This window comes from Patagioenas fasciata, chromosome 6 (genome assembly GCF_037038585.1).
Source record: "Patagioenas fasciata isolate bPatFas1 chromosome 6, bPatFas1.hap1, whole genome shotgun sequence".
Taxonomy (NCBI): Eukaryota; Metazoa; Chordata; class Aves; order Columbiformes; family Columbidae; genus Patagioenas; species Patagioenas fasciata.
The window spans coordinates 31762823-32298526 of NC_092525.1; the positions used below are offsets into that span (position 1 = coordinate 31762823).

Genomic DNA, 535704 nt, shown 5'->3' on the forward strand with positions numbered 1-535704 from the left:
GTAAGACTGCAGATATCAAGATCACAAGCTAATGCCACCAGACTGGACATGAAGAGAAGACTAGGAAACAAAACCACATGGAAGTCAATCAATACCAAACACAATATAGCTGATGCAAAGAATATTTCAAATTCAGAAGCTGGAAACATAAATTAGAACAAGTGAAAAGAAATACACACTGGTGAAATCATGTCAGTGAACAGATTAGGAGAAAGATGATAGGAACTATACGAGCTACAACAGTATTTGAAAAACTAGTATCTGCAAGGCAAAATATCCTTGTATCAATGAAAACGGGAACAACTGTTGATGTTATGGTATATGGATCTCAATGCTGGAATATGAAAAAACTTGAAAAAAATAGCAGATGAGCTACCTGAGAAGAATATTAAGGGATTCAGAAATTAAAACCAGAAAAAAATAATCGTAACAAAACAAAATTCTTCTGTTTCACTGTTGCTGAACAACAGAAGCAAAAGATTAGCAAAAGCATTGAATTCCAAGTCCATTCTCAGACTGTGCACAGCCTCTACTCGTCTTTCACTTCTCTTTCTATTGTCATGCACTATCTTTCCTAGAAGACGGTCATTCCCCTTTCAACTTTCTGCAGGGACTCCAAAGGAGTCTCCTCCTCTGCCTTTCTCTCCTGTATCTCTCACCCATAGATGATCTGATTTACAAAAAAAGAAATCTGCTTTTCTATAAACTTTAGGTTGACAACTTGGGATTTTTTTCCTCACTCATTTCATCAAAAAAATGCAGTAACTGGGATCTCAATAGACCTGACACCTCCACACGGGTGTTTAGCCAGCAGCTTAAGTTCAGCATCAACCAAACACAACTCACTATCCCAAACCCTTTTCTGCATTTCTAGAAAGTATCTTTTTCTGCCATCATACCCTTAACTGCAGCATTACTTTTCATTCAGGCAGATGTGAGGGAACCAGAGAAGTAACCCAATTTAAAGCCTGAAAGCGTTACCTGCACAGCATTTGCAAGATTCATCCTCTTCCCTCTGTGCACAGAACTGATGCTGCTGCCCAGCTCATCCTTGTCACTATGTCCAGACTATTGCTCCATCTCCAGCCTTGGCATGTTCCATCTCAATTCAGCAATTCCCTTTTAAAATTTAACACTAAAGATCACTTTAGCAGGATGTTCCACAGGCACGAATATTTTTCTATTTATCCACTTATCTTTCCCCCCATGCTCTAGACAAGAGTCTTATCCTTCAAGGCCTTTTTCAGTTTATTTCTGTCTTCACAATAAATCAAAATATTGACCTTCATTTTACAGATCACACAGAGATTTTTCAAAATTCCTTTGTAATCTCAAAGTACCTGTTATGCATAGAAAAGCATAGTTTTTATTCAAAATTCCTTTTGAACTTTTTGTTGAGAACAATGATTTGACAAGCAGTTTGCTGTGACAATTATTTTACAATTCCCATCAGTAATGAGCCATTATTTCTTTGCTGTCTTGTTCATGTGATGCCTAGAATTTTAGAACGGTCTCAAGAGACAATTACCTACCTAAATACCACTGTAATACAAATAATATATATGGAAAAATATTAAATCTGATACACAGAAATGCTTCTAAAGCAGCGACCACAATGAAGTTGAATTACATATATTTACACACATGCATACATACAATGATTGAGTCACACCAAAATGTAATCCTTACATACAGCAACATTTGTATTTTTCCTTTAGAGACTCCATTACTACATACAATGAAATTCACATCAAACGAGAGAAAGGCATTTGTAGGTGTGCTTGAATTACTACTCTAGCTGTATCTTCAGCAGCACTATTGCAGCATTTTCCAGCACATGACACCTGTAACAACGAATCCCTCAAGCACAGCTGGAACACCAGTCAGTGTCTATGCACAGGGTAAGGGTCTCCAGAGCAGCAGCAGGAAAGCTGGAGAGAGAAGCAATGGACGGGAAGATGCCACCAAACAGGTACTTCACAAGAATACAGAATCAGAACTCATTCCTCTCTCAAAAAATACACACATTTAATGTTGGTCTTTTAATTCTAAGAAAAAGCAATTCCAAAAATACAAACTGAACATCAGAGTCAAGTCAATCACCATAATAAAACAAAACAATGACATTCACAATAGTTAAGTCTATGGACAGCTTACGTTTGACAAATATTTTCTCCCCTCCCCACTAAAGTCCCCAAGTACATTCCGATATTTATCTTTAAATGAAACTTTATGAAAAACACTGCTGGTGTTCAGTTAGAATTAAAGGACTTGGATCAAGTGAAACAATAAAGACAGATACAGATGGTGTGAGTAAGGTTACGAAGGCTTTACATTTTGCATTATCCCAAGATATAAACATTCAAAAATTAACATGAATTTGCTGTGTTATCAAAATATTGCAGCTATAGGCAAGGCAACATTAAATTAATAGCTGAGGGTGTGAGAAAAACAACACACATTTTAGTGAAGGTAAACAGAAGTGGCAGTTTTTAATTAGCATTTTTATAAAGCTAATATTACTTAGCCAGCCATAAATCAAGCACAGGATAAAAAGCTTTCTCTGCATCCTTTGGCTATAAGGTGACAGGAAAAAAAAAGTCACCTTTTCAAGATGTTCAAGATCAGCAGAAAAAGTCAAATAATCAAGTAATGGAATAAATAAGTACTAACCTAGGCAGTACACTTTAAACCACTCTGTCATTCATGAATGTTACATAATCTTATTCCGCTGGTAAACTGTAAGCATGTAAGAAAACTAACCTTATGCAGTACAGTGAATAACCACCAAAGTATTCTGTTCACTCTTTGGCTAAAACCCCCTCGAAAAGTAGCAGACAAAGAAAAAACATCTAATACTGGCAAGAGACTTTGACTTTTTTTTTAACAAGTAAAACAAACTTATCAATTTAAAACTTGGTACATTTTATAAAAACAAAAGAGGTAATGTTGTAATAAAATCAGTAACTTTACTTCAAATGGCAACAAACTGTTGACCCTGTGCAATAATACACTTTGTTCATACTACATTTATCAAAATATGACTGTTTCTACAGATACATAGGAATCTTGTATGTGACTCCTGTCAACTTAGTTTATTATTGGGCACAAATCTTACAATCAGTGTGCCACAATAACTTTTAAATTGTTATTTCTAGTAGAGTCAATTTCAAAATGTTCAGATCCTGTATTTTTTAACAGATAATTCACATGGAAAATAATGGAGTATGTTCCCTAGAGCACATGAACATCAATGACTGCACCCACTGCCAGAACACGCTGCACTGGTTTGATGCTTTTCCTTAGTACATAGAAAGCAACAGCACCCAATAAGCCTGAGAAGAAATGCTGCTGTGTACATATTGGCAACTATTCCTGAAAAAAGAATTATGGGATGTATTCTCAGAAGCTGCCCAATCCCATAATTTGTATTGCATAGGTCACAATCACACATATATATACATGCACAAGTATGTGTGTGCATATATACATATGTATATACACACACGCGCACACACACACAAAGAATATATTAAAAAGACAATGAAGTCTGGTCACAGAGCAATTTACAGGCTCAATATATTTTTCTTTTTTTTTTTTCTTTTTTTGTTACACTTTGAAAACTTCAGTATTTTACAGTCTTCAGTAGGCATTATATACACTGCACTTATGAAATCTAGAAAGTATTGAAATAGAAATACATTTCTGCAAACATTTGGGTAAGAAAAGAAACCAAAATTTTTCAAAGATTTGTGCTATCTACATAATATTTTCTCTAAATCACAATAACTGCATCCATGGAATGTTCTCTAGAAAATGTCTTTTTTTTTAAACATCATGCACATTTTCAAGCAACTGTAACCCAAAATATCCCAACCTAAACCAATCTAACAATGTTCAGATTAAAAAATTTAAGTTTCAGATCAGATTTTAAAAAGATAAGTCTTTATCACAAGAGCTGTAATGATAACAGTTACATGTTAAGGCTAAACTGGTTTTGTTTTGTTTTTAGAAACACATTAAAAGACACACTTCTCTCGTGGCTCCGCATTATGAACTGTACTTACAGATGACAGTGCAGTGAACATAATGTTCAGTCCTACAGTCAGGATGCAGTTGCTCCTTCCCACTCCACAAGATACTGCACCTTTCCATCAAGCGTCACCCGACGAGCCAAAACACGGTATTTTTCCCCACAAGCTATTCTACCTGCTGCACCAAAATAACTAGTGATCGAGTTCTTTAGATGATTGAGCTGCAACTCCTGATCTGCCAGGTTGTTAAGGATCTCCGTATTGAGTTCATCATACTGGTAATCTTCCTTGCTCTCATCATCTTTCACAATTTCTGAATTTTGAGTCTGGAGTGCTTTTCGTGGAAAGCGACCTCTCCTTCTCAAATGCGGTATTGCAGCAGGCCAAGTTCTTCCTGTACGAGTCCTTTTTCTCGAGTCAGATAAACTATTAAGAAAAACCAAACACAAACAACAAAAAAACCAAACAGCATTAACTTCAAGGAACGTACTCAAAATGCATGCTTTATCATGAGTTACTTCCATGCAACTCGTATCATCACTTCTTTGCTGTTTTTCACTGATAAAAACACCCTTTGCCTATAGATAGATGACTATAAATATGGCACTTGCAAAACAAAGATTTACATAAGGAAAAATTGTACTGATTTAACAAAATGTCAAAGAGTTAACTAAATTGTTTAACTTGTGCCTAGATAAGAGTACTATTTTGATTCAGCTTAATCCCATTCTTAAGCAATTTAAAAAAAAAACCTGTCTTCAGAAGTCTGCACCAAATGTGCTTAAATTTGCAAATTAAAAATACAGCTTTATCACACAGATAGGCCTCAATTACAAAAGCTATAATATAAAGAGTTAGAGATTTGATGTTAGTTGAGACTAAATAAAAAATTAATTTACGCATAGGGTTTTTTTTCAAGCTGAATTTATCTAAATAAATTAGAAATCTGAAATATGAAAGATGTTGCAACTTCTATTCTATTTTTAGGTACACATGACTTTCTAAAGATTTATTATATGTGCCCAGAAAGATACACATATCTAAAACCTGTATGAGTTTGGTAATGAAAAAAGAAGCTTCTGACATTATTCAAGAATAAACCATCATCCAAATATTAAGTGTCCAAGATCTAAATGCTTATGTAAAAACCTGTATCTATAATTCGTACATAGTAAAACATGGTTGCTAAAGTTCTTAACTAAACCATATGTAATCTTTGATGTTCAAGACAGCTGGGGGGGCAAGAGGAAATCACATCTTTTTAATGTAAAAAAAAAAAAAAGAAATACAATATTTTTACTTAAGTCCTCAGGTAACAATTTCAGAAGTTTAAGTTAAACTTGATTTTGAAGATAAAAATTTGTAGCAGCAATGCACACACAAGAGATTCATGAAAGCACTTGACAGCACGAACCAGAAAGAGAAGAGACAAAACAAGTAGATTGAGGATCCGTGTACCTCAGTAAAAGAGAAATCTCTGTTTGCTGAACTTGAGAGAGGGCAAAGTTCAAGTAACAATTTATTTGCAGAAAAGTTGATTGTAGTTAACAATTTATTTATGAAGACCGTGCCAAAAATTTTTCATGCTCTACTGACTACAGAAAATCTGAGCATACTTGCTATTCTTTAACACGAATACACAAATCTACAAGAAAAAAAGCTGCTAAAATCATTCAGGGTACACATCAGCTCTTTTGCAGCCTTTAGTAGAAAACTAAGCTCAAGAAATGTTTATGGAGTTTAATTCTTTTCCGTAAATGTAATTTAGGTACATTTTTTAGATCAAAGAACAGTAGTTACTGAGCACCCTGTGTGTTGCAAGCAGAACTAATTACAACTAGTTTTCTTTTGTCCCATTTCTTTAGATTTCCCTATGCAACTAAGACTCAGAGTCCCAGTTGCTCATCACTCAAAATCCCAGTGAATTCCCACATCCACAATGTTATACCCCTCTGCAATATCCTCAGCTCTTCTCTATGTGTTCTCCCACCAGTTCTGCAATACCCTTACTTCCATTTCACATCTACTGTGGCTGCCTCCTATATCAACCTCCCACCTTATCTTCCACTTTGTTTTGCCAAAGTTTCAACTAAAAAAAAAAAGAAATAAAATTAAAAAAAAAAAAAATCCAGAAAACAGCACTGGCAATGAGTAGGCCACAGATGACTGGAACATCATCTGCCTTCCATAAGCGTGAGCTGTGGGTTTGGGTCTCTCTCATCCCAGTGTTTATCTTCATGAATTTTGTTAGACTAAGTTCTTTGTAACTACCTGGAGTAGAATTCATGGAAGTTTCCCAAAAGGTTCAGAACTGACTGGAAGTACAACAGAACCTCAAGCTTTAAGAAACCAGACTTAAAATGTCCTGCTTTGGCAAGATTTCTTTTGTAGGATCCCTGCAACTTGTGTTTGTTAAGAGAGAAGTGTATCACTGAACCAATTTTTTCCTGCCCCTGCTTCCAATAATGTCTATAAAAACTAATATATTGCAAATCTTAACCTGTACAGCAGAGTAACTGAATAATTACCTATAATGTCTGGAAATGCTAGATGAGGTAGTTTCTTTCATACTGGCAGCACCTGTGGATTCCACATCTGAGGTATTGGATGAATGTGCAGTTCCATCAGATTTCCTGATATGCAAGATAACAGGGTTGCCATGTAACAAAAATAATCTTATATTAAAAAACGAGCTGACATTTCAGAAGCAAACAGATAAGTGACATGGTAATATAATGTTTTACAGGGATTTTTTTGTTTCATTTACCCAACAGTGCAAGGTAATTCCAAGGCTGGGTTCTCGATCACTGGAACTGGTTCATTATCCTAAACACAAAAAAACAAAACCAATTTCAAATTAAGTTTTAATTGCTGTGTCAATTTTGTTTGAGATTGAATGGGGGAATATCATGACTCAGATTAACTGGTTATGTTTTTCTTCAAAAATAATAATCCAGTTAGAGGGGAAAGGAGGAAAAAAATATCCAAAACCTTACCAGAGGAGAAGACTCTGGAGTTTTGTGAATCATTTTTCTTGTATAGGGACCAGGTGGACGACCTACTGATTTTTTTTTCCCCTTTCTTTCTATACCATTACTTAATTCCCTAGAAGAAAAATTATATTTTGTTCTGTATTATTGAAGATAATTTTCATTGAATACATGTTTTCCTTTGGCAATGAATACACAATCAGATGTCTATTGCTAAAATATTGTGTTAAAGGAGGTTATTCCAGTATATCAAAATTGTCAGGTACAAAGCTACTTACTTTTGCCTCTAGAATAAAATTAATAAATACAAGCTCTTTCTAGTGACACTACTGATTCCCTAGTGTTGGAGAAGAATGAACAAGTGTTAAATGTTATCTGTTCATAAGATCACACTTGGTAAAAAAGATGGTGTATTTATCAACAGAAGTTACTAATTCACATCATGCTTCCTATTTAGACACCTAGTTAGATTACAGCATAAGAGTCCCAGAAAGGCAAGAGATTTTGTTTCCCAAATGGCAGCAAAGTTGGGATATTTTCTATTGTTCTTACTGCTAAATTTCATGTTGTTTGGGGTTTATGTTTGGTTGGTTGGGTTTTGTTTGTTGAGATCCTAATAGAAAGCTAATTAAATTCATTCAAAGACCTTGTTCTCACAAATAGTCCACCTGTACAGTTATTTTGAAGAATATATTATACAATGAAAAAAGCCTTTTCTGTAGGCGCCAAAAACATACTCAAAGTAGCCCAAATTTACTACAACATAGCTAGAATGACCGAGTTACCTTACCTTGCATCAGGAATTGGTTTAGATGATTTTCTGCCTTTAATTTTGAACTCATGAGAAGTTCCTTCTGGTTCTTTCTCGGCCTTTAAAGCAGCATTTGGTGGCACAGGAGGAACACGAATTCTCAAGCCAAACAAATGCTTCTTTTTCTTTATTTCTTTTCCAGACATAAACCTATATGTTTTTAAATTAATTGTTAAAATTCTGACCCCAGGAAAAGCAATTTTTCAAACAGTGTACATGCAAAACAAAACTATACAAATTAGAGTATCCATTCTAACATTATTTTATTCCTCCCTTTCTCCTAAGACAATCCTCAGTCTCAAATACAGAATGCGAAGAGGGAAGAGGAGGGAAGTTAAAACAAATGTTCTCATGATCTGAGTTCCACTCTAATAGGTATGTAATGTTACAGTTTGACATAGAAACAGTATTTTAAATTTAAATGTTATCTGCAGCCAAAGTGATTATCAGATAGACTATATAAAATCCACGTGAGATTACATAGGTAAACAGCACTTAAAAAGTACCAACAACTTACATGGTCTTGTAATCATTTAGTGCCTCCAATACATGCTCATATCTTTCAGATTTTGGGGTATCTGCCAGCTGTGAAGTATTAAGAAATCATTTAGCCTGTCAAATCCTCCAGTAACAGAAAGATTACAGTTACTTTGAGTCACTGTAACTACAGATTTGGATGTGAGTAAGTACTAGCTGTGGAAACTACCTAACACCAAAGGATATTAATCATTATCACATACATTCTGTGATTTACATCCACAGAATCCATGTCAGGATCAAGCCCAGGCCAAAGAATTTGAGTTTCACTTGTAAGAAGTGCAAGAAAAATTTCTCAAAGTATTTTAGTATACTCAAAGAACATAATACTAGCTTGCCCTCCAAAGACCCATAAAAAGAATAATTCTGTGGCATTATGTACTCCCAAATTAATTCAGATTGCAAGCAGAAGATAACCTGAGACTTCATATGACAGAATTTTGACTTGATATGACTTGCTAAGTGATGCCACACATCCTAAGTAAACCACATCTAATCATAATGACACTAATAGTCATTTTTTAGCAATGCTTGAGCATTTGTTTGCTTTTATTACAAGCTATTGACACAGTCTAAACACACGCATTTTGAACTGTTTTCCATTATTTACAAACAGCAGTCAAGCATTTAAACCCAGAATATAAATTTGATTTTCAAATTGTGTCTGCTAGTAAAAATGGATTACAGCTGTATGAATTCACTGATGAAAAAGTAAGTAAGTAGGATGCACTCATGATATGCCACCTGTATTCAAAAAATTCAAAACCCTAAGCAATTTTTATGCAAGAAAAAAGTACAGCATACTCTACTAGCAGTATGCCAATTTGAATTCAGACAAATTTTGCATCCAACCTTACAAGCAGAAACAAATAAATACACTGCTCCTCTTAGTTAAATTTTAAGTCACTCTGCATGAGGAGACAGATTTCCTCTAATGCTAAGATAACTGTCCACTAAGTCAAATAGCTAGATAATAACTAGTATAGTAGTGAACTAAAACCAAGATGCTTTGACAAGTGGCAGAACCGGACAGGAAAAAGATCAAAACAGTCCTTGACCTGGACACGAACCAATCATCCCCATGTTTCGAAGAGGGAAGAGGAAATGTTTATGTATAATAATTTGTTATGTGTTACACTTTAGAGACTCAGAAGGTTTCTTTCAACATACCGTGCATTCAATTCAACAGATTTTTTTGGTCTGCGCACATGAAAATATTAAAGAACTATGAGACAACTAGAAAATGAAAGGAAAAATATATATGCAACAGAATAAACAGCTGAGTATAAATAATTAAAGTTGCTATGCAAATAATAATAATGGCTACTTGAGGAATTTTACAGCTCAGAAGAACATACACCACTTCAATCGCATTCTATTTCTGCAAGGAATTAAACATGATCTCCTAATTATGTGGATCATCAGATTTTTAGGTAATAAAGGATTTAACAGTCATGTCACCAACCTTCGGGACATATGTGTGCACTGTGAAGAAAACCAAGAAAGAGTATTCCAGTTACCTACCTCACCAGGATGTAATCTATCCCAGTTCTCATTAATGTATGCCATGAGTTCAAGCTCTGAATCGAAGTACTTCTTCTTATGAATAACACTTAGGTTGTAAAGGCATAAATGTGCTATATCTACCCTGGATATTCAGAAAGAAACAAAAACAAAAGGTCTTTTTTCTTCCAATTGCTTTTATTCAACAGAATTTAGTAGGAAAGATATTACCATTATATAGTTATAAGAACACAAGGCACAATGTCAAACACTCAATCCAGGGAATAACATTAAGTTTCCTGTCATTTCTCTTCCATGAGTGATTCGTTCTGCTTTTACTCTTTCTTTCATCTCTGCCTCATCTCACTGTCATAACACTCTTTAAAACTCTAAAACTGGTCTAAATCATGGGATATTTAAGTCCAAATTAAGACTTGGATATATCAATTCTGAATTTATACAAGTATTCTGGCAAATTAACATTCAACAAGATTATTTCCACCATATACTTGTTCACACACATATCCACTAAATTGGATATAATTTCTTGTATGGGTTATTAGTTCAAAAATTCCAAACTACAACTGACTGTCAAATGTAATTGAGGAAACTATTATTAAAATATGTCAAGATGTATACTGTAGTAGTAACTACATTTGGTAGCCTCTTGCTACTTTACTGAACAATCCCAGGAATAAACCCTTAGAGCACACAGTTGCAATATAACTCTACATGTAAGGATAAACTTGGAAGTAAAAGTTGGTTCCTGTTCATACAAGCAGTAAGAACAGCTCAGGAAACAACTCAAGACAGCAAGTGGATTTCCTTTTTCGCAAGGAGAATCACAACACCAAAAAGAAGAGCAGAGCATGTATTCAACTCACCCACTCCCTTTAAAAAAAAATCATACTTACCATCTTAAGGGTAAACGTTTGAGGTATTCTGGTCCGGAACTGCAAACTGAGCAAATGAACGTATAAAACCTAAAACCAAACATATGTATATGTACATGTGTCTTGGTGATGGGTGTCTGCATGCACACACACAGTCTTAATGTTTTAACACCCTATTTATGAAAAAAAAAAAGTTAAGCAAGCTAGAAACCCAGCCCATGTAATATTTGAGAGTCCCTTTGTCCTCCACCTTTCTTTATCAACTTCAAAAGTCTGTGCTGCTCTCTACCAGGCCAGATACAAGGTACTTCCTCAATTTTATCCTGGTACCAGTTTCATACTCCCCAAGAAAGTCCCTCAATGTGTGACTATCCCAGTGAAGATGCTCTGCAATGTCCCCACACCATTCTCTCAAATGCAGAAGCCTGTGTCTCAGTGTAAGCATGGATTTAAAGGACCTGTGGGTTCCTGGGCCCTAACTCAGTTCCTTCACACTAACATGCCAGCACAGCCCAACAGCTAAAAGAAAGTACAGCAGATAAAGAATGAGATACTCCTCAACTCCCTTCTCCAGTTTTCTCATCCACTCCAAGCTCCTCTTAAAATGAAAGCACAGACCAGCACAACTTCATTTCCTTTTGTACCAGTTCATACCACACAAACAGAGGATGTACAGAGCTCCCTTCAGTGTAACTGTTCTTCCAGCTCTCTCCAGTTGCCTGTGTGTTAGTACAGGGAGCTACTACTGCACACACTGACAGCCTACCTTGACGCATGATACCTGTTGCATACAGATTAGTCACCTATACAATGTGAACTTGAAAGCCCTTATCTAACTCACAGGCCCACTAAAGTGGTCTGCCTTAAAGCTCCCAATCTCCCAGTAGCCAGCACCTATAGAATAATGGAATTCCACACAAAGCCAAGCCAGTAACAGTTTGAATTCAACGATCCATTGGTTCTCTCTCCAATACCCACCACCCCACCTCACCCTCCTTCATCAAACTGAGATGAAGACCTGCATTCTTCCTGACACCTGAACAAGTCCTCAAACTCACTCCATTTTTGGAAAATACTGTTGTATCATGGATGCCTTAATAAAAGCTCATATGTGAGACAGCCTCCACATTTTAAATAGAGACAACCATAAAGCACAGCTTAAGTTTCTTACCTGTCACCAAAAAGCATAGGCTTTTGGAGGCACTGCACACAAGCCTCATGAAACCACTGTTTACACTTGCAGCACTGCAACATCTTCAGATACCAGCTTCACCAACAGAAAGAAAAAACAAGATGTGTTTAAAAAGTTACTGAAAATTGTTCTTCATTATGTTTAAACTAAATAGCAAAAGATGTTCTGACCCAAGATGACTTTCACATATTGAATTATTGCTGGAAAAGAGTGACTAAGAATAACAAAAAATAGTCAAGTAAAAGAATTCATTTGGTTATGAAATGAGGAAAATAAAAATTAAATTTCCTCTGACAACCACCTTCTAATTCTTAATACTAAGAATTCAGTAACTCCATATAAGCTGCTTCTCACATAGCAGATTACCTTCTTCATTATTTTCCAAAGCACAGCACAGTTGCATTAAGTCAAACACATTTTTTCTGATGATTCAACTACTTGAACCCTAAAAATCAATCTCATAGTTTATACTCCTTTTTTTCAGCTTCTCCCTTGAGTAAAGAAACTATGCAAAATTAAAGGCCACGCTTGTCCAAGTCTGCAAAATTCTCAAACCAGAGCTCTGTCCTGTGAGTATGAACTCAAAGGCTTTGTTTCTCTGTGGGACTCTTAACTTGCCTTAACTTCAAATATTGAATGCTATTTTATTAATTTACTCATCCATGCAGACACTATAGTATTTATCTCTACCGGCTTAAGACCTCTCTTTGCCTTTCTTTTGTAAGAAAGTCAGCAGAGGACTCTGTAATGCCTTAGAGGAAAAAGTCTTTCCCCTGCCAATCCAGGGTATGATGTGGCAGAATCAGACAGTTGTCTGTTCCAACAAAATTTAATAAACTAACATTTATATTTGTGACTAATGGAAGAGCCAAGCTAACATCAGAAAAAGACTGCCTAGAATTGCAAGACCAACTAACAACTCCACCCAATCTCAGCACACTAACAGTAGCAATGAAAAAAAAAAAAACACAAAAAACCCACCCCAACCCAACCATTCTTGCTTCTTGTAGAATGGACTGTGATATTATGTGATGGATAGATATCAAAATTCAAAAGATCTGATGGGAAAAGGAAAACCATCAATAATGTATTTTCCATAAGACATTAAATATATATATATATCTCTAAAGAATTCAAAATTCCACTTTGCATTGAGTTGAATACCTACACACAGTAGAAACAGAAACTAACTCATTCATGAGTAAAAGTCTAGAGGGTCAGGGCCAAAGTTTGCAGCTGCATCACAGAGAACAGTTTGTATATATATTATCTGTTTACTTACTCTCCAGGTCCTCCACAATAGCAGTAACACTGCTGGACATTGGTTTTATGACCTGCATCCCACTCAAGGTCTGTTGCATTATATGGTAATGTTTGTTTCATGACTTGCAGTGCTTTGGCATTTGGTCCTTTCTTAAGTGCACCACCCCTCTGGGCCAAAACAAATACATTAGTTTACAGAAACAATACAGTATTTCTGAAACTTTCAAATCCTTTAGTTTGAAAGTTATCAAAATTTGTCTATAATCAACTGAAATACTTCACCTGTATTTTAATACTAGCATATTTGTTTAAAAATGAATTGAAAGCCAAATGCAATCTATTTCTAAAATAAAAATCCCCATCATATAAAACTTACATTCAGATCAAAATTAATAAAAAAGAAATAACTGAAAAAAGCGCTACTCCTTCAACTCCAAAACCAAAGCAATATGGGATGTATTAAGAAACATTTTCTCTAAACACACCTTTGTTGTCGTTGCAAAAACACACTGTCGACAAAGCCATTTGTCATCTGAATCGATCACACTCGAATCAATATTTGGTGTGTGACATAGCTGATGATAACCTGTATAAAAAAATTTATCAACCAAAGTGTTATTAGAATGGCAAAAGACACACAAATACGTATAATTTAAATGCAACTATAAGGCATTATCCATTATTAAGTGCCAAAAATCTGATCAAAAAGATTGGGGTAACATACAAAACGGTCTTACATTTTCTTAATGGAAAAAATAAACTTTACTTACATAACAGGTGTTAGTCACTTTAAGTGAGCTGTTAATAGCCACAAAGGGCTATAAAATTTAAGATCAGTTGAGTAGTCAGTCATAGCCAGGCAAATATCCTCCTTCACAAAACAAACCAAAACATCTTTTAAAACGCAGTAAATAGAAAAAAAAATCTAGTTACCTTGCCCACATTTATCACATATAACCATTTCATTCGGTGCTTCTGAATATTCTTCCTGACATATTGTACAGACCATTTCCCCACTTTCAGTGGCTCCTAGATAAAGATCAAAGCGTGATTGTTTTTTTTCAGGTTACATCTGCAGTTGGAATGGTTACCACACGTATGGCTTTTTTCATCATTTCAGTCAAAGATCCATGCATTGTAGAAACATACTGTTACAGAGCCTAACTTCCTAACAAAAATAAATGCAGACATCTTGTACAGACCATGTTACAAATACTTATATCACTTATAATAGGCTACATATTGCCTATGTAGTACACAGTCTACAGTTCCTTAACATCAGCAATTAAAATTAAATAATTGAATAAAGAATGTAAATGCAGGCTAAAAAATATATGTATAAACAAATACTATCTGGACAACTGATAGATATGTATTGTGTTGACGGTAATTTGTGCTTCTTTTCTTCTAAGTTTTTGCACAATTTGGTGCAGATCTTTTTGACTGATCTGCCCATGCTGTTTTAATATTAAACTCCAACACTTCTGAAATATGTTGTTACATTTTATACATGCAAACATACACAAACACACAGTAACAGCAGAGGTAAGAAAAAGCTAGCTTGCAAACTGGAAACAAAACTACATCTTGCTCCAATTATATCACAAACCAATGGAAAAATCTGGATTAAAATACAAGTCACTTCATCTACATTATCATACTCATTAACTAAAGTTTGATAGTTATGATAAATGAATTAAAGATCATAAACTTGTACTATACAGAAGCTGAATGGCAGTATTTTAAAAGCTTCTCAGAAATAAAGCAGTTGATTCTTTTGCTATTATGAATACAAAGGTTCCCCTTTAGCAGATAAAGTGTTCAGTTCAAACATCAAGAATCAGCGAGAGCCCGATCAGATTTCTATTGCCTTTATGAGGAAATTGCAACTGATTTTCAGAAGAAATTGTCACCCATGCTTCATTAGCATTAGATCAAAATACTAGCTACTCCCCAAATACCAGAAAAATTAAAGCTAATATGCAATAGATGTCTCACTTGATAGTTGCACAGTTCTTTATACTACATAAATACTCCAAATCCTGTAATGGTTTCTTACACGCAACAGTTACTGTGCTACTTTTAAATGTGAAAACTCCATTCAAACCTATGATTTTCCAGTCTTTGGTTTCTTTCCATATCATCTTGTTTCAATTGAAAATAACGGGAGGACATAGGCTTTGTGTAAATCAGGGCCTGGAGTCTTCTGTTAAGACAAAGTATTGTACTCTATCCCCATCTAAATAAACTCAAATGTGATTATTTTAGAAGTGTTCTCCCCTCCCTGCACATAGTTCTGTGAAAAAAAAAAAAAATGCAATGATAAAGAGTTGTTTGAAAACATTTTTTTAATTTGCCCAATTCGTGATACTGAGTCATTAAACTATATCACTCTTTACGATACAAGAATATAATGTCATAATTTATTTTAACAGATATAGTAATCTAAACAAATAAAATACCAAACAATGACTACTTCACTGAAGTTCTTGCCTGTTTGTATGTCCTTCCAGAGAACCCAGGATTTGGAACTGTCTTCAAATATGATGAAGCAGTTCTGTTTCAGTTTGTTTATCTGAAAAACAAAAATACAGTGGAGCTATGAGTTAAAGGCTAAACAGGATAATATATTTAATACTAAGTCAGACAATAATTTTGTAATGTTTAAATAACATATGATACTGTAAGACTTCAGTGAAGTTAACAATAGTTTACCTTTTTGATAGTTCCAAGATAAAACAAGCCATCTGACCACCTAGCTAGGACATCCTGACCCTCTTCAAATTTACACAGTGGCTTTTTGGCTTTCTGTCCATCACATAACGACAGCTTGGTCAGAGATGCTGAGGTCTTATGGCTTCGACGTAACGGAGACCGCTTATGGACCAGTGAATTACCCACTGCTGTAGAGTCTCTAAAGAAAGAGAAGCAAGAAAAAATATAATCAGAATTAGGTTAAAGTGAAAAAACTTTTTTTAAATAGTAATATGATTCACAGCTAGAACTCACTTCCCTAAACTCCAGAGCCTCAGGTAACTAAAAATCTGTTCATGTTTTCAGACTTGGCACACCTTCAGTAGCAGTGCCTCTGCTACTGTAAGAGCCTACAAAATTTGAAAGAGACAAGCTTATAAAGAGAAAACTTCTATGAAATTAAGTAATGTAAATAAGGATAGGGATACACGAGCTTTCCAGCTCAGAGTAACAGGCAGAATTTGAGACTATAAAAAAAATTACCACTCCTATATCCAAACATATTTTCTCTTTAGAAACTAAATGTATATACGACTAGGACAAACACAAGGACAAATCAGGGAGTTACACAGGACAGAGTCAATTGATCGAGCAGTTTCACCTCATTCAAGGTCGCTTAAGTACATTACCAGCACCAGAAACATTTTAATTCATCACGAAGTACCAAGAAAGCCAGTAAATGAATCAGTGTCCTATATAGTTTGATGATAATTACTACTAATGTTAGAGAAGTTATTGTAAAGTTTCAAAGAGGAAGAAATCCCTTCTCCCTAAAAAGTTTACTATTTATGTTCAATATGAAAATGAAACTGGAATTGTAATGGCTTGAAAGATCAAAAATATGTGAAAATGAAGAAGTTAATATTCTAGAGAATTTGTACTAAGCAGTTTAAGCCACGAAGGTTAGACACAAGAAGATTAGACAACTGTTGTAAGCATAATCGGTGTAAATCTAAACAATGACATGACCATAGGAGCAGCCACAATGGGCCAGACAAGGGTTCCCTCCAGCCCAATAACTCTGGCATCCTCATGCACAATTGGGTCACCAGTTTAAGTCCTGCCTGATCCCAAATACAGAAAGAGTCAGATGACTGAGGAAAAAAGACAACGGCACTCCTCTCCAAAACACTCTCTAGGTCTCTTACAGGCTGTGGATCCAAAGATCAGTAATGTTTGTTGGGGTTTGGTTTTGTTTTTTCGTGGGTTTTTTGGTTGGTTGGTTTTGGGTTGTTGTGGTTTTTTTTTTTTTTAGTCCTTAATGGATTATTTTTTTTTCTGCAGTTTTCCTACATGTTTGTTGAACCTGCAAAGCAGCATTTCTTTTGGTTTATCTCACAGTTGGCACCTTGCCACTTCACTTGACACCATTCATCATTGCATCGGAAAACTAAACTATTATCTTCCATCTTTTCCCTTCATATCCCAGTTAGAAAATTTAGATCCACTCAGCTATATTTCCCAGATAAAAAATCCTACCAATTCTGCTGCTTCTCAAGTGAAAGCTGTTTAAAATTACCACTGCTTTTCCCCATTTCTACTCCAACCCCTGATAAATGGGACTGGATGCACGCAGCATCCAAAATAAGCTTCCAATAATAGGGTAACAGTGTGACAGCACAGGTCATTTTGCTCCTTCCCAACTAACATTTGTAGTCTTCCCTGACCCTCCCTACTACAAGGATGCATCAAGTTAAAAACTTCAAACAATTACTGGAAATGGTAGGTTCTCATTCCAACAGCTCTCAGACTAACATTGCTCTTCCCACTGTGTACTAATTCTGTTTTTCATTTGCCACTTCATTATCAGGTCACTCGGTAGCTCAAAGTCCTCTACACTGTCTACATTACTCTGAATAACCTCATACCCTTAGCACATTTCATTGTTTAAACTTACCATATTTTGTACATCACTGCAAGATTTGCCCCTTACCTTGTACAGTAGCTTGAATTTTTGCAAGGACCTCTGAAGCAGAGCCCTAGCCCTTAACATTCATTGCAAACACATTCTACTCTCTCCTTTGTATCTGTACAACCATTTACATACCCAAGTACCAAAAAGGCTCAGAAACAAATGTGTCTCAAGTCAGACAGTTAAGAGAGGAAAAAAAAGTTTCACCTTCATCCATTCCCCAAACCTTTCTGACTATACACACATCCAACTTAACACAAAGCAAGCAATGTTCAAAGGCTAGGCAAGGCTTGATCAAAACAGCTTAGCAACAGTTATGAAACTATAACCTGGTTTTAGCCCTTAATTCTTTTATTGGAAAGGACTCATCATTACAAAGTATTAAAGTATTTAGACACTTCACACTACATCTGTGGAACTTGACTCAGCAATATTAAATGGGTCAATAAGTTGCCACATGCAGTTCCAAAGCATCTGGAGCAAACTCACTAGTGCACCTTGAAACAGTTGAACAAATCTTTTGACAGGACTACCTTGTTCTAGAGGTTCAAATATTTTCTTTCCAGTTTTTTATCTAGTTTAATTTAAGAGACTAGAGAAAGCAGTTGAAAGGCAGGAATCTTGACTCTTCCAGTACCTGAAAAAAGGTGTGAAAGAACTTGTATGGTACAAGTTTCCATTCAAAAAAATCAACAACTATTTTTGAGTCTTATATTTAAAAAGTCTTCAAAATCATACAACATTCCTTTAGTGCAGAAGTTTGTCCCATAACTCCATTCCAATTTATAGCAAAAAATGTGTTGTGTATCATTTCCTAACACAAAGCACTTAAATGAGTCTATACATTGACTTATACAACAGCCTAAATTCACAATAGCTACTTCAGACACAGAACTTTACTGTGTGTCAAGATCCTTCAAAGCCAATAAAGCAGACACTTCTCCATTGTCCACATTGCGCTCTTTGTGGGAGATAGCACTGTTGAAGTGATGATTAAACAGCTCGTGAAGCAGCCCCTGCTGTGGCAGTTTATGGTTTATCTAACACATAGACTGAAAATAGGGTTAGTTATCACAATAGGCTGACACTTAGAGCTAGCTTAACAGTTGCTTTCCACATGGATAAGAAGTTCCTCTTCAGGGAAACATTACCTCAATGTTTTTGATGGCAATTAAGTGGGAAAAGCTACTGTTTTAACAAGTTTACTTTAGAGTCACCTACTTAAAGGAACTTATGGCTTGCTAATTTAAGTGCCTTCTGAAAACACTGCACAAAAAAAAAAATCACAAGAAATTCAGTGCAGACCAGCATAAAAATTACATTTAAAATGCTAATAACTTTCTTGTCTGTCTTGCAACAGCCCTCTCTGCTGTAGTGGAGTACCAAAAAGTCACACCAGCCATTAAATTAATTTTTTTCCTTCGAAGACAGGTGAAAATACACCCAATCTTTCATAAGCTAGTGGGGGAAGTCAGTGAATTGTGTTTGCATGTTGAAAAACACTTCAAAATAAAACTGTACCTTCACCATTTATTGAGGAGTTGACCTCCTAAAGTACTGAAAATGCTCGTGATTTTTTCACTTTGGGGTATAGATCATAATCATAGATACTCTCAAGCAAGACAGGCAGAATACCTATTCATCTGCTTAATGAACCAGACTCCCTCTGAAGGTAAGCTACCTAAAAGAGAAGAAATCTCACCACTGTCATGACAGCTTACTATGCATAGCATTTTATTTATCAAAATCAGGTTTCTGTTAGTTTTGACTTGTCTGTAATTCTTTCTAACCTCTTTACTAGAAGTTAGAAAGTGTCAGTGTTCATTCGGTGCCTCTGACTCCTGTATCTCCACAGCAATCCTACAGAAAGAAGAAGCGGAAAAGTTAGGGAAAAATACGTGAAGAGGCTGGAAGATGAAAGACTGAGCACTCTCTCTCTTGTTTCCAAGTGTCTTTTTCCTCAGCAGCACTGCCAGGTTAAGGTAATTCCATACTCCTGTACTCCTTCAGTTGTAACAACTGCTGTGAATCAACTCCTGTTAAAAAAAAAAAAAACATCCCTTGACAGAGCTGAGGTTTTTTTCAGCCATCTCAGTTCACTGATTTGTTTCACAAAATGGTTTGTCAGCACAAGAGAACAAATGCAAACAAGCAACCTGGGACACAAACTTCCTCAACTGACACTGCCAGACTGCACACCTGAATGACAGGCACTTCCAGTGACAATCCATGCAACTTCAGAAAAGTTCTTCAGAGGGGCTGTGTGATTCACAAATACTGCAACAGTAACAGATGACAGCTACCCTACGAGTACAGATAGTTGTTAAATTTTAATGTCTTTAGATTTACTTCCAAAAACTAAGTGCTCAAAGCATATTAAGAGAAAATTTTAATCTACTGAAACAACTCAAAAGTGGGACCTACAGGTAATTCATTAATTCCCAGTAAATACAAGTCACATTGAAGGGACAATGAATATAGAGAGTCCAGCAGATTTAGCAGCAGAGAATTCAGACTAGAAATAACACACAGAGAACATCCTACTAAGACAACTGTCATAGGTTTAGGATCTATCTCAAAACTGGAAAATATGGCATCATATAGGGGAGGAAGAACTAGCGAAAGAATTTATGATAACTAGAGATAACCAGTTTAAGATCTGAAGGTGTGACATTAGTGCTAATTAATCACAAATGTGTCTGAAGTTACAGCCAAACTACACTTACAATAAACTTTAGAAGGGCTGCAAAATACCAGCAGCCTGCTCTGCTCTCCTTAGAACATGACAGTTACTCTATACAGGGAATGGGCAGGAGGAAGAGGCCTAAGCAAGGCCTCAGAACACACAAAACTGAGAGCAGTTTCACATGTGGCTTCCCCAATACAGCACCTCACTCCCCTTCCACCACCACTGAAGTAACAAGTGGACTTCTCCATAAGCTTTCTATTTGGTTTTCTTGCCTTTAATATGGATTTTTTTTTTTGCTATTTTAAACAAATTAAAGCACCTCACAGAAAGGTCTGGTGACTAGACAAGCCAGTTAAGCAGCTCACAGCCAGAAGGTAGCAGAAAAGCAAAATGAGTCTTCTGTGAGAGCCACAATCTCAGCTGGTTTACCCAGCACCACATAACCAAGCCCCAGCCACGCTGCCAGTGCAGCTACTGACCTGCAACAGGGATCCAGTACCTCTGCTGACACGCAGAGAGATGGTGGATCCCAGCCACATGTTTCTCCTCATTTTCCTTGTATCTTCTCTGATGTTTATGAGATCTCATGCCAAACATTGTCTGTTAAGCATGTCACCCATAACTACTCACACAAATAAAAATATTTTGCTGGGCCAAGAAGACAGACAGACTTAACTCCAACCTAGGACCAAACTTAGGATCAGTCAGATTCAAAAAAATCAAAAAGTTCACCTTGCTTTTCATAATAGCAACTTTGTTGCAACAGTCACTGTTCCAATTATATATGAACATGTTATTATATTGCTAAATTGCCACAAACCTCTTTCAAGCAGAGGATCCAGTACAAATCTAGATCACAGTCTATCCTGTTATGCTACCTCATGCAGCCAAACAGATATTGAGCTTCCAGTGTGCTATGTCACGGAACATCTACAAGATACACTTTGTATCAGAATACAAAGTAGTATAAAGATAAGGAACTCAATCAAAAGCCTAAGTCACATAACCAACTGTGTAGAATACCAAAACAAGCCTAAGCATCCCTCAGTCTAGAAAAGCAAAGAGCAATGCTTGGGGGATAAGAAGAAATGTGTTCTCAAAATTATTTTCAGTGATCACAGTTATTTAGAATACTAGAATAACTCAGGCTAGAAGGGATCTCAGGAGTTCTGTAGTCCTGCTCAGCATAGCATCAGCCATGAGGCCAGACCAGGTGGCTTTATCCAGTCAGCCCTTGAAAGCCTCCAGCCAATCTCAGCCTGGGGTTCCTCCATCAAATACAGGACTTTGCAACAGTCTCTGTTGAACTTCATGAGGTTCCCGTCAGCCACTTCCTCCAGCCTTGCCAAAGTTGAGGTAGGTGACATCCACTCCTTTCCCCTCACCCACAAACCCTGTCATTTTTTAAACAAAGGTGGTCAGGTTGGTCAGGCCACGATTTATCCTTGGTAAATATATGCTGTCTGTTCCTAGTCACCACCTTTCAATGTGTCCAGAAATGTCTTCCAGGAAGACTTGCTCTGTGCCTTTCCTACAGACCCAAGTGAGTCTAACCAGCCTGTGGTTCCCTGAGTTAAACTTTTGACCCATTCTGAAACTATGTGTGACATGTGCTACTCTCTAATCATTACGGATCACACCTATTCTCCATAACCTGTGATGGTAAATAACAGCTCCACGAGAACATCACAGTTATCTCTGTGCTCTTGAAAGCAGCCTACTTGGTTGCATGGGCCTGCATGAGTCAAGTTCACATGTTTGGTTAAACGCATAGCAAGCCAATTCACAGGCCACTCAAGCAAGCAATGCTTAACAAATCCACAATGGACGGAAGTTAATGTATCATTGAACGCAGAAAAACTTTGTCCTGACAATGACTTAATGGCAACCACTCTACATAAGCTGCTCCTTGTCAGAAAGATGAGAAATTGTAACTTGTTTACTTCTCAGCTCTACCCAGTCAACCATATCACTACCATCGTGGCTGTACGGGATTTTCATGCAATACATTACTATCCCAATAGAGTGGTGGTGGTTGGGTTTTTTTTTTTTAATCCTTTGAAAGAGCTTTACACTTTGGCTATGAATGTTGCTCTAAATGCTTCTGTCTGGCTAAACACTTTAAAGAATTCTCCAGTAGTCACAGAACATATTTTCATTAGTGTTTTGTGGGTTTTTTAGGTAGCACTATGTTTTCAAAAGTACTTCCAACACATGACCTGACAAAAGCAGTAAGTTTTGCTTCTGAAAAAAAAAAGTGTTAATTGGAACTGAGTCCCTGCAGTCCATTCAGCTGATTAGCAGTTAGACCTATGAATCTGTCACACATTAGAAGTTTAGCTAGAAGACTGAGGAGAAGCAATCATTTCACAGAATAGTAATTACACAGACAGAGCTCAACAGATAGCATCTAGAATACCATGTTTTGGTTCTCCCAGTTCAAGAGAGACATCAAACTACATGGGTTTGATAAAGGACAACCAAGACAGTCTGAGACTGGAGCACTTGCCCCATGAGAGGAGGCTGAGAGAACCAGGCTCATACAGCCTGGAGAACAAGAGGCTACAGACTAACATATTTCCCTACTTATTTAGTATATAGGAAAATAGGGTAGGGCAGCCCCATACTGTAAAAGCCGTTTGTTTGGGACTGATCATGCGTTTGTACACAAAGAGAAGAGGTAGAAGGTAAGTAGCAGGGAGATAACAATGCTATCAGGTCACAACACACCTTTTCAGATCAGATCTTCTCTTAATTGTATACTTAGCGCCTCCTTTGGGGTTTCTACAATATCCAAATACAGGATGCCCAGCAACACACCTAATGGAGTACAATATGAGCCTGCACCTGAGCAGTGAAAGTCATGACAGACAACATGTTGAATTGCACTGGGGAATGGGGAACAGAAGGGGGAAGAAAAAGGATTTCAGAGGTGAGCGAAACCCCAAAAGTTTCTTGCTTTAAGACTAGTCTACAAGAATAGCAATCTCCACTAGCTCCCCACAGAAAGAAATTAAAAAATATATCAGTGTAAACCATAAATAGAACATTATTATCCTCCAAGATACTTAGTGAATGAAATATGCCCAGACTTATCAGGAATGCTCTCATCATTAGCTCTCTTTCTGTGAAAGAAAATTAAGTCTCTTGATTTCACTCCTCCACAGAGATTATGCTTTCTAGGAAGAAACCATCAGCTTGAAATCTAGATTGCTCAAAGTGTAAATTCAACTAGTTTCAGTGCTTTCAGTAACAGGTATCACCCTGCCCAAGGGCCCTCCAGCAATACCACTGATTTTATAATTTTTCTGGTGTGTTTTACACAGACATACTTCCCCTCCATCTCCTGCAAGGAAGGCCTGTAAAGAAGGTGAAACCAGCTCTACACAGCAAACTCAAAGTCCAGTTACAGAAAAAAACACTGTCAATTCACAAATTAAGAGAAGATTCACATTGGTTTCTAGCCATATGTTCCTCCTCTCCAAGCTTTCTCTACCACACCAAGCATGAGGAGCACAAAATATGCTTTAATGCAATTTTAGGTGACTCTAGTAGTACATTCACTCACACCCATCCCCAGGAAATACAGAAGTCCACTCTCTACTCGGAAATGAATTGCAATTTATTTGTTACCATGGCTCTTCTCATAAACTTTACCTGATGTCCTAAGGGGGGGGAAGGACAAACAACTGTATCTGAGGCCAGCCTTGATACTGACTACCAGTGCTTGTATCTTTCACCTATTTAGAAAAAATATACATCTCAACAACTGGTGACCAGCTATATTAAGTCAACTTTTGAGAAGCAACTTACATCTGATTTAAAATTCCTCACAGAGTAGACAAGTTCTTGAGAAGCCACACACATATATTTGACAAAATAAGAGTTAACTGCAGAAAAAATTACATTATACTCCCAGTGCAGATCCACATTTCATCAGCTGGTAGCTCCTTGCAAAGATCCTTCCCACTTTCACTACTTTACTACACACCTTTTTTCATATTTCCAATCTTTGTGTTCCCTTATTCTCCCTCCACTAAAGAGCTATAAACCTATCAATCTGTATTCTAATACTAGAGGAATTAAGCTTTTTTCTTCTAACCTCAAATGCTTCCAAATTAATTGTAACTTCAGGTCTCAAAAAAGGGACAAACGTTAACTTTTTAAACTTTTACCAACCTGATTACAAACACACACACACACACAAAAAGACACCAAAAGGGAAACCATTTTCTTATCATGCCATGCTTTTGACAGTTTAAATACAAAGCACTGATCACCTTCCCTTACACTAAGTCAGGAGAAAATGATGCTATTATCCCTTATGTTCAGCCTTTTAAAGTCATGAGCAGGGCCTAACTATCAGAAATTCCAGAAACAGGCATAGTCCTACACTGCTTTCCTGGCAGGCCCTTTCATTTAGTTATGCAGGCCCTCTCCTTCAAATAGCACCCAGATACTTCATGAATAGATGATAACTTCTAGTATTTCAACATGAATATCAATGTCCAGAGCATCCAACACAGTACCATATTGTTCTCTTTGACTAACAAAAGTATTAACCCATTCTTCCCAGAGAATTCAAATACCAAATTAAAAAAAAAAAAGTGCATTATTGTACATCCTTTCAGCCATCAACAGTTATTATATTTTAGTGGACTAAAAAATTAAGCTTTCAAGCACATTCAAATTGTCTAGCCCGACAGAGACTAAGAGTTGAGGCGTTGCAAACAATAAAAAAAGAAACCAAAAACAAAGTTACCAGAGACCACCACCACCTCTTTTGTGCTGCTCTCTTTGCACTCGAGCGAATGCAGCCTACTCGGGCAATCTCCTTAAACGAGAAGATAAAAACACAGCTGGCGCAAGCCTCACCGCAGCCTCCCCGTCGCAGCACCTCCACGGACCCCGTGAGCTGGCCCAGAGCCTCCCTTCCCTTTGTTTTGGTCACCGTGGAGCACCGCTGACCCCCGCCTCGTTCGCCAGCGTCCGCCTCGGAGGGAGCTTCCTCCCCCTTCCCCAAAAGGCCTCCGGGCCCCCCGCGCCGGAGCAGGGCCCCTCGCACCCCTCCCCGGCGGGTGGCGTGGCCGCCGCGGGGGGTGGGATGCGGCACCGGTGGCCCAAACGCGGGGCGCGCCCACCCCCGCGTCCCCGCGCTGCCCCCCCCACCCCAGGCAGGGCCCAGCCGCCCCTCCCTCCCTTCCGCCCCCCCCCTCCGCCGCGGCCCGCCTCCCACCCCTCACCTCATTCGGTCTCTCCAGTGGTGCCAACCGCCTCATACAGGGAAATCAGCGAGCTCGGGAGCCTCCCCCCGGCGCCCCGGTCCGGCCGGGCCCTCGGTGCGCAACGGGACCCCCCCGAGCACGGACACCGCGGCGCGGCGGAGAAAAGGCGGCAGAGGAGGGGTCAGACCCGCTTCACAGACAGCCCAGCTCGCCCGTAGCCCCTCGCCATTTTTGTTTCCCGCGGAGGAGAAGCTGGTGCATTCTGGGAGCACAAAGGGCCTCGGCCCCGCCCCGGCGGGCCCCGCCTGCGCCGACAGGCAGCTCCTGGGCCAGGGGGCGGGAGGAAGAGCGCCGCGGCGGAAGGACACAGGTGAAGCCAAACCTTTGCCGCTGGTGAACAAAGAGGGACTACTTTAGGCGTGCTTACCGAAAGAAGGATCCCTGCCCGCCGCCCGGGACTCGTTGCGGCAGTGCGGAGGGGTGCGCGCCGCCCCGCCGGCCGCTTTGCCTATTGTTTCAGCCGCACCTGCGGTAGGCGGCCCGGCAGCGGCGCACACACCGCCCCGCAGCACTGGGGTCTCCGCCCAGGCTTGGGGTCGCGGCGCAGCTCCCCGCGTTGCGGGGCTCGGCCCTGGCGTCTGGAGTGATCCGGGGCGGCCAGGAGGAGAGCCCGGCTTCGCGTCCGGGTGAGGCGAGGGGAGGCCTGGCCTGGCCTGGCCTGGCCCGGCTACCGCGGGCTGCTGCGGCCGGCGCATTGGTACCAAGGGCACGGGAGCTGAACAGAGTTGTCCTCTGCTGTGACAGCCATCGGCATGCTGCCATTTTAGGAGACAAGCTACACCTCCGTTTCTAGCAGTAGCTGCATTAGCAAAGTGAAACAGGCTTTTCACTTCATGAATAGTTTCTTAGACTCTAGCATTGGACTGGTCTCAGTAGTCCCTGAGCTTCAAGGCAGCTATCGCCCCGTACAGTGCTGACATACAATACAAACCCTTGACCCCAGCAGGGCAGCCGCTCTCTGCTGCTCGGGCCTCTGCACAACCCCAAAATGCAAATATTGATTGGATCAGGTCTCACCAACTGATGTCACAAGCACTCGAGGAATGGCTGAACTCAGTGGTCTGGACGGTGAATTCCCGATTCCCCGCTCTGCTGCTCTTGCTGGTCTCAAAACCGCTGTCCCTGCCAGGCGAAGCCCCTGAAAGGGAGAGATGGGGTCAGTTTGTTATCCTGGGAGGGGGCATAGGAGGGAAGCCTGGACAGAGCACCCAAGTACAGCTTAGTCTGGTTAACTCCTCTTTACATCAGAATAAAACTATTTATGATCGAAATCTCTTGCTCACAGTTATTTTAAATATAAGTTTTACGGGATAGTTCCACCCTGGATGTGCTAACAAGACGCTGTTCAGTAATCAGTGGCATTTCCCTTGGCCAATGGCCCTTCTCTCAAAGGTTAATGTATTTTTTAAAGCCTGGTGTTACGTTTCTATACTTTCCTTGCCATGATGGCCACATAAATAAGCAAACCAAAATACTCAAAAAACAAAAGTATAAGTCAGCAGTATATGTAGATAAGAGCACCAACTGCTGCACAGTATTCTTTTCCATTGCCCTATTGTATCACACAACATTACGTCAAAATGATACCCTTGAACAAGACAATACTGCAAAGCTTATCCTTGTACAGATGGTTGTCATGACCACGATTCAGTAAGGACGGAAAATTAGATCCCAGGCCATTTTCTCTGTATTGTTTAAGCACTGGAACAGCAAGGAAGCTCACCTGAGATCTTCTTATCTCGAATCATGATAAATATGGTATGACTGTTTTCACAGGTACATAATAATTAGTGAAACAATGCACATATGCTGCACTTAATTCAGATTAACTCAGAAAAGCATCTTCAATTTCCAAATTTAAAAAATACGCAAGTGAAATTATAAGATACAAAAAAAATGGATTGTCTTACAACTAGCTAACAATTGTTGCAATAAAATTACAGTAATGATTCTATATTTATACTAAAGATACAAAAATAGCACTGACAACATTTAAAAATAGACAACTTCAAATATTTTTCTAGATGGACTAGAATATGAATGATTTTTCATCCTCTTATATCATCAATTCAGAGGAAAATAATATTACTGACTGTAAGGTACCCTGATATTGGTCTTTACACAGAAACACTTTTTTTCTAGTATGAGCACTTTGCCATTCCCTTTTTTTTTATCTTCTCAGAGATCAGGAAATCCTGAAAAACAACTGCCATGTACTCCATCATCTTCTTATGAATGTTGGGATCTTGCTTGGTAAATCTTAAACTGTAAATATCCTTTTAAATGTGTTCATTGTCATGCTCATTGTTGACTCAATTTAGCCAGTCAAATGCTATTCTGTTAAATTCAACTAATAGGAAAACAAAATATTTGCCCTACCAATCCTAAGTAATTATTTCTTCATTCTTATCTCCTTAATATTTAACCATCTACTACTTGTAACTTTTGCAGATAGACTATTAGGAGAGTATTGCAGTTCTGGTTTTAACTGTACGTCTCTAAAGCGCTTCTGCAACACATGCATTAAACAGCAATTACTGTGTGGGTTAGTATATGATCTGTTTGTATCACAGTCTTTATTATTTGAACTAAACCACATTTAAACTTGAAAACCATTAGAAGGTTGTTTACCTTCCAAAAATTAACATTTAGCAATCTAACTCTGTTCTTTAAGTCCTTCCCTGCCACTATTACTCAGAAGCACCAAAGACTCTTACTAATGGAACTATGGCTGTTAGCTCTGCATCTGATAACAGACACTTCAGATGCTTGAAAAAAACGTCAAACGAGCTGCAACTTTAAAAGTCCTTAATACTTGATTCACTTAAAATTTTATTCCAGGTGTGTAACCCTTCTGAAATTATTTGTAAAACATAAGCCAGGATTTTCTACGACTGAATGGTCTTTGGTAGGTGAACAGATAGTTCTTCAGGTTCTCTATAGTTCACCATTCAAAGCACTTACAAGGTATTAAATATTCATGTAATTCTAATATGAGATCTTAGTTATTCCTAATTTGCAGTTCATCTCTGCTGGAAGTGGCTGAAAAAGGAGCAAGCCCTCTGTCCACGTATGTGTAACAGTGGCAAAAATAAAACTTGTAATAGACTGAGATACTAAAGGACTGAAATAGTAAGAGACATACTGTTTCTGCATTAATTACATCTTTGAGTATGATAGCTGAAGCATGGGAAAGGCATTTCTTGTGAGAGATTATGTGTTTTGCCTCTATCTCAGTTATACTAACGTGGGTTTTTTGTAGCTGAAGGCAGTGAGCGAGGTCCAAAGGGGGAAAAAGAAGTGCTTGACTAGGTGCTGAGGGTGCTTATACATAAGTCACTGTGTTCTTACTGGTAATACTGCCTTTTCTGTATTGCAGACGTATGAGAATACATAGCATTATTTTAGCTCCAGAAAACAGCTGTGAGAACCGCAGCTTATTACTGTTCTAGCTAGTGGGAATTTTGTGAAGAAGATATGCAAGCGTTGTCCTGAGTAATCTTTCTTCCTGTCTTTTTTTTTCTGAGACCAGTGCATAAAAATATGAACTTATAACTCAGAGTTGGAATTTAAGAGATGTTTACTACTCTCTCTGCACTGTCATTCTGCTGCTGTGGTCATATAATCAGCTTCTTTCGGACAACAAACAGCTGCCAAAACTTGAAATTTTGTTTAATTTCCTGGATCAGAAAGAGATTCCAGTTCCCAGACCCCTGAGGACTTGATCATGCACTGGTGTGATGCATTCCCTTGCTCTCTAAGCACAGAGCTGAAACTGGTTGCTGAAGCTCTAGTGACTAAGTTAAAATGCACAGTCAGCATTTCAGAGTTAAAGCCTAAACAAGCATTTTATTCATTCTCTTCAGCTATGTTCCGCAGATTTGCAAAACTAATTGCAGTCTCAGATACTTTACTTCGTAATGAGTTGTATTGTAACTTCTTGAAGACTTTGGCATCAGTTTTATGGTAAGGTTTTGTCCATCACAGTGTCTGTTCTGTGCTCCTTTGTGGACTCTAAAAATGTCTGCTATAGCAGAATTTCCAGCTCTTAAGTGGTTAAATTTTGTAGCAGTACAGACCAGGGTTACCTCTTAACTCTAAACTGAAGTAAAAAAAATGTTTAATGGCCCCTGAGGACACAGTTACATGGCAGAATATTGCTGTTTCATCTGCGCTGAAAAGTCTGTTCTGGACATCAGTCTGGCCGGAGGGAGAACTAGCGCAGCATTCCTGCTCTCGCACCACCTGGAATGCAGCATGGGCCTTCTCACAAGCTTTCAGCAGACCTGCCAAGTCCCACTAAACTGGAAAGTCCCTCACTTCTCCTATTTTATTTTTTTTTTCTTTTTTCGTAATAGTTTATCTGATGAGGACGGAGACAAAATACTTTCGAATAGTGCAGCATGACAGGATCCTGCTAACACAGCTGTTTGCAGCCCAGTAAATTCAGTTGCAGGGGCTGAAGATAAGGCAGGAGCCCTTTCTGTAGCTGCTGCCAGAACTGTAAGTGGTCCCAGGCTGACACACTAACCAAGTCACCTGGTCCATGCTTCATTTTTCCACTGCTAATAAATTAGTGATACTGTTACATTTGTTAACTTTGATATGCTTAAGTAAAAGGTGCAATCTAAGTATCATTGTTTTGAATAATCCACCTGTCATAGTTCTTGTCCTACAGGTTTTGATCTTTCCACATTGATGTCACGTTATCTCAGTGTGAAAGCCCAGATCCTGTTTTAACACAGTGTTACACACCTGCATTCAGCTAAAAAATGATACAGAAACAGGATCAAAATAAATTCTCATTACTTCAGTCATTCATTTTCTATTTTGACATCCTTCACACCACCACTGACATCCCCATCCATACAGTCATGACTCTGTCTCTGAAATCTGGGGCTGCCACCACAATTTTTTTTTCTCTTTTGTCCTATGTGCTTTTCTGATGAGTTTAACTATCAATGAAAAACCAAAGCAACAGTACATTCACTTGAAATATCATGAAGCTACAAAAGTATACTGTAATCCAGATTGTGCCTCAGTTAAAAGTGCAAGTCTTATAATGCATCAATAAAATCACAGAAAAAAAAGTCCTAGCAACACAGAAGAGCTATATCTCCACCAGATTAATGTAGTTAAAGCAGTACAATCTGTAGCATGGATGTAGTTATCAGATAGCTAAACTTAAAGATGGGTTTGGGAGAAGTGTGGGGATGTAGCACGTGAACACAACCAGCTGAGCGGTTTCCTGCCCAAGCTTTTACAGCCAGGTGGACATGTGAATTCTGCAAAGCAGCTGATCCGAGCCAAGGGCCAGCAGTTCCCCGGCTGCCCTCCTAGCATGTTGCCAGGGCTCTCCCTCTGCCCACTTGGGTGCTCCCATGACCTTACAGCAACCTGCTTCATAGCACAAGCAGTATAAACTAACCTCACAGCAGTGGTAAATCATTTTTGGTTGGTTCGGTCCACCGAGCTTACTCCTCCTGAGGCAGGGGAGGTCTGGGCCCAAGGTGGGGAGGAGAGGTGAACCCCAGCTGTGAATCCAGCTCTCCTCTGCAGTTGCAGCTGAGAGTGCAGTTTCTCAACGCAGCCAAACTCGTCTGGCAGCTGCTGCCGCCATCTCAGGTTGCGCTCAGCTCTGCTCAGGGGGCTGCTGTGTCCTCGGCCCTGCTGGCTGTCCCCTGTGCCAGGAGCCATGCACACCTGCCCATCTGACTGGCCAGGTCAGTGAACTGCTCCAGCTGAAAAACATGACTTCTATGCATGTCTCTATACATAACACATATAGGTATGGATAAAAATGGGTTTGTTTTCAGCCAGATCAGCTTGAAGTAACTTCATGGGTCTAGGAGATGACAGGATGTATACATTGAGGAGGGAGGACAGAACCAAGGCAGTAGAAGAGGCAATATAAATGTTCATTTTAGAAAATGGAAATGCAAAGAGAAAAGGCTTATTTCTTCCTCTGTTCCAATTACAGAATGAAACATTTACAACAAGCCAACAGGGAAACATGAAATGACCTTCCATTTGTCCCCATGGACTGCCATCTCTCTTTCAGATGATCAAATGTATGGTTGTGGGCAGTTCATGAAGTGACAACTGAAATATTTCTGATTATGGGACAAGTGAGCTGCTTCTCGAGTCAGGAAAGCAGAAGTGTGCCAAGCAGCATTGCCAGGCGGACATGCTGGCTCTGTGAATTCACGGCTACTGAAAAGCATTGTGTGATGGCCTCACCCATTGGAATTGAGGACCACATGCCTTCCCAACCTGGGAAGCACTGGTGGCCGTTAGAGGGGTCTCCGCTGTGTGCCATTACAGCAAATCAAAGTCCATCCTCCTGCCCACGAGGAATGCAAAGGGGAATACACAGACCTACCATAAACAGATGTGAAGACAACTTCAGGATGAGAAAGACTATATCCAAAGGGCTCACCTACATGAAAACACCATAAAAAGCTGAGACAAATTCAACTTACAAAGACAACGCACAAAATGGAAAGTGTACTAAGGATGGTGTGAGGATTATCTAATTCAGAAGCCAATTTGCTATAGTTTAATTCTCCTTCAAATTACAACTGTCTGTTGTCAGTTTGCCTCGCCCTGGACCTCTACCAACTGTCTCAGATTTCTCAGGTAGGAACAATTCTAGAGCTGTACTTGCCAAAGATAGAAGGAAATGCAGACAAGCATCATCAAGACACTGTGCTACTATGCAGATGACTGCTAAAAGTAGAACTGATTGTCTTTTGCCCTGCCTGGAATTCAGCAAACAGACCAAGAGGTCAAGTAGCGATGGCCTCCAAGGACTTGTTAATTTACTGCAGATTCTAGGATGTAAAACGTCTGTGGCAGTGGTATCATACTAGTAAAGATATAATGCTGTATCAGATTACTGGTGTGATTTAATTACCAGTTAATAGCCTGTGGTGAAAAGGGCATCCTTACTTGATAGACCTGTAAATCCAGGTCTTATTTTAAAACATTTTTGAACAGAAACAGCAATTTTAGTATGAATTAATAACTGGTCGAATACGTAATTTTATTCTGTTTAGAATCCACTTTGAATCATACATGATGACTGGGAAGAGAGATCTCAAAAAAAGAGCTGGACAAGTTGTGTGGTTTCCACTTTGTTCTGATTTTAAACAAATTGTAACCATAAATTTCTGACATGTGGGAAACAATAGTTGTGGTTAGAGTTTGACTTGAAGGAAAACTGGAGTTACACCTATATCCTCAGTTGTGTAAGCAAGCCCAGGCTCAAACAATACTGTGCAGAAGGGGTTTTATGTGGACAGTTGCAGGATGTGAACAGGGAGCTGGGATAAAACATAGGTAAAAGGAGGTCAGCCTGGATGTCAGCACACAGCAAGTCTCTTTGTTTGTGTATACAGAAGCAGTCACAAAATAAGTTGATTAAAAACTCTGCAAATCTCACATCAAAGTTGACCTAAACCATAACAAGTTATTTAGTAGATATGTAGACAAAATAGAACATAAATATCCGTTGTCATCTGAAATATCTTCAAAGAAATGGCACTGCCTGTGTCAAATACAATGACTGCATTGACTAGCTACCAGTTAACCCTTATTAGAGGTGTAAAAGTCTAACAAAGACTCTCTATGTCTTCAGAGAACTTTGCAGTGTACCTCACCCACTACTAATATTTTTACAAGTATACTCCCAAATCCCAAGCCCAAATTGTGAGTTGGAAATAACGAGTTTGTGGATTAAATCTCCTTTTATGCAGGTACTTTGTGATCTAGAAAGGGTCTGATTGCCTGCTTGGTCAAAAGAAAATGTCTTATCTGCTACAACTTCTGCCTGAGGGTGATGGTGGTGTCATTTGAATATTCTGTTTGGAAAGAGAGCTCTGAGCCTAAGGACAATGAGAACTCAGAGCATGCACAACAGTTGCACAGTTCACTGTAATAGTACTGAATATATTCAATTTATTACAAAATATGTATTTTCAATGTATTTCTTCTGAGATAGTGAATGATTTAATTAACTGCAGTAGTTTATTCTTTATACACTTAGACAAAATATAGCTATTTTTAATAGGCTTCATTGTATTAAAAGGCAGCCGTTATTTCTTTTAAATTAAAGAGAAGGAATCAAATAGCATGATTTCTGATGTAGATTCATACAGCGAAATCTTAAAATATATCTTTGAGGCTAATGTTCCTACCATATAATCAAATAACAAAATTACCGTAGTTGCAGTTCCACAATACATTTCCTTTAGCAGTCAGGCTGGATTAAGAAGTTCCCACCACAACCTCCTTCTCCAGCACTCACTCCACACACCCATAGTGCAGGCAAAAAATGTTTGTTCAGCTGTGCTGTGAATTTCATCACAGAAACAATCTGGGTTAAAAATAACCTCTAATTAAAAATAATTGAATAATATTGATGGGCTAGGTCATAAAGCCGTCACAAAATACTTTTCTCCAGACTGGGGGGTGGAAGGGGGATGACTGTGACATAGAAATAAAATGAGCTGTGAGGGGGTAGGGGAAAAATGACTTGTGCTGTGAACTTCAGTGTTGCTGGGCAAGTCTGTGGCGCTGTGCCAGGCCAGGATTGCAGCCTTGCAGGAACCAGGCAGAAGCCTCATTTGACAAGATAATTTTACAGTATATTGGTATGATGTAGTTAATCTATGACTGCAGTGATACTTCTCTACCTAAAGTTAAATGAAGGATATAGATAAATATAAGACTGAATACTATATTAGCATAAGCTCCATCATTTACTTAAAGAGTTTTAAACTGTTACTGTTCCAAATTGCCTGTTGTCATTCAATTAGAAATATACACCTTCAGAAATGCTGTAACCCAGTAGTTACTGTGTTGTCACTCATTATTTTGTATAGATGGAACAAAAACATCTGTTGGTCAGAAATGTGTACTATTACATAGAGAAGAACTCAAAGAATATATTTTATACTACTGAATTTATTCTGCTTGGGTATCTTTAATGATATAAGAAAATTTGTGTGTGAATACAGTTCTGTACTTTGCTTAAAACAGCATTTTTGCTTTTAAAAAACTCCTTCTAAAGATAAAATAGTTTTACTTTATTCTAGTAATTATGTTTATACTGGGAATTGCTGCAAGCTACGGTAGAAATTCAGATGTTTACAAATTTAAAATAATTTAATTAATGCCATATGTCTATTGGGATATTTTCTATCAAAAATCTCACGGTACCTTCTATAAAGTAGGCTACAGAAATTAATTAATATACAATCAATAGACTGCCTACTCCAGGGATTTAAAAAGGCATCTGCTCTGTGCCAGGAATATACTTGACTGTCTGGCTGTTTGTTTTGTTATTTATTTAAAGGGAAGTGAAAAATGTTTTATCTGGAAAAAAACAATGGTGATAACTTAAGTAGATCAACTGTACATATAGTTAGCTAGTTAACAGCTTTAAATTTAAGCAATACATTGCCGCTTCCTTTGTAAGGGCTGATAAGCTTTTTAAAAGAGCTCATTTATTACAAATGACCTCAGAATTACCAATTTTAGCAGGATAATATAAAAAAAAAATGTAGACCTAACAAATTTATAATCCTTACAATTAGAGGTTTCCTAAAAAGGATTTTTTATTTCCTAAAAATTTCTGCTGATTGTTTTCCAGGGTGCTGTCAGAATCTAACAGTTCAGTACAAAATTTCTGTATTTCATGTATAGAGATTCTGCATGCAGAACAACTATAACAAAGTGTTATGTTTTGAGTAATTTTTGCCAGTATTGGAAAGACTGCTTGATAAGGCATGTCATTACATTATATTAATTATTGCATGCAGGGACAGATTCTCAGCTTCATTAAAGCCTGTGAACTGAAGCAGATTTACTTAAATATGACTTAAGGCCTGAAGGAACAATTAGTTCCATTCAAATTCCTATATAACACCATGATCCATTCACTCTGCCCAACAAATCACTGGGATGGAGTATGTATTTTAAGGAGACATTAGTTTTAGGACAGATTTGAAGAGCTTTTCTTTTTTGCCTCCTTTTAGACAGTTCCTGTTTCTGCTGCTTCTGCCAGATGCCAAGCTACTCCTGCAATTCTGAATATGACAGTCTTTTGAGTGGCATGTGGAATCAAACCAGAGAACCGATGTGGCTTTTTTTCTTTTTCTAGGTTATTTTTAATTTGGGTTCAACAGACTTCACATGCTGAGCTACCCAAACAGTCGCATGGCAGAAGAAAGGGAATAGCATGGGAGTAAGCGTAAGTAGCAGAGTACAAGAGAGGAAGGGGCTTCGTGTAGCAGCTCTGCTCTCTGTAGTTGCTCTTCTTCCCATTTTTTCTCCTCTGTCACAGCTGGCAGAAGGCAGGACACATCTGTACCTCACTAGCTGGGCCTCACAATCTAGTATTTTAGTGTGAGCTGATGTTCACAGGCAATTAAAGCAAATATGCCAGACTGTGAACTGAAACAGTTCTGTTGTGGAAATGTCCTCGGGCACAGGGGATGGCAGGGCAGCTGGGGGTAGCAACGCATTAAAACATTGCAGCTGTTCTCACTGTGCCCAAGTCAGAGCTCTTAATAATTAAGAGCATCACATGCTGAAAAATGTACTACCCTGCCAGGTGATTTGTTCCAAGCCTGAACTTCCTCAGGACTTAACAACAAACATCTTTCTGAATTCAGTTTTGCTGACATCTCCTCATTGTCATTGACCTTCTTATGTCAGTGTCTACTGGCTTCAGTACTGGGATTCAATATTGAGAACTTAGCAGTATTTTTTAAAGAGTTTGGGCTAGAATGTGGATGTTTCCTAGCTCTCTCAGATACCTTATAAAGTAAGGAGGAAGGTCAAAGTTCTAATTCAGGGTAAGAAGTTTTAGGAAGTGGCAGTAGGACATTAAGAAAATGTCGGCTAGACTATTTATCTTTATGGGAAAGTCCATCAATTGGAATGAAGATTCTCACATTCAGATTATAAAAATGTTTGGGTTTTTAACAGATGACTACCATGAGTTTAGGAGAAACAGAACAAGCGAAGTATTTTACTTCAAGTAGTGTGGACAGAAGTTCATAGTATATTATAACTAATTCAAAGAATGAAACAGCCTGGATAATTAAGCAAAATACTCATGTTGAAAGCTGGGCACATTTTTTAAATCATTAGGCAAAAATAATTTGTGCCAAAATTATAAAATTATTTCCAAAACTGTAATAGGTTAATGATAGCAAGTGTTACTCTTGACTGACTACGGATTTTAACATATAACATCAATTAATCTTGAGTAAAATTCTTGAACCTCGTAACTCCAATTCCAGCAATTAATAGAGGAAATTGACTTGAAAGAACAAGTACATACAAAGACAAAATAACTTTGTTGGTTGATTGATTCTGAACTGAGTTGTCTTTGTAGTCTTTGAAACAATGAGAACACAAACTTTTGTTTAGCATTCACTTACAATTGACCTTTAATGAGGTAATGACTACCTTCAAATCTTTAGAGCAAAGTATTTTTGCAGTTTCCTCAGTCTGCTAACGTATAAAGGATTGTAATATATAGAGCTTCTAATCCAAATTTATGAAGACCTCTTTACTCAAAACACATTATGTTAAGAGCTGTTAACTGTAATGTTTTCTAATACATTTTTAATTTTAAACAATATATCAGAAAAAAAACAGTAGATGTTGTGTCTCTCAAAGCAAAGACTTGTACCTCAAATTAATCAGCATCTCTGAATGCTTAATAATAGTTGAATCTAATTTGGGTCAAAAGCTAGAAGTGAGTCACATATATTTATGTCATTTATCTGACTGCATTAAGATATGATTTTTGATACAGATATGTTTAAACAAGGTAGAAGTTTCAGTGGTGTTACAAATAGCCACTTTACTCTGGTGTAAATCCAAGCTACTGATGAAAGCAATTGGACTGCCCCTAACCTAACTCAGAGGAAGAAATAATTAAGATTAGTTTTTAGTTCAGATCATTGATCTAGTTCTTTATGCAACAACAGAAATGGTTGTGCCAACCCAAGAGAAAAGTTAGGCACCGAGAGCAAGGAGAAGAAGGTGATACCATCTGCTTCTGCAGCAGGGTGGAGTTATGCAACATTAAAGTGACCATATAAACACTGCCTTAGAAAGGAAACCTGCTGGCTTGAAGAGTCTGTTTCCTCAAATAGATTAATGATTTGTTTATTACAAGTTAAGCCACGAGGGAATCCTTAACAGGCTTTGTCTGCTTTCTGGGTAAGAAATGGCTCCACCTATTCATGCACTAGAAGCATTAACATTTTTAAGAATTTGATAGGAAATAATCTATTAGGATAAAATTCAATTTAACACACCAATTAAATCAGAGTTCACATAAATTTGTAGGAGGGGAAGGAAATAAGATCATGCTCCAAAGGGAATATGAGGGAAAGTTTGGGTCTAAAGGTTGGATGTGTCCCTAGATCTTCATTCTCTTCCACAAAGACAAGCCTAACGAAGTAGGGTCTGTGTAAAAACCAGACTCCCCGACAGATCTCTGAGCAAGGACCTTGCTAGCTGGGTAATAAGAGAGAAACCCCTAATTTTTTTTTGTAGACTTTATTTTAGGAAATGCAGGTGGTTTTATTTTAAATCATTGTCATGTGGTATATTATATAAATATATTTATTAAAGGTAATTACAAACCAAGGTAACTGGCAAATACTAAGGCTTTCCGTTCCTAGTGGTGCTGTTATACCTTAAAACTGTAGTACTGCCCAGGATCACAGAATATTTCCTAGGTGTATCCAAAGAGTAAGAGCACTAATCCAGGAAGCCATGCTTGGCAGACTGAACATTGGTAAAGCTTCTGTGAAAAAGAGAAGTCTTGTGATTATTAACATTAGAAGCCTTGTGATTATTAACATTAGCAGTCTTGTGATTATTAACATTAGCCAGAGGCTCCCTGCATATAATAAGATGGTGGAGAGAGTGTGTGAACCTTGAGGATTTCCCATGGAGTCTCTCATGATAGCATTTGAGTTAAATTGCTCTGTGGGTGTAGCTGCTTCAAATAACTGTGTAAGCAGCAAGTTGAGCACCATTGCAGTAAGTTAATGTTCAGCTTTTGTTTAATGTTAAATCCTGTATTACTTGCTCAAGTAATACAGATTTTCCTTCAAAAGAAATTGGATTAAATGCCTTATTGTATTTATAAAGGTGCACATTATACTGAGTATCCTGAAGAATTCAGATTCTTCTCTGTAGTTTTACATTCTCCTCATTAGTCTTATATTTTCATTCATTGTATGTCCAGAATTCCTGGATGCTTCAGCACTTGTAATCACCCTTAGGTTTTTCTGAGTTATACTTAGTATGTACTAAGCTCCAAGTTGTCATAGAACTAACGTGAGGTAAGAAAGTATTATAAAACCATATTTACCTTTTGACACCATCAGTGACAAACACTGTACTTGTATAATCAGCAGTTGATTTTTATCTAATACACAAATCATGCATCACTAGAATTAACAACACTCGATGTTGATATAGCTGGATAGAAAACTTAAATATTAACACGCAGCAATAAATCAGCATAACTTTTACTTCTTGGGCATTAAGAGACATCAAAGTTTTGGCACTGGCATACAAAAATGGATAATGTGTGAACTGCAGAATGGAAAGCTATGTGTGAATGGAAAAGCTGTACTCTAAATAACACATCAGTATGATTTATGTTCTACCTCTGCTGCTTTTCTGCATCTGCCCCCTGGTCTTTAGAATATTCTTTTGGTTCTGCACATTAACTGAATGCCAAGTCAGTGCATGCTACACCTTTTCTGTTACTATTCTGGTTTGTGTGGCCTAGCTTTTCATGGGAGTTGCCTCTTCTGAGGCTTATCTACGAATTCTGTGTTTAACAAGCATCTGTAAAAGGCCGAAATGACCTTCCATTTTAGCATTTAGCAAAACCTGGGCAAAAAGAGTACTTCAAAATAACTAAATAGTTTGGTGCTGGAATAAAGCACCTGCTCTCACAGATGACAAAGATCTCATGTACTAAGTGAAAAATATATTCCCTAATGAACATATGCTAGGAACTCTTTGGATCCAGACATAACAGGAATGAAACATTTAGATCCCTGCCTGCCATATGGGAAACCCACATTTCACGTTTACTCCCAGCCTGTCATTCCAAGGGTTGGCATAGAGCACTGGATGAAGTAATGGCTTGAAATTATTCAGCAAAACGTTTAAATGTTTGTTCTGTAGTCTCCTCTCATGTTGCCTTTCTGTTGCGTGCCCATAATCTAGCTGAACTTGTGCAAACCACTGAACTGCAGAGGGAGGTGATGCAGAAAGTGCGGCCATCTGGGCCTGCCTGAATAGGAAGAGAAGAAAACAGCCTCACTGTGAGCGCCGCTGGCTGTATTACAGCCAGGATTGCTTTTACAGGAGTGCCAAATCTTACTAATTTATTTTCAGATTCATCCTTCAGAGTAACTCTGGCAGCGATATTATTCAAAAAGCAGTTGCAGACTGTTCTTGAATCTTAAAGAATAAGTCTCTCTACATTCTGCAGAGTTTTAATACTTTGTGAGCACCTAACATTTGGTTTCCAGATACAGAACTTTCTTTAAGAGTAAGCCCTGCCAAAAGAACTTCTTACAGTAGTATTTTTGTGACCCGTCTGTTCATCAAAGCAGCCTTCTTTGGTAAGTATACTGAATGCCAAAAGCCATAACATGTTATGTTCATTTCCTCACTACCTTTATCTCCACACCATGGCATAATCTTTTTGCCCAAAGTCTCACCACCAAAAAGCATCCTAACAGGAGACCTGGCTTTTGACTCTGACTCTGCTAAACACATTGCATTAAAGGAGGTCATGACCACATCATAAACACATGAAGACAGAGCAAAAATCAAACTTGATGTAAGAAAGGACAATTTTACTTGAAATTGTAAGTGTTCCCACTAATTTCAACTGGACTGGGACTTCTGGCAGTATGTGAAGCATTGAGAGATCCTGTGGTGAAGGAAAAATTGATTTTTTTCCCTGCTTTGTGAGACTGAAGTCCCTAATCTATGTTAATGAGGGCCCAGGCAAATGCTCCCTCTTTATTTTGGAGGAAATACTCCTTTTTTTTTTTTTTTTAGACTGTAACAGGCCTTCAGCTGTTTTTAATACCCTGTCCAGTAAATGACAGGAGCCTGTTTGCAATCAATGAGACACGTTATTTATTAACTGACCTCTTCATAATTGTCCCCAGACAGGTTCCCAGCAGTTTCTGGCAGACATGAGCGCCGAGGTGAATTCGGAGGTGGCTCCGGGCTGCACCGGCTCCGCTCCCGCCCCTCACGGCCAGAGGGCGGGAAAAGCGACCGAGACAACCCCGACGGTTCGACGCCGCTGAGGGGGAGGGGGCGGAGCCAGGAGAGGCTCCGCCCCGTCGGGTTTGGCGAGGCGGGGCCTCTCCTGGCTCCGCCCCCTCCCCCTCAGCCCCGCCTCGCTCCCTCAGAGCCGCTGCGACCCACCCCTTCAAGCAGCGGGTGGCAGAGCGGGCGGGTTTCTGCGTCCGCGGGGGTGGTAGCTGCCCGCGCGTTTTGCCCGCTGACAGCTGCTGTCGTCCGGCGCCCGCCCGCCCTCAGGCACCGGCGGCCGCCGCCGCGCTCGTTCTGTTTTCCCTCCCTGCCGCCGCCCGTGTGCCGTGCCAAGCCGGCGGCACGGCTGCAGCGGCAGGCGGGGAAGCGATCCTTCCTCGCTCCGCCTCCCATCGCCCCCCGCTGCGGGGATGTGTGATTGCCATGGCGAGGCGGCTCTTCCCGGGGGCCTGGCTCAGGAAACCCCACTACGCGCAGGTAGGCCGGCAGCGGGCCGTCCCCCGCGGCGGGCGAGCTAGGCAGGCCGGTGCCAGCACCCTTCACTCCCCGCTCTCCCCCTCCGCAAAGTTACCTCAGGAGCGGGCGCCCCCCGCAGGGCTCGCCGCTTCTCCCGGCCGGGCGCGGGCGCCGTTCCCTCCCGCCGGCGCCTGGCGGCGGACGGGGCTCGGCTGCGCTGCTGCTCGGCAGCTCGGCGGGTCGCGGTACCGGGGCTGGGGCACTTGCCGCGGCCGCCGAGCTCCTTGGGCAGCGGGTCTTGGGGCAGGGGAGCAGGTGTCGGGCAGCCCCGGGGACGCAGTGCTTGTTGCTGCCCACGCCGCCGGTCGGATCGGGCCTCTCTTGCCGGCCCTGGGGCGCAGCGAGCTCGGCGGAGCGGCCGGCAGGACCTGTTACGCGGAGCCCGCCCGCTGCCTCGGCCCGCGCGGGCTCGCAAGACTCAGTTGAGCAGCTGCACCCGGGTGCTGCCGCTCCGGAGGAGCCCTCGTGCTTTTCTCCACATGTCCCTCCCTTACACCCATCGCCAGTGCTGTGGACATCCCTCCAGTCAGAGGGTGGACTAGAGCTGGCAGCAGCAGACTCGCTTTTTCACGTATCCTAAGAGAATTAACGTCGGACACTTTTCGTTTGCCGTCCAGTAGTTAGTTGCTCCATGCGTTTGTTTATGCGTTGGTAGGGACACTTCTGTATTTACATGTAGAGGTACATGTTTGTATTACTTAAGCTATGTGCGTGAGGATGTTTTGGTTGAAAGTACTGTGGCTGTCATGTAGCAGGAAGTTCCACTGTGGAATGCTAGTACATAGGTACATGGAGGGTTATTCTCTAGAGTTCCTTTTTATCTGTTACGTTATGTTTTAATTAAATTGTAACTAAAAATGAGTATTTGTTGAGTTGGAAGAGATAAATATTTCATTTTATTATATATGGTATTTATATGTTCATCATCTGTTGATATCTTATTAAATGCTTTGAGATTTTTGGATTAAAAAATGTAAACTTAATCCAGATGCATTTTAAGGTCTCAAATGTTTTAATTCATCCTTGTCTGGAACTTTTCCAATCTTACTGTGTTTTTGGAAGTACCTGAAATGGGATGTGCACTTCTTAAGTGTATAATCTTACCCTCTTAAGTATTTTTCTGGTATGTATCTGCAAACCTAGGTCAGTATCACTCGAGTTTTAGACCAGAAAAGATTTCTCTCAACCTATTCACTGAAGTAGACACCTGTACAGCATTGGGATTCCCATAGGAGAAAGCCTCTGATACAAATTAAAGTGAATTCATGATCTATATGCTACTTTCCAAATTCGGATTCTCAAACTTGTATGCATCCTTTGCATTGGTAAGTCTCTTACTGATCACTATATGGTGATGTCTGATAGCATTTTTTTCCATTCTTCTTCTCAACTTTTACTTGAAGGCCTTTCAAGCAAAACATGTTATTTTAAAATCTGCTGAGAAACAGGAAGAGAGCAAGATCATTTATTAGAAAAGCCAAAGAAGTTAAATATTAGTGCCTATAGCAGATTAAAAACTATTTCTAACTATGCTTTCTTGTACTGGAAACTGCATCTAAGTATCCTACCAGATTTGGTGTAGGAGGTCCAATAGTGGCTTTGTGAACACTAACGTATTTTTGTGTGTTAGGCAGTGAATCTATGTTGATATTTGATGCATCTATAGAATGGTAGCAAGCTATCAATATATTGGCTTTTCTTGTCACTGCATGTTGCTGTTAGTACATGACAAATGTAGTTGTGGTTTAACTACAGGGTGTTTCAAATAAATTGACCCAGTTTGAAATCACTGTAGCTTTGAAATTGAGTCCATATTTTTGTAATACCCCGTATATGAATTGCTGAGTGCTTTATTGAGATTTGTCTCCAAATAAGCCAATGCTCTCTAAGTGCTAGACTTTAACTCACTGAAATGTAGCTATGAGCAGGATGGAAAGATTTGTGTCATATTGCTGTCCAATATTTCAAGTAGCACAACAAGGGAAGAGAGTTGTGCATTGGAATGTATGCTGAGTGACTTCCAAATGTGTTCCAGACTTTTTGGAAACTTTGTTGTAAAGTGAGTTGATAGAACATCAGGTTCTGCAAGACAGAACTTAATACCTGCTCTGGCTTTCCTGCTGTAGGAGGAGCAGGATGCTCTGGGTTGGTTTGCAACTGATACTCTGTGGCAAATGTTCTATTATTTTACATGTTCTTTATGCGGAATGATAGATCCATAGGTAATCAGTTGATCTTTCTTGCTAAGAAGGATGTTCCGTCAAGTGTCAGCTCATGTAGAAGGAGCAGGGCGAACTCTTGGATATCTTACCTTAGCTAAAAACCTAGCGGTTAGGGACCCACAGAGACAATGTTGAAGTTTTCCTGCAAAACAGTAACTCTGAAATACAAATTTTTCCCATTGCTTAGACTGCAAATCATATAACAATAGTAAACCAAATAAAATAACGAAACCCCCTCAAGCCTGACAAACTTTTGAACACTACTAAATGCCACAAAAAAATCTCTAGTTGTATTTATAGGAATTTACAGTTAGGTGAATAACACTGTCGGGATTTGATTTGTGTTTTACAAGGAGAGCTGTTGTTAGCAATTGCATTGTGAGGCTGAGGGCCAGCCGGCAGGATCATGTGTGACAATAATCATGTAAAGAACACCTGCATGCTTGGCAGCTTTATGGCCTCTAGAGATTCTGGATCAAGTTTGCAGACTCTTTAGAGATGCCCCATCGACTTCAGGAATGTACAGAAGACTGTCTTTGAGGGGCAAAAGAATAAACAAATTTTAAAGCCCTACATAACAGAAACTTCCCATATCACGTCTTTCCTCTAAGATTTTAATACTTTTTTTTTCCCCTTAATCTTTTAAGGGGAAACATCCTGTTTTCCATTTTAGTCATTATCTTATGTCAAACTGTATCTGCAACTCTGTTTACTCAGTTTGATTACTCGGGATACAAATAATACTAGCATAATCCTAAGCATGTGCTCTCTGCTCTTAAAAATGTGAATGTGTCCAGTACCTGGCATCCAAGACAACGTGGGCTAGTATTCTTGAACATCATGTCAGCATACCTGAAATGCATCCTATGAATCATAAACCAACCTGAATAAAGAACAAAACAGGGTCACTAATATGATCAGCCAACAATATTTTTATCTGAGCAACTCTGATTTGGAGATTAGTGCACTGCGGTTATGTGGAATACTTTGCAGAATTAAGCTCTCTGTACTATTAAACAAAGAAACGCTTTCATACTCTTTAACCATAAAAGTGTTTTAAATAATAAGTACGCTTACCAAAAACTGGCAAGTACTGTTGCATTTTGATCCACTGCTCTCCATATGCTTTGGAGTGCGTCCAGGCTTGAGTTTTGCCAAAAGTGGCTTTCCAATTCTGTTCCAGGGGACGAATGTCTAATTATTATTCAATGCACATGACTTAGTAGAATATACAAGTAATGGAAGAAGTCGACTCTGTAATATGCTTTTAAGCATTACGAGTGCTTTCCTTCATTCTTGCATTCCCTGGCTCATATTTAAAAGTCTCAATGGAAGAGTGGAGCAGAAAAGAGAAATTGTGTTTCCTGGTTTTGGACACTTTCTTCCTTTTTCGATAATTTTCTAACCCTCAGTCCTTCTGTTGCCCTGAATGTGTTGTTACTAAAAATGTTTCCCAGCAGTTTGTCACGATTCCAAATGAAGTCTGTCTATATGTATTGTTCCCTAAAGTCTGTCTGGGACTTCCTGCTCAGAAATACATTAACGTGATCTGCGCAGCATCTGTGCGGTAAGGCTGCTGGATGTGGAGTGCGTTAGTGCACATGGGACCGAACCAGGCTCGGTAAATCCATGTCCGTGCTGCATTAGTGCAAGACGTGTACATCAGTTCTGACCCTTCCAAGATGAAGTGGACTAAGAGCGTCTACACTAATAGACCAGTTCTGGGGAGGAAATGGAAATTTGATAGGGGGAATGTAGGGGAAGAAACCGAATTATGATTGACCTTTTGCTGAGTGTGATAAGGAAGTCCTTATTAGAAAAGTAATTCCTTTTGAATCAAAGAGAGTGGCACTTTGTGATCCTCTGTAAGCAGATGTGTGCTCTTGTCCATGCTCCGAACTGGCAGGACCTAAGTCTCTTGCAAGTCAAAAACTACGCAACTACATTGGCACAGTGCTGAGCCCAAAATAAATCCAGCCTCTCTGGAACATCCTGCCAAGTTTATGATGTAGTCAGATGGCATTTGGGGAGGACTTTCTGTCCCAAACACATTCTCTTTCTGCCTGAGAAGGAGGACAAATTTGGATAAACCCATATATAAAGTATTCTTTCCCGTACTATGAATATGGTCAATACTCTGCAGTGATCCTGAGGCTTGCAGACAACTGCTGGTCTCTGAGATTGTACTGAATAGTATGCACTTAACACAAAATTGCATTTAATAGCACTTTGGTTTGAAGTTTAGTATTATAAAGGTTCATGGAAGGAGTCAGCAAGAAACTCTGAGGAGTGAAGAGAGTTTGTTGTCCCAGAAGTTTTGGTTCCCAAGCAGTTTTTACACATGAAAGAGCTTTGCCTGAAATTGACAGATTCATTTCTATTAATCTTTCTCAGATTTTACCAGTAGCTATATACACCAGTGCTATAGTATTTATGTTCTACAATATTAGGGTTATTAGAAATAGTTAAAAAAAAAACCAACAACCAAACAAAACCAAAAAAAACCCCACCCACCTGTCTCTAAATCTCTAAAGGAAATAACTCTATCTTATCTTTCAAATAGATGAAAGATGATACTGAAGAAAGTTAATTTATTAGAATTTTCATTAATCCTATTAATAGAAGACATTTTGTAGAGAAGAGTCTTGTGACAGGCTTTAGGAAGACTATTGTCATAATAGTCTGTAGAAATGAGAATGTGATAAAACAATATTTTGTTCTCCCTGTAGGTGTTCTGCAATATTTTCTTAAGGACTGGGTAATTAAATAGTTATGAAACGCTAACTTCTAAGAACAAAAATCAATTTGATAAAAAGCAAATATTTTTTTTTTTTAAATCTTACCTATTCGAACTCTGCCCTGAGCATCGTGTTCTCTCTAGTCTTATTTTCCAGACTGACTGCAGCTGTGGAATAATAATCCTTCATGTATTTTCGTTAAGTATCTGTAAATGACAGTTGTGTCCTTCTTGTGGTTGCTTTTTCATAATAATCTGCAGACCCCCTCCCCCTTTTTTTTTTTTAAGTTTTATGAGCTTCTGTCTCACACAGATGTTGCTTGCATCACCGAAAACTGCCTGCCATTATGTTGGTACCCTTTCACGTTTATGGGTAGAATTTCATATCATAAAAGAAGTTCTCATGTTACTTGAATCTCTGAAAGAGTGTGTGATGGAGTTAGAGATCCAGATTTGGCTTCTGTGAGCTAGAAAGCCCTGGAAGACGAGCTGGTATGTTGGAGTAAACATACCCAGGAACTCTGTACTTGAGCAGTTTTTGTCAGGGGTTGTTTTAATGTATGATGTTGGATATCAAAATGTGAAATGTATTGTGATAGTTTCTGGAAAATCATACTTCTCTCTGGAGAAATACAACTAAAAATGACATTTAAGAGGAAGAGTGTGAAGTTGCCAGAAGTCTTGGTTCTTATCCGAAGGAGCTGTCTTGGTATACCTTCTGCCTTGGTTTGGTTATGTTTGGTTTGGGGTAATATCCATTTTATAGCCAAAAAATATTATTTCCACTTATGTTTCTGTCTCCCAACTTGGATAATAGAACTTAAAGGAAATACTTGGAAGGCTTTGTATAATGCAGTATCGGACAAACTGGGACTTGAACCGTGTGAATAAATCCCCTGTACCCTGGCCCAAAGAAGCTGAATTACCCTAACGTTGAACCTCTGTCAGCGTGGTTCTAAGTGTTGATTTTCATGCATGCATTTATTTGGCACAGAATTTAAGCATTGTTGAAATGTGGGTTAGGTTATTTTATGTTGCAAGAACAGACATTCTGGATGCACTTTGTTTACAGATAGCAGTCTTGAAGAGGAAAAAAGTAAGAAATGCTATAATCTGAATACACTTTGTGCTAACTTGAGTCCCGTCTGCCCCCTGCCCCCCGCCTAAGATTTGCATAGGTGGTCCTGCTCTTGTGTTGCAGCCTGCCCATCTGTGGCTAAAAGGAGAAAGCCGTGAGTGTTTTAAATGGATTAAATCACGCTGCTTCAATTGGAACATTTTTTTTAGCTTATTTGTAACTGGTGGTTTTATTTACTTCCTGAAAGAAATAGTACCTAGACTTATCTGAAGAATGGGACTTACAGGGAAAGTGTTTCCTTCAAGAATGTGCAGAGGGTATATCAAGGTATAAGATGACTTCTGTTAGGATTCAAAAAAGTTAATTAAACTTAATAAATGAAAGACACTTGAAAAGAGATGTTAGAGAAAGCACCCACCTTCACTGCTGAATTCTTAAATTATGGTGACTGTACTATAGTGCTGTTTACTTAAAACCAACCAACCTAAATACCCCCATTTCTGGAGAAAGCTTTTATGTGTAGGAGTGTCATTTCTCAGCTTTTCCAGCTGCTGTAGGCCAAGTGCTGGATGGAGAACAGGAGAGTACTGTTCTTTCTTACTCTCTGTAGTGTATCTCAGCAGCTCTGGGTTGAGTAAAGAGCATGGGAGGTTGGGTAGGAAGCAAGAGGACTTACCTGAAATGCCAAACAAGATTTCTTTTTTTTCTTTTTTTTTTGGCAGCAGATTTAGGTAGAATATCGTAAGTTGTTTAAAAACAACCTTTTTAGATTGGATCTCAAGAGTTTTCTTGGTGGGGTTCTCTCTATGTGTGATGGTTGCGTTTGGGTTTTATTTGTTGAAATGCAGGATGAAACTTTGTGTGAGATTAGGTTGTCAACCCTACACTGGTGTTGTATATATTTAGATGGAAAATGAAATTTCTCAAGTTAGCTGTGTGATAGTGTGCATACGAGAAGTTAAGGGTGGTTTGAATCAGCCTTTGCCAATGCAGCCATCCTCATTTCAGCCTGGCACATCTTAATTGTTGTCAGTAACAGAGCTAAGATTGGAGCTTTGTGGAGTATTGCTGGGGTAGCCCAGGACACTCCTCTGGCCCCGTGCTGTCAGTTTACTGTGCATACAGCTGAAGTGGCAGAGCGAGCAGGCACACGCACCTTTGCTACTCCAGCTCCTTATTTATTTGACTACAAGAAACTTCCGGTGAAGATGGTTTTTCATGAAGAGGATGATTCACAGATTATGAGAGCAAAGTGCATTCACTTCTACAGACTGTGCCCTGTGGTGGTAACCTTTGACAGAGGGTTTGGGCAAGGGAGTGGAAGTGGGAATAATGGACAGCTCTTTGCTCAGTTGACTAGAAGTCAATCCCAACAAAAAGATGAGTACAAAAACCTAATGAACATGCCTTCATTGCATAGTTATCAATAATTAAATATTATCTGATTTTATCAAAATATCAAGTGTTAATTACAGATAGCTTTTGTACTTCTCTTCAGGTGCTGCTGTATCCCATTGTGCTTGCGAAGGCAAAAAAGGTCAATCTTTCTGTTTGATGCTGTATCTAGTTACAGAAACATTATGCCAAAGTAAAAATAGATGAATGACTCATCTAGTTAGTTTCAGGAACCGTACTACAGAGCACTCATTGGTATTAGTACTATGTTGAAACCAGCAAAAAACCCCACCTCTAAGTTGTGAAACCGTGAGTTTTTAGGCGGTATAAGAACAAATAGAAATAAGTGAATTATTACAGAATATATTGAACCTGTGTGAATATACTATAGTAGTTCTTATTTGTAAGTGCTAAAACTATTATATATCTGTCCTTCAGCCAGCAGAGAGTATGAAAATAGCAAGGAGAAAGCACACTGTGTTCTCTAGAGGGGCTGAGAAAAATCTGTTTGTGTGCTCAGAACTGATCGGGATCAGGCGATCCCTCAATCCTGTGCCTTCAATGTTTTTGATCTACTGGTTTGGTTCACCTCTCTGTTCAAAACTGTTTCAAGAGACCTCTGCTGGAGGGCTGCCTCAGGGCTGGCAACCTGGGCTTGTTGGGGAAGAAAAGATCTCTTTGGTTTTGTTTTGGTTGATTTTGTGTAGTGTGTGTGTAAGAATTAAACTATGCAAAGAACCCATCTGCTCTGCTTACAGCTTTCTGTTGGTTCTGGAAGTGGGAACAGGGAGAGAGACGCTCTCCTGCTGCTTTACTGTATCACCTCTGCTGGCTTCCCAGAGCTGGGAAAGAAAGGAGCCTGTGGGTGATAAGCACATTTTGTGCATGGGCAGTAGTTCAGGACTAGGATTCTGAAATAGGAAAGTTGTGCTGGAGGAACTGAAGCAGTGAATGAGGCACTGAGCAGTGCTGGAAACTTGCCTGAGAATGGAAGACAGACAGTGGAGCAAGACTGGAACTGAGGCCAGTGTCGCAGAATCAGATGGAAATAGATTGGAAAAAAACGGAAGAAAAAGAACAGCAGGCAACATGTGGTTCAAGAGGGGGACACTAAGACTGGCTAAGCAAACAGCCTGAGATGGGTGCTGGAAAGAAAAAAAATAGTAAGTGAAAATTATATATGACTAAATACAGAAAATGGTCTGGAAGAAAGAATAGATGAGGCTGAGTCCCCCTGAGCTTGAACTAAGATTACAGTTCTCTTCTGTACAGCACTGTGGTGGGGGAAGTATTTCTGAACTCATTGGTACTTACTGCTGGTTCACATGTAGGATGACTTCTGCTGCTTTTCATTAGTCTATTCAAGTAGTGTGCTTTGCAAGGAAGTTTGTGTTTCTTCATGTTGTAAGCATGTAGGTGTTTTTGTTTGGTTGGTTTTGTTTCATTTTTGGTTTTGTGTTGTTCTGTTTAGTTTTTAGGAAATTGCACAAAAAGTCTTGCAATTCTGTCATTTTAGTAGTCCTCTTTCAAGGGGAAAGAGTTATGTGTGGTACTTATTTTGTTATGCTCCCCAGCCCCTTGCTGTCAGTTTTGTTTTCTTGGCCATTCTGTCCTCAGTTTCCTCATACATTTCCCAAGCTGTTTCTAAATGTGCTGTAAACCACGAAACATTATGGTTGGTCTGCTTTTGTACTCCATCCAGTTTGTATCCATGTTGTGGACACCATGCTTTAGAGGAAATTACATGTTACTGCAAGACCTTTGTGGGTCTGAGGAAAACAGCAGAAATTATTCCTGTCTTAAAATGCTCACAATAAAATACGACAGAAGAAGAACTGGTTGAAGAAACTATCCGGTCGAGATCTATCACCAGCATAAAAGCAATTAGTTGTATCTATCTCTTCTTTAAAATAGGTAGTTTTCAGATCAAGGGTGTGTGTGTGAAGGAATGAAGTAACGGGGATGCATAGCTGAGGCCTGTGGCAGGACCGTAACTGCATGGGTTGGAATGACCTTTGGGTGGTTTGGAACTGACACTTCTTGGATTATTTATTCCAGAGGAAAGGGTGTAATGCACACTGATTGTTTGCACTGATTGTTTCTTGTATTTTTATAAGTACCCATAAATTATTGTAGTCTTTCTAGTTAAAAACCAAGCAAACAAACACCTGATTTATTTTATCTGGTGCAGTTCTGTGTTTTTCCTCCGTTGGAAAGCTTGGTAATGTTCATCCTGTTGGCATCTTCTGGAACTCCCATCCTCCTGCCCCCTCCAGTTTCCCTCTGTAACCTTGCAAGCGTTCAGCGCAGGGCTGAGAGTTCACTCTGAAACAATATCAGGTTTTCCATTTTGTTTTTCTCAGCTTAACTCTTGATTTTTCACAATAAAGCATTTGCTTAGTTTTGTTAAACTTGAAAAGCAATTTAAGATTTTTAATCAGTTGAGGAGCTAGCTGTCCTGGAAACACAAATCCCCTGCTTAAACATAGATCAGGGACAAATGTATTTGTGTCTAACGCTGGTCCCTTGCTAACATCAGCCCTGACTTGAAGGGACTAAGGGTATGAGGCTCCTGGTTACAAAACGTTCACTTCTCCTACGTGTGTCTGTCAGACTTCTAACAGCAAAACTGTGATGCATATGATGAGCTTTCGGTCACCAGCAGTTAAGGAAGTTGTTTACTTTGAAGAAAACATGATCTGAATCAACAACTTATGATAAAATATTTGATTATTTGGTTTCTAAATTTGCATTGATAATACCTTAATAGAATTTTTTAAATTTTCTTCAGAGCGTCTTTATTGGTGGACCATTGATACGGTGTAGCAGGACAATCCTATGTTCCTGTACAGCACTCTCCTCCTACCTCTCCTCCTCTGGTTACATGTAAATAAGAGGGCACTCAAGCGCTTCATTTATTGAAGTAGCCCAAATCTTTGAAAGTTGGTTTTGGGTTTTGTTTTGGGTTTTTTTTAGTAAGTGTGGATTTTGGTATTTGTATTCCATGTTCTTCTTAACTTATATTAAAGATGTGTAGTTTCAGGCATCTACACTGCCACAATCAACTTTTCAAAATTCTGATAGTACTTCTTAAAGAGCATAAACAAAGCCTTTATATTATTTAACGACAAACCTTAATATTTAGTCTTATTCATGGATGTTTAGAGAATATGAAGGATTCTATAAACATGGTTTATTGTGGGTGAGTACAATGATTTGGTTTTTAAGTGACTTTCTAGTACATGAATATGCTGTGAGAATTACAGAAAAGAAGACTCATTCTGCTGTTTTCAACAATCTAAAAAGGTTAAAAAAGATTGCTTGCAGTACATGGTCTTCTTTAAACTGACTTCACTTGCAGCACTGGCAGTGGAGAGGCAACTTAAGGCAAATAGGTCTAAAATGTTGTTAGTAAAATTACTTCAGAATATTTCTAGTGGTTTTGCCAAGGTGTCCTGTCCTCCAGTTGTGCTGACACAACTATTTGCAGGCTTGTTCTGTCAGTCAGGTCAACTCCTTCATTTCTTCTGTGATACAGACTCACAAACAGTTCCTGGGGTGTAGTTACAACAAAATTGGGCTTCAATATAGAGATGCAAAGAAGCAGGGGCAAAGCGGTTTGTACCGTACTGCACAATTTTGATCAAATTGATTATTGCAGCCTGGCTTGCCCTTGTGAGGGGCTGTCATCATCTTTTATTTTATTTATTTATAGCTTAATTTTCCTTCCATTTCCTCCCCTGTCAGTTTGGCTTATGGAAGGAGGCAAGTGTTCTGTGTAATGCAGTGTGCTTATTTTATCACTGTGGAAGTCACATCCTTAAAGGTGACATAGTAAATCATGTTTGTTCCTATCATTCTGACTAGAGCTGGATGAATTACAAGGAGTATTTTCTCTTTGTATCCTCTAGGTACGTTTCTCATATGTGCGAATGAAGTATCTCTTCATCTCCTGGTTAGTAGTATTTATTGGCAGCTGGATTATGTATGTTCAGTACTCCACCTACACAGAACTATGCAGAGGACATGACTGTAGGAAAATAATAGTAAGTATATTTAGCATAGTTTTCTTAAGTGTTTGTCCTGACTAATTCCACAGCCAATTCAGTCTGTGCCACATAGAAATTAATCAAAATCTGATATTTCATCATGTTGAAGTAAGGCTACATCTTCAATTACAGATAAAACCAGTTATGTTTCCCAACATTGTTTTGGTATAGGGTTATTGTATTATTTTCTTGGATTCTTCTTTCAAGAGTCAGGTGTTGAGAGATACAGTTGTTAAATACTTTTCTCCCTGTTTGTTTCAGTGTGATAAATACAAGACTGGAGTTATTGATGGGTCAGCATGTAGCAGTCTTTGTGCTAAAGAAACATTGTATTTTGCCAAATGTTTGTCAACAAAGCCCAATAACCAGGTAAGGTTTTACTTATCCAACATAGTTTTAAAATTTCCCGCTGAAAAGTCATTTTCTAGAACATCAAGGAGACCCTGGTGGCAACAAACTGTATCTGTTTGATACAGATTATTTTCAAACTTTATTTGCTGTGACATGCGGAGCATGTTTATATATGTATATGGTAGACATCTATAGAATATATAGGCATGCTTTATATGATTAATATATTAAATACAATGTGCACCTATATATAATATACCTGTATATGATATTATATATTATTCCTTTATGTAGAGGGGTGTATTATTATTTTATAATATATATATATATTTTATAAATATCTCTATAATATACCGGATCCTTCCATGTTTGACAGAGTACCTCACCTTTTGTACAGCATACTGCTTCTTTGCTATCCTGCTTCCCAAATGGAAGCAGCAGCCTCTTAACAATATATGCAAAGATGGTAGTAACACCAACGTCCCGTTTATCAAGCTGTCTTCGCGTTTTCACAGTGTAGTGTCTCCTAAGTACCTGCAGCATTGGGTTGTATTTGAGGTTGCCATTGTTTGCGCTCTGTACATTGGCTGTACACAGGACTCTGTTTTCTGGTCTGTCTGGACTCTTGAAGCAGTGGTTGGAGTACAGGTGGTCTTTAGATGATGGATTTCTGCAGTGGTTTTTACTTCTTTCCCTCTTTTCCTGCATAGATGTATTTAGGAATCTGGGGAAATCTGCAAGGTGTTATAAAATGCCAGATGGAAGAAGCTGCTCAACTTGATTTTGGTACTGACCCAGAACCAAGGAAGGAAATAGTCTTATTTGATAAACCAACAAGAGGAACCACTGTTGAGAAATTCAAAGAAATGGTATATGGACTTTTTAAAGTAAGTATGTGCTTATTTTTTCTATTTTGACAGAAAGGCTTATTTTCCTGCAGCTGGAGAGGATGCTCAATGCTATGGGCCTTGTTAAGTACACGCTAGAAAAATAATCAGCACAAAAGTAGTTTTTCCCAGAGGTGCTTATCTTGAAGTTTGAAGTAACTAATTTTCAGGTTTTTCCCCTTTATCAGATGGAAACTGGAATGTATCTTGCATGTCTATAGCTTCAATTTGTATTTGTATAGAAAATATGGTAAAAATATATATTTTTTTGCTACTTCTGGGGTTGCTGTAACCAGGTAAGAAGACTGAAGTATAAGTTGAAAACTGTTAAGGTTTGGTAAGAGCTACTGTGTTAACTAAGCAGCAGGAATATCTCCTACCAGAATGACCAGCCATGCTTTTCCCAGTTCTTTCTGTGTTCCATTAAAATTATACTTATTTCTATTGCCTTAATGCTACCCCAGGATTTTCATATTATAAAGTCATCACTTGGATGCTGTGTCAGTACTGATTTGGGGTTTTCTTTCTTAAAATTCTCTTGCTATTGTCATAGCTCCTGTCTCCAGTGATGGAAATAATGCTGTTCCAGCTGAGCATACGTGTACACATGCTCACATGTAACATCGCGATGTAAAGCTGATGACAGTTGTCATGCATCACAGTAGTTTTGTCTCTAAGACTGGATGCACAGCAGGTGTTTTACAGGTTTTAGGATAGTTTGGGAGGAGGTCATCGGACTCTCTGTGTGCATTGGTGGTAGTTGAAAATGCAACAGTTCTGATTCCAGCAATGGCTTCTTTCTCTGTACTAATACCATGGAAGTGGTTATATCAAATAAAAATAATTTCAGTACACTTATCTTATGGGATTTGTAGCCAGTGTGACTTGGTACTTCTTCCAGCTAGCCAAATTGTAGTTGAGATTGTAATTTCTCTATACCTAAACATCTACAAGTTTAATCAGCTGAAAACTAAAGCTGATCTAAACATTTTAATTCTACGTGCTTTTACCAAGAGAATATTTAACAAGCTACTTGGTATATTTTTTCTTGATCTGAGAATGTCTGAATATTAACGTTTGTGTTTTGAAATGCAAAGAAAATTAGTACTTCCCGAAGATCATATACTCGGTGCCTTTGAGAACAGAACAAAAAGGAAGCCCTTCAGGCATCTGGTAGCAAGTCCTCTAACATCTATAATCAATAAAAACCAGAACATATGGTGGCCTACCATACTATCCATAGGAGGAGAATAACAGGAGGTAGTATGACAGGAGGACTGATAGTTAATGAAATCATAATCTTTTTCATTTGTTGCTTTTAGGCAAAATTGGGTGAACAAGGAAATCTTTCAGAACTGGTTAATCTCATCCTATCTTTTGCCGATGGAAACAAAGATGGTAGAGTTTCTTTGCCGGAAGCAAAATCTGCATGGGCACTTCTGCAGTTAGATGAGTTTCTGTTAATGGTGATCTTGCAGGATAAAGAACATACACCCAAGTTGATGGGGTTTTGTGGGGATCTTTATGTGACTGAAAGAGTTGAATATACCTCTCTCTATGGAATCAGCCTTCCATGGATTATAGAACTTGTCATTCCCTCTGGCTTCAGAAGAAGCATGGACCAGTGGTTTACTCCATCATGGCCAAGAAAGGCAAAAATAGCTATAGGGCTTTTAGAATTTGTGGAAGATATTTTCCATGGACCTTACGGAAACTTCCTTATGTGCGATACAAGTGCCAAAAACTTGGGATATAATGATAAATATGATTTGAAAATGATGGACATGAGAAAAATAGTGCCAGAAATGAATTTGAAGGAAATTATTAAAGATCGTCAGTGTGAATCAGATTTGGACTGTATTTATGGTACAGACTGTAGAACTCTATGTGACCAAAGCAGAATGAGATGCACCACAGAAGTAATTCAGCCAAACTTGGCAAAAGCCTGTCAGCTACTTAAAGACTATCTGCTTCGTGGTGCTCCTTCTGATATCCATGAAGAACTAGAAAAACAACTCTACTTGTGTATTGCTCTTAAAGTCACAGCAAATCAGATGGAAATGGAGCATTCTTTAATACTCAATAACTTAAAAACTTTACTGTGGAAGAAAATTTCCCATACAAATGATTCTTAACTTCACCACCAGCAGATGACATTGATGCCTGCCACTAGAAGTGGCCTATTGCATTTGATAAAAATGGTCTGCAGCATTTTTTAAAGACATTTCTTTTCTCAGATGCCATTAATGGCTCTTTAGCTCTTGCCGTTCAGTCAGTACCTTATGATAGGACTCCTCAAAGAATGCACACACCACTGAATGATCGGGCAGAGGCCAGAAGCACTTCTGGTGTTCCAGTGCTGTGTTGTGGAAACAAAAACTCTGCATGCTTGACTGTTCCGTGCACTTTGTCAGATCTTGAACAGGATGGAACTATTCGTTGTGCCACCACATCTACTGATGGAACATCTTACAATTCTGTGAAAATCATTGCTCACTTGTGAAATACTTGCAAAAGATTTTTATCTTAAGTACTTTTATGAAGAACCACCACTACTGCAAATCATGTGTCTGAGTCCAAGTTGCTGTTGTGAATAAACTGAACTGTGAGACTGAAGTTTACTAATACCTTGGCATGGCAGAATTTGCACATTAATAATTTTTAAACTGTGGAAAAATCAGAATTTTATTCTAGAACTGACAGCTTGTAATATGAGACTTAAATCAGATTCTGTTTACACCTTGTTACCTCATGCTTACATCTTGAATGTTAAATAGTTCAACACTTTTTAATAAAGTCTATATACAGTAAACCATGTTGGGAGCCAAGAATTTTAGAACGTTATTTCTTAAAATCATGGATATGGCCTAGCAACAGCATCATTGTTTGTTTCAAAAACTGTAGATTATTGTACTTCAGCTGAAACCTTTAATCCATTGGAAAGCGAGGAGTTTGTGGAGTAAGCTATTGTATGAGAACTGAAGTTAATCCATTTTTTAAAAATACTAATAGAAATGTTCTAACAGTTAAAAAGGAAGCCTGCATAGTGCAGGAATCGGCTGTATGACATGTGAAATGGGAACTAGTTGTGGATGAAGTCTCGACTCTTCACTGTCCCTCCAAATTTAGCTACAGCCTTGTATTTAAATCCTCTTGAACTACTGCAGGAAGTATGTAAGCCAGAGCTAGACCTAAACTGTAGGACAGAAGCTGGATTGTTCAGGATCATGGAATATTGCTTAAATGAAGCCTGTGAGATAGTAAAACAGCTAGAAACAAGACGCAACTGAAATGAGCTGTAGTGTGTTACTATTCTTTTTTCTAGTAGCATCCATGAGTCACGGTTAAGTCTCAAATCATGAGTAAAATAAACACCATCTGGTCCTGGCATTCCACATAGCATGACCACTGTACCTTTATATGCATCCCTGTTTCTCAGATTTACATCTATGTTCACATTTATACAGAACTGGATGTCCATAAAACACCTTAATATTGTGCTCAATACTTACCTGTTGATGTTTCATTTATAAATGTTCTAGATATGAAGTCATTCAGTCCTTAATGATTTTAATGGCAGTCATCCATACACTTCCAAATCTTGGCCCCTTAATTTATTTTCAGTATAGGCAAGGACAGCCTTTCTTTAAATATTTGGAAGGTTAACTACTTCGAGTATCCTGTATTAAATGCATTCCTTGAATGATTAAACTGAAGTACAGGACCACCATATAGTCATTTCTCCATACCATATGTAGTAGTGTGTGGCTTGTGTACTGTTTTGTAAGCATCAACTTTTTAGTTGAAGAATTACTATACTAATTATTGTCTCTAACTTGATAATGTCCTCCAACCACAGCTACTAAGTATTTGTAGCAGGCAGTGCATACAAATGTAAAGTAGTCATGTTCTTTGTGGGGAAAAAAAAAAAGACTGTAATTGCTAATACATTTTGGGCAGAGATTATTGAATCCAAAATTATGTTTGGTACAACTGGAAAACATGTTTAATAGTGCAATTTGTTGAACAGAACATTTTTATTACTGTTGCATAAAGTTGGAGCTTTCACGGGAAAAAAATGCACTTGTTTACAATAAATCACAGGCCTCCTTTTCTCTTTTGATAGCAGTACTTACCACCTATCAGTATCTTAAAGCAAAACATTCCTCCATGTAGCCTACTTGACTCATGTTGTAACTGTGCAAGCAACTTCACCAAGTCTAATGGGAAACAAGTGCCTATGAAACTGAGATGTAGGAGAAAACAAGGGATGGGGCAAGTCAAGGCCTGTGTAACTAAGCATGTATATGCAACTTAAAAGGGAATTCTCTTGTCTAATCACTAAATAATGTTAAGTGTTCAGCTTAGGACAGTACCTGTTTCAGTAGCTGCCAGAGCTCAGAGCTGAGTGCACAGAAGTACTTCAGTTACTGGAGGAAGCTTAAATACTTCAATTAGACCTGTATTCCTGTACCAGCTACAGTTCAGTCACAGTAGGGAAAGTGCTGCATTTGTGTTCCTGAAAGCCCAAGGCTGCTTTTGGGCAGAGGTTTTAGAACTTCCTGTGCCTACTCCTGTTTTTTTTCTTAAACTACATACAGATTAGCCCACAACATTAAGTACGCTCAAAGACAAACAGTAAAAGCCACGTAAAGCCCTTTTTAAAAATTTAAAATCATTTTGTAGTTAGAAGCAGCAAGTTCTTACATCTAGTCTTTGATACTAGTCACACCAAAAAATAACCAAATTAATTTCCCTTTCTTATGGGAATAATTCTAATGCAGCAGCCTTGGTTTTGAAGTCCATCACCTCTCTTGTCTGTCAAGGAGATCTATTCATACAGTACTCTGAACCCTTAAGGTTACAGAATATCTGTATCATTAAAAAAAATACTCTGCATCTTTATAAGATTTATTAATAAGCCAGTCTTACACACTTGCTTACTCAATAAATTTATTGCCACTTTTTCCAAAGCTTCATAGAAATTGTAAAAGTTGTCTTAACTATCAGCTGCACGTTCCTGGGCCCTGAGAAAGCTCGCCTTCTTCTGAGCAACACGATCTTTCTTCTGAGCAAGGGACATCTTGGGACAGTTCCATCTGCAATGCAAGCACAGCATATGATATAGCCAAGGCAGAAATAAGCACAAAGGTCATCAATAAAGCTACAGCGCCCCAGAACTGGGATTAAGAGTGCTAGGGTAGAACATACTCCCACTTCTCTAACAAGCTTTATTTCCTCGTAATGATTTAAGGCTGCAGCTAGGGCACCACAAAAAGGCAGGGTTGGACTGCAGCAGTTTAATTCCTCAAGAGGTAAGCTCAGTACTTGTGAGTAAAGACAGTACCAAGCCCCATGCAATAGCTGCGCCTTGATTTCTTTTCTCCCATACCTCTAGAAAACTGAAGTTGTCTAGGACTGACAGATTAGTCAGCCTGCCCTCACCTGAAGAGCAGCAGCTTTCCCACTGAAAACACTAAGACCTGAAGATAAACACTTAAGAATTCCAGCTATTCAGGCCACAAGCATGCTGCACTTTTACATTTTTTTTAATGTAGTTGGGAGTTCTTAAATTTTAGACACCTACTGCTGAAGTTAATTCCTGACAAAGTTACACAGAAATACTTGTGTCTTAATCTGATCTATGACACAAGTTTTGACACAAGTGCAATCTGAATCACATTACTTGTTTTAATGTAACTAAAATATCTTCAACACAAAGGTCACATTCATGTCAAAGAAGATGAGCGTTTTACCTCTTTTTCTTTACTTCTCTCTTGGGCTTCTTTTCATGGACTGGATTATCCCGTATAGCAGCATGGGCTTTTTTATACATTTCCTCCATCTCAAAAGAAAAACAAAAAAAAAGTTAAATTCTCCATAGTAGTCCAATTGTAGGATTGTGTCAAAACTCCAAGGTACTCTTACTGGAGCATGCACTATAAACTGCTTTCATCACCATACAGCTTGTAATTTTGTGTGGTCACCTTTAGAACACTTTCTTCATACAAAAGACCAGCGCAGCAGCATGCTGCAATTCCTACTGTCACTATGATGCCATTTAAACATCCAAACCCACAACTTAGACATAAAATGGATAAAGTATTTTTATCCTTATTTTACAGTTAGGGAACCAAGGCCATTGAGTAACTACAGGCTACTTACAAGTCTCATAAATACAGGCTAGCATCTTGCAGTTCAAATACTATTTCTTCTGCAGCCTACTTGCAGTGCCGTAGCTTCCCTACGTTTAAATCAAGAGCCAGTCTAGAAAGTTACTCTACTTCTACCTAGAACAAAACACTTTATGATTACTTACTAAACCAAAATTATTCCACACAGACTGTCATCAGACACTTTTCAGACCCTACTGCAGTACACATTAGACAGTAAGAGGGGAAAAAAGCTGAATTTGTGAAAGCATGTACAAGTCTTGCAAGAAGCAGGACAGTCCCTGCATCATCCCCAAGGATACAATAATGCTGCTCTGTCCCAAAGGCAACTATGGCTCCATAATGGCACCAGTTTTAAGAGTGGTTAATTAAGATCACTATATAGCCGCTGTGAAAAGTTTTCTAGATACAGAAAGAATAACTGTCTAGCTATCACTTCATTGCAACAGAAACTATAATATTGGGTTTTAGTTAAATACATGAAGTTGGCATTCACAATGCAACATTACTTATTTTTTAGTAAAGACTAAGTTACAAAAAATATCAATTAGTTAAATTTACAAAAAAACCCCAAAGCCCTATAGCAGTAAAAGGATAAAGAATGCAGTTAAGTTTTCCACAGCCTAAAAAGGGATGTGAGAATATTTGTTTCAGGCTTCAGGACGATTAACTGGGAAACCAAGAGAACATTACAGGCAGCAAGAACAAGCCATCCGAAAGGAGTTTAACACTTGAAAGAAGTGAAAGTAGCACCTTGGTAATCTTCTATATCTTCTTGTGTTTTGTACAAAATGCTTTAAAATTGAAAACAGTACTAAAATAAAAGGTATTACACTCCCTATAGTTTCAGGACATGCTAGCTTCAGCTACTCTATATACAGCTGGGATCTAGAACTACGTAGAGGGTCACACAGATCGTAAGCCAGACTTGACATGGAGCACATCCTCACAGTTCAACCATCACAGCTGAAGAAATGATGGGCTGTGGTGCAGGATTAGGAATGAGTGGGTGGTAGGTATAGAAAGCTCAAGTTAATTTCTACATAAGAAAAAAGAAGTGGTCCATCTTAGAATGAATCCTGTAAGCTTAGATTTATAAGCAGAACATTAAGCTTCACAGCAAGAGAAGAGATCTCACTTTCAAAAGATCTGCAATATACTACAGAGCCCTTAACAAAGCAATAAATGTTTTCTTCGCATGGATAACATATAACGTAAACCACATTATTTTATTTATCAAGCTTATTTGCATTAATAGGAAAGTCCCTACCCAAGAATTATCAGCATCTCTATTAATGCACAAGAGCCAGCCAGATAAATCTTACCCCATCAGGCGTTACGTTGTTCTTTATGTATTGGGAGAACTGTTTTTTGTAAGCATCTTCATCCTCCTCCATCAGGTAACGCATATAATCTGCAACATTTTGGCCCATGATATGCTTGCGGTGAACTTCTGCGTTGAATTCTTTGCTTTCCGAGTCATAACCAGGGAAACGTTTGGTACTGTGAAACAGCAGTTACAGTCACATAAAGACCTATTGCCAAATGCTCTAATTCAGAGATCAGCTTCCACACAGAAATGACTGATACAGCAGATCCTCCTACAGATAACTGAGGAATAGGACCCTCTAATTAAAAATGAAGATATAAATAAAATGAAGAAAGACAAGTTGTCAGTTCATCTCAGCTGCCATCAGTCCCGTCTTGAAACAGTGCAGTGCATCATACACACACTGTGGACCAACTACAGAGTGTTCAGTCATTGGGAGTATCATCATACAGCAGCCAAGTCGGGAAAACGGGACAATCAGTCAAGAATCAATAGGACAGCATGGGAGAGGGTAGGAAAATACACAACACACCTCCGATTTTTTCCCCCCACGGCTACTAGCAGAAAGCAGCCATCAACTGTAGTATCAGTGTCAGGTAACACTGCCGAAAATCTTGATTCAGTCATTCACAGCCTATGACAGGAATTATCAAAACTTCCACTGGGAAATTTTAAGTGCCAGAGGACCACTCAGACCTGCTGGTGTATTGACAACTGTAGCAAAGGTCAGTGGTTTTGTCCCTGGCACGCACAGCCCTTCACAGCGAAACCAACACATACACACAATTTGCTAAAGACTTAAACCAACAGAATACTAAAGGATATTTACCTAAGCACATCCAATCACTTATGATTTTAAGTAAAAGCAACAAGATGGCTCTTTAAGTGCTAAATATCTATTAGCATCTCTTGACAGTTGCAAGATTCCCAGCAGCACTAATCAGAATTGCACTGGTCAATTAAAAACAATCCAAAAACCTACCCCAGAACCTAGGCTACATAATCATTAGCAGGTCATAACAAAATTATTACAACGCAAAGCGGCAGTGTAAGTGGACTGGCACATACAGAAGCATCTTAGGTGAATTCTAAAGACATTATTCCAAACAGACTGAATTACCTATGAGGGATGGACAGACCGCCATCCACTGCACCCTTCAGAGCACCAAAGACTTTGTTTCCAGTGGTAGTTCTCGCAAGACCTGCATCCAGGTAGCATGTGAAAGCACCAGGCTTTCCATCCACGCTTTCCACATTGTATTCATCACCAGTCACTTCAACTTGGCCTTCATAGATCTTATCAAGACCAAATTTATTCAGAAGCTGTGGGGAAGGGGGAAAAAACATCATGCAATTATTTCCACTTATTGACAAAATGAAGAATCACCACCACCTTAAAAAACAAATGTGCAGTATCATCTTCCTTGTTTTCACAAATTTCTTTACAAAAATTATGCAGCCCATACTAGTAGCAAAACTTTAACCACCACCACCACCACCACCACAGTAAGTATGGCTGTTAAGTTTCAACCTTTTTTTCCAACAAGTAAATCAGTGAACTGAAGACATTCATGAGCTTATACAGAAGAAAAAAATAATCAATGGATGCTGTTTGCATGTTTTCAACTATTAAAGGTGTATTTCTTACATTTTTATCCTGACTCCCTCCCTCCGCCAAGCTTCAGCACTGACATTTAACACTGGGCTGCTGGAGTACAAACTGCAAGCTGTCATACTTGTCACTGTGATTTGACAGTCACAAGAGGCCATCAAATCCATACGGTAAGAGCAAAAGCTGATATTTAGAGAAGCCCACAGAGTGAGGTATCTATACTACCACGCCACTTAATAAAGTGGGCTCTCCCTTTTTTAAGAAAATCAGGAAAACAGAGCAGCAACTTCCAGACAATCGACAGATACCCACCCTGCGTGCCAACAGCAGACCTGTACAGTACGCCGCTGCGTAATTGGTCAGGCCAACCTTCACGCCATATTTTGGCAGCTCATGGGCATAAGCAGCACAGACAATCATGTCACCTTCGATTCTGGCATAGGCAATCTGACAACAAAACAACTGTTAGTGTTCTCATAATAATTCTAGGCTTGATTTATTATTTCTTTGACACCTACTTAAACCAAACAGGAATTCTGTATAGAATTGTCCAGCAAACTGCCAACCTTGGTGTGGACGCTCAGCAGGTTGTGTTTTCCTTTTCATTGTTTTAAAAGGCATCATTAACTCCTCAAGTAAAGACACAAAAAAATCAAATCTGTATTAGGCCAGAAAAAATGTATGTCAGCAACAATTTTTATTTACCTCTCCACATACGAAAAGAGGCCAGGGAACTACCTACAAAAGCAACCTTTCAGAGAACCATTACAGATGTGGACAGATTCCATCCCACTTTCTGCATGTAGTTCGCACGTAACAGTATATAATGCACCTCAGAAAAATGCAAAAACATCTGATACAGAGTTTGCGATAACACTGTTATGAGCCTTATGGAATTATTTTATTAATGGGTGTGAAATTCTTGTAATCTCGTGTCTCCTGAAGACAGCAGTACTATCGGAAATATTTCTACTCTTCCTCCTTCAGACTCCTGCACCTCCTTTCTACATCCAAAAGTTGTCCCTTCTTGGCAGGATTCCTACGCACTGGAAAGGGACTATCAGTCAGATGAAAGCACTTGCCACCGCTGATTTTTGAGTTTCAAAGATTAAATAACCTCATCAAGGACATAGTTTCATCTCAACTGACCGTAAAAACAGCACTCTCCTCTCTTCTCAATAGATTATTCTATGAAGAAATGACAGTTACACTTTCCTAGCTTTTTTTTATTGAGGTTAACAACATGTATTTACGATAGAACAAACATGCCTAAGTTTTTAACTTCAAAATTAGTCAAAACTTTCTGAAAATGAAACAAGCAAGTGAGGCACAGCGAAGAACTGCATGTGGTGCAACACACAGCTGCCAACTTAATAAGAAGGAAAAAAAATGCCTACTCTTCTTATTTACCAGTCTCCTTTCATCTTAGAGGAAAGCTATGATAAGGCCTAGCTGCTCCGTATGGTCCACGTAACATCGCAGAACAAGAACTCTCAAAAGAGAAGGAAGATTTCAATACAGTGCAAGTCACTGCAGGTTGACAGGTCATGGAGACAACTGTGTTGTCTTCAGTCAAGCAAGAAGGCCCCCTTTTCAAAGCACTTCGGAGACAGTAAGAAAAAAACAGAGAAATCTTACCCTCCCTAAAATCTTCTACTAATCTCAGCATCATTAAAACACTATGATCTCATATTCTGAATAACCTTGCTGAAGCATATTGACACTAGTAAAAAACTTTTCTTAAATAAATTCTATCTTCAATACAGTTTATTATTGAGGGTGTGGCAGCACTGAAGATTGTTCTTCTCTAAGAAACTTCTACAATATAAAAACTAAAACTCCCAGCTGCTTCAACCATCCCCCTTTCTGCTGCTTTCAGTCTGGGAAGCAGCAAGCACAGGGACCTTACCTGGCAAATGATGTCTCTGTTGGTAACACGTACAATCATCCGATATTTAGGGGTGTTGTACTTGTTTTTATCTTGAATTACCAAACGTTTGCGAGCATAGTAATCAGTTTTGCCCTCTGAAAAACAACAGGCGTAGTGTAGAAAACGTGTGACAGAAGGAGGAATATTCATCAATGACATCTAATTATATGTTACAGGGAACTGAACAATACCTCTCCTTCTCCTGAATTTCACTTGGTACCTCTTGAAGTAGGCCTTATTCTTGACAACTTTCACAAACCCCTTGAATAAGAAGTATAACCAGATGTTATTAGCATATAACCATGTAATGCAACACCATCCTAACTAAATTAAACCCGCTATGAATAAAACAGCGGTGAAATCAGGAATAAAATAACACGTTTACTTATACATTTAAATGAAAACCCCTCATAAAAACAGAAGGGAAAAAACCCACCCAAACGCCAGGATTTCTATCCTTCCCACTAGAACTAACGCACAGTTCTTGCCAAAACTTCTCATGTTTTCAGGAGAACCCCAGAAATGCTGTTTGTTAACGGCAGGTCTGTGTGCGCAGCGCAGAGCAGTAACGTGCTCGTTCCCAGTCAGCTCTGCCCCGAGCCGGCCTCTCCCGCAGCCCCGCCGCTCTGCGCGGACACGGAGCATCGGGACAGCCGCCCGCACCCGCGCAGCCCCACGGCAGGACCACGGAACGCCCGCCGGGGCTCTGTCACACCGGCCCCGCCGCCACGCGCCTGCGGCCCAGGCCCGATCCAGCCCGCCAGCGCACCGGGCCGGCCAGCCGCGGCTCAAGGCGGCAGCGCGGACAGCAACGGGGCCGGTACACGCCGTGTCGGACCCCGCCGAGGCGCCCCAGGCCGCCCCGCGGAGCGGCCCCAGCACCAATGGCAGCCATTGCCACGCTGGAGCCGCCGCAGCCGGCGGCGGGCCCGGGCCAATCGGGCTCCATCCGGGCGCACAGAGCCGCGCGGCGGGCGCAGAGCGACGGGCAGAGCTCCCCGCGCCGCGCGGGTCCCGTGGGGCCGGTACTGACCATCGTGCCAGGTACTGTCCGGTCTAGGCCTAGGCCGGGGCCCGCTCCGCACAACGACTGCGCTCCGCAGCAGGGGGGAAAAGGCCGCGCCCACTGCGCAGCCGCAGCTCCTGGCCTGGCCAGCGAGGCGGGGCGCCGCCGGCCGGCCTCTCCCCGGTGCCCGCCGTGCTGCCCCCTGCCGGCCTGGCGGAGCGCCCTGCCCTTGGCGGGCCCCGGGCCGTGCCGGTGTCACCGCGGGGACGCACAGGAACACAATCGCGGAGACAAAACTGCTGCCCGCTAGTGCCTCCGCGCAACGTGCCACCGCTTCCAGGTCTTCCCTCATCAACTGTCCCAGCAGCTGTTAGCGAGCCGTGTGTCACAGCCAAGGACCCTTACAACAGAAAAATCAATAGACCTTTAAACTAGCCAGTTGTGGGCACCTTATGGGATTTTAATTCCCTTCATTTTCTAGGGAAATTTCTCACGATTGAACAGTAAATAATTAAAATGTGAAGCCAAACAAATCCCAATCAAATGGTGTTTCTAAAATATAGGTACCTGGCATAATTGATATTTTTGAATAAAGCAATAATATATAATTGTGTGTATATATATATGTATATATGTACATCTACTGGGACAAACAGGTCAAGTGGCATTAGATTTCTTGGCGTTGTCAAAGCGCACAAAGCCAGCATCTTTGTTCCTGATGCAGTTGTCTGGTTATCCTCACTCATTTACTCAATAAAATCCACCATGCTGATTGTTGCACATAGACCAATATTTTAAAAAGATATTAATTCAGTACAAATAACCACAAGAGAGTGAAAGAAATAATAAATGTTCCCTACATCAGGCAAGTACCAGCATGGTTCCTGATAGCTTCAGAAATTACCTAACTATCTAAGTCTGAGTTTTAGGAAGTTTGGAATTCTACATGTTTTTCAATTCTTACATAAAGTAGCTCTGGGTGAGCACGATGTCTCAGCCACTCTCCAACACAGAGGTCACACCGAGCCCTTATACATGCTCTCCCATATGGGGCTGCCTGCAACTGTCGGGCAATTACTTTGATGAGAAATGCCTCATGGTCTATGGTATCATAAGCAAGACTCCTTTAATCTTGTTGTTAAACAATAAAAAATAAAATAAATTTATTGTTCTTCTCTGTAAGAAGACTTTTTTCTCCTAAAATAGATCACCATCACAAAACCAGCCTGTTATCCCATCACGCCTCCATGTGCTTTCTTGCTTTGTTTCCACCCTGCAAGCCAGGGCGGCTGCACCTGAGCTCATTGGCCCCGCCCCTGGATCACTTACAAATCCAGGGCAAATCTCTCCTCTTCTGTAGCAATGTTTGTTGAAAGGGTGACTGCTATTCGTAGAGGTGCTGAAACTGTTGAGGTAAAAGCTAAGATTTTTAAATCCTTTAATAAAATACTTTTTACTAGCAACACTAATTGACACCAAAATATATTTACAAGGGGTTTTTAATGCTATTTCTCAATTTCTATTATGTTATATGTGGTATTTTTACTTGGATGAGTTCTGGAGAACAAGGTATCAGAGTAGTGCTATGTGTTTGAAAGAAGTCTCTTGGACTCACGAGAACACCCCTGTAAGTGAGGACCCTCTCCTGGGTGTTTGTGGAGGACTCAAGGCAGGAAGGTGGGTGTGTGTGACTGGACTGACCTGTGTGGCCACTTGTAGCAATTGTACTTTTTCTGCTGTCATTTGCAACAGCAATGGCCTTACTGATGCAAGAAAGTTATGCTGGGGGCCTGTCTATAATCTATTCCTGCTGTTGCTGCTGACTTGTTTTTGAAAGTATATTCTTTATGTATTTGGCTATAAAGCAGTATGTAGAGTATGTGTCCTGGTATTGTCATTTTTTTTTTTTTAATTGAGCTTTTATTAGAATCCCTACAAATGAAAATTTCTGAATGGTTTTGTCTGGGAGTCTCTATTCTTCATTGTAGATGCACAATGGCGAATGGGCTCATTGTTGCATGTGGAGCTGCAGACAGCGTCTCAACCTTCTGTGTCACCTCATCGGCATCTGGCTGAAACGTGTCTCACAAACGCTTGTAAGGAAGGGCCCGTGCAGCCTGAGGCTCTTCGGTGCTCCTGGAGAACGCGTTATTAGGTGCAGCTCCCAACGTACAGATGGCGTTAGAGAAAGCCCGAGGCAGACACCTGGCTGCATCGAAACAGCCTCTGAGCGGGCCAGATGCGCCCTCACCCTGTGCCGGGGCGATGCGGCAGCTTCTCCGCTCGGGGAAGGGCGGGAGGCAGGCAGGTCACCGGAGGTGCTGTGACTTGGGGCAAGGTGGGGGCTTGGCTTCTGATTGACTGTTTTTTTCTGTGATAGTCGTGATGACATACCGGCGGGACCTGCACGGGACGAGCAAGTCAGTGACCCGGCGGGCTGTAAGGGCAGGTCGGTGCCGGGGAGCCGCCGGGAGGCAGGGCAGCCGCGGCTGTCACCAGCGCTGCCCCGGCCCCGTCACCGCTCCCCGGGCCGCGGCGGGCGGGCGGGCGCGGGGCTGCCCCTCGCGGCGGCGGCTGCGCGCGGAGTGCGCCTGCGCGCGGCGCGGGCAGGGACGTGGCCCGGCTGCCGGGGCCGGCGGAGCGCGGCGAGCCGCCGGGGAGGGGCAGCTCCGCGGAGGCCGGCGGCGGGGGACGCCGATGCTCGCACCTCCCGGCCGCGGGCAACGCTTCCAAGGTGAGGCGCGGCCCGGCCCGCGCCCCCGCCGCGGAGGGGCCGGGGGCGGTGCGCGGCCGGGCCTAGGCGGGGCGCGGCGACCCCGGCCGCACCGTCCCGTCCCCTCCCGTTGGGCTGCGGCGGAGCGTCGCCGCCCCGCGGGCACGGCCGGCCGCCTCCGCCCAGCGCTCGCGGCCCGGGGCCCTCCCGCCGCGGTGGGCGGTGGAGCGGGGCGGCGGGCGGTGTTGTGCCGCCGCCGGGCAGGGAGAGCCATCTCCCCGCCGGGACCGCGGGGCGGGGGCGCCGAGAGGCCGCGGATCGCGGCCCTGCCGCCGGCCCGGGGGCTGCGGGGCCGGGCCGATTGGCAACTCCGCGCGGGTTCGCGGGTGGGCAGCTGGCAGCGCCGGGATGGAGGCGCCCGGCCGTGCACGCCGTGGGGAGGGCTCTGGGCCGGGGAGGCTTCGGCGGGTCTGTGTGCGGAGGGTGAGTTGTTCCCGGTGCTACGGACGTATCGCCAAACCGGGAGCCTCTGGGTCTTTCATTCTTGAGAGAGAGATGATTTTCCAATGGTGCCTCGCAGATCTCCTGTAGTGGCATCTCCTGCTGCATCTGCAGGGACGTGGTTATGTAATGACGGTAAAAAGTCGATATCGGTGCTCTGGCTACTTGTTACGTATTCCAGCTTCAATTCCTAGCGTTGGTTTTCTGTAGTCCTGTGTATTTCCTGCTAACGTTCAGCATTGCTAATGGGAGCAGTTTTATAGCGAAGGTGAGGTTGGCATCCCATGTTGTGTTTGCAGGATGAGCTAGCAGCACCGCTGACTGGATCAAAGCGCAGTGTTTCTTGTCAACCTGGGACAATATTTTTTTCTCTAAGATCCCATGCAAAAGGTGTAGAGAGGAGGCAGATTCATACAGAGAAGAACTGATGGTATTCAACATGTTTTAATTATCTCCGAAAGTATTTGTCAAAAAACTCAAAACTTTTCCTATTTTTTTTTTTAATTTGCTTTACTTTATGTGCCTAAAGGAGAAGATAACTGGATCTTGTTTGTTTTTTTGGTAGATAGTATTAAAAAGTGTTTTGCATAAGTGTCACTGTTTATTTCTCTTCACTTTTTTCAATGTACGGTTTATACTTTGATGGTGATTGTACAGCTCTGTGTTTACACTTATAAAGATTTAAGGCTTATTTGAAAATATATAGCTATGAATTATTTTGCAAGTAAGGATTAGCAGAGGAAACAGTGACGGCCAGTGAAAAAGAAGGGCAAGATGAGGAGGAAGGCACTCAATATTATGAATCAGCATTGTCTGAATTTGATAAAGTGGGATGAGAGCAGCTGTAGTGATTGTCACTGGATGCCCGCCCAGCCCAGCAGTACCTCTGAGAGGAGCAGATGTTTGCAGAAGAAGCTTCCAAAGAACAGCCCCATTTCCTCCCCAGATCTCTTCCCAGCCTCCCCCAGGCTGAGGCTTAGGGATTTCCTGAACCGCAGCTTGGTGGCTTGGATTTTTTATTTTTCATAGGTCTCCATATGTTTGTCTTCTGTGGACTTGTTTGGTTGCTTTCAAACAAGTAAGCAGGAGATGGCTGGAGAGTGGAATGACTGAAATAGGGTTCATGGAAAGGAAGAGCTGGGAGAAAAGCCTCTTGAAGTTTACAAGAACAGAAGGGGTAGGGGAAGTGATGCACCTCAGTAGTTACTGTCAGTTTGTTCTCTGGGAGGGATTGATAATAAATAGAGAAGAAACAGAAGTTGGAAGAAAAGTCCTTTGCCAGTGAATCTTGGAAAATGAAATAGTTTGCCTTGTTAATTCAAGGTTCTAATATCACGATTTAGAAGGGGGGAAACAGCTAAGTTGGGGTATGGGTTGTCTAGGTTTGGGCTGGTGAAGAGCTGATTTTCTTTCTGTTAGTCATGTGTTGGATTTAGTCTGAGAAGAAAGTTGATAATACACTGATGTTTTGTTTGTTGCTGGGTAGTCAAGGACTTTTTTGGCTTCCCCTGCTCTACCAGGTGCACAAGAAGCTGTGAGGGAGCAGGGGTAGGACAGCTGACCCAAGCTGGCCAAAGGCGTGTTCCTCACCACATGATGTCAGGCTCACTATGTAAACTGGAGTTGACCAGCATGCAAATACCACTGCTCAGGAATGAACAGGATATTGATGTCCCAAGCAGTGAGCAATTGCATTGGACATCACTTGTTTTGTATATTCTATTATTATTATTTTCACTTCCCTTGTTGTCCTATTAAACTCTTCCTATTTCAGCCCTCAAGTTGTTAGTTTTTTGTTTGGTTTGTTTTTTTTTCCCTTTCCAATTCTCTCCTCTATCCCACTTTGGGGAGGGGGGAGTGAGTATGGTCCTAGTTGCCAGCTGGGGTTAGACCACGGCATTCTACTGAATATTGTTTAGTTTTTGGTACCCTGGTAAAAACAAACTGTTTTGTTTTCTTAAGTTGTAGAAGAAAATGAATTTATAATGCTTAAGACATATAGAATAATTTAATATTTTAGGTATCATTTTAAGTGTCAAATGCATAGTTAAAGAGAAGAATCTTTTCTGCTAGTCTGAGAAGAGGAACAATAAAGAAAACCAATCCTGACTTGATGAATGTTTTTGCAAGCAACCTATACTTGCCTTGATTATATACTCTCAATCCTCTTTCTTTTCCAAGACCCAATTAAAATTGTTTGCTTGGGGTTTTTAGAGTAAATATTACAGGAGTATGTAATTTTGAGTAGTTAAATAGTAGGTTTTGATTCCTTTAAACTGGGAATACTGTCTTGCTTTCATTGTAGTATTGGGTGCTTACAGGTCCATAGTTGAGCTGTATCCACTCCTTCTCCAGCAAGTGGTGATTGGAGTGACCAGGTGGTGGGTCACTAACAGTGCAGGGGCTCTTGTCTTGCTTTGCTCTTTGTACAGGGAATTGTGATGTGTCTGTTGTACGTGTGGACACAGAATCTATTAATACACATTGACCTGCTACTGACAATCAGACTCTCAATAGACTTCTGAGTTCTCTTATGCCCTATTGTCATGACTAAATCTTAGTGATTCTTAGTGTAGCATTAAATACCTGTTTCATGACATCATAATATGTTCTTAATCCTTTTTTAAATTAAAGTATAATTATATTGTGATAATACAGAATTCTGACTCACCAGTATCTTATACTGTGTTAACTATGTGGGGTTTTTTCTTTGGTTTCATCAGAGTGGCAGATGGGGCCAGTCTTTTATTAGTGGGTTGTTGTTGCCACGAGTTGACCGTGCACTTCTAAGAGGTTGTTAGAAGAGCTTACAGTTACTTTTGTTGTAGAAGGCTAAAACTGTTGAATGTTGCTTAAAATGGGTGTCAAAGCCTAGTAGCTAGCAAAAACCTAACATTTTGGACATGTATTGTCCACATCACTATATAGAGTGGCATTGTATAAGAAGAAAGTTAGTTTTAAATTTTTCAGGTAATCTTCTTGATTGCTTGTATATAGTTCAAATAGTTAACTACTTTCAGGCACGGTAAAAAGAAATTCTAACTTTCATGCTCTCTAAAACAGCAGAGCTAAAACCCAATATGCATTAAGTAATTTTCCCCGCCTTGAAATGCAGTAGTGTTGGGACTTTATGGGTTTGGCTGAAGGTTTAGTATTTCCCAGACCTTTGGAAAAATAATTGTGATCAGCCTTTCTATAGACAAAATGACAAAGGCAAGCCAAAATTACATACTAAGACACAGACCATGATAGAATAGGTTTGGGATTTTTTTACATAATCTTCTTGATATCTGACCAGCACTGAAAATCATCAGTGTTTCATTGATCTTCCTTGCATTTTTCCACAAGTAGGCCTTTTGGAAAGAAGTAAGTGGGCCCTTATTTCCAAAAGAAAGCATAAAAATCAGTGGTCAACTAGTCAGAAAATAACTGGTTTATTTTGATGATGACTAGATATGTAATTTCTCCGAAGAGTCATCTCCCTTTTCTTTAGTTAATAACTGAGGAAAATTGGGGTTTTTTTTAAGTGCTGTGCTGAGACAAGGCTGCAGGAGCACTGCTTCGGAGTATGTTAGCATGGAGGAAGCCCTTTCCATAGCCTAAAAACATGCTTGCTTCAAGTGACACTGTAAGGGCTTGTGAAGACATGGATATACCAAGTAGACTGGTGGGCAAAATTCAGTATTACTGCAAGACCACAGATGTTGGCATGGATCGTGTTAAAAGAATTTACTGTTGCACCTGTGTTTAAATCTGCTGCCTTTACTGAGTAGCCTGGACAACTTTCCTGTGTGGAAATTACTAAACTGGTTACGTTTATAACTTCTAAAACTTCTACTTTTGATTTCTTGTTCTCTGTCAGCAGCTGCAGGTTGCGATGAATTTGTAGCTCACAAGTAAAACTGGTTACCCGTCTGTCATTTAGAAACTGGTTTACTCTCTTGAGAGTATCTGATAGAAAGGTGACCTTTTAGCTGATCAGTTAAAGGAAAGAAGTGTAATATCTTGAAGGTAGGGTCTCAACAACCTCTGTCACCTGATTTGTTTAAAATTTTGGTAAGTAATTAATAAATTTCAAGTGTTACCATATCCCATAAGACCATGCCTATGTTCTCTGGTTTATCCATCAAGTCTCGTTTTGTACTTCCCTTTGGAAAGGGAACCACGCACAACATGGTAAACAGGAGGTGAGCGTTTTGGTTCTAGCCTGTAGATTGTGGCGTAAGTTGATCTAATCTCGATAAACAAGGAGAATTACACCTAGAAAGTACCTGGGCTGCCAACACATAAAAACAAATTTTGCATGGAATGGTATGTTTTCATGTTGTCAGATACTGGATCCTTTTGAACTTACCAGCTTAAATCCCTGTAAATTTCGTATACTTTTAAAATTAAGAGTTGTGTTAAAAACACTTATTTTAATTAAGGCTCAGTGAACATTTAAAAATATGACTTAGTTGTTTCTTGCTTCCAAAAATGGACCTAAGGCTTTTAGTAAATTTAACTGCGTTTATATACTATTTGTTTCTTTTTGCCCTAATGCAGTTTAGATGCTGGTCCTGGCTCCTTTCCAGGAGGAAGTTGGCTAAAAGCAGCATTAAGGAAGCCAGGCCTCAGGGAAGGAGTAGGAAAGTAAAATTTGTAGAAAGGAGCTTTAATGATAAACATATGTGTCCTCCAGTGTGTGTTACTTCTTTGTAAATGTCTGATGATACTCCAACTCCAGTGAAATGGCTGAGTGGCATTTGGCTGAGAAGAAAAAAATAAATCTTCCAATCTAGTGCTAAACCAAAGTGACTTTGCAGGAGTTTTTTATTTTAGCTGATAATTCTGATTCTTCCCTCTGTTAGCTGAGGGGATGGTCCTCCTAGTGTACGTGTGTGTAGCCTGGCATGCTGAACCTCAAACACAAAGATGTTTTCCAAGCTGAGGCCTAAGAGAACAAAGAAACAAAGGAACTTCGCTGTTAAAGGTTTTTACCAGAGTCCTGCAGTATTTTTTCTTGCAGCTCTGAGGAGCTCTCAGCCACCTTTTGTACAAAAGCACCGTATCTAATTCTTTTCCCCTGGAAAGAAGACCTCTGTGGTTTCCTGAAGATTGTTACATTCCCATGTTGGGTTTGAAACTTGTTTGATCAAGGACTGTCTTTAGGTGGACAGGAGATGGTGTCTGCAGAAGCACTGTGGTTTGTCTTCTCAGTAGCATAGTAGGACAACGCAAACCACACTGGACTTTGGGGGTGATTAAAAACCTGGAATTGTTGTCGGAACTAAATAGAATTCAGTGCAATTTGGTCAGTGATTGAAATGTTATTCATACGAATTTGAACAATGGTTCTAACCTTTGGTGGACACCAACAGCATTTCTAATGAAGTACCTCCTTACAACACCTCATGTGTTAGATTGGTGTGTTCTGTATGGGAACTTGCAACTTCAAGATTCTTCTTTCAGGTGTTTTTGGACCATCAAAACCCCAGCAAGTTAGAGTCTGAAGGCAGCTTTTAAAGAACATGTATTTACTAAATGATACTACAGAAAGATTTCCAATAGCTTAAGATTTATACAGTGTAAAATGTTAGCTTGCTTTATTCTTTGTATCAGAAAGACTTGGAGAGCTTGTGAATATCAAGTGAAATGGAAGCTGGCGAATGCTTAGCCATGACATTCCTGACTATTGTTAGATGATATTACAAGAAAAGTCAAGAATATAAGAGTAATCAGGAGTTTTTCCTCAGACTTCAGCAGAAATAAGTTATATGAATTTGCAGTGAAAAAGACAGAGATGAAGCTTATATTAAAACCATATTTGAGCCCTAAATGAGGGTTTTAGCTTGTCAGGAAGCATGGTAACAGGCTGATTCACCAGCTGCCTCTCCTGCATGTGTCACTGACTGAGTCAGTGTAATTTATTCTTCAGATATTAGAATGCTTTTAACTTCGAAGCAAGCAGGAGACTGGGTCCACGGAATGCTATTTAACTGGCTCAAAAACCACATACACAATTTCAGCCTCATTATGTCAGACTTCTTTTGTATGTAGAATAGCATGAGGGATTGCTTCCTGTATTTTGGAAGTTCCCATTTCTTTCTCTTTTCAGGAAGAGAGGAAATAATAGAGAGCATATAATATATACTGTAGTGTTTTGTAGGGATTGTGGTTATTTTTACTTCGTCATGTGATAGGAACAGTTGAGACAGTGCTTTGGGTAGTCAAGATACCTGTAATTTTAATACAGATTTTCCTCAGGGAAATGCAGAATGTAGGCATAAAGCTAATTCAATGTGTACAGTGGAATACCTTTTAAAAATAAATCTAAGTAGACTTTTTTTAGAAAAGCAAATATTGTCTTCTGGAAAATGCAAAAAATATGCAGTAGTAACATGGTAATGCACGATACCTTGGGATTCTCAGGGAGAGGGATTTATATAATTGTATGTAATGTGGGATGCTGTGGTCTACCTTCAGCTAGCCTGCCTTAAAATATTCCATATGTTGCTCTGCTGCAGTGTTCCTTTGAGTAACACAAAAATCTAAACCCAGTGTTATACTTCCTCTTGGTAATAAAGCTCTGTAATGAGCACCTAGTTAAAGGTGCTAAACATAAAGCTGAGATAGTGAATTTTAGACATTTTAATTGGCGTATATAAACTGCATGTAGTATGTATAGTATCAGTATAAACATTTATTATCTCTGTAGTAGCATAAAGTACATAGCAGACAGATCTGTGCCTTGCCTGATGACTGACCAGATGGGTGAGAATTGCCAGTAGTTCTGTTTTGCTCACTGGAAACTGCAACAGAGTAGAATGTCTTTAGTAGTTAGGTCTTGTCCCTCTCATCTTTTTAAAGACCAATATTTTCAAACTCAAAATTCACATGTGTATTTAGGACATATCCACATGGTCTTAGGCAGGTGGATGCAAATGAGCTCTTCTGGTGCTCTTGTTTTTTTGGCAAACCAGGAGCAGTGTAGCTGTAAATATGGCTTGGAGCCTGAATGGACGTGCCTGCTTTGGAGCTGGATGGTGCCTGCTGGGTTCCCTGGGCCCCCCACACAGGGGGGCAGCTGAACCCCTGCCTGCTTGTCTGCAGGCCTGACCATCTGCAGTGCGAGGTGGTGCTGGCCCTGGGAGCGGGCCAGGAGCAGCGTTTGTGTTTGAAGTCTCATTAATTGGCAAATTCTTGAGTGAGACCCCTCTGGGGAAAAAACCACATTTTTAAAATGGTTTGCTCTGGTTTTGGTCACACATTAATAATAATTAATAATGGCTTGATCATACTGATGGTGCTCTCGATGACTTGGCTGGCTTCTCAGGCAATGTAGGTTACCTTTTATACTCTTCAAATGTATAATAACTTGAATTTCAGCATCTGAAAAATGCTGGGAACAAAAGGGAAATGAGTTGTCTTTGCATAGTTGAGAAACTGGCAGTGGTGAGCTGAGCAGACTGCTGCTAAGCGGGGCTTCCAGCCGGAGCTGGTTGTTGGCGGCTGGTCAGCGGTGGGGCTGGGGAGCAGAGCCCGCGCAGGGGCTGCCTGCGCAGCTGTGCCGGCCGTGCCCGCTGCGGCAGGTAGAGCAACCGCGTGTGTGAGCGCTGCAGGGGTCGGGGAGGGGCCGGCATTCACCCATGCACCCACTGAGAGGATGGTGGCAAAGGCAAAAGCTGTCTTGTGCTTAGTTAGAGTTATGGCTGTGACCTAGCTAAGAATTTGGGATGGGTACTGCGGTGTATCTGGCTGTCCTTGTTACTGCGACAAACAGCTGAGCACATGGCTGTGATCTGTTTTCCACAGTAATGAGCAGCAAAGCGAAGGACACTTCATAACTGAAGTGCAGAGCATCATTATAGCCAAGAGGGAGACATTGCTGCAGGCCTGCAGAAATATCACTGGTTAAAGGATGACCAGTTTTTAAAAGAAACATGTGTTTAGGAAAGCCTTGAGGACGCTCTGTCCAAAAATACAAAGAAAAGATTAAAGGTTTAATGATACTGACTGACTTAAATCTTTCCAGAATGCAGCAGTAAGCAAAATCACATCTCTAAGGCAGGGAGCTGTTAAACCAAATGCTCACACAGATCTTCCTGTGTTTCCTAGACTTGGTGATACCCAGTGGAAGTATCTGCCATCATTCATACTGGATTTATTCTCATGTGTGTAGCTGAAGGCAGAAGGACTAATTTCAACAATTTGATAACTCTGTCATTTTTTTAATTGGGGAACCCCAGTTTCTCTGAAGGGGCTACAGTGAAACCTTTAGCTCTTTGTGCTGTCAGAGGAAAGAGGTATGTATCTCTTGGAAGTCCATAGGATTAATTTCTATACTACTTGCGTGTATTGTCATATTAGTGGGAGTCGGTAGGATTCACTTCTGTACTACGTGTATGTATTCTTAGCAGTGGGACACACATTTCTTGTTGCAGGGATTGTCAGCAGAAAGGTGGGAAGTGGTGTTGGTCTGTGGTGATGGGTAAGTACAACCACCCTGTTAGGTGGAACCATGTATGTAGAGTTGAAAAGTTCAATACCTAGCAGGGATTTTCATTTGTTATTAAGATAAGGGTAAAGAGCTGGAAGGGCAAGTGTAGGACCATGGCATACATTGACAGAAGTAGTGGTGCGTGGCTCCTAGTAAGGTTTTCCTGTTTTCTAGTTCCAGTGACCTGTTTTCTGGGAGGCCTTAACTCACTTGTCAAAGAATAACTCTATGAAATCTTCTGTCACTGAGTATAAATTTTGAAATTAACATAAGTGAAATGATGAAATATGGAAATCCTGTTACTCTATCCTATTTGGGGAAAGGGATAACGAACGTGATGGCTAAATGCCTTCATGTGTGGGGCCAGGAGTCTCCACTGATGCTGACAATTTAAGAGAGCTGGCTTTAGATTTTTAGGGAACCCTGGCAAAAGGGCTGATGGCTTGACTAGTTAGCTGTCAGATCAGAATTTTTTTCTCAATTTAGCTTGGCCCTGAGTGACTGCTGTAGCTGTTTTTCACCACATGAATTATTTGTGTGCTTTTGATACCAGCTTCACTGTGAGCCTTTTGATCTTCAAACATTTGCTTTTTGCAGCTATGGATTTTGCTTACTGTAGGTGTTAATGCTTTCAGATAGTTGACTGGGAATATTTTTGGGGTACTAATTTTCTGAATACATTCTGATGAAACTCTAAGCTGCTTTTAGAAACTGTAGTGGTGTTAGACACATTGTTCTGATTTAACTGCTGTCTTGCACGGTTTTCTTGACCCTACGTTTTCTTAGTACTCTTCATGTAATTGGTTCCTACAAACTTTGCATTAATTTTTTACTGCCTAGTGATGTGTTGATGAATAAATGTTAGTGAGATTCTTGATTTCTGTCACCCCCCCCACCCCTGCTTCAGCTGTGTTAATGTAGAGTAAGAGCCCCATAATGTATAAGCCAGACTCAGCTGGGATTGACTTTTTTGTCTTAAGTCTTCCTAGTTACTTTACTTTGTGAAGAGATGAACACCGATTGTATACTTCCTCTTCTTATTTCTGTCACATAGGCTATTACTCAAAATTACTGCTTTTCTAATATTTATTTATGAGATTATTAGAATGGGTGACTCTTAAAACCTGCTGCGTATGGCAGTCGTGTCTGCTGTGTTGTTAAGATTTGCCCTGTTTCTGCCAGCATTTATTTTTGGAATAGTTATATTACTTGTCATATTTTAAGCAGTTTTAAAGCCTTTGAGAAAATAATCAATCTTAACTGAAATCTACGAGTTACCTTTATCATAATGCTATTTTATACAAAGCTAAACAGCAATAATTTATCCTTTCATAGCAATAGAGAATAAAGGATATTGACTGAGTCAAATATTAATGCATGTATTAAACTTAAGATTTTGAAACCTCTGGCAATTTTCATTCCTTTCTTGTATAACAGATGGTGTCAAATGCTAGTATTGGAAGTGACTTTTCTAATCGTATCTTTAAAAGATCATGTGTTAGGTTTTTTGTTTGTGTGGGTGGGTTGGTTCGTTTGGTTTTTTTTCTACCAACGTTGATATACGTGAGCTTTCCTGTCCAATAGTGATATAAGAACCAACGGGAGCCTTTCTGATGCTTATGTTGGGACATCACCATTCACACCTGTGGTTTGTGTGCCTGCATCTGAAGATTTCTAGAAAAAGGAAATTGGAAACCTCTTTGCAGTCCTCTAGGAGAGCTCTGAAGTGTCATGTTGCTGGTGGAGAGGAGGGGAGAGATTGAGTACCACTGGTTTGATTTTTGGCCTGTAGTCTTCCTCGTATTTTCTGAAGGCATTCAGCATGTCTTCCTTTCGATAAGATGTGAAAATAGAAACTGTTGGATTTGATTCACAAAAAGTTAATTGTAGCATTGTATCTAAATAAAAGCCTCTACCTTAGCAACTATTCAGTCTATGTACTGTGCTTCAGATAAATGCACTGCATGCTGAGATACATTTTCCTGTTGAAATTCTACTTCAACTAGATACTGTTAGAGGATGTTGGGAAGGGAATTTTTTTCCCTGTAGCTCGGTGTCTGTACTGTCTTAGCAATTACTGTATAGGCTGTACTGCAGAATTGTTTGTGACAACTATTGAGCAATTCAATATTTTGAGGAAGTCAGCAGGTCAAAATAAATAGTTGCCAGCAGCAGAACTTCAAGGAAGTTCCTCTTCAGGCTTGGTTTTGAGGAGTTTTAACCCTTTGCAAGGCAGTGAACTCTTCCTTTAAGGTGCATCTAGATTGTCTCTAAGTTGGGCTGGGGAAGAATTGAACTCTGAGTCACTGTAGGTCAAAGCCTCATACATTTTCAGTTGCTGAAGGGAGCTCTAGTGAGGCTTCATTGGAAAATATCTCCAGGGGCTGCTGTTTGTTCTCCAGTGATGAAGGAACCTGTTGGGCTGCATTACCCCATGACACTGGTCAAGAAGCAGCAGCAGATTATGATCAGCCCAAGTTAACAACCTCCTCATTCCTGGGCCTGTGGTTTCCCCAGCTGTCTGCTCAGAGCTCTCTTTTGCTCTGGGAGCAGCTCTCACCTTTTGTCCAAGACCCCTCTCAGACCCCAGGCTTGTCCAGGCACAGGTGGTGGCATTAGGGGTCACAGACACTTGGTGTAAGGGTGACCTGAAGAGAAAGTGAGGAAGGAGAAGAGCTCGCTACACGAGGCCTTGGTGCAAGACATTTGGGAGCTGTTGCAGATCCATGGATGCGAATTCTGTGTGACCGTTTTGTGCACACTGGCGGATACTTTTGCTTTGGTGCAGATGAGAAATGTGGTGTCCCTGCTCCTCTGTCCTGCTGCTGTAGGGACTAAGGAAGGTGAGCAGTGGGTGGTCTGGAGTAGTTACACTGAAGTACTTGTACTGCTCCAGTGTCCATCAATAAAGTAGTTGACTGTTTCTATAGCTATTTTTCTACAGTTTCTGTGCCATTATTAGCATATCAAGATGTTTTAAAATAAGCTTTTGTTTCTAATTATTTTTGTAATGGTAAGTCTGAGCTGATCCTGGATCCTGTGGGCTTTCTGTACTGCAGAAATGAGCTCTGTGAGTATATGACCTCCAAGTCTAGCTTTGTGGATGAGCCACGTACTTGCATGTTACTACTTCTGTAATATTGTGCTGGAGTTGATGTTTGTGTTGCTTCTGACAGTTTTGGGTAAAATAAATAATCTTAATAATAATAAATAATCTCAGTGTCACTTCATGCATATTGTGTAATTTTTGGCTTTGTTCAGTACAGCAGGTTTACTGAAAAAAGGTATTAAAAAGACAACTATTGCATCCTCCTCTTTTTGTAATCACAGGTGGCGACAGACAAGGTTGCAGGCAAGCTGAGCTCTACTCTCTCATGGGTGAAGAACACCGTGTCGCACACCGTCAGTCAAATGGCCAGTCAGGTGGCAAGTCCATCTGCCTCACTACACACTACATCCTCCTCTACCACTCTGTCTACACCCGCGCTGTCACCATCCTCACCAACACAGCTGAGTCCAGATGACTTAGAATTGCTCGCTAAACTTGAGGAACAGAACAGGTGAATGGAAAACTTTTTGGTCTTCAAAGTATAGTAATGAGACTAAAATGGATTTGTTGCAGTTCAGCATAGAGGCTGTTCATTTCAATTTCAAGGCCCCAGGGTTTAAGAACTTGTGTTCTTGTGCTATGTTTTTATAGGCTCCGGTTTTGTGGAACTCTAAAAGGTGTTTTTCTCTCCTGGTTCACAGGTGTGTTTACAGCTGCCTCTAATACTAGGAAATTATACCGGAGCAAATGATTTTCATATTCAATTTAAAACAGAGTATCTCAGGGATGAGATTTTCATATACACTCCTCATCTTCTGAGATCAAAACTACAATTGCTATTAGCTTTTCAATATCTTAGATTCTGATTTCTGTTTTGTTTTGGTTTTTTTCATTTTTATGAAGTTCTTGCTTTCCAGTGTATGCTTGGAGATAAAACAATGTTCAGCCATCTTCCTGCTGTTACACTTATGGTGGCAGATAAATAGTGTCTTAATTTAATGAAAAGTAAATTCCTAATCGATCCTTTCTGTTCATCCTGGTTTTTATTTTTTGGTATAGTAAGCAACTGTTTTTCTTGGCAGCGTTTCCATGAGTGTATGTTTATCTGTACCACCTACAGTTCAGGATGCAACTTTCAGTTGGATCGGTTGCTCTCGACGCACACAGCGATTGCAAATTGGCAATCTCACTGAGAAACAAAATTGGACTGCATCATTTCTTAATGATGAATTTCCAGAACCCATACTTATCTGCTCTTTTGAGGCAGGACTTTGAAGTCATCTGGCCTCATGCAAAATTTGGTTATATTTGACAAGTACATTTCTGATTGACTGCAAAAGAGAACTTGAACTTGGTTTTAGACTCGGCGGGTAGCTGCAGGGCTTTGATACCTACTGGAGGCTGCTGTGCCTGCTGCTGCAGGGAAGTGCGGAGTTTGATAGTTCAGCTTAAATTGGCTTCTGTTCCAGCTTCTGCCAGTGTGCTGGACTTTGCACCGAGGCAGCTGAGGTTCTCCCTGCTGTGGGGGCTGTGGTGGTCTTTTTTTTTTTTTTGATTTTTTTTTTTTAAACTCTGCTGATTCAGTGCGGAGGGCAGTAACTTCCAGTAGAGGAAAAGAGTAACTGGGAGGAGGAGGGGCAGATGCCACTCTGTCACCTGGCATGTCTTTTCTCATGTTCCTATTCTGCAGCCCAATAGCAGTAGAACTGACAAGGAGTTTGTATCTGTCTAGTTCTTGACCAAGAATGAAAGGCAGCTTCTAGATCCACCTCATCCTCTCCTTCTTGTGGTTTATGAGGTTGTCCCTCCTTCAAATATGAGCTATATGTAATTTTTGCGGTGCAAATGGAAATTTATCAAAAGAAGAAAAAAAAATACTTGAGTGCTTTTAAGACAGCTAATTTGCATTTAATCTGAGGCATTTTGCTCTGTTCATGACCCAATGGCTCACTTTCATTTGAAAAGCAGTGATACCTGTTCTTTGGACCACTTATCTGTGTCGGAGTGTAATGTCTTCATCTCATGAAGCCCTGCAGTTAAACTGGCTTGCGTTTTGAAAGAAGAATGTGAGCTTGGGCTTGCTAGGCTTTCTTTGTCAAGTCAGCTTTCTTCATTTAGTAAATAAGCTTAGCAAATCTTGTCTGGTTTGATTTCATTTTAGCCAGAGCTGTTATTCAATCCCACAGTAGGTTTGTGTGTGAATTCGAACTAGCGGCTATCCTATCAAGTGTACCTTTTCTTGTGAGATATCACACTTTAATACAGAAATGTGATGCTTGTATGCTGGGTGCACTGTGGCTTCAGAACACTTTGAATCTGCATTTTGGCACAACAGCACTTTGTTGACAAGGAATTCTGAACACAGGGGACTATTCTTGTTCCTTCTCTCTAAAAGGATTGCTGGTGATGGGTATTTTTAAAGGTTTAGTTTTCGTTGTTGGCTTTTCTGTCAATAAGAAGAATATGAATTAGTTAAACAGCTAGAAGTGGAAATAACTCAGATTGTACCAACCTATTCTGTGAACCAAATATACTGAAAGTCCCCTCAGAATAATGAGGTAGCTCAGTCCAGAGTCCTGGTGGAGCTGTTTGACATTAGTAAATCATTTATAAAGTTTTAGGTGAAAGAAAAGTGACTAAACACCAGAGAACTCTTTACTTACTCAAAGAAGAACTTCTCAGTTTCAAGTCTAAGGACAATGAGTTTATCCAGGTAAGGCCAAATTACAGAAATTAGCATAACTTTTATAGAGAGCTGTGAAACTGGAAGAGACCAGTTAGAACCTTGGGTTTATAATCGTAATGTCTATTCTGTGCTTGTTTTTCCTCTGTGATTACTTTGAATTTTATCATTAAGCACTGTGTCAAATGGAGAGGAGGAGTTCCAAACTGTACGTTTTTGTTACGGATCAGTATAGGCCAGGTTTCTAAATATTAACAATGGATTTTTTTTTTCCCCCTCAAAATAAGATTTTCTGCATTCCATTAATATGGACTAAATTAACATTGGTCTTGAAAAAGCTTGTTTGTTGTTTTGTTTTGTTTTGAAGACATTACTATTTAACACTTTTCAATACAAAATACCACTGCAGAGACTGTACATGTTATCTTCCTGAATTAATTTTTCCCTAACTTCCGTAAACACCAGCAGGTGACAGCTGGGAACACGGAAAGCGGGTATAAATATCTCTGTTGTAGCAGAGCACTTAAAACTTGTACTTAGGCTGAGATTCCTGTACAGTTTCAGGTACAATATAGCTCAAGTTGTAATTTATTAAAAATCTAAAATCTAACCTGATCTTGCTGAAATGCGGGGGGGAGGCGGGTAGCTTTTGTGCAGGTGCATTGAGCAATTATTCAATCAGACATTGGAATTCTTGGAAGTTAAAGCACAAATTGAACTACTGATATGGCAAAACGCTTTTCCAAGTTAGTCTGAATTCTTGCTCTTACCAAACATGTCGTCTAAAAAATTTTCCCCTGCTTATGGGGCTCAATATTAGTTGTGGCCAAGCAAAACAGCTTTTTGCCCAGAATCCCCAGCTCCTTGTGAAGCCGATGGCCATAGAAACCAGCTGACGGGAGTCTCTTCAGCAACTTGTCCAGCACTTGGCATGTCCCCATGTATCCCTCACTGCCTCATCACTGCAGAAGCTCTCATGTCTGCACTCTGTCTCTAATTACACATTCATTAGCTGTACTAACCACTTGTGTTGCCCAGTCGTCATTCTTTAGGTCTGAGATTTTTCCCATGCATTTATAAAACACCATGCTGATTTGTGAACAGTTGTTAGCAAATGTCAGTTGTTTTAAAAACCTAGACTTTTATGAGGCTATTTTTAGTATTTTCTTTAAAATTACTGTCATTTGCAGTGGTTTGACATTTGACACTATCATTGAGGATATTTTACTTATGTTCTCTTTACTAGCAACAGTGCATCAGACTGACAAAGTCAAAGCCTTTTTGCTGGCAGTTAAAGCCTCACAACAAAACTTGTGTGTCTTACCTGTAAGGCTATGAATTTCCTATTGATGAATGTATAAAAGAGGGTTGGACTTGCAGTGCTTCTGTACTGTCTCTAATGTGTTTTTATGTATTAATTCATGAGGCTACAAAACGGTTGTATTAAGATCTCAGTGTTGTTGATGCACGATGTGACATTTTAATCTCTTTCATAAAATGCGGCAATGTGAGCTGTTCTTCTGTCTGCAGAATCTGAGATCTCAGGAAGAAACAGCAACACTGACCAGTTCTTTTCAAATTTAATACAAATGGATGTTGGAAAAACTGTTCTGCTGAACCTTTGGGTGCATTCTTTGTAAAGATCTTGGAAGAATTGACTTCTAACCAAACAATTAGTAGTGTAGCCCTGTGATTAAAGGAACTTGAATTTGGGTTTTGTGTGCTTTCTCTGCAGACTCTTGGAAACAGATAGTAAATCCTTGCGATCAGTAAATGGGTCAAGAAGAAACAGTGGGTCTTCTCTAGTATCAAGTTCATCAGCTTCTAGCAATCTCAGCCATCTTGAAGAAGACTCATGGATCCTGTGGGGGAGAATTGTGAATGAATGGGAAGATGTACGGAAAAAGAAAGAAAAGCAAGTTAAGGTTGGACACTATTTTATAGGATATATTTGTAATAAGTGATATATTTGTATAAGTGATACTGTTTTATCTTCCTTTTGGTCTTGATTTTTGCGTAAATGTATAATGGAAGCTTCCAGTTGAATCTATTGGGTCCCTAAGCTTTCCTGCTTCCTGTGTGTAACTGTTATCAGACTTTGGTAACAGTTTTGCCCAGCAAATGTCTTTTACTGAAAATTAGATACATTTACTGTGCCTTGAATACTAAAGCCTTTGGTCTACCTCTGATGAGAGATGTATAGGGAAGATTTGTTTCATGTTTCCAAAATGAAATTACGAAAAGCCCACATAAGGGCATCTGATAGCTGGGTGCTATGATTATTTTCTCACTGAACAACTGTCTTTCTAAAGCATTCCTATGAGAAGGGCTGATAATTGTGCTGCATGCAGCTCTGTGGAGTGTAGTTTTTTGTGCATGCCAAGTGTGTTGACCCCAGGGATGACCTTAAGCAGAAGAACACATAATTTCTAAATTCTGGGTGGATTGGACAAACTCTGATCAGTGTGCATCATCCAGTCTGAGTTAGTTGTGGGCATGTACAGAAGTGGAATTCAATTACACTTTAAATTCCAACTAAAAAGCATCTGAGGCATTTGAACATAACCATGTTTCAGAGGCAGCAAGTACAGCAGCGTGGGATTTTTCTTTTGTAGGCAAGTCTGTTCTGCTTTGGTTCTTTATTGGCTCTAGTCTGTAGTTTTATGTGGAGAATACAAATTTCAAGGTCTTTTGAGCAGTTTGAAATGTGTGTGTATGAATAGGTTGTGGGAAGGCAGAACAATGGGCTAAAGTGTCTTTTATGTGCAGCAGTTGTGAAGAGAGAACATGACTTGAGAGAGGAAACCAGGGAAGAAAATGAATTCAAGATTTCCTGCTTGCATAGGGAAAACGGGTTCTGGAAACGTTTCCCCAAAAGACCGTGAAATGAAGGCTGTGAACCTGGCAAGAGAATGGAAAAGTAGATCTGGTTGGATATAAATCATTTGAACGTTTTGAAGTGTCATGAGCATCACTTGTTTCCACAGCTGCCAAGTGTAACTCGGGGAGTTTTTAACTAACTTTCGATAAAGATTTAGTTATATTGCTAGTGAGCGTTCGTTTGCTGGTTAAATAATTCTCAATATTTTTTTGTTTTTGTTTTGTTTGTTGAAAGTCAGCCTAAACAGTGTCATTCTGCATTTCCGATGGAATACCAGAGCATCCATACCTATTTCCTGATTGTATCAGTAGGTACGACTTTAGCAGCATAGGTATCTTTTTGTCTTGGTTGTAAAAGCTGGTCTTAAGTTACTGGATACCTGGTAAGTGTTTTAAGTTTTAGACATAGGTGCATATACGTTCCTGCTTAGGTGATGTGCTCCATCCTTATGTCTCTTAATCCACTTCAGAACTCACCTCCTGTTTATGGAGGGGTTCTGAAGGATGATTTAAGTCCTGCTTTTCCGTGTGCATAATATGGTGTAGAACAGCATGTTTTTAGTGCTGCTTAGTAGCTGGGTTTTCCTGCTGTTCCTTTAGGAATGTTGCAGGGATTAACCCTGTTACCCCATCAAGCAGGTGCATGGTCACTTAAAGCCAGAAACCACTTGCTAATGCTTCATTATTAGTAGCCCTTGAGGCTTTAGATGACAGAGCTACACTGATAGTGTGTGGTTGATGAATGAATAGCTAGAGAGAGCTGTGGAAAGCTGATGTGTTAGGGTTGTTGTCGTGGAAGTCTTTTAGGAAGTAACACATGGTGGTGTAGTTGTGTGGTAGACGAGACAAATTGTTGGAGTGGCATTACTAGGGTGGTTCTGAAGAAGGCTGGAGATCTTGAGATATCAGAAAACTGAGGTCAGAGCTGAAAAACTCCTGCAGTAGAGTTAAAGCTGAACAGAAACAGAACTTGAAAGCAAGAGTCTCCTTAAAAGTTATCACTGTTGCATTAATTAATGTTGGGAGAAGTTAGAGAAATATTTGGAACAAACAAGAAGAAGCGGAAGCTTTGCAGAATAGGAGATGACCCTGGCTTCAGAATAAACACTAGTGAAAGAAACTACCCTTTAGGAGACAATACTTGATACCAGTTCTTGAGGTATAAATCAATAAATCAATAAATCAATAAATGAACCTTCTCATCTTGAACATAAAATCTTCTAGGTCAGACTGGGTCTTGTTGCAGAAAGTATCACTCAGACAGCCTGAACTTCCTGAATCATACTTCTTTCTCAGTTTTCAGATCAACAAGACTACTTTCTGCTTGTGCTTTCTGGAAAGACAAGTATCAGGTTCTTAGATCTATTGATCTGTGAAGGTTTGGATTGTGTAATACCCAACGGATTTATTTATATATATATATATTTTAGGGAAGATAAAGTAAGTTTAGTAAATTTTTAACTGGTGATTTCTTATACTTCCATCACAACTGAAAGCAACATCTTTTATGAAATATAAAAATAACTGTATTAAATTCTGGCTAATGGGAGTTCTTGTTTAAAATTATTTGAATATTTAGTTTTTCAAGTAGCTTACTGTGAATAGGGGACCACTTTAATTAGCTAATTTAGCCACCGAAAATGATTCGGATTCTCCTTACTTACATTAGCTGACAATCTACGACACTAAAACTGAGGTTTACACATTATGAACTGTACGATTGGTTTGTGACATGATGCAAACATTTTCTGAAGTTGTGAGGAACTTAATTTGTTGAAGTGTCTTGTTCTTTAGGCTTATGTTTATATTTTTGGGAAATATAAATGAATTTATGTCTCTTTTGTGCTTTAGGAGCTTGTTCGAAAAGGGATACCTCATCATTTCAGAGCAATTGTTTGGCAACTTTTATGCAGCGCTCAAAGCATGCCAATTAAGGATCAGTATTCAGAGCTCTTGAAAATGACATCTCCTTGTGAGAAATTAATAAGAAGGGACATTGCCAGAACATACCCTGAACATGATTTTTTTAAAGAAAAAGACAGCCTTGGACAGGAGGTCTTGTTTAACGTAATGAAGGTAAGTCAGTATTTCAGCCCCTGAAAATACATTAACAAGAATGTGCACGAAAGTTTGGAAGAGAATTTGCCTTGCATATAGTGACCTTGCATCAGTTTCATGTGGTTTAAGTTTTTTAAACTTACTTTACTTGTCACTGGAATGGTTTAACAAATTACAATGCAGTTTCAAAGATAGCTTTCAAATAAAGTATTCCTATAGTTAATGGGTTTATTTTGTAAGAGATTTAAAAACCTAAGTTTACATTAGAACAAAGTCACATGCTAACTGCTGACAGCATAATGGAATAAAGTGTGCCCTGAAGTAAAGGAAACAATGCAGATGAAGACAAGAACACTGTAAATCAGAACTAGCATTCTATTTTCAAGTGTTTTTAAACCTGCAGGTGGCAGCAGCAAATGGCAGGTACAAGTCCATGTGCAGCTGTTGCAGTACCCATGCACAAAATGAGAATGCCACCAAAAAGTTAAATCTGTATTATTTTGTCTTTGCTGTACTAGAGCTTGAATTTTGAAAGACAAACTTTTCCATACAACATTTTCAACTGAAAAGTTGGAAGGTTTTCAGATTGTAATAACTTCCAGAACTGGAAAATTAAGATGCAACATACATGGAGATCACCACATTTCTTCCACCTGTAGATAAAAACTGCAGCACATAATTTTTCTGAGAAGAACTGTTGTTTCTTCATCTGGTCTGTCTCCTGTCAAAGTGGTAACCTTGTGCAGTCTGTCTGCCAGCTGTTGCTGTTATCTTTTGGTAAATTCTTGTAGTTGGAGACTGCATGTATTTTTTTAGGTATGCCTTAGGTTTAGCTTTGGCTATCAGAGAGCAGAGCTCACATCCCTTTCTAGCAGCAGGTGGCAACTAGAATATCTGACTAAAACTCTGAATAGAATCCTTGCTGGATTTGGAAAAGGAAGAGTAAGTTATTAGCAAAATAACAGCATGAGCTATGATTACTTTTTATTGATAATTAGGTTTTAATTGTTGAGAGTCTTGAAATTTCATTTCCCAGGCTTATTCTTTGGTGGATCGTGAGGTCGGATACTGTCAAGGAAGTGCTTTTATAGTTGGATTGCTGCTCATGCAGGTAAACGTGATATTAAAAATATGTGAACCTGTAAAATCCCTGCTAGAATGCGTAATGTATCATGGTGGATTATTGCAAATTTTTATAATAGTTTTCCTTCGTCGTTTTGTTACAATGACATTGTCAAGGGCAGCTGTTTACTCTGCAAATCAAATGAGACTTACTCTTTGTGGTTCTATTTGCCAAGAAGATACTATCTGTGAGTGAGAGAATACATTTATTTCTCAGAGCTAAGGTAGGATTGCAGGCTTGCAAGCTATTTTGGTGACTGTTGTTTCAACTATTAACAAACTTCTCTATTACACTGAATCTCCTCAGAGTTCAAATGGAACTTTATAGTTGATTTGATAATCTTAAAGCTGCCTTTGTATTACTGCCTTTGTTTTATGACAGAATAGGGTATAATATAAGAAATTTACAGACCTCCATTTTGGTTTAGAAATCACTTGATAGAATTTGATATATACAGATGTTCATTACAGTAATTGGTTATAAATCCTTAAACAAACAAACCAACAACCAAAGATGACCGCTCCCCCACCCTGCCCCCCACAAAAAAAAAATCCCACTGCACACACGAAAACCCTAAACCTTTTCCAGCGTTTACTCTGGTATATCCTTACATTTGTCCAGAGTTTTTATTGTGCTTTTTTATTTTTAATATAGATGCCTGAAGAAGAGGCATTCTGTGTGTTTGTTAAATTAATGCAAGATTACAGACTACGAGAACTCTTTAAACCAAGTATGGCTGAACTGGGCCTTTGTATGTACCAGTTTGAATGCATGATACAGGTATGTTACAAAATCTATTGAACTTTCTGTTCAGTAAGCATTAATAAGGAAGCTGGGAATGACAGTTCAAGAGCAGGCACGTCTGTGGGCTACCAGGCTGTTCTCTTGACAGCCGGTTTCAGAAGTAAATGCTTGCGGCTGTGGTTTACTCTCTTTGCCCTTGGCAGACAGTGACTGGCTTTAAACATGGAAGCATGAGGATTTGTACTGATACAGTTTAAGCATATGAATGTCTAGTTCCATTTGGATTGAAGGTTCTGAAAGTTGATGTATTAGTGGTCAATTTATAGCTATTTTAAAAGAGAGAAATGGGGGAATACCCTCATACGTAGAATTAAAATTGTGTTCAGATTTGGGGCATGGAACACTTTTTCTTCTTGGTCAGGCTGACAGAGACAAATAGGTTTGCGTTTTGTGACCCAGTTCCTAACATGATGATTGGGGTGGGATGTTACATAGCAAATAAAATGTAGGTCTCTGGCCATACCCTGGGTCAGGGGTGTCAAACGCTTATAAATTTATAAACATTTATAAATGTAACTACTCCTATATTTATACAGTCCTAAAATGACATTCTGCCCTTTGAAAGCAACTGCAAGCCTGATGTGGCTGCTGGTGAAAATGAGTTTGACACCCCTGCCCTAGGTCTCTCCAGCTCTTTTGTAGCCCACTCTAGAAGTGACCTGGGAATTTACAAGCTTGTGACTTCCTACTAGGATCAGGCAGTTGCTGTAATCTGTGCTTTGCAGGGTGGAAGTGCTGTAGGGCATTTGATACTGGGACTTGTGTTTCATGATTCTTGATAGTACTAATGTCTTTCCCAGTCCCGTGTTACGAAGTTGCTGTCTGTACTAAATATAAATTATTTTCTTCTTTTATTCAAAATTTGTCCAAAACATGGACACACTCCAACTACCAGCAGAAGCTTAATGTATTTTTTTTCTTCCTTTTCCAGGAGCATCTTCCAGAGCTTTATGTGCACTTTCAGTCTCAAAGTTTCCACACTTCTATGTATGCGTCGTCGTGGTTTTTAACTATATTCCTTACAACTTTTCCACTACCAGTTGCAACAAGAGTATTTGATATCTTTATGTCTGAGGTAACTACTCAATACTCATGTGTTCTATGTAGAGTAGCTGTTGTGGTTTAACCTGGCAGGCGGCTAAACACCACACAGCTGCTCATTCACTCCCTGCTCCAGCAGGATGGAGGAGAGAATCAGAGAAAAAAAGGTAAACCTCATGGGTTAAGATAAAGACAGTTTAACAGGGCAGGAAAGGAAAATAATAATAACAACAATTATAATAATAAAATAACCTGTGAAGCAAGTGATGTACAATGCAATTGCACACCACCCATCAAACAATACCCAGCTGGTTCCCAAGCAGTGGCCCCTAGCTAAATTTTCCCTAGTTAATATACTGAGCATGGCATCATGTGGTGTGGGATATCCCTTTGGCCAGTCTGGGTCAGCTGTCTGGGCTGTACCCCCTCCCAGTTTATTGTGCACTCTCAGCCTCCTCCCTGAAGAGTCCTTGACTTGGTATAAACGTTGCTTAGCAAAAACCAAAACATCCCTATGTTATCAACGTTCTTCTCATCTTAAATCCATAACACAGCACTATACCAGCTACCAGGAAGAAAATTAACTGTATTCCAGCCAAAACCAGGACACTGTTAAAAGCAGTTATCTAGGTAGTGGTATAAATCCCACCATGACGGGCAAATCTCAGATAGTCTTGCTTCTTAGTCCTTACAACTATCAGATGATTTTATAGGGGAAGATGTCTATGTACGTAGTTTCTCAAGGAAGAGCAACTAAATCTTTGAATGTAGATGTTCTGTGTGACTTTGTACTCTAAGCCTATTGGAGAGTTACCAAACCTGTCAGTTCTTGCTGCAGTGCAGCAGCATTGCTACCCCAGGGACATCAGCTGCTCAGTATAATAGTAAGTTTGGGTTGGAAAGTAATGGTGCTTTCAGGCCGAAATTACAGCTCCATGGGGATATGCAGGCCAAGAAGAGGGAGTGTTGGCATCTTTTATTGTCCAGATGATGAACAGTAGCCAAAGAAATGTATGGAATTACTCAGTGTAGCTCTCACAGAGACACCTAAATGGTTTTTAGGATTAGAGCTTTGCGTGGTTGTAACTGGTAACAATCCAAAGCTTATGGTCCATTTATGCTTTCTCTGCAATCATGTTTTAGAAAATAGTAAGTCAAAGGTGGATCCTTTCAGCTGACACTCAAGAATGTCCAAGATAGTGTATATGAGTGAGACAGTCCCTTGTTTAAATAGTTTAACCGCGTTGTACCATGTCTGAAATTAAAATGGCTTTTTTGAGAAGCACCTGGGGGGGTTTTGTACTAGATACATTTAAAATGTTTGATAAAGCCAATGTAGAGAGCACCTGCCGTTGGAGTTTTTCCATCAGCACTAGGCTCTCTGAGGGAGCATCAGGACAAATAGCCGGACTACCTGTCCTTGGGACCAAATAAGAAACTTAGAACCCTTTGTTAAGAGATTTTTTCAGTAGCCTTTTTGTTTGAGAAACTGGGTGAGATTTCCAGTATTTGTAAATAGTAGAATCGTTCTGTATTGTTGACAATGCCATGAATAATTATTGGATGTTTATTCTGTTTTCAGGGTTTAGAGATAGTATTTCGAGTAGGTGTAGCAGTGCTTCAGATGAACCAAGCAGAATTACTGCAACTTGACATGGAAGGAATGTTACAGGTAAATTAAGGTTATCTAATAATTGTAAGAGATGTCTGAAATGTGTAATATTGCATGTGTGTGTAATTCCTTGCAGCTATTAATTATATGTAATCTTGTGCTCTGATTGCTTTTAGCACTTTCAAAAGGTCATTCCACATCAGTTTGACAGTGGTCCAGACAAATTAATCCAAGCATCTTACCAAGTCAAATACAATGCAAAAAAGATGAAAAAGTAGGTATAACATTTTGAGAAAATAGATTATATTGTTGCTAAGAGCTACTGTTTGTTTATCTTTAAAACTAGTTATTCAGTATTTTATTTTGAATTTTTCATTTTTAAATCTTTTTGGTGTTTTATACTATAAACAGTTAAAACTGAAGTTCTGTCTGCAAGAAAATTCTTCTAAAGTACGATTTGCTGTTTTTCTTAGATGTAATAAAGCTATATCTCATTTGTAAGCATAGCCTAAAAAACTCTTGAAGCAGGTACAAGTTATGGGGAATTACAGCACTTATGTAAACAGGATCTGAATAGAAAAAGCAGGGAATGGCTCAGAGGGGGGGTGGGTTTGGTTTTTTTTGAAGGAGGGAAAGGAGATTAAATTTAATGATCTGGCCTGAATTCTTAAGAGTTTATTTCTCAGAAACTGGCAAAGTATTCTCAGTGCTAAAGAGTGCATGTATGGTCAAGATTAGTGCTGTTTAAAAATGAAAGTTAAACTTTGTTGTACCATTGATAATTGTTACATAACTTTGATTTGGGCTTTGAAATCCAGAGCATAATCTACTTTTAAGGTTAGTGGCATGTATTCTCTTGTCTGCCTTTGGTAAACTGTTTTGATAAGCCAAGCTACACATATTGTGCTTTTCCAGGTTTAAGTTTGGCAATTCTCCAGTTAGTTGTAATGGCTGGTACATCCACTGTTCCTGCACTGCAGATTGTGCATTGAAGTTGAATTTGCCAGTCCTTCTGTCACTGGCCTATGATCGGTGCTGTAGAGCGAGCAGTCTTCTCTAAAGCAGAAGCAGTAACAAAGCTTTCCGGACATTTTCTCTGGAAGCCAATAAAAGTGTATGTAGTTTAAAGTCCTGCCATTCCAAGACTAGACTTCTGTGGTTGCCTTCTGCAGAGGCATTGTTTATCTCAGCTTGTTTTTTCTTGTTGCCGCCTTTTTCAATTGGGACCATTTTGTGGTTTGCTGGAGAGGGGCCAAAATAGTTTGGTAATTTTAAGATATTTGTCTCAAATCTTTTTGCATCTTTCTGTCTTTCACACTTTCCAAGCTCTGTTTTCTTTTGGCTGAATCTATTGAATTGATTATTGTGTAACTACATTGAGTGGTTACTAAAAAATAGCTCCAAATCGTTGCCACTGGAAATGGATATGAGCAAGCACCAGTGTGCCAGAGGGCTGGTTCAGTCTATTCATATCTGCAGAAGTCTATGTGTTTAAATTTAATGTCCAGTCTAAATATTTACAGGAGTGCATTTCAAATGGCCACTTATACAGAGGAAATATCAGTCTGTATCTCTGTTCTATTGTTGTTTGTGAGGTATTACACCAACAAGTAATTTATCTGCAGTTTTTCTAATAATAATTTACTGTTTCTAATTTTTAGGTTAGAGAAGGAATACACTACAATAAAGACAAAAGAAATGGAAGAACAAGTTGAAATTAAAGTAAGAGAGCATCAACAAATATATGGATCAGTTTAATTCCTAGATGTGGGGTTACACATTTGATCTGTATATGTAGCAGGACATGTAACCGAGGTCCCAAAATTATTTTCTTCCAGCATTTGTATTTGGGATGTCTGTTCATAAAAGACACTTATAGTTAAATTATTGAGACTTCTGCTGGACATATGAAGAAAAATCTTTGATGGAGACCTGTTGTACTTACTTTTCATTATTTTCTACTGTGTAAAGCTTGATAACAGTTGGCCTCATCAGAGGTTCTGAATATGAGAGTTTAGATATAGGTGTCCCACACAGGAGGTTTGTAAGACAGATGTTAAGATAGAGCTTATCAGAATGCACTTGAGTGGTTTATCACTGATTTTGAGACCTTGACCCAAGATCAAGGGTCTTCTGCCTCCAGTCACTTTTTCTTTTGGAGCTTCAGCAATTGATACATAATGTGAAAAACACCTTTCAGGTGCAGTTTACTTTTCCCTTTTACTGACTGACCTACTTCTGTGTACTTAAACACTGCATCTTTTAAAATGCTTTTGTGACATAAATAGGCTTTTGCTGGTTTTTGCTTTTTTTTTTTTTTTCCCTTTTTCACATTTTCTTTCACAGCATGGTGTTTCATCTGGGAAAAAAAAAAAAACCTGCAACAACAAAAACCCCAACCCAACCAACCAGCCCCAACAACCCAAAGCTGTCTGTTTCTAGATCCTGCTTGGGGACCTTATATAAGCCATTTCTGACTTGCTGTCTTCTGCTAAGAAGTTCAGCTAGTTTAGGGAGATGCAAAACAAGCACATTGAGTTTTCCTTTCAGCGTGGCAGAATAAAGCGTTACTGAACTGATACCCATGCCTCCATTCTTAGGGATACAGATCTCTTCTATCTGAATGCTGACTGCTAAACTTTGCAGGAAATGCTTTGGTAAAATATACCATTCAGTATAATTCTTTCTCACTTCTGGAGGATCTGAGGTAAATAATTCTTAGTATAACCTTACAGATTCAGTAAATTTTAATGTATAATTTCACATAAATTATGGGGAGGAAAAAGAAGGAAACCTTGTAGCTTCCTCAAGAGCCTGTGCTAGTGCAGGGGTGCACTTCTGTGTACATGACCATGCAGCCTGTGTCCGGCCCTGTTTCTGAAGAGGCTGTCGAGTCCCTGTGGTTCACCTGCACACTCGCTGCTTTCACTTAATGTCACACAGATGCTCTCGTACAACACAAGACTTCTCGTCTGTGCTGCCTCAAACTGTTTAAACTCATCTTCTGAGTTAGTACACCATACAAAAGGATGATTAAAAGGTCACTATTTTTTCTATTTGTATTGATTTTCATAGATGTGATGAGATCAAAATGTTGTTAGTTGCTTGGCTTTTATTAGACTTCCAATTTATAACTTGAGAAGTACAATTCTGAACTGTTTACCTTCCAGAGGTTACGAACTGAAAACAGACTCCTCAAACAGCGCATTGAAACGTTAGAAAAAGTAAGTATGTTGGCGATTAAATTTAATCTGTGTTAATTTATACCTAAACTGATGGAAATTTTATTATATACAGTGGGACTCTCATGATTGTAGTTTACTGTTTTTTCTTCTAATCCATGGTGTTTACTAACAGTGCTTAGCCAAATAGCATGGCAATAACAAAGCAGTTAGGGTCAGTGCTTGTAAATGTTGAAGGTGGTTATGTTTGGCTCTTAGTGAACATGAAATCAAACATTTTGACATACCAAACCTCTGTACTGTTTTCTTTCTAAACTAGAAGCATCTGTTCAAAATCCAGAAGACTACATGAAATAGTGGACTGCTTGGGTGGAAAAGAGGTTATTGTGAAAGAATCCTCAGTTTTGAAAATCTGAAGTTGCTGGGTGTTCTTACATAGGAGCAAAATGACAGACCTACCAATGGCCAAAGAGAAATGGAGATAAAAGCAGGTTACTTCATTGCTGGCCGGTGCAGCAGGAGAGAGGTGTTGCTGCAGCGTGCATATTCAGTCCAGGAAGTCTGCTGCCATTAATTTGTTTTACATAGCTTTCAGTTTTTGTAGCGATTTTGGGTACATGTGAGGAGAATATCTTTTAAGACTTATTTCTCACAGATTTAGTCTGGAATAGAGTTTTGTTAGGCTTCTTTGTAACTAGATGTATCTTTAAAAGTATGCATGATAAGGATTGTCAATACACTGCTGAAATGCAGGCATTGTTCTCCAATGGCCTCTCCTATGTTCTGGTATGATGCTTCCTGTGACAGATCCCATCGGAGCTGCTCTGCTCTGGAATGAGACTGAGTTTTGTCCATCTTAACCACGAATAGCAACTGTCTTTCAACAAATGGAACTGGATGCTCTTGCGAGTTGCAAAGAGTTGTTTATGTTTCACAGGGAAGAAAATGGTAAAGGTTCAAGTTGGAGTGACATAACTGAAAGGTGTCACGCTGCAGATGTTAAATCCGTTACAGTTTCTTGGAAAAAACAGTCAATCTGTGTCAAAGTCTAATGAATTGATTTCTGAAATCAGTTTGGAAAAATGCACATAATGAGGATGTATTGTGAAAGTTGTGACCAAAAGTACAATTTTATAAACATCTTTGTTTCTAATATTGAAGAACTGATAAAATTAACTGAAAGTGCAGACTCTTTTAAGAAGTTGGAAGCTATAATGAATCTTCAATGCTCTTGGCAAATTTATAGTAGTAAATATCCCTATTTTATACTTCACTTGCAGAGTTTGAAATCAGATTTAATTTTTCTTTCATTAGGAAGTCCATGATGAACTGCCAGATGCTACTGTGTTTGCAAATGCTGTACTTAAACTTTCAGAGTTCATTTTCAGAGTATCTCATTCTGACTGCAATTAAAAATTTCCAAATGAGAAAGTATTATGTATTAATAAGAATTTCTGAATATTATTATCATAGCAGGATCTGAAAAACAGATCATAAAGTGTGAACAAACACCTTCAGTTCTCCTATTGGAAACTTATTTTTATTTTAAAATATTTTTTCCTTATGATGATAAGGAAACTTAGATGATTTAGTTGTGATTTCCTTAATGACACAATCTGAACTTCTAAGTAATAGCTCTTATCAACTAGTTTGAACCTTAATTTTAATAAAAGTTCCAAGGACAAAGATGGTCTGCGAAAAGATATGTTCTCTGTTGTTTTAGAATCTGCAAAAATTGAGTGCTTTCAAGGGTGATAGAGTAGAAATTAATTAAATGTGCAACTGGTGGGGGGTGGCAGAATGTAGTGCTTGTCAGTGTGCATAGATGAAAATTTCTTTCTTGCAAAACTTTGGCAAGGAAAGAGAATCCATGAGCTCACTGGAGCTATTCCAAGAGTTCAGTTAAGCCAAATATTAGCTGTCATAGCTGAAATTTTCTCCTTGTGTCTGTCAGTTTGCAGCATTTAACTTTCCCGCTTCATCTTTTTGGAAGCTTTAGTTCTGCATGAATGCCTCAGTGCTTAGTAGAGTTTCCTTTGTGCTCAAATTATGCCTTACTTTCATGTGGTGGGTGGACCATAGACCATGTCTTGCATCTGTCTACTAGATCATATCTGATAATGTATCAGTAACTTTTGTTAATTAGGGAAGCAAGCCATTCCGATAAAAATACCCAGTCTCCTGTAGGTGGATTTTAAGTGTCAGGGAAATCTGGCTTTTTGAGACCTCCTAGTATAAAGATGGACTGCATTACACCTGTTGCAGGATGGGCTGCTTCCTGGGACTTTCAGGCTGAGTTGCCTTTATATGAAGAGTTGTTAATTTTGCAAAAGCAGTTTGTAGAGAAAAATGGGTAGAATTTGGGCATTTTCTTTCTCTCAGCTCTTGGCCTTTTTGTCACTATTATCGCTCCTTTGTTTTTTGGTTTTTCTTTTCCTTATTCCTATCTGAATTTTTCCTTTGTAGGAAAGTGCTTCCTTGGCAGATAGATTGATACAGGTATAGTCTTTTAGTCTTTTGCTGTATGACTTTCTTCGTCCTGTCAAAAATACCCCAACTGCTTTAATGCATGCATATTTGCATGCTGTACTGTATCCCTGCTTTGCTGATTTGGAATAAATATAGAGCTAATCTCTTACTAGAAACTTGTTTAATTTTGTTTACTAAAAATAAATAAACCAAATCCTTGCACGTTATATTTTTCCTAACCTAATGTAATCTTTTGGTACAAATTCCTATGACAAATGGATTCTATGACAATGTATTAACACTGAAATTGAATATTGCAAACTTAAATCTGTGCATGTACGACCGAGTAATATTGCATGAAAGGAATTTTATTCAATGCAAGTACGCAATTGTGCTTGCTAAACGGATGCTGAACTTTGTAATAAAAGTACTAAACGAGCTGTTTAGTACTACCTTGTCCTAAAATTTCTACCACTTGTAGTCTGTGCTGCTTGCAAAACCAATCTGATGAAATAAGCAGCTAAACATCACAAAGGCAGTCTGTCTTGGATTTGTCCTCAATTGCTTAAAAAAAATTATGTCCAAAGGGACAAGTGACAAGGGCCCAGGAGGCTGAGGAAAACTACCTCATAAAACGGGAGCTGGCCACCATCAAACAGCAGAGTGATGAGGCCAATACTAAACTGGAGCAAGCTGAGAATACCATCAGGGAGCTCCAACAGCAGCAGCAATGGGTAAGGAGCCTGGCAGCACATCATCTCATCTTTTTCACTCACCTGTGTTTATTTTTCCTCATCATGACATGGTCTCTGTGCTGTCCTTGTAAATGCTTGTTCATTGTGATTTGCATTTTTAAAATTACACAAATTGGACTGACATGTTGATCTGTTCTTACTGATAGATAACTCTGGATAGATGTAAGTTATTAGTTTAAAAAAAAAAAAGTGACAAAACACAGCAATCAAACTCAACAACAACAAAAAAATCCAATGCCAAGCCCCACCACTACTGAAGAAATACTAACAAAAAACCACAAAACACCCATTAGGTAGCTCGTAATGCTAAGAATCTAGCCGTTGCAAATTGTGTCAGTCTGAATAATCAGATTTGAGAATTGATTTGTAATACCTTTACCTAACTTCTCATTTAAGTCAATCTCTTCCATGTTAACGTTTCTTCTCTGTACCTATATTTTTTTCCTATCATGCTTAAATTTACTGCTTGCAAAAGCAGAAGGGTGTTTTCCTAGAGTTTGGAATTACAGGACTTTATTAAAAGATGTGGGTCTGTGTCCAGAGAGAGCAGGGAAACAACTTCTAGGAGCTGTTTGCCTTACTGTGTTTGTGTGTACTTTGTGTTAGGTCATATAATGTCCAATACTTCAGACTGTTACTGTGAGGCTGAAGTTACTTTCTCTAAGCAACCTGCAAAGTGCTCAGTATGTTTTCTTGAGAGAGGGAGGGCTGCAGTTCCAGCAGTCTTCACGTGCTGAGCAAGCTGTGTGCCAGCATTGTTGATGTGAATGTGCTCGTGTTGTTTTACGTAAGTGGTGTGCAACTACTTGACTGAAGCCCTCGGTGCTTCAGGTGTATGAAATACAACTTTCTAGAACTACAGCACACTGGAGCTGCTTACCAGATCTCTTACAGGCAGTATAGCTGTTTGTTTTACACATCTTCCACCAAAGCCTGAAAATACTTGTATCTCATTTTGGAAGGTGGAGATGAGATTACTGTTAGACTGAAAACAAATAATAACTTAAATGCAACATTATAGAAATAGTTTGTTATGTCTGTGTAAAGTATTTCAGTGTAAAAAAAGGTACATCTTTTAGAATAGTTGCAAGGAGTTACTGAAGAACTGTTACTCTGTAACGTGTAATGCTGCTTTTATGTAACTTGAGCCATTTCTTTAGGGGGAAAAAATGAAGAAATTACGATTAGGAAGATGGGGGTATTCTAGCAATGCTTTCCAAAATTTTAAGTATGTTGTAATCTTTCAAGTGAAATAAAATAAGAAATGTTTATAGACTTGAGTAGCCGGCTGTTTGCTGTCAGCTTACAATAGTACACATGCTTTTGGAATGTGTTTATGGAGGCATCCATGTTACTTACCTGCACTCGATTGGAAGTTATTAAAAGGGACTCAAATGCTATATTTATGTTTTAGATAACTGATGGGTTAAAACAGCTTTTAAAGCTAATGCTTTTAATTATGATGAGGACCTTATTAAATAGCAATGATGGGGAAGCCTGACAGCTTGGCTAGGCATGGAAACTGGTCCTGAGCAAAACTATGGGTAACTGTGGATTGCAAAATTGGCTGGATTGGAGCTTTGAGGGCTGAAGATTGGACAGGTACTGCAGGAGTGGAGAGTAAGTAAAATGGGGGAATGGGCAGTTAATTTAAGAGCCACCCTTCCTACCCTGCATGCTTGCCGCTTTGTTTGCCTCCATTTAAATGTGAACATGAGCACAGGAAATAGTCTGACTATGCGTGGAACTGAGGCTGTAAATCCGTGTGGTTGTGAAGGGATTTGTGCCCAGTAGCTGACTGATTTTGAAATGTAAAGACTAGTGCTGTGGTTTTGAGGACCATCTGAATTAACTTAGACAATGTGGTGAAAGTGTTAAGATGGTTTCAATTAGTGGTTCCCTAGATTCTGCTGCGTTGGTAGGGTTTGCAATTGAACGGGGTTTTGTTTCCAAGCGTGGAAATAGGAGCAACAAATGTTAACAGCCGCCTGCGCTTAGGGCTCCACCTAGTGGAGATCCATCCACTTCTGTCGAATTTTGGCATTTCACTTTAGAGTAGACTGATCAATCTTTTTGCCACTCCTGGTGCCAATAGCTTTGATCTTGGCAATACTACTCTTCAGTATTGTCTTACAAATATTTCCTTTAAGGGAGGGTGTGTGTCCAATTATTTCAGTTTTGTTTATGATTAGCAAAAGTGATCTTACAGTGAACTTAAAAATGGCTGCATAGTTTACCTGTATTTATTTAAAAGTACAGCATCTGTCCTACATATTTTATGGTCTACATATTTTCCAATCTTGTTGTCTGTTTCAGCTCATAGAAACTGTAAAGGTCAGGTATGAATTTCTGAATGGGAAAGTAAGAAAAGAACCGCCTAGGGATACTTGTGACTGCCTGTTCTGAACAACACTGTGGGATTTTAAAAAGCAAATAAACAAAAAACCACCACCAAAAACCACCACCAACTTGTAAAACATGAGGCAGGAGAATTAAGAGTAGGGGATTTTGTTTTGTTGTTGGTAGAAAAAATATAATCTAAGCCATCATATTTCTAAGGCTACCAAATCCTTTGCAAAAGGTTATGCATTTGTATCTAAATATTAGCAAGGGTTTATCCTATCTGTTGTATGAGATTTGATCGCACAGTTGGATGGCTTGAAGGTAAGTGTTCAAGGTGCTTACAGGATGTGTGTGTGTGCCTGAAGAATTCTCTGTTGCAGCACTTTGCACGGCTGAATACGGAGATGGATAGAGAAGTATTCTTTTGACCGAAGTCCAACACCAGAAGCCAAACTTACATGCAACTTCAATTTTTCCTGTGCTGAATTATCTTTAGGGAGGTTTTAGTTTAACCAGAATGACTTTATTACGAAGTGTTGAATCTACCTAAGAGAGGTTCTTCTTACCAGTGTTTCTTAGTCAATGGAAGGCTAAGTTCTGCTATAGTGCTTCTCCCAGAAGACCTGAAAGTAGTACTAATGATCATATAATAAATCACGTAGTAAGTGTCATCAAATGTATTCTACATATTTTGGAGTAATGTAAGGTCATTTGGATGAGAAAAAGGAAGAGAAAAATAATAAGGTTTGAGATGGAGACCGCACTTAATTTTACTTTGGAGATGAACTTTTACATCTTAGTAGAGAGCAACTCTGTCAGTGTAAGCTTTTTAAAAACAGTGTACAACCTGTACAATTTTTAATATTGATAACTGGGAAAAATAATTGTGAAGCTAATAGTATTTGAAGCTACCTGAACATTTCTCTGAATGGTTTTGCAGAGCATGGTACTACTGTCTCTGGCGTGTCTAATCTTTAAATATAGAAACCTACCAAAGGTTTCTGGATGTGGTGGGTAACCAAGGATTAAGAGGAAGGTGTTTTCTTCCTCATACTGCTAGTAAATCAAGAACTGCAGAGAGGAAGTTGTGCCTGACTTCAGCAGAATACAGAATGTTTTATTTTGTGGCATGCTCAGAGCAATGGTATTTGAGGAGTTAGGGGTGAGAGTAATCAGCCTGTTCTAACCTACTCCTGATAATTATGTGCTGAAGGTTTTTTCTCTGTTCTTTTTCTCCTATTGTTTCTAAATGAAAAAAGTAGCTTCTGCTGGATGTTAAATATACCTCCAGAACACAAATCTCAGTATTTCCCAGGGGTACTGTCATTTTCAATTATTACCCTGTTCATCGGTCTGAATGCTTAAAAACTGAATCTGAGAAATGAGAGGCATTTCAAGTTAAAGTGGCTTCACATCTAGTTTTTAAGAAGGCTGTTCAAGTATATTATGTGAAGACAGAATGTTAATTGATTAAACAATAAGGTGGAAGCATATGTATTTTGCAAGGTAATTCATAGCCATGTATTTGGTTATTGTTACAGCAACTCCATAATGCATCTTTTATTTTCAGGACCTCGTGCTGAAATGAATGATAAGAGCATAATAATTGATATAGGGAATATCTGCTTGTGAGTGCAACTTTGTGGAATATTTCACTTTATTTTACAATATACTTTTTTTAATATTATGTTCTGATTTGCAACCAAAGAGCAGAAAATAAAAATACTGTCTTCAGTTAAGTATTACAGTTAGTGCTTAAATGCGTAAATGAAGTTAGCTGGGCAGCTGCTGGACAATCTGTTAGTTGCCCTTTGGTATAGAGTACTGGAAAAGCATTCTGTAATTACGTGTAATAATCTGTCATCAGCCAAAATTATATTAGGAATGGTTGTATCAGTCTGAGATTTTACTCTTTCTGAGATTTTAAGAAAAGTTGGGGGGAAATAAATCAGTTGTGTGAAGCCCAGCAAGAACTTGTTTCTTTCAGAGGTATATGGCTGTAGAACTACATTTTTTTGTGGTTTATGTTACAGACATCTTTTCAACACAGCCAAGAAAAACAGTGTTACTGTGGTTAAAATGTTTAACTGGTGCCTGGAAATCCAGATTCACCTTGTAGTTTCTGTGACAAATTCTAGGGCTTAAGGCAAATGTTTAAAAGTGGTTTTACTGCTAAAGAAGTCAGTCTTAAAGTAGTTTTCAAACATTGTTTTGACTATAAGCTTGTGTTACCATTATATACTGAATTATTGTCTGTTATTTTTTTAAGGAGCACAAATCACAACTTCGAACTTGTGAATATTGTTTTCTAAATCTGTTTCGGTCTTTGCTGTATTTCTTTCTAGTCCATCAAGACCTGATTTAAAGTGTGCTATGGATGAATAGATAAGTACTCCTAACATAACATACTCCTTAGGCAGGCAAAATCTAAAGACAGATTCAAAGAAGGCATGACTTGTGCCTGAAACTGGATAAGTAACTTTTCTACAGTATTCATTACTTACTATTTGATAAATACTAGTTAGATTTTTGTAGTCCAAAACTATTTAGAGTACATTTACGTATTGTTGTAAAATCAGGATGTGTTCAGCTCTTCAAATCATCTGTTTTCTCTCTATTTCCTGGAAAGTATAAGAGGACTTCTTACCTGAGGAGAGCACACTGCGTTTGTTCTTGTTCCACAGGCATCATTAGCAGAATCTGGAACAAGAAAAATAGAGTCCATTTAAGGTGCTGTGTGTATCATGCGATGAACTTGTACAGGCAGCCAGGGAATAAGAAATTGTAGCGTGTTCTCTGCGTATGCATGTTGCCATCTATGAAACTCATGCTCTCATATCATGTGAAGAAAAACATAAATTAAGAAATAGTTGTATCTTTAATGAAAATGAGTAGTCTATGGACTTTAAAGTTGCACTGTTAATAAAACTTCATCTATGAATCCAAGTATGGTATTTATTCTTCACAATGTAGTTAATGCCACCAAAGACATATTAAGTGATTTCCCTTTAAACTTAATTTTCAGGGTTGCTATGCATATACAGTAACTGGGCAACTATGCTTTGGGGGTTTTAACTCCCAGGTTTTTTTCTAAACCAGTAATTAAAATTCTGATTTAGAATGGCATGACCTGACAAGCAAGTCTGGCAATCTGCGGTGAATCCCAAGTGATTTTAAAGTGACCCAACACCTTTGAATACAAATGCTTAGTGTAACTTCAGTTGGATATTTCTGTTGAAAGATGCAGTTTCCTTTAGCAAGTGAATGGATAGATCTCACTTTTAATTCCAGCTAATCAACAGTAAAGAAATAAGTTAATGGTGATTTAACTTACTTGAACAGAACTGTGGTGGTTTTTTTCCCTTCCCTCTTAAGTTTGGAAAGCATGACCTGAAGTTCTGAACAGCTATTTTATTACTGAGGGAATGTGTTTGGGTGTGCAAAGCCATCTGGGAATATAGTATTGGAGTAAGTCCTGTACGGAAAGAACCAAATTTCTTTGTAGCATGGGCCTGTGCTGTCTGTCTAGAAGGGGCTATACTGCTACTTGTGGCTGGATTTTTCTGATAAATCCACCAGGCTCAGAAGAAATATATATAGTGTGAGCAAGTGAGTGACAAAGTGCAGGAGTGGAAGGGGCAAACCAAAGTGATTGTGCGTTGAAGTATACATGGCTTTATTTTAAATCCAAGATTATGGAAAGCTTCTGTTTACTCAGAGTTGAAGTGAGTAGGGATCAAGAGAGAATACTTTTATTAACCTGGTACTTAGCTGGTCTTTCCTAAACATCTTTTTCTGCATATCATAAAATAATCACAGATCCTCTGAGAATTTTTCGGTTTGGGTAACAATGACAGAAAAGTGCTCATCAGTACTAATAGGGGTCTCAGTTTGGTCTTACATATTCGGCCGTGTGGAGGTGCAGTTGTTTGAGAGGCCTAGCATTAGGGGTCTTACTGTTAGCAGTCTGGATGAACATGTTAGTAGACTTGCATAAGGTAAGCACTTCTGTTGATCTTAAGCTAGTATTTCTACTATTAAGCATTTGAATGTACTTATTACTCGAAATCTGGCATATAAAACCCCTTTCAAACCATCTGTGCTTCATACTAAACATATTTCTGCAAACTTTGTAGCATAAATGCAGTTCACGATACAGTGAAGACTTTGTGCTACAGCTGGAAAAAGAGCTGGTCCAAGCCAGGCTGAGTGAAGCAGAATCCCATTGTGCCTTGAAGGAGATGCAAGATAAAGTTCTAGAGATGGAAAAGGTAAATCAAACTAGGACCCGCTATATAAAATAGTACTAGAAACAGAATACAGGTCCCTGTCATTCTTTGCAAAACTGTGCTGTAGGATCTTCTCTTCTATGCTTTCATGACTGCAAGATACTTTTCAAACCTGAAGCTAGCATAGCAAAAACCCTAACATTTGTTTGTACTGGGAAAGGTTTCTGAAGAACAGATCACTTTTCTCCTGTTCCTCAAGCCCACTGCGATGGAAGACTGCAATTCTGATGGAGTCTTTACAGTAAACATCAATTATTCCAAAATTATAATATATCCTGCAATGAGAGCCGCAGACTTAGGGCGAGCATTGAGGTGATGTGAAAGCAAATAGCTTGGGAGGGGAGAAGGAAAGGCTTCAACATTTCCCATCCCAGATCTGGAGTTCTTGAGTGTCTCCACTGTTTGGTATCAAAATCTCTACTGCTTTTTGAGTGTCATCCCAGCTAGTAATTTATTGATGCCAGAATTCAAACTGTACTCAAAACAAATGTCAACCTCTATTATACCTTTCTTTGAAGAAAAGTTAACTGGAAAAAAAAAAATAAAAGGAAAAAAATGAAAGAAATGAAAGAAAAAACCTGCTAATTGACCTAACGTAAAGTATGCTTTTCAGATACTTTTCTATTGGCTTTGGAAATTGTTTCCTCAAGGAAATCTTAAAGACATGTAGACTCAGGAGTGTGGCCAGAACTTACTAGCTAATTAGATTAACCCACTGGAGTAAAGATTTTACTTTTTTAATTATCTGAGTGGATTGATGGGAGTCTGACAAGCTAGTAGTGTGGTAATTTTTACTGTACTGAACACTGGTGGAATTCAGGATCTAAGGTGTTTTTCGAAGTTAAAAAAGTGACTACTTAACCTTCGTCAGCATGAAGATACCAAACACTGAAAACTTAAAGAAACTGGAGCAGTGGAGGAAGTTCCAGTGTACCAGACAAACTGAGACATACAGCAGTATTTCAGTCTGTTATAATGAACTTAGGCAGATGAGAAGTGACTGAATTTAACTCAAATTCCTACAAATACAGCTCTTTACTGCTGCTAGTGATGTGTTACGTAATTTGGGAAAATTCTGCTCAATCCAAGACTTGCATGGCTATACTTACAATGGTGTAAACATTCAGAAACATACCCTATCACTTTGTATATTTGCCAATATTTGGATCCCATGATTTTGACACATGGAGATGCTAATAAATGGCTGAGGTGCTGTGTTCTATTAATGTTGATAATGCACTTTACTCTCAACTCTCAAGAAAATCTGGCAACTGCCACAGTATTACTTATCTACAAAAATACGTGATTTTGCTGAAAATTACTACTGAGAAATACAGTGGAAAGTGATGAAGCACAGTTCAACTTCAGATATTTGGTGACCAATGATTCGATGTAGGCATATTTTAGTTAGGCAGATTATGTCCTTTTCCTTCCCCTCTGTGTTTTTTTTCCCAAACCTCCATTGTTTTGCTTCCATCACTGTTTTCCTTTCCCCAGGTCACTCCTGCTATGTGTTTTCCTGTTTTCTGTTTAGCTTTCTCTAGTCTTTCTGCTTTTCCCTGGTGTATTTTTGTAAACGTCCATGCATCTTCATTTGTAAGACATTTTCCTGACTGACTGTTGTTTATAAATATTAATGGATGGTTCCTTTGTCAACATACCTTTTTTCCTTTTCAAAGGCAGATGACCTACTTCCCCCAAAATAAATTTCCATTTATTATTTTTCCTATAAGTCTAAAAAAATGTTGTAACTCTAAAGGTGTAATTTCAGTTCTTCATTTGTTTTACTTTTATCAACTAGCTCAAAATCTTTCGGATTTCTCTCCATATTTTTTATGTGTGCAAAAAACCGTAAATAATACTTTGTTAGGGATACCATCTGGGGAAATGTGGAAGTCAGAATGCCTAAAACTACTGTGTCAATTTTCTTCTGTATTTAGCAGTTGGAAGATACTTATACGCTCATTATATCCAGGAACTTTGATTTTTGAGGTATTTTCTTTAGCAAGGGATGTGTAATAAAGAAAGTTTGGTTAGTAATAAGAGTTATCATTCCACGTCTATATTCTTGGAGTGGATCTCACCAAGCATAATTTTATTCAAATACATATTTAAGAGGATGGTTCTTGTTGCAGAGGAACAGCTCTCTCCCTGATGAGGAAAATGTTGCTAGACTACAAGAAGAACTGATTGCTGTAAAATTAAGAGAAGCAGAAGCTCTGATGGGTCTCAAAGAACTAAGGCAGCAAGTCAAAGATTTGGAGGAACACTGGCAGGTATGGGGAGTAACACACTTTTAACAATTTTTACTTTCAGTGACTCATAAAGCAAAAGGCTATGAAATTATGAGATGCAGAGATCGAGTAGAAACTAGGGATTGTGCATCAAGCTGCTGAGGGGGGAAAATCTTTAAATGCAGATGCCACAAGAAATGTCACTTCCAAAGTATGTTAGAAATTGGTCCCTTGTTGTTACTGATGGCAGAAAGCCTGTGCTACCAGGTAACCATTCTGGTAGAAAGGAAATATCTAGTCAGTACTCCTACTTTACTAAATGTTAAAAAGGGCTAGAAGTAGGCAAAAGTCTCAGGATATCCTTGCAATTCACTGACCTACTGTAGTTGGGAATGACTGTCCTCAGCTTTTTAATTGTATATCCTTAAAACTAGTAAGTCTCTGGGGGGTTTTAGTTTTTAGGACAAACAGGAGCATTATGGTAACTTGTTCCTGTATAACTCTGAGACCTTAAATCAGGCAACACTAGGAAAGCTCAGGTGTTACCAGCAATGGCATGCTGTTTTTCTAGCGTCATCTAGCTCGTACCACTGGAAGATGGAAAGATCCTCCCAAAAAAAACACGGTGAATGAGCTACAGGATGAGCTGATGACTGTCCGATTGAGAGAAGCAGAAACTCAGGCTGAACTGAAAGAAACCAAACAAAGAATGATGGAGATGGAAACACAGGTATGTTATTGAACACTAAACATTTGTGAATTGAGCTGCATACTAGCAAATTGATTTCAAATGATACATATCTGATTATGATCTTTATCATCTACAAGGCATGACTTTAGTTCCAAAATGCACTTTTTTTTAATGCTGTTAGACTAGGAGGGAGAACCTAGTGCATACAGTCCAACTTGCTTTAAAATCTCTGTAGTCTTTTCCAGGACTAAGTTTTCTAAATTTCTCATTTGGACTAACTGGTAGACTCTCTGAATGCATGTGAGCCCTAATTCATGAAATTGTAACTGGTGTGACAATAGAAGTACATATGAGGTGGTTTAAATTTCACAGACCTAATTGATGATTCTGATAATAGTAATTGTAATTATTTAAATGGCAGTGTTTTCTTCTGGTGAAATTGCCTATACTAGATTATCTACTGAGGTTGTGAATGTGGTTACTGAACTGGACTCTCAGCAAAACAGCTGCATGCTGTCAGGTTCTTTTAGCAGAATCTTTACCTTTCATGTTCCAGAAAAGTAAAGTATGATTCACAATTGCTGAGATTTGTGCAGAAAAGACAAAAATAACTTCTCTGCCAAGATCTCTTTTGTGCAACCAGAGAATAAGTTGTTATTAAGCAAACAAATCTGAAATGGAAGTGCACTAAACTTCATGAGTTCATATTGCATTGGTGAACTTTCAAGTGAATCAATAAGCACAATGTGCTGTTGATTGAGAACTATTTGTAACAGGCTTTTGAGAAATTTTCCCATGACATACCTGCTAAAAGTGACTGTTACTTGAAAGAAACCTGTGCATCCAAAAGGCTAAACAAACAAACCAAAACAGTACGTGACAAGCTTCAGCAGTCCCAGAAACTGGGAGAGCACGTTAGGATGTGTTGCTAAACAGAGATGAGCGAACTGTGAGACGCATGGTTGCTTATTTCTGACAGAGGCAGCGCTTTTTTCTATGCCAACTGAATGAAAGTTTCCTCTTGCCTTAACTTTTAAAATTTTCATTGAAGTGTTACTACTGTTAGCTACATTTAACGTGTGCTTTTGGTTTGTTACTTTTTCTCCATCTGTGTATTTTAGTCAGTAGGGGGCAGAGGTATTCTGCCGTCTGAATTACACGTATTAAAGTCGCAAGACCTTTAGGTATTTCTCTCTTCAGTGTTAAGCGTGGAGTCTTTGTATATGCTGATGCTGATTAGCTGTCACTTGACAGAAATGCACTGGTTCTTGTGTTATGTACTGGTCTATGCACAGCCTCGTATAAAAAGGCTATGACTTGTACTAATGTACAGACCTTAATTAAGGTGCCGTGTTACTTTGAGGAATTCACTGGACAGAGAAACTTGCACATAATATTTCTGACGTATCTGATGCTTCTTGGATGCATCAGCTTGTTGCTGTAGTTGAGATACAAGTTCATAAAAATCTTTGCCTTACCCAAACAAGAGGTTGGGAAAAAATATCTGTAAAGGAGCTTTGTGATGTTCTTACAGTGAGTTATCTGTTGTTTAAGAGCAATTTCAATATCCTGGTCGTAAACCAAATGTCACGCAAACTTTTCTGATTACACTTAGAAAATTCTGAATGCGTTTTCCTCAAAAGTTTTTTATAGTAGAAGATCTATAAGTCTTTCTTGTCAGACCTCAGGGAGTTAAACTGATATCAAAGATCTTTCTTTAACATGCATTTTCTTTCTTTTTTTGGTCACAAATTTCAGAATCAGATCAATAGTAACCATTTACGAAGGGCAGAGCAAGAGGTTACTAACCTACAGGGGAAGGTACAGTATCTTTCTGCACAGAACAAAGGACTCCTTGCTCAGCTGAATGAAGCCAAACGTAGACAAGCAGAGATTGAATGCAAGGTAAACAACATCGTAAATAGACTTGGTGTGCCAATGAATATGTACTTTTTAGTCTTGTCTGCTATTTTTAGATAGAATTGTATCTTAGCTGAGACACAGAAATCACAAAAACAAAACTTTCTTGTACTGATTTGACAATATCACCTTGAATTTACCATCTTACAAAAATCTCTTGAGGTTTTGACAGAGCTGCTCCTTTGTGGTCCCATAAAGATGTGGTTCTGTTCAGAAAAGTGTGTGTGTGTAATACATTAAAAGACACAACAGATTACACAGCAGATTCTGATCACTGTGTAATCTGTCTTAAGTAACAGAAGAGATTAATTACTTCAACACTGACTATTACTGCAGAATTAGTTTAGGTTCAAAAAAAGGGAGTAAAAGTAGTATTTGGATGGAGAGATCTACAGAAGGGAGTGTTACAGTAGTCATTGCCTAACAGTAACCAGACTTTAAGGGGACCACCCAAAAATACTTGGCAAAGAGCAGTTTTTATGCACAAAAGAGAACCTAATCTATGTTTAAATCTCAGATTTAATTAGTTAATTGTGTAACTAAATCCATAACCATTTACTTATGTCTCTAACATGTGCACACATAATATGGACAATAAATAAACTATGTCTTACAAACTTTTTCCTCTTAAATTGCATGAAAATTTTCCTGAAATTGCTATTGATACTTACTTCATAAAAGGGCATTATTAGTTTACAAATATTTATATTTTGTTAGAGACATGAAAACATCTTTTTACTTTAATCTTATTTCCAAAAGATTTATGAATAGCCTTCTATGAAATCAGCTAGTGCTGAACAGTCAGTAATTTCTAAATAGGATACTTATTAGTATGTTAAAAATAGTACCGTAACATGAGATGAATAATCAGAATACTATTTATTAAATGTGGCTCTGAATTTGCAGCTTGAGAGCAGATGCTGTTCTCTAACTTGTTGTTCATGATCATATCTTAGTTTTGCCTTTAATGTAACGGAACTTTTTATGTGCACCACTTGTTTCTGTTCTCATTCATGCAGAACACTGTTATTGGTTGAATGTTTGTTTTTCAGTTTTATCCAATATATGTGCATTTTGTTTGTAACACCATTCATACCCCAAAGACTGCCTCAGCTGCAATTTCATCAAAGGCTTCTGTGGACAATGTGAATCAAGAATGTAGTTTGTCACTTAGCAGGGAAGTGAAATGACATTCTTATTAATATGCATCATTTTGCTATAACATCACACTTTTCCAGTTTTTACAGATTTTCATTTCTTCTTTTAATTTATTTTCTCCAAAGTAGTACAGAAATCCAGGCAATTTACTTGTGTAGTAAACTCTCATCTTCTGTTCATTACTCAAAGCCCAGTGTGTAATTTATAACTAGCAATTTCTCATCTTGGTTTCTGGCTCTTTCAGCAAAATGAACTGATTTTTATTGTTATTCAGTTCCATTTTAAAGAAATTTAAGAACAGTAAATAACTGAGATGTACCCCAGATATTTCAGGGGTTTTTTTAGGTTTTAATTTCTCTTGCTGCCCTGCCAGTTTTTGTTTCCATTGGAACCTGAATCTAAAATGCAGTGAACATGTAACTTCTACTGACTCCTCAAACTCCATCAAAGCTTTTAGGAAACAAACCACTGAATCTTAACTAGAATAAATTGCTGCTTCTGACTTCCTTTTTTGTTTACCATAATTACTGGTTTCCCAAGTGCTGACTTTTTAAATGCTGAGATTCTTATTGATTTTGTTGTGGTTGTTGTTTATATTCACGATCTTGGTGACGTGTCTTTCCATATAACCCAGAGCTTTTTTGTCTGGTTGGATTTTGATACTGAAGGTCCTCATTAATTCTTAAGAGATTTAGAGAGTGTTGTCAATATTCTGCAGTTCTTATGTTGACTCTAAAAAGAGTAGTATGTCTTTAACCAGGCTAACATGTTAATATACATGACTATTCTCACTGGGCTAATTTACTTGGAAACTTATGTTCTAGCATGGGTTGAAGTGTGATAGTGATAGACAGAGCACCAGTCATATTTTTTTAGAGATTCTCTGAAAGTAGCCACGGTCAATAGCTAGTGAAGTAGCTGTACTGACATATACTAACATTAGATCCTGAAATTTGTTTTGCAGTCACTGATAGGAAAAACATTACAGTTTACATTGTAACATGTTTTCCAAGTTGATATTTATTTTGTATAAAATAAAATATTATCAATTTGATACATATACATTACCGTAAGTTCTACTGTTTAACTGTGACCTAGACTGTGACTTCTTGGGATGAGGCTTAGTATTTTACAGTATAGAATTCTATACTGTTTAAACACACAAGGTTTTTTAGCTAACTGTGTTGAAAGATGCTTAAATTTAACTTGGTAGAAACTACCCTTCTTCAATGTAGTTTCCCCTCATATTTCCTTTTCCCTCTACTTCTGATACTTCTCTTGAACTGTCATTGTGACTTTATTCCCTAATAATTGTACAAACAATTCAGCAATGTTTTACAGTTGTAATAAAGTGCCGTGTCATCAAAAAAATAGCAATGTTAGACAATATATGCAAGTTTTAGTGTTCTCCCACTCCTTCAATGGGACATATCTTGGTACTGCTGTTTCAAATTTATGAAAAGCTTTTCCATTTCAAACTCTTAGCTATATGATTGTATACAATTAAGTGGAAAATGCGAGGATGTAAAAAGCCATTACCCTTTGACAGCTGATTTGTAAGGACTGTCACTGTTTCCTGTTCCTTGCTTTCCACATTCAAACTACTAGAAGCATGTTTTTTAGCTTAATGTAAGATTTGTGCCAAATGCATTCACTTGTTACAGAAGAGACTATCTTAGATTCCTGTCTCCTCACCTCTGTACCGCAAAAAGTGAAGGAAATGCCTGCTTGGGATTGTTTAAGGTCATTTCACTGTGTGAGGAAAATGAGTTTATAATGTTAAAGTTAATTGAAAGCAAAAAAATAAAAGCAGAAGTTTAAAGTAGAAGGAGACACATTATGCTTGTCAAGCCAAAATCTTGCAATGTTACTGCCTTTTTCTGTATTAACCAGGTGTCCTATGGCTGCTGTGTGAGGCACATGTTACAATACAAGTGTGAAGGGCTGGCCTCCAGCAGCAACAGCAGACTTGTCATACCCACACTCCTTCTAGATTTAGGTTCAGTATCTGTAACTTTACTAAATAGTGCTGCTACCAACTTAGATTTGACTTGAAATGCAGATGTAACAGGTAGGTTGAATTGAAAAGACTACTGCTGTAGAAATACCTGAAATAAAGCTGTTTAATATGTTACTGATACAAAAACTTTGTGTACAAAACTGATGAAGAAAGTTTGGGTAGTTTTTCAGGTAATGTCACGGAGTAACACAGACGAATGTTTTGTTTTTGTAGCACTAAATATTTTTAGAAGTTCCACCTTGCATCTCCTTAAATCTAACAGGTTTGTTATTCCCAGTTCCATTAGAAACTGATGTTTGATTTTTCTACTTGTTTTTCAAGTAATCTGAATTCATGCTCTTGTTTTATTTCCGTCACCACATCCTGGCTATATTTCTACTTGAAGAGGTGTATAAAAAAAAATTATATTTGATTTTTGACTCCCCAGTTGTTTTGCTATACAGCAAGAACTGTTACATTCTTTCTGGAGCTTGTATTTTTTCTTTAAAGGATAGCTTAAAATATGTAAAAAGAAGTTTTTGTAGCAAGTTGCATCTCATACCATCTATACAGCAACATTTTTCTGGCTCTGGTGTGTACTGTTATGTTTGTTGCTTTTTATCTGACTACTGCTTCTGCAGCAAGGACTTAATTTCAAATTGTTTCTTGAAACACAGCACTGATCTTTCTATCAGCTTTGCAGAAGAATTTACAACATAAGATTTGTGCCTCATACCAGTCTTGTCTTTCCTACCATATCAACTTCTGTGGTAATTACTGAGAACATGCCCTGTTTCAGAGATAAAGCATCAGTGCCATGTACAGCAACACTGTTGACTCATCTCAGATACCGAAGTCAAGCCAAGCCAGTCTGTCCTTTAGCTTTCCGTTAAATACATGCAACTCTGTGGACTTGTGGGTTTGGCTTCATTCGAGCAATCATGCAGGAGAATTTAGCAATAATGGCTAAACTTTGCTTAGCACATGATGGTTTCCTCTGAAATGGACTCCACTGATTACAAATGCTGTTAGTTGGATCATGCAGATGATGCTCCTTCATTACAGGCATCCTTTTCTAAAAGAAACAGCATGTTTTCAAGTAGCTACTATAGACAAGCTTTGGTATGTTCAATTTGGTCTCAACTCAAGTGTCGCATGAAGGGTGGTTGGGTACTGTTAGATTGAAGCACACATTAAAGTAACTGAAATACTGGATCTGACTTACAGTGACTATGATTTGCAGAGTTAAACCGATCTGCCATAAAAGTAGGTGTACCTGAGCCTCGTCTGTCTCTTCCTCAGAATTATTTGCACTCCAGTTGAAAGTATTGCTCACTCAATACCTATCACTGTTTTCTCTCTGTGATTGTACCAAGCTGCTGACAAGATAATATTGGTTTGTGCTCTGAAGCCTCGAGGACTTGCCTCATAGAACAGAAATAAGGAAATTTCTTCCTCTCTTGTCCAAACTCAAATGGCCTATCATTTGTAGGCAAACTTACAGGTTAAACTTACACCAGGAGTCTGACTGTAAGTTACAGGCTTTAGAATTTTATTCTAAACTGTCTTGCAAATCTTTGTTGTATACTGTGAATAACATAGCTGGACTTAAATGAGGTTGAGAATACCTGTGTGGGTTTTTTTAATATACAAAGAGAATAATGAAATAAGTAACTTGTGTAACTGCTGTTTCTTTATATATCAAGTCAAAAGTTGAACATGAGCTGGTTTTTTGTTATGTTGATACTTTTCTTAGTTTACAGTCTAACAGTCTAACATTTCTGGAACACAAGACCTGGAAATTGGTAACAGCATATTTTCAAAACTACACAGATGTTTTTAGACTATTATAGTTTAGGATCAATCTTAGATGATTACACAATTCTATGGGTTAAAATGAAATTTGGGTTCTTTAGAATATGTCTTATCAATAGGCAGGATATTTCACACAGCGTTTTCTTTACTTACATGATTTGGGGTAAAAGCAATGCAGAGTCTTTAATCAACTGCAACCGATATTTCTTAGCTTCAATCTGTTACTGCTTTCAGAGTAAAGAAGAAGTGATGGCAGTACGGCTCCGTGAGGCAGACCGCATTGCAGCTGTGGCTGAACTCCAACAGCATATTGCTGAACTAGAGATCCAGGTAACAAGTGATGGCATTAAATGTGTAACTTGAATCTGATTACTTTTTGTACTTTATGGTTTTTTCTTCTTCCACTTTCTTTCCTTGTTGACCTACTGTGAATACAAGGCACTACTTTGCAAAGTAGGATGAATGCTATATTGCTGAATGTGCCTCCTTTATAAGCCAAGGCCTTAAATCTGTTTTGTGGGCCTACTTGTGAGCTGTTAATAATTGCTTCCATACAAGCACCATGCCACAGGCAACACTTTTAAACTCTGACTTCTGTATTTGTTTTTTGTCTTGTAATTGGCGATTTTTACCAGTTAATAGATGAGATTGAAAGCATCCTCTGTCCAAAAAATTGCACACGTTTTGATTCCAGCAACCATTCTTCTCTGCTTACTCTTCTGCTAAGATCACTATTGGAGGGTTTGTTGTAAATCTCTTACTCCCTTTATGTAAATCTTGAAACCAGGAATGTTATTACTGCTACCAAGTCACTGTAGGAAGATGCATCCTTTGGCCTCTGTGGTGTTCTTTATGCTTTTAATTCCTTTTGGAGCTTTCTGTGTCCCATGAACTCGCTGCTTCTTTGAGAACCAGAAATGACTGTTCTTTATGTTTTCTTGGCTTTGAAAAATCATGATGTCTTACTGTATTCTGTCCTTCCTATACTCATATACTCCTGTCTTGACTGAATTCTGCTGTGCCTATCTGCAGAGGTTTTCTTGGTTATTATTCCTAAGTTACAAACTAGTTGCTCTCTAGTTTACTTTTATTTTCAACTGGTATTGCTAGTGTCTTTCTTCCCTCTGAAATCTTTCCTTCAAGGTGATGATTTTACTGTATTGTGTCAAAGCCTTTTTTCCCTATGATTTCTCAACTACTGACATCTTTCTCATCTCTTCATATATGTAATGTACAAATAAATTTAATGGAGCTTGCAGAAAGAATTTTCACTTTGGATATTTTTCCTCTAGTGCAGCGGGCAATAAATTGATGAAAAGATAATGCAATCATCTTTTAATCGCATAATGCTTAGCTAATGCAGTGATCAGTACATTATACATACTTAGATACGTAGAGTAAGTATATGAATCATTTATCATCTAGTAAGATAACAACAAAGTAGCTGAGTTTAGGTCAACCTTCTACACAAGTGTCAGCATTTTACTAAAAAAAAATAAAATCAAAGAATACTTCAATGTGATTTTGTAGGTGAGGAGCCGGTACTCATTTTGCATTATTTTTATTTTAGCACAGACTTTAAATGCTGTCCTGCTTCCAGGATATGGGTCTCCCAAAAAGTACTCTAGTCTTGATTTTATGTAATTAAGAAATTATGAATCCCATAATGATCAGTTGTTTTTGTTTTTGTTTTTCTGATAGCTATCACACAATTAGAAATGTGTTCATTCTTTAATGTAAATACTTGACTTTCTGTTGTTTGACTGATCAAATCATTAGTGCTCAGTCATTTCATAGCTCTTTGCTATCCCCTTTCCATATTTCTGCTTAAGCTATGGGTGCCAGAATTGTATGCGGATTTTTTTTAATATTTTGTCATGGCACAGGTAATGAAGTTAAGTGCAGGAGCATAATCTATTTTGTGACTCTGGCTAATACATCCAAAGATTATACTGTCTCTGTTTTGTCATGATATTGCACTGTCTCATGTTTGGTGGTTTATCCACATAATCTCTCCTTCCTTTTCGCAATCATCACTGTGCATGATACAATCTTTAGTTATGCTTTTTTCATTTTTTTCTGATCTTCTAGATGGCCGTGTCTTTTGTGTCCTACTAAAGCACACTTCAGTTTCCAATCTTTTTGGTGTTCGTAGATGATCACGTGTTAATGATTTCTGATTTATAGTCTCTTAGTAAGATTCCTGATTTTCTGCACAAGAAAGAATGGCTGCGCTTCCTTTGCATATGGTCTGAAGCCATTCTGTTGCTGTGGTTCATGTTTCTAATTTAATGAGTTTGCCCTCTTAGGTTTTGGTGAACTACTCATCTCAAACTTATACTAGCCTGAAATACAGCTTCTTCAGTTGTGAAATACAGGTTTTGAGCGTTAACTGTATAAAGACACTAAAAGTGATTTAGTAGAATAAGTTCCTCCGCCAATTTACTTGCTTTTGACACTCTAGATGTGACTTGCAATGCTTTTATTGGCCTGTGACAGATCTTTTTTTTTTTTTTTTTTTTTTGGTAAGATTCTGTAAGCAAATAGGTATTTTTGAGCAGTGTGTTTTGCCAGCAAATATGAAACTTATGATCACAACTTCCTTTTTGGGTACTCATGCTCAAAGGCCTCTGAAACACCTGCACCAAAAAAAAGTAATAATGGAGTTAGAAAGTCTTAACTCCTAAAGCTTGTAAACTGTAAGACATGCAATGGATAACAGAGCTTAAACAAAAGCTGCCTTTTAAGCAAATTGAAAATCTAGGTAACTTCTTCCTCATTGGAGAAAGAGCTGCCTCCCTTTGTCTTCCATTCAGCTTGTCAACTGGAATTGCTGTGACCTGATGTGGGGAGCAGAGGGCCTTTTAATCTGGACTTGTGTTAATGGCTTGAAATGCAATATTGAATACCATAAATACACTTAGCCAATCTTAGAGCGTAGGTGTCAGTCTCAAAGTAATTGTTCTTTTTACATGGAGCATCACAAATAGGTCTGCTTGTCATATTGTTTCAAAGCTGATAAAGATGAAGGGAGGAAGTTAACTTGCCGCATAACCTTCCTTTTTCTGAGGAAGGTGGTGCTTTTCTAAGAAGCTTTAGGGATTCAGTGCCAGGTCCACAAGGTCCATAGCAATGTTTAACCTAAATGGTGTACTTTTATTTTAAATGTTCGTGTAGGTGTAGGTGCAAGACACTGGTTTTAAATTTGTAATGCAGAGTATCACTACTCCCACATAAGAAGTGATCTCATGTCACACTCAAATGCTAGATTTAAATCACAGTTTCTGGGTAACTCCTTGTTTTGGTTAGCAATAGCAACAGAGGGGGAGAAAGAGAGAACTCTCTCATTTAAAAGTGGATGTAATTCTGCAGCAAGATGTCAGATTATTATTATTAGGTTAAGAAGTTATTTTTTGTATATTCTGAATATCATTTTATTTTTGTCAGGTATTCAGTTCCCGATGCTAAGCTTTTAAACTTTCGTGTAAGCATATTGAGGTACAAGGAATAGTCCAATACATGGTAGATAGTTTTAAACAAATGTATGAGTCATTCTTTAGCAAAAATAACACAAAATTGAAGTGTATCTGAAGTTTAACTTACGTTGCATATACCTAAGCCCCAGAAGTGGCAAAGAAAAACACTGAAGTTACGTATAAACAAAGGCTTACTTTGTCAGCCTTTGTTTTCTCCTCTTTCCTCTCCTTATTTTTCTCTCAATTGCCAGTTCAGCTTATGAAACTCTTGGGAAGCAAACATAGCTTTGAAGTATTTAGCAGGCTTCTGGGCTTCGAGCAGGACATTTAAGCAAATTATTAACAAAAGAAGAGTGGATTTTTGGATGGCTGGACTGCTATATTTTGTACCTCCACACTGAGGAGAAGCTGTTCTCTTCAATATGTGTTCTACTTTCTCACAAAAGTTATATGTTCACATGTTGTAACTGACTTGTTTTGGCCAATCTACTTGTACTGATCCTTTTTTTTCCCATCTGTTTGTAAGATGTAGAGAACCAGGGCTAAGGAATGGATATTGTCTCTATGTCTATAGTCAAACAGCAAAACCTCAGGTTTGTTTCCTCAGGGAATTAGTCTTTCTTGTGTTCAGTTGAACTGGTCTGATAGCTTCAAACTGCAACAAGCAAATGCTTTTAACTTCTTGATATCAGCCTTTAAAACGCTATTGTTTTTAGCTCATGTGTGCTTTCCTAAAGCTGTCAAGAAACGTCTACCAAGGTTTGCTACACTTCTGGCATAATAGCAAGCGTTCCTTCTGATTGCATATGGTGGGCAGTCCTGTTGGTCTGTTGGTGTCGTTTCTGTTTCTTTTGATTGTGGTGTGCTTTTTTTTTTGTTCCCCTGCAATAGTTGCAGGAAGGACTGACTAAAAAGAGGCTTTAGAGCAATTCAGGCAAGGTTAAATCAGTTACAAGCTAGGATCAATCAGTTGACTAAGGTAAGGAGCACTAGGCCAGTGAAAGTGTAGGCAGACTGAGGAAGCAGAGCTGGGGCAGCTGCTGTCTCTGCTCTGCAACTTAATCCCTCTCCCTCCATTTCTATTCAGGCTGGTGACTTATGGCATCCTCCTAAAATTATCCATGGTTGGTTTGTGCTGGGGAGGAACAGAGCATGCTCTGTTATATAGAAACTGGCTTTAGGTCTGAGTAATCTTAAAGCAAAAATGATGAGAGTTCATTCTTCTTTTCATTAGGTGGATCTGGACAGGGGGTAACATCACTTCCTCCTGATATGTTTCCTGGCAGGTTCAGAGAACTTTGTCACATTTACCCTATCTCTAACTATGTCAAAGCTGCTCTGAGAACAACGCTAGAGGAAATCCATGATTGTGTTAGCTCTCTCCCCCACAGTTTAAACTTTCAGCACTATTTCGTTAGAATGAAGCCTTTCTATGACCTCTGTTTAATAACTTTTCCAAGTACTGACTGTTGAGTAAAGAAATTGTTTCCATCTTTTCAAGTTACAGGAAACTTTTTTTTACTCTTATCAATAGTGGCGTGTGATGTTAGTGATGTGTTTTTGAAAGTCTAGAATGAGTCACTGTAAAGTCACTGAAAGGACACTAGTTACCACATTTACACTTCTGAATAACCTTCATTTACATTTTTAATGCAGTGTCTTTTGCCACAGAGAGAGAACTTGAAAGCCTCCCCTGGAAAGAGGATGAGGCAGATTGTTACCAAGTAAATACTTCTAAGGCAGAAAAGATTAAACTAAGGGTCTAAGGCAACTGTCCTACCCTCTAGACATTTTTAGTAAAGACAATACACTGTTATCTGAGGAACAGCAACCATCTGGTATACCTGCATTTTGGCTGCCTATAAAACCATTTGGTTTATTTTTCTATGTTTTAAAGTTCACAGATATTAAAGTGAAAACAACCCTAGATTCTTTCTTATTATTTAAAACAGCTAATTTTCTTGTTGAGGTGTATTTATTTTCGTACTCTTATATGATCATCAAGAGTGTTTTATAAAGCTGCGTACTTGTGCTCCTCTGGAGATGAAACACCTGCAACTGAAATTTGATTACATTGATCTTCTCTATCTCAGACCTTGGTCAAGCAGCAAAAGCAAGCTTAAAGCCTCCAGTGTGTTCCAGGTGGTTTCCAGTGATTGATTTATTTCTTCTTTAAACTTTGGTTTGTCATTACTGCTAGACTTGGTTTTAGGGGGTACTATACAGTCACAGTTTGAGGTATTTAAAATCAGCATTCTTTGAAGCAGACTGTCCCTGCCCTCGTGTTGCCAGCTGTGCATCCTGGTCCTATGCTGAATGAGTATGGAAGGTCTCAATAGTTCTCAATAGGCATCAGGTGTGTTCCTTGAGACTGGATGCTGCTTATTTTGAGGATACAGAAAAGCTGTTTTTCTCCTAGACAGCCAGACAAAGGAGGATTTAAGTATGGTACTACAACCAGGAATCTCAACTGATACTTATTGGTGGGCAGAATTTTTCCTCACTCTAAGAAGCAAATCTGGGGGGAACAGATTTTTCTTCTCAGGAGCTCTCAATATACTATATCTCTTGGCATGCATGCAAGTACAGTCAACTCTGGTACTTGAGAGCAGGACGAGATGAGAGCTTCCAAAACTGCAGGGGCCTAAGTGAGTTCTGTTTAACAGCTGGTGGGGTTTTTTTGATCTGTAGGGCTCATTTGCTGCTTTGCTGCCTGTACTGCTCCCACTCTATGCACAACCTGAGGCAAGAGGTTGGTTGCGTATTGGCTGCTGACACTGTGCGTTCTCCTGGAGGAGAGGTGATAGCTGGCCGCTAGGGTGGTGGGTGCAGGGTTTTCTAACCTTGCTAGTGCTGGTGGAGCTGGTCTATTGAAAGAGATGGTAAGACTGGGGGGAGTTATTAATCTTCAAAGCAGTGAAATGGAGATGATGGATGTTTATTTACAGTGTAACACCAACTGGCATTACTTTTCTAAGAACCCTTCTGGGAAGGGGAGGCAGGCAGTGCAGCGGTGCCCATCTGTAGAACCAGTACCCCAGGGAAACTGACGTAGAGATTCATTCACATCTGACTGCAAGGTTGTTTTTTAACAAAATTCCTGGTTTCCAGAATTGGCTAGCTTTCATTATTTTGCTATTCTGATAATACACTTTTCTGTTACCTGACTTTTTCACTGTGTATTCATTTTAAACTTGAAATGGCTAGTATTTGCCTAGAGACCAGCTATTCTTTGTGTCATGAGCTCACCAAATACCACAGATTTTCTGTAATAATGCTCACTCTCAAAAAAACCCCGAACCAACAACCCACATCCTACATGTATAATCTTAGATTAAAAGAAAAATCATGAAGAGAGAGATTATTTATGCTTTTCTGTTTTAAAAGTTGTGATGTTCATACCTTAAAGACTTTTGAAATGTAAGTGGAGTCTTAACATTCACTTTTGAACCAGTACAGTTGATCTAAGTGTTTTCTTCAGAATTACAAAACTACTCAAGCACAGTAGTACAAAACTATTCAGGCATAGTATAAAACCAATGCAGAGTGAAACGCCTGCTTCTTACTGAAATAAATGTTACAACAGGAAGCATTCAACAACTAAACTAAAGCTACATTAAAGCAATTTAATTTTTCTTCTATCAGTGGGGCTGCCTAGTAACTTATGAGGAAGCTGGACCAATTTGCAGCCACAGAATGTGAAAATGTAATTTAATGGAAACAGAAACCCTGAGATTTTAGGTATTTTATAAAATTGAAAGGTAAAGCCAGTTTCAGAATATAGAAGGGCCTTGAAGCAGGATAGTCAGCTCCCTTTTTCCTTGGTGGTTTTACAGAAGACACCTTTAATGTCTTTTGTCCTTGAGCACCCTTACCAACTAAGAGAGTTGAGATTAATTTGGCTTAGCTGTGAAAGACGTGCTAAATCAAAGCATCCTGATAGCATGTGTTTTCCAGCACATCCACATGCCTCAATACACAAGGCAAGAAGCTAGCAATGACAATGATACTAGGATAGACAAAAAAGAAACGTATCAAGAATGTCCTGAATGTGAGCTCTGACCTCCCTGGCTTCTGGGGTTGGACCATGGAGAGTGCAGGTAGCCTGCTGTTCCCCAGGTCAAGTTATCCTTTGATCTTAATAGCTGAGCTTCTATCTGCTATAGCTGGTTCTTAGGCTGAGGTGGCTGAGGCCAGACAAAAATTAATCCATACAAGACTGATTTCTTCCTGCCTGAGCCTAGAAACTTTTTCAATGTATACTGTTGAACCCTCAGGAGGAGAAATGAGTTAATCTGTTGTTTAGAGGGTTATGATACCTGGAAGCAAAATGAAGGACAGCAGCAGTAGAACAGGAAGAATGGAAAACATGCATCTCCAGAGAAGCAAATGAATGATAGAGGGCTAGTAGCTATTCCTGGAAGATTATTATCATCAATTGCCCTGTAGTATTATCAACTAACTAAAGAAATGCAACAGCCATATCCTGCAGATAGTGAGCCGAAGATTAAATCTGCAATAATCCATCAGTGCTATTATCTAATGTCCTTACCTTTTGTTTCAGTTCCATTCAGTACCTGTAGTATCTTCACTTTTCAATTTCTGTCCCATTTCCATGTCACATGCAACCCAGCTAATTCCCTGCCCCTCTGCATCTTGGCCAAGTTTAATTCATGTTCTGAACTGGGAACAAATATTAACTGACAACAATCTCAGTTGCTTCATGACTAGGTCAGTCCCAAGTGTTAGAAATTTTACTTATTTAGCATTATATTATATTTGAAACTGAAAAATCCAAGCTGAAGCTGCTCAAGCTTTCTTAGTTAAGCTACTGAATGAAACATGAAAACAAAATCCTTTGTGCAGTTTCTGTGTGTGTCAATAAATGTTTGGAGCATGAGTGTGCTGCTGTCTCTGGGGCTTTCACCAGTCACCTAGATTAGTGCCAAAGCACAGCTAATGGCATCTAGAATTGTGATGTACAAGTGGGAATCTAAATGGCGTGGGGGCAAAAAATAGGGTTTATTCTGCAGTGGTAGAGGTTTTCACTATCTCAAAATGCACACATACTGACAATACTCTTAAAAAGAGATGCTAGGATGATATTAAGATCACTTGATTAAAATAGGTTTTGATTAAATAGGTTTTTATGGTAATTGGGAAGTACTAGATAACGTGTCGTATAATCTATGTTAGGTTAAGAGGCAAATCTAGAACTAGAGAATTTTGGGGGGAAAGTATTCTGTCTTTGTGCCAGATACCCACAGACAACAGGGAAAGCTGTTTATTTTGCTTTCTGTAATGGTAAAAGTAATTGCCATGTTGAAGCTTTTCCTGCCAACAATTTTTCTTTTTGACTTCTGTCAAGGTACCCTAATGAAAAAATACCATTAAAAAAATGTAAGTTGCTCACATTAAAATTTGCCTTTGATTAACAAATGCACATCAGGAGCTGAAAATTGCTAGAAAATAATCTGAACTTAAAGCAAATATGGAATATGGCTGGAAAGTGCAACACTTCTGCAGATTATAGTAATATTTTGTACTTATATGAAAATAAATATACGTATTGATGAGAAATATCCATCTCTTCTCACAGTTTTGAAGAATGCTGGGTAATTTAAGAATCATAATCTGACAGATAAAACTACATTGTATAAATGTTTTAGTTCATTTGAAATATGTAAGCTTTCAGCTATCTACTTATTACTTATTCTAGAAATTAGATTATTTTGGTAAGAAAAAATGTTTTAATACTATAGTGCCAGACACATGCATGTTTTCCAGCGGTTTGCTGCTGCATCTGCATGAGTGTCTTTGAAATAACTAAATTAATGGCATGATCAATTTCGCCTATCAAAAAAAACTATAGAATATGTCTTCGCTGTTGCTCAGAGAGATGAGGAGAAACTGTGAAGAAGATATGTTGTCTTAAAATTCCTCCTCTGTCATCCTTCCAGTTTATTCGCTGTAGATAGACTTTGTAACTTATAGAACATGGGCTTATTTAGTTACCTAGAAATATCTGACTTCTGTTGCAGCCAGTTAGAAGGATCAGCTTCTGACCTCTAGTGTTTTGAATGTTGCAAGAGGAAGTTACAGCATGACTTTTCTTTGAAAAGTATTTTTGTAGAAAATGATATTGCAAGGTTTCTTTTTTGTGCTAAATACTTTTTTGTGAATTGTCAGCTCTACAAAATCTGTTAAGTTCTGAAAGGAAAACTGAAACTTACTTGCCTTTCACTAATAATGAGGATCTTGCAAGCCAGACTTATGCCCTATGTTCAGCTCCAACTGATTTGAGCTAGAGTCAGCAAATTTACCTGTCAAATTTTTCTGTGATATCTGCATTAACTTTACAGTGTTGTTTATGGAATAAAAAGGAACAATATAAACACTTAAATATAATAGTGTAAAACTCCCAATATGTGTACTCTACATGGGCATACACTAACACCTTTCAGCTATTTGTGCAGGGCCAAACTTAAGCTAGTAAATGTTTTTGCTTCTGCTGTTAGTTTATGCTGACTCAACTTTAGGATGGCTGTTCCATGTCCTCTGCTGCACTCACTTTGAATGTAAGCTCAGTTATGTATTACGTTCTGATATTAAAAGGGCTATGGCACCTATCTTCTATTTATGGTAAAACCTTGCTTTACTCTTGCTTTTTGATACTATACTGTATGGTTACATAGTCATTTGGAGTCCATAGAACAAGAGGCTTAAATGGAAGAGTCAGGGTTCCAAACAGAGGGGAAGTACTTCGACAAGTATTTCTCCCATATAGTCCTGCTGCTAGATGAGATCAAGTCGTGCTCATAGTCTGGGCAATGACTTTTTTTCTATATATGGATGTAAACAACATAATTTTTGATCTGCGGGTTATGTTGTTTCTGGTTTGGTTTCTCCAACACCACTAGTCATCCTTGTAAAGAGAGATGATGGGTTTGTGGCATTTTTTTTTCACCTGTTTAGGACAGGAACAATTAGTAATGCTGTTAGTATTAGCCATTTTTTGTGACTTTGAGCCCTATGTTGCCTTGGAAGGTATGTTCAATATGGAATTATGCACTAAAGGATCTTGTACCTCCATGTTGCAGATTCTGTGAATATGACAATGTTATTTTCGAGCAATATTGTAAGGCATACCTTGCTGCAAGAAGTAGTCTGCAATTAGAGAAGATGCTTTGAAATTGCCAAAACTGGCAGTGCTCAAGGTTGTTCTTTTCATGCAGCAAAAGGGTTTGGAAGGTGGTATATTGTCCCTTCCACTAACATTCTGGTACATGTTCTGTTCTGGTGTTCACATTCAGAGGGATGTTTTAAAATAACCACTCCATTAAAGCTTTTTGTCTTGTATTTTGAAGAACAGCTGACACCTTTCTTTCTAATCGGTACTTAAATCCTGTTTGCAAATGACTTTGAACGTGCCTCGTGTCAAAATTAACTGTTTGCTTTCTTCAAGTATAATTAAAACTTCAGTAAAATGAGCTACAGATAGGAAAAAAAAACAGATATTCCCATATAGTATTTGTATTTCTGTAATATATTGATTGTATGTGATTTGCAGTCAAGGTAAAGATTTATATAAAATCAAGGTGCTTCTGTCCTCTAAAGCCAGTGGCTGCCTCAGAAATTACTCAGCTGCGAAAACACAAACAAAAAAAACCACCGCTCTTGACTTACTAGTAGCAAACTGAGGACATGGGCTGCCTTTTCCATCAAGGTGGTTATTTATCTCAGATTTGCCAGGTTTGGTTCAGTCACATTATGATTCCCTTTAAAGACAAGCTGAAAATTAGTGTTGCAGGCATTCAAGTGTAAATGACACCTTCTTGAGCATCTTGAAATTTAGGAGCTGCATTTGGCTGACAAATGAGGGAAATCTCACATTCCTCTTTTTCTCTGGCTTTTTACTTGCCAATTTTGATCTGTACCTCTTGCAGTATTGGTGTTAGGGGACATACTTCACTTATGCTCTCTGGAACTCCTATATGATAAATACCACAATATTTTAAATGTTACAACTTTTTTTTTTAGGGGAGAAAAAAGCCTGTCCTATATAGTGTTTCCAGCACATGTCCTACAATACAATGAATGAACATGTTTTGTTTACTTGTGACTCGGAGACAAAGGGAAATTCCTTGTTACTAAATGAAAACTTCACATTAGCGAAAATAATGTAGACTAACGTAGGCTTCATATATTGATAGTATTCTGGAGGGATGCGTTACTAAATTACATATGCAACCCTCATGTACACTGGATGTGAATTCCACCTGTGAAGCTTTAATTTTTCATGGTCCCCCGTAGAACCCTGCCTGTAGGATGGTTGGTATTGAGGTCAGTTTGGTCTGAGCTACTGACACCCCTAGTTACCTGCTGTAATTTGAACTAGTTGTAAAGTACTGGATGGTGTCTGTGAATAGCTTCTGTTCATGACAAAAATATGAAGATGGTTAAAATAAGATTTTAAATATAGAATATCTGTGAATAATTTGAATAAGATTCTTTTTTTAACCAAAACAGAAAGAAGAAGGAAAAATTCAAGGGCAGCTTAATAAATCTGATTCTAACCAGTACATCAGAGAACTGAAAGATCAGATAGCTGAGCTGCATCATGAGGTAAGTAATAAAATACTGTCTCTGATCACTTGCACCTTTTGTCTTTTCTTTCATTTGTAGTAGGTTTTGCTTCTCTACTAGTTATTATAGCTTCAGTACCTGATTTTGCTAACATACGTTATTTAAAGTGAATGCAAGAAAACAAACTTTTATACCTGAATCTTGCCCTTATTCTGGGATGTAAAAGAGCAAAAAAATTGCTTAGTTACATGATTTGACCGTGAGATCAGTGTTTACATTCTGTCTTAGTTTTTTTCCTTAATTTCATGAGTTGATCATATTTCACTGTGTTGCATTTATTGTATTTGGAGCTGTGTGCATGAAAATAAGCCCTTTTATGTCTTTATTTGCTACAACTTGTAAGGCTAACGTAGTTAGAAACTAAACTGCATTTTTGCAAGTAGAACAGTCCACGTTTAGATTTTCTTTTGGTTCTTGATAATGTGAGAATGAATTAAGTGGTAGTATACTGAGGTTGCTTAAAAGAAAAAGGATGCTTGCTTAATATCAGTTAACAGATTTTTGAGTTTTAAACTGCCAAAACCTTCAACCTATGACATTTCTGTCTTCAAACTTCCTTGCTCTAATAGTTGTAGCAACTTTCTGTTAGTTAAAAAGATCAAAAGGTCCTGAAACCAAAATGCCTTATGTAACCACTGTGCTCAATGGCTCATTTCAGTTAATCCTGAATTGTGAAGAAATGTCTTTACCTAATACCACACTGTGTGCAAAATGCGCGGTCATCTTTGCATTGTAGTCTTCTTCTGTTTCTAATATACAGCTCTGATAGTGTTGCTTAAAACCACAGTATCACAGAGCACTGCAAACTAATTACTTGTTTGTTGCCTTCTTGCTTTTGTTAAATAAATGGGTTATTTATTTGAGTGTAGGTAGTGTTTTCATAACAACCTTAGTGGATTCAACCTTTTAGGATCAATCCCTTGAGAGTTACAATAAAGTAGAGGATCTTGGAATGCTGTCTATGTTATAGATTGAGGATACTCTCTAGGGCCATCGGTCCAGCACCTTTACCAATCATTAAGCTCACTTAACAAGTTTAAAAATCAATAACCTGGTGTTTTCCATTAAAGGACTATAACTAGCTTGTTTTGTTCCTTATGAGAAAGTAAGTTACTTGTGGAATTCCCAGAAAACCAAATATTTTGCATTATGAATAAAAAGGCTTCCACTGCTTTGGAAGAAAACTAGGATTGCTGTTGGAAAGCTATTGCATCATTTTATCTATACAAACATTTGTCATATGCTCAGTTGTCATACGGCTTACAATTGTGTATAAGCTAATGTGAACAGGTTGGAATGAAGATGAAGTTTGTTAGCTCACAGACCAATGATGATTCTGAGTAATAACAGTGATTCCTAAACAGTTAAATCTAGACAAATCTTTATTACCATTTCAGTTTGACTGAAAGAAAATATCATCTAGGGAGAATATTAATTTCAACAATAGCAGAGTTGGACTAATTCCACATAGAAGAGCGCTCCTCTTCCAGATGTGTGCTTTGTTGTAGCTCTATTTGTAATTTCTAAACTAGGTAAACACTATAGAACAAAGTATCTCATTCTAGAATAGATAGAAACAGTAGGAAGAAACTCGGTGTCTAGTAGACTAGTTCTACTTTGGCAGAATTTCTGAATGCTTCCTTACACAGAGTTTCTTAAACCTTAGAAGTCCTTGTTTACTAATGACTATTTCTGTGTTGTCTGTTTCCTCCCAGCTGTTACGTATGTCTCTTTTTTAAATTAAGAGTTTGGAAGAAATGCACAATCCTTTATTTTGAGAATAACCCACTGGGCTGATTTTGAGATAATGTAAGGTTTAAGTCTGAAATGTATGTAGTATTTATAGGTAAGTTGGTGCTAATAAATAAAGTATTGGATTAACATAGCTGCTAAGTAAAGAACTTTGCAGTGTTTCCTGAAACAGCAAAATCTGAATAAAATTGCAATAGGAAGAGGGGAAAAATGTTTGCCCTCAACTGCTAAGTGTTAGGATTAGTATCATTTAGTCAGTACCAATTAAATAAACTAACTTTTTACATCTGCACTGAAGTATCTTCATGTGTAGATCCATTAATGACCATGCTCTTTGGCTAGCTGCCTTTTGATTCTACTTCTGCAAAAGCTAAAAGAAACGTTACAAATTTGTAAATTCATCTTCCTGAAGATAGGGTGATGGTATATGTGACATGCTGACCACAACCTCGCAACTGGTTAACATGTAAAAGGCACTGCTGCCCAGGGTCTACAGCTAAATCCTCTCCAGTGATTCCCCTTTGTAATCTGAGCCCACTGAATAATTTTGGTATTCCTTTTCTGAGCTCAAAATTCTGCATGCATCTTAAATAGTGTTCAGCTTGCAGCCTAAAGGATAAATTTCAGCTGCTTTTATTATATTAGTCATCTGAGAATAGTAATGCTACAATCACTCTTCAAATCATATTATAAGAAGACTTATTGGTAGTAAATTCAAGTTTTTTGTGTTCCTGTTGCTGAGTAAAACTGCACATACTGGAAACTAGTAATATGGCATCCAAAGCGGAACCGATTAGGCACATTGCTATTAAATGTACAAGGTAAATTACATAGAAAAATATGATACCTTTTTTCTTACCTTTCAAATAAGGTAAAATAACTATAAGTGAAATTACTATATTGGGTTTTTGGTTTGTCCTAACAAGATACCTGCCTGATTCCTCCTATACCTAGCCAGTGGATTTCTGTAATATGATAAGCTGAATTGTTTACTGACTGCTTCACAGTAGGTCTTAAACTCGTATTTGATCAACACTTAGGAAAGCAAACAGACAAAAGCTGGAGCTTTGGGAACATTGTAACAATGTGAGTTCTGTTTTAGACTTCTGCTTTGTGCATGCCACCTTAGATCTACTCACATCACTCACATCGCTCTTTCTTTGCACTAACTTGACTAACCAAATATGGGTTAGAATCAAAATATTTAACATCATTACTATGTTAAATGCTGAATTCATACTTAAATTCCTTAGTGCAGCCATAACTTCACTTAGAGTTCGCATAGATGTAAACCATGTAAAGCAATTATTATTAACTTGCAGTTTTAACTTCAGTAAATACACGTCAATCATTTTTCTGTTCACTAGAAAGTTACTGACAGCTATCCTTTAATCTTTTACACAAGCTATCAACATTTGAATAATAACTGGTGCATAATGGAAGGACACTCAGAGGCTGTAGCATTTCTAGGTAGCCAGTAGCTAATCCTGTGTAAAGTTGTGTGCGTTTAATGTCAGATTAGTGCTATACTTCCTTTCCTCAATGGCTGAGTTGCTTTATTGGGTACAAAGATGCTTATGCCTTATGGCTTTATTGTTGAAGGCTGAAACTAGCGTGAAAACCTGAAATTTTGAGGATTGTCACAGATTCAAACAGGAAATCATGACATAAAATTCTTTCATAGCTTTTAATATGCGCTAGACTTAAACACTCTGCTTGCCTAGTCAGGAATCTGTGTCCCATTGTCATTTGTATTTTCATTAATTGGAAGATTTTTACCTGGCATTTTCTTTCTTCCTCCATTTTCCTTCTATTCTTAAAGCTATCTCTACCACATTCTTGACTACTCCTAACTTAGCAGGATTTTAAACTAAAATACTTTTCCACTGTGTAGTCCTGACAGGCTGGAGCTTCTGTGAAGCAACTTTGTTACTCTTGTCACAAAGTACACAGGCTTGGTTGCCTTGTCTTTGGCACAAGAGAAAAAAGGTCTAAGCACTATGTCGCTTGACCTTACAGTTAATGTGCTTTAACTGTTGTAACATAAACGGTGTGAGTATACAGGCACTGCAAGATTTGTACTGTGAGCTACATACTCTCAGGCTGCAGTAGATAGCACTGAAGTAAAGCAGTTACTCTCATGTAGGAAAGAATACGTATAAAGTTTGGCCGAGTTTCCATTAAGTAAAGTTGAAGGCTTAAGAAAAACTGACTAAGATAAATCTTGAACTAGCTGTTACTTATTTCAACATAAATCACATACTGGGGGAAAAAGGTGGAGGTTCTTTGTAGTTTGCCACTCTTTACTTTTAATTCAGACTGAATGGAATTAAATGATTTATAAACTGAAGTTCTACATTTCATGCACTACCCCTCTGTACATGCAGTCACTTTACATATATTACACAGCAGCTGTCTCTGCTTCCTGTTGGATGTTGCAAGGCTTGTATGTGTTACCTAGATTACAGGAGTGGTACAAAAGATTAGAATTGACATGCTTACCCACAAACTACACTGGCAGACCACAAGACACCTTTGGAGACAAAGCAAGTGGTTTCCAGTCTTACAGACTTTGTGATTTAGGACTGAAGTGCTTAAGTTTAAATTGTATATCAAGTGAAACTTTGTAAAGTTTGTCATACTGCTAGCTGATTTTTGTGCCTCTTGGAATGTTTTAGTGAGTTTGTTTTGCTGTTAAATTTCAGTTTCTTATTTATATTTCTACAGTATTTCAAACGTAGGTTTGCTTTAATCTTACAACAGTTTTCATATTAAAAGCTAAATTGTGCCTAATGTAAGCAAGTCCACAAAAGGAAGTAGTCTCTACAATTTGGGATTGCTGAGCACCTCATAAGGCCAGTACTATGCATAGCTTTATGAAGGGGAGAAGCAACATAGAGAAACTTAGTGCTTCCTTCACTTAGCATGCATTTTTTTCCTTAGAAAGTGGGAATATGGATGCTGAAGATAGCTCTTTAAAATCTATTTTAACAACGTTTTCCTATACTTGAGGGATCCAGTAGTCGTTTTTAGCTTGTGAGCAACTGAAGAATACTCAGAGCTTAGTGATACCTTTTTTTTTCCTTTTTGACAAATTATTTGGTATTTGATATACAAAATATTCTTTATAAGCCTGGCACCTTTTCCTCTTGTTCTATAGTCTTAGGTTAAAAAAAAAAAAAAATTCCAGATAAAAGGTTTCAGAACTGTATAGCATCAAGGAGACTTGTTGAGGAGAGAGGGTAATTTCTGGGAATTTATCTGCAATTCTTGTCTTAGATTTGAGTAGAGCTTTCAAAAGATACTGGGATGTTACTTTCCTTTATCTCTTTCGATTATCAGGGGATACAAAAAAATGACTGAATTAGGAGTTGGCTGAACTAATGGTAAAAGTGTAATAAACACAAAGTTACCAGGGAAAATCACAGAAGCAAAATAGCAAGTTTTGAAATACAGCAACTTGTTTCTTTGTGCACTTGCTTTTCTTCTCATACTGTTGTTAGCTGTTGTCTAGTTACCTTCAGCAACCAGTGAAACTTGTGACCCTAAGAAGGAGGATCAGCTAATTCCCACTCACCTACTTTCGGTGTCTGGATAACATTAGTACATTGAAATGGTTGGGTTTTCTTTTTTCATCCAAGGAATTTTGAAGGGAGAGGTATAAAATATTCAAACTGTAAGCAGGATGAAGAAGATGGGTAGGGAGCAGTTGTTCACTTCTCTTCCAGTGCGAGAATAAGGATCTTCAAATGAAACTGGAGTTGTGTTGAAAAAACACTAGAGGATATGATTTTTGCAAATTTAACAGTTTAAATTCTTTTAGATCCAAAATTGTTTCATATACTAAAATCCATGTTAATACAGATTGGAAAAAATAACTGCCTAAATTCATGGGGGGAAAAATAATCCCTGGAGATACACAAATGTCACATGTATAGTTGAAAAATGGGCTACTTGCTGGAGTTTGGGAAGGACATTTTGGTAAAGTACTCCTATATATTTGCTTATTGTTACATTCTTTCCCAGGCATCTGCTATTGACCAATGTCAGAACATGGAGCTAGTTTTCTCCTAGCTGTCCTCTGTAATGAGCTATAACCTTAAATAATTACTTCCAATATTTTGAGAGGACGCAAGGATGTTTTCTAACCTGAAAATCTTACGCATATGTTTCTGGTATTTGAATGAAAACCAAAATCCTGACGTTAGTGTGGTGCACTGTTCCAACAGTTAAAAAACCCTCTGCAAACTGCCCGTGTTAACAGAATTTCAGCATGGCCAATGGAAAAGAACAAGATGACAGATGACTGGAGCATTATTATTTCATAAAAATACTTTTTTTTAGGCTTTTTAAAGGCTATAATAATAACTTTAAGTTAAATTCTGGTGATTAAATTCTTACACATAGACAATGCAGAAAAGGGGGGCATTTTTTTTTTCTAAGTATTTCCCATTTTCACTATCTGAAAACTTGATGACTATTCAAAGAAGTAGTGACCACTAGTCTACTACTTTTCCGTTCCCACATACATATAGTTTATCTAGGACTGGATCTGATATTATGTTTTAAGAACCTAATGCAGTCAGTAAGGTTCTGATATAGGTGTTATCTCATGGACTTATCTTGCTCCTGGTGAGCTAACATTTCAAGATTGTCTTAATGAAAAGAGATATAAAAGTTGGAGATTAAATAATATGCTTTTAAAAGATTTTGCTTGTGTAAATAAAATTCAAGACACTTTCAGTAATTACTTTGAGGATAAATAATGCATAAGTTATGACCAAGGGAGTAATTGGTAATATGGCTAAATTAAGGATACATTTTACAGCTTGGGTTAGCTTTATAGGCTTTCACTGCTGAAACTAAAATGGAGAAGGGAAATTAAACAATAGCAATCAATGTGAAGGATTTAAAAAGCCCACCTATATAGGCCACATAATACAACACCTAAATAAAATTCAATGCACTATAATACACAGGAGGGAGGTTTAAACCCCATTAACAGTTCCTTTGGTCTTGAATATCATAAACTTGTGTGGTAGGTAAGCTGTTTTAAAGCTTCCAAATTATTTCCTTATTTTTTTGTTGTTGTTGTTAGCTAATAATCTTAAATCAGTAAGTGGTTCTGGTCCCCAGCACAGTTTAGTCCCCTGAGGAGATGAGGGGATATCTTTACAAGCAGATAAATGACAACTTATGCATCAGCCATGGATGAGCATGAAATTATGCTGCTGCTTGTGGTGTACTGGAGTAACACTTGATGGGTTGGCCGCTTCTAGCAGCATTCCTAGCTCTTCTTTCTCTTGCAATAACAGCATCTTGATTATGGGATACCAGCAGGAAACATTATTCCTTTTCTCTGTTAATTTTGTTCCTAGACTTCCTTTGAGTCAAATTCAATGCTTAACAGATGAAATGTTCTCTTATATGAAGTACCACTAGACTACACATAGGAGCAGGGTTAATAACTGAGCTTTCATCCTTCTATACGTGGACTGCTGATGTCCAGCTACTTTGTTTGGATGTGTCTGTGCTGTGTTGTAGTCATGACTGCAGTGCAGGCACATCTTTAACTTTTAAAGCTGTGAATGAGTTACACATAGCTTTGCATGGTGGGGACAGAAGGTTTAACTGGTGAAAGCAAATTCTAGTTAAAGTTCAACCTACTAGAATTTTTTTAAAGTTCTCCTCAGAAGACGTATATGAAGTGTTGGCTAGCAGTGGATCAGATCATATGGGCAAATGAAAATGAGAGAAGATCAGATTTATCAGCATTTAGATATCTTGGAAACAGAAATAGGTAACACTTATTTCATCAGAACTGAAGAGAGAAGAGCAAGTCCAAAAAGGCCTAGTACTCTTCCTGTAAAATTCATGATTAGATATAATGCTCTTCTACTCGAGCCTCTTGCCAACTTATTTTTCCCCCTGTTCTTCTGAAAGGAGTATACTATTTATTTTCTATGTAGTATAGGCAGATGTATATTTGTCTCCTTCCAATTGTAATTTTACTTGCTTTCATGGAACTAGCTAATCTTTGTGGGATTTATTTCAGTCAATTTTTATATTGTTCTCACTTCATAGTTCTCACAAAGTCTGTAACGTTTGTTAAAAGTACTAAAGTACTGTATTAACGCTTGCAAAGCACTTGTTTCTCAATACTGAGTAGAATCACATTAACACCTTCTATTAGTTTGGTTTACTAGACAAATGCTTTCAAAATATGCAGCTCTCAATCAATGTTGTCTTACTTGATAAGAAATGTTGTCCCTGAAAGGAAATATGTTAGCCCTCAGATTTACGAAGTAAGCATTTTGACTTGTGGTGGAAGTTTATAGCACAATAAATCATGTGCTTTTCTTTTACCGTATCTTGCAAGCACAGTTGGACAAGAGACAATCAGATTTTTCCCTACCCACAAATGAAGTTCTTGCAAAGCTGCTGGACAGCTAAAAATGTAGTTGCTTTGCTAGTACGTGTCAAAGTTACTGAGTCTCTGTGCTGGCAGGGTCTGATTTAAGTGGTTGTGGTCAGTCTGAGGAACCCGTGATGTGATAAGATAGCGCTTGTGAGATCATGTGGTTTGCAAATACCCAATCTAACATAGCAGCTTTGTCTACACAGGATAGTTAAATATATACTGTATGCTTTAGAAAAGTGAATCGCTTTATTCCTTTATTTCAGCTTGTCCTTAAGAGTCAGAGATGTTATACTGGCTTGATAATACCAAGATTGTTACAGAAGTGTGAGACTGAACAGATTGGGAGTCTTCATTCTCCAATAACTTTCTCCAGTTTAGTTACCCTGCCCTTGATAAAACAACTAGCTTTAGAAACTGTCTGGCTTAACTAAGCAATCAACAGGCAGAAGTGTTATTGCACAATGGAATCCCTGTATATTTTATGAACATCTGTTGTTTAACTCAATTAATTTTGAATGGGTGTTCATAGTGTAATTAATACAGACATATTACACTTGCCCCAAAAGGTAGGATTGATTCCGTAATGGTGGTACTCCATACCACAAATCTTTGGCTACAAACTACATCTTCATCTTTGCATCAGGTAAAGTAGATTCCTCTCCCTTCGCCCCCAGTAACAACACCATCAACAAAATGTCTTTCATCTCTGGTGAGAATAAAGGCAACCTCTGAATATGACCAGTGTAAGCAGGACAGTGATGTAGTCTGTCCTCAAAGGGAATAGGTGTGACTTTGTTCACTCAGATGACGGCAACAGTTTAGGTATGAATCTTAACTGTTTCACTGTCACTACTGGTAGAGTAGATTCAGTGATTAAAATAAATGAAGATTGGTGACTGTTCTCTTTACAAACATTCCCCCCTCCTCTGTGTTTTTTTTTCCTGACTGTATCCTACTGTGCCAAAGCTCCAGATCCATCTTGCTGAGCAATACAGTAGTTGTTGATTGCAGTATTAGAAGTTAATCTAGAAGTTAATCTACTAAGTCCCTGTGCAGAGTTTGTCTGGATAGCCAAAGCAAGTAAACTGATTATAAAATTATTTCATTATCATGACAATAATGCTCTTCTCTTGAGTGTTGAAGCTGTGTGACCTGTCTGCTGTGCTAATTATAGCAATGTCAGGGTCTATCCTATGTTTCTGCCTATAAATCAAGTTTTGGGGATTAAAAAGTGAAAGGATTGAGGTTCTACTGGTTTTAATTTGTCTGAGTAGTTGTTCCTTGCAAAAAGTTTTGTGTCAGCAACCATATACAGGTGCCACCTATGTGAGAAACAGCTTAGGAGAAGAATGCTATGTATGAGCTTGTAATATGTCTCTATAAATTTATCTGAATATAAGTGGGGCAAACATTGGAAATGTGATGGAAACCCCTCCTAAAATTATTTTATCACTCTCAGAATAGCAGCCAGCACAGATGAAAGTAATTTCTGCAAGTGGAGGCAAAAATAAATGTTACTTATTCCATTTTAAAATGTTGAGTTTAACTCCTGCTTTGAAAGGACAGAGTAAAAGTGCGAAATGATCATTTCCTGTAACTTGCCCATAATGGTACATTTTCAGTCTCTGTATCAGCCCGTACATTCTAGTTAATGCTTGAGGTTTCAGTAACTTTTGCATTTACAGATGCATGCTCTAGGGAGAAGGAGCATTTGAGATTCAGGTAGTTCCTTGGATATAATAATTGCAGTACATTCAGTGTGATCATGCTGCTATTTTAAAATATATTTGTTGCCATGTCCTCACTCCAAATAAACACTTTCATTAGAACTTATTGTAGGAGGAGTTTCCAGGAACTTTCCTTCCACCTACCAACTAGCTATTTATAGAAACTTCCCAGCACTAAGTCAGCTTAGAACTTTTTTTGGAATTGCATACAATCACACTGCAACCAACTTGTCAGATCTTAAAAAAAATCCCTCAGTAGATAAAATTTTACTTACAGTTACCAAAGACTGATTTGTTTCGAAAAGAGTTTAAAAGTTTGATACTTCCTTAGCACTGTTGGTATTTCAATTGCATATTTGATACAGAACTTCAAAGTTTAATTTGATTATACGGCACTAGATCAAAACCAGATTCTTTAACCATACAGTGCAGTGATCAAAAAGTCATGACCTCCCATTGATTGCTTTATTGGTTTCCTGTTCTGATTCACTGGAAACCTTCTGGTCTGAACACTTGCTGCTAGTTTTAATCTTTGTCACGTTTACAACACAGCAGACTCGTCTATGGTAAAACTGATATGCAACATACATTTAACATCATATTTCCTTTTGGCTCAAGTGCTTTTTAACTGATAATGTTGAAAAAACACTTTTTATAAAAACTTAAGTCAGGAAATGTAAGAATGCATTCAGAGCATTATGAAAGAAACAGCAGGACAACTGGACATGAACTTTTTCTTAATGCATTAAAATGATTCAATAGACTTTATTTAATCTTCCTGACATCTACAGGGAGTTTCTAAAGCATTTTGTGTTACTGTGAGACTGAATATGAGTTACAGAAGCCGGCGATTTAAAACAGAGGCTAAATATTTACGTGCTGTTAAAGCCGGAAGCCTGAAATGACTCAGTCTTGGAAATTTCTTGCTGCTCTTTTGCTTTTCACTTATGACACACTGCAATGGTTTGAACTCTGTCTAGTGATATGGTCAGCAAAGTGCATTTGAGATTAATATTTCAGGATGTATACCAGCGTGTTTCTCTGGATCATCCTTTTAAAAGTACGAGTTTCAGAACCAAAGGTAATTATTTTCTTAAACAGAATAATTTAGTAGTTAATTACATACAGTAATTTGGATTCCAACGAGTTAATGATGAGTGGGGCAGATTCATCTAATGTTGTAGTACTTTATGACTCTTGTTTTTAATCCTGCTATAGATGACCAAAAAAAAAATCTGTTTGGAGATTCTTTGGATTTTTACCTTTTAAAAATAGCAGCCATATTGGTACAAGCAAAAGAAGCAGCCTAGGTCTGTTTGGGTATCTAATACTGTTATTCGCTGCTGTTCTGCTTTGGGCCCCTCAAGCCTGAAGCTGAATACTTGCTCTGACTTCAGGTCAGCTTCTGTTGTTGTTGCTGCCAGTTTCGAGGTGTTTTGCTGCAATTGCAGTGACAAGTGGACAGATCATACTGCAGCTGTATTAGATTGGATTGAGTTCCACTTATGAACTCTAGAAACAGTTGTACTGTTTTGAAAAAGTGTAGATCGAGAAGTTCAGACATATGGGACCCTGGAGACAACTGGATATGGACAGATGCAGTCTTCCTACCATTAGGTTATTCTGCAAATCAGCCTTCTTTGAACCTTTCTGCCATACTGAAAGTAATATCAAATTAATTTTCTCTATCTGCTTCTTTCTGCTTGTCCTAAAAATCCCAAGAAATCAAATGAACTCTTCACCAAGATTCATTTTATTACACTTTAAAATAAGGAGCCAAGTACTCCACCAAGTTTTCTAAGAGTTTTTGTCACTTATTTTTATCTTAGTGTGAGCGTTATAAAATTGTTTGGGGGACAGATGAGATAATACCAACAGGAAGCAAATACATCTCTGAACTCATCCATAGAAAGCAGAATTAGTTTTCTTTAGGAGGCTACTATTTTATAGCTTATCTTCTTTAGAAATACTATTTTATGTAAACCACTAAACTTGCACTATTGTGGAGCGATCAACTCTTTTCAGGGTTTGTTGTTGATTGTGCAGGTTTCCCGCTTTAGTCATGCCAAACTCAGTCCCAAATAAATGGCCAAATGTGCTAAAGTAGATCCCAGACGGTCTTGAGTATGCTGGAGTGCAGCTTGGCTCTTCCTACAGGAACTGCCTAACAACTTCATTTCAAAGGTCATTGCTAGACTCCCTAAAAATCAGCATTTTGTTTATCTGACTGAAACTTCTGCTGGGTGAAAATTTTTAGATGAAGAAATTAATTTCCACATTCAAAGGATAGCAAAGACAAAACTATGTCTTAAAAAAAAAAAAAAGGCCCCATGATAAATGAAATGTTTAATTGTGCTTTATGACTAGTAAGCAAAGGAAGCAATTTTGCAAACAGATTTTTGAAACGCTCTCACCGTGTGTCATTTGTAAGTGTGATAAAGATATTTCCTGCTTTCTTCAGTCCAAGTACCTTAGGCACTGCAATTTCAGTTTATTTGATTTTACTTAACTCGTCTAATTTGTTAAGTTAGACTCTGATTAGAATCTTGAGTACTACCTTACAAACATCACTTTTCAGGGCGAGGGGGAGGCAAAAGCAAAGACAAATCATAAAACTATGTAATGATTATTCCAATCCGCTAAACCCCAAATTTGTCAAATCCCCACCCTAAACACTTCAGTCTAACTTTAATATTTGTAGTTTAGGTAAACTACAAGGGAGAAAAGTATGTTTTTGTTCATGGTAGTGTTGTAATAAAACTTCCCTGTGATAGTTTTCCAGGTTTTTTAATGCATTTTTAAATGTATTCACTTTCTTCCTACATCCATGACTCTTCAACAACCCATTGGAATGTGTTAACACCTTGATTTCAATAGAAAGTAGCTAATTTGCTGGGATTTTTTTGGATTTTGACAACAAATTAGATCTCAGGTGAAGGAGCAGTAAATAGAACAACATAAAAACACTTCCTATTTGAGAATATAATTTTCTATTATATGAATCTCAAAGTTAGTTAGACAGATCTTAAACCTGAAGCAGAACATCTTTAAGAAATCCGAGAAGACTCAAAGTTGTTCTGGAAGAGTTTTAATCTTAATATTTTAAATGAAAAAAAAAAAGACAAGTATGTGAAAGCAATAACAGAAGATCCAATCTGTTTCCTGAATTTCTCTATGAAGTGTATCAGATTGTTGCAGATCTCTCTCATGCCTGCCTCACAGTGAAAGGAAAAGACAGTTCATCGCATTTTTTCTTTTTTCTTCCTCCCTCCTTTTTTTTTTTAAAAAACCATATTCCTTGTGTATCTTTTAAGGTCTACAAAATGTATTTTAATTCCGTTTTTAACAGAAGTAGATGTGTCATTGGAGAAACCAAGATGGATTTGGTATGAGATGTGGGGGTGGCCATCTCTGCAGCTTTTCATATGGATCAAAAGGGAAGAGAAGCCCGTACAGCCCCTCTCAGCTGTTTGTTATCTTTCAGACAGTGAGTCCATGGTATTAGGGCCTCTTCCTCAGAAGGGACAACAGTGATTGGCTAACAGGAGCAAAGAGGGTAAATGAGAGATCCTGGATTCAGCATTGGTTTGGGCTTCTTGAATCATCAGTAATTTCCAAGAATGACGGTTGTCTGGCATTGCTCATGGCTGTTACTTACAAGTCAATAATCCTGATGATGCCTGCATTTATAGTTATGACTTTAATTAAAAAAACTTAATGTTAACTGAAGCGAAACAGGAAATTCACTGACACCGAAATAAAAGCCACAACTTTGAGCTTTGTCCTAATACAGTTGCAATGATAACACATTTCTCATTTCAAATATATTTTTCAAATTTATTTTTAACTTTGTTAGAGAATGTGTCACTGTTTCTAAACAAATACTGTATTATATGTAATAAGTGTTGTTGACTTATTTGACACGTAATCTTGAGAACTATACAAGTTGTCAGGAAGTTCTCAGAAGACTATCCTCTGTCTTTTGCATATGATCCACATGTTTGTGTATGAACTGTCTCATGCTTGAGGAAAATGAACAATGTCTTTAAAATTGGCTTGGTTTTGCATTAAACTTCTTCTTTATTGCAGGATACATTAAACTGTACTTAAGTGGTTTTTTTTAATCTCAGACTTTTCAAAGATCAATACACGATGGCTTTCATTAAAACGCTCTGATACAGTTCTGTCACAATGCCTGCTTAGCAGTCCCTTTCATATAAGGAAGCCGATTCTGTTGCAGAACTTCAGAAACACATTTGCATTGTAGCTGTACAGCCATTAAACTTGCCAAGAATTGTTTTATGTGATGGATTGCTAATATTAGTTTCTGCAGCTATTCATTTAGCTCGTGATGTCTCCATTTGTGCAGTCTTCATGTTGTGATGGTTTCGGTATGAATGTGACTCACTGTGGAGGTACAACCGTATATTTTAAAATGGTCTTCAGAGAGCTTAAGATATCTAAGGAGTTGTTTGTGTTCATGGAAGTGGCCAAGTAGCATGAAAAGGCCTGCAACCTTAATGTTCCTCATTCTTTTTGTGTGCGTGTGCAGAAGTGTTCCTGCATTGTAGTACCTACCTACAAATATTTGTCTCCCAAATGACAAACTATTTTCCGTTCATTCAGTCTGAGATGCTGCAGCTGCTTCATTTGCTGAGATAAGCATTATTCCAAAAGAAGTTACTAGGAGCTTTTTTTATAGAAGTGATTGTGTACTAGTGTATGCTGTGAACTGGAGTGATGTCACAATAGGAGAGTGTCTGCAGTAAGTGGCAGTCAACTGTTAAGTACCAGAAGGGATCCCATTAGATGCTGTGGACTGATAGTCTCAGGAATTCTTAAGAACTCCAATTCAACTGCTTTTATTAATGTTAACTGTAATTATAATTTAATAGATCATAACTGATATTTTTAATTGGCTTGTAGTTAGATTTCGACTTCTAAATCTCTCTTTGCATGTTGACAATGTTTTTCTGAATTATAGAACAGGTATTTGAAAATGCTTGACTTGTTTCTCTTCAGCTAAATGTGGTCAGATCATACTTTCAGCAACATTCTAGTTTTCTTTTTAATCATGTTTGGTTTTTAGGCAGGAAATCTTACTAAGACTTCCTACTCTTCCTAAGGTGGGGACAAGTAAAGAGGGAACTCTGATTTTTAGATTCCTCTTGTTATAAGCACTGAGAATTCAGTATCTTTATTTTTTTTTAAGATTTAACATACTGGCGTCTGCCAAAACAAATTTCACTCACCCAAAGCAGTGGTCATATTTTTATATTTTTATATCACTTGTGTATTACTTGCTTCTCCTACTGTGAGTAGATTGAATATTTACTGTCAGGCTTTGTTAAAACTCTTCTTTATTACTTCAGAACTGAGCAAATCTCAATAACTAGTTGCTGAAGCCTTTTAAAGGGAATAGAAAGTAACATTTTAGTTTGACTTTTTTCTACCACTGAATTTCTAGCTTTAAAAAAAAACACAAACCTCACAGGTTACAACATAAAAATGTCTCCCAGAGCTGAAGTAGAACTCTCTTTCACAAAGTCCCAGTTGAAAATTTGACCTATATTCTCTATTTAAAAAGCACAGGGGCTTAGAAATATAACTTGCATGCAACTGACTAGCACCCTTCAAACTATTCTGTGATTTAACGTGGAAGAACTTTTGAACTGTACTAAACCATTTAAATTTCTCTTTACTGTCTCTCCTTCATGCCTGACTTGATGAGGCAGTCAGCATCAGGTAAGAAAGTTTATTCTGAGGTTCAAGGGTCTGATTGTTAGCCTTTTTTTTTTTTTTCAGCTCTTTTGAATTTGTGAAAGTACACTCTTACGTGTTAAGAGTACATACAAGTAAAAGTCTTTTCATTAATCAACCAGTAGGACGTACAGTTTGTCTGTAAAATTCTGAATTTTGGCATGAGAAGGTATATAAATGCGAACACATTCTGTTCTTGATTCAGCTGGCTTTTTAATGGATAATGATGACATATATTTTAGTCATGTAATGTTATTAACCCTTTGAAATGTCCTAAAGACTATGTGAACGCGCTGACTACAGCACATCTTCAACTGGGCTGAAGCTGCAGTCATCTAGACAATATGACCTGGATTTGAGAATTAAAAACAAAACGTGGGTTTACCAGACCTGGTTTGGTTTTGTTTTGTTTTTACCAGATGTGGTCTGATTTGAGATTCTTGCAAAACTGAAGCAGTAAGAAACTGCTAATGTTCATCTGAATGTTACTTGTCAGGGTGACACAGGTCTAGTTCCCCTCACACGAAGGAGGGCCAGACCCAAAACTGAAAGGCTTTAACCAATACTGGCTCTTTGTACGAAAGAAGACATAAGTGACTGACTCCGGGGAGTAAGTCCATGCTATGCTCAACATGGCTGCAAGAAAAAAGGCTGTCTTCCTTCAGGTGGAATGATTAAGGATAGAATAGAAGTAGGGGTTCCATGCACCCCCCGCTCCAAGTCCTTACTATCTTGATATGCTACACAAATGACAAGATCTTGGCATAATTCTTTACTTCCTACTTTAAGCTCTTTTTGCATGTTCAAATAAAACACTGATGGCAAGAATCTCAAGTCTCTCTTAGGTGACAAATGAGCTCCACTGTGAATTAGGTAATTTATTAACAGCAAAATCTAAGCCATACCTATATAATGGCAAACACAGAATTGGTAGTTACAAATTGGAAAATATATTTTCAAGTTGTTGCTGAGAGTCTTCTTGACATCATTGGCTTAGTGTGCAGCAGCCGCCAAGACAAGACAATATTGGGCATCAATAGGAAGTATACTAAAAACAAAATCAAGGCGATTATGTTGTTACTATAAAAACTTATTCGTTATTTTTTCACTAGGAGTGTTTTCCACAGACTCTCATTTGATGTCTGGAAAGGCTACTGCCTAAAACCATGAAGCCATGATTTTGCCATGTTACCTAAATAAATTCATCTAAAGGTATCATGTTTGAAAGTCATTAGGAAAACAGCTGAAGTAATTATCTTGGCTTTCTGAATGTTCAAAACACTTAACATTGAGTATCAGCTTAATAATGTCAGCTGAACCAATGGCTTAACTATGCAGACCTAAAGCATGTAATTTCTTATTCTCATATAAAATATGTAGTCCACTTGTACAGTGGAGATTTTTTTTCTGTGGTGAGGGCAGAGATAAACTGTTGGGTTTTGGTTTGATTTTCTGTGTTTTATTTTCATAGTGACTAAAATTGATAACTGGTTTTGAAACTTCATGTGGCAGCCAATCTGGTCACATTGCAGGATACTTTTAGGAATAATATGTCTAAATAACACAAGAATCTCTATATCAGGGTTTCTGCATCTAAATACATAAGCTAGTAAAAAATTTTTATTCCAGATACATGTTACTGTCCAGTATCTAATATTTGGCATAAGCTGATTTTGTTTACATCATGAATTACGCTGTGCAAGTGTGGAACTTTTTGGTTTGCTTGCCTTTATACAAGCAAGCTCCTCATGAAACAACTGCAGCCTATGTGTATGTGAAGAAAATGCAAGAAAACTTAACATTAGCATGTGCAGTTACAACAATGGTTTAGATCTACAGCATGTACTCATATTCTTAACAGAGACGTTTGGATGTATATTAAAAACTGGAGCTTTTACATGCCATTAACATCTGATTTTATGGCTTCTAGCATGATTATGACTCTTGTGATCTTTTTTCAAATAGTTTTATTCTCATATTTTGAATAAGCCCATGGTAAGTAGAGATCCTTTCTTCCTCAAATAGACAGGTAATATCTTCTATTGGTGTCAACAGCAAGGACCTATGGGAGCTTTTTATTTATCAAAGTGAATATTGCTTCAGATTTCTGAAACATCAAATAGGTTTGTGTAAAGAAGTTCTTCAGGCTTTTTCTTCTTTCTGTTTTCCAGGTCTCTGTTACTGTGAAAAGTCCCTTACAAAATAGCACTTGGTGCATTTTCCTTTTTGAGCTTCCACAGTGACATTAGGAAGTTCCTGTAACGCATTTTTAATGTTTTTCTGCATCCTTAGGATTTTTTTGTCTTAATACTCTTAGATTGTCAAACTGACCCTGAGGTAGTTGCAATTGAAAGCTAGCAAAAGTGAAATTCTAAAAAAAAAAAAAATAACCTCAGGAATGTCCTCCATCAGTTGCAGTTATTTTCATTAAATTAACAGGGGACTTGCCAGACTTCAGAACTTCAGGTTTTACTTGTGCATAGGTTGAATGCATGCTTATAATAGTTTCATTCTACAGTGCATCTTGAATTAAAATATTATCCTATCTGTCCATGATCTGACTATTATTTTTATCTTGTTTGATGTTCTCTTTAAATTGAAACTACAATCTATTTATGCTGTACAAAGAGAAGTTTCTCTCCTACTTCTTGATCTGAAATCTCATTGGATCTGAACTAGATAATGAAAAGATGCTTGATCTTACACTGTAGACAGAGCTAAGCATATTCTCTGTGGTTGTTTGGGGTTTTTTTGTTCAGGTTTTTTGTTCTGGTGTTTGTTGGTTTGGTGGTTGTTTGGGTTTTTGGTTGTGTTTGTTGTGGGGTTTTTTTTAATCTGTGGCAATGTGCAACTAGCAATATTCACTTGGGACCTTGCTCTTTGGGATTGGGGGAGGGCTTTTCTCAAGTGAGAAGTTAGGTGATAAGGGAAATAATGGAGCTGTAAAAGTAAGATGTGAAGGCTCAAAGTGCTGTCAAAACAAATAGGCCACTCTAGAAAACTAACTCTAAGCCATCCTTGTGGGGATATTAAAGATGGAGTAAATAGCCTGGACGAGTCTGTCATTAGTGATTCTACTAGGTACCTTGATTATTAAGCCTTAAAACTGAAATACTGTGTGGGTGGAAGAAGAATTTTTGAAAATTCCAAGTACCATTTAAGACATTCTTTCAAGGTCTCTGCTTGGGCAGCCAGAGTGAGAAGTCACTGTGTTCTGATTCCAGCTGAGTTTCAAAGCAATCATCAAATGTGCTGCTTCTAGATCTAGTGTTTAACTTAATCCAGTAACAGTTCAATGAGAAATCTCTTGGAAATGTCCTTTTTTTTAACTCTGGACTCTTCAGCTCTGATTAATTGTTAACTTCTGCTTTTTCTAACAGATCAAATGTCTAAAAGGCCAGAGAGACTTCTCAGACCAACCCACTTTTGATGGGATTCACATTGTCAACCATTTCACAGGAGATGATGAATCATTTCATTCTTCTGATGAAGATTTTATAACTAACTCCATACAGGAGAGTGGGGTGAACTTTCATCTACACAGAAGGACTGGTCAGATGGCTTTGGATCACACAGTTATAGACAGCAGTGACAGTGATGCTGAGGAAAGTACCCTTCAGACTGGGAATTCAGATAAGATGGTTTCCAAGCAGAGAAGAATGGAATCTTACTCTACTACTGTGTGATTATCACTGTGACTAGCATTGAGGGATTTCATGCTTCTTTAAGGGTGAAGTTGTCAGATAACTGAAACTATTGGATCTGGTCTAGCCTGTGATAAATATATACATGTACTGTTCATCTGCCTTCTCTCTTTGCCAAATCTCGCTAATGACATACCATTGCCATAGAACAGGCTGGGAGGAAGTTGATGGATGACAGTTCTGACAGTATTACTGAATGTTCCTTGGTTTAGAAACTGCAAATATATCATTTCTTTGATGCGTAAGAACCATTTTTGCTGTTCACAAACACAGGAATTATTTTCCTCAAAAGAAATTGCTGTTGTGCAATATTTTATGCTCTGAACAAATGTGTATGTTTTACACTGTTATCCATTTTTGATCAAGATGGACTCTAGTAAACCATCTGATCATGACACATATATATATGTATAATTATCTTATGCTTCTCGATTACTTTTGTTTTTACTAAAGTTATTGGATGCCCACAGAAGGCTTGAAAGAGGAGCCTTTGTCTGTACTACTTCATATATGGAAATAACGGTCACTAATGTCATAAAGGTGTTTTTCACCATTTTCACTTAAATCTATGTGCATCTGCTTTTGATGTTACTAAATAATACCTGGTCTGAATATATTAATTACCATAATGTTTATTTTGTACATATTTATATATCTACACCAAGCTGAAAATGTACATTACACCATTTTATATGAGGAATGTAAATGTTGCGATATTACTGTCTCTGGTATTCTAACAGGAAAATGAATTCTGTATATACACATTATAAATTAATTACTAAATAAAGGCAAAACACTAACTTTAAGTTTCAGCCTAGCTACACTAACAGGTTCATGTTGGAAATGCTTGTTCAAAACACTATTGACTGAAATCTTTTACCTTCATATATATGTAATGAAAATAAATTTTTCATGATTTAACAAGGTTGCAGCATTTACTGTTTAGTCACTTCTAGGCTACAGACCTTGGTTACTGCAGAGTTAGTTACTCGCTGGCTCTAGATTAGAGTGCTAGTTCAAATAAGGTGAAAAATTATTCATGTCTTACAGTTAGTTCTAATGAATGCATGGTCAGTGCAGTAAAAATATGTAAGTTCACTCTTCTTACAGTTATATCTTGCAGATCTATCTAGGAAATTAGCTATTGGTCTTGTCACCAAATAGCTGTGATGCAGCAAAGCAGTAGGAGCTGATGTGAGCATTCTGCTTGCACATTATCCTGAAAATTGAGACAAGTAAAATGGCCCTAGCTTGAACAGAACAAGATATTCTGCTATGGTCATATGAACACTCGCCCTCTCAGACACGTTCTAGTCAAGAATATTCTTAATCGCAGCTATTATTGCAATCTTGCGTAATTAAAGAATCCTTAAGACTTATTTTTTAGCAATGTTTGCAACTGTTCTGTTAATTAAAAAAAAAAAAAAAAAAAAAAGCCATGCACAAGTTGGTACTGAGAGTCAGTATGTGTGTTAACTGTCTTCCTAGCCATGAGAAGCAGCATAGTTGTTTTAAACTGCAAAAGTGTGGAAGCAAACTGCTGAACACATCTCCTGGTCCTGTTAAGCATTTTCTTTACTTTTATTTTGAATGTGTCTTCAGAAAGAAACAGCACAACTGAGGAGATAACAAATGTTCAAAGAATGGTAGGGAAGGTTTCAGGGAAGAAGCATATTCTGGGCCTCTCAACAGTAGTATCTGCTCAGGTGCAATCAAATTTCAATCTTAAAGCAGCCGGGTGCTAAATTCGAAGTTACTGATTTCTGTGGCCCCTAACTTGCTTTCAGCATTTCTGCAAAATTCCCCACATCCTACCTGTAAATACGTAGTTCCCAGTATAGCCTGTGGAAATTGCCATCTCTGAGGTGGATTATTTGACTGATTCTGATGCATATTGGAAATTTCATGTATACAAAACCAAATCAGGAGCACTTTTGTTCATTAACAAGTAACAGTTATCTTTTTTTTTTTCCCTTCCAATGAGCATCTGGTAACTTATGTTTGCACCTGGATAATTGTTGCCCAAGGGGATAGGGTGACAAATGTCTCCTTGCCTATCATCAATACCAGCTGCAAGTCTCTTTTAAAGGCAGTGTTCCATAGTAAGTGGCAGGAGCAAAATTCAGTTGGAGAGCCATAAAAATCCTGTTTGAACAGTGAAGTGTTACGATTTTGCAATAACTGCCTTACTGTTCAAGTGATAGCAAATTAGATCAGTTGGCAAGGTTATTTCCTGAACTTTTGTGGTTTTAAAGTATACTAATAGAATAAATACTCATACTGAATAACAGCATAAATAAAAATATCAAGGGAGAAACAAAATTCCTTATCCAACTAACTGCATCTAGTCTAGTGGTGAAGGTCAGTCACTGAACATGCTGCAGTTTCAGAAGACTTAGTTATGCACAGAATATCCTATGAAGACAAGCTGAGAGGTTGTTCAGGATCATCCTGCTTTTTCTGCAACTATTCTGCCAAAAAATGACTCTCTGCCTATGCATATTATAATCTGAATATGCACCCGAATAACCTCAAGTCATCAACAGCATAGATAATATATTTACTAATGTGTCAATAAATAAAACGTGAATTATGCTACACACCATGACCTCGTTGGCATGACCTTTTAACAAACATTGCCATTATCTTAGATGTGCTCTTTTCATGCAGGCTGCAAGAGCTCAATATGAATGCTAAAAGCATAAGGTAATAAAAGCACATAAAAACGAAAACTTAAGACTCTTGTATATGCAAGTGCTGCAGCTGAGAAGACAGGTAAAACAGGGAAGGGGGATGCTCTGCTATATACAGTTTCCATATGAATGACGTTTTATGTTTGGTAGTGAAAATGGTTCTGCTTTCCCAGTCTATCAAACGTCTTCCCTAGCTAGGGAAGCCTCCATATTTACATTTTCTTATTTCTACAGGCTAAGGGAGTGAATATTTTAGGTCCTAATACCATTTATGATGAATCCTCTTTTTAATTCAGTAATTTCATTTCACATATTGGAAGTTTGTAACATCTCTGAAAAACTGGGAAAAAGTATATCTGTGAAGTTAAGAAATGTATATTACATTCACAGCTCAACAATTGTTTGTTCATGTTGGTCATGTTTTTTGACAAAATACAGGCCTCATCTACATAGACATTCACAGATTAGTATTTTCCATTAAATTCAGTTTTCAACTGTATGTGCAATTCCCACTAAAATTTCTGAGATCATTTCATAGTCCACATTTTATAAGCCGTTGATTCAACTTCCTCCTATTCATAATAGAGGTAATAAGTTCTGGATCTGCTCGTTCCCAAAGCCGGAATCCTTCTTTTCATCCCAACCTTCAACACCACAGCCTCCTGTCACTTTCCTGCTCCAGCTCATGCTCAGTGATCATTAGTTTTCTAATCTGCTCTGAGAGCAGCAGAAATTACTTTTGTTTCTCCAGCAATCAGAAAAATTACTATCAAAACCACTCATTAACGTCTCACATACTTAAAGCACGTGTTTATGCCACAAGGAGAAACATAAAGACGCTAGTGACAAAATGCTGGGGGGGCGAAATAAACAATAAGCAGGATATGTAAAAATAATTAAATATTTAAACCCCCCCCCCAAAAAAAAAAAATAAAGACACTTCCCAACAGAATGCACAGTGCTACAAGTTCTAGCAGCTTCTCCTAGTGAAAGTGTTCTGGACAACTGTGATTTCGGGTTTTATCACTTTGAAGTGCATACCTTACTCAGGAGTCCCCCACAGAATCACCCTCTTTGCTGCCTTGTCCCAGTCCTGACTTCTACACACAAGAAATTTCTACTCCTCCCCTATGTACCAAGCAGCTAACCTGTCAAATCCCGTTCTTCAAATCCTTCCTCCTGTTACAAAGTGTCTAGCCACTTCTGAACACGAAGATATCATCTGCATCCCGCCACCTTCGGTGCCTTATCTGATGTCGTCTTAGCTCTAATGGTGGCGTCAGGCAGCTGCTGTGAGTAGTGCAGTAAATTACGTTGAGTAGCTCTTCAGTCTTAAACACGACTATAACATAATCCCTCCTTAGTTTAAGCCCCGTCTTTTGTTTCTTTCTTCCCGTCTTTTGTCACTATGAGGTAATGATCGTGTACTTAGCATTGCATTCAACAGTAGCTTAGTAAGGCTTTATGTTTAACTGAATGTCACACTCTCTTTGGGGAAAGCATTAGAGTAGCTCTGTTGAAACCCATCCCGAGCCCATCACACACACTTCAGATGAATTACTTCTCCCCACCAACTCAGGACCGTTGGCTTTCGGCTGTTTCTCACTGGCATGCAGAATACTTGGTATTGTCACATAGCACTTGTAGTGTCACACGATGACTCCTGCATATCCAAGACCATCCTGAGGGTTACTGAACTGCGGCACATAAGTCACACCATAAACCAAGAATAAGAGCTTAATCCATTCACCTCTGCTCAGCATGCTGTTACTACAGATAGCAAGCTCCTCTCGAGGGTGGAAAGAGCCTTGGGACAATGGCTGCCAGACGCTAAGGAGATGAAATTGCCTTCGGGTCCCACCTATGGATTGCAGCAGCTGCAGCACTTTTCTTTCGGTCCCTTGTTCTGCAGAGATAGGAACCCAGCGATATTTCTGAGGGGCAACCTCCAGGCAAAAAGGGCGGGAAGTCCACAAGATGGAAAAAAGCTCATGAATCGGCATGAGCCGGGGCCGACAAAGCCCCGGGAGGGGGAGAGGAGGCAGCGCCGAGGCTCTCGCAGGTGCAGCTCTGGCCCGCGCCGGGGCTGCCCTGACGGCCCCTCAGGGAGGTGAGGGGGCACGGGCCGGTCCCGCCTCGCCCGGCCTCGCGCCGCCGCCCGCGGGCACGTGGCGCAGCAGTGGGAGCGGTCGGAGCGGTGCGGCAGGGAGTTCCCCGTAACGGCAACCTGTGCCAGTCCCTGGAGCCTGCCACGGCCCGCCGGGAGGCTGCTGGCCGCGCTCCTGCCGCCGACAGAGCTAAAGCGGCACAAGGTGCCTGTGGGAGCCTCGGGTCGTCCTCGGCACGGCTCGGTGGACAGCGCCCGCGTTCCGCTTGTCCCGTCCTCACCGGCGGCGTAAAGCAAATCGTCCGCCCTGAGGAAATCCTGGGGAGGCACGGTGCGCTCCAGGCACGAGCTGGTTTTGTAAATCACGGAACAACGGCGTTTTCGGACCCTTTCCCCTCCAGTCGTTTGAGAAAGCTGGCGCCCCAGGAGCCGGATGTCTGTTCCCGGTGCCCGTGGAGCATCCCCCCTTTCATGAGAGACTGTATGCTGAACTAAGCATTCCCTTGATTGACTCGTTTGATTTCCTTATTTTTGCCGAAGGCTTTTAAGCCGTGTGGGCAGCAATAGGTGAGAAAGTGCCGTCTGCAGATGGGGTAAGCCTGAGGGGGCTCGGCGCGGTGCCTCCCGCAGGAGAGCCCCGAGCGGGGCCGCCTGGCACGGACGTTCGTGTCCTGCAGCGCATCCCGCTTGACGGCACACAGCGAGCACCTGGCGCGGGAGAACCGCCGTGCTGCCGAACGCGCGAAAGCGATGTATGCCTTTTGAACTTAGATGTCTAAAGACGAATATGTATTTCATTGTAACCAGTCAGAATTGGTTTTGAGCCTTAATAGTAATTTACAGTAATGTTTTCTGTTGCTTTCGTCACGCTCAGCCAAAGCGCCGTTTAGAAAGGTAATCGAAAGGCTATTAGTTCATCGTCCCATTTCAGAGGCAAACGAGAAAGACAGTTTTGCAAAAAGTCACAAACAATGAGTCAACGAAGACGCGCACACGAAATTACACCGAATTGTTCTAATCTGGCTGTTTCTACTGATTCCAGCATTTAATTTTGATGCTGACGGCGTAAATGATTTTCAGAGTAATCAACCAAAGGCGCGGCAAGGAGACCGCGACACAGAGATGCCGTAAGCAAAACTGCTGTGCCCAGCACCAGGAACTTTCCGGCAATAATGGAGGTGTGAAGGGCGATGTGTCAGTTGTGTTCTTCAACTTCCTTTTGTGTCACTGCTAGAGCATCACGCAAAAGGTTGGACGGTTTTTCTCGTGGTGGTGTTTGCTTGCTTAGTTAGATTTTGGGAGGTCACGTTAATCCTATGTTTCACACGGTCTCACAGGCACAGAGTAACTAGTTTTTCTGTGAATACGTCGGGGTTGGGTTGATGGTGAAAGCAAGCACCTGTTCGCAAAGCCAGCGTTCTTCTGGACGCGAGGGAGGCTCAAGTTTGCTCCTGCCTTGTCCAACATAATTTTCGGTCGTTTCTGAACGTTTAAATCTCGATTTGCTCGCTGCAGAGCCGTACTTCGGGTGCTCTACACTCATCGAAGTTACTGGTGACCTGAGGTGTCTGAGAGCGAAGCCCAGAACCATCTCAGAAAGATACTGCAGAGCTGAGCCGGATTTCCTGGTTGCACCAGGAATCCGAGGCTAGACCTGGAAAACCGTGTTTTGGGATCGGGGAGTGTGTGCAGAGCAAGACGAGTCTTTTTCTCTTTGCAGAAGGGAGCACGTTTCCCCCCTGCTCAGTGTGGGGGTCCCCGCTACCGTGCCCGCCGCCCGTGCCTGCCGCCCCGGGTTAGCAGCCTGAGCACTGGCACGCAGGCGAGGAAGGCGACCGCTTCCCTCCCGCCCTGCTCCGCTCCTCTTTCGCCTTCGTGTTTGCATCGCCCTCAAGCTACAGAACCACCGTGCGCCGAGGAGGGGGGGTGATGGAGGATCTCGCCTACCCTTTCCATATTTAACCATTACCTAAATCCGAAGGGAAATGAGCAAACCTCTAGGCTTGGGGCTTAAGGTATTTTCAGCGCCGTTGGGCGTATTTATCCCAAAAGAGTTTTCCACAACAAGTTATTTCTAGCCTAGGGGAGGTCTCCGTCGCCCAGGGCTCTGTGTCAGCCCCGATTATCACGCCACGCACGGCGGCGGGATGCGCGCTCCCGGGGCCGGGATGCTGCGCGGGGCCGCGCGGGCAGCGGCGCCTCCGGACCCTGCCCGCTGCCTTCGCCCGCCTCGAGTCAATCTGTGTTTTGAATCTGTGACTTGTTCTCGTTGCGGAAGTTGAAGGGGATCCAAGAATAGTTCAGATAGATGTGTGTAATTTCTAGAGCAGAACCCCGAGAGAAATGAAACACCCGATTCCAGAATGACACTTTGATGTCACTTCAGCGAGCCCTGTGAGGTGGAATACGGGAAGACATTTTCATTTAAGGAAAAACAGAGAGAAAGAGAGAGAAAGAGAGAGAGGGGAGGGGGAACAGTGCTGATTTGAGAGGCTTTGGCCTTTAGAAAAAAATTGTTGCAGAAGCTCCTAACGCTCAGGAAGTGGAATTTGTGGTTTAGGGGGCCGAGCTCTGAAGGAGTTGAGAGAGACAGAAAAGAAAAAAAAAGCCAACTCAGGCACCATTGCTCCTTAAAGGGAGACTAAATTTAACGTAACCCAAACTAGCAGACTGCGGCGCAAACCCCGTCTGCAGCCCAGCTCCCCTCACCCGTCCAGATGGGTAAGCGCTCTTCCTTCACTCGCCTCGCGTGGGCAGCGGGCGGGCCGGGGCGCGGCGGCCGCTCTGCTCCCGTCCCCTCACCTCACGTCCCCTCCCCTCAGCGCCGGCCCGCGCGCGGCCTCGCGCCCTCACAGCAGCGGCCGTTGGCGCGCGCGGGCCCCGCGTGCCGCCAGCAGCGGCCACGCGCGCGAGTGCGGCCCCCAGGCCAACGGCCGGCGGGAGGAGAGAGCAGAGCTGGGCAGGTGTCGCGGGGCAGGTGGGCTGCGCGACTCGCATTCTCACGGGCCTGGCCCCCGCCCGGCAGGCTCCAGCCTTGGGCGGCAGGGCGGGGGAGGCCGGTGGCGCTTCCGTGGCGTGGCTTTTGGAGGGAAAAACGCCACGCCGGCACGAAAACACGCGGCGCTGGCGCCCGGAGCCCCTCAACGGCTGCGGCTGCCGTTGCTGTCGGGAAGGCCGATGCGTTATCGGGCCGCTTTGATTTCTCGCCCCTCGCTCGCTGCCAGCCCCCGCTCAAGGATAAACCGCGGCGCAGGTGGGCCTGGGCAGTAACGCTCCCACCCGGCCGGCGCCGTGCCCGGGGGCGGCGCCTCCCCGGTGGCGCGGAGCGGCCCTGCCCCCGGCGGGCACGAACGCACCGGGGCGTCGCGGTGCAGCCAGGGTCACCACCTGCGGGGCAGCTCCCGCGTCCCCGCCCGCGGGCTCTGCTCTGGCCGGGGCAGGCAGGGCCGAGCCCCTTCCCTCCTTTCCCTGTTCGCAAACCTGAGGCCACTGACGTGAGAAGTGAAACGGGGAAAAAAAAAAAAAAAAAAAAAGCAACTCTCCGAAGTCTCCCGAAAGAACGAAACAAACGTGGTTTAATCTCGTGTTTTGCAAAGTGTCAAGTGTTAACAACAAAGGCAGTCCCCGGCGCTGGACGGGTTCGAGCGAACCTCTCCTCTCTTCCCGCGAGGAGCAGGCTTGGGGCAGCTCTGGTTAAGCCGGTCACTGTCCTCCTTATCCTCCTCGGCTCCCCGCAGCACCCCCCCACACACAGGAGGTTTCCCACTTCGTCTCTACCCCGCCCCGGCTTTCGGTGCTCACAGCTGCAAGGTGCCGCGGCGCCAACAGCTGCGGGCTGCAGGAGAGATTCCGTTTTATTCGTTTTCGCGTTATCGTGGTTCGCGCTGGATGGGTGAATCAGTCCCTCCGACAGCAGCAGCCTCTCAGACGTCGGGTTTAGGCTGTCAGGTTTATAACGACTCTCCCGCCCGTCCCGACAGCAGCCCTGCCTTGGCCAGCCTGCTCTGGGTGGTGGTGACCGATAAGCCGTTTCGAGGGTGCGTTTTGCTGGCCCCGCTTCTGCCGCGGCTGCCGGTGCGGGCGCAAACATGGAGGCGCGGTGCGTCCATGCAGCCCAGTGTGGCCGCGCTCCCCCGGAGGGACAGCGATGCACATGACCGCCCCCCTAGAGCCCTCAGGCCCCTACTCGTGCGACAAACGTTGCCCGGCCGCTGCTGTTGCCTCTTCCCCACGATCCGGCAGCCGCCGTCGTGCCGGCATCCCTCCTCCGACGGGCCGGGCACGGCTCGCCGTCGGGGCGCCGGAGCGTGACCGGGGGCGGCGAGAGGCCGCGTACCCGCGCTCCGGGAAGGGGGGCGAGGGGAGCGGGACCGGGGGCGGTGGCCCGAGCCACCTGCGCGCCGCCACCTGGCGCGCCGCCCCCGGCGAGCGACCCCTCCCGGCCGGCGCCCCCGGCCCTCACCGGCGGGCTCGGCGCCTCCCCGCAGGTCGCCTCCCCGCCGCCGCCCCGCGGGAGACTCGGGGGTGACGCTCGCCGCCCGCCGCCGCCGTGCCCGGCGCTTGGAGAGGGAGTGCGGCCGCGCCGGCCGTGGCAGCACCCCACCATGCCGAGGTCTTTCCTAGTGAAGAGCAAGAAAGCGCACAGCTACCACCAGCCCCGCTCCGCCGACGAGGACTACAGCCTGCGGCTGGAGACGGTGCTAGCCCAGATCTGTGCAGGTAAGAGTCCCGCGGTCGCAGCCTTGTTTGCGGCGGACAGAGCCCGCCCGCCCCGCATCACCCCGTTGCCAGCGGCACCAGCGCCGGCCGGTAGCTGTACCCTCCGGCACCGCAGCCCCCGCGGGACGTCGGAGGGGCTGATGCGAGGCTGGAGAGAGTCCGGCAGTAAAGCTTGGTGGGAGCGGAGCCGCCGCGGGAGGTGACTGGCTCCCACTGCCGACCCTCACTGAGGAGTTCCCTCGCCCTCTTTGCCCTGCAGACAGCAAGATCCCCGAGGACACGGGGCTGTGCCGCACAGTCCTGCCCGATCCGGAGCCTTCCCAGGGGCGCTTCTCCCCGGAATCCCACCTTACTGAGGCCGCCGATGGCACCTCCGATTCAGCGCCGAGCTGCGAGGGCAGCGTCTGTGACAGGGTGTCGGAGTTTGAGGATTTCTGGAGACCTCCCTCGCCCTCCGTCTCGCCAGGTAGGGCAGGGGAGAGCAGCCCTCAGCGAGGGTCCGGCCGGGTGTCTGTGTGGGTGCCGAGGGGCTAAGTCTCATGGCTGGGCACTGCAAATCTGTCCCTTCCACTCGTTTTTGGGTTGTCTCTTTCGGGTTGCTTTTCCAGCCTGTCTCCCACTGCTAAGGGAGCAGTGGGTGACAGGCTGTGGAAAAGTTGTGATGCCATCAGCCGTTGATTTTTTTGTTTCTGATTAATGGTTAGTGGCAGGCTGGTTATGTTTTAAAGGTCCCAGCATTTTCCTACAGGGTCCTGCTACTCAGAGTTTAGATGTTTTTTTTGACACAGTAAAAATTTATACGAGGCTATCTATGTAGCTGTAGTAAACAGCGCTGACTTTGTGTTTCGTACTACCTGCTACATGTTTTCCCTAACTCCCTTTCAGGTTATTTCTTGCCTATAAAAAGGATCTCTCTCTCACTCTCTCCCTTCCCAGCTCCCTCATTTTTGTTTTATTTGTTTTTCTAAAAACGTATTCGTAAAAAACAGATGAAAATAATGACGGTCAGATTTAAACACCCCAGATCCAGGAAACTCACACTTATGGCTGCAGTGCCTGTCTTTAGCTCCCTCGTCCTGCCTTTGATGTGGTTGGAGCAGTGGGAGATGCTGTCCCCAGCCTGGCGCAAATACTTATCTCGTTTAAGAATACAATGGTGTCATTTTATAACAAATATATATATATATATATAAACCCCACCTTTTATTGCCTTGGTTAAAAAATGACAGCTGGAAAAAAAAAATTGCTGTCTTAGTGAAGGAAAAATTGTCTCAGCTTTACCGACTGAGAGCAAGATGCCAGCAAACGAATATTTAGTCCTGTTTCCCCACTGAATTTAGCACTTTGTCTTTATAGTGTCCTTGCATATCAACGGCTGTTTGTAATGATGTGGGTTTGCATTTTTAAAGCCTCCCTGTCTTTTAAGAGTCCTAAAGCCCTTTGAGTGAACATTCAAAATGCTGCTCAGTATTATCACAGTCAGCCACGGGGCAGTTTCAGTCTGTGCAAAGGACAGACGGGACCAAATACAGCAATGTATCAGTCTCTCTTTTGCTAATACTTCTGCATAAAGTGTAGCAATGTGTGCAATTTTTATTCTAACGAATACGTCCTTCTCCTTCCCCAAATAATTATAATTTCTGCATGGGAAACAGACCATTTTCATGAGGTGTCTAAAAAACAGAAGTAAAATGGAGCAGGTATTTACCAGAGCCGCTCTGCCTTTTCCTTCTTCCCACTCCTTTCTTCCCCCGCTGTGGGACTCATTAGCTCCCTGCCAACCATCCAGCTACCCAGGGCAGGTATCTTTGCAAAATAAGGGTGACACCCCAGATGAAGATTTTTTGGAGGGAGTGGGGGAGGCCAGTCTTGGGACTGTCTGATCCCACGCACGGGAGGAACAGAAAGGTAAGAGACTCCAAGCGCCATAAGGAAAGAGCTTTATTAAATGAACCTCGATGCATTGAGAGAGGTTCTGTTACATTAATGATGAAGGCAGTGGCAGCAGGGTTAGATAGTAGGGTTTCCTCTCATAGCCCCCCCATCCGCTCTGCCTTCCAGCTGCTTTGTCACATTCATTGCAAAGCTGAAATTTGTGCCTAGGTCACTTCTGCAAGATGCACTGGTGAGAGACTGGATTTCTATGATTGTGTTTGTCTGGGTGGGGCACAGGTTTTGTGCTTTGACAGGCAGGGCAGATGAGAAATTATGTTTCTAAATCATGCTCAGGGCAGGTGCGGTGAGTAGTATGATCACCCCCTTATTCCTAGAAGTGAACGTAGGTGCAGGTTACACTTCAATACACAGTGAAAGCCAGATTTCAGGTTTCTTTGAGTGCTGTGCTGCTGATCCAGGCGGGCATGCACAGACATAATACCTGTTAACACTCTAATATGTTGTTGACTCCATCAGTGCAAATCACTTTGTTATTTAACCTCACTTTCTACCTGTGTCTGTAATCATATGTGTTTGCATATACAGAAGGTGCCTGATAGCTCAGTGCAGCAGTTTATTAGTATCTCTTGATAAGTCTGTTGATGCTGCAGTCTTGAAGAGAGGTTTTTACTGGCTAAAAATGAGTTTTGCAGAGAGTGTGGTGTTCTGTGGTCTGTGGAGGAGGACACTTGAATCTTTCTTTGCTGTGCATATCAATCTGTTGCCAACCATTTCAGACTGAGTTTGCCTTGCCTTCAAAAAAGGCCATTTATGTTTTTTCTCCCAGAAGTGGTCTATATAAATGCTTCACAGAATTGGTAGGAAGAGGAGGTAGAATCTGTCCCTCCTTTCTCACTCCTTGGAGGCCTAGAAGCTGTGGAGTGGAGGGGAGAGAGACACCGAAGCTCCCTGCAGTGTGGCAGAGCAGGGTTTGCAGGTCACCTTGACAGTGGGAACAGGCTTGGATAGCTTGAGCTTGCCCATGAGAAGCATGGTGTGAGTGACTCATCTGCACTTGTGCTTGAGAGGTCTCCAAAGTGTGTGAGGTGATGGAAGGAACGTTGCACGCAAACTGATCTGTGGTACAATGTTTACCATGTCCCATGTTGCCAATTCCAGGGTCTCAAAAATCAGGTCAGCCTTCCCTCTTCTCACTCAACAGACTGGCTTAGAAATCAAGATTGTAAGTAATACCTTGTGGATATTCAGTTCTAGTGTTGAAATATTGAGGGTTTATGTTTTCATGCTTTTCTTTACAACCTGGGCTAGAAGTTGACTATAAGAAAAAAAAAAAGTTGAACAAGCAAACAAAAGGAAAGCTGAGGGCCTGATGAAATCATGCAGTTTCAAGAGCTGGGGCTTTAAGATAGTTTTGAATCTTGTGATAAAATCGTGAGAGATGGCAACACTGAAACTGGATGCAAAGACACAGGGTAGATGATGTGATGCTGACCACAACTTTGCAGTCAGTGCAGAACAGGAAAAATCATGCTCAGCACCATGTCAGCTAATTTGATTTCATCGCTCTGTTCAAATGTCCCAGTTGATATGTGCACATATGTTTCCAACCAAAAGACTGCTAATTTCAGTGAAAGAATTTGAGACTATTAACCTCTGAAATTATGTGAAAGATAGGAAACAGTCAAGTCATTCAAAGTTCAATTTTCACCTCATTTCTCACTCCATTCTGTAACTCTCCATAACTATCTGCCTATCCAAATGGATAGCCTGACACATCATGCCTTCCTTCCCTAGCCCACCTCTTGTTTGTTAAAGGTTGAGAAAGCCATGGGAGCTGTGAAACTGACAGGAATGAGAAAAAGCAAGAAAGCAATTGTAGGTGGACATGTTTTTGTGTAAGGGAGGTTATTCTGGAAGCCCAAGTTTTAAAGGATGCCAGTATCTCTGAGAAGCATCAGCACTTCAGCAGTTAACTGATTCACCTTTTCATTGGCTCACTGAAACATTTGTCCAATGGAGACATTTGACTCTCCCATTGCTGCTGCCTGTTGTGATGAAGAGTGAAAGCAGAGCACCTTGGGCATTAATCAACATCTTTGGCTGACACAGTTGGGGTCTGGTACCTCATGTTCCCTATCCACCTGTGCTTTCCTCTATGCGAGGCTCCCTGAGCATTTGTACCTTTAGATGCTTATCTCAAAGGCTGCTTTGCTGCCATTTTGTCAGACTCTGCTATGGGCCACCCAGGTGTGATTTGTCTTGTGGTGCCCACTGCCCTGGTCATTGTCAAAGGTGAGCCTCTTAGAGCCAACTGAAGCCATCTGAGCTTGTTCTGGTGGAAGATTGCTTTGATTATGACTGCTAGGAAAATCTTTTAATCTCTTCAATTTTTAATGTGACCTATACTGATGATTTTGCAAAGCCCTGCTTTGGGTGGACTCAGTTTCTTCACTTGGAGAAACTCAGAGCAATCTGAATCACTCATGTTTTTATTTAGATGAGGACTCATTTATTTTTTTCTGAAAAAGTGAGGCATGACATTCAAGCACCTCAGAAGCTGCTCTCTGTTTCAATTATGCTGTAGTATAGTTATGGACAGTTGTGGCATGAAGTTGAGAGACTAGATTTGGGCATTAAATTGCGCAACAAGCAGTTTTTAGTTTTGCTGAACAGGTGAATCTCGGCATGCTTGCTCCTTTTGGCACCTCTGTAATGTCATATGTATTATATGGATGTGTGGGATCTACATCAGAACTCAAAGATGTGCACTGTCAGCTTTGATGCCCATCTTGGGACACTGAGAAAACCAAAGGCAGTTGCAGACTGAGTTGTTTAGTGTCTCAAGAGTCAGATCAGTGCATACACACCTGGGCACCCAGAGATGGAAGCAGACAAAATTAGTGGCTGCTTTAAATAATCTGGCTGAGACAGCAGGTCAGTAGGTAGTCCTGGATGCACAGACATTGCCATACAATATGACACGTTTCTCATTAGAGATGAAAGGGTGACCATAATGTGAAGTACAGGGTTCTGGTTCTGGGCTCAAGTCTGAGTGCTGAGATGACTCTCTCTTGTGATACTGCCTGGATTGTGAAGCGCACTAATTTCCATGCCCTTTTGTTTCTGCAGCCTCAGAGCGATCTGTGTGTCCGTCCTTAGATGAAGCACCCCCCTTCTCGGTGCCCTTCAAACCGTACATGTGGAACAGCCTGGGTGGCTCTGAGCTGAGGCACCTTGTGCAAAGCTACAGGCCCTGCCCAGCGCTGGAGCGAACCTCAGCCCTGGGGCTCTTCTGCGAGCGAGGCTCTGAGCCTGCCGTCTACAGTGCAGAGTGTAGCTCTTCCCTCGGACTTTATGGTGACTTCAGCTCCACAGCCCCAGGGCTGTTTGAGCGGCCACCAGCAGCACCACCCAGACTCTTTGCCGAGACACAGCCTGGGCTGCAGCAAGAGAAGGGCCCAGGTGGCATCAAAGTGGAGTCAGACCTATTGTGCCGCCCATTGCTCATCAGCACTGGCTCTTACAAATGTGTCAAGTGCAGCAAGGTAGGGATCTGTTTCTCCCACACTGGTTATGACTCTTCCCCTTCTCCTTGGTGAGCTTGACCCTGTGTGCTCTCTCCCCTCAGGTCTTCTCCACACCTCATGGCCTTGAGGTACATGTGCGCCGCTCACACAGTGGCACGAGGCCCTTTGCCTGTGACATGTGTGGCAAGACCTTTGGCCATGCAGTCAGCCTGGAGCAGCACAAGGCTGTGCACTCACAGGTGAGAGCGAGGCGGGCTGCCAGGGTGAAAGTCAAAGGGCCAGGGCCAGCTACTTGCCCCGGCTGGTTCTGGGAAGGCCATGAAGGCCATCATAGGGCAGTAGGCGGGCATCTAAACCGAGAAGAAGAGAACATGGTAGGCTCACAGCAGGTAGTTGTGGGTGAAGAATATAGTGGCAGGCAGAGGAAGGGGTGGGCAGCTAATGAGCAAAGGAGCAACTCAACAAATAAAGAACACAGGCTTTGTTTCCATTCCCCAGACCTTGCGTGCATCTGTATTAAGCAATGGGCACTTTTGGCACTCCAAAAGTAACAGATAATAAATAATAAATTTTCACTTTCGAAGCTGGAGGTTGTAATGTGGATGTGGACTGTTTTTAACAGCTAAAGCAACTCCCTGTGATTTTTTTTTCAATGCAGCTCTACTCATGCTTTCTTTTCCCCTCCCCCAAGAAGTGAGTCTTCCCTTGTTTGTAGTCATTGTGTCTGTGCAGGGAACATCTGAACGACCAGTCAGGTATAGAGCACAGACTTCACCCGTCTCGACACCCTCTGAGTCACATACCAAAAGAATATGGTAGTTAATTTTGGTAGGAGGACTTGTAACATTTTCCACCTACTGATATTGTGCCATATTTCCCCTTCACCCACCCACTTGACCTGGCATACCTTCCTTCTTCAGATTGGCTTTTGGAGGATAGAGTATACAGCCATGGTTTCTTCCTGTTTTATTTACAATTTCATGAGTGTAATAGCAGAGCTCACAATGAGTGAAAATATCACCTGTTAAACAATGATGTAAAGAGCAGCACTGCATATTATGTCCATGGAGGGGACAATATTTCAGGAAGAGGACATTAAAAACCAAATAAACTAAGATGATTGTATGAAACCATAGCAGGAAGAGGAAGTTATGATGGCAGTTAAGGGACAGAAAGAACAGGTGATTTATCATGGCAGAAAGTGGTAGAATGAGGCAGAGGAGAGAGACAGCATGATCTTAATGCATTTATTTTGATATGTTAAAGTAGTAAGCCAAAAAAGCTGTTTTCTCTAGGTGCTCTAAGTACCTTTCACTTGAATTTTAATGGAACTACAAATAAGGAGTTAGTTGTTACCTGCCAGCAGAAGTCAGCCTGCCGCAGAGATTTCCCAGGAGGGCCAAGCAGACCTCAGCACCCACTTCTCTGTGCACAGGGGAGAGGTGGCTTCTGCAGAGTGCTGCTGCTGTTTGGCTTCCCACAGGAGTGATCGTGTCTTAGGCCCCTGCTGAAATGTGCCTGTGGATTCTGCCCAATTGGTCAGGGCTGCTCCCACCTGGCCATTTGTGCCAGCAGGAAAAGCTGTTCAATTAAATTTTTGTGAAGAGCAATGCACAGCACTGGAAGAGGGTGCGTTATCTTTTTTATCATGTGGTGATATCATGCCAGTGCTAGCATCTCCGCAGGCCAGTCCAGCTCTCTGGAAAAGCGGAAGTGCTTGCTGAGGCAGAAAGGGAATCACTGATGGGCTACTGAGCAGTTTGTTGCTTGTGGGATTGTTGGTGTGGTGTAACGTGTGTGTGTTTGGGCTCCTCTCTCTGCAGGAACGCAGCTTTGATTGTAAGATTTGTGGCAAGAGTTTTAAGAGATCTTCTACTCTGTCCACCCACTTGCTCATCCACTCAGACACCCGGCCCTATCCGTGCCAGTACTGCGGGAAGCGGTTCCACCAGAAATCTGATATGAAGAAACACACCTTCATTCACACAGGTCAGCCCTGCAGTTGCTGGTGTTCAGCCCCAACTGTGAGAGCAGGTCTCTGAAAAGGTCTCTCGGCAGTGGTCCACTCCTCCTCAGCTGGATCAGTACATGCACCTCCCCATACTTCTCTCTGTCCTGCTGCTGTTCATGCTATCTGAGCTGTACTTGTGCAAAGGAGGGTAATTTGAATGTGGTTTCATGAAAAGCAGCTGCAAGATAACCCAAATCCTCGCAATCCAATCAGTGTTCCTTTAATAGGATCCACCAATGTTTATTCAAAGGGCTTTTGTGTAAGATGATTTGTAGGGTATTATATTCATGTAGCCTTGATTTACAGCTGAGGTCCCTGGAAAATGACAGGTGAATTTGATTGCAGCATTTCTTTTTTCAGGATCTACCAATTTACAATAGGAACAACAGGAGCCTCCTCCTCTGAATCAAATACCAAACTGGAGGGCCTAGGGTCTAACTCTTAGTCTAAATATTTGTTCAGAGATTGTCTGCTCTTCCACCCAGACTTTCTGAGAAATGACTGCAGTTTGATACAGAATGGAAGGAGAGGTGGAGAGTTCTCAAGTTTCACTGTTAGTAATAAACATGGAAACTAATCAAGTGCAGGTGAATCACTGAAGGAAATTGTTTTAAAAATGTAATTCAGTCAGCAGGCAGGCTTATCAGAAATCTTTAAAATCTTGCTTTTCAGACCTGCATCATTAACTTAAAGTAGAGGCAAATGAATGATGTGTGAAGTACGGAAGCATTTGTAGACACAAAACAACAGCGAGTACTGGCCGAATCCAAGGTTCATATAGCCAAAATCCTGTTTTCTGATGGTGACCACTAGGAGACATCAAGGGTGATACCTAAAAATGGCAAATACGCAGAAAGATGGCATTATATGTAGTGCTGTTTACTTGTAACTTTTAATGAACAATTAATATTACTTATAAAGATTTTCCACCAGATGTTTGCTGGATGAAAATGAACTCTTCAGGAAGGAACACAAAAAGTATTTCTGTAGTAACTTTTTCAAATGAGGCCTAATTAAGCAGAATTTCATCAAAATTCTGAATCAATCAAAACCATTATTTTGTTGTGAGGTCAGAAACTGTGCCTGGGCTTTTAAATTGCTAATATAACACCAGGTTCTTAGCTGAACTGGGGATCCCTTTCATATGCAGAACACGCTTGTGAACTGAGCCTCCAGCACATTTCATATTATTTTATGGCTCTAAGAATCTGATCTTCAAACATGCAAAGAGTTTGTTGCTTGAGCTGAAGTCAGTGGGGTCTGCAGGTGAAAAGCCACTCTGAAAATCAGGCTTGGTTTTTGTGGTTGAGTTCTCTCTTATCTGTTATTTGATAATAAACAGTATGAAAATGCACTGAGATCCTGCTCACATGGAATAGGACCTCCCTTTTGGGATAGATGGGGTTTGGCATAACAATCCCCATCAATCTATTCCACCTGCCCCTATGCTGATGCTATAATGATCGATGTTAGGTGTTCAGCACAACCTGGGGGTCTTCCTGCATGTTCCACTTGCTTCTAGGACACAAAGCCAGTTTAAAGCACACAGAGCCTGTGTAGTTGAATGAATTCACAAGTTACGGTGTCCTGACAGCACTGTATGCTTCAGGCTGCTCTCAGGACTATACTGGGCCGATGGAGGTGCAGCCAAGTCCAGGCCTCCTGAGCTGCGGTGCAGGCTCAGCTAATGCTGTGGAGCTCTCCATTGCATGTGTTTTGATAAGAATGACTTCTTTGGTAATCACACAGGAATCCCTTTGATTAGCTCCAACGCCCAGCATGCGTCTGCTGTTTGCTCAGGTCCTGCGTAAGCAGCATGTTGCTTCTTTCACACCTTCTCTCTGTCTTTCTCCCACCTTCTGTGTGCAGGTGAGAAGCCTCACAAGTGCCAGGTGTGTGGAAAAGCTTTTAGTCAGAGCTCCAACCTCATCACCCACAGTCGGAAGCACACAGGCTTCAAGCCCTTTGGCTGTGACCTGTGTGGCAAAGGCTTCCAGCGAAAGGTGGATTTACGAAGACACCGGGAAACACAGCATGGCCTGAAATGAATTCCAGCTGCAGTACAGAAAGCACCTACAACACTATGAGAACAGACTTCCTTGGCTCTCCCGCTGGATCCAAGCCCCGTCCTAAGCACAGACTCTGGCATTACCTTCCTGACCAGGAGCTTGGAGAGAAGTGGACAGGCCCAGGCATTGACAGCTCAACCTGAATGACTGTGAAAGCGGAAATTAAACGCTGGGGTCTCTCTCTTCTCTTCTCTGTTTCTGAAATAACACTGGAAAATAAGCCTGTTAGATATGAAGCCTGATACTCCAAAGATGGATAAGCTACCAAATACCTGAAGCTGTAAAATATTTTTCCCATGGCCAAGATGAATCCCTTGAAGTTTCCAGTAGCCTGAATCACCTTGCAGAGAAACATGAGTATAACAATGTTTACATGGTAAGGACAGAGAGCCATCAGCACATGGTGCAGGGAGCACTTGCCTTGGTTGAGTTTTAGTGCTAAACGGCTTTCACTCTTGGTTTCCTGTCAGGAAAACCTGGAGGATCAGGACTGAACTGTGCGGTTTGACATCTCACTTGTTTTTAAGCAAAGGTACTAGCTTGGACCTGATCCTGCTCTCACTTGTTCTGGTGCAAATCAGGAGCTGCATTAACAAAGAGGCCCTTTTTAATTTCCGAGAGCCATCTCTTTGTGCAAGGCCTGGCTGTGTGCATGTGTTTGAAGCATGGGGGTTACTTCTTGCTACATCCACTGGGGAGAAGGAAGCTTGTGAAAGATGTGGAAAAGCCAAAGCACAGAGTTATGCCTTATAACTACAAACCCATCCAACAAGTGATCCTGACTGAGGAGGGCAGGAGCACTGAGGAGGCGCAGACTTGCTGTCCAGAACCATTACTGACTTCGGCGTTCTGGCTTGATCTAATAACTGGAAAATAGCTACTTAATAGCATCATTTGTATATTTGTTTTTGGGTTTTTTTCAATTTTTAAATGGAAACTCTGCTGAGGTGGGCAGGAATCATAAAAGTATAATTGACTGAATTTGCCTTAAATGACCCTGCATGTACCTCAGTTAAAAAAAATGCTGGTTTTACTTTGTTGACCGGTTTGTAAATGTCCTTATTAAGATTTTATGGAGTGTCCTATGTTTATTGGTACATATTTATTGGAGTAATGTTATAAGTTAATAAAGTATTGAAGATGGTCCTGAGTGATTTTTATTTAATACATAACTTCAGCACATTTGTGAATGTCAGCCATTACGATATACCCCAGTGATGGTCAGGGATATGGTATTCGAGGAGATAATGCAGGCACAGCAGAATTCGCGCGAGGGCTCTGGTGGTTACGGAGCACAACTGCCATACTTATTTGTCCAGCTGCCACTGATTTCAGTTAAACACTTCACACTTCGGAAGACTGGGGTATGCTGTGCATAGGCTTATCACCATGAAAGGGTTTAGAGGGGAAACAGCAGTTTTAAATGTCTGCTTTGGAAATTTAGACTGTCAGAAGTCCCTGCTTAGCCTGGGAGGAACTTGAATGCCCTCCCACAAGATTAAATGTCTGTGCCGGGGAGTTTGCAGGGACACCTGAGCAGCAGGTGCATCCTTTACACTTAAACCTGTTGGGACTCACAGAATTGCCTTTTGCCTGCCTGCCATGTCAGCAGGGCTTGCTCCATCTGGCAGCCACAGCCCACACAAAAGAGAAGGAGGAGGATGATGGAGGGGTCCTTCGTCCTTTTTGCAGCAGAGCGCGGCATTGCAGCCTGAGCTTTTATACTTGCACATACCCTTGCGTGCCCACATGGATATATACTCTTATTTCCAGCGTTGTACTTTTATTCTGGATAAAACCAGTGAGCAGAGGCCCCCTTTGGCTGCTGGGCTGGCCCAGCCCTGCAGGCACGCCGGCCCGCCGAGGGCCATGGCACTCCACCTGCCAGCACTGCTCAGGTCCCGCCGAGCTTCTGCTCCCTGCCACCTCCCTGAACATCAGCCACGGCCCCTCCTCACCGGGCTGCCCTTGCAGGCTGGGGCTGAAGCGTTATCTCCACAGGGGTAACCAAGCACACACCACTTGAGCAGGGGTCAGCTCTGCCACACACAGTCTCTCACACCAGGATTTCATAGATGAGGCTTTTATTGAACAGAAACACAGTCGCAGCAGTCAGGGTGAGAGGCTGCGGCACAGGCACCACAGAGGGTACGAGAGGCCCTGAAGGTCACATTGGGCCCACTGTGCTGGGTTAATTAATGCAGATCAGTGTAGGAGACTCAGCAGTAACGGGAAAGGCCTGGTGAAGCCCTGCACCCCACCCAGATGAGGCTCCAAGGAGAAGCTCAGCAGGTTGGTAAGATAGGCTGGGGGCTGCTCCTGGGGTGATGCTTGATGTTTATTTTACAGAGAAGCTGCTGTTGTGTTTGGAGTGAGTGCTGGCTGGGGCGCAGCCTGTCTGCCCTCAGGAGGCCATTTTCCTGTCAGGCACGGCCTGCCTCGCTCCTGCACACCCCGAGCGGGCTCGGTTAAGCGGCATTTACCTTAAAAACTACAACAGCCATGTGTGCCTGCCCTCCAGAACGGCTCATTTTCAAATAAGAACACTGGTGTGGTCTGAGCCTGGGGCTGGCTTGGGAGGCTGCTGCTGGTGGGGCGGGAGGGCTCTGCAGCCTGGGTGGCAAGGCTGTTCTTGAAGGGAAGACACTTAGCAGGTGTTTTTGTTGGTTTAAGTGTGTTTTCCCCTCAGAGTGTCTTGCAACTCACTGTTATACCTCAGGGCATAGGTGTTGAGCCCTTGCTCAGGCCCTAACCCCTTTGAAATGGCTGTTGGTGGCTGCATGGGAGGGCACCAGCTCAGCTGCTGATTTGGGTTGAAACGCAGCTATCTCTGGGAAAAAGTCATGGCTTTATGGTGGGGAATTTGAAATGAAGAGCAGGAAAAGAAGATCTATCTGGGGAGAATCAGAACAGGCTACTGAGAGGCTGCGGTGGAAGTCTGAAGATTGGAAATATCTCTCTCAATGTTATTACTGCATGCCATTAAAAATACATTATGCATATTACATGACTCATTATTCATGAAGCAGGTTCCATACCTTTTGTGTGCCAGAGTAACTGTAGAAAGGGTAAGGAGAGACGCTGGAGCACACCTTTGTTTCTTTCGGTAAATTTTTAATGACACCTCTAGCTAACCAGTTGGTGAAGCTCAGTTCCTGCATAAAAGTGGAAAAGCAGAGCTATCTACAGGACGACTAAGCCTTTCAAAAGCTAATTTGAGCTTGTGTTCATCCACACCAACGATGATTAAATTACCTATCGAGTGTGCAGAGCTATCAGGATTCAGGGCATTGAAAAACAAGGTGAATTTATCTGATTGATTTGAAAGACATAGATGGAACAAGTGGGTTAAAAAAAGAAAAAGTCCCTTCCTTATAGATATTATAAAAGTACTCCTGGCAAGCTAACAAACTTGTTACTTTGCCTGCAAAAGTTGTTTTGCTTGTCCAGAAACAAATCTATTAGTTCGAATCAAAATGCTTTATCCAAATCAGTTAGCAGGCTGAATTAATTCATGAGGCAGAAACAAAGCAACTTATTAGGTTCCATCCTTATGCCGAGCAGAGATATTTAAAATTAAAATATGCAAACATCATCTGTGTTTTCTATACAGCCAGTTTCCAAAAGCTGATAGTAACACTCAGATTGGATATTGCAACACGAGGGAGAGAACAGCTCTTCTGGCTCTTGCTCCTTCCGCAAGCAAAACTTCTGTTGCAGTTGATGGGGGGTAGGGAGGAAGAGGTTTCTAGAATAAGCCCTGGGTGAAAGATTGCAAGAGTCATGCAACTGTATTTGCAAGCTGTGCTGCTGTTCTATGGTGATAAAGTGGCGCTCCTCAAGTCTCTGCATTTCCCTGCCTCGAGAGAGAAAAAACAAACAGGTCAGTTGTGTCAAATTCATCTCCAGTATAACCCCAGTTCACATCAGGAATGAATTTTGCCTTTATTTATGGTTTGGGTCTTACTCTAAACTTAATAGTGAAATATAGCTCAGCATACAGCCCTTTGAGGGAATTCTGATTTAGAAAAGCACTGTAATACGCATGTAAGTCAATTAAGTGCTTCTCTAGCAGGGACCTTATGAGATGCCTGCTTGGAGTTAAAATTCCAGAGATCTTCCCTGCCGAATCTTGGACCTAAGTCCATGGCCAAACCACATCTTGTCTGTCTGGCATATTTTCACCCGCATTGGAGATGGCTTCTGAGAATGCCAAGGGTAATTGCAATCCTTCTTTATGTATTTGTTTGTTTGTTTTTTAAATGTCAGCAGGATAGTGGTAATTTCTAGTATTTTTTTCCTCTGAATAATAAAGCAATCTAATAGACTTAAGGCATGTAAACATCTGTAATGCATTATAAGGCACGTAAGGTGAGGGAACCGGATTTGAAAATATATTTGCACATCTAAAGCAGCAGACAAGTCTGAGTATGTATTGGGTATGGGTATCTAGTTGTGTCTTTGCCCAATGAGTTGTGGGGGAGGGAGAAAAAAGAAAAAAACAAAACAGAACACCAAACCAAACAAAAAACAACACAGGAGTCTCAGAAAATTTCCTGAGTTTTTACCACACCAGTTTGTAATATACACAACATATGGACTATAAATAGAGGGAGCACATGCATCTGGAAGAAAATATTTCATACATTATAAAAACGCTGGCCACACCTTGTTAGAATAATGTTGCCTAACGGATTAACCTGGAGCATGTGATAAATCTTTCAAATAAGACGAAAGCAAAGCACTTTTATGTGCTTGTTCCGACAGGCTGCTTCTCATCTGCGTTTTTTTTTTTTCAGTAAAGATGACATGACAAAAAATACTGAATAAGACAAACCTAGAAAGTAAATAATGTGACAGCTAATTAAATGATTTTGTTCTTTTAATACCATCCAGCCAGCTTTCTAATACGTGTGTGATCTCCCAGCCAGCCCTGGGTACTATTGTGCATGGGGCACATCCAGGCTCAGCTTGCCCAGGTGCTGGCCACAGTCACCAGACTCCTCTGCTCCAGCAGCCCAGGTGGTGCCTCGGCCGCTGGCTCATCCTGCCAGCCCCCTCCTTAGGGACAGAGTTGGTCAGCCAAGGGCAGCGGCAGGAGCGCAGCACAGCACGCCTTTGAAACGGCCAATATATTCCATTGATTTAATTACTGTAGTGTAGCCAGCTGGCATCAAAGGGAAATTGTAATCCTCTGAGGTGACAGATAGTTCGATATGATATACTGCTTATGTTTTACACTTTTTTTTTTTCTTCCTATGAATAATAACATTCCCAAAACTCATTGATAGACTCAACAGGTGAGTTCAAAGGGGAAAAAGGTATTGGTGCAAGAGGCAGGAAACTGAACTCCCAGAGTTCAAGAGAGTACACTCATCTGTCAAGAAAAGAGGCAAAATAGATGTCTTCAGTGTTTCATATTGGAAAGTTTAAGCGTTGTAGTGAAGAGCCACAACAAATTAATTGTATTTTATTAAGTGATCAGACATTTACTTGGTTTAAATTGCTCACAGTGGCCACTACTAGTGAGTAATTTACCTTGATTTAAGCCAGGGGATTTTATGCTATCTGTTAAATCTTCTAAATGCCAAATTTCACAAACTGTCAGCTCTGCCTTTACTGCCTTTTGTTTCTCTGAAACACAGAAACATGGATAGACGGGCAGGAGGGCGAGACCAGCTCCCGGAAGGGAACGTGTGAAAAATGGTCTTGATCATTTTACACAGCTGTTCCAACTCTCTGAGCTGCTGCAGGGTTGACGGTTGCAGATGTAGACATCCCTTATATTGCAAACCTAGCAGTCAGGTAGCTTGGGGCCACTGGACCAGGATGCTCTTGCTCACCCTGAGTTAACAGCAAGTGTGAGTCAGGGCTCTGAGAGCAGAGCTGGGTCTTCCTGTGCTTGTGCTGGGCTCTGCGCTGCAGGGGCCTGACCTTTGCTGAGCTCTGCCGTGTACTGTTTTGGAATTATTTGTGTTTTCAGCAGCTTAAATTAAGATTAAAGGCAATCAAGAAGAGTCTCCTTCCTGTGTGATGTTTCCACCACTGCTGAGGCATTTTGCTTGTGAGCTACACTGCCCCAGGAGCTGGGTAACCTTGCTCCTTCCCTGTTTGTCAAGCTGGGCCTGGCTCTGGCAGGGTTCGCTGCCATTGTTTCCTACAGGGGTTTGGCAATCCCTGGACTGATTTCTGTGACCAGTTGAGGTGGCAAGGCTGTTTGCCAACTCCTTCATCCTGGGTGAGGGGGGTGATGTTCCAGTGGGTTCTTCCGTCCCAGTTTCCCCAGCCCAAGTTGCGTCACAGAGCCTTGCAGAGATGGAAAAGAACGGTTGCGTTTATGAGAGGAAGGGGTTTTATGTAAGTGGAGTGAGCTCTATCCTCTTACTCTTCCCAAAATTCTAAATGCCTCTGTCTGAAACCTTTCACACCACTCACAGTGGGACTCCAGCCAGACGTGGGGCCATGGAGGAGCACATGCCTGTGGAAGTGTGAAGTGCCTTAGACTGCTGGGCACCAAATAATTTCAGAGGGGGAGATGTTTGGCTGTTACTTCTCTCTTTTGAGACTGCTGTGGTTTGGTTTTAACTGTGGCTCTTTCCATTTGCCATTTGGATGTCCATTTTGTTCCTCTGCATGTTTGGTTGCTGAAATCTCATTTTTGAGTAATCTTTTCTGCGGGCCTCTGCATGACAGCGAATGCTGCCACAGCCTTTGTACTGATGCTCTGGCAAGGTTAAGGACCTCCTTCTCTTTCCTAGTGTTTTAGATCTTGGTAGTGGCCAGAGAGCCAAAGAGCCCTCTGCAAAATGCAGCCATAAGGAGACATAGTTCTCAGCCCAGAAAGTGTGTTGGATCCTAAGGATCCCATACAGCAAAGAGTAACATGAAAGGACAACTACACTGGCTTGGTTGGTTCTGCTGCTGTTCGTCTAAATTAAGCAGCATGACTAGACGTGTAGTGTGTGTTACAGGGAGGGTACCTGTTGCTGGTAGCGAGTTTCCCAGGTCCATGTTATTGCCTGTTGGATCCCTCTCCTGGTGAGCTGCCTGGGGGGAATTCAGCTCACAGTCAGGGAAGCTCCCTGAAGGCACGAGCATTGGAGAATGAATCAGGTCTCTGATGGTGGTACTGCTCCCTCTTGACCAGAGTGGGCTGGTGGGCTTTGTTTTGCGGGGGGGGGGGAGACAAAAAGCTAAAAAAACCCCTCCGACAACAAAAAAGCCCTTGTTTCCTTGTGCTTTATTTTCCTGCATGCTGTAGAAGCCAACAAATACTGGGCTTTGATACCTACCGAAAATGCTGCTTCTTGTCTTTCTCCTAGCTGGGCTAATTGCTAATGCTAATTGCTGTGCGCCTTCTCTGCAGCTGCTGTGGGGTGATTCGGTGCAGCAGATTTTGTGAGAGAGGGGTCACGTCTGTGTGACAGCTGCTGGCAGATGTCCTTGCTGAGCGCTGGCTCCCACATGTGGGCTCCCAGTTGGGCTGGAGCATCGTGAGGACAGGCCTGCGATGGCACAGCCCTGCTCCTGGCCTGCCACACATCTGGCCTGTGTTTTGGGTGCCCTGTTTCCTATTCTTTCCTTTACTCCAGAGGGGTGTTCTTATGTTTATTGTGAATTAAGGGTGGTGGCTGACATCAGATATATGGGCTAAAAGAGCTAAAGCACCCCTTTAGCACGGCCCACAGTAGCCAGGGGACATGGCATAATCTCTGATCACACTGACACGGCTGCTGCCCCAGGCATGCTTCTGGGAGGTTTCATGTTGTTCACAGCATAACAAAGTATTTGTCATCTTAAACAAGTGTGAAATGGGCCTAATTCCTAGTCTGGTGATAAAAGGACTTTTCAAAGATCCTTTTTATTGTCAGCTCTGTACAAAACTGTCTTCATGTGACTGAGTATCTGATTTAGCAGCTTTCTGTAATGCTCTGAGGACTGAAATTCACTTCTGTAGGACAAAAACATAACCTTTGTGTGAAGGCTGGTCACGGCAGAGGAGCAGGGGGAGTAGGGGAGATGCCATCAGTATGAGAAAGCCGTGGGCCAGGGGAGGTCATGGTTGACTCCACCTGTTCACAGCATACAGAGACCTTCTAGGCAGTGTTTGCAGTCCTATAAACTTGAAAGAGAAATTTCAAATAGGGTAATTGCACATCTTGCTAACGGTGGTGCTCGGTTGTGTGTTGTAACAGTGGTTGACAAAGAGGTGGAGGAAACTCCACCACAATACTTGAGAGACAATGTGTGTGTGGCAAGTGTCTCTGGCAAGTCCAGGCTCTGGGCAGCTGTAGCCAGAAAGGTCAGGCTAAGGATTTGTGAGGTGGTGCTGGAGTGATTTGATTCCTTCACTGGAATGCCTCAAACACCTTGGAAGGGGGATATGACCTGAATATGACTTGGGAGATGGAGTACTCCAATACACGCCGCAGTCCTGAGGAAGGAAAACCCAGGCTGAACTCACTTGGACAAACAGAGCTAAGAGCATGCTGGACTGTCAGCGATTAGCTGGGGAGGGGGGAGTGGAAAGCATTGCTGGTGGGCATGGTAGCTCAGAAACTGCCAGGTGTGAGGCATACTGACTATAACATATCTGAAGAGTTTCCTTGGCAGGAGGAACCTCAAAGGGACCTTTCTGGATTTGCAGCTGTGTTAGGAGTGCTGCATACTGATGTGACACTGGAGCCTGAGCTTAACTACCTTACAATGAGTACAGAGAGGTGTCTTTCTAGGGGCTCCTCTAAAATAACCTGTGGTACATTACTCTGAAGTGTCTTGGCCTCTGGTAGTGAACTTGTGGCACAAGGGAATATTTTCAAGGAAACATATGGCCAAAGTTTCAATCTGTTCTCTAACGCTGCTTTAACTGATAATCATGTTGAAACCAATCTGTGACTCCCCTTTTTGGGGGGTGGGATGTCCTTGCTGCTCCCAAGCATTACCTGATTTCAATGCAAACTTGGTGTCTGAATAAGGTTTTCAGGTTTTCAGGGATTCACAGTGAGCCTGTAGGTAAGCTGTTTGGAGGGACTGGTTGGCTGCTGTGATGGTCTTTCATGGCCAGGAAAGCTCCAACACCCCTGATTTTCCAATGTGCTTGGGAGGCAGTCTGTCCATTACAGATAGGGGTACACACAGATCTGTGTGTGCCTTGCACATTTTTGTTGCTCTGGGCAATATCTGTTGACTGTTCAGAGGGCACGAGAGCCCCAGGTGTCAGGTGTTGTTGCATATCTGATGAAGAGATTCACTTGTGGAAAAAGACTCAACAGAATGTTACTCTCGTACTTCTCAAGTGCTGCCTGGGATGTGCTGCAGACTGAAAGAGGATTATTTTGAGAAAAGTGGTCAAAGAGCATTGCTATAAATTTACAGTTCAACAGTCTCAAACAATAATTCTGTTATGTACAAACTTCTACCTATTGAGTTTGGCCCTAAACTGTCCAGAAAACAAATATTTCACTAGGATTCTTCTTGTGAATATACTGAACAGAAGTCTAGTTTTCTTCTTCTATGCTTATTTAGTAAATATGGAAAATAACCTCTTTTCACACTTCTTTCTCAAAGGCCCTCTGAATGAATGCCCATTGACTCCCAAAATGAAACTACCGGACAGAAGGAATACCCATAGGTTACTGAATGGCGCTGAAGTGCCTTTGCTCTAGTTCCCCTGTTGTTTTCCCTCCCTCCTCTGGTTCCCATACCACAAGCTCTCAACTGCCAAAGCCACACCTGGCTGAGGCTTTTCAGCAGGAGAGAGCAGACACACATGGGGAATTGACACTTTGGGTGGGGAGCGACCTAAGAATTGAAAACTGGAGCAACTTAAACCATTCAAACTACCTCTCTGTTGCTTTCAACCCTCTGACAAAAGTTGCTTCTCTGCTTAGATATGTGCATTTCACTAGAACTCTAATAAGTTGGCACAAGATAAATGGGAGAGGAGGGGAAGTTACCTTTCCTTCCCTTGGAACAGTGTCAGCATTTCCAAAAGCTGCTGTCAGCTGGGAGCCAGGGAATTGGTGCCCAAGTTCTTGGAAATAGCAGGCCCAGCACTAGATGCCAAGTACTTTGGAGGACCTGTCCTGAAGCAATAGGCTCGGTAATTTCTTCTTCACCTGACAGATCTTTTTTGGGTCTTTCCAGGCCAGGAATGTATGGACTTGTTAATATACTTGCCAGTGATCCTCAGTCCTTCAGCTATCATGTGGGTGAGCTGCAGATGCAGGAATGCACGTGCGAGTGCACAGTTTCACTGTGCAACGCGGCACTGACAGCTGGCTTTCTTCCTGTGGTTAAAACCTTCACCCACACTTCTCGGGATCTGAGCACAATGTGTACAATCTTGCAAAGTAAACACGTCCACCTAGAATTTTTATTTTCCCAAATCACTCCTTTAGCTAATGTTTCAAAGATACATACGCACCACATCTGGTGCAAACCAAATATTTTCAGTCTGTTGGATCCGAGTCAATATTTGCCCAAGGTATTACAAAGACAGGGAAGAGTGCCCTTGTTGAGGATTGATCTTGAACTTAGATGTGGGCAAAGGGACCCAGAGCTTTGTGACAGGGCACCTCTGATACCATCGGTCCCATGCTGCTGCTGCTAAAGATAGTTCCAGATGGCCCTCTTGATGACTGTCCCCTGTGTGCTTGTGCGGGCAGGGCCTCACTTATCGCTGGTGCTGCTGGGGATTGGCACTGCTCTGCACCTTCTGCAAACTGCGGGGCCTTCCACTGGGGCAGCCAGGTGTGCTGGAGGTATTTGAAGCAGAGGGCTCCTTGCTGGAGTGAAGTTGGTGAATAAATCAGTGCCATCTGCCATGCTGGTTGTGCTCCTATTCCAGATTTTTGCACCCGACTGTTGATTTTGTGTGGGTTGTAGGTTCCTGGTGCAACTGCAGTCTCTGTGCAGTCTCTCTTCTTGCTGACTGACGTGCTGTACTTGCTGTTGAGTTGTGGAAGGTGGCCTAATTCAGAGCTGAATCAGTCCTAGAAAAGGTATTAAAATCTTACTTGCCTTTTGGTCAACTGAGACTCACTTGGGTAAACAAAGGTCAAATCTTTAGTTTCTTTTTTGGTATTTACATAGTTCTGTATATAGGCAAACTCCCATTGCCCCAAGAGTATTTAGGAGCTGACTCACATGTGACAGATTTGTCTTACTCTGACTGAAATCAAAGGGCAAGAACCTGACTGTGGGATGACCTACATCTAATCTGTCATATTTAGGGTAAATCTGAGTGGTCTGTGCTCTACACTGAACCAAATCTGTTTGCAGTTCCATAACCCAGTCAATAATACGTGGGCTGCATTGAAGTGCCGTATCAAGAGTCCCACTTGTGCTGGCGAGGTGTTCTGCAGGCTGAACTTGGCAGCGATCGGCCTGCGGGGGGAAAGCGGTTGTTTCCTGGCCACTGCTGACTTTTGGAAATGCTGGGTTGGTAGGCGTTACTCTTATCTCCAGTGCTTCTGCTGCAATTCTGTGTGTCTCAGCACATTTTGTTTGTGCTTATGGCAGCATCTGTCTTTCACCCTGCTCTTCCTCAAGGCTGGGAACTAGCATAACATTAAGAGCTCCCCTTAAACCCTCCCAGAGAAAGAACTGGCACTCAGTAGCTGCACAGCAGGTTGTGGTTGGCCTGAAATTCATTGCATTGAACTGACATGGCATATCCAATGCTATCACAAAATAGTGAATCCTCAGAAACCAGGGTGAAGGATGAACCCACTCCTGGTCAGAAACCAACCTTAGCAGAGAGGGGAGGTTCCCGTGTGACAGGAGCCCTTTGCAGTGGGATTACACCCAGACTAACTGCTCTGTGGTTTGCTGTGCGGGTTGCCCCAATTAGCAGAATGCACACAGCAGGGCTTGATGAGTCCTCACCTCTTTTGTAGCAAGCACTTGTTTCAAATGCCTTTTAGGATCTCTTAGTTGCATTTAAAAGGCAGAATTGTTGAGTGTTATTTTTTCTTGTGAGTGGTTTAGCAGTTGTTACATGCTAAGAGAAGTTATTCCTGGTGATTGTTGTATGTTATGATTATAGGAAACACCATGCATTTAAATGTTGCCTAATAGATAGTGTTATGGTCCCCCTTCTCATTTGCCTGTAACTATCAGACTAACAAAGTAGGTTGAACTCTCCGTGTCAGTGCTTGAACTTCTATGTTGCTGTTCGCTTGGGTTACAGGCAGTAACTGTGGTTCAGTGATCTCTGAGAACGAGGTCTTGGGGAAATGTCACTCTGGCTCGGAGCCCTTCTCTTTATGAAGCTGCAGTTCCCTCTCGTGGCATGTTGAGTGGGATGTCTTCTCCTCACACTCCCGTTTGGAGGGTCGCTGCAGAACTGTTTTGTCCTGAGTGGGGAAAGGCACCTGAAAGAGTTTATCCCTCTCAAGCTGCTGTTCTGAGCTGGGCACTTTGTTCCTTACATCCAGGTGTGTGACAAGGAAATGGAACCTATACCTGGGGACACTAGGGGGTATGGGCTTTCTCTAAAGACCAATGACCTCTGTGTTATGCTTGTACCTGTATGTCTGTGCATGGTGTCCGGATGACACCGCGAGGTTTGCTGCAGTCCCTTCCTAGAGCAAAGCAGTGACCCTCTGCTGTGTACCAGGGCATCGCTGTGCAGCTGGCTTCAGCTACAGGCTTGAGGCTGGCACACAGACCAGATGTCTTTTGACTCTGGCTGTGCTGCTGGTGGGTAACAGTTTAGTACCTCTGCTGCTTTTTCATTGCTCCAGGACACTGGGATCAAGGCTGTATCAAAGATCTTGGCTGTAGTATCAGGGTTCTACCTCTCTCCAACCTGCAAGACCTACTGCAAGCTGTGAACCCGCAATTTGTACAGATTTGTTGGAGACTTTCAAAGTCTCTGCAGCTAAATTCCTTTAAGATGGTTCCTTCCATCGAGGAAGCAGAGGTGAGAGCTTCTCCTGGGTCCCTCTCATTCTTCCCCCACAGCCTCAGGACACCAAGTGCCAGGGTGAGAAGGGTGGGACCTAGTACAGGTGGAGGACTTCTAGAGCACAGGGGACCAAGGGCAGGTTAAAAAGAGGAGACTCTGAAATCTAGGACAGAGAAGCCAGGTATCAGCAGGGACAGGACGTGTGTGTGACCAAGGGAGTTTGGAAGCTACAGTCATGCTGTAAAACGAGCCTTATCACCACACAACAGTTTTTCTAATAATGAGTTTTGGGGTTTCCTCCCAATCAAAACTCAGCCATCACTTAATAAATTACCATGCAAAAGGCATGTGCCAGGGAAATGCCAGCATTTTCGGTGCTGCTTGTGCACATCCATCACCACATGAGCTCTGACTGCAGGACCACAGGCTGCTCTTCATCCAGAGGATACACTCTCGGCTGAGCTGCTTTGGGAGGACTCAGGACTGGGTAACAAAGAAGGTGGGTTTCTGTTTGATCCCTGTCTCGCTGGCTGCAAAGGTTGATGGGTATGTAAGTGGGAAAGGCAGGAAACTTTACAGGGTACCACTTCATGTGTGCAGTGGGAAGCTTAACTAGCAGTCATGCTGCTAAGGAGCAGCACCAAGCCATGGAGGCTTTGTAGCGGCTGGTGTGACGCAGAGCCTGGTCTGACTCTGGGGCTGGAGGGGCTGCGTGGTTCGTTATGGTCAGGTTGGATTTTTGCTCTGTCCCAGAGTGACTGTTTCAGTGCTGTGGGGATTGTGCATCCTGTGCTCCCAGCTCTGAAAACTGAGAATATCCTGAACAGCCAAATACGTAACATCCATTTGTGAGCATTAAGGGAGGACAAGAAAACTTGCAGTGAAATGTGGTGAAAGCCATTTTGGAAGACAATAGGTTACCCCTAAGCATATTATGACAGAGGATATGTATTTTTGGTGGGAGAATCATCCAGTTGAAGGATGTCTGGTTTAGGTGTTAGGAGTGAATTATTGCACCAGCCCTGTTAGGGGTGGAAAATTCTGATTAAGAGGTGGTGAGAACAGCTACAGGTGCAGTGTTTCTGTGATGGCAGTAACACTGAAGATGTGCTCTGTCTACCCTGTACTGCAGAAATAACAGAAGTGCAGCAGCAATAAATGAGTAAAACACATTATTAGGGATCTGTAGAACCGAGTGTCTCGGAGAGAATACTGCTTTCTAGAAGTAAGCACCTCTGAACTACTACTTAAATCTAAAGAGAGAAGTGATTTCTGAGTGCAGTCATGAGTTGTGCTGTTGTGAACAAGGCATTATGCCCTGTCTCAGGCTGTTTCATTCTTAGAGGTATGCTTTGCATAAACTAACACAGAAGTCACACCAGTTAAAAAAGAAAAGAAACCCTAATGCACTAAATGACTACCATTTATGTAGGACCTCATCACAACCTTACATACTGGTAGAAATGTTATTCTATTAGTCCACTAGAAGTCTGAGGACATTTTCTTATGCCTGCACTCACAATTGCACCTACGTGTGGTTTCAGGAAGCCTAATGTAACAGTCAGATTAAGTGCTTTCTTGCCTATGGCTATTTTACTGGAAATCCTGGTAATGAAGATCTCAGAATAAGCATTTATGTCAAAAAAGCATGTTTTCAGTGCTTCCACCCTGGAAAAGGGATGAAGTAAGGGTCTGTGTTTCTCTTCTATTATTGATTATATTGTAGTTCTCACTAGAGGATAGAGGACTAAGCTATTCTGTCTCAAAATGTCAGACCTTAACCTTTGTGCAAACTTCCTGAAGTTCAGCAAGCTATGTGAAAATGGGCCACTGTGATTGAATAACGTTAATGTGGAAATAGTTATACTCCCACACAACACTGTATTTCACCATCTGCAACATGCTTTGACTCTATAATGGTTTCACAGGTCTGTGACGCTTGTGCTGATTTTTGTGGTGATTCTTCTATTTATAATTACAACTGTACTTAAAGAAACATCTGTATAGAGATAAGTAGTACATAACATTGATATGTAGATGCAGATACTAAAAACATAATTATGCTTTTGTATTGAGGATTAAGTTGTGCAGGCTGACTTCACACCCTAGTATCCATCATTGTTTTCAGAGGCAATTGTGCCTGGTAGAAGAAACTCAAGATTTGGAATATTACTAGTTTGTAAGAACAGCTTCCACTCGTGCCTAATACCTGTGCATCTGTTTCTTCCTTTGTGGTCCCAAATCAACCCAGAACTACTGTTGGACCACTTGGCTTAGGCTTCCTTGGACTGTCTCTCATACCCTCTTTCATCTTTTACTACTGGACACATACTGAAGTTCATTGCTGCTTTCAAACAGAATCCAGTTTTGCAAGACTAAACTAACATTAGTTGGTCTAGTCCATCCACAGTGTCGTAAGAAAGGACAACATCCTCCTGGTGCCTTTCTCATATGGCCTAGAATAGTCCACTGTACCCAAGTGGCCACATTATCTTCTCTCTGAGATCATTTTAAAGCCGCTGGGCCAACCCAGTGAGTTTATTGTTAGGTGGCCACAACAGGCAGCACTGAGCTCAAATTCTCTATCCCCACAGTGCTCTGCCTCGTGCTCTCCAAACATCTCCCGTGTAGCACTGTCCCGTTCACTGGCTCCCCCTTACACCTGTAGCCTCATCTTGTCTTCTTCAATGGGCAGGAAGGTTATAAATAGACAAGAAGACAGACGAAGTGGCCCAGATTCCTCAAAGACCTCAGCATCCACAATTGAGGCCAGAGCAAACAGCCTGCTTTCAGACTCTTTTTATTCTAAAATGCCTGGCCTCAACATACTTTACCGTGTTCAAAATTGAGTCTAAAGGTTGCAGTGAGTCTAGGTACAGATACAGCCCAAATCTAATGGTGAGTACTTAGGAAAATCTGACCCAATTCCGCTATAACGTTTCTGTGTGGTGTGGAGCCTTGGTTATAGCATCAGCAACGTCAAGGCAAAGCAATCGATACAGAAAAATATGCTCACTCAACTTCAGGGTTAGGCAAAAGAGTAAGGGAGGTGTTATAGCAGGGATCACCAAGAAGAAAGCAAATATATTTTGAATTTCAAATCCATGTTCCTTTGCGAAATGGTGGGATGCCTGCTATCAGTTTTGGTGAAAGCCATGCTAGATCCCAGGCCATGAGTGTGGATACCAGAGGCTGAGAGTCTATTTCTGGCTCTGCTCTGATAGAGTCCACGTGCTTGGATGAGTCACTCCACACCCTTTCACTTTCCTTTTCTGTGAAAAGGGGTTACCTGTCTTTGAAAAATGCTTTGAAATTGATGATGAAACTGCTAATTGATAATTCTCTTAAAAGAGTCCTCAAATAGTAAAGAGCTCACCTCAATACACATAAATGTGCCATAAGGAAACCATTAGCTCAGTCAAAAAAATTAGCAGCTCTAAGCACAATCCTGTGTAATAACTGATCGGTTTGATCCATCTTCAGGGGTGAACTTGTTATCTTGGTCAAAGTTCTGAAACTAGACGATTTCTTACAACAGTTATGTAAAACTAAGAATTAATCTCTTCTTTTAGCAATAAAATCTTACCTGAGGTTGCATTATGAAAGATAATGTCTTTAGCTAGGTAACAGCCTATAGAGATATAGGGGAGTATTATTTGGGGATTCCTATATAGCAAGAAATTCTGAACAAGGCTGTTACTGCTTCTTGTCACATTAGTTTTAAAAATAAATACTATACTTCCACTAAGGAAAAATACGTATTACACATAGTCTAACCTACAACAAACAGTTTGGGAAGACAAGTGAAAATGTAAATTGTTGCAAACAAAAATTTAATGGTGTCAAGTACGCTAAAATGACTGGATACCAGTTGATCATAATGAAATTTAACACATCTTAAAATGAAAAGTGGCTTTAAACTTTTTTTTTCCATTTTTTTTCCTTTTCCTTGTGTTTAGAAATGTTGAAGTGAAACACACTGACAATTTGAACACCTTTTCAAGTTGAGAAATTAATCAAAACCAACCTTTTCCTGCAGAGGTTTCATTTTCAACCAAGTAGGCCTCTCCTGATTAAAGAAGTTGCATAAAAATTCTTAATCATCTCTGCACAGGAGCACTGCTGTAGCTGTTAGGTGATTCATATCTGTTTAAGAGACAAGTTTCATAACCTATAGATGTGTTGTAAGAATCATTATGAGTATCTCTGTCCAGCAGCCGTCGGATGGCACCGGGGCAGTGTCATCTCAGCCGGAGAGGCTGCCAGGTGGAGATGGCACCAACCAACAATGCGCATGAGCCCCTTCTGAGGAGCGGGGGGACACACGGCCCGTTTACTCCTCAGCTGACTACCTGAGCTCTGCAGCAGGTTCCCCGCAGAGCTTGGTGTGGGGACAGGAGGCACGAGTTGGCCCTTGCTGGGCAGTGCCCTCCCTTCCCCTTGTGGGGTGCAGGGAGCTGGTGGGAGGGAGGCCCTGGGGTCTCCAGCCATGGAAACCAACTGTTGAGCGAGAGCTTTATGGGGGGACAGGGAGCAGGAGGACGAGCACGGGCTGTTGGAAAGGGGTAAAGTGGAATGGAATGGCCAGGCACTGGGATGGGAAGAAGAGGAAAGATTTGAAAGAAGAGGGAAGAGAGAGGAACAGTGCAGAGAAGCAGGGTGGAGTGTCTGTAACTCTGATGGCTGTGATACCCAGTTGTGAATTTTTAGTAGAAGGCTTCCAGTAGCACCAGGTATAAAAAAAACTTGATGGATTATTATACGTGAAATACTGAATTCAATATTTTTAAAAGCATGTGGCTCTTGGAAATTGTACTTTGCTAGCTCTCAGGCCGTAAGAGCGGATACTCTTGGGCTAACCTGCAGGGAACTTCCTTCCTCCGTTTGTAAAGGAAAGAAGGATGTGAAGATATGTATCTATGCGCTGTGCTTCCCCCCACCCCCAACACACAGGCTTCTTAGTATTGGTGACTTTATCAGCTTTGCTTCAGGCATCATCTCTCTTGTATTCAAGGTTATCAGACAGACATGAACTAGGAAAAAAGAAATCCAGCTTTTGACTCAGACCCTTAAAAGATAAATGATGTAACCCCGAATCCAGCATTACCCTTACACAGATCTTTATAGAAGATCAGCAGTTGAGTACCAGAACTGGAGGTCAGTGTTTCACCTTTGAATCACCAGATTAAAAAAAGGATGTTTCTTTCAGTGAAACCTGCACAACAGCATAATCTTACAGTTGTGTATTGACAGAGAGCCTTCAAGGCAGCTAAATACACGTTTGTAGCCATGCTTCTAAATGTTAACTTTTTTTTTTTTTTTTTTTAAATGCTATCACAAATGTTGAACTGTAGGGATAAGGTGACAGGATGCTGCAAAGTGTGAAGTGTGCTTGACAGTTTAATTAAGAAAACAGCTAGCTGGTCTAACATATTTTTTCAGCGTGAAAACGACCCCTTCTACTGCTTCTCCATGTAATTCTTTGCAGGACAGTATCATGAGGCTTTTTAGCTAACACATGGCATTACTGCCAAGCTGAATTTTGCACAGGACCTGATCCTGCCCCACCCTGCAGGGGGAGGAAGGACAGCGTGCAGACAGGTGCCACAGCTGAAAGAGCTGTGGGCTGTGCTGGAGCCTGGCCATGCAGACCTGCACAAATCCCTTCACTCCCCTCTGCTCAAAAAGTCTTCTGTAACATGGGGACCTGCTACCTCAAACCGGTCGCTGTGGGCCTGCTCAGTCATGCTGGGAGCTTCGCTCAGCTCCTGTCCAGCTCTCTGGTGTGCGCTGGGTGAGCAACACATGGGGGCTCTGACACAGAGAGGCTGCACACAAGCCACACGTTCCCAGCGAAGAGGCCTTGCTTACCCCAGTGTGTAACTCAGCTAGCACAGGAACACCCATGCTGCTTTTTGGCAAACAAGGAGACTCATTGCAAGGCTGCAGTTTAAGAAAGATAAAACTCATCTTAACAAGAAAATATAAAGCCTTGTTCAAATTAATCTCTTCTATCCAAGAGCAGCCTCTCCTTACACAGTGAGCGAGCATAAAACTTAAAAGCATCAAATGGCACTTCCATTCTTAAGAAACAATGCCTGCACTGGGTAGAAAGCATTTCAGATTCATTCTTTGGAAACAGTTTGTGTGATTTCTTCTGTTTTTCTTCAAGTGTGATTCTGTTTTTCTTCAGCACTGCTTGCTGCTTGGGGTGTGTGGTTTGACACTCAGCTTGTCAGTTTAGCATTTTGAGATTGTGAGTTTTTTGAAGAGGGCACATCTGTGGTTATAGAAGAAAAACAAGAAGCATCAGATGTTCAGTATACAAAAAGCAGAGCTTGGGAGGATCTTAGAAATGAATTGTTAGCAGAGATGACATGTATCTGACCCAGAGCTGTTGAGGGCTAATGTGTTATCTGCAAAATCACTGATTTTCCAAGTTTTCAAATGCCCTCTGGAGAAATTATCTTAAAAAGGAAGAAATAATTTAACTGCATTTCTAGTTGTGAAATTTTATAATAAGCCAAGGATCTTAAGCAGCAAAAATATCTGCTTTTTTTTTTTTTTTTTCGGTAGCAAGAGCCCATAGTTCAGGAAAAAAAATGATGTCTTCAAAAAAGCTTCTAAGTGCAGGGCTTCTCTTAAAAAATCAGAGATTGTGATTCCTAAGCAAGGCATATAATTACCAAGACGATAGTTTGCTCTCATTTGCATCAATAGGAGCTTTGTCATCAGAGCTTTAAGCAGTAAAACTACTGCCCTTTTGAGAACAGAAGGGAGTGTCAGGACTGTGGCTTAATCCCCCATATTACTCCTTTAGACAACTTGGACACTGCAGCAAGAGCCCAGGAATAGTCAAGCTGGTGGACATTTAACCAGTCTTTGTGCAAGAAGGACTAAAGTCAGACTGTAGAGGGCTGCAGGCTTAGGTGGGTTTCTATGTAAAAGTGAACTGGATGTAAAATCAGAGCCAACAGCATTTACACCAGTGTCTGCCTTTGTTAAAATGCAGTGATTATTCTAGCTTAACTAAATGCATTGTTATCAAAATACCTTAATATTTTCAAACTTAATTTTTAATCTTTCTCTCCTGTACTGATATGAATTCATGCTCTCTTTTCTGGCTATGCAGGTAAATACAGGATACCAATACAGATTTGCTTATGCCATCTCAGTGAAGTATCTTTAATGAATCACATGGTCATTCCTGCTTTGACACTGTGTCTTCCATTAGGAACACCCAGGTTCCTTGCACAAGAAGTGCAGGTGTTCTGAAGCCACCTTCTAACACAGAATTCCTAAGTGATGTTTTAACATGTCAACTGTCAGAGTTACATACCTATACTTTGAACTACAGCCAATCTTGCTGAACCAGTACTAGCCACAGATTTGTAGCCATTTATTCTATTTGTTAGATTAACAAATTGAAATGTCTGCAAAAGGCTCTCACTTGACTGGATAGTGCATGCAATACAGAGATGTTTACGGAAAATCCTGCTCAGTGGTAAATCCTGATTAGGAAACGTTATCATTTTTTTGCATAATAGGTGAGATAGACATGCCTAACATATGGTTGCTATAAAATACCTTAGATGAGTCAGATCTTAGCTGGCAGCTGTAAGCAGGGTTGTTCTGGCTTCTCAGATAATACTCCCAGTTATGATCTTTTTTGTTACTTAACTGCTGTTCTGTTAAATTATATTAACCTGATTTGTAGACACTCCCATTTGAGTAGAACAAAAAGGCAAGATTTATGATGTAAATCCTAATCTAAGCGTGTGCAGCTTATTAAAGCTGTATGCAAAGTACCTCAAACTCTCTGCAGTGATGACTAATTCTAATCAAATTGCAGGACTCTCCGGGAAGCTGCTGCTGTCCCCGTGTGTTCAGTTCAGTTGCATACCCCATGAAATTTAAGAGGCTAAAAGGTGCCAGAAATGGCACTGACTTGATGTGGCTTGCGATGATGCACAATGCACCAGTCAGTAGCCCTGCTGGCTTTGTTCTCCGATCTTTGCATGCAGCTTCTGCAAAAATGTGCTAAAGACTTTTGCCTTTAAAGTCTAGATAATCCAAGACATTCTGGGGACTGACTTCTAAGGGGGGAGTTTTCATAGTGGCGAGATGCGGCTGCCTTATGATCACCAATGATCAGCTCTAGCCCGCTCTTGGAGAAGGGAGTCATAAGGGAGCTGTTGTCCTGGGGTAACTGCAGGACAGCACAGTAAAACCAACACACAGCTGGATGTCTGAAGAGTTACAGGGGCCACACTGCATTATTTGGACTGATAAGCCTTCCCACACCTAGGATTAAAGTCTGCACATTCAACTATGGTAGCAAAGTCAGTGGGAAGATGAACCTAGCTCACAGATCTTGGAGACACTGGTCAGGAAGGTGATGGCTGTTTTCCCTGGCCTTCCCAGCCCTGCCACTATTGTTAATAGTGATGCTGTACTGACAAGACTGTTATAAGGAGGATGCCCAAAAGGTATCTTACAATATTGCCCGTTTTCCAGGGCAAGAACTGTTTAAAAAGGCTTATCCTTCTTTCTCATCTTTCTTCTTGCTAATGATTACTCTTTTTGGCTGATCTTGTCTATTTTTTCAGAACTCCAGGTTGCCTTGATCCTTGCTCTACAGCTGCAGGCAACCAAGGGGGAACAACCAACATTTATCACACATGTCCAGATTAGCCACTGAGGCAACATATGCTTTCACTTGCTTTTTGAAACCAGAGTGCTCAAGCGAGAGCTACTTGAAGACACAGGTTTTCAGCTCTCTCCCCCCACCTCACCAAATCCTGTTTAGCACCACAAATGCCACAGTTCACGTTCTACAGCATCTTTCAGGCAGCCCGTCCCAAAGCACTGTCTGCAGTCTGTGCAGAGAAATGTTTCTAAGATGAAGCATCAGAAAAAGAAAGCTCACAAGAAGAGAAGTCTCGAGCAATATTGCTTTTTGTCTTTGCTAATGGAAGGCACACCCACTTCCTCTGACTCTAATCACAGGACGACTGGCTGTCGGGGGTAGTGATATGCAGTTGAGAAAGAGATCTTTCTTTATAGGTGCCTAGCCCTGCCTTGAATACCATCTGCTGCTTATGGAAACTTAAGACTTGCCAAAGAGAGGCTGATTCTGTGTTTTCAATATTTAATGCTCATTGGAAATGACAGTTCAGCATTACCTGCTATCCCAGTGAGATCAAGCTAAACCCTACCCACAGTACTGGGTGCTTGTAAGCAATTGCAGAAATAAACATCAAGTTTGGAAAGCTTAGAGACAAATTGTAGAACTCGAGTGTAACCTTGTGGATGTACTTTCAACACACTGGTATTGTTTTTTTCTTTTTTTCCTAAAGACTGCCACTCACTTTAATTCTTTTGGTTTTAACTCTCACGGGCCAAGAAAAAATTCAGTGTGAAACAGTAGCCATCAAAAGAACTGAATTGGATCAGATTACTAAGAAACTTCCCACTCTGCATGGAAAGAAGGTCCCCATTCAGTGCCACGCTTTATTACTAAATAAATTACTCCAGGGACAGTCAGTCCACTATGGTCAAAGTTCTCAGCTGACTTTTCTGCTTGCTTTCTGCCACCAGGGAGTAGGGGCACAGGCGTTAACACCACCAACTTCATACACTGCTCTAAGGTATGATTTGGAGAACCTAAATTTAAGAGCATCACTTACCTCTGAAGTGAATGGAGACAGGCAGGTACCTATGGTTGGATGCCTAAATTTAGAAGGTGTGAAAACCGCTTTCCCTGTCTCCCTTTCTCTTCTCTCTGATGTGTTAGTCTTTTTCTCTCTAGCAGTTAAAGGTCAGCTGAGACTTAATGTCCAGCTGAGCTGCTCATCCCTTCTTGCACTTGTAAAGTCCAGATTCTCTCAAATGACGGAGAGAAGGGTAGGACATGCAGGTTCAACACAAAGATTAACCGGACCGCTATTTGCCCTCCCACCAGCCACAACAGATGCCTCACTTTTAAACCACTCACTGGGACTGATTAGTGAAAATACTGGTGAATCTTCCATGTGTTGTGTGGACACAGGCTTTGAGGCCCCAGATACATCTCATGTACATACCGTGCTCTTTGTTGCTCCCTGCATCACCCTTTAAAGCCAGGGTAGATGTAACTTTCCAGTCCTGGGTTTAAGCAGCAGCACAGCTCCGTCAGTTGTGCGGCTCTAGAGGTACTATGGCACTTCTTTGTTCTGGTAGTCTTCAATGAAATAAATCAAGCTCTCCTTTTCCTGTTTCAATGTAGAATTCTGCATTACCATATATAAGCATAACATAATTTGCAAACTTTACAAAGATGCAGGGTACTCTCTTCGAATACCTAATAAAGTACAGGTTGCGTTATGAGTCACCCACTTTCCTGAATCACTCTGAATCCCTTTCCTTCCCTCCAAAACCCAAGAAAAATCAGCAAGCTTGGTCAATGCCACAAAGAGTTGATCAGCAGCAGTGAAGGGCTCTGCACTAGGCAGTTCAGTATGACAGAGTGCAGTACTTGCACTGACAGCATTTACAGGACTGTGAACTGAATTTTGGTGTGAAAATAGCCACGAAAGCTTTTCCTCCATCCCCTTTGGCCAGCACAAAGTCTGCTTTGAATAACTTTGAACAATTTGACTTTCTCTATATATGTGGTTTAAATAACACCGGTCTCTTCCTCAGATTACTTCATTACATCTATAGAAAACTCAGTAAGAAATCTGTATCTGCACTATGCAGGTCTATGTCACACATTCCTCCTTTGATGCTGAGAAGCTGCAATGAAGCAGGCTTTATTTTAAGCTTTAAAGTGTTCTTCTATTCTTTACTATAACCATTAGATACGTCAGAAAAAAAAATCACCATAGAAGTCTGGTTTCCTCCCTGCCTTCCTGCTTTTAAAAGCAACACATCACACCATATTTGCCCTGCTACAGGTCCACTGCTGGGCAGGCTTGGCTGCTTTCCATGGTCACAGCAATGGGCTTCTTGTGACTTTATAACCCTTATGATCTAAGCAGCTGATGGCTCTACCAAGCTCATGCACCTTGCACAGAGCTGTTCCAAAAGAGAGGTTTATGTCCCATCTACCCTAAGCCCCAGATCCATAATGTTCCTACACACCTGTAGCTCACAAATAAGTCACTAAAACTTAAGAGTACCTGAGATAAGGCTCAAACCCACCACTGAACCAAGTGACAACTGTTCTCATCTGCTCAGCTAACATAGGAAGGAAAAATGGTGAGCATAGCAGCAAGGCCACAAGGAAACAATCCTCCTGCAAACATCACCAAAATGAGAAGGTGCGAGGGAAAGTGAGCTGAGAAAGAGTAAAGTCTGTTAAAGGACAGATAGTTGTAATAGCAATTAGCTTTAAGCTCATAAATGAGGTCTAGATTTGAACATTTCTAAGCAGTTAAGCTGTTACAAAACATGCTCATAAGAAAACTACACAGATGAACTTATTTTTTTGTGTGTTTGAGTTATGCTCTTTGTACAACCAGTTAAGGCCGATAGTACAAAAGATCCTTTTGAGATGAGTGTACAGCCTTTCTCCCACTCAAAAGTAAAGGGTATATGTATACTTTCTGCATTTATTTACATGCGTTTTACTCATATCTTAGGGAGATTAAATAATTAAAGGTAAGTAAGTGAAGAATATCCCTTCAGGGCATTTCCAGCATATTATAGAAGTCTTTCCTCTGGTCTGGTGAAGGTGGTCATAGAAGGCAAAAGGTTCTGCTGTTCTCTTTAGGCAAGGAAAAGCACAAGTGTGCTTGCTACAAAGCAGCCAATGAGGAGATGCAGAAATCCTGGAAGCTTCATTTTTTGAGCTGCTAAGGCAGACGGTAAAGGCAGTTGCAGTGAACACTGATGGAGAAGTCTTGGGGCCTGTGACTTATTCAGTCTTATTACAGGTTCACACGTTTCCTCCACAGTAAGTGCTGAAGACCAAGCCTAAAAATAACTAACAAAAAAATCACACCACCAAACTGACAGGAAGTGTAAAAACTTTCCAAATGAGAGGCATCGAACCTGCTGAAACAGTCATATTGCTGGTAACACTTTCTAGGTGTACTCAGTATAGCAGCATTATCATGGGGTAGTTGTAATCTTTGTAGAAATATATTTAACTTCCAAAATCAGAAGCAGAAAGAGATAAATCCAAGGTTTAAGTCTTGCTCAGAGTATTGTACCTATTACTTAGTCTTCTCTAAGCTTATGTTTTGGTGAGGTCTTGTCCCTCCTTTGCATATGCATCAAGTAAAAACTTTTCCATCATGGTACAAAAACCAATGTACCTTCTATCCAGATTACATCACACATTCTTACGAATTTGACATCAGACATGCTCTGATCACGATGCATATTTTTCTCCTGTTGCATACTTAGAAAAATGTATAGCTTTAACTTTGCATTAAAGGTCTTCCTCATTCTAAATCTTCGCTTTTACAAGTTATACTGCACATAACTTCCCATGACAAGGTAAGGGAAGTCAAGCATCACCTAAATGAACTTTACTGCACAATGAAGCTTCCAGGGAAAAGCTACATGGGCTTCCGTGTGCCAGGGGCAATCAACTTATTTATCTTTACTATCATGAAGGAACTACACGGCAATAAACTAATTAAGTGCAGGGTTCCCTTTGGGTGTCCGCAGAAACAAAACAAAATAATAAACTCTTGTTTTTCAAATGGAGTTGCTATGTAGCATTCCTAGCAAGTCTTGCTTCAGCCTTAACTAGTGGTGCACCAGCAGTTACAACTTTCTTTCAAGTCTCTCAAAGGACAGTGTCCTATGAAATGAGAACAATGCAATAAACCACATTATGGAATAATTAAGAATTACTAGTGGATTAGTTTTAAACTGCATTTTATAATCAGTGGCAGAAGCAAGTCTAAACACAGTTTAAACAACGCAACTCTTGAACGAAATGGCTACTAAAAGACCAAAATTAAGTTTTTAGTTATTAAAATATAAAGCCCAAATTAGGAACAATTAGAGACTTTAACTTTTATATAAGTTCAAAGACCACCCCTCTTCTCAGAAACAGCAAGAGAAATGAGCTATAGATCTGGCATTTTTGTGTGTACTGTTGTCATCATTCTTAGAGTGCCGCTCCATGCATTGGGTCAGCAGGAAAAATGGCAGCAGCAGTGCTCTCCACGTGCCAGCAAACTCCTGGAGACAAATTGTGGCTGAAGATTTCCAAAGCAAGAAAAAAACAAACCAACGCAAATTCATTTCTACTGCTTTTAAACAGGTAGTTTTCAGGTGATCCACATTTTAACTAGTATTCATGCACACCCTGAACAACTGCTGTTATGGGCAGCTTCTCCACAAGACTTCAACATCCTTATTTGTAGGAAGGAACTGAAATAGCAGAAGTGCAAGAAGTACAATTAACACTGAATTTCATTTTTAATTTAAATACAAGCTCCAGCAATTGAAGGTGCTTTTTCATTCTCTGTGCCACTATTTCAGATAGTAGGAGAGGTTGGGATGATCACCTTATTCTGTGGGGAACGAAGGAGTGAGATCGATAACGTTAATACACTAACTACTTAATTAAATGCTATAATGCTGTTTTCACCAAATCAGTTGAATATGATCAACATAAATAAGGTATTTGCTTTTAATTTTTTCAGCCTAGCCAGAATGCAAACAGTAATCTCAGTATTAGGCAAAAAATACGTGGCTTTTAGCTCAATCTTATATCACAAAGACTGAACATAACAATTTCATTTTAATAATAAAAGCCCCGCTGAGACTTATCCATTGTAGCCACACAGATATATATATATATATATATATTTTTTATAAACTGTAGTAAAACTTGAGTAAAAATTCCTCCCAAAAGCACAGTAAACCAACTATATATTCTCAAAAGATTAAAGTGATAAGTAAGCAGCTGGCATTTACTGTAAGTGACAAAACAGTGACACTCATTTCCATACCACATCTATTTAATTACCTTAAAATGAACTTTACACATTTTCTGCTCTGGCTGATATGATCTGTAGTTACTGTGCATACTTACAAATTGTTGAAAATCAAACCTGTTGTTTACTGGTTTAGTTTTAAGACATACAAAATAATTGAAAATTGACTGACTATTCAAGTAGGCTTTCCTTTCTAAATATTCTTGTTAAACTTTCCAGATCTTCATTTTTGAAATGCAGTTCTTCCAGCAACGTAGTCAGGAACTGTGTGTACATGGGGCTCATCTGAGTGTTCTTAAAAAGTGGACTCGTTTGCGACAATCTGGCAAAAAAACAAAAATCAACATATTTGATACAGAAAAGCAACTTTTCAGCTTTAGATGTAAAAAAGGCAAAGCTTGTGAGTTTGAACAACTGTATTGAAGAAAGCCAGTTTATAACATCACACTTGATTCATTACAGTACATAAGATTGTATGGATTATATAAAATATGACCTGTACTGAAATGGGAATTTTTATGAAGATGTAGTGAAACTAAAAACCAATCGAATTTTAAAAAAATGGGCTAATAGTTTGTACGACTCTAATCAGTTGTATATTGATGTTATGTACACAAACAAAATTCAGAACAAAGTGCAAAATGTTATACAATTTCAAATAAACAAGGAAAGATATCAGTCATTATTTTCTTCTTTACCAAAAAGCTCCTAAACATTTATACTGTAAAAGTTATATAGGTCTTTGTATGAGTAAAATATAAAAGTCTATAGTAAAGTAACCAAGAAGGATATTTTATTATTATTAATAGAGCTCCTGGGCAGAATTTGTACTTAACTGGTAAGTCACACACTGTCAGACTAGATAAAGACATTCAAGAGGTCCCTTCTTTCGAGGTCCCTTCCAATCCCTAACATGCTGTGATTCTGCGATAAGAGGGTCACTTACGGATGATTCTCCCCCTGTTCTGTAAGCCATAAACCACACAGTACGTCAACAGAGCAAACACATTTTGCTTAAGTCGAGATTTCTCCAAACACGTAGAAGCCTCTCACAGAGGCAGTTTGGATTATGATTAATTTTAATTGATGCACATGGGCACATGAGACATCAATTAAGTTCTCAAACCGAGTAGCAATTTGAGTGAGTAATCAGAGCAACGTGATTCCTTAGTTTTGACGGTCTGTATGTTAAAGCAGTTTAAATTATACCTCTTACACACTGAACTGTTTAAAAAACAGGCTTTAGGAAAGCCCAACAAAGAACAAAGCTAATTTTATAAGAGATACTAAAGGGATACTAAACCTCAGTTCTAAAGCTGGTACTAGAACAAAGATTTGCTGTAGCGAAACTATTTTCTGTTTTGGTAACAAAATTAAGTGCTTAAAGCCTCAAAGTGCCTGCAGTCTTACAGTGCTTCAGAAAAAGAAGAGAATCAACGGTGGGGTGGAGGGAGGAAATTATATTTCTGAATTCAGCTCATGCAGTTTAACTTTAAAATTCAAACAATATTTCGAGGTCCCTTCCAATCCCTAACAATTCTGTGATTCTGTGTAATACTTGGCCTTTCAAAATGGACTATTTAGGAACAGCATTTTGTAGAAAATCTTCTATTTCTTTTATTTCTATTTCTTTTGTAGAAAATCTTTCTATTTTCTAAACTGAGTAGATGGAGCTCATCCAGTTTCCATTGATTTTAAAAATTACAAAGAATGGAAGCTGAAAGTAGTTGCCAACTAGGACAACAAAGTATTTGCGTGACATCGGACAATGGAAATAAATAGGGCATTAGTGCAGATCCCCAAAGAGAATGTTATTTATCATCTGAAATCACTGAAACTGCAAGGCTCACATTATTGTATATTGCCTTTAGTTCCAGAACCAACAAGAACAGCAACAGAAGGCATCATCTTCAAAGGATCCCCAAGCACACATGCAGAACGCTGTTGCTAAAGCGCATCCCTCCGCTGAGGAGCCATCGCCACGCAGAACATTTACAAACATCGGATCTGGATGGAGGTGAGGTTGGATGTTGAGCTGTTGGTTTTCAGTTGTGCTTTCATTTTATCTGAACCTATTTTTATCCTAAAGTACTTTCTCCTTCTCATAATTCTAATGCAAAATATTGCAAAGGTAGTAATAGCTGAATCTAATTCCTAAGCACAAATATATATAAAAAAATCTTAAATGAAGAAAATAAAGTACTAAAACTTATGCCAAACATTAAGTAACGTCAATGCCAAATATTACTCACAAGATGACTTAATGCAAACTCATATCCCAGCAACAGGTGACAGAGTTATTTTAGAACATGTTTGGAAATTATGTACTTTTAATAAGAAACTCATGGTAGTCTACAGCTTCCTAAAAACCTTCACAGCTCAGAGGGCCTTTAAGTGAGCAACAACTGAGAGTAATCTCCCTGCAGTCATTGATAGCAAGACCATCTCCACTTGAAGAAAGATGCATAGAAAAGAAGATTATTTTAAATTAAGCAAAAATAGTGACAGAACATGAAGGATCTAGCAAGACATAGTAAATAGAGTCTCTTAACACAAAAACAAATTTACAAAAAATGCTGATTAACAGACTGTTAATGATTTAATGATAATTTATCTTCAGTTTCTTTTTGGATTGCATTTCGATATTTAGCTAAACATTTCAACTATCAAATACTGACGTTTAGTGAGGACTTCAGGAGATGCTCAAAGTAAGGACATGTGGAAAGAAAGAGATTTATGTACAAACTCTGCTCTGTAAGCCCTCCCACAAAAGAGATATATTCATAGTTAGATTTGTGATTTTTGGACTGAAGCCACTAAGTTTTGTGATGTACTTCATGGCAGACAGGCCTGAGCTCTTTCCTGGTGAGAAGTGCAGCAGGTACTATTCAAACTGGTACCCGGGGCTGACAGTCTGGGGGGGAGTGGAGGATGTGCTGACAGAGGATCAGAGCGACCACTTCAGAGCATTAGTCTGGAGACAGGGACAGCTGAGAAAGATGCATTATTACCGGTCTTCAATTTGCCCTTCTCAGCATTAAGTAGGTTGTATATGAAAATGACCGGTGGTGTGAACAGTCATGACGTCTGAGTGCAGGGGCCAAGTGGCTGTAATGTTGCCAACTGCTCTCTTGGCAATGTTGTGGATTTACGTGCGTTTTTAGCTGAATTTTCGTCCTCCTGCCTCGAGCTTAAAGAGGACATTAATAAGGATGTTATTTTTCAAAAAGAGCAGAAAACTTATATATATATATATTTTGGAACTGCAGTCTGTGATATTATGTAATTTAATGAATTACATAAATGTCATAACTATCAGACCCTGTTTAAGACATTCTGTGCAAAGAGCAGCTATTATAGCCCACACTAAGAAAAAGGTATTATTGTTGTGAGAGAAACTGCCAGGCATTAAATATCGAGAAACAAAGTTAAAAAGGAAAGGACATTTTAGCTGTGGATCAATCTTTTCTCCTTACCTGAACTTTGTTTAAAAACTAATTAACCTACTAATTATCTGATCAACAGGATACTAAATGAAAAAGTAATTTCACAGAGGCATGTGGAGGTTTCGAGCAAGTAGTTAAAAATTTTGTCTAGATGGGACAATGTGTTAAACATTTATGAATATACATATAAACACTTTAATTTTGGAAAACTCTGTCCTTTTGGTATTTAAATGATGCTTTAACTTGTCATTTGAAAAGCAGTTATCATCAAGTACTTTTCTGCTTTTAAGTGGCTGTTGGAACAGATGCGGCAGCTTTTGTCTGCACAAGGTACAAGCAGATGTTGCTGATGTGCACTGGGTGACACGTCCCATGGTCTAACACAGGTCCAATGTGTACTGGAGGTACTGCACAACAGAGTGTTAAGGGCTGTGCTTGCATCCTTGCATGAAATGCTAACTGAACTAAACCATATTTGTATGCAAAGCAGCTCAACAGTATTTGGAATCAATATCTTCAAGTCACTGAAAGCCACAATGATGCTATCTCTGAAGAAGCTGTCATGACTAATTCAATCTAATGATAGACAGGATTTGCGTTCAGGTATTGTGGAATTGCCTCAAAATTCTGCAGTATCTTCAAAAGACATAGAATATAAACAGGAAGTAGGATACTTGTGACCACAATAATAACAACTAACTAATGGAACAATGAAAATAAAAATAATAAATTCTGCTTTTCCATTACTTCTTTCCCATGTTGCAACATTAATGTGGAAGGGACTTATGCAAATAAAGTCAAATAAAAATAAGAAAAGCTAAAGGATTAAGTGACTTTAAACCAATCACTTACAGAAGTACGCAAACACAGATGCTACTGTCCGAAGTTATACCCGCCTGCTTCAAAGGCTGGCCTTCAGCACGCCCGATAAAAGGAAACATTCATGCTCAGGTCATGGAAAACCAGTACAGTACAGATCAGACTTCATCAAACAGTGTCGCTTCCTGCACACTCACTTACACCATATGGTAAACAGGTCTTTGTAAAGTTTAAAAAGTGTTAAAAATGTCAAACTATATCTAATTGATACAATTTGTATCTGCTATTCCACATATGTTACATGTTCAAGGAAAAAAAAAAGTGAAATTCACGTGAAGACCCAGCTATTATTACCAAGCTATCAAATGACATCTGGCTACCTCAAAATGTTGACATCGTTTCAGTGCTTCAACTCAAGGCCCAAGCTTTCTGTGAACTAGTAACCTTACAAAAATATTTGACAAATATACGTAGGAGTTTAACTTAAAATAGTCTTAGAAGTCTAGAAGTCAGTTACCTTATATGGAATAAATGTCATTAATTGATATGGTAGTGTGCACAGCTTGTTCCTAGATTTAAGCATACCTTAACCAAGACAGCTGAAGGCATTCAGAAAACATGATGATGCAGTAATATTTTTATGTAGTTAAAAGCAATTGGCACTTCCTATCCAAAGGTGTGAATATCCTTTCTAAAAAACCCCCTAATTGTACAGTACTATCCTCCCCTCAGATACTGGACCTCAGGAAACCCCTTCTGGACTTTAAAATTAATTCTGTGATGCCCTTTGAAAAAAGTTAAATTTTCAAAGCCACCACTGTGCTATCAGCCAGTTACAGCTCTCTGAAACAGGCACCTGAAAACAGAGGTAAGAACACAACCACCCAAGAGTTGGGTTCCTTTCTACTCCCCAAAACTGGTCACCACTTAAAATTACATGAAAAGCTTTGAAAATGTGAATGCATGTAAATTTACTCAATATGATACAAAGCATTTGTATACTCATGAAGAAAAGCCATATGCTCATTCTCAAAAGAATAAGAAGCCCCTCCTAGAAAAATATAAGTATTGCCACTCTTCCTAACTTTTTCTAATGGCAGAAGCTTAAAAAAAAATTAAAAGCCAGTGATCATGGCAGACACCATGGATCTGAACACATTTCAGTCCCTTCCTTGCTCGGCATGCTTGGAACTTGAATAAGAACAGAATTATAAAGCAGAGTAACGGAACAGGCAAGCACCACCACAGAAAGCTCTAGGAAATTGCATATAAACATTTTTTGCCAGTTTACGGGCATTTGAGCACTATAAATAAGACACCATAATCATCACAGCATGAAAGTTTTTTTTCTTTTTAATTCTCTCAGTTTCTTTCTACCTTTTGTTTTAGGCACTTTGGACTTAATTTTTTAAAGGCCATCATAACCAGGATGACTGATAACTATTCTTCTACCAGAATGACAAAAGTTGCACTAATGATTACAAAACCTTCTTGAACACTCATTTCAGAACATGGAAACGAAGCAAGAGCTGGCAGCAGCTATAGGCAGCAGTTTTTTTTTCCCTCCCCAAGAAAAACATGGGCTCAGGCTGCTGCACATGTGCTATGGGGAGGGTGCCCACAGCCTCAGCTCCAGGTACCGTCTACAGACTCTTGCTAAAGGTCCCGCCCTGCAGGGAACCCCAGTGTGTTTTTGCCAGTTTTGGACATCCACAGCTTGGACTATGGCTGTGAGGAATCTAGTCCTCTCTTCACACAAGTATTTTAGATGAAGGTCTGGTAACAAGCACTTGTGTACATTTAACAACAGAACTGTGTACACACCTCTGACACCAGTCTGGGTGATATGACATAGCTGTGGAAGGTTTTGAGAGACCAATCAGCCACTCCAGCAGCGTGCCTTTGGCACTAGACTAAAGCACATTTGCTCCATTGCTGTGACATAAAGTCAGGTCACATCATTAACAAGGTCTGATTTAGGAGAAACAACGCTAAAAAACATGAAGAAATGTAACCGTGCAGGAGATGCTCCATGGAGTGCCACTGACCACTACCTATCAACTACTACAATAAACCATTAAACAGAGGCCTATCTGAATAGAAAACCCCTTTATACTAGAAGTCTTCCAGGGTACTGCCAATATCCAGACACAAATGAAAAGTATTTTAACGGAAAATCTACATCGAAGCGTGTTGCTGGCATTTGGCAAGGACTGGTTAGCGATCCAGTGCTCTTTGTGGGATCAAGTGGTTCTGAAAGGAGAGCAGCTTATCAAAGTCGAAGTCTTAAAGTCAAAAGCAGGGAATACCACCATTGTGGGTGACGTAAAACTGAAATTAACTTGAAGGCCTGTCAGATTTCCGTTCAAAACTCACACTTGCAAGACTATTACGAGTCAATTCCGGATTCGGAAAAACAAAGTTATGAATGTAGAACAGCCCATCTTTACAAACAATGAAATTGTACTTAAAAGAACTAAGTTATAAACCCACAAGATTTCCAGTTTTGCCCCCTTCACAGATTTTTCGTAAACATTTGGGATGGTATTACCTAAATATCAACTGCAGGTCATTCTCACTAATAGCTCATCTCAGTGTTAAAATCCTCCGGAAATATGCAGAGCAATGTCAAATGCATGCATGAGGACAATCATGCCATTATAATGCGTTCTACTCTGTCAACACACAAGGGCTGTTCTTTGTGGTTTGGTTTTTTTTTTTAATACTTCAAATATACCTTCACTACTCTTATTTCACAGATATGACGGACTTAGCAATGCAATAAAAATGTTATTAATCAGAAATGCCATTCTTTTAATACAGCAGTTCTATAGAATGCAGTCTTGGCTTCCATTTTAATTACGTTCCTATGAAGGAAGTCTCCAATGCAACTGATTAAACAAAAGTAATTGTTTTAAGACAAATGACTAGACTGAGTCAATATAACAAGTGTTACAGATCAGCAATAAAACTCATTGAAATAGATGTGCACTGCAGCCCGTAGACCATCTGCCTGTACGTATAACTGGAGTGCTGCCAGTGTATCAATCACTTAATAACAGCGCGTCGGGATGGGGTGAACTGAAACACTTGCCGCGTTTATCCACTTCAGGAAGCCCTACTGAAAGGTGCTCGGATAAATTGCCAGAATGAGTCAAAGCATCACTGTAATTCTTAATGTTCTTCACAATGTATTTACTGCTTGCTTAATTTGAGGTACAGACAGCGATTTTGTTAGGCAAGTATCTTAAATCACAGCAGGGATTTCCACAGACCTTAGGGCATAATGTATCTGTCAGGCCAAAGTTAGTATGGGACAGAAAGCTGATCAGAAGCACAATGTGAGTGTTGCTGTAAGTTAAAGACGCAACACCAGGTAGCTTAAAAAAATTATAACCTTCGGTATAATTGTTTACACACTTGTACTGTTTTAACATACACTTAGACATTAGAAAACATTTACAACTTCAACTTATGTAATTTAGCAGTTATGCTCACAGTTTCAGTTAAAAAAAACCTCACTTGTTTCTAGTAACTTTAGTTTGAGCATGATTTTAAAAGCTCAACATTTAAAAAAAAACCTTAAAAGCAAGAGACTGTCTCTAGAGTAAACATTTTCCATTAGAACACATTAATATTTGACAGACAATCTTGAACTGGAAGCATCTAACTTACAAACAAGATGAAGAAGTATTTAAATATATCTTTGCAATTAAGTCGTCTTTTAAATTGAGTGATACTAGTGCAAAAAAAAAAAGTATGATCAGTGTCATTTGCAACTCTGAAATTAAAGAAACCTCTCATTTGGGGCCCTTTGTTAGTACATCCTGTTGGTCAAAGAGGGAAGTCAGTATTCAGGGGCAGTTTTCTTCAATCTCTCCAAATTTATTCCTATATTCTATTTTCTTTATGAAAGATAAAACACTCTAAAGGCTACAGTGTTGAATAATACAAACTGACAGAAATAAACAGGCAATTTTCTTACTGAGGAAAAAAAGCTACGGCTGGTCTAGTTTAAAATATAGCCAGAAGATCCTATTCTCATCATAAAGACAAGAATTTTGTAGCTAAAGTGCAACTTATGTTTTATTTATTATTTAACTTCCTTTCATTATTGTGTACTGACTTGTCCACAGAATCCAGCACAGACACTTCAATCCTCTGATGGCAACAGAAACTAAATTATTCATAGTTTAAAATTTTTGTCCACTACATTTAAATCAATGCTACAAACACTGATTCAAAATCAACAACTGGAATTCCTACATAACCCAGGTATATGGCAACACTTAAGGTTCATTCAAAAGTTAACTTCGTCAATTGGTTCCACTACATTAATTTTTTCCTATGCAGTTTCTACAAGTGTGTTTGAGAAAAATGTTCTCTTTGATACATATTTATGTATATACTTACACTAAATAAGCATTTTTCTTCTTTTAAAGTTCACCTTGCACATGCACTTTTCATATAGTTGGTGTCCAGATGTAAGTCAACTTCCATTCGCTTTTAATGGGGCCAAAATTTCACTTGTGCTGCTGCTGGATGGCTACAACTACCAGTAAAGGGAAAGCAAACCTACAGTCCCAAGAGTTTGTCTAACCACATGACAAAAGTCCTTGCTGACAAATGAAAAAGAGACAGTGGAATTGCCTTTTTAGTTCTTCCATCTGTATCCAGACAGGTGAGTGGCCGTGCAGCCCCAGCACGTGGGTCAGGCCCTGGGAGGGGGCCGCACGGCAGCTCCCGGGCAGATCACTCTCCTTGCACTGGCTTTGGAGGCCAAGCAAACATTTGTAAAATACTTTCCTGGTTCTGCTCCAACATCCCACACGAGAGTTCATTTTCTGTTTTTCCATTAAGCTGCATAAGGACCATTTTTGAAAGGCACTCCAGTGTTTTTCACTGTACTATGCAGGGAGACATGTTGAGACAACGGGCTTATAGCCACCTTATCAGGTACAGAGGCTCTTTATTTAAAACAGATCTAATAAAATGCAAATGTTCTGGATCTTGGTCTTTTTTTTAACCCAAGGAACAAACCATTTGCATGAATAGCAGGATATATTGTTTATGCCACTTTTTTCCTCTCCCATGAAAGTGAAGGATCACTCCATCAGCTGCCAGCTGTTATTTATAACAGCCTGCAGTAAAACTTCAAAGATCTTGCAATGAAAACATTTTATACTGATGTTGCACTGATACAACAAGATACAGAAAAGGAAAAAACTCAAGTAAATTCAGACTGCCCTCAAAATATCAACTTTTTAAAGATATATGACCTTCGATTTTTAATTAAGGACAAGTAAAACGCTTTCTTATATATATTAAAAAATCTATTTACATCATTAGGTCAGTAATTAATTTTACAGGGAAAGTAAAAGTCTAATGCAAAGTAACACCCAAAATAAATATATAATGTGTTCAAACAAACTATGGTGAGACATTTCATCAAATGGTGTAACAATTTAGTATAGCCACTTAATACTATTTGTGTCAGTTCTGTACCTTGTATGCTTGAAGACAACAGGCATTAGAACATGCACTGTATGTATAAATAACTGAAAAAATAAAAAGTCTCAAAAATCAGATAAACACCTGAAACTCTCAGTTCATGTAACACATACTATTTTACCACAATATAATTCATTATCTTCTAAAATTCTTCTCAGAAATTAACTAGAAAATGGCATTTTTCACTATTGCCTTATTTCAGTTCCTGTGAGTGACCAGCAGCACATAAACATGAGAGCAACAATTTCTAATCAGCTGACAGCAAATGTACAAGTCTATTGCTCTGTACAATTATTTTAACGTTTGCAGTGCAAGCATCAACACTGCTGCTTCTCTCACAGCATCACTCATATAATGGTCCACCTGAACAAGTTTCCTGACCGTATCTATGCACACTTGACATAGTCATTTCCTTCAGCCATTGTCCAGGACAGGAACTACACATTTCAGAACATTCGGCAGGTGGAAAATGATGTCCCATGCTCTGCAAGCATTTGCTGGTGTTGTGCTGATCCTGTAATACTGAGCTGCTGGTGTCAGGAAGCACTCGGGGATCCCTGGTGTTAACCCAGGCAAGAGGACCAACATTCTGGAAACACTTGGATGCTACAATGTCAGCCACAAAAGTTTGGGATCTGTGACTCTTCTTAAAAGTTACAGTTATAATATAAAATGTTTCTGTTTGCCTCCTGTTATAGTGATATATAGGAACTCTATTGTCAAACACTTCTTTATTTTAAAATGACTACCAAGACTGCCATCAACACAAATATCATAGAGGTCTAGCAAAAACCAACTACTTGGGCAATCATATGCAAAACGGAGTTTCCAGATTTCTTTGATTAGAAAAACCTCTCGCCAGACAAGAAGACTAAGAAAACACCAGAACCAGCTCCACGAAACCTACAGCTTCCTATCCAGAGCGCTCTTCATGCAGTTTAGCTGGATCAGAGACCATGTTGCACCATTTTGTATTAATAGATATGACTGCAGGGTGACTTTTTTTAAAAGCAAGTGGTGTATGGCACTTACCTCTGTATTACCACATTCCAAGTTAATTACTACAACATTAGTTCACAGACATGAAGCATCAGAACTTCTGTAATCCTGTGTGCCATTTAAAGCACTTACATTCATACAGGGATTTGTTCCGAAAGGTTTCCATTTAGCTTATCTGAATAAAGCCAAGGCAAAAGAAGTTCACAATATAAAGCCAGAAGAAATCACTATCAGCTGTTTCTCTCTAACAAATCCAAGCTTCTTAGGTACACATTTCAAGGACAGGCCTTGTTTAAAGAGCTCCATTTATTTGAAGTCTGTTTCCTGCTAACCAGCTGACAGATCAAAGGTACTTCTCAGTCCTACCATTTGTTCCCATTTTTCCCTCTTTTTCAACTTAGTCAGAATTCCAAATTTAATAAATTTAAAACTTATTTTAAAATTGACTCTTTCATCATTTTCAGTCTTCTATTTTTTACTTTTTATGTTCCACAAAGCTTTCCTGCGACACCTCTCAAAAACTGGAATCTATGCCACTGAAATCTTTGGGTTACTCAGGTACATGAAATTAAGCACAGGTCTAAGTCTCTGTAAGATTAAAAAATGCTAAGATGTAAGCTTTTCAGAGCCTGAACCTTTTAAGTACTTTGTAAGACATACACTGTTGTATAAATTATTGTGCACATACAGTGGGACATTCTAATATCTAAAAGATGCCTTTATATACAAATCTGGTACATTTTATGAATTAAACTTTTTTTAATATACATCCATTTTGGCAACTGCTGGACTTTTTTGCTTGCAAATACTGGTAATCTATTCCTATCAATTCATTATCTCAGTGATATGCAAAATAATTCAATGAAGATCAAATAAAATATACAGTCTTACGGTTAAAAGAGCTACAATGCAATATACTTAGGTAAAAGCTTGTCGATACTTGACTTTATAAAATGTACTCACCTGTACTCAGTTACTATGGAAACAATGATCATAAAATTGATCAGAGTTTAGTTTCACAACTTTCTAACACTGTAACTTGATTATTTGCCTTCCAGCCCAATATAGAGATCAAACACCTGGAATAATGCAGCTGAGTAAAGAGACATTGCTAGGAATAGACTCGCTGCCACTCTGTCCAAATTTTTTTTCCTCAGAAATTAAACACAGGGACCTCAGTATTTTTCTCCCTGCCTTTCCCAGTTTTGAAAACAAATGCCAGTGCAGTTTTGGACCTCTCAAAATCAGATTCTTAAAAATAATCAAAAGTTAGGGATTCTTAAGCACCTTTTCCCAGACATGCCAGCTCACAGTAGGTTTAAAAAAAACCCACCAAACAAACAAAAAAACCTGAATCATTTTCCTGTTTAATTTTTTCCAGTTCTATTACTGACTTGGTGATCTCCAGTAAATCACTTTTCTACTCCTAATCTCAATTTTACCATCTCTGCAAGAGAAGAACACTATTAATTCTCATTGCTGAAAGTACACTGACCTGGAAAACCAGCATATCTGGTGAGGTTTGAAGCAAAGAGCAACATGAATCTCAGCTATTCTTTATCTCTTTAAAAAACTGAATACCTCATCTCAGAAATACTGAGTTTTATGATGAATGAGTTAGGTCTGTTCAGTGTCTTCTTAAAATGGATAGAGAGAAAAGGATGGAGAAGGCGGAAGAGAGTGAGCCATATATACATTGCCGTGGAACACAGGGTATGAGCATGGCATACATCAAAATGAAAGGAAACATAGTGACATCCCAAACCTCTAAACAACCAAGCACCTGTACTGTTTTTGCACTGATCCTTGTTTTGCACCAAATAGTACGCAATTATAAATACATACTTTGCAGTTTCTGGGCTGAACTCCCACATCCTGGTTAGCTGTGTTTGCTGCCAGCCAATTAAAGCACGCTGTTACTTTTGGGAAGTACTGTTACGTATGTGACTGTTATAATTTCTTTGCATTATGCCATGCAAAACCTTATTAATATAAAGTTATTTTATGTTTATTTATACAACATTCTGGTTACCTGATGGTTGCTGTCTTATCCCAAGTTTCTATTTCAATTATACACTTCGTGTCCAAAGAGTCACCTGCACCCTGATGCTAAATCCACTAACTTGGATTGTCTGTAAATTCCAAGAGCTTCATCATAACCCACTGCTTAGAGATACACTTGATACATCATCTTTTTGTCAGTGACATGTATTTCCTTCCTTCCTTCCCTCCCCAAAGAGGCTGTATTTTCTGTTTTCATAAATACGAAAGGAACACATTTCAGAAAATACTGTACATTTTTTACCTTCACTGTTAACACACCACATGAGGATCAGAACCTACTTGCCAAACTGGGTGAAACCACTCAGTCTCAAAATGTTTTTATATCTCAAGAAGTAACAAACTAATGAGAAGAAGTACAAGCTGCCTTTGCGCTCAATTCCTACAGCATTAGGTAAACGAAAACATGTCTCCAGTTCCTCAGCACAAAGCCCGCTATCAACTATCACATAAAACAATAATTTGCCTCCTTTCTCAATAAATTAGTTGTGATCTTATCCTCTCCCTTCCAAATTTTTCATGCCTCTGAGCAGTTTATCCCTGGTCACTGTTGAATATGATAGGGATGCCAACATAGTCCAACATAACATTAGAAGAGCAGGACACACCACTCAGCCTAGTAGAGGGATCATTATGACTCTCTGCATAGAACCAAACAACCCAGAACTCATGCTAAAAATTCTGCTGGTACCAAATACCTGGGGATCACATGCTGGGAAGCTGTACTAACCTTTCCAATGATGTGTATCTCTACATTTTTTTTGTTTCAGAAACAACAAGCCGAATCAACGGTGATTTTGATCTTACGACAAAGTTTCCGGTAAGTCAGAAACACTGCCTATGTGTCATGTCCCCATTAATGTAGGCAGTTCTTTAGAAAGTTTACTAAGATAAAGTTAAAACTCTGAAAATAAAAGATGCAAGTGTGTGTCAAAGTCATGTTTTTCTTTTAACAGATGGGTAATGTTTCACGATAAAAAATGTTTGCATTGAATGTATTGAGATTAATTATTAATAAGGAAGCAAGTATATTTTCATAGGACTACAGCTTCGGGATTCAGCTGCAAAATTCAGTTTGCAAAATTCAGCTGCAAAGTTCAGTTTGCTCAGTTGGCGAAGTTAAAATACATTTCATTTAAAATTAAGTTTGGGGCAGCTGTTAGTGTGGATTACTCAAGGCTTACTTGCAGCATTAGTTCAGAACTGTCTACGTTACCGTGTAACCGTACAACTTACTCTGTGCCATGGCATGCCTTCCAACGAGCAAAGCTGCATGCAGCAATAACGGAAGGAGGAAAAACATGACACTACAAGAGAAATTTTCTAAATATATACTTTTCAAGAAACATAAATTTATAACACTTCTCTCTAGTAGGGCTAGGCAATTTTTCCATCTGCTTGATCAGCACGTAGTTACGGCACAGACTTCAACAGGACATGAACTCCACTGACCGAGTTAGCTCCCCAAAGAGTCAACATGATAAAGTGATCTTCCGAAATCTAGCATGCTATCCTTCAGAGGGCTGAAACAGAAGTTGCAACAAAAATCTCTTGTTTAGTCACACAAAAGGCAAAAATGAAGTGGCAGAGGAAAGTACTTTCCCTACCTATCACCATATTCTTAATTCACAAGTACATTTGGAATGTAACATACCCAAGGATGCCTGAAGCAGAAGATTCAAAATTACATTCAACATACAAGTTATTTTTAGGTTCTAATAAAAAGATCAGTCAGGAGAACACCACCACGAAGGACAATTTATAACTAGCGATGCACTTTGCACTCCAGCTCTGCACAGCTGGGCATGACTTCAATCTGAATGCCCACACTTACTGCTGCTGGGAACACGCAGATATCTCTCCAAGACACTTGGCAGAAAGCCACAGCCCTGCTCTCCCCTTGCCCTGGGCAGCAGAACGGGCAGCTGCAGAGCAGAAGGCACAGAGCAGAAGGTGCAGAGCAGACAGGTTCCCGAGCCAGCCCCCTAACCCCAGGCACCCAAGGTCCAGCAGACAGCGTGTGCTGAGGCTCTGCTCCTGCTGATGAGGTCAAGGACCAGAACTGCAAAGGGGAACTGATTACCCTGGCCTCACCTCAGGTGGTTTGTGCTGGGCTTGTGTGGAAGTGCACAGCACATCCAGATCTCCCATACAGAAGGTTATCCCTGAGAAATACTAGAATGGAAAAAGACTGCAGCTGCGTGTGCTGCAATCAAATCTGGGGACGCTTTCCTGTGTGGCAGCACTACAGCAACACAACCAGGTTGAAGCTGTTAAGGTTTCCTCTTCTTCTATTTTGTCCCTTATAACTGATGAAGATATTTAGTTAAAGTTGGCACTGACTAATGTCCCAATTAACAACACTGCAAATCCCTCAAAATACTCTTCTGTATCTGTTTCCTTAGCAAAACTGGAATGCGCTAGGAGGAAGTAGAGTAATACTGATCTACTCCACAATATGCCAAATAAGCAGATTTGAGTTGCTTAGAAAGTGCTGATAAGTAAGAACCGTTTAACAGAAAACCTATTTGGGTTCATACTCACCAAATAACAACCTGCAACTATTGAGAGAAAAAGAATATACTTAAAAATTTTTTTAACATGTTAAGACAAACTTGGCTTTTCTCTATTTCACACAATAATATAACTCTACAGACAGAGACCAAGACTGAAGGCAAAACTATGACCACATTCAAACACTTTATAAAAAGAAAGACTTTTTGCATTTTTGGTCCCGCAAACTCTGTTTCAAAATGGAAAATAATTATATTTTTAGCTTAATGATAAATTATATTTCTCAGCTGAAACCTGGATACAATCTTCTGTCATCAAAATTGCTAAATGAAAGATCATCCAGCTGACTTGTATGTGGTTTCTGTAGGAAAGAGGAAAGAGTCACTCTGCAACTCTGATTCCTATCCAATATGCATTTGTACATTAGATTTGTACATTACAAACATTCAAGCATTTCCGGACAGAACACAGCAGTGGTATCACAAACATCTGAATTCCTTTTAAAATAATTTCGAAGTGTCAGTGTTGAGCAATAGATGCGCTCTCGTGTGCAAAGAAGTAAAAACACGTACTTGAACCCAAGATTCTCCAGTTCCTGAACCGTTATCTCCAAGAGAGTAAACCTCTAGAGTACATCTCCACATGACACATTTATCTAAAGTGGCTGCACACATATAATGATGGCTTTTGTTTAGTGATCATGGTCATCTTGAGTTTGTTTAAATACTGCACCGAAAGCTTATAAACTAATCCCAGAACATTTTGAAATGCTTCAAAGCTTTTAGCGGGGGAATCTCTTGCATAGGCTTTGTAGACAAAGCTGACCACAGTTCACTGGAATCAGCCAGCTCAGATAAGTCAGATGAAAGCAGACATTTCCTGAAAATATCTTGAAAGCTTTCCATTAGACTGTACCAGGGGTATACACTAAAAACAGCAAGTGCCCATGCTTGTATAGCAACCAGTCTTCCCACTGCTTTCTCCGTTCTTTCTTATTTGTATCTGTTTATCTGCTTCATTTGATATCTTGCAAAGTTCTTTGGGAGGAAAAGATGCAACTTCCACATTCTAGCTTACAGTGCCTTATAAAGCAGCTGTTACTGTAACAAAAAATTCTGCTCAATGTACCAAACATTGCAACAGGAAGACTCAGAAATCTACCACTGCCAAAATTGCTACACATGACAAAATAACAAAAACAAAACAAAACAAAAACACAAAAAAACCAAGAAATTTGTTCTACAGAATATTTTAAAGAGTCACCCACTCCGTGATAGACATGAATGCAATTATTTTAACATAATTCTCTGGCTGTCAGTGTGTACTCTAAGAAGGTCAATACAGCATTGCTGAATGTGTGGTCATAAAGATGGGAGTGCCTCAGGCTAGATTTTCAATAAAGGCTGCGACTGGCGGTTCAGATTTTATACAATAATTTGATTGAATAAATCCTGCTGTTCACTAAGGAACAGGAAATACTCCACTGTTGTGATCTCCCTACATTTTATACTTTGAGAAGGACAGTTACACTGTCTAGTTTCATGCACATCATTTCACAGCAATGAATTAGAAGCCCAGGTTTCTTTAATAGTCCACAGACTGAAGGGCACGTAAGTACTTTTAATAGCTTCTTGAGGACCAGCACACTATAAATGGAGCCTAGGTCTAATTTAAGCACCAAAATTAGGTGTTATGACTATCCAACATGCTGTATCCTACCAAGAGTAAATAGGCACTCTCCAACAAAGAGAGGGTAGCACTATCATAATGTAACACAAAGTATTAAGCAGTGGTGACACTTGAATTCAATACAGCAGTAATGATAATAGTCATTCTGCGCAATAGCGTATCACAGAAAGGGTGGGGGCAGCCTGACGGCACGCTGTGAAATGAAGCGCAGGCCGAGTCCCCAGCACAGGCTGGCCATGCATGAGAAGGAAGTGGTGAGCCACAATATCGGTGCACAAAATGGGGTGCAAGCAAAGTCCAACAGTTGCTACTTTAAACAAAACAACCCTGCCCCCCTCCAAACAAAAAATACTTGAGGTCTTAGTAGTTTCTTTTGAGGTATACCCTGAAATCCCATGCTCAGTCTGCTTTCTGTAGTCTCTGTTCTTATACCTCCTGCCCCACAGGGTCTCTGTAATACAGTCTTTCATCCTCCTGGAAAGAGGCAGCATTATCCTCTGCCAGGGTGCTGCTTCTGCTCCTTCAGTGTCAGGAGTGAGATGAGCACGCTGTGCTGGAAGCAGGCCAGGCCTGGGAACACACACTCTGAATGGGTTCTCCTCTTGCAAGGACAGAAGCCAGCAAAGAGCCACTCTGACTCAGGCCCCATACAGCTCTGATCTAAACGAGATTACATGGGATGCAACATGCAACGGCTCTCAGTATAGCTAAGAGGAAGCCAGAGAAGACTTTAATAGAGTGTCATTGTTTTTACAAGCAGTATTAGTAAGAGATGACAGATTCTTTGGTGGACTGCAGGAGGTGAGAAAAGGCCACAAGGTGAGGACCTGTCTCCAACGGGTTGCTGAGGTCCTCAGTAGCCTTTCCCTGCATGCTTCTGGCTTCCACTAAATATTCAGGTTTCATTAGAATTCCCAAATAATTAAATATTCCGCTTTAATATTTGCAGAAATTATGCAACACTCATCATCTTCTTAGAGCAACGTTAACACTCATTCTACCCCATCTACATTCTTCACATCCTCTCCTAACGCTGAAGTGAGCGTAGTTGAAGACCATGAGATTGTAAGAACTTTACAATAAGCTGAAATCAACAGGAGTTTTATTTCCCCAGAATAACATCAAAAATAAAAACTACTCTGTTTTAGGTTCAAATATAATTCATTTTTGCGGCAGACCCTTAGAAAGCAAAAGTGAAAAAGGACTTGGTTCTCTGCTTCTACTGATTGCTATCAAGACTGTCTGCTGCTTGTATAACATTTTAAAGCAACTGTAAAACAATCATTAGGTATGTAAACATTCAGAGCTCATAATATGCACAGAGACCAGCAACATTAACTTCTGATCAAAAGTCACCACTTCCTTAAATGTACAGAAACTACTTGAAAAATTCATAAGATCTGTTTCACAAATTACCAATTCAACCATAAGAATATATAGTAAAAATGACAAAAGATTTGTTCTTATAGTTGATAAAAAATTTATGCCAAGGCATTCAAGTAAAGTTACTTTCTGTGTTCTGATTTAATGAATCATTTGAGCGGTATCTGGCTGGGTGACACAGATGTAAGGCTCGCTGAAGCCTACTCTAATGCCTGCTGGTACCGTCCTCCTTGGGACAGCAGAGCCAGAACAATGTGTCAGGCTGCAGCAAGATCAAGAAAGTAAGTGCAGCGCCAGGCTGCGCCAAGGTTGGCCCACAACACTTCTTGACCTGCGAATGTCTGTAAGCACTTCTCTGTCCTGCAGGCTCCAGTGACCCAGGAAACACAAAAGCAGCAGCAGCAGCAGCGTGGTAATAAACAGTCTCTGGGATAAGATTTTTGCAATCTTGTAATTCAAGCTGAAAGACGTAAAAAGATTGCCTGATGGTTTAACCCTGCTGAAAGGCAGGGCCTGCCACTGTGTGAAACCACCAGTGATTTCTTAAAAGGTGAACTCATGTTAAATGTTTCATAGGAATTTGTGAGAGAACTGTCTGTTTTACACACTGCAAAGCTTGTGTCTTTAACTTCAGAAATGTACATGAATTTGGAAAACAGAAACTGAGGAAGCTACTTGATGCATATGACTACAGCTTCTATAGATGGTGCCTCAGGGTAGAAGCTTACTGAAAGACACTATAATAAAATCAGGCTTCCTATCAGGAAAACCCTTCGGAAGAATTTAATTCTACAGTAAGCAGAACAAAGCTAAGAAGGACTATAGGCACTGTACTAGCATAATCTTAAGCAGTAAATCTAATCCTCATAAAAAATAAAATACTGGGCCTCAGTATTCCCCTGAGAAATTTGGGAGTTGCTAAAAAAGCTTTCCCCTCTCAAAAAAGTTTCCTACAATAGTCAAACAAACATATTTAGAAGCACACTGTATCTTTATCGAAATAATTTTACTTTAATCATGAAAGCGAAATCTTTCAAGAAATTAGAAGTAAAATGAGAAATGAAAAGTGTAACAGTTACGCCCAATCCAGGTAATACAATACACATCATTTTGTCTTTCTGTCAGAGAGGAGAATGTCTGTCAGTAGCAAATGGAAGAAAGTGAAATGTACTCCTCCTTCAGCCCACCAGCCCTCTTTACAAATGCCTAAAGCTTAACTTTTCTTTTTTTAACATAACATTAAGCTTCTGCACTGTTAACATGTTTTTGCAAGTGGGACAATCCTGTTCCGTCAAAAGAATTTAGTTCATTTGCGTGAAAAAATAATTAATCGATTTGCCAGTTAATCTAAAGAAATCCTTCCCTCCTTTTATCTGAAAATTAAATCTTGCCTTACCTAGTCTATCGAAACAGTTGTGTATGAGAATATTTTACATTAAAGGGTACTTACACAGATAACAAAACGATAGCAATTAGAGTCCATTCAGGCATCTTGTGAATAATATTTCTGTTTGTTAACCTGAAAAATAATTTAAAAATAAAATCAGAACATTTCAAAGCGAAAGTAAACAGATTTCAACTGAATTTCGGTTTAAGTCTACCACTTAGAGACTTAATACACTGAGTTACAATGTAGCAGTTACACCTGTATCGAGCAAATCACCAACTTTCAGGCTTCTCTCTCATCTTCTCCTGTAACAGAAAAATTGCAGAATTCCCAATATGTCTCTTTTTTCTAAATGAAAGCGGGACGGGGAAGACCGAACAGAAGCTAATCCTCTGAATTAGCTCACAAATAGTCCTGGCTGCAGCGAGGGCTCAGCTCTCGCTCGTACCCACCGGGAAACTCTCAGAACCGGACACGCGTTTCTGAAAAGCCGGGCCTTCCTGCACTTAGTTTCCCCCCCGTTGGCTTCAGATCCAGATTTGCTGTAAAAGCTAATGTTGCGGAAACAGACTGGATTTTATAAGACACTGGAGACAACCCTCTGATGATTCCTGTTTTTAAATGGAAACCCGGAATTCTAACTTGCGCAAGGAGAACCGCTGCAGGTACAAGAGCAAGAAAATGAGGTGTGAATGAAAAAACACAGGCGAGCTCAACAAAAGTGCTGCTCCATGTTATACCTGCTGACCCACCTGGCTGAATTTTGTAAAAAGACAGATCGGCTTTAAGTCAAATGTTAATCTGACTTAAAACAATTCACGTGTGAATTGCTATGGCTGAACTCAGGCATGACCCATGCTGTTCACAACAAGGAATTTCATGGAAAAGTCACTGCTAAAAATGAAAATGTGGCTATGTGGGCACCTAAAAGGCAGCAGAATTGATTTTATTCAGGCAGATGGCACCATCCAACAGAAATACTGAGGGGGGAGTGCCTCCCCATATTTGCGTCCTTCTTGCTCTCAGCTTCCCTTCTATGCAGCCTTGTATACACTGAAATTGAGAATGAAGCTACCCTGTCATTCATACCCGTTTCTACAGGCACTGGTGAGGATGGGAGGTTGCTTACAATGAAATACTTGGCAACAAATTAAAATCCAGGGTTTTCTTCCCCAGATTTTTTTTTTATAATTTTAAATTTCTTTGGGCAAGTATACAGTTACCCAAAAAAAGCGTTGAAAAGTGGAAAAATAGAAGTATTTGTACTTGCCATTGTCAAAATTAAAATGGTTAACTATTTCCTCAAGATTATATTCAAAATGGTCATAAAGAATACAGTTATCAATAAGACATCTTATAGGATCATTTTTCTTCTCAAATCCTCAAGTCTTCCAACAAAAATAAGATTTCAAAGCAATGATTATTCAAATAGTGTCTCAACAGCCTGAGTTTTGTTAAATGATGAAAGGAAAAGCAATGTTTTGTACTACATGTACAGGAATTGTCATATCAAAATAGAACTAGCAGTTCCATCAAATAGAGATTATTTTTATTATTCAAAGATGTGTGTTTCCCCATTACTATTTGAAATAGGTAATGGCATTAGCTGGCAACAAAGGTTGTACCTGGTAAACTGTCACATTTTTCTGGCTATAAAACAAGAGACAAAACAAAGGCTGCACAGCTTGACTCAATACTGATGACAGTGACAAACACTACCAAGAAATGCCTGATGGAATCATCTTGACAAGCAACTCAAATAAAACCTTCCAGTTAATCTGCTGTGCTGAGGCACAATGGAAGAGACAGCTCCAGGCGTCCTGGGAAAACTCTGTCAAATAGAGAAAGCAGCTTTATTTCAATGCTCTACAAGGAGTTATTATTGATTAGAGCACAGGAAGGTGTCACTCTTGTACACAAACTGAGAGATGCAGTTATTTGTGTCAATTAACTCTTATTCAATGTTAGTATTGATTGGCAAGATCCGAACACTAGTCATTGCCATCAATATGCTCTTTATGAAAGAGGCAGTCAAAAGACAGAGCTAAGCAGCAGGATACACAGTATGGATCTGCTGCTGAACTGCTGGCTCTGCCCGGGTGAACAGTCCAGTCAGGCTTCCACAGCGACTCACCTTTCCACACAACACCTGGCCTAAAGCACTTGTGCAGCTGAAAAAAACCCCAGCATTTCAGGCTGATCAGACTAAAGCTAGCAACCTACAGGTGTGAAGCCTTAAATAATAAGGAGCAGCGGAAGGACAATCACTTTCAAAAACAAGCTGTGTGTCAACACCAAGGCCTCTGAAGAGCAAAGCTTTCAGAAACAGCAAAGTGCAAGTCCTCTGTAAAAACGGGTCACTAATTCTTTGTCTTGCCTCTAGCCAAAACTGTTACTTCAGAACAATTCATGAAACAGAGGTCAGTAGATTTCTGTCCTAAACATATGAGGGGGAAATGTTAAAACTCTACAAAACTTTGTGTACATGATTTGAGTTTTGCCCTTAAAGAGCGCGGCTAAGTTCTCCCTCACCTGCCCAAAGAGAGAAAACAAAATGCAGCTTTTCAAAACACGACGTGTCTACTTTCTTGGCCTCTGTAGGGCAGGATAGGAAAGTCAAGAAGGTTGGATGATCCCAAATAGCTGTGGGGATTGCTTGGTTGCTGGTTTGTGGGTGGTGTGGTTCACCGCAGCTGGACTTGACTGCTGCCAGCAGCCAGCAGGACCTGGGCAGCAGTTTTAATGCTCTAGAAAGGAGCTCAGACTGAGCAGATAGATCGCAGTGGCAGAAGCTGACAGCATAAAGGAGTAAAGAGCAAGATGCATAAAAATTCCATCCCAAATGACCTCTCAATATCTGACTAACGCCCAGCCTGTAAAGAAAGAGAACTCCAATATGGAAGTTGTAGGAATACAGGGGAGTCCAAGGTTAAAGTAACCAATAAATAAAAAAAGTAAACCCAAAAATGACAGAAAAAGAGCACACACACTTGGTTCTACTTATTTTCCTTTAGTTGTCTTCCCATTTAATTACCATCAGATGCAAATTTTCCTAGCAGAACTCCATGAGCAAATGATGGCCTGATTCGTAAACAGTGCCTGCACATCCCTAAGTGCCTTGTGCAAGAACTTGAAATGGGACCACAACAAACTTGAAGATATAGGAAAGAAATGCAGCAATGCGGGAGCTCGCCACCCTTTCCTCAGCAGGATTACATTTCTGGGGATTTCTAGGAAACAATTTGATAACAGAAACACTGTCCAATGGGGAATGGCAGACGGACATTTTTCTTTGTACCTATTTATAAATTATAGTCTTGAGGATTATTTCCTTTTCTAGAAGTTTCTTCATCCTTACAATGAGAATATACTTGTCATCTATGAATCTATGAGCTCAATTTTTAACATGTTGCTATGAATTTAACTAATAGAGAGTAACAGTGAGTTACTGGTACTAAATGTACATTTGGTGAAAAAATGTTCCTCTGAGCAGCTCCATGCTTGCTGTCTTTCAGTTTTACCCAGTATGTCCATGTTCTTACACTGGGAGAAAAAAACCAAAAGTGTCCCAAATGGACAAGATTTTCTTTCTCTCTTTCTCTAATTTACCTTTGTTGCAAAGTGAAGTCATCAGCATCTTTGCAAACAAAGCAGCCTTTTTGTTCACACACGCAGATAACCAGGCGCAGGCCTCTGTAACTTCAGTTCAAGAGTCTGACCTGTTAGTTTGGCTGTTTGCCTGTTCTGTGAGGCAGCAAGGAAACCTCATGGGCTTAGGACACAAAATTGTGACTTTAGGAGACTTCAGCTATCTGTAATTTTCCCTCAACTTGCACTAAGATGAGCGAAATTTAATTAACCCAGATCAGAACAGGCAAATACTAAAGCATAGATTGTTTTTCTTTAGGCTTCAACTAGACTAATTTAACCATGAAAGAGTTCCTCTACACTCTGGAAAAGACCAACATATTTATGTATTGTAGTATAATTTAGTTTGATGACAACCAGCAAAAATGAGCTACTACTGTACTTTAGGCTCTCTTCAAGAGAAACCCATTTACTTGAGAAAAGTCATTAACATTCAGGTATTTTCACAAGTTGCTGATCAACTTGAAACCCAGAACCTAAAGTTCCACTTAACACAGGTAACAGGTAAAGCCTACTAGTGAGTGTATATGCTCAGTAACATACACTCACAATACATATTTAAAAGCTAAAATAGTATTGTCTTGGAAACAAGATAAGACAAAGCTGTAATAAAAAGCCTTGAACACATCATTAGGAAACAACTGTATGATACTCATTGACAGAGTCCAATGTCAATGACAAAGCTCCATAAAAGGCATTAAAATACTGGCAACCATAGGACACAGATGAAATTCTATTTTCAATATGAAATATTATATTAAAAAAAACCCAACCACACATTCACTACCATAGTCATTTAGCCTCAATTTATATATAAATAGCTAATTTTCTCTTGATCTTTTAACAAAGTGCCCTTACACACTCTGGAGAGTTATTTGACATCTCAGTTTTCGTAACAAAAGCTTACAGGCACTGAGGGACTTTGTTTGGGAAGAGCTCTAACCATTCTAAAATGTCTCTTGAGATCCCTGTAGTGCATTTCCCAGCAGTGGTGATTGACTAAAATGCTGCCCAAAGGAGGCTGAACTGCAAGTGTTCCTTTAAAAACCAATGGAGCTGAAAATCGTTGTTGCTTAGTTCACCACATGCTCTTTTACCCTTCCTCAGCTAAGCTCTACTACAGCCATGTGTTTTATCTCCTACCCTCTTTGGCAAGTTCTCCAGCCTGAAACATTTCCAGTACAAAAAGCAGGAAAGATCACTAGCATTTGTCAGTGCTCCCTCCATAGTCATTAAGCATTTTAAGCACATTAACAAAGAGAGTAACATTTAAATAATTTTTATACTCTGCAAACATAACTACCACTTAAAACCTATCCCAGGTCCACCTGACAAAGCATTCAACCTAAAAAATCAGAGAGACCACTCATATTGAATAAATCTAAACCTCCATACAGAAATGGAAATCCAAACCTATGCCTTTATCTTAATATCCATGAGCTAGATTTTGTGTATCAACAGACCCTTCCATATCAGAAAGGCAAGGAGAAAGGACCCAAAGGTTTTTATTGCTTCCCTACTACCTGTATTTTTGTATTATTTTACTATTAGTGACAATAAAACTCCATTTATTTTGAGATAGATATGTATGTTTATACAGGCACTTATAAATTCTTGTGTAGTGCTCACAAAAGTCTTCAACCATCTCCTGCCCAAGATGCTGATTTTCTGAGCAATTTATCTGGAATCTTCACAGTAAGAGAGCCCCAAGAACTTCCTACCATTACCTTCAACTTACTTCCTAAAAAAAAGACTAAAAAACAAACTCACGAGGTGTTATCCGAGGGATACTAAATAGAGCAGGGGAGACACTTAAAATACGATAAATTACTGCCATAAAAGCAAGGTATTGGAATTTAAGCCCAAATTTAGTTCCATGCTGTAAATCAACAGGTGTGTATATACATACATATACGTTTTTGGACATCCATTTTGGCTTCAAGGCTCCTTTGCTATAAACCACTTTTAAAACTTCATATTCTGTTCACATTGTCTTTGAATAGCAAAAATGATTTAAAATAGAAGCTCCACTTTTGAGAACCTCCAGGACTTCTTACTAATCAATCACAGAAAAGTAGATAGAAAATATCAAATGTAGGTTTTTCCAGTTCTATCAATCCATAAGCTAAAGTGACTATTAACCATTTAGACTGCAGAGCAACAAACTGGTTTAAGACACAAAGATCTTATTAAAATAGCAGGTATATACACAGTATATTCATGCTGCTCTAGTATAACAAAAAATACCTTTCCTAGTTTCAGTGTTGTCAAAATAAAAGGTCAATCACAACTTAAAAGACTGAAATTACAGAATCAAGTTCAAACACTAACAAGTCTTTTTAATGAAAGAGATCACGCACAGAGTCATCAGAAAGAAAAAGAGTATTTTCCATAGTAAGAAATCCTGCATGTAGAGATCTGTGGTTTTGTGGCATACTTAAAAATGTCTGATAAATTGCAAGGAATTGGGTAGAGCCGGGTTCCTACTCACCAAAGCCAACATTTCATATAATCTAGGTTCAAATTACAAAAGTTGTGTCCCAAAGAAAACCTTAAGATATTCAGAGAAGTTACCATCATTCTGTTTTCCCTCCTTCTTTATCCCAGGGTTTCCAAATACTGTCTTTAGTGCTTCTGACTGAAGCGGAAGTTTCATCTGTGATGATGAAGTGCCCACTAGATCTACGTCTCCTTGAAATCAGGAACAAGACAGGTCAAACTGGACCTCCTTCTCTAAGAAGCCAGTGGTAACAATTATTAATCACATTAAAACCATTTAGGCCGGCTGCAGGGAGCCAGAGCAAAAGAAGGTGACAGATCTCAGAAACTCACACTTAATAGGAGGTGACGAGGTAGCAGAACCTTTAAAAGACTCACCATCATCCTCCAGAGACCGCTGGCCTAGTTTTTCAAAATCTACAAATACTCCTGGTGACCCAGCCACTGTCAGGAGCAGGGGAAGGGCTGACTTGTTAGTCCACAGGGAGTGTGGCGTTACCTACATGAACACACAGCTAGAAAAGGGCCAGCCTGCAACAGGGCCCTCTCTGTGCCCAAATCACGAATCGTTCAACAGCATGTTTAATTAATCAATCAAGAAGAATCTCTAAATAAAGACACATACTCACCGGAAAGTTTTGACAAGATTTTTTAGCTCTGTGTAAACATCACCTGGAGTAATCTGAAGAGGGCCCAAAACTGCAGGTAATCTGGAAGGCAAAAGACCCTGGTCAATAAACGTTTTCCTTTCCTTCACATTTCTTCTCAACTAGGACTTTCACCAAAGCTCATGAGAGTTAATAAAGAGAGAAAGAGATTTACTTTTGTGCAGCAGATCAGGCTTGTTTATCAGTAACAGTATGCTTAATGTACAGGACAAATATTTGCATTCCTCCCAATCAAGTTTTTCAGTTTAGACTTGAGCACTTGGTACATACAACTATTTTAATATTTCATATTCTATGTCCATCAGAATCTGCTTTTAAACAACTTACAAGAACCTAAGTAGTTTAGATTATCTCCAGATAACTGAAGGAAAATTATAAATAAAGGGCTTGCTGTGGAATTTCTTTTTCTGAAGTACATATTCTCATTTTAAGCTCCATGTGTTATACCAACATTTAGATTAAAAAACCACACAAGTTTTCATTGTGCTGGCACAATTGTGTTGACTTCTGTCAGCTACTGAAGAGTGGAATGCTGTCAATTCCAAGCTCCAATGCTTGTAAGCAGGGACAGGTTATTTCCAGAGAACACCTCTGACATTACCTCAGCAGGCTGTGCAAACTGACATCTGCAACTGTACCACAGATGGCTATCACAGACATAAGTAAGCTTTTTAGGGAAACAATGTGTTTAAGTTAAGATTAAGACCACCTAGAAAAAGCGAGAATGTCCTTGCACAGTGTTTGTTACTTAACGATGATGAATGAGCACCAACTTCAGCTAGACATTTACCAAAGTATACTTACGCTTTTCTCAGTTTTTCAAGGACGATTCTCTTTCTAATCTGCATTTGTGCATTTGAATCGACAAGTGGGAAGGTGAGATCTTCCTGTTGATCATCCTAGATTAGACAAAAAACTTCAACAGCTATAGCCTAGTATCTAAAGTCGTTGCATCAAAAATTCACAGCTTATCACTAAATGTTTAAACATAAGTAAAATCTTATATCTGAATATAAAACAAAAACCAACCAGCAATTACATAACGGACAGAAGCTTGCTTAATCTGACCCAACATACAGTGTGCAGCTAACCCGCTTTTCCCCTTCCCTATGTTAGACACTTCTCCACTTGGGGAGACAGAAACAAAGAGCTGATTCCAATTCTCTGAAGGCAAACTTCATACAGCCCCCATGCTCTTCCTCTGGACACTTACTTTGTCTTTGCTTGGATGTTCCTCTGCTTGTGCACATGTCACTGCCTCTTCAGCCAAAACGCACTTTCCTTTATAGAACTCTCTTACTCGGAGTTCTAAGAACTCTGTTTCTTCTTTTAACTTTTCGTAGCTAGGCACAGGCTTAACTGTTCCACCTGGGCTTGTGAAAGGTAAAGAATAGTTCAAACTGTTTTCAGACTCCCCTACAGAAACAGTGTTAAGACCATCAGCTGTATCTAAGTCATCCTCATCAAGTTCTTCCTTCTCCTGGTTGGCAGATGATACACGCTCAGATGAACACAAAGACGTATAGTTTGGGCCATAGAGAAATTTTAAAGTCTCCTCAGTTCTCCATTCCACAAGTGTTTGCTTAAGCACTTCTAATAAACTGCCTTTGGAGTTAATTGGATCCCTCAGTTCAGGTTTTTTATGCTCTACAGAGTTAGCTAGTGTTCTTTTCAGGTGTTCTGCCCCTCTTTTGCTCACACCTAGAAAAACTACCTGTGAACCACAGGTATTTTCACAGTTTTCTGAAGCACTTGATTTCCCTAGACCAGTATTTTTTGAAGGCGTAGAAGTTATTTTATTATGAACAGAGCAAGCACGCATTTCCTCCTGAGCATCTAATTTACAATTAGATAGTTGTTCAGCGGCTTCTACCACATCTGAGTCTTCAGTTTTAGGGTTGGAATAAACGTTTTGGCCGTGCTTCTTTTTGAGGATGCTGCTTCTGTGCAATTGCGGTGCAAACCTGGCTGAACTTGACCGACTTCCTGGTAGGACAGAAGAAACAAATTCTTGTTCAGTATCACTACTGCTGTCACTGGATGTGTCATGAGAACCAGAGTCACACGGATTTGAAGATATCCAAGGATTTTCAATGTCAGATGCTTTAATTACTGCGTCACGTAGTTTCACCTCTTCTCCAGACTGTCCACTGTAACAGAAAACACAAGCCATTCATGAAATAAGAAATGGGTGTTAACTGCAATAGCTTTTCATTCTCATATAAGAAAGATAAAGCATTTTCCCTTATACTAGAATTGTACTTTTTTGCTTTAAGAATCTTCTAAAAGAATTCTTGAACTCCAAGAGTTGTAATGTTCTGCAATCAAGATGACAAGTATAGACACTATGTAGAGAAGTGAGTTCTCAGTTGCTTATGGGCAGTTAGAAAAGAATAGTAGGCAAGATCTTATTAAAAACAACAGAATAATGTCAGACTCAGCATGGTGAATAGTGTCATTTTAAAATGAAGGTACGCATCTTAACATATATAGGAATATAGTACCCTAAAATCAGGGGGAACAGCATAGCTGTTTTTAGCATATGTAAGTTTGCCACCTAATGGCCATATGTTGCAAGAGAAAACAAACAAAAAGTCACAATACACAGCAAGGTACAGAATGATGACAGAGTAGCATGATTTTATTTTAGCTGATATAGATGTGTTAGATTAAGTACAGGAGCTTTCATCACATATAATTGTTACCATTTTCTTTATAAAGAATAGATGGCATAAAATACACCAAGTGCAAACAGTGTATTTGTTTCAGATTTCAACAGGCTCAATTAAGAGACAGACCAAGAGCAGCTGTACACTAAATCATGCAGATCAAATATACTGTTTTAGAATCATGGAGGAAAAAACTAAACAAGACAAATAATCCTTTGTGTAGGTTCTAATTAGGTCTTTTCTATAACTCCGGAAATTGAAGATTCCCCTTTAACCTGATACGATGAGTGCATATAACAACAAAAGAATATTGTTCAGTATACCTCTGTCCCTCCTTCAGCAGCTGTATTTCTGGTGGTCTGGAAAAAGAAGATACAGAACGAAGTTTTTACTGCTAAATCAATGTTCTTGAAATACACATGAATACATAAAATGCATATTTGAGGTTGCAAAGGACATCTGAGGGTCTTCTAGTCCCACACCCTCTGTTGAAAGGAGGGTGAGCGAGAGCAGGTTTATACGTACATGTTCACAGAGCATGACTCATGTGCCTGCAGCATGATGCTGTTACATTGAACAACAATGAACAGAATCAGCAAGTCACACAAATGTGAGTCAGAAAGGACCTCTGGAAGTTTCCAGTCTGACCTTCTGCTTGTAATGCAATTGTCACCATCACTAGGTTAGGTCAGCCACCAATTCATGAAGTTTAAATCTTGAGAACCTCCAAAGACGGAGATTTTGAAACACTGCTGACCATCCTGTTTCATTCCACCATAACCTTAATGCTTTATTTTTCCTCAGTGTCCAACCTGAACCATTCATGTGATAATTTGTAGCCATCACAATTTGTTTTCTGCCATCGACCAAGATTAGTTTGGTTCTGTAATCTTTGTAACTTTTTTCCAAGTAGTTGTAGACTGCTTTCAGTTCACCCTTTGGTCTACTCTTCAACAAAGTAAATGTACCAAGATCCTCACACATCCAAAGTTCCTACAGTAAAAACAATCCTGGGCCACTTATAGGAAGATCTTCCAAATTAATGCAAAAAAGAAGAATATTTGGGATATCTTCACTTAATTAAAATATTACTTGTTAAAAATTAGGCTACCAAGTTATACGTCTTTAAGCAAATGCAGTTGAAAGGTTTCCAGAAACTCTAAGAACTGTAACTCAACAAACTCTGACATGTTCCTTTCCAAAGCTCCACTTGCAGTTAAACTGCTTTAACTCAGTTATGAGGCAGCATCCCAATGCTGTTCATTTTATCCAACACTAAATGTTGAAATCTTCACCCACCTGTCCTGCGCACGGAAGAAGACCTTTTAAGCACGGACTAAATACAAGCCAGTGCACTAACACCTCTCTGACATTTTACAAAAACTATCACAGGTTTAAAAAAGTGAAAGCTGCACCATTCATATGAATTATTTGAGTTTGGAAACTAACGGTGATTAACACACAACTATTTAAGTATTAACTCCATATAAGTCCTCTTTAGAGTTTCAAGTTGAGGTTGTAGTCATTCAACTGAACATTCTCTAGGCAAGTATTTATTGTAAAACAGTGACACCCATTGGTTCATGTCATTATTTACAAGCCTGTGTTTCCTAAGCTAGGAACATGGACTGCATCACACTGTTCCAAAATGTGTATTGCAGCAAGAGCGGGAAATGGGCAATCTGGAATTTAGACAGGATAAAGAACCTCTTCATGTTATAGTCTGCTTTCAGGTGCAAGTATTCACAGTCTAACCTTAAGACCACTGCCAAGTGCTCTGCTAAAATTAGAAAATCTCTTGTAACAGAATAAGATTAATTCATCCTGTACATTATCTGTTTTGTAAAAATCCAATGCTAGTAAGTACATTTTCAAGCTAGCAGGAGTTGCCTTAGTTTGCCCTCTGAACAGGGTCATGTCTGCTGAGTAATCATGAGTAGTATTGTGATCAATATGGCAACAATACTTTTAAATCAAGCACCATGCTAAGCTAACATGTTAACATGTTAATTTTGCCTCAGCCTAATCATTTTGATGTGCTGCGGCTACTTAATTAGCATTGCATTTTGGATAGAGAAAATAATATTCTCAAAAGGAGCAATGAATGTATAAGATGATACTTACTTATCTTCTTCTCGCATCCATACTGGACTTCTGGAAATTTGAGCTTCAAAATATTTAGATGCTCTATAGCAAAAGTTGCTGCAAAAGCACTGGAAATGAGAAAGCAGGAAAATATGACTAAAAATAATTTAATGCTCCTAAAAAGGTACAAAAGTCCTCTTTTTTTATGCCTGTAAGATTTAAGTACCAATTCATACTTATTTTTAATCCCGTGACCAGCTTTTTAACGCATCTGAGAAAGAAACCCATCAAATAGGTCTATCCCTTTCCCCACAAGCTATTTGAAGTTGCTTCTTTTTCCCCACTTTTCTGCTTTTTGCACTTTTATTACATAGTGAGAAACAAACCAGTCTTGGGTTCTCCATAACAACAACCAAAAAAAACCAACAGAAGTTTTCAAAGAGCAAACCCAAACTCCACAAGATGGTCATAAAGACATGCAAAAAAATTCAGGTGTTCAATGCTGAAAATTCTGGTTGGCAACATATCTTGGATATTTTGCAATACTCAGAACAACACAAAAAAAAATTGCAGTTTCTTTGAAAAATTAACTTGCACACTTGCATCAGGGAACAATGTAAAACATCCCACTTCTTCTCGCACTCTTGCTTAGTAGCTTGAGAAAAAACTCCCAGAATGTTGTATATCCCAGAGTAGTAACCAGAGGAAAGGAACGTATACTAGTGACACTCAAGACATTTTTTCTGGAACTAGAAACACCCTGCAGTTTAGCATCCAAGCACCTGTAGGTGATTGTGTATCCAGTGAGCAGGCAAAGATGCCTTTTACTCATGAATACGTTTAAAGAAAGAAACAGACTTTGTGAAGAGATAGATTCTATGTTGAAAACTCCTCAAAAAAGAACCCTAAAGGTAGTCACACTAAGGAACGCATGAGATGCAACTTGTATTACACTACTGCAAGCTTCGGTGAATGAGAAGGTGTGCACTTTGACTCTACTAAAGCTCACTGACTATCCTGGAGCAAAACAGAGAACACTACCTCATGAATGTCTTTAAGAGATCAGCTGTACCATGTTCAAACTGCTGTCCAAGTAAACATTTCCTCGTTACATTTAAATTTAGAAAAGAAAGTAAGTGAGGTTTTGTCCTTCCAAAGAAAGCAGCTAGAAACTGAAATGCACAAAAGACTTCATATTTTAACAGTTCATGAAAATTATTTTCCTGAAAACCAAACGTCTTGGCTCTGAATCAAGACACTATATGAATATTGTTGCAAAATGCATTTCTGAGGTTGAAGCAGTATTAAATACATTTCAGAAATAGTCTTGTTACCATACCTTTCTTTCGGTGATATCATAAACTCTGTTCGTTTTTGTTGAAATTCTGTACTTCTGTTTTGGCACCTAAAACAAGATGCTTTCATCAGCAAGACTGTTACTTCCATCATGACTTTGCAGAAACCTTCATTCTTAATTCACATATTTTAATATGTGTAATATGTTCTGTTCTAACTGAATTGCATACTGCAACCACCTTTTCTCTCAATTATTTTGATATCGTACTTTCTCAGATGTTAAGAATGACAATTTATCTTTAACCATTTACATCTTGCTATCAGCAGAAGTCAACTTCAGATCTACAAGAAAGCCAGCGCTAAACACAGAACAAGGGAGCTACCGCGGTAGAAACTTTACTGATGCGTAAAGTGCTGGGCAGTCATCAACAGGCCCTTCTTCAATTCCTGTCTGTTTCTGTGCATGGGAGACTGTTCTGTCAGAGACCCTCACAGCTACCCACACAAACCCAGACAGGATCTTACATAAAATCTAACACAGTTTCCAAGTGAATTTCTGTGGGGATATATGACGTCAAAACCATTAAAATTTTTTGTACTTGATCAGATTTGTTTCACATAATCAGGGTTATCACAACTGGTATTACATCACAGGTTATCTAACTGAACTGAGTTCTGCTCAGGTTCTGTCATACCATACTTAAATACGTGTGACTATGATTTTGACACAGATAACATACATTTTTAGAGCAGATGTATATGCATTCACATAGTACTATCCCTGTATTGTCTTATTTTTTCATTTCAATCCTTCTCATAGAGATATGTGGTTCCATTGAAGGAACAAGATTAGCGAGATTCTGCATACACAAAGGCAGGCCATGAAGCCATACCCCATTCATCTTTGTTACTGTTAAAACAGATGCTAACTGATTCTGTCGTAAAGTAGCAGCTGTCAACTGTTCAAATTTTACCTTTTACCTCAGGAGGACTATACTGAAATGGAATGATACGATGCCTAGTCTATTACTTGACAGTATATTAATCCATGTTTAATATTGTAAGCTTAAAATTAAAGAGAAAATGGAAGATAATAAAAACCATGAGAAGATTCTTGTGATAACAGCTTTAATAAAAAGCAACTTACATTTTCCAGTTTATTTTGACATAGAGGATAACCACACAGTTTGATGATAGACCGTTCATCAACTATGTCTTTATAGTGAGATGGAGTAATACATTTTCCCTAAAATGACAAGAAAATAGTTCAACAACAGATACTGGAAAATCTGTCATTTTTTATACTCAAAACATCTCATAAACAAATAATACATCTAATTTTGTAACAGTTCTTTACAGAGTTTAATAAACAACATATAGAACCTATAGAGTAAAAATGGTAAATAGGGAAAGAAGAAAGACACAGGCACTTCTTTCTACATATAGAAAAGCCTAGAGTTTCGCCTCTAATTGCACCTATTTTCATAATATTCCTCTATTGACGTGTTTTGCACACCTATTTATTGGTCTATTTACAACCTTTACAGGAGTAATCATTATACCTTTCTAGCAAAACTGTGCTGCCAGATAAACTGTGGAGCACTATAGAGACTTTGTCTAAATTCACAGATGATGTGATGCAGACCTCATTTTTATACTTCAGCTATCAGTCCAGAACCACAGAGGCATAAACAAAGGCTCTGGGAATAAAGTGAAGGCTCTTCTCCTGAGTAGCAAGTGATAGGATGAGAGGAAATAGCCTCAAGTTGCACCAGGGGAGGTTTAAATTGGATATTAGGAAATATTTCTTCATGCAAAGGGTTCTAAAGCCTGGAACAAACTGCCGAGGGAGGTGGTGGAGTCACTATCCCTGGAGGGGTTTAAAAGATGTGTAGATGAGGTTCTCAGAGACACACACTTTAGTGCCAGTGTTACGTTAAGGATTGGACTTAACGATCTTGAGGGTCACTTCCAACCAAAACGTTTCTATGATTCTATGAAAACTAGGCTATGTTTTCATTGCAGAACCCTTGAAAATAAGGCAATCATCACCAGAGCTGAAGAGAGAGAGCATAAATGATTTGTCTACTTTAAACTGCAGCAAATTGTTCCAAGAACTTAAAAAAAGTTGAACACTAAGATGTACAAGAGCATAAAAACATGCAACACCTACAGAATCCAGAAGGAACTCTTCAGTTATGTTCTCTTCCAGGAGCTGTTCAACAATATACAATGCTTTTTTCTCACATTCAATCTTCTTTCTCATAGCAGCCTCCAGAGCTGCTTTCCTGCAACAGAACAGACACTGAATGGCACAGAGGGCAGATTCCATAAACAATTCTCCAGTCGTATCTTGGCCTTTTTCCTGAAATACAGTGGCTTACATTTTTCTACATCACACCACGTTGGCCAAACAAAGCAACAAGTAACTGGACCAGCAATTCTGTAATAACCACAAAGGAGTTTCCAACCCTGGTTTACTTTATTTCCACTCCAGTCAGGAAAAGTACTGACTGTTATTCCATTGTGATACTTCTACACAAGGTCACCCAATTCTTTTTGCAAGAGAGGAGAACCCAGAACTGGCTGGACAAAGAGCCTGGGACAATTTATGGAGTGTTGCCAGGAGAATCGGAGCCGGATGAGACATCAAGAGCGAGAAGAAAAATGGTCTGGGACAAGACTGAATGTGAGGGTACAAAGTAGCCATTGTCAGCAAATACCCAGAAAGCAACTACCTAGGTGTCTCTGATCTCCATCTGACAGCATTTCCCATGGAGGTTGTCAATGTACAGTTAGTCTGCTGTCTTAACCCACAGAGGTCTACAGTATTGCCCTGGAAGCTTAGGTCTACTACAGAACCAAAGAAATATTCAGGTAATTGTCCATAGCAGAAAGTGTTTTTTTTCCCTATCAAGTGTGGTTTTTAAAGTGAATAAAGAAAAACGGCAGGTATGCAAAGAAATTAAGATGGCAAAAAGCAAGCACTATAGAGTAAGGAAACACAATGGTGGAGGTCATAAACTTCTAGCATATTATACAACACACGTATGTGCATGCTGATAGCAGTTATATAGTGTTACTTCAAACAAGCCTGCATGATGATGATGCTGGTGATCTCCTGAAGTTAGTCATGGTACTCTAGAAAAGTGAAAAAACATGCAAGGCAGAAAATGCAATTTCAAAGTGAGGCAAAACAACATGAACGTCACGTATTGTTAGCTAGAAATTATACCTTTGAGCAGCATCTTCGTTCTTCAGAGCAGCTGAATGCTTATTTCCTAGAAATCAAACATACAAATATAGAAGTGTATTTCCTTTAACAGCAGAAAATATTGGAACGTGAAAAATATTAAAACTTCTAAACTGCAAGCATAATCAAGAGAATTGCTTGGAAATTTGCTTTTTGTGGCTGAAAGTGACTTAGTAAGCTGGTAACCATTCAGCAACTAGCTAGACATGCTTTTTATAAGTGTGAAGACAGAGAAGCCCAGTTCTGTTCATACTCCCATTCATATTTTGGATAGTCAGAAGGCTAAAGGAAAAACAATTCTGACAATGATTTTGTGCCACCCACACTCCCCCTGGTTCTCGACAGGCTCTACAGCCCAAGCCGTCCCTGCCCACCGCTGGCGGGGCTCTGGGCACGGCCGGACCGCCCACCCACCGGAGGGCTGGGGCAGCCGCTCCCTCAGGCCAGGGGCAGCAGGGCGGGCACAGCGGGCGGTGACGCTCACACCGCCAGGACACAGTTTGCCGACCAGCCCTACGCACGATCGCTACGGCTGCAACGCGCCTGCCGCTCGGAAGGGCCGGGCGGCAGAAAGCAGGGGCGCAGCCTGAGGGGACAGCGGAGCGCTCGGCCCCGCCTCGTTCAGCCGCCCGCCGTGGGGCGCTGGCCCCAGCCGCCGCTGCCGCTCGCCGGCCCAGACCACGCAGCCGAGGCCCGCCGAGCTTGCGGCAGCGGCCCCACACCGCCACCCGCGGCCGTCCCAGCCCTCCCTCCGCTGTAGGGAGTTGGGCGAGTCCGCCGCGCCGGCCGGAGGGTACAGGGAGAGCTCAAAGCGCCGGGCGGGGGGAGCGGTGCGCGGAGTCTGGAGCCTACCTGCGCGCCGCCGGCTGGGCTTCCCCTGCGCGCCGCCCCGCGGCTTCGCGGCCGCCATCATCGCGGCTGCTCGCTCCCTCCCTCTGACCTTTCACCCGGGAGGCGGAGCCGCGTTGCGGCGTGGCCGGCGCTGGGAGCAGGAGAGGCGGCGGCGCGGTGTTGAGGAGCGGCGGGCGGAGAGGGGACGGGACGGCTGAGCGGGGCCGAGGGGCTGCGGCGCGGGGCTCCACCGGCGGCCTGCTGAGGTGAGGGGGTGGCCTTGTGTTTTTTTAATGGGGCTGTGTGGTAAAGGCTGCGTTGGCAGCCTGTGTGTGCCGGCCTGCGGGTTGTGCCCCGCCTGGGGAAGGGACTGAGGTGTATGTGTGTTAGAGAGGAGAGAGTTTGATGAGCATTCGTGGCAGAAAGTTCTACGCGATTCAGATACTGCCCTCTTGCCGAAAAGATTTAATTAGAAACTGGGTTAAGTATTAAGGCCGGAGACTACGAGCTCAGCAGGTAAATCCTTGGAACAGCACGGTGGGTGCTCAGGGCATGTTTCAAGGCTGTAAGTATATTGCAGAGTTACTGAGGGCTGAAAATGCGAGAATGTTAGCGTTCAAATTATATTTGAATTGTTTTAGGGGGATTAGTAACATCCAATAAAATTAAGAGCTCAAATAGTACAACTTGTGGTAACAAAGTACATTAAAGCAACAGGCTAGATCTATTGATAATTGCTGTGATGTAAAAATGTTAAAATAGGCCCTTGAGAATAGAAAGTGAATTCTTTATTCTTTGAATAATAACGTTCAGACACAGATGCCTGTTTTTTGTAAAGATCCAGGTAGCGTGGTTATCTAGGTGCTGTTATCTGGCTGAGGACAAACATGAGAGGAAAGGTTGAGGATGTTACATTGAAGTGTCTGTATAAATATGGAACTTGGGTGTTTTGATAAATAGTTATACAGCTCTCAGGTTTAGGCACATGGCATTTCTTAAACCTATAAAGACTATGATTGCTGCTACGATAAATCACATGGGGTAACCAAGCTTGATTTAGTCGTAATTCATGGTCCTGACTATGTAAAACTTTGTATGTACTTAACATTCCTCAAATGTTCAACTTAAGTGTTTAGCAAGAAAGTTCTAAAATGATACTATCTAGAGGTAAAAGCCAAACCTAGACAGCAGAAATAAATAGATGATGTTGCATATGTAATCTTGCTTGGGCTGTTGACATAAACTGGTGGTTGGATCAGCCCTTCACATCCCAGACATCAGGTGAGAGTGTGCCAGTCAGGGCTGAGCAGGAGCTCTTCTGGTGACAACAGTCACAGAAAACCTTGTGTATCGTGGGCACCTGGTACGTGGTGAGCCCAGACTTGCTCACTGTTAGCTGCAGTTTTCAGTGTATATGCCCAAGTAATAGCTGAGGCCTCTTGAATTCTTCAGATGACCCTGATACTTCTTGAAAAATGCCTTCCCTTTACGTGGAATGCAGGTTGTTTCCTGTCTGTAATAGTCTCCTGTAAATATGGGGAGCAGAATAATATAGTGTACGCTTCTTAAAAGTGCATTTTCCAGTTGCTTTTTTTTTTATCATATGGTCTACATAATATCTGTCTGTTTAGGTTGTTCTCATTCCTCTACTGGCATTTTTAAAATAATGTGATCATTTTTCAGTCTCTGTTTTTACTTCGTGTGTTTTAATACTGTACTCTTTAATTTATAGTAGTTTTCAATGCCAGAAGAACAAAATCAAACTATAATGGCTGTGGATGAACTTCAAGCCATAGTACAAAGATGTGTAAGTAGTTTTCTCTCCATAAAAGTAACAAGTGTAAGCAGTGTGTGTTCCTCTTCATATATTATATTTTAAAACAAAATGACCCCAAACCACAAGACAGTTGCTATCAGAACTCCTCATTGGGCAGCTAAGTTCAGCCTCTAAGTTTCTTTGACTTTTCGGCGGTGCTTATCCCAAGATGCTTGATCACTTCTGTGTCTTGGAGAAAAGAGTGTTCTTGTTCTCAACAGTACCTGTCTGAAGTAACGAAACTTTAGCAGATTACTGTAGGAAGTACATCTTCCAAACAACATGCTGTAGTCTAAACTTAAAAAGTGCTGCTGAATTACTGCTTTTTATTCGGTAGTTGCTCTTGGTAGCTTTTATTAATATGTGGAAGATGTTAAATAAGATAAGTTACCCTACATTTAATTTTGAATTGAAAGCTTGGATTTTCTTATGTTTTTATTTGTTTTTCTAAAGTATGGAGTTAAACATACATATTTTCTTTCTAGCAAATTCTGGAAGAAGCTGATTTCAAAGGAGAAGATTTTAATTTGTTTCAGGTAGCAGGTCAGAAATGTTTAGAAGATGGGTATGCAGCTCAGTTATTAGAAGTAATTCAAAATGAGAAAAATAAGGTGAGTTTAAGTTTGCACTATATATTAGTTATGCACTAACACACCATTAAATAGATAAAACTGCTTATTGAAAAGAAGAAGTTACCTTCACTGTAGAGCAAGGCTGTACTTATGAATAGTTAATAAGTTGCTTAGTTTTAAGTGCACATTCTTGTGTAACTTCAGGTAGCTCACAGAAACCAAGTCATAATAATATTAACAAACCCACTAATATCTGTTTTTCAGTGACTTAAGCAAGGAGAAAAGAGAGTACAAAAGGCTAAGTAAGAGAAAGTGACAGGGTCCCTCTTTCGCAGGACAGGATTTCAGATGGTGTACTGGGTCTGGCTGGCACAGAGTTGATTTTCTTCATGACAGCCTGTACAGTGCTGTGTTTTAGATTTGTAACCAAAACAGTGGGTGCTAGACCAGTGTTTCAGCTGTTTGCTGATCAGTACTTTTACAGCATCAAGGCCTGTTTCTCATTCTACACCCTCAGTAAGCAGGGAAGTTGGGAGAGGACACAGCTGGGACAGCTGACCTGCACTGATGAATGAGACATTCCATATGATATAACGTCACGCCCAGCATAAAAACACATGGGACGGGGACCCATTCCAAAGGGACTGTTGAGTGGAGATTGGCTGGGCATTGGTCTGCTGGTGGGAGTTGGTTTGCCTCATTCCCCTCCTGCCCTTTTGTCCTTCACTTATCTCAAACCATGATTTATACTCTGGTTTGCTCTTCATCAACTGGGGGAGCAGAGCGAGCAGCCAGCTGGTGGGTGCTTAGTTGCTGTCTGGGGTCACCCCACCACAGATGGATATAGTAATATTGGCTAAAACTGTAAGAGCTAACTCAGCTGATGCTAGTGTAAGATATGCTGATGTCTGTAGACACTTTGTGAGCTTGGAGAATATACTAAATTGTATACAGATAAATAAGAAGTTCAGGAAGAAAGTGAAGGATGGAATGTTTTGGCAATGTTACATGGAGGTCAGTCTGGCTTGAATTTTGTGTGTTTGGAGTAACAACTGAAGACCTTGATCCCCTCAGGTTAAACATAATCTATCTAAGCATTCTTCCTATCAGCAAAACTCCTCTGCTCAGTCTTGCTTTAATGGTATTGTCATATAAATTCTTGGAAATACATATTGGCATGTTAGAATACATTGAAGTATTCAAAATATGCAGCTGTGTTTATAGGTATGGAGAGAGAATACAAGGTATGCCACGTACAGAACTTTATGGTAATAGATGTTAAACTTTCAATGACATTAATATGGTGTTGGTTACAACTGGGGCATTGATCTGTTGTCTTTTTTGGCCTTCATATGTAGAGTTTGTCTGGGTTTAGAAGTTATCCAGTTTTGGTTTATTCTCTGAAAATGTGTTGTTTAGGTTATCATCAAGAACATGGGTTGGAATCTCATCTCTCCTCTTGTTAGATGTATTTTCATGTATAAACAGGAAGATGATAAGCGAGAACACTGTCTGAAGATACTAGATCAGTTGGCACAGGTATGTTTTTGAAATATATGGTTATAATACAATAATGTAGAGAAGGGAGAAGTCGTAATTTTCTCTCTTATTTCCAAAGATAACAAGGCATGAATACTTCTAGGCTCTTCTGTCCATTTCCCGTAACTTTTAAACTTGTGGGCCAGTTTCATCTGAAGTAGACACAGGCTTTGTGTTCTCAGAGATAATTAACCTCTTACAAATCTTGAATAGTTAGTAACTGGGCAAAACAGAGAGAGCATTACCCAGAAGAAAAAGGCAGCTAGAGCTCATCGATATTTTGATCACCATTTGTTGCAGTCAGAGCAGCCACAGCAATACTGCTTCTTGTCTGCTGCAGATACAGTATGACAATGAGTGCCTGATGGTTCTGATGTGGTAGTAGGGGGAAAAAGTTTTTAATAGCTAGAAAACCTTTCATTAATATACTTGAAAATTCTATAGCTTGGGTTAAATGCACACTGAAGTTTTTCTTTTCTCTCTAATTCTAAGGGTTACTTTGCTAAGGTACTGTGAGGTTTTTACAGACCATAGAAATAAAGTTTTGTGCCGTTATTTATTTTATCTTTTCAGCTTATATGAAAGTGTACACATATCTATACTCTACAGAAAATGTTAAATGTAGGAAAGTACTTATTGCTTTCTTGAAGATTACCTTGGATGTTCAGATCTGCTTTCCTGACGTTCAGAAACTTCTCTTTGCTTGTGGTGAATTTTTTTTAGCTTATGACCAAAGTGACTAAGAAAGTATGTGTTGTTCTTCACCCACAGCTGTGCAATCCCAAGGAACTTTTTTTGAGTTTACTTGAACAGATTGAGCAGACCTCTGGAGAGCAGGTGTGCCAAACTGTCATGTTACTGCTTCAGCCTTTGCAGACAGGTAAGATGCACTTTCTCATGTGATTTCCAAACTAAATTATTTTCTCATTTATTTATCAAGTTATTTTAGCCTTTCCTGGAATAGTTTCAGAATGTGTCTGTCCTGACAGGCTTTAGAGTCTATTATATCCTGCAAAATAACTCAGGGTGTAATTTTCATGTGTATATTGGCCTGTCACAAAAATATTTTAGATTGGATTAAGAGCATCAGTTGAAAAGCAATATTCAGCTATTTTTCATCATTTACAAGAATGTGATCCTTTGATGGGTATATTTAGATGTCTAATCCATTCATACTGTTGTTACAGGCATAGAGAATTGCATGGATTTGTGAAATTCTTAATTATTAAAGTTTTAAAACATATGATTCCGTGTTTTCGTAGTCTAAACCTTTTATTTCATCTAGAAGCAGGTTGAAATATTTGGTAGGGGGAAGCATTTTTCTGGCTTATATATAAAACTAAAAATGTTGGCTTTGGACAGCCACTAAGTAGGTAACAAGTAGCAGTTTCTGTTTTGATATGTGAGAAGAAATCTAGTGTCTTGTATCAACTTTAAGTCTGATTGTAGCAGTCTCTGAGGTGTGTTTCTGACTTATGTTGGAATTTATCCAGAGAAGCACTGTGGGAATTAGAAACCTGTGGTTTTTTTGGGCAGCCAATCTGCAGTCAGCCTGCACTGGGCACAGTTTAAGTGCAGAGCTGCTTGTGCTGGTTTCTCAGTCTGGGAGCCCCTCTGTTGGTTCTGCCATGCGGTATAGAACAGGTCTGCCAAGCACAGGAGTCAGGCAGTAAAGCAAGAATAAATCAGTTTTTCAGATCACATAAATGAGTATTATTTCACTTAGACTAGTTCTAGAAAGATTTTTTCAGTCCTCATCATGGTGCTACAGAATAAGGAAGAATGCACAGAAACGCGTGACTGCTTCAGTATTTGTCATTCTCAAATATATGGTCATCTTAACTACAGCATATTAAACTAGCTGCTGATGTTTAGTCTTGCTGGGTTTGCTTATGTGATTTCAGGTATCAATCTGTCTCCTTCCGTGAATCTAAGGGCTTGCTTATACAGTTTTTCTTCATGTTTTCTTCTACTAAGTAAGTAATAACTTAATTTCTCAAAATGTTCTCTCACTCTCTCTCTCTTTTTTCCTTTCCCCCAGTGCTTTTGAAACTTCAGAACAAGAAGGCCTACTCAGTGGGTTTATCTTTGGCCATGATTATGAATCAGCTTACTCCCTTACCTGTACCTTATACAAAGCAACAAATAGAAGAAGATAAACTTGGTCTCTGTCAGTGTTGTAATGCAGTGGTGGACTTTGCTAAACCTTTTGTGAATGAATTGGTTAAAAACACGGAAAAGTCGTCAGAATACAATGACATGGAGCTGAAAGAAGAGTTATTAAAATTGTGAGCGTTTTTTGTTAGCGTAATATATTCATATCATTTAACAAAATGAACAGTAGGCATTTATTACATAGGCAGTAAATAAATAATCTTAGTGTTTTATAGTGCTGCCAACTTATATTAGCTAATGTGGTATTTCAAAAAAGAAAAACACTAAATATACTTTACTGATTTATGAAGTGAGAGAAGCAAGGTCACTTTGTTGGTGGTGTTGTTTTTTTAGTACAGGGAAATGATAAAGAAATATTAGTCTCTGTGCTGTGAAGCTGTTTTGGTATTCTGCTTCCCCTTCAAATTTACAACAGTGAGGACAATGATATTCTGGAGGTGAAGTCTAAGAAATGTTTCTACGTGAGAATTTTTTTTTTTAATTATCCTTGAATATCAGGAATAGCTGCAGCTAATAAAAGTATAGGCTTTATTTTTGGTCACTGATGATGCTATTATAGTCTGTATTTGTGACCTTATTGGTGATATAGTTTCACCCCTTTTTATTTCAGCTGTATGAAAAGCTTGAAATACCCGTTATTGACAGCTCAGCTTGAGCAACTTGAAGGCATTGAAGAACATCCCTTTCGGCATTTTGCAACTGAAATTATAGTAAGTGCAGTCAAAGTTAATAACAGTGTTTTCAAACCCAGTGGTCTTGTTCAAAATTACCTAGAATTTGTTCTAGAGCTTATTTTGCTTTCTTTATTGGTTCGTGGGATGACTTCTGCTGTTTGTGGAATTGGGTAACGAGAGCTGCAGCTAAGGTCAGTAAAGTCATACTTTGAGTGTATGACATCTTCTGTAATCCTGATTTTCCAAAATATGAGATACCAGATGTTCAGTTTGGACAACCCCAGAATAGTGAGTTAACCTTGGTCTCGCTGTTTCTTCGTAGTATGTACAATAGGAGTTACGCAACCGCCTAATCCACAGGAAGGGGAGGGGTGGGGGTGAGACACCACACTAGGATTTGTGAAGTATTCAGGTGTCACTGTGCTGTGCATCACTGGAAAGAAAGGTCATACAGGGTGATTCTAACTGTAAAGCAGGGCTTGCCTTTAGCAGATAAACATAGAGTTGCATATTGATTAGTGAGCGGAAAACAAAATACTGGGTGGTTAGTGATCTGAAAAACACAGGAGTCCTGTGACATAATGTGATCATGAAGGCATCATTATTCATAACTTTGTGGATAAAGGAGCCAAACTAGGGTGACTTTATTTTATCTCTTGCTAACTTTTGAGTGCTTGACTTTGCTATCTTAGTAACATTCCTCTAACAGTAGTTATTTTTCCTGCAGGGTCTTTTGTGCATGTGTATGTATCAGTTACTCTCAAAATATTTATGTTAAGTTACACATACGCTATGTAAGAGGATTTACTGTAAATACAGTTAAAGCTTTGAAACTTAACTGGTATACAGGTCTTTTAAAGGCAGCTATCAGCAATCTATCTTTCTTTTTTAGGATATTTTGTGGGACATAAAAGAATTGATACCACTAGTGTTTCTACGGCGTAAAGACAGAAGTCCTCACTGGGAGAATCAGGAGTTTGCGGAGATGGAGCAGAAGAATTCTGCAGATTCTTTGGCATGTCTGTCATATCTGATATTCGTTCAGCATTTGGGTATTGATTGCGTTCCAGTGGTATTTAGGTAAGAACTATTCTTCGTCACTTAGGATAAGTCTGTATTTTTAACATTCTTTCTGAGCAGAAGAAAACTTTTTATTTGTGAATAGTTATGAATGAAAACTGTGTATTTCACTAGTATTTGTTTTATGTCAACCTTTATGCATTTATATTATATGTAACTTATCTTGCATATATAAGGACATACTTCAGTCCTGCAGATTACTCTTATTACAGTTTCATTTTAGGTGAGTTGTCCTTTTAAAGAAACTGTTTGGATTAATCATATGCTGAAAATTAACATGCATTAATTTTGCAGTTGCATATTCATAGGCAGTTTCCATATAAGAATTATTAACAGCAATTTGACTTTCTATATCTATTTAAAAATTATCAATTTTATAAAGATATTTGTATACATTTTTCAAGAAAGACTAATCCTGTCAAAGATACTAACTATATGCAAATATATATGGCTTATGCAGTTTAATGTATACCTAATCTTGCTCTTTTAGTCCATCATACCTTCTGCAATGCAATATGACGCATATTGAAGTGCTACTGAAAAGGTAGGAGTTATGGTATTTGGAGATCTAGATGTTGGGTGTGATCTTCTGTAGTAATTCATAGAATCAAATTTTGAATATACCAGATAAGTTCAGAGGAGGTTTTTAAACCTGGGAGTTAAAATGGCTGGTTCTACAACAAGATGGCTTCTTTTACTAAGAAGTATAAATAGTTGTCTAAAAACATTTATTTATGGTTTTCAGCTTGTATCATCATATAATTTTTAGAAACTTCATTCTGAAAATGCAAAATTGAGGTCTTTTAAACACATGCAGAAAAATTAGAGTGTGTACTTGTACTTCTGTAACAGTTCACTACTAGAGCAGACTATTGTGATAGTGTTTATTTGAATGTATTCTGATACTATATGCAATCTGGTTAAAGGTCAGACTTTCTAAAGGAAACCAGACTTTTCTGTATAGTATGATTATTTCACCTTCCATAAGCAGCAGGGTTGGCCAAATAGTTTCTAGCACTGGTATAGAGGGGAAGTTTCCCATTATGACTACTCAGCGTTTCCTGGTGGAATTTAAACAAAACTTCTTGGTCTCTTCAGCATAGGGTCTGCTGTGTTTTTCTTAGGCCTGCAGAGCTATGCAAATGGAATAATCTGGGAAAAGTTTCTTTGTTAGTCCGTGTCTTGATACCTGTGAGATAGGAGATGTTGCTTTTGGGCATTTATAAATATTAAGGAAATAACCTGTCATTTTTGACCCTGAAGAGAGGAGTCTAATTTTCAACTTGTCATCAGCCAGCTTACTCTGAAAATCTTCTAGAGGAATAAGGAGGATACTGTATTTAGAAAACAGAATGAAAATTGTTGAGGGACAAGTTCTTTTTTTATCTCTGTTCTCGTATTTGTTCTGAAATATCAACAGTGTCTTTTAAATTTAATATTTTTAATTTTATCTTTTTAATTAACAACTTAGAGTTGATCTTTTTTTTTCCCAGAACAGAAGAATCTATGTTATCTAAAGGACTTGTAAGTTTTCTTTTAATCAAATTTTCAATGCTAGAATGTTTATTTTTTCCAGTTAAAGTAATAGTAAAACTTTAGTGTCCCTTTCTAAGGGACGGTTTTTGGCTTCTAGGAACTTGGGCTGTGCAAATGAGTATTTATAGTGAAGAGGGTTTTAGTCAAGAAATGTTAAGCATATAGATTAATGTCTTACATATATGCAAAATGTTGACATTTTTTCTTTTTTCCCCACCTGCAGGATCTGTTTGAGAGCTGTTTATTGAGAATGGAAGATAATAGCCTTCTCCATCAGTATTTAGAATTCAGAACTTTTATTAATGTACCTCAGGTAATAAGAAGCAATGTAAATGCCTTTAAAGTTTGATTATAAATAATATCTAGCTGTCTTCTAGGTGTTTGAGAAGGATGCACTACTGAACCTTTATATGCTTGTGTCACTAGATTGAAACCCTCAGGATCTTGCTGTATGGAATGGGTTGTCTTTTCTACCCGCTACATACAGTATGATGTTTCAGTGACAGTTAAAATCTACTTAGTGTATTTACAGGCCCCCAAGTCAGATGGGCACTGATCTTAGCTGAAAGATGATGCTTGCTCATTTTTGCCTCTTCCTTGCTAACCTGCTTCTTCACTACATTCTTATTTGGATGCAACAGTATGAGAATAGTAGGTCTTGTGTATCAGCCCTGGGATTTCAACCACTGAAGCTAATGTAAATTTCTCTGAGAATCTTCTCATAGGCATGGTTTTGTGGGCTGGGGGTTTTTGGTTTTGTTTGTGTGTCTGTTCTAATGTCTTGAGTAGATTTTAGTTAATGTGATGTAATATAATAATCTGTGTGTAATTGGATATTATGTTTTTTTTTGTTCAACTGCAGGATTTGGTGAAAGTTATGACCCTTTGTCCCATAGAGCATCTGGTATGTAATAAGACCTACTGAATCCGTTAAGTGCTGAATTTATTTAGTTAGAATTAATCAGATAGCATCTTTTTTTTTTTTTTCTTTAGAGAAAGAAGAGTTTAAGTATTTTGCAGTTGTTCATAGACAAGTTTGACACAGAGGGAAAACATACATTATTCAGGTATGCATCCAAATTACTGTAGGTTGTGCAATATCAGCCTTATTGCAGCTTAATTGCATGGATACAATGATTTCTGACAGAGTCTCTTATCTGGTAAGCCATATTAATTTTACAGTGTTAATTTTTGGATAAATAATGAATTCCAGTTGCCTCCCATAAAATCAGCTAGTTTATGTAAGGTAGTGTTTGAAGGTTACATAGTCGTTTTTCTGTAGTGAAACTCCCACTTAGATGACATGGCCTTATTCACTAAGTTTTGATCCAACTATTTAGACAGCTTTGAAGAGATAATATCTTTTTGTTTTTATTTGAAGGTGTTTATTGAAGACGAGCAATCATGCTGGTGTGGAAGGATACATTATCAAAAATATAAAAGATCAGATTCACTTATCGTTAACGGTGAGGCTATTATCACTAAACACAAGTTGCCATCTCAAAATTCTATCACGATTATGTTGAGAAAATGTTTACATCTTAAGCTTTGAGTGATGCATTTTAAAAATCCACTTTGAAAACAAACATAAGCTTGGGAAATTATATCATTATAAATATTAATTTGGCTTTTTTCTGCATAAGTATTGTTACATTATAATTTTGCAAATGCATTTTTAATTGCACAATCTTACCGTATTTTTCTAAGAAGTGATTGCTACGTTTTCTGTGCTTGAAAATACATGCTTCTTTCTTAAAGAGGAATTACTCAATATTTTGTTTTATCCTCACAATTCCTCATTTCTTGAACATAATTCAAATGGTACAGTCCAGACAGAATTAAATTTTTCTTGTTTTTTATTCTGACAGTCAGCATTATATTAAAAGTGCTTCACAAATGTGAAATTCATCAGAAAGGGCTGGGCTAGATCAAAGCCATTTAAATCTCGTGTTTTATAATCATTTACACTGGGAAGTTGGAAAGATTAATTTAAAAATTATTAACTTTTTTTTTAACTGCTTAAGGCCTTTTGCAAACCAAATTTGATTCTCAAGGATACTGCCTTTTGTCAAATAAGACCATATAGTAAATCTATGCATGTATTATGCTACCATAATTATGTTAGAAAACAGTGAATTACTATTTATTAGATCATAGCCTGTCCTGTATATTGAATCAGCAAGGGTGAAGAGGACAATATGGAAACTGTTCCAAAAGGGGCTTACACTAAAATGGAATAATTATATTACGAAGTTTCCTTACTAACAGATTTTTTACTATACAGTTTGAGAGTTCTCTTAATACATTTCTTCCATGTAGAGTTCCCTGGCTGTCAAAAGACAAATAATTTTAAAATTTCATCATATGGATTTGAATATTCTAGTTGCAAAGAATTCTGCTAGGGACATAATGATAGCGATTCCCTATTGCTATCCATTTATTCCTTCTTAGTTTTTCAGCCCAGCTCATCTTAATCTTTCCAGGTCCCTGATCTGATAATTTAACAGACAGTTTCCCTTCTCCTTATCTAATCCCAGTTTTCCTTTCAATCCCTTTCTGACTTGGTCCCGCTTTCCTGTCTTGCCTGGCTTTTGCCCTGTGTGTGTCGGCTCTTCCCCCAACCTTGCCATCCTTCTCCTGAGATAAGGACTTTGCCAACATGGCATCTTTGCAGCAGCTCCGTGCTCTCACCTTCCTCGTGCTGACATGAAGGAGCCTTTTGAAGAGGCTGCAAAGCTTGGAGAGAGGTGTGCTCACTTGTTCCCTGGGAATGACGGGCGCACCCTCAAGTTAGCACCAGTACAGGGAAGCTCAACCACCCTCCTGAGGAGGGAATTCTCAGGAGTCTTAGCTGCAAGGCTTTCAAAAACTTCTGCTAAGCAAGTGAGAGAAGTGGTTTTTTTATGATTTGCCCCTCCTCACTTCATAATTTGTTGTAATCTATGGGAATTTTGATGAAAATACCAAGTGGTCTCTCTGTTATGCAGAGGGCATCAGAATAATTATGTTCCGCTACTTCAAAGCCTAGTACTCTCCATCTTAAGCTCAAATGATTTTCCCTTCTGTCCTATCCCAGTCCCTCTTTCCGGATAAAGTAACTCAATGTCCTTTCTCCATCAAAGAACCATAGAGGGGCAGGTGTACTTTACCTGCAAGCATTGCCAGGAGTTGTGGCTCTAGAAATACGTAAAAAAATGCTTAAACCACCTGATCATCTTAAAAAAATTGTGACACTACTATTATGAAATTAATAGTGTCTCTGGTAAAGATAGCTAAATGTTTCTTGCCTCAGTGTGATAAAAGAGTGCCTAATACAATTTGCTGAGTTTATGTAAACAAATATTAACTATATAGATGGTGGTATGGTTAAGAAGTGGAGAATCTATTGTGAAACTGAAAGAACAGCTTGGTATGAAGAGACAGAGAAGGGAGGATTATGAAAAGACTAGTTTATATACTTCAATCACATGTAGTAATTAGAAAATATTTCTTCCAGTGTTTGGTTTTTTTTTTTGTTTTTCTGTTTCCCCAAAATTGTTGTTAAATTATTTAAGGTATCTTTAAGATTTAAATTTTGCACTCATTTTTTCAGAAGACATGTGACAACGTTTGGTTTACAGGACATCACCTGATCTCGCTTCTAGATTTAGTGCTTATGCTTCCAGAAGGTGCTGAGACAGATCTTCTCCAACACTCAGATAGGTGAGTTCTAATGACAGTGAGAGACTTTCCTCCTTTTTTAATTGTTTAAAAAGGCTTCAGACTACCTTACTACAATGGGAGCTATGCTGTCATGTAATTAATGAGGTGACAGCATCAACGCATTTTAAATTTGTGGATCTAGAAATTTAAATTATCACTTATGTCAACCATCTTTTCAACTAACTCTCCATAGGAGAGCGTCACAATGCTTTTACATTCATTTTAACAATAAGAAAGGAATTCCTCCTCCATTCCCTGAGGATACAAGGCCTCAGATGTCAAATTACAGAACTAACTGGTTTCTTCAGGACTGTATGGTTTGTAGATTTCTGCTGAAGCAATTGGAGGAACAAAAGAAATGTGGTATGTTGTGTTATGTGACACAGGGGAAAAACAATTATCACATAGCATTTCCAGCACACAGCCTTTTTGAAGCTGTTTCACAGATTGCTGCTTGGAATCCAGTATCTCATGAGTGAGAATGACAGACACCCAAACAGCAAATACTTGTATTAAGTAATATAAAAATAACTGGAAATGTCTCTGAAAATCTCCCGTATCAGAGAAATCTCTTACTACGTGGTGAGTAAAGGTTGGGCTTATAAGTCATTTGGGTGATAGTGTCTGGATGGACACAGAATTAGTTAAAAATCAGATGTGTGATCTGTAATTGTACTGTTTACCTGGAAAAAGCAATAAACAGTTTCTGCTCAAAAGTATGGTAAAAAGAAGCAAAAGCGTATCTTTAAAAAAGCACTCAAAAGTAAAAATTCAATACAGTAATAAAACTGTCACACTAGTTTCGTATAAACTTTGGATCACCAGGGATGCATATTACAAGTTCTGTAATAAGGTTCTAGTGTTTCAGAGAACTCTCCCTCACAGCCACCAGCCTACTCCAATATGCTGGCAGTTTTAATCTTACTTGCAAAGTCTCAACTGTGGTAACATGGACATTACTGCACATTGGCGCTCTAAATCAGGCTGTGTAGCTCAACACGAGTGGTTGCATTTTGTACAAATGGATATTTTTAGGATGTCTGGCTAATGGACAATTTAAATTACTATCCCTGTGACATGAATCTCTGTTCTAAATAATAGCATGTTTTTAATTTACAGGATTATGGCGTCACTAAATCTACTGAGATACTTAGTCATTAAGGATTGTGAAAGTGATAATCAAGTAAGTACTAATTGATTTGAAAATGACTGGTTAGCTAAGGGCTGAGACCTGGATTCATGGGAACATTGTTATCATTGACTCAAAACCATGTTTTTCTGCATTTTTCTTTGCATTAGTCACTAACCCCTAAGTGATGTTGTAATTAACTACATTAGGAGATATGTGATGTGTTATTTTATTCTGATGAAATCTGATTGCATTCATACTTAACTGTTACTGTAAACTCTGCTGGATGAACTGTGGTCTATGTCCATAATTTTAGAGTATGTTGCCATAAAATGACACCTCTATCAAGTATACCCATGAGAAAAAATATTTGTTACTCTTATTTATTCAGTGGTATCCTTCAAGTCGATTTCTTTTTAATAACAATACTTCGCAGTTCAAGAGATCCATTTTATTCTTTGGGCAAAATACTTTTTGTGCAATATGCTAAAAGTTAGTAGTATAAGATTTTTCAGAAAGGATTTTGTGAACATATTTAAATAGTTGTTAGCTATGCAAAGCAGTATTCTATATTTACAGCAGCTGTGAAGCTTGATGGGTACACGTTACAAGCTGCTGCAGGTATTAGCGTCAAAAAACTATTGTCTGTAAGATCCATGTGCAGAAATAACAAAAGGAAGGGCCAAACCTATCCAATTTTCTGCTGCATTGCATTACTGGATACAGCCTAGACTGTTTTATGCACAAAGGTGACTTGCCAGCCTGAACTGCCCTCCGCTGAGTTCACCCGTGGCCCGTGGTGTTATCATACCTGTACCTCTTTACCTTCAGTTCTCCTGTGTGTGCATGATTGAATGTAGATGTTTAGAAATACTCTGCATATTTGAACTTCACAGCGTATTTCAAAAACTGAAAGTGCCCTGATGTGTTTTAGCCATATAATGCTCTGCTACTTCAGTTAGCAGCAGGATTTTATAGCTTCCGTTGTGATCCCCGCCTCTTTCTTCTCTGTGTTGTCCAGCTCCATTCTGGCTGAAGCAATTGGCAACACTTGTTAGTGGTGGATCAGTGCAAACTGGATTTGTTATTCAGGTGCTGTATGGCTTTTCAGTGTAGTGTATTATGATGGATCTGCTGGTTTTGTGTACAGCCAGTTCTGCCCATCTGCAACTGATGGAAATGTGTTCCTGGACACTGAAGGGGAAAGTTGTTTGAATTTCACAGCTGGGTCGGTACATGGATTCCATATTCTAGCAGCTGATTTATAAGTGCTCTGACTTGGATTGTGTCGCTACAGCGCTGAAGAGCCAATGGAATTATTTGTGTTGAGTTTTCCAATTACATCCTACTCAAAAATCGCCACTTACTCCAATAGTAAATGTGACTTCTGTTGACTCTTTCAAATAATTGTGTTCCACCATTCCTCTAATCTATGCAGTTCAGGAACTTTTTATCCTCTATATCATGTAGCGAACAAGTATCACCTGATCTAATTGAAGATGTCCCTGTTCATTGCAGGGGGGTGGACTAGAGGACCCTTAAAGGTTCTTGTCAACCCAAACTAGCCTATGATCTCCTTAGTACTGAATGTTTTGATTTTTGCATTAAAATATTTGTTTAAATTAGTGACAGTTTAAAGAAAAATTGCTGTTTGGTTTTAGAGTACAGTAAAGCCTTTCCTGACTTGAATAATTCAATGGCATGGTCAGATGGATATTCTAACCAGCAGATAAGTATCCTAAGGTGTTTTGTTGTTCTCCCCCAGTTCCTTGACTTTCTTCATGATTTGGAGTAACAGACTCCAGCATTATCATTTCCTGTTTTCTAAAATACAGAAAAAGTTTTGGCCTACTTTTAGAGCACTTTGAGATCTATGAATACAAGTTTTATAGCTGCCTAATGGTGTTATTAGTCTATAATAACAACAATACAGCTTGCACTGATTACCAAAACCATAATTAAAATGAATAGTAAAAATAGATTTTCAAGTGGTGCATTTCTAATTTCCCATTTATGTAATTAGTCAGTATTGACTGACTATATCCGTTTCTCAGATTTATGGAGTGATTACTGTTTAAGTGCTCATTATGGTCCACTCAGTTTCATGTAAATTCATAGCTTTGCAAGAAAAGATGCTATTCCTCTTTTATTATTATGATTAAAAATGTATACACGGTAGCACACAGTTGTTCTAACGGTGCTTTCTACTACCTGGCGTAAAGAATGTCCGTACAGTTTGAGGAGAAAACAGCATCATGTATTCTGAAGTTTTCCCTGAAATGTAAGCCCTGCCAGTTCTTGACTTTCTCACTCTCTCCCTTCATATAGTGCAAGTGGGGCAGAAAGAAAATGCTTCCTTTCGTGTCAGTTCAGATGTTTTGATTGCTGTGTAACGAGCACTTTTATGAATCAAGTTTAAAAATCAGCATTTTTCTGGAAAGCTATTTATTCTTTTTTAGACCCATTTTGCTGGAAGTAATTACTGGTTTTCTTATTTGACCAATTAACTTTGTGTCACTTAGTATTAACATCTGGTGAATTTTCCACTGTAATCAACAATACTATTAAACATTGAGAATTCTTATTTTTGTCATCCGTACTCTGCCCTTTGATGATACTGCCTGAAGAAAGGAGTCAGATAAATGGCTCCTATATCTAAAGACACAAAGACTGCTTTATATTTGTTTCCTTGTACAGCAGTTTTGTAACTACAAGCTTATAAGGGTACCAAGGCCAAGGCAGAGGAGTTTTCCTCTCATGCTGTGTAACCTTTAACAGCCCTGCTTTTGAGCATCTTTTCTTTGTATCTCTTGTTTCTTGAGTGCCTATTGTGAAATCCTTTCATCCACGCCAAACTGGGGAGAATGTGTCACTTCGGCTGCTGTGCCTTAGGATGGGGTAGTGGCAGATGCAGTAACATCGCTACAGTGCTTTTTAAACTGAATGTAATACAGACAAGATCCTTATGTATTTGGGGATCATGACATTTGTCAGAGCTTTGATTTGGCATTGCAATACAGTGTTCCTTCAGGAACAAGAATTAGAGTATTTGTGCCATTTTGTTGCTGTATTATCTTCAAGGAATCTACAGCTGAGGAAGTGGCTAGTACCCACCCTCCAACATACAAAGATACTCGCAGCTTTGCTTACAAGAACACACTGAAAACGTGTCTTTCCATTGCTGTAGTTATCAGCCTACATAGGAAGTTTGCCCCCCACCTTTTTTTCTGACTACTTCATCCTCCAATTTTCAATACTGCTGAAAATGTAAGCAAGAGGGAGGGGAGCTTAAATGTATCTCATGATGCCATTTATGCTTAAATGGATGAGTCTAAATTCTTTTACTTTTTGTCTTCTCAGCACAGAAGTATATGTTATAAAGACTAGTCCAAAAACTCGTACTTGAAAACTTAGTATTGCAATGCTTCATGGAAAGTAATTGATAACCTTCTCTGTTCTGTTTGAATAGACTGGTGTATGGACCACACTTGCCAAGATTGAGCGAAATTTTTTAAAACCACTGCATGTAGGACTCAATATGTCAAAAGCACACTATGAAGCAGAAATAAAGAATAAGAAGGAAAACAGAAAAGGTTAGGTTTTTTCCTTTTCTTGGCTTTGTTCCTATTTAGAAACTTTTGACATCCTTTGGAAACAAAGAATTGGTGAGTGATGTGTAGATCATGTTTTATTTAATTGCTTACACTATTCCAGATTTCAAATAATAGTTCAGTTGCTCTATTTGATATGAATATTTGATATTAATAATTTTGATATTAGTCCAAAAAATCCGAACTCATTTCTCATCACCACATTTCTAAACCTTATGGAAACCTGATAAAAATGTCATATGAAGAGCTTCAGAGTTTGTTCTGCGTTTATACTTTGGAGAGTCTAAGTCTCTCTGCGACTATATAACCCTTAGGTTTCCAAGTAGGTGTGGGGAGGCAAACAGGAGAAGAAATAATGCATGCAGCAAATAGGTGCTCTCTTAAAACCTGAAGGATTACATTCTGGATTTTTAATTTAATTTCTTTTTTTGTTCTCAATCTGACACACAGACTCAGATTCTGCTGTGGGTTAAGCAGACACATTGCACAGGGCAGAAGAGCTATAGCTGCTTTAGGCCGTCTCTGTGTGTGTCAGATGCTCTCTGCCTTTGTGGTGTCCAGTGTAATCCCAACAGCCCAAGGAACTTCTGCTACTAAAACTGTTAGCATGGCTTTTTGCCCTTAGTCTTTTACCCTCTTCTCTTGTTGTAAAACCATATGAGGCAGAGAAGGGGAACTTTTCTGAAGGCAACCTGTGGATATCTTTCTAAAGGGAATCCTTTAAAATGAACCAGGAAGCTTTTTGTGTAAGTCCCTCTTACATTGCTCTAGCCTTTGACTAAACATAACAAGATTTGAGTTCAGGAGAGAACATCTAGCTCATAATAGAAAATGGTTTAGCCTGTTTCCCCAGTGTATAATCTTTGTAAGCATTGCGGTGAGTTTCAAATACGTGGTCTGAATGTAACAGTTTTGCCCCTTAGTTTTCAGACCTGTCGTTGTAGTTTTGCCTGCTGCAAGTAATCTGCCTGCAACAGGGAAGCCTGCAGCCTTTTCTTAATAAAGTATGTATTTCATGTCTGGATTCATTAAGTCAAGCTAAAGAACCTTCTGCTCTCTGTCTGCATGTGGAAATAGTAAAAATGTATCCAAAATGACTAGATTTATTTTTTTTTTCCTTTTGAGGAGCATTTTAGCTATATAAAATTGTTTTGAGTTGCAGATATTGCTTGTTCAGTAACGTAGTCATGTATGATAGAGAAAGTTTAGAGAGAGCATCCAGCTCGAGCCGTCTTCCTCTGAAGGTTCAGCACCTGTCCTGTGTTGGGTCAATCCCTAGGCTTGTCCTGTTTAACAATTACTGCCTAGAAATGCTAAAATATTAAATATTCTTTTAATTCTTAAAGTTATGTGAAACAGCAGCATGATCTCTAGTTGGTTATTTCCTTCTGCAGAGGCACACAGTTCTAACACAGTTTGTTCTGTAACTGTTGGTGGGGAAAAGCTGCCTGCCATGACCACTGAAATGCAGCTACAGGTGAGTTTCCATTTCCTTCAATGTTTTTCAGAACTATTTAAATTTCCTTATCAATCAGGACAAATGTACATGTACAATGGGTAATAAATTCTAATAAATAACATTAATGCCTTTTGTCATTTCAGGTTTTACACTCGGCTCTCTTCACATTTGATTTAATAGAAAGCGTTCTAGCTCGAGTAGAACAACTCATTGAAGTGAAAATAAAAGCCGTAATGGATGAGCATAGTTAGGTCAGTTGAAGTACTTGAATTAACATACTTCTCAGAAGATCATTTTGACTATGTTGAAAAGGAGGCCACCAGCCTTTAACAAACAGCAATTCAGAGTGGGCCCTAGAAGAATTTCAGATGCTGCTCTTCATATGTCTTGTTGCTGTTCTTTTATATTTTCCTTTGCTATTGTTGTACGCAATTCAGAGATGGCCTATTTACTAAAGTACTCCTCTTCAGAATTTGATGCTTTTTCCTAAGTTTAGAAACCAAAAACAAGGGTTTGGTTGGTTTTTTTTTTTTTTTGTCCTGAGGCTGTGGCAAGGAGGTGTGCTTGTGCTTTTTCTGTTTTCAAAACTCGTCAAATAATAATTGCTGACTGGTGTTGTGAATTACAAACATTTTTATAAAATGACTGGAGAACCATGAATTAAAAAACACTGTTTAAGCACAAGGTATTTTTATTAGCACTTTTTAATGTTGACAGTCAAGCTTCTATATTTACAAACAGGACTGTAAGCTATAGATAGATAACAGCAGAAACACTATGGCAAGTGAAACTGAGTTTAAAGAAAAACACATCAACTTTGAGCCAAAAAAGATGTTAAAACTCAGCAATACAACAGATAACATCTGTTTAGGAAAAACATACTGTATAAGATTTCATACATGCCTGTTTATGCATGGGAAATCGACATTTTGGAATTGTTTTGATCATGCGTATCTTTAATGATAAAGTTTGCCCTAAGTGATATGAAATATTTTGAGAAATTACTATAAACAGATAAGCTCATAAGTTAAAAATAAGGATGGCTTTTCTATAGTGCAGCTAAACCACTTTATTTCTTAGAATCAACATTTGGCATGATGTATGCTATTTTTCACTGTATAGTTATTTAATATAATATTTCATTCCAAAAGCATAAGCTGTGTACACATCTTTTGAAATGTAACTATATTTTTAAGAACATTCTATATTTTGTTTAAAATGTAGCCACTCTATTTATGAATAAAACCCCCAAATACTAAATTAATTACAATGCAACTGGTACTCCTGAAGCATCTTCCAAACTGGACTCTTTTCTATTATTTGGGCTTTTGTCATTGCCATTTTGTAACGAATATCATCTGCTCGTGGCCTGGAAGTTACCTTAGGGGAAAGAAAAATATTATGAGTGGTACAGGAACTCTTAGGTAACAGACATATTTAATATGTTATTTTTCAAACAGTACAAATGTAAAATTACTCAGCAGTGAAATCTGAACCATGTTTTCTGAAGTAGATATTCAGGAATGATATACACAGAGGTGATTTGCTGTATCCCTTTAGGTGCAAGACCAGCACTGCATCTGAGTGTCTGGACAGTGTTTCAAGAGGAGCTGGGAGTGGCAGCTTGGGCTTAGCTGGATGGTATTGCTCCCTTGGCCACAGCTGTTAACCTGGGGCAAAAAAAGTTCATTTTTTAGGCCCTGTACCAGTTAGGAACTCTCTGGTAAAATATTAGCTCATTAAACTAGCTTTGCACTGGATCAGTAAGAAATAATGTAATGGCAACGGATCAGTTTGTGGTATGTACTATCATCACTTCTTATGGTGCTCCCCTGTTGAAATCTGGTGTAAACATTCTGCACAAGTAGAAAAGCAAATTCAAGTTTATACGATCAGCAGTAATCTTAAAAGCTTTTAGGTTAATGCTGTAGTAAGAGACTGGGCCAGACATCGTAGATTCCATAAAAAGTTTAAATACAATGTTCAACATTGTCGTAAATATGTAATGACTTTTGCCATATAATAAGTGAGATGTAGCTTACTTTTAAAATTATGAATACTCTGCATAGGTTAATCCTCATTATTTTGAGGTGCCCACTTCAGGAAAGGATGAAATGTAAATTTGTATTTGATTTCTAACATGTCGTTCAACCTGCTCTTTTTATTTTTGTACACGGAATGGTGCCAGTATTGTTACAGTTAGTATCTAAGTTAGAATTTTCATAGAAAAATGTTCTTTGAAGAGGTTCAGTAAACAGATTTAATGAATAGTGTGTGGATTCATATATGATATGTTGCAGATACACAGATGAATTACACTTATTAAGCTGTAGAAATAATGTACTAGTATCATTAAGAATCCACAAGTAACTAGAAGTTTCAGATCGGCATTTTAAAGTAGAAGTCATTACATATTTAGATCTCACGCTTGTTCTGCACTGGTAAGTGGAGACATCCGAACTTAACAGTGGTTAAGAGCCCAGTTAGCACTTAAATATCTACTTTGTCTTCACAGAAGCTATCAAGAGCTTTTAAAGTTACCTTTAACAATAGTTTAAACTCAGTAACAGTCCTACCTCAATGTATTACATCATTGTGGTCAATATGACTCAAAGTTTCATTAAGCAAAAGTATCTTATAGTTCTTGGCTTTTCCTGGCTAATATACTTCTGAATAACTAATATTTTTAAGTATATGCAACAAGACTTACCTTAGCTATAGTCAACATTAACTTAACAGTTTCAGCAGCATTATGAACTGGTATTATACGTAAGTTACTGCCCAGGAATCTGCACATCAAAATCAATTAAGGTTAAGGTTACTTTTAGAATGCACATTTACTTTGTTATGCCAAAATACTCAAAAAGCATTCCCACAGGATGTAAACAACTTCCTGCTGTGCCTTCATCATGAGTACACAGAAGGTCACTTTGACCTTTAATGGCAACAGGAGAGTTCATGCTGTTCGTAGAACCATCTGTCCCATTTCTCTAGCACTTGCTTAGGTGGGATTTGGAAGGGCTCATTTTTTTTTCTAGGGCTCTTTGACAATCAGTCAATGGACACTGCTTAAGTAGGTGTGCATTCAGAGAGCTAAACCCTCTTCTGCTGTGCTCTTGAGGATTGTCCAGTCTCAGTGCCAGCAAAAAAATGTTTGGGTTTTTTTTTTTTTTATGGCTTTGGAAGAGCACATGGAAGTATCTAAAACCACTGTGCTAAAAATACTTCAGAATTTAAACTAAATCTTTGTAGTATACTATCTAAATATAGCAATTTGTATGTCAGATGTGATTAAGGTAATGGGATAATTCTGCTAAGAATTTCATGTAAAGACTTACTTGTTTATTCAAATAGTTTAACCTAAATTTAATTCTCTTTCTATAAATAATGTTATTCATATGCTTTCATTCCTGAGTGTGGAATCTGAAGATCTAAAATACTGGCATCAGTTGTCATTCAATGCAGTCATGGAAGAGAGAGATCAAAGCTTAGGCAAGCTCAGAGCCTCTTTCCTTAAGACTTGTATCTTAGGTGTGGTGTAATGATGACAACAAAGTTAGCATTGCTGCCGTCTTCTGGGCTAGAGCTAAACCATGATAGGGACTTAACAACCGAGACGGAGGAATTTTAAATAATCAGAAATTTAATCCAAACGAAGTGCCCAGCTGCTCAACTGTGTACTCCCTCGAGACCTCCCCCTGTAACCACCACCTGTCCTTCCCCTCCATCTGTTGGAGGGCAGCGGCTCATTCACACCAATACCCAGGCTGGTTCTATAGCTGAACTTGGCCGCCTGTTCTTCTAATTAGCACAGAGAGATGTTACCGGCAGTGCCCTTCCCTAGGAGTAGGTACATGGGTCACTGTTGAGTTTGGCTAAAATCTGATGCAGAAACTGTGGTTTGATTTACATTTAGGCATTAGGGAAATAAATAGATGTAATTTTGCAAATACTAGCAATGGCCTAAGTACAGTGTTAATGAAGGAACTGCAACAAAGAAACAATTACATGTATTTAACTCCATCTCTTAAAATCCATTCCTGTCAATAGTTTTGCTTCCAATTACAGCAGGTCTGCATTTAGTTTGTATTTTATTAATTTGATCAATGGGCAGAACACTGCCCATCAGAACACAAGGCTGGTCTTTGCTCCAAGGTGTTTAAAAATTAACATATGGATTTATTGAGGATATTAGTGGTATGCTCATTTGAGCTGTGGTAATAAAGATTGCTTTTCTGCTCCTTCCCCTGTGATACACACAACCTCACATAAACTGTTCATGGTGTTGAACAACAATCCTATAATGTTCTTGTTAATAATTAAAAAAAAAAGCCTTCCCAGCTGCAACAAAATTATTGATAAGCAGAAAAAAAACATTAATACAGGAAGAACTGAAAATTTCAGTGGACTTTGTTTATTAAAAAAATCAAACAGGTGACCTGCAGTTTGAGAGAATAGGGCACAAGTTTCAACCCCACCAATGCAAAAGCACTGTCAGCGATTTACATACAACAGCAGAACTCCAAGCTGCCAGGTAGTAACAAAGCACATGCATCTAAAGTACAGTTGTGCCGTCAACATCAATTTGCTATGGCCTGCAATGACAAAACTATTCTTTTTATTTTAATAAAATTACTGACTTGCCAAATGCAATATCATTTCAAAACATCACATTTGTTAGTGATCAACACGCGCACAAAGTCCATTGTACATAACCACACAGCAGATTGAGAATTAGCATTGCCATCAGCTGAATAACATGTTCTTACTGAACAGTGGCAGAGCTTTTAAGACCTCTTATGAAAATTTATGGAATTTTCACAAATGGGTAATAGATTTCCTACATTTCCTCCCATACACTCTGCTACTCATCAGCGTTTGGCAGGGTGCCCAGAATTTAACTAAACTGGTGCTAGTTTCAAGGAGGTAAAGATCAAAGACTGCATTAGAATAGTCACTTCTTTGATATCAAGAGTGCAAAGCAGCTGCAGTTAGGACTGCTGTACCTACCAGAAAAGAGTTTTGACTACAAGTATGGAGAACAGTCTGATAGCTTGTCAGCCGGTATATACTGAAACATGCATGCTTTCAGGCTTCATTAGAAACTACAGATAAAGTTTTAAACCAGTTTTAATGCCTAGTTTTATACTTTTGATGTAAAATAACATTGGTTATTTCAATTGTTCTAGCTTTGTATAATAGACACTTCCAAGTAAACATTTTAAAAGCTGGTAAAGAATCTGTACTTTACCATAAGGCCTTTTCTCATGAAGGAAACTTGCCTGTCCTGTTTGAAAATGGCCATTAAAAAATTCTGACAGAGCTAAGAAAATGGTCTAATTTTCCAGTTCATGAGAAAACATAAATAATTATATTACATAGCCCTAAAGTGACTGAAAGGGACGTTACCTGCTATGTTTTGAGGAATGTTCCTTTTTGTTACCTATGACGACTGATTGATCCATTTGGTAATCTTTTCATTTGTCATCCATAAACATAGGCTTCACATAATTTTCCAGTGCATTGGCAAAATAAAATTAATATTCCTGAAAATAATTCCTAAAATAACATTCCTGAACCTAGGACTGCTACTTCATTTCCTCCTAGCAATAAAAATGTTGGTTTGATGTTGAAATCATACCTTCTCTGAATCCTAAACATGACCTTCCATTCTTCTGGTCCATGAAGAGCAGCTGACAGAACCAAAAAACTGTTCCGATGAATGTTCATGAACTTCTGAATTCTTCTGAAAAACTCTTCTTCACCTGTCATTAGCAAGTCTTGAGTGTCTGCCAGTATAAATGCAACACCTATTGAAGAAATGGATATAAATGTATATGTCATGGCAGTAACGTGATTAAGTTCTTACCACAAACCAGCAAGCAGAATTCTTATTCCAATATTGGTTTAAAAGGCAATGAAACAAAACACATGAATGAATTTACATATCTTGACAGCCAAATGCAATGAGGAGCCTTGGCCAGTGATGACTGGCATTTTTAAGATAAAACCACAAATAACTAAGAAGTTATTTTCAACCACAACATCAAAACCCCAACTGCTCAATGCACGTGAAGTATAGATGCTGAGTGCCTTTGAAAGCACATGCTTCAAACAGCTGCTATAGTGGAATGAATTTAAGGCAGATGCAAAGACTGACTGAAGAGCTCAGCAAGTCCATTTCTGAATGAGATAAATAAACACACCTGTAACATCTTAAGTAAGATAAACTGCCTGACATGAAAACTGAAATTATAACCCTGTAAAGTAAGTTATTCTGAAAGGGAAAGTTAGGAAGGCTGAGGTTTAGGAGGAGGCTTAACAATCGAAGATAAAAAAGACTAGGCCAACGTGTGCCTCTTTAATCCTGATAGTTCAGGAAAGCTTCAGCTTAAGATCTCATCTACCTGTCTAAAGCATCTTCTGCTCTAAAAAGGAAGGACAGATCTTTCATGTCTGCAGTTTCAGTGATTTCCTAGTCAAAGCTGCTCAAAGAAGCCTTTTCTTAATCAATGAATGTTTCATCCGCCAAGTTCTCTGCTCTGTCCTCTGATTTATGTGCAATCACAGCCCAGCTCCTTCCACTACCGCACGACATTCCAACAGGGCAGCTTTTATTCACTTTAGTGTACCCTACAAGAGGGCCTAGTCTTGTACCTCATTAGAGCCTATGAGTTTAAAAACATAAACTTCAAAGTACCATACCAGAAAGAGAAAAAATCACGGATCCAGTTTCTACTGAATCTGAATATCGGACTCGGTGGTGCTGCCTCTGTAGAATTGTAGAAATTTCATGGTTCTAAATAAATTTTAAAAGGTTATTTTTAAAATGTTTTCAGCCAACAAGTTAGAAATATTCTTAAAGCGCTGTATGAACCATTATAGATAGAACTTCAGCATCATTGTTTAAAAAAGATTTTTTATTCCACTTGCAATAAAAAAAGCAAAATGTTAATTAAACTTTTAAAGTTAATTAAATTTTGGAATATTTGCACTGGAAGTTATCTAACATTGAAGGACAATTTTGCATGCATACATTCAGTTTGCCACAGGGAATTCTTGCATAATACATAAAGATCAAACACTTTACAGTCTATTTTTGTAAGATGTGCTAAGGAGAAGTGAGGAACATACAGCAGTGTGTTTCTATGACTCCGGTTAATTAGACTGTGTTATTTTCACAGATGTCAGCATTTCATTTGGAACATAGTTCAAAAACCTGTATGGGACCGATTTTCTTTAAACCTTGCCGACAGAATGCAGTCCACTCATGAAAACTAGAACATGGCACTATGCAACCTAACCATCTGCAGAACTGAGTGGTTTATGTTTTCCGGCCTGTAAAAAGCATTTCTGCAGTTTGTTCTACAGAAGCTGCTCAAACATTTGAAAGATTAAATCATGGAACCCTTTTTAGCTAATACCATGTTCTCTAACCTACCTATTTAAAATGTAGCCAATCTGCCTATATAAGACAGTGTTATGATTTAGTGGAATAGTACAAAATAGAGTCATGATAGCAAGTGAAGCCTGAAGGAGACAGTAACCAGAAACATTACACTTTCAACTGCTCTGAAAAGGGAAGACTTGATGATAGCTGCTTATGAGGTATAACTACGATTTTGGAAAAACTCTCTGCTTCAAAGCCACTGCTGACAATGAATTATTTAATACAGAAATATAAATAACAGCTATAAAAAAAGGACAGATGCACAAAGAGAAAATGCATAACCAACACTGATACAAACCAATGCCTTTGTAGAAGAAAAGCCATCTTAGATTTGTATTCAGCTGTTTCTGTACCTCTGCTCACTGGGAGCCCTTCCCAGCAGCAGCAGTTTTGAGTGGAGCTGGGGCTCTCATTAACAGGAGCCAGTTATGCTGGTGCAGCTGATATCACTGCCCTCTGATTCCTCTCACCGTATCACAGATTAAGTTGCTCTTGAAGCAGTTCCCAAACTGGAACAGTTTACAGCCTGTCATTCTACAACAAGGAGGCAAATAAGAACAGGCTGTAAACTGAGGTGATCAGGGAATTACTTCAACACCATTCACCCTTTTATACAGCAGAGATGGGGTGATAACCCTGTCATCCAAGCTAGCATAAGATATCCTGGCCTGTGAATCAAAGCCCTCTTGCCACTAAATTCTCTCCAGCTGGCACTGAATTGGTCTCAGCTGCAGGAACTAATTACCAGGTCCTTGACATGCCCTTTCATTTGACTGAGGAACACAGTTCAGGCTTCTGATGTTAACAATATAAATACACATCAATATCTGTAAGGCTTGCTATTTTAAACTGAATCGCATACTTATTGAGTAATAATTTACCCCAACATTGATACTGTATGGTAGAAAATAAAGTGCTTAGGGAGAAATTTAGAAAATTAAAAACATTTCTGATGGAATTATTCATAGTCCTAACTGAAAGTAGCATCAGCACAGTGCGGAAAGGATGAGTCAGGAGGACAATCCTAAAGCAGCAGAACTCAGAACAGCAGGTGGCAAGAATACTAAATAGGTACAGAAGTAGCTAGGGAAAAAAAAAAACACCACACAAAAAGAACCAGTACTGTAACAGAAACAACTTCAGACTAATGTCACAGTTTCATCCTCAAGAAACTATATTCATTGACATTGCAGAAACTATTTCCACATCTTTTAATAGAATACAGAGAATGCTTCTTTCAGCATTTCATAGTGAGTCAGATGCTGCTCGTGACAAGCGGTATTGTACCTGCAGAGCTGTACTCATAATGACTGTTGTTATCCATCTTGACTGTTCCTGCCCACTGCTTTCTGTCATTTTTTCAACTGTTTAATAGCTTTGCAGTGAAATCTCAGCTGCCACCTTCTGAAAAGCTTGGAAAGATGACAAATACTACCTGCCAATTTAAAAGGTGCAATATTTAAGGCACATTAAACCATTAAAGATCTGATTAAAAACAGGGCACTACCCAGCTCTCCACAATGTATACTGGTGCCCACTACCACTGAACTAATTTAAGATGGCAATTAGACATCTAAACGGCTTTAAACAATCTGCATTTAAGAGGGCTTCCTCTGTAAGGCCTAACAGGGAGAACAGCATAATGATTAAATGACTTCAGAACAACATTTCTGAAAGCATTTAAACCCGCTAAGGAACATTTGCTCTACTTCCAAAGGACGCGTTTGTCACGGTGGGCCTTTTACACTCAGATCCTTTTCGGCAGCCCGCCCTGGGCCACCTGAGCACCAGCTCCCTGTCATGTACGTTTGCACTTCCTCCTCAGAAAACACCCCTGGATCCCGAGCTCGGCAGGCGTTTATCTTTCCCTGAGGCTCCTGCGCGGCAGCGGGGACTCCGCGGAGCTCCGCCGGGCCAGGCCGGGCCTCCCTGCGGCGCCCACCCGAGGCACAGGCTTCGGAGCTGGTGTGCACGGAGCGCGTGCCGGCCCCTTCCGCACAGGAGCCGCGCTCGCGCTTCTCCTCGTTTCAAACGCCTGTTGAGGCGCTCAAATGCAGTCCGGGCGGGAACCGGCAACGGGCGGGGGCAGCGGCGCGCTTCCCGCCCTCGGGCAGAGCCCCAGCGCCTGGCGCCGCCTCGGGGGCCTCCCGGCTGGGCACGGCACCCTGCGGCACCCCGCGGAGCATGGAGCGGGTCGGTCCTCGGCACGGCCGGTCGCGGGGCCTGTCCCCGACCCCCGTCTTCTTCCCGCAGGCCTCAGAGAAACCGCGGCCGCTCCTCAGCGGGGCCGGGTGGCAGCTGAAGCCAACGTTACCTCACAGGTGTGGCGCACTAAGAGATGGCAGTGTGAAAAATGCAGTTGTGATTCGTGCTAAGATGTTTAATGTTTACGGATATAACCAAATGAGGCACGGACTCTGAATCTGGAAAAGCGAAAAAGGTGGTTAAGTTCTATGTAAAAAGTTATGAAACTTGTTTAGGAAGTTATATTGATAGAACTAACGTTTTAAAGATTAAGCAACTATATAATAAGGACCTACTAACAAGCTAACATTTTAAACCACATAATTAATATCTAGTTTAGAGCTGTATGTAACCAATTGTACTAAAAAAAGCAGGACTTCATTAAATGCCGAGATAAGAAGTTTTACAGCACCAGCTGCGACCTTGAGGAGACAAGATAGACAAGATTTACAGCAAAAAGGGGGCGCCAGTCCGGTTTCAGTCGGTTTGGTAGCTTGGTTTTCCAGCCAGTTCCTCATAATGAGCCAAAGATAAAAAGTTGAAGCTGAAGGAGCCTTCATCCAAAGACCCCTAAAGACCCTTCCTCAAATTCACCAAGTGACACTGCGCAGGCGCAGCAGGGAAGGGTCAAGGAGGGGCTATGGACAGGCGTTCCTGGGGTCATTATGAATATGTAATACCTTACTGTATTTAAGCACGCTTCTTATTGTTAAAAGGGTGCGTGTTGGGCGGCGTGAATCCCCCGCGCATCCAGCGCTGTTTTGCTTATGCTCTAATGAACACATGTTTAAAGAATACAATTAAGGAATTGGATTAAACGTTGTTTATCTATAGAAAAAGCATAAGTTATTTATTTCAGCAGCAAAAGCTCCCAACAACTACATGAGGTGCGTGTTACTTACTGCCGAAAAGGCAGCTCTGGCCTCGGTGTGAAGCGAGGAGACCACAGCCGCTTGTGTCCCTTCAGCCCACTCGTCCTGCTGAGGGGCGAAGAGGCCTGGGGAGCGGCTCCTCTGAGTCTTCCAGAAACCTGGTGTGGGCCTGAGGGGCTGCGGCCCAACCCAGTGAATTGTGTGACACTTTCAGGTTGTGGAAAGAACTGAAAGGACAAGAATGTGGAAGGACACCAGGCAAAACAAATGGGTGTAATAAACAGTGATGGTAATAAGTCTGCTTTTGCATAGGAAAAAAAACCCCGAGGGAGTGTTTTTAAAGGACAGCTAATTCTGCAGCTGTTTCTAGGGAAGAATATTCCAAATTATTTCTATGATATTCTAAATATAGAAGTTAGTACAAAAATATGAAAGCAAGAAACAGCACCACTTTCAGTAAAAGAGAAATAGTGAATATGTTGGAGCTTCTTTTTTTTTATCACATAAGAGGAAACAGTACTTCTTTTACGTAGTAAAGAAGAGCTGGAGTATGGAGTCATTACAAGTACTGAGGAAGAGCACTGATTTTTCCAGCTCTCCTCTTCCCCCACTATGTGAATCCAGACTTATGTCTATGTACTGAAACAGATATTTTAACTGAAAATTTGAGATTGCAGTAAAAGCTTTTCATTTTTAAACTCTTTCTAGAGCATTTTAAAATAAAGTGACCTAATGTACATATTAAAAATGATACATTTAAATAGCAAATTGTCTGTCTTGCTTAGAAATAGTTTGATGCCTTAATGACTTAAAGATGACTCTGATTTTTGTTTCAGACAAGTATGAAGTGGATTCACATCTGATTTTCTCCTTCTGGTGGTCAAGTGCGCCTGAGTTACAGTTAGCCCTCACTGCAAGGGTACGGAAACGTTGTGCTACTTCTAATCGTAAGTCAAATATTTCTAATATTGAATTTTAAAATTTCTGTGGAGTAGAAATGTGAAAGTCAGTGAATTAAAGGAAAATAACGGATGTATACTATTTCACTAGAGAAATTCCAGCACTAAAGACTAGGAACTGCTTTGTTGTAGTGGTTGTGCTTGATTTATAACACCATAGTGTATTTGAAGGCATATTTTGGAATATGTCTAACATGTACGTGCATTAATTGAATTACAACAACTCAGATGAAGAAAAAAATAATAGGAGGGAATAGAATGGAATAAAAAGATGATTCACAATGTAAATGTCTTTAACAGGTGAGTAGATTTTTATTTCCTTCAATGTAAAACTGTTAGGAATGTATGATACAGAAATGAAATGATAAATTATTAAAATTTACAGAGAACTTTAGACACTGGATTTAGGCATCTGAGACACCAGCAGATGCCTTTTTCCTCTATGGCCATTTATCGTATGTGGAAGTTAATCACCATCCCCCAACTCAAAATACCCACTGGAGAGGCATCAAAGTACAATGGTGGATAAGTGCAGGACGATGAGAAAAAACAAAACCTTAACAGAAACTCTTTCCTGTCAATATTTTGACTCGAGTTGTTGTATTTTAACTTGTGTAAAGTCTGTGTATCTTAATTTCAGTTGGCAAAAAGTTATACTGGAAACTTAACCAAATATATTTCTCCCTATCATTAAATTTGACAACAGTTCACATCTGAAAGAAAAATAAGGCTCTTTCTGAGTTAGCAAGTTCTGAGGAGAACAGACCCTGCTGCCACCTGTGTAAGAGCCACCCTGCCCTATTGTCCCTCTGCTCCAAGCTGTATGCAGTGGAACATGCCGAGCCCCTGGGCCAGGAGCCACATAAGGGACAATTCTGGTACCGGTTTGTTTTGCAGTGCCATTTGAGTCTGAATCTCACTACGTGAACTGGCTTTCTCTTTTTATGAGCCTAATGTGAGCAGACTAATTAAATGGAGTTTGGACTTGGAGTGGAAATGTTTTTTTTTGTTTGTTTGTTTTTTTGTTTTTTTTTTTTTTCCTGGATTGTATATTCTTCAGAGGATTCTTCTCACCAGGAGTTTCCCTTCTAAAAAGTCACTGAGGGATCCTATGCTACCTGATAAGATGAGCTAAATTTGTTTTACTGCTTACCGTTATCTCTGCTGTAACAGTTTATGACATTTTGCTAGTTTTAGCTTTAAACCTCAAAAGCATTCCTTTACCACATACCTACATGGTACATTTCACATACAGGTGAAGCTACAAGAGAGGAAAAAGAACAGGTCTGTGTCTGGCAGCATATGAAATAACTCCTGGGAGCAGAGCAGGGGACCCCATTTTGGCAGGAAGAGAAGGATCTTGGGATTACAACTCTCATATGATTAAGCATTTGGATGAATGACTAATTTATGACAAGGCAACATCTTTCATCAAATTATTGTTCCTCTGCATTCTCCTGGGCCATATCCTGTATGTTCTAAGTCAGCACAATTTTTTTATGTTCATAGAGCACTTGCACAGATCTTCATCTTCCTTCTCTAGAGATTTTTATATGAGAACTGATCATTCATTTTCCTACACATCACCTGTCTTGTTCTCTGTTGGCATGATTGAAGAAAAAGTATTTTTTTCATATTAGAAAAGAAAAGGGAGCAGTGAAGGTGCACTAAACAGAAGAGGAAAGGAACACTTTTTTCAGTGTATAGAGCACAAATGAAAATAGATGGCAGCAGTCCACAAGTTCAATGAAGTACAATGACTCGGCATTAAAGTTACACATAGGATTTATTGTTTTCTGGCATACAGAAATCAACTAAAAATCTTCAATATGTAGCATGAGGAAGAAAGCTTGTGGGACTATGCAACCGTACAGCGATTCTGGAAACAGAAGACTGTGTTCACAAGGAGTCATTTGGAAATATGGTTACTTAGGCCCCAGATAATTACCTAGGTTTGAAAAGCAAGCGGGTAAAAAACATGCAAGCATTCAGTTTGAGAGCTTAACACCCCCCTCACCCTCCCAAAGACTAAGTGATCACAGTATTTTACGACCATAAAGCCATGGGCTACAGGTAGTGACTCAGACTTTTTTCAAGTGCATCCCATTAGACATACATAGGGTTAATCCTGATAGCTAGAATTGATAGATAATCCAGAAAATAGGGATTGAAGTTTCCTTCTCTACCACAAAGATACAGCAGAACATTTTGTTACAGGTAGGAGGTTCGACTTATAGGTGGGTCTCATGGTCATGGACATGAAAATTACCTCACTCTATGAAGGTAACAAAAATTTTTCTCACTAGCTACGCGGAATCTGTCATGTACTGATCTTAAGCAAACTGATACAATTCTACTGGGGGGCAGGATGCTATGCCACACTCAAAAGAGGGTTATAAAATAAAGAGAAGAACTAAAATTATTTGATTAAACACAGGTGTAAGAAAATGACAAAGTAAGGATTGCATAAATTAGGATGCTGTAGATCTAAGTCATTTGGTGAGATCAGTCTCAAAACTGGCTTATATAGTTAGAAAGTAAGTTACATGAGCCAACATTTTTTACTTGGATTACCAATCTTTCCGTTCAGACACTTAAAAATATCCTGATTTTTATAAATGTGGATCTGATACCATTCACTGATTTCAGTGGGAGATGGGAAAATGTCAGTTGCTTTCAGTTGTGTACATAAATATAAACCCTGATGGACTACCTGGGTAATTGGGGTCAGTCCCCAAATTTGTACATGAGCATCTGCTTGGATTAACCAGAATATGCATTCACTCTAACACAATACATCACCTTCTGTTAACATAAACTATGTTGACCATTGATGTCCTTTTTAAATATATCTAGTTACTGAGTTATAGTCACCCCCACCCAAACACTGAAGCTTTAGCTACTGAAGATCTGATCAGTATTCATTTTACAGTGCAATAGTGACAGATCTTTTGTTGCATGTAATGCAAAAAATTATTCCTTAGGACTTTGATTTCTCTAATGGAAGAGTCTTCTGAACTTCAGCAATAAATCAGGAGAGCAGGGAAGCGACTTAATGGAATTCCATTATTAATTATTTCATACTTAAATTGTGTACAGATGGTTCATCAGGATTAGAACCTCATTAAGTTGAGTACCATATAAAAACACAAGTGTGCACAATGCCTGCCCCCAGTGCCAGTTCCATTACCCTTTCTGAAAGGTGAATATTAACCTGAAAGCCAGTCCACAAGTGTTTAAATGGATTTACTCCTACGCTTGCAGAACTGTGGCCTAATTGACTATACATTATAGATTGCAAAGCAAAGTATACAAGGAAGGTCAAATGCAAGAAATAAACAGGTGCGTGTGCATGTATGTGCTGTGTAGCTTCTTCAGTTATTAGTTACCAAAGGTAAAAAAAAAAATCAAACCCAGTATTTTTCCCTACTTGATATCCACTTCTTATATGTATCACTTTGCTACAGGTTTAGTTTCCTTAAACATATGTAGTAGCTGTCGATAGGAAGCTTGGTTTTAGATTAGCTAAATAATAGATTTGAGCTGTAATTTTTCCAAAATTGAACACATTAAAGCTTATTTTTCAAAAATAGCCTATATCTATGTTCAACAGAGAGAGCTGAAAAACAGTATGGATTTTCTGCCAGAGATGAAAGCTTCTAATTATATTGGATTTCAAATCTAAAAGCCCATTTCCATGGAGTCATCAATTGTAAAAAAGCTGCTACTTCTCATGCTGTCTTTTGTCCTCAGTTCCTGTGTAGTCCTGGCAAGAATGCCATCTATCAATGTACAAATGTTAAATCACCCCAGTCATGAAATATTAACAGAACGCATACAATTATGACTCCTAAATTGAAGTCTTTCTAGCTGCAATTTGTCACATCTACAATTGTACAATGTTATTAGTAGAGTAAAACCAGAGAACTATGAAATAGATATATTGGAAAAATAGCATTTCTAGTACATGCATTTCATATAAGTAAGCCCTGAACCTGCTTCAGCTGATGTCAGCTGGAGTTTTTCCTTTGACATTAGTGGAAGCAAAATAGTGACTTCTTAAATGTCCTGGTTCTGAGCAACAGATGAACAACATAAGAGCAGTTCTTAATTCCTTCATGCAAAGGTTTAGATTTTCTGGAGCAAAGTAGAATAAGCATGCTGCTAATTATTTTCCAGATGGCAATAATATGTATTCTAAGTTTTAAAATAGTCTTCTACAATCTGTATCTAGATCGGGTGCATTAATTGTTTTTTGTACACATTCCCTGAAAGAAACTGAGACAGTCAGTGCGAGGGGAGCACATCCCACAGACAGTTTTGTGTGAGAAACATAACAAGTTTTCTTGCCCGCTAGTTTCTCCAAAATAACAATAAAATTTGCAAACTCAGAAATTCAGTGTAATTTTGAAATATTTTAAAACCTTAAAAAGTGTGGAATAAGATTATTAAACATGTACAGTTCAGTCACATACCATCCAGAACTTAAAATATTGCAAGCAAGCCATATTTATTGTATTTCGTTACTAACATTGTCCAACAATTCCCAAAGTAGTTTTATTATTATGAGAATATTTTCATCCCAAATAACTATTTCCTGTGAGCGCTGTATTCCTGCGTGCTGACTTTATTACCATTGTACATGCTATGGACCTTGATAAGGCTCCAGCAACCTGGTCTAACTTGGAAGTTACCTATTTGGAGGTCCTTCCAAGCCTGTGTTTTTCCGTAGTTCTATGATTTTTCTGCAATTTTTCCTGTAATTCTGTGATTCTATAGCAAGTTTTTCCAAGAGAAAAAAGATAAATATATGGAGTGTCCTTTCTATTACCCCTACCACAAACCGGGATGTTTGTCTTTTCTTATGCTCTTGCCTGGTCACTTCTGGTAGCAGCCCAGACTGCCTGCTCATCTGGTTTCATGAATACTTATATCTCCTGATCTTCACTTTAGGTCTCAGTCTCCTTATTTCTTTTGCTATGCTATATAAATATGGTGTAATCTCATGCCTTGAAAAAGCAACCAAAATATATTATTAACTGATGTGCTTTTCTAACTGTTGCCCTTCTCTTAATGGTTAAGCTCAGTTTCCTTCCTGCATTTCTGCCATACTCTACCAAGCTGGTATCTGCCTGCCTTTCATTCTGAGGAAGCCAATACCTCATTTTGATCAAAGTCCCTAAAAACATGTTCTTAACCAGCCTCAAAATTGCTGTTTTGTACTCATCAGTCTCGCAGGCCATCTTCAATGAAGCCCAACAACACATTTTTCCTTACATTTTGTAATCCTCATTTGTCTCCTGTCACCATCTTTGTTTATTTCCTTTGCTTCCCTAATTGTGTTTTTGAGCAGATCGTTTGGAATGAACGTCCACTTTGCTCGGTTTTCTGTAGGGCTCCAAGTGTTTGGGCCTCCATTTCCTTCTCTTTTCCCTTGGCAATGTCTGGCAGTGATTTATTCCACAAATGCTATTTTAGCTAGCATCTATTTGTGAAAAAGCTGCAGAGCTGCTTCTCCAGTCTAACAAGACTCATTTTCCAAGAAAAAAAAAGTAATTATGCCTATTGACATCACCTTTTGGAGGTCTGGCCTAATTAATCCATACATGTAACACATTCTTATCTTTCACTTCCATAACATGTCATTCAAGGTAGGTAAAAAATGGTCATTATCTTAAACTCTCATTTCCAAGACCTCTCATCTAAATTTCACTGATATTTCACTAAGTTTCTCGTTAATACCTGTAGGATAGAGAAATCTTCATCCATTCCCATAATTTCACGTAAGCTGTCAGTATCACCTGTTGACTGCAACGCTGTCTTCTCAGGCTTTGACAAAGCAATATCACTGCTCTTACTCATTCAAAATACTACTGCAAAGGTAGATTCTTAAACATTATTTTGACTGTGCCATCCCTTTATCTGGTTTCCTCATTGATACCCTTTCACTGTTTCATCTGATGTACATACCTTGTCTTTACTTTAGCGGTCATTCAGGACTCGCAATCACTATTCACTTGGAGCACATGATACTAGCTTTGATTGTATATGAAGTTTTCAAAGAAACCTTTGTGCATTCTCTCGTGTTTTGGAGAAGAGGCCAATACAGTGGCAAAATTACTGTCAGGAGGCACAAGCAGCACTCCTAAGTGACTGATACTACTGAGCAGATAGCCACTTAGACCTGCTTAAAGCTTGACCATCCTTGTAAATGAGGAGGGACTACTAAACGAGGTCAAACAGGAGCAGAGTTCAGATGGCACACAGGGCTGGTCAGGAATATAGATCCTCACAGCTCCCTCGTTATCCAGCCTCCAATTCCCATCCTCCAATTTCCCCTTCTCATAACGCATCCAGAAGAAAAAAAATGACAATATTTAAACTGATGGTGTGCTAAAGCCATTGCTAATGAGCTAGACAAATACTGACACTCTCATTTTACTTTTCCATCCATGTTTTTTTTGTCTTTTGTCTTAACTTGGATTATAACCACTCTGTGGGAAGTCTTTGTTTTTGTTCTGTGTTTGTACAATGTCTAGCCGGTGGGATGCTGGTCTGATTAAGCCTCACAGGCACTCTGGTAACGCCAATTAAAAACAATAGCGCTTTCTGTTCCTGCTACTTCTACAGAGCCTAGTTGGCTGTGGGAAGCTGAATTCTATGGCTGCATATGTACCAACAGAACAATACACCAAATCCTAATCACTGCTCTACTGCAAAACTATTAAAGGAATTGCAACAACATCACTGGGGACTTGAAGAGAGAAGCTAATTTAATTTTCACACAACTGGAAAAGTAAATGCAAAGAAAAAACAATTTAAAAAACCCTGTACATGACTGTATTTCATATGAAAAACATGGAACTTTGTGTGCCACTTTTCAGTGTTACTTTTTCAATTCATTAAGAAACTAAAAATATGTATAAAGGAAAAAATAGACAAAAGGAACCCTTCTCTCACTTTCTGTCCCTTTTCCTAATCCTTCTTTCCATCATTTCATTTTGTTTAACATGTGAATGCCCACTACCAGAATATCATCAGGACTTTAAAGTTGATTAAAGTGAATTTTAAACAACTCTTACTTAGTCTTTTACACAGAAATTGAGGAGACACCATTCCTCAGCCTTCTGTAAGAGCTTCTCTAGAGTTTAATCTTTTACTGTGTCTGATACTATAGTTCTTTCGTTGATCCAAAAGATTATCCACTAGCAATGGACCTTCTAAACCTAAAAGTGAAAAACAGGTTTTCTTGATGATTTGTACTTCTAAAGGTACTTCTCACTCCCTCAATATGAAGACAGAGGTAAATACAACATATTATATTTAAAATATTTTGAATTATAATGTCTGTGCTGCTGGAACAGTAAGGGAAAGATTTTTATTATGAGACTGAACATCTTCCTTCCATGAGTTCAGAGTCCTACTTCTTCACTGACATGAGGGAAGGCTCTCCTTTTCTTTTCCTGCCTTGATACTAAAGAATGAGATAAAAGTCATCATTTATTTTTGGGAAAACAAAACATCACTTCTATATCAGAAGTTCTACAAAGTGGCTTTCTAGATAAACTATTTTGTCTCAGAACTCTTTCTTTATTATGTCAAGTCCAAAGATAAGTCATAACTTCTTCAAGTCATGCTGGGGTGACTTCTTATTTCCACAGAACAGAAAGTTTCGGACTATGAACAAAAATAAATGACGTTTCTAAAGAAAATTAAGGTGCACTGTTGGAATTGTGCAAAAGCTTGCAAAACTGACCGTGTTGTCGGTAGTTACAGCCAGCTTAAGTTGTGCACTTATCTTAAATAGTTGTAACGAAAAAAATGTTAGTAGCCTTTTACCGCCATATGGCACTCACTGCTGAAGGCACTTCTGTTAGTGACTATGAGGAGACAGCATAGCTCCTGTTCAGATTTTAAACTGGCTGAGAGACAAGCCCTACCCTTTCCGTAATGCAGATATCTTAGATGGCCTGACCTTTGCAGGGAAAAAGGCCTGCATGTTCTAGGAGGAGTTCTGACTTGGTAAGAGTTACAAATAATTTCTTGCTCCCTTCCTCCCCTGTCAAATCAGAAAAGACAATAAACAGTCCTATCCACACCCAAATTAACAGCCAAAAGCAGCAGAATGAGCAGTACTGAGAAACAGATCCTATTTCACTCTTCGAAGATCGGTTGACGTTTAGTTTCAGTATAAAGACACACCAGAGGTATTAATGAAGATGCAAGAATCCCATGATCCTTCCCCAAATTGTTGCATCTATAAGAGCAAACAAAACCAAATTCCTGAGGATCTTGCTATGCTCCAGGCAGCGCCAGAGGGGTGCAAGTGTAGTGAATTGAAGCCTGGAGGTAATTCTCATCAATGGCAGATGTCTGATTTAACACTGACCACAACTTCAGACTGAGATGTACTTTTGGAGATATCAGACATACCGGGTTTTTTAGAACAGGAGCAGCATTCTACCAACTCCTCTGAATTCATGCACTATGCCATTAAAAATATTTACTTAAATATGTGCATTTCCCAGAAAGAAATAGTGCTTTTCCTATAGCACAGACCTTCTGAAGTCTTATGTTTAAAGGAAAGACAATTTTAAAAATTTATTGGAAACTTCAAAACAAAAAATACAAAAAACAAATCTGGAAGAAACAAGCTGCTCATGTTAATAAGGCCTAAGGTAGATTCATATAGAAACATTTTTTTTTGAACATTATGTTTCTATCATTTAAAGCAGTGTTGGCACACGTCACCTTTCAACACAACCATTCTGAATCTTTATTGTTGTAAAACGAAGTCACCATATAGAGAGAGGAGAAAAAAGGAGGGTAATAGCTCTACTACTTGTGCAGTCATCTTTAAATTCTTGCTTAATGAGAATATTAACTGTCAGGAAGATAAAAGGGAGGGCGGAAACCAAGATTTTTCTTTCATCTCATCTAATTTTTCTAACAATTCTAGAAAATACATGCTCAAAGTTCATTTTTAGAAAAGACATACATTTAAGTCTTGAAAAATTATTGTACTTGTGATTAAATCTAGATTATAAATTAACATATTTACCTCATTATATCAGAAAGATTGCCTCAGTATCAAGAATTGCGCGTTCTTGACTGATGCAGTATTTCATTATTGTATGGAAACAACTCATCAAAAATAGATTTGGGGGCTGGGTTGGAGTTCAGTTGCAAACAGTTGATCACCTTAATGATGAGTTTCCAGTTCAAGAATTGTCCATTCCCCTTGGGGGGACGAACAGTCTTCAGATGAAAAGCTTGCCACTGTAATGCTTGCTGAAGAATCATCAAGCGGAGACATGAGTTCAGTCCACCTGCTGAATGTGTCGACTTGTGATGTACCCTGAGGATTTGAACCATCTCGTGCCAGAAACAGTGTCTGATTGATAAGACATTGTGCTAAGTTAAGGTCTTCAGGAACAGAGTTTTTGAAACCTATGTTTGAGTCTTGCTCAGATAACAGTTGCCTGAGAAGAGTCCAGTCCTGTTCTGCAAACTGCTGATCTTCAAAATCCACATCTAGAACTGCTGTTTCTGAATCCATCCTCTGCTCAATTGCTTCTCCAACATCCATCTCATATATTGGAGAAAGGGTTTTTGAAGGCCGATGCTCATACATGCAGGTTTGTGCCATTGTGTCATAATCATCTATGTCTCCTGAAATAATTCACAATACTGTACAATGTAAAAATTGCAGATGATCCTCCCCTCAGGGCTGTGTAGAGCAACATTTAACTAATTCAGGAACGACAATCCAACCAGGTTAAAAAAGGGGGGATGGAGGGTTATACAAAAGTGACAAATTTTGAGTCATTTATTTCCTATATAAAAAACAAAGTATGATTTATAAATCAAGTTAAAGCAGCAATCACCACTGGTAATTAACAATAACCTCCATAATTAAGTTTCTGATACAGAAAATGACAATGTAAATATACACTGAATGCACATAAAATTTCTCATTTACTACACAAATTAAATTTAGACCAGGAGGTGCATGGAGGGAGTTAATAGAGAATGATTACTGAATGGTGACTTAAGCTATGTCAGCTCAGAAGAGAATTAAAACCAAAATGGTTTATTAACAGGCTTATTTCTACACTGCACATGCAGCTGCAGGCAAGGGCAAGCAAACTTAAAAAAACCCAAACAGTACAACTTTAAATGTCTTCTTGTTCTGTGGTCTGGCTGAACATAGATCATCATCAGCGTTTCATTACTCTTGAATACACAATAGTTGTAATCAACACTATTGTATATTTTTGATGGTATAAATAGACTGAAGTATTGGTATAAAGAAGACAGAACACAAAACTAGACAAGTTTGCATCTAGCTATGTCAAACAAGTTAGATCTTTTCTGTATATAAGCATTAGTTCTAAGTATAATCTCTCTTCTAGGAAATAAGCTTTTACTGGTAAAATTTAGAATTTTAGACATCTCATAAGCTCTGAATTGGAGTTCAGACCCTCTCCCGCTGATGTATATGGCAAATATTCAGTTATATTCAGTGGGAGAAGAATACAAATTTGCGTATAATATATAAATAGATAAATTACAACAATAATGCATATAGCTGCTCAGGTAAACAGTTCAGTGAGCTTTAGTTAAGGTTATTACTGTAGTTATTGCACATCCCATTCAGACACACTATATGTCGTCAAGCAGACAAAACAAATACTAAGATTCCATCAAAGGCTGATGCTGTCAATGTTAGATTGGATCAAAAATAACTGAAGTACAGACAACTGCATCCAATCTTTCTTTTAGCATTATGTAAAATGTCTTTTCTTGTAGTCAAGTTTCTCATTGAACAGCAGGGTATTGACGGATATTTCAAACAGACAAGCCTTCTCTACCCAAGTGAAATACTTAAAAAAATTTAAATTTTATATAGTTTCAGCCAAAATTACTTCAGTTCAGGATTCAATCCCAGACAAATTGCCAAAGTTTTCCCTGTTAATTTGTTTTGAATGACTGAATGTTTCTATTTCTGTACATTACCTGGAAGTACATCAGTATTAGCGCATTCAGTAGTTGCTGGTTGACTGTCTCTCACTTGACCTTCCTGAGTCAGGGTCTGATTCTTACTGGCTTCTACAGATTTTGCAGAGCTGCTCTTTTGTACGTCAGAATTAGCCTCTCTCTGATGAAGATCCAAATGACATGGTCTTTCTTGAGATCTTGCATCATTGTCTGAGTATTTATTGCACTGGTGGAATTCAGCAGCCACCTCATTCTTCGTAGTTACTTTTTGTTTTTCTCCTGGAGACAGACTAGCTGCTGAGTGTACTTTCTCTGGGCAGTTTTGTTCAGTCACTGAAGCACCTTGATTCTCCTTCCCTGTGATTTCTGTGCCATGAAGATGTAGGAGAGAACTTTCATTTTTATCTGATCTATTGTCTCTATCCTTATGCTGTTTGCAATCCTGGAATCCATCTTCAATTTCCAGTGAATATCTTGAATAAAAGGTCTTTCCATGGTGCTCTTGAGAAACACTCTCAAATACTTCTGAAGGAGTAAGAGAATCTATGGAATGCTGATGTGAAGTGTGAGTTTCCACTCTATCATCAGATCCCAATTCTTCACATTCATCTACTGAAAGTAAAACAGACCGTTTGAAATTTTTAGTTTTGGAAAACTCTTGACTTGCAGTATCATTTTCTGTTGCATCTTCAAAAGCTAAATTATCAATTCCTTGGAACTGTTGAGGAGGAACATTTGATAGAGGAAAGTTTGCTGCAACATTCTCTGCTTCAGATCTGTCATCTTCTGTTTCATCAGCAGAAGACGACACTTGGTCTGCTTCCTGAGTAAACTGTGCCTTACCAAAAGTAGAACTTTTGCTCTCTCTAGTATTGGCCCTTACCCTTTCTTGATGGGACCAAATTTCAGGTCTTTTTCTTGGTATTTCATCATCACTTGTTGAATTAACACGGAAAAGATCAGAACCCTCTTTTTTCATTTTCACTTCTATTCTTAGGCTGCTGTCATAAATTTTTAATTCCTCAGGTGTACTTGTGTCACTGCTGCTTCTTCCAAGAAAATCATGGCATAACATAGTGCTGCATTTGGAAATCCCCCTTTCATTGGATCCTTCATCATCCTGAGAGCCTCCAGCATCGTAATCTTCTGATCTTGGTTTTATATCATCAGAGGATGTGGTTGCACTGCCAGTATCTGATTCAGGACTCTCTTTTGGATCTAGTGCACCAGTACTCCAGTGGTCCACAAAGGGAATTTCTGCATTTTCATGGTTTTCTGGTGTTTCTGTAGGATCTATAGGCTCTGTGTAACTAGGTGAATATTTTTCTGTTATTTGTTCTGTGGAACATTCTGAAACATCATCTAAATCTGCTATAACTGATTTGTATTCAGTCAGGGCTGATGTATCACACAGCTCGTCAGCCATAAGAAATCCCTCTGGATGAATCTGAGGAGGTGATGTCTCCTCCTCTTTGTTGGTTATCATTCTGGAAAAGCTTGGTAAAGCATTTTCACCATAGTTAAGACCTGTTTCAGAGTTTATTTTATCACTTTGTTCAGTACAGACTTTTGCTGCTTCTGATTGTTTCACCAGTGCTGTTGAAGCAGAAGCCTTTTGATTGGTTTCCTTGGAAAAACCTGAGAATCCATCACTGGAAGACTGTGCATGACAGTGAAATTCAGCTGTATTATCACCTTTCTCTGAATCTCCAGTCTGTTTAATTCCAGTCTCATCTCCACATGTTTGTCTCGCTTCCATTTCATTTTGCAGTGAAACGTGCGGTTTAGAAGTAGTTTCTTCTGTAATTAGAGGAGAAGATTCAGACTGTATTTTGTATTCCACATTTTCAGAAGGGGCTGGTAATTTTTGTTTATTGGGTTGACAGGACACCAACAGTTCATCTTTGCTGCTACTTTCCATCACGGATTTTGAAGACTCACTTTGTTTTGCAGAATGGCATTCATTATTGTCATGAAGCTGACTTGTCGTGTGTTTTTCAAGTTTCTGTCCTGAGCTTCTATGCTCAGAGGTGTACACATTCTTTTGGACAACAGGAGATTCACTCCTTGAATGTTTTTGGGCAGAGGACTGAGACTTTAATACAGATTGCCCAGCTGTTTTTGGTTTGGGGTCTTTATTATTCATAACTTCAGCATGCTTTGACGGAGCCAGAGTTTTAGGTGTTATTTTTGCAGTGGCTTTTGCTATAGATGTTTGTGACTGCTTAACACTCTTCTTCTTGGCTGAAGGATGTTTTTCTGGGAGTGTTGGCTGAACCAGATGTTGTAACACATTTTTTTCTTCGTTATGTTTTGGAGACATTCCTGATTTCAGTGAATTTGGTGATTCCCCCTGAGGTCCTAACAAACAGTAAAAAAAGTATATTCACCAAATTTATGTTAGTGTTTGTTTATGTTGAGAAGCAAGTTACTCAACTTTTTGTGTAACTAAGGGATTTAAGGCTTGTTAAAGAATTAAGAATTGAGATCTTAAAGAAATACTAGACAAAAATACCATCTTGCGTTTACATGCCATGTTTAAAACTGAAGCGCTTTGTACACTATACATAAGGAATTACTTCAACCCATAATTGAAGTAGTCATCACTGGAGTAGAAAGCAGCAGCTGTCTGATAGTGCCCAGAAACATTGCACAGCAGCTTAGCAGAGGAAGTGCTGAGTACTGTATTCAATTTGTGCGTAGAGGAAATGAAAGTAGGCAGAAAATAATTACATTAGTTATAATGTGATTAGAATACCAGAATTAACATCCCTGCTCAGTCAGAAAATTCTGCAAGATCTTTAATGACCACAAATTGACAGGACCTGTGTTTTCTGTATCATAATGCTTTTTAAGATACTATAACTTGAATATTCTTTCCTCCCCAAGTCCAAACGGGATTAAAATGAGTTTGATCCTTAACACTTTGTGTCTTTATAAAGCAGGGTTTTCTCTTGGTGGTCTACAATGTCATTTCCCACTCTTGATATAAATAGCTGTTGAAATCGAGTATTTGCTTGTGGGGTAGGTCAGTATCAGTAGTGCCTAGCGGGGGTCACCACAGAAAGGAGGCATACGCTAACAGTTCATAAAGAAGTTTGCAGCCCACTTCTTTGATGCATATTATAAGTGCTTGACCTACAGAACTTCTGTTGGGCTCATTCATGGTTCCAAGTGCAGATGTGCAGGGGATCTGCAAATAAGAGACTCTGCAAAGCAGATTAAACAAGCAGAAGAAAATACCAATTGGCACTGAAGACCATCTTTTAAATATTTTCAAGTTGACACACATTCATTTGCATTTTACAGTTTAGGATTGTCACCAAAAGTGAAATATGGAAAATAAACAGGATTGTTCAGAAGATTTTGCCAAATGCCTGTGCTTGAAAAAAAGAATAAAAAAGATGACAAAGCTTTGCATAATAATGGCAGACAGTTTCATTGGTGTATGAGGCTTTACCTTGGCTCTTGGGAGAATTGGTAGGTGTGTTTTGAGCCTTCTGCTGTGCTGCAGAATTGCTACTCACATTCCCTTTTTTCTTTAGAACAGCTTGTGCATTTTGTTCATTAAACCCTTTTCCAGTTGACTTTTTTGTCAGACTGCAAAGAAATGATTATATCCATTATATCCAAGCTTCAGATCTAGCAATGTTGAATTATATATTAACAAGCAATATATGTGTTTTAATATGCACACATATATAACCATTGGAAATGCAACCTAAAAGGTATACTTTTTGAAAGTAAAAACTACATGTGTGTATATATATTATATATATGCACATATATGTAAATGACCCATTTCACAATTTTACAGTGCTTCAGCTGTTTTCCTGTCCAGTTTAATCTAAGCTATCCCAGAAACAATAAGTTTACAACACCTTGTGTAGTCATTAACTGTTCCAGTATGCAGAATTCTCAAAGACCTATAACAATTTTTAAATGATTAGCATGAAACAATCCAACACAAAAGCTGAACCAATTTCATCTTTACAGCAAAGCTTCCAATAGGTAGCTCAAATGGTTTTGCTAACAACATGCAACAGAGATACATTCTCAGATTAAAAAGAACATGCTGACTTAACAGTAAAAGTTCACCTGAAACTTTTTTCACAGGCATATATATGTACATATATATTTAAAGCAGTATATTGATTTGCAACGTACCTGCTTGTTGTGATACTAGCCTCAAGGTCAGTCTTTTTTTTTTTGTTGGTGATTCCATTTGGTGTCTTTACAGTTGACTTTGTTTTCACTATTGTAAAGTAAATTCCAAGTTAATTATACAAGGAAATGCATTGCATAGAAGTATTGAAAAAACTCTAATATCTTAAGGTGAGCTATTGAAACCAGTACAGATGCTAAACTTGTCAAAAACTTTTGTATTTTATATGGCTATGAATTGATCATAAAATAAAGTCAGTTAACAGAGGAGAAATTTAATATTCTTCTCTCAATATTAATTTACAGGGGAAGAAGGTGACTTTTATCAATCCATACTAGATTTTTTTAAAGCTTGCCAGGCTGGTTTTCAGTGTATGACCAGCCTGGGACAAATGAGAAGGGGACTTTAAAAAAAAAATAAACAAAATATTACCCGTCTGTTTTTTCCCTTCCTCTACCAATTTATCCTCTTTGGGTTCCTCTGTCTGTTCACTGGCAGTCTGGATATCTGGGCTTGAGTTTGCTGACTTGCTGGAAGTTCCTGCCACAGTTGCTACGGAGGGAGATTCCTTCTCTGTGGTTTTTTTCAATGGTTTTGTTTTGATCTGCACGCTTGAGGTTACTGTCAGCACTTTAGGTCTGGCACCTGCAGTTTTTCCTTCATGGTTCTTTAGTCCTTTGGCACTTCCTGAATTTTTCTGTCCACTTGCAGATGATGTCTTTTCTGTATCTTGCTTGGTAAGCGTGCTTTCAGCCTTCACATTTCCATTACTTTCTATTTTTGTTTTTATAACAGCTTTAGCCTTTGGTGAAGCAGCTTTTTCCCCAGGTTTTGAATCCTTAGTAATCTTGGAAACTACTTTTTTGCCATCTTTTCCCTTCACATCCTCATGCTTTGAAGCCGTATTAACAGTGTTTCTGTTGGTGCTTGATGTATGTCCAGATGCTCCTAATCCATCAGATTTCATTTTATCCTGATTAGTGGAAGAATCTCCCCAGCAATCTTTCTTGCTGTGTTCTGTCCAGGAAGTATTCCGTGTCCCAGCAGATTCAGGAAGAGATTTGTTTAGCTGGGGGAAAAAAAACATCAGGAAAAAACCCCATACCAGAAGACAATTATAACACCAAGTTATCCATAATCTTTCATTTCTGAAACACAGCTACTTTTTAAGTAGTACACGAATCTTAAGCAACAAGATTCAGCATATAAATAATTTAAAAAAAAACTTGCTCAGATTGCAGTCTTTCAAAGATGTAAAAGTACCAGAAATAACTGGAGTGCCCAAAAAATCTCATGTGATAGGCCACTCTATATAGAAGATATGGAAATAATTAAGTAGAGTCTCATTTTTGCTTTGGAGAAGTTACTCTGTAAATATTTACGGTTGGACTCCATGATCTTGAGGGTCTCCTCCAACCAAAACTTTCTATGATTTATTTATATTATTAGTGTCTGCTGAAGTAAGAAAACTTTTTTTGTAAGTTACATGAGCGTATTTTCCAAAGAGGAATAAAGACTATGAATTATTACAAACATAAAAACTAATTTATAATACATGTGATATTTTTAACCATGACTAACAGCGTACCCACTAGATAAGTGACAACAGTCATATTCTCTCTCAGGTGAAGATAGATACTGAAACATAGGGAATTAAGTGCATGAAAAGGAATCTTTGTGATACCATGGTCATTGCAGTGTATCCAAGACTGTCAAATAATGTGAAATCCATACTGTTTTTCTACCAAGTAGTGATGTAGATGTGAGTGCGAGTCTCAATGTAACAGTGGTTGAGGGCACTAAAAAGTAATTTTTCAGGGCAGGGAGTGTAACGGGCTCAGTGCTGTGGTGGGTTGTGATAACAGCAGAGATTCATTAGCTCAGTAGCAAACCATGTGCTCTGGGAAACAGATCAGTTTCATTACGTAGCAACAGGGGAATGTGAGATCCTGAACACAAATTCCTGTCTTTTATTTGAGCTTATCTGTTTGAAAGTGTAGCAGAGCATAGGCAGAGTCCCAAGACATTACTGATTCTATAGAAATAACAGTTCACCAAAAAAAAATACAGATTTTTCAAAAGCAAGTTCCATTAAATAATATGACAAATTAATACTGAATTTAAAACACACGATGAATATAGTTTTTCTTTGCAAGCTTCTGAGTATTTTTAATGTTTGGAGATAAATGTTTACCTGAGAACTAGTGAATACAGGTTTTTTGCCAAGTCTTCGGTCATCACCCTTGTCAAATGCAGCTGTAAAAGGAACGAGCAGTTTCTTAACTATTTAGCAGGAAAGAAGGGAGACAGAAAACAATGCAGCCTACTCAACTGACATAATCTGAAATCCAAAAGCAGTTCTTTGGGTCCTGTAATTTTTTTAGGAAGGCTTATTTTGGTGTAATGGCAAATGTTAAGTGGAAATACATGGGTTTATGTTCAGAACAAAAAATGTGGTATTTGTAGTGAGGTCACATGGCCATAAGCAAACCGTTTAACTCTTCTGTTTCCCCATTTCCACAGTAAGACACATTTTTGTTTATCCAGGCTTAGGTCACTTAAAGGTTTCAGTGCACTGAGACCTTTGAAAGTGTACACAACTTACAAAAAAGAAAGACCTTCAGATTTAGAGTACTAATGATTTTTAAGTGATGTATTGTAATTCATAGAATACTTATTTATTTAAATAAGAGATTAATTACTTTAAAGTAAATTGCATTCGTTTTCAAAAGTGGTAAAGCCAAAACATCTGAATGTACACAGGAAGATCATAGTGCCTCTTTAGATTGCATGCAGCATAATGTCATGAGAATGATCCCTGTGATTGTCATGTGGAATATTCAGGCAGTGAATGCCCTTTTTTTTTTTGGACTGGTCTACCCTGGGAGGGAAGCATTTTTCAATAAAGCCTTTAAATCAATTGCGCTTGTAGAATACAAAAAGGCTATTTATAGACACTGTACAGATCCAGAATCAATAAGGTTTCATTTTTGTTTGTGTTAATGTTTCAGCAGAAAAAAGGTTTTGCAAAAAATGTATTAAAAAAAACTAAGCATTCAGCGCCTCATGTTCTGACATATTATTCATACATACAAAACATGTACCTGTGTATAACACAAACAAAAATCCTGAATTCTTACCGAAGATACTAAAAATAGTTTTTATATAGGTCTGTAAAAAAATCACACAAAAGGTATGCTGAAAATGGCACCCCAAGGATCTAATCCTTTTTCTAGCAATGACTCTGCACATTAATACCTACCAATATATTAAGACAAAATCCATATAAACTTGTGCCTAGGAAAACACAAGACATGTTGTGAATGCAAAACCCCACAATATAATCTGGCATTTTTCCTCCTCTATTATAGACTTCAAATTCTATATAGGTTAAATCTCTAGAAGATAAACCGCCACTAGAAATCTTAAAGATGATAGTTGGTTTAAGTTATCCTAGACTTATTTAATCTGAAGATTAAAATTTGTCTACCAGTATCGTCTGATTGCTTTACCTGTAATTAAAAACAGATAACTGATGCAAACATTTCAGCCTATCTGCTTATATACACAATGCATGCTAGCTCTGAGTTGTAATTGAATCTAAAAGAAAACAAAACAAGTTCTGGCAAGATGGAGTTTGGACGACTACAGCACACCTCAGTCTTACATATTTTTTTTGTATTGAAAGCACTAGTGCAAAGCAGCCTAGACATTATTTACAATAAGGACATGATCATCCTAAAAATAAAACTCCCCAAAACAAATAACCCCACCACCCTTGTTTCTAAAGCCAGCTCCTCAGCTTCTAAAAGATTTTATAATCCAGAAAGAAACCATAAACCTGTTTTATACAGTAGCAGTCACATATTATTTGACTACATCCCTAAATCATGGTTAGACTGTCATTGCATCTTTCTCTCAGCATGTAATTGTAGAATAAAATTTTCATGTATCTATAGGTGTAAACGGTTTTAATAACTGTCATATCGTAACTAATCTTTAACAAAAAGGACACTGAAATGTTTATTTCTCCTTTGAATCAAAAGTGATTTGGTTGTAGAGAAGCCTTCAACACATTCTTTTCTAACCCTGTACTGTCAAAGCTAATATTCAACCGGAACCTGAACTCCATCATCAGCTCCGCACCCTCGGAATACTTGTGTACTTCAAAACAAAGAAATGTTCAGAACAAAAACTCCTTTTTGTTGGAAGTGCTGCGGGTTAAAATTTTGCGAGAACCCTCTGCAGCTCCTGGGGGGCTCTGCAGCACACACACAATATCACTGTACCCATCAACTGGAAGTCAGGCTGCCTGCATTTACGCACAGTGCACGAGATCAGCATTATGCAAGAGACAAGCAATATTTATGCATTATGTAGGAAATAATAAAGGACAGAAGCTGAACTCATAGAACAGATAATCTGCTTTGTGCAAATTTAATTCATCCACAGTGCTTATCTCCTTAAAAATCAGACAGATAAGGTTTTTAATCCTACTGCAGTATTTTCAGTAATTTAGTGTAGCTGTAAATAAGAACAGAATCAATCTACATGGTTTTGGTTCCTATTATATACACTCCTAAAAGGAAAAGCAGGGGAGATTTTCACAGAAAACGACTATCAGATTTCCACGTAGCTAAGCATGCTATCGTGCTTCTGTTCTAAAATACCACTTTAAAAACCTAAAGCATCACAAAGCTTGCTTTAATTTATATCTAGCTCCACAATACCACCTACTTTTCATCTACTAAACAGATCGCTAAAATATTCAAATGCCATTTGATGCCAGACATACCTGCTTGTATTTTCTGTTGATGGTCTGGCCTCATCAGCTTCCAGCTTTCTGTGTGACGAACAGCATAAAAAGACTGAACCAGGAAGACCCAGAGCTTATCACGCAGAGCCTGGATCTTGCACGTAAAACCCTGTGTTCAAGTAACAAATCAGCAGCTGGCGAGGGGCATATTGTCATAGCAACCAGTCATTATTCCTTTCAGAATCTGCTTACTCCCTAAGCTAGATCAATGATGTCATCACTTATATTTTATAATGGCCTGGTAGATGGAGATGCTGCTTTTGAAGGATTATTGCCCCCCACAGTAATTTTTGCAATACTTTAAAACCAAGTCACTCCAAGGCATGCTACGGAACTAGAAAACACTGCATTGCTCTTCTTTTCCTTCCATTTTTTTTTTTTTTCAAATGAACCCCATAATAGCTCTTTGCTGTCAGCTGTGTCACAACAAGGTCATATACTCTAGGGAAAAATAATGTATCTGATTAAATTTTCATTGCTTTTACCAAGAAGATCTACAATAGCACCAGACTGCAGTAATTCATTATGCATTTATTTTTAATTCTTTGCTTATAGCATCATTTTGGGTATTAATCAGTATGTCGTATTATTTATGACTTATCCCCAGCATTACAGTCAACCACATCTTAAATATCATTATTTAGATTGTGTGAATACACACGGCATATTATACACACGAAGACTGATACCTCCCCCAAATCCAGAAAATAAATACACATTAGATTTAGGAGGCAGCCCTTGCTTCAGAGGACAGTCTTAAACAAAAGCAAACATAGCTGTGACTTTTACAAAATGGGGAAAAGATACATAGAAAAAGGATAAGCTCTCTTCACCTGTAACTATAAGGTAATGAAATATTTTGATAAGTTTTTTCTCATCCCAAATGTAAAGTGATAGTAAAGAACAACAGTGCAGTGGTGCCGATGAGACTTGCATTCTCAGTAATACACAATAATTTTTTATTGCCATAGACAGGGTTTCTCTTTAAAAGAAAATAGGTGTTAATATCCAGTAAACAAATGGCAACATTTTCTGCACTTGCAACAGGACACTGGATTTCTGCAGGTGCTTTTCTGTGTGACCCCAGCCGCAGGACTGAGCCACCTGAGCTCAAACCACCACATCACCCGATTTGAACCGTTATAGGAAACAATACCAGAATAGTTTTTCCTACAAGCATTGCACATTGAAAAACCTACCGTCTCCTTCACATTTGTGGACTCCAACAACGTATCCACAGCTACAAGAAGAAAGCAGCTATTTTCATTATTAATACTTTTTTCAATTGCATTAAAAATTAGTTCTAGAAGGTCAGGTTTGCTGCTCATCGCCTGTGCCTGAGGAAACAACAAGAGACAGCCGTTTAAAACAAAAGAGTGTACTTCATATGCAAAAGCATTCCTGGGCAGGGGGGATCTGCTGCCCCGCTGTGCAGGGGCCTTGAGCTGAGCATCTTCCTTTGTGTCTGTCCCACAACCCCACCCCTCTCCAGGCTGCTCGCAAGCCATCCGGAGGCCTCTCGCTAACCTAAATTTTAGGAACAAACACACTGTGATCAATATACAGCCACATGCAACTCTGAATTCAAAGTGTTTTAACATCTCCCTATTAATTTTTTTTAATCCTCAATACATATTAAAAAAATCTTTCATGGGAGAAGCAAAACAGCTACAATGACATGTTCTCACCAGCACCTGCAGCATTACCACATTCTTGCAACTCAACAAATAGCACTAGAAGTTTGAGTACACTGTTAATACTCATCATCATTCTTGTCAGTACATGCTCTTGTTCTAGGGGTGCAAAAGCTTTTTCAAAGCTTACATATATAATGATCTCTTTGCAGCACAGACACCGTCCCACTAAATTCATTGTAACGTTTGCTTGACTGAGGCACATAACCTGAACGCAGTATCAACCCTGCACAAAGGATTAATACGCTTTTAAACAACACTGGAAAAAAAAGCCAGCTTCCCCCAGCTTAGCATTGCCTATTTTATTTTTTATTTTCCATAGAATTGTACTTTATTTAGCAGTCTGAACTATCCAAAGTGTATTATAATTCAGTTTATTTGGAAGCATACAAAAACTTGAGGGCATTTTACCTGCAACAAAACAGAGAAGCCTTCGCTTTGTACTACGTCTAGGAAGTTTGCCACAATAAATGTTACGCATTCTTCTTGCAGCCTCGATGCCAAGGCCACAGCTGCCTCCGTCCATTTCACTTGGGGCAAACTATTGATCAGCCGGTCACTCTCCATTAAAAGGAAAGCAGCATTCTTGTGGTTCTTAAAATAAAAACAGAAATTAGCCTGGTGCCAAGTAATCACTTAAAGAATTACACCTCATAAAATACCTTCTGTTTAGTTACTGAACACTTACACAAGGATCCAGTCATATATTAATTTCCCTTCTTTAAATATATTTGGATTTTGATAATTCTGAGCATTATGCCTACCTTTGAAACTAAAACAGAAATAGAAAAATCTACTGTTTCTGTTTTGCCTGGTAAAGTTTTCAGTACGTTTTATTGTATTTTTTCAACTGCATGTCATTAAATATTGCATTCTTGAACAAAATAAGGTGAATGTTGACGGGAGAACCTGAATAGAGAAAAACCTTTCAGGGCATTGAAAGATGTAATCAATTCTTAAATAAAATCAGTAAGTGAAAATTTTAGATGAGTGTGGATGGCCTAGAACTTGGGATACATAGACACCCAAGCATCTTCAGAATTATGAATCCTTTTGATTTATTTCAAGGAGGCAGGCATCAAATATTTGTCTTCCTAGATGGAGCTTTCACTGAACTTACAGTCTTCGTTGTCTAATAGTCGTGTTTCTTAGAGAAATGTTATGTTTATAGTTACATTTTTAAAAGCAAACATATTTCCTAATATTTATTCCCCTGGTCTGTGCCTTTGCTTCTTTCTTGCATTGCATCAGCACGGTACTCGAAGGCAACTTCTACTGGCTAACACATCACTTTAAAGAACTTGCCATTTATTGTTACCCACATTATAATGCATTTAGAGCTATACTCAGCATCTCCTAGCAGGTCACTGATAAATTATGCAGTAAGATCAGTAACACTGGAGAAAGCAACAATTCAGATAAATACTTGACACAAAACCCCCTACTGCAAATTCAGATTATAATGACGTTTGTCTTGTGCAAAGGAGAAAGCAGGGAGGATTTTTTTCATGCGTGTTTTGTTAAAACATAAAATCTGGCCAGCCATTGTTCAGCTATATTTTTTTATTACTTTACTCATCTGTTGGCAAAACCAGTTTGCTTCTATGCGTATAAGGTAAATTAAGGATTAAGTATATGTTTATGGTTTGCTCTTGCTCCCAGTGGACTCAATTACAAGCTTTTTGAATTGTCCAGAATTGAGACCCTGCTCACAAGGCAATAAGCATTTACTTCTATTAGACACTTCCAGTGAAATATAACATACCTTCATTGACTTCTAATAAAATAAGCACTTTTAAGAGTGGCTCTGAGTTTTACTTCTTTTGTTATATTTTTTTTCCTAACCATTTGAAAGTGGAGTCCACATTGCTTGTCTAAAAAAATGGTAATTTTATTGCATGTAGTTGAGACACCAGGGATAATACCGGAATGGTGTTTTAAACTGCACTCCTGTTTTAATGTTTCTGTGTTCATCATTGTGGCTTCCCAGAGATTCTCTGATAAGCAATCTCCTTTTCTTTGCACCTTTTCTTCCTCTGAAAGGCTTCCCCACAGTAACTAGGTTTACATTTCCAAGATTGATAAATGAAAGGATCAGTAGAGTCATAGTGTTTAACTGCGTGTAACTGTTATAAAGTTTTCCATCGGAGAACTGTAGCAGCAAAGAGCATTATAAAACATACAGTAGCCCCTGCAGAATTGTTCAGCCTTCTTTCTCCCTCAAGCAGCCTTAAGCATTTTTGCAGATGGGGGTTTCCCAGTGGATTTTTTCACAAAGTTTTGGAACTGGGTGTCTTAAGAGCTCAGGGTTATATGATCACTCACTGCAACTGTTCTGTCTGCTTAATTTTTTAATTTTGCAATTCTAAAAGGTTTCTCAGCTTGAGTCCATAAAATACCAGTGAATCTTGCAAAGACCCACCAACATAAATTTTAAATCAGTAAAATGGGAATGAAAACACACCTCAGTCCAGACTGCAAAATTTCCTGGAGAAGCTGGGGACAGAGCTGGACCAATACCAACACCACAGTGCCCTGACTGCTCTGCAAATGCTGGTGGCTCAAAGGTCCTTCCAGCATTTCAACACAAACTGCAAGCACAGCACCTTGATTTAATAGGCACAGAGGGGAAGGAGAGCCTGAAGTGGCTCAGGCTCACCTTGAAGTTGTCCTGACTATGCTGTGCAAGGGTGCCTGGAGAAGAGCCTAGAACTGTGTCTATATATGGGTGCTACACACCTGAGCTACTTTCAAGATGGGTGGCAGTGTAACTGTGAACACCTGTAGATCAGAATGAACTGCTCTATAATCCTGAAAACCTTACTTAAGACATCAAAAACATTTATACATTTTATGACATACAAAGCTAAGTACAGATTTTAGGAACAACTGAGTATAGTGATCTAATATAATGGCAGAACAGCTAGTATCTTAAGAGCTATAGCTACTGTCTTTATTCCGTTAGAAATTATACTTTCTGATAGAAGGACTGTTCATTTTTTTAACTGTGGGTACTCTCAAGCTTCTCTTGGTACAACCACATAGCTCTGAAATCTCTTGTTTTTCAGACTTTCACTGGAATATGCAGTAGCAGCTGCTGCTCACAGATGACCTGCTGGTCTCAGCGCTTGACGGGTAAGTACTCCAAAGAAGTCCTGAGAAAAGACAGTCCCAAGGAGCTTTCACGGCCTTTTCAGCAAGGGGCCGTTCTTGGCCAGAACCATTTGACAGTACATTTGGGGATATGTTTGGCAGTGTGGGTAGCCATACCTGAGCCTTTTCAATTAGATAACAGTAACAGAGACACGGGGACAAGGGCTTCAGCATGAGATATACGAGATATCACATATGGAGCTGTCTGGTGTGTGCTATCTCATTACCTGAGTTAGCTACATTAATGTTACTTGAGCTAGCTAAATTACACTTTGTGTATGCCAATCCACATTATAGTCATATACATATACAGTCCTGCTTGGCAGCAGCTGTACAGGTTTATCTTTAGCTCAACTACCTACTCTTATCTCTGTCACAATTCTGTGTACTTACAGGCTAATTACTGGACCAAATTCCTGTTAACAGGTCTAGTTCAAATCAGTTACTTTTAAGTCAGCTCTGGGTGTAGTTCTGCGCAGAAACAAACTCAGTATTTAAGTTTAAGCAGATCTAAACAGGAACAGTGTTAATATGTGCCACAAAAAATAATGCTTGGCTTTGAGGGGACCAATTCAGTACTGTTACCTGAGAAGCAGGAGAGATATATATATCTTATACTGTTACTTTATTTTTGAAAAGGCAGCTTGCCTGTAAACAAATGGCTTGTGATCACCGATAGCCAGTGATAACCTGAAGTCTAAGAAAAGTACATTTTTTCCAAATTAGAATATAGGCAAAGAGGAAAAGGCCATCTCAAACAATGCACACTGCCACCTAACATAGAAATCCATACAGCAATTTGCTGTTCCTTGCCATCTGAATACATAATGCTGCGCTATGATGTCAGAGCTGGGGTTTATACACTTACTTTGTATTTTCATGCTGGACTTGCATGTGATTGTCACTAGACTGTGCCATGAGGCATTACAATGACATCTGCACATCAAACTCTGTTTTTAAATTGTTATTTTAATGGAAACTTTTATATACTATAAGTGTACTACAGATTTAAAATATAGTATTTATTATGTCTTAATTACATCACACAGCTAAATAAGGAAAAAATGCATATCACTCCATTTATATGTAAAGCACACTGTATACTACTTACCAAAGAGTTAATCAACATAACAAGACAGTTGTTCTGAAGTTCAGCAGGTAAACTGGCAAAGCTTCTCTCTGACAAGCATTTTGTAAAATATTTTACCACCCATCTGTTGAAAAAAGAGTCTTTCTTAAAAATACGAAAAATGTTCTATCTTTTTAGCATCGGTGATACTTCTAAAGTATTGTGAAGACAAAAGTGTAAAATGTGAACATTTTATATGCCAAAATAAACAAAATCTTGCAAAGTAAAATAATTTCAACAGAAAGCAGAGAAATTAAAAACATCAACCATAATTTATTTTATTTTACTTACTTCATGCAAGCAGCGTATAGGTTTTCCGCTCCCAATGAATGCGCAATAGCCATGCATTCTAGCACAGGTTGCTGCTTTCCAGGAACAGGCTAGAGTTGTTGGCAAATTATCACAATTATTGTACATTCCAACTTACAGAAACTGCATAGAAGTACAAAATCTTCAGTTCAAACAGAAGTACAGTTAGCTACCATGGTGGTATTTAGGTTTGTTTGCCTTTATGCAGAATAGGGAAGTGAACTGCTTCTACACATCAGTAAAGCGGTATTCAGCCTAGTGAGTCTAACGCATGAAAATGCTTGACTCTGAGCAGTTGTTCATTTTTAAACTAATTCTAATTAAACAAATATTTTCTAAATACATGCCCGTGAAATCTGATATGCAAATATATAGTATTTCCATATTCCTGTTATGAACAATTACATATACAAGGGAATGTATCAAATTATACGCCATGTATATATTGCATTGATCATGTGGAATACTGCTTTTCATCAGTTGTGGTTTACAAGCCTCTATCAATAGGTGGATGATACCACAGGCCTTACTTCCATCATCAGTCCAAGTGAATTTACACATAAGAATAGGGCCTGTTGACTTAAGCTAACACCTGGAACACACGGTTAAGTATCTTGTCAATATGATGTGTACGTAATAGAATGACAATTCTTCTTAGAGTTTACGGTTCACAAAATAGCATGAGAACTGACATACCTTTTGGAAAAAATTGCAGTAATCTCTTTTCAAAATGTAGATAGCCACTTCTTTCAGCCCATCTAGCCCATACATATCTGCAATGCCCAACATGCGACTAAAGAGAAAGCAGTAGCCACAGGAATCGAAAATCATTTTCATGTATGCATTTTGCTTACAAGACCATTTACATGCTAATTTCACCTCTTTATTCAGTCAGAATTTACTGCAGAAATAGACTAATAACTGAGTGTGAAACTTGCCAAAGAATAATCTTCAAACAGGAACATGGATTGACCTAATAATAATCTCCCAACCACTGGGTCTGTGTAAAAGTGACCCTCAGCCACTGGCTGGGACACAGCTGAGAAGACTCCCAATGTCTTCTGTTTTAAGGGTAGCAAGTGAAAATGATATTTGTGCCAGCAGAGTTTTGGCATCTTGTAGTTTTTCCCAAGGGTTACATAAAATGTTATTGATAACATCGTATCCAAGAATTATGTCTCTTCCAAATACAAAAATCACAGTGAGAAAATGATTAAGTATTTTACATAATAATGCCAGTTTTATTTTCTATATCAATTCACTACCTAAACATTGACATTGAGGCATATTATAAACAGTTCCGTATTTTTATTTTAGGTAAGCTTTTAACACCGATTTCTAACATGAAGAAATTGTGGTTTAATATTTAGTGGCAGAGTTCAATGGCTAATACATAAACAGTTTCAATATTTCACACATTTCAGAACTTACTTCACTAATTCAGGATGACATATAAAACTGTAATTAAAAACTATCCTAGAAGAAAATGCCAACATTGACATTGGTTGCTATATGTCATCTTATATGGATCTAAGACTAACTACTTAGCCTTTGCATCAACTCAAAAAATTATTTTAAAATAAATTCCAAATATTAATTATTTTATATTGTCACACATTGTACATATTATTCTGAAAACTAAAAGGAAGGTGCAGGCAAATTGGGAATGATTTTGGTGTAAAACATGCTCCTGGTTTTTATTCTCCTTGTATAATATTCCAGGAGTGTTTGGCCCACCTTTTCCAGTAACACCCAAATAAACAGGATTTTGTCAACAGCTTTATTTTTGGAATTTCCTCAAGTACCTTTAGGTGTAATGATCACTATATTTGACATCTTCATCTTATTTATATTACACAAAGAATTTTCCTTTTGACTGACAAAATACAGAACAAGCACAAACTACAATTAAAAATAATATGAGTTGACATATACCCAACATCAACTTTGTCCGGAAAGTCCAGAATGCCTCCATATATAAAATGCAAGATGACACTCATTTCTGCATGGCTTATGCTGGGAAAAAAGAAAGAAAGAAAGAAAATACGAATAAAACCATATCCAGAATAAAACCGACCACACTTTTTAGCCAAAGGAAGTTGCCCAAAAGGCTGATACATCATCCAGCTGTTCTGTAAATGGAAAGTAAATGGTCTGATAAAATTAAAGCTATTTTCAAGATCACTGCAATGTGAAAATATCTAAATGGACTTGCTGAAACTTTATAATACTCTAAATCTTGGAAATTATAATAAATCATAAGCAGACTAATGCTAGTATCTAGATTATTTACACTGATAAGATGCAGAAAGGTTTTTTATCATCTCCAAGCTCTTTACTAGTAATAAGTCAATTATTAAGCAACTATGTATTTTAAAATCGTTTTACAATGATTATTTTTAATTCTTGATTTCAGGAATATATTTAAGCTTTTCCCACCAAAAAATACATTTAATAGTGTTGCTACAAGGTTAAATAGGAATGTTGCATGTCAAGATATTTAGAAAACAGTCTTTATGCCTAGATTCAGATTAAGAAATAGGGAATTTCTACACAGAGTTGTGTTTGCATCCTTGCATCATCCTAGCATCCTAACAGGGAAAGGCACAGAATATCTTATTTAAAATGGTGGACATGATCTCCCAAACAATACATCATTTGTACTTTTGTACATACATCTTCATTTGCAATCTTCAGAACCCACAAGTGCCGTGTACATAAGTGTAAATGGAATGGAATACAGAAATGCAGATTGAGCTAACAACCTTTAAAACATTAGATGTGTTTAAGCGACAGACGTTGATGACTAAAAACAAAAGGGGAAAAAAAAGATTGCAAGACACTAAGAAGCAAAATCAAGGCAGTTGTCTCTCTATGTATTAGTACACATGACAGCCATAAAATCAGCAAGAAAGGGTTTCCCCACAGTATTGACAGCTGTTATCTTAGGCAGAATTTTCATTATTTCAGAATAAGCCATATGTACTTTATTTATAAGTGTTTAAAAAGACAGCATGGAAATCTGCACCAAACAGAAAACTGAACTAGAAAATGTAAAAAAAAAAGGCTATGATTCTTAATAACAAATTATGAGACAGTGGCATGAGAATATACTTATATAAAGATTACATACTTCTCAGGAGAAAGCCTCTGCTGAAAGCAGGGATGAACATTTCTTAGCAAGTTAGAAATCAGTTACAGAGAGGTAAGTGTAAAAAAGGGCCTAATTGTTGACTATCAACCTCTAAAACATACTATGCATAGCAGAAAAGCTGAGGAATCAATTAAAATGCTTTGTTTTATGAGGAAGCTATAACCAAATCAACGGATAACCTTCCTGATTTTGCAGCAATATTATTACACTGACAGAAAACTAAAGTTATGAAAATACGAGAAAGTATCACTTGGCCAAGCAATTTTATATTAACACAAAGCAATTCTATTTTACAACACTCTAAGGTACACAGTTCTTTCTGAAGAAAGCTGAGTTAGCCAACATCATGCCTGAACTAAACAAGCTACCATCTACAAGTATCAGTATTGGTTTGATTTTAAAGAAAATTTAATGTATTTCAATTGATTTTTCTGCTATTGACGAGAACTAACCTGGCAGCCCCCAAAGTCTTAATATTCATCCTACACTGACAGCTCCATTATTTTCATCTCTCACACAGAAAGCCATTGCCAACAAGGACACTAGTCAAAACCGTTTTAGTGTATGATGCTGAAATATAATTATCAAACACTGTTTTAAAAATGTAATTCTTTGTCTTTACATTGTAAATATACTGTTATTGTACAAATAGTATACACTGTTCACTCATAGTACTTTCCATGACATGTACAACGTGAAGTGAGAGAATTGTAAAATAGACTGTGAATACTAAAACATACTCTACAAAAAAGGATTAGTACTCTTGTGCTGTTGAAAAATAATTCTTCCCTACGCTATCTGACAATATTAAATACACTACATGCACTGTTTCATACTGAAGTCAAAACAGTACTCAAGAAATGTATCAGGTTAAAGAAAAGTGTCAAGGCAGATTAATCTTCAGAGCTCTACACACAGCACAGTTGTTAGGTATTTGCAGTGATTTTCAGTTGCCCACCTCTGCTCCCACATGACTTGCACAGACGACACTTACCCTTGAAGAGTGATGTGCTCTTGGGAGCTTTCAGCCCAACTTCCACTCAGCATAGCAGCAAAGTAACTAGATCTGGCACATAAAATGGCCCTGAGAGAGAAAAAGTAAATGTAATTCCGCTAGATACAAATATTTATTATGAGCCTCTTTGATAATATTTACTTAAATCTTTGCCCTTTATGCACTAAGGTGTCATCTGTATACTGCTTGCCTTTTTCCCAGTATGCTTGGAATTTCAAAATACACTAAAGAAAAAGAACCAGTATTCTATATTCCTAAATTAAAGCTTGTTTCTAGTATGACTTTGACATTCACACAAAGTTACTGTCACAAGCATTTTCCTTTTATATAATATAAAATTGCAAATTTATTTCTTCTGTTTTATTTACCAAGTAACAGTAAATAACCTTGTTTATAGAGCTCAATTTTAGCCAAATAATTAGATGCTAGATCTCTTAAATTATTTTTATACTACAAAATATGTAATTATTGAAAAGATAAGAGAAGTATAAAACTTCTCTAACTTGAAATTGTCTGGCCAAGTACTTACCAGCACATCCTAGAAGTCAAACTTGATACTAACCTATGCTACACCAATATGAGGTGTGTTTCCAGCACTATTTGAGAAACGCTGTCAGTTACTTCTGCTTAGACTTATTACCCTTTTATATTTAAAAGGCATAACTGGCCATGAAGGAGCTAATTGGATTTCCTCCTGCTTCCCCCAAAGACAATAAAGAAATCCAGACTAGTCTGTGTAGCTCAGTATCTCCACCAGTATCACTGTCTTCAGAAAAACCCAGATGAGAAGACCTTTGCAACAGGGTCTTCTTAAAGTGGAAGGGCAAAAAGGAAGAGAAGAAAACTGCTTTGTAATTTCAGCCTTCCAGATTTACACCAGTTATAGTGTCAGTCTTTATGTATCTTAACTAGGCTACTGCAGCTGTAGATAATATTTTCATACATAGAGTTTTTTCCTGACTCTTACTAAGCTTTCTATTATTTACAGAATTACTTTATGTTGTGTATTTCCTGTGGCAGAAACAGCAAAATGTTATATTAGCCACGAGAATCCTTCCTTTTTCATGTATTTGTTGGTTCTTAAAATGTTTCAGCGCCCTCTCATTTTGTGTAGGAAGAAGTAAGACAAGTGCTATTTATGGTCTCTTTTCTAGTCATTATATATTCTGGAATCTCTCATCTCTCTTCCCTCCTCCTGCTTCAGAAGTCTTAGTACTTTAAATTAGGAGCTTCTTGCACATTCCTCCTGTGATTGATCCAGCAATAATAATAATGAAGCTTTTACAGAATGTTTCATATCTCAGTAAAATATGTCCACATGTAAATGGTATTGCATCACAACTTCGAGTATGTGAAGTTCTGAATACACACAAGATCTTGGTTTTATAAGATACAATAACACAATATCATATAGGTATGAAATACACTATCACCAATTTTGTCATCCTCTCCCAAATAAGTTTTAGCAATGAACAGGGCTAGATCAATTGCATGGGCATAGTTGAGGTGGATATTTCAAAGACTCACTTTAAATAACAGAGCTACTCAGTAAAGTATGGACAAGTATGTATTACCTAAATACATATTGATAAAATTTTAACATACAAAAAACATGGAGATACCAAATGAATTGAAAGTAAATTTATCTGTGCTGTCCTACTGTCATGGTTTGTGCCACAAGTTTATTAGTGAAGAAACTGACTTGCTCCACTCGGAGCTCTGTAAGAATTCAACCCAGCACGAGGCAGATGTAACGTGGGGGCTCCCAGAACGCTGCTGCTCATGCTTGGAAGTCTGTTCCAAGTTCACAAGGCTTCACAAGAAAGTAAAGAATACTGAGATAAATTGGTGGGAGAGGGTGGGGGCTTAAGCTGTCTCCTATTTGAAAATCCCTTAAAATAGTGGTGCTTTCACCACAATTATACCTAAAGCTAGATTTCCCTTATTCACTCCTGCTGTTCACATGATGCAGTACTAAACCAAGCAAATCTTGTCCCTTTTTCAGAACATCCTTGTTTTCTGTATGATTTACTGCCATATTTTGTGATGCGGGTTAGACGAGATACATTGCTCCAGGCAGTCAGTGGCCTAATTTAAAGAGGCTCTGCTGATGGAATCTTTTTGTTGAATTTCTTTTTGCATTAAAGTATTTTTTCTCAAAGTTATGAACTTGAGAACGTCTTCCTATAGTGTAGACCAGAAGAAAAAAACATGCCTAACTACTCTACATTCTGGAAATAATATCTCCTATTATTTAAAAAATACATTAGCTCCCCCCACCGCGAGATATTTTCTGTAAAGATATTTGTAGTGCCGGTAATACCCCCACACACTGGTTTTGTCTTGAGAAAATACTAAAAGCAGTGGAGGTTTTTTTACAGTCTCTCTCAGTTATTTATATACTCAAAGGAAACAAAATACAAGCTGTCTAGTTTGCTATCTCAGTGCAAACAAATTCTTATCAATGGTACAAGCAATGGTACTGACGCTTTAATTTGCTTTCTGAAGCTACAGAAGTCCAATAAGCCAAAGTTCTTAAATAATCTTCGACCTTAGATCTAATAAAGGCTGCTGACAATCTTTACATATACGTGACTGAAATAATGACAGTAAAATCATTCTGTATGCACAGATTCTGAAGAACAGAAAAAAATACATCATTACTGCTTCAGAAATCTTCTACCTGTATGGTAATTTTGTTCTGAATAGTTTATTAATCGATTTTTTTTAGAGAGCACAGACTATTTTTGAAAAGGTTAGCAAAGAAGACTTACACAGTGTTTATATATGATTATATACACTCATTATATTAGTTTACAATGGCAATCTTAAAAAGTGCTATATAAGCGATTGTTCTCACAGTAGTCGTAATTAATAAGATAAATAATTTTCATTAGTATCAAAGTATGGCCACTTCTCACGTAAGACCCCAAACCTGTAACTGTTCACAGCTAGGTAACAGCACCAGTAATGATTTACTATAGGTATACAATGCCAGCAGCGTTTTATACTAGAAGGATTTTGATTGAAAAACTTTAAATACTTAAGTACCTGTGAGCTTGAAAATCTTTGCCTTCTATGCAAATATTAATATCTGGACAACAGCGCTTCTTGTAGAGCATCATTAAGTCTTCTCCTAACACAGAGGCAGCTTCTAGTTTGGAATTACCTGCAGATGGGGAAAAATAGCTATTTCCACTTTGCCAGTGTAGACTAGACTAGTGACAGTACATAACCAGCTTAAAATATTTGACAAGAATCTGACATAACGAGAATTATTAATATTGTATATCCAACCTAGATTTTTCCTTGAGAGGTGATCCAGACCTTGCCTTTTCCTTGTTTTAATTTGAGATACCAGAAAATTGACCAGTGCTTCATATTTGATATCTATAGAAGTGCTATAGTTATTCTTTCTTAAGATTATGTAACCAGTTCATTTATTGTACAGAGATCTGGTACCTCTGCATTAAAGAGAAGCAGGGCCTGAAGTTGTTGAGGGTCATGCCGTGCTGCAAGCTCCTGCCTGAATGCATTAGTTGCTTGATCCCATCTTACTGACACAGCTGTAGCAGCCAACACCTCGGCTGAGATGCAGCTACACACTTCCTCGTGTTACTAATTTCATTCACAGTTGCAGTAGGGATTCTGAAAGATTCTAAAGTCCTCATAAAAAAACAGTGGAACTAGTGGAAGTTGCTAGGAAAGGAATGGAGAGATTCTGCTCCACTGAAGTCCCATGTGGTGAGGATTCAAGTTTGCTGTATTACACAGAGAAGATGGGACAGACAGGATGCTGGTGAACGTGCCTGATGCCTGGAAGCCCTGTCAGATTTATTATGCTACACATTGGCTGGGAGCTGCTCCTGCCAAACTTCTACAGCAATTCCTTTTTATGAAGTGTGAGAGAATGAGGTAGACCATAGCAAAGAATAAGCCGTGTTACAACAACAGATTTAATCTTTGCCTGCATTTTTACATCTGTATAAGTCTTTGGATAATTGTTTAAAAGAAGAAAAAAAACAACCAACCAAAAATAAACAAACAGAAGTATAATTGCAAACCTACCTGCAGTGGCTTTGTTACTTTCTGCATCCACGACTACGTCTGGAATTTTCTCTTCAATACAAGATGAACAAGCAGCTTCTCTCTGTGTAGCTCCACTTGGAGTATTCTGATCAACAGGTGTTCTTTTGCCATCTTCAAGACAATTCACGTTTGTTTGAGTGTTCTGAAGAGCAGTGATGTTGTTTTCTTGTATTAATTTGGGTTCCAGTACTTTTTTCATCATAGCCAGCTCCTCAGCTTCTTTAAGATTTTTATCAGATGAATATACAAGCCTAGAAGATGATGTTAGGTTTACTACTGTAATTTTTCAATTGATCAAAACAAACAAAAAATGACTTTTTTGTTGTTGTTGTTCTAACAAAGTTAATGACCAGAACACAAAAGCTGGACTCTACAGTGCTTAGTAACTAAAAAGCCCTTTGTAAAACAGTATCTCTGGAAAACTTATTTCTGCAATGCTTGAAAAAGCATAAACAAGCATTATAAGTAAAATGTAATATCAGGTTAAAAAGAACAAAGGTTTCTCTCTCTTACATCTACTGGCAAAAGCAGAAGCAAGCTGGATTAGTAATGACAGACAACTGATTTATTAATCTTAGTATGACCATGAAAAGGCATTTGATTGCCCTTTAATATCATCAAATTTACCAACCCCCAAATATAAATACCTTCTAACATCAAGGTTACAAGTACAAAACTGTGAGAATGGTATAGTGATATAAATGAATGGAATTAGAGATATAAGTATAATTTCAAAGGAAGTGTTTGAAAGCATTAAAATTTGCAGTTCAGATTACCCAAGAGCTTTCCCTTTGCCCATAGAGTAATTCCAGCTTCCCACTTTCCCATCTGTTTCACCAGCTTATTTTTGGCTCAAGATCTGGAAAGGATCACAAAGCCTAGTCTGTGACTGCAAAGTTCTCATATTTATAGAAAGATACTGCACTCCAGCAACTTAATGGAGCCTTAAAAAGTCAATGTGAACAGATAACACGCTGTATCAGTGGTTTCATACCATATAGATGAAGTTAGCAAAGTTTAACAGAAGAGCTACAGTTAGTTTGATTTAGCAGATGTGCTTACAGATCTGCATTGAGTCACTCCATGGCAAAGAGGCTTTATTGTTAATACTGGGACCATAGTAATTGGAGTATGTAATTTGAACACCGTCCTCTAAAGGGGCAGAGAAAACATACAAAGGCATACGAGGAAATCATCTTCCTTCCTAAGTCCTATATTTAAAAGAATGAGTTAGGCAGAATTTGGTTTATGTGATACACATTCTCACCAAGAGACAATGACAAGAAATAAGGATGTAGGGAATAGGAATTTTAATATTTGATTAGATTTTGAAAGCAAGGGCCAGGAAAACGTGCGACAGGTGTATTCAAATTTCACATTGAAAGAGTAAGAAGGGTGGACCCTCTTTACATGGGTTTTCGAAGTTGTTGTACCTGTATGTGCATTCAGACCTAACCTGTGAACTTGGCCTGACCATCTATTGCTTGTCATATTTATAGTACTTTCCAACCCGGTGTAACAATAGTATGAGGCACAGACAAGTAATACCATGCCATATTACTAAGAACGGGACCAGGCGTTGCTTGCTGGGGCAGAGATATTTTGCAATTCGTTACAAAATTCAAGACCATGACTTCCACACATTTTCCCTGTTCACTATGCTTCTCAGTGCCCAACTTCTGTGTTTTACAGCTCTATGGCAGTAGGACTCAAGAACAGAAATTCAGAGTAGAAGCCAAATTAACCTAGAAATTTCAAAATTCCACAGAAGTATTCTGAAGTTTTGTCTTCAAGTTGTTTTTCCACATCAGATCTTCCAAAAATGTCACTAGAAGTCACATAGAGAGTGGCACTACTAGATGAAATCCGATAATTCCCACCTTATCTCTGCATCTTCAGCAGATGTAAGCAAATACTACAGTTACAGAAGTAAACTGGTAATGAATACTGAATATGAAAAACTGCAGGAAGATCCCTGGAGTAAGGGTTTGTTGACAGAAAATTGCCATTCATAACACTGAGGTTAAACTTACACTGGAACTTTACTTACTCCCCGCTCTCTTGCTGCAGAGCTATTGCATATTCAACATGTAAAGACAGTACGAGTTGACTTTGAGGGAGAAAGAAAATTAGCAGTAACAGACACACTGCTTTGCTATAAATTCATTATTTTAATATTCTTGCTTACTTTCTGCCAGTAACTAAAAAAACGTGTATAGGGAATCTGATAAGGTAGGCAATGAGGCAACAATCGCCTGGGATTTCTCAGGGTATTTTCAGATAATCTCCATAAGAAACCTCAGGAACGCAATTCTGTTATCACTAGGGCTTGAGTCAATAAAAATGGCATGCTTACTGCAACCAGGAACTCTGTAAATAAAAGAAGTGGCATGTTTTTACACCAGAATGAGGAAACTGGTTTCTAGATATGAGCAAGTTATTTTATTTGAAATTAACCTTTTCCTATAAAAATTCAAGGAGCCTTGGTTATTTCAGTAAATGTTTAAAATCCAGCCACAGTCCTGGATTTATTACTTTCAGAAACTCAGCAGAACATCTGCATATTAAAGTCCTGCTTAATACAGACTGTAGCTTTCCTGCATTGAAAGACTCGAGGCATCCATTATTCTGCTTCACAGGCAGCAAGAATGTTTTTAGCATGTTTTAGAAATTTTCCTTTATCTCAGTTAAATACCAGTAGATGTTCTTTCCAGGATGGAAGATTCTGCAACTTTCTAAAACCTGTTCTAGAAAACTTTGCTTGGCAACAGCCTTTATTTTATAGGCTCATTTCTAAAGGCAGAGTGAAGTTTTCCGGACTGTCTTCTGCAGAGTATCAAATGGTACCTTCCTGCATAAATAAAAGCTAGGGAAATCTTTCATCCACAACAAAATGCAAAATTCTTTGGGAATTTGCTCAGCCTTAGAGCTGACTTTAAGGCCCACCTGTTTCTATCCATTGCAGACATGTGACACCTTGCAGTTTCGAAAACCACACAGTCCCATTAGAACAATCATGTAATTCTCAGAACAGCCACAAAAGCAATACTGACTAGAATCAGTAAGACATTTTTATGTTAACAATAAATCCCAAGATATTATTTGGGTCAAAACCAATTTTGAGTTATGATCCACTTCTTTCATCCTTCAAGTCAAGAGGTCCATTTCCTTACTGTGCACCAAACCCGCTGTCTGCAAGACTGACAAAATCCCAAACAGAAATGGTCTATGCCACTAGTGACCATGGAGACAACACAAATAAGGGAAGTAAGAAAGGGCAGGTTTTATTTTAAAAACATACCGTATTTAAAATAATGAGGAACCCATTTTTGTTGTTACTTCCAAGAACACTAAAAGTCACTAAAATTAACACCATTATCACCAAACTTTCCTGAAAGCTGTTAGGACAGCCTCTCCTATTGTCCCAAAGCAGTTGTTAACCAAATAAATGAAATTTCTCAGTGATTTAGGCATCCACCTTTCAAATGCTTGCTAGTGCTGCTTCCACCTGCTCTGGGTGAAAGTTCTTCACTGCAAGCTTGTCTAGAGGACAGTTACCTGCCACCCTTGCCTTCAAGTTCTACATACGTGTACACACACGTCACTGATGTCAGTAGAGGAGTGCTTTTGAGTTTTAGACACTTGCTGTTTAAACAGACAGGATCTTGTATATGATGTTATGGACATGTTGTGTATATGCTCAGATCTGCAGAGCATTGGTAAAGAGATTACAAAGCAGGCCTGAACGAAAGCCATTAACGCCAGGGAAGATTTTTTTTTTCTATCTTGCTGTTCTTTTTTTTTTAATCAACTGCCAACACAGACTGATTGTTAATCCTGAAGCCTATCAGAAAATCAGAAACTTCTCCATCATAGATACTATGGATAGCATGAAGCTGTCTGCACAAAAGTCTGACACACAAGGAAAGGGGAAAAGTCTGCTGTGTGACAGTGCCTCAGTTTAATTGTCCTGAAAAAAAGATACCATGCTAACTTTAGAACAGATAGATTGACAAAACAGGATGCTTACTTGGTAGTTAAGGAGATAATACAATTAATGAAAATGGACAAATTATGTTTTTCTTTTATTTACAAGCTGTGCAGATGCTGTGGGTTCTTTTCAGTAGGCATGTGTGCGGAAAGGAGATAAGGTTGCCATTGCTCGGCATGTGTCCAAAGCCTGTTTTCATCAAAAGAAACAAGCCATCACGGTGAAGGCTTTCTTCACCTAACAGGAGATACCATAAAAACTAAGCTACAGGCTTCATGTAGTATCTTACTTATTTCCCTCCCACCTTCCTTGCTTAGCAAAGTCTAATTATTCTCAATGACTAGCTTTGCTCATACTTACAACCACAACAAACTAACTTGGTGCTGTGGTAATGATCTCAGACCAGAGAACATGGCTGGATAAACGAAAGCCATTCAGTTAGAACAGCTTAGCTATTCAGAGGAGACAATTCCCTAATCCCTTAACCTGGGAAATAAACAGTTTGGTTCACAATAGTTTGTTCTTAACTTTTTCAGTTTTCACTGTTCACATAAGCCTTTACAGAGCATTTTGACTTCCAGAAGTCAGGACTTATTGTTTCACAAAGTTGAAGACAGTCACAGCAAATTTCACGTTGCCCATATTTAGAGGTCAGGGTTTGTTAATTCAGTTTGTTTTGGGAGGGGCAGGTTTTTTTCATCTGTATTGCTGATTCCCTTATGTCTTAATACAAGGAATAGTTGTTGAGCCATTAAATGCACTTGGAAGTGCCACAGAAAGCCCCTTTTTGCAGTTAGATTGTTTTCAAGTTACATGAGGCAGTGAAGATACTCCTTGCATGGTAGGGTACACCACATCAACAGGCATGAGTGGTAAGAGGATAAAAAGGAAGGATCATATCAGAGTAAACTGTGTAACCCACAAAATTTCAAGAACACGGGAGCCATGCTATTCTTCTGAAATAGTCTGCAATCATTACCCACTGGAGGGGATTGCAGAAGCAGATATCAAGGGTAAGATTGCTGAGGCACAAGCATAAAGGAATTCAGCATACACGAGCAGAAGTCACCTTTGTTCCCTCCAAAATAGCCCGTATCCAGTGAGGACTACAACAATCTAGCCATCAGTAAAAATAATCTCATGCACAAGCTGTTTAACAAAATGTTTCCCTTTTTCGCTACTTTGTAATCCAATGTTATGGAACTGTAACTGGGAATTATATTTAAAGAACAAATATTTGCAAACAAGTTGTGTTGTATTTGGTGCAACTGCTTTATGTAAACCTCACATGCAAAAGAAGGTCAAGCTGAAAATAGATCATGTTCTGTAGTGTCAGTCTGAATTCACATAATTTTAACAGGTAACCCACCTTCTGTCTTGGCTTTTTTTTTTTTTTTCCCCTGCCAACAGGAAAGATTCTGACAGACAGGAGCAACAGTGAGATTGCAAGAGTTGTGACTAAGTGACAGATGAAACTGGAACAATGCTACAGGGTATCTGTTTTATTAATAGCACTTGCTGCCACCTAAAGCTTATTCTACAAAGGAAAGGTGTGCATATAGTCTACAGAAAGAAGTTACTGTCATGATGCTGTCTAGGAGTTTACTTTCAAGGATGTTTTTGTCTGCTCTTAGGCTAGATGTAGTGTCTTTCTGCTTCCTGATACAGAACTATTCAAACATAACATGGTCGAAGCCTTGGCTGGTCTACTTTCAGTCAACTGCTGGTGCTGCAAATTAACCCCCATGGCAGTAAACGTCACAATGACAACTGTATTCCTTTGCATTTGATCCATATTTATTGGGTTTTAACTGGATCTGACTGTCATTAGGTCCTTCTCTGTCCTTCCTTAGATCAGATCCCTTTAATATAAATATCAGGAGACAATGAGAATAATACCTAGATTTTTAGTCCTAAAGCGGTATTTTTCTGACCACAAGGGTAAAAATCAGCTTGCCTCTCAAAAGGCAAGATATTGATGATCTAATGATCTGTTACAGACTGCTGTCCTTCAGGGATACTACGTTGTTCGCTTCTCACGGCAGACTGCAGAACCCTGCTTGAGCAGGCACCTCCTGCCATCAACACACTTGCAATTGTTGACCCTTTTCTAGTTGTGTTATGAAGAGCGACAGAAGGGTGTCAGAAGGCAGAGTCAGTATTACCTTAGCTTCAAGGGGTAAAAACATAGGGTTAATGGTGTCTACAATATGCATGCTGTTCTTCCTGGTGACCAAGTTTCTTGTGTCCTGTGACAGTGCAAGTACAGGGAGGGAGACACCTGTTCAAAAATGCTCAGAATACTGGTAAGAGGAGCTGCAGAGCCTTCAGCACACAACTGACATGTAGCCTATATCTCTCCTGATTAAGAGAGATAGAGGCCCAAAGGAAGTACTGAGTCTCACTGAGATGCATGCCAGATATAGCTTGTGAGAAAAAAAAATAATCCCTAAATCCCCAAGGAAAGATACTTTCACTTGGGAAGCTAAAATAAAAGCTGGACACAAACAGGAAAAGGAATGAGATTTTGTTAGAGCTTTGATGAAGTCTTCATAACTATATTAGTATTCCACTTCTGCTCTACAGAGAAACAGTATTTATAAGCAGAAAACTTAGAACTTCTGTAGAAGACTACAACTTTATCTCAAGAGCTCAACTGCAGCTACAGGTCTTTGTTACAACTCACCACAATTCACACACTCCAAGAACTAGGAGAGCTTTCAGGCAACCTCAAGCAGTAATTTAAGGCACTGGTTTGGATTTGCAAAAAACTAATTAATTTGCATCTTAGCAGTAAGAAATGACAAAGATTCAGTAGCCACTGATGTCAGCAGAAGTCATCAGTCCAACAAGTAAATTAGGCTCTTTTCAACCAAAGCTGCATCCTTCCTTGGTCCAAAATAGTTCACTGTGGTCAAACTCCACTGTGTTCTGTGACACATATTTTCACATTTGCTAGCTTAGTCTTCAGTGCTGCTTGAATCCCTTAAGTTGAGAAAAAACAACCTTCTTACCAAATGCACTTCATACACAGCCTAGAATATAGGGGGAGGTTCATTTGAAGAATCTAAACTCACACAGAAAAGACAGGAGGTTTACAGTTAGATGAGCTGTTTAGAATTTAAAGGTGTTTTTCAGTACCATGCTTTTTGGAGAACATGTAGGAGTCTGGGGATCATTACCTGCCCCCAGCAAACACAGGAAAAATTGAAAGCAGGTATCAATGAACTGTAGGCATATTAAGTGCTTATGTAAGAAAAAAAATAATTATTTATCTACTGTTATATAATTTATTATTCCAAATAATTATTTCCTAATTAAATTCATTTGGAATCTTTTAAATTTGTGTTATCATGCTTCTGCATGAAAATCTGCTGTACTACCACTCACATGAATGTGAAGCAAATTAACAAAATGGAAGTAATAATCAAGTTCGGAAAAATACGAGACAAAACCCATGCTGTTTTGCTTCTTACCACTTGTTTTGCTAATGCTTCTGCCAGACTTTGACAGTAACCCAACCACTGCCAATTTATCAGCCTGTTCCACAATGATTCTGTCTTTTTGATATTATTCTCAGTTAAAAAAAAGTTTTCTTTCATAGTTATTATAATTTCAGTATCTTTAATACTTATTTTTATAGCCACTTGCTGCATTATGTACAAATTTAAGGAGAGAACGAGTGAAACCAAGAGAGAAAGGTCAGCATAGGTTATATTTTGGGCACCCCTTCCTCTTGCCAGCACTCTCAAGAGCTTGCAAGGGCGTACATTTCTAGGTACATCTGAAATCCCAGAGTGCCACCACTCTGCTCCTGTGCGTGCCCCAAAGTGCTGATGGGCTCCAACATGAGCCCTGTTTCATAGAAATCACCACCACAGCTCTGCTAGAGAAAAGGAAGCGCTGCCCAGTTCTTTGAAAGAAGCAATAGGGGCACTTGGGCAAGGAGGATTGCAAGGTGTGGTGGGGGCACCAGCCAACACCCCTGTTGTACTCACCAAAGGTTTGGGAGCAAGACAAGTGAGATGTCAGATACAGGCTAATGGCTGGCAATGGGAGAACACGCCGACCCTTGCACCATTCCCAGGGAGGAGCCAGCCCCCATGCTGCACCGATGGTGCGGCACCTCACTCTGGGATCCTGGTTCTGTGGGAAAGCTGTGCTGTCTTTTGCCTAGCCCTTGGTCTCTAGGACTTCAGTGATGGCCACACAGTTTTTAACTTGATTCATCTTTATCTAACTTGATGAAGTCCTCCTAGGTTTCCAAATCCGTGACTCTTTTTTTTAACATGACACTAGAGTAGATTTTCTTCATTGTTTTTTATCAGGTAATCCTGCTAACATGGATATTAGCAACCACAGACAATTTAAAAGGATACATTTGGGATTTTTGCTGCTTTTTCTCTTGTTCTATTACAAAGCCTTTACATACCATACAAAACCACACTACGGTGGAGCGTATAGCCACGTGCTGCAGGGGACAGGGACCGAGGCAGAGGAAAATAAGTAAGTTACAGGAAAGTTCTCTGCAGACGCCGCAGGAAGGCTGTGTTGATGCTGCTTTGAATAGGAAAGCTTTAGAACAGGTGTTAACACCAGGAAAAACAGAAGAGGAAGGCCACAGGAGGGGCAGCGCTGTGCCGGCCCATCAGCCCGAGCCTGGTGCCCGCTGCCCCGGCGCCCCCGCCCACCGCGCACTCACCGCAGGAATCGCCGGAGCTCCGCGGGCCCCACGCCGTCCAGCCGCAGCACCTCCCGGGACGGTCGCCCCCTGCCCAGCTCAGCGAAGAGCCGCGGCGCCCGCGCCAGCAGCACCGCCCGGTGCGCCCGTAACTCCGCGTCGCCCACACGGATGGTCACGTCGGAGCGCGTCCCCTCCGCCAACAACCTACGGGAACGGACCGTTACCGCCGCCTCCCCGCGGGGAGCCGCTCCCCCGACCGCCCGGCGCCCACCTGCCGAGGTCCTGCCGGAGCTGCTCGGCCAGCGCCTCCTTCAGCCGCTGCCGCTCCAGCGCCGCCGGGCCGGGGCCCTTCGGCGCAGCGCCGCAGCGCGCCATGTGCCGCCAGGGACGCGGGGCGGGGACTGACGGACGGTCCCTTACCGACGCCGCCAAGGGGCGCCCCGCCCTACTCACGAAACAACCGGGACAGCGCGCGTGGCCGCCAGCGGCGCTTTCCTTACGCCACCGGCAGCCCCGTGACCGCGGCGCTGGGCGCACACCGAGACACCGGGTCCCCGCGGAGCGGCTGCGGCCGGCCCCGCTCCCGCGCCGGGGGCGTGCCTAGCAGTGGCCTCCACCAATAAGCGCCAGCGGCGCTCCTCCTTGCCCCGCCTTTCCCCGCGGGCCCCCCGGTGGGGCTGGGAAGGCTCGGCCCGCTCCACCCCCCTCCCCTGCGGCAGGGGGCGGTACCGCCCAGCGCCGGCTGCCGCCGAGGGAGCGCCCTCTGCCGGTCGCAGGGCGAGCCCCGGTGCCGGCCCGTCGGTACATGCCGCTCCATCCCAAAGGGAGAGTAACGGTCGTACGTAGTCAGTGCCTGGCCTGCCTAGGACAGCAGCGCCGGCTCTTTTAAAATCGGAGTCTGGCTGCCGGTTATTGCCCGTTACACGTCCAGCTGCTGCACTCCTCACAGAGGAGAGGAGCGCCAGGGCCATGGCAGGCAGCTCTGCACTGCCAGGCTGGTGGCCAGCAGGCCCCTGTGAGTGGGTGCTCCTCAGGAAAAACCGAACTGCCCAGTACTGGCTTTCTTGACAAGAATCAGAACTGCTGCATAGGTGACAACAGTCACTCTACAACACCCTTTGGGGACAGGGAAGAGCCTTTCCAGCTTCCAAGTACAAGCAGCATGTAACCATTTGAGTTGATAAATGCTGACAATTTTCAAGGGGAAATTATCCTTCAAAGCCAGGTACCATATCCACAGATGGAAAGGGGGAGATCAAGACCATTGCCACAGTACTGAGGGGACTGTTGCTCAGATTTTGTGAACTGCATGAGAGGAAGCAGATCGCAGCCTCTAGCTCATACCTGGCTGAGAGCAGCCCCGGCTACTTCACCGTGGGGATGACCTGTTCAGGAGACCCTGGCTCAAATGAGATGACCCAGGCAGTACAATGGGACTTGCTGGGACTCCTCAGTAATTGTCAGTTGTCATCTACTTGGTGTGGTCAGTTGGTTCAGGCCCACCTGGCTCCACTGCCTCCCCTGATGGGTCCTTGTCAGTACTCACCTGTTCCCAGGGCACTGCACTGGCTCTGCAGGTGAGGAGTGAGACTTTGGAAATAGTGTAGGCAGGTGACTCACCTCTTCCGGGAACCTGTGCTTTGTGCTGCTTTTTTCTTTGTGGTTGTCCTACGGTTTTCTTCTCCCCTGCCATCACTTGCAAGTTAATTCTACCCTCTGTTTCCATAATCATGGTGTCTCTTCCTCCTATAAACACAGGAAGTTGGCAGCAGTTCTTGGAGACAAGAACAGTAGTCGCTAACACAGGAAGGATAATGCCAACAATGAGGCATTATTTCCAAGACACTACAACAATCACAGCATGAAGAAGGCTGCACAGTGGACAGACACTTCAGCTACTCAAACTCAATCCTTAGCTTCAGTAAGAAATCTCTCTGTAGGAAGTCAGATAGAGGGAGTAGTGTAAGTTGTATTTTATTAGACAGAGGTGGCTTTGATACATGTTACATCTTAATTTTCCATTGTTCTTGTTCAGACATGTTGAGTGTACAGGTTTCCCATTTTTTAGTCAAGAAAGAAAACACGTCGCACAAAGCAGCTGCATTCAACAATACAACAAGATCATTATTCACTTGGAGACTAGAAATGTGCCCAGAAGTTTTTCGGTCATTCAGTATGCTAAAATATATATAATAAAAAGAGTTAGTTACTGTTTAATGGTAAAATACATTAAAAAAAGTCAGGCTAATCAAGAATGAAAACTCAAACTTCCTTCAGTATGGCACCACTCTATTGTTTCATTATAAATTTGTAAAAGGCACCACACATTAAAACTGTAAAGCAAGGGAGAAAACAAAACCAAGCAACTTTCCATGGTTTTCTTTCTGTACAAGTACATATATATCTTAAGGCAGGTGTTTTTATGTGCAAAATACAATTATACAGGTAAAACCAATGTTAGTATCAGATATTCTCATACTTACTTCTTTTAGCAGTAACATTAGTGTCCAAATGTACAGTACATTGAAAACACTTTCCTCTAACAGAGCTCGAAATAGAAGGCAGGCTGGAAATATGGCCCTGATAACAATTTTTAAATCTCAGGAGCTTTTATGTAGACCCCTCAAAACATGTACAAACAGTCATTCTCTTTTCCTTGTTGTCTCTTCCTTTAGAAAGGTCCATATCAACTTGTTCACTATGTCAGGTTGATCCTGCTGGAGCCAATGACTGGCTTCAGACAAGATAGTTAATCGGAAATGATTTTTAACGTAAATCCGTGTAATTTCTGCCATCTCAACTTCCATGAACACATCTCTCTCTCCCCATAGCAGCAGGGTTGGCATGATGACTTCATGGTGCTGCAAAGGTAGGCAGCTTTAAAAATAAAACACAGGTCTTATTTTAACAAAACATCACCAAGACAGATTCAGCCAACTTTTGAAATCAACACAGTGGATCTCATTGCAAGCTTTCTAGGTTCCAAGATATCTTCTATAATACCAAGAAAACACTCCTGTGATGAAGTCCTTTAATTGTTTTTAAGGACGGTAAAATTCTTAGAAGATACTTTTACTGTAACATGTCTGTAATCAGCAGTTGATTGCAGCAGGTCTTGTTTTTGGAACATGAACGATGCTTCAGCATGATGCACAGCTCAGGAGCCCCATGACCTTTGTAAAAGGGAATGTGGCCAGAATTTCGTAGGTCAGGGGCTTTCCCTTGGTTGATGAATTCTATGGCAAATTTCTGCACCTGTATTATTTACTGCGAGTAGGTTTTAATGGAATACGATGCTTTGAATCACGTTTCGACTACAGTGTTCAAGGCATTGAGCTACCTGAGCCGACAAACTGCCTTCCCAAAAAATGGTTGGCCAGGAAATGGCAGGCTGTGATCTTTGGACACTATGGAAGATCCCAGCTAGAGTGTTTCAGACCTACTCAAAGTTAAGTATTGTGTAGTATAGCTAAAAATAAAAATATTTCTAGAAAAGATACTCTATAGAACATTGATGTCTAAAATGCTGAACTGAATTTAGTTACATTCACTCATCTATGAAATTCATGTTAACATTCAAAGTACAACAGAATTCCATTTACAGAGAGCTGCAGTAGGTTTTTTAAGGCCTTGGACTTACATACCTACATCTGTATACAGTGAAAGCAAACTTCCTTAAAAATTTGCTTTTCCTGGAGTCATAATCTCTTTAGAACTGCAACATCACACAGTATCACAGTATGTTTGGGATTGGAAGGGACCTCAAAAGATCATCTAGTCCAATCCCCCTGCTGGAGCAGGAACGCCTAGGAGAGGTCGCACAGGAATGTGTCCAGGCGGGCTTTGAATGTCTCCAGGGAAGGAGACTCCACAACCTCCCTGGGCAGCCTGGTCCAGTGCTCTGTCACCCTCACTGAGAAGAAGTTCTTTCTCAAATTTAAGTGGAACCTCTTGTGTTCCAGCTTGATCCCATTGCCCCTTGTCCTATCATTGTTTGCCACTGAGAAGAGCCTGACTCCATCCTCCATCACAACCCAGAGCTTTGGCTGTCCAGAAAGCATTTAAAGATAAATACATTATAAGACATCTGAAGAATACTTTAAGAAAAGCCCTTAGAAAGTAAAATGTTAATAAAAATTATACCACCACAATTACCTATTTAAACTTTCAGTAAAAAGCTTACTATTTTTTCTTAATAGATTACTTTAAATTGAATATTTTATAAATATTTTCTCATCTTAAAGGTAGACATTAGGAAAGGTACAAGTAGCTAGATATGAAAGACTATTTCAACATAAACTGTATAAACCCATCAGAATTTATTCCAGAGACACTAAAAAATTTACCTAATTTATACTTGAATTACTTAATCTTAGCCACATATCATAACAGCCCAGCTGTGACAATTTAAAACAGATTCCATCTGATCTAATACAAATCTTATAATATTAATGCTCAAGCATGTTTTGTTTCTGAACAAATTTTTATGCCAAACTTAAGTGCTAGGTTGAAACTTAGGAGTTAGTTAAGACACTATGCTTTGTGAAAAGGGAAAGACAAAGAAGATGGCATGTATTAGTTTAAAATAAAACAAAGAAATGAAGACTTTGAAGACATTATTCCTCTTTACTTATACATAATGTCAATAAATATTAAAGATCACTTTAAGTAATAATTTAATTTCATTTTGGTTGATGAAATAGGAAAATTCTTAAAATGGCTTTGCTAGCAGTGGATTTAAAATCTCATTTTTCAACCAACCTGACCTCCCTCACTGAACCATAGCTTATCCATAGTATCAGTTGTAAAAACTGATAATCTGATGATCTGATTCAGTGCATTTAGACTAATCGCTTTAGCTTTTAAATCCAGTATTCTGGATCTCTTCACTATTTATATGTCTATTTTTTCACTACTGTAGGGTTTAATATTTTTCTTTCATGTCTAAGTGCTTTGCAAGATTTGTAGCCTCACTTAGGAAAACTCCACTGGGCTTTTTATGCACACTGCATAGATAAACAACCTGTCATTTTTCATTGCCTATGAGCTGCACTATATTTCTTTTCAGTCTGGAATATGGGACATTATATCATGCCTGAAGTTTCTACAAATCTCCTTTAACAAGGATTATCATGTAGATTTCACATTTAGAAAGGGAAGCTCCACTTGTGAAGTTTAGATCTTCGAAAAACAGACTCAAACCTTCCTACAGCACTATTATTACAGTAAACAAATACTGAAGTGCTTCTTTACTGCTATAAAAGAAGTAATCTCATTTTCTAAAAAATGGCACAGCAGAAGAAATTCAAGCTTCAACTGCTTAGCTATCTCTCTTAACCAAGCATGATACAAAAACTTTATGAGTTTTATTCCAACATTTTTTGTATCTGAAGTACAGTGAAGGGAACAACTGCTGTGCTATTTATACAAGGATGTGTTGGTAATGGATGGATGAAGTAGATGATTTCAGTAATCTCTTGAAAATAAATTTCCAGGACAATTAAGCTCTGAAGACTGAAACTCCAGGTGGATGGTAATGAGCTGGAAACCTTTAACATGCAGGTCACCAGTGCCAGCCTACTGGGAATCACGGTGAATAAAAGTCATTAGCATCTAAGTGCTGCTCAGGAGCTTATATGAGGGGAAGTGAAAATTTCAATACAGTTTTAATATTTAATAATTCACATCCCATAACATATGACCATCAGAGCTGGTGGCAAGAACTGAATGAAGACCAATCTTTTCTTTCCAGTCCAAAGCTGGCTGCACTGTGGCTGATACCACCTAAAACAAGATTCTCTGAATTCAGTACAGATATGCTTCCATTAGACAAATAAAGCAAACAATGCACAGACATACACAAAGAGCTGTGAAGATAATTTCTGATTAATAACTGATACTAGGCTTTTTTGAGCCTGAAAAGGCCTGAAACAATAGTTTAAATATACACAATTCCACTATCAGCTGTCACAGGTGTTTCCCTGTTATTGTCAGAGAAGCGCCTGGTTAACGTGTGCACTCAGTGCCGCGCGGTGCTGAGGCAATGGAAGAACACGGCTCAGGGTGCTCAGGGCTCTCCCGCCCTGGCCAGCAGCCTCCAGCTCCCCACTGCCCATGGACAGCCCTGCTGATCTCACCTCCACTCTGCATGGCTTTAAATAAGTATATTCTTACCAGCACAGCCATCTCATTTATTCCCCATTGGTGTCTGTGCTTGGTGTTACATTATTTAGAAAAGGATATACCATCTCTCCACTTTCTCATTCCAGTTTTGTCTCCTGGCCTGTACAAGTCAGCACCTACCTCAGATCCCCTTTTCCTCCCAGTATTTCCCTGCCGACTGCTCTCCGGACAGCAACAGCAGGGAAGGCATATAAAGAACAGTAAAGGTGGCACTCAGTTTGGACCAGGGAAAATGAGAAGTTAATCCACTTCAAAAACTGGCTGTGCGAGTTTAGGGAAGGAAGAGAATGGTAATTTTTTAAGAATATTGGGAATCTGGTCTTGTGTTAGAGATGCATGCAGAAGATTTAGCGCTGTTGAAGACTGGAAGCAGTAACAGAAAAAAAAGAGTTTAATTCCACTCTTCCTGGTTTAGTCCTTTAAGTTAGGGCTATAAGTCATAAGTAGAGTATATGCAGAGTTAAAAACCTTCTGGCCCTGTTTAGGTGGCATCGGTCTCCAAGGCCAAGCCAACTCCTTTCAGGAAAGTTAAAACCATTAGAAAACTGACGGAGAAAAGAAAATAAATATTCATCTTGTAAAAATATTTCCTACTATGATACTATTTCTCAGTTTTAGTTTGTGCATGTGCCCTGTCATATGTGCTTACTGCTACCAGTGGGTTTGATGAGACCAATGCAGGAACAAAAACCCCCAAGTTAGGGCTGATTTTAGGCTTAGTTACAAAAAAACTAGCCCACCTTTTTATAAAAACAGCCCAAACACAATAAAGACGTGGTTCTTTAAAGTTACAAATGAGGGTAACTTACTTGTGTGTGATATTATCTAGTAGTATTATCTAATAATAAGCTCTTTGTAGAACTGTAATGCAAATAATTGATGTTAATTTTGTAAGTATTATTCAGAGATGGATTTTTGTGATTGCCATGCATTCTGTGAATGAGGAATGGTCTTTGCTTTATTAGATTTCGAAACAAAGATTTCCCTTCTCTACAGTCTGGCTGTGTTATTGTCTGTGTGGATACCACAGACAGTTCACTTTGCATCACGCCACCTGGCACTGAGCGCCTCTCTTACCTGCTGAGCCTTCAGAAACAGGTCTTGGTTTTTTCCTTCAGCTTTAGCAGCAGAGGGTGCAATAGCATATTTGGCCTCCAGGGGTCTCTAGAATATCTTACCTTGTTTCGGCATGTTCCACTCACCTGAAGATATTTCTGTAATGATTAATGGGTCCAGTTAATGCTCCAGGTTGTGAAAAGACATAGAGATAAGCTTCAATATCCTCTGCTGTTAATCTGCAGCCTTTCCTTCCAATTCCAGTGGCCTGGCTGGTAAATAAACTTTTCAGAACCTACAAAAGGAAGAACAAAAAAGCCACCACATAAGATCACTAGAAAATGTTTTTTCTCTCCCTCAACAGGACATATTTTTCTAAAATCTACTTATACTTTGTTTAGAGTACAATGAATGGTTTAAATGCTTTTTTAGAGAGTTATGTACAAAGCACATGACAAGCTTATTTCTGGTATAACTGACTTCAGAATACTCAAGGACAGGCAAATAGCAGTATTAGCACGTCTCTCAGCTCTGAGCCCTGAGCAGCTGGGGGTGTCAGGGATGCCCGGCACAGACGCAGGCTCCGCTTTGGGCTGCGCTCCTGCAGTGACAGGGCGCGAGGCAGAACCATCCAGGACCTCCCCAGCCTGCTGCCCTGGGCTGTATCCCTGGAGGAGGATGCATGCCTGCACCTGCTTTTCCCTTTCATATGCTTGTACTTATTTTTGAAGGCTACACAAGGTGTTGGCCTTGTTGGTTCCTCAGGCAAAATTAATCACCTGGCTGTATCCGATGCCCGAACTCCCGGTCTGCCTGCCCTGCAGCAGGCTCTGAGGGACAAGAGGATGTCACACCACACACAGGAACTTCGGATAAGTCAGCGGGAGTTCTCCAGGCACCACAGTGTCCCACTGGCGTGGGCACAAGTACAACCAGCTGCCTGTCTAGGTGGAGTAATGCACTGTAGTGCTGGAGGTTAAAGTATGTACCTGAACACCTCCCAGAAATGCAAAAGCAAGAGTTAATCTCATAGACCCTATGTACTTACAGCCTACTTTATAAAAATATATAAAGCTTAAGCAGAAAAATCAGAAAGCTCCGTATTTTTTCCAGTAATTGTAACTACATCAGAAGGGATCAACATAGGTGGTAATTCTTCCATCACTCACAGTTAAATATATAAACAAGAGCACTCATTTTGCTCACCTTGAAATCATTTACTGTAAACATGAATTCAGGAAACCATGGCATTTGGAAAAAGAAGTAGTAACCAGATTTAATCAATTGTGATGGATGTCGTAGAATGTATTCTGAAACAAAAATGCCCATGAATTAAAAATGAAAACTGATGACTCAAACAAAATTACTGTTAATATTACTATTTTTTAAACTTAAAGGGATGTTTTAAAAATATTACATTAGAGCATGCTATGTGACAAAAGATGATTATTGTTTCAGGAGTAAGTATATGATAGGGCCATTAAAATGTACTTCTTTTACATGTGTTAATAAAGACAGTCAGCACACCAGAAGCCTGCCAAAGAGTAGGTGAGGGCAATGACATTGGAGAGTTAAATCTCATGATAGGTTTTCACGTTAAGATCTGTTTATTAGCTAGTGTAAAGCATTTTTTTTTTCAGCTGTGGAATAAGAGGCATAAATACAAGCCTTCAAGTCTTTCTCTCATCAAACAGCAGTCTGTAGATTATAATCCACTTACATTCTAAAGAGAGCATCAATCCTGTTCACAAAAGTACAGAATTTTTCTAACAGTTATCTTCTTGGCAATTTCAAGAACCGTAATGAAGATTACAGAGTGTCACTTTTCAATGCCATGGAAGCATATATAAAAAAAAGAAAATGTTATAGCCAAATTTGCATTTTTTTAATTGTCATTTTGTGTCTCCAATGAGTTACAAGAGCCAACATTGACATTCTAATACGTAACTTCCTTGAAGCAACCACAGACTGGACACAGGTGCCAAGAAGCCTAGAACCTGTCCTTTACACAAGCAAATTCAGGAACGCAAAATTGTGCTCTCCACATAGAAGATAATCTCTAAAACACTCATTCTGACAGTGAATAAAAATGGGTTTTAAAACAAAGTAAACTGAAGTATCAGCTATCTTCTAAGCTTTCATATATATACATGCTTAATTGTGTCACCTATTGCATTTTTTCATGATGGACTATCAACACTCCTCGCTTCACTTTTTGGCACAATTTATAAACTGTGTATTTTCATTTAATCCACAGTAGAACACAATTGATCTAGGGAGACTTTATCAAGCTACAGAACAGATTTTGTACTTTAATAAATAAGCCAACAAATACTAAGAAATATTATAATAAAGTGTGTTTGTCTTCTATACAGCCTGGCTCCTGCTCTCAGTGAAAATACTGCAAAAAGCTCCTGCTTGCTCAGGTGATGGTGAACGGACCTTTCCTTGGGTAAGTGAGGCTTAACTCCCTGGCAAAATGTTCTTTAATATCTTAGAAAGGTGCCCAAGAACACTGTGAGAACATGCGTGAATGGTTCAGGTTCCATGGTGGTAAAAGGTGAGATTTACATTGAACTGAAATGAAAATTAAAGCTGTACTGAATATTCTTAACTATTTCTGGGGAAATGGGGTGACCTTTTAATGGAAACAGGGTTAGGTCAGCAACTGAAGAAATTAAAGTTAGTGAGATACTACTTTCAGTTGAATTACTGAATGTTGACCAAATCCCTATGAAATGTTTTGCAAGCTCAAAGTCTGTCACGCAACAAATGTCGCTAGTGCACCTAAATCCTTATTCAGCTCACAGTACATTCCTGAGCCTCTGGTAAGTAGACTGCAAATGCTGTCTTGTTCCAATGAATATTGTACAAGATCATCAATTGTCACTTGTCACCTAAATCGGCATTAAATTCTAATGTCTCGTTCACATTTATACAAAGGCTGTTTTATGCAGATTTAATAATGCAGTGAGGCCTTAACCTAGGTGTAATGCAATAGACACTCCTGTTCAGGGCATTTTATCCTGCCAAAGTGTTATAAAACAGATTAATGTGTATGAAAATTATGTTTGCAGACCTTCAAGGATTAAGAAAAATATCAGTAAGGTTGGTTGCAAGCATTCCCGCTTCCTACAATAAATTATTTCCAGAAGTCAAATACTTGATACCTTACTGCTTCATAAAACACAGTCCAGATGGCACTGAGTACTGGCAGCTTACCTACTGAACATCTAAAGTGGCAAGTAGCTTATTCTCCTTTAGCAGCCTCAAAGCTAACAAAATCTTAATGAACATGCAGATAACTCACCTGTGAACACAGAAGGATGAGGGAAATTAATCACAATCAGCTTAGTCACCATTTCAGGGTAACATATTGCCACTAACCAAGCGATCATTCCTCCCCAGTCATGGCCAATCAACACACACTTGTTGTATCCTACCACATAAACACAGATTGGTGCTTTTATTTCAGCGGAATTTGTATCCGTACAAATTATCACAGACAGTAAAATAATTATTGGGAAAAATAGGTGGTTCGGCACATTTATTAATGTAACTGTTTAATACTGCACTGCTTCCATTACTAATGGCCAGAAAAAAATAGTGCACTACTATAGTTAAACAATTAACAACTTATTAAAATGATTTAATTGGCCTTCAATTACACTTTAGCTGGATTATCTCAACACCAAACTAAAGTCACTTGGTATCCAAAAGGCCAGCCTGTTCACATGTTTGCCAGTGTAGGGTTAGATGTAGAGTTCAACTTGCAGTCATTATAATTAATGTATGTACATTCATCATGTTCAGTGGGTTTGGAGTTTGAAACTGCAGGCAGAAAGACCGAGCAATCTCCTGAGCCCCTCTTAAACAAAACTAACCCTTAAGAATTTTTCTGAATAGGGGAGGTTATCTAAGCGCTGAACATCCTCATTATGTAAAAAGTGGGTGTTATACTTAATAGCCATATATATAGCGTATCTATACACACATAAATACACACATTTATATACTTAGCAGGCCTGTAGCTTTTCTCCATATGGTGTTTTGATGGCAATTTTTAAAGTTCTTGGCACTCATATACTTCTTCCATCAATAAAACCGGTAATTTAACAGCCATATAAGGGGGGAGAAAAATCATGACTGTGTTTTTGAAAGCCTAACATTCCTCCTTCAGCCATTGCTGGAATACATACTATAGTGTTAGATACCATCACATTCCTCTTTGAGGATTGTAATGCTGAGCATATATACTACAAATGAAAGGCATAAAAGCCAAACTGTTTAGAATTGTTACATAAAATTGAACACAGTTGTCAAAGCACCTTATAACCCCTCCTGAATAGAAATCTTTCGGAGCACTTTTGATATAATCAAGTTCTCCAGAAGAATTTAACTTGCAGTTAAACAAACAAAGATTACAAGCCCCAGAAATACTTTTTCAAAAAAATTGCAAATCCTTATGAAATTGAATTATGATGAGAGCACTTCTCAAGCATAACCATGGCATTACCATGGAGATTAACACAGCCAGCCAAGGTTGGAAAATATAAACACAGTGTGGGGACTGCCCGCCCAATCTTTTTGACAATATTCAAACATCACAAGCAAAGCAAGATGTAAATTCAAACCTTAGAACTTGAATCACTGCTTTACTATTTCTTCATGTGAAATGCAGTAAGTTGTTTCACTATTCATGGAATATCCAGGGAATGTAAATGATTCTGTGAATAACAGTGTAATCCCTTGTCTTGCTATTGGTATGGAAGGGAAATACCATTCACTAGGTGTCACAATTTATCACCAGAACAGCGAGGCTGCAAACTGAACTGGAGGGGCAAATTTTGCAGACTCGCTTCAGCTCTAGACCGCTACACCATATATTTGCCACAGGGAGCAATATGTCCCTTGCTCTCCCTTCTGTTCTTCTCGCTGTTGTATAAGACAGAATGATTCAGCTCTTGAGAACTGACTACTGTGCGGGAGTAGTATTTTGGGATTTTTTTTTAAATACAGCAGATGTACTGTCATCATCTTTATAAAGCCTACAATATTTATTCTGTCTTGTTTGTGCAAGAAAAATACCACCTGATTTAAGCTATTTGGTCTGGAAGTGCTATTGGACTCCAATTCAGAACATTATCCTCTACATGCAATGGTTAGGAGTCAGCAAAGACCTTATTAGGGAAAAGACCATAGGTTTGTACTGCTGGATTTAACAGCACATAGGGAACATTATTTTTAAACTCATTATGGAAATTTTTTTTATCTATTGTTTATACTGACATACAAATCATTATTAAAACCCAAACCTTTTTAATTGATAATACTCCATAAAATGTGAATATCCTTAGATTTATATCTATACGTAACTGTAACGTGTATATATTTTTTTAAATGCAGTTTTAAAATAAATCATTACTACATCTTTATGGGATTTTTCCCAGAAAATCAAGTCATCTATGAGCTGAGTAGTTTGTCTTCTACTAACGCACCTAGAGATTCCAAAATATCCTTTATATCTGTTATCAGGCAATCTAACTTGTAATTTTCTTTGTGAGAAGGAGCATCTGTTTCTCCATAACCTCTCAAATCCAGGGCCACCACTCGATATTCACTTTTAAATTCCCGCAATTGATGGCGCCAAGAATACCTAACAAAGGGGAAAAAAAAGTTGAAGTTATAAGGTCAAGCAGTATGATATCAAAATGCACTCAATGCTTTTGCTCTCAAATAGCTGAGGGTAAATGAGTACGGCTCTGTTTGCAATGAGATTCTTTTTTCTCTCAGTGGTAATGCTGATGGTCCTTTGTGACTCCAGCAGTCTCGTGCTCCCGTCTTGAATTCCCCAGTAAGGGGGAATTCAAGTGCAGCTGCCAGAAAGGGGCCATGGCCAGAGCCCGGGTGTTTCAACAGTTCCTGGAGCCCGGCATGTCCTTTTGCTGCAGAGGAAGCAGGCATGAACCCCAGCACACAGAGGACGATTCTGGTTTATCCTCGGAGCCATAGTATCATCATGAAAGTGAGGTCTGAAAAGCTTTCTCTTCTCCCTGGCTTGCTCACACACACATTTTAATGAAGTAGGGAAACATGCCTCAAGGCATGTGGTTTTTCTTTTCAGAAAAGGAATGTCAGATGATTCATATACTAAGTAAACCAAATAAAGAAATACAATGAATAACAAATTAACTTAGTGAAGTTTATATAATTTATATTATGTACACGTTTATCTGCATCTCTATTCTTAACCGGAATTGCTCCAGAACAATCTCTGAACGTGTTGGCACTACACAAAGTATTTCATTGCTTGTGTTTCTACGGAAAAAAATGGTAACGTTACACACGTTAAAATACATACAAAATTAAGAGCTCAGGCAGAGGCCTGTGCTATTCCGCATTCTGTGTGTTATGTTAGATGTGCATTATGAAGCAAAAATAAAAAGAAAATGGTGGGTCTCATCCTGTAAGAACTACCTGCCCTGTTATTGACACCAAATAAATTTCAGAGTAGCCAGGATGAAGGCAGGCATGGCCTCACCTTACACTGTAATAGAAACAGATACAAAATCCGTGATCCTTCTAGATGTCGACATCCCCCTGTGACAGGATCTAGCTTTTACTTCTGCTCATTTCAACAATCTCAGCTAAACAATGTAAACATTTGGCTCGTCACCAATCATAGCAGTGATGCACAGAATTCTACCTTAATTCAAACTGTGTGTGTATCAGACCATTGGCTCTTCCTCTTTAGCTTTGTCTCCAGCCCATTAGAGATTTTGAATGTAAGTAATACTACAGGAACATCCATTAATTATAGAAATTTCTATTCATATAAACAGAACAGTCAGAACCTTTTAATTTCAGTGCCATAGAATGCAAATACAAGATTTACCTGAGATCTCCAGGAATGATATTTTTAAAGGCATTATACAATGATTTGGAAGCTGAATTTGCCATGGTAACTGTTGGAGCTATCCTGTATACTTCAGTAAGAAGAAACGAGGCCCATAAATAAATAAATAATCTATTTTTGTTTTCAGAAAATGCCTGCTTGCTATCCCCATCATCTGTTTTCACAGCAGTCCATCAGTCACGAAATGGCTGACCTACCAAATGGGTAGGTTTTATATTCAAAGAAATCCTTTTACTAGATATGAAATCTAACTATTGGGGAACTGCTTTGCAAGCAGAATTTGGAATTGTTGGTGAATGCTTTTACTTTCATAAGGCTGAATACTGGAAACTATTTTGTGACTTTCTGATCACATTATTTCTGAAAGGCAGCTTGTACAAAATTTAGTAGCTGACACACGTCTTATAGGTACCTGGCACCTTGTGCCCAATTTCAAATATTTTATTATTGTCTTTCCACAACATAGTATTAATTTTCAAGTTCTTATGGCATCTAAAGCTCTTAATGGCTCTGGTGTGTTATATTCTTAAGTGATCTTTCATTTTCAGGCAGTCTCCCTCACTCACTAAGGTCAGTATTGCCTGGTTATAGTTGTCCTATGTATAACCTTGAGACATTCAAAGGCAGAGGATTTGTGATAATTAAGAACTGTAACTGTGAATCATACCCTTTTTTTTTTTCTTTTCTCCAAGTGAAATGATAGAAATGTGATATTTTAAAATATCTCTGAAATTGTGATTAATTTATCTTGTGCTCTCAGGACAATGTCTATTCTTGTATTAAAAAAAATCTTCACTGATTGAATTAACAAACCAACATCAGCACTGGTAGCATGAATATTTTATAGACTATTGGCATGTAGTCTTCATTTTAAAAACAGTTATATAAACTATGCTACTGGTGGTCCCAATGACCTATATAACAGTTTCTCATTCATTCTTTTTGAATGGCCAGATAATACAATATATTAACTGTAACTTAAAGCATGACTCACCATTCTAAACTGTAAGAATAGCTTTCTGCTTTTGGAAAATAATATACCAGATCTCAGTAGAAGATATACATAAAATGCAAAATTTTTCATTACTATTCGCACTGTAGGGGAAATCAGCTGTAGTCTCAGCTGCCTTATCATGTCAGAGAATGCATTATGCAAGGTATGCACAATGTTTGCATAGAATATGCAACCCCCCATCTGTCTTTTAAATCAAAGTTTTAATCCTTTTAAATAGTAATTATTAGTCCAATCTACTTCTTTAAAAATTCTCTTAAAATAAATATGACTTTCTACCATCATCCTCAAGGCCGTTATTATCTATAGGAAATTGCTAAGGGAAAAGAACTGACCTCTGTTTTATCTGGGTCAATTTATCACGGTATGACCTGAGTCCAGCTTGAAAGACCACAGTTCCAACAGTGGAGCCTAGCTCCATATCTGAGTTTATAACAGAAAGGAAAAGGATCGTTTAACTTGCTAAATTGCTGGCATCACCACTACCGCTATTCCCTTATTGTTTTTGCGGTATAAGATCTGTAAGTCATGCTTCACGAGATAAACTTGGCAATGACAGCCAGAGCAATTTGGTTAAATCATTAGACACATGACTGCTTTTCATTGTTATAAACAAACATTTAGGATTGGGTTTGATTCATCATTCATCTTATGATGAACTAATAATAGAACCTTTTTCCCTGAATAGCACTCTGAAATTAGGCTGCACAGTAGCCTATAGAACTCATAGTTCTTCTTCCCTTCTCCCAGTTAAAAGTTAATGTATAGTATTTTTAATAAATTCAGCAATCCGTATTGCACTGGACATATAATGGATCCTTATTTTAACACCTTCTGCTATAATTCATAAGTTTAGCCATATTAGTACAAATGTTATTCAAACAAGAAATTCATTAAAATGAGCAATTCCTCCCCAAAGTTTGAAAAAATTGTACATACTTGGGGAAAAATGGCTTGACAATGCAAAATAGACTGTTTGTGTTAGCTTGCCGTTAGTTAGCACTCAAAGACACATAAAATGGATCACACTGGGGATACTTAAGCTGGGACAATCACTCTCAGGTGTCTTAAGCACTCTCTTTTATACAAGAAAAGCATGTGGGGAGTTTTACCAGAATTCTGGAAAGCCATGAAGCAGCAGCATGAGTGGTTTACCCCTTTCTCCAGCAGCCACATAGTGGAATCTTAACCCTGAATCCTGAAACAAGAGAAAAAGTGTGTTTTTATTGCTGCATAGAACTGCTATACTAGGATTTAAGAATGAATATGGTTTCAGACAATATTCTAAGAAACTATGTATCACCCCAGGAAAATAATTTCAAATTGTCAGGTTTTGAAGCTGAAGTCTTCTGCGATTCTGGGATGAGGTATGTGCTACATCTGGCAGTGCTGAGTATCCTGCCACAGCTTCTTCCAAGGAGGACCATCTTTACCACAGCTCGGGCTGTGGTGACTATTGCCAGTTCAGCCATGAGCACGCTCACCCCTGGACGGGCACCGCTTGGCACGGTGACTGGGAAATGCAGATTCTTGTCAGACCTAGCACCTTGCATTCACACGGACACCTGCCATGCGCTAAGACTTTAAGACACAGTATACTTTAAATGCATTTCCAGTCTTTCAGTTAGTTTGTAAGATGATACAACTATTTAAAACTGTCACGTTGCATTTTGGCACAATAAAGGACTGCGTGGATTCTTAAGAACCAAAAGCAATCAAAATTAAGTAACTAGAAAGCAAGTGGTTTTTGCTGAATTTTACTGTTCAAAGTTTCAGACTTGCTTCAGAAAAGAAAACGTTAATGTTATAATCTTATGTTCTACCCTGTTTATAGTCATTATTTCTGATGCCTCTTCTAAGAAAATGGGTCTTAGGAGAATTACCAGCAGGCAAGTTACTTATTGTTAGCAGCGCAGAGGCTGAACACTGAAATGCCATTGAAAGGAGTAGATATACACAAGCTTACACCAACTCAAGGTCAAATCCAGTAGAATTTAAATGAGCTGAAATTACAGCCTAGAGGGTTTACTGAATTCTGGCACAGAAGTGGATACAGAAGTTGGGAAAGAGCTCACAAAATGCAACACACTGTTTGAAGTCATGTGAAGGAAACTGCAGGAATAAAGGCTGTACTGCTCCTGGACAGATGTCAGAGCCCTCATTGTCTCTGCTGTTTTCAAGAGGGAAGGAAAACCCTGTGTCTTTGGTGTACATCAAGAGCTTATATTATGCTAAGGATCACAAATGTATAGTGAAAAGTTTTCCTTGCCAGAGATGCTTCAAATTCTCTGAGCTACTTTGGCACTGCTAAGTCACTAATCAGCTACAAAATCATTAACTTGGGTCTTGATTCTTGAAAAGGCTCTGAAAAGGAAACATCTGGTGTTTTTTTATACTGGCTATGGATATAATAGGGACTTTTTGCTCAGTTCTGCCCAAAATTGCACTGATATTTTTCCTCTAACAATAATGATAAAAGAGAGAAAAGTATCTATGTGTTTCTAAATACTTAATGATCTCTTCCTAGTAAATCTTAGGGCCATTACATCATCTTCACCATTGTCCATATCACTCTGCCTTTGATCCTTTTATACTTAAAGCAGAAATTTCTCAGTTTCCTTCCACAGTTTCTCTTCTCAATTTAGTGAGCAGTGGGTGAGCCCTCCTCCATCCCCTGTCTCTCAGTGTCCTCTAGGGATTTATCTTCAATGTTTTATTTTAATCTGTTTATTGCTTCTAAGGACGTCCCCTTCACTCATATTCAATCACCACTTGTACAGCAGCAGTTTAAATGCCACATGCCCCAAACAAAGCCCATCCTCTAGTTTTTCAGTTGTTCCTTTCTGTTCCCTTTTTTCTGCCTCCCAAACCAGAGGCAGATGTTGCTATCTTTTCTGAAACACACTTTTTTGTTTTCTTGAATTTGCACAGATATGTAGGATACATGCATTGGGAAACTAACACACTAGCCTGCTGCTCTCCAGCAGCAAGAGGGTTTCATATTTCCTCAAATGAATGATCCTGTGTATTGACAGCAATTTGATTTTCCCTCCAATACCCTTTTATTACAGTCACACCCCGCACTTCCCCAGCAACCCAGCCATTTACTGGTTGGTGCTGTAGGAAAAATGAATGTGGCATATGAGTAAAAAAACACGCACGTGCCTCCTAACGATAGAAAAAAAAAAACCAAAACCCCAAACCAAAACAAAACACAAAAAAAACCCCAAGCAAGTAGTGAGGCTTAATAATTCATATTAGTACTGCTTAGCACAAAATCATCTGCAGAAATCCCTCAGAACATTGTGCTCATTGTGTTACAAATAACACTTGACAAAATTGGTAGTGTGTTCTTTGTTCACCTGTAACTGCAAAAGAAACCAAGTCAATACAACTTAATGTAGAGCATTAGGTGGAGAAGCAAATCACGGGTAGAGATCTGAGATGTGTATAAAAACTGACTAGTGGCTTTAACTGTACAAACCTTAGAGACAGGACTTCTGTTTTTATTCGACGTTTTTCCTGCGAACCTGATACACGAAAGAGGCTCCCAGGTGCAACTGAGCAAACCGTAAACAACAGGGAGGGTACGGCAGGGGTAGGGAGGGTACGGCAGGGGTAGGGAGGGCACGGCAGGGGTGGGGAGCGGCGGGCACGTACCGCACGCCGGGTGCGGGACACCCAGGGCCGGGGAGAGCCTCACCCGCTCCCCGAACCCTGGCCCGTCGGGCACCACTTCTCCCGTAGGAGCCGGGCCGGGCCTGCGGCCCCTCCTGGCGGACCCCAGCGAGCCCGGCCGGGCACAGCTCCGGTTCCCGGGGCTGGCGCAGGCAGGCACATGTATGTGCGCAGGTGTGCGAGCATGCAAAGGAAGGCATGCACGGGTTGCCGCGCACACGCATGCATAGGAGAGCACGCACGGTGCCCTGCACACGCACCGGAGGGATGCACGCAGGGTGCCGTGCAGCGGGGGGATGCACGCAGGGGTGCCGCCCCCGCTGCCCCGCCCGAGCCCTCACCTTGATCCGGACGTAGCAGTGGGTGCCCAGGGAGGGATCGTTGAGGCAGGCGGGGGGGTTCTCCCGCACCACCCAGCGGAAGGTCTCGCCCGGCCGCCGGCCGATGCTCCAGAGCAGCCGCAGCCCGGCGATGCAGGCGCACAGCCCACAGTAGCTGTACACCAGCGCCCAGAACAGCAGCGCCCGGGCGGCCACCATCACCCGGCGGGCGGGCGGCGGGCACGCAGCGCCGGGTCTCGCCATCGGGCCCCGCCACCGTTCCCGCTGACCGGGAGGGGCTCGGAGCGCCGCCGCCGCCAGGAGCCGCCCGAGCGAAGGCACCGGGAGCGGCAGCACCGGGAGCGGTGGCGCGCCCGCCCCGCGGCCCCCCGCGGCCCTGGCCCGGCACAGCGCCGCGCCGCCCGCCCCGCCCGTCTGCCGCGGCCCCGGCTGCGCTGCGCCCGAGCGGCGGCCGCCCGGGCTCGCTAGGCCACGGGTAGCGCTCGGGGGCGGCAGCGCTGCGGCCGGGGGTGCGCCCAGCAGCTCGGCCGCGGAGAGCTCTTCCCCGCCAGGTATTTCACGGTGAAATAAGGAGAAACCGTCCCCAGAGCGAAGGAGCGGGGCTGTCAGCTGTGTGCTCTGACAGAGCTGCCAAACGCCCCAAAACTCACTCGAAATGTCGTTGCCAAACGCGCGTCTGGGGTACGCGGGACAGCCTCACCTCTGGTTCCTGCTAGAGGTCCTTGCAGGCGCTTGCTTTGACTATGCCAGTCATGTACTTGGTCGCACCTACCCGGCTGACCCGTGAGAGGACTTACAGACATGTAGCTGTGCGGTTGCAATTCAGTATTTTCTAAGACCATACATTCTTTCACTGCTGCTTCACTGTTTTCTAACATGTATTACAATATTAGTTATTACATGCTATTACTATTAATATTTTTTAAAAGATACAGGTTTTAAAAATTTAACTTATAGAGAAATACACTAGAACGGCAAGTTGGATTATTATTACTCTGTTCCAGAGTTATTTAGTACTGAGATCTTAATCACCCAAGGCTGACATTAGAAGCTGAACACTCTTATGCCTGTCCATCAGTTGTAAATTGCCACATGCAAAAGCCAAGGAGTCACAGCCACATATAGGGCCACAGATGCTGGATAAGAAGAAATGCTTCAGTCAGCACCTGTCTTGTATTAACTGACTGATATGCAGGGTAAAGGCTAATTGAGAATGGGAATGGTTCATGTAATCCAAAATTGTAAGCAGCAGCATAACTATATTAAGTGATTGATTTTACATGCGATAAAAATGCAAGTGGTGAAAAACTACAGTTTATTAGTTCTGAGGGATAACGAAATGTGAATGTAGTAGTTGCTGACAAGTAGAATTGAACTTGCATGTCAAATCCTGACAGGTCCTGATCCAACTCACTGCAGAGCCTGCTCACTTTTACTCCTTGAACTAAACCCCTTGCTTCTCATACTGGAGGGTACAGACAGGTTTGAGACTTGTAGAGGTCACACAAGAGTCACAACTGATAACATAGGCCTGTGTGCAACTGCCTGCCTTTTTGGGGGGAGGATTTTGCCAAATTTTACTAAGATTTCTTCTTGGTCCAGGAGAGTTTGGAGGATTAGAACTTAATTTCCAGGAAATTGGTTTTGCTCTGTCCAGCAGTGCAAGCAGAAGCTGATACAAAGACATCATGCATCTGTTAATTCTAAGGTGTGTAAACTAATGAGCTATTTAAACAAAAACCAAAATTGATAAGCTTGCATTTAGACAGAATGCGTATACTTTTTTTTGCTCTGCACAGAACACAGTATGTAGACTTTTTTTTTTGTAACATACCAACTGCTTTCTCCTACTTGTTCTAAATCCAGACGTACAAATATAGACACTGATGTTGAATCCTAGTCCTGTTGAAAGCAGTGACAGAATTAATGCTGGTTTCACCATCCCTGCTCATTGTTGCAGTGTGAGCCCTACAGACTTAAGGCCAGGAGCTTTGTCAGGCTACTGGGCTGTTTAAGGCTCCTTCCTTCTCCTGGGCAAGAAGAGAAGAAACAACATCAGAAGCTGATGATTCAGTCAAGACACCAATCTCTACAGACTCCCGTAGGATTATATGAATCATTCCTACACCAAGCCTGAGCCTTCCGTTCATGCTCAGATTACTCATACCACCAACACCAACTCTAGGATTAGCATACAGCTAATTTTTTATACATCAGACTTTGTGCTAAATAACCTTTTTTTTTTTTTTTTTTTTTTCTTCTGTAGGGAAGCAGCCTTCACAGCTTTGCAATATCAGACTAACTGCAGCAGGATTTTCCCTGAAATGCACCTCAATAAACCACCGACCCAGATAGACAAGTTAGAAAGTTTGGTAGGAGCAAAGCACCCAGCATTGGTTTTTATGTCACAGCAGTCATTAAATTCCTTAATAAACCAATAATTAGAATGAACTAGTAGAAAACATCCTCCAAGAAAAATTGGAAAGCCAAGGTTGGAAATTCTAGAGTTGACCATGAGCTTCTGCTTACCTCTAAGGAAAGGTTGATGGAAGCCCAGCAACAGATTAGGCACAGCATTCACAAAATGAGAGTAGCCATCTAGAATATATGGAGAATTAAGGACTGATCCATGATGTGCATTATTATAAGCAGGTATTTGGCCAAGCTATGCTGTATTTCTTGTACAACCCACAGACCTGTTTTTTTTCACAAGAATAGAACTAGGTCCATTTGTAGTTCATACATCACTAACTACCTAGATGGCTTTATGTCGAACTTGTAAATGGTGCAAATCCTTTGCAATAGCCTACAGAGTTTAGCTATGTCATCATCTGATATTAGATACGGATCCCATATCAGAGCTGAGAAGATAGTGCTGGAGACCGAGCAGTTCAGAGTGGCTTTTGCATGGTGAAGTTGCTGCACACCCCGGCTCAGCATTTCTGCACATCCAGCTGCACTACCTTAGCTGTCCTGTTTGCCACTCAAGCAGTGGAAATCCTCTTTTAAGGAGCACTTTCTTTGTACTCCAGAACCACACTCTACGTATGTGTGGCAAACCTGTTTGTACAAGGCAAATAACTTACGCACATTTTCCAGCATTTTGCAGAAGAAAACGTAGAATATTCTATGTATCTCATGCCCACTTATAGCAACTATGAAAATGAAAAATTGAGAACTCCAACAGTTATTTTTCTGTTGTCCCTATATTTTGACTTTTTCCATCTTCTGCTCTAAATTACTGTTCTAATGGGAGCCAAGCCAAACCATCCCCAGGGCAGATTGTCTTACGTGCTTTGACAGTGTGCTTAGCCCCTCATGATGTGCCATCTGCCTGCTTATCTTTTGTCAGTTCAACTAATCCTGTTTCTCTGAGAGACAAAAGAGGACAACTTTGCACATCACTGACTCTGTCTCCAGCCTGACCAACTCATAGTTCATAGTAAAAAAAATTAACATATTCCATTTATTAATGACAGAGGAACTTAGGTTTTAGCTATCTTACTGTTCATTTACAAGTAGATACAATCTATTAGTGTAGATGCAAGTACAAAAATGACACTTTAGTGCAGCTGTTTTCTCAAATGATCAAGGTGACTTGATGGCCTAATGGAATTTAGTACACTTTTTAACTGTTAGGTAACTAACCATACTTAGTCTATTTAAGCAGCTTATTGTTTGCAGGCTGTATCTGCACAAATGGTATTCCAGCTCGCTTGAGCATGAAGACAGCTTTGGGCAAACACAATCGTTACAGGCTTGCTACTCACCTATGCTAGGAGGCTGTCTCCCTGTCCTCTGAACTCAGCCTCCCGTCTGGAGGCAGGAGCTGATTATCCTCTAGCTGGCTTGTAGGTTGCAAATGAAGGGTCATCAGTTTAGCACTAGCAGCGCTGACATTGTGCCTTTAAGTCATCAAGACAATATAGTCACAGAAGCTGGAATTAGTTTGTGAAGGGACAAACGTACCAGTTCGTACTGTTAGCGATGCACATATGGTTATATAGAACAGATGAAATTCAGATAATTAATTATTGCCTTTCCCCTTTGTCACCTCCTGTTTCCAAAACGAGATCCTGAGCTTGCATTAACCCAGTCAGAGAGTATGTCCAGATGATGGCAAGGTGGGGAGTCCAAAATGCAAACTGTAATATTTTATTAAAGGACAAATAGCTATTAATGATGTATAAACCACAAATGAAGGCAAGCCTAAATTGCTTCGATGTGGATGTGAAACAAGACATTCTAATAGCACCGCTTTACGTTACTACCTTTCAGTCCAAATCCCCTTCCTAGCCAAGTACTATATGATTTACTCAGACCTCCCAAACAGCATACCCTGGGGCCTGCATCCAGACAAGGCTCACGTATGAGGACTTCCCGAGACATTTCAAAGGGCAATACCCCATTCTCAGCATTTGTAAATATACATTCTGCTATGGTACCTGCAGAGGTACAAGATACAAAGTGGCATTTAATTGCAGAATAGATATTTTGGAGGTAGCACTAGCTCATGGGCCTGCTACCTGTAAGACCAGGCTACCATTTTTGGGCGTGCTTTAGCCAACATTTATGAATTTAGGTGCAATTTGTTTCCTTTTTCTAAAGATTCAGTTATTTGTGGAAAGTCTTGTCGACTCTGCTTAGTTGCCTGTTCAGTGTCAGACCCTCTCCGCAGCACTGACAGTGTTACCTTCACTTCCAACTTTGACCCAGGAACTCGACAGATCAGAAGTCTCCATAGGGGTAAAGATTTTTGAGGGGGAGGTTCAGCTAGATCAGTGGCCTCCAAAGTGGAGCGTGGGAAGAAAATATTTAATACAAATCAGTATTTTAAAAATTACAAAACAAAACATTTTTAAATTACAAACCAAACATAACTAAGAAAAAAAAATCACATAAGCACTAAATATTTTTAATTTATCTTTCTTATATAATGTACCTAATATATTAGTACAGTAGAACATGTGTGTAGTTTATAAATTAGTATACGTGTCTTGGGGGTGTATCGTTATAATTTTTTACAGGGGTGTATAATGGAAAAGATCTGGAGACCACTGAACTAGATTATCTCGAGGGGGCCCCTTCAACCAAACATTATCTCTGTAATGTACATTGTGTATTGGTATTAATTCTATAAAACAGTGTTTTATTAGTCTTGTACTTAACTTGAGATAGCCGTATGTAATCAACAAGAATGCAGAGTTTTTACACTTTAGTTTCTACTTCAGACAAGTATCCCAACTAAAATCTTGCATTAATCAGCCAGTCTTTCATGCTGGAGCCAGAAGTGGTATGGTTTAGATAATTTCTTTCTGTGACGAACCAGAACCATCTGGCAAACATACTTGCACCCTTATCCAAATGTTATGTTAACATAAAATACATTAAACGTAAGATCAACATGCCTGGGCCTTAAGACACACAAGTATACAGGATTTGCTGCTGAAATTAGAGTTCCAAGGAAACTTTTATTTTTAATTAGGATTATAAATAATGTTACACATCCTTTAGAAGTTATCGCTATTATAGAGATCTTTTGTCACAGCCCACATTCCATGCAAGCATGTCATAGTGAAGTGGTTGCTTTAATAGCAATCACATAATCAACAAGACCTTGGTTTAAAGTAGTTTCTATAGGTGCATGTTGTGTATATTATGACTTGATACAGTCAAACAAGAATTTGGCTATGCTCAGTATAACAGATTCTCAAGTGTTTCTGAAAAAGATCGATTTAAAAAAATGAGAAAAGAATCAAGGAGCTGATGTTGTCTCATGTATGTACACAACATAAAACTATAATCAAAAGAACAACTACTTTCTAGTGGGCAACAGACTAGATTACATATACTCTGAACAAGAAAAAAACCCATCTTGTAATGCTTCAAGTGTCAATGAAGAAGCTTTTAAAATTAAGCATTTGAGAGGAACTTGCATGCTCTTTAAAGTGGTCTTAACATTTAAGCTTGTAACTGTTACATTTTCGAAGTTGTACAGGTTGTAGTAGTGTTGAAGTTCTGTATTAGCTACAACTTTGACTCAAGATACTCTTCAAAAGATGCCATAATATCACTCTGCAGGTTCATATCAATTGTACAAGCCATCTGCAAGAAAGCAAATTAGTTTGTTTTCAGAGCAATCAAACATTAATTAATACTATGCAGGTCAAATATTTAATAGAGATGTAAGAAAAAGCTAAAAAGCTTCTTCCCCAAAAGCATACACTTCCTCTCTTATTACAAGTTTGAGTGTGCGTGTTGTTGAAGTCCTCTTGAAAAGAGCTGAACAGAGTGAAAACTTCACTAGACCTTAGCTGAAGCTGGCATGATCTCACACAGCAGTTCTTACATCCCATTGGACAACATTGTGAATTAAAAAAAAAAAAAATCTGAAAAAATAGTGGCAATTAAAAAAAAAAAGTTCATCACTTATGTCAATAAACCCAATAAGTTAGTTTTAAAAAGGCTCAGTTTTGATATTTCAGACCAGAACAACTAGTACTTCTGTTGATGTGGAATATGTTAGAGGATATACTGCTTGCAAGACTTGAGGTTTGAAATTATTCAAAGGGCAGGGACTCCCCTTTACAATTTTAGTTTTACCATGCAATTATTCTAAGCTTATGGGAGTAACAGGACCAAGCAGATAGTTTTTCATATCCCATCACTTGAAGATCTACTTTGAGTTTCTCGTTTCCTTTTCTGGACTAACTTTTCAGGTAGTTAGGTTGTTTTCAATCATTCGGGCCCTGTAGAATAAGGACCTGAGCTAACATTTTTTATTAACTACTGAAGCTGAAACAAGATCAGCTGGCAAGAGGCAGCTACTTACTGCTTCTCTCCTCCTGCGTTCTTGTTCCAGTTTTCTAGCCAAGTTACGATCTTGAACAAGAGTGTGTTGTTGAGCTTTGGGCAGTTGTTCACCCTTTCGCTCTTTCTGGGGCTCACAGTCTGTCACTGCCACGGCATCCGATCCTGTGCATTCGTGGCCCCTTAAAAGAAAGCAGAAGAGATCAGCATAGATGGAAGTTATTTCTTCTTTTTTCTTCATAACAAGCCTCTGAATCTTAGGAGAATTCTGCAAATAAGTTAAATCAGTGCATAGCACTCAAATTGTGGTTCTGTTTTACAGGTCGATTCATAGTTATTTCCCTTTGCAAGGGGTATGTGGATGCAATTATTGGGCTGCAGTAGGTGAAGGTTTCCTGTTGTTCCATTTCCAGTCTATATGCACACAGGACTTATATACATGCTACACAAAGCTTACATGTGCTTTCTTTGACACACAAACACACTTAAATTTCTGTTACTTTCTTGGCCCATGATATTTTGCTTCTACCTTCTTCCTCTTAAGGTAGTTATTCAAGTTAGATTTCACTAACTTCAGGCAAGTATCTGTAATGTACTATTCCATAGAGCTACATGAGCTACATGCCCAGGTTCATCCTCCTGGAAACCTGTAGTAGCTGAAGGTGCCTGGACTGTTCACTATACGTTCTGAACAAGGAGTGTACTCCTAAGTCACTGAAAAACTCTGTTTATTAAAATAATACACTCCAAACAAGCAACCTATTTAGGAACTGCCTCAGACTTGTCTTTCACAGGATAAAAAATAAAAAGAGAGAAAGAAAAAGATCATCGTTCCTGAAGGGGTAAATATTACAGAAAGCAGAGTTTCAAAAAGGTGGCAAACAATAATCCAAGATATTAGTGCAATGCAGTAATTAACAGGCAGTCACCCCACTTGGCATAGTTATAAACCTCAGACTGGGATACATGTGGGCACTCACTAAAACTATAGCTGCAAACAACTAGGGAAGAATATTGCAAGCAATAGCTTGTTGAGTATGTTTCTCTACAGCAATGCAGAGAGTTCTGCTGTCTGAAATGGTGAAATGGTGCGAGCTAGAGCTGCTTTAGCTCTGTTAACACTAAGTTCTTGAAGACTAGACCCCAATCCAAAAAAACCTCCAACCTCAAACACCAACATCAAACCAACCAACATTACCCCTCCCAAGAAGAGAAAACACTCCCCCCCCCCAACAAACAAACACCACCCCAAACAAAAACAAACAACCACCACCACCACCACCCCAAAACCCAAACACCACCACAACTGGAAAACTAACACCTGAGAAGTTTCTTTGGGTGCTGAAATGATACCAATTTGCAAGGGAAAAAAGCTAGTTTGTGTGTTTTGGATGTGCAGTTGTGCTGAGTGTGGTTGAACTCCCTCCATCTGTCACATGGCAGTTACCTCATCTAAACCACTTGTTCCTGAATTAACACAGCCACCCAGTAGTGAACTTTTGGAGGGGAGGCGATGAATGCTGAAGGTCTTTATTAATTCAAAAACTCCTGATTTGCCTTTCTATTTGGCTAATCAAGTGGTACTCTGGCATACAGCAGATTCGATAGAGGTTCTAGCTAATCATTACTGAATTGCAAAGCTCCACTTGTAAATTTATTTTCTTATAGCATATCCTGAGCACAGAGGTGGAGCATCATACCAGTGCTCCAGGACAGTTATCATCACTAACCAAGTATGTTTCTTTAACAGCACCCATGCCAACCATATTTATTATACAACTTTAAACAGTAGTATTGTCAGTTTATAAAGCTGACTTTTATTCTTCAGCACTGTTGCATCCTTACTCGTGATGAGAGGCACCCATCACATCAATTAAGCAGCCTGAGGCTGAAATTCTTTTTGTAGAAGACAAAAGGACCACACTATTATTTAACGATCCAGATTGTAGGCCCTGCACATAAACAAAGCATACAAGCAAAAAAAAAAAAAATAGAATAATATTTAAACAGATGTGGTTACAAACCTCTCTTTTTCTTGAGGAAGGTTTTGCAGTTCACCCTCAGCTTGCTCCAGAGGCCTTTTGAACTCCTGTGCTTGCCCACTCCTCCTCTTTAGTGCCGCTTTCCTGAAATGCTTGAAGCTCTCCGCAGATGTTTTTATTGGAGTTGGAAGCCTCATCATTTTACACAAGCTTACCCAGGAATCTCTGTTCTTAAATCCCGTATCCTGAAATTATCAGAGGAAAAGGAAAACAGAGGCAAAAATACTCCACAACTACTAATCATACATTCTCTGCTTAGTTCTCACATTAGCACAATGTTGTTCTGACTAGACCTATTTGGGAATGTCTACAATTAAATATCCTCACTTTGGCAGGAGATTAGTGCAAATACAGCAGTGTAAGCAGACTTTTATATTTTTCTCTTCAACTTTGAGATTCTTTAGCAATGTGCTAAAATTGTTAGCATTTATAGCTATTCTTACTCAATCCTTTACATTCATGTGTTTTTTAATTACAGAAAACATGAATTCACAAGGCTGAGCTTGTTCAAGGTCTATCAACAATATTTTAATACAGAGAACATCAATCTCATTTCTAGACATAATCCTTATATAACAACAGTTTTGTCATTTTATTCTTCCCACCTCTAGTGGCATATTCTTCACAGCATAAAACAGCATAAGCCCAGTATTCTTAAGCAGTACCACTTCTACTAGAAAGTCATGTGTTTATGAAGGAAATACCTACTTTTTGAATTTAATTCAATAAGCTAGCTTTCTGAAACTTAGCTGCCTAAAGAAAATCCTAGGACTATTTTAATTCAACAGACCTTGTATTAATACAAACTTTTTAGGTCTAGAGGCTGACATGGTCAATTATTTAGGCTAGTAATTTTGATTTGATATTTTCGAATAGTTGGTTACCACAGAAGAAATTAAATAATGGGTAAGAAAATTCCTCTGCTCCTCCATTTAAGATAACCTGTTGTATGATGCTAGGAAATATTTTGCTTGGCTTAATTTTAATGGAAACCTTCAGATTATTTCCCAGTTGTGGTAATATCATCAAAAGCATATCATCCTGTTTCAGAACAGGTTTTTCAATAGTACCCAAGGCTGTATGCCACATTATTCTTATTTTTGTTACTAGATCAGCAAAGGAAAGCACACTAGTAACTTGAATATTAGAACTAGATCAAGGAACACTGATAGTTTAAATATTAAACTAGATAAGAAGCCATATTTTTCATGACAATATAGATATTATTTTTAACTTAATATTATATAGTTTACCTTCTGAAATGATCAAAGCCTGTAGATTTTTATTAGGTTGGTTTTAGCACTAGAAATTAGATAGATCTGTACAGGTTATAACAATACCTAAGACCTATCAGACACTAAATATTTGAATCATAAAAGACCAGATTTTCAGGGAAGATCCCAGGACAAGGAATTATTGGTACTAGTAAGTATTCTCAAGCTCTTCTCCTCAAACAGGGCTTAAGCAACACTTACCTTTCTTGGAAGACCTTTGGATTTTGGCTCTAGCGTGTTTTTACCATTAGGTTTATCATTAGGTGTAGAATGACCTGAGAGAAGAACAAAAAAGATTTTTTACTCGCGTTAATTTTCTGGTCTGTGTTTCCTCAAATTTAAGAGATAGAAATCTAGTCATTCTAAAAATTGGCTTAAGAACATACCCTGCAGTTTTTTATTGTTATTATTTGGTTCAGAATGATAGAAATACTCCCAAACATTTCCTAAGCTTAAGTTGAACCAGACCACTTATTTCTAGTTTGTGGCAGGAAAGGAGTGGTTAATTTCAACTAGAAATGAGAAATTAACTCCCAGCAGAATGCCCCAAAAGTTTGGTCAAAAACTCTCAAAACAGCACCCTGCCGGTTGCTCACCTCCTGTCTCCTCCCCACCCAGCCCTCTTCTGTTTTCATTCCCAAATTTAAAAAAAAAGGCAAAATAGGTCAGCCAGAAGGGGCTGTTTCCAGTACCCTGCAGGATGTATGAATACTTCATGCTGTTACCTTTTTATTGCTTGTGAGGGAAAAAAACCCCAACACTTCCACAGGTAAAGCACAAGTGCTATTTTGACAACACTAACTTTAGGTTAACAGTTCCAATATGCTGTGTCGCTGTAGAAGATCCATGCTACTTCAGGTGAAAAACACTTTCCCCAAACCTTTTAAAACTTAAAAAAACCTTTTAAAATGCAGGAACAGACACCATAATGACTGTAGGAAATTGTAAGTCTTTTTGGATGTCTGATTCTAGAATACCAAAGGCAGAGCAAACCCTCAGCCAGTTTGTCATAAAAGCAGTTTTCATAAAGAGCTCTCAGCCTCCGAAAATCCCATCAAGAACACTGCCTGGCTCTGCCTGTGCCCCCACACATTGCCTCAGAGATGGTATAATTGCAAGTGAGCAGGAGAGTTTTTACTATGCAGCGGAATAAAATTGGATGAAAGAGTTCTGAAGTCTCTCAAGTCCTGTTGAAGAGTGCCGAATCCTGATATCTCCTTGCTCATGAATTCCAGGTCCAGATAAGCAAAGTCTACCTAGAAAAAATTCTGTTAGAGACTTCTCCAGAGCAGAGAAGCAGTATATGAAGGTGTCCCCTCTTAATACAATAGGCATCTTTCATCAATAATTTATCCTCATACTGGTGGCTTGAGTCTTCATGTAAGAAACTTGACAATCTTGAGCACTGAATATTCTAAAATAAAACAAAGAGCTTCACATACCCCAAACCACCTAACACTATTGTTAAGATCAATTTAATCAACCTGTTGTACCTGCCAAGATCATTTACCTGAACTAAGCCTAAGATTAATTCAAGTTTATAGTCATGTTTAACTTAAAGCTTTGCATATAACATGAATATGAGGCTGTGTGGGCTTTGAAAAATGCATTTTAGGGCTACTTACAGCAATGTCAGGCTCCACAGAACCCCTCATGAAGAGACACTGCTTTTTAATCTGAAGGCAAGCTTCCATTCACCAGTTTCACAAATCAAGCTTCTTAACAAGCTACCACTGAATTCAGCAATGTACCAAGCCTGAACAATACCAGGGGCGTCACACATCTAAAATCAAGAACTCTTGTTTCAGAGATGCAGGCACCCTCACAGGAATGCCAGAGACAGCAGGATTCTCTACAAATCCAACAAGTTGCTCTAGACATCCACTTCTAAAATTAATTTCCCTGGTTTGATCTAAATAGACAAATATAGTACTAAGAACTCTCTACACTTTCTATCAACACGTTACAGGCCCTACAACAGTTCCAGATTAATAAAGTCTTAAAAAAACAAAAGCCTGTATTTTGCTCTTCCCCTCCCCACTTCTAGTTTTCTACGGGAGTTAATAGCAAAAAGCTCAAGATACCACCAAGCACAGTTGGGTTGTGTGTCATCACAGGGACAGCCAAACACCACAATATCATGGAGGGGGACAGATAACTACAGTCATGTAACAGTGTTAGAAGGTCTGCTACGCTCTGCTGATGTTCAAGTGTACTCAGAGTCTTATTACTGGGTAGTTCCCATATTAAACACAGGAGCTCCTCTACAACTGTCCACACAACTGCCCCTCGCAAGAGGGGAGAAGATAGAAACAGTACCAATAAAATGAGGATTAGGAATAAGGAGTTAAGAGGGATAACAACTAAGCAGTAAATAAGTATGGAAGGGAGCAAGCTTTCCCAGTAGCTTTGGCTATGCTTTTTTGACTATGAATATTAAAACAGTGAGTTGATTTATTCCTGCTTGTTTTCCTAGTCCCGTAACATATGAAGATAACACCAGGATCTTTATAGTTACAGTCACACAATATATGGGACAGGAATTTAAGTTTTAGGTGAAGAACATTAGCTGAATCCATGGAACCCACGTACCAGTTCCAGCTGCTGCAAGTCTAAACAAAGGGCATCAGTACGTGTACAAATCAGCATGTTAAGACCATGAAAACACTGAGTAGAACATTTTGGAGAATTAAATCTTCATTTTTAGAGTTGCTTTAATGCAATTCATGTACCTAGTATTGTTCAGACAAGAATTAAAGAGTCAGGGAGAAAGCTGAGTTTCTGTAATTTTATCACTTTTTCAGAAGCTTGTTCCCTCCCCTGTTCAGCCTACACAGGTAGCCTAGAGAAGAAAGAAGAAACAGTCATGTCTGGTAACATGAGGCTCTCAGCCTGGATGGTCAGTGCCCAGCTCAGAGTTCTTTAGTTAGAAATGTGTGTGAAGTCTGATGCATCCCTGTATGGAATGCAGCTTTCAGGGAACCTGTGTTCTTGTAATTGCAAGTTTGTCCCATTGTGAAAGCCTGTTTGACATTGGTTTACAGTCAGATCCTCATCACCAAGAGCCAGAGATAGTAACTCAGAATACACACAAAGTGACCTTGGAAAAGAGCATGAAGCTTCACCAGAAGACAGCTGAAAGGCCACAGCAGTTGGACAAATTGGAGCACCACTGGTTCTCTTGGACTTCCCAGAAGACCAGATTACTGATCTCTAATACTAAATTCAGAAAGCTAAGTTCTTGAATCAGAAAGTCATTTGCATTATATATTTTATCACAGAACAAGAACCAAACATCTATTTAACTTTTCCTTTTTTTAATGGCAGCAAATCAAAAAAGAAAAAAGCAATGGAAGACTTAATTTTTCTGCAAACCAATTAATGTGCAAGTATTTAACATTTTATTTGTTTAAGCCAGGTTCATATACATTTTTAACTTTGCCACCCTGATATCAGTTACAGTCTCTGTTATGACAATACATACTTTGTTCTTGACTTAAGGATATTGAATCAGCAGTTCTGTCACTGGCCTTGCTTTGAAATTTATTTGATTTGTCTAGATGTATTCTTTTTTCAGCTTGTTTACTTGAATCAGCACTGTCAACCTGGGAAGTTGTGTCAGATACCTAGAAGAGAAGTTAGACTTCAAAATAGGTTCTGAAGTGCTAAACATGTGGATTCTTATTATACAGCAACAGGATTAAAGATTTAGAAGTTTCACTTTAGAGCAGTAAATTGTTGCAGCTCTAGCTTCTGTGAACACCAGGGAAGAATTACATTTCATTCACATTATGGTAGTCAAAACAAGTTCTTACATTAACACTTTGGATGTAGATCATGAACTGCTCAGGGATCTCAAGTGACAGAATGGGTAGAATGAGAGAAACTGATATAAGCTCTTCAACCCTTAACACAGTACAACATAACAGAAGTTGGTTTTTACTGTTGTAAAGCCGGTTGCTCCACCCTAGCTTATGGGTGAGGGTGAAGGGCAGCTGTATGGCTCCAGTTCAGGGGTTGCTTTGCTCTGTGTAAGCCTGTGGTAATCCCCTCACACTGGGGAAGGTGTTGTACAGACCCCAGTCTCACAATATATACTGCTTGCTGCCTTTGGCTACTGGATGCAAATGGGAAAGGATGAGTTGCTCTTCTTCCTTTCTTGTGGGACATATTCTTGTGCTCATATACTCCAGAGGCAGTTGCTATCCATTTCAGAAAATAAAAGCTATTAAAACCTAAAGCAGCTATGTTTGAAACCATGTTGAGAGAGATAATTAAACATCTTAAGATGGAAGAGATCATGCTGCTTCACTAACATCAATAACTTCCTTTGTAACACAGAGCCCCTTCTAACCAGGATACTCTCCAAGAGCATACTAAGACAAATCAACAGTGACTAAATATTTCACAACTTCATCTATGACCCTGAAGGCCCTGGTTTCCATGGCTTTAAGAACATGAAGAAAAGGCAACACTTTTCCAGGGTAGTCTCTAGAGTCTTCTGAGTATTGCTGAGCTTATAATATTAATATCTCTAGATAGTAGGAACATACAGTATAAGCTATATCTTATGTGAAACTGTAGGTATAGAGGATGGACTTATCCTGTGTGCAAGACTTACTTAAGTTGAAGCTATAGAAGTAAAAGAAATAAAGTAAGCTTTGTAAGTATACTATAAACTTGATATATTGATCAGCCAAAGTCTTTCTTTTAGTGTTGTAGCCAACAGGCCATGAATTAATGCCCTACTAAAGGATAAGAATCACTTTGTTAGTGGGGATTTTAGACAACTATTTTGTTGTAAACCTTAAGTGGCTCTTCATTGCAAATTAAACCCTAGAATATTATATATCAGATCTTATTTTGGTGAATAAGAATGTACTTTAAGTAATTTATTTGAAATTAATGCATTGGAAAGAAGCATTATTCACCTCTGGAAGAACATGTGTGCACTGGGTGCCAGGAGACTGATTTGTCCTTGGAGTACTCTGAAGAGTTTGCTGGTCTGGAGCATCATACAGAGCAGATCCAGCTTTGATTATACCTGAGAAAGAAGTAGTGTATGATTTCCCTTAACATGGCAAGTGCAGTCCTACATCTCAAAATTAGGTCACTGTTCATAACTGAGGATTAACTAGATATGGAGATATGTATCCTAGCTGCACAATGAGACAATTCTTTTTAATTAGTTTCTAATTGACTTCTCAGTTAATCAGCTACCAGCTCAATCTGTCTCTACCAAAAAAACTCAGAAGTGTCTGAAGCTATTAGACCTTCTGAAGCAAGGGAGGGAAAAGAATAGCTCCTTGGAACAAGTTTCTAAGCAACTTAATATCCAATATGTCTAAGACAACAGCAATCAGTTCAGAGCACCTATGGCACCAAGCCTTGAGTTCAGCTCATAGGGAATTCAGACATGAACTTGAGGGGTGGTGGTAGGTTCAGGCATCTAACTCCTGCCTTAAGGTGTTCAGCACTTCCTGTAACCCCAGGTTCTTTAAGGTATCATTTTCCACCTCAGAGGAAGGCACAAAAACATCCCCCTGTTTTAACACTGTTCTGCTCCACCACAAGTGCCCCAGTAATCTGAAACCCAGCCACTCCTCAGTGCTGCCACACTATTTATACCAGGTTCTTTATAATCCATGCTCTGTAATAACTTTCTTTACGCACCTGTTAACCTCCAAAACCCCAAGGTAAGCTTTTTGGACAATACAAACATCTTATTTCCTCAGCAAATACAGCCATGATTCTTGCCGTAAAGATGTTACCTGAAGGAGATTGGGCATTTTGTTCTGGGGGTTTAAGTGTTGTATTCTGTAAAGGCTGAAGCCTCGGCAGGACATTGGGAAGTGGCTGCTGCAGTTCAGATGATCCACAGTTTTGCAAGCTACTAGTAAGCCATGAGGGCTGTGCTTGCAGAATGGCATTGCAGGATGTCCTCTGGGAACACAGTGGTATTCTCTAGAAAGATTGCAGTAGTTAATCCAGCTAAATCTTAATTTTCATAGCTATGTAATACCCCTTCCCCACCACTGCCTTATTTCCTCTGCTTATAGGCTTGAGTAGTCCTTGGATTGCAACACTAACCTAGAATTTTCAAAGAGTTTAGATGACTAAAACCCATGAGGTAAAAAGCACTGCCTTGGTCTGACATACAGAAAACCCATGAGCACAAAACGAAATGTGAGGGTTTGAAGTATGTTTGTTGTTACTCAAAGCCAGTTAGGGACTGTTGTAACTGCCCAAGCTGAAGCTTAATTCCAGTATCCCGTTTTCTCAAGTTCGTTGCTGTCATTCTGTCACTGCAAAAGCTGCAGTTTTTAAACAAACAGCATTGCATAATTCCTCCCCTCAGTCTTTCTTTATGAAGATGCAGAAGGAGTAGCTGAAAAATAAAATTGCAGCCTAGATTGCGTGTATCCAACTAAGCGCTTTAAGTGAAAGCAAACCTATTGCAAGAAGAATGAAGGCTGCGCCATAATCTTGCTTTGAAATCCAAGGTCTCTGTCTCTGGTAGCTTCAAGAAAAATTGTGAAAGGCAGCTAACTGACAAAACACCTGCTGTATAGACAGGAATAGAGCAATTCCATTTTAGAGGCATTAAAAATGATCTAGATAAACCTGCTATTGGTCATAATAATGCCATAGTAATATAAAGTACCCTGAAAATAACTAGTATGTTCTACAATTTATCTGTTTTGAGGTCTACAAATGAGGTTATTTGTAGGTAAATGAAGTATTTAAGTGAGGTTTACACTGTTTATTATGTCAATTCTATACTCAAAGATCAACTTGGAGCAATTTCCCTTTTTTGTTGTGGTGGTTTTTTGTTTGTTTTGTTGTGTGTTTTTTTTTTTTTTGACTTTGTGGGGTGGGTAGGGTGGAGGGGTGGGGTGTGTGTAGCCTTCTCTCCTCTTCCCACCCCCCACCTTCTTCACCCAACACTGATTACCACAATGATTGTAAGAGGTAAAAGCCTCAGGAGTTCTCCCAGTACATCAGTTTCTATACAGATGCATAAGCTACTTTTAACAAACAGAAGATTTTACATCTCCATGTAAATCAGCCCTACGGAACAAGGAGAATTCAAGCTGCATTCATTATTTCCTGATAAACTTGTCATTTCCAGTACCATTGTATGAAACAAATAACTTTGTTTAGGGCAAAACTGTTACATACATTCCAATCAGTTTACCTTAGACTTTTGCATAGAAGTTGGACAGTTCTGCCTGGTTCCTGTCTGTTTTGAGCAGGTTTCTGTAATGTAAATGCAATGAGGTGAGCAGAAAGAGGGGAACAGAAAAAGAAGAATCAGTCATTCACATGTTTCCCTGCTCATACCCACAAGATGCAAGTTGCAGTTGTACCTAGAGAGCCAAACCTCACGCTGAAAAGAACATTCTTATCTTGAATACTTTGACTGCAGCTTGGTGTGTTTAGAAAACTTCTCCCAGATATATTAAAAAAAAGACAAAACACAAAGATTCATGCAGGATCGAGGTCTTTGCTGCCATCAATGGCTTCACTGTGTTTGCTTCCCCACACTGTGAAAAGTTGGGCATTCATCTCACCCCACAGTTACCTCCTACAGATATCTACATGGTAACCTCCAGTCTGGCAGATCCATTCTGTCCTAGAAAACTAAAGAGTTCTGTGTACAGACAGAAACATTCTGGTATCCTGATGCTGCAGCACTGTAATGTCCCTTGAAAAAACATGAGATAGCTTAAGCAGAGTAGACTTCAGCTCTCCAGTCAATGCTGTTGGCACTTTTGCCCCTCAGTTTAGGGGCTAAGCCTTACCCACAAGGTAAGGTATTCTTCATGCTGCAGACCAGAAGATGAAGATAAATCACACTTTCAAAAAGAAATCAAAACTACAAGACTAAGTTATAGTCTAATAGTCATGACTCCAGGTTAAATACACAGACCTCTTTCTAGCCAATTTGGTCCCAGATAAATTAAATGGATGGGGTTTTTGTGTGTGTGGTTCTCACCCCACCCCAGACCCAGTATTAAGACACTCATTGAATAGCACTGGAATTGAGCCTTCAATATGGAGCAAACCTACAAGGGTAACCAAACTCCTTGGTCAGTATGTGGAACAGTAGATGCTAACTGAGAAGGCAGATGTTTTGCCTACACAAGCACAAAGGGAAACTTTCTGACCCGATTCGGAGTCACTGCTGTCCGAGGAGCTGGAACCGCTGCCAGAGCCTGAGGAGCTGTTGCTGTTGCTGCTGTCACTCAGTCTGCTCGGTCCAATACTGAACTCAGCATTGTTTTCAGCTGCAGAAGGAAAACAAGAAGGAATGTATAAACAACCAGCAGTGGAACAGTCATGGTGTACAAGTCTAGGATCAACCTTGTTAGGTCTGTTCTCCCATATAACAGCTCATCTGCTATTTGCTTTTTCTCTGTCCATTTAGCAGTGGATTTGAGACCTTTACAGAGGAAGGAGATTTACCAGCCGCAAGCTAGCTGAATGAATTAGCCAAGGAGGAGCTGTAATCACACAACTTACAACCCTGAAGTAGGTTAAAACCGTACTGCCTTAAGACACAATTTCAAGCAATTTTAGCCTGTAAGTTTCCCTGCTGTTCAGTGTTTCTGTGCTTGTTGCTGCTGCCAGGCTTGCATGCTGAGGTCTTTATCTATATAGCCAACTCACCTCTTTCCCAAGCCATATGTACTCCAGAATTGTCATCTTTTGCCACCTCCCCACCAACTGACTATTTTGTATCTGCAGAGTTGATTTAATTCAGTTTATAATGATTTTGCAGTCAAAAGGTGTTTTCAAAGAGTGTTGCTCTGATAGAAGCTTTGGATATGAGAAGTTACATGGATACCTGTTTCCCTGGACACAAGTCTCTCAAGTGCCAGCTTATGCTCTTCCTTGTTAAGAAGCCAGGTGCTAGTTGTAAAGATTCCCTGGCCTGCCTCCTCTCACTCCCCACAACATATTCTTTGCAATTGATTTCAGCTACTTCTTTAAGCTTTTATTTCTAGGATGTTGTCAAGCCATCATGTAGTACCATAAGCCCAAGGCAAGAATCACACATTAACCTATTTCTATCACAAATGAATAAAAGAGTCACATTACACTTGAAGTTCTCCTTCTTTGGGTTTAGTTGACCATTGACATCCAGTAGTCTCTTCTCTAGCTCTTGTTTCCTCTCAGAATTACATTGTTCTTTTGACTTGGTCGTTTTTTTAGCTGCATGTGAAACAGAAGTTAACATTGCAGCAAAACAGAAAAACTTGGATTGGCTTTTTTTAAAGCATCATTTATATTACATACCCCGCTGCTTTCTTTGTTTCTTCCTCAAACAAGTTGCCACATATTTCTCTAGTTCTCTGAGTGTTGAAGCCTTTAAAGTTTCAAAGTCTATTTCTAACTCATCAGGGTTAGAGTTCCTCAGTGAGGGTTCTCTTGACTGTATTATATGGACTACTTTCCCAAGCTTATCTCCAGGGAGTTTATTTATGTCCAAACTCAACTGTCTTTTTTCATCATAATTCATAGGCTTGGCACCATCTTCATCTTCTGACTTAGGTGCCAAGACAACCTGCTGCATGGTTTTCTTTGATTGACTGCAAGAAAAAAAGTGTACTGCAGTAACAGCAGTTTAAAATAATTTTACACCCACACAAGTCCCCCACACTTACATGTTTAAAGATAGATTTTTCTTAGATTTCTTCCTGTGGTTTAGATTTTTCTTCTTTTGAATCAGGCTTTTTATTTTGGCTTTTTCCTTGTTCTTTCTTTCATTCCTTTTAGCCTTCCCTTTTTTCTTTTTCAGTCTAGGTGAGTATGCTCTGGTCAAAACCTGCAACTGCTGCTGAATAGCTTCAAGCTATCAAAAAATAATACTGATAGTCTTAGGCAACATAGGATGAACAATAAACTGTCCCTAAATAACACAAGAGATTTGTGGCAGCTGAACAGATACTAACAGGGTGTTTGCTTTCTAAGGTTTAATTTCTAAGCATCTTACTATATTATGCATTAGTCACAATCTATGTATACTGAAGATGTAAGGCTACTTATTTTATGCAGACATGGCTAACAGCATGCCTTCTAGCATCCAGTGAAGAATAAAAAAGCACAAGTCACTGCAGGAGTATCCAGCAGCTTCTCATTAATTTCAAGCATTTGGGAAGCATGTAAGTGCCTCACATTAGGTTAGACCTTTACAATGTTACTGAATTAGGCTAGTGGAACTGGCTTGCGCATCTTCAACCCATAAACCCCAGGTATTTTGCAATATAGATTGGCTAGTTGGGACATTTTAACAGCTTTCTCTGAAGACCCAACACAAGTTTGTTTAAACCTCATAGGAATTTGAAAGACAGGTAGAAAATGAGAATTAGGATTCAGTTACACTGAAATACTTCACTATTGCGAAGGTTGTCTTTTAGACTTCTGGTTGTCCCCAGGCCTAATATTCATGAATTTATGATGCATATGCTACTCTGACAAATACTGAGAACTAAGCTGTCCCTCATTTGACTAACAGAACAAATGCTAATTTTCCCCATGGCTTCTAGATACAGCAGCAACAGGTTAATGCAAGATACAAGCAAAAGCAAGACTTATTCCACTTTTTGCCAGTGAAGCAAAGCCATGCTTCACATTAGCATGAGATTCCTCCTGTTTTACCTCATGGTGAGATTTCTGAAGTAGAATTTAATTGCTTGCTTTTGTGTGGCTCAAGAGACTGAGCAAAAAACCAGTCTTCAAGCATATGAAGGAAATGTGATTGTTAGAAGAATATGCCACTAAGCTACATGTGGAGTATCTGGGTGCTCTCATCATACCACAGCAACAGCTTTGTTTTTTGGAAGTTAGAGTCATCTGAAGAAATGATAGGCAAGAGTACTAGGAGCAAAGATTCACTAGAATCAATTTGTATCTACTGAGGCACTATTCACCTAACATTTGGATGTGCTTCCAAATGGGAACATATTTCTGTATTAAGGAAGACAAATTACTGTAGAACCTTTAAAATACTGAGTCTTGCTGCTAAGCCTTAAAATGGACAATTGCAAGTGGCACTGTCAGGAGGAGTATAGTAGTCCTGCGCATTGAATACTAATGCTTACTTGCTCCTGAAGCTTTGCAAGGTGCACTGCTCTCTCCTGGTCAGAGTCTTCAGATGATTTTTCTTCTGAAGAGTCATCATTAGTGCTCTCACTGAAATTAACTTCTGTCATTTCTCTTGTAGGCTGTGGCAGACGAACACTTGCAACAGGCTCATCAGGAATTTTGGCAAAGCGCATTTCAAAGACATCCTAAAGAGTCAGGTTTGGGGATGGCAGAGAGGTGAGCACATTTTCCATATTTCTAAAAGCATTATGATGTTGCTGCCTGTTTTCTAGAGCTACCCAGCAACACAGTAATTGGTAATATTAGTTAATGCAAAATCAGAGCACAAGATGACCACAAAGGAATCTTCTAGCCCTGCTATTTCTCGAGTCAGATTTAAGTGATAACTCACCTGAAGTTTCCTTGCCATAGCAACAGTTTCATGGTCTGGAGGATTACTTTTGTAGCAGTTCATGAACATTAATCTAACATCTCTAGCAAATTCTTGAATATCTCCATATTCAAAGTTATCCATTTTCTTCTAGAGGAAAATAAAATTAGTGCACATTTAGGGCCTAAAAGTAGAAAGCATCGCTATATACTGGCAAAAAAAGAAGATGAAGAATTTTGACAGGTTCAGCTTGTATCACAGTAAATATTGTAAAAACCATTATGGAAACACCTACTTCTCATCTCAACATTGTCCCTCTAACAATGTAAGAGAATTTCCTCTTTTAAGCAGATTTGCTAACTGTAAGTGCTGGAGGCACTTTGTAGTATTGTACTAGTTTCAGCACAAGGTCAATACAAGAGCATTCAGGTGATTTTATTTAGTCGTGTGCTCAGCACTTGTTTTTGATTCTAAGCATGGTATTTCTTATAAAGCTTATTCCATAATCATTTGAGTCAAAGTAATGGGCTAGAAACAGGGAAATAACCTTTATATTGTACAAGTCAGTTTTCAAGATAATTCAACAGACTATTGAAATTCAACCCTCCCCACAAAAGTAGATCTTGGCTAAATACTTCAACCCCAGGTAGATGTGCTCAGTGTTCACAAAGCACTTGCCAAATATCTCCATCCAGAAATGTTCCTTTTCACAGAAAATGTGAAATATGACACAAATATCCAGTGTTGAGGTTCCAGGGCACCTCTAAGTTAATGAGATTCAACAAAGCAGGAACTGACATTGCAGAACTGCATTTTGTTTTACAGAGCATTAGCAAGAGCATTGTGTATACAGACAAAAGATATTAATATGCAGCCTGCTCAGAACTACTTCATGGAGATGGTAATTCCCTTACTACTTATATTAGCTTGTTTGACACATGAGTAGATTAGCCACCATGCACATGGTCACACGGAATTTGAAGACTTTCTTCAGCAAGCTGTGGCTACGTTTGTTAGGAGAAGTGTGTGTGGTTTCTATGCCCATTATCTCTTTCAAAGAAAGAGCACTTTTCATGACATTTTTCAGCTAACACTATTAAAAAGCAGTCATTACACAAATTGTTAAAGCAAGCAAACAAATAGTCTAATTCCTCTAAAACATACTTACTTTAATGGTTCCCAGGTCTGTAGGACATTTGGTGATCCCTTGGTCCTCACCGCGTGAGAAAGATGCAGCAGCTCCAGGTTTTAAGAAAGGCCAGGCATATGCTGCATGTTTCTTTGAAAACATTTCTTTAATTATTGCATTACAATGTTTTAGTTGTTCTGACAACTGAATCTTTTTAAGAATTTCAGGTGACTGTTGAGAATCTGGCAAGTGTTTCTTCAGAAGCTTATTTGGTATCCTACATTCATTTTCACCTCTGCATGCTTTAACAGCTTTTCTTCCATTAAATGTTGCAGAAGATTCACCACTTGCTGTGAATACTGAAATAGTAGGAGTTGTAGTGTCAGCCTTCCTTTTCACACCTTTTTTTGCCTAGGAAAATAAAATTTTACAGTCTAAAATACAGGTGCCCAAAACAGTGACAGAACAGTTTGCTTTTCAAGCACACAAAAGAAAATCTGAAGTGTTAGAACTTGCATAGCTATTGAAGTCAGCAGAATGTGGCACTTCCGCAAGTTTAGACTGAAAACAAGATCAGCATGCCAGCATCAATCTTGAATGTCAAGGAAAGACCAGGGTGTACTGCAGGTTAGGTTGTGGTCAGTTTTTAGCCATTTGAGAAGACCCCAAGAAGCTGGTAGATTATGAAGTTACCACAAGGTGATTGCCACAGGAAAGGGAGAAATTACTGCAACTCATTTTAAGCCCTGTTAGGGCTTTGTGTATAAGGCTTATCTCGATTTTTCTTTAACCTGGGTGGTATTTGATTTGGAAGTGATACAATGTGTACTTTGTCATCAGTGTTCAGACTCTTCAGTAAAGTGTAAATATACACTGTAGGAGAGCCTGGCACATGTGCCTGTTCCTCATTGGGAGAGCAAAACCAAAACTAAGTCAATACAGGAGTGTTTATCTGATGAAAACGTCAGATGTTCACATACATTTCAGACTGCAGTTAACAAGAATTTGCTTTTGTGAGCTACAAACACCTTCCAGGACAGTTATAGTTTAAGCAAACATGCTGTTTTGGGGGAATCAATCATTTGATTGACATTAAAAAACATGAGAAGTTGTTAATAGAACTTATTTTAATATGAAAACCATAAGGTACATCTCAAGGAAAGAACCATTTCTACACCAAGATGAAGCCTGCAGAATTATAGTAGTAAACTTCAAGTGTGGTCATCTTAAAGTTCACCTTATTAATGTGGTTTAAAAATGTTCTCAAAGAAATAAGAGAAGATATACCAAGCAGTCATCCCAACTTCTACTTAGTGTCTAGAATTAGTACTGGCCTAATTGTTTAGCAGAGACAGACAATTTAATAGAGATCTTACTATCTTCTGTCACAATAGAAGTTTTGAAAAGATATTGCAATAAGCATGGCTCCTATGGCTTTGCTGTTAGTACCTGAAGCAGCAATTTCAATACATTTCTTTCTGAAAGTGATTTGAGGAAACTTACTCTTGAGATAGGGACTGCAGGAGGCATTAAAGCAGCCAGCTGAGCTGCAGACAGAGAAGCTGAGGTAAGCTGGTGGAGCTCCTGAGTCATCGCTGGAGGCTGCTCACTGCTTGCAGCTTGTTCCTGCATTGTGCTTCGTTGATTTGAAGTACCAGGTTTGGGCTGCTGTGTTTCTAGTTATTTTAAAACAGAACATTTTAAAGTTAGGTCTTAAATGCTGCAGTTAATTTCTTTCATAGCCAAATTAAAGGAACACCAGCAGAACCACCCTTCCAGATCCAAACTGTACAAATAAGTACAAACAAGGGTATTGTTACATACATACAACGTTGGTATCTACTACTGAGCACCTATACCCTAAGTTCCACATATTTGGGGAAACTGTATATTAACCTCAGAGGGAAGGCTACAGAGACATCACACTGAAACCTGTGCATTGTAGAAACATTCTTGCCAAGTAGAAAATCAAGTTGTTTTCCACATGCACAAAGATGAAGCAGCGAAGGGTACATCAAACTGTATCATGAAGCTTCCAGTTTCTTAAGCATAGCTAAGACCTGCATATACTGCATATATTACAGATACCCATCACTGATTTGAGGATAGTTTAGACCAATGTTTTTCTGGATTTGATTTGGCTGGTTAGATTACCAATGTCTTTTCCAGCTCTGTAACTCTGTTTGGTTCCCATAGATGTTCACACCTATTAGTTTCTGTGACACAACACTAAGTAACACCATGATGTTCCCTGAAACAGAAGTCTGTTGCCTTTTTTGGTCTTTTTAAAGGGAAATTCCAAAGTCTGCAAGAGACAGGACAGAAACTCCCTTGATCATAGCAGGGTGCTCTACTGTCCAATCCAAAAATAAGTTCTTAGAACATTTTAAAGTTTGTACAAGACACATGCTTGTGTGTGCAAAGGGAAGAAGGGCACTTAAACAGCATCAATACCAGTAAGATGGTGTTACAAAAATATCTCAAGTTTTTTGCAATCATTTGAGAACCAAAGGGCTAACTCTGCTTACAACACATTTCTCAACAGAAGTATTTTCTGAAGTCACTTCTTCCTGTTTGACCAACATATTCTGTCAAGGTAATGAATTGCTTGAGATTTCACTCAAATAAGCTACTAAGAGCTGATAGCCAGATGAGTATCGTCTTCTTTCTTCCTCTTAAAGATTCTTATGAAAGGATCAAGGAATCCACTGCTTTTCTGTATCCATCTACCAGAGCACTGGAAGTGGTGTTGCTCCTCAAATACACCTTGAGGAGAAAGCTACAGAGATCTATCAAACTAATACTGTTCTGAAGAAACATTTGTTTCAGATACTACCAGCAACAAGGACCACCAGACCACAAAAAACAGTAAGAGAAAGCAAGTAAAGTCATCAGGAGACCCTGAAGAGCATAGGAAGTCAGTGATGAGTACCAAGTTGCAGCTAGTCACCTGGGCCCTTGCAATTAGGCTTCTCAATGTCACTTCAACCATTTACTGTGTAATTCCCTCATAACTGAGATGTCTTGACTGAATCATCCTTTTTGTGAGCAAAAGTACTGCATTTTACCAGATGTTTGCCTGTGAAGCTATGCTATTACACTGCTGGTTCTTACCTCCTCTTAAACACTCTTTCTTGGTAGAAAATAGTAAATTTAGCTAGTACATATTAAAAAGTATTATGGCTGCACTGAAGCTGCTAAAGCCTTATAGCAATGTTGTTACTTGTCTATATGGGAAGAGTTTGAGAACACCCCAGCTGCTCCAGGGTTCAGTTGTGACAAGCTACAGAGGATTCTCTGTTTCCAGCTTTTTCTTGTTTAACATATTAGTAATTCAACACATAACACAGGCCTTACCTTCTGGCTTCTTCCCTTTTCTCTTTCCTTTGTTGAGAATCACAGGTCTTTCTTCTGGTGGCATTTGGGCTATTTTCTGCATAAACACTTTTTCTAGTTCTTCAGCCATAAACACAATGTCATCACCTGGCTGCAAAATATAGTCAGTAACATTCGGAATAAAGAAGAGGCTGCAGCAACAGAGGGCTACCTTGTAAAATAAACAGTCTACAGAATCCTGCTCCAACAGATTGAAAAAGCCACCAGTACCAGAGAGATCTACAAGTCCTTGCCATCCTGGCCACCCACCCTTTAATACAAAAGTTGGTTCATTATTGAAATACCCTTTCTCCCTCTGTCCCATTGCACAGTCCTACTTGCTTTATATCCACATACTTCCCACAGCAAAGGGAAAAAGCATCAGGTCTGTAACTCATTCATTCCTAGGTTCTGAAAAAAAAGCTGTTGAAGATTAAAAATGCTAAGACAGCCAACAAACATCCAAATGCAGGGACATGCTCTCACTTCAAGTTAGGTTAATTAAACTTGTTGGAGGAGTGAAGCACAGCTTCAGGGTTGCTAGCCTTAAATCTGTATAGCAGTTACATGGTGCTTACTGTTCATCAGCTCTGCAACTAAAACACAGATTTTGCAGGCAGACCTATGCTCTCAGGTGTTGTAACAGCAGGCTAGACTTTGCCTACATGCCCTCAATCAATCCCAGCAAAGCCCCCTCACCTTTCACAGAAAAGTTTCAAAAAAATCATGACAATATTGACTGCAGGTTTTAATAACCATTTCCTTGTTTCAGACTTGTTTGTGGTGTTCCATTGAGTTGGTTACTGGTAGGACGCTATGCTTTGCATACCTTGTTATATATGTAGCAGTTCAAGAACATAGTTTTAAAGTCTTCAATGCATTCTGCAGCTTTTGTGTAATAATTGTGTTCCAGACGCTTTTTAATGGTCATCAAATCCATAGGTTTCTTTATAATACTGTAATAATCCTGTGGGTTTGAAAGAGTCACACAATAGATATCTTTAATATTAGGACAGGAAGATTCTTATACATTTAGTCAAGAAAGTTAAATTGCAAGAGAGGAGAATTGCATGATCTTGGAAGGGATATTCTATTTAAAGAAACACTTTCCCTTATAGTCACAGGTACCACAGAAATAAGTGTTCAGAAACTCTTCACCTCATATATTCTCCTTACTCTTTCATACAACATCCGCTCTTCAAAGCCCCAAGGAGTGTTTATTTCAAATAGGATCCAGAGCTATATTGGTAGCAGTACTTATGAAAAGTATATGTACTTATTTGTTATCTCAGAGCCATTTACCTGAAGTAGCACTTCAGTTTACAGAACAAGGAGAAAAGAAGCAAAAGACAGACTTTGACAAAAACTCAGTCACTGACAAAAAGAAACCACAAAGTTTTCCCAGTTGCTGGTCAAATACTTCATCCCGTGGTGATATTGGCTCTCCTCTCAGGGTTAGTCTACTGAAGATGTGGCAATATGACTGAAAGGCAGCTGGAATGGGAACTATTGTGAGTATTTTAGTGGCATGGCTAAAAGCTTGTGATTAAAAACATGAGGTTGATTCCCTGCGGGTGCATTGAAAAAGTCAAAACAGGAATATCTCCGCTAAGCTCACCTATACATTGCAATTGTGTGAAGTTACTGCTACTTCAAGAATCTCCTAAAGGTCTTAACAATTCATTTTAGTGAAATTTTAAAAAGCTAAATACATCATACTGGAGACTGTTGAATTTACCAAAACAAAACCAGTAAAACTTTTAAATAATGCAGCTAATACTTAAGGTTTGTCCATTCTGAATCTTCTAACACCTGGAGGAGAGAGGCAAAGGAGGCCAATACCCTCATTGTCCTTGCCACAGAGCCAGAGGTTTGCTTGTTCTTGTGCAGCAGTTGAACTAACACATACTTTTAGAAGTCAAGTGGCTGCCTTAGAAATCCAGAGAGGCAGAACTGGCCTGAGGCCAGCTGCAAATGTTGCTACATCTCTGATTAAGTGACCCTTAATATTAACCTCAAGTGACAGCTCCTTCCAAGAAGGAAAAAGGGTAAGAAAATACACAGAAAGATAGTCACTTTGACTGTGCTTTTGGACAAACTGACCAAATGAATTTGTCAGTAGAAACAGCTGCAGGTAAAGGTTTTGTCTGCTCTAAACAAAACCAATGATTTTGTAGAAATAGTCTTGGAAATTGGAGAGAACTAACTACAATTACTTATGCTAGGGAAAAAAAAAAAAAGAAAATGTACCATGGTTTTATTTAACACCTTTCTACTCATCTACAAGAGCAATATCTTCCAGGTCATTTGAAATACTATTGTGTGAATAACTGTTGTTTTCATTTGACTGAAAAAGCTGGGCTGATCCAACACTGGAGCCTAAAGATACCTGAATTAAGACAACTTATCACACAACATTATATTCGTTCACTTAGTTGCAATTAAATGGTAGCATAAATAAAATCCACAAGGCAATAAATAACAAGAATTTAAGTATCAGATCTCCTATTTCCTAGAAGGATTTTCTGCCACTGTGGTATGATGAGAACACTATCTCTTTTTTCTTCCCTATTTTTTCAGGGACATTTAATTCCTCTAGAAACTTCAGAGCAAGATACCAAAGTTGATTTGAAATTAAGAAGCACTACAAGTTTAATTACTTCTACACATCAAACTGATCCAGATTTTCCTGTTTATTTTAGGGTCAATGAGATCTGCTTTTCCATCATAAAGTATTGACATTAAAAGAGACAGTTCACCTCCTATTAAAAGGAAAAAACTCAAGCAAAATAAGTACATCATGTGCAGTGTTAATGAATATGGCTAAACCAGCAGGGAGGTCGAAAGAAGACAGAACAGAGCACCAACATCCAGAAACTCCAAGAAGCTTGTCTACACATTCTTGTTATACCTTAGAAATATTGGTTTACTACAGTCACAGATCAGAAAGCAAATGAAAAAAGGTGCAGCATTTAGTGTGGACCAGAGAGCAAACAAGTTTTGTTGCAGACTTGGAACAATGAAAGAAGTTCACATGTGAAAACTGGCCTCCCCTGATCTGTTGCATCAGAAAACACTCTTTAACACTTATTCATAAGGCCTGTAGTACTTTACATATTAATACTCCAATTCCAAAGCAGTTCTTACAGGAAGATTCAGTGCTGCTGCATCTACAGGCTGATGAAAGGGCCAGGAGAAGTTGTGTCTCCACATGGCTTTCATCACCACCCTCTGCAAGTACTGAAGTTGGTTTGTTTGACAACCATTGTTCTTGTTATTTATATACTCTGGTGGAGGTGGGTTAATAATAACAGAACAGTATTGGCTTGGAACAGACATCTTTAGCAAGGTGGTGTAACCACTTGTTCAATGATCTTCGTTATACATGCAACCTGGGGGAGGAAGAAAAAAATTATATTCAGTGGAGATGTCTGGATTTGATGCTGTTTACATGTTCACTTCTGTTTGTGGAGTGTCACCACTGTAGTCACATGCATACCTTCATGATCTGACCAAGACACATTGTTCTACAGTGCACAATTGCATGTGCTGCACCGCTAGAGGTCAGTTCTTTGGTTTATAAAGAGCTTTATTTGTAAAGGCTTAGAGAGGCAGGTTGAGATCCACAAGATTTCTCTAGAAATAAGCTTCCTCACCAAGGTTCATCCATTAAATTCTAGGGATACATCATCTACCTCCTCCCTTCACTCCCTAGATGGAGACCAAGAGAAGAGGTTTAACCAAGCAGCAGCTTTACAGCACAGCTGCAGGTCTCACTTTGCACACAGCAGCAGCTCAGTATCACCTTCCTCCTGCATCCCAGCCCAGTCATCACACAGAAGCCCTGCAACCACCAATAAAACATTTTGGCATAAGTGTATTTTGAAACTGTGCTTTTGAAATTGTGTATATTCACAACAGCATTTTTCTGCCACTGTGCATCAGCTCTGTTATGTACCAGAGTACTATAAACGGTTCATTCCCCTTCCCAGGCAGTTTTGGATCATTTAAAAATATCACAGGGAGCAACCATGGTAATTTGTCTTTAGGCAACGCAGTGTTGCTGTGCTGGAGCAGAGCATGTGGGCACTTAGGACAAGCAGAGGTTGTGTTTCGGGGTGCATAACACCAGCACTAAGCTAGGCAAGACCTTTGCCAAGCACCATTACAGAAGTTCCAGTCCTTGGCCACCTTCTTAGATCACCATTGAATTACAAACAGTCAAGAGTCTCACTTTCTTCTCCCCATTAAGACAAGAAAGTACCATATTTTCTCATTCTAACATTAGTTCCTTGGTTTGTCAATCTAATGATTTCTTTTTCTGCCTTCATTTGATCAAGCTCTATTTATTTTTTTAGCAGAAAAGACAAATTGAGAATGGAATAACCTGATAGCCTGCTTTTCACCATGGTATTGCATATTTTGTGAGTTTCAGAAGAGGTCATTGTAGGCTGGATAGTTACTGTTATCAGCACACTGCTAGAATAATATTTATGCCCCTCACTTACAATAACTGTAACATCCCAGACATTGCATGCCACACATCTTGCACTTTCATCTTTGTTCTTTATTTCAGCATTCAAAACATGCTGCTTCTCAAACAGCTCTTGCAGCTAGAGAGCTGTTCTGATTTCTCCCCCATGTGTTCAGTCTAGTCATTTACAGAATGCAGATGCCTTTCAGTGAACACTACTGCCATCAAGTTAAAACTTCTCTGTTTTTCTTCAACAAGAAAAACATATCAAACTGCAGTTTTTAATGCGAGGAATGGTTCTGGGCTATGATCCAGCATACCTACATAGACACTAGGTCAGTAATAAATCTAGTACATGATCAGATTGCTTTGAGATCCAGCAGGCATCAAAACTACTGTGATTTTTTCATAATACTTATCTCACCTGAAAGGACAATTTTAATAGTTTATACATGAAGTTTTGGCTTCAAGTCACATAAAAAACAAGTTGTGTGGAAAATCATCCTGACACCTGTGTCTTCTGACAAGACCAATCCTAGCACTTACTCTAAGGCAAATTTCAAAACCTAGTTTTCTTAGCATGAGGTAGTCAACTGCCAGGGTACAGTATATGCAAAGCAGCCTGCCAAAACCCATGTTTTATGATATGAAGTGCAAGTTGTTCACTTTGCCCATTTGAAGCACAGAGGCTAGAAATTGAAGACAGAAAGGGAAAGACTCCAGTTTGAACTTAAAAAACACCCCATAAAAAGCAGATAAATCACATTTAGTACTGAAATAAGAACATTAAATAGCATGCAATTTCTGAACATTTTATAAATTAGCACAGTAGAGTCTTGAAAGCAGCTCAAACTTGGCATCAAGAACGCCCAAAGAAACCAGGAGATTAAGTTTTTTATACGTAACACAGTATCTTATGCTTAGACACCTAGCTTCTAAAAAATTTAACTTGTGCCTTAGAAACTAACTTTATGTCAACCAAAGAGCTAAGACCGCATCTTCTAAAGGACAGAAAAGGGTTTGCATTTGGGTCACTTTCTCCTTTACTACCCACCTGAGCTCCCCTTAGTCACACAGTACTCTTATCTAGCTTAAAAATAAAAGCTTGTATACTGAAGCAAAAGTGTGATAAGATTCCAGCCAGCTAAATTGCTTGATATTTTTCAAACCCTGCCTTCCCAGCCCCGTGCATCCTTGAGCTGCTGAGGCAGATCCTAAATGAGAAACCTTGACTGGTTCCTTAGGGCCCAGTTTGAGACTCTTGGCTAACCTGTTAAAGGTGTGTTTTTCAGTTTAAGAGTAAAAAGCAAATAGCTTCCATAAATTTCATAACTAGATAAATCAAGACTTCCGGCAAAATAACAGATCTTGTGATAATCAAAACATTTTTTTTTTTTAAAGAAAATATTATTCTCTGTCTCTGATAGCTCTCTGAAAGCAGGTATTAGCCAGCCTACTGAAAAGATGGCTGTTTCCCCTTGTTGTAGCTCAGCATTCTAGCTACTATACCAACATAGGAACTGTGTATATCCTCCTACTAGTCAGGAACAGCAGTTCATAGAAATATTAGTATATCACATAACAGCAGCATGCAGGCTACTAAACTCCACACACCAAGAACATTTCATTCTTAACAGGTTTAGCTGATAGTCAATTATCACACAAAAATTTTATAAACAATATTGAGCCCCCCCAGCTAATACATTAAGGCCACCCAGAACAGAGCACAGCCTTCTTATTCCAAGCAGCACAACCTCTTTTTTCAGAAAGACAACTATCAACTACAGGCACCCATAAAACAGCATTTCATTATTTTTAAGGTCTCTCATGGGTTATGTCAAACAAACATTAGCTATAGAGACAACCCATGTAAATATTAGATCCTGAGAAACCACTGACTTACAGCTACTACCAGTACCAGCCAGCCTCACTAGCCCTGGGCAATCCAAAACTTAACTGCTACCCTCAGAGCAGACCAGACTTGTTTTTACCTTTGTTTTAAGGAAAGATACAACTAATTTCTTCCACACCTAAGAAATAAAGAGCAGAGCTTTAGGAGAACAACAGGGGAGCCTTTATAGTCTGCTTCCTCCCTCATTTTGCTCTCCAGCACACACCTGTAACCCTTACTAAAACCTGCCCTATCAGCCATCTCATTAGAAAGTTATCAGTATAGAATAGGAACAGCTGCTTACTTACACCAGATCTACTCACTAGTTAGTCAATAAAACATGGCGGAGTGATACAAAAAGATGAGTGATTATACTTAGATCAATTTTGTTTTCATTTTCTTAGCTCAGCTTTAAAGTCTTAAGCTTTAAGATAATGTTAATACTCATGTTTTATCAATTATCCTGAGTTATGCTATGTTCTGGTATAAGAGGAGTGCGTAAATAGCATATCTAGTTAAGGGCTCTACAGTATTCACACCTCCCTTTACTGTCAAGTTCCATGACTTAAATTAAAAACCAAATGCATTTAGCAATGCTGCTGTGGCATAAGTGTGAGGACCAGGTTGCTTTCTAACAAATTCAATTTGTTGTAATTAAAACTACAAATAATTGGAATTTAGACAGCTTGTTTTGAATTTTGGCTATTGGCTAAGCTTTTGTCTCTCTCAGTACACCTACAAATTTCAGCCCTTGCATGCTGTAGTACAGAAATCAGATTTCTGTTTAGCTTGTTGTTTCACTCAGGTGTGTGTGTCAATTTGAGACCAAAACTGGTTTGGATTCTTATCATGCACGTGATTGTTCTGCCTGCTTTTCTCTCTCTTTTATTTCTTTTTCTTTTTTTTTTTTTTTTTTTCCTAACAAGCTGTTCTGGTTGCTAGGCCAACATTACTTAGAATCCTTTGTTTTCCTAGCAAAAACGTGAAGTACTGGTATAGAATCTAAAATGTCTAGGTAGAACCAGCATGCATTCTGACTTAAGCAGCCCAGTCTGTTAGGACCATACGGATGAAGTTGTTGGGGAAACAGCTGCTACCTCTGGCACCTCTATGGAGCTGACAGTGAGTAATGCAAAGTTTATTCTTTACAGGTGACAGGAAGGGGATATATTTACTGAGATGGAAATGATTCCTGTATTTGAAGCAGAGCAAGTAATAGAAACCTTGTTCAGTGATATAAAGCAAGGAATGGGAGTGCAATCCTCTGTAGGTAGGTCTTGAGATTTGTTGAATTGTGTGATCTCACTCGAAGACCGTCACTGGGAGTGTGAGGTTTTGCTGCTATTGATGGGGTTGGACAGTGAGGTGGGAAGGGCACTGGCAAAAGAAAAGTGAAGCTGTTGCACATGAAGTGTATGTATTTGCTGTCTTACTCTGCTTTCTGCCTTTAGCTTCTGGCTTGTCACTGCTTAATCCTCCTTTGAATTGCTTTTTGTCTTGTAAAAATTTAAGTCAGCTGGATTTGTTAGGCTATGCTGTGAGCGGGGAAACACTACGAAAATCATACTGCTTTGGTTTGTAATCACTTAAAAAAATGAGTTTTAAAGAAATGACCAGCTTTCTGTATCTGATGTTAAAATAAGCTCAAAAAGAATGTGTTACAATAATTTTTGTTTAATTTAAATATGGTGTTGAAAAAAAGACTTGAAAAATACTGTAGTATTCCTTGTTGCCTCTGCAGTCTCAGAGCTTGCTGCAAGTTCTGGGTCTGTCTGGCTGTGACCTGTGGGCAGGGAGCTGCGAACAGGACTTCTGACAGTTTTCCCAAAGGTAGGAACTGGGCAGAGAGGGCCACAAAAAAGTGGGAAGAGGCAGTCACCTTTCTGGTTTTATCCTCATCCACTATCCGTTATTTCCAAAACAGTCCTAGTGCCATCTGCTTATGTGAGATATTAGAATAATATTCCTGTTGTGTTCCAGAAAACGAATTTTTACAAGCCTCATAGGGTGTTTGAGGTGGAGTGGTATTTCAGTGGCAGGGTTCTTGACAGTTTTGTTTTCCTGTGTTGGGTTAGACTGCATCTTTCTGAAGATGCCTTAATCAGCAAAGCCTTTCAGTTGCATCTGTCTGGGGCGCTGTAAGGCAACATCTGAGGTAGTAGTCCAAGATTCCATGAATGTGGTGAGTATCATAAAAATAGATTGATTAATCTGGATGGGGTGTTATATTTGAAATGATTAATCTATTTAGAATGTTGAAGCAAGTATCACTGATCATTCTTAAAGGTCTGTAAAGGTAGGAAATACGTTATGAGTGGGATCTCACCTACTGAACAAAGACATTTGAAGGTCCTGTGGATAGAAATTGAATTTTAAAATGCTTACTAAGGAGATGTAAACTAGTGAGTTATGTATTTCTTGTTGTTTTTAAAGAAAAGATGGTATCTTGCTACAGGGTATATTTTCGAGTTGCTATAGATTTTGTTAGCTGAGATTTGCAAGTTTTATACATTCTGGTGAAAATTTCTCTTGCAGATAGCCATTTATCCCTGAATCATGAGGAACTCTTCCTGATTATAAGCATCCATGTAAAAATTGACTTGCAGTGATAAACAATGCCAGTTGCACACTGGCTCATTACGTATTGACAACTGAGGTTCAGAAATTAAAAACAGCATTATCAAAAAGAAATTTAGGCACCCAGTTTGAGCCAGCAAGAGAGGGGGTTGGGGTTGTTTTATTCTATTTTTTTAAACTATGATTGGAAGGACATTGCTGACTTTATTCTCTTCTTGTCACCAGATCACTTATAAATCAGATCCCTATAAGTTCGTTGTGTTGTTTTGTATTGTTTTGTTTTATTGCTCCCACCCTGTACTTAACTTCTAGCACCTTGTAGGTTTAATCATATATGGAGAGTACTAGCCTAGATAGTGGCATTAGTTTGATGTATATGTTAATAAATTCACATAGATATATGCTTACTTTTTGGTTTTGGCTGTTAGTCTGAGACTGCTGAATCAGCCTCATAAAACATGAGATGCAAACAAAATTGAAACCTTGTGAATGGAGACTTTGATTTGTTTTAATTTATTACAGTTGAATGGTATTTCCCGAAAGTATTCACTTAAGGCATGTTAATTTTGTTCTCCCAATGAGCATTTAAGGCACTGCTTCGCACCGCACACATAATTGTGCGAGTAACAAGCTGGGTTGACTCTACATTGCAGCTGGCCGGGATGATGTGCATGTTATTAATTACTGTGCCTCAGCTAAGACCTGAGAACTTTGAACTGTTCTGACACAGTTGCAAGCTATTGTGTGTTCATACCCTTCATGACTTAGGCTAACCCAAACCAGATCTGTCTAAAATGAATTTCAGCACGATTGTTTGCATTAGTAAAGTTTTCTCAAAGTTATGCTTGATATGCAATACTTGAGGTGATGATTGAGGAGTTACACCCCCAGGCTATGTGTCTGATTCCTCTGCAAGAGATTGCTACCCTTGCAGCAGAACAGCATGAAATATATACTGAATGAGCTCTCAAAATACATATTGAGTGAGCTCTCATCCTTTCCAGTCCCAGATCCTTCACCAGGTAGCACTTGGAGATCTTCAATAAAGTATCTTGCTATGCGTTTCCTGATTATGTCCAGTGTTCTACACCGTTGCAATCTTCTACCAGTAGATGTCAGCTCAGAACTGGTGAAAGTTTATTCTGTTTCTTGAAGGTAATTAAAATCAGCGGTTTTGTGGGTTTGGCCTTCACTTTTGTTACCAGATTGATTGTTCAGAGTATCAGAAAGCACAGTATCACTATTCAGGCATTCAGTGTATGACCAGTGTGACATTTGTCAAGAGAGAATTCAGACTGAATAAAGGTGTGATTGAAAAAAGGAAGCCAGTTATTCTTTTGGAAATTGAACTTTAAGGGAAGGTTTTTCAAGATCACACTCTGGTTCCAAGTCGACATACTTCTAGATTAAGCTAATAGCCAGGGCAAAGGAACCACTGTGGTGCAGAGGGCGGTAGTAATTTGTGGCAGCCTCTCCGCTGCCAGAAACAGAATTACTGGAATATTCAGAGGAGTCTCTGCCTCAGTGTGAGACAATGTGAAGAGAGGATGTGCTTGGTCTGTACTGCTCTGTTGGCATTTTTTCTTTGTTTCTTTTCTTAGAATTATAGGCCTATTTGTGGCTTGTATGTGTTGCTGGCACATCATCTGATGTGCCATAGCACTGTCTCTGCTTGTTTTATGGCATCTGCTCTGCAGGCAATTGGAAAGACTTAATACCTTGCCCTTGGGAGATGTTCTTTCTGCAGTGTGTTCCTGTGCTTTGTGAGCCGGCATGGATGGAGCAGTCAGAAATTCCTGCTTTGGGGATAGAAGCATGCTATTCCATTGTGCTGTAGCCGTTTCTCTTGAGGAGTCGTGGAGGCCTACCCAGAGGTGTTAGTGCCCCAGCCACAGAGCTGTGCTGAGTTAGTATGTGGTACGCTGGGAGGGGTTGCTGTGCCCCGTGAGGCAGGGACTTTGGCTCACTGTCACCTCTAACTGAGGATTGCCCTGTTCTACGTGAGCCTTGTCTGCTCAAACCTGCATTTTAGAAGTGAATTGGTTGCTCTTGCTGGAGAGTATAACAGTTTCGAAAATACCACAATGGAAAAAAGAACTAGTATTTGAGGCCAGTGGGAATATTCCACCTCTCTGTGCCAAGGAGCCTGTGAAGGGAGCAGTGTATCAGCAAATGGAGAGGCTTAGTAAGTGACCAGTGCAGTCCTCAGGAGTTTTCCCTGTCCAGAAATCGAATAGACTGTTACTGCCCTTGCTCTAACTCTAATAAATAATGCTGGCCAGCATTATTTATTGGGGAGGAGAAATGATAATACAGTGCTGCAGTGGGATGCAGATGCTTGCATTGGAAGAATGGCTTTTCCCCCTTCACCCTCTTACCTCAGCCGTGTTCTGCACATAACTGAGGAAGGGTAAGCAGCATGGATGTACAGCTCAATACAGCTCTGCTCTTGCAATAGTAACACTGCTTGTTGGAAATGTTTAGCACCAAATCAGAGCGGTGTTATGTGACTTTTGCACAGGATGAGGTGTTAACTCAGTCCATAGTGAAGGAATGAAGAACCTTGTATGGGAGAAGATGAGAGGTCCTTGCTGAGCCCCACTCTTGCAGCTCGGACTGTCCCAACTTCTGCACATCCTTGGCCACCTCCAGAAGCTGAGCAGCTGGTACAGGGCAGCTCTGCAGGTGGCACAGAGAACAGGCTGCTGGGGTTGAGAGTGCACCTGTGACACCTGTGTGCTGCTGCTGACCCAGCTCAAGGGCTGGAGCAGGCAGGGGGTGTGTGGAGAGGCATGTGTCCAGGTGAGAGAGCTGTGGCTAAACTCTGGAGCTTGTGGACAAGGAATAATGAGCAGAGAGAAGGGAAGAGGGTTTTGATACAGCCTTTATTTTAACCGATGCTAAGTCGAATGTTTTTTCAGCAACAAGATATAATAATATTTAAATAAATGTGAAGGACCAACCACTCCACAGGGTGTGTGCAGAAACTTCCATATCTAATTCTCTGAATCTTGCACTTGGTCTTCCAGCATGGAATTACACTGTGCATATCTGGTTTTCTTCAGGGAAGGGTCAAAATATGTTAAAATAATCTTTTAAAACAAAAAATAAAATGTTGAGGCTTTGTGGGGAAGAAAGAAGCTGAAGGCAAGTTGTAGATAGGAAAACTGTCTGGGTTTGTTTTTTGAGATATATGGCTAGCTGGAGTCTGTGTTTTAGCTTAAACAAGGGTAATACAATTTGTGCAAGACTGTGACAGCAGAGCATATTTATCTAACTTTTGTTTATTATTATTATCTAGTTTTCTGAATTTCTAAATCTCTGTTTGAACATATTTAGAATTCCTGTTAGATTTTCACAAGACACTGCATTTTGTGTTATGCATTTGGTTGTATTGCATGTGCAAGGGTTACAAGAAAGGCCCTGTATGTGCATTACTGCTGTACCTTTATATTTATCTGCATGCCAAGATTAATCCAAGATGCGGTAATGTTTTGCCTCAGAGCAATTGTACCAATGAACCTTGACCCTGATCTTAAGAGACTTACTCTCTGTTCCTGTGACAGTTTGTTTATTCTTCACTTCAGGGCCTCTCTTGAGCTAAAACAGCCATTAAGAGCAAATTGTTCTGGACAGCTTTTCTGCCTCTGAGTAACAAAAACTGTGCAACTTATTTTCATTTCTGCCTATGCATTTCCAGGTGATTCCTGCAGATATAAATCCACCGTACTATCCATCTAGCACTGGAATATTCTAAATGTGGAGAAATGATGTGTGACCTTTCAGCATTTGTAAGAATTGCTGTATGCACTTTGTGTACTTACAATTGTGAATACAATGTATTTGATATCTGTACTGGAGGAAAAAAATACATCAAGGTACTTTGTATATTTTCGGTTATTTGTGTAGGTTCTTATGCTGTATGAGTGGCAGGCAAAATCATAACTGTATTGTAAAAGAATGTTGTATGTTGAGGGTTTAGTCCTAAGATCGATTGAAAACCCCATAATTCCATGGAAGGTGTAAGTGCTCTGTAGTTCTTCAAGTATTTGACTAATCCAATGAATTAACTTCAAAAATATTAAAAATTATTAAAACAAATACATACTTTCAAAAAGTGAGATTATATCCCTGTATTGAGCAGTAATTTTTTTTTTTATTATTGTAAGAAAAATAAATTATCTATGAAAGGTAAAAGCACAGAAATGGAAAAGGATTGTTTACCTATAGTACAGTGGAGATATCAAGGGAAAAATGGAGCCCCCTTCAGCTGTTATTAGTAAGAGCTGGATCAAACACGGGATTTCTTACAGCTCTCGTGAGGCACCACAGCTCTTGACTTCAGTAATCAAGAATTAAAACTGAATAATTATGAACTATATCTATTTCTTCACTAAATAATAACTCCTGAGTAGATTTAACGTGGTAAAGCTTGCTTTATTAAACCTGTTTTAATTAACCAAATACCTTATTGTTTCAGCTATTGCTATACTATTTCTTCTTAAAGGAGAACTACTGAAACAGAGACAAAGATTAGTTTAGGAATATAAAACTACTTATTTTATAAATGTATCTAAAATTAAATTAATCAAAGAGGAAGGTATTGATCTTTTTCAAGCTAAAATCTCAGACTTACATTGCAAATAGTTTTATAGTAGAATAATAAATTATTGACTGCCCTTTAAAAAACATGTTTTGTTGAATTGTAGTTGCAACATAATTCACATATTGCTGGAAAGGAGGCTTTTTTTTTTTCCCAGAGGTTTTTGTCTGCTGCTGCCACACATCAGAGGCAGCAGTTATTCCTGTAGTATGGCAAGTATTCTTCCTAACATAGTTGAGACTAACGTATAACTGCATCCTAACGTAACTGAGACTTTGCACTGCTTAGAATGAAGAAAAAATATTATACATATATAGATCATATGCAGAATTTTTATGCAATCTCTGATTTTTTTTTAATGGAAGTATTTGTTTTGTTGACTGTAATTGAAGTTTTTATCTTGTCTCCTCTATTTCTATGTATTAGAAATTATGATCTAGGAAAATATGAACAAGTGAAAATCTGATGGTTTCATATTGCATTTCATTAATTTTAAAACTGCATAATTGTAAACTCTACAGTAATAATGATGAATAAATTCATTTAAAGACAGTTGGATAGATTGAGGGTTGAAGTGGGCTCTTACAGGATACTTAAGATATTCTGTGAACACTTTGTACTACATGCATTAATGGTAAATTCTGTGAAGCGTTAAGTGTTGATGGATGCGATGGACAGAGCTGAGAATTAGTTTCATTACAGCTGCAGCAGTTTGTAAATATGAGGGTTATGACAGCTTAGAGAAGCCAAACCCAAGGAATTATTGCAGAATGAACACCTGCTTGTCAGCTACGCTACAAGAAAAATGAAACACTAAGAGAAATCTCCCTGTTTTTTCTGTGCAAAGTCTGCTTATATTCAGGTATCATAGTCCTGTAGTGATGATCTGAGGACTTGAGCAGATTTTACAACATGAAGAAATCTTGTCTTCTCTGTATGATTTTACGGACGATTTTACAGAATATGTAAATTTCACAGGTGGCACACTGTTAGCTGTAGTTTTCAGCAAAATTATGTAGGAACATAAATAATTCTAATATTTAATGAAATGTGAATAAAGGTCTATTCAATATTTTTTTTTTTCTGAAAAACCTAAATTGAATGGTGTTGCTGAAGCTCTTTTGAAGAGATATCCTTTAAAATGTTTAACATGCCACATACCTTTCTATTAATTTGAAATAGTTTTCAATACTTTGTGTTCTCTTATGATTATAAATGGTGTCAAATACCAGTCCTTGGTTGTGCAACATTTTCAGCCAGGGCTGTTGGACTTGTCCTAAAAGGATTAACCTCAGTGCTGAAACATTTCCCTCTTCTGCATTGCTGCTTCTTTTTGTTACAGAAGGGAACAGTCTTCTGTAATTATTGGGCAAAATGTTTTGCCCCTAAGTAAAAATGTAGAGAGATTTTTACTTGTCTGTTTGACATCTGCAAACACAGAAGGCCCAGAGCTGCCGCCTGCAAGTGGCTTTCTCTGCATCACGTTGTGTCCTGTGAATGTAACAGGAGTGGAGGAGCGAGTGTGTCACATATGTTGGTAAGGTTCCTGCTGCCACAAAATCGTTCTTGCCCAAAATTACAGCAGGCTACAGCAAGATTAGTTTGGTCATTAGATGAATAAGCTGTGCCATGATGCACCTAGTCTTTTACAAAGCAATAGCTAGAGTAGGGATGGCTATTTGCTTTCTTACAAAACATAGTGAATAAGATAGTAATGAAACTTAAATCCTTCAGAATTGAAAGGAAACATTTTTCACACAGTGTATTTTCCTTGGGGAAATAATGAATTCAGGATACTGTTTGATATCTAGAGTCTAATGTGATCTAGAAAAGGAGTTGACAATGAAAAAAAGAACTCCAGCAAAACCAAACCACAAGCTTACTCAGATTTGACATACTATTAAGTAAAGAATGAAGCATTTTAGAGAACAGATAAATTCTTATGCTTCTTACTCTGGGATCTGGAAGAATCTTCGCCTGAGACAGATGTGACCCAACTGCCTCTTGCAAAACTCCTTGAAGCTCTATGAAATGACTGTGGCCAAGGACAAAACTCCCGCGTTGCTGGTGAGGAGCAGGAGCTTCCATTCCTGCTGCCAGAAGGTCTGTGCCGCTCCACATGGGGCCAGGTACCTCTTGCCATAATCTGCTTAGGGCTGGGGAAAGGGAGTATCGGGCCACCTTCTGCCACGGGGGTCTGTGGGACTCCAGGGCTGCCTTTTCTTTCCTATCGGCTCCCCTTCCAGCAAATTTTCATGACAGACACAGTTGATGCTTCCAGGCACAGTCTTTTTGTCTTTTTGCTGGTAACAATGCTGATTGGAATCCTAATGAAAATGTAATTGATGCGATTAGATTGTCTCTTGTTGATCCCGAAGCACATGTGGTGACAAGCCTCCTTTCTGGTGACACACGCTGTAAACAATTTATTTTCATGCGTAAAGGAAATAAGTCACCTCCAATGTGCCCTTGCTTTACATCAAAGATACACTGTTAAGAGTTTTATCTGATAATTAAGACCTAGCATGAAGATCAAATATTGTATTTAATTTATACAAATAATTTCTGTTAAACAGCTTCTATGAATGAAACTATCTGAAATGGAAGCTTTGAAAGTGTTTTATAGTAAATGAAGCATTCAGCATCTTAGTATTTACTGCCGAAATATGATTAATTATATATTATGCTGTTTACTGTGAAAGCTGGATGCACTTAAACATAAAGTCTCCTATATAAGCTCCTATATATCTATATAAGCTGCCCAACTTGGATGCTTTTTCATTCTCTTTTTGGCAGTGAATTTCATATATTTTAAGTGAAAACTCCAATCTTTTCTCATTACTGCTGCATGTCTAAATGAAAATCTCTCTTGTAATGTTGGGTGTGGTTTTACTTGCTTTATCATTGATGTTTCCAATAGTTTTGTGGCGGTGATTTGGAACCTAAATAGCAGAGACATCCCATCTCTAAAGTAATGGTAAGACCATAAGAAAAACTGAGTGTTATACTACAAAATTAGGCTCCTTCTACCCCCTTCACCCCTCCCTGCCCCCAGGGCTGAAGTTGGCTGAGCCACAAATAGTTTAGTCGAGGAGGTTGTTTACAGTCTTATGCAAAGGGCTTTTATTCTGCATATGTTACAAATAATAGCTTTGGACTAATAGGAAGAACCTAGAATGTTACTCTGACATCTGTAAGTCGTTATTGGAAGTTACATTCCAGATCTAAGGATCTCTCTGACACCCCCTCCTCCCAGATCTCTGCTGGAAAAAAAGCCAGCCCCTCTGTGTTTGAAAAAACCGGTTCTGCTATCTCTTATAGTAGCTATGCAGATAATCCTTACAGTCAAAGTCCAGTCTCTCTCCTATGTATCAACAATGGCTTAAATTCGTGACAGTGACTGCGATAATAGGAAAAAACCCCTAACTGTTGGGAGAGCAAATTATCTGGTGAACATATGTCTAAATGCTAAAGTTCACAGGCTCTTTAATCTGAAGTGGCCTGATTCAGCCACTCTTACTTGTGTCAAATAATGTGTGAATTTTCCCAGTGAGCAGAGCTAATGGGACTGGAGCCTCAGCTGAGTAATGCAGGATCCCACCGGGAACAAAATGCAGCATCCTACAAAATAGTATGTACTTTTTTGTTGGCTTATTTTGGCCTGAGTCTCATCTTTCTTTGAGTCTTGGTCTTTGGCTGGTATTTGTTCACTAGTACCACTAGGAGATCTGAACTTGTGTAAGCTGGAACAGTGAGGGATTCCAACTTGCTGCTCTCCAGGCAGATGACCTCGTTACAGCTTTAGTCAACACAACTTAAATGCTCAAGCAGTTTCATTAACACTGAGGGGAACAACTTATTAACTTATTTGTAAACACATCAGTAACTGGTTGAACTGGGGCTTGATGAAGGCGTGCATTGTGGATAAAGCCCCCTAAAAACTTCACTGGCAAAGGTGAGTAAGATGATACCCTGAATCAGAGTACCACAATAATCCAGGCACTGTTTTGGCATGCAGAACAAACAAAAGTTAATGCTATAAGTAGTAAAGTAAAACCACTTTATAAAAGTTGGGTGGGTTTTTTTTTACGTGTAATATACAGAAAAGGGAGAGAGCAATGTAATTAGAGATTGTCATGAAAATGTTTTGTGAAATTTCTCAAATTAGACAACCATTATTTTAAGCTCTTTCGTGAGAATCTTTAATCAGATAAAACTGATTTTTGCCATTTTTTTAAATTGAAAGGAAAAATATTTAAGTTTAATCTGACTAGTTTTGACGTATGCAGAAAACACATATGATAGAGAAGTGTGAAAAACTTGCAGACAATTTGTATGTGCAATTGATTGTTTCTCTTTTCCTACATGCTAACATCAAAATCAAAATGCTAGCACATTTCTACATTATATAGTTGGTAAAAATATAATTAAAAAAATACAAATAATTTTGAAAGCTTTCATAATAATGCTTATTCTTTTAAACATATCAAAAAGGCTGCAAGAAAGTGGAAAAAGGGGCCAACTAAAAAAGGATTGCTCACATTTACATAGCTTAAATTAACAGTGGGCTTGTATAACGCTTTCCTTTCTAGAGTGTGATAAACCCCATGTGCAATATCTGTATTTGTTGGCAGATGGAAGATGGGAGCAGAGAGAGGTGTTTCTCATTTTAATGAATCTACTTGCTTTCTTTTAATAATAACCAAGAAACAAGGTATCCTTTTACTGTGCTTGGCTATATGTACTTCATTGCCTAAAATTGCCCTGAGCATATTAATGGTATAGTACAACATTCAAATATCATTTGTGGTGGGTGTGGGAGTCAAGGCCTCGTAGCTGGGCTTGGGAATATCTACCATGGGAAATCTCTTATGAAATAGCTGTTACTTCATGCAGTGTGGTCCATTCCAAATGCTAACCATTTACTCCTCAGATATTTTTCATAAGCCTTGCAGATAAGATATCTCTGTGGGGACTGATTTAGCTGAGTTCAGAAAACTAAGCTCTCACCAGAGATGGGGAAATCACCCCACCTCTCTTTCAGTTTGGTGGTAGAATATTAATGAGGGGAGCAGTAGTCTCTGGAGCTTCTCCCCACCCTTTAAGACATCATATTCATATTAGCAATATTTATTATCTAGAAGGGTGACCCAATGTCAGCTGGTTTCCATTTTTGCTTATAGCACCCTGGAGAAAAATGTATATCTAAGTAACAATTTACATTTTCATTTCTATATTTTATTGCAGCAGAGCTGGTTGCAATACCATAGTAACAGTTGCTTTGCAGATTAACTTTTCACAGCATTTAGCGTTTAATTCTTTGCTGGAGTGGAGGTGGTTAAAAGGCTTGTGGTAAGAACTGGTAAACCCACAATTCTGAATAATTAAGTGCTATTGTTTTTTTGAAAGAACTTAGGTAGGAAGCACTTGTCTGTCTTTAAAGAAAGGCAAATATTTACAAAAATAAGTAAAAAGAAATTTTCAGCATATTATTTTGCTGCAGGACTTGCTTCATATTTAATGGGTATGCATATCATATTCAACAGCATGTGCAATGTGTAAAGACAATTTTACAACTTCCACAGCTGTTCACCACATGTGTGGCTGCATGGGGAAAACAAGTATGAGCTACAAATGCTCCCCAGCTTATGCGCCTATGAGAGATGTATATGGTTACAGTAAAAAAATGTACATATAGGCGTTGTTAATAAAATGCTGATAGTTACCAAGGACTACGTTTTGAGTAGTACAGCAAACCCTCATTTCAAAAACTACATGGAGAACAAGAAAATTCAACTAAACTGCTGAATATGTTGGTGTGGACCTTTTTTTTACCCACAGATATTCAACAAATGCACAAAACCCAGTGTGGGCTTTAGTTTTACTACTTAGTATAGGAATTACTGTCAAACATTAACTGTATTCCTTGTAATAGAAAAGAGAGGAGCCCAGTCATAGGTTTCATCTGTCTTTTGCCAGCTTGACCTAACAGATACTAACTTGGCCTTTCTGCTGGATGGATGATTCCATTTGTTGCCATCACACTTGTTTAGAGAAAAGGTAAAGGAAGGTATGTTCTATCACAGAAACCACACCTGATTTTGGTTTGAAAAGAAAAAAATGTTCTCATACCTATGCTTTAAGTCTGTTTTATCATTAATGTATGTGGGATTTATTTTGCTAACTTTTACATTTCAAACACTGAAATTTTGGACCCAAATAATTCAGCTGCTGTCTCTTCAGGATCTGAATTCCATCCCATACAATGAAATAGGACTGTGGCTAAGTATTTTTTCTTTGAAGAAGTAAAAACATTTAAGAAATAAAGGTAAGCACAAGACAGTATCTCCTCTGGTACATGTGTCTCGCACGTAGAGGTATGGATATGCAAGGTTCCAGGTGGAATGGAGGAGTCATGTGTGTTTTGTTTGAGAAGAGAAAGAGGTCCGAAGGGAAGGATTCTACAGTCCCTTTGTGGACCGTCAGTGAAGCTCTCTCTCCCTAGCAGAGGGCCAGCACCGTGCCTGGGCACCACATGGAGTCAAAATAGGAACAAAGAAGAGCAGAGCAGTACGTGAAAGCTGTTAGTCTGCCTTGGCATAAGTTTCAACCTGAAAAGCAGAGATCTAAAAATGTTTTGTGAATGTGAATTCACTTTGAGTGTGAACATCTTAGAATAGTACCAGACGCATCTATTTGGCAGGCAGTAAGTGTTAGTGCTGTCAGTGCCCTGCAGTATCTTGTCCATAAGTTTTTCTGGCCATTGTGGGTCCCTGCAGAGCAGTTAGACTACACTCGAGTCCTGTGAGGTATTTGGGATGCTGCAGCATTTCAGGTTGGATCAGGAGTGGGCTTTGGAATGAACCTACTGGTCATTCCTACCTATGGGATGTTGGTTTGCAAGAATGTTTGCAGTCTCAGAGTGTACAAATGGGATTCCTCCTGGGTGACATTGAACTGTGACCCACTTCCTAAAATGCTCCAACAACTGGATGTGCAGCCCACACTGGAGTTGATTGGAAATAACTCCCCATAAACTGTGTGTTCTGTCAACATCAGACCCTCAACACATACAGCTTGATTCTGTAGACCCCTTCCTATTCTGCTGCACTAGCTGTTAATAGATACCCACAGTCTGATCATTAACACATCTTACTCTTTCTAAAAATTATTATGGGAGCCAGTTCTTTTGTCTCCTCTTACTTCTGGTATTAATCACTGTTCATTAACAAAGTGGTTGGTCTATTTCATGGAAGAAACAGGCTGAGATGGATGGAGGCCAGCCAACGTTCCTTAGCATGAGGCCTTTCTCACCCTCATAGTTATAGTTTTGTGGCTGACACATTAGGAACAATTTCCAATGTAGTTAACTATTCTGCTTCTGTTGCGTCTTGATGTCAAAATATCTTGGTGCCTAAATATCTCTATCTTTAAGTAATGTGAAAAAATATGTTCTCTGTATCTGTGCGATAACAAATGGCTCTCTGGTTTATAGATCTTCCTGTCTGTCTGTGTGTACTGAGATGTATCAGTATATTTTCTAGAGTAGGTAAATGCTACCTTCCATGTTTTAAAAAGTGTATGTTGTGTAGAAATGTGGTTTAGGTTTGTTTTTTCTCCCGAAGAACAATTAAATGAAACAAATGAAGTGTCAAAAAGAAAGTGCAAGCACATCATGTTTCCTTCATGGTAATTTTGGTCTCTTACACCCTATGCAAGTTGAATTTTTTAGGTATATTTTAGCTAGTTCAGAAAAGCATGGAATTTTGAAAACTCCTGCAGATTTCTATTGCTATGGTAGACGTCTGTAAATACCTCAGAAAAAAGATCTTGGGCAGATGAAACTCCCAGTCCTTGAGATAAAATTAATGCTTAAAGCAACAGTAAAATCGAAATACCTGAATAGATGTACTGGACACATACATTTATGATCTCTGCTAAAAGTATAACTCGCCTTTGATTGTTTCCTTTTGTCCCTAGTTTTCAACAGGGCCGAGTGTGGAATTTTGTTTATCTGATAAACTTCAGATGGTTCAACAGATGCACAGCTCACACATGGTGAGTGTAAGCAACCTGTTTTGTACAAAAGGTTCTTGGCCCTGTGATATAGCAGGGCCTAGATTGTCCCTGCTTTTAAGCGATTTCCACCTGATAACATTGATGGCTCTGACGTACTTAGTTTGCTGATGTCCTTCACCTCATTATCACCTTCATCTTTCACATTGCCAGTTATGTGGAACAAATAATTCAGAAATACAAAAAATTCATGTTAAATTGTGCAAGGCAGGGAATGTTGGTGGGTTATGAGAAGCAGCTGTGAGATTTACCGAGGCTCGTGTTTGAGCCCTTAGTGAGGAATATTAACAAAAACACAGCTAGCTGAATATACTCTGGACCGCGTGTGAGCTGGTATTTCACATTTTTTGTCTTTGGATCTGTGCTATGATTGGTGCTGTTGGTCAGTTTGTTTCAAGATGCTTTCAGCTACTTATCTGCATGGACTTCTATGTTAAAGATTGTCTTCCTCTGCAAGCCCCACTCTCACTAGGGTAATTGAGAGACCCAATAACTTTTCTCTCAAGGTTTGGTAAAGGGGTAGATAGGAGGTCGGGCTATTTTTCCTTCTCTCTCTTTTGCTCAAGACTTCTCTTGATCTCTTGTGTATAAGCAAAACAAAAAGAAACTTGCATTTGACTTTTTTAATGTGTGAATGGCAACAAAGAATGGATTTTGATAGCTATTCACAGACATCTACACTTAAATTGATTAATAAAGTATCAGTTTTTATGACATGAGAGTATTCCAGCAGTAAATTGTGTGTCAAATTTAAGTGTAAATCCTTCAAATATTATATGTATGCACTTGTCTTATATCTCCACTCAGACTCAATGAAGGACGGTGAAGACTAATAGGTCACATTCCCTGGCACATGTGTTATTGCAATTCCAAGGACGATGAACTAACACATGGGAAAAACAAATAAATATCTAACATAAGGCATTAATCAGTAGCAGCCTAAAGCAAAATAAGGAATGTAACATATTACAGACAACTTTGGAGGCATGAGATTGAGATCCAATGCTTGCAAAAAGACTCTAATTCTTAGATGTATACACAAAGACAAAATAATATGTCCTCTGAAATAGTTAACACTGCACAGTGAATGTGAAGGAAAAACTTCTGTGCTAATCTGTAATTCCAGATAGATCTGAACTGTAACTCATGTAGGAAAGTATAAAATTAAGCAGTTTTACACATTTATTTTGTAGTAGTATTGGTATTATCCATTGCAAAAGAAAACAGTGAGCTCTCCAGCAGCAGTTCTAAACCTGAGCACGGAGCAGCATTGCAGAATTCCTTCCTCAAACTTCTGGAGTTCAAACAAGAAATAAATTGGAGCCTGGGGAATACATCACGCAGTGATTCCCAAGTCCAGAAACTTTGCCACAGGTTGGTATTTTAGTTCGTATAGCTAGTAGGTCTAAATGAGTGACTTCCTTGTGGGGGAGCAATTTTGGAAACAAACTGTATACTAAAAAGAGAGACTCATTTTATGGTTCTGCTTGAAAATTGGGCTCCAAAAATATCTAACTGTATCACCTTATATACATCTTGTGACCTCCCCATTCTCAAGCCCCTTTGCAAACAGACTGATAACAAAACAGTAGCTTTATTTAGTAAAATAAGGACTTGTGACTTCGGGATTTTTTTTTTTTTTTTGTGTGTGTGTTGTTTTATTTTTTTTAACCCTTCACGTGATTTTTTTTTTCCTAATTTCACTGGGATGTATAGCCAGATTCTGAACATCTAGCCAATTTATTTATTTTGGGACAGAAATATAGCTTAAGCAGTCTTATTTCAGGTATTTTTGATGTGCTGTATGAAATTTACTTCATGAAAGATAATGACTATATATCTAGATGCTTGACTTTTGACTCTGCTTCATCTGTGAGGCAGACTGTCCTTGAATCTCCTTCCATTTCTGTGTCATGATCCAGGGAATCGTGTCCTTGCAATCAAATCAGATTGAGAAGGGAATAAAAAAGGGGGGAGGGGAGGAGAACAAAAGATCAAAAGTGCTAGAAGAAGATATCCAAGCCACATAACTGATACAGTGTGTTAAACTTCAATGGTCAATTCCTTTGTCCTGCATTCCTTTCTTTCATTTACCTATGCTAACTCAAGGTCTTACCTCCCTATGCAGCTTTGTCTTGATGTTTTTTAGTAAAAGATTTGGATGCCTGTGGATATTATATAAATACAAATAATAAAGTAATTAGGCCATTGTATACATGAGAATATTTTTGCCTGTGATATTTACATCTTGGCTGCAAAGAATTTCAACCCATAATATGGTCTTGAAACCACAAGCATGCAGCATAAAGTTCAAAACAGAATACAGCAGTTTGGGACCCGATCCTGCAAACCACAAGTGCAGTTTTAGGCATATGTATAATTCCTTATTTAAGTATTAACAAGGGTGAATATAAGTTATTTAATATGTGGGCTTGAACCTGAAACTGTGTGTATGTTATTTATTAATTGTTCTATATGACTAAGTTCTAGGTGTGTTATGATCAAATGTAAAGGGAATTATCCAGAACTGAAGAGTTTTAAGTCACCTATGGACTCCTGCCTATTTGATTAGATTTTGGATTGAGCTTTAAATGGAGAGCATGCAACATGAGGAATGGCATCCAGCCAGAAAGAAGTGATTGAGCAGGGAAGGTATGCTACTTTTACATTTTTCTTGTTTGATCTTTTGTTGATTTCCCCACTCCCCCACCCCCTTCTCTCATGCAATCTCTTTCCTCCCTCTTCTGGTCTGTTGTGTTTGCACTTGTTAGGTTGAGGGCCTATAAACATCTTATCAGAAAAATGTTGGAAGGAAGGTAAGGGGCATATCAGAGTCAGTAAAAGGGGGGTGCTGGGTACAGAGGAGCCTGGGAGGCACAAAGGGGATGCCTGGTCACACTGAAGGGGTTTGTTTTTTTGTTTTTGGTTTGTGGTTGGTTGTTTTATGGGTTTTTTTTAAACCTGAAATCTTTAAGAATATGTTATTTGAATTGGATCTGTAGTATCAGTTTTGAGTTCAAAACCCATGGTACCAGCAAGGATTGGGTTGTGTATAACTTGTCTGTGTTTGGAATCATTCCAGATTTGCTGCTGCCCTTGAAATTCATCCCCTGCCTTAATCCAAAGTAACTTTCAAGTGTAGACAAGCCTAGCAGTTAAACTCTAACATGTACTTACCTTTGGCAAAAGTTCTAGGTGTTCAAGGAATGCAGGATAATTCAGTAAGGAACGGAGAATTTTACCTCATTAGTTTGTATTAATGAATTATTTCCTAAGAAGCTTTTAATGGCTTAAATTTTATTAACAGAACCTTCATATTAAAGGTTGTGTGGAGAGAGCCGTATAACTGTAACAATGGAGTCACTGCAGCTTGATTAGTCCTTTCCTTCCCCTGCCTCCAGTTGCACAAGGAAACTCTTCAGCTTAAATTGCAAAGTTAATGTTAAATAATGGCATTTTACCTCAGAGAGGGACAGATTGGCTGACCTGGGCAATAACTGCGATCGTCTGAACGTACTTCTTGTGCTTGATCACAATTCCAAATCAGTCTTATGTACAAGATATCCTTACAAGATGCCTATTCATCTATTGCTTTTTCTGAAGTCAGCAATGTAGGATATTTACTTCTTTCTGGACTTTCGAAACTGCCAGTGCTTCTTTGGCATTTCAAGAGTACGACTGCTGGCCTGTTTTCTGCATCCCGAATTACAGACCTTGTGTTGACTTAATGTAGAACGTGATCTGTAAATTTAAAAGCAGTCAAACAGTTCTTAGAACAGCGTGGTTTTCCCTATTGCTTTTATATATAAATACACATGCACACATATAATGCTATAGTGGCTTTAGCTTTGAAAAGATTCTGGACACTGTATGAAGTAAGAGTTTTGTGAGAATTAGCCCTTACTAATGTCTGAGAATAATTTCTTTGATCTTAAAATATTTTGTGACAAGAAAACATTTTAATATTAAGTTGCTCATTTATGGAAGTCTCTGCTTTCAGGATCAGAATTTGCAAGTCAAATTGAGAATAAATATTTTGTAGAGCTATTGTACCCTCCGTTTCTTTTGGTGGGTCGAATACTTTTAAATAGCACTATAAATAGGCAAGTGATCATCAAATGCCTACATCCTGCAGCAACTATTTAAAGCCTACTTCTACTTGTGGCAGAGGATTCATCATAAGAATATGTCCATTAGCAGGAAGTATATTCAATGTTGTACCAATTACCACACGTAGTCTCTAGCTCTGTGTTTAGTCCCAAAGCCCCAGTGTAACACCATTACATAAGGCAGAGAGCATTCTGTGTTTCTTAAAGCTATGGAAATTAGCCAGGCAATAATGGTTTTAGTGTGGTAAGGTGTTGAGAAAAAATGAACTTTAATTCTATTGTTAAACTCCAGCATATGAAATTTGATTGCTGTAAAGATCTAAAATAATAAATTAAATTAAATAAATTAATAAGCCCTGACCTGAGAAGGATTAGTTGAGTCAGGTCAGATTCCGTTTTAATGAACTGATACCGCTTCTATCTTGGGTGGTGTGAACTCAGCTGACTCTTCAGCGCACGTTAGAGCTTTATGAGCATAATGTGAAATTAGTAGTTGACACTGGCCCTTAATTTTATGTGAATAGTAATTGAGTAGTTGTTATCCATGGAAGTATCCTTACTGAACTTTATGTGCGAATAAAAGCATTGACTCAGAATTTATGCTGTTTGAAAACAAACAAAACACCACCACATAACAGAAAAAAACCCCCAAAACCAAAAAACAACCAAAAAACTAGGGAAGGAAAAACTAAGAAATTAAAACTGATGTTAGTAGTAGTTTTAACTCTGTAGCGCTCTGAAAACCTCTAAATTTCCTGCAAAAGTCAACTGTCATTGCATTCATACTGCTTAGTGAGGGTAACACATTACGTTGCTGGATTAGGCCAGTGCCTGCTAACTGAAATAATCCTGCCCTGGACAAGAAGTTAATCACTAGATCAGCAAATACTTTAAAAGTATGTAAACATGTGAATTATATATATAATTGTGTTCCACGGCTGTGAAGATTGAACACTGCAGCTAAGATTGCAGTAATTTTCCTTAATTTTAATAGGAAATTAAGTGTTTTCTGCTTAATTGGCAATGAAATGTAAAAAAAAAAAAAATTTAAAAAAAAAATTGGCCAAGTCAAGTGTATATCACAATGTTACTGGGTGAGCCAACTCCTACACCTAATTGTACTTCCGTGTGGCAATTTTTTACATCTTCAGTCTGTGAACTTTCTATACATCTGCTCTCATCTGAGTTACACATTATAACTAAAAATTAGTTTTGAGTAAGTCTTGGAAATTCTTGAACTTTTTCAGACACCAGGGCAAGCATTGTGAAGTCTGAACTATGGCCGAGGCTGCTCAGTACCTGACAGAACTGGCTCCAAGGGCAATAATCAGTTCTTAACCAATGTCACGGAAAATGCTGAAAATATTTTGGCTGGGGTCAGCCCTGTGTACAAAGAATTTGATTTTGCCAAGACTTGTGCTCACATTTGACTTCACACACTTGAACAGCTCTCATGGCTGCTCATTTGAGTGAACCTAATCTGTTTAATTTAATCTTTGTGGGATTGGGACCTAAATGAGTATTTACGACAAAAATAATTGGTTTGCTTAAGTTTCAATCCCATTTTTAATCAGCACTCTGGAATTTCAGCTAGCGGAAATGTAGTAGACACACAATATGTATTGAAATACATACGTTGCATTTACTGCTGTAGAATATTAATTTTCTGCTTTGTTGAAGGGACTTCCCCCACCTCCACATCTCTCTTGCAAAGATTTTTGCATCCTAGATATAGACTGAGAATGATAAGAGGAGTATGTCATGCTCCAACATGCACAACTTTTCAAACATGCTATTTCTTATTTATTTTTAGGAAGTGGGCTTTGCCTGCTGACAAGCAGCCTGAACTTACATTTTTCTTGTTTCTGCAGGTTTTATAAGCCTGTTCACTGAAATATTTAATGTAGACTAGATGCTTATTATAGCAACCTTTGAGTAGTTGCTAGAGGTCTCTCAGATATCAATAATGTAGAAGTTTTGAGGGGTAGTTTTTGGGAGTGCTCAGCACTTCCCAGGACCCAGCTATTTACTGGTGTATGGTACGTGCAGAGGAACTGCAAACAGATAGAGATCAAAATTAATCACATGTGGCACTATATTATTTTAGGTTGCAAACTTGCCTTTCAATAGTGGCTAAATTGTGTCAGAACTCCTCTGGGGTAGATGTAGGGACTCAGTACTGGTGATTCAGGGACAAATGTTAATGAAGTTAAACAGCACCATAAAAAAGTAAATCTACTTCCGCCCCCCCTTCCTCCCCCCCCACCCAAGAAAGCAGATTCAACTAGTAAAATATTGTTGAAACATTCTGGAACTCCTCTGCATTTTTCTGCATCTCTGCATGATCTTCGTGCCTGTACAGGAATATTTGCTTATTTGGATAATAGGATTAGAGTTCGATTTTGTGATGGGAGCTGTGCTGTATTGATGTTTGCAAAGTGCCAGCAGTGCTAAGAATTACTATGACTCCTAGAGTGACACCTAGGTGATGAGACAGTAGGGCAGCACAAACCGGTGCTTGGGAGTCTAAAGAGACGGTGTCGGAAACTAATTCTCTGCTTACCCTTGCTGGAGGAGCAGGTCATTGTTGAGCTGGGCTATGGTGAGAGGATGCAGCTCCCATAATGACAGCTCACCCCAACATTCAGTAGACCTAACATTGTTGGAGTATTGACAAGCTTAGGAGTGTATGCTGAGCAACATTTCTCTTATGTCCTACCATGGAGTAATAAACCCCAAATAACCGGGACTGTCTTGCTCAGTGTGTACAGCGCCAGCTGTGTATCCTGGCCTGAAGCTGGCTGCGGTGGAGCTCCGTGGATGGGGTTACTTGTGTGCCAGGGCAGCGTGCTGGGGCAGCCCCGGCCCCGCTCCGCCCTGAGCGGCTGCAGCGTCCAGGGGACCGGGCTGGGGGTCCTTACCGCCCGGGCGGGGGGTTGCACCTCAGCGCGACAGAGATGCGGGAGTGACCGTTCACACCGCAAGTTGTGTCTATCGTTCCGTGTTGGGTACGGGTCCAAACGACATTATTTGACGTGGTATGACAACTGCATAGCGTGGTGGTTACGCAGATAGTTTAAAGCCGTTGCTAACGAAGGCAGGGAGAGCGGGTGCCGGCTGTCACTGCGGTGCCCTCGCCCGGCTCTCAGCTCTGCGGGTTCGAGCCCTTGGTGCGGCCGCTCCGCGCTCAGGTGCGGGGCGGGGGCGCGCGGGGCCGGGGCCGCGCGCTGGGCCGGGGAGGGGCTGGGGGCCGTCACGAGGTTGGCACCGCCCCGCGCCCAATGGCGGCGCGGCCCCGCCCCCCCGTCCCGCCCGCCGTGTTTCCGCGCGGCCGCGCCATGGGGTTACTGGCGGGCTGGGGGCCGGGCGGCCGCGCCTCCTCCTCCGCCGCCTCCGCGCCGCCTCCTCCGCGCCGCGGGCCGGCAGCAGTGGCCGGCGCTGGGCGGCCTCGGCCAGGGCTGCCCTCCCGCACCGTCCCGTCCTTCCCGGCCGGCGCTGCTCATGGCATAGCCGCGGTGCTGCGCGCCTGCCGCCGCGGGACGCGGCGTGGACTGACCTGCTGCCAGGTACGTGCGGCGGCCGCGACCCCCGCCCCAGCGGCGGGCGGCCCGGGCCGGGCGGAGTTGGCGGGCGCCCCGCGGAGATGCGCGGCCGTTGGGACGGGCGCGGGGTGTGCGCCCCGGGACGTGTCACCCTGCGCGGGGGCAGCGGCGGTGCTGGGCTCTGCGTGCGGGACCGCGGGGCCGGACGGGCAGTGTCCGCGCCTGGCCGGGTCAGCAGCGCTGGAGGCGGCTCCGCGGTGCGCACCATGCAAGCGTGCGGGCTCCACGGTGCGCACCGTGCAAGCGTGGGGGCTCCGCGTGAGGACGGAGAGCCGGGAGGTGGGCTTGTGGCGAGAGAAGGCTGCCGGTGTCCCAGCAGAAATAGTGTGTGTCGGGCTGGTCGGTACGTGCGGGGCGAGTTATTCGCTGGCGCGATTGGAACCCTTCCTGGATGCTAACACCCCGTGCGTATCGTACCCTTAACGCGGCCAGGTGGGAGCTTCGCAGGGTGCTAGCAGAGTGGAAGTTCAGTGTTTGTGAGAAAATACAAAGGCCAGTATCATGTAATTTCATTACAATTTCATTGATGAGTTGTTGACCTGTGGGATTTACCATTGTGTAATTTGCTGGGGATGTGCTGGAGTTGATTCACTGCAGCTTTCTGAGTACATCTCTCTTAGCAATAACAGTAATACGTCATTAAAGTTAGATGTAAATTAAGTAACTTTTTCAACTTTCCCCACATTTAGATGTTTTTGTAATTCTGAAGTTATTGCCATTGAAGTCAAACAGTATGTGAGACGATACTTTTGTCTTTTGCAAAACAAAAGACATTAGGTGTACCTGCATGTGTAATTACGCCTTTTCCACTTGCTGTGGATATAATCAGATGTAAATCTACTTACCTCAGTTCTATTAAGCTGTAGCTGTTGTAATCTAATTGCCGTAATTTATTATTTTCTTCTCAAATGTGTCATCATCAGCACAGTTCAGTTTCAACAGAAACCTCTTGGTAGGGTTTGTCACCTATTAGGAGGAGACTTGGATGAACAAGTGCCGTGATTTTGTTCAAAGAAATACATTTTTCTGGTTGGGACCATACTTATACCAAACTTAAGTTGTGGGTGTTTTTTTTGGATGAGGCCTAACAGGCTGATATTAGACCCCCTCTGGGGAGAAAACCTGAAGTGAGAGAGATGCCTGGTTTTTGATGGCTTGTAGGACCAACTGGGTTTGGCTCACAGTGACCTGGAATACCGTTGCTATTGTGGTCTTACACGCAGAAGACTGTAAAACTGTATGTGTAAATACAACTTCTTCCAAAGACAAAATCTATTTGTTTATCACTTCTTGCCAGTAATACTTCATTTCCCTTACAGTCCCCATTTCTTCCATGAATGCCAGGGACTACATGAGTTTGTAGTTGGGTTTTAATCAGCACTGCACAGGTGTCCTGTTAAAGTGTTTCTAACAGGAGTGCTAGCAAAATGTTAATTGAAGATGCTTATGCATTTGAAAAGCACCAGTTTAACCCATGAAAGGTAAAAGGGCTTGAATTCCAGCTGAGGAGGAGCTGCTCTTGTTAGGATACAGACCTGGGCCAACACCAGCGGCCGCAGCTGGGGCTCCGTGTTCCCGCAGCCTGGGGGAGGAAGGGAGGGACGGGTTTTGGAGGGGGGGCAGGCTCTTGGCTTCCTTCAGTGAAGAGTCCTTTGCTCTGAAACTTGCTTCCCCCAATTGTTTGCTATAGTCCAACCTTGTTAAGTTTAAAGTGACACTTCAAATTTTCCTCTTCTACCCAGTTTTCTCTCTCTGGGGAGGTCATGTTCGGTTGTTGATTCTGGTGGACGTTTTGTGTGCCCAGAGCCCCAGCTAGGCAGAGCATGTAAATTGTATCCACCATGGATGTAACTTCGTTTAGAAAGTAAGTTTCAGGTTTTGTTTCTCTGGTGTACAAAACATCTTTTGATACCCCAGCATCTTGGTGCTGACCTCTAGGAACAGTGTTTTGAAGTTAATTGCTAAACCAGCAGGGGGAACACAGGACTTTCTCTCTATGAAGTCTCCCCTCTGGCTGCAGCTGCAATTTGTTGGAACTTTGGGCCTAAACTTTTGATAGTATTTATTTAGAAGATAAATGTCAATTTACTTGAAAAAAGCCCCACAACCATGCATTGGAATAAACAAATAATTTTTGAATGCTTGTTTGTTAGTTTGCTCTAGCAGGCATGTTTCCCACTCTTCTGAATGGAATTTTGGTCATTAGCCAGAAATGAACTTGAAAAAACACTAGAGGTTAAATGAAAATTCTCTTTGAAGATGTTTGAGATGAATTATTTTAACCTGGGATACAATATTTTGAGTAATCTCATAAAATTTCAGATAATGAGCTAGACAAAATATTTTCACACTGAAACTATTACGGTATCACACTTACGATTGTATCTAGAAATCTTGAGAGCTAAAGTTGAGTTGTAGAAAGAGTTGTATTCTCACAAGAAACTATTCCTACTATTTAGGGTTTCCATAAGAGAGAATATTTTTAGATATTCTCTTAGGTTTTAAGAAGTTATTACTAGCTTATTTTTGTAAAGGTCAACTGACAGTCCCAGCATGGATCAATAATGATTTTTCTTTTTGATTTGTATTGACATAACAACTGATTACATCTTTTGTGCCAGGAATACTGAATGTAAAGGTTGCTGCCAAAGAAGTTTATCTGGATTACTTGCATTGATCCATGTTGCTTTCTAGTCTGTGAAGTCTGATGCAGCCAAATGGCAAATACTGAAGGTATGGGTATACAGATTTCTGAATGCAAAGTGAAGATGGGAATTTGCAGCATGTCAGCTATTCCCCGGTAAGAGCCAGGGAATGGGCTCTTACCCTGCAGTAAATGTCAGGTATCTGGCTGCATGTACTTTGGGTTTAGGCTGTCTTTCACTGGCGGTGGGGTAAAAGCATGCCTGGGAGCATTTGCCGTGGAGTAGCCAATTTGCTACTTGTGAACAATAACAATTATATATTCTCCTAGCCTTGGGTCTTGGAGCAAGTGGAGACAAAATACAGTTCAATTGAAATTAACAGTTCCAGGTCAGGTTTAAAGGAAGAGATGTGAGCTCCTCTGATTTTGGAATGGCATGGGCTGCATACTGAGGTGCTAAATGAATATGGATATTCTCCCTGTTGTTTCAGTGACCAGGTATACACATATTCCACTGGCCACATGTTGTTCTCTGAGAGCATTATCTGATGTTGTCAGATACTGAAGGTGCAAAAAGATGCATGTTAAGTTCCATTGATGATCTCTATCTTCTGTCATTTTTGTGGAATCACATAACTTTCTTCCCTATACAGTTCTCTGAGGTGCTGAAGTAAGTAGTTTGTAAAGGCAGAGTGAGATTTCTGATTTAATGTTATTTGAAAATAACACTAAAGCTTTGCCTAAGTTGTCTTACAATTCTTTTGTTTGATATCTCCCGTAACATTCTGTTAATATTTAAGGCGTGAATTACCAAGTCTTGGGCAATTTATATAGATCTCAGAAAATAGTCTGTGGGATAGAGATTGCAAATATCTTTGCAATCACATTACTTTTGATCTAGTTCCACAAAATATTTGTGTATTATAAATAGGCATTACTTCTATAGCAGTAATATTTGTGGTGCTTAACAGTGGTTTGCTAGTTTCTAACCACTTCATGAATAGAAGCACGTTTTGCCATGAAAACATACTAGCAAAGAAGTAGTGCAGTTGGGATTGCTTTATCCATAACTGTGGATTCGCATTTTTATGTGCTGGCAGTCGTCCAATAGAGCAGCATTTCTTGTGCTGTTACAGCAACAATTAACTCTATGGTAGCCAAAATGAAACAGATTTACACATCTCTGGAAGTCACTGAAAGAAAGACTTTAAAGCTGCTGTTTAGTATATATCCCATGTTTTGTATCTCCAGTCTGGCAAAATGGATTGTTTTAAAAGAACAGCCTTTATGGCCTTGAGTATCTCAGTAGTCAAATTTGTCAAGTTCAGCAGAGAATATTTTATGTATCGTATTTTAAGTGTTATATTGTTGAATTGTACTGCTTACAAATAGTTATGTCTGGCAAAATATGCTAGTTTATGATGCATCTATAATGAAATGAATGAATTTATTCAGGAAAATGTGAAAATCATTATTTCATATTCATTCTGTAAAAAGTACTTTGAAATGAGCTGTATCTGTTTATTTTTAACAAATGCAATTCCATTATAATTAGCACTTCTCTTTAGTAGTGTGTCCAATTTCAATATAATAGTTTGCCAAGTTCAGATTTTTTTAATTTTTTTTTTTTTTGTCTGTTACAGCATTTTGTGAGATTTTGCAAGTCAGCTGGAATGGGCCCCTCTGTTAAAGTTTAGTTGTGACCTTGCAAGAGACCTATTTAGATTGCAGGAGAGTAGCTTATCTAGAGGTCGTGAGTCTGAAACAGGTTAATTATAGAGCAAACGTGTGTGGCTGGTTTTTCTGCACAGAAGGCGATGGGGGTTTGATACGTAAGGTTAATGGTTCTGAAGAAGAATGGCAATTCACTTATACTCTGATTTCCTTGGGAAGCATAGGCATTTTTTGCTGGAAATCAGTGTAGGTTCATTCTGAGTCAGGGGCAATAAAAAAATCCCAAAGCATCCAGTGAGCTTACTGTGTAGTACAGACCTGCTGAATACGTGTGGTTTTTTGCCAAGAAGCTGGAGGTGGATTGAAGACCGATGGGTCCTCCTTTGCCTTAGATTTATAGAAGTCATTTATTAGACTATAGCTGCATCTGAAACTACATGATTGAGAACTATGGTTGTGTTTTCTCACAAATGTAATACTTTGTTTGAGTAAAACAAAATTCTGGTTTGATTTACAGAACAGCTATTGTGGTATTTGAAAAGACAAACCTTTTCTTATATTAAGACTATTACATTAATGGACTGGGTCACTCCTCCAGTATGTACAGCTTGTGTTATGCGACGGATTAGTGTTTAAAATGACCAGTGTTTCTGAACACGTGTAGATCCGGTGGTTTGGTTCACTCTGGTCATGAGATGCAGTGATTTCCTTCTGGCATACAGGGTGCACAAATTATTTATATGAGTATAGGAACTGATTGTGGCCTTCCATCTCCCTAAACGTGTGTTCAAAGCTTTGTGCAGTCTTCATGTATACGTTTAATACGAAATATGATAATGAAAGGCAGGAAATTCTATATGGTAAAAATTATATGGGAGCGTATCTCCATTCTGAGTAGAAGATGCAGTGGTCCGTATCTTGATTGAAACAAATCCTCATTGCTGTGCTAATAAATGGTAATTTTTATGGAAAACTTTTGCCTTGATCTGAATGTGTTTCTCCGCTCAACAAATTACATTACACTGGTTATTTGGCAGACAACTGGGGAGAGGGTAGATTACTCCTACACAAAGGGAAGCTTCTTTTGACTCATTCTTTTAACTGTGGCACTTTCAGGTCTTCCCTATTTATGTGGGAGAAGTTTCCTATCTTACAGATGTGCGCCTGAAAATTCAGTGGCTAACAGCTAACTTTTGATATGTTGTGTTCTTGTTTAGCAACCTGAAGAAATCTATTAATTACCTGATTTCCAGAGTATGGCTTGTTCTAGAGAGCAAAATTCAACACGCACTTCTCCCCCTCCCTCCCAACAGGATTTTGATAATGCATGTGGTTGACTTTGAAGTACATAGTAGTTAATATTTTAAACTGTTAATTTGTATCTTGTACCATCTTGTGGCAGTGGGAGAGCTGATTCATACCACCTTCTCCCGTTCCCCTGTAATGGGAAACGCTGGTTTTCAGTCTCGTTCAATTTGCTGACCACGTTTCCCTGCTGCCCCACCACGAGGACTGCATCCTTATATAGCAGATTTATACTTAATGTCATAGTCTTGCTTTTCATTACTGCCCCTTGTGGATTTCTCACAATTAACCCAGATAATTTTGGGTATTTATAGGCCATGGTTTCAAAACCACTTTTTCTAAATGTATAGAGGTAATTTCAAGATTTTTAAGTCCAACAGAGATTGATTTAGCTTCTAGCTAGAGTGTTTCTAGATACACTGCTAAGGTTTTGTAGTTTAGTCTTGAAAAAATAGCGGCATCAAGCGTTGCTTGGCAGAAGAACCTGCTGAAATCTGTTACCCTGAGTGGAAGGAGCCTTGCTGAGCTGTCTGTAACTTTGCATCCTGCTGTGGCTCCTTCTCCACATGGAGATGCCTTCCCTGGGCTTATCTCTGCCTTGATAGGTACATTACAGCTGTTATCTGTTTAGTTTAGGTGTGCAATTAGAAACTGAGCCAAGTAAAACTCAAGATAAATTACATTTGTGTGAGGTTGTTGGCTGCTACTGTGTTTGTAAAGAGTAAGATAGTTCAGTGCCAGGAAACCTATTCTGTTTCCAATTAGAAACCATAAAAAATAAAGTAATTAGGCCAACAAAATTTAACTTTGAGAAGGAAAGGTTGTAGAGGTTTGTTTCATGCAGTTTATGATCTTGTCCAACCCCAAGATTCCTATGCACTATAAATGTTTTTTGTTTCATACTAAACTTTTCAGAAGCAGCAAGTCCTGTTTAACATCATGACCCTGGTTCCTGTTAGCTGTGGTGAGATACACTGGTTGAGTTAATTGGGAAACTGAGTTTTATTTAAATGTGGATTTGAGATTCTTAGATTTCTTGGGCTACCATGAAAACTTCAATCCAGTCTTTATGTGTGCACATTTCTAGAAGTCTCTACTGTTCCCCTCCTTCTGCTACCTGAACATTCATTGTGCCACTGGTATTCCCTGATAAGAGCAGTGCAAATTTTTCATCCCTCTTCAGGCAGTTCTGCTTCCATCTTCTAGACAGAAGTGTTGCCTTGCCAGGTGGGTGTCACGAGGGGGCTACTGCGGCCAAGTTGAGGTCCTGTTTGAACTTTTAGGCTTGTGAAAGAATAGACTAACTGTGAGTTGCACAACAAATACATGGCTGAATCTAGTACTAGATTGCAGATTGGTTGAGCTATTATAGTATAAGAACTGTACAGCATCCCAACATTTTCTTTTCTCCACTCCCTTCAGGCATACTCTGATGCAGCATGTCCCTGAGGACTCTGCGTTAAAGTAGAATAGTTCTGATTCAGTAATCAAATAATGTATAAGGTGTCGGTCTTGTTAAACTCTGTCTTCAGTGCCACGTGCACTCCCTGCTGTAGAGGCTCTGTAACCTCTAGGAATTTGTGCTGTTGATGAGAAGGAATTTGTTCCAGTGTCCTTGTCGTGGAAGAGTTGTGTGCTCCTTCCACTGAAAGACTCCCAAATGCACTTCCTTCCCTTCCACCTATTGAAACCTCCCACATCCTGATCCCATACCAGGCTATTCTCTTGTTTACGCTGGGTAAGCAAAACCTTGCACCTCAGCCCCTGCAGCTTCAGCAACACACACCTCCCTGTGTTTGGGGGAAGGGAAGCCCTGGGAACGTACAGCAGAATGGTTTTTAGCCTGTTTCTGTAAACTATCCCTAACTCGTGTGCTATATTGTGCAATGATTATTCATCTGAAACTTCCACAGTGTCTGGTGTCATGACTTTATTTTTCTGATCTACACTCACAGCAATTCAAGTGATGGAAAAAAAAGTGTTGGGAAGATGAAGGGAAAGTTGGTTATGAAATGATACTGAGAATAGGCACCCCCATCCAAACTGGAGCTTCATGTCAGCTCAGCTGTGGGCAAAATATGCCCCAGGTAACAAAACCAACCTCAGTAAACAGTTACTAAAAAGGTGGAATGGTTTCACATCTTTTATGGACTCATTTGTGTAAATTTGGTGGTTTCCTGTAGTTTGGCAGGCTACATTGTAATATATTAATAAGAAAATAAATAAACAAAATGTTAAAACAAAAGTCACATGGAAGAGAGGGGCACAATTGCTAAATGGCATAAAACATCTTCCCTTGGCACTTGTCCAGTTCCCATAGCCTTTAACTGTGACTTGTTGAAATGTCCCGTTACAAGCACAGCAGCATGTGAACCGCAGGACATCAGAGTTACTTTATCCCTCGGCTTTTGATATGTCAGGATTTTTAGTTTTATTACTATTCATGCGTTCCCTGAAAACGAAACCACTTTGTTGTTTCTAAAACAGAATCTGTCCCCTTAATAGTTCATGAATAAGTTACTGTTTTGAGTTCTGAATGGTGGAATTTCATGTATATGCCTTGGACATAGGCATTAAAAAACCCACATACAAATTTTCAATTCCACATTAATATCTGCTAACCTTAATAGTCAGCTTTCCAACCTTTACATGTGCAAATCTTGCAGAATTGACAGAGGATAAATGTAATCTAATTAAAAAAAAATCTGCTAAAATGCGTATTTAATAGTAGGGTTATAAATAAACCCTTTCAAAACCTGTTCTAGTCCTAAGTTTATAGAACTGCTTGTGTAGTTAACCATTTGTGACTTTTTTGTGTAACTGAGCTTGGGTTTGCTTGATTACAAATTATTACCTTTTTTACTTAGGTGTGGAATGCATGTATTCATTGCATTTGCACAGGAAACCAACATGGACAAATGGGAGAAAAAGTGGTTAAATAAGTTAAATGGTTGCCATGCGTAAAACAAACAAACAAAAAGTGAAAAAGCTTTGGCTGTGAAGGCCTTCTTGGATGACCCAGAAACTTGGGTTCACGTTGCCATGGCAAAACAACACAGAGGGACAGATCCTGCTGGCTTTGCTCAAGTGTCCCCATTCACTTCCGTGGGACTTGCGATGAGACTTGGAGGGGGAGGATTTTTGGCTCGCTTTGGTAGAGAAGTGTTTGTTAGAAGAGTTGTGGAGAGCTGTGCAAGCTCTGGCACCGTGCGTGGAAAGGGGAGGGAAGTACCAGATAAGGAGGAGAGGAAGTGGAAGTTATTCTTCAGGCAGTAAAGGAAAAGGTTAGACAACGAGGCGGATGGAGTTAAGGCAAGGGAAGAACTTGTATGGGAAAGGTATGTACTGATTAAAGAAACAGATGGTGACTATCGGGGAAAAGGCTTAAGGGAACAGAAATAAAAGGGGAGGATAAAGCAATAAGAAACCAATTCAGCAATAAATGTGACAAATGCCAATGCTATAGAAACCTTTAATAGGAAACAGAAACATCCCCAAATCTGTGGCTGTGGCCACCTGCAGGCATATATAATATATTGCTGGGGTGGACTGTGCAGACAAGCTTAGTTTGTAGGCAAAAATAAATTTACCAGGGGAAGAAGAGTGGGTAAAATTAAAGCTAAGGAGACCACTGATCGCAAGAAGGGTAACATGTAGTAAGTATTTTTCTGGAAGTACAGAAACAGGCTGAGTAGAAAGGTGCTCAAATGTTCTGAAGACAGAGCTTAGTCCTAGGGCTTACACTTGGGCATTTTCATTAGTTGTTCTTCAGTTTAGGGCAGAGTCCTGTCCCCTTTTTGGAGACTGGTAAGTAGGCATGGGGAGGGATGGAGGGATGGATGAATACCCTTCTGCTGGTGGAAGAACAACACAGTGTGTGATTTCTTAGTAGCAAGCCATCCATAGACCATAGAGCCTTATGTACTCGTGGCTCCTGATGGTAAGGGCTGGGAAATCCTTAGTGGAAAAGTGGTTTTTTTAAGAGAAAGCAGCATGCTTCCAACTTCTGAATTCTTTGGTCATGTTGTAGTATTAAAAGTTACTTTTTGGTTCAAAGGATAGCTTCAAAATTCCACAAAAGACTGGAATTCTGAGGAAGACAAGTAGCAGATTTTTACAAAGAAAAAATATTTCATTTAATGAAAGGCAGAGAGATAACAGTAGTGTACTGAAGTGATTTGTATTTTGTGCTTACTTCTGCTGGCTCTAACAAAGTCAGATTCTTTTGAATACCGTTGAGCAATTGTTGTCCTGTGGCTCAGAGTAGCAATGAGATCTGTCCTCCAGTGGCTGGCCACGCTCACGGGCCAGTCAGCCTGTCCTGGGATCCTCCAAAAGCATCCTATTTTTTACTGGTTTCTGGCTTAGCTTTATGCATTACATTTCTCACGGACATTAGAGGCTCCTACTGTAAACCAAATGATAATAAAACCTCGTACTTCCTCCTGTTCTTGTCCTCACCTACTTCAAAATGTGTTTCCCTCTAAAATGTGTTTTAAAATCTAGCGGTAGTAAGATTCTTCCTGGTGTTCCCAGTAGCACTCATTCCTGATTGCATCTGCAAAACGGTATTTCTCAATGAAATAGGCTCTTTTTTGCTTTTCAGGCTCTCGCTTTTATCAGGACTAGTGGCCTTTACAACAGCAAACGTCATCGAGAATGACCCAGCAGGCTGTGCGTCTCAGTCAGGGCTGCAGCGACTCTGGCTGCACATGCCCTCTTCTCCCGGCCTCTCCTGCAGCTTGTGGTAGTAAAAAGCATTGGCACGAAAGCAGCATGTTTAGTAAATCCAAAGCTCTCATGTCATCTTCTCTTCCTCTTCCTTGTTGGGATTTTTTGGTTATACTTTTCATATGCCCTTTCGTGACCTCAGTTACAAAAATAGCTACCCAGATATACCCCAAAGGAAAAGATGATTCTATCGGAAATTTCTTTTGAATTTCAAATTGACTAGCAGTTATGTTTACTTCTTGGATAAATAGTTTAGGCTCTGGATCTCTTTGCACGGCTTTCTTTTCTTATTTAAGAAGGGAATATGTCCCCCTATTCTGTGGACTGCTTCAAATTTTCCTAGTTTGCAGGTTTCACATGTATCTCTAGTGACAGCAGGTTTCACACTAAAGCCAAAATCTGGTATGTTTTGCACCACAGATGAATTTTTCTCAGGTATTTTCTTATTTATTTCTCTTTGGTGCTCAACTGTCAGATGGTCAGATAATAGAAACTTCATAGCTGACTTCCATCATAGATGAGGATGATCACATTGTCTGAAATACTGACAAATTCCCTGCTTAATAGGTTTATTCTTAAGTGAATTATTAGCAGCGTTTTCATCTGTGCTTTTTGAATTGCTGCTGTGTAGCTGGTGATTCGGATGTTGTCCATCCTAAATTGATGACACTTGCTGTCAGTTGGTCACTTTTTCACATTATCTTCCAAGGTTTGAAATTTCCCCTCCTTTTTAAGCTTGTGAATGCAAATCTTCAAGCAAGTGAGCCCTTTCTCTAGAAAGCTCTTCCTAATTTTAATGTAAGTCTCTATTATTCACCCTTCACGGCCTGGCAGAATTGGAGTAAAAGCCTGGGGTTTTTTGATCAGTTACTGCCTGCTCCGAGTTACACCTTGTGAATGTTATTGGTCAGTGGGATGCAGTAGGAATCAAATCACTCTTTTGTTTTTATGTACAGAAGGAACGGTGTGTGTATTCTCTCTCCCTTTTAAATAATTTTTTCCCAAATCAAAATAAAATTGAAACTTGGCCTTTTAATGCACTTCGATGGTCAGCACAGAATGGGATGCTCAGCAGCATCGCTTTCTCTCCAGTTCTTTCCTGTGCTCTCTATTTCTGCACAACTGTGTGCCTTAAAAAATGTCACTGAAGAATGAGAGGTTTGTACTGATGGAAGCATGATCTAGGTAGTGTCTTGTGTTTTTCTACGAAGTATGTTACTGAGTGTATGCAAGGGAGTTACTCTTTTTCTGGTTTCTCTTTTGTTCGTTGTTGTCCAGATGAAATGGTTATACATCAGTACCTCAAGTTCCAGAATGCTCATTCATTGCCTGTTTGCACATGTGACATCTTGCAGGATGTTATAATGGTCTTTTATAGCTACAATGGCTAGAAACCTTGTGATTGGATGTATTTGATCTTTTTTCTTTATGACAGCATTTAAGATTTGAGTTAGCAACCAAATGCTCTCACTGAGTGTTAGATTTCTTTTAATCTAGATAAAGAGCAACAAATGATTCCAGCTTACTTTTGACTTCCCAAATGATGGTCAATATCTGTCATAAATTCCTTATGGCTTGCTGTTTTGGCATTAAACCTGTTTGATTTGGATTTTAGTCTTAAAAAAACTTCTTGTTCAACGTTCTTGTCAACAATTTATTATTCCTGTTTAATAAAGGTTGGCCTTCATTTACCACAAAGTTCAGTATCCCTTGTGGGTTTGATGGTTTAGCTATACACCCTTAAGCTCTAGGGGGAGATGACAGATATCTAGGAACTCATTGAATGCTACCAGTAGGTTCAGGATGAGTAATTTTTATAAGCCATGTGAATTGCCCAAGGAAGCTGTCATTTTCTGAGGTTTTCCTGTTTTGAGCTGTCTCTAGCATTGTTTTTGTGTGTGCGTGCGTTCATCCTTCTCCAGAATTTTGAAATGTCACGAACAAAATCTTTAGGTGAATCGTGCTTGCTTAGGGTTTTAGGTTGGACTATTGCTGCTTTATGAGGCTGTGTCATCTTGCTATTAATGACAGAAGTTCATTGCAGTTTCTTGTTGCCTCAGTCGTGTTGTGTGGTAGTGCTGTAGTCTCGCCTAACGTTTCTGGTGTTTTCTTCATAGCTATTTGCTGGTCTCAGTGCGTGTTTTTCCTTGTGCAGACTTTTGATCATGCACAGCACGACACACGGTGTGTAACAGACACAGCCTTTTGTCTGACTACGTACTTCATTCCAGCTTGATGTCAGCAAGAACTGTTGAAATGGTATTCGTGTTGTCGTGGCGCAGATTTTGGTCCTGACTCAACGTTTTGCCATCACTGAGCCACGTGATGGTGGTTTGTAGTTGCTCACATTGCTTTGTGGTGGGTGTTCATGGTTGCTGAGGTGCCCTCTGTCATCTGCTGCTCCTGAAGGCTCATAGTGAAGTAAAGGAGATAAGATTATTGGGTTTTTTTAATTGAATCTGATACAAGCATTCTGGTTCCTTACCTACTTGGTCTGTAATATCATTCTAGACATCTAGATGACTGAGAATAGATCAGGGGGAAAAAAAAGGAGTAGATGGGATGAGGATATTGCGCATCTAGTAAGCGTTTCCCCTCTAAAATCTGCAACGTGCATTCTAGGGTCAGAATTTTCAGTGTTTTAATGCTAGCAGGCGTCAACTGTATCGTCATTTATTTGTCTACCACATTTAAGATGTTTTACTGACCTAGTATAATGTGTCTTGAAATCTCTTAAAATAAAGATTCTGAACAGCTTTATATTTATATTTATATTTAGTGTCAAGTGGCCTTGAAAAGTTTTCAGAATTTGTGATACTGAGAAATGATGAGTTAAATTTATCACGTTACCCGTAAACCAGCTAGAGCACATGAAACATTTCTCCGTTGTATAATACAGGTAGCAGCAGATAAATAAACAAAACAAATGTTTATATGTCCCAGAGAAAGTCTGAATCCTTAAAACAAACATGTCTGAGGCCACGAATACCATTGGCACGCTTCAGCAGGACTTCAGAATTAGTTATCAAGAAGGACTCAGGATTTCACTTTAAGTAGATCACAACTTGCACAATGTATAATATGAAAGAGCAACAGCTGCAGAGAAGTGCTGAAATACAGGGGGCAAAAGTGCTAAGATACCAGTACCTAGGGCATCTGGCAATATAAAATGCAATACTCTAGTAGTCCTTTAGGAAAAAATTCTGTTTCTTTTGTTATAAGAGAGATAATTTTAAATATATAGTAACATTTCTGTAAGTTATGTTTGTATTAAAATGTATTTTTACTTATTTCTGTAGGCAATTAAAAGTCTGGAAGATTTGATTTCAAAACGTACCACAAATTTCAAAGGAAGTAAATCTACATGAAGAGCTACAAAGAGAGTTGATTTGAGAAGATACAACGTTTGCAAAGATGTCTTCAAGCTGTGTGACTTCAGTGTTTGCTTTGATGATTTTGTGCTTTGCAGCTGCAGGTAGGTGGCATTATGTAAATCATGTATTCAGTGTATCTTATTGTATATATTCAGAATTATTGATCAAAAATACTGTTTCATGCTGGAAGAATGTAGGTCAGCTAAAGCTTATATTTACATCTAGATTTTATATAAAGCTGTTGTGATCCTAACTGCTGGTATGGTGATAGGAGAAACAATACTGGTCCTATAAGTGTTCTCTTGCGCCTATGTTCCCTCTTAAAACCATTGAAGAACTGCAGGAGTAATGTAAATTGCTTTTGTAGTGTATTTATTTATTGTAAAAAAGGGGAATTGCATGGTACAAATCCATGATAAAGGGAAAGGTTGCTATGGAAGCTCTTGGGAGTGGGAGCAGAGTAGCTCTGCCAGCGTGATGCTGAGGTTGAACTATGAGCTCTGTGCGAAGCCTGGATTTATTACCTGGGTGCACGGTTGTGCTGGTGAAGCTGAGCTGGGGTCTATCCACAGAGCTGGGCTGAAGGGGTGTACCAGCTCGGCTCCGTGTTGCCATCAAGGTCTGTAATCTGGAATTAAGTCCCGATTACTTTAGTTCATAAAACTCAATTTCCGACAAAATCCCAGGAAGGTTTGTAGTAGGTCAGAGTCCTTCCAGCCTTCCTGCTCTATTGGGATAAACCCCACCTCGGTCATTCCTTACAACTGTCTAATCTGTTCTAAAGTTAACTGTCAATTACAATGGCAAAGACCTTTTAATAACCCTTGCCAGTGTTCCTGGAGGTCTTATAGGTTAGGAAGATGCAGTGCCGTTTATGGGGATTGTTCCTATCCCATGTGTTGTCCTAGACAGAGATTTTTGAAACTGTGTTGCAATATCTTGTGAGAGAGAAAGGAAAGAGCTGTAGAGTTCAAGTACCTAGCTTTGTACTGTAGTTTCCTCAAGTGCTGAAGTGATTCTTCTCAGTATGTTTGTTTGTCAAAGTTCTTCCTGTGGTTTCAAGGGGAGAAAGCCTCTTCTCGTGTGTCCAGCTTGCACATAGTGCAAGAGGCCAAGGGGATATACAGTCAGTGAAAATGAGGTAGTGGGAAAAGTGGACAGTGGACAGATGGCTTGCTTAATGAGATGTCCTCACTGTGGAAAAGATGAGGGGCTTTGGAAGAGACAGGGCCGAGCAATTAAATGTGTTACAACTTGGCTTCCTTTCATCGTCGGCATGGAAAATTATGTTGTTTCAAGCCCTCAAGCCTTGTGGGACTTTCTCTGGGGTTGACCTCCTGAAGGAATCCATCCAGCATTAGTAACTTTGATTATTTAATAGTATGTGATGCTAAGATTTTGCAACAGCCTCATTACAGATGAACTTTCAGCAGTACAGGGCGTGTCTGTATGTGTCTGCGGCTTGAGCTGAGGATATAATGCTGGTCTTGGCTGAGAAAAGCGTTTACTTGGAGCAAATCTGAACCGTTATAGATGCACAAAAATCTACTTTAAAAGAAAGTGCCAGTGTAGAAAATGCAAACTGTTTTAACTGATCACAACCACAATTCCATTTTGCTGCAGAGGAGATTGCTTGCCTCACCTCCTACCACCAGCTTTAATTAAAACACACTAATTTAGATGTGTTATTCCAATGTCGTGCTACTATTAGAAAGTTATTCAGTGTTCAGAAACCTTAGCCCAACCTCTGTCCTAAAGTTTGCTGTGTTGGTTTTGGTTTTACTCCTCAATTCTGTTTTTATCTCTGGCAGCTATTCTTGAAACAAACTCTTATAAAGCCCTATGGCCTTGGATTTGACCAGATGCTTACTCATAAGTAGAGTCACAGAATGATTTTGGCTGAAAGGGACCTCTGGAAGTCTTGTCCAGCCCCCAGCTCAGAGCAGGCCTAGCTTCAAAGTTATTTATTTCTTGGAGACTGATTCTTCCCACTATCAGCATGGGAAGAAGACAGCTGAGGGGAGTAGAAAGGGTCGCAGTTTGTTGGGGGAGGTAAGGAAGCACTAATTCTTGTTTCTAGCTACGCCTGTCCTGTGGGGTTTGGGTTTCTTCCTTTTTATTTTTCCAATATATTCATAATGAGGACAACTAATTAATGTCCTTTACAGAGTATCATGAGCAATAAAGAACTGATGGACTCTGGAAGGAGGAGAGAGATCTTGGGCAGCTGTAGTTACAACTGAGGAAGGGCAGCTCTCTGAAGGCTCTTTACATAGAACTTTTGCCACGTTTTTCTGTTAGTAGTCACCAAGGCCTGTTAACCCAAACAATTATGCTTTAAATGCAGGGGTTTGTGGCTGTAGGTGAAATACGGGTGGGAGCAAGCATCGTGTTCTAGTCCTGTGTGGAAAAAGCTGTGGCAGATGCCCATGTGCAGCTGTCAGCATGATGGCCCCAGTACCGCAGGCTTGGCTCTTAACTACACATGTACAGAACCTGCACTGCTTCAGGTTTGAACCATTAAAGTACTAGTACAAATAAAACTCAGAAGTATAAATAAAATCCCTGTGTGCCTGTGGTGAAGCCTGGGGGAGGCAGGGGGCAGCATGCCACCTCCCTAGGGTGATGAATTTTATATATTGACTGTTTTTCCAGCTTACTCTTTGTTTCTGAAGTAGCAGGGCTGCTGCAGGGGAGCACACATTTCTTTTGTTTGCCAGTCCTACACTGACACTGCTAGAATTGGTCTAAGTTTTGCTGCTGACTTTTCAATATCTTCATCATTGTTATCTTTTCAGATACAGGTGGGCTTCTAGACAGAATCTGCTTTGTTTGTTTTTCTTCCCATTCTTGCTTTTTATGGTATTAATGTGTTAAATATATCTCAAACCCCCCTGAGTTAGATGACACACACAGAGATGCATATTCAAACCCGAGCTGCATGTTTTTCATGCCAATAGCTTAAAGAATACACCTCACTAACATTGCATTGAAAATGGTCTGTATAAATATTCAAAGAATATTTGTCTATTTCTGTACAATTGTACAGAAAAAAGACTGCAAAGAAAACCTTGATTACTGTGAGATTTTTCTTCCCTGCGGAAAGTCCAAAGCAGGATGGAGAGAATTGCTGGCAAACCACCTGCTTGTCTGGAGGAATTATGTTTTTGAAGTGGGCTTAAACCAAGGTCTGGCAACCTGCAGTAGGAACTCCACACGAACACTCAGAACTGCACACGCTACAGCCTTGGATAACCTCATAAGCAAGTCTGGCTTTGTACTCTCAGGAGCAAAAATATTCTGTCCTAATGTGGCTTAAATCAAAGGCTGAAACTTATTTATTTTACTTGCTGGCAAATGTGTGCAGTTGGGTGCATGATGTATGTCTTGATAAAATGTTTTAGAGGACAGCTGAAACGCGTGCCTCAGGGCCAAACCTTCAAGATATGTCCTTCCATGAAGGAATGGGAAAGATTTTTAAAAAATTAAACTTTTTTTTTTTTCCTTTTTCTTTCCTGCCTTACTGTTCATCTGGAAAGAAGGTAGAATGGTGATACAGCCTGTGGATCTGCAGGAGCCAAGGGTCTCATTCCAGCCTCCTGGGGTAGATCCTCTGGTGCTACAGATCATTCCAGCTGCCAACAAAGCAGCACAGCTATAGCATCTGATACCAGCCAGATTTGCCCATGCAGCCGTGTCCTCTTCCCCTCAACCCTCCTCACATCTGGTATTGCCTGTGCTTGCCTTGTAGACACCTCTCTCCTTGTGACAGAGATTCATGGTTGTGGTCAGGCTGATAGAAGGACTGTAAGAATTGGATATGTTGAAGAATTTACCCATTTTCTGTAATGCTGAGCTTACTGGTTCGTCTGCTCATATACGGTCTGTCTCTGTGGTTTTCTTTCAACAGGTCTTTATTCCCAGGTTCTCTACTGTACTGTCATCCTAGCTTCCTCTCCTCTCCCCTCTCCTCTTTATAAGTAATCTTATGTTGTTCATAGCATGTGTACTTCATTTTCAATAAGGCTGTTGGCTTGTAAGCTGTGTGTCTTTTGGATCTGTGCCCCACAGAAATGGTGGTGATGGGTGCCATGTTAATAAGTGCAACAACAGGAAAAAACAGGCCTTGTAATGACTTTTTTTTTTTTAAAAAGGAACTTCCCCTGACCTTGAACACTGTGTTTTCAAAAGCAATATAGGATCCTTCAAAGTATAATAGAAAGTCCTTCCACTGAAAGGTGAAGGATGTGATCTGGGGAAAAAAAATAAAAAAGCCAGGAGTCACACAAATTTCCTTCCGTTTTAAACAGTGCTTGCTGAGTATTTCCCAGATGTAATTAAGTTGTGAGTTTTATTTTTCCTCAAAATATTTGTTGCCAGAGGTGTTGGGGGGTTTGTTTGTTTAAATTGTGGTTAGAGGATGAGAACCAGGGGACAGAGGTTGGCTCTTGAACTATTAGGATTGAAGTAAAGCACAGACTGGTTGCAACTTCTGAATGGATAGAGATTTCACTCTCCACCTCCCTTTTCCTTCAGTTCTTTCTCGTAATCAGCCAACTTCTACCTCCCCTGAAAAACCACCCAGCCCTGTCCCCTTATGGTCTGGACAGTCAGTCTTTTGGAGGATGAGATTAACCAGTACTCAGCACATTTAAAGACTCGCAGGCTCAGGGAAGAGTAAGACGAGCAGAGGGCAGGTCCGAGTGCCACGTCCTGCTTGTCTTGTATCTGTGCTGCTGCCAGGCATGGGGTGGGAATGGCTGGGGGCCATGGAATCGGAGTGTCCTGAGTTGGAAGGGACCCACCAGGATGATCAAGTCCAACTCCTGTCCCTGCACAGGACAACCCCATAGTTCACACCGTGTGTCTGAGGGTGTTGTCCAGTCTCTTCTTGAACACTGCCAGGCTTGAGGCCGTGACACCTCCCTGGGGAGCCTGTTCCAGTGTCCAGCACCCTCTGGGTGAAGAACCTTTTCCTAATGTCCAACCTGAACCTCCCCTGGCATATCTTCCTGACATTCCCTCAGGTTCTGTTGTTGGTTGCCAGAGAGAAGAGGCACTGAGGGGACCACTGTGCTCCTGCCGTGAGAGCCCATCATGCTCCCTGTTCTGAGAAACACTGATTGGGAACCACTGACTAGCCTTTAAAGGTGGAAATTCTTCTAATTTTTTTTAATCCTTTCAACATCCTGATTGTGACTTGAAGCATCTTAAAGTCAGATATTCATCTGATAGGGAAGCAAAGGATGAATTCTGAACGTCATGTCAGTGAGCTTAGTGAGATTACTTTGAGAAGCCAAAATATGCATTAAAAATTATGTTAATCTTAATTTCTCACAAAAAGAAGTAATACCTTTCAAGCAGTAAATGATGTTTTAAAGTGAGCAATTCAAATACAAAGACTGATCAAACTGGAAAGCTAGACTAAATCTGTAGGTCCTCTGAATTAATGGTTCTTCAGTACTGCTGTTTGGTGATCTATTCCTGTGTAGATTAGGTTTTTAGTCCGGTCTTCTGTCTGTCTCTCAACCAGCTCAGTTGAGTCAGATACTGTGCCATTTCTGCGTGGTTTATGGATTAAACCGTATCTTTATCTTCCAAAACCACACAAAAAATCTGAGAGCTTTGAGTGTCAGGATACAGAGAAAGGTTATGTATTTTAGAAGAGGTAATTGTATTACAGACTTGGAATAGCTTGAACTCAGCAGACTGGATTTTTCCTGTATCAGCAAGGCTCTGAAGCTAGAAACAGTTGAAATTCGGCAGAATTCTGCACCCACGTGGAGCAGTAGGATGTGGGGATGTGGGTCCTGATTCAGCAAAACAACAGAGTGTATATCTAAGTGCTTTGCTGAACCAGAACATTTATCAGTAAACATGGAAGTCTGGTTCTTTGATTAAAACTGACTCTGGACGATGCCAAAGGAATTCTCAGAAGTATCAAGCCCACGATGCAGTACTTGAATTGTATAGATGCAGGCAAATGGTGGCATTGCTGAGTGTCTCTGGGGGGAAGTACTTGAGTGATGAAAAGTCATTTTGTGGACAAATTTATGGCATGGAATGGTGAATGGCATTAATCCTTGTCTTTCTAAGGAAATTTGTTGAAGTTTTTTTATAAGAGAACCTTGTCTATAACAAGTCCTAAGCATCACATAATTGTTTTATAAATACTGTGCTAAAAATAGTTCTTTTGTTTTCTGAAGGGAATTGGGATTTGGGATTTTGCTTGTGGATCTTTTAGTATCCTCTCTGTACTGTAGGCCCTTATTAACTCTTTTTTAGCTTCTGTGTTTGTCATCTATCTTAAAAACAACACAAACCCTTGATGTCTCTAATACAAAAGTGAGAAGGCCTTATTTAGTTAACTAAAGATGGCATTTTTGTCTTGTGTAATGTCAAGGAGAAGTACAGAAGCTTTCAGATCTTGAGGGTCTCCAGAGGAAAGTGGTAGGTACCCTGGGACACACCAAAAAATTGTCTCCTAACTAATACGTATTTACCTTTCATTTTTTTTCTGTTTTAAAATTATTCTCCCATCAAACTGACCTCAGCTGTTGATATGTTGATCCTGCTTACCTTGCCCCTACAGAATAATGACTTTATTTTGTGCTTGCTTTTTTCTTTTGCTGCAAAATAAAATCTGTCACTTGAACTAAGCAGGGGACGTGCAAGCATCAAACAGCACAGTTTTATCTGTTGTTGCAGGAAGAATTAAGCTCCAAGGGCTGTAGCACTCCAAACCCGGCATTCCCGAATGTGATCCTGGGGTGTCACAACAAGAAATGGAGCATCGGTATTAGAAAAACTGTTGTTACTTTCATGAGAAAAATGTATTGAGTTTCTGCAAGTCTTTTTCTTTTATAAGCTTTTCCTACTGAAATATATTTGCATGAATCAACACTGTTTTACCACTGGTTATGTTATAGAGAGAATATAGAAACCAGATATATTCCTTTTCAAAGAAGAGAAATAATTTCATCCTCTATAGCTAATGACAGTCAAAGGAACTGATGTCCCTCAGGCTGTAAGTCATAGGCGCGATGAATTTGGAGTGAAAAAGTATATATTTAGCAGAAAGACTCTGTGCCATGTTTCATGACTGGAAGGGATTCCTCTTTGGTGTAAACTTGTTTCAAGTCAATGGAATTTCACCAAGGATAAATTTTGACCCCAAGTGACAAAAGCAAAGATTTTTAATAATTCCATGAAGTGCAGCTACTTCCAGCACAGTGTGCTTTTCTCCATATTTTTAAGCATACTTTCGAAAAGATGGAGCTATTGTTCCCATATTTGGCAGCTGCTACGCTGTGAGACTTACTAATAGGCAATTAATAAAAATGGGATTTTACCTGTCAGGAATGTGAAGAGCTAAACTGAAAATGTCATTACTGCCGTTATTGGAAGCAGTGTATAGAAGAAATAACAAACAAAGGAATTCAGTGTTGAACAATGGAAACATTTTTAAGATTTGTTGCTCTTTCACCTTTTCAGCAAAAAGTTTACTTTCCTCTGGAACAGGTTTGGCATTTTGATTTGTTGTTTTGTTTTTAAATTTTTAATGAATTTACTTAATAAGTGGAGCCAAGGGTGGGTGAAGGTATTTTTTTGTTGTTATCTTTACTTCTTGTCCTCTTTTCTTTTTCTTCACTTCCTAGATCACCAAATTTGCCTTTTATCTGGAAAGGATGATCGATACGATTTATTTTGGAATAAATAAAATGTTCTTTTATTAATCTCCATTTAAATGGAGCAGTAAAACATATGCCCTACTAAAGATTCTCCTCAAGATCTTTTGATTGAAGCTACTAAGCTGACATTTTCTCTTTCACAAGATCGTGCGCCTTTCGTTAATGTGTTAATGTTAACATTAATTAATTAATGTGTTAATGTTAATGTTAACCCTTGGAGAGGGTAAATGGCCATTTAGCATCACAGTGTCGTGGTGGTTCCTTAGGCCTCAGCAAGGGCGTGGAAGTGAGGAAAGCAAAAAGGTTATTTGAAAATGTAGCTATTGCTGAAGTAGCTTAACGTAGTTCAGTGTGCACATTTGGGGTTGCTATAGGAGTTGAGAAACTTATATAACGTGCTGTAAATATGGGGGTGTGTGGGTTTAGTCCAAGTAGAAGATTTCTGGTTACTCTTGGGAAACGTCTGCTCTGAAGCATAAAACCTGCCCATGGCTCAGAGCACAGCTGGGCAGATGTGCTGCCTGCTCCACCACGGCTGAGCACCCCGCTGGGTCTCCTGCCCACTGACTGACGTGGCCCCATCATGCAGCCAACATGCAGCTGTCCTGCGGGACTCGGTGTGTGTGACATCGTCCTGCGTGGTGACGAAATGTAAATGCCTGACCCTGAAGGACCCTTGGGAGAGGGTGGAGTGAGTTACAGACTGTCAGAGTGATTGTGCTCGGCTGTGGCCTGTCCTCAGCCACGAGCAGGGACTGCTGCAGAAGAGCACAGTGATGGCTGCGCCAGTTCTTCTGGGGAGTCCCCGTGGCATGATGGCCATAGGTGTATTAAACGCATAGGGCTCACCTGTGAGCCTCGGCTTTGGACTGAAAGATGAAAGGCTTGTTTCTGGATTAGTGACTTGCCGTGTGATCTTACCACAAGTTATTTCATCTCTCAGTCTTGGTCCCTTGATATGTAAAACAGATGCGTTCTGCCCCACCATCTTCCACGCAGGCCTGTTTGAAGGGCTTGCTTAATAGCTTTAAAATACTTGGATCACATCGGTGTGAACTGCTGTTATCTTGTTAATTCTTGACACCCCCCCCTTTATGGAGGTATGAAAATGGCAAAGGTTTATTTAAAGATCTGTCAAACCTTTTGCCTGCCTTGCCTGTGTTTAGACTAATGGCTGCTGAATTGCAGAAGTTCTTTGTGATCTCAGACAAGGAACAAGCTGGCTGAAGTTTTGACAAGTCGTGAATTAGTTATGATGTCCTGAGGAGTGTCTTAGCTGATGGAACTGCTTCGCTTTTCTCTTTCTTCTCCTGCCATGCCAACCCTTATTAATAAATAAATAAATAAACCCACTGTTTTTACAGGAAGTAGAATCACACTCAATGCAATGGGGGAGAAATGTGAGATCACTCTTACTTTGCTGTAGGCAAAAGGTTTTTCAGGTGAAATGTGACTTTTTTTTCTTCCATCGTTAGAAGAAAACTTTCGTCAGCCAGTAGGACTACATTACATCCCATGCGTGGCCTAAGCAACCTGTTAGAAGTTTAATGTATCTTTGGAGATGTGTTAAACCGTGTTATTTGCAGAAGTTTTCTGCTTCGAAATGTTACATCAGTCTGGCAAAATTTCCTTTTATAGCACTAATGAATTCAAAGCAGTGATTAATTGTTCTATGGGATATTTTTACCTTCAAGCTGAAAAAGTAATCAGTATTTGAGAAAATTGGCAAGAAAACTGTTCAGAGATTACCTTGGATATTACTTGTCTCAATTGCTTTATGGAACTAGGCCAGTAGCCGTTGTTTTTCTTACTGATATAGTGTTTGTGGCCATATTGTTCGCTATATTCACATTCATTCTCCCAGTGCTAATGTTTGATCTCTGTGATAACATGTATCATCGCAGATGGAAGAGAGCTAAAATATGTATCATTGGAAGGATTCTTTGAGGTTTTTTAAAAGATTACAGTTGTCTAAACTGTAACATCCAGGCAAATGCTTCTCCAGTGTCTCTTATTAAAAGGCCAGTTAAATGATTTTAGTAATAGCTTCTATAGCAAGAAAAAAAAAAGTAACTGAAGTGCTCAGAATAAGGAATGCTTCACGCCAATAGCAGAGAAATAAAAGCGATCATGTAAAAGACCCAGTTCTGTTGCTTATGAATTCTCTTGAAATCTCTAGTCTCTTTTATTTTTTGAAATTAGCAAAGCTAGTTTTTTAAGCAATTTCATGCCCAAACCAAAACAATGTTTAAGACTGTGATGACTGATTTTTGAATAAAAGGATGTTAAACACACAAGTTAATTAATTCTAGATCTATGGTACATTTACTGAATCTCAGAAGTACATTTGCAGCGAGAAGCCTCTAAGTCAGCTCTTATGAATACCAGACTGAACTTCAACTTTATTGATATGATTCAGGAGAAAAGAATTCTAATGAAACAGTTCTGAGTATTGAGCTGCTTAATGGTGTTGTTAAAATCTTCCTGTATGGGGTGAAAGCTGAACCAGCTAATTCTTTTGTTTGTTTCAGCAACACACAAGCAGTATGCTAAAGTATTCTGCAAAAAAATTGTCTGAGGCACTTCAAGTAAAGGTTGCTAACAAAGAACTCCTTTTTATTTCCTGCTTACAGGAGCTCTAGAATGTAGCTTCATTTTTTAGTCTAGAGAAATAATAATGCACTTTAAGGTGGTTTTAGAGGTCAAGCATTCATGTATCTTTTGACAAGATTGCTCAAAGAAAAAGTAGGGTGAAATCAGGATTTATTAGGGAGGATTTCTGAGCAATGAATCAATGCCTTTTTGGCCTCGTGGACTGAATTAATTTAATGAGAGCAATAAACATTTTTTGTTCTAGTTGGCTAAACTAGTTAATTCAGTTCTGATACCTGTGTTGTCTCATTGTTCCAGTTGCTTTCATTGAATCTTTGAAAGGATCAATACTTCGTTGCAGTAGAAGGGATGTGATTTTTCCCTGGTGCTCCTCAGTGCCAGCCTGTGTGCTGGTCTCCCAGTGCTCCCGGGAGGGGTCCCGTGCTGGAATTCTTCTCTGGGGATTCAGTTTGCTGCTTCGTGGGCTACAAGTTCCTGTAGCTGGAAAAGGTTCTTGTTTAGACCATGACTTTCTGCACCAAGTCATTGCATCTTCTGCCCTTTAATCCCATTCTAAACCAGTCGGTAGGTGTCCAGTCCTGATATGGTTGTATAACATTATGCTTCTACGACAATTTATGACAGAGATTTTAGAGCAGTGTGGCACAGCTCCTTCCTTAATGGAATTAATCCCAGGGTTTGTGTCTTGAAGTGGTAACAATAAATTGGTCCTGGTCTCAAGTCTTTTTTGATGTTCCTCCTCCATCTATGATATGTGAGTTTGTTTGCTTTTGCCTCCTATACATTTCTTTTTGGGTCCTCTATGCTATTTTGTTAAAAGGCCATGACTGGTACAGTTAGACCTTTAATGGGAACGTGCTGTGCAAGGGCTGCAGTGCCAATGAGATGGGCCCCTGCAATGACTGGTGCTCTCTGCTCCCCTCTTTCCTTGGGGTACATTCTTCCTCCTGTATAATGCCTCACTGTAACTGTCTGTATCCAAGATGTGTATTTGTATGCTTTCTTAGGGTGATCTCATCATTAATGGGCATCTGGTGCCTTTGTAATGCTCCTAATATACACACAGAGCAGCCGGCACAGACTTTTTAAACAACCATCCTTGTAATCTCCTGGATAATCTCAAAGAACATTTAAATACAATGCTGCAGTTACACTGGAAGTTTTTAATATAAACATCTTTTTTTTTTTTTTTCTTACAGTGGCTTAACAGTGTGTTGTGGGTTATATATGGAGTCTCCCTTTGCATTTACGGTGAATGAAAACTGCAGGTGACTGTCCTAGGTGGTTGACTAAACAGTTAATCATTATTGTATTAAGGGCAGTTAAAGAATTGGTGGATTGCAAGTACACATCCATGCTTTATTTCTGAATACATTTGATTTGTCGCCGTAGCCTTGTTACCCAGAGAACAGGGTGTTTGTTCTCAACAAGAATTTTGTCCTTTTCCAGGCAAGCCCGTGGCCCTGGTGGGAGGGCTGCGAGCAGTGGGGCTGCCGGGCTGCGCTGCCGCATTTCTTTCTTCCTATGAGTCAGGGCTGTGTTGACCTTCACGGGGAGCGTCTGTTTATTCAGTGGTGTGTATCCCATTAGAAAATGTTGGTACCACTCTTCACTTGATCAGTAGAGGGTGGCTTTTTAGAAGCAGGGGTACAGTCAGGCTTACACGTAACCAAGTAACTTCCCTTGCAGGGTAATGTTAAGACTGCCTCTGCGTTGTGCGGCTGGTAAATTATCACAAATCTTTTGAGATATTAGTAAAATAATGGGGCTTAACTTCATTGAAGGGAATGGAAGCTTAACCACTGATCTGCTGATAGGAAGAACCGGTTTCAGCCTGGCTCCTTTGTGCTTACATGAGAGCTTTTGAAGTCCTATAAGAGCAATTGGTTTTCCCTGCACCTTCTTGGTTGCTAGAGCAAACACAGGGACCCTTGAAGGTGGGTGGCAGGGTGGTGGAGCCTCCATTTTTGCAGTAGCTCATGTTTGTACTAGATAAAAACTGAACTTCCTCTTACAGAAGTAGAGTGTTGAAGTATTGTTCAAGTACTTTGAGTAACTTGATCTGCGATTCACCTGGTGGCACAATTGGACATCAACCATCAAGTAAAACATGTCCTGTCAGAACTGGAACATACGGCAACGAAAGAATTTGATTTACTGGCATAGCTACGTCTCCTTACCCAAAATACATGAAAAGCTGAGAGAGACACTTTTTCGTTCATGCAACTGAGGTAACTGTACCCACAAGAAGGGTTTACCAGCTTCGTAGAGTTTCAAGCAGTGATATACAATACATTATGGCAAGGAAATGCACCGTTGTACAGTGCAACATTGAAACTTGCGTGCTTTTCCTATTAAAATAGTTAAGCAAATGAGAGGCGGCAGTCCTTGTCAGGACTCTGAGCTGGTCCCTTCACACTCTGTGCATTGTGCCGCAATGCTTGCGGGTGAAAGCCTGAAACATCTGAGCTTATTTAAACCCTACCAACCAATACGAAAAAAGCCCAAACCAAACCAAAATCAATTTACAGTGATTTAGCCAGGTACTGTATTAGGTTCTTTGTCTGCTTGTTTTTTGTTTGTATTAAAATGCCATTTATTTAATATTCATCTTTAGTCAGCCTGGAAAGACAGTCCCTAGCTCTTGGTTTTTCTCCCAAAATCAAAACCTGATGTTACCCATTAATTATGGATATATAGAAATGGGTCATTTGAATGTTATTTTCTTCTACAAAAATAATAGTAATAATAATAATTAAAACAAATAGGTATGTGAGATGCATATCAGTGGCCACCTTCAGGTTGTTATAAATTCCAACAAAACAGATTTTACTGTGCAAACTGCCATCACCAAGTGCTGACTCGATAGCTTTTACATGTATCTCTAATGTTTAGCAGGAAGAGATATTACTCATTTTATTTAATGCCATTTCTGAGGGACTGTTTCAATGCTTGCAAAGCATGTATGAGGCCCCACAGACTGCTGACTCCACTGCAAAGTTATTTTACATCTAGTAAGTTCCAGGATATTGTGACTGTTTTCTAAATAACACTATCCCCTTTGCTGATGGTACTTGAAAACAAAGTTGTGCTGTTCCAAGCGTTGCCGAGTCATTTTGAAAGTCTCGCTGTGAGGTTTGTCTCCGCTCGCTCCATCCGTAGGGCCGGGCCATTGCTTTGTCTTCTTGTTGGACGAGAGGAGCCACCCTGTTCCTGAGGTACCTGCTTCCAGCTAAGTCACATGGCGAGAAATCTGCCGTCATCTGACAGCATCAGTGTCCTCAGGCTTTTACGTGTAGTTAATATTTTGTGGTTAGTTTTTACAGAATCTACCTGCATTTTTTTTCCCTGAAGTCTTGTTTGTTTGATTGCTTGAGAAGGAGTATTTAGACTTTTTGTGTACTGGGAAGGACAGTGAATTCTGTGCCATTGCCAGGAGTCGGGTTCCCTGTGCGAGTCCCTGTGTCTGTGGTGTCAAGGGGGCTCTTGCTGTCTTCAGACAAGCCCCTAACCAGGAGTTGAACCCTGGCCATACAGGGAGATGGATTTGACACCCGTGGGGTCTCTGTAAGGGAAGTACTTTAGGTGTGCATGAGAGTATTTTATGTTTTGGTGAAACCTGAATCGGCTTTGAGGTTCCCTGAGACTTTTTTTCCGGGTAGCAGTGATACTAAGATACGTACCTTATAAAGGCTACATTAGCATTGGGCACAAGTGACTTATTTCCTGAGTTAAAACTCTTTTCTCCAACTTCCCTTTAAAAAATAAAAAAAAGTCAAAAGTCAATAAAAGATTATTAGAGCAGAAGAGCCATTGTGATTTCATGTGGAGGCCATCTCAGTTCTCCTTTTATATCTGATTCTCGCCTGGGAGTATACGCTGTACTCGTGTCCTGGGCTTGAATTGATTCCAGCTTATTAATAGTTTTGAAAATGCGTTTAACAGCTCACTGCCAGTGTGCATGCTCCTTTTGGTTGCAGCTAACAAGCAGCTGGTCAGCACATTAACAAAATGTGGATTCGGTTAACTCTTGTAGAACCACATCTCTGCATTTCTTCAAGTGCCTTTGTCAGAACTACATGGGGAGAAATGGGTAGGACAGAACAAAGGGCACGTGCCTAATACAGGAGGAAGCGAGCAGGAGGCAGGCAAGGAGGAGAAAATCTTGTACTTAGGAAGGGAAGAAGGAGTGTACTGAGCAGGGCATGAGTTGTTTCCTAGGTAGAAGATGAATGAGTGGCAGAGTGTAGTAAGAAACCCCTTAAACAAAACTTTACCTCAAGGAAAATGGGAAGAAAGACATTAGTTAGTAATTCACTTACAAGCTCTGGCTGATATTGCTGATAGAATTTTCAGAGATATTTCTTAAGTCAGCAATTTTACTTATTAGCTGAGAATTATTTTGTTTTGGTGTGGGGTTTGTTTAATTTCTGGTGGAGGGTAGAGAAGAACCTCAAGGGTACTAGTTAGTGTTTTATTTTACAATTGAATTTATATTGTTTTATGGTTACTTTAACAGTTTTGAAAGTCTCATTACTGGACTCATTCTGTCGAAATTTATAGTTTAGATATTGGAAATCATGCCTGTTTAGTTATGAGCCTTCTTCTTTTCAATGAAGAAGAGGCGCAGGCATAGGATATATACGGCCAAATCTTTTTACATGTGGCTGCCATCTGCGTGAGCTAAATTACTCCCTATGAATCAGGCGTACAATATGCGTGCTCTCTGTTCTGTATAAAGATCTTCTCCCAAGTTGTTTAGAATCATCCTTTCTCACTCTCCATTTAGTCCTTTCTCTGGCAGATCTCTCATGGACCTCATCTGGATTCTTGCCTGATTAAGGACTAAGAGCTTGACCCTGTGAGATAATAAAAACCCAGAATCCCCACAAGAATCTGCAGCTTTCAATGGGAGTTGAAGGCGGTATGTGCTGCTAAAGTGTTCAGCATGTATGCTGGGTTTAAGGTAATGATTTCAGGACTTGGCTGTGTTACAGAATACATACTTGCTGGCCCTAACTTGATTAAGCTGCAAGTATATTACCATGATTTGAATCCTCTATGGAAAGGAAAACACATGGACTCTCAGTGGATTTTGTGGCTTATTTAGAATGAATTCTCATTTTCTGAGTGTGTATTTTGAGTTGTTCCTCACCAGAAAATTCCAGTTTATTGGTACTCGTATTCTTTTGGAGCTGTTTTCTTAAAAGCAGAGATCAAAGAGAGCAGATTCCTTTGGGAAGTGGAGGCCACGAAATTGTAAGATCTAGGAAGGGTTGTTAGTTTGACTCTTATTGCACATGGCCTTCCAAAATGGTTCACAGTTTCCTTAAAAGATTCTGGTATCTCCAAGTTTTTATTAAAAAAAAAAGAAACACAAAGCTGATTATCACATCATGGAAGAAAACACATTACAGAATTAGGCCATATAATGAGATAATGAGCACAGTTGGGTGGTGACCTTCAGCTGTTTGTGCTTTAACAGAGCAGACTACCCAAACCCATGGCTTCTCGTCTGAAAAAGAGAACCACAGCTCCCACAGAATCTCACAATTCAGGAGGGAGGAAGAAGTATTGACATTCTTACACAATCCCCAGATTAGCTTTTAATGAAAAAACAGGTAACTGTATAGTGTGGTTTAACTTGCAAATAATTTCTGACATAAGAAAAAAAAGTTCTTTAATGTTGTAATACTACTTTTAGGTTTCTCTCTGAACGCTACTGTGCCTAGGCATAAGGAGGAACCTGAAACTTAGTTTTAGGTTGAAGGGATAATCCTTAAAAGACAGAAGTTTCTTGAGTTGCGGCTATAGCATCGCTACAGGATGCTTACCAAGAAAATCACTTTGTATTGAAAAGCAAACCACAATCACAGGTAGTATTTAATTAAAGCAACATTTGTTGAAAGCATAAATATGTGTCGCCTAAAGAACTAGGTAGCTGTTTGGTAAAAAAACTCTTTCAGTCTTTCAAGACTGGCATTTCTGTTTTTATAAAAATGTTTTGTGGTGCGTATAATTTTTTTTTTCTCCCCTATAATTGTCTTTATACAAGGTTGATGGGGCTGGTTTACGCTGTGATGGGACACATAGCATCTGGTCAAGCAAGATAACACTTGTGTGTTTAAAACACGTCATGCTTGTTGTCTTCCTGCAACATGGACTTCTGCTGTGATGACCCAGGGACACACAGTGTTTATGCAGGTAGAAATAGCCGAGCCTGGCTGCTTGGAAGCCAAGCAGGAGGCCCAAGTGATGCTAACTTATAAGAGATTATAATGGAAGAAGGTATGAAACGAAGACTGGCAAAGGTGTTCTTGAACATGCAGCAGGGTGTACGAGATGAGGATGATGACCATCTAAGTTTTGTTGTAGAGGCATAAGAAAGAAAATATGGGGTTTGATTAAGAAATGAGAAGCTGTGAAGAGTGCAAGGCAAAGACTGTGAAGGACAGAATTGAAGGAAATAAAGCTTAATTTCTCTTACCAAATCTGTATTGTTCAGTTCATGGATATCACTGATACATGAGAGCAGCAAGGAGGAGGTATAAGGTCTTCCCCCTCACCTGTAAATGCGTTTGGCTGGTATCAGCCAGGGAAGTCCTCTGTGTCCCCCAGCCTGTTTGGGAAGGAGGTGGTCAGATGCGATGCCTGGAAGAGAAGGGAGTATGCACCTTCATGCCCTGCTTCTCCTGGCAACTGATGCAAAATAATCTTCCCAGTCACAATTTCGCTTAAATTATCATAGTATCCTAGAATAGTTTGGGTTGGAAGGGACCTTCAAAGCTCATCCAGTCCAACCCCCCTGCCATGAGCAGGGACATCTTCACCCAGATCAGGTTGCTCAGAGCCCCATCCAGCCTGGCCTGGGATGTCTCCAGGGATGGGGCATCTACTGCCTCTCTGGGCAGCCTGGGCCAGTGTTTCACCACCCTCATTGTAGAAAAATTTCTTCCTCAAGTAATTCTGAGATTTTAATTTCAGTGGAGTTTGTGGATATCTGTCATTTCCCATTTGTGGCTGGTATCGTGTTTTGTGGCTGGACTGGTATGTTCAGGGAAGTGGAAGATCAGGCAGGGCATGTGGCGTACACGAGACAGTGTGCTCTGGCCAGGTGGTGTATGATTGCGTATTCCCACCGTCACTTCTCTTCCATTAAGTGTGTTTAACAATATGCTTTTCTTTTTTTTTAAATCTCAAAGGAAGATGTAAATAACAGTTAAGTGGTGTTTTTTTGTGTAAAGCATTCAAAGAGAACCTGCTGTGTAAGGTAACTAGGGTTATTTTGAAGTCATATTGAAAAGCCATCAAGTTATTTGCCTAAGGACAAACTCACTTTTCAGCTGCTAAATTTCTTTTGCCCTGTAAATTAGTGGTAGTAATGCTAAGAGGTTATAAAAGGGGAAAATACGGCCGTGAGGTTACATTAGTTAAAACCATTTATCTTAAGTGCTGAGCTGCCTTTTAAATAATAATTATGTATTTAGGAAACCTACATCAGTTTTGCTGAGTCCAAGCATTTCAAAAGTCTCAGATCCTCAACCCTTTGAAAATACTCTGAAAAATATTTGTCTGAGCTTATAAGTGGACCTGGCATTTCTGGTTTAGGTCATCTTGCTTAGAGAGAACTCCACTGTGATGATGGCAACACTGAGCTGGGCTGGAATGGCCGGTGGACTAGTGGAGGGTGGATTGGTTGTTTTTCACACTTCAGTGTTAGCTTACCAGCTGAGTTTAATATGTAATGTCACACTTTAAACAGAGCCTGTTTTCCGAGTGTGGTGTAAGCACTGAGCTTGTTAATGTTCAGGTATCGTTTCTCTTGCTTCTGGTCAGCCCTTTAGTGTGGAGGTTCAAAACAGGGATTTCTTGGGCCGTTTGACCTCTGCACTTGTATTCCACTCATCCTGTTGAGTCAGCTGTGTTAAGAGAACAAAGTTCAATTTCTTCCAGTTTTGGGAGGAAAAAACAAAGAGTTTCTGCTTTGCATAGCTACAATCCAAAAGCAGTTGGCTTGAAGAGTGGATCTATTTATTTGTCTGAATATTGACAGTTTTATAGATGCAGCAGCAGAAGAGGAGAAAAAACATGCACTTGATCTGGACAGATATTGTGTCCATCAAATCAAACTCTAGATGTTGTTGCTAAGAATATGTTTTTGGTTTTGTTTTTTAGAGCCTTTTAATGGTTACACACCGCTCATACAGCTGTTTATGATTAGATGGCTTCAGAGGTGCTTTTCCTCCCTCAGAAAGCTTTCTCTTCCTTTGAGGCAAACAACTGTGTATCAAGTCATCCTGCACAGTAGAAAATAGTAATGGAAAGGGATTTGAATTTTGTCATTCAAATTCTGTGTTGATGAATCAGACTTTCTGGTTGTGTTTCTGTGTGTGGTGGGTATGACCGATCATCTGTCTGTGCTGGAGAGGCTGGTGGCTTTAGTACAGGTACCTGGCAGCAGGTGGTCATTTTGGCATGACCCCAACAACCAGCTGGACAGAATGGATGCAGAGATTGAAATACGTGGAATTCCCAAAAACAACGTGTTTTAATGCTACTTGGAGCTATCTTTGACCACTTGGGCCTTTATTGGTGTTTAAGATGCAATGTCTGTAACTGGTCTCTTGATTTAGACACTGCCCAGCTGCAGCAGCCTGCTCAAGACTGTCTGAAGGGGGTCCGCTCTGCCCTTTCCCACCGTGTTGTCTGCTGCCCAGAAGCTTCTGCAGAGAATAACAGGAGTTTGGCTGTTTGTTCAGGACTTTCTGGGATCTAGGAGCTTGGTTAAAGCTACTGTTGCTGGTCTGGGATTGCTTCCAGATGTTTGGAAGTCCTGGTCAAATGGCCGCAGTGTGTGGACATGCTGGATGCAGGTGCTGCATTGCTGTGTAGCCACCCAGGGTCTCCCCAGGGGAATCCTGAATTGAAATGAAAATCCTTCTGCTTTTGAAGGAAAAGATTGGACATTGCAGATCATCATTTTCAGGTGTGGTGTGTGGTGGGTTTGGTTTTTTTCTGTTTTGTTTTTTTTCCCCTCATTGCTAGCTGACAAACAGTCACTCTTCTTGATACTGGAAAAAGTTCAGTGAGTGCAGGGTGAGACAGCGTTTCATACTGGTCCCAAAAGAGTTTATCCCAAGCTTGGCTACTGTGGGGCATTTGGGTAGAAGCAACCTCTTCTACCATGGCCAGAAGACTTTAACTTTTAATATTGACCCTTCCTATATCCTTGTCAATTTCTGCCTGAACATACTGTGGTATTTTAGCAGATCACCCAGTTTAATTAGTTACATAGGTGAAGCTGTGTGTGGTGTGGTAGTTATTTTAGGCCTTCGGATAGTACGGGGGTCTTGCAAGGTGAATGTACAAAGAAACTGTCTGCAAAATAAGAGATGTACAATATTTTTCAGATCTCTAGCATCTTGCAAACATACATTTTGCGTTTTGTCCCATAAAAAGATGCTATAACAGTAACCTGGGATGATTACAAGAATCTATGAGATTTACTTAGGATCTATTTATTTAGAACAGTAAGTAAACTTCCTGATCCTTTTCAGCCTTTTTTTTTTTAAATAACATTTCCCCCACTTCCTCTCCCCTGAAAGCTGGAGGTAGGTCTGGCTTGGACTGAGAGCTGATGGGGTGAAAGCATTTGGCAACTCCTTCTATCTCCTTGAAAAATGGTTCTGTCTGGATAAAAAAGCATTAGGTTAATTCAACAAGAGTAAGTAACCTTATGGTATCTGAAGGACTGTGCCATGGGGTCCCAAATACGTAAATGAATTGAGACCACAGTGTATCCATTTAATTAATTTATAAAGACACTCAAACTTCACATCACATCAGTGTAGCTGTAAATGCACTTTCCAGGAGTTTAACATGGAAAGTGAGGATGAGGAGAGGGGAGTGCTGAAATGTGATTTGGTCACTACTTAAACAGGAGGGAGCCCAGTCCTGTCTTCCATCTGCGGTATTAATAGTGTCTTACGGGAATGCTGATTAGAGAAGCAATTTTAAGAGACCTTGTGTCATGACTGCAATGTCCTGTCATTGTGAGTGGTGGCTTTAGTAATGCTGAGGAAAGTAAACGAAATCGCTTCAGGAAAAGCTTTTATGTTGAAAACAACAGTCTCCTGCATGCTGTTCAGAAGTGGAACAAATGTGACTTAAGTGTGATTGATTGTTCTCATTTCCACTGAATTTTTTGTTGACATATGGGTGAATTAGCTTTGGAGAATGTGTGTGTGTATATATGTACCCATACACATATGTACATGAAACTTAGTGAGGCATTGCACGAAGCCTTTTTGGTAATCAGAGCAGGTGCTAAGCTGTGATTATTATTGTTCTCCACCATGGAAAGGTTTAGTCAAAGTGAAAATGCATGAGGGGCTTTTGAAAGTGGTAGTTTGTATCACCGTTGCACTGATCGTGGAGTAGAAGGAAAATGCATTTGCACAGTCAGCACATTTTCTGAAATTAGCAGTATCTCTTTCTAGGAAGGTGGTTTTGCATTCGGTCTGTGGTTTCATGAGCAAAATCAAGCCTGATGGTTCCCTGCTGCCCACAGTGGGGACAGGTTCCCCCACTGCCCTGTGTGGGAACCAGGCTGATGCTCCTCAGGCCTTCCTCCCTGCCATTCGGTGCACCGAACACCAGTGGAAACCTGCTTAGTGTCTTTATTGCTGCGTTAGTTTCCTGTCGTGTTAGCGAGTTGAATCAGCTGCTGGGGAAGGCAGGTTTGATGAGCAACAAAACAGGCATAAGGTAGCTGGGAAGTGCTGGTGGGAAGGAGAAGAGCAGTGGAGGGAATGAGACACCCTGGTTTTGGCTGTGGTGAGATGCTGGGTGATTCATCCTGTCTCGTAAACCTGCAGCGTGAGGTTTCAGTGGTTTTTTTTTTTTTCCTTCCTCTGCCTGTAGAATTAGCTGTGTATGTATAGGTTTGTCAGGCCTGCCGTCCCGTGAGAGACTTGTTCATCTGAGTCCATGCCATGGTCTCAAGTACCAATTTGAGAGCAGATATAAAGGAGGGAGATTGTAATTGTACAGCGCATGCAAAACCTGATTTCCCTGATTTTCACTACTCACGTTGTGTGAGGGGCCTCTTTTGAGAGGTTTTCTCATATATGGGGTTTTTTTCATGCTTTTGAATACACTGAGCCAAGTCCCTGCTGGTTGCTGGCTTTAGGAATATTCATGGTTTTGTTGAACTTCATGAGCCATCATGGCTACAGTCAGACTGTGCTCAGATTGCTTAAAAATGATGACTATGGAGATTAGCTCGGAATGGTAAACTGCATGGGAAAGGCCTGTTACCATGAAAACTTACAGACAGTTTGTATCTCTGCTGTAATGATGCTTCTGGCTCAAACAGAAAATGCAACTGCAAGTTTCTGTAGGTCTTGCTTTTTTACTTTTGCAACTACTTGCCTGTCTTGAGGGTTTAAGTTATTTTGTAGCTGACCTTGTCACACAGCAGGGAATTGAATATTTGCTAATAAGTATTTTAAGTAATGTTTTAAAGATCCTAGCATATGGACTTCAGAAAACTCTCTTTTGTCTTGTTCTGCAAGATGTCATCTGACACTGTTTATAAAACATAGACAGATGCCTGTGGATCTGTATTAACAAACTACATAAGCTTATTATTTAGCTTAAAATAATCAGGTCTATGTAGGATTTATAGTATAATGTATATCTTTGCCAAGGAGATTGAAAGCTAACGTGATAAAGGGGGTTTTTATTCTTTTAAACAAAAATGTCACCATCGGAGAGATTTTTGAGGAATAATTGGCAGATGTGGAAGCAGTGAAGATAAGGCTTCTAAAAGCCTACATTCAGTTGGCTGCTCATGTTACTCTAGAAGGTATCTGCATGTATTTTCTTTGCTCCTCAAGTTTTTCCTGTTTTGTTTTTCTGGTGTACTATAACTTTAAATGAAATCAAGGGGAAATTTTGAGCCAGAATGAAGAGGGACTTTGGGTGATCATTTTGTGTTTAAATAAAAAGCAGGGGGACAGGTACTCAAGTAAAATATTTTCAAGTTACATTATTGAAAACTTGATGACAGGTGTGATGCGCTGTGTTTGGGCCATCCATGGACTGCTAGACATTGTGCTAATTTCTGTCCCTTTGCTTAACGCCAAATGTTCCAAGTATTTTGTCTTTGCTTACTTGGTGAAACTTTTTTATTGCTGGTGCTGACTGAAGGCTGTTCTCATTGACTTCTGCTAAAAATGGCTCAGAAGTGTGGGGTTTTTTTCTTCTGCAGCAATACCTGTGTGTGCAGTCAACCCTCAGGATTTTACAAGGACCACCATGCACCTTATCCATCAGACTTTTTAATTGAATTTGGTGTAAAGACAATGTGGTTCTGCAGACCACTTACAAGCAGCCGGGCCATCAGTGGCCCATGGGCCCACAGTTGTAGGACCACTGCTCTGTTGTGTTGATAGCTCTCAGTGGGATTCAGCTCTGGCTGGAGCCATCTCCAGAACCAGCCTGGTCCAGCCAACTTGTCTGCGGTACCTTCATGAACCTGGAAAAGCCTTTGCCAGCAGTTGGCTTTATGGCTTTCAAAGAGGGGAGGGTGGGCACAGTTCTCTTGCCACAGTGGGTGCTGTCCTTGAGTTCAGGACAGAGCAAGGACTTTTCAAGCATTCCTCAGCACTGGGGTGGCCTCATGTTTCCTCCTCTCCTTTATGCACAGAGCCTTGAACCGTTTTGGGCACAGGGTCCTTCCTAGTTAAAAACAAACCAGATAATAAAATTCACCAGTCTGAAAACCTGTAGCAGGCTGTATTCCATAACTGATTTCTTTGTTGATCCTACAACAAAGGCTGAGCACAGTTGGTTAACTGAGTGGGGGCTGGAGAAGAGTACAGTAAGTACAGTAAGTTTTGCCTTTTTTCTCTTTACATTTTTCAAGACTGGACTGAAGCTTTAAGTGTTTTGAGGAGGGAAGATTTATTTTGCTTCAGCACTTGACAGGGATCAGTTTTCAAGGTTTGTACAGTGAGATGTTTAGTGATAGTGAACTCATCCTTAAAGGGTCATTTACAGGAATTCAGCCTTCAACTGAACTTATAATCTTGTTATTTTTAATTAGGAAAGGGGTGGTACTCTTTTAGTTATGGAGACATCTTCTCTTTTAGCCTGTTTCCTACTCGCTTGCTTTTGCTGCTTCTGAGGTCCACTGTGTTTGATGGGACTGAGCGAGCAGATGCCAACTGCTGCAGCTCGAACCCCTAGTTACAGAGCAACATTTCTTCATTTTATGAAGGGTCCCATCCACTGATGAGCATTTTCAATCCGTTTGCACCTGTGGAGGTAGGAAAGGCAGCCCTAGCACATCCCGGTCCGGCTGGCAGCTTGTGAATCATGTGTTTCAAAGCTGCTGCTCTCATTCCAACTCTGCGGCCGGCGGCGTGTTTATCAGATCTTCCTGACGTTCAGCACTGAGCAGATGTTCCCTTTTTTAGTATGAAGTGGTGTTCCTGACGTGCTAGCTGTGATTAGGGAGGGGAAAGCTCATAACATTTCATGCTCGAGTGAAGCACCTATATGTCAGCACAGAAGGGCTTCTGGCAGGCAAAACCAAAGTGGGGGAAAAACCCAAACCCAACCCCAGAAGCCTCGTCCATCTGCTTTTCACAGGACGCCTGATGTTGCAAACAGGGTCCGCATGCTCCGGCACCGGCCATGGATTAGAGGCACTGACTGCTGGGCTGTTCTTCAGCCGGGCTGGACGCAGATGGCAGGTCTCCCGTGGGTCCCCGGGGCTGGTGGCGAAGCTAAAGCAGAAGATGACATGCAAGTTGCTGTTGAGCTGAAAGCTGCTCTGTCTGGTGCTCCACATCTCTGTGGCTGTTAAAAAAGAAGGTATCTTTGAAAGGAAATCACCACCTTCTCTCCAGATGTGCACGTATCCATATGCACCAACATCCAGAACTCACTGTTTCTTCTTTGAAGACCAAAGAATGACCTGCTGATAATCCAACTGACAGATAAAAGCAAGACATTTTACTGAAAGAAGAGCCCGTTGTATGCAGGTGTAGTGAATGACAAGTGCTGTTGAAGTTGAGTGGACTCTGCAGGAACTATTTGATGGAATAATAAGGGTTGGATAGAAAACAAATGACAGGGCAGTTTAAGAGAGTTGTGGAAAGGAATGCATAGAGGAGAAAAGGCACAGATAGAGTCCCTGTAAGTTTAGTGTGTCTGTGTAGGTGAAGAAAAGGAAGCAATTTGGGCCCAAATAAAAGATATGAAATAAAAAGGAAAACTTTTCCTACACGTTTACTTTGGAACATGGATAACCTACCAAAAATGATGCTAATGTTATGAATTAAAGGAAAATCTGTTAATGCTTTGTGGAAGTCTGTAATGCTGTAATAGTTTAGAAATCTTTTTTTGAGTTTACTTTCAGTAACAGCTACTATAAAATTTTCTAAATTGGAAGAGTGGCTGTCAAATTTGTGGGCAGTGTGTACATCTCTCCTGATCTTGAGGTTGCTCTCATTAGCAGTCACATAAGCCGTTAGATATCAACTCTTTTCTGCGTGGTGGTGCCCCTTGGACAACCAATATAGCACCATGGATTATTGGGCAAAAAATGGCTGCGTGTGTAGCTCCAAATGGAAGTCAGTGGGAATTAAGCATGTGACAACTGCCTTGTGTTTCTGAAAACGGTCATAGGATTTTTTTTATTTTTAAGTCATCCTGAACTAAACTTTAGGAAAGAAAAAGAAAACAAAACAAACAAACAAAACACAAAAAACCAAGACAGACAAAAAAAGTGAACAACCACGAAGTCAGCCTAAACCAAAAATCCTACCCCTGCTCCCAGTGTAGTGAATATGTGCTATAATCTTCCTATTAGTGTGTATTTTGGTACCTTTATGTGCTGCCTGAGGTGGGATACCAATAGTTCTGCATTGGTTTGAAAACCATTAGAACTTGTGCCCTACCATTAGAACTAGCAGCCCTCTCGGGAGCACCCATGAGCATACAAAGGACTGAAGCACACATTTGCAATTGAAAGAGGTAGCATTTTGCTGAGAGAGAGTCGGAAGACTTGTTTTCTTAGATAAGCGTAGACTGCTGAAGTCTGCTCTATGTTTACACGCGTGTTTTTGTGCCTGCTTTTTGATGGAGCATGAAAATAAGTACGGCTCTCTCTTTGCCTCCTGAAACTGATTTTTATGAAGTCTGGAATTTCCTTGCCTGTCATCTTTAATTTACTCATTTTCAGGAATACAGTAACAGCAGTACTGCGGGTAGCGCGATTTGTGGAGTTCCAATACTGATTTATTAAAAATACAATGGTTTTGAAACCTGTTTTTGTTATTTTTGCTCTAAGCAGGCATTTAATTTTTATAGGCTTTTTTTTTTTCCGTTTGGCCCCAGTGCGGAGCTCTCATGTAAACCAAGCAGAATGCTTCCTGTCGTTGTCTGATAAAAAGTGCACTTCCATTCATTGTTTCCATGCAACTTCCTATCCTTTCTACCGTAAAGAGGGATAAATCTGAGACAATTTATGGACTATCTCTGGGGAAAAGAGACTTTCACAACAAAAAGTTTGAATGTTGTTTGGCGTAATGAACAAGGAATGTTAGAAATAGTTTGTGTTTGTTCATTTCTTCTTCTTTGTACATTCTTGGTGCTGAAGACAATTTCACCCATTAACACCGATGAAGACTGAATGTTAGATTTAGTTCCTCCATTAAGGCTGTTAAGGCATAGAGTTTACTTGCATTTTAGGCCCTGCGTGTTATCTGAAATAATTCTGTATCTTTTAGTGTCGATACAAGTTTGTGATGGAAGTCGGGTATTTCTGAAATACAGCCATGTCTGGAGGAGGAAGCCCTCAATCTGAATAATGTTGGCCACTGTTTAAAAAACGACAAGTGCTCCATGGGATCTGAGATTTGTGCAAGAGGATCCCCTACATCTGTATTTTAAACCAGTTGCTGGAGACTTGTCTGTTTTCTACTACTTGAGGATAACAATGGGAAAAATGCAGCAACGCTTTCTAAAACATTGGTGGACTTCTTTGTTTTCAGTTCTTTGGCATGGAAAATAGAAGTTGTGCTCTCTGGCTTTATTTAAATGAAGGTCAACACGTTGATGCTGTTCTGTTTATACAGATTAAAAAGATGCTCTTATGTTAGCAGAGTGTTTTCCAAATACTCACTTGAGAGATGGGATGGGGGGAGAGAGAGAGACAGTATGTATGAGTGTGGGCGTTTAGACAGGGAAAAATACTAGAGAAGAGTTCCTGTGCGCAGTGTTTTGCTGCAAACCTCAAGAGAAGGTCGGGCTCTGGCCGTGCTGGTCAGAAAGAAGTGCAGCAGAGGTTACATGAAACGCGGCTCTGTGGTGCGGTACATCTGCTTTGAAAGGCGTCTTTGTTTTCCAGGTACAGATGTTTGTTTTCTGAGATTATGCCTCATGCGTAGCAATGTCTTAAAATTGCGCTCAGCGGATGTTAAAGCAAACAGGTTTTTCATTCATTGCCTTTTCTGTTTAATTAACTTAGTAGGTGCCTAAACAAGACAGCTGGAGCTTCTTTTGTTAAACAAGATACTGACTGGTTGATGTTGCTTCTAAGCAGCAGTACGTTGCTGCAGAAGTTGAGTTAACTTTTCCAGTTGAACTTGCATCTATTTTACATCCTGGTAAGGACAAAACATCAGTAGAAGCTTATTTTTAAGAAAGTAGAAGAAAGCATTTCTGTTTTCAAAATATAATTTGAATTTTTTCCCTCATGGAAAAAATTGAGAGATCTGCACAGGCAACACTTGAGATTAGATGATCTCTGCTAATCAGATGAAATAAACCTTGTGCTTTTACTAGTAGCCAGGAGCAGTGGGAATGGATATCTTGTGCAACACATCCTCCACAGCAGAATAGAAACATAATTTTGCTTGGAAGGAGAACCAGCATCAGGAATTGGTACCAAACATCATAGCAACCCAAAAAAGGTATGGGGCATGTCATCTGTGGGTCTGAATGGTTCCTGGTGGGCAGGCAGGAGATGCTAGGCAGACTTTACTGCACATAACAGAAATGTCTAGAAAGACTGCAGAAAATAGAGGACCAAAATAACATTGCACATTAAGTGTTATCTCATATATTGAAACATCTATATTGTTTGGCTGATACGTGAAATAGGTCAGGGCAGAGTTGATGGTGATGATAGGGAACGGGAATTAATTGGAGCTTGATAGCTGGGGATTGAAAGCACACAGCAAGGGTCTGACCGCATGGAGCATTAACAGTAGAGACCAGTGTAAAAGTGAAGTATGTGGGTTAATGTGAAGTTCCAGAGGATAGGGGTTTTTTCCTTGGAGAAAGGGAGAAGGAGCAGGGATGGTGTCATGAGGTAGAGCTGCTGAAGATTAGTGGGCTTTGAGCACTGGAATGGGGAACCTCTGCTGTGTGTTTTGCATAAGGTCATTTTTAGTTAATACAGCTTGTATGTTTTAACTCCTCCTACAAGCTAATCTTGCCATCTATACTGAATATTCCTGGAAGATACGTTTTTCTTTTTCTCAGTTTAAGTTTTATAACTCACTCATTGAAAATGCATATATGTGGGGTCTGAGAGTTTTTTTTTTTCCTCCAAAATAGCCAGAATCAGCCCATGTCCATGAATCTTTTCCCCTGTAATTTTAAACCTCTCCCCCTGGCCTCCTGTAGTATTTCACTCAAAAGCAGTTCCACCATGAAAAATACTCTTTTCTAGCTGATAGGAAGCCTGTGCTAGATGTGGCGGTAAAGGAACTCCCTGAAAAGTAAGGATATGACGAGAAAATTACCCAGCCCTGTATGCAACAGTTATGCTGTGTTTGTGTTTTCAGCACGTCTCTTTTTTCATATACCCCTCACTTGATTTTCTATGCGTATCATTTTCCCATGGCCTTTTTTGCTCCTTCTATCCATTTCTGCTAGAGCCCTAGAATCCATTCAAAGGCTTTCATGAACATTTACTCAATTTCAGTCCTACTTTGGTTGCAGTTCACAAGGGATCTGCTGTTCCTTCTGCTGAAGTACAATCTGCTCTAGATTCATTGATGTTGGCCGGTGGTTATGGTTGCACAAACTGTCATCAGAGTTATCCAACAAATGTGGAAAATGTGAGCTTTTAAGAGGTTTTAAAATACTTTTCCTGGGGAATTCCTAGTTTATGTTAAATAACTTTTATTGAAGGGAGATATGTGCTACATTTCAGCACAGTTCATAGTTGCACGAGAAAAGGCTTGTAAGACCTAATATGTAATAGCAATAGTAAAATATCTACGTAAGTGTTGGGACATATTATAAAAATACCAAACATTTTTTTTTCTGCTCTTGGGTAAACACATAAAAATGACAAAGAGGTGAGAATATCTAAATTAGAAAAAAACATTTAGTACTGCAAGCTTATTTCTTTTTCTCTCAATTCCCAGCCCTCTAACATATCAAAGCTTTTATTGCAATGCTAAGCATATCCTATTGTAACTGCTAGTCTTTTGAAACTTAAATTACTAGGTGCACAGTGTAAATAAAAACTAACTGGAAAAAAACAACCTACACTTGAAAATGTATTTTCTAAATCTTAAATTATCCAGGTACTGCCTTTTTTTGTTTGTTTTTGTCAGAACAAATCTGCAATCGTTGTTGCTCCCATGCATTTCTGACTATGTACTAAGGCAGAAAAGTGATATTGAGACACACCAACATTTTGTCTGCTGTTGAATATTTTTTTCCTCTTCCTTACCGAAGTCATGGCAGATTAGCAGCATCTTTCTGTGTTACATCTGCTGTGTTTCATCAGAGTTGGAACTGCTGCTGTGAGCTGTATAGAACAAGAAAACCATAAAGCTCTCCTCCCCTCCCCAGCCATATAGTGTAGAAGGCACTAAAATGAATCAGCAGTAGATTTATACCAATGTAAAATGCTTTGGACAGTAATCTCCTACTTTCATCTTCCTGTTGGCCAGTATGAAGGTCCAATGTACAAATCTTCCTTTCAATATCTTGCTTCTCTCCCTGCATCTCTTACGGTGATCACACTTATTCAGAGAGGAAAATCGTGGAATTCAGGAAGAGTCTTGGACAGTCCAGCTCCTACTTCTTCATGGTCATCTGTAGTAAAAGCTTCTCTTTGTATTAACAGCGGAGGTTGTCCATTATCCTCTACATCATTTAAATCACCAGGAATTTGACCTGACGGGTGCTCTTCTGTGGAGGAGTTTGCAGGAATTAATTTAGTAGTTGTTGTTACAGAGCTACCCGTACCAGTAAGCAGTCATGACATATCTTGACATGACAGGCATCCCTTCTCGCTGTAGATTATGTGCCTCAATCCTTGAGTATAATTTTTTGGTATAAATGCTTCCCTCAGTGAGAAAGCCTTTGTGAGAAGAAGGTTGTGTAGGTGGTAACAATTAATCCATGTGGAACAGTGGCCCTTCACCCATGCACTTGTATCTTTAGAAATGAGCGGTGAAGGTCATAGGAAGAAGTTATTACTGAGTCTGCTCAAGTGTTCCGCAATGAATCTTAAACTTCTCAGTTCAAGAGAAAATGGCTTCCTCTCCTCCTGTTTTTACAGAACCATGTTGTCAGTCAAAAGTAGGTTTTGAGGATCCTATCTTTTCTTCTGTCTTGTTCCAGTTGTCATTGTCACTAGCTGATGTAATAAAATGCTCTTAAATTAACCTTTTCCCAAAGAACTTCTGTGAAAGTCTGTCATTTGGGCATACTGAAACCTCTGCTTGGATAGTTAGCGTCCTCTAAGACTTGCTTTTCAGCAAATGAAGTGATGAATTCCATCAGGATCTACACTAATTTGTATTACTTTGTACCTGACAGCACAGAGATCCCTGGTGTTCCTCAGGTCTGGATTTTGAATTTTTTGTCTTCGTGTATAATGACTAGATTTGTGTCATTCCCTCATTCAAAAATCAATTAGAATAAATCAGTCCTCCTTCTGAGGAGTGTTATATCCCATTGGTGGGGCTTGTATCCTCTCGTGTGGCGTACAGGAACCATGCTGGTGTGCTGTGGAGCCCCCAGCACAGATTCATGCAATTTGCAGGAGCTGGTCACACTTTTCAGCTGACAACACTGTAGAAATCTCCATGGAAATACAACAGAAAGTATATTAGCCTTTACTATTTGAATAAAATCCATCACAGTTACGGGTTGGTCTCGGGTTGTTGTATTATCCCCTTTAGTGTCTTACTCGCATTTCTGCTACTTTCTTACAGCAGAACACATGTTACTCATTAGTAGCATGGATGATACGGGAAACAAGAATGTTGAAATTGTGTTGAATATGTTCCAGATGTTAGTATCCAACAAGGTTGGGTGTACATTAAGATTTCTTTTACAATATTCCTATTAATTGAAGTGGAAAATAATTAAATACCGAATGATTCTCTAGAATTCTAAGTTCACTAAACATTTGCCATCATAAAACACAAATGTAATAAGTCCTTCTTATAAAACTGCCTAACCTGTTTTCCATCTTCAAAAGGCATTAAGCAACTAAAATTTGATTGTGGTGAGAGGCAGGATTTGCTAACGAGGTTAAACGGATATGTGGTCTGAAGTTAAAGAAAGGCCCAGGGATGGCTGTGTGCTCTCACTCGCCTTCTTGGCAGAGACGGGACCGAAGGCTTGTAGCTGCACTAGGGTATATCAACTGGAAAATACTTTTGACTCTTTAAGTGCCAGTTTGATGGGGATGAGATGCGAGAGAGTACCTGGATGTGTTTGGAGCTGATGAGGCGATCTCGATGCGTTAATTGGATGAACTGGCCCTTAAGCAGTGATGACAGTGTATTTTGGCAGGACACGGGTGTAGCTGATGAGGGTGGCAGGAACAGGAAGGTGGCAGAGCCCGATCCTGGCGTGTGTGCGTGGCAGAGCAGCAAAGCCCAGGTAGGACGAGGCTACCGTTTCATGTTGACTTTCAATTGCAAGTAGGTGGTGTGGAGGAGATAAACGATCTGATGAGTAGAGCAAGGGCTTTGTTTGTTTTTTCAGAGTGGTAGTTATGCACTTTGTAGGATTTAAACTACCTAGGGGAAGTAACTAGCTTTCCAATCAGAAGAAGGTGGCAGGAGGGAAGGAAGATAAGCAGGAGGAATCTGTGAGAGAGCCAAGAAGAGTGGGAGCAGCTAATTTGAAAAAAGGAGAGCTCTTGCTGCTCCCACTGGAGTGGCAGTGCCTTGGAGTGACACTGACCTGTCTTCAACTGGGACAGATCTACAGGTGCAGCAGGTACTGCTGGAAAGAAATATTGTTAATGAATGCTTAGTAAATACCTCAAGCAGTGCTGGGGGTGCGTGCAGTATAAGAATAGACTAAAATACAGCATAAATGGAGAGAAGGTAGCAAAAGAAACTGTCTTATGCCATGTACAGGCTGAGCATCAGTGGACTTCCTGACCTAGAAATGTTTTCCTTTTGCTTGGCACTAACTCCAGGCATGCAAACATATGCTGGGCATACCACTACAGCCACTTTAGTCATCGGGCAAATACATGAATTTCAGTGCACGAAGATTGCTGTTTGGTATCACCACCACATTCAAGAGAAATAACGTTAATGAGAGCCTTGAGTTGCTGGGAAAGATAGTATGGGCCCAGGACATAGCTACAAAGGCACCTCGACGAAACTTGGCGAAAATGTAACCCCTCTGTTTTTTATCCACCATCATCCTCATATATGGGCAGCCTGACAGCGTCTGTGGTCTGAGGGCAGTGGAGCCAGCCTCCCATATGTACTCTGAAGTTCTATTCAAATTTCAAAGGCTGTATCTCAGTCACTCATGAGGCTGGTCTGAAAGCAACTCTACCAAATGCAGTAACTCCCCCAAAACATTGGTTTCTTATCCTGAGCAGCTCAGAGCAACTCTACACATCCACTCCTTCAAACCGTTGCTGGCAGAAGTGGTGTGCCCCAGGCTGCTGGGGCGCGAGCCGGTGCGTGTCTAGATGCCCTGCAGCTGCACTGGTGTAAGAGCAGGCCTACGTCAGAAGCCCTGCTTAAGAAGCCCTGCTTAAGACTGGTACAGGCGCTTGGGCTCGCTGCCAGCAGTGTGGCGGGGTTTCTGCAGGAGATCTGGCCCGTATCCAGCTGGACAAGCGCAGGCAGAGCGGGCATGCCTCCGTCTGCCCTTTGCTGTGCAGATAAGCTCCACTGCACAGGGTTATTCAGGATGTGAACTGCTCCCACCAGGAGTGTTTCCATCTTGCATGTCAAACAGAACAGAAGGCCTTGAAAGAAGGCGCATTTTTGTTGTGAGCACTTGGGGTGCTGGCGAGGGAGGCAGTTACGGACAGCCTGAACGTACCAGCCACCGCCTTCATGTGGATGAGTCCTTGTAGGAAGTGAGGGGAAAATACAGATGTCTTCTCCTCTAATGTGGCAAATTGTACAGAATGAAGACCAGGCGAAGGCTGGAGGTGGGGACTGGTAGATGTACTGCATGGAATAGGCATTTACAAGGGAATCTATCCACTGAGTGGAAGGTATTAGCTCTTTCTCCTGAACCCTTGCTAAGGAAAGGACATGTTTTTGTCAGCAACACCACTTCTGTCTTGTTCTGAGTCTTGCACCTTGTTATTCATGTGTGTGTTATGATAGAAGCATCTTAACAAATGTCAACTCTGTTCTGACCAGCAAGAAACAACTCAATGAACAAGCCTTCCTTGGCTCTCAATTTGTTCCCCAGCCCTATAAATGCTTGTGGAGTTTAAAAATGCTTTTTGCGGAGGTTGTATAACATGGTCTGCTGCAGGACTTACACATCGGTGGCTGGGCTAATTGATTAGTAGGTTCTCTGATCTGCACTTGTACATCAGGAAAATTATGCCTCTCTGCTGGTTGTGTTATTGTTACAAATTCTAAATATTTCTTCAACTGTTAAGAAAGGCATCTCTTTCATAGTGACTTATTTTTTTAACTGAGTGTTATTGATTGGACTGGTCCATTTTGTATGTGTATTCTTGAAAAGGAATTTAAAAAACCCAGATAAACCTCAAATCCTCCAAGCCGTGGTCAGTGCTAATACCAAGCTCCTCATATAGCAGCAGAAAGTTTGTTTGTGCTCTGTACCCCAAGCACAGGCATGCGTAATTTATGCCTTGAGCATTGCCTCTAACAAATATCCCCGTTCTGTGGGAGCTGGCAGGACATGCACTGTGCACCGGTGGGTTTCTGAACAGCCTGTTTGGCAGGACAGGGCTGGCGTGGCCTGGGGTGCTGCAGAAGTCTCCCTGTGCTCAGGGGCTTTGCTTTTTCCAGATCAGGAATGGTTTAAGTTGGACTCTCCTGATTACTAAATGGTCAGCTGCTAGTTGTACCTTGAGTGAACTGTCTGTTTAACCAGCAAAGTGTAGGTCAGTGCTGATACAATTAACTATGCGTGTAAACCGAAGTCAAATGATCTCTAGTGCTACAATGGCTGAATGTAGAGTTCACAAAACCAGACAGCTCTGCCGTTCAGTCAGTTGAAGATTTTCTTTCATTTTGAACTTTTTTTAAAAGAAGCCTTTTACTTCAATTGCAGATATACATTATCTGGGGAAAAAAAAAAATAATCATGCTTCTGTCTTAGATTTCACTTTTCTGCCTTGCAGCCTCTGAACTGACTGGTCCATTTGAGTCTAAATCTCATCTGAGTGACTTTGGTGCAAATTAAGGGTTAAGTGAATTGACATTCTCCTGTGACCTTCTGAATCAAAAACATGCTGTATCTGTTACTGTCAGGGGTGGGCTTGAGCCATTTTGGAAACGCAGCATTGCTTTTCATAAATATTTGTCTTGCTTTAGTTTCCTGAGATATAGTTTAAATGTAAACTCCTCTGTATGCTTCAGCTTTTACGCTATCTCGCTATGTCACATCACAGTGTCTCACGTACTATATAAGAGTATGGCACTACATCATGCTGTGGTGATTATTTGAAAGGGTGTACACTCTGTTTTGGACTAGATATCTGTTATCAGTGTAGATAATTGCTGTCAGACACAAAATAGACTCAGTAAACAAACATTTCATTTTATCATGTGACAGATCCCCGCTGTTTTGTACCATGTATTTGAACGATGTTCACTATAAATCAGCACTGCTTCAAAAGCAACAAATCCAACTCGCCCAAATCCTTCCTGATGTAATTACTTTATACTAGAGATTAACTTTTTATTGTTAGATGTACATGATTGTATTTTTCAATGTTTGGACATAACAATGTTTGACGTAAACCAATAAGTCACATATAAGATGAACCAATTCCTCCTCCCACTATCATTGCTTTGTTTGTTCTCCTTTGGGTTTTTTTTTTGCCTTTTTTTTTTTCCCCCCTCTTTTATCCTTGATTTCCTCTCTGGTAAAGACAAGACTACTTTCAATTTTGGAATTCATATTTTCAATTTGGGCTTTCAGAGGGAAACGAACAAATGAGTTAGCATATTCAAGAGAACTTAAAAGGGCAATGAAAATAAATGTCTTCATTTCGTGGATGATGAACGTGAAGCCTCTGCTTGTGTTACCGTGGGTTTTGTGACCAAAAGGATTATTGTTATTAATATTTGTCAGGTATAATCTATGTATTGTGGTTTTCTCCAAATGAAGTGCATATGTGTCTTCCTCTGCAGGTCCTGTGCCCAGGAGTGAATGTGTTTTATCGCCTGTTAACAATTCGCATCCTGTCCATGCCTTACTGGAGAGTTTTACAGTGTTATCGGGCTGTGCCAGCCGAGGCACGACCGGCCTGCCGCAGGAGGTGCACGTCCTCAACCTCAGAAATCCCGAGGAGGGTGTTGGCAATCATGAAAGAGAGGTAAAGGGGAAATTGCTTGTCATCCAAATCCCTGGCTACAAGTGCGTCTGCAAATGGGAACATTCTACATTAATTTGCTGAATAAAGTTATTTCTGAATTGTGACCAGAATGACTACAAAGAAGGATGTGCAGTTTGCATGGATGCTGTCCACCTATGCTTTGTGTGTCATATGAGTAAACCGCTTCCATACCCAGCCACTCTCTCCATCACCTTTCACAACCACGAAGTATACTTAGAAAGGGTGGTGGAGTGGGCGAAGGAAATAAGAAACAGATTTAGATTTACCAGAGGCCTTATAGAATTGGCTGCCTTCAAAAGCAGATCGTTTACCTAAATGTGTTGTAAATTAACGTGAATACTTTTGGATCCCTGCCATGACCACTATAAACAAATATTTAAATTCAGATTCTTTTACCCCTGTAATACATCCTTAATGCTTCTTTGGGAGGTGGAGGGCCTCGGGGGGAGGCACATGGGACTGCTGTACAGAAAGTGAGTGTTGCTGACTATGGTGGTACTTAGATACAGTTCCAATTACTTATTTATGTACGTTGTACTCGGACTGGCAAGAACTTGAGCTTCTCTGAAAGCAACAGCACAAGAAGAAAATTTTTGATGTTAAGTTGTGCAGTACTGTTGTTTACTCTCAAAACACATCAAAACAGAATGCCAAAGTGAAAAGAAAACATTGCATACCATGACAGTTGAGCTTTTTAGTTCATGTTCTTACAGTATTACACACACAAATCCTTAGCACTGCATCCTGTGAGAGCAGTGTGCATGTACACAACGAGCAGAATTTGTAATGAAAGAACAAAGATGATGATCTAGCAGGCGGAAGCTGAGAAAAAGAGGGTCTAAATCTGTGCTGAAAGAAATTTTAAGTGGAGTCTTTTATAGTGATTTAAATAAAGGCGGATACTCTTGGCCATAATCAAAGTCTTTCTGCTGACTTCAATAGCAGCCTTGTTGGGTTTGTAGTGTGTGCAGCTCAATGTGTATTGTATGCATCCATGAAACCTCAGCTGTTGTGTTCATTTTCTGTATTTACACTGAAATGTCTAGTGTATGACAAAAAAGTTATTTACTATTTTTTCAGTAGGCATCTTGTTGGCTGCCCTTAATCAAAAATGTCAGGTCGTCTTCAGTTCAATTTTAATGAAATGAATAGCAAAATTACACTATTTGTTTTGTGAGGCTGGGAATGAAGAACAGATTTTTATATTTGTTTTCTTGTTGGTGGTTTTGCTTGTTTGTTTTAAAGCCTTTCTTAGTTGGCCAGCCACTAGGTTATCAGCCTGATGAGTGCACTGTGAATGCCTGAAAAATGTGTAGGTACAATCAGTACTGGGCATGAAAACCAAACTGAAGTTGGAATCCCTGTTCTTTTTAAATTAAATTTTTTTTTTTGTGACATAGTTTTTTATGAAAACTAAACAGCTCTGTGTGATTTTGTCAGTGCCTCTGTCATCACCCAGGAACCTTGAAATCCATTGGCAAGCCATAGAAAAATTTTATACAGTGGGTAGATCTCACAAGGTAACAACAAATTTTGTTGAAGACAGGCAGAAGAGTGCCCTGGTTGTGGGGACATGGTACAGTGGGAACTTGTAACTTCTTTGTTACTAAAGGGTGCCCGGGAATGGGATGAAACAGCTACAGCTGGAGCTGGTACCTCCCGGGGGACAGGAATGAATGAACTGCAGAGCGCATATTTGCATGAACCCCAGTTTCCCTCTGGCTCGCTGCCAGAGGGTGACAACGTGAGCTGGAGTCACACATGCACAGGGCTGCAGGCTGCGCCACTGCTGTCTAATCACCTCAACAGAACGATAGAAGATTTAAATATTTGGCTTTGAATAAAAATAGCTGCTGTCTAGTAGAAAGGGGCTGCTTGTGCTTCATGCAACGTGCTTATGGTAAGAAGGCAGTTTGCCCCAAACTGTCTTTGCTGTGTCCTTCTGCAATGTACCAAAGTGCACGGCACAGAATGCATTTCACAGTCTGTAGCCCTCAGCTTCCTTCTCCCACCTCCCACCCAGTTTCCAGACACAGCCCTTGGAGATGGCTGCTCACACTGCACAGGAAGCTGGAGCAAGGCTTGCTGGCGACAGCATCGAGCAAGAGAGTGTAAACAACTTGGAAAGATGGGATTCTACTTACAGGATCAGACTTGGAAAACAAAGCAGAGCAAATGTTATCTTTTCCATTACTGTAAAAACCAACTCCAAGTAGCCTTTTGTCTTAAAAGTAGAATGTACCCATCACCTTAAGTTACACTAGTTTGATTTACCAGCTGAGTTATTTCCTGTTGCCTGCAAATGCTGATAGCAAAGGTAGAGATTTGTTTGTCGTACAGTACTTCCAGTATACTCTGGAATAAAGACAGTAGTTTTGTTTGACAGCACATTAGTTAGATTCAGCAGCATCGAAAGCATATTTAAAATAAATCACACATTCGTTCAGAGGTTGGCCGAAGTTCTGATAAGTGAAGGCTTGCTTTGGGGGAGGAGGACAGGTTTTGTTTTGTTTTTAACCTGCCCTGTGCTAGATGCTGCTAAATTACACATTCCTTACTTGCTGGGAGGAGTGTAAACTTCCCCTAGCAAATTCCTTGGAGGGCTCATGCATTAAACATACTTGTGCAGTTATCCTGGTTCTCATAAATATGCAACATAACATGTATGCATTAATTTAACTCCCTTTGACACTTGTGTATGATATACATACAACAAGCGTTTGCAAATTTAAACATAGGAGGGGTGGCTGATGCGGGGGGAGGGCATGGCAGCGGCACGTGTTCCTCCTGTAACACATGCAGGCTTTTCTGTAAAGATTAGTGAGGTTTGAGTGCTTTTTCTTCCCTGTAAACTGGAAAAATTAAGTGGACTGGGAGTGTATGGGATTCTGAAGAAACTTTGGAAATGAAATTTAGTAGTTTAACACTTTCATTTTAAGGCTGAAATCTGGTAAATAGAAGGTCACGTTGTGAAATGCTGTAATAATATCTGTGATCTTCAAGGAATTCATGTGTATTTTACTTTAACCTCTGTTGAAGTGACATCTCACTTGTTGAGACAGTGAAGACACTTCCTTCAAGTAAGAACCCCAAAAGTTCCAATCTTGTTCAAATATTTCTTAGAAATGTCTTTTATCACAATTCATATTGGCCATGCTTTATCATAGGAAGTAGAATGCGGGTGCATGTAATAGCCACAAGTGTTTATGTTGAACTTGGCATGAAAAACGCAAGCCTTTTTTGTTTGTTTTATTTGATCAAATATTCCTGGGGAAGTGAGCGCATGTGTGCATTTCTGTACTGATCTGGGGCTCAGCTGAAAGCCAGGAACTACTGAACTCTTGCAATAACTTTCTCTTCAGCTTTGGGTATCTTCACTGCTTTGGTTTCCCCATTTTTAGAAAGGAGATAGCTGTGTTCTCGTGGAGCTGCTTGTTCTCGTAGGAGAAAGAATTGTTTTTGGAGGCACTTGGAAGCTCTAGAGATTTGCACCAGAAAAATGTGTATAGAAAACCATTTTTTTGAAGTGAAAGTCACTCCGTAGGTAGGTATATTCTGAAGTCCTAAATTAATGGAGGATTCTTTTGTCATACCTGTCAATTGAGTTTCCCTGGGCTGCTCCAGGCACACAGCCACAATTGAAATAGCTAAAGGGGGAGCAGGGGCATACAAAATTAATCTCATGTGGATACTTAGGATTGAATACATATGAATACATGGAATCGGAGTTCCTGGCAATGGATTCACTATTGTTTTCATCGACATCCTCATCCTCAATAGCTTTAAGATGTTATGCCTGATACAGATGTTTAACACGTGTTATGTGAAATGAAGGCAGGAAAATCAAGGGCTCATCTTTATTTTAATAATTTTGAGTAACACCACTGAGGCTGTAATAATTCGACAGACTTTTCCCCCACTGTTTGATCAGTGTTACTTGGCAACAATTTCATAATAAAAAAATTTTCCTTTGAGAGCAAACCCGATATTAAAATGCAGGCTAATTATCACAGACAGGTACTTACTAGTGATGAGTCTCAGGTTCCTGAGCCAATCCACTTAAAAGTCATAAAATAACGGCCAAAATTATGTAAGTCCGATATTTATTTAAGTACTTTCAGAAGAGATCCTCTAAGCTGTAAAAATGGGACAGGAAGAGGCTCTGGAACAGTCACCTGATAATTTATTTCTACATCCTGATCTCTGCAGTGGCATTCTGAATTCAGGATAATTCATCCGTGTCATGATGGTTTTGTGTTTTAGGGACTATGAAGATCTGGACAATGTGGGTAATGAAAACCTGGCTCGTTTTGGCTGTTTTTCTGTATATTTACTGTATTCCCAGTGTGGTAACTTAAACTGTTTTCGGAAGTTTAACACCACAACAACCTTACCCAAGGCTGTGTTATGGGAAAAACGTTTTATTTCATGCTCAGGCATCCAGAGATCTGGGGACAGCCTTGAGATTCAGCTGTGATAAAGGGGCCACTTTCTGAGCGCCATTTAGATGGGCTGACCTGCTGTACCAGAGCCATGGTCAGAGGGGGCCTGGAGGCCTCCTGCCCACAGCAGGCAGGAAGGGAATTCAAGGTTTATTATGTTATGGCTGGAGTTAGTGAGGTTTTTGTTACCTAGCTGTTTGCTTGGTTCCATTTTGTTTATTTCTTCCTCTAAAAGTGCATTTGTTAAAACAAGTTTCCATTTAGTACCAATTAAATGTAGACTTAGGCTGTTTTCTGACACTTCAGGTTCTCACAAATAATAAAAATAAGGTCTGTTTTTTTTTCTACTGTGGCTTTTTAGTGCTGAGCTCTTGGTGTCAGCTTGGCCAGCTGCTCTAAAACTGACAAGACAGCCTTGATTTGATTTTTTGAAGCACCCTGCAGTTTGGGCTTTATAATTCAAATTAAAATAATTGGATTATTATCCTGTGCAGTCCTAAACTCATACTAAAATTAGAGGCTCGAGAATAAAGAGTTTGTTACTTATGTGAGATTAAACTCTTGAAATGACCACAGACTTTACTAACATTAATAATGGGTCTGTGCGCTGCCAGGTCACTTGGCTGTACAAATTTAATGTTTCTGGTGAGCTGACCAGAATATGTGGTGCAGAATTAGGCTGGGAAATAAAGGACATGTTGCTTGGTTTGCCGGACTGCATTGCATCTGCCCTCTGTGGTACGGCGGGAAGCCCACGCTCCTGCATGTGGGTATGGTCAGTACTTCTGGTAGACCAAAAGCCTTTGTTTTGGAGAAAAATAGTTGCTGCTTTAGAAGAAGCTTTCAAAGATAAAACAAAGCACCATGCCTGTGCCTCTGCCAAGGTACTGAGCAGATTGAACATTGCAACATTGCAAACTGACTGTTCTTGCCTCTCCACGTTCTGAGCACTTTTGCTTGGCAGCAGTAGTGGATATCTAACTACAGCTGCAGATTTACAAATGGCAGTGGAAGCACACACAGGAGTTTTGACACAGGGGTGTCATGAACTACCTATAGTGAGATGGCCCGAGGAGTGGTACAGGTGGCTGTGTCACTGCCCAGGCTGTCTGTGGATGAAAGAAAGAAGATGGAAGTAGTGGAGATGCTTTGTCTTTCTGGGGATGGAGAAGTCTGAGGTGAGACTTCAGATGAGAGGACTGGTAACTTGGAGGCAAAGGGTCTTGTTCCACATGGAAGAAGGTAAGCCCTAAAAAGAAGCCTACAGTGTGGGAGGGGTTTGGGGAAAGTCTGGGCAATGCTTATCCAGCTTCGTGAGTCAACCGTCAGGGAAAAGATTATCACATGGAGTCTGATGCCTGAAGTCATGTAGCCAGGCAGTTCAGTCCTGGGAGCTGACAGGCTCCAGAGTAGTGTGGGAAGTGAGTTTTGCCATTTGCGAAGTTCTTACTCCATCTTGGACCTTATAAAGCCTTAAAAATACTGACAGCTTGCTCCGCCAAAATTATAATCGTTCATTGTCTTTCTCAGATGGCACCACATCTACTGAAAGCTGCAGCTCCCATGCAGCTGAAACACTAAAATGACATTGATGTCTTAGTTGCCTTGACTGATGGATACTGCATTGCCATGTCTTTAAAAAACAAACAAACCAACAACCAGCCCAGCCTCCATTTCTTAAAGACCTTTCACAAACCTCTTCCCCCCTTTCTCTTCGTTAGCACTTTGAACCATCTGCACTTGCATAAAATCCAGACTTTTTAAATGTGGCTTTTTCATCTTGTTTGCTCTGGACTGCAGTCTTGGTGGGTTGTTTTGAGCCGGCTCAGGATTTGCTGGTCATTGGATTTGGCAATCTTTTCAAGTTCTGCCCACCAGAACTGCCAGAGCAAGTCATGTGTTGGCCAGAAGAGCCTGTTTGTGCAGAGCCTGCTGTCCTGCAGGAGCATGGCTTGATTTGATGTGTCTACCCTTTAAGAGGCAGCAGTGACTTCTCATGACTTGGAAAGTGCTGTGCAAACCCTCACTATTTTCTGTTTTTAGAAACAGGACTGTTTGCTGTGCGCAGAAAGCGAGACCTGCTCTCGGTTTCAGCGTACGGAGTGGCGGGTGTCTGAAGCCGTGCCAAGGCCCGCCACAGAAGGCTAAAGGGTTCTAAAGGAAACATGTCAGAATGACTTTTCTGATGGCTCACATTTTTCAGTTTTGCTGACTGCTGTTTAAAATGACCTGTTGGAAGCTGAAAATTTGCCTCTTTGTTTTCCTCTCCTGCGAGCACCCTCAGGCACTGATGTGCAGTTGCAGGGCTGTAGAGAGGACGGGGCTGCTGCTGCCACAGGTTTTACTGCGTGGACTCTTGTTCCTCCCTCCGTCACTCACGTGTGTGTAAACACACTGTGCACATGTGCTCACACATTCTTCCAGGCAGATGCACGTGGTTTGATTTTGATCATAAACTGTGATTCACATTCTTGATCTCCAGTTCTCTCCTTAAAGCTTCTATCTGACATGCGTTGGAGTATTTATAAATTACTGTTTGTCTATCGTTACTTTCCCCAAGAAAAGATAATTAAGGAAGTGATGACATTTCCAGGAGTCTGTTTATATCAAACTCGATGGGCAGGTTCCAGTCCAGCTTTGGGTTTGTATACGTGTGTGTGTGTATGAGGGATGCTGGAGCAACACTTGTCATGAGTGATCATATTGATGTTGTTCTCTGGAGTGTCTGTTTGAACCAAAAGCTGGAATTAATGAAGTCGTCCTCCTCCAACCTCCCAGCACTGGGGAAAATTTCCAACATAAATTGTGTGGAGCTTGCTGTGCCTGACAGCCACGCTCCTGTAGCAGCTGAAAAAGTGAAATCTTGCAGTGGCAAGATACGAGGAGTAAACATGTGGTGTTTTTTTTGTTGTTGTTATGTAGATCATGCTTTTGATAACACTTAGCGTATACTCAAGTTTATGTTTCTCTAGAAGAGTCTCTTATTTTCCCTGTGAAACACAGAGCACTTCTACAGTAGTAAAACCTGTTATTTAAAGGGAGAGGATGCGAAAATAGCACCACCATGAGGTACAAACATCTGAAACTTAAATTGCTTGAAAAAGCTTGAAGGAATTGTAGGTAATGTATAGCTGATGGTGTGTCTTTAACAATTGCCACAGCAATTTTAGTACAGAAATATTTTTATTATGATTGGAGCGCATGCCTTATGTGATAAACATTGGAGGTAATATTTGGTGATGACCCAAATCTCATCAGTGAGGGAAAAGTCTTAAAATCTGTTGCCTTTCTGGCGTTCTCTAACCCCAAAGACTGTTTTAAGTCTGGATGACTCTTCTGTCATCACCCAAGGACACAGATTATTCATGTTGTCCGCACAGATGCGATCTGCTAGTGCACGTGAATACCGTGAGGCTTTGAGGCCTGTTGGGAAATGTGACTCTGTGTGCCATCAGTTTTGCAGAGAAGCACAGTGGCACTTGCTTTGTAGATATCTTTTCAGAACAGACCATTGGAACATGCCTTCTTTCATCCGCTAATTTGGTTTCAGGTGGTACTTGCAGTGAGGTAAATTGGATGCTGAAAATGTGCCTGAAGCCACATGGAAAAATATTGCACACAAGGAGCAGCAGCTTGTTCTTACACTGTTAGCTGGAAGGCAAGCCAGTATTTTCTTCATAAATCTGTTTTCAAGCAAGGGTCAGCAAGACAACGTAGATAAGAAGTGCATGGAATGGCATAATCGTGCAAGAAAATACTTGCATGACAGCTTCAGTAATGTCTTCTGGAGGATTTTGTCAGTTTTCATGGCTTTGATTCTGCAAGTATATACAGATGTGAGTAGTCTTACTTATATGGATAGGCCTCATTAAATACAAAAATTGGTTCCTTAGGGGCTTGGTGGTGGTGGTTTTTTTTCTTTTTTCTATATAGTCAGTATAATAAATTTATTCTTTGACATATTCGTAAAACACTGCTTTGTTTCTACAGAGAGTAAAAGTTCTGATTATTTTTTTGAAGTTTGAAAATAGAAAAAAATGGGAAGAATGATGATCTGCCCCAGGGAAGCAGAGGGACAATGTGTTGGTTACAGTTACTTTTGATCTTCTGAAAGCAGTTTCCTTTGTATTTAATGTCTAATACCATTTTTGAGTGTATGTATTACAGACACACATTTGCACCAGCTCTTGCTCAGGCTGGTGGGTTACTAGCAATAAAGTAAACAAAGTTGTTTCCTCAATCTGTTGCTGCTGCTTAGGTTTTCAGTTTTTTATGACTCAGGCACACACGCTGTTCTTTACCCTGGCTTGGAAAACAAGAATTTTGTTTTACATGTCCAATAAAAATGTGAACTCCACGGTTTATACTTCCCTATGTGACTCTCTAAAAGACACCTGTAAAATGTTTCTTTTTTCTAGTCATCTGGATCTATGTGAGGTCTGGCTACAAAACCTTTGAGGAGTAATTTTTTTTAATATGTGAGGGCTTTCAAATAACATAATGCTTTGTCCTGCAGTTTTTCCATCATCTGTTTCATGTTTGTTTGTGATCTTTTCTTGCTTTGTAAAGCCTCATTGTCTCAGCCTCTTCCCCTTCCCCACCTGCAACTTTTGAAACAGTGGAAAGTAGGTGCTCATCTGTTCTGGATTTACCTTGAGATTTGGAAATTTGGTACTCAGATTCCAGTTTTGCCATGGTGTTCTAATGACACCATGTGCTATGTTACATCTGTGTGAGGTTTTGCATTTGAGATGAATTGTGAACTTGCTGGGTCTGCCATCGGAGCCTGGTAGAGATGAGACAGTACTAACGCTGGACTCTGAACCCATGGTCAGTATCGCACTGAGCTATGACTGAGACCTGTTGAGAGGCAAAATGTATCAGTACTGTAGTGGTACATGAATGCAGCTATGTAACACCTGGCTGGGTGGCTAGCACCTATCTAACCTGCTGAGAATACAGGCAGCAGAATGTGTGTTTACCTGGAAAAGCCTGTGTAGATTTGCTCAGAATGCCCCAGATGCATTGAAGGAAAATGGTCCTGGCAGAAGTTTTTTTATAAGTCTCTTACCTGTCAGTTTAAGAGGCATTTTATTTGTGACAGGAGCTGCTTTTTAGTATTTGCTCGTACGTCCTCCAACATAGTAGTGACTCCCCAACCCCACTATTGTTTTTTCAGGGCACTGGGCACTCTTACACAACTCTCTGGTGATAGTTTAGGGATGGGACAAGGGAAGGAATATAAAATTAAACTTACTTTGCAGCTCGGCTGATTCACCAAAGAAAAACTTAGATCTGCAATATATGTACAAGTAAGTGCAGAATAGAATATCGTCTGGCAAAATGTTTTCTTGTCACGTGAGTCTTAGTCTGTGATATCGTTTTGTGAATAAACCACTTAACAACAGTAGGGGAGATGCTGTACTTGCGGCTCACAGGAATGGATCCTGTTTAAAACAGATCTACAGCCAACAAGAAATTTTCCCACAAAATGTATAAAAAGAGGACTTTCCCCTTAGGATTCATTATATGGCATGTGAACAGTATCGACATCTACTGATTTATGCAAAGCTGAGCGAAACATCGTGTTTTTAGCTCTCAAGTGCTGGGAAGCCTGGCTGCTTTGTGGAAGGGCAGATGGCACAAATGGTTTCACTTAATCCTTGGGAGCCTGAGCATCTAGTTCGGGTCACGGGAGGAATGGGTGAAGTGGTCCCAGCCTTGCACTGGTGGGCACGGGCTTTCCCTTGCACAAACCATGGGGCTGGACACTGTGGGCAGCCCTTGCTGTGCTGCTGCCCAGAGCAGGGTTAGCACGTGAAGAAGAGGTTGGGCTGGCAGAGCAGAGCAGAGATGCCTGTGTGGAGACTGTCTGCTTTCTTTGCTGCAGCCACAAGTTTTTGACAAATCTTATTTTTCACAAGAACACTGGTTCTCCAAACTATATAATTCATGAGATAACACTGAAGACATGAAAACATTATTGAAATATGCTTGCACGGGGAAAGCTGGATCCTGTGTTATTCAGCTTAATGAAGTTAAAGTAGGCAGTTTACACGTATGTATGATCTCTACATAAAATTTATCAGTAAATTCTTTGGGTTGTACTTGTAGATCATTGTCACAGAAGTAGCTCTATCAGTGTAAGTATAACTTATAACCCTCTTTTTATAAAGCCACAAGTTTTCTCACTTTTATTTTTCTTGCACTGTGAAAGTAATACCACTTTCTAGTGCAAATTGAACTTCAGTAACTGTTCTACTGGTTTCTCAAGTTGTTTGTGTAAAGAATACCTTTGGTCCTAACTTTTTGATTACCTGGGTATTTGCAAAATGATTATCATCTAACATAAGCTGATTGCATTTGGCAGCTTCAGCTTAAAATAACGTCTTTGTTGAAGACGGTGTGTCCCTTTGAGTACCTTGCTTTGCTGTAACAGGTGTCAAATGCAGAGGTGCTGTTCCATCCTCACTGAGGGCAAATGGAGCTTTGCTTAGTTCTTCCCTAGAACACTCACATTGAAGCTGCCATTTCTCCTCTGAATTATTAATAATGCATCTTCATGTTTAAGTGGCCTTCTGGGAACATCATGCATACTTCAAAATAGTTTGTTAGTGAATGTTGGCATGCACATGTGGTGTAGGACTTGAATGTCTTGATTTGTAAGCTCTCTGGGGAGGGAACTATCTGTGTCTGGTACAGTGCACCCTGACCTTTAGCCCCTGTTGCAGGACAAATAGGAGGGAAAAGAAAAAAGGGAGAGATTTCAAACACCTTTTGGTCAAAGGTTTCTGACAGTACTTCCTATTGAAGAGTGTACAATGGGCTGTCAATCATAGTTGGGTAGTCCTTATAACCTTTCTGTTCTCTGACCGCCTTTTTCATGCAGCCCAGTTTTCCAGTCTGGGTGGTAGATCATAAGGGTCAGCAGATTGTGCAATAGTATTCTTTTTTTATAAGATAATGTATGAGATCGCATCAGCCTCTGGCTTAATTCCAGTAGCTTCAGTGGAGTTATGCCAGGGGTAAATCTTTCTCATGATTTTCACAATTGAGCTATAATTGGTGTTTAGTCAGTCTGATTCTGTTAAGTGTGGGTCAGAAGGTCCGGGCGATGCTAATCCATCTGCAACCATACATTTAGGGTAAAATAACTCTTGGAAATAAACTTCAGTCCTCCACACGTCTGGTAGATGCTACCACAGCTGCCAGGCACTCAGATGTGTTCCTGGGGCAGTGAGTGAAAGAGAGAAAAGGGCCTTTTCTCCTTTCCTCCTGCATCCCTCGCCCAGCAGCATCCCTGGCTGAGAGGAGAAGGCTGGTGCATCTGACAGGCTGTAAGGGTGGCACAGCTTCGAGTTCTGCAGGAGAATAAGTAACTGCGTGTGGGTATGAGTGCCTGTTTTTAATGGCATTGCAGTTTTCCTGGAGATATATGTTTCTCTGTTTCTGTTCTGAAGATCTTCTGTCTCATTACTGGAGGGAGTTTTAAAAAAAAAATAGTTGCTTGACCTGTATGAATAAAAGAGTCTGCACTGGAGAACCTTCCCAGAAGGGAAGCAGCAGGGTCTCACATGCTTATAGGAACTTTCTTATACAGTAGTTTGATTTAAGAGTGCAAATATGTAACCCTTTGAGCAAAACTACCTTCAAGAAGTAACAAAATGTGAACATATTTTGCATTTCTTGGAAAAATCAGCAAAGTTTCTCTTGGAAACTGTTGGCTCCAAAAAGCTGGACATTGCAATCTACTATAGCTGGCTTGGTATCAAATCTGTAACACAATATTCAAAGAGCATAACAAAAATACAAAGAAAAAAAAAGAACACTCCATTCTGAATTCATAAAGAATACCTAAAGAATACACCTTTTCTTTACTTCCATCTTAAAAAGAAAAAATGTTATCCTGGAGATCCATCCCAAAGCAATTGATAAACACTTTTTGAAAAGTGTTGCTGTACTAGATCCTACCACTTGAGATGGATTCATGGATTAAGCCTTGACTGAATTACTTTATTTACAGCCAGTGTATCAGCATCATATTTTTCAAGTGAATTTCAGTAGAAATTCTAAACCTCTTATATTGGACAATATACACCAATGAACTGTAAATATAAGTTTCTTCGTATTTTCTTTCAGTATTGCAATACAAGAGTAATGTATGTCATATAAATATATATTAACAAAAAGAGCGAAAACAGAGCAGTGATAGGTATAAATTTTCAAATTTCTATTCCAAATTTTGCCTGCTTTGTGTTAATTAACTTAATCTTTGCAGCTGAGTAATGAGTTAAGATGTCATAAATCCATCTTTAGTGCATTATTTGTAAGTCAGAAAATGTGTTTATATGATCTGAGGGTTGAAATTGTTTTTTTCTCTTCTCTCGTTTAGAGAACAGCTGTGCTAGCCTGGGCAGTGTAACTCAATACAGCACAGCATATTTTGTCCTGGTTTATTAGCACAAAATCGTAATGGCTGTTTTGGAAAATGTGCTATGAATTTATCTTAAGGCTTTCACTCTGGAATAGTTAATTCCACCTTACAGGTCCTTGGCACTTGACTTTCATCTTTTTAGAACAAAGCACAGAGTCTGCGATTTGATGCCTTGAAGTCAGCAAAACAAACCAGTACTTTAACAGCAGTGTTTACTTTGATCTGTTTTCAGCATTTGTGCCCTTGCCTTTCACGTAGTACAAATTGCTTTACCAGAGCAGCGGGGCAGGAGCCCGTAGACTGTTTTTGTAGTTGGTTTCTGTGGTGATACTCAGCCTTCCATGGAACTCAGGTCTCCGGGGACAGAGGAGCCTCTGCAGCCGCCGTCACCTGGTTGCTGCTGTCAGAGACCTCAGAGGAACTCTGCAGGCTGTGCCCGCGGTCATGACCGGCGCAAATAGAGCTGGCCAAGTCATGCCAGTGTAAGTTTGGTAGGCGTGCCGCCTATGGAATAGCTATCTTTTTAAAGTCTGGTTGATTTTTTTTTTTTTTTTTTTTTTTTTTTTACAGATTTGATAACTTATATTGAAAAATGCATTCTAGCAAAAATGACAGAATTTCTCTGTGGTGCATATTCTAGTTGCAGTTATACGAGGCTTTGTTGTTGGTATGCTTTTTAAAAATTAATTTGGAGGTTTTGTTGTAAGGTTTTTTAAGAATAGCTTTAATTTTCATCTGTGACCAAGTTGTCTTATTCCTGACAAGTTAGTCATGTGTTATCTGGAGGAGCGTGTGCCAGAGGAGGCCGCGAAGGGCAGACGTGAAGGGGAAGGGGAGCTTGCTCTGACAAACAGCTGCTGAAGCTGAGCCTTGCAGAGAGGACCATTGCTGAGACACAAGTCCAGGAGGTCTGGCCAAACTATTGATTGCACAAGCAAAATGCTGGCAGTGCAACAGCTCAGAGGTCAAATGAGCCTTTCGCTGGGAGCGAGGGATGTGTTGGACCACGTTGACTTATTTTCCTGTGCTGTTGTTATGCTACTGTCTACTTGGTTTTGGTGCTGTCCCTTAATATGTTTTGAAAATAACACGGTCAGAGCAATAGCAGCTGCCTGTTAAATGAACTAGGTGAGCAAACAGTGCTTTTAGTCAGATTAATGATTCTGGTTTAAATTTCTTCTGGTATTTTGTGACCAAACCACTCATAGAGCTGCCTGAGATGCAGAAGACTTTGATGGAGTATGTTGCTGAGAAGTACAAAATTTGTGTATTTTATAAGGTTGTTTGAATTTCAAGAATAGATGGATAATATATCTTTTTAGATTCCTCATTTTAAAAAAAATCTTATATGGGAGTTTTGGAAAAAGTAATCAATTTTACCACAGGGTTCAGTGAGTTCAGGATTTCACATCATGTCTTCATATCTAGCTGTACAGTGCTGAACACATGTAGGACTGGTTTCTGGTGGAGTTTTTGGGCAATGCTTCATGTAAATATTTAATACTATGGATTCCGCCAGTGAATATACAAAAAGGAGGAGAAAATTTCTAGTTAGCTCTTCTGCTTTTAATTAGAAACATTTTGTTTGGTGGTTTGAAGTGATCCAGTACCTTTCTATTAATTTGTGGAGTGTTTAGCAGGTGCTGTGAACTGTCTAGACGCTTGAGAAAGGATGTGCCTTGAGCTAAGACAGGACAGAACGGTGGCCAAGGAAGGGAAGCACCACCTGGGGTTCAGCTAACATACGGTTTAACTAGAGCCACAGTGGGGATGCTTGGGCAGAAATGACGTTTTGGTGAGAGAGCGGAGTTTGCTTGAAAATCTTTCCAAGGACCAGGAAACAGTCTCCCGTAATAGATACCACCGTTGTGTGTCATCAAGCTCAGACTGTGTTGAGGGCAATCATAGATATTAGGGTGGGATATAGTTGCATTACACGGAGTCTATTAATTGTTTATGGCTTCTCAATGGGAATGGTCAATGGGTATGGTCCAGGCTGCTCCTCATCAGCGCTAACTCTGAAGTAAAAGTTCATTATGAAAAATACAATGGCTACAAGGGCCCTGAAAACTTTATGAGCAGCTCCATGTTTGGTTTTTTTTTCAGAAGTATGCCAAGAAGTATAGTGACAGGGAATATATACACCAAGAAATATAGTGACAGAGGCTGCTGCAGAAGCATGCTCACATTACTTGTATTCTTTCTCAAGTTTATGCTAGGAATATGAATTCCACATTATGTGATTTGTTGCTGTCCTACTCATGAGCAAACTGAGGAATTCAGTAGTGCAAAATTACATTTACTCTGAAAATTTTCACAGGAACACTTAATTTACTTATGAAAAATGAAATGATTTTGTGTTAAAGTCCTGTAGCTTTTCTTAAGGATCGGTCTGCACTTTTCAGGCAGAAATGTAGGAAAATTCCATTATGTGATATAACTTATCCTACAGTTCCAGCCAAAGGCGTGGATAGATATATCACCACTTCTGAATAGGGCTCAAACTTTGTTGATTATTTCCATGCATGTATGGAAATAATCATAAGTGTGTATTATATGCATATTTAATCTCCAAAGCCTAAAGGAACAGCAACTATGAAATCTGATCATAGATCCAGTTGCAAAAAGTCTCTGATTTTCTCACTAAGGTGGTGTGATTGCTCTGTGCGCTCTCTCATGTGATCAAACCAAGACGCAAGAATCTTCATGAAGTCTAAAACATCTGTCTTGTTGGATAGATGTTGGCTTTGAATAAACCTGTCTGAGATCAGCTGAAACAGAGATACTTCTCCATTTCCTTATTACCCAAAGGACTTGGCCTTGCTGTTTCTGAGATGAAGTTTTCAGAGTGTGTTATAGCAAAAACATTTAAAATTTCTGATAGGCCCTTCTTTGCATTGACTTGAAAGACAACTGGGGTGCAAACCCAAACTTAGTGCCCCTATTAGCCAGTGTGAGGGAATTCTTACTGTTTTTCTGTTCTTGGTTATTTAAGCACATAAACTTATATTATAGCTCATTACTTCTGCATTTACATTAGTCTTCCTTTAGTATCAGAAGAGACCAGTTATCACTGGGTGTGAAAATGTGGCTATGAATGCATGTGATAAGAGTGGACGTGTTTAATATTTACTCCATTTAGTATAGTAGATTTTCTCTTCGACACTTTGAAGTTCAGAGAGTTTGAAACTGAATGTGCTTTATGCCATTTGGAGCTGAAAAAAATTTCAGAGTAAAATTTGAACTCGTATTTGCCAGATCAGGACTGCAAAAGGTATAACTGTGCTACTTTGGTAAACTTAGATTGCAGTGTTTTTATTGCTTTGTAACAAAATATAACTCCAGAACAAGGTTATTGTATTTAAGAGTTTAAACAGCTTTTTACTAATTAGCTGTGATTACAACTGAAAAACCACAAGAATTAATGAAAGCTTTTTAATAGCCATGAATTTAATAGCGGTTCTAAACGCCTTTTTCTTTCCACTTTTTCCCTCTCAATTTCTAGACAGAACAACAAAGTGGGAGCCTCATAAAACAAATAATTTTATCTTCTTTCTTATTTGCAGCTAACAGAATTATTTTGGCTCTATAGCCTGATACTGTAAAGTAGTTTTTGTAGCTAAGATCATGGCTGTTTGGAATTTGAAGTCTGCCATCCTGTTAGCATTCAGAGCACTAACAACCTGCAGTTTCCTAAAATGAGGTATTGTCTTGTTTTGAGGCAGAGAATGGAGAGAAATGGGGTCTTTGGAAGACGTGGTAATCTGTAGTAATCTGTTTTTTTGAGGAGTGGATAAATGCAGTGAGGCTTCCTGCCTGGAGGAGCCAAGCAGTGGGGAAGGTGGAAGGTGTCGGTGCCCAGCCTTCCTCAGGGCAGAGCTGGATCAAACCCTGTTTCACTGTGGCAACTCGAAACATTCAGTGGCCTTCAAGTTTCTAGTACATTCTGCATTTGAGCACCTGCTTACTGATTGGTGTGGTAACGCAGCCACTTGGTTGTTGGCTTTTTCACAAGTTCTTAAGTAGCAGGAAAAGGTATTTTCTGCTCTCCTCCAGATGCCTGTCAGACCTGGGACCTGGGTTTGACTTGCACTTAGCAGTGATGGTGAGCTTTTTGCTTTGGGACGGGGGCGGGAGGGGATAAAAAAAATAAAATAAAAAATAAAATAAAGCAACCTAACTACCTTTTTCTTTTGGAAAGATTTTTAACAGCAATGGGTACCTAATATTGTTTGGTCTCTAGCTTTAGTTTGCCAGATGAATCCACCATTTACTTTAATGGTAAGCCAACTGATGCTTAAACCACTATGTAAGAATAACGCAATAAACTACACTTAGGGGTTTCCATGTCTCAGATTTCCTTTCAAATTCTCTAGCAGGAGACAAAATTGATTCTCAGTCACCTGTATGCTCATTTCTGTGTGCCACCACTCAAGTTGGTGGTTGTGTTCATGTTTGCTCCCTCTGTCCTTTTCTAGAAAGAGCTGTGACTCTGTCAGGGAACCCACCTGCTGCTCCCAGTTGCGAGACGTCAGCTTGCCTGCTTAGCCTGTATGATATATCATCCCTCCATTGCACTCTAAAGCTTTTTTCCAGTAAAGCAGGATGCTAGCTGCTAAAAAGCTTATTAGGTACTGCAAAACCACTGTGATTTCAATTACAAGTTTTGTGCTAAAAACTGACAGGCTGTTCTCTGTCCTGCATTTGGTTGGGGTTTTGCCCCACATTGGCCAATTTCTAGAAGGGCAGCACTGGGATATGAGGAGCTGGGCAGGAGGGGCTTCCAGCAACCACAGACTGATTGCTTATAAATCACCTCTGACAGGTTGCCTCACTTTTGTGATGTCCATGTGCCTGAGATCATTTTCCCATATATGCTTTTAGTTCCTGAAGATGGGCATTTTCTTGTCCTAATGTCTGTTAAAATTTCGGTTGGAATTCCTTCCATGAACTAATATAGTGCTTGCTTGTGTTTCTGGATTTGTTCCTCCTGGTTTTTGTTTGCTTAGTTTTATTTGTTTTGCAGGTTAGATTTATGCCCTAATAGCATCAGCAAATGAGGTTTGTAGTCTTAAGCCAGCTTAGGTTACCCTCTAGAAACCAGAAATCAGTTTGCTTTGCGATTCTCTTTATCTCCTTGTTCTCCAGCTCGCAGCTTAGTGGTTTGACCTTTTGCGTAAGCTATTTTTCATCAGCATTTGCCAAGGTTTTCTTAAACACTTTAGCAGTGCTTTGCAAGTGTAGAGCACAAATGTTAACTATTTCATTCTTTATATTATCTGTGCTTTGTTGACTGATTTTTTTTGTAAGTAGATTAGTCTATAATCTTGAGTCAAGAGGTCCAAATGCTGAAAGCCGTAATGTATATAAAAGCGACCTTTGACTCATTGTTCCAAATTCCGATTTGATTTTGCAACTTATAAGGAAGTATTAATGTATTTCTCTATTTCTCTGTAGGTCACGTTACATTTGAATCCAATTTCATCAGTACATATTCACCAGAAGCCCCTGGTGTTCCTTCTCAACTCTCCTTTGCCGTTGGTCTGGAAGCTAAAAACAGAAAGACTGGCACCTGGAATCCGAAGAGTTTTCTTTGTAAGTATACACAGTCCCCTGGCCTGCTCTATATCATAGCTACCTGTCACACAAGTCATAGAGTTAACAGCATTCGTTTGGAAAGTTTTCAAACATACACTGAAAAAAACCAAGTTAACAGGAGGTCAAGTTTCAGTGTAGGGCTCTGGGGAACAGTTAGGTGGTAGGGCAAAGCAGTTTGGGAAAGTACCCAATTACTTGTTATGTGAATTCAAGGAAAAGAAAGCAAAACTGCTTTTTCAGAATCTGCATATCGTGTGGCTATTAACACTAGCAGTCATTCCAGTTCTAAAAGCTGCAAGGTTAAATTTCTAATCAGGACTGGCGATCTGTTATAATTTTACCAAAATGCAAAGAGCCTCAAACCAATGGGAAATATTGTGGGTGGACTCTATTTGTGTGGTCTGTGACCAAAACAAAAATCTGTATGTATTGAGCTCAATATGTACAGTTACGGTTTATATCTCTGCTGAAGCTTGGTCTATTAAAATGACCGAGCTAAGCCCAGAATGAAGTCATTTTTATTTCTCAGAAAGACTGGAGCACTGCTTATAATGTAGGATCCAAATATTACCTAGTATTTGTAAATCATGTCCTTACAGTTTGCCAGGACATTGAAGTTTGCTATTTGTAGTGAAACAGACAAGTTGTTTGGATTAAATTTTTAATGCGTGACATCATGTCTAATCACGAGTTGTCTTTATTAAAGTTGCAGCTTTTACTATACTCAACTCTAATTGCAGAACTAAACTTGATTATTCTTAGCTATATCCTTATAGGGTTTTTCTTCTCCAGCACAGCTGACAGTGGTAGGCAAGACTGGTTCTGCAATGCCTGATGAGAAATTAATGGTGTCCCTGTGCATCAGCGGGAGGGGAGGATGGACAGTGCTGCAGCATTGGCACACTGGGAAGGGACACTGCTCTCTCAGTGGTGACATGGTTGAGTGTTCCAAGAGTCCTGTCACTTGCTGGACACCAAAAGCTTTCTGGGATTGTTTTTCTTCTTGTCATCATGATACAAGAGTAGGAGTACCCTTGATGTTATGAACTTTGAAGGACTCCATCAATCAGTGTGATGCAGATTGGCACAAAGGGCATAGACTTGTTTGTATTCTAAGGTATTCACAATCTTAGGTTTTCTCATTACTGTGTTAGAGATGCTTGACCGTTATCTTCTTGTTGACCGTTCCTGGTATGTGTCCTTAATGCAACCAGTACAGTTGAGGTCTGCTCAGAAAAAGACTGAGGAACAAGATGATGAACAACAGTATGATAAGAGTCCTCACTCCTCTCCTAGAGAAAAGAAACAGCACCTTTCATCAGTTAATCAAGTCTTGGACCTACTTTCAGTTTAGTTTTGATCTCCTCCTACAGTTGCTACATCATCACTCCCATTTCTTATCAGCTAGTTGGTGGGCAGCTATCTCTTCCATTCTCTTCCTCCTCCTCCAGGATTTTCCCTCTTCCCTCATCTCACCTCTGGGAATGAAGAGGTTCCCTGCTCAGAGCCACCCTTTTCTGCCCTCTAATTGTGCTGGCATGGCTTGGCTGGGCTCTGCGCAGCCTTGTTGGGCTGCATTAAGGCATAGGAACAATAAGAATGTGCCTAAGGCCGCGGCTGCCAAAACTGTACCATTAGCTAAGCGTTTGCCCCAGAAACCTGTTTCAAGCTCTCCTGGTTACAAAAACAGGCTTGAAAACGTGAGCAGCACCACTCACGATTTGGCTGAACAACTGAAACTGTGGTGATTGGCCATTGCTTTTCCACAGTCCCACTCCGCTCACAAGGACAAATGCATTGTTTTCCCAATAGCTTTCTGAAAAAAAGAGCACAGAATCAAGCAGCACAGAAAACATGGGAAATGCTGCGGAAGTGCAATTTGCCAAAAAGAAGTGGAGGGGCTCTAGTTGTGCAGCAGAGCTGTTTGCGTTGGGCTGTGCCGGTTTGCAGTCCCTGGGACTGCCTCTGGCCTGGAGGAGCCCGGCCCTCTGCAGAACCAGGGCTTCCTTTTCCAGGTGAACTGTGGGGCAGATGGACACACTGCTCCTGCCCTGGAGTGGAGCGGCTCCCTGCCCCCTACCACAGCCCTCTGGTGCCGAGAGCTGAGCCTGGGAGTGTAAATAGCAGCTCCGAGGGCTGCAGCGTGCAGAGCTCACTTCCTTGGCCCTTGTTTGAAAATACTTGGCTTACCCGTGTACTTCTGCAGCTCTGTCTTGTTCATTCTCCTTAAATGTACAGCCAAGCCAGAAAATTGAGTATTTTGAAGATTTCAGATTTAAAAAACCTTTTTGGATGTCCATGAATTCAAAGCTCAAAACAGAAATCTGTGTCATGCATACCGTAGAAGTGTCATAACTATTGTGTCTGTCTCTATGGAAGCCTCGGGCAGGACAGTCATTGACCTTCCGGCTTCTTCTTCAGACTTTTCATACAATAACATTCATTCAAAATTTTATTTATATACTGTATGTAAAGTATGAATTGAACTGGTTCATTGATTGATCCCTGGTTAGAAGGTTAGGTAGCATAAAGAAGCTTAAATGGCAAATTCTGGGACTTGCTGCTGATAAAGACAACACCTCTAGAGCCAGGTCGAAGTTCATAGCTAACAGATCATGTAACCAATAAGCCCTAGCTTTCTTTTTATTCCTAGTTATTATTTTTTCCCTGTAAAGCATCATAATTTCTTAAACTGTTGCAGGGAGGTGTATTTTGAATAAATAAATAAAAACTACGTATTAATTGTATTAAAAGATCCAAGATGTTCTCCAGAATATGAGCAGGTAATGAGTCTGAACACTCTGTAAAGTGCTGTAATTACCATTGTACAGGTGGAGAAATGAAGGTACACTGAGCTTAAATGATGTTTATATTGGAGCAGAGGATAATTTAGGGCTGTATGTTCTCAGTGTCCTCAGTAGGAACACAGGCTACTACTGTCACTCAGTAAATTAATTGTTTGAGTTTCTACTAAAACTAAGACACTGCAGATTGCTTTATTTAAAGGAAAAGATGAAAAGATTTAAAGCTTGTGTCTGCACGTATCAAAAAAAACCCCAGGAAAATACTGTACTGCTGAGTAGGGCTGGAGCTGAACTTCTTATCACGTTGCTCAAGCTTGGATTTTTGCCTTGGGCCTGGTCATCCATTAGGCAGAAGTTAAAATGAATGGGGGAGAAAACCCAGCCTTTGGGTTATAGAGGGAATCACAAAATACTTTCTCGGTAAGCGTTTTTCAGTATAAAAATGTAAATTTGGTATATACTTGTGGGTTTACACTTGTTTTTATCATGTGATGCTGTCGAGGTTTTGATTGCGGGTGACAATCCAACCCTGGCAGATGTATTGTTAACCTCCTCTCCCCCCCTTTTCCCCTTCAGCCCCTCCCTCTCCCCCCTTCCTACTCAGCACAGGCAATTGGGAGGGAAAGGACAGAGAGAGAGTTGGAAAAAATGAAGAATGTTTTACTAATGCTACTAATAAGAATAGAGAAAATAATACAAAATATACAAAACCAATCTTGAAAGGCCCAGCAACTGCAGAGCCAGCACCCAAAGTCCTGGATTAGACTCTGTAGCCAACTGGAGCTGGATTCAGTCTCTCACTAGGCCTCAGTTCGCAGGGATGACCAGCAAGGTCCTCTCCTAATGTCGGCCATAAGGAAAAGGGAGGAAAAAAGGGCTGAGATCCTCTTGATATCCCACTTCTATATGAACTATTCATGTGAATGGGATGTTATACTCCGTTGGTCAGTTTCTTGGTCACCTGTTTCTTGTTGCCCCTCTTGCGAGAGGTGCATGCATGCTTATCAATAACTTCACATTCCATTGCTATGTTCACCAAAACATGTATCTGGTTTTCCAGGAAAATGCAGCTAATATGAAGGCTTTAGCTGACAGGCAAATTCACTAAAAGAGAAACTTGTTTTTAACAAAACCAGGACAGATGCACATCGCTTCCCTCAGCACAGTGACTTGTCACATGCTTTTGTCTTCATGGAGGCAGCTCGCAGGTTCATTTTCACAAAACGTCCGCTGGTGGCTAAACTTTGCAGTGGAATAAATAACATGCCTCAACCAAACCAAAGGGTCTGTTCTGGTAGCATCAGGATTTTTTTAATGTCATATTTTGAAGACTTTTTTTCCAAACTCCTGGCACTGAATGGAAGCGCGGTGGTGCTGGTGGAGTGACAGTGCTTTGGAGGAAGGCGTCTGAGGGCATGGGTGCTAAAGGGAGTTGTTCTTCGCTGCTCTCTTACCTTATTGTATTGTAATTTTGCTTCTCAGGGCATCTTTCCCCATCTGTAAACTAGAGGAAACACTAGTGAATAGGTTTTTTTTAAAAAAATCGGCATCTTGATAAAAACCTGACATAAATTTCTGTATGCGTTAGAGAAAAGTGAATCTATGGTAACTGCATAGTGTGGTGTTAACAATACATTTAGCATAGACAGGGTTATATATATCTTGATGGGTTAAGTAGGTGGTGCTGGGAAAATTATTGTGATTTTAGTCAAGTCTTGAGTTTATTCTCAACATGTTAAAAATAAATATAGCTAAGTATTATGGCATTTCAATCCAAAAATACCTGAAATGGGTTAGTGCATGAACTCTGCCTGACCTAAGTAAGTGAAAATCCCGACTTTGATTACTGGTGTATCCAGTTGTATTAGTCTGATTGGATATTTTTACATGTCACAAAAATACAACAATTTGGGAATGGTCATCTTCTGTTCAGGTGTCCCTGGGCTGGACCATCAGCCCCTCTCATCACTCAGAAGAGCAGTGCATGGCTGGGAAGCTCTGCTTCATTCAGCAAGGGGAATACTTAGCATCTGTGCTTTTTTTTTTTCCTTAGTAGGAAATAAGTGCCAAAATTATATTATAAAGGAGGAATAGGAGAGGAACGTGAAGGACATTTTCTCTGGTGATGAGGCTGGTTAGATTATGACAGTTTGCAATTTTATGTAAGCTAGGCAACACCTGTAGAAAATGCTTATACCTGTGATCTTGTTGCAGGTCAGTCTTGCAGAAAAAACTTACCATACCTCTTCCACCAACTTACTTTTAAGTTGTCGTATAACAAATAATTTCCTCCCTTTACATCAAGTCATTATTTCTCTCCTTCTCTGAAAGCAGTTTATTGCAAACGTGCCTTGGCAGAAAACCAGGAGTTTTATGAAACTGCCCATAAGGAGGGTTTTATAGGTGCTACTCAGCAAATTATTTTTTCATTTAGATTTGATAACTTTCTCAATTGCTTTTATAGCCTAGGAATGCCTTTACTGGGCAAGTGAAAGTAGTGAGAATTAAATCAGTGAAAGAAGAGAACCAATCCTATGTGATTTCCTGGCAGAAATCACTGTTAGAATAGATCCAAACCCCCCTTAAATATCTACATATGAAATGTTATATTTGATTTAAGATGTGATGTTTCAGCTCTTTCTCTGAGTTAATTATTCAGGCAATTGAATGAGTAAGAGTTAGGGGTGAGAAAGCACTTATGCAAGCAAATAACCTTACTCACAAGAACCCCTTTAATAGGACTGAATGTGTGTGTTAAGTTGTTAAAATGGAGGAAGCAACAGCAGTAATGATAAATAGAAAACCAAATCAATTGCTCTTGGCTTAAGATTTGAAAAAAGAAGAGAAAAGCTTTAAAGAAGAATAAGTGATGGAATTACGAGTTTAATTATTAGCCATTTCTGTATTTCTAAGAAGAAAAAAGCAATGTTCTCATTACTTCAGCCAATAGCTGGTTTATTCCTTTCACTTCATGAAAATATGGTTCACATATTTTGGGTCTCTGCCACCAAACCACAGGCTGTTCTATGGTTTGCACTAGATTTTGGATGACTGACAAAATTCACTGAAAAACAAGTGCTATTTGTTTTCCTGTGCCTAGTATTTAACGGGAAATCAGGAGGCTAAATTTCCAATCATTGGTTAAACAGACCCAGATGTGAACAGAGTGCTCTGCGAGGAGAAGAGTGAGGAAGGATAGGAAATGCATGACTAGTGATAGATTTGGTCTAAATAGTGACCTTTCACTATTCAAAGTAAAAGCTGCAGATTTTCAGTGTTGTGTAACAGTGTGAAGAGGAATTTAAAAGGACGTTTACATTTCCATAGAATCCTGGGTTTGTTTTTTTTTTTTTGTAAATCTTCATGGTTCTTCTGCTCAGGAGCTGGAAACAATCCTGTAGTTGCCCTTTTCCACTTGGCAGAGTTCATATTCCCCCTCCCACTCCCCACACCATTTCCTCGCCTTTTGAAAAATGTGAAAAGTGTCTAATTAAAAGCAGTGTTTAGTAAACAGTAACTCTTATTATGCTTTTCACAATAGTAAATTTGCCTGGAGACTTTGTCTCATGGCCCGATTCAGCCCCCTGCGAAATCCTGCATTTCTGAAGTCTATATAGCCGGTTTACTCCCAGAAATATCAGGGAGGCCTCAGGCTATGTATGGTGCTTGTTCTTATGTTCTTGGCAATAGTGGAAGGATTTTGTCGGAAGTACAGATGGCAGAAAATGACAGGGTGGTAAATACATGTTTGAAAGTGATGCATTGTCTGCATTCAGTAAAAGGATTTAAAGAGTACAATAACCATTGCAAGGCATCTTTAAATATCTAGGTGGTTTTCTGATTCAAAGGTTGCTTCACAAAAGTGTTACAGAAGGGAAGGGATATTTTTGGCTTAGAAAGCAAGACATAGTACATGAAACAAATATGCAGCATATAGTAAAAAAAAGGTCTATATGTGGTAGTGTGATGTCCCAAAATAGGGAAATTTTATGATACGTAGGTGTCCTCTGCTTCTACTGTTAGCACTTTCATTTGGGCAGAAATATTTCAAAAATACCAACTTACCAGTAAATTTCAGAGGAAGGACAGCAGGTCCCCGTGCCTTAGTGTCTCCTTTCACGGCATGTTCAAGTCTCGCATTTTTTTGGAGCCTAGTTTACTAAGAGTATCACATAGGTCATAGTAGATCTTCTTCTGTCCCAGGTGATGTAGGCCATCTTCCAGCTTCAAGAGCGGGCTGCCTTCATGGGTCACCGCTCCAACCAAAACTTTGTGTTGAAATTGTGGATGGGCCAGGTCTGGGTGCTGCTGCCCAGGCCTGTCACTTTCAGAGCAAAGGAGGCTGATAGTTAGGGAGACTTGGCCTTTAAGTTAAACCAGGCTGCGAGACTAAGGAAATAAACAACATACTGGTGTTTAGTGGCTGACATATGTTCCCAGTCCCATCTTGCAGAAGGCTGAAGGGCCTGGAATCTGTGATGGTCTTTAACCTTCGGTATGGTCACGGCTCCTTCCCTCTGCTTGCTTCAGTGAACAGGGGGTTTAGCTAGTGGAAGTTTACAGAAGCAGGCTTTTGATTTTGGCAGACTATTGGTGTTAGAGATGTGTAGATAACAGATCACCATCGGCTGTGTTACTGCGTCATTTATTCCAGTGGAAACTATGGCTGCAGTTGCATAGATATGGTTTAATTCTTCTCTTCTTCCACTAAACTGAATCGAACTTGAAACAGAATCCCTGGAAAAGCTTCTGCTACCTTATTTTGTTCAGATCAAACGAGTGTTACCTGGAGTCTATTAATGTGTTGTTAGATTAATGTGAGATGTGTGGACAATTACCTGTGTGCAATTAATAAACCTCTGCTGAGTCCTAAACTTTGGGAACAGGTTTCCCCTTTACACAGGTTTTTTTGTTTCCTTTTTATCAATCTAGTAATTATTCCATGAGGGTTTCGAAAGTTGCACTTGCTTTGACACAGTATCAGCTTTGATGGAAAATCCCAGGATCTTCTTTCTAGATACATAAAGACATGCAAGAGTCCGATCCTACAAGGTTCTGCTTTCATCCCAAGAAAGTGTTGAGCAGCCGTAATTCCTATCAAGATCTTTGGTTGTTAGTGATCTGAGCATCTCTCAGGAAGAAGAATTAAAATCTAAAATCTTGTTAAGATAGTGCTGCTTTTTTACCTGTTTGTCTTAAAAATGTGAGAACTGGCAGTGGAATTTTGTGATGACTGTAAATGGTCTTGAGAACACTAAACTGAAAAAGAGAAATTTTACTACTGCCTGAAAGCATCACACTTCTGTGGCTGGTAGGGACAAAGCTGACAGATGATTCACAAACGTTGCTCGTCATTTCAAAAGCAGCATGTTACTTACTCACTTACCGAAGAGTATTGTTCTCTTGGTGATTACTGTATGTTATATGGGGATTTATGAACAAGAAAAGATATATTTTTGAGTTTCTGAATACCTGATACTTTTCCATACATGGCTTTACTTTTGCTCTGTAAGGGACCAAAGCACATCAAAGTACATTGTCAAAAACCACCAGCTGAGTCTGAACCCCATGTAGGCTGCTCTGAAAGCTGGTTCAAATTTTCGAATTTTCTTCTGAGCAGATTTACTCCTCTTCTACATGTTCCACCACAGGTTCGATACTGTATAGCTCAGATAAAAATATGAAGGATGCTGCTTTTCTTCTGCTAGTATATTTGCCTCAGTCTTGGCTTTATGGGTGGTTTTGTTGGTCACTTGTGCTGGAGGGGCCTTGGTGGGTAGTGGTGGAGCTGTTGCTGGGAGGGGAGGAATCAGTTCACGCTGTGGACAATTCACTTGTATTCTGAGTCATCTCCTAAAGGTGCCTACCTCTCTCTCAAGGCTAAATTATGAACTTGCTTCCTACTTGGGAGTCCTGAATTATAACTCTGTTAAATACTTAAAATGTCATAAAGCCAACAAAGTAAATATACCACTTGGATCAGGTTCAAAGGAAAAAAAAAAAGGCAATAAACATTTAAAAGGAGAGAAGGAAATAGGTAAAATAAGAAACAGAAGACTGTATTTTGAGTGTGTGCAGTGTTCACGCTCAGCAGTGTATACAGTTGAGATGACCCAGGGTTGGTTCTGAGAGTTGTTCCGTCTGGGGAACAGTAACTTATGCCATTTGGCACTTCAGGTACCTGCTGTCCTGGACTACCATGGCAGCCTTGAGAGGGCAGTTTTTGTGAGACTGGAAAGTTTTCTTAAGGGGTATATAAAGCTGGCTGTCTTTTTTTTTTCTCCCCAGCATGAGGGGCATCTGCTTCCTCACTTCTGTACAGTGCAAAGAAAATTACAGTCCCTGTTTGCCCCAACGGTCAGCAAGGTAGTAGTGTGTGTAATCAAAATATGTTCCTAAACATGTTTTGTTCGATAGAATACTCAGGTTTTGGTAGCAAATCTTTAAGATACTGTACTTGATCTTTGTTTCTTCTGACTGCAGAAGAGCCCTTTGAACTGTGGTCCTTGCTGTGGTTGGTGGCCATGGCCAGTATCTTTTGGTCTTGCAAACTGATTTTCCACATCAGACTTGGAAGTTTCCTCATTTAGCCTCAGAACTGTGACAGGGGACATAGGTGAATTCAGGGGCAGAGGATATTTCTGGTGCAGTCACTTTTAATGTCCCCACAACAACAGAAAGAAGTAGAGCTGGGGCACTTTTTCCACTCTGCAGCCTCTGAAAGCAACCACTGAAGGAGAAGAAGTGAGGAGATAAAAGTGGATGCGGCCGCAGTTTCTTAATCACCCCGTCAGCTGTGTAATGAGTGCTCAGATAAAAACAGTTGATATATTCCCAAATATTTAAAACATCCTTTGATTTTAATGCTCCAGTTTATCCTAAGTATGTTAGAGAGAGCTGCTTTTGGTTTGTTCTGAAGTGTAAGTAGTTAATGTTCAAGGCAGGTGTTGAAACAGTGATGGTTGCCTTTTTTGGAAGAGTCTATTGAATTCTTTCCAGAAAAAATAACGTGCTTGGCTCACTTAACCTTGCCTTAGGCCCGTGTAGTAAAAATCCCAACATTGGCAGGCACAGCAGAATCCTGCTCTCCTTTCTAAAACCTGGTGGTGGAACCAGCATTTCAAATAGACTTTACTATGTGATTAAAAAAATAAATTATTATAAGCTTCATGTTTATTCAAAGATGTTTACTGTATGATCATCTGGTGAGGATGCTTTTGCCAGACTTTTTGGTTGCTCTGCTTTCTGTCTGTTGGTTCCTCCCTACCAGGACTCAGTAGCTTTGTGGTTCATTGATAGGATCTGCCTTGCAGGAAGACATTTGTCCTGCTGCAGGATGATGCAGAACGTTTTCAAGTTTTAATTAGTAAGAAATGGAAACCCAAGTGTATTCTGAGGAAGAAAGCTGTTGTGCCAGCAGACATTTAAATATCTTAAATCTTAGACAAAGAAGACAGTGAAAATGCATTATTGCAAGGTAATACATTTCTTCGGCCAGTATTTAAAAGGAATATTTTCTCTCACACTTACCTCAGGTGTCTTAAAGGGTAACACAGATACTTCTTACTCTGATACTGACTATAAAAAGTACTGGAAACATTGTGAAATAGTGTAAATGGAAGACAACTACTGTACTTATTGGATAAACTGTAGTATTTTTGAGGTGTTTAAGCAGGTTTTTTCCTGAGAGTGGAATGCCAGCATCTACTCAATATCCCTGCAAAATAATAACTGGTTAAGTCCTTAAAACCTGCAATTTTTATGCATGGGAGATTCTTCTAATTAGGCTGGAGCTCTGCAAAGATGTCCCAGATGTCTTGGATATAAAGACATGGTTGCTAAGAGGTGCTCTGGATGCGACCCCTGCGAGGCCGGGCCTGTGTTGTGTCAGTGTCATCGCACCAGCCTGTGTACACTGTAAAATTAAATGTGTTAGGAGCATTGTAGAGAGGTCCCATAAAATCAGTCCATGGTATAGCTGCTTCTGAGTGGTGAAAGTACAAAGTGAATGCTATTTGCTAAATACGTTTTAAAGATAACTGTGTTACTCTCATTTCGTAGTATTGTAGGTTTGGGGGCGTTTACTCTAATGGCAGAGTTTGCTTTCTTATTTCAGAACTCTGAGAGTATTGAGAGAATATGGTATATTCTGTGTTATACTGAATAAAGCCAATTCCATTTAAAGGAAGTGTTTTATGGTAGTCATATGAAAAACAACAAATAAGGCAGATCATTGAGAATTGAAACAGATGTTAGTTTAAACTTTGAAAACTATTCTGGCAGAAGAACTCCTAAACTGTTTTTTCTGACAGGTCTGGTCAAATTGAACACTGAATTACATGGGTCTTCTCTTAGAGGAGAGGATGTGATATGTGTGTAATAGATGCTAATGTAATAGCTGGAAGCACAAGGAAGAACTTCCATGTGCCAAAGGGTGTAATTTGTGTGTCTACTTGGACAAATATTTGTAGGTGCTAAACAAACTGACATGTAACATCCTGAAATAGTGCTGGGAACTGTAGTTCCAGGGAAGGTAATAGGTGACTGCTGGTAGTTAATTTCTGTAATTGGAACCTGATTTCAGATAACCTCTGTTAAATAGTTGCTATTGATGTGTGTTGCTTAAAAGGTGGGAGAGATACTTACGACCATTATCCTGCTATAACATGCAAATAATGCAATAAAGCATTTCTTCTCTTCCTGGATGTAAAGCAACAGTAAATACCTTCCCATTCTCTTAGCCTTTCTCTTTCCTTACTCTGTATTTCTGTTGCCTTTTATCTGTCACTGAGCTTTGGGCTCATGCGTTTTCTGATTTTGGGGTTACTTCAGTAGTTCCGAGTTTTATTGAGCTTCACATCCTTCTCTGCCTTCAGTTCCTCAGACCATCTTCTTCTTACTCTCTCCTGTTCTCCTAGAGGAACTTGTCTTCAGCCCCCTGAGCTCAGCTCAGCTCCCGGGCAGCCCTGCACCGCGCCTGCAGCAGCTCCATTTCGGAGCCCTCCCTTAGCTGCCACGGGCTGATGGGTGCTTCATTTTAAAACCATCTTTGGAAAAGGAATCATTACGCAGATGTTAAAAAACATGAAGTTTAGGCATTGTTGGAAATAAGCCGTAATCACCTTCAGTGAATGCATTTCGGTGTGACATATTACATGGCTTAAACATGCAGCCTGTCTGTGCAGATAAATGTACCACACTAAAAATACGTTTTTGTTCCCATCAGGTGTCTTTAGGTTCCGTTGTTCAGTTTGAGAAGGGAAACTTCTCCTTGTCCGCAGAAACGGAAGAAAAGGTTTTTCCTGAGAAAAATGAACATCTGCTACAGTGGGCCCAGAAGGAATATGGAGCAGTAACATCTTTCACTGAACTCAAAATATCAAGAAACATCTATATTAAAGTAGGAGAAGGTAAAACAAAAAAACAAAAGAACTGGTAGGCGCTTCTAGATGTTGATAATAAGTCTTGCCATAGTATTATTTCATATCTTTTATTTTAATCTTTAAACATACCTGTCATTTTGCAAGAGATGTGATATGAAAGGGGAAGGCAGACAAATAAGAGCAAGTGTAAAGACCAGACCTTGGAAATAGGCAACTTTTAATGGATTCTGATGCTGTAATTTTATGCTCATTAATGTGGATATAATTGGCCAGAATCTTACAGAGTCAAAGCTTCACCTTTTAGAAAGAATAAACTACTCATGGTGATTGTTTGGGTGCCTTAATCTAAAGGACAGAAGTAGAGAACCTGAGGGAGGGGGTAATTTCTAGAAAGACCTGGGTTGCATTTTTTTCAGTATTTGTGTGGATAAGGATCCAGACTACTTTAGGTGAAGAATTATTGCTTTCTTCACCAAGATGAGTTGCCTCAGTCTGATGTCCTTGTGTATTTTCATCCCATGGAGAAATATTTCCTGTCCCTGTGAGCTGCATGCCAAATTCATCAGGTGGCCCAGGGCAGGTGGGAGAGCACTCCAGCTCTTCAGGGGTTTCACAGGTTCATATTAAGGTGGGGTTTGGGTTGTAGCTCTGTAGCTGAGTGGTGTTGGAACAGCTTAGCAATGTGAGCCTCTGCAGCACCTTCTGGCTCATGCTTTCCTGAGCTGGCTGCCGGTCACATAGCATATCTTCTGCAGGGGAATTCCACCTGAGCTGGTCATAAACGAGAGCCATGGCTCTTCTCTTCACTACGTGCTTGGAGCAAGGCAGTCAGTTCATTTTCTGGAAAATATATTGTTATTAACAGGAGCTTTGCAGGGATAGCAGACTTTCCTCTATTGTGTAGAATGATGATTGGGGGTGAAATTTTCTTTATCGCAGGTATGGAATATTTTAAGATGTCAGTGTTCTTTACCTAACGGCCTGCAGTTCACTGTTTTTTTTCGTTCCTTGAAGAAGTCATCCAGGTTCAGGCTAAAACAAACATCCAGCTTTAGGCTAAACCAAAAGCAGCAACGATAAAGGCTGGCAAAAGTGAACTGGAACTCATTTGCATTGCAGCTAGTGGTCCAGATATTTTGAAACTAATTGTTGTCTCTCGAGAAGTCCAGTGATGAGAAAAGTAGAAATCAATAAAACATTTCATCAACATCCAATGAGTACTGGTGGGCTGAGCATTTACTAGCAGAAGCAGCCTAATTTAGTAGTACTTCAGCAATATTTCTAGAGAAACTCCTGCATAGCTGAAAAAATCCCAAAAACCTTCTGTGGAGAAAAGATTCTTTCCTAACCACCTGTATCTGATCATTTGATTTCCTGAAGCGTGAGGCTTGCCCCCCAAAATCAGAACATGCCTGTATTGGTTTTATCCAAATCCTGCCAAATTTGTACAGGATTCCCCTGTGTGATTTTTGTTCTACTTGGCACCAGTCTTGGATTTTAATGCCAGAAAATCATTCAGAAATATATTTATTAACTTATTATAGTGCTCTTGGAACGTATACATGGGAGTAGTGGTCTCTGTGTTGCAGAAATGAACATTTAATTAGATATGTCAAAAACCAGATACAATTTTGTTTGTTGATTTGCACATCTCCAGATGAACTAGGAAGCTAAATAGGAGAGCTTTGCATCATCTTCAGAATGTGTTAAAACATAATTTAATTAGGAGCAAGTACACAAAATGGAAGTTGGCAGGCAACCAAAATATATGGTTTCTGAGAAGGCTCCTACAAACTAGCTGAGTTGTAACCATTTTTTATTTAAATTCCTGGCAGAAGAATGATCGTGGCTGTATGTGTGGGAGTAATGTGTGGCTGTATGTGTTCAGGGCTGGAGAGAGGGTCGGTTCTTGAACTGCAGCTGTCGAGCAAGGAGTTCTATGGAAACCATGTGGGATGTGGAGCTGGTCTGCTGCTCTGCAGAGCGAATGATGGAATCACTGGATTCCACAAACCACAGCGTATGCTAATGGACATTTCAGGGTTTTTCATACAAAACTGACACTCCTTGAGTGCTTTAGACAGGCACCCTCAGCTGCCAGTCTGTGAATCACAGCTAGTGATACTCATTGTCTATAGGTGGTCATATTAAGTAGTTTTCTTGCTGTGTGACCAATACAGAATTTAATGGCAGTATTCATGTAGTTGTGTACTTTTCAGCTTCAGTCTGAAACTGGAAGATGCCACTTTTTAGAAGTGGAGGGTGTAGCTGAACACAGCAAACAGAAACTGCCAGCCGGAGGACAAAAAAGTCCAAAGAAGGGTGATCTTTCATAGAATAAAACTGCTTCTGATGCAACAGGTCTTTGAAATCACTTCTGAAGCTGCAAATGAAAGGCAGCTGAGCAAACCAGCAAACTGGGTCAGGGCCAAGTATATCTGAATCCTGTCAATTTGAGAGAGTTGCCAATCAAATAGTGCAGGGATTCTGAGCACATGGAGAACTTGAAGGGGCCAGAATGAGGGTTTGGGGGAAGAGGGCACAAGAAGTGGTGTTCTTGTTCTTGCTTTGATTTGTGCAATGAAGGAGATGGCAAGTGATTGCCATGATAATTGCTATCAGATTCTAGAAAGTGGGACTGCTCGTGGTGAAAGTTACGTTAGTATACATTTTTCAGCAGAAATCAGTTGGATTCCTCATGCTTCAATGAGATATGATTGTACAAGTCAGGAAGACATATCAGTTAGCTAAATGTTACCTAACACATCCAGTACTGCCAGTGTTAATCCAGGGCAGATGTGCTAGCCTGGAGGGAGCCTAATTTCAATACATTTTTAGTTAAATAAGAATAAAAAAAATAGTCAACTGTAACAATAACTGGAAAATGTACTGTCTGTTTACAGACAGTAAGACTGTGCTCCTGTCCTGGCAGAAGATGAAGCTTCAGTCCTGACTCTGAATTTTTGCCTGTCCACACTAGTGACATATCCTGCACAGCAGACTTGCTTGGTTTAATCCTTGCAGGTGATTGCATTGTGTCAGGCTTTAGCTGTGTGTCCTGCCAAGAGCTTATCCCCTCCCTGAAGAGACCTCTGCAGCCTCTTCTCTGCTCCCGCTCATACCCTGCCAATAAATGTCAGTCAAGTTTCTGATCTCTGTTGTGCTAAGGGCTAATAAACTGCCAAATACACCCAAAAAAAACCCCGCCATCAGAGTGGCTGAGGAAAGTCACAAACACTTTGCTTATCCTGAGTTCAGCTTTGAAAAGCAAGCTTTGCTTCAGTGGGATTTTCAGTGCTACACCAAACTGCTGCTGCCCAGGGCATCTGTCTTGAAGAGTGACACCTGATTAAAACAGTGCTCATTTTCACAAAAACCTCAGGATTTTAAGCTGGGATATTCAACTTTTACCCAGTTTAGCCAAGAACCTGCAGATGACACCTAATTCGTTCAGGATAGAGCGGGCTGTGTCTCTCCTCATCTGTAAAACAGAGGTGCTGCCCACAGGCACGACAGGTCCTGGCGTGCGATCTGCAGTCCCCGTCCTCGCAGCCCTGCTCGGGCCCAACAGGCCACTGAACTGTGCAGATTAGACAGGCACAGGGTCCGTAAATTGACTGTTTGCTGGCTGGCGTAGTAAGGTTTTTAATTGATTACAGAGACCTGCAGTTCCTTTCCGAAGTAAGGAGATAGCCCTGAAACTAAAAAAGTATAATAAGCAAAGGACGATGAAATGGATGCCCTTTTCTGTTCCACCCCAGATCTTGGTAACTGGTACAGACGAGAGTAAATACGTTTTGGTGAAGGGGAGAAGTAAATATGTACATCAAATAGCCAGTGACAGAGTTAAAATTTGGCGCAGAGGAAAGCGTGCTGCGGAGCGGAGGCCCAGGCTGGGGAGCCTGCGTGCTGGTGGCAGCAAGAGCAGCGGTTCTGGGGAGCTCCAGAGGCGTTTAATGGACATGCCAGGAGCAGGAACCAAGTTCTTTGCAATGGCAAACAATAGCACGAGTGGTAATTATCCACAAACCACTCAGAGGCTGTTATTTTATGGCTTGAATTTTGTTCTGTGGCAGCTGAGAGGCAAATACCTAGTATCTCTGCATGTGTATATACAAATTCAAGCTCAGACCGTTTGGGGTCATTTTCCATTCTGTGCTGTTGTGGGAGGAGCTGGCAAAGCTGCAGCTGCATTCAAGGCTGATCTGGCAGGGCACATACCAGATGTTAGAGGAGCACGTTGCTTGCAGAGTATGAATAGTTATGGCCTCATACAGCTTTCATAGATTCTGTAGGGAAGGCAGCAAGGTTACTATTCAAAGACTACTTTGTGTAAGATCAGGAGAACAAACTCCCCTAATTGTTTCTGCAGTGGCCGGGGTCACAGGAGTCCCTGCAAAGCTGTGTACCACACAGAAATGCGCTTCAGGGGTTACGTGTCAGCTCTCATTTTGGGAACAAATGCTGACAGTGGTCTCAACTCAGCTTTTAAGAGTTCGTCCACAGTTTTGCACGCATAATGCATTATATTTGTTTTTTTTTTTTAAATTTCTTTTTTTTTCTGTCTTGCTACTGACCTTGGTAGGAAAGCCTTCTTTGTAAAGCAAAGGTCAAAGAGCCAGCCTTTTGGAATTATATTCTTACAGGACTTTGTGTCTTTAAACAAGATACTTACTCCTTTTGTGTATTATGACAATTCATATGTAAAGCTATGTCAGAAAAAGATAGTATTTATATTTTTCAATGGAAATACTGGTTCTTGGAGTATGGTAATGTAGGCCATGCATGAGAACCTCATACCAAGTGACTATTTTTTATGTTTTGCATTGTACACTAGCTAATCCTTGTGATCAGTTAGGCAGTTAAAACCAAAGGAGGGACTGAATATCTATTGTAGAATTTCTTCATTTCAGTTATGGATATTATGGTCAGACTTCCTTAATATCAACAACTGATTTCATCCTTTTGTTACTATATTCAATTTTCCATGCACAAGAGAACTGCAGTATTTCTAGTTAACACTTACTCTGCACAATATATAGGAAATTATATTGGGTAAGGAAATGGAAAATACTTTCTGTGATCTTCTAAATATGTAAAGTTTATAATAACAAGAAAAAAACATGTTCTAAAGGGAGCTGGTATAGAGCACAAAAGTTTTCTATGAGTTAATTTCAAAAGAAAGAATTTTTGCAAAGGTGCAAAGAACATACCAAATGTATTTTATTCATTTTGAAAAATGCTCACATATTTTGCTTCAGTATTGTTTTCAGATTTCTCTTTGTAGGGCTTTTCTCTCAGTAAATACTTGAATCTGTAAATAGAAACTGTTCAGTTTAAAAGTATTAATAGATATTTTACGTCAGAGATATGCTGTGTTGTTGCAACAGTGATCTCCCTTTCAACATTAGGTTGATTTATCATAAGTGCTTATGATAGATAATAGATACACCTTTTAGTCCAAAGACCTATATAGTAGAAGATAGTGCTGCACTGGAGTAGTTGTAGTACCCAGATCTTTGTAAGCTCATACCTGTGTGTAAAGGTGCTTTCTTTTTCTTTCTCCCTCCAGATCAAGTTTTTCCTCCTTCATGCAACATAGAAAAGAATTTTCTCTCTTTAAATTACCTTGCGGGATACCTACAACCAAAAACAGCAGAGGGGTGCCTTATGTCTAACTTAATCCAAGAAAGAGAAGTTCATATCATTGAACTTATCACCCCAAATTCCAATCCATACAGGTAAAGTAATGTCTAAATAGATTAAATCTTTGAAATCACAGCTAAAGATTTCACCTCTCTGTTGAAAATCACTGGAAGGAGCCTTGAGGAAATCATGGAGATAGAGGTGGGAGGAGCGGTCTTTGCAATAAGGGTAGTTATCTCATTGCAAGGTGGTGAACCCAGAGCCTGAGAATGTTCTGGCCGAGCAACGTTGGGAGAGTAAGAAGGTGCTGAGGGGTGTGATGGGAGTGGAGCAGGTGAGCCCAAATGGTCTGCCCCTGTGTGGCACAAGTTTCAGCCCCATCCTGAACAGAGCTGTTCTTCAGCATCACCGTTGTTCTGTGTCCCTTGCAGTGTTACGCAATCACGGCCCTGTCTCCAAGCCCTCTGGGCTTTTGGCTTTGGCTGATAGTACGGTAGGAATTTGTTTTTCAGATGGTAACACTGCAAAATGTTTAAATGTTTTGGTTTTAAAAGTATAAAAGTAATAATTTTAATAAGTTAAATTCCTCTTGCTTCGTTCTTAGTTTTATGTATTGTCCACAGCTATCTGTACAAGGTTTATGTCCACAAAGAAGCACACAGAGGTGGGCATGTGTAAAACTGCAGGAGGTGAAATGAAGGTCCCAAGCTACACCAGGTCTCAGTGCAGAATATTAGTTGACACCTGTTACTTGGGGATGAGCATGTTCTTATGACATATGGCCCCATGAGATGATCCGGAAGTAAAGATTTTTTGTCAAATTAGTATTTTGGACTATTAGATCTTATTGATGCATACAAACCCATTTGTTCTACTTATTTTACTGAGGTCTTGAAAATCTGGATAGTGTTCATCTATTTTCCAGCAAGCAGTAGGCTGGACATCTGTTTTCTTTTCTTTTTAAACTAAGTGTATATCCAGAAGTATTGGAAACTGAATACATGGCTTAATTCCTCAACACACGCAAGATCCTAAGCAAAGTAATTTCCACAATTTAACTGCCTAGGCAGACACACTCCCCAGTATAGTATTTGTTCTTTTTTTTTTCCTTGGTATTAACCTGCTTAATTTGTCTTTTTGCCTTTTTTTTTTTAAGGTATTATTTTGAGCCTTAATGCAGTTAAAGCCAGAGGGAACTGAAACAGCTATATTTAGGCTCTGTAGTAGTGAAATAAGAAAACAGTATTTATTTTATAAAGCTTTATAACTAACCTGCTCTAAGTAATAGCTGAAATGAGTAGCACACTTCTTGTAAACAAGAGGCAAAAGTATTATTTGTCTTAAAAGTATCTGTTGCTATTGTTATGCAAAATGATTTAAGCGTATGTGGAATAACAATCTGTTTTGCACATGTTGTGTTGCCTGGGATAATCTCCAGCATTTTAATCAGCTGGCCAGACAGTGGAAACATGATGGATTGGAAGAAGGTTGATAGCTGAAAATTTCTGGCATTCTGGTCTAACTTTCTCTCTGTTTTCCACATACAGTGCTTTCCAGGTGGATATAATCGTTGACATTAAACCATCTCAACCAGGCGCCAAACTTGTCAGAGATGTCGTACTTATCCTCAAGTGTAAAAAGTCTGTCAATTGGGTTATCAAGTCGCATGATGTCCAGGGAAAGCTGGAAGTGATTGTAAGTTAAGGCACCTTGATTTTTTGAGAAATATCATACTGCAACAGTATAGAGCCCATTTAAATGTGATATAGTGCTAGACTATGTTGATTTCTGAATCCAACCATATTGATTTCTGAATAAATCTTTTTCTCTCTTAGCTACTTTTTAAATTATTACAGTATTGCAAGGATTAAATAGCGAAACTCTATTAACTGTATTAACTTTTAATGGATGTTAAACTGACCAGCACATCACAGAAGCCAGGTGGTTAGCACAAGAATTTAGGGTCTGTGTCTTTTTGATTTCTGTTGAAATACCCTAAACACAAGGTTGGATGTTCATCTCCCTTTTGCTGTTACTTTGGTGAGTGGATCTACAGGTTCATCTCAGAAGCTGGAAAAGATGCCTGTGAGTGCAGAATGGGTAATCCCAGATACACACCACACACCCATGGCCCTTTAGAAGTGGAAACTTCTAAACTCCTTCCACTTGTGTTTGTGGTAGTCTCTAGCCCTCTTCCCTGCCAGTGCTTCTTCCCCCACCGAGTGTTTGGTCAAATTGACATCACCTCTCCTCAAACTGCAGATAATAAGTTTTAAAAAAACTAAACCCAGGATCTATAAAGATAAACTTCTGAAACTACAGGGTGTTTCAAAAAGACCAATTTCAAAGATAGAGTGATTTCAAGTTGGGCCCATCTTTTTGAAACGCCCTGTATACTCACACGTAATTGGAATTTCTGATTCGGAATGATTTTTGTGGCTCAGCACCATTTCTACTAAAGAAATGTGTTTTCTCTTGCTCTGAAATAAAAAAATAAATAAAATTGGACTGAACTTGCAGCCTATAAATGTGTGGCCTATTTCTGTCTTAAGTGATCAGTTAGGAGCACATTGTTGATTTGAGATGAATGTTTGCTCAGTACCACCAAGTGGCCTCCTGATTAAAAGTTTTGCAGTAACTCAGATACATTTACAAACTCCAGCTATCTGTATTTATAAGAATTTTACTTTGCTTAGTAGCTTTTGCCTTTTAATGTGTGCCAGGGCAATTCTGACAGAATCCAAAAGCTGCCTGATCTAAATCTTCTAAGAGGACAGATTGTTAGGCAGGATTTCATGCTAGATTTTGAGAATCAAGGAAATAAAACCAAATACATTGTGGTGTTGCTCAGAAAATTGAATGGAGGATGAAATTCCCTTTTGATCCCTGACACATCTTTATTTTATGGACAGGAAAGGACGTTCTGATCATTCTGTAGGTTCTAAATAATCAGCCCTTAAAAGAGAAGGGTCAAGGTTAGTTACCTAGGAGGAAGGGCAAAAAGCAATGCTTGACTTGGAAGTTTTGTTCTGGGTTATTACATGAAATTCACCACTGTATATTTGGGCCTATATGGATCTACTTTCACAGGATAGAGGATTGTGCATTACTTCACTTCATGCTTGGAGATAGCCAAAGTACCATATTTAATATCCATGAAGCTGCCTCTTCATGGATGATGAATTTTCAGGGAGAGGAATTCTAGAGGATTTAAAAATGTCTTAAGTGCTGCACTTGAGTACAGAGAAGCGAGGCTGCTATTCTTTTTAAAGTTCTTTGTTAATTATTGAAAGTATAAGTAAAAAGTATAAGTGAAAATTCTTTCTGTAATAAGTGGCAAAAGGTAACATTTTTTTAGATTAACAAGAAGAGAAAGTATTGCTATATATGGAAATATCAGTATATAAAAGACTTTGCATATTTATGTTAAGATTTGTGAGTGACTGTTTGCTAAACTGCTTTATTTATATAGATGCTTCATTTTCTGAATGTGTGTTTGCTCTCCTTTATTTAGAGGGGGGTGTGGGAGGGAACTACACATCCCCATGTCACTAAAAAGCCTGTACATCCAGCACTTAGGATCTGTTCATATCTCTATTAAGCTGAAGGCCTCTCCAAGCCCAAATTTAGACAATGCATAAAAAACATTACTAAACAATTAGGTAATGTTTCACAATGTTCTTTTATTAGTTGAAGCAGTTCCACACAATTTTCCTAACTTCTTGCCCTCAGTACGAATCAGAATTGTCTTGAGGGGATTGGCAAACCGAGAGGCAAAGGTTAGTTCTAAGCTGCCTCAAACCCCAGCCTGGGAGTTATTAAGGTCTAAGTTTATAGGCAAAAAATGAAAAAAGACTTTTTAGGTAATCTCCCAGTTTGCTGTGTTCTTGAAACTCTGAAAGAGGGTGGACATAGAACTAAGTAAAATGGAAACAGTTTAGGTAAAGTAATTGCACTTAATATACATGCAGTGCTTTCCTCCCAGGCTGAGTTTAACCCCAGTCTGCAGTCTGTCCTTGCATCAACCCCCAGTGCTGTGCTGGGTGTCTCTGTACTTGTGGTCTGTCTGCTGTTCATGTTGCTTCCTTTGGGTTCCGTGTCCTTTTGCAAAGCACAGTGGACAAAGGAGTGAAATTGCAGCAAGAAAGTAAGTGTTGCGAGGAATATAGAGTGAGAGAGGTGACATGCACAGAACAAACCTGTGAGGGTTTCTAAAGCCTGGAGGCGCTATCCTGTACACAAGAACAGCTGCCCACCAGGTTCTGAAGAGGTGTCTCTGTTCCGAGCAGGTTAGTAGGTGGCTCTCCCTGCCTGGTGTTGGCAGGGCAGGCAAGTGAAGGAAGGCACGTCTGTGCCTGCAAGGCTTTCTGCTCCATTTTGTTGCATTGGGGTGACGCAGGACTGGACATTTACAGGCTCAGCATGGAGTGGAGAGCTGTAAACAAGCCCTGGAAATAGGCAGATGCCAGCTAGGAGAGTAAAATTCTGAGGTAATATTTGCTCTGCTGTCTCCTCGTTCCAAAAGAAGGAAAGCAGAGAGGGAGATCCGGCAAAGTTGGGGTAGCATAATAATTCCAGCCAGTCAAAGGTGTGCGGCAATATGAAAATATGAAATAATTCGTGGCCAAATTTGTATCTGTTGAAGAATAAAAGATTATTTGATCCAAAACATTAGTAAGGCACCAAAATTAGGATACCGATTCCTTCCTTTTTTTTTTCTTATCTTCAATAGCCTTTGCTGGTCATTGGTAACTGTACTGGTACCAGTATCCTCAAACCATGCACTCTGCACCTAAAATTCCTTCAGCTTCCGTTGTGAAGCTGTGAGTGTTTAAAGAATGCAGAACTGGGTCATTAAGAAGAAATGAGGGAGAGGAGGGAACTAAAGGTAAAAACTCTGCCATTCCATCAGGATGCTTCATGAGCTTTACTCACATCCTTGTTCAAAAGCTCTGTTTCTCAGATCAGGTAGAGAATTGCACTTGAGCTCTGTGATGCTGGGTAGCGGGTCCATGTGACCACTGTCTAAAAGCGATCTAAGCAAAAGGGATCAGTGCAGTCAATCTTTTGATGTTCTGAAGCGAAAAAGAATTAGGATTTGTTCACATTGAGGGAAACTAATGGAGATTAAAAAAAATGCAGCCTATATCATGGAGAAGGTGTGGAAATGAGTTTGTCTTTTGTAGAGCATTCAATGGTATCATCTGCATGTAGAAAGTGCAATTGAGTCACATTGCAGAAATAATTGAAAAGTGGGTCGTTGTGCCTTTCCTGCTGTATGTTCAGCTTGTTTTGTAGTTGTGGATGTGATTGTTATAGTGATAATAGTAATGTTGTGAATGTAAAAATAGATATATATGTATTTAGCTTTGTGTGAATACATGTTTAAGATGGGCAGCACTTAGAAGCAAGTTAAAGTGTAGTACCAGCGAATATTTTCTAACTGCCCTTCTAACAGCTGGAGGTGCTTGTTATGTTCCTTTAACTTGCATGTTTGTACAGGAAAACTTGATGCTTTGCAAAACATTTACAGTAAAACAAAAGCTAACTGACTGTGTGACACATCTGTGTTCAGTGGCCAACTTTGACAAGCTGTTACTTCTAATAAGAAAACTAAGAAGTCAGCAAGTACATTTATGAGTTTGCTGTATCAATGTATTTGCGTAAAACTTAGACTGTTAATTAAATTTTACATTTTATGTGCAGAAAGTATATGTTGTCTTTTAAGTAGTTTGGCGTTGCGTAAATGTGCATGCTGGCACTTATTGCTCTATTAAGCATTTGATTCAGTCCTGTTTAATGCACTCACCATTTTGCAGGAGGCACAAAATGTTTCTAGTCTGAAGCTCAGTCAGCTGACTCTAAAGCGTTAGCTGGTATCTGCTCTGCTTCATGAGCATGCTGTGTTTTGCCTTTTTCAGTAATGCATATTTGAACAAAGGTTTTCCCATGTGTAGCTTAAGTAATGCTCTAATCAAAGAAATGAAGGGGGCATTTGAAAAATCAGTTGTCGTCTTGAGTTTACCTCACCTTAGAAGTCATTTCAACTCAGGTTTGAAGAAAATATGACATTATACAAATGCTGTAAATACATCTTTGTCTCATTTAGGGATTAACAGTTTCTGACTACCTTGATTTATTGTACTCCAGGCAGAGCCTGGGAGGAAGGGGGATTTGGTTTATCCATGTCTACAGCAGTTCTGTGCCTGAGGTGGCAGAGCCTGGTTTATGCCCCAGGTGTTTTCAGTTTACTGTTATTTAATAGAGTAAAATCGAGTAAAAAAACATGTTCAGTTAGTGTCACTATTCCATTTGAAGTATCCTTAAATGGTAAATCATCAACAAAATTTTTCTCTGTTTGCAGACATCAAATAGCGTTGGTTTTGGAAAGGAAACAGAACGATCCATGACTATGAGTAAATCAGTAAGACCTGATATTCCCTCATCGTATGAGAGTTTGATCAAGTGGGCTTATGAGCATAACTATAGACCTGTTACTTCCTACACAAAAGCCCCCGTTGCTAACAGATTTCATCTGCAACTTGAAGATACAGGTGAGCTTGAAGATTGGCTTTTAACATATAGAAGTAATCTATCTTGTATTTCTGGGAATGTGATGATTTGAAAGGTGCTTTCTCAGTTTTGAAGCTTTGTTGTTGGGGGTTGCCCTGCTTCTACTGCTCATCATCAAGAATGCCGGAATCTAGGAATGCTGGTTAAAATAAATAATCTGTGGCTTTTTAATGAGAAAAGTCCAGGCAAATTGTCTTCTTTCCTGAAATGTTAGTGGAATTAGTGGTTATAGTTTATCCAGCTCACAAGCTGTTATAGTTGACCATGCTCAGCATTCACTGGAATGGGCTTCAGCAACTGCATTGTTGTTTTAGTGAATAAATCCAGCTTTGGGTAGTTTGTTTATTTTGTTTTGGTTTGCATGTTTGTTTGGTTTGTTTTCAGAAGTATAAGCAGAATATTTACTTTAGGCAATTAAGCAATTTTTTAAATTTTTTACAGACAAAACTGGTTTACCAAAGAAGTCTGGGCAAATAGTATAAATACAGCCATTAAAAAAAAAATAACTATTTGATCAAGTAATTGTGGATGCAAAGATATCCACATCCATTAAAGCTAGTGGAGTTGCATCTGCTTTTTCACTAATTCTGAATTTCAACCACGAATAATATTGTTTAGCTGTTTTGATAAAGCTTACATTCATGTTAATTTTGTCAATTGTACTCTCATAGGTCACAGATAATTATCTGCTTGGGCCACGTTTGAGATTTCTGTCCTTAGCAGTTGTGTGTATAGGCCCAGAGATAGTGTTCTAATTTACTCCATATAAAGTTATCTTTCACTGAACTTCACTCTGGTTATGTAAGTAGTTCCACCACAGTGGAGTGACTGAATTTGTCATGGGGCAGGTAATGGAAGAAGTTTATTTCCAGAATGTGATGTTTCTTTTACCTTTTTCATTGCCTTTTGCATATAACAGGCCCACTCCTCAAAGTTTATTTTCAGCTTAGTGAGGCAGATTTCTAGCAGGGACTAAATATACCACTATTACATGCACCAGTAACAGCTGAACCCTTAGTGGAGGAATTGTGACTAGGTATCTGAAAAATACAAAAATACTGCTATGGATGTGCTTCAGGAGCTTCCTTTCTGGATAATATTATTTTTATATGAAAATTATGAGTTCTGGATACTTTTAGGAAAAAATGTCTAATAACTTTATGTTCTTTTTTCTTCCAGAAGAGATGAATGATGAAGAAGACCATTCCCTTCCTCCGGAGCTGACAGAACTGCTCGGTGTTAACCCCCTGCCTGCCCCAAAGAATCCTGCATTAAGTGATGGCCTGACTTTTCCTTTTCACATTAACAGAGGAAGGCATGACACAGTGGGAGAAGGAATCTTCCCATCCAGGGATTCAGTGGATACGTTAATAAATCATGACTTTGGGCATTCCCTCTCAAAACATAAAGAACCTGAAGAGGTTCAGGGCAGTGCTGATGTGGCCCTGTCAATAAAGTGCGATGACAAAGTCATGACAGTAGCTGTAGAAAAAGACTCTCTGCAGGTTGGTGTGATCTCTTATTCTCAAATTTGGGCAGGCTTTTTTGTGCAGACCATTTAATTTGCATTTCGTTCAAAAAAGCAAACATTCTAGGATCTACAGCCATCACCACCCAACCCCCCCAAAATAGTTTGATGAGGAAACTATACAGTAGATATTCTTTGCCATAACTCAGGGCCGTGTTTCCTCTTCCCAACAATCCGGTAGTTTGTAGAGGGATTTCTGAGTAAAGCTTTGCAGAATTGGTTCTGTCAAAAAACTACTGTACTTGACCATCAGTCAGCGTTTTTAATCTCCAAAGCACAAAGAAGCTGCTTTTGATAGCTGTGTGAGACCTGAATAATCTCTTTGCGATCTACCAAGTGACAGGTTGCTTGTGTCCGTTTGCATTGTGGAAAAGAGACAGCATTTTTAGCTCATTTCAGACCAGACAGAGTCAGCATTATTAATCAGCAGCTTAATAATGAACCTGTTGTTTTCTTTGTTCCATGTTACATTTATTCCATGTCTGTCATGTATAGCAGCATTTTGAGAGTGACCTTCCCTGGATGTCAGTACAATGAGCTCCACTTGCTCCTGTCAGCAGCCATGAGCAGTATTCTGAGCTGCACTTTAAGCAAGAACCCAACACAATTGTGTTTCAGCCACTTACAAAGTGCCTTTGTTTCAGGCCAGCGGCTATACAAGGACAGAACTCTCGCTGCTGGATCACTCTTGCAAAGCCAAGATGAATGGTACCCATTTCATTTTGGAGTCTTTGCTGAACAAGTGCGGGACTCGGACAGCATACATCTTGAACAAGATTGTTTATTTTAACTCTGTGAGTATATTACAAAGAGGATCCACCTTCTGCACTGCACATCATATTGGTACAAGGAAGCTATTATGGTTTGCTTTAGTCTTAGCAAAAAGGAGTCATCCTGATCTCTTCCTGTCCAGCTCAAACTTAGTTGCAGCTACAGTCCTGGTATTCAAGGAAGTACAAAGGCTGCACATTCAGTGTGCTCCTGTGGTCAGATAGTATCCCAAAGGAAAAGGAGGAGTTGGAGTTAAATACTTTCTCAAAATTGCATAGCTGCTCTTTGGGGGTGATCTGTACCAGCCTCAGAGAAACTGCACCAGTTTTCCATACACACCTTTGATGTACCCTTACATAAGCAGAACTACAGAGCTGTAAGGAGGAACAGGAATGAAGTTTTGTGGTTGCACAAAGCAATGCAATTTAATTCACATGCCAAATTATTTTAAGTGAAATTTTTTCTTTCAACATTGTGTGTGAAAAAGGCTTTGAAAATATGAGGAAAAGACATCTGTGCCTACATCGCTCTTATAATTTGGATTCGTATTTGCTATCAGTTGATGTATGTGATGAAGGGACTCTTGAATACTTGTATATGAATGATGATGCTAAAGAGCCCAGTTAAGTTCCAAGCAACTGCTGCCAGATTGGCTCAGCTTATGAGCTTGAGTACAGTGCAGCTAATCAGGGTTGGGAAGTAATGACACATTTCTCTGGCTGAGCTTTCCAGTACATAGAAGTAACCTTGGCAGATGATGGAAAGCCTGTGGTCCAACCCAAACACAGCTGAGGCAATCTGATCTGACCTTGCCTGGTTAAAACTGTTCTATACTGGCACTTCTGTAGCACCTAACTTTAGAAATGGTCCCAAACCAAGTTTGTGGATAGAAACATCTTCAAACTACAGAACAGCATGTGTCTGGAGCTAAATACTGTAATTGTTGTTATGTTCTATTGTGGCCCAAACTAACATGGATATTTGCCTCCCCTTCTTTCTCCATCATGTCTTTTAATAGCCTTGGCTACTCATTTAAACACCAGTTCATGTATGGTATCTTTCAGAATTTGGGACCATTTTTCCTAGAAAAACAATCACCATGCAGTGGAGTCTCAAAGAACGTAGATGTCACTCCTTAGCAGTTGTTCTATGTCCAAAAAAACAAAGATGAAGTCCTGGAAGGGAGCGGACTAGCTGAGGAGCCACAGGGCATACAGAAGCAGAGTGCAGATTATTGGAAAACAAAACCAGGAATTTTCAGGTGAAGAAATGGAGAAGTGTGCAAAGGAGGAAAAAGAAAGGGGAGAGGAAATCCAGTAGAAACTCAGAGGAAAAACAAGTGGAAGAGGAAGAAAGGGACACTGTGGTTTTGGGTGTACAACTCTAAAAAAATATACACAAATGACAGAAGAGAAAATCCTTTAATGACCCCAAAACTTTAAGTAATTTTCCATGAGTGCATTATGGAAAACTGCAAGTCGCAAAAAATCGCTTTCGAAAGCCATTTCTTTTTTCATTGTTGTTTATAGAAATACCAGAAATAGAATGGAAATGCCAAGCTGCTCATTCAGACACCAGCGCTAAGGCTGGTGACTTTTCTGGCTCTGAGTTCTGGAAAAAAATTAAGTGGCATTCTCTAAACATAATCTACACATCTTACAGGCTCAGCACAAGGTTGTTTAAGATGTACTTTCACCATCTGCTTAGCTGGTGCACTTCTTTTGGCCTGTGCATTGTTCTGAAGGGAGAAGAAAATTATAAGCATGAAGTGGGAGTGCTCAGTTATCACCTAATTTTATGCGTTTGCAATACCTGTTGTGCAGATTGTCATTCAACTGTCATCACCAGCTGAAAGCAGCGGCTTTGATGATGATGACATGGAATCAGGTGATAATGGATTTCCAGGGGACGCTGATGAGGGAGACGTTACTTTCTCAAGCTGGCCTGAAATAGCGGTATGTTACTCTTGGGTTTTCACCTGGCAATACAGAAATGCCTATTGTAATAGGTACTTCACATAAATTACGTTAATTGTATAGCAATTAATTTGTATTTAAACACATTTCTTCTCACTTCTGTTTCGTGTGACTCACTTGAAGATTTGCCCTAAGTATACGAAACATGGGTGGGCCTGTATTGTACACTTCAAATTTGTCCTTGTCCAGCTACCACTCCTGCATCAGGATGTTATTGTTTTGTTTTGTTTTCATTTCAGTTTAATTGCACACTACACCAGCCAGAGGATGACAGAGGCATATCCTGGCCTCCTGAACCACACATCGCCAATGTGACCTTCAACATGGAGCTGTACAAAACAGATCTGTTCCTTGCTCCCTCCCAAGGACTCTTCTCTGTTGCTGAGAATGGGCCAATATATGTAGAGGTAACAAACTGAAAAAGGTTTTCAAACTAATGGAAACATTTTGCAAGGCCATGTACCTGGGCCAGATCTGTTATTGTCAGTTGAAAGGTCTTGTTATGCAGTTGCTTTAGGCAGACAGGTGGATACTTTGGCTGCAGACAGCAGAAGCTGTGGGGTACGAAGGATGACAATGTTTGGGGTCAAAACCAAAGAATTCCTACAAAATGAATGAACTACAAGGTGAATTGGTCATTCTTGCCAAATCTGCTTTTCTGTGCAGAACTTGAAGGTGCTCTCTGAGCTCTTGCTCTGAACTGGCATTTCCTGATTAAGACTTCAGGGTTCATTTTATTGTGTAATATGGCTGAACCTCATCTGAAAGATGTAGACATGCGAAAAATGACTACAAGTGTCTTTCTTCCAGACACTAGCGTTCTTGAGTTACAAAGTTAATACAGGTTTTGATCTCTCTCCAACCCACTTACAAACACCAGTTCCAATCCTTTCGAATGGTGTCACACAGCTCTACATAAACAAGACCAGCAAAGTCAACAGCCAGGTACCTTTGACTTTAGGTGCGTTTTGGACCTGGTAATATTTCCATGTATTTCAAACCAATACAGTCAGTGTTTCTAAAGGTGGTCATGTGAACAGAATTTTGAATTTTTCAACTAACGGTAGGCATTAATAAATGCAATATTAGCAATGAAGTAGTATCACCAGTTTATAGATTAGCAACTCATGAGCGGTGAGCTATGGGTTTATAAAACCAGGGAAAGGAGCAGATTGACAGATGTGCCGTGTTTCTCTTGCCCAATTTCATTCCTCTGTGAGCCCACACCGCACATGATAAACACAGCAGCTCATTTGACGTTGGCGCAGTTTTCTGCATTTTTTTCAATGTTTTGGGTCTCTTCCTCGTTTTCTACCCAGTGAAAAGTACTTAAGACAGTTGAAGCAAAAAGAAGGTATGTCACACTCAGTTAAGAATATGTTTATAAAAGACACGTTATCTTTTTCATTTGGATAAAACCAGCTGCTTCCTTCAGCAATCTGGGTTGAATCCCCCTGGCTCCAAGCCCTCTGGATTTGTCTGGTTCTGGAGCTGTTTATTCAGACAGATGTTGTGATTTCTTCATCACCTGTTCTGGCAGAAGCCTCTTTTTTTCCTGTTTCTTCTTGCACACTGGAAAATCTGTATCAGTTTTGAACTTCTGTGACTCCATTTTAGTTGTTATATTTTTGTTTCTGTTTTGCTTTTGTTATTAAAAAAATAATTTGGGGTTTTTTGGTCTATAAATTGCTTAGGTCAGAAACTGTGAGAGCTCTTTATTTCCCTTTTCCTTCTCTGCTAAAAATTTTGGGGATTTTGTATTTGAGTCTCTTGGCTTTTTTTCCCTTGGTTCCCTAGTGTCATTTTCTTACCATATTTTTGTCTCACCTCCCTCCTGTCGTTCTCTTCTTTCCTTGAGATATCATCCGTCATTTTACTTACCCAATGCTGTTTTATGATACCATAGTATGCCAGTCCTCCTTGCCATAATGTCTTTTTTAACTAGGTTGCACCATCAGCTTTTTTACCTGTCGGTATCTGTAGCCTGACTTTCATTCATCACTATTTATTTCTGTTCTTTTTAGATGATCTTCTTTCTTGCTTAGATGCTTCAACACATCCCTTCATCTCTAATTTGATTGCTGCTCATATGAAGGAGAGAAAAAAAAAATGAGAAATGCCTTTATTCACTGCACAACTCATAGCATCCAAAAACTTCTGAATAAATTGCAAGAAAATTTGGCATGCCCTTCTTTAAATTGATGTGCAGCACATATGGATTAAGTATACATTTAAGGCACATTTCTTCTAAAACACACTTCTTCTATTTCTTGTGGAACTGTTTTCATCAGGCAGTGTTAACGGTTAGGCACAACACCTCTGTTGTTTATTAAGAGCGACATGCTTAATTTGTTACAAATTCCATTTAAATTATTTTCCTAATTATTCTGTAGCACTTGTTATGCACATTTCAGTCCAACTGAACAACATCAGTGCCCTGGAAATTTGCAGTCTTAGTTATTCTTCATAAAAGAATATGAATTTCAGTGTTACAATAAACTGAAAGGATCATTTCACAGAAATTATGGCTTTTTAGAGGCTCTCCCGCTCCCCCAGTCCAGGAATGCCACCCACACGTCAGACCATGACCTCCCCTCTGCCTCTGCATTCCTCTCCTGGCTGGGGGTGGGTTTACTGTTGTGTCTGTTGCTTTTGCTTTTTTCTCTTTTACACTAAAGTTTCAAACAGATAGAAGGACGTGGAGTTAGTAATTGAGTTCCCTGCAGCTCCGTTCGAGTCTGTGTGTCTGAGGGATACACGGCCACCTCGAGTGGCAGCCGCAGCCATTAACGCCGTGTCTGATCTGCACCGAGTGTTTCATCTGCTGTATTTGTGCAGGGTTATGCTATTGAACAGCTGCTGGTTTTGAAACCACAGATTTACACTCTCTGACAGTCCACCTTTAACATTTCGCCTTCGAGTGGTTCAGATTGGAAGTGGCACTGGAAAACTGCTTAAAAAATTGTTGAAAATGTTAATGAAATGTGAACTAAAAATGTCATTTCTGAGATCTTACTGTCTCTTTCTTTTTGATGCAGGTGTCTGTGACTAAAGCTGACAGATCCTTGGGCTTTGCCATTCAAACGTGCTTTGTTTCCCCGTTTTCAAATCCAGATAGAATGTCTGACTACACCATTATAGAAAACATTTGTCCTAAAGATGAATCTGTTAAATTCTACAGCATTGAGAAGGTGAACCTTCCAATACCACATGCACAGAAGGACAAAAAAAGGTTTAGCTTTGTATTTAAACCAATGTTCAACATCTCACTGCTCTTTCTTCACTGTGAATTGACTCTGTGTACAAATAAAGACAAAGATACTCAAGGACTGCCAAAGGTCAGTAATTTACTCAAGTCCAACCTTTTGATTTAGGTGAAAATAAGATATATTTTCGTCTGAACTTTGAAGTGAATAAATGGCTTTCTGTGGAGTTGATGTAATGAACATGGTATCTCTAGGATCAAGATCTTAATAGATAAAAGTTATGATGCTATGCATTTTCACTGCATAATTTACAGTTTCTGTTTAAATTGAATTAGGCGGTTATGTGGGATAAGTAGAAATTCCTTTTTATTACACAAGTGGTTCAGATTTATCTTTGCTATCCATATCCAAAGCACAAACAATGTTAGCTTTAATTTCCAAAGACATGCATAATATCAGATAATATTGTGATCTGATCGTTACAAAAGAGAATTGCCACATTTTGCTTAAAACCAGTGGAAATGACTGTAAATTAGTTGTTAAAGAACATGTTCTAAGAATTTTGGGGTTTATGCACGTTCTCCTTAAAGTGTTTTTTTTTTAAATGATGATTTGTCATTGTTGATCAACACATATGTTGGTGGCTACAGTTTTGGGTACGAGATTTAAAAAAAAAAAATCAAAAAATGAAATAATTATTACTGTTTAAGTTTGGTAGTAAGACTCTCATAAAGGTTAGAGGATCCTTGATGAAGGCAAAGGTTGCATCCTGAAACACAGCTAAGCATTACCTTTGCCAGCATGTTACACAGGGGTTGTTTGGAGGTTCTCCCCCTTTTTTTTTTTGTAAATAATATAGAATAAAACTGATAATGAGGCAACTGTGCAGCTGGCACAGCTGTCCTGGCAGAGGGGGGGCTCTGAGCTCACATGCTGTTTTTCTGCCCACAGTGCATTCCTCCTGATGAAGCTTGCACCTCTCTCAATGTGGACATGATCTTGGCCATGATGCACAACAAGAAAACCTTCACCAAGCCCCTTGTTGTAATAACACATGAAGGAAAACTGGAAGGTATGAAAATGAGCTTGAACTGTTCAAAAAAGCTGTATATATATATATATATTACGTTGTGTAGCATACAGTCACTTGAAATGCGGGAGTATTCCAAGTATGTGGCATTGTATAATCTAGTGGTGATACTGTGTTTGTAAAGTGTTATTTGTTTAGACTTTTCCCTGGCAGCAATCATCATGGCAGTTCACTGACATTTTTTAACTGTTCTTATTGATCTCTGGACATGTGGTTTTGCCAGGCGTTGAGAAAGGAATACTGTACTACACAACAACATGGGTTTCAGAAGTATGAATATAGCAGTAGCACTTCAAGCAACTTCTTGTTGCCCAAGAAGGCAGCACTTGCTCCCTCCTGTATAATTTCTTTATTGTGCTTGCAAATATCTATTTAGGAATAACAACAATGGAATTACAAATTACTGAGGTTGCTAAAGCCTGATAAGTTTGTAAAGCAAAGGAGTGGCTACCAGAGAGAGACTCGTTAGATTGTTAAACTATTAAGAGCAAAAGATGAGATACACAAAGGTGTCGTGGGGCTTGTTTGATTATGTAGTCTTCATGGAAAAAACTGGTTGAAGGAGTTGGAAAGGCTGAAGAGCATTATGAGATACTGGTGAACGGCATGATGAGACTATACTGTCACTTAATAATATGCCCTGTGATGGGAAATAAGAACTGTTTTCACTGTTTCATCTAATTTTAAAGCTTTTTCTTAGTGGATCCCTCTGACAACCCCATCAGTCATGTTGTGATGCATTTGTAGAAGAAAATATATTTGCATTTTTTCTTTTTTATTAGCATGGGAGCTTAATTAGTGGCTTCACGTGCACATCGGAATCTTCCAATTGTGTCCAAAGGCTGTTTGAACTTTGGAATGATTTTTGGGGAGCATCAAAAGAATGGGGATCAGAAGTCCTTTAATCGCCATTGTACAGTGCGTGCTTTTTAGTCTTTGAATAATTATAAATACCATACAGCATTGTAAAGGGTATAAGCAACAGCTGTTTCTATTTAACTCTGCAGATCAGCTAATGTTTAGTTTGGGGTTTTATTACAAATTTATTAATACAGATCAAATCTGTTATGAACTAAAGGCAAGTATTCAATCTGCCAGTGTGGTGCAATTAAAACTGTGCTTTGGGTCTGATTCTGCACTTTTTCTTTTTGCAAGGCTCTTTTTTTTTTTCAGTGATTATTCCATTGAAAATGAGTAAATCCTGCAACTGAAGTTCAGCTTTCAATAAACAGACTTGTACTCTGAGCTCTTTTGCCCTTCCTATGTGTGGAGCATTGTGCGCAGCTCCCGTCTCGGGCTGCACTCAGAATGTTGCCTTTGTCAGAGGCACAAGGTCTTAGTGTGCAAAGATGAGCTAAATTTATAAAGATTAGTTACAAGACGACAGTGTGATATTTTGTTGCATTGTGGGTGATTTAGTCTAATTGTGGGGTGCGTGGGGGAAATCTCCCCAGCATAGTCCAGCTTTCAGCCATAACACAAAGTGGCACATTAACAACGAAGCTTTGCTGGTGTGCACTTGTTCTGCAGTGAATCAAATAACCCCTTTCGTAAAGCCAAATGCCACTGGTGGCCAATATGTAAACCTAAGATTAGGAGAAGAAATTATATCGCATTACTGAACAGGAAAATTTACATCTCGGAGGTGGTGTTCTTCATTTACTTTCATGTGAACAGACCAACTCTCATTGTAAAGCATATTATTTAGGTTACTGCCAGGGGATCTGCTCCCACAGCCAAATGTAGAAGTAACGCACTTGACGTTTGAAAAGTCAGAACAAACTGGTCATTGCAAAGTTGTCATGTTTTTATTCAGACATAAACTTATGGCTGTCATTGACTAACAGAAATCACAACTGTATATCTAAACGAGAATAACTGTTCCTCCTCTCCTAATTTTGTTAGTTATTTGCAAGCTCAGTTGCTTATATTTTTGCAGTAGATCCCAATGGAAGTGTCTAAAATCTAACTCCATGCCATGTTCTTTCCCTTTACATTCCTGCATTGCACACACGTGCTCTCCCCCACTTGAATGAAAGGTGTATGGATGTCCATTTAAATGCTAGGAAATACGTGTTCTCTTGAAATAATCTACGGATGTCACTGTTCAGATTTTTGCTAAGCGTGGAAACTTTAGTTTATTATTTCTACAGTAAGAGGAGACAGGCCATAGAAAAGAGGTCAAGTGAGCAGGTAACAAGTGCCTCTGTCCCACAAATGTATAGAAAATCGTGATAATTTCTAAAGGCTGGCTGCTGATATTTTTAAACTAGATGCTTTTCCTGAACCTCAAGGATTTCCACTGCTTCTGTGTTGCTTGGAGCAAACCACATTAAAATACATGTAAGAACTGGTTGAGTGGGAAGAATTGATAATGGGCTACCCAGCCTATCATTAATTAGCAGACTTTGTTTTCTGTAGAGCAGATGACAGGATGAGCATGGAAAATTCATTCTTCCCTCAGCTCAGAAGGCATTTTCTTGGCACTTGGGATGTGCTAGTGGAGTGTTTGGACAGTTTCATAGTGCCCTTACCCATGTTTGTACTGTTCAGTACCCCTTGGTTGCAGCCCAGCCCTCCTCGCAAATCTTACATTCAGTTGTGCTTTGGCTGTTTTGTGCTTTTGATGACTTTCCAGCTCATTTGTGCATACACACACCTAAACCCACACATCCACACAACCCTCCACGTGCTCACCTGTTTCCTAAATACTGTTCCACCTGTTTCCGGCCGAGAGTGACCTGGAAGGAATATTTGTGTGTTAGAACAAGTGATAATAATGCAGTTTAAGACTAAAACTTGAGTTTGGATTTGTAGGCACATGTGTCTAATGATCTTACAGGATATTGCTGGCAGTTCAGTGCTGCCATTTGGATTTTAGAAGTTAGAAGCATAGTCTCAGTTTAAGAATACTTTAAATAAGTATGTTTACGTAGCAATTAAACTTTTCTTCCAGTTGCTAAAGATACAAAAACAAGTATTGGGACAATCCTTATCAAATCCTTCTACAGCTGTTGCACCGAACACACACAGATATGTCAGAATTAAAATGAGATCCCTGGGTTACTGGGCAGTCCAGATGCAGCTAAGCAAATAGATCCTCGGGTCTGAAGCCAGAATCTCTGGCTCTTCTGCTTGAGGTGGCATTCTTGGAGAAAGATAAGAGAAGTCAGTTAAGCAAAAGAAGGGAAAATTCTTCATTTCTTAGCACATGTTTACTTGTCTCTTTCTGTTACATGCTGATAATGATGATGATATTTGATATTCTTGCCAACAATAATAGCTTTGATACAATAGCTATGATCTTTTATTTCCTATATATAACTAAACAAAACAAAACAAACACCCAACTTCCAAAACAGAATACCAAGTAGGACTCAGGGAAATGTGTCAATCAACATATATTGGATAAAGCAGTGTGTATTGTGCCATAATAGTGACTTTAGAGGTGATAGCCAGTGTTTGCTTTTAATTTCCTTTTTTTTTTTTTTGTGATTTAGCATGCTGGTACCTCCTGTTCATTATTAGTGAGTAGTTACATGAATGTAATCACCTTAAACCGGCCTTTGCAATCTATGCTCTTTAAGAGCTCCACATTCAGCAAGCCAGAGTTACTGCAGGTCAGACCTCATGACATGTGGGTGGGAAAGGTTGCACTGTACTTGCCAGCAAAATATATGATGCATGAACTATACTGTAGATATGTTCCCCCAAGGAATGATCAGTGTATGAATAGAATTTTTCTGAGCTGAGCAAGATTATTGAATTCTGGATGGTTTTCCTGAAGTTCCCGCTTTGTAAAAATTACAATAAATGTCTTTCTGTCAGATCAGATCCTGAAGGCTGCTTGCATAGTTTGTAGGCTGTATGTGGAACACTGTCTGATTAATGTTTTCTGGTGTGTGTTTGTTTGTTTTTAAATCAGATTCGTCTCTTCCAAAGCCAAATGTCAGACAGCCACGTAAGTAACTCTTACATCAATCTCTTTTAAGCCTGAAACTTTTGTCTAGAAAGTATTAGATCAATGAAGAAAATTATCTTCAAGCTTTATGTGTGTGTGTATGTGTGTGTGTGTGTGTGTGTGTGTGTTAAATTCTGGGACAGAGCAGAATACTGACTGTATTGCTGATGGAGAGATTCCCATCAGCATTTGGAGAGAAGGTCTGTGACCTTTTGTGTATGTGAAATTTGGGAAAACCCTGTGGAGAGTTTCATCCTCAGCAAGTTCATTTGCCGCTGTGTGTGTGTGTGTGATTTCCCTTTCTCTGCTGAGCCCCGGCCCGGGTTCGAGCCACGATGCCGCAGGGAGCCCGTGTCCGACTGCAGCCTCGCTCTCCCCTGCACCGCAGCTGCCACCGCCTTTGGGTTTTTTATGTTGCTATGGCGTAGTGAATTAACTGGGATCAATTACTGATCCAGGAAGGAGAGAAAAGGAGAGAAGCAGCACTAGATGACAATAATAAACAGAAAAACAAAGATGATTTGCAGCCAGAAACAAGAATGAATGGAGAAAAGGGAAGATTAGTAGAGGAAGAGCAAAGAAGGTTTTTTTCCTCTGCTCCTGTCCCTATGTCTTTGGGATCAAATTTGCTCAAAATAGCAAAAGGAATGGGAAATGATTCTTCTACCACTTCAGCCTCCATGTGACTTTCTCCTCTTCACTAAGTTTCCTCCTTAAGAGGACACTAGCTGATGCCTTGTGAAAAAAAAAACACAGTTGAGTTTAGGATAGTCTTTTCTGTTTGAATTTAAAATGACTCAATGTGGCAAAAGGAATCAGAAATACCTTCATAGAAATGAGAGAAAAAACTGCTAAGCTGCTATCTGTCAGATGTTTCCTATGCAAACTTGATCACAGGCACTCAGGAATGGGTCCTGAAGGCCCTTGCCAACAGGTCCTGCTGGAGAAGACATTTGTCAGAAGAGGAAAAGGGGAAAGGCTCTCAGGAGCTGATGGGTGTCTGTAGGGACATCTGCTGGATGCAGGAACCTGTAAAGTGAGATTGGTTGTGTTTTGAGGACTGTAATTCCACTGAAGGACACTACTGAGGAGATCCAGTCAGCTCATTTCCTGGCCAGCTTAGTCAGTAAAATGTTTTTCACTGTTGTGCACTGGGACACATTAAAAACACTGAAACTAGAAATCAATTTTTTAAGAAGAAATTTCCCCAAAAGAATGATTACTATTTTTTGAAGTGTTTCTACTCACCAAAAAGAATAACACAAAAGCCCAAAGTTTCTCTATTTGGATAGTTAACATTGGGGGACAATACATCCAGGAACCAGATGCTGTTACCCTTGAAATGGCACTGCAAAAGAGCCTCTCCCCTAGAAAGTGATTTCCGCGTGTGTGTGTGTATGGTTCTATTTTTGTGTTCTGGAATTAATTTCAGTTATTGAAAGCATTGCCAAATGTGAAAAACAATTGTTTCTATTTATGCTTTTGCTGACTTTTTGCTGGCATCTCTTCCCTCTTAACAGCAGTTCCGTTCTCCACCTAGATTTCAGGCGGAACTTGCAGGAGATATAGGGGAAAGTTTGTTTGAATTTAGGGCATTTAAATGAAAAGCATCTTTTGCCAAAAATCTCGACCTTTTTAGAACACATTTTTAACATAAATGGATATTTAATTGAAAGCAAGTTATTAACAACCAACCGAAAAAAGCTTAATTTTTGCGACATTTTCCAGATTTGGGTGTGCTGAGCTGGGGTTTTGCTTTGTGATGTGGAACAGTTGGTTGGGCTGAAGCCAGTCTCTGAAAGCATCATTTCTGTTTCCTTGCTGCCAATCTGCTAGTCTGTTCCTTAAAATGGTGCTTCATTACCTGTGAATTTTTAAAAAAACTTTTCCATGGAAGTGTAAGTGTGAATTTTTGTAAAACGGCGTTTGCCACTGGAAATACAAAGTCCTTACTATACGTGTTTACCTTTGTAGCCGTGTTCTACGGTCTGGACACGCTGACTGTCGTGGGTATCGCCTTTGCAGCATTTGTAATCGGAGCCCTGCTGACGGGAGCGCTCTGGTTTATCTACTCGCACACAGGTGAGTGCGAGGGCTGATGCAGAGCTCGGCGCAGGCCCTGCCGCAGGACACGTGCTGTGGTCTGAGCTCCTGCAGATGGGAGGGAAGGAGGGAGAGGGGCCAGCCATGGCCATCCTGGACTTTTCTTCTTGATCTCTGTTCTTGCTGGGGTGTTTTCCAGCAACTCCTCCCATGAGCCTGTTGGTGTATATCAGCAAATTGGTACCCGCCCTTCCCTGAAGGGAGGTGTTAAGCTTACGAACATGGTTTAAAATTTGCTAAAATGATTTTAAACATGAATCTTGAAAACTCACCTGGGATATGAGTAAAACTGAGTATTCTTGGCTTGTGTGTTATCATTAGTAACATCTCTGTATCTCAAATTTAGTTAACAGTTCAGTTAATGGATACCTCTTGGTGCCCATATTCCTTTTTAAAAAAAAAATTGCATTTAATAAATTAGACTGATGTGACTGGGAGTGTTATCAGTACAAAGAATTGGCCAAATGGCTAAGAGAACGCTTTATTTGCATAGACATATTCTGAATATAACTAGACTTAAAAGTGTTTCTTGGACCTTCATTACACACAATTTTTGCCCCAATTATTTACTCCTCTGTTCTTCAGCTGTTACATTAAATTGGTAGAAGTCGTGCCTAATCTCATTTAATTGCGTCCAGCCAAATAACCAGGAATGTGCCTGGGCTGGTGCAGCCTCTATGCATGGATAGTTTTTCAGTATCTCCTCAGAATTTTTTTCCGTACTAAACTAAGTTAGCAGCAATACAATACTGTATTGGAAGAGGAGGGAGATTTGAGAGCTTTTTCTGTAAATCTGCAAGGTGGTACAAACAAAGACTGGGCACTGATGTGGCCTTGATTTGCACCATCTGAGTTTGACTGCTTGTGGATTACGGGCTATCTCAGGATTTCTGCAGCACGCTGGACTCTCAGCTACTTCACTTTTGACCTTACAAGACCCTGCCAAGTTCTCTGGGAGGTGGGGAGAATGTGAGGTCAATTACTCCAGACCTGTGCAGCTCTGGAGCGCTGGAATTCTCCCCTAGCCCACTGCAGGGTTTTTTCAATATCTAAAACATCATGGAAGCTGTTTAGGAGTGAGAATCCAGCCCTGTCAGGTCAGAGCTTCTGTAAATATTATGACCAGGAGCTTATGTTAATTTGGAAAAAAAAAAAAACCCTGTGTTTTTTTTTCCAGTTGGCAGTACAACAACTTTGTATAAGCAGTTTAATACTTCTGAATGTATCAGCTGTGTATGAAGCTTGTTTGGAATTGAGACAAATGTGGAAAATTTGAAGGTTGTGATAATATGTATAAATAGTATAATTCTGCTTCATATACTACTGAAACATTGTGGAATGAAAGGAAGTGCATTTGCAATGAGTAAATTAAGCTAAGAAGGTAACTTACAAATAGGTAACCTTTATTAACAAAAAATTAAAAGAATTGTTAAATTAATATTGTTGGTCCTGCATTTGTGGAAGTTCAATCTCCGTTCATATACAGAACCATCTATAGACACATGTTGTGCGTCAGAAGTCAAGGAACACTAGCCAACATCATAAATCCTTCAGCAACAACAGGACTTGGACCAATCCCATTAAAAGGATTACATTAACAAAGTACATCAGTCTTAGTGACCACATACAAGTAGTGGAGAGGGCGACTGCTCTGCTTTTGTGTTTGAGAGATGAAAATAAGTGGAGAAAAAGGCCAGAAAAAAAGTAACAAACGAGAAGAAAGGAAAGAAAGGGGACATTTTAACTCATCAGGTCAGAGAATCACGGTAATGATAAAAAAATGTCTAGGAAGTTATCTGGTTCCAATTTTCAAAGGATTTCGAAAGTGAACCTATGTTGCTGTGTACGTAACTTTTCTCTGCATAATATCTTGTATCTAAAAAGCACGACTTGCAGCAGAGTGCAGTGAAAGCTCTGGCAGGGACCGTCCCTTAGAGGATAACTGCTGTGGCAGACAAGATAATCCAGCTGCACTGGAAACATTTTAGAGCTGGCTGCAGACTTTTAATAAAATGAGGGGAGAATTCATGCATTGCCGAATTGTGTTCTGAGATCTCATCTCTTGTTGCAAGTAGCACTGGGTTTCTAAGACATGATTTAGACCAAAGGTTGGAAAATATTAGTTCAGTCTAAAACTGTGTTTTGGTGATACTCAGAGCATGGGCGCAAGCTACTGCTGGTGGAGAATGGCAACTTGGGGTGTGTGAAGTAAGGTTATTTTTGTTGCTGTAGTGCTATACGCAGTACAGCAAAAGGCCACCTTTTTGCTGGTAGTGAGAAGGTTTGATGATGCACTTTTGTTGGAATGTCTTTACTGGCAAACTCATTTTAGCATGGAGAAAGCTTTATGAGCTCTTTTGTTCATCTTGAAAGGCCATTAGCATTAAAACCTCAAACAACTGATAGCAGAAAAGAACTACAAAATAAGTAGAACTTCGCCTCCAAGTATTGAATGAGTATTGTTGTTGAGTTTTGTTCATGTAGGGCTTTTGCTGATTTTGGTCATGAAAAAATTCTTATGAGTGTAAAAATTGTGTTTTAGAATACTCTAGATTCTCTGAAACAATTCAGCATGGAGTACAGATGTCCTAAGATACACAGGTAGTAGGAGGAGAGAGGGGGAAAGCTGGATTATAGCAACAGAGGAGGAGTTTTAGCTGACATTTTTGCAAAAGGACTCCATACTATTTGATCCTTTCTCCAGTCAATTAAAGGATGAGAGGTGGCAGAAAACTTTTCACAGCAGTGTTGGTCCTGCCTAAAGAGGACCCAAGAACAAAGCAGCAGAGATTTGCCACAATTAACCAGATTTACCTGGTGAAGAAGATAAAATTTTGCAGTGTGCATGGATGCAGAAAACTTTCAAAATCTAACCATATAAATATCTATCAATTTAATATCTATCTTGATAGGGATAATTGGCTATATTTATGAAGGGATATGCACAAGTCCGGTTAGTTAATGAGACTGCTAAACCAAGTAAACTGTGTTAGAGAGAACTCAGTCATTTCATTCTCTTAGAAAGCGTGCTTTCCTTCTTCAGGCAGTGTTGCAAGTTAAGAGGATAAAATGTTCCAAAATCTGAGAAGTTAAAAGTGTCCTTCCTCCCCCACGTCTCCCTTTTTTTATGGGATCTGATTTAAAATAAACCAACATAGCAACCAATTATATTTGGCAAATGGAGATAGAAAAGCAAACATTCAGACTTCCTGGACAGGGAGTACAGCTGGCAGCTTTCCTAAGTGTGAATAATAAAGTGCATGTTGTCGCATTCAGATGGGTAAAAGCTTGTTTACTGTCAATAGATGAGACATGTCCATTTTGAGCAGTTCTGATTGAGTAACATGAGATACATGAAGATGTTTACACATAAAAGACAGATGGGGACTGCCTTTTCAGTGGTAGCTTACATTTCTTTACATTCTTTTTGTGAATATTCTTTAAAAAAACTTTGCTACAGATTAGCTAGGTGTTGAGGAAATAAAACGCAGGAAGAATCAGCTGGTCCAGATGTATTTGCTAGACTGTGTTCATAACGTCACCATGATTCGGGTTCTTTTTTTGTCCTTGAGGACACTGAGAGTTTGTTCAGCAAGTGATCGTGGTGTATCAGAGCTGCTGATCGTGCTCTAGAAATGGGGTGCTGCAGAGGTGATTGAGTTACAGCAGCGGGGAGGAGGCTCCCATCCCAAACTGAAGGGAGGGAGGCGAAGGTGCCTCAGCAGATGCTTTCCAGAGGACCCGGGAGGAGCAGAGCGACCGCTTCGCACCGGGGCTCTGGCACCGCGCTTGTCACTTTGCCGTGAAATAAAAACAACATGTGTTTAGCTTATAAATGAATTTATGGTTAAACGCATACAGATTGCATTGACATGCCGAGGCTGACGCAAAGCTGTGTGCAATCATGTGGTTTGTGAGCTGGGTGACAGCGGAGCTGCGGGGAGGGGACTGGGGGCCACGCTGGGGGAGCCCCGCGGCCACCCTGGCTTCTCGTCCTGCTGCTGGGGCTTGGGGTCCTGCCTCGCTGGTTTCTGATGTTTGTGTTAGCCTGTTTTGTTTTGGTGAAAGGGAGTTTGCTTACCACTGCCTTTGTAAATATATCCTGTAGTACAAAAGGAAGGAAGACTTGTACACAAACAACTGGAGGAGAAGGGAGCAAGTCAGGAGGGGAAGGCATCCAAACAAGGCTTATGCGAGCTTTTACAGCGTGATGACACAGATGCTGATTTTATGCATCTTATTCTTATGGCTTGCAAAGCCGTTTCAAATGCAAGTTAGAGCTGAAACTCGATTTATTTGCAGGTTACTGGGGGTAGATTCTGACCTGCTGCACACGAGCAGAAACCTGCTGCTCATGGACAAGCTATGTAGTTATTTCTTACACTGAGAAAAACAGAAACAAAATCTGCTCACAAGAGTAAATAACTGAACCGAGTGCTGAATTCAAGAGCGAGATCCTCACCCTCTTTTTAAACATTTCATTGGCTTTTTGGGCACTGTGGTTTAGTGGTTTAGTTTGTTGTTTTTGTGCCCTGTCCCGTCCCTTTTTTCCTGCTCATTCCTAAACCCGTGGGGTGTAAGGCAGGAGCTGTGCATTGTGGGGCCCTACGTGCACTCTCAGCTGTGGCGGCGGTGTGAGCTAGCAGCAAACCTGCTGGTTTCTATTACAAAGAGCGCTTGCAACCTCTCCTGTGAGAAATCCCCAGACCTCGCTTGTTTGTAGCAGCCCTCTGAGTACCGAGCAGCCTGCAGAAGGACGCGTTGTGGCCCGAGACACAAAGCGTTAAAGGCAGCATTCCTGGGGGCTCTGGCAGCTGGGCAGCAGCACGGGGGGCACGGGATGTGCCCGAGCAGCTCCTGCGGGAGGAAGCTGCCTCATCCCAGCCCTGTAACCCTCCGGATGCCGGCAGTGTCTCCAGCCTTCAGCCTGTCACTGGAGCAATCACTGGGGAATGGGAGCTTTACCAAATCTGGAGCAAGGAAGAAAAATTGGACTCTGCAGACCTGGCCCATGGTGTCAGGTTTTGGATATAACCTAGGGCAGTGTGGAGCAGGAGATCTGTGTCACTGCAAAGGAGATGTACCAGCCTTTGATTTTTCTCAGTCGTTCCTGCCCACGATCCGGAGAAACATTTCTGCCTTCTCCTTTGCTGGGAAGGCAGCTGTGCCGGTGGTGGTGGCTCCAGCAGCAGCAGTCTGTCCCTGTCACTGCGCTGAGGTCACAGGTTCACATCCTCCGAGATGAGCTCAAGGGAGGAGGCAGCTACAGTGCAGGTTATATAAACTTAGTCTTGCCCATCTGTTTTGCAGAGACTATTTTGTAATATTTCTAAGGTTGCAGATTTGAGCGCTTTAACTTGAAAAATGCCACAGTTATGGTTTCCTACACAGCCTCATTATGATCATTCACATAATGGCAAAATTTTTACTTCCATGCTAGTTGAGAGGAGGATTTTTTCCATAGGATCCCCGCCACAGGTGCAGAAGGGGTGTGAGAAGAGCAGACAAAAATCTAGGTTTTGTCAGGAGCCATAAATCTGGCTTTAACTCCTAGTGCTTTATTTGGTAATCCAAATAACAAAGGGCTTTTAATTTATCATCAGTAAACAATTAACAAGAAACAGTGAGGCTTGTTCTCACTACAGGCTATAAGTACTACACTTACTGTGGTAGCTGTAGGGGAACTTCCTGCATGTTATATTCGGACTAAATCAAGTCAAGTTTGCAGGGTAGCCTGTTGTTTTTCCACACAAAGAAAACTGGCCATGTCTCAGGATGTGTGGTATCCAGCTGATTGAGGAACGTTGTCTTCAGCTCTACTTTTAGTAAATATACTGCTCTATGAAGTGGCATTAAAACTAAGCCCTGCGTTTCATTGGCCTTTTTCCATGAAATAGCAATGCTATGAAGTGGTCTGAGTCATGTAACAGGACCCATTTGAGTGACAGCTGGAAACAGAAGATGGACAGTGTCTATCTTGACAGTTTCCATCAGCTCCTTTTAAAATGCCTAAGAAAACAAGAGTATTATTTTTCCCACGTGCATAGCAATGCTAAGGTGCCAAAGTCTAGTGACATTTTCAACAGTACTCTGCTTGAGGTCTGTCACCCAGCATATTCACTGCATGGAAATGCAAACCACCAGAAGAGGCAGACTGGGAAGGAATGGGTTAGTGTTTTCTATGTCAAATAACATTTTCAATTTCCCTTCTCCCAACCCCGCTTTTTCTGTCCCTTTTCCGGCAGGGGACACAGCGGGAAGGCAGCAGGTCCCCACGTCCCCGCCAGCCTCCGAGAACAGCAGCGCAGCGCACAGCATCGGCAGCACCCAGAGCACGCCCTGCTCCAGCAGCAGTGCCACCTAACCGCCGGGCAGCGCCACGGGGAGCAGCGCAGGAGGGCACGGCTTCGGAGGACTGGGTGTGGACATCAGCTTTTGAAGTTAAAAGGATTGGTTTGGTTGCTTTTGGAGAAAAAAAGAAAAAAAAAAAAAAGACTGATTTTCTTTTGGGGAAGCCACTGTGTGTGAGTGTGTATATGTGCACACATTGCATGGGTAAACACAGCCTGATGGATCTTCTAAAGCATGTTATGCTACATGTGACAAAGCTACTAATTTTACAGTACTGCAACCTGTTTTAGGGGTCTGTGCGCCCTCAATGTGAAATCTATGCCAGTTTGGAAAAATGCTGCTTTGTCTATACGACCTTTTTTTTTTTCTTTCCCTAAACCTTCCCATTGGCACAAGGTATTCATTAAGGGAATTCAACAAGATAAGCAGAACAAAGATGTTCTTAGGTCAAAGGATTTCTATTTGTCTAAGCAAGAAAGCCTCATGGTCAGATTTCTTTGGTTAATAAGATTTTATTACTTCAACTATGTTTAGCCCTTTTGAGTAACCTTTGTTTTGTTAAGCTTACAGCTACAGCATCTCATTTGCTTTCTGGTTGTACTTGCAGCTTCAGGTTTGTTCCAGGTATTTTTGTTTTAATGTGCATTGATTTGCTAATTGGAGAAGAGCACACTCTAACATTCCCTTTCTTGTTCTCTGGGCCAAAGCTCTTTAAAAAGAGATTTTTTTTTTTAAATCTACTATACCAAATACAGGCACACACAAACGTTAAGACAAATAATGTTCTTGTGCACTAACAGAGGTGTGTGTGTACCTTTAATGGCAATGTCTTTATACAGATAGATGTATACATAAGTATACAGAGCCTAACTTACCACTTTAACAATTGGAAAATTAGCTCAGTGTTCCTTCCATACATAAAATATATAATGCATATATATTATATATATATATAAAAAGAAAAAACAACTATCTCTTTAGTTTATAATAGGTTGACAGAGGATTTTTAAAAGGCGATTTGGTTCTAATCCTCTATCTAGCCCAAATTCCCTTTGAAATAAGAGATGGTTTTGAGGGCACAAAGAATGCACAGCAGAGATGCATGTGCAGAATACTGCCCATCAAAATGAAACTCTTAAGGTAGTTGTGCAGTGATTTGCGTAAAACTGTTCTATGAATATTGCAATTGCATAGTCCCAAAGTAGTGTCAGAATATGGAAATGCCAGAAAGGTACTAAATGTCATAGTGTTGTTTTTAGTGCCATTGCCATATCTTGACCTTCAAATTGATGCCAAATGAAAAGAAAACAAGACACTTTTAATATGTAATTGTTTGACTGTTATGTTGCCACTTTGTAATTGTAATGTGTTCTACTGATCCTTCTCCTTTGAGGAAAAATAAGCATTGTTTTCCTCTAAAAATGAGATGAGTAACTTTCATGAATTTTAGTGAAGGTTATGTGTTTTCTGCAAGAGGAGAGGGGAATTCATTACACCAGAGTGATAGTCTGCTCTGAAGTCTGAGCTGCAGATTTCTTTTGCTGATTGTACACTTGTGCCTTACTGATGCCAGGATGGTCTAAGTGCAAGATACGCAATCGATGAAGTGCCCAGGATCAGGTGGAGTATTACTCACTTTAAAACAAATCTGTTACTAATCCTGCAGACATTTATGCATATGAGTAACTACACACCTCGCCCTTGCTAGTAGAAGCAGATGCTCAACTCTACACATTATGACTATTCTCAGAGTCCGTGGAGATAGTCACTGAATGGAGTTACACACTTGAAAAGTGCTCGGTGTTACCAGGCCAACGAGTAGTCCTGGTGACACAGACAGGACTGTCACGGAAGCGTAGTTATCCCATGCGTAAGGGTGTGCAGGATTGGCTCTGTTACGAGGTGTCGGGAGGATGAATGTGCTACCTGTGTGGTTGACGAGAAAGCGCTTTGCCTAACCTTCAGCAGAATGTATTGTATAAGCATATTCTATGTGTAAAGTCTTTAAAGATGTCTTCAAAGAAGACTAGAGTCTTTAAGTTCAATCATAGCTATATTTTACTACATTAAATTTCTGTATAAAGATATATTTAAATGTTTTAGATAAATGTAAGTTACTCTATATGAAATGTTTAATTTCAATTACTGTGAAATTTACATATTTTGTAAATGCTTTTCCCTGTTTTAACCCTTTCCTTCCTCAGATATTTTATTAAGTAGTTTCTCATAGGAAGTATTAGATTTGGTTGTTGGGATGGACAGGTTGAAAACTTTTATGTAAAATAGATAATTGTATATTTTTGAGAGATACGTGCTGCATTATCAATGTTTTTTATCAAAAAGTTACTCTAATTTTAAAATAATTTACAGATTTATATTTACTGTTGGATACACCAAAAATATATAAAGATCAAAGATTTGATTTGTTGGCTTGTATTTGAAATAGGGTTCAAATTAACTGAACCTGTTGTACTCAGCTATTTAATTCAGAAATGTTAATCAATCTGAATTAATTGTCTATCAGAGGTTACCAAAAACTGCATGTAATTACTTAGCAGATGGAACAGCCATTTCTGCTTCAAGAAAGAGAGAACCAAACCCGGGCATTCCCAGTTACAAATGTAGTACCGGGCAGCAGCCCTTAAGCCGCCCGCAGGTGGGATACTGACACACCGATCAGTTCTGCTGTTACCGCGGCCATTCGTGCCTGCTCCGAGGTTCTGTGAGCGGTGTGGTGAGCTCCTGAATGCGTAACTGCAAAGCCAGCGGTTCCCTCCCCTGCCAGCCCTGGGCTGGCTGTGCCGGGCTGGCCAGCGGGACGCTCCTGTGCTGGCAGAGGCCTTCAGAGGGACGGGCTGGGTGGTAAATTCCAGAGTGATGGAATCGACCGTGAAGGAACTTCTTACATGATAATGGGAGGATTGGGCTTAAAAGGGACACCTTCTGTCTGTAAAAGCTATTAGTAACGTACTTAAACTCCAAAGTAGACTGCTTGTTGTGTCACGCGTCGTCTAATCACTAACTCTAACCTTTTACAGCATTTGGTTTTGGACATTACTATGTTTATGTTTCAAGAAGTCAGATCTCTGTGTGTTAGGGTGGTTTTGTAGCGTTTTCCACGTGGAAATGGATCTTGCAAAATGTCTGTAGATGCTGATGATTGTAACCTTCCCCCTGCCCTTTTCTAACCATTTCTGTCCTGTATGTACCGTTCTTTCTGTTATGTATATCTACCTCATGCTTCACAAGAAGACTGTACTGTTGGTTGTGCTGACAGCCCTTCATGTGAGGTGACTGTTCTGCCCTGTTATTGTTTGTCATTTGTGGGGTTGTTCATACCATTATCAGATCTTTGCTGCCATGTTCCTACCAGTTCCAAATGCAATATTCTCACCTTTGAAGAAATAAGTACATTTCTTTGAGATCCAAATGCCAGATGTTTTTACAATCAAAGAATGGGAGAAATTTACTTGTTAATACCTGTGGCCAGTCTGAACACCCCATTTGTATTTCATATTACATTCAGTATTTTGGAGACTTGTGGAAATGCATAGTTGTACAGTTTTGATAACCACAGTGTCATGTCATCTTAGTCTCTTGTGCATAATAAAGTATATATCAATTTATTAATAACTGATGCTGTGATTCATTTATTTGAACTTGTAGAGAGCCAACAGCAGTAGGTCAAGTTCTGTCTCACTGCTGTGTCCTCGTGTCCCATAAGCCTCAGAGGGAATTGCGTGTGTTAAGGCAGGGTTTGGTTTTGAGTGACCACCTCCACTTTCTCCTTTCTGTGTTCTTTTATCCATTGACTTCAGTTGGCTTCTCAGTATCATGACCTCTTGCAGAAACCAATAGATAAATATAGTTAAATGCTGCTATTCTTTACTCTAATTTCAAGTCCAAATCTCTGATCCTGCAGACATTCAGTTGTTGCATGTCAAGGCACAGCCTCAGTCTCATCCTGCACAAAGCCTGGCTTGAGCACAGTCATGGCTGCAGGTACATGGGAGGCACGTCAGCAGGGCTGAGATGTGCTTTCATCACTGAAGGTCTTCCTGTGCTAGAGCAGATAGTTTGGCCATGCATCAGCAGGGTGAGGATTGGGGTGTTTACTGTGCTGCTTATTGCTTTATTTCCTGTATTTCACGTGCAAAATATTCTTTATAGGCACTCTGGGGGAACCAGCCTCAGTGGTATTTCCCTGGGTTATTCAAAGGTCGTGGTTATTAACTCACAAAAGAGAGTTCCCTAAGAAAGGGATCTGAAGTATTTAATGATAAAGATTCCTTCACTAGAGAAAAGGCTGTTAATTAGAAGCAGTCGTAAGTTACATGTTGCCTAGGACTTACAACTCACAGAGGTACAATAGATTTATCGCTTTAGTTTTTTGCATTAAGACAATTTTTTTCCATTGGAAATGAGCTCCGTAGAGGTGACTCTCATCGTGAAGATACTGGGACTGTTCTTCACCTTAAAGATTTGCATTTTGACTGAAACATGGTGTAAAAGCATGATCAGTGTCTCATATGAGGAACTCATTTTAAAATGCAATTATTAGCCAACAAATTTTGATATATTTGCATGTGTGTTTTTAGACATTAAGAAGTTAGAGTCTTAACCACGTTACAGTGTAAGCATCAGTGTTACGTGTGTTGCATGTGTCAAGCATTTGTGAGTGAAGCAAACACTTTGGAGATTCAAAAAAATACCAAGTGCCAGTTGCAGAAAAAACATTGTCCAGAGCTCTTCCAATTTAAACGATTAAATTTATCATAGTGTTCTTTCCAAGACAATATAAAATGAAAATGAGCCAGTATTATGACAAATTTTCACAGCTGTCACTTTGTAATTGTGAAGCAGATATGAGGCTGGAAGTCTGTTTGCACCTCGGGTTTTGTGCTGTGTTCCCAGATCTCCAGCTCTAGACTGCAAACCTGTGTTCATTTGCACTGTTCGAATTCTTTGCATAAGAAAGATCAAGTTGCATCACTTCACCTACCCTAAGAACATTGCGGCTTAAATTACATTTTTATGGTCTCTCATTCGCTAAAAGTCTTCAGGGAGTCAGTGCAAAACGTCCAGAAGATGATGTGCGCTGGGGCAGCTCCAGCCCTGCTGTGCAGCCGCTCTCGCCTGCCTGGCGTTTAGTTCTGTGCTGCGCTGCAGATTTACCGTGATCAGGAAAAGCATAAGGAGGAGCTGGTTTACAGATAGCTGAGGAAGAAAAGCAGCACAAAAGTGTTACTCTTGCACATTTTTAAAAATGACATATTTTTCCCCCCATTCCATTATTTTGGCACGTATATCTGTAGAATTGGTTAAAAAATATTTGGGTGGAGTCTGACTCTGCTATTACTGCTGCTCGTGGACTGCCAGCTCTAGTAAAGAACACACTGTACTGACAAAAAATTAAATCCATATTTTAAAAATCAGAATATTGAGTGTGAAGTAGAAAAAGCTGATAGCACTTAAAGTTGCTTTAAGTGGCTCAGCAAACTCACTCTCTGCTCTGTCAGCCGTGTACATTTTTTGTGGTGTGCCTGCTAAAATCCAAGTGCCATCGCTGTGAGTAACTGTGGTGTTCCCAGTTCTCTTAAGCGTTTAACTTCCAGATTTGCTTTGTGAATCGGGTGAAAGGATCAAAAAGTTCTCGGTCTGTCCTTTAGCACAAGCAGGCATATCCCATGGGGTTGTAAGAGATTGGGATGTAGGGAAAGTCTGTGCTCTACGCGATATTTTTATTAGTCCGCCATCCTACAAGTGATTAGTAACATTAGCTGTTAAGAATTAAAAATAAACAGGAAGATTTAAGAGGATCATGCACACAGGGCATTTGCACCAGGAATATTTAGGTTTTCATAAAATTTTTGAGTGCCAAAACATGTCATAGAAAATTTAAATCACTGAAAGGAAACTATAAAGTAACATGAAGGAAGCAGTTTGAAAGTGTCTGGAAATGGGAGGCTGAAGACTTGTGCCACACGTGGGCCTGACAGGGGCTGGAGCTGGCAGGGTTCCCGGGCCACCACCGGCTGCTGTGACCTGCCCCTGGCATGGGGGTCAGGGTGGGACAGGATCCAGGGCTTGGGGCGTTGTCCATCCTTGAGATATGCCCTTTATTAACAGGCTTTTTCAGACAAATAAGGTTTATGTGTAAGCTAAGCAGCTCTCTCTGGCTTTCGCTTCAGGAAGAAGGTCCATGAGATGTGAAAGGCTCTGGTCAGGCGTCACTGAACAAACAAGAAGTCATGGAGCTGACGCTTGGGACAGTCAGGGGGCATGTGTGCACCCTGTGAGGAGGAGAACCGGTACAGCGCTCGTCCTGCCTTCTGGGGAACTCCATAGCTAAAACACATGCTCTGCAGTCCAAAATAAAAATCTCCATTGTGAACGGGAACAAGCTTCTCCCCTTCCCTGCCCAGCTCCCGCAGGAGTGGGGGGCAGGCAGGCGGAGGGGCAGCCCCCCACCCTGAGTCCTGTGCCTTCCAAGACAGGCTCTGAATGGCAGCCTGGGGCTCCGCACCGTCCCAAGAGGGTTTTGCAGTGGAACTTGAACAAAGCGGGAGGGGAGGTGGCTGTGAGCACGGGGATTCAGGGGGGATGGCTGAGCGGTGCATGGCAGCATTCATCAACGGCTCCTCAGGGGAAGGGAGTGTTCAGGGGTAGATTCGGAAGAGGACACCCATGACAGTCCATGTCTGCCCAGTGGGAGCTGTGAGATGAAAGGCAGAGCTGTTGTGGATCTTTTTTGACAAAATTAAATATTGCTGTTTCTGAAAGATGCACATGGGTTTTGATGAAGAGGGAAGGTGTGTTATGTTTTTAGCATAGTAGTGAAACTGGCGTCTGATGGAACCGCCATGTGGGGACCCATGAGGGCCCCTGCACCCTGTGCACAACAGACCTGTGGTGGTACCTCCGCAGTCTGGGCCTCTGGTCACAAAACAGACCTCTCCTCACTCTTTTGTTTTAAGTGGAAAGAGACCCAAAGGTGGGGTTTGGATTCCAGGCCTCTGATGAAATGTTTCAAACCTTCTCTCAGAGCCAGAAAACATGCTTCTCAGGCAGCCCGGGTGCACAGGGCAGTACAGAAAAAGCCAACTACTGCAAGATGATGAAGGGCACTGAAGACGTGAAAGATGGTCAGTAGAGAGAGACAGAAACAGGTACAGCAAGACAAACACGTACATAAAGGAGGTGAGGCTGTATTTTTATTTTACATAGACCAAGCTGGCAGTGCCCTCAGTCTGATGACGTGGGGAGCTGAGGTTGGTAATAAGGGATGGAAAAAGGAAGGAATCCATGGTGAGGTTGTTGTAAGTTGTTTGACAAAGAAAGCTGGATCAATGTTGTGATTGCAAGTATTATAGCATGAGAAGCAGAGTGTGCTTGTTTTGTCAGGGGAGGGCTGAGGGATGATGACACTGGAAAGTGTGTACCCCACTGACATGCTTTGTACCATTACAAAGCAAAGTACACCCATGTTTTTACTGGCAGCACTTAGTTAATTTTTTTGTGACTTCCCTCATGTGTGTCCCTGAAGTGAGTCATATTTTACTAAACGTTAAACAAGGGTCTGTCATAAACCAAGAGGCTTTTGCTGGGCCAGCTGCCTGGCCCTTCTCCTGTCCCTGTGGGCCGTGGAACGCACAGGGTGATCTGTTCTGCGGACAAGGACTGATTTCTCCTGCTCACTTTGTACCCATCACCTGCATCATGGGATAACCCACCAAGGAGACTGTAGTTATATAATGAGCTTCAGAAATGTGGTTCTGGCAAGGTAGTGTATATGGTTAATTTTGTTTTCTGGTAGGAGCAGGGTTATGCGAAGTTAATTCCAGAAGATTTCTCCATTGTTTGCTTCTGTAAACTTTCATTTACAGCATTGTTCTTTCATTCAAAGGTAAAAAAAAAAAACAACAACAACAAAAGCTTAAATAAATATTTACATCATAGGATAAGAATACCAGATGTTGAAAGTCAGACCTCATACTTCTGTAGTGCGTACTTCTTAGTCAATATCTGGTTAAACAGCTGTCAACCAAGAACAAATTAAGCTATTTTCTCTTTTAGAAGCTGTAAGAAATCTTAATTACTGTGTTCATTTGAGTAATGACAAATAGTATGTTTACATGGACCTCAGCTACATTTTTATACCTTTCCTGAGCTTTGAGCAAAGACAAAACTGTGACACCAAAAAGCTGGGTAGTCATGCAGTTATGTTTTTAAATATAAATGCACATGTATATACAAACACATGTCATTCCATCTAGTAGTAGAGGAACTCAAGAAGGGAAAGTGCCATTGTGTGTGTGTGTGTGTTAGAGGACAAATGCACGTGGACATGAATAGTGCAGAAAGCATCTGGCGTATGCAAGCCAGAGCTCCGGTGAACAAGCGTTTTACATCTGGAAGATATGACTCATTTGTGCTCTTTTAAAAAAATCTTGAAGGTCTGGAATCTCTTTGCTTCGTTCAGGCAGTTAGGGGAGCCATCAGCTTTGCTTCCATATGGTGGCCGGAGGCCAGCAGCCCCTGGGGTAGCTCAGCACACCTTGCCTGTCTCCTGTAAGGGTACTGGGGAGGTTCTGGAGCTGTTCTGTTCCTAACTGAGCAGCTGCAGTTGGCCAGGATGAACCTGGATGTCCATTTTCTCTAGACAGCATTGCTCAGTGTGGGGTGCAGTTCCTACGAAAATCATGGAGTCGGATGGGAATTAACTCATAAATTCTCAGAACTTATCTGTGCTGGTGGTGCCAGTGTAGAAATGTGATGTCAATTTATTTTGACACAATCAATGAAGGTATGAGTTACATGGAAGCAGGCTAGAGGAGACCAGGGCCACTGCCATGCAGGTGTGAAGCTTCTGTCTCTAGGTGGGATAACCAAAGTGTGGCCTTCTGCTTATAAACCTTTAAGAAGATTTTTCACAGTATTGAAAGAAACCAGTGTGTGTAAAACTGGAGGCATTTGCCAGCATCCAGGCTCAGTGCCACAGTTGAAGAAAAAAGAAGTGTGTGTTGTTATTCGGAGTCCATATTTCATTTTTAGAGCAAACTAAGGGCTAGATTCTCAACTGGTATAAACCTGCTCCTTTGACTTAAGTCAAATTCTGTCTGTTTACAACAGCAGAGCATCTCTCAAGTGTATAAACTGTTCTTTAGCACTGATTAACAGAAATATAATCTGGCAAGCAGCCATTTTGGACAGCTGCCAGTGTACTCCAGATCCAAAGATGATTCCTTGAACCCCAGCTCTTCCCTCCTTCTTTAGACTTTTATTGGAAACAGGACCTATTCCCTAATCTCTGAAGTCATATTTCTTGCAACTTTAGTTCAGCACACTACCCACTTTATCCAAACATGTGAATTCTGCTCTGCAGCTGTAAAGCCTTTTTCCTCAACTCTAATCAGTATTAAAAGCTCTTATTTCCAACTGAAGTTCTCACAACTGTGGTGCTGGACCTCCTGCTTGCATTTAAGTCAAGAAAGCTCACATTTCAGACCAGCCAATGCAAAATGCTGTACTCATTTTCGGAAAATGTGTGTGTTCTGAGAAGCGTGTGCAAGGTAGCAATACACTAGAGCTATTCTGGCTTCAATTAAGTGTGTAGGTTTCACTATAAAACCCCCCAAAGAAGGCTGAAGCACGTGTTTTGGGCAAGGCACACGCAAACATACGAGTAATGTGTTTGTTAGCCACAGAGATACTCTACAGCAAAGCCCACAGGCTCTGTCTGACACTGCAACACCCTTGGTGGTTCAGTACCTGATCGCAGCACACACAGGACGACACTTGAGATCTCCTCACTCACAGAGGGGCTGTGGGATTGCCCAGACAAGTACACAATTATATATTTGACATGTTGTCTTTCTGGGGCAATGTCACTCTGGTCGATGGAGAGAAATGCTGCTGATGTGCAGAGCGCTGGGCTGTCTTTCCCAGGTGCTGTCACTTCTGAATTTGTGAAGCCAAATGGCTTCCAGGTTGCTGATGGGCTCGCTCCTGACATGGGTGACAGCTGCTCGTGTCGCTCTTCTAAGCAACACCTGGTTAGAGCTCCAAGGAAAATGCTGGCATTAGTCATATGTGAATCAGCTGTAACTATCCCACCCATTATAAACCCAATTTACAGTGCCTCTTTCCAGATGTTTGTAACTGGCAACTACTTTAAAGCGTGTCCATGCTCTGGCCAACATGGGGCTAGTTAGCCCTGCATGTGATGAAGTCCACTTACCAGAGAGGCTTGGAAGCTGTTTTAGTGACCCATGTTTTCAGGTGGGTTTCTTTCTCTTTCTCCCTTGAGCTCGTTGCCATTCCTGTATTGAGTGTTGTCTGTTCACACTTCTGAGCACCATTTTTGGATAAAGCAAGCACATCTGCAGCTTGACTCTTTTGCCTTTGTCTTTTGGAAGTGAGTTTTTAAGTTATGTGACCTCACCGGAGACAAAGAAGTAGCATGTGGCATTTGAGCTCTTCAGTATTAAATATTTCCAGGAAACAGTCTGCAAACAACATATAGGCTGCAACTTGCATTTGGGGCTCACCAGATGCCTTGGAATAGCAACCAAAATAGTAAAATCACACGTTGGTCTTAGACAGGTAGGAGGTAGGGGGAAAGAAAAAAAATATTAAAAAAAAAGAAAAAGAGAAGCTATGTGGGCTAAGGATGTCAGTTGTGTTGAACTCTTTGGGGAAGATTTTAAGTTTGTGGAAAAAAATTACAGTCCAGTTCTGTAAATACAGACATGTGAAGTTGTTGCACAGTGCTAAAATATTTTTTCAAGGAATTAGAGTTCTTTTATCAGTCATCAAATTAAAGGAAACATCTCTCCATGTATCACAGGCTATGTTTTCAACATACTCTGATTCATTGTCCAGGACTAAGATATTGTAGGGATGTTCTGTGAACTACTCATCTTTCCTAGGACTGACTGCCTCAGAAGTACACACTGTGTGACCCCTGAGAAAAGGCTTACACAACGTGTGATTCAAACTGAGTCTTTAATAGGAAATCTTGCATTTTCCCTGAAGCCTAGCTTTATTTTCCTGAAGACTCCTAGTGCTAAAATGCTAAAATTAAGCCTATTTTAAACTGCGTTACTGAATTACGTCATGCAACTTTATGCCTTTGACTGTGAATTCAGATATATACTAGCAGCCTGGTGAGGAAATTTCACACCTTTGTTTTACTCTTCTAAAGTACTTGATAACTTCATGTGGATGTCATTGGGATAGTAAAACCATGCTCATGGAAGGGTTGCCCATTTCTTTTTGATCAAAGCTGCATATAAATCTTGCAAAAAATCAGGTTTTGCTCTCCATAACATGGTAATAAGAAACTTTCACTGCTGATGTTAATTAATAAAAACATTTCTCCATGGCAGTGTTTTTGTTTTGGTGTTTCTATCAGGCCAATGCAAACAGGGAAATGCCAGAGAGTTCAAACTGTATTGCCTACGAGTATGTCAGTAGTATCTAATACTGCAGGTCTATTTTCCAATCAAGGCACATGGGGTTTTGTGTATAAGTTGTTGGAGCCCTAGTGGGAATTTCTCATGTAAATATCACTCCTGCAGATGGGTTGAACAATTGGCTCTTTATTGTTGATCTCTGTTTATCTATCTTCTACCTCTCACAGTTTGAGTTCATTTTGCAAGAAAATCAACTTGTGCTTTATTCCTTTCTTTTTAAATCCTGATAGTGACAAACAGGTCTTAGCAGCCTATTTCTTGTTAGTTTTTGCTATTTCCTCATACTCCAGGTACTGCAATACATGGAATTACATTTAGAATAAAAGGTTCACACGTTGTAAATTTGACACAGAAAATATCTATTTAGACCACTTTGCTTGCATGTCTGAGACATCTGGAAGTTTGATACAGATTTTAGAACAGAGAATTAGTGCTGATTTCTGTGACACAACTCCTGATTATTACCTGAGTGAGTCAGGTTCTGGTACCCAGACACTGGAAAAACTCAGAGCAGATCTTGATAGATCTAAATCCAGGAGACTGGGGACATATTATTATATTGTTTGAGATTTACACAATCTACTTTAAGCCCTTTTGGGGCAGTTTATATCTGCTCTGTTTCATTTAGGCATCACTTCTGAAGAATGATGTTTCCTGGCCAAAATGCCATTCAAGAAAGACAACCTTGTACTTCAAGTGGAGCAATGTAAACCGCTCTGCGGGGCACAGCACAGTGGCGAACCCAGATCTGTCAGTAACCCTGCCAAGGCATTTAACTTTTCTCTGCCTCACTTTTCTTTCACATGAGGCTTTCACATCCACTTCAGCATATTAAAGATGATGCATGTCTGAGATCTGACATTCTGGGGGGGAAGTCTCTGTTCTACATTAACTCCTTCGGCAATCTGCAGTAAAATGTGAAAGTTTAAAACACTTCACTGTAAGTGTTTTCTAATTTTTCTTGCTGAAAGGCACATTTTGCCAGGTGCAAAAAAAAATGTAGTCCTTCACTGTATTTTAAAGCATTAAATCAAGAAAATTTCCCTAAAATTTTGAAGTATGGATTTAATGTTCCCATTGTTAGTTTTCCCCATGCTATCTGCAAAGGCAAAACAGTGAAATACTCAGTACTGTTTCCTACTGCAAATAACACCATGAATTTTTAAAAAATGAGGCAGTTTTATTACTAACGAGAGAGATGTCTGTGAAGAAGTGGAACTTAGGAGCTGTTATTTTATAGGCACAATCCCTTTATTGATAAAGCTGACTGAAAAAGCACTGTGCATTTGTAAATACGTAAGCTGTCTTAAAGGATAGTACAGAAGATATAAGAGGCTGTTCTGCCTCTTTTTTGCTCACAGTTGTTATCCAGTGTGTTTACAGCATGGTGCATCTTTCACAGCGTGCAAAATTTGTCCAAGAGTGAATCTGCACGTCTGTTACGCGTCAGGCTGTAAACTAAACACTCCCAGGAATGGGAGGCACCATGAAGGGATTCATGTGGTGAGGAAACATCATTGTCCAGGGTAAACTTGAAACAACTGTGTTTTGTTGACTCTATATTTCAAAACTAATTGCATGTTCTGAGATCACTTTGGCTTTGAGCGATGAATGCCATGCCCTGTATTATTTAGTAAACTGTTCATTCTTGTATGGAACAATGTTCTGTATGTGATGTAGAAAACATCCCTGCTTAATACAGTTGATTTGTAGGTGAAGAGAATTAGTCCGATAATCATCATAGATGATTAAAGGATGTTGATACACTGAATCCTGCACTTCCACCAAGGCTAGTTTATTTTAAAATTCATTGTGCCGAGAGGATGAATGTTGTATCACAGCTGGGTGAATCACACCATCCAATGAGACATTCAGTACAACATACCCTCCTATTTAGAGACCTGGGTGACCACAGCTGGCGCTTCTAGAGTGGCCAAGGGTCAGAACTGCTCCGCCCCAGCTCCCAGGCTGAGCACCAGGTCAGGAGCTGGGATACCTTGGTCTTCTGTCTGCTCTGTAATTTGGATAAACAGGTTTCCTTTTTTGTACCACTGTTTTCTTTGCCCAGCTTTCGTCTGCCAGAAATCTGAACATTTGACAGCAAAATGTGCCTTTCCCTTTGTGGGGCTTTGCACTGTGGTGCTCTTGTTTTACTCGGAACAGGGGGTATCCTAACCCTTTGGGATTTTTTGGCCTCCTGCCCACCAGCCCCTGTTGCTATAACAGGTTGGAGTGTCCTGCAGCAACTGTATTGCTCCTACTCTAGGACATCTTCCTTCACCTCTAGCCAGACATGTCCATCCCACAGAAAAGGCTCCTTCCATAGACTGTCTCCTCCATTTTGAATTCTTCCTATTGTGCACTCCGCTCAGACTGGAGGGCAAGCACATTCAAATAAACACGAGTAATTACCGGTGAAAAAGCCATGTGCAGTAGTTTTATGGGGGGCGGGGAGGGTGTTCTTTACCCATTATGACTTCTCTGAAATGAGGATGAGAAATTGGAAGAAGTGTCAAAGAGCAGCTCAAACTCTTTTAGAGATTTACTGGGAGCACAGATTGCTATTTGAGGTATTTATTTTGTGTGATCTGATTCATATATGCTGGGTGCATTATGGAGGTGACTCGTTGCTGGGCTGGAGGAGGGTGAAAGAAAACAAGATAAGTTGGCTGCATCCTTGCAGAAAGCTTTGGATTTTCTTTAATAAACTCTCTGAGGGATTGCTGTCTCAACTTTTCAGAGAAATCCCCTCCTCATATTCTCAGACTAATGATTTTACTTGCAGAGGAAGACATTTTCCCATCTGTGGAGCCAGCTCGGAATAAGGGCTACAAGGGAGATGAGTAAATAGTAACGGAAGGAGAGGTAGAGGGCGAAAGAAAGATAAATTAAAATCAGAATTTCCAATATGTTGCAATTTATGATTTTTTGAGGCTGTATGAATGCTTTCCTACAATGTAGTCATCCAGATATTTTCCTAACAGAAATCCATTTAGTCAGTTAAATCAATAGGCACAAGAGTATGAAGTTCATGAATTTACTCCAGTTATCTCTCCCATACTGAGTATGCACTTACATTTGTGTTTCTACCAGAGTATGTGTTTACACAGAATACTATGTCCATAAATCTTACTTTAATTTTTTGACCATGACAGTAAGAACCTACTGCCCACAAAAATCTGCCAGGCACAGCAATCCATACATAGAGACAGTACTCTCTCCAGAGCAGGAGACTACACTACTTCATTTGAACAGTGCCTTTGGTGGAATAGGATTACGTGAAATCATTCTAATGCTTCTCCTTCCTCATCAGGTTGCCTCATTGAATTGACTAGGTTTTGGTGCCAAAAAGTAGTGTTCTGTTTTTAGATTACTTCAATTGGATTTATTCTGTGTGCCCTCTGTTTGCTGTTACAGCTACACAACTGAGCACAGCTCATTTCCCCAACTCAGTGGGTGGGTTTGTTAAATGAACATCAGTGGGTCAAGTGCCCACACCTCGACTGGGCTCCTGGGTGTGGGAGCTTTGTGTCCCATGTGGGGCTGCTCTCTGGGGCTGTTTCGTGGTACGGGATGCAGGGGCAAGGAACTGACCACTTCTGGTGTTAGAGCCTGCTCTGAGCTTGGCAGACAAAGGTAAGGAAGCTTAAAAAATTAATGTGCTGCATCTTTTCTTTTGAAAGAAGGCCTTTAAACCTAAGATTGCAGAGGTAGAGTGATTTTGCATGTGAGAGTAAAGCTATGTCCAATAGGGGAAAAAAAAGAGCCCTTGAACTGTCTTTGTTTGGCTTTTGTCAGAAATAATGTATTAAGGCTAATTTGAAAAGCTGTGTGGACAGGTCTTGCAGATGCTGAAATGGAGGGACTGCTTTAGCTAACATATGGAAAATATTTACAGATCTTACATAGTGGTGATATGTAAGAGTAAACAGAAAGTCAGATAAGCACTGAATTCCTTTATTTTCACTTAAGACTCTGTAAAAAATATATGTCTCTTTGCTAACAGGGAGAGAGGACTGGCTCAGTGTTCAAGGGCAAACTGATATGGGCAAAAATGTGCATGCTAAGCATAGTGAAATATCAGCTTTAAAATCGTTAATAATTTGACATGTCAGGGTATGTGCTCTGAAGTCTGTGCAAAAAATTATTTTTATGGAGTAGGAGCTTGCGTTATGGCTCGATGTTCTGTCCACTTCCATTTTGCTTGCAATTAATAATGAAAATGTCTCAATGACTTTCATCCTGCTCATGGTGGCAGGGGTTGTGTCTCTGTGCAGGCCGGGAGGGGGCAAGCCAGCCCCTGGGCCGAGTTACAGCGACTCTTCCTTTCCTTGGCCACCAAGGTGGTACAGAAGGATTTCTCATGGAAGCACAAGCCTAGGAGACCAAAAGCAGTGGGGTCTCAGCATGTGGCAGCTCTGATGGAGGGAGCAGACCCCAATATGGGGCACTGAACAGGAACTCTGGCTCTTGCCCCTCCAGCTGTGAGCTGAAGGCAAGACTTTGATACCAAGTTTGTCTTCCCAGAGCTGAAACCAGCTGCTTGGGCTCAGGTGTGGTTCCATTGTCCTGTGATTTTATACTATTTCAGCATTTGTATTACTGCATAAATCTGCATTTTCCTGCACCCAAAGCTCCCAGGAATTTCCCAGGAGCATCACGGAGGAACAGTGCTGTGCCCCAGTGCCTGAGCAGTGACTGGGAACTGAGCCTCAGGGTCATCGCTCTGGAGGAGAAAGGCAGGAGCACGCTGACAGCCTGAGCGGGACGCAGCACAGCTGGTGCTGACCATGCTCTGCCTTCCAGCAGCCAAAGCCATTCCAACAGGCACACAAATGCAGCCACGAGTTTCCAGAGTTTTGCTGTGAATTTATTAGAATGGAGCAGGGTCCTACGCAAATGGTTTCTCATTCACCTCGAGTCGTAGAAAGGTGATGCTTTTTTTTTTTTTTTAATATATTTTTAAGATATAAAAGATAACTGGCTTTCTAACAAAGGCAATCTTGCTAATATATAGGAAATTCAATACATTGCTGACTTGGTGAGGAAAAAATGCAACTTTGAACAAGTGTGTTACCAAAGCTGAGATCTAAGAAATACTGGCTTGTGTAAAATATTGGTGGTTTGAAACAATGACATTTTAAAATGTTGCTGACCTAAGGATTCTCTTTGACTTTTACTGTGTTTCTTTTGGATATGCTTAGTTGTTTATCTAAGCAGCTCTGATCACTGAATGAGGTTTCAAGAGAAAAGGTAAATAGAGGAAAGAAATTAATACAGGAAAATACAAATACCTTCTGCTATAACAACTACACTTATTTCATTTTGCAACTCTGAAACTGTATTAGAAACTATTTATTCAGTAAACTTGTCTTTGTTTCTAAAAAGAGCAGGATCGAGAATGCTGATCCATACCAAAATGCTTAGGAAGTACCTAAGATTTGTTAGTTTTGGCACAGGCCTGCAAAGGCAATTTAATGTCATCATGTTTGAAAATGAGGCATATGGCAAAGGGTGATTCAAGTGCAGCATAAGCTTGGTTAATTTACAACATGATATTTGTTTTAATAAAGCCCAGGGGAATTGGTACATAGTGCTGGCAAAAATCTGAGGCAAAATTGGATTTAGCTGTAGATACCAATCAGGAAGCACAGCCAATTACTGCCATTGCTGCATTTACTTATTGCTGCTTTAGCTTATTAAGATGACAAAATCTGCATGTTGGGGTTTTTGTTTTGCTTCTTTTGTGTCTGAGTTACTTTTTGTACGACTGTGGTGTCCTGGTCTGTTCTACGTTCCACTGACGAACATGCACCAGATCAGTTGCTGCTCAGTGCTCACTCAGTCAGTGCTGGGTCCAAAAAGAACCAGCTGTGGCTGCAGCTGAGCTGTCTCTGATACGGCTCCAAGTCTGGAAAAACTAATTCCTCTCTCTCTCTGCAGACAGTGTTGTGCAACTGCCTGAGCTCACTAAATACTTTTGTTGTAGAACGGAAAGTAACCTGGGTACAGCATCTGCTTTAATGGCAAATGGCTTGTTGAGGCAACAGAGGTTTTCAGGGCTTTTTTTTGCAACCTATGCTCTGTCTCTGCCAATTAATTCTTTTATATTGATGTAGTTACATGAGACTGGTACAACCATGCCATCTTGGCCACTATTTCCATACTATTTTGCCTGCTAAGCAGACCTGAGAGACATTGCTTTATAGCAGACCTCCAGGAACATGGTTAATTCTGTCACTACCGTACACACAAAATCAGTGTTACACAGTTTATCTGCTACAAACTGCTCTGAGGAGACATTTTATAAGACAGATTTCCTAAAGGTGTTAAATGGTACCATGAACTAAGATGGCTAATTATTAAACCATATGGAAAAATCGAATTATAAGGCAAGAAAAACAAGCTGTGCACTTTGATATGTGGTATTGTAGTGTTTCCTGAAAGTGGTGAGCTTGGCTACCAAGATTTCTATCGTCCTCCCTTTCCTGTTCTATCCCCTGTATTCCTTGGCTCTATATATTGCAGGTGGTGTTTGTTGCAAAATGCATCTAGCCCCCAAGGAATCTTGATGACTACTTCTCAACATACAATGTGCTATTTGTGCCAACTGATCTCTGCTTCTGCTTTGGGAGTTATAATAGAAATTTACCATAGTTTTTCTTCAAGAGGCTTTTGCCAGCTGCCTTCGTTTTTTTAGTGTTTACAGGTCTGCAGTTGTTGACAGCATTAACAGTGGTGTTTGTTCCCTTTCCTTCTGCAAGTGATCTGGTATTTCACAGAAACATCATCTCACCCAGTTTCCTATTTCAGGACTCCAGCAAACAGTGCAGCATTCTTGGGCTGTTTATTCTCTGGAGTCCTACTCCAGCATCAAAGACAAGGGTCCAAAATGAGGCCAATGGATAGAAGCTGTTAATGTGTTCAAATAGTACAGCATTAATATTTGTGCTTAAACTTCATTAAATACTAATGCTAAGACAAGAAAATGGCAACAAAGAGATCTCACATCTCCTGTCCAGGTACTCAAGATGGGGAAATATGTATATATTCAGAGCCAGGATAATCAGGTCAGCAAGAACTAGCTTGGGTTCGACAAGACTAATTATTAAAGTGAAAAAGAGCAGTAAGAATCAGGTCTTGAAAAAGCTACAGTGATCTTAGGGGATGTGGCTAAGACCAAGCCCAGAGTTACAGTTAGGGCGAGAAATGTAAAAAGACAAGGGCTCCAAGTGGTGTAGAGGCAAAAAGTGGCTACCAAAGGAAGGGATGGGCTGCACAAGGACTGTTGTTGACAAATTAGGGAATGACTGGTGGATGCAGAAAAAAGTTTAGTCCATGCCTGGTATTATGCTTGGGTTTAGGGTTAACAGGGAGACAAAGCCCAGGTAACACTAACCTGCATGTGAACCTTAATCCTAGTCATGGGCTGAGCCCTCACCCATGACCCTCAGTTACAACCCAGAGGAATAAAATGCCAGGGATTAAATGTTTGCACAGCCCACCCTTCCCTTTAGCAGCTGTTGGGTGCCTCACTTCACCTGGTGCTCCTAACCCTAGGAGTTCTTGTTTACCCTAAAACTAGCCCCAGATTTTGGCTGATCAGTATATAAAAAGGCCTAGTTATGGCCTAGACAAATGTTTCAGGAGTTAATTTCTTGTGTGGCTGACCTTTTCTTTTGGCAGCCCCTTTGCATTCTGGCCCTGTCTGGAGTTCTGAGCTGCGTCTCTCTCCTAACCCTATGTATGGGCTGAACCTTAACCCATGACCACCAGGCGTAGCCCAGAGGCCTCAGCTGAAATCCTTGTGCAGCCCATCACTTGCTTTGGCAGCCAGTTTTTAATCCCACAGCAGATGGAGCTGTTCTTTCAAGGTAATGAGCAGATTAGGTGGTGATTATCCAGCAGTGATTACACCATGTGCCAAGGAAAAGTACATTACAAAGAAAACATAAGACAAGAAATACCTCTTCCCTAGGTCTATCCTACTTGGCAGTCAGACAGCTTCTATACTGGTCTGTACTGGGGCTTGTTGTAGCTAACCTACTTGGCAGAGCCTCTACCAAAACCTCCTTGTCATGATCACAGTTCGTGTTGTTCTTGGACACAGGGCAAATGGCCCCTCTGGTAGGGCAGTTCAGTTTGTCCTTTCTCCAAGGCCACATTTTCAGAAGGTTGGATAGCTAATATCTCAGGATTGTGACTCTGTGTTCAACAACTCCATTTTACATGTAGCTTTGCATAAATGATTGTTAACCCAAGCCGTTCAGCTGGGGACAGAATCGCTGTCAAGCCCATGGAAATACACTAACAAATGTAATGCTGACCAAATGTCTAGTACGTTGTATCACATTTTTGAGAACAACCACGAGGTAAAATACTCATTCTTTGGCAAGGGAAGATCTCAATTAGGAGGTGCAGAAGGAATTTACAGAGCTTTGGAAAGCTCTGCGTATCCCTTCCTCTAGGGAAAGGAGGAACTCTAACGTTATTTCCTTGACTGTTTACAGCTGAAAATGAAAGCTGGAAACCCATCAGGGACACACGAATTTCAACACAGTTTTGTTGCCACAATTAGCACTCTGTAGAATATTGATTCTGAAGCCATTGAGCTTGTTCTCAGGAGTTTGTTCTGTAATTTATATTGGAGGGTCTGCATTTTACAGTCCACGTGGAATTTGCAGGATTCTTATGCATGTTGATTTATAAAAATCAAGGCTACGTACTGAGATTTTTTAGATCTCTACTGTGCTAACATAGATAAGGGTGTATTCAACAGTCCAGTGACTATTCATGCAAGGACTAGCAGACCACACTGCCTGGCCTTGGACAAAGCAGCTAAGATCAATTAAGATATAGAAGGTCATTAACAGCAACTTCTCCTTCTAGTGTGGCTGAGATGACAACTGCTGGAAACAAATGCTGATGTGAAAGACTACATTTTGTACAGCAATTTGCCCTAGCACTGGGTTTATCATGCTATTGGTATTACTGTTTGATTAAGAATCTTCCCCTGCAGTTGGCAGTGTGTTGGTGTAAGCACAGGTGCATTGCAGAATGGTGGTGTTCACACAGGGGTGTCTGAACCTTCATACCATCCCTCTTGGTACTGAGATTTACTCTACCTTGGCCAATAAAGTAGATCACAGATCTGAGGATCCTTAAGTAAATTGTATAGTACTCTACTTATCTCCTTTGGTGTGGGCACGTGTGCATGTGAGGGGTTGCCATAGTCGGTGTATCTCAGCCTCCACCTCCTCCTCTGCCTGTGTTTGGGCGGAAGGCTGAAGGGATTTTATTTTAACAAGAAAGGAAATTCCGGTGGTTCGGAGAGATTCAAAATGCATTCTCTGCTGCAGCTCCAGGGAAGAGTTGTCCTTTCCCGTGCTGGTGAATTAGTCAAAACCAGCACCAAGAACTGTTAGAAATGAATTAACCCAGATACCTGGTAAAGTTCTTTTGAATTTGATGTGAACATTTGCCATATCGCTACTAAGATGGCACCAATTACCTGTCATTTTTTTGTCCCCATCTGCCTCCCTTGGGTTTTCTTGCTCTTTATTAGTCTTATTTCCGTATACCTTCAGCTATATTTTCTGCTGACCTGCCTGTCTGGGTTTGTTTTGTTCGTTTGTTTCCTTGTTTTCTAACCCCGAGCCCCAGTGGATATAGCATGCGATTAACACTACATTTCAGGTCTTCCAATCACATCTATTAGAAAAACCTTGCGATTAAGTTGGAGAAGCTTTGTGGCATGGGGTTCGCAGCATGAAGCTCAGAGGGATCAAGCTACTCTGGGTACTCACTCTCCTTCTCTAGAAGGTTTTGAAGTGCATTCCAAAGTATATGCTAGGGAAGAAAGTTCTCCATGTTAGCTGGCTTAAATTCTGAATGGATTTCTGGTCTCCTATCTGCATAGCAGCCACTATAGAATTAACCAGGGCTTCTCTGCCAGGACAGCTACAATCTTTTTTGGTTTTTGGTTATGTTTTTTTTTTTAATGAAATTTGAGGACAAAATTGAGGACTGGTGATAAAATCCCAGTAGTTGCCAACAGAGACTTTAAACAAACTCTTAATGAATCTCTTTCCTCCTCCACCTCTTTTATACAGCAGAAAGTAAAGCTGTGTGTTGTTTCTGCTCTGAGGCTTTTCTGCCCATCAGAAAGCTTTCCAAAGATGAGCTCTTCCCTGCTTTCTATTTCAAAGCAATTTTGGACACGAACAGTCTGTGATACTCTACTTCCAAAGTCAAATCTCCAGGATAACACACAATTTAATATGTAAGCTCTGTTTATGATGGTCTCTAATTTACTTGTTTGCTGATTTATATACTACTTCAGTGAATAATGTCTTATACAAAAATTGATTGGCAGATTGTTGGTTGTCCTTAACCTCTGATGTTACTGAGGACGTTGAACCATTAGCAGTGCTGGGAAGCAGTACGAGTTAGGCAGGAACTGGTATTTCATCATGTTGCTATGGTGGTATGAGCTTGCTGACACAGCCTGCGATGATGGATCTGGACAGTTAGCCTTGGAGAAAGTCTTGCCTGTTTAAGGACTATCATAACGAGAGGAAAGATAGCTGTCACGCCTCCAGACCGTTTCTGTATAAAAGAAACAGACTGCCGGACTGTTTTGCTAGTCAGGGTGGAAAGTGTGTTTGGTTTATGTCTCATATAAATAATAAAAGTAATAAAAAGTCACAAATACCTCACTGCAAACGAAGCGGTCAGGAACAAATTGAAGAGAAAAACAAATAGCTGACCAAAGCACATTAACTACTCAGACTGAAATCTGACTTCAGTCTGCAATAAACTACTTTATTAGCCTCTACACTTGATTTACTTGGTTGACTTAAGCACCCTGTTTTTTTCCTGCTTCTAGCAAAACAAGAACTGGTGAGGATGATGGTGTTCATGAATGTTGCCAGTTGGGGAGGAGGAGGACGGTGCCAGGACTCCTTTGCTTGTTTGCTCTTGTCCCTGCCCAGGAGACCGGACAGTGCTTGCTCTGTTAAGGGACGCTGGCAGGGAGCATGTTTCCTTGGCAGAAGTGCAACTTGCTCTATTCACACACACACAGAAAAAAAAAAAAAGTACACAATGTCCTTTCTCCTCAAATGCTGGCACTGAGCATAAGGCCTTTTCCTCATTCAGACACCAAGCCTGCCTTCCAGCCAGTGTCGTGCCCGGGTCCTGGCCCCGTGTGCTGCTGCCTGGGCCTGGGCTCGGGCTCCCGTGGCTGCAACCAGTGCCCCAGTCTCCTGTTTGTGCTTCGTCTCCAGGGGAACTGCTGAAGCCAAATAGTTCAGATTCAAATAGTCCAAGCCTTGCCATCTATCAGCCTGTATCTTGGGCAGCAGATTCTGGTGTCTGTTTCTCCAAAACACAGAGCTATTTAGTCGCTGCTTTATTTAGTCCTAATGCAGTTGTCTGGTGTCTCATAGGTACATGAAAGCTGTTGTAATCTCCTCACATAGGCTTTTGTGGAAGATTTTTGTTGGCAATGGTCAACTTTGTGTTTATAATGACCAATTCATATTTAGGTGATGCTTATTTTTTTAAGGTACTTAATCTTTAAACGTTTTTCGTGGGTTTTTGTTCTGCCAGTGCATCATTCCTCAACCTTATGCAGCACTGAGGAAAACACTATAGACAGCTTCTACTGCAATGAGTTGCCATTAGCAGAAGCCTATTTAATCCATAAGCAGACAACAGGGTTTCTTAAGTGCTTAGGAAGGATTAGAATGGTTATTGTACATATTTTAGTCATTACTACATTTCTGACCTTTATTGAATGTTTACTTCACATGAGCAAACTCAGACCAGCCGTGCTGTGCCAGTGTGGCACGTAGGGACTCTTTGAACACTGACACTGTGTTTGGAGGGACGGGAAGGCAGAGTGGAATACACTGGAGCTGTCTGTTTGCTCTTCGATAAAACTAAAGTCCTGTCATTTATAAGCACTTGGTTATGAAAGCAGCTACCTGGGTTATTCCGGGGAAGGAGTGAGGTTTTGGCCTACAAAAAGAGGCAGACAATTTTCAGATCCCTTGGCTTGTTGTGCTGTGTGACACTGCAAGGTGCCCTGCTGGCAGCGGATGTTGACGGAGAGAAAGCTGAGACTGAGCAGACTACCAGGATTTGTCTGAAGATGTTTTTTCCAGCTACCAGGAACTGTAATCTTTCCTGGCTTCCTTGAAATTCTGAGTGCTAAAATGAGTGCAGCAAATGGAAAAACTGAAGGAGAACATTCAAACAACAGATCAAATGGAGTGAAGGCACAAGCTTTCACATTTCAGGATTCCTCCAGAAATATATGGTTAGATTAAGAAAGATGTAGATGATGATACATTAGGGAAAACAAGATAGAAAATTGTGTGGTATATATATTACCTACAAAGAAAATACACACCCCTTTTAAGTCTTAAGAGCAAAATCAGTTTTTCTAAATAAGGTAAATCAGGTTTTCAGGATAGAAGGAACAGTTTTCAAAGTGTGAGGGAAGCAACAGTTCTGTGATTTGGAAGACAGGCCAGGTGCAGGATGGTGCAGCCTGTTCGCTATGACAGGGCTTCCCGCAACGTGTGTCTTGAGCCACTGCTCAATTAGCTGTTGCAGTCTTCCCAGGAATTTCTATGTGGAAGATTTTTAATAAATACTTTTTGCAGTTTATATTATTGTTGAATAGAAAAATTATTGTAATTACCAGTTATTATAATTCTCACGTACTTCAGTTTTATGTTATAAAACTTTAAATGGCTTGGGACACCGCTGGCAGAGGAACCTCTGCCTCCCTGCGGAGGGAGCTGCTGGTGGGTGGGGTGTTCTTGTACTCCCCCGAGGTGCTCTCTTTGGGAACATGCCGCTCCAAGAGGCTGACAGATGCTGGACATGTCTGTTGGTTCCCCAGGCACCCTGCAAAAGCCATCTTCTCCTTTCCACGTAGCCTGTTGGTGGGCGTGTGTTGGGCTGGATATGTTCAGGCTGCAATCCTTCATTCTGTGCCATATGTGCCTAGAGTACTACACGGGTGCCTCCAGTTGTATCCTAGAATTTTGAAAGATTAAAAAAAAAAATGTAAAAAGAAAACTTAAACTCTGCAATATCTCAGAGGAACCTGATAGGCAAAAATGTTCCAAATGAAGTAAGGCCTGGGAATGCATGAGCTGTCAAGTCACTTCCACCCTGTCATTCCTTCTCTTTTGCTCCTACCACAACATGTTTCCCTCCTAGCTGAAGGCACTCTGTCAGCCCTCCAGTGTAATTAGCTTGATTGTGCTGGGAATGGCTCTTAAGGAGCCAGCCTGGTGCTGCTAGGGTCTTTGGAGAACGACTGACAGCACGGAGCTGTGCACAATAGGTGCAAAGATGTGGAGTTTGCAGGATAGTGTGAACTTTGTGTGAATAATCATATGGATCTGGTGTATATGTTCTGGGTAATGTTTCATGCTAGAAATTTAATTTGAAGCGAGTGGCTTGAAACTGATGGTTGCTGAATGTTCTCAGTTCCCTATGGAAGGTGCACAGAGCTTGAAAAGTACGTTCCTGTTGCATGTTACTATTCCCTTCTTTATTCAGTATTCTCCTGTGTAGTTGTATTGTATCTTTATTTATGGGCTTGTTTTTTGTCTGGGGAGGTTAACTGAAACCTTATTCATAAACAAGACATGCTTGCATGTGAAGTACAAAGGCTGTGCACTCAGAAGGGCTACAGTGAGTTTCAAACAGAGCAGACAGAAGTGCCACCACTGCCCCCAACCGTAAGGCTCCGTGGGGCAGGGATGGACCTTGTTGTGTGGGCAAGTTAGCTCTCTTGGGGAATCTGATGTTTGCTTGAATTGATTTTGAATGTTTCTTGGACAAGAAAGTGTTTTACAACATAAGACCTGCAGATATATAGAGGAATTTTTTTAAAGAAAAAAAAAAAAGACACTTCTCCCTTCGTTTTAAGGGGAAACGAATTGATCTTCAAAAGCAAAATCAAGCTCTGAATGCAGGAGTGTGTCCTATGAGACTGCTTGTTCTCTGCTCCCCTCAGCTGTACTGAGATGTCCAAAATGTTAACAGGTTCATAGTTTGAAGTTGCTAATGCTAATGACAACTGACAGAGTGCAACATTTCTCTCATTGAGACCCTTGTGCAAAGCTCCCTAAAGTCTGTGGAAATGTTCCAGCTGACTTCAGTGGGCACTGAATCAGGTAATACATCACATCTGTCCAGGTCACCTGTGGATGTACATAAATAACATGCTGTAGAGGGTGTTAAAACTGTGCAGTTTATAAAATCTTCCTTTTAAGTACCAGAATACAATGCAATCCCTTTTTAAAAGTAAAAATACAATAAAAACTAAACCCACCACCGCCCAGGGAAAAACAAACAAATAACAAACAAAGAAAAAACACAAAATAAAACAAATAAATAACCCCACCAACACACACATGCACAAAAAGAAAAAAAAAGAATCCCCAAACCAACCAACCAAAAAAACCCCAAACCATAAAAAACATGAAAATCCTCACCTGGAGGACTGAACTGTTGACAGCAAGTCCTGAAGGTCTGCTTTGAAAAAAACACTGCCTCTTATTGTATGAAAACCGAGTCTAAAATCAGGCCAAAGGAGTTCTGTGACGCTAAAAGAAAACAGAATTTCCCGTTGTAATAAAGCATAGTTGAGGAGTCTGTGGGCCACTGTATTTGGAAAGAACAGGTATATTTGCAAATGGATTACAATTGCTTTATAGACTTGTTCTCTTCAGTGTTCTAAAGCTGAAGTAGTTTCTCTGAGTAAAAAAAAATACCTCCTGTAAGTACAGATATGTAACTCCTGTTAATGTTATAGAGTGGATTTAACTGCTTATTGGCATAGGATTTAATTTTACCTATTCCTGACTAGCTCTCACATATGAGCATTTTGTCAGTGAACTTAAAATTCTTAACAAACTTGTGCTTCTCTAGCAGTGGTGAAAAGTACCTCAAAATGCAGTAGCAGCACTGCAGTGTTTTCATGTGTTGGTTTAACAGAATATATGTGTGTGTGTGTATAGGCACACACATGCAAAAATACAATTCATTCTGAAATTTGGGCCAAGTACCAGCAAAATCTTGCCAGGGTTGTTTCTAAGTAGCTTAAGACCAAGTTAAAGAACCATAAACTTGCTAAAATGGATACTACTTTTAGTGCAGAAGGGTAAAAAGGGACTGGTCTGATGCTTTACTTTCTCCTTCAACATTCAGTCTTTGAAACATAGTGCCTCATGCTTCAATATATTTTTTTCAGTATCTCTAATGTTTTTTCGGACCTATGGTTCGGAGATGCTCTTTCGTAAGATGTCTGTGACTCGCAGCTCATGAAATCCTTGTTACAGCAACATCATCGGTCATTATTAGAGATATCTACCTTTTGAGCCTTGTAGGCTATTCCGATGACTCTGGCAGCTGAGGGGCAGAGCACCAGCAGCCCCGTTTTCCCAGCAGGAACTGAGCTCCTTTCCTGCTTATTAGTTCTGACATCCGCTTGCTTCAGACTCTTGTTTTCCTTCCACATGCTGCTGATCTTATAAGACCCTTCTAGCTGGTGCTGGAGATGCTCACTGACAACTTAGTGTCTTTAAAACCTCTTTGCATGCTGCTTCTATGCCGGAGTAGAAAGCTTCACTAAATTAATGACAAGCTCATTTTCAGAAACAAGCGCATTTTCCTCAGCTAGAGAAGGGTGATAGTTCATATTTTCTTCAGCTATTATGGTTGACTTCTGAGTCTTTTTACTTAAATTGCTTGATTTATTTTGGTTATCCAAACTGAACACATTCAGAACCCTGGTAATACATACAAATATTTACAGACAGCAACAACAGTTTGGAGTAATGTCCTGATAAATAGTGCTTTTCACAGCAATTAGCAGAGTATCCAGAAAGAACTGAAACTACAAAAGTGTTTCCTAGACACAAGCGCCAAAAGACAAATAGACTGTTCAGTGGAGATGGTTAATCTCCATTATGATTTTGAATTTGCTTTATCTTATTAGCATGTTATTAGCCTACATTACTGGAGAGATGTGTCATCTAAACCAACTTCCTTTACTTCCAACAGAGCCTTTTGCAGAGTGATTACTTATACCCTCTGGATTAGACGAGATCAGGATTTGAAGAGAATTTTGCATTCCATATGGGAATTTTGGGAACATTCAATATGATAAAATAGACATGTACCCAGCAAGGTTGCTACTCTCCACATCTAAACAACTATGTGCTTATACACATTGCACCTTCTCCACAAGAAAGAAACAGGATCACCCTGAAAAGACTGCCTCTGTTCCTGTCAGGAAAAATAATAGTGTTAGCAAGATTTCATAGGGTAAAGCAGATCCTCTTTCTTCTCCTTTTGGAAGTCATCAGTTGGAGAAAACAGCATGGTCCCTGCTCAGTCTCTGTGGAGCTCAGGTCATGGTAACACTGATGCTTTCATCAGATGAAAGACTTGGCTGCTGGACCTGAGGCAACCCTGCCCTTTTACCAGTTCTTGCCCCTGTGCAGGACTGTGTTCATGGTCATGAGTGTCTGCAAACCAGACCAGAGGCACAAGCACAGATGGAAACTAAACTTTTGGGGCAGAAGGAAGAGGCCGGAAAAACGTAATTTTCAGCCAGATCATCTCCCTGGTTAGGCTCATGGTTGCACTGTCGTTGCTACTGGTGAAGGAAGAGGAGAGCATTAAATCAGCTCTTTTGACAGCTGCCTGCACATGGGTCAGCATAAGGCAAGCGTAAAACCGCTGCCCCAAACTCGGTCTGCAGAGTTCTCAAGTTTGGCAGAAGCAGCAGAACCACAGTTCTCCACAGCTTTTGGTTTGCCACTTTAAGCATCCGACTTAGTCAAAACCAGCATATGGTACGGTATTCATGCAAGATCCTGATATTCAAAACAGCCTCAGATCTCCCAAGGAACTAACATGCCCTGAAGCCATTGCTATATTCAGATCTGATTAGTATATGCCCACAAAAACCATGACACGCCATAAATACGATGCCACAAATGCTACTTGATTACTGAGTGCAGCATTTAAGGCTTGGTCCCCTTACCTCCCTGGAGCTGAAATTATGAACAGATCCTAACAAATGCCTGATTGCTGCAACATGAATGAGTCCTGAAAATATGGTATCTCTTTCTGGAAGTTTTAATGAACTTCCTAAATAGGTTTTCTAAAATCATGTCGTTCACTTCATGAGGAGGAGAAAAGTGCTTGGGATGTGGAGATCACTGGTTATTGAAGTCTACATATGTTGTTATTTATCTGAAGGCCTCTAAATCTATTTGTTGCATGGTAGACCTAACTTTCATAGACATCCAAACAGACTTATGTGTCAGTCTGCTGCTTTTTCCAAGCACTCGTTTGTTTGTTCTTTCCTTTGAGAAAATCCATTTCAAGTTACTCTAATCCTTTTGACCTCCAATATGCATGGACCATCCGCTGTAATTGTCTCTTATCAGCACTTAAGTGTTTGCAGAGAAGATCATACCCAGCTCGTCCTTCATCTAGTTATAAAATAAACATCCTAGTAACTGTGTAAACATTGAGTATTCATAAATAATTGCAGAGCAGCTCCAAGCCATCATAACAGGATCTTGATAAGGCTAAACTTTAGTGCTAGAGTTAGGTTATGGTTGGACTTGATGATCCTGAGGGTCTCTTCCAACCAAAATGATTCTATGATTCTAAGCTTGTCTACATGAACTGCATTGTAGCATGATTTCTTGGCTGCACTGTGTCTATAGTAAGAATTAACCATTACCCTAGCACAGATTTATAGAATTATTTTGTAATATGGTTGCTGCTGTAAACTCTGGAAAAATAAGCCAAATTAGTACCTTGCTAGCATGAAATATACTGAAACACAATTCATCTAGATAGACTGGCATAGGCTCTTGTTAGAATTCAATACTCTCTGAGTTCTTTTGGATGTGCCACATGTGGAGGGTTTGATGTTTGCTACCAGTTTTATTTATTTGATGTTATTTCATATTACAAACCATTCATAAATCAATTGTAATGCTCATCCTGCATTTCTCGTGCATCAGTATTCTCACTGAAATTGGCATCTTTGTGTGCACAGAATGAGTAATTGAGTTCCCACTCTTATGAAGAGAGGTGCTCTATGGAAATCAATTTAAAATTCCTTCAGAAAAGTCAAGGTAAAAATGTTAATGGCTGGGTGGTGCCTTGTAGCCATGCTTAATATCTGAGGGCAAAATAGTGCTGGGGCTGATCTGTAAACGCTGCACCCAGCAGCTGCTGCCTGAGGAGCACAGTGTGCCGGGTCCTGCTGGCCGGTAAAACCCAGAAGGTAACACGCAGGTGACTCATTGCCTTGCACCTCTGCAGCGCTAGCGCCAGGCTCTCCTTTGATTTGATACATGCAAGTGGCTTTGAGAGACTACATTAGGTATCATGCCATGGGGACGAGGTGCTCTTCAGTGTCTGGACAGAGAAGAAAAAGCACAGTTTCTTAAAAGCTTTCAGAGGCTGAAAAGTAGCCTCTGAAACCAGGCTTAGTATTGGAATCAGAGATTCATCTACTGATCACCAAAAAGTGACCATGCTGTTCTCCATGTAGCACTTACCACTGTGCTGCTGAGAGTGATTTCAGTTTTAAGATGTCTGTATAAAAGTTTCTTTCAAAAAGCCTTGGTCACTTATCTCAGCAAATCCAGTTCTAACCAAGCTATGAAAAAGTATTACTTAACCTAAAGATATATTAAAAAAAAAATAGTGCAGTTAAACTAAAATGATGGAAGATTAAGTTATGGCAAATAACCATGTTAAATGAGGGTCAGCTTGCTCTCTTAATCAAATAACTTCACCAAATATTTACTAAAATAGGACAGACTCTTCTAAAAGTATAAATAGTTTGTTACTTATTTAAATAAAAGATCCTTACAAACCTTATTTGGTATGATTCTTTGATAGTGTTTATGAGAGGGTTTTTTTAATAGCAGGATTTCCATTGTGATATTTCACTAGTAAAAAAGAAGTAACATGTCAAGGGTTTTTTTCTGGCAAAGTAGATTTTCCCTATAAAAATTTGATAGAAAGCATACTACTCAGTAAATTATGAGATATGTTATAAGCACTCCATGCATGAAATTTACCACTAAAACTCAATAAATATTTAATTAGAAAGGATGTTGCCATTTGTGGGATTTTTTTGTTGTGGTTTTTTGTTTTTGTTTTTTTTTGACAGCAACTTGTAATCAGCAACTTCTAAGTACTCTCTTATCAGGGATTCAGAAACACAGGGAGGAGGGGAATGTTCTGGAAGAGAAAGTTTGCAGTCTTTTGCCCAACCATGTTCTCTGTGCATGCTAGTATTTTGCAGAACGGAATATGTCCAGAACAGAAAAGATAGAATTTTAAAATGTAGTATTAGAGAATATACATAAAATAGTGCAATATAAATGATGAGAGTAAATCGTCAAAGCAAACATGCACATTTTCAGCTTCCCTGATCCTGTGGAGGCGGGAGTGCCTGTATTTGTGGCTTGCTCCATCCTCTTGTGTACAATTCATAATGCTCCTTTAAAATAAAAGGCTAAAAAGGAGTCAGAAAATACAAATCGCTCTCTCATACTGTAGAAGTCTTGCATAAAGAAATTAAAGCATTTATGAAGGGAAAAGCAAAGTGTAATCAGAGCTTGAACACTTCTTAATATGTGGGAAAGAGCAGAATTATTTGATAAGGTCACACTTCAGTAGATGTTAACACACCGCATCCAGTGTGGTTACACTGGAAAAGTGGTAAATGTTACTAAGTGTGACTGGATGGGTGTTCAGAGACCATCCCTGATGAACAGATTAGGCCATGATTGTTTCATAGAAGATTAACGTGGATCTTCTATTTGGTTGTCTTCTGTCTAGTAGATCTCAAGATTTAGCAACTGCAAGGCCATGGTCCATCTTAGCTGGATGGAGGGTTACTTATGATAGAAAATCTCACATGAAAAAGGTTGGGTTACGTTGAGAGATTACAACAAAGACTCAACAATATTTTCAGACAGTCCATGTATGAAAAGCAATTGGCCTGAAATCTTGAAGACTGAACTGTCTGGCTGCAGACCTGGAAACACTACTATGTCTGTGTCAGTTTTGCTGCTATATTTAGGATTCTGGTTGTGTAATCTGTGGTTGTGATGGTGAGCATTGATGTGGGTCATTTCTTTGGCTCTGGTGGGAGTGGCCATGGGAATAAGATTTACCAACACTATCAACTCTACTTTCTAGTTTTCCTATTTTTGTCCAATGTTGCTCAAAGCATCTGTAGGAAGTACATGCATATTGTACTGAGATACTAATCACAAATACAGAGATATTCATTTCTTTCTTGATATGAAAATGGCCTGTTCTGAAGGGATTTGGACACAAGACTCCATAGTAAGTGCTAGAACTAGTAGAAGTGACTTAGTCCAAGAAAGGATCGAGCCCTGTGTTCTCTAGGCAAGGTCTGAAAACCAACCAAAGTCCCAGCTGCAATCCACCCAAAGCTAGCACCATGGAATAAAAAACTGGCTGCTCATTTTATTTTTCAAAGGCTCCATCCTGAAGTTCTGCCTGTCTGTGCTTCATAAGGAGTAACAGGATATAAAATTATTTTCAGTTGAAGGCCAAAAAGATTATCGATGCAGCCATAAAAAATGTGGAATATACTTCACTTCTAAAAAGTCGTGCAGTCACCTGTTAGGAAAATAAGGGTAGCTAAGAGCTAGACTGCCATCTAACTCTAAGCATAATCTCCTGCGATATTCTTTTGAAATTCTGGAAGTATTCCAGATATGTGATCAGATGATTTGAGTCCAAACGATACCTAAGCAAGTGAGGCAATAAAGAGATTAACCATAGATGAAGCAACTAGAAACATGTCAAACATGGAAAAAGGGCCAGTACCAATGGAAACAAACATAAGGAGTACAGAAACATAGCAACAGTCAGTGTTGCTGGCTACAATGAGCTTGTATTAACTGGAAATAGAACTAAGTAATGCATGGGGTTGGAGAATAAAAGATAAAGGCAGTTCCAGTATTTTCTGTTGTAAATCATGCCATTTATGGATGAACAGAACAGAAAACAGTGCAGTTTAAATGAAGAATGTAAAAAGATGGAAATAGATAAGACTGTGAATGAAATGCATTCTAGATTTAAAACTCTTCAGTGAAAGGAAATCCAAAGCGTTAGCAGTTTGTGCTTAACACAAAATACTGCTGATGCAAGCAGATTGCAGAGGATCTTTCCTGTGCAAATGTCTGCAGAACAATCGATCATGATTAAATGGCAATTTTTAACTGGTGACACTCTTTATTTGGAAGGCAAGTCCAGTGTTAAAGCTGTGTGAAATATAACGGCAAAGTGAAATGCCTTTTTAGTTTGAAAAGGGAGAGACAAGAAATAGTAGCAAACTTACAATATTTGAAAAATTAGGAGGAAAAAATCTGAAAACAGACAACAGGAAAGGAAGTGAACAGCAAGATTGCAATTCTGTTAATGCGTTTCCAGCTCTTGGGAGTTTGCCAGTACTATGTACCATGTGACTCTTCCTTCAGCAGATTTTAAAGCAGGAATATGCCTTATACCTGGAAGTATTCTCAAAGAGCTGTGGTTGTGCATGTGGAAACCCAGCTGGGCGCTGATGTAATGCTTCAGGCTTTCTGCTCGCAGGTTTCCTAGTGGGCTTCTGCATGGATTTCTTGCCATCTTATACTGTATGTGCTACAGATGGTCCCCTTGTGGGCAACAAATTTGGGTCTCTCATCTATCTGTGGGCCAGCTATTAACAAATCTCAGGGATTTCTCCTGTTTAGCAGATTCAGTAGAAAAGGTCAGAAGTGGTATTGTGTGGGAATAAACAAGTGATTGATTTACAAACAGTACAATCAATAAAAGCTCCTTACTGTAGGAGACTAGACTAAAAAGCAAGGCCTACTTACTAATGTAAGGAGAAATGTATTGCTTGTTTAACCAAAGGGTGTGTTGAAAGCAAGAACATGTTGGACCGGGGAATGAACGGCTGGGACTCATTTGATTGTAATGCTCAAAATGCCAGACAATAGCGTCAGAATTTCTGCTAAGTGAGAAATTCTCAAGAGAGCATGCTCATCTGCTGACTTGAATGAAATAGTGGGAAGAATAGCATTTGCCAAATGACTTTAATCTAGATTTGTTCCAGTGAATACTATTTGATGAGGCAAATTCCAGAATATTCACTATAAATAAACTATCTGGACAACACTCGTTCTTGCCTTCTATTAGTGCTCTGCACCCAGAGTTCCACTGAACACAAATATTTGATGGGCACACAATACATTTTGACAAAAATTGAAGCAACACACCAAAGCAGCATGCTAAAACCTATGTTCTTTATTTGGAATTGAGACAGCATGCACTTTTAAAAAAATTGTTAGAAATCACAGATACTGGGAAAGTACAGAGACAGGAAAGCCTGGAACAAACAGGAAAATGTAGAGCGACTCTAGCCATGCTAGGGCCCTATAATGGAGGAGATGCTTCTTGCACATTGACTTTTATGTGGAAATCCTTACTTTATAATCTAGGTAAACTGCTTTGCTGACTTTTCAAAAGGGAGGATGAATGGGAAAGTGAGCTGCTTTTAAACCACCCTGGCAATGTTGTTATATTATCCAAACATCAAACTGTTCGTTGTCTATTTCTGCCCTGAACTTCAGCACCAGCACAGTTGCAGTTGTAGTACCAGCAAAAGAAAACATTCTAGCAAAACGTGACTTCAAAAGAATTGAGCAGAGCGGAAGAGAGAATCTGCGTTTAAAAAAATTGTTAAAAAAATTGTAAACTAAACTGTAGGACTGTGGTAGGTATACATGCTCTATATAGGCATGGGCTCAGATTTTGATATGCCCTTTCCAATGGCTGTGTTTTATCCACAAATTTGAATTAAATTAACTTGAAAGAATAGCTTGGTAATTTCGCTCTGTTAGCAAAACAAATCTGAAAAAACTCCTGGTTTTCCCACTGTCTAGTCCCTTCATCCCCCCTCTGCTCTCCTCATAGTTCACTATCCCTTTGGTTGTGATCTTGCAATTGCTGGTGCAGTTGTGTGCTGATCAGCCTCTCTGAAGTGAGACACTGAAGTTTCTAAAAGAGTGGGAAGCTCCTTTGCTTCAATGGTTTGCTTTGCAGCAAGGTCAAAAAAGAGGCTGTGCCAGTGTGAGATAAAGGGGGAGGAGGAGGGTATGGGATGCTCATCTGCAGGAGAGGCCCTCTTAAAATAAATGTGTTTCTGGAGAAGAGGTATTATTGCTGCATCATTCAGGCATTGCATCTCGAGTGTCTGAGGTCTGTAGATTTACTATCACAATCTAGAAGGTAAATGTAGTGTAACCTACAATTGTTCATACCATATATATTTTTTTTTTTTTTAATTATTATTTATTTATTTATTTTTAATTCTGCTACAAGTGACTGAGGAAACTCACTAAAAAATCATGTGCTGAATTCCGGTCATAAGAGTCTATGGCATTTCTCCCTAGGAGATAGAGATTATCCTTCATTTCCTACTTTATTTGAGTTTTAACTTGAAACTGAAATGCTGTTGGGGATCACAAATAGCTCAGTCAAGTCTATTCTGCAAAGAGTCTTAGAACAAAAAAATTAAGAGATTAGTCACGCCAGCTTGCCAGGAGGCTATTGCCTTATATGTAATACAGAAATTGCGAAGGGGAACTTCTAATTATGAAACTGTGCACAGTTAGAGACATACATTAATAGCAGCAACAGCAGAGGCCACAAGTGAGTCAATGTTGGAGTCAGTGTTGCCCCACAAAGCCAGGAACAGATAGGCTGTGCTGTTGCTTTGTACTTCAGACTGAACATGTACTGTCAGGCCATGCTGTTCTGTGATACCTGGATTGCTCCCTGCTCTGACATGGCCAAACCCTGAACGTCTTGTTCAAATAAAGGTTTTTATTCAGGAAATCTTTGTTTATGGCTCTTTTATCATCTGCTAGGAGCTGACTTGCATATGGGAGATGGTACCTAGCCCAGGAAACCTGGACTGAACTGCAGATTCAGTGACGTGAGCCTGGAGATGAGACAGTGCATTGCAGAGTTTGGGCAGTGGTCCTGGCTTGTTGCGTCTCTGAAGTCTGGTTGTACACAGCACCTTAGGAGGGATGAAGTTTCTGTGATGAATGTGCATGTGTTATATATGTCCAATAGATAAGGTAAAGTAGCCCAGCCACTGTGAGGGGAATGGGGAAATAGAGCCTGTTCCTCCCCACGGGAGCTGCTAGCATGTAGAAGTGGGCAAAATGGGCTCCCTAATGTGTGCTGGTATCTTATTTAACATAGATCAAAATAGTTTTAATTACACGAGTGAAGGAGATGGCTAATCTCTGGAGCTTCCCATCTGATCTGAATATTTCTGTTTTTTTCTTCTACAGCCTGGGTGCTTTTTTTTTATTTTTTTAACAAAAGCATGGTCAAATATCCTGTGCTTTAAAAACCAACTTTAAATGATTGGTAAAGTTAAATTAGGAATAAACCCTTGTTCTGCGTCTGTCTCGACTGCAAATGAAGTCAAGGTATTCCAAAGCTTACAAGCCCAGATTCTGATTTTTTCTAAGTAAATTAGTACTATTGTTGTTATTATTATTTGGTTTAGATTTATAAACATCATGCATTGAAAAAATATTATATTTCAGTGGGTTTTTTTCCTATAAAAAAACACCCATCATTCTCTCTGTAGTATAACATTACTTTCCATCAGGGTAACCTTTGTCAGAAACAGAAAAATCAGTATGGCCAATATTTCCCAATGCCCCCACCCAGTCAGGAAGTTGTTGGACAAATCTGATTTAGCCTGCACGCAGATGGGTGCAGGATACTGAGGGAGTCTGGGTTTTTTCTTTCTTTCCATTGGTATCTTAAGAAATAAATAGACTTGTTAAACTCCGAAAATGTATTTGATTCCAGCTTCAGAAGCACAAGAAAACATCTAGAGAAGTAAAAATCTCCCATTTGGATTTTTCTCTGTCTGCAATACAGTGGATATAAAACCTTTTCTTTCAAATGACTCTACAAATAAATGAAATTCAGTAAATGAAAGTATATATTTTGACTTTTTAAACATGTTAACTAAAGTGGATATAATGTTGGACCCAAACGATACTTTCTGACTCAGAAATACCCAATTTTGACATTTAAAAGTTGGCTTTGAGTTTGGAGCTTTTCTCTTTGATGCTTTTTGGGGTTTTTTTGATCAGGACATTTCTCAAAAATAGTTCTTCCCTGAAGAGAATTTTCAATAAGTTGGGTTGTTTTTTTTTTTCCTCCTGACATGAAAACATCCTACTGAGACACTGGCAGAAACTTCTCACTTCCAGGTTTTGGACCAGTGACTTGAACTATTCCTAGTCGTATCAAATATCTATTTGACAGAATGCATCCTCAAGGGAATGTTATAAAATGAAATTAAGGACTTTAAACTGAGTACTCTTATTAAAAAAAATCCTTGATAAGGGATAAATTATCAGTGCGAAGGAAAATCAGCCTTGCCATTTTGCAGCTAGTCACTGGGAATCTTAGTATGGCAGGAACAGATTTGGGTTTAAAGTCAGACATGTAACAGCTGTGGTGCTGGAAAACTGGGAGATCTTATTTGAAATATTTTAAGCTAAAAGAAATGTTTTTAAAAAATCTGCAATGCTTCACAATGGTCTCATGTGAGCAATCCCATTATCTTCAGGGGAACAAGGCCATTTAACTGTTGCTAGATCTTGTCTTTAACTGGTGGTTTATTTATATTCCTAAGTCAGGGAAAAGAAAATAAAAGAATGAGAAAATCTTGAATTCTGGAGAATATAGTTGAAATTACTCGGGTCCCTTACAGAAACAACTTTTTAAAATACAAAGAAAAATACATCTGTCGAAAAATCTGAGAGGCTTTGATTTCTAACTTTAGCATAACCAACAGTTCTAGCTATTTCTTAGGTTTTTTTAAATGACCAAAACCTGTGGGGCGTGGTGTGTGGAGGAGCTGGGTGGGTTGGAGTCCCAGGGGGTTGCTGTGGCCCCATGAGCTGCAGGGGTCGGGGCGCTGACATCTGGTTACAGCAAATGGGTAACTCCTTTAAGAAACAGGGAAATATAAGAATGTTAATTGTTAATCACCAGCTCATCATCAGTGCTGAGTAGAAAAGCTGTGTTTACTAGTAACATCCTGGCGACACAGGGTGGTGAAACCCTCAGACTGTGAAGAAATGATTAGACTTTGATCCTGCTACAAACACTTCATTTACAAAGACCTGTTTTGAGTTCTAGCTGTTAGGGAATGTCATCTGCTCAGGCAGAAATGAAGAGGGTCACTAACACATGCTTACTAAATAAGAGTTTGTGACAAGTGAATAACTCCAGCACTTGCTTGGGTATGAGATGAAAATCAAAGAGCAGTGGGATTCAGGATGTCCGGTCTCCTGAGAATAGCAGGTCTGCAAGTTTTGCCATCAACACTGTAGGAATCCCCTTTGCAGGGATGGACACTTCTGCCTCCTGTATGAGCTAAACTTACAAGAACTCACTGTTCTTGCAGCTTTGCTTGTAAAAATTGTTCAAAACTATCCAACTAGCTTCCTCATTCCAGAGCTCTTGAGAGTAGAGGTAACACTGTATTAAGTGGCCGGTATGAAATTTATCATCTCTTTTATACTCAAGCTTTCATGCAAAAAGTGAACCCTGTGGCCTGGGGTGGGAGAGAGGAGAGGCGATTTAACCACAGCGACCACTTCCTCATACACGCAATATGGTGTGCTGAGCTACTTTAAAATACTTTATTTCAGCGGAGTCCTGCTCTGCAGACCTGGCAGTAGGCTTGCTTCAGTGCCTGCTTCATTTTCCTTTCCCAGCCTAACTCTTTAGTGGAGCAATTACTGCACAAAGTCCAAAGCCCAGCAAGCTGCTCTGCATTCCAGTTTCACAGGAAGTAAAATCTGAGCTTGCCAAGTCTGCTCACTCAGCTGCAGCTGCTCAGCATCCCAAATTCCTACACCCGCTAGCAAGGGGTTACCTAACAGGCCCATGTCAGCTCTATGACTATCTTTTTTAATACAGAAAAGTAGAAATGAATGAATGTGATGTGGCAGGAAGCAGCATGGTATGAAAGGCACAAATGGAGACTGAAAGATGACAGTAGTATGTTTTCGATACTAAGTTAAAGCAGTGAAATACTCACTTAAGCAGCAACTCTGAAGTCCCTGAGGCTGTCTTTAAAAGCTGTGAATGAAGGCAACCTCTAAAATTGCATGGTCAATTTATTTGACTGCATAAGCTTAAATTACCCTAACAGATGGTTTAAAAACTGTTCTCTTAAAAGAGAGACAGAAGTATTGAGGCAGCTGTCTTTCTTTTTGGAAACATGGTGATAAAAGCAATAGAGGGTTACAACAGTAACCTCCTCCTGCAAGGCGATGAGCAGTTCTGTTTTGAACCAAGGCATCGGGGGCCTGCACCAGCAGCCCTGACCAGCCTCCCCTGGGACTGGGTTTCAGCTCAAGCTTTGTAAGTCCGCCTGTCTTGTCTTCAGCCCTGGCCCTGCCTCCTGGAAGGTCTTGGGTCTGTGTTGTGGCCTTGTCTCCAGTTCCATCTCCTTTTGCTGCTGACTGGGTCCTCTTCACAAACCCTGGATACAGTTTGTGTCCCTTCTGTTTTATCAGGAACGGCTGAGGTGCCAGCACCCCGCTCTGCCTGTCCTGTTCACACCCTGCGAGACTGTGTCTTGGTTGGTGAGGGGGCCGTGGTCACCCTGTGATCACCTTGGCTTCTGTCTCATGTCCCTTCATGGAACAGCCCTACTCCTGCTGGTCTCTGGCATGCTATGCTTCACTGGCCTTTTCTTGCTGCTCAGTCACAGCCGATGGTTGTGCTGGGAGGTACTGGGCAACTGGCACACACAGCAATATGTACCAAATCTGCAGCTGTGTGTCTGCTGAACTGTCCGGCACTTCCTCCAACTGCTACAGAAGTTGATGGAAATCAACTTCATCCTGAGCAGGATTGTATCATTCAAGCATCTCAAGGAGCAAAAAAACTTGTCAAGGTGTCTGGCTGTGCAGGTACGTGGACTAAGCTGATTGCCAGCATGTTTCCCAACCTCTCTTTCCAGGTCACATCTTTTTCCCATGTCCTGAGGGCATTGATTGCTTCTTGGGATGAGCTCAGACTTTTGTTTAGTGAATTTCCTGTTGTTGTGGAGACCAGAGCAGGGGTGATGCTCAGCTTCTTCAGTGTTCTTCCTATGGTGTTCTACCAGGCATTTGAGGCTGTTGCTGCAAGTCTGAACCTTGTTGATGTTGTTGAGAAGTATTTTATAGCCTGTGGTGATATTTGGAGCTCTTCAAGGCTTGATAGCTATAGTGCAGAGATCTTAGACTTGGGCAAACGGAACTCTTCAGCAAGATGCCTGTCTTGGTTTCCTCCAAAAACAGATGAGATGATATAAGGAGGAAACTTTTTACTCTATACTAGCTGTAAAAGTTTGGGAATGCTTGATTTCTCATGGGTACAGCTGGGACGTTTGTGATCTCCTCTGCTAGAATGGAAAACAAGACAGTTCCTGCCTACTTTTTTTTTTCCTCATGAATAATCTAAAAAAAAACAAAGTGTGGCAAGCAAGTGGGACAGCCATGCAGGGTGAGGTCTGTGGTGTGGGTGCTAAGGACCCGGCTGTGCTGTACTGAAAACTGGTGTTGTGTGCATGTTCCCTCATTCTGGCTGGCCCTAAATGGCTCTGCCCCCAAAGGCAGAGCCCGCCTGAACCTTGGTAACGCCCTGCTTACCTGCCAAGGTCCTGCTCACGTCTCATGGACAGGCCAATCCTACCTGAGCCTGCAGCTCCAGCAGCACAGCAATGGCTGGGCTTCACTTTCCAATGGTTGGAAATGACCAAACACTATCCAAAAGCAAACTTGTGTTTTGAAAGGGTTATATAGTAAAATCTCAGTAAAAATCAGTGAACTCTGAACTGAGTTGTGAGATTGTCCTTTCTAAAGGTTAACTAGAAGCAGGAGTGGAGAGGGGAGCAGTGTGCCCATCCTGTAGCATTAGAATCAAAACACACAAAAGATGGAGGGGAATTGGGCCATAATTAATTTACCAGGATGCTATAGCTCTCATTTCACTGTGCTACAGTAATAACTAAATGAAAATCCAGATTGTGCCTGAGCACATGAAGAAATAAACAGTTCCTGTGCTTTTTGTAGAGAAGAACGAATTTCACGTTGGTGTGACTCCCAATGGTTGCTCAGTTTACTTGGGAATGGTCGTTATCAGGACAGTGCATTCTTTAAAGATGAACTAAACTTGTTTTTGTTTTGAAATGACATACTTCTATCATCATCAACACCCTAAGCAAGACACTTCGTAAACTTTTCTTGTATTACAGTTTTGTAATGACGAAAACAGGCTAAAATAATGTATGAAATTTAGAAGGTCATGAGGTACTGCCCCTGACTTTCAGGGCTAAATTCTCTGGTTCCTCTGAAAGAATTGTTAACTTGATGCCAGAGAATTCTTGTGCCCCAAGCCGTGCCCCATCTGAGACATCACTTAAAAACTATGGCTCTCTAGGGATGAGAAGAAGTATCCTGCACACTTCTAGCACTGTTTATTATTATGAAAGCTAATGGAAAAATCAGACTGGGAAAAGATATTATGCAGATTCTGTGCTACTAGGGAATCAAGCAATTTTATAAAGAATTTTAATCCTTTCTGCTACAGATCTCCCATCCCTTTTCTTGTGCTTCACTGTGGCTCTTTCTGTAGGGGCAGCGGAATTTGTGTGAAAACCCAAGCAGGGCTTTGGTCATTTTTCGTGCTGGCCTGACTGGACAGGTACAGCAAGTGCTTACACAAGGCCGTTGATCCTGTAAAATCCTGTGTAGAGTATTTAATAGAAAGAATTTTATAAACAATATAATACAAAATCTACCTTTCTAACTTTTATGACTTTTTTGTTATAGAGGCCTGGGGTTTTTTTAACTATAAATGAAAACATTTCCTAGTGCACTTAAATGCTCCATCTTGCATTTGTTTCTGTCTGGGGCATATTCCCGTTATTCAGATTGCTTGCACTTACATGTGTGCATTCATCCCTATGACAGATGATCTTCCTTTGTGCAGCTGAAGTTTTTGGGGAACCAGACGGTCTCAGCAAACTCAACCAGGTAGGAATGGAAGAATTTGCACATTTCACTGCAACTCTCACATGTGAAGGGAGTAAATTCATTTAACCTTTTAAGAGAAAGCCTCAGGCTTTCTTCCATATATTCTTCTTAAATGGATCTTTTAACTTGCTGCTTCAGTGTATGCTTCAGAAACTAGGAAGGACTAGAAAATCATTTATTTATTTATTTATTTTTAAATTGTGGCAAGACTTTGAGAATCTTGTGACCCTCTTACCTCTTCCTCACAAATGACACATGAATCTGCAGCTTTTTGGAAAAGAAAACTGGCAGAAACAGGTATTTTCAGTGTAACTTGATTAGCAAGTGAGTTGCTGGATGTCTGGAGCACCAGCAAAGGATCTGTGTGCCAGTTTGTAGTCAATAATGTTTTGCAGGAATGTGTTCATGTATTCACAGACTACTTATGTACCTCTGGCATAGACCTTTTTTTTTTTTTTTTTTTTTTTAAACCAGCATATCTTGCAATCTATTTCATAACCACCCTTGTCGCCTATATGTGTTGCTTGCCAGATGTAATTAATGTACAGAGTTTTATAGGCAATGCATGAGCATATTCTCTATATATGTCCCAATTCTGGCCAAAGTTGCATATTACCCAGGCCTCACTATGAACTATATTTCTGTATGAAATCCTAGCATGCGTGTGTATATTGATGGTTGTTGGAAACTTATCTTTAAAGCTTTACTGCAAGACAGAATATCTTGAAACTTGGCATACTGTTTTTGGAGTGGGTGCAGTTCATTTAGCTAAATCTGGGTCTGTCTCCTGCTCTCTTTTTATAGTCCAGGTTCCCTAGGGTAGAGGGAAGTACCTAAATGTTAATCTGCCTGGCAAGTACTTGGCAACTAGAGCTTCCCCCCACAATGCAGTTTGTCTCTAATGCAGATAACGTCCATTCGGAATAACCTGACACTTTAGGCTAGAAAAGGGCAAAGAGTTTTGAAGTATAGTTTGGAGATTAGACTTGACCATTTGTAATGCACTTGTTCATTTCTAGACACTGTGAATACAATACTTTTTTAACACATCATGAGTTGAAAAGAGCATCTTATAACAATGTTAACTGTATGTTTTTCACCTTCTCTTGCATTTTTGTCCTTGCCCACTATTTGTTTAATGTGGCATTTTAGGATATTTGAGTCAATAAACAGGTTATGAAAACATTATGTACCCATGTAGCACACAAATATATATACATTTCGTTTTCAAGAAATTTATGTGCCTTATTTGAATCAACTAGATTGCTAGAGTTTGAGAAGTACTTTTATGGCTTTGTGTACGTTACAGGAATCTGGCATTGGAGCCAGTGTTTGCAATATGTGCATACCAAGGAGCACGTATCAGCAGAGCAGAGGTACCAGCGGTTGCTGCTGGCCGGTCCTGTAAATCTGCAATACTGCGGAGTCAGCACAGGCCCCACTCCAGCAGAAACCTAAACATCTGTTTAACTTTCGGCATGTGCTTAAGCTGCTTTGACATGAGCTGCTAAGTAAAGGGGGTGGGTTTGTTTCTAATCGTTATTCTGAGTGCTTTTCTTCACCAGGTTATGCTTAGGAAGCACTTTTCAAGCAGGATGGAGTTTGTCCCCTAGCTACAGCCTGCCTTTGCACAGCAGAGCAAGATGTAGGCATGCAGTCCCAAAATTTCTCCCTTCCTATTCTTTCTCTCCATATGCTAGCTTTGCACAGACAGGAACCTTGGGTGTCCCAGCCTGAAAGACAGCTGTAGTTTGTTCATCTAAGTCTCCAGTCTGGAGAATCAAGCGCTGGGGACTGCGGGGCTGCTGGCTGCGCACCTGCCCCAGTGTACAAATAGCCTACAAAATGCTCTGTGTTCTTTCACTTTTGAATGGTGTGGTGTATTCAGTAATACTTCATTGCATAGACTGGCCAGTATCCATGCAACTATCTGAGGGACTCTGGCTGTGAAAACTTGCAGTGGGCTTGCTCCTTTTACTCCTCCAAGCTATGAAAACAAATTGCTCTTCCTTTTGGATTTAATTCCATTCCCATTCCATTTTGTTGCTGCTCCTCCTGCATGTTTCTTTCTCATCTGTTTTCTTCTGCTTTTCGCCTGTCCGTACTTTTTCTGTACTCATGCTGATTATTAGCTGGAATAATCTATGTACATATATT

At 39.8% G+C, this 535704-nt stretch overlaps 12 protein-coding genes and 1 non-coding gene across 36 annotated transcripts; 4 read left to right on the top strand and 9 right to left on the bottom strand.

The window, feature by feature from the left end:
* Nucleotides 1–1343: 1343 nt before the first annotated feature.
* On the bottom strand, nucleotides 1344–25556 carry MTF2 (metal response element binding transcription factor 2). 3 transcript variants are annotated; one of them, XM_071810425.1, is made up of 15 exons: nucleotides 25454–25556; nucleotides 15939–16137; nucleotides 15717–15798; nucleotides 14157–14252; nucleotides 13709–13809; nucleotides 13243–13391; nucleotides 11940–12035; nucleotides 10790–10858; nucleotides 9897–10020; nucleotides 8353–8420; nucleotides 7815–7985; nucleotides 7031–7139; nucleotides 6802–6860; nucleotides 6563–6667; nucleotides 1344–4460 (listed from the first exon to the last, which is right to left on the bottom strand). In XM_071810425.1, the coding sequence occupies exons 4-15, from the start codon at nucleotides 14230–14232 to the stop codon at nucleotides 4106–4108; spliced, it is 1482 nt and encodes a 493-aa protein (XP_071666526.1). In that variant the 5' UTR covers nucleotides 14233–14252; nucleotides 15717–15798; nucleotides 15939–16137; nucleotides 25454–25556; the 3' UTR covers nucleotides 1344–4105. The 3 variants fall into 3 exon arrangements, with proteins under 3 accessions (XP_071666526.1, XP_071666527.1, XP_071666525.1); XM_071810426.1 differs by lacking the exons at nucleotides 14157–14252; nucleotides 15939–16137; nucleotides 25454–25556 and adding an exon at nucleotides 13994–14094; XM_071810424.1 differs by lacking the exons at nucleotides 15939–16137; nucleotides 25454–25556 and having other exon boundaries at nucleotides 15686–15798.
* A 309-nt stretch (nucleotides 25557–25865) lies between these two features.
* LOC139828324 (uncharacterized) lies at nucleotides 25866–41607 on the bottom strand. Its single transcript, XM_071810582.1, has 4 exons — nucleotides 41339–41607; nucleotides 41083–41242; nucleotides 26881–27001; nucleotides 25866–26193 (listed from the first exon to the last, which is right to left on the bottom strand). The coding sequence occupies exons 1-4, from the start codon at nucleotides 41605–41607 to the stop codon at nucleotides 25985–25987; spliced, it is 759 nt and encodes a 252-aa protein (XP_071666683.1). The 3' UTR covers nucleotides 25866–25984.
* EVI5 (ecotropic viral integration site 5) lies at nucleotides 41367–148708 on the top strand. 10 transcript variants are annotated; one of them, XM_065841702.2, is made up of 23 exons: nucleotides 41377–41691; nucleotides 53074–53208; nucleotides 53473–53580; nucleotides 54273–54449; nucleotides 81524–81753; nucleotides 85661–85850; nucleotides 88657–88881; nucleotides 89900–89974; nucleotides 90641–90766; nucleotides 91722–91865; nucleotides 93414–93503; nucleotides 93620–93717; nucleotides 95105–95165; nucleotides 96614–96667; nucleotides 99092–99124; nucleotides 99682–99828; nucleotides 106329–106463; nucleotides 108617–108757; nucleotides 109287–109445; nucleotides 111165–111311; nucleotides 116533–116628; nucleotides 128304–128399; nucleotides 147461–148708. In XM_065841702.2, the coding sequence occupies exons 1-23, from the start codon at nucleotides 41638–41640 to the stop codon at nucleotides 147764–147766; spliced, it is 3027 nt and encodes a 1008-aa protein (XP_065697774.1). In that variant the 5' UTR covers nucleotides 41377–41637; the 3' UTR covers nucleotides 147767–148708. The 10 variants fall into 10 exon arrangements, with proteins under 10 accessions (XP_071666533.1, XP_065697779.1, XP_065697774.1 ...); XM_071810429.1 differs by lacking the exons at nucleotides 41377–41691; nucleotides 147461–148708 and adding an exon at nucleotides 144056–146518; XM_071810427.1 differs by lacking the exons at nucleotides 41377–41691; nucleotides 106329–106463.
* Nucleotides 59386–66675, bottom strand: RPL5 (ribosomal protein L5). The gene is made up of 8 exons (XM_065842040.2): nucleotides 66528–66675; nucleotides 65686–65755; nucleotides 65474–65589; nucleotides 63877–64011; nucleotides 63073–63275; nucleotides 61948–62125; nucleotides 60206–60294; nucleotides 59386–59548 (listed from the first exon to the last, which is right to left on the bottom strand). The coding sequence occupies exons 1-8, from the start codon at nucleotides 66528–66530 to the stop codon at nucleotides 59449–59451; spliced, it is 894 nt and encodes a 297-aa protein (XP_065698112.1). The 5' UTR covers nucleotides 66531–66675; the 3' UTR covers nucleotides 59386–59448.
* Nucleotides 62309–62405, bottom strand: LOC136104151 (small nucleolar RNA SNORD21). Its single transcript, XR_010651710.1, has one exon. It is a non-coding gene; the product is annotated as a small nucleolar RNA SNORD21 (small nucleolar RNA).
* Nucleotides 148709–155227: 6519 nt separating the features above from the next.
* Nucleotides 155228–167944, top strand: GFI1 (growth factor independent 1 transcriptional repressor). Of its 2 annotated transcripts, XM_065842181.2 has the most exons (7): nucleotides 155228–155305; nucleotides 157072–157303; nucleotides 157563–157769; nucleotides 162329–162744; nucleotides 162828–162965; nucleotides 164550–164715; nucleotides 166607–167944. In XM_065842181.2, exons 2-7 carry the CDS (start codon nucleotides 157189–157191, stop codon nucleotides 166783–166785), a joined length of 1221 nt encoding a protein of 406 aa, XP_065698253.2. In that variant the 5' UTR covers nucleotides 155228–155305; nucleotides 157072–157188; the 3' UTR covers nucleotides 166786–167944. The 2 variants fall into 2 exon arrangements, with proteins under 2 accessions (XP_065698253.2, XP_065698252.2); XM_065842180.2 differs by lacking the exon at nucleotides 155228–155305 and having other exon boundaries at nucleotides 156756–157303.
* Nucleotides 167945–168752: 808 nt separating this feature from the next.
* Nucleotides 168753–230523, bottom strand: RPAP2 (RNA polymerase II associated protein 2). 6 transcript variants are annotated; one of them, XR_011739794.1, is made up of 17 exons: nucleotides 230442–230523; nucleotides 229572–229617; nucleotides 228510–228624; nucleotides 227484–227582; nucleotides 226380–226445; nucleotides 225080–225168; nucleotides 223279–223314; nucleotides 221500–222436; nucleotides 221091–221185; nucleotides 220248–220328; nucleotides 213535–213603; nucleotides 193835–193984; nucleotides 189805–189972; nucleotides 183747–183865; nucleotides 176763–177800; nucleotides 175749–176125; nucleotides 168866–170666 (listed from the first exon to the last, which is right to left on the bottom strand). XR_011739794.1 is itself a non-coding variant. In XM_065842213.2 (13 exons), coding segments are annotated over exons 1-13 (1845 nt in total). In that variant the 5' UTR covers nucleotides 230503–230523; the 3' UTR covers nucleotides 192960–193235. The 6 variants fall into 6 exon arrangements, 2 of the variants coding, with proteins under 2 accessions (XP_065698285.2, XP_065698284.2); XR_011739792.1 differs by having other exon boundaries at nucleotides 168753–176125; XR_011739793.1 differs by lacking the exon at nucleotides 183747–183865 and having other exon boundaries at nucleotides 168754–176125.
* On the top strand, nucleotides 230031–250397 carry GLMN (glomulin, FKBP associated protein). 3 transcript variants are annotated; one of them, XM_065842216.2, is made up of 19 exons: nucleotides 230031–230686; nucleotides 232153–232227; nucleotides 232722–232847; nucleotides 234228–234347; nucleotides 235119–235227; nucleotides 236389–236635; nucleotides 237133–237232; nucleotides 238089–238276; nucleotides 238767–238820; nucleotides 239770–239800; nucleotides 240036–240125; nucleotides 240675–240716; nucleotides 240806–240879; nucleotides 241194–241278; nucleotides 243408–243514; nucleotides 244634–244697; nucleotides 248113–248236; nucleotides 249649–249731; nucleotides 249857–250397. In XM_065842216.2, exons 2-19 carry the CDS (start codon nucleotides 232162–232164, stop codon nucleotides 249962–249964), a joined length of 1818 nt encoding a protein of 605 aa, XP_065698288.2. In that variant the 5' UTR covers nucleotides 230031–230686; nucleotides 232153–232161; the 3' UTR covers nucleotides 249965–250397. The 3 variants fall into 3 exon arrangements, with proteins under 3 accessions (XP_065698288.2, XP_065698287.2, XP_071666536.1); XM_065842215.2 differs by having other exon boundaries at nucleotides 230032–230686; nucleotides 243405–243514; XM_071810435.1 differs by having other exon boundaries at nucleotides 230032–230686; nucleotides 232156–232227; nucleotides 243405–243514.
* C6H1orf146 (chromosome 6 C1orf146 homolog) lies at nucleotides 250362–259210 on the bottom strand. Its single transcript, XM_065842217.2, has 6 exons — nucleotides 258970–259210; nucleotides 258451–258598; nucleotides 256419–256512; nucleotides 255355–255523; nucleotides 252424–252502; nucleotides 250362–251093 (listed from the first exon to the last, which is right to left on the bottom strand). The coding sequence occupies exons 2-6, from the start codon at nucleotides 258517–258519 to the stop codon at nucleotides 250974–250976; spliced, it is 531 nt and encodes a 176-aa protein (XP_065698289.1). The 5' UTR covers nucleotides 258520–258598; nucleotides 258970–259210; the 3' UTR covers nucleotides 250362–250973.
* A 3795-nt stretch (nucleotides 259211–263005) lies between these two features.
* On the bottom strand, nucleotides 263006–305031 carry BTBD8 (BTB domain containing 8). Of its 3 annotated transcripts, XM_065841648.2 has the most exons (18): nucleotides 304710–305031; nucleotides 304457–304642; nucleotides 295743–296014; nucleotides 294726–294843; nucleotides 291654–291743; nucleotides 289441–289521; nucleotides 288202–288298; nucleotides 287488–287576; nucleotides 287179–287281; nucleotides 283326–283508; nucleotides 282420–282557; nucleotides 281200–281329; nucleotides 278599–278660; nucleotides 276837–277473; nucleotides 276407–276494; nucleotides 275700–275839; nucleotides 272258–274600; nucleotides 263006–270910 (listed from the first exon to the last, which is right to left on the bottom strand). In XM_065841648.2, exons 1-18 carry the CDS (start codon nucleotides 304811–304813, stop codon nucleotides 270441–270443), a joined length of 5331 nt encoding a protein of 1776 aa, XP_065697720.2. In that variant the 5' UTR covers nucleotides 304814–305031; the 3' UTR covers nucleotides 263006–270440. The 3 variants fall into 3 exon arrangements, with proteins under 3 accessions (XP_065697720.2, XP_071666534.1, XP_071666535.1); XM_071810433.1 differs by lacking the exons at nucleotides 304457–304642; nucleotides 304710–305031 and adding an exon at nucleotides 302441–303075; XM_071810434.1 differs by lacking the exons at nucleotides 294726–294843; nucleotides 304457–304642; nucleotides 304710–305031 and having other exon boundaries at nucleotides 295743–295810.
* Nucleotides 305032–306387: 1356 nt separating this feature from the next.
* On the bottom strand, nucleotides 306388–323980 carry EPHX4 (epoxide hydrolase 4). The gene is made up of 7 exons (XM_065842556.2): nucleotides 323625–323980; nucleotides 320718–320803; nucleotides 317176–317333; nucleotides 314988–315116; nucleotides 312884–312987; nucleotides 311824–311972; nucleotides 306388–307315 (listed from the first exon to the last, which is right to left on the bottom strand). Exons 1-7 carry the CDS (start codon nucleotides 323865–323867, stop codon nucleotides 307081–307083), a joined length of 1104 nt encoding a protein of 367 aa, XP_065698628.2. The 5' UTR covers nucleotides 323868–323980; the 3' UTR covers nucleotides 306388–307080.
* Nucleotides 323981–329150: 5170 nt separating this feature from the next.
* BRDT (bromodomain testis associated) lies at nucleotides 329151–353075 on the bottom strand. Its single transcript, XM_065842555.2, has 19 exons — nucleotides 352884–353075; nucleotides 350566–350703; nucleotides 349719–349848; nucleotides 347865–348037; nucleotides 346401–346772; nucleotides 345254–345382; nucleotides 344859–345047; nucleotides 343422–343609; nucleotides 343054–343346; nucleotides 342856–342969; nucleotides 341922–342041; nucleotides 340949–341010; nucleotides 339522–339714; nucleotides 338682–338794; nucleotides 337235–337376; nucleotides 333952–334025; nucleotides 332459–332661; nucleotides 330457–330616; nucleotides 329151–329729 (listed from the first exon to the last, which is right to left on the bottom strand). The coding sequence occupies exons 1-19, from the start codon at nucleotides 353073–353075 to the stop codon at nucleotides 329652–329654; spliced, it is 3063 nt and encodes a 1020-aa protein (XP_065698627.2). The 3' UTR covers nucleotides 329151–329651.
* A 25783-nt stretch (nucleotides 353076–378858) lies between these two features.
* Nucleotides 378859–495461, top strand: TGFBR3 (transforming growth factor beta receptor 3). Of its 3 annotated transcripts, none has more exons than XM_065841742.2 (17): nucleotides 378859–379032; nucleotides 392722–392897; nucleotides 427757–427941; nucleotides 446296–446433; nucleotides 458467–458650; nucleotides 464196–464364; nucleotides 465817–465964; nucleotides 470634–470823; nucleotides 472022–472347; nucleotides 473015–473164; nucleotides 474965–475096; nucleotides 475357–475524; nucleotides 478156–478455; nucleotides 479275–479395; nucleotides 483339–483374; nucleotides 485349–485456; nucleotides 491723–495461. In XM_065841742.2, the coding sequence occupies exons 2-17, from the start codon at nucleotides 392837–392839 to the stop codon at nucleotides 491839–491841; spliced, it is 2535 nt and encodes an 844-aa protein (XP_065697814.2). In that variant the 5' UTR covers nucleotides 378859–379032; nucleotides 392722–392836; the 3' UTR covers nucleotides 491842–495461. The 3 variants fall into 3 exon arrangements, with proteins under 3 accessions (XP_065697814.2, XP_071666537.1, XP_071666538.1); XM_071810436.1 differs by lacking the exon at nucleotides 378859–379032 and adding an exon at nucleotides 388011–388029; XM_071810437.1 differs by lacking the exons at nucleotides 378859–379032; nucleotides 392722–392897 and adding an exon at nucleotides 419451–419523.
* The last annotated feature ends 40243 nt before the right edge of the window (nucleotides 495462–535704 follow it).

What these genes read in the sequence shown, in the direction of transcription:
- MTF2 (XM_071810425.1), bottom strand. Translation starts at nt 14,232, where the DNA reads ATGGTCTGTACAATATGTCAGGAAGAATATTCAGAAGCACCGAATGAA. An exon ending in ATAGATTACATCCTGGTGAG is followed by an intron (nt 8,421 to 9,896) that starts GTAGGTAACTGG and finishes AATACTTCACAG; the next exon opens with CTGGCAGATACCCCAAAATC. An exon ending in AGCATTTCCAGACATTATAG is followed by an intron (nt 4,461 to 6,562) that starts GTAATTATTCAG and finishes TTTTCTTAATAG; the next exon opens with TTTATCTGACTCGAGAAAAA.
- LOC139828324 (XM_071810582.1), bottom strand. Translation starts at nt 41,607, where the DNA reads ATGGGAGGCGGAGCGAGGAAGGATCGCTTCCCCGCCTGCCGCTGCAGC. An exon ending in AGCGGCTCTGAGGGAGCGAG is followed by an intron (nt 41,243 to 41,338) that starts GCGGGGCTGAGG and finishes CCTCCCCCTCAG; the next exon opens with CGGCGTCGAACCGTCGGGGT. An exon ending in CTGGGGACAATTATGAAGAG is followed by an intron (nt 27,002 to 41,082) that starts GTCAGTTAATAA and finishes TCTCCCTTTCAG; the next exon opens with GGGCTTCGCCTGGCAGGGAC.
- EVI5 (XM_065841702.2), top strand. Translation starts at nt 41,638, where the DNA reads ATGGCGAGGCGGCTCTTCCCGGGGGCCTGGCTCAGGAAACCCCACTAC. An exon ending in AGTTTGAATGCATGATACAG is followed by an intron (nt 90,767 to 91,721) that starts GTATGTTACAAA and finishes TTCCTTTTCCAG; the next exon opens with GAGCATCTTCCAGAGCTTTA. An exon ending in TAGCTGAGCTGCATCATGAG is followed by an intron (nt 128,400 to 147,460) that starts GTAAGTAATAAA and finishes TTTTTCTAACAG; the next exon opens with ATCAAATGTCTAAAAGGCCA.
- RPL5 (XM_065842040.2), bottom strand. An exon ending in ACAGAGACATCATTTGCCAG is followed by an intron (nt 64,012 to 65,473) that starts GTAAGGTCCCTG and finishes TTTTGTTGTCAG; the next exon opens with ATTGCCTATGCCAGAATCGA. An exon ending in GTCTGCTGTTGGCACGCAGG is followed by an intron (nt 63,276 to 63,876) that starts GTGGGTATCTGT and finishes CCTTCCCCACAG; the next exon opens with CTTCTGAATAAATTTGGTCT.
- GFI1 (XM_065842181.2), top strand. Translation starts at nt 157,189, where the DNA reads ATGCCGAGGTCTTTCCTAGTGAAGAGCAAGAAAGCGCACAGCTACCAC. An exon ending in AATGTGTCAAGTGCAGCAAG is followed by an intron (nt 162,745 to 162,827) that starts GTAGGGATCTGT and finishes CTCTCCCCTCAG; the next exon opens with GTCTTCTCCACACCTCATGG. An exon ending in ACAAGGCTGTGCACTCACAG is followed by an intron (nt 162,966 to 164,549) that starts GTGAGAGCGAGG and finishes CTCTCTCTGCAG; the next exon opens with GAACGCAGCTTTGATTGTAA.
- RPAP2 (XM_065842213.2), bottom strand. Translation starts at nt 230,502, where the DNA reads ATGATGGCGGCCGCGAAGCCGCGGGGCGGCGCGCAGGGGAAGCCCAGC. An exon ending in GTCAAAATAAACTGGAAAAT is followed by an intron (nt 226,446 to 227,483) that starts GTAAGTTGCTTT and finishes ATCTTGTTTTAG; the next exon opens with GTGCCAAAACAGAAGTACAG. An exon ending in AATCTTGTCAAAACTTTCCG is followed by an intron (nt 213,604 to 220,247) that starts GTGAGTATGTGT and finishes ATTATTTTTCAG; the next exon opens with GTTAACAAACAGAAATATTA.
- GLMN (XM_065842215.2), top strand. Translation starts at nt 232,162, where the DNA reads ATGCCAGAAGAACAAAATCAAACTATAATGGCTGTGGATGAACTTCAA. An exon ending in AAAGAAGAGTTATTAAAATT is followed by an intron (nt 236,636 to 237,132) that starts GTGAGCGTTTTT and finishes TTTTTATTTCAG; the next exon opens with CTGTATGAAAAGCTTGAAAT. An exon ending in TGCGTTCCAGTGGTATTTAG is followed by an intron (nt 238,277 to 238,766) that starts GTAAGAACTATT and finishes TTGCTCTTTTAG; the next exon opens with TCCATCATACCTTCTGCAAT.
- C6H1orf146 (XM_065842217.2), bottom strand. Translation starts at nt 258,519, where the DNA reads ATGACAGAAAGCAGTGGGCAGGAACAGTCAAGATGGATAACAACAGTC. An exon ending in ATGTTTAGGATTCAGAGAAG is followed by an intron (nt 252,503 to 255,354) that starts GTATGATTTCAA and finishes TTTGATGTGCAG; the next exon opens with ATTCCTGGGCAGTAACTTAC. An exon ending in TAATGTTGACTATAGCTAAG is followed by an intron (nt 251,094 to 252,423) that starts GTAAGTCTTGTT and finishes CTTTCCCCTAAG; the next exon opens with GTAACTTCCAGGCCACGAGC.
- BTBD8 (XM_065841648.2), bottom strand. Translation starts at nt 304,813, where the DNA reads ATGGCGCGCTGCGGCGCTGCGCCGAAGGGCCCCGGCCCGGCGGCGCTG. An exon ending in GAGCTCCGGCGATTCCTGCG is followed by an intron (nt 296,015 to 304,456) that starts GTGAGTGCGCGG and finishes ATCATCTTCTAG; the next exon opens with GCTTGTATATTCATCTGATA. An exon ending in GGAAGGGAAAAAACAGACGG is followed by an intron (nt 276,495 to 276,836) that starts GTAATATTTTGT and finishes ACTTTACAATAG; the next exon opens with TGAAAACAAAGTCAACTGTA.
- EPHX4 (XM_065842556.2), bottom strand. Translation starts at nt 323,867, where the DNA reads ATGGCGAGACCCGGCGCTGCGTGCCCGCCGCCCGCCCGCCGGGTGATG. An exon ending in ACTGCTACGTCCGGATCAAG is followed by an intron (nt 320,804 to 323,624) that starts GTGAGGGCTCGG and finishes CTCTTGTTTCAG; the next exon opens with GATTCAGGGTTAAGATTCCA. An exon ending in CATGGCTTTCCAGAATTCTG is followed by an intron (nt 317,334 to 320,717) that starts GTAAAACTCCCC and finishes CCCCTTTGTTAG; the next exon opens with GTATTCTTGGCGCCATCAAT.
- BRDT (XM_065842555.2), bottom strand. Translation starts at nt 353,075, where the DNA reads ATGTCTGTTCCAAGCCAATACTGTTCTGTTATTATTAACCCACCTCCA. An exon ending in AAAAGGGAAGAAGCCAGAAG is followed by an intron (nt 348,038 to 349,718) that starts GTAAGGCCTGTG and finishes TAAAATAACTAG; the next exon opens with AAACACAGCAGCCCAAACCT. An exon ending in AAAGAAGGAGAACTTCAAGT is followed by an intron (nt 342,042 to 342,855) that starts GTAATGTGACTC and finishes TTCCTTCTGCAG; the next exon opens with CTGAAAACAATGCTGAGTTC.
- TGFBR3 (XM_065841742.2), top strand. Translation starts at nt 392,837, where the DNA reads ATGTCTTCAAGCTGTGTGACTTCAGTGTTTGCTTTGATGATTTTGTGC. An exon ending in GAATCCGAAGAGTTTTCTTT is followed by an intron (nt 446,434 to 458,466) that starts GTAAGTATACAC and finishes TGTTCCCATCAG; the next exon opens with GTGTCTTTAGGTTCCGTTGT. An exon ending in ACATGAAGGAAAACTGGAAG is followed by an intron (nt 479,396 to 483,338) that starts GTATGAAAATGA and finishes TTTTTAAATCAG; the next exon opens with ATTCGTCTCTTCCAAAGCCA.